The sequence below is a fragment of the Podarcis filfolensis genome (genome assembly GCF_964270895.1).
Source record: "Podarcis filfolensis genome assembly, chromosome: 1".
In the NCBI taxonomy this organism is placed as follows: Eukaryota; Metazoa; Chordata; class Lepidosauria; order Squamata; family Lacertidae; genus Podarcis; species Podarcis filfolensis.
This window is the reverse complement of record NC_139604.1, coordinates 25,705,220-26,233,615: the sequence shown is the minus strand read 5'-3', so window position 1 is coordinate 26,233,615 and position 528,396 is coordinate 25,705,220. Positions and strand designations below refer to the sequence as shown.

At 42.1% G+C, this 528,396-nt stretch overlaps 1 protein-coding gene and 4 long non-coding RNA genes across 6 annotated transcripts; 3 read left to right on the top strand and 2 right to left on the bottom strand.

Moving 5' to 3' along the window:
- Positions 1-214,655: 214,655 nt before the first annotated feature.
- Positions 214,656-223,972, top strand: LOC310743721. The gene is made up of 3 exons (XR_014539186.1): positions 214,656-214,744; positions 222,398-222,565; positions 223,817-223,972. It is a non-coding gene; the product is annotated as an uncharacterized lncRNA (long non-coding RNA).
- A 7,797-nt stretch (positions 223,973-231,769) lies between these two features.
- Positions 231,770-268,981, top strand: LOC310743792. The gene is made up of 3 exons (XR_014539226.1): positions 231,770-231,989; positions 245,312-245,436; positions 268,440-268,981. It is a non-coding gene; the product is annotated as an uncharacterized lncRNA (long non-coding RNA).
- Positions 268,982-272,939: 3,958 nt separating this feature from the next.
- ZNF804A (zinc finger protein 804A) lies at positions 272,940-514,331 on the bottom strand. 2 transcript variants are annotated; one of them, XR_014551342.1, is made up of 5 exons: positions 513,758-514,331; positions 359,788-359,931; positions 326,030-326,160; positions 313,388-318,322; positions 272,940-272,951 (listed from the first exon to the last, which is right to left on the bottom strand). XR_014551342.1 is itself a non-coding variant. In XM_083626623.1 (4 exons), exons 1-4 carry the CDS (start codon positions 513,866-513,868, stop codon positions 315,064-315,066), a joined length of 3,645 nt encoding a protein of 1,214 aa, XP_083482749.1. In that variant the 5' UTR covers positions 513,869-514,331; the 3' UTR covers positions 312,219-315,063. The 2 variants fall into 2 exon arrangements, 1 of the variants encoding a protein (XP_083482749.1); XM_083626623.1 differs by lacking the exon at positions 272,940-272,951 and having other exon boundaries at positions 312,219-318,322.
- Positions 494,576-497,519, bottom strand: LOC310743806. The gene is made up of 2 exons (XR_014539239.1): positions 497,292-497,519; positions 494,576-494,945 (listed from the first exon to the last, which is right to left on the bottom strand). It is a non-coding gene; the product is annotated as an uncharacterized lncRNA (long non-coding RNA).
- Positions 514,332-514,510: 179 nt separating the features above from the next.
- Positions 514,511-524,967, top strand: LOC310743440. Its single transcript, XR_014539023.1, has 3 exons — positions 514,511-514,657; positions 522,069-522,211; positions 524,687-524,967. It is a non-coding gene; the product is annotated as an uncharacterized lncRNA (long non-coding RNA).
- Positions 524,968-528,396: the final 3,429 nt, after the last annotated feature.

Below are 528,396 nucleotides of genomic sequence, written 5' to 3'. Positions count from 1 at the left end.
GCTACACACTGTTTATAGTTCCTTTCTTTTTAAAATATAATTGGTAGGCTGTTTGAGATAAGATAAGCTTATCAAGGGAGGAGGACCTGCATCTCACTCATGAGAATTTCCTGAAACATTATTTCACTTTGATAATTTTCTAATGCATTTTCTTATCTCATTAGTTCATGGAGAATGGTTGGGAAAATCAGGATAATATTTTGGCACAATATTATTAATTATAATGTGATGTACACACTAGAGCAATAAACACTGATATATTCATAAGTAGGTGTGTATATAGATAGATAGATAGATATAAAGGGACCCCTAAACATTAGGTTCAGTCGTGGCCGACTCTGGGGTTGCGGCGCTCATCTTGCTTTATTGGCCAAGGGAGCCGGCGTACAGCTTCCGGGTCATGTGGCCAGCATGACTAAGCTGCTTCTGGCAAACCAGAGCAGCGCACGGAAACACTGTTTACCTTCCCGCCGGAGTGGTACCTATTTATCTACTTGCACTTTGACGTGCTTTCGAACTGCTAGGTTGGCAGGAGCAGGGACCGAGCAACGGGCGCTCACCCCGTCGCGGGGATTCGAACCGCCGACCTTCTGATCGGCAAGTCCTAGGCTCTGTGATTTAACCCACAGTGCTTTATAGATTTCAAGCTATGTAGACAGGTCTTTTGTGACCTATCTTGTGATCTGGTTGGAATTATGTATGTACTTAGAATCAAATGTATATTTAGCATCTTCTTTTTCTTTTTTAACTTACTCTATTTATGGTAACAAAGTGCACAGATCGTTTAAAAATGCATGTCCCTGGGATAACTCATTTAAAAACTACAACCCAGAGGTTGTAGAGGTCATGCTGCAACACATCTACAAAGGGAATTAGTAGCTCTATAGCAGGCACGCCCAATGTCCTAGTGACTATGATCTACTCCCAGTATAAAAATACTGGCAGTGATCTACCTATTGTCACTGGAGGGAGGAGGAGCGTGCGTGGGTGTGTGGAAGGGGACGATTGCCCATAGTTGTTGAGCTTTTTTTAGGGGTGGGACAGGGTTCTTTAGCTTTTTTTGGGGGGGAGACAAGAGTAGTTGCCCTTTTCTTTGGGGGGAAGGCAACATTGTTGAGCTTTTTTTGGGGGGGATGCCGTAAAAGCTCACATACAGCGATAACAGACGCGTGCAGCACTACAGCCAACTAACGTCTCAACAATCGTTGGAAGAAGATGACAAATGAACGCACAATTGAGGCGACAGAGGGACAGAGCGAGGGGGGCAGGGGCAGAGACATTCTTGCAGGAGATTTTTCGATGAGGAGATCTAAAAGCATCCCGCGATTGACCGCAATCAACCGCGAACTCCAGGGGATCTACCTGTCGATCGCAGTCGACCGGTTGGACGACCCTGCTCTATAGTATATTGTTAAGAATAGCACAGTGACAAGAATAATAAATGTTGATTTAAAATAAAATACTGTGGATGTTTTGATCTGAGCTAGATCTTGAAGAAGTTCACTGGCATCTGTAAATGAAACCAAATGTTCTGGGGAAATGGCACTTTGTGGTGCCCCAATCATGACCACCATGACCTTAATGTGTGGGGTGCCCTTGCCCTGTCATGTTTTGGATTGGTGAAAGAAGAAAAATTCTTATCACCATAAGACTTCTCCAGCAGTTTTAAGGCCATCCCCATCTCCTTCCACAATATGAGAAGAGGGCCATCTCTGTACACAAACAGCCCTAGCAAATTATTAAGAGAAAAGGGGACTTGTCCATTGCTTGAGAGGACTTTCTGCCTGTCCACTGAAGCTGCAGTCCTCAAAAACATAGGTAGATGACTCATTTGAGCACTATCTTCTCTATGCACTTGTGCTTGAGGGATGACTTCCAAAAGTCATTGTGTGAGCTCAAAATATTACACAAGGAAATACCCAGATTTTATAGTGTACGAAATACATCATTGATCTTCCAGAGTTGATTTTGTAATAACAAAGGCTTCTGCACAGTGCCTGCTGTTGATGTGGCTATGAAAATAGCTTAGATGAACTACCTTGTCTCCACTGCTTACTGCTGATCATCAGTCAAACTGAAGTGACTTTGGCCTGTTAGCCAACACTGAATTACAGCACTGAGCATTTTTATACACCGTCCCCCAACATCCTATTTTACATGTTTGGCTTGACATGAAGCTCAAACAGACATTAAAATAGAAAAAAAGAAAAATCCACAAAGATCGAAAGGCAGATAGAAAGAATTATAAAACCAGCCACTCCTCCTTCCAAGGGAGACAAGAAATGAAAATGGAAACAGTAACTTTGAGCTATAATTGCCTCTATAAAAATACAGTTTCGGGGAAGCACTGACATACAGATAAATCTCATTGCTTAGAACAAAGGAAGTTGGAGGTTCCAATGCAAGTCTCAAGGAAGGGACCAGAGTGGACTACTACCATGGGGAATGAATCAAGAAGAAGAACTGGGTCAGATTTTTGTCAACTCTAAAATAAGATGAAAATTTATCGGTAATGGAAGAGGGAAAGATAGTAGCTGGAAGAAATGCACAAACTAATGGAATCACCTGGTTTTTAAATCCAGGCACCCTCCACACATCCTTTTTATTGTGCATTCATGATGATTTGTGATCGGGATGGGATGGGATGGTTATACACAATCTCACTTTTCAATACTGTTTGCCGCTTGCAGGAGTAGCATATTGTTTCATTTCCAATCAGTGTTCTCCAATGGTTTGACTTCCCTTCCCTTGTCTCCTGAGACAGACGGATGCCATCAACATGTCCTATACTTTCCTGCAGAGCTCCTGGAACTTTTTTATAGCACACCTGCTCCAGTTTAATTTTTTGTCCCACTTTGTTGCACTATAGCACAACAATGCCCCTCCAGAAGGTGATAATGTAATAACTTTGGGGAAGCATCATAGAAGAACTAATAAAGTAGAAGTCCAGGATGCACCCATAAAAAACCCACCACTGGTCTGGCCCCCAGTATCTTGGGCATCTCAAAAGGCTTCCTACGTTCCTCCTTGGTTGCTGCTTCCTTCTCCTCTCTCCTTCAACTCCATATGTTTTCCTTTATAAAACTATCTATTTTTCATACAGAATCATGGTGCTCTGTCCCCCTATTTATTTATTTTTTATGTTCCAATATTACCTGCTGCACGGTCCAATATTACCTACTGTGTTTGCAAAACACTAAAAAAAGGTACTTTGATTGTTTTCCATCAAGCAAGATGTTGCATTTCTTCACTGCACATTTCCTTGAGACATCAGTGCCTGCTGAGTTAATATCTGAAATGAATTAGAACCGTTCATTTTAAATGGAGGAAGTTTCTAAAGGAATGGATACATGGAACATGGTTTCAAAAAAAAAAAAAAAAAGGAGAGATTGTCAGTAGAAAAGGCTGAAAGCCTTCAAAGAGCTCAACATGTCTAAATAATTGATGTATCATTTAAAATTCTCATGGACATAATTTTCATATCAAATAATGTCTGTTGGTGTGGAAGACTGAATATTCTTGCATTACTCTTTTTGTCAAACATACTAATGGTTCGCTGGAGGGATGAGGAATGTTTTTCAGCCCAGGGCTCACATTCCCTTTTGGACAACCATCCAAAGGCTGCATTCCAGTGCTGGACAAGGCCAGAAGCCAAAGTGGGTGGAGCAATGGATGTAAACTTCAGCCATCTTTGTATAGAATAGTGAGAAGTATAGCTTGGGGAAAGGGGTGTGGCCTGTGGAGAGTTCCAAGGAAGAGATAGATTTTTTTTTTTGGAAATACTTTATTGACACTTGTACAACTTGTATACAGTGAGATTACACGAGCACCCCCCACTCAGCTCTCTTAGTCTTAATTCTCCTCGTTTACTGACACCCACACACCAAACCCGAAGGTCAGTTGCCCTGTTGTTATCTTTTCATTCAGCAGCCTAACAGCCCATGGATAGAAGCTGTTCTTTACCCTGTTAGTGCGACTAATCATGCTTCTGTATCGACTTCCGGAGGCGGCGCGACCGGTAATGGCTGCCTTCTCCGAGTAAGGAGAAGGGAGCTCCGCTGTAAACGGGTCGTCCGCTACGGCGAAGCGGAGACCCATTCAGGAAAACCACAGGTGGCAGAAGCCTGTGGTCTCGGGACCCGGCGGGCGCCAGAAGCAGCCCCCAAAACGCTGAAGGGACCCCGTAAGGGGCTCCGGATCGCGGAGGGGGTAGCGGCGCTGTGGGTCGTTGCGCAAACAGCGAAGTGAAGCCGCGTTGCTGTTGCCGGTCAGCGCTGTCCTTTCTTCCTGCAACTTTTCTGAACTTTGGAAACTACAACCCGTGAGTAAATTTGGACATTGAAAACTTTCTGAAACTTTTGTCAACTTTCTGAAACTTTTTGAGAACTTTATGAAACTTTTAAAACTTTTTTTAAAAAAAGTTGAAATCTGGCTGAAAACGGAGTGAGGATAAGCAGGAAGCCCATCTCCCGCTATACTGAACTTTAAGCAAAGAGCAGGAGGAGTGGAGACAAAAAGTTATGCGTTAACTAAATGCTGGCACCCTGTTAAAGCAGTTTTCTGAGTGAAAGACTTTGAGCTATTGACTTTTGCTGGTTATATTCGGGGTGCATTGATATCCTTCTTCTGTGGCACCAGTGGATTATAAAATAAATAAGAATCTCTGGTGCTGGAGCTGCCTGGATGAGCACCAGTTTGCAACTTTGGATACATTGAATTCAGGTTTTGAAACATTCTGAGTTGGAACTGGATACTTTGAAACTGTTGCAGTCAAGGCACTGTAAGAAACACTGTTTCGCTTTAAGTTTTACTCTGCTAAAAATAATACATTGTGGAGGCGATGGACATGGATTTAAATTTATAAGTTTAACTTGGATTTGATCTTTTCCCTGAAGACGTATTAAGCTCCCTCTAGAGGATTTTGGACTTACAGCAGTGACTTTGTTTTACTTTCCCTTTCCCGGCCTCTGTTTGACTATTGTATCTGGGACTCTGCTTTCTCATGGGAACAACTTGGATTGACCTTGGATTACAGATAACTTTGGAATGAGTGGCGCAAGGAGAAGAGGAAGGACTAAACAAACAACTCTAACTTTATCTGCAGCCTCACAGCGTAGATCTTCTGTGCCGGCCTTGCCTTCCACTTTGCCTCCAGACATAGAGGTGGCCTCCCTAATACAGGCAGGGGAGGGTGAGACAGAGGAGCTGCACCTGGGAGATATGGCTTCAGGGACAAGTAGCTCTGTCTTGGAGAAAATTTTGGAGAAACTGGAGGCTCTGGACAAGAAGGCTGATTTGCATACAGCTAAAATTGAACAGAACACAGAAAGCTTGAATAAGCTGACTGGACAAGTTGCACAGAATGCCCAGTCTATTGGAGAATTAAAGGAGGCTGTAGGTGAAAATCGCAAACTGGCTGAAGATACTAGTCAAAGACTGGAAGAACTTGAGAAAGAAGTAAGACCACTCAGCAAACAAGTTGGAGAACATCAGATTTACTTTTTGATGACAGAACTGCGAAACAGGGAGACCAACTTGAGGATACGGTCAATACCAGAGGTGGAAGAAGATAATTTTATTGAATTTCTAACTAAGGAATTTGCCAAGTTTTGGAAGTTAGAGGAAAAAGACTTTAAAATTGTATCTGCTTTCAGGCTTGGCAGAGTCAGAAGGACAGAGAAGCCCAGAGATTGTTTGATAACACTGAGATCAAAGGAGGAAAGGGACAAGATTTTGGGCCTGCACTACGAAAAGTCACTAGACATTTTGGGCAAGAGAATTGAAATCTACAAGGACATTCCTAAGCAGTTGCTGGACCTTAGATCTAACTACACGGAATTGGCAAGACTGTTGAGAAGCAACGCAATTATCTTCAGGTGGGAGTTTCCACAAGGATTATCCTTTACCTACAGAGGGAGAAAGATCAAAATCAAAACAGTGGAAGATAGAGACAAGTTTTTGGGAGCACACGGAGAAGACCTCCACAAAGGACTTGGATTGCCAGCGCCAGAACTTCCAGAGGAGCCCGCCCCCTCGGATCCTCAAGGACCGGAGAACAAGGTACCACCCCAGAAAGAATAACCAGACCTATCCAGGATGTCTCTGCAGCTTTTGAGCTGGAACATAAATGGCTGTAACAGTCCCGAAAAAAGGTCTAAAATTTTTCATATTTTAAAAAAGGAACAATTGGACATTATATGCTTACAAGAAACACATGTGATTAGGCTCCATAGAAAGGTGTTAATAAATAAAAGGCTTGGTCAAGAATTTATATCATCGGATACAGTTAAAAAGAGAGGTGTAGTGATCTATGCAAAAGAGAGCCTTTCACCAAAATTTCTCTTTAAAGATGAAAGTGGAAGAATCCTCGCAATAGAAGTACAGTATCAAGGAGAAAAAATTTTGATATTAGGAATTTATGCTCCAAATGAAGGAAAATCGGATTTTTATAAGAAGTTGCACGAGACCATGCTGGATTATCTGGATTACAACAACGTCATCATGATGGGGGACATGAACGGGGTCGTATCAACAAATATGGATAAGTCACAGAACCAGAACATTACTAAAGAGGGAAGACTACCTAAGACCTTTTTTGAAATGACTGACAATATGGACTGGGTTGACATCTGGAGAGTTAGAAACCCCCTGGGAAGAGAAGGAACATTCTTTTCTGAAGCTCAACTGACTTGGACACGAATCGACCAAATATGGATAACTAGAAGTCTGGCACCTAAGGTGAGGAAGGTGGAAATCTGCCCCAAAACATGCTCCGACCATAACGCCTTGAGAATGGATATGACATTGATCCCAATCGGCTCCTTTAGATGGAAGATGAATGATGGCCTGTTTAGAGACCAAAGAATTGTAAAGAAGGCCCAAAAAACCTTAAAGGATTATTTTGAGATTAATTTGAACACTACGGTGGAAAAAAGAACTATCTGGGATGCAAGTAAAGCTGTGATGAGAGGGTTCTTGATTCAACAGAATTCCTTAAAGAAAAGACTGCAAAATGAAAAGAAAGATAAAATTCTGGAAAGTATCAAAGAGTTGGAGAAGAAGTTAAGATCTAACCCGAAGTCCCAACCGATTCTGAGAGAAATTAAACTTTATCAGGCGCAATATTCCAAGCTGATAAATCAGGAAATAGAATGGAAGATTAAAACAATGAAACAAAAAACTTTTGAATCGGCAAATAAATGTGGGAAACTGCTAGCTTGGCAGTTGAAAAGGAGACAAAGATTAAATACAGTAACAAACTTAGAGGTTGAAGGAAGGAACATTCAGAACCCGGGAGAGATTAGAAAGTGCTTCCAGAGGTATTTTAAAAAGTTATATACTCAAGGGCCACAAGATGAAATAGAGATTACACAATTTTTGGAGAGAAATGGATTAGCAAAGCTGTCAGAAGAAAATAGAACAATTTTAAATGGCAAAATAACACGACAAGAGATTGAACAGGCCATCCTGAGTCTGAAACAGGGCAAATCACCAGGGCCAGATGGACTGACCTCTAACTACTATAAGACATTGAAGGATTATTTGATACAACCTTTGTTGGAGGTCAGTAATGAAATAATGGAGGGGAAGAAGGCGCCTGAATCGTGGAAAGAAGCATTTATCACATTGATTCCAAAGTCAGAAACTGAAAAGACACAACTCAAGAATTACCGTCCCATCTCCCTTTTAAATGTGGATTACAAAATATTTGCAGATGTTTTGGCACGAAGATTTAAAAAAGTTTTAAGTGAGATAATCCATAAAGACCAGGCAGGCTTTCTCCCGGGCAGACATATGTTTACTAACACAAGGAACATCATAGACATATTGGAACTTTTACAAATAAACATAAACACTAAAGCAGTTTTAATTTTTATAGACGCGGAGAAAGCCTTTGACAACATATCTTGGAAATTTATGAAGGGGAATTTAAAAGAAATGGGAGTGGGACGGGGGTTTGAGAACGGGATTGAGGCAATATATTCAGAACAAAAGGCTAAACTGATAGTTAACAATGTGGTTACAGAAGAGTTTAAAATTGAAAAAGGTACACGACAAGGCTGCCCGATTTCCCCATTACTGTTTATTTCGGTTCTGGAAGTGCTCCTGAATATGATTAGGGGGGACCGGTTGGTGGAAGGGATTCAGGTCGGAGCGAAACAATATAAACTTAAAGCTTTTGCAGATGACCTAGTTTTGACATTACAGGAGCCGGAGTCTAGTTTGAAAAGAGTTCTACAACTGATTCAAAACTTCGGTCGAGTGGCAGGATTTAAGTTAAATAAGCAAAAAACTAAAGTTTTGGGGAAAAACATGACAGATATTGAGTTGGAACAGCTTCAGAAAGAGACAGAACTAAATGTGGTTAAAAAAGTTAAATACCTAGGGGTAAACATAACAGCAAAAAATCTGAGTTTATTTAAAGATAATTATGAAAAATGTTGGTCAGAGATTAAGAGAGACTTGGATAGTTGGTCAAGACTAAAACTTTCTTTGTTAGGCCGAATAGCTGCCATCAAGATGAATGTATTGCCAAAAATGTTATTTTTGTTTCAGACACTGCAGATTGTAGACAAGACAGAGTGTTTCCGGAAGTGGCAGAAAGATATTTCTAAATTTGTCTGGCAGGGCAAAAAGCCCAGAATCAAATTTAAAATATTAACAGATGCGAAAGAAAGAGGGGGCTTTGCCCTGCCAGATTTAAAGTTGTATTATGAAGCTGCAGCTTTCTGCTGGTTGAAAGATTGGTTACTTCTTGAAGATACGGATGTCTTGGATTTGGAAGGTTTTAATAATGCGTTTGGATGGCATGCATATTTATGGTATGATAAAGCTAAGATAAATAAGGCCTTCAAGAACCATATTGTCAGAAAATCAGTTTTTAATGTCTGGACAAAATATAAAGACTTACTGGAGAATAAAACTCCGAGGTGGCTGTCACCCCTGGAGGCTAAGGCTCGGAAAAGAGCCAATATGGAGGCCAACTGGCCAAAATATTGGGAGATAATAGAAAAGGATGGTGACAACTGGAAATTGCAGAGTTTAGAAAAGATGAGAGACAAAGTGCGAGACTGGTTACACTATGCTCAGATTAAAGAAGTGTTTAAAAATGACAAAAAGTTAGGATTCCAAGTGGAAAAGTCAAAGTTAGAAACTGAACTGTTAGAACCTAAGACTAAGGTACTTTCAAGAATGTATAACTTGCTGCTGAAATGGAACACACATGACGAAATGGTAAAATCAACAATGATAAAATGGGCGCAGGATATTGGGTATAATATTATGTTTGAAGATTGGGAAAGGTTGTGGACCTCTGGGCTGAACTTCACCGCATGTAATGCGTTGAAGGAAAATGTGATGAAAATGATGTATAGATGGTACATGACCCCTGTTAAACTGGCTAAAATATACCATTCGTCTGATAGCAAATGTTGGAAATGTAAGGAAAATGAAGGAACATTTTTTCACCTCTGGTGGACCTGCCCTAGAGTGAAGGCCTTTTGGGAGAAGATATATAATGAATTAAAAAAGGTGTTTAAATACACCTTTACTAAGAAACCAGAGGCCTTTCTCCTGGGTATTGTCGGCCAGAGCGTGTTAAAAAAGGACAGAACATTCTTTTTGTACGCAACAACAGCAGCAAGAATATTAATTGCCAAGAATTGGAAAACTCAGGAGCTACCCACTGTGGAAGAATGGCAGATGCAACTGATGGACTATATGCAATTAGCCGAGATGACCGGCAGAATTCGAGACCAGGGAGAAGAAAGGATGGAAGAAGACTGGAGGAAATTTAAGATTTATTTACAAAAATATTGTAATTTGGCTGAGTGTTGAATTGGATGCCAGTGCAGACAATTGTCTACCATTAAATTAGATTTAAGGCTGAATTATATGTCAAACCAAATTAAGATTATTAATTAAGATGAGTTAAATGATAATTTGTTTGAAATTAATTTAATAATGATGTAAGTGTATGCGGGAGGTGTGGGGGAGTCCCATGTAACAATTGAGAGATGTTAAATGGACAATGATAAGTTGTGCTTATCTAATATATGCTTTATTTGAAAACTTTAATAAATATATTATAAAAAAAAAAAATAATCATGCTTCTGTATCTTCTGCTCGAGGGCAGGAGATCGAGAAAGTGCCGGCCAGGGTGTGAATCATCCCTGAGAATTTTCCTCACTCTCCTGAGGCAACGTTCTTCTGCAATGTCATCCAGTGGATTCATGGGACAGCCCATAATATCTTGTGCTGTATTCACCACCCTCTGTAGGCACTTCCTATCAGTTGATGTCAAACCAGCATACCACATAGAGCCACCCAGAAGGTCACCATTTCCTAGGGCTGCCATACACCTGGGATTTTAAAGGGAGAATTGACGTCCAGTGGGAAGTTTTGAAAGGTGGCACTTTGTCCTGGATCCTGGGTTTTCAAAAAAGAAAGCTCAACAAAAAGCTCTTTCAGAGTGCCCTGGTTTCTACTTTTTGATATATGGCAATCCTACCATTTCCCCCCAGTTGAACCCTGATCAACTGTTCTGTAATGTTTTCATATCTCTGGCAAGTGATTTCCAGATTAACAGCACCGGCAAACCTCCTGACAATTTTCTGAGTGTGTATTTGCAGTTGTTATACAACAGCAGCTTCCCACAACCAGAGTCTGTGTAATGAGTTTATATACTCTGTAAACCACTTAGAAGCCTATTTTGACATTAAGGTAATAATAATATCAGCAGAACAGTCATCCCAGGCCTGAAGTTCACATGGGATCAAACAACTGTGACATGGGCACCTTGAATGTGTCTGCATCCATTCCTATTCCTCATCTGAGTCAGTATGTATTCAATGAACAGTTCTGGAACCACATTAACTGGAAGAAAAGTAATAATTCTATCACAAATTTTGCATGCTGTTGGTGAATCATTGTACAGTCTTCATAGGGATCAGAGGGTACTAACTCCTACACCACCAACAGTGAGTAAAATATGGGTTGAATTGAGGTGAGTTTGTAACAGAGAGAGAGAGAGAGAGAGAGAGAGAGAGAGAGAGAGAGAGAGTTAGTTTATGAAGATGAAGATATATGATGTAATCTTTCAGGTCATAAGACTTTAAGAGGTGGTTCCAAATCCATGTATCGATTATCACTAGATTTCACTCTTTAAAACAGATTTTCCCTTAGAGAGTATGGTTTGTTAGAGGTCAGAGGCAAATGCCAATCCTTTTGTTGTAATAAATATCATTTCTCACCCACTGTAGTCAATATTCTGTCTGCACCAGCCGTGCAACAAAGGCATTAACTTGAAACTTTCGTTCCCAAATGAAGCACAAAGCTCATCAGATTTCTAATTACCTCGCTTAGTTGAAAACATGAGCTGAGAAAGTAGGATCTGAAAGCTTTCTTCAATCAATAGTGGAAGATCAAATTCCCATTCCCATGTCTCAGGCTGCAACACTAGCAATATGTCCTTCATATTTTGCCCTTCCATCCTACCCTGGTGCTTTTAGACACTTTGTTTTGGAATGTTAAGTACACTTTTTGATTGGCTTTTGGGTTTTTTTTGCCTTTCCCTCCATGAAATCGTCTTCCTTTGTTAGGTGAAGAACCTTGTTCGTATGTGGGTGGAAATGGCACTGGATCAGGATCAACATAGTATAGGGGAGCCCCTATAATGGGCCTGAGGGGAGGATTGACCCCAGCACCTCCAAGCTTGGGGTATTTGCCTGGTAGGAATCTGCACCCTGGTCACCCAGTGAGACTTTGCTTGCTTGGCTTGCACCATGGCAAGGTTCAACACTGGCCGACTCCCATGGAACAGGTTTGGAGTGATCCAGACCTGATGGATCCATTCCATCAACATGTGGCTTGTGGAAAGATCATCTGATCCTCGGACCCAAGTGCCATGCCAATCCTTGCCCTGCCTGCTGCTGCTGTCAACAGAGCTTTGGTCTGATTTTGTTCCCTTTACCATTGTTATTTTGCTACTCTCGTGGGTCACATAATGAGCCTGCCTGGGAAATAGTCTGATGCATTTCAGCTTGAGCGAGCCTTCATCAGGGACTTAGCTCTTTGTAAGCTTCCCAAATACTATCTATTTTAAGGGAGCTTACAGGGAAAAGCTCACATGATGGCAGCAGGGCTGGCTCACAATCCCATAGACCTTGAAATGCCTTGTTGGGGGAGGAGTTCTGTCGGCCCCTGCCCTAGAGACCACTATTTGGGGTGGTCTACTGGGGTGCTTATTGTTAGTGTGCTTCCCCTGCTTACAGTGTAGCTTCTTTGCTTCTAGAGGCTGGGTGATCCAGACTGGGCTGGGCAGAGGAATATTTCTGCCTCATTCAAATTCCCTCCAGCACCACACCTTGAGGTTTTGGATTGCTCTTCTAGACTTTGATGCAGAAAGTTTTGCTTGTGAATGAATCTTCATAAGTTGTTTACTTCCTGGGGCAAGCCACTTCTATGTAGGAGCTCTACTTGCTCTACAGTAATTTGAGATGGGCAAATCTGCCCGTTTTTATATGCTTTGTGCGTGAAACATTTTTGGAATTTTGAGGCAGACAACAACAACAACAACAGTGTTGTTCACAGGACTAGCAAATTTATCTGTGGGGATTACACATATTCCTTCATGATGTCCACATCAAACACCAAGAGAGATTATTTGTTAGTCAAGCTATGCCATTGTGGGAATCATTTGCTTATCACCATCACTGCAGGTTCTGTTTACAAGATTTGCACTAGTGAAGAAACTGTCCACATTTTGGGCAGAGTTCTTAAGACCCAGGACTAGAGTTGCCCAAAGCAGAAGCGTGAAGCAAATGAGGATATTATTGCAGAAGGAAACATGTAAAGAATTAAAATTGTGAAAATTCCCATATTGTTCTACACCTATCTACCCCAGAGATTCATGCATATGTTCAGTGAAAATAACATGATGGCAGTAATTCTGAGTTATAAGAAGTTACTTCATGGCTTTTAAACTGTGTTTTATAGTAATCATGATCGCTTCTCCCTAAAACTATTATCTCCCTCATTCCCAGTGTGTCTCATTTGTCTTTAGCTAGCTAAATCAATTACGCATGTCTTAAACTTTGACATAATCTATGAAGATACCATTTCCCCAGGTACAACATATTTATCTTCATTTCATAAAGGCGCGTCTCAAATTTACACCCATCCTGGCTTTTCAGACTGTGCTTTTTAACCATTTTATTACTAGGCATCCAGTTGAGCCACTGTGAGGACGCAATGCTGGACTAGACTGGCCACTGGCCTGATCTAGCAGGCTACTTATCTGTTCTTATGAGCCTATATTTTTGGGGGCTTGGTCCCAGCTTCACAGGAATGGAACAAAAGAATTTCAGGATTCAAGAAATGAAAGATATTCAGTGTAGAAAGAGACAGCAAATTGATTTGGTGAGGCAGAATCCCATGCACAATCAGGAATACTCTGATGGCAAGTTTCCTGGGCTGGCCTAGGGGGACATCCACCATAGGAAAAGGCAGTTTCATTTAAATGCAGGAATAAGACCATGCCCACCACCTTTTACTGGTATTATTTTAGCTTCTTTAATCTCCCTCCCCCCATAAGCTTTTTATTAAATTTTCAAATTTTACAAATTCTTTTAAACAATAATCAGAACAAATCTCTCATATCCGTTCACTTCCCATTCAGCCTTCCATGATGTTCTTTTCTTACCTTTTAAAGCTGTTGTATTACTTATATTTTATCCATTATATACATTAATTTTAACTTACTCAACTGCCAATTCTCAACTGTTGCTATACTTCAAATCCTGCATACGTTTTAACATAGCCATGATATTTTTTCAAATATTTCACAAAATATCTCCATTCTGCAAAAAGTTTTTCCTCATTTTGCCCTTTAATTCCAACAGCCTAGCCATCTCAGCATATTCCATCATCTTCACAAGCCAATCTTCTTTCATTGGGACTTCTTCTTCTTTCCATTTTTGCACGTAGATAATTTTTGCCGCTGTTGCAGCATACATAAACAACTTGATTTCGCTTTTTAAAATTTAACATAACTAGGGTGAGGTGCCCTATTTGATGGCACAAGAGCAGAATACAAAGCCTGACTCCTGAGCTATGTTCAGTTTACGATGTGTGTGTGGGAAAACAGACGTGTCAGCAAGACATTCTCATGTAGGCACCCTGAAAAAAACTCTCAGCACAGTACTTTAAAATGATACAGAGATGTGGAAAATCTGCCCTAGAGATTTAATTGCTAGTTCCTTTCCTGTCTTTAGCAGCTGAGGAATTTGGTAGATCTGATCGAAATTTCCGACGATTCAATTGCACTTCCATTACTGACGCTAGCTCTTTGAGGAAATTAATTTCAAAAATCATGGAAACAAGGTTGGCATCTTGGCTACACCCAAAGGTACCTTACAAAATGATTTAGCCACTGGTGAAGGTGGCAGTGTGCAGCACCCCAGTTAGAATATTGCTGCAAAAGGATGGTAACTTGAGCAGATTAAAGCTATAAAAAAAGCATAACAAAGCAAAGATTTCAATCTTGACTGTCTAAAGCAGTCATTTTAAGCTTAGGAGCAAAGTTCAGCAAATTCCCCCTTACATATGTGCCTCTGCACATATCAGCAATTCAAAATGTCCCCAACCTCTGCACTTACAGTCCCCCTTTAAAAACAACAATTATGCTCGTCTCAATCATTTAAGCAAAATGACAAGAGCACCATTGCTTGGCTCCAGACAGTTTGACACAGCAACAGATTGCGCGCTGTTATTAGGCATATTTCGCAGTGCTATCTGGAAGAAGCAGAAGCCTGAACTACAATAACACTCATTGGTAAATTGCATGGCAAAAATATAGTTTCAGCACTTGCTCAAGTTAAAGTAGGTCAAGCCATCGACTTGCTGCTGAAATTTAGGGAACAAAATATGCCAGACTTTATAAAACTGCATTTTGTTCAGTCTGGCCTGTTGTCACAACAGTAATAACCATGGCCTAAAATGGTTATTGGAGAGTTGGTTTTTAAAAAAGAAGTTTATGATGGTGAAACTACAGTGTTGCAGAATGAGTACTGCCTCCTCCATGTCCTGCCATCATCATATCAAGCTTTTCTGCCCCTGCTTGATATCATTGGCTGTTGCTGGTAGACAAACCCACACCATTTCAATGTCGCAGCAGGGCGATGGAGACACTGCACATAGGGATGGAGGGTTAATTGGCAGCCCTGAGTCATTAGCAACGTGCAACTTTATTGTAATACATAATAAATTCTGATACAGTGTATAGTGCAGCAAGCCATGAGCAAAACTTTTTAAAAAGCCATATGACTAGCCAGGAGGGAGCTGTTGTACTCATGTTTTTTAGACACCTAGTTGGCCACTACTCCAGCAGTGGCCAACCAGATACCTTTGGGAAGACCCCAAGCAAGACATGACCTCAACCGCCCTCTGCAAACCTGTGATTCCCAGCAGCTGATTTTCAGAGGTATGCTCCCTCGTATTGAGAAAGGTAAATTGGCATACCAACTCCAGGTGTCTATTGTCACCTGTTTTGAGAGGGGGACCAGAAAATGAGAAGCCTTTGAATCTGGTGGATCTGAATCCTCCCCTGATTTTATCCATGAATCATATAATTAATAGAATGATGGTGATGGTGACAACATATTCCTAACATTTTTGTCCCATCTGTCATTGGAACACTTCTCTGAGAAGATAGACCTCCTTCTCCATCCACAGAGAGGTGCACATGTTCTATCTATGGCCCATATGATGCCCAGGGAATGCACCCTAAGTAAATGTGAATTGCACGTTGTGAAAAACAGCAAATGGACACAGCACTTGTGTGACTGTGGGGCATAAAAATAAAACACCCACCATCTCAAGGTCCACTTTTTTCTTGCTGCTTATCCTTGAGTGCATCCAGTAGCAAAACTTGCTAAACTCTCCGCTATCCTCTGCTAAAATTTATTTGCCCCCCGCTCTCATAATGAAGTGGCATTCCTAAATGTAGGTTAAACTCTGTTCTGTTAAGTAACTAGCTTGCCCATTTTTATGGGATGAAGAAATGCATCAAAATATGAGACCTGATGTGGCAAAATTAATATGGCAGAATTCACAAGAGTTAAGTTGCCAAATTTTGATATTCATTGAAGAAGACAAGCACTCAAATTCAATTTGTCAATGTAAAAGAGCCAGTTCATTTTGGCTCTATTTTTTAATGATGATTATGAACTCTGCTGTTTAGGGTAAACTTTTGCGTTTAGACCATGGGGATCATGACACCTAATGATGAAATTAATGTTTTTACTTCTCATCTAAGACACATGCTGAATGAATTTAATGCTTAAAAAATAAATAAACCACTTACAAACATCTTCCATGGCTGTTTGTGGCCATGGAATACCATTCCCACCTGATTTGGGCTTGAATGATCTGGGCTGAATGTCAACAAACCAGATCCACATCCCTGCAGGTGCTCATTACATCTCCCTGGTTACATCACCTCTGTCAGGCTAACACACCTGAGATGTTTGTATAAGCCAATGATGCCGCTCTAAGCTGCCTAGGAACAGAGTGGAACACAAATACTATAAAAAAACCACATTTTGGGCTCAAGCGGCAATTGCTTCCAAGACAAAATAGTCACTGCTGTTCGACATTCTCTGAGGTACATTCTCAGATCTTGCAGTAAGTAAAGTCCTATCTCTTTGCACAAAAATGCCTCAGAAACCTTGTCCATCTCCAATTTCAGACAATGAGCTAGTCCCCCACCCAGCCCTCTGTAGAGACCATGGTTTTTAAACCATCAAATACTTTAATAACTTTACGTTCATTCCACGCCATCAATCAAAAGTGTAAACTGCACTCAGGGTATCTGTTTCATTTTCATCTTTACACTGGTATTCCATTTCCGATGTTCCACCAGAGGCAGTCAGCTTTAGACTGAATTCATCTCTCCCTCCCTAGCTACCCTCCACTCTCATCTTTCAGTGTCAAAAGTCCTCCCCCCTCTAATCAGCTTTCTCAGTAAGCTGTGTTCTGGGGTGTATTTTTTCCCCTTTTTTGTATTTAAAGACAAAGCGAAACTCAGCTTGGACAAGTAAAGTTTCTGGTTGTGGTTTTCCATCTTGAAAAGCTATTACACTAGAAAAGATGTTCTGACCTTCCCGCTGCTTCAAAGAAAGTTCTGTTTGAGATTACTTTTAGTCCCTGGGTCCCGGTGCAATAATTGATACCCGGTGTTCAGCAATTAATGACATTTCACAACTTTGGCCTTCCTAATCTTTAAGAGGAAGATACTCTGAAATAACTTGGGGGAGGCACTTTGCTCTCTAATGTCACCATCACAATATTATCACTCTATTATTTTGGATTGTTATTAGAATTTGGATGCAGTTTAGATATTGATCTTTGTGACTTTCACATGTGATCACCCTGAAGTTCATTCTGTCTTATTTTCACATTAATTAGTAGGTCACTTTAAAAAAAATCCACACAAAAGTTCACATTTCAGTTCATATTTTTAATATGTTTTCTTTAATATGAAGTCTCTCAGCCCCACTCCCCTCACAGAGTGTTTGTTGTGGGGGAGGAAGGGAAAGGAGAATGTTAGCCGCTTTGAGACTCCTTCAGGTAGTGATAAAGCGGGATATCAAATCCAAACTCCTCCTCCTTCTCCGCCTCCTCCTCCTCCTCCTCCTCCTCCTCCTCCTCCTCCTCTTCTTCTTCTTCTTCTTCTTCTTCTTCTTCTTCTTCTTCTCAAAATGCATCAAAAATATGTGGGAGTTTTTCTTCTTCTTGAGCCATTTCTGTTTATGGAATTTGGGTAAAAATAAGACGGAGCATGCACCTTAGATGAGAATGAAAATGGTATTGCTTCTGCTATTACACAGTAGTAATTTATTGTTTTTAGCTTTTGCGCCTAGCCGAGTTACCCTCCCACCCACGCTTTTATCCCAAATAGATTTTGTTTTGTCATGAAATTAAGTAGAACTTCAAACCTTAAATTCATTTTCATCCACATACTTCCCTGTGTTGTTTCCTGCAAGCAATGGCAAGAGAATAAATTGAACAACCTTTCCCATTATTTTCCCACTTGTAGCAGGAAGATCGTATATGACTCAGGAGCTGTCTGGAGTTTCAGTCAACACACGAGCCTCCTGTTGACAAACCGAGCCATGTATAATTCCTCGGGCTAATGGAAATATAGTGTGCTCTTGTTATGTAGGAAATGTGTGTTTATTCTCTCTGCAAAAAAAAAGTGGGAGTGTATAATTTACAGTTGCCTCACATCACATCTAGTTTTTGACCCAGTAGGATTTGAGGAAATGGTGAGGCCCCCCTAGATCAGTGGCCAGCTTCTAAGTTCTAGGAAAGGCAGAGGCTCCAAAGGAACTAAGGCAAAGTTGGTGGCCATGTTCTGGAGCAATGAGATGAGTAGGAGATGCTTGAGGCTAAGATAAGGGAAATATCTGGTGCCCTCAGTTTCTAAAGCAGACTGAGTTTGTCCAATCTGCTCCATCGAGACAAATGTGCAGATTAGATCATGGACCCACCTCAGAATCAACAGTCCTTTTGGGGTCCATGACTGGGTGGTCTGACTGCCCAATTTATATATTTCTATTTAAAAACAAAGAAACAAGCAAACAATACCAACCACCTAGAATAGCAGCTAGTGTGCAGGGCTCCACAAAACGTATTTTAATGTATGAAATGCGAGGTAAATTTCCCCCTTTCCCCAGTGAACTCACAGTGCTCCCCTTGAAGTGTCCTTGCAATTCTGCTCGCAGAGGGAGATTTGGGTGAGCATGACTAGTTTGCCCACTCTGGGCACTGAGCCAAGGGGGTGCCACAGCAACCATGTAGGGCAGAAGGCAAGAGGTGGGTGGGGCACTGAAATGTGAAGGCCCAAAAGTCGCCATCGCTGCCTGGTTCCCAGTTTACATTTGGTGAAATCAAAATGTGACGGACGCTGTTCTCATCTAGACTGTTGTCATTTACGATTTGCCATCCTGCTTTAAACAAAACCTGTGCCTATGTAATTCATATGGCTTAATTAGATCTGTTACTTTAAGGAGATTCAACGCTTCCAAGTGCTTTTGTGCGGAATGGGTTAGGGAAGAGGGGAGGCACATGGGAAGAGGCACATGGGTGTCCAGGGCTTAGGAAACCATTTGGAGCTGCGGGAGGGGAATTCTGGGCAGGTCTGGCCTACCGAAGAAACAGTACATACATACAGTGGTACCTCAGGTTAAGTACTTAATTCGTTCCAGAGGTCCGTTCTTAACCTGAAACTGTTCTTAACCTGAAGCACCACTTTAGCTAATGGGGACTCCTGCTGCCGCCGCGCCACCAGAGCACGATTTCTGTTCTCATCCTGAAGCAAAGTTCTTAACCTGAAGCCCTATTTCTGGGTTAGCGGAGTCTGTAACCTGAAGCGTATGTCATCTGAAGCGTATGTAACCTGAGGTACCACTGTACATACATACATACATACTTAATTATTATCATGAGGGGTTTCTCAAATCCAAATCAAGGGAGGAGCACACTTGAAATACACACACACACACACACACACACACACACACCCCTGCTGTTTCTGACTTGGCAGGAAGAGTAGAATCTTGCTAGAACTAGGTAGAGCTGTTCAAGCATTACTTTGAGATTTCTTACTTATAGCAAGTGTAGTTGCTTTGATGGGTGCAAAGGTCAACAGACAGCTAATTAAGGCTGACCAGATTAGTAGCAATGTTGGTTCCAAGCCTTCTGAGAAACCAGCTGGGAAGCCACCAAGGGACATAGGAAGATGCCTTATGCTGAGTCTGACCACTGGTCTATCTTGCTCTTCACTTATGGGATATTTACAATGCAGTCAAACCAACAATGCATCCTTGATAGACAGGCACATAACAGGAGATGAAGCTAAGAGTCTCGTAAATTTCCTAGAGAGGACTCAGAGACACTCCCACCGTGCCCACTGATTGGCAGTGGATCTCCAGGGTTTTAGGTAGGGAGTCTCTCAGAAATGCAGGGGATTGAACATAGGATCTTCTGCATGAAAAGGAGATGTTCTACCCCTGATTTGTGGCCCTATCTATTTTCTTGGATATGGTCCACCCGTTGCAGCAGACTGCCCCATACTGATGCTTAGGAACCTGCCTGAAGATCAGAATGTGTGTATTTTACTGATGAATGCATTGAGAAGCACATGCTTTACATAAAACTGTGTACTTTACATGGCAAATGTGTACAAAATGCTTACAAAAAGTGTGCAGTTTAAATCTGGAACCTGTTATAAAAGGAAGTAGGAGGGGCTAAGCACTATTTGTAACTTTACACATAGCTCACATAGAGAACAATGTAGAAAGCTGAGAAATGGCATATATATTGAATATGTGACATTTTTAAAATTCCAGCTGAACCAATTCCAACTGAGAGACTAAAATGCAATGTTGAGTTTTACCCAGTTTTCTTTCTAGGGACAAACAGTGAGAAGCAATGATCACTGTGTTAAGTTCTCTCTTTTGATTTCTTATGCATCATGTGTACACACCATTTGCCTACTGAGCTTGTTTTATACATGCACTAGGAAGGAATGAAAATTGGTATGTCACCGTACAATGATTTATATACAATATAGCTGCCTGCCACAAACCAGGAAATCAGATGAATAAAGAGCAAATGTTATTTCTATATATAGTAATATTAATACAGTTATTGTTATTCATGAAGCAGAGTTTGCACCAACAGGCTAATATATCAATAAAGTGGAGCTATTGGAAATTTAATTCCCCCTCCCCCTGTTCCCTCACCTCCAAACACATTAATAATTAAATTATTATAGGACATTAAATTATTAATATGTCTCAAATATCAGAATTCTGCATTCATAATTGGGTTTTTCTCCCCAGAAGATTTGTTTTTGAAAACTTTGAAAGTCAATTTAGAACAGTTTAAACTAAGTAGCTCTGACTCCATTCTTTTCTCCATTCTGTTCCTGTTGGGATTGGCCCCTATTTAATGTCATAGTTTGCTTGGGAAAAGGAAAGAGATGCAAAGAAATTAACTGGTATTCATGCGAACTAGGAAGTGACCTCTCCAGACAACTGCACAACTGTTCTTTTCTAATCTCCATGGCTGTGATCTCCTGGGTTGCACGGACAATGTTAGACAGTTGAATGTGCATGTGTACTCTGTTTCCCATCCATCCACTCTGCGTGGCCCCGGGCCCTGGCTACCCAGGCTATGCCACTGGGAGGTCAAGGGGGCAGCAAGGAGGTTGGTGCTCCAGCACGAGATCTGGATTGGTTCCACAGGTGTGTTTGCCCTGCTTTGCCCTGCTTCCCCCTTTTGCTCTGCTCCCCCCTGCTTTGCCCCGCTCCCGCAACCCAGTAAGCAACAGCAACCCAATTGCAGGGATAGTGGCTCCATCCCAGCCAAAGAGCTGTTTCTGGTGCCAAAGAACAGGTAACCAAGCTAATGCAAATAAATTTGCAGTAGGTATATCAGCCCAAGCTGGTAAAAGGCACTGATAAAAATGCCACCTTCAAAGGGATGGGTTTTTTAATGTCACAAACTTAAACATAAAGCGATACGAAATTAAAGTCTTCATAACGCTGCATAGAAACATTAGAGTTGCAATGTGATATTTGCTTTAACATGCTGTTTAAACCTCTTTGGTATTTCATGTGTTGAAAAATATTGGCACTGGTAAAAAAACTGACTTAAACCATTGAGCTTGCTGCTATGGCAGCCCAAAATCTTCTATTTTATTTCTCCCATGTTGTCAGGGCAACAGCTATTTGTAGGGAAGCTATAGAAGTTGGGAAACTCTTGGCAGTACAAGAAGGATGTACTTTTCTGTTGGTTTCAGTAAATAAAGGAATTGCTCCTCTGGTGACCTATGTGTGAAAAACATTCTGTGAGAGGAAAGACAGGTTATCATGTACCGTGCAACTGATAACCAAAGTGTGTGATTTTTATTTTATTTTAAGAAAGGTACTTATGGTACCTATGTTTTTGGCCCTTTTTATAAGTTGTATAGAGTGCCTATCCAACAATATTGCTTAACATATACCAATATTTATTGATGAATTCTCTTAAAGAGATAGGCAAACTGCTCAATGTTTTCTCATCTAAGGTCTTTTGTTTTGTTGTGAAAGGGGATTCTCTGTTCAATTTATCCACACTTTTTTGGGTGGGAGGCTTTTTTTTTACAATTTCCCTGGATACCCCCTCATGTTGTGGCTTGATGCAATTTTTCAGACTCAGTTTTATAATCAGTATCACTTGAACCATTAATTAATTAATTTTTTGAGGCTCCTATAATGAATGTTTTCTCTAATACGTTTGGGGTGTGAGCTATCACAACTTAGAAGTGTACTGCAGTCTCTACTTTTCTTATACTGAGTGGTGCTTTGCCACTTCCTTTTAAGTAAGGTAAAGGTAAAGGGACCACTGACCATTAGGTCCAGTCGTGATCGACTCTGGGGTTGCGGTGCTCATCTCGCTTTATTGGCCGAGGCAGCCGGCGTACAGCTTCCGGGTCATGTGGCCAACATGACTAAGCCGCTTCTGGCGAACCAGAGCAGTGCACGGAAACGCCATTTACCTTCCCGCTGGAGCGGTACCTATTTATCTACTTGCACTTTGATGTGCTTTTGAACTGCTAGGTGGGCAGGAGCAGGGACCGAGCAACGGGAGCTCACCCTGTCACGGGGATTTGAACCGCCGACCTTCTGATCGGCAAGTCTTAGGCTCTGTGGTTTAACCCACAGCGCCACCCGCGTCCTTTTAAGTAGGATGTTACAATAACCTTCAGCTATCTCAAAGTTAACATTCTCAGTCCTATTGTTCACCGATACATTAAACTCAACAAGGTCCTCCCATGTTGTCGTGCCAGACAAGAAATCCACCCTCAATATATCAGCCCCCAAAATTAATTAAATTAGATAAGGAATTTGCTGATGAACATATATGTAGAGTTTCAGATTGTTCCCTATATAATATATAGAACATAACTATCATGGCTTATGATGAGCATGCTGCTCGTTTAGCAGTAATCAAAAATCATGGAAACTGTACGGTTATGAAATTCCCAGAAGAACCCAGAAGTGCTAGTTAACACTGAGAGTTTATACATAGTTTTTTGAAACTCCATTGGATGGTTATTAAGGAGTTGTTTGCACCCTGTGAAGTTATCTTTCAGTTGCAGCCTTTCTCTCCTGCGGTCTTCCTCGAAAACTTCAAAATTGCACTGAATTTCTGCCAGACTTTGCATCTCAAAAAAGCAGGGGTAGGTGGGGGGGGGACCCCATCACAGCCTGCATTACAGAAGTTCTGTTTCTAAGGAGCGGAAAGCATAAATGGGGAATTGGTGGGAAGAACTGAGGAAACAGCTGCCTTTTTGTTGTTTCCCAATACACATTACTTGAATTGCTTTTGCATCAGGCTAACATTTGGTGTGTCTGAGTCCATTTAAAAATAAAAATCTCCACGGTTAAAAATAAACCCCAGCGTGCATATTTTCATCAATGCACTTTGCATGGTATGGAGGAGATGAAAGCTACAGTATCAAACAGAAACCCAATGGGGCCCAGTTTGAGGTTGTGTTGCACTGGCCTTGCAACGTCTTAATCAACATCCTGTTTTGCTGACTTCAGGAGTCTGGATTTTGTTGGCCATCCAGGATAAACCCAACCTATTCTGGGAAATCCTGCAGTGCAAGGTTTGCCTTCCCAAGTCATCTAGCGTTATTGTTCTTTAATCCCCATATGTTGTTGTTGTTTAGTCGTTTAGTCGTGTCCGACTCTTCGTGACCCCATAGAGTAGCACGCCAGGCACTTCTGTCTTCCATTGCCTCCCGCAGCTTGGTCAAACTCATGCTGGTAGCTTTGAGAACACTGTCCAACCATCTCGTCCTCTGTTGTCCCCTTCTCCTTGTGCCCTCCATCTTTCCCAACATCAGGGTCTTTTCCAGGGAGTCTTCTCTTCTCATGAGGTGGCCAAAGTATTGGAGCCTCAGCTTCAGGATCTGAAGCCCCGTATAGGCTGGGGCAGTTGTCGCCTGATGGCACTAGCTTTCTTGAGGCATTCACGTTGCATGCAAAGTCAACTGATGCAGGAAAGGCCCAGCGGTCAGTGTACTAGTTCCATTCCTCCATCACTATTCATGTCACCTTCCACAAGTTATTTATTATTATAATTATTGTTTATTAAATCTGTATACCTCCTGTCAGGAAATGATCTGAACAGGAAGACTGGGAAGTGTGCGCTCAGTCTGATCAGCTTCCCTAAGAGGAGGAGGGGGAAGCTTTACCTACCTTGTCTACAGCAGTTTCAGGAGGAGAAAGAGAGATCAATGCTATACCATTTGAGGAAGAATTGCCGAGTTACGAGATAATGGAGGAGGAAGGGGAGGTGAGGGCGCAGTTGGCAGAGACCTCCCTGGAGAGTATGGGGGATCCTCCATCTCCATGGGCCCATCGGTCCCTCTGCATTCCAGAACAGAGAAGGCAGATGCGTGGGACTCCTGGGACTTCCTGTTGGCGCTCAGGATGTTGTTTGGGACGGAAGAGGCGGGGCTTAGAGTAGCCAACGTCTCTCTTTGTGTGGAGACATGGATTCTTGTCTTGCAACCAGATGACTGAATAGAAAGGACTATAAAATATGAACTGCTTGCTGTTCTTGCCTTTGATGCTACCTGAGAGGGAGAGGACTCTCCATGCCTGACACCACCCTTCATCTGCAGATCTCAGGGCAGTTCACAACATGAAAATATAATGACCAGTGGAAGGGCACCTGTTTTGTGGAGCCTCCCTAAACTGAGGCCATGATTTTACGCCTACGTGCCATTTGATGCAGTTTCACACAAAGGCAATTAAGAGTTGGCCGAAGGCCATGAAGTCTGGGCAGAGGGAGTTATTCTGCCTAGAGATATGAGACCTTGGATACAGGTCTGCTATTGGTCGAGGTCTCCACATGGGCGTGATGACTCATGACCTTCCTTGGCTGGATAGTTGGTTGGTCAGTGTGGTGTTCTGAGCCTCATTTGGAGTTTGTTAAGAGAGAGAGTTTAAGATCCGTGTCTGTATCTTGTATATACAGTGGTACCTTGGGTTACATACACTTCAGGTTACATATGCTTCAGGTTACAAACTTCGCTAACCCAGAAATAGTACCTCGGGTTAAGAACTTTGCTTCAGGATGAGAACAGAAATTGTGCTCTCGCAGCGTGGCAGCAGCAGGAGGCCCCATTAGCTAAAGTGGTGCTTCAGGTTAAGAACAGTTTCAGGTTAAGAATGGACCTCCGGAACGAATTAAGTACTTAACCCGAGGTACCACTGTAGTAACTTGTAGAGCCTGCTGTAAATAATAAACACCTCTAAGTAATCAAGTTACTAGTAGCAGCGTCTTGTTCCTGCTTCATCCTACCTGCCTGCAACTGATTGCTTCTGGAAGTCTGCGTATGCTCTACTATATTCAACTGGGTCTGGCTAAGATCCTGCAACAGGTTCAAGTTGCGAAACCCCAATAGCCTCTGCTTCAGACAGTCTCCCACCGACTTGTGAAGCGCAGCAAGGCCAATGATGGTGGGCAGAACTAAGGCACACATCCTCTCTCCCCCCCCCCTCGCCATGTATCTGCATTCACTGCATTTGGATAGCTCAGTTGGTTAGAGCATGGTGCTGATAACACCGAGGTTGCAGGGTCGGTCCCCGTATCGGACAGCTGCATTGCAGGAGGGTGGAGTAAGTAGATGATCGTCATTATTCCTTCAAACTCTACAATTCTATGAATCTTAAGTCAAGAATCCAGGATTGCAGATGCTTGAGGTGGCCTTCCTGGAGGGCTGTTGGGCCATCTGGATTGCGTGGGCTGGTTCCATTGTTGTTTATGGAAGGCAGTGCGCTTGGATAGTCTTGCCTTAGGCCAAGGGAGCTGAACGAGATGCCCTCTCACATCTCAGTGGTTGTGGGATACCCAGTTTGGTTTCTATGGAAGCTTTGTTCAATAAAATATCATGAAGATGACTTATCAGAATCTTTGGTCTCCTAATTATTTATGCTGACTCACCATTCCCAACTATGATGCACCCATTGATGGCAAACAGGAGAACAAATTATGCTTGCCTGTGGAATTTGGAAGTGTTCTGTTATTGTCTGTGTTAAGCTGCTGGAGTCCCTTAGGCACCCCAAAATAAAACACTTAATCAGCTTTCAGTAACTACTTGCCTCGATTAATAATAAACTGTAGGCAAAAATCTGAGCTTACAAAATTTGTATCCTTTATTGTTGTTCCATGTTAATGACTTTGATTCCTTCTCTCTCTCTCCCTCTGTCTTATTTTCACTCCCTCAGCAACTATGTTGCACAGATGGCTAAAATCCCTAGCAGGAAGCTAATCAGACACTGCGAATAAGATGTGCTGAAAATAAATGAAAGATTGTGTGTGGTGGTGGAGGGATTGCTGAATTACTAGAAGAAAGAGGAAACGGGAATGATGGTACTGCATGCGAGCACCAAGAGTAAATGGCATAAAGCAACAACAAGGAGCCACACAAGGAAAACACAATCAAAACCTGGGTAGATGGAAATATCTTCCCCCTCCCAAAATGGACCAATGCACACACTATTAACTATCCCAAATAACTCTGGATCTTTATTTATTAAAGCTATATAGGAAATATGCCCTTGGTGGCTTGCAAGGAAAACAGTGTTAAAAATACAATAAGCCTAAAATAAAAGAAATCTTGGTAACTGTCAATATTTGTCTACTAGGCCTTTTACCAAGCCAAGTTCTTGATAGGTTTCTTAAACAAAACAAAACAAAACAAAACAAAACAAAACAAAACTGGCTCTTAAGAGAGTACAGGATGGGTTGTGTAAACATGTGCACCACAAGAAATCTCATCATTCAGGAATTGCTTAGTTCTTAAGAATAATAAAACTAGAGAAGGGGCTGTGAGCTCTTTTCTGCTCCCCCACTCACACTAGAGGAAGCCCTTAGGGGAGACTAACTGCACCTATCTTTCTGCAATCTGAGTTTTCATCCCCTCAGAAGGGGTGGTCATGCCTGTAATTTGCATCCAATTCTCTCAGGAAAGAAACAAACTAAAAATAGAAATACTTTTTCTGTTTCTTTTAAATAAAATGTCATTGTTGCTTGTATGAAAACCCCTGGATGTATCTGCCTGAACTTCGGCAGGCTTCATGCACTCGAGGATCCTCTCTGCCTGGAAATGTCATCCGCTTACATGAAAAGATAAAAATCCAGGACTTTTTTTTTCCAGCTGGAACTCACTGGAACTCAGTTCCAGCACCTCTCAGGTGGGCACCATTGCCACTGTAAGAGAACAAGGGTTCATGGCGAGTTCCAGCACCTCTTTTTCTAGAAAAAAAAAAATAACACTGGGTTAAACCATTTCTAGATTCTCTTTTATAATGAATAGGGGCGAAACAAAGCTTCAGATTTACTGTAACAGCAGATTTGGACTGAACAATGATTTGAATTGGAATGACACAGTAGGGTTCTGGAACAGAATGGGCTGCTTCTAAGTGCTACAGAGACAAGCTGAATCTTGTGGTCACTGTACACCCCTACTATACATGGTTAGAAAGTATGTGTGAACTTGCCTTTAGACTATCTGGCTAGATTTTCTGGGAATAGTAAAGGTAAAGGTACCCCTGCCCGTACGGGCCAGTCGTGACCGACTCTAGGGTTGCGCGCTCATCTCGCTCAAGAGGCCAGAAGCTGGCGCCGTCCGAAGACACTTCCAGGTCACGTGGCCAGCGTGACGAAGCTGCAACTGGCGAGCCAGCACCAGTGCCGCACACAGAAACGCTGTTTACCTTCCCGCTATAAAGCGATACCTATTTATCTACTTGCACTTAGGGGTGCGTTCGAACTGCTAGGTGGGCAAGAGCTGGGACCGAACGACGGGAGCTCACCCCGCCGCGAGGATTCGAACCACCAACCTTACGATCAGCAAGTCCTAGGCACTGAGGTTTTACCCACAGCGCCACCCGCGTCCATTTCTGGGAATAGTTGGTGGCTAAAAGTCCAACTGCAGAAGGATGGTGTCATCAAAATAAAATATTACAGTATGATCCTATACATCTTTATTCCGAATTCACACTGAGTTCAATAGGACTTACTTCCAGGTACTTCCGTTGCAGTCTAAATGACTCTGAGGTGGCTATGGTTGTTTCCTCTACAACTTCTCGGATTCCTGTTATGTTACTGCAAACTATTTTAAATATGCAACGATGTATTTAGGGCATAAGGATAGGACCAAAATAAATCACCTCTGAAATTTAAATACAACACCAATTTACAAGTTAGGGAATAAGCAGGCCTTGTCTTCACGATCACAGTGTTTGGTAATTGAACCGAATGTTGCTTTTGTTCCCCAATCTAGCACGTTCCCTTATCTAGTGTGATTAATATGAGACTCTCCGTGTTCTTTAAAAAAAACAAAAAACAAATTAAGTCACATATCCTGTAACGTTTCACAGTGGAAAATCGGAACATTCTTGTATACTTGTAACACCGTATTTTCTCATCCCTCTCCCACCACACACACAGAGCTGAAAGCTTTTCTCTTCCAATATTTACTTAGCTAAAAAGCATCCTTATTTTTGCTGGCTTTGGAAGCTGTTGTGCTATTACACTGGTAAGAACAGATTCCTTTGTTTAATATATAGGGAATGCTTGATGTTAATATTTAATTGCATGGTCGGTATGTTTGTGCTTCCTATAGGATAACTGCAGTTTGCCTTTTAAAAAAAAATATCGATAGGCACGGGGGAGATATGACACTTTGGGCTTTCGAAACGCTCAGAAAGAATTATTTATTTATCACTTAATAATTTGCATTTCTGAGCAGTGTGCATACAAAGGAACCTGACAGTGAACAATAACAATGAATAAATAAATCATAAAATCAAGCATAAACCCAAGCGCTACCTTAACAGAAAATCTCTGTTGTGTGCCTGAGGTTCAGCAAGGAGGGTACATGGCTAATCTCTGTTGGGAAGGAGTTCCACGGGCTTTGCCTAAGTGACTTGCATGTGTTTTTGTCTGTTTGTTTTATTCAACACGAATTACATGCCACTTAATAATAATAAAAAATCTATTGATGGTTTACATAAAACAGTATGAAATATTCCTTGGAAAATAGTGATTAAAAGCAGACATTAAAGAGCGGTTATTGGTAGCAAATGATAATTGGCTCCATCTTCCCTTGAAGAGTTCCAGTTATCAGATTCTAACCACAAAAAGTCATTGTAATTACAAGCTCTGAGTTGCATTTGTCATCTCAAGATTCTTCCTTTGAGAGGCCTGTGTGTGGTATTAATTGGAATGATCACAGATTTGGCATGTAAACTTGCCTTATAATGCTGACCTCTTAATATACTGTCTTCAGTGGTGACAGAGTGAAAAAAAGAATGTGTGTGTGTGTGTGTGTGTGTGTGTGTGTGCACGCACACACACACGCACACACACACACACTTCAACACCCTCCATAATACTTATCAGTAACTAAGTCATTTGTGGATAATTACCTTGGATTGCAAGGCACTTGTTGCTAAAGATAATTCCTGAATGATTAAATTAATTGTGTCTTGACTTCTTTTATCCTTCCATGATTACCCTATTCACAGTCTAATTAAGTAGGAAGCAAAAGTGCAAGCCCCAAAGCTTTAAGTCTTGATTCAGAGAGCAAACATGAAAAAAAAAGAGTATTGCCTGCCCAGACTGTTCTTAACCCAGTCATCCCATTTAGTCCTCTTCTGAACACAGAACCTCAAATCAGCCTAGTTATAAGAGCAGTTGAGCAAGTAGCAAGTCTGGCTATGAACTAGGCTTGGCGTGCAAACATGAAATTTACACTTACCTGGGAAATAACATTATGCAATGGTAAGAATGTGCCGTGGAACTGTTTTTAAAGTTTTGAGGAGGGTTTCCTGAAACCGATCAGCTAATTTACTTCATCAGTAGTGAGAAGTGTTTGTTTTAAGCTGAATTTTGGATGCTTTCTAAGCATATGTTGAAACTTTCATCTTTCACTTTATTCCTATAAATGGCTGTAAGTCGACCGTTTTGAAGTTGGTCTTGGAAACATCATAAGCTCTGTTCTGAGACCTCCTTTGAGCTTTTCCCTGTGTAAATAGCTTGCATACAGTTTGTCATCTTGCAAATTAGAACAGGCATGGGCATAATACAGTCTTTACCTAGGCAGGGAGAGAGGCACCCCACTGTGAGATGGTGGTAGTGGTGGAACTGCACACAAGAGTCTAATCATTAACAAACTTGCAATAATTTACCCTTAAGCAGCACAATCCTAGGCACATCCGAGTCTACAGAGGTGTACTGGCAACACATCCCATTTTGTTACTTCCAAGTATGTCTGCCTAGGACTGCAGCTTTATGCTTTCGGAACAAACTCTTGTTTTAACAACAACAACAACAACAACAACAACTCTGGATTACTCCCAACAAAATATTAAAAACACAGTAAAACATCAACCATTAAAAACTTCCCTGAAGAGGGCTGCTATGTCTTCTAAAAGGCAAATAGTGTATCTGTTTGACATCTGAGGGGAGGACGTTCCACAGGGCAGGTGCCACTACCGAGAAGGCCCTCTGCTAGGTTACCTGTAACCTCACTTCTCACAGGGAGGGAAGTGCCAGAAGGCCCTCGGAGCTGGACTTCAGTGTCTGGGCTGAATGATGGGGGTGGAGACGCTCCTTCAGGTATACAGGGTCAAGGCCATTTAGGACTTTAAAGGCCAGCACCAACACTTTGAATTGTGCTCAGAAATGTACATCTGCCACCATTCTTTGCCCTAAAACAAAGGCAATAGAAGTGATGTAAGCAAAAGGGCGTGATTAGTTTTGCACCCTTTGCATCTTGAACCCCACCGCAGTTTACATTCCCCAAGCTGAAAGTGTTCACAGTTTCTGCCCCTTTCATACACCTTCATGCAGCACAATGAGTAAAGTTGATCAGACCTGGACCTAGAGTCCAGACTTTGCCTCAGGCACAAAATCCAGGAGATGGTAGAATAGTTCTGAGGAATACAAAAGGACGTTTGATAGGACTAGCAGGGAAGACAAAGCTTTTGATAGTAAGGTCACAAATGAGGCTGGCCAGAAAGAAAGACATTTAAGTTCCTAACGTGGAAGATTTCTGTCCCCAGGTTAAGGAAAGGAGTGTGTTTACTCAGATGATGTAGAAGGAAAGCTTTCTGACTGAGGGAAATGAGGTTGTGGGTAAAGAAGGGCATGAAGAACATAGCACTTGGAGACAGAAGGATCTCCAAATGATGCAAAGCAGTGCAGCTCCTCCTCTGGAAGAACTCCTCCCTCCTATCTCTGAAGTAAATGTTCCTGAGCTTCTACAATACTTTAACTGGGGTATGGTTTAGTTTAAACCCACTGCCTAAAGAAGCAGCATTAATAAATTGCTGGCCTTATTAGAACAAATCATAATGAAATGCTTTGGGGAAAGGTGATGGGGAAAGTTCAAAATACCTATACCAGAAGAATGCAATAAGTACTAGGCTGCAAGGAGCTTCATAAGATGGGAGGAAGCTCCCCGTGTTAAGATCACAGCAGAAATGAATTGCAGGCAGAGGTTAAAGGGCCACTGAAGCAAAGGCAATGATCTTTCCAGAATCCACTTTTGTGGAGCTGAGATCCTTGAAGTGCTCCACTCCCGCCCCCAGAAGTCTGCAGGTATGAAACAGGTGCAAAACTGTAAGTGCTTAGGTGATAAGTTGTTAGTGGCAACTCTTTTAGGAATTGTAAGAAAGACTCCCATATGAGAGGCTGCAAGACTAAAGGATTTTTGTCAAGCTAAAAAGAACAAGCAACTCTGGCTGGAAGGGAGTGCTAACCAACAGAAGTAAAATAGCAGACTAAGAGCATGAGGCTGATCAAGCAAATAAGAAGAGGAACTAGACATCTGTGCATAATGGCTTGGATCCTAAGGTATGGAAATTCATAAAAGAATAATTTGCTTGAATCCCTGTCCTCATGGCCTTCCACATTCTTCAGGAGGCCCCCTGTTCCTCCAGCAGGGATAGGTCCCCCCCCCCATTTAAAGGCAACCTTACCTAATTCAGGCTTCCTGAAATGATATGGGAACCGAAACACACCAGTCCTTTGACAGTGGCACCCATTTTGCAGTGTAGTTCCGGAGCCAAGTAAGGTGTACAAGAATGCATATACTCTAGGGTAAATTGTTAGCTGCAAATAAATAAATCACAACATACAGAAATATGAGTGAGAATTAGTTTGCAGATATGTGTATATGGAATAGAAACATGTTGCACTGAGAAAAAAAATCGCACTAAAATGCTGATGAATTTTCATGAGGACTACTCTTTTTTTTTTTTTAAATGCAAACAGAAATGGAAATACTTATAACTGACCAGGAAAATGAGAAACTGAGAGATTCACCTAACCCTGCCATCCAAAGAGACTTTTTGGGTGGATGGCTCAGGAGACTTCAAGGAGAGGAAATAATGGAAAACTTTGCTTCTATTAACTTATATTAGGCAATGAATGAGTAACTTTTCTGGGAGAGATGTTGCTCTGTGGCTCTGCGAATATTGTTTATATTTTTCTGATCCTGTTTTTAGGGACTGGGAGTTAAACCTTTTCAGCAGATGTGATTCAGTCTCTACTGGCAATTTCTAAAGTGTATTTTCTTTAAAACTAGTTCCTGTCTGCAACATTACCAAATGTCTCCCTATTTTATGGTGCTTTACCTACAAAGGGTGCATGAAGATTGTGTTTTGGTGCTTTTTTGCAGTTCCTTCCTTGTTTTCCCTTTTCTGTTTACAACCTTCCCTGTATTAATGCACAGCAGGTACACATAAAGTCATTGCATTGCAGAGAACAATTCAGTTAAGAATAAAACAAGGAGTGTTGCTAAAGAACAAAAGATGGGACTGCATTTCAACATTTTTCTCAAAATAGCTCTTGTGTAAGTGAATGCCAAAGTTTGGCTAGAGGCTCAGTGAATAACAACAGATTGTTAGTATCAGGACAAAACAATTAGGAACCAAATATAGGATGGAGGGGGTGGGGAGGAGTAGAAAATGCATATAAAACCATCAAAGGCTTTTAAAATCTGATAAAGTTAGACCCATCAGATACTTGAATTGACATCTAAATTCTGGAGACAAGCTCCCTGTATTGTATTAAATGTCCAATAATATCCACAAAATTTGAAATGGAAGACCCTTGAGAATATGCGGTTCACAAGAACTTGAGAGCCCCTTCAAACTGGTGGGTTCTTATTCTTATTCTGCGTGGTGGTGTACCTAGGTTCCCTTCCACCTTTGGCAATGAGCTGTATCAGTGCCTCCCCTGAGAGAGAAAAATCACTTTACTGCAATAGCTGCATTAGAAATTACACTGGTACCTCGGGTTACATACACTTCAGGTTACATACACTTTGAGAGCCAGTGTGGTGTAGTGGTTAAGAGCAGTAGACTCGTAATCTGGGGAACTGGGTTCGCGTCTCCGCTCCTCCACATGCAGCTGCTGGGTGACCTTGGGCCAGTCACACCTCTTTGAAGTCTCTCAGCCCCACTCACCTCACAGAGTGTTTGTTGTGGGGGAGGAAGGGAAAGGAGAATTTTAGCTGCTTTGAGACTCCTTAAAGGGAGTGAAAGGCGGGGTATCAAATCCAAACTCTTGTTCTTCTTCTTCTTCAGGTTACAGACTCTGCTAACTCAGAAACAGTACCTCTGGTTAAGAACTTTGCTTCAGGATGAGAACAGAAATTGTGCTCTGGCGGCGAGCCAGCAGCAGGAGGCCCCATTAGCTAAAGTGGTGCTTCAGGTTAAGAACAGTTTCAGGTTAAGAACTGACCTCCGGAATGAATTAAGTACTTAACCCGAGGTACCACTGTACTACATTTTATGCAGCCCAGGTACTCAAAGCATCCAGAGTGGAAGCAAGGTGAGGAGGGAAGGGTGAACAAATTCACATGCTTTTGTACCACAGTGCAAGAAAGACAGGAAGTTTCTCCTGCTTATAATCTCACCACAACAGCAGCGGTGCAGCGTCACACACATATACGCCAGACACTCCGTGCTTTTTTTTCTAGAAAAATAGGTGCCGGTACTCACCATGAAGCTGCTACAGTAAGTTCCACACTTTTTAGCAACAAAAAAGAGGTGCCAGTACTGCATACCCCTGAGTACCCCCTGAAAAGAAAAGAAAACCACTGCATACACTCCATAGTCTTCCATAACCTTCAAACTGCCTTGCCATTTCTCCAACTGCTCAGCTCCCAGCTCTTGTGTAAACTCATGAACTAACACATATAACTAGAAACAAATTTCTGAGGTGATTTTTTGTTTCCCCGCTAGGCCTGGGGACCTGGTAGAAGCTGGTTTCACCAACCTCTAGATATGCCTCTGTTTATACTGAATCTTCCACACATCATTCTGCTTTATTGTTCTGCAATACCTCCCTAATAGTGCCACATTTTTGCTGTCTGTAGGGGTTGTTGTTGTTGTTGTTGTTGTTATTTTATTTGTGTGCCGCCCATCTGACTAGGTTGCCCCAGCCACTCTGGGCAGCTCCAGACAGAATATTAAAAACATGATAAAACATCAGACATTAAAAACTTCCCTAAACAGGGCTGCCTTCAGATGTCTTCTAAAAGTCAGATAGTTGTTTATTTCCTTGACATCTGATGGGAGGGCTTTCCACAGGGCGGGCGCCACTACCAAGAAGGCCCTCTGCCTCCTTCCCTGTAACCTCACTTCTCGCAAGGAGGGAACCGCCAGAAGGCCCTCGGAGCTGGACCTCGGTGTCCAGGCTTTGTGCTATAGCACGGCAAAAAGTAGCCTGGGTCATTTCAGTTGCATGATTTCAGCAGGAAATGATGTGGTATGTCCACCCAAAAACCGCTGACAGGAGCAAACAGTATTAAAAGTGGGATTGTGTATAACCATGGATGTGTATTTTCATGTATGCGCAATTAAAAAGATGTTTGGAGAGACCCTGCATTTTGTTTTCTATGTAGCAAAAAAAGACATTTGGAAGAATAATTGTTAGCAATAATAATTTGGGGTGCATTCTTTTGTTCGCTTATGGTTTTATTACTATTCTCTGGTATTCCACTAATCAGTCCGAAGAGACTCCCAAAGCAGTTAACAATAGATTAATATATATATAAAGTAATCAATAAAATGATACAATAAAAGTTAACTACTAGAGAAGCCAGAAGTATCAAAATTAAAATAGAATTAAAGGACTAGAAAATTAAAAGGACTGTATCTGGAGAAGGGCCTGTGTGGGAGAAACTAATATTTGGGCAGTTCAGTTCCTGTGGATATATTAGTCAAGTCCATTTATTTCAATGGGTCTACTCTGAGCATGGCTTACTCAGGTGAACCCCACTAAAATGCTGAATGAAGGAAAAGAAGTCCAAGAAATGCATCATTGCTGCTGCTGCTGCTGCTACTACTATTCTCTTTTGCTATAAGCTTTGTGCCCCATGCTAAAACTTATTTTGACATTGCCCCCCCCCCCATCTGAAACAGTTCCAATTTCAGACCTGGCACAGGAGCGAGAGGTGTGTGTTCCTTCAGGCAGCATTCAACAAACAAAGCAAAGCATCCTCAGGTGTCAAGTTGCTGCTACTGTACTCTTCCTCTCTGCCTTTGCCCTTTGGTGTATGTAACACAAGGACGACATCAGGGGACCACTCAAGGACGTGTCTGTCTTCTCTCGCTTGACCTGGAATAGGCACGGGTCACCAACTGCAAGGGAGAGCAGGGAGGGGGGCTGTCAGAGATGCTCTGGCATAGGTTGCTGCCAAGTATTTAACGTGTTATGTGACAGAGAGAAATGGAGTGTGTGTGTGTGTGTGTGTGTTTTTAAAAAATCCTGTAAAAATTGGAAGTAAAAGGTGTAACATTGGTATCCATTTGCCTGTTATAGGTTGTTTCCTGTTACTGTGTGACAGTGAAATACTCTCCAGGTGCTTTTAATGAGGGCTATTAATTTTGCATCTTCAGATGACATTAATTGTCTCAGTGCAGGGCACAAATGATGCATCCTCTGAGATGAATTTTCTTAGCTTCATTCTTCACTGAATCCCAAATACATGTGCAGACACAGCAGGTGACGTGTAACATTCTGAGGAGATTAAATCTCTGAAGAGAGAACAGAGCAAATCGCCTCCTGCCCTTATTTCCCACACAAAATGTGACACATTGCTCCTCCACAGGTTTCGTTAAATCTCCTGTTATGTGTCAAATAGTGAGGTTCTGGGGATTAATAAACAAAGGTACATTTGTTGTTTGTGTTAAGTGGACTACAGGTACACAAGAGCTGGGGGCTTTCAGAGCTGGATCCAGAGTCCACGGGGCTTTCGGGAAAATGGGCTTCATTTCAGAAATCTCATTTGCCTGGTGTCTTGAGGTTTTCTGATAAACTGACAAGAAGATACACATTGCTGGATACTCAGGAATGTTGATCAGATGGTGTTATTTCATGTGACAGTTTTCTCCCACCACAGAGCAATCAGAGATCAATTTCTGAAAAAGAGAGATGTTCAGTTTCTCATAACTTTCTTGACACCTCTGACCTGGAAGTACCTTTTTCCTCATCCCTGATACGAATACCCAGTTGTTGCTGCTTAGCAGTACAGTGGATGCTCGGGTTGCAAACGTGATCTGTATGGGATGCACGTTTGCAACCCACAGCATCCGCAACCCACAGCGATATGTCTGCACATGCGCGTGTTGCGATTCGGGACTTCTGCGCATGCACAAAGCATGATTTATCACTTCTGTGCATGCACGACTGCCAAAACCCAGAAGTAACTTGTTCTGGCACTTCCGGGTTTTGGCAGTCCATAACCTGAAAAAAAAGGGACGTGGGTGGCGCTGTGGGTTAAGCCACAGAGCCTAGGATTTGCCGATCAGAAGGTCAGCGGTTCAAATCCCCGCGACGAGGTGAGCTCCAGTTGCTCGGTCCCTGCTCCTGCCAACCTAGCAGTTCAAAAGCACGTCAAAGTGCAAGTAGATAAATAGGGACTGCTCTGGCGGGAAGGTAAATGGCGTTTCCGTGCGCTGGTCTGGTTCGCCAGAAGCAGCTTAGTCATGCTGGCCACATGACCCAGAAGCTGTCTGCGGACAAACGCCGGCTCCCTCGGCCTATAGAGCGAGATGAGCGTGCAACCCCAGAGTCGGTCACGACTGGGCCTAATGGTCAGGGGTCCCTTTACCTTTACCTTTAACCTGAAAAAATCGCAACCTGAAGCGTCTGTAACCTGAGGTATGACTGTAATATGAAGGCAAGTTATGGCACATGATCCAAGGGATTCCTCTGCTGCTTTGTAGATTCCTTATTAAACCGCAGAGGCAGAGTTAGTTGCTCCCGCACCCGGAGTGGTGCACATGCTGTGCACCCGGGGGCAGGGCTAGCTGCCCGTGGGGGTACAGCGAGCATCCCAGAGGGGCAGGACGGTGATGTCACCCCCCCAGGGATGACACCTAGGGTGAACTGTACTCCCCGCACCCCCTTCCTCCGCCAGTGCTAAGGCCACACATGAGTAGGGAACCTTTGGTCCTCCAGAGGTTGCTAAATGACAGCTTCTGTCATCCCTGGTCAATGGACATACTGATCGTAGTTGCAGTTCAGCAATATACGGTTCCCCACTCCTGCTGTACTTTAACACGCTGATATTTATACTACAGCCACATTTCTGGCCTTGGGGAAACCTGCAAATCCCAAAGGCCACCCTAGGGCAAAATAGAAGTGGGGGAGTGAGGATGGCCATTTGGTCTGGGCCTCAAGCTGCAAGTGTGCCCTCCTCACATTTAGACAATTGTTCAGTTTGCTAAGTTCCGCAACTTTCATTTATGCACATCTGACCAAAATGTGCCACGCTCTTTCAGCTGAGAGTTGCAGATTTAAGTAAATAAGAGCTCTGATTTGGTCCCCAACCCCTCTTGCTATGTCATATTAAAGAATTTTGCTTTGTCATATTAAAGAGTGAAGATATATTTGTTCTGATGGCACAAAATTAGACCTTGATGAGTATGTCCTCTCAGATCAGCTGATTATATCAACAAAATTCCCTCCCTCCCTCCCTCTCTCTCTCTCTGTGGAATCCTTTTATATGTGTTGTGATTTTTGCATTTTTATTATGGCTAGGATGTTCAAAAGCTGGAAGGAGCCATGCCTCTCTGAACCTATGAGGTGGCCTGGGCCACTCCACCTTTGCTCCTGGCATGTTATTCTACTAACACGTTCCATGCCTCACAAATGTATGCGTGTTTGGGGCCATATTCTACTCTCTCATTTCCCAAAGACAAGATTAGCAATGATGCACCCCCTGGGTAGGAGATTTTCCTCCTGGAAGAGCTGCAAGCACACAGAAAAAGAATTGACCATAAATATAATGGATGGAGCACAACAGGAAAACATTAATCCCATTAGGATTATTCAAATCTGATGATGTGACAACTTTAAAGCTGAACAGCAGTCATTAAATGCTGCTTCTTCATTTCTTCTTCTCCTTGGTACTGAAAGGAGAAAATACCAATTAGAACGCTTACTGCTGATTCTGTTAGAATCAATCAAGCTTCCAAAGGAAACTGCACTTAAAAGGAACCAAGGAGGCAACTATACCAGTTCAAGCACCCAGAATTTCAGGCAGAGAGAGGGGAGGCAGGCAAAAACCTCAGACAGCCTATAGCAGCATCTATAAAGGGGCTGATAAAAATACCAGGCCCTATCTGACATCTTATAGTCTAAGCAGAGCTGTGACATAAACAAAAAGGGCCATTATCCTCCCCCTTGCAAACCTAGCCCTAGCAGTTCTGTAAATAAAGTATCAACTGCAGTTACAGTGGCAAAGACCGGGATTTAGCCCAGTTATGCTAGCTTTCCTGACTCATGCATTTTTTTCATGTAAATGACCATTCATATGTGCTGCACCCCTCACAACTTCAATCTGGAAGGACTGTAGCACATGCTATTTCTGAAAAATCAAGTTAGGTCTTAGGTTTTGCCATTTACTACAGATCACTGGTGTGGTGTTCAGTTTTACTCAGAGTAAATCTGTTGAAATTAGTGAACATGACTGAGCTAGGTCCATTAATTTCCATGGGTCTACTCTGACTAAAAACCTTTTTGAATACTACCTTGTCATTTTTTGCCTAATATAAACTGTAATCTGTAGTAAGCACATATGGTCCATATGCAAACAGTTGGAGTTCGCCTTAGTGTTTAAGTTATAAGGATGTTTTGTGCCTCATTTTCTGTGCAGAACCTCTGTCTCCTCTAGTGTACCGTAATTTGTTTCACATTTTGGGCTCATTTTGAAGGATTTAAAATTAATTGCTTTGCTACAACATTAACGGTTGTAAATATGAATGCGCACAGCATTACTGCAGACTCAGTCTTTTGAAATCATTACATTTAATTTTATAAGGCAGATACAACACTATTGTAATAAGGATGAATCTTTCGCTTCGGGGCAGATCTTTAAAAATAATTACAGTGATATAACTTCTCCAAATACGGCTTCCCATGAAAGCTTCCTACTTTTACCTCCCAGATATTATGATCCCATGGACAGCCTAATCTTGAAAGCACTTTGTGTTGGCAAAAGGAGACCGTGAAATGTATGCAGGTTGCACCTGTGGAATGCTTTGAAGATCAGGCCTAAAGTCTCTCACGCTGGAGGATCAGCTCACTCATAATAATTGCCATAATTAGAAAGATTTAACTAGCTGAAGGGCAGCATACATTAGTTCAGAATTCAGAGGTTGTGGCTAAAAAGCACACATAGGAATAGAAATGCTATTATCAAAATGCAGAGAAGTGGAAAAATTCATTTGGAATAATATGCACAAGAAAATTACACACTTTTGTCTTGTTGATTTCAGTGGGAGAATGATGCTAAAGGAGCATCATTCTCCCACTGAAATCAGCAAGGTGGGCTCACCCCTTCCTTTTTTCAAGATATAATAGTGAGACATGCAGGCATCTGATGTCTTAACGCTGGATGATTGGCTGGGTGAGAGAGGGCAAGATGCCTATCTGACCCAACCCCACTTTCTCCCCAGTGTCTTTCCTTCTGGTGTAGCTTCCTTCCCTCCCTCCCTGTGAAATAGCATGGATTCTGATTCCAGTTGGCCATTATGGGAGTCCCCCTGGTCCATGGAGGCATCAGTTAATTCAACACTGACCAGCGGGCTTGAGCAGGGACAGATTCCTCAGTATGCTTTTGTGGTGAGTAGGCAATATAAACGTTGGAGCAGCATCTAGCAGATCTGCCTCTTGGACCAGGGTTGTTCCACCTAGCTGAAAGTCAAGGTGATGGTAGCACTGACATCTCCAGATGTTACAAGGTCCCTACACATAAATGTTTGAGCTTAGTTTGCTTTGATGCAGCTTCCTGCTGTTGTTCGCCCCCCAAAAAAGTCATGACTTTCTTCCCAAGCTGTTGTCTGGTGTGACCGTTCCAGTGCATCAACAGTGCTTGTGAAACAGCCACTTTCTAATACATGAACTCATGGACCCAAAGGCACTCACATGGTCTTACACTGTGGACATATTTCTACTCAACAAAGGTCTCTATGCTTGGAGATAATGAGGATGCCCTTCTTCCAGTGGATGGGATATATAGATATATATAGATATAGATATAGATGATATAGATATAGATATAGATATAGATAGATATAGATATATTCAACATACTTAGCAATATGACTAATACAGTGGTACCTCGGATTACAGACGCTTCAGGTTACATACACTTCAGGTTACAGACTCCGCTAACCCAGAAATAGTACCTCGGGTTAAGAACTTTGCTTCAGGATGAGAACAGAAATTGCACGGCGCCGGCACAGCAGCAGCGTGAGGCCCCATTAGCTAAAGTGGTGCTTCAGGGTAAGAACAGTTTCAGGTTAAGAACGGACCTCTGGAACAAATTAAGTTCTTAACCCGAGGTACCACTGTACTGCTTTCTGAGTTAACTGAATGTTAGAGCATTGTTTTTCTGATTTGAATTCTTTTACTGATTTTTGAATGTTCTCTGTTTCCCATGAAGCTCAAAAAAATGTACTCTAGTTCTAATATGGATGCTTTAGGAAATATGATTTCAGATCACACTGTGCTTTTTTGATGGGAGGGTGGGGGAATGCTGTAATTAGCACCCTCAGGTTTTCTTTCTGTTCTCCCTCTACAGGAGATGTTTAACAAAGCTACTGCACATTCCCCAAACTTCTTTATAGGGTGCATCAAAAGAACGAAACTTTTCATGGGTGAGGAATCCTTTATCTTCCCTCTTCATTCACTAGCTCATCTCTGTAACTCATTCTGCCACCATTGCAGAAATATGATGGACGAAAGGGAATCCAAAAGGAACCAAAAACCTTAGGAAACAAATATTTTTATAGGATTGGGGTGGGGAGAGGTTGGTTTGACTTATATATATTTGGATCATAATCAAGCCTGTGATTTTATATCTGTAATATTGTAGTTTTTAATAGAAGGTACTGCTGAAATGTTCAAATCTATCTTTTGTTTGTTAAGTTAATGGTCCTAGCCAGGCCTGTAAAAACCCTATTTACATGTCTAAAGTGTTGGTCAAGAACAGATGTGTTGTAATAGAAACAACAAGGTAGTGATGCTTCTCTTGGATGCCACATAATCCTAGGGATAGAAGGACAATACATCTGGAGCTAGCCTGTCTGTCTAAAGCTGGTCTGGAGCTAGGAGCTGAGAAAAGATGCAAATTTGTTAAAATTGCGAACTGCTGTGAAAATGTGGAGAGCTGAACTTTACACTGGAAAAAGATAAACCAGGAGAAGCTGAAATCAACAAATTGACTCATCCCTGCCAGTAGCATCACTGATTTAGCCTTAGAAAACTGCTCCTCTAGTCTAGCCCTGACTAGATGAATTGCCCCTGTCATTAGTTGTGCTGTATCCGCCTTACAAAAAACCCCCATAGCTCTTCATTTTCTTTTCTTCCAAGTGCTTGCTTGTAACTGTTGAAGGAAATGCTGTTATGTTCATAATTGTTCATATGTTTTACTAAGACATTATTAGGTAATTACTTAGGACAAAATGAAAGAAAATAGCTTCTGTGGAAGGAATGATAATGAGTATAAAAGTTTCCGCTGATGATTCACAACTGTTCTTACAGTTCATAAACATCAAGTGTGTTTATAAGCTAACTAGACAGCATTAGAAAGAACATTCAGCCTCCCAGGCTGTATTATTTTTTTGTGGGGGTGGCTGGGCTCTGATTATCCTCATTATTTCACTGTGACCATGTGACAATATTCCTAAATTGTTAATATTCTTCTATACTTTTTAAGGTTGTAACTTCCACCTTTATTCTACTCATTGTTAAAGGTAGAATAGATCAGGTGCAACCTGCCCATATGACTGGGTTGCCCCAGCCACTCTAGGTGGCTCCTAGTATATAGAAATGCATTAAAAAACCTATACAGGGTTGCCTTCAGTACAGCTTGTGGGTTGGATAACTCCATATCCTCCAACATCTATCTGATGAAAATAGAGACTTCCTACCATACCCACCAGCAGGGCTTTTTTCCCAGCCAGAACTCACTGGAACTCAGTTCCAGCATGTCTAAGGTGAGTGCCATTGCCAACATAAGAGAACATGGTAAGTTCCAAAATATACTTGGTCCAGTATATCTGAAGGAGCGTCTCCACCCCCATCGTTCTACCCGGACACTGAGGTCCAGCGTCAAGGGCCTTCTGGCGGTTTCCTCACTGCGAGAAGCCAAGTTACAATGAACCAGGCAGAGGGCCTTCTGGTAGTGGCACCCGCCCTGTGGAATGGCCTCCCACCAGATGTCGAAAAGAACAGCAACTAAAAGACTGTTAGAAGACATCTGAAGGCAGCCCTGTTTAGGGAAGCTTTTAATGTTTGGTGCATTACTGTATTTTAATATTTTGTTGGAAGCCGCCCAGAGTGGCTGGGGAAGCCCAGCCAGATGGGTGGGGTATAAATAATAAATTATTATTATATTATTATAGTAGCACTGCCCTCCAACATTTTTCCAATGAAAATAGGGACGTCCTAAGGAACAGCAGGACATTCCGGGATCAAATCAGAAACCAGGATGGCTTCTGTAAATCTGGGATTGTCCCTGGAAAATAGGGACACTTGGAGGGTCTGGAATTCACATATCGAATGTGAAAGCCACTTCTGACATAAGGAGGAGGTGGTGTTGTGGGCTCACGCCCCCAATAATCGTGCGGGGCTGGCTTCAGCCCCGCACGACTAGGGGAATCCTTACAGCTGATAAAATTTGTGTAACTTGGTACACCAGACCCTACAGAGAAGTGGCTGTTCTGTAGCTCTCATTGAACAACCTACTACAAACTCATCAGAAAGTTGCTGTATCCTGCCAGTCATAATAATATTATTCTTGTCTAGCATTCAGCTGCTTGCCCCAGTATATTTAATGAGTATAAAATGAAAAAATACCCAGCTGCAAAACTTATTTTTTTAAAAAATTCTTCCACATATAAAGCACTCTAGTGGGCTTAACAACCCATCATCTAGGCAGAAGTATTTGTTATAGTGCCAGAGTTGTCCAGAATACAAGCCGTCTCTCTGCAAATGCAGACATGGCATCGCTTGTTTCCAATAGTATTGTGATATATCTGTCACTAAGCAGCATCCATTCCATTAGGCTGTAATGGAGGAGGGAGGAAGAGAGAAGCAGGCCCATCATCAACTCTGCTGAGAAGACAGCCAGCTCCTCCCATCACCTGTCACCTGGCAGCAACCATTGCATCAGATTATTTCAAAAAGCAAAATTCCTTGCGCCCACAAAGAAAGTTGTTGAGCTTTTCTTAGGAAGACCCCGAAATCAACGAGCTTTTTTGAAATTGTTCCGCTGCTTTTTCCATCACGTTGCCATACGTCCAGGTTTTCCTTGACATTTTGCGAATTCGGGAAAATTCCCCCGACGCCATTTTTACACCCGAAAACCAGGACATCTCAGAAATTTCCCCGATGTATGGCAAGCCTACATCAGACTGTAGCAGAGGAGGGAAAAGAAGTGCAGCTGAGAGACCAGAAGCTGAGAGACCAGCAGCTTTGAGGTCCTCCTGTCCTTAATTTTTTCCACCTTAGCTGGTTATTGGAAAAACTTGTAACTAAGGGGTTCTTCAAGATTGTAACTCTTATAGTGCCATCCTTTCTGCTTTTCCTGATGTGTTGGGTGTGAAACTAGACCACCTGCACTACCATAATAATTTCCTTTTTTAAAGGAGTGTGTGATTGAGCTCTTCCTTTCTTCATCCTATGATAGGATGTGTTCGTAATGAGGCTGCTTACATGACACCCCTCTCTCCTTTCCATTTTTCTTTCTCACTAGTGAAATTCAGCTGCAGAAGCATGTGTGCAGACTGAGAACTCTTCATGCTTTTTTTTTTTTAAAAAAAATAGATTATGTACTGAGTTGAATAGGATCCAAAAAGCAGTAGTCTGATTGGTCCTAGAACAATAGGGTCCAGAATGCAGCAGCCTGATTGGTCCTAGAACAATGCAGCAGTATGATTGGTCCGCAGGAGCCACCCAATCCAGCTGCAGGTGGAAGTGAATTCGCAACCTGAATGGCCTACAGGAGAATCCCAGAATTAGCCAATCACATGCGACCCATTGTGTAAATAATGTATATAAAGCAGATATTTTGGGGGAACTTCCATTCCTCACTACTATGAGCTGAATAAAGAGCATGAAATCCACACTCGACTCCGAATATATTTCATAGATAGTTCAGAATTTTGTTCATGAGGGACATTTTCCTTCCAGGTCCTCTGGGAGATGGTAGAAAGCTATTGCATTCACCATACAGATGGCTGTGCGAGCAAACACACACCCTGTCCAAAATCCAGTGATTTGGTGGGATCCCGATGCAACCCAAGTTGACACAAGGCTGACCCAGGTCTGGGCTCCAAACTGATTCAGAGGCCTTGCACAGTGTTGAATAAGGCTTAGCCTTAAAGCCTCTGAAGAAATGTGAGGGAGAGGGAGAGAGGAGGGGACACCCAGCCGGCTTGCATCTCCTCCATTCCTTTGGTGCCAGACCTGCCCCGCCCCAATTTGGGTAGCCTCAGATTGCTCTGGATGCACCTGATCTGATCCAGGAGTATGGGGTAAGTGGTGGAATAAGAGGGCATAGAGGAAGAAACACAGGAAATGTTATGAATCCCTAGCTAATGTTTAAACTGAAAAGTTGATTTGCTTTATCAAAACCCCAGAAGCACAAGAGATCAAAAAGCTTCCATTACTTTGACTGTCTGGCCTCCACTTGAGAGCTCAAGGGATCGTGGGAAGCCATCTTTTACAGAATCACACAACTGGTCCATCTAGCCTAGTATTGTTTGCACAGACTGGCAGCACCTCTCCTGAATTACTGGCAGGAGTCTCTTGCAGCCTTCTTGGAGATTCCAGAGGCTGAACCCTCATGAGAAATGCATGCTCTACCACTGAGGTACGACAATTTCCCTTCCCACCCACCCCCATGAAGTGCTTTTGCAAAAACCACAAGAAAATCCTCACGATCTGCTATCTGCCTGTCACAAAATATCTTCCTTTTGCACCCTACTCCATGAAACCTGCAGAGCCAGAAATCCTGATCGCTGTAATCAACTGAGCACGTACAACTCCTTGGGAAGAGATGAAGAGCTGGAGCATGCTTTATGGTCAACGTGGGGGTGATACCAAAGAAACCAGGGAACTCCCCGGGGCAAGCAATTCTCATGGCAGACATACCATTAGGACAAAACATCACCACATGACTTGTCCTCATTGCTGTTGCGAAGTCTCCACGGCATCATGCAATCTTGCTGGTGGCCCCAGAGGGGAGTCTGGGGACTTATGACAAGACGGAAGCAAGTCGGTGCTTTAGAACATTCCAGGGATGGCTTGCCACACGGAGGTAGTTTTCAGCACCATTCTTGCAGTGACAGATTGTAATGTGTGCTGTGGTATATAACTTGAGAGGATAAAAACAGAGGCAAGCCAGAAGAGGAGGAGCTGGTTGTGATCTACACCACATTTCCCTATGCAATGTATACTTTTGTAAGGCTACACCATTGTTGAAATATATTCTGTGCCTCAGTTACCTGACACAATAATAGGCCTTGCTTTGTGCACTGGGACTTACTGCCTATTAAACGCACTATGAAATGCAAGCGTAAGCTATCCAACAGCTTACTGGAGGATTTCTACTGACACAGTAAAACACACAATAGAGATTTTGGTTCTTAATGGCAATATTAGGTGAACACAAAAACCTTATTATGCAGGAATTCAGACGTCACCAACAGAGACGGAAGAAGAACAGTGAATTTCTAGATCTAACGAGGCTTTGCTACAACATAATGCTATGTGAGGAACTAGCCAAGTGACATTTTTCAGTGTTCAAAAGTTGAATTCAAGCCTCTGTTTCCAAGCATACGCACTTGAAAGCATATTTAGAAGCCCCATGTCACGTTAAGAATAAAGTTTATGTTTCCGCAGAGAAGCTGGATTGGCAAAAATGGCTGACTGCAATAATGACTGCTTTAGAAGTGATGCAGACATTGCTATGGATGGCCTATTGTTCACCCCAACATTCTACACATACACACACACACACCAGTTTTAAACATGCCTGTGGTTTTGTTAACTTGCTGATTTTATTCTGAAGAACTGACAACAAAGGATTTGGCGGGGAGGGGGAAGGGAGGACTCTGCTAAAAAGTCAGTTTGTTCCCTCTTGTTAACAAGCATGATATTATTCATGACAAGAGCAAAATTTAGTGCTGAGTGTCATCTCCGCAGAGTCTAAAATTTGAGGAGACCGACTCCAAAAGAAACTGCAGTTTTGCAGCTGTCAACAAACTCAACAGGGGTGCCATCTACACACTCTTTTAGCTAGCTGGAGATATAAATTTTATTGGGAAGCACAAGTTCTAAAGTTTGATCTCCGTCCAACAAGTCCATTGTAAATATACATACCGGTGTCAAACTGCAAATTGCATTTTGCAAGAGGAAAGAAAAACTTATTGTAAATTGAGATCATGCCAAAACATCAAAGAAATTCTTCTTCTGCAGAACCAATGGAAAATGAAAATATTTTCATTATCCTAATAGCCCTCTTTTAAGAAATTAGAATTGTTTAGAAAAAAGAACCATAAAGGTGGAGGAGGGGGATATAAGCTGTCCTTTGGAGTTAACAGTGAATGAAATCTCTTTTCTTTTGCAGTACTTGGGTTGGATCCAAACTTGCCAACAACAGAGCACCACTGGTGCTGCAAGGAGGGAGCAGGCACGTTTGACAGATTCCACTGTTGCTACAATAATAATAATAATAATAATAATAATAATAATAATAATAATAATTGCACCCCACCCATCTGGCTCTGGGTGGCTTCCAACTTATATAAAAACATAATAAAACATTAAACATTAAAAAGCTTCCCTATACAGGGCTGCCTTCAGATGTTTTCTAAAGGTTATATAGTTATTTATCTCCTTGACATCTGATGGCAGGGTGTTCCACAGGACGGGCGCCACTACCAAGAAGGCCGTCTGCCTGGTTCCCTGTAGCTTCACTCCTTGCAGTGAGGGAACTACCAGTAGGCTCTCAAAGCTGGAGCTCAGTGTCTGGGCTGAACAGTGGGGGTGGAGACTGGTATTAACCAGCCTGACTCCTTAGCTGGTGACTCTGCCGTCTCCAATTCTGTGTCTTCATTGACACTTGACTAGAGGGTCATTAATGCTCCTCCTCCTTCTCCACATTCCAGTTGGGGAATGTTAATAAAGCACCACACCGCCAGGTGCCTAAGGATGGAAAAGGTCACATCACTTCAGCTACAGGAAACTTTTTAAAAAGCCCAGAACTTTCCCAAGACAGAGCTGAAGGAGGAGATGTCAGAAGGAAAAGATGCAAGGCAGTTTGCTGGCTTGCTGCTGTTCCATCAGCTGAGCTGTGAAGGTGGTTCATGGTGTTATGAACATGCTGTGAGCCTCCTTATAGTGCATCTGTTTCCAACCTAAAAGTCCACATAGATATGACAGCTATTAGGAAACGACAGGCAAATTATATTATAAGCCCCCACACCTTTTTTTAAAGAATACACTGCAGCAGACAGAAGAGGCTGTATTTTGTTTACCATAAACAAGCCGTGGATAAAAGATGTAACCTACAGCTTTTCGCACTGAGCTTATTAACTATATGATTCTGTTAGAAACATGTCTCTGGGTAACCAGCTTAACACAGTGCATTGTGGTTATGTCCAGTGAGCAAACTGAAAGGCATTTTTTTGTTGTTGAAAGCCTTTGTACTGACTCTCAAAAGCATTATGTCTCCGATGTAAAAATACAGCTACAATATAGTTTTGGTATTGATTTTGCTTTCACAAAGAGGAGGGAGGGAAGGGAAAATAAAGTACATGTTTGCACATAGGTACTTCTATTGTGACATCTCCGAAATAGATGTTTGCTATCAATATCAACATCTCTGTAACCACACAACAGATCTGAAAGACCTGTGTAGGGATTCTCACACTCCCTTCAATTGCTCCTTGTGCCGGGCTTTCAGTCTTTCAGAATTCACCTGAAATACAGACAGAAGCGAGAGATGTCTAAAAAACAGAGAAAGGGGTAGGAATGATAAACAAAGAGAAAATGACAAAGATGGCATATATCAGGAGTGGGGGGACTTGTTGGACTCCAACTCCTATCAGACCTAGTAGACAGCATGGAAACTGTAGTCCAACAATATCTGGAGAGTCACAGGCTCCTCACCCCTAGATCTTTCTTGTTTTCCCACAGTAGAATGCATATGGACACAAATGGTTTCATGAGCCATTGCAACCAAACATTCCAACTTGGGTATGCTCAAATTATCTTTTAAAATAAGTATAGCTTCCACTTAAATTTATTGGTGTTTGTAATTTGGTCCATGTAGTATTGGGGCCCCAAGGAACATATGGCTTTATAAATAAAAAACCAGCACTTTGACTTGGGTTCAGCCACTAATGGGTAGCCAGTGTAGCACAGATGGAAAGAGAGGAAGTTCTTCTTTTCTATGCTTATTAATGTTAATCAAGGGATTGACAATTGGATAAGTAACTCACTTGTTGAAACTGGAAATGTTCATTTAATAAATGTGCAGGAATTGGTTGGTGAATAGTTGTCTGAAAAGGAGTTAAGTTTTAAAAAAGCAAGGACAGTCATACCTTGGGTTAAATATGCTTCAGGTTGAGTGTTTTCAGGTTATGCTCAGCGGCGACCCGGAAGTAACGGAACGCGTTACTTCTGGGTTTCACAGCTTGTACATGCGCAGACGCTCAAAATTACTTTATGCACATGCGTGGAAGTGGCGAAACGCGACCCACGCATGTGCAGATGCGCAGTCGGGTGTTATGTTCTATTCAGGATGTGAACGGGGCTCCGGAACGGATCCTGTTCGCATAAGGTTATTTGTAATGTTTGAAGTTAAACTAGAGTTAACTGGGAAAACTCAGCAGTGGCCAGAGGATTGGAGAAGATCAGTCTACATCCCAATCCCAAAGAAGGGCAGTGCCAAAGAATGCTCCAACTACCGCACAATTGCACTGATTTCACACGCTAGCAAGGTTATGCTTAAAATTCTACAAGGAAGGCTCAAGCAGTATATGGACCGAGAACTCCCAGAAGTGCAAGCTGGATTTAGAAGAGGCAGAGGAACCAGAGACCAAATTGCAAACATGTGCTGGATTATGGAGAAAGCTAGAGAGTTCCAGAGAGACATCTACTTCTGCTTCATTGACTATGCAAAAGCCTTTGACTGTGTCGAACACAGCAAACTATGGCATGTCCTTAAATAATTGGGAGTGCCTGATCACCTCATCTGTCTCCTGAGAACTCTCAACAGTGGCAATGTGGTAACATAACGGGCATGGGCCACACATAGAATTTATCTCCAACAGAATGAAATGGCCCAAGAGGCTCATGGGAAATGGCATAGGGGGCATCATGGCTGCCTTGAGAAGTGATTGTGTCACTGCCTAATGATAGGGTCACCTTGTTATTTGAACAACTGGTTCATATCATAATGCTCCACTCCTGGGTCTACCTTGCCTTGACAACAGTTTCTCAGGCCTTTATGCACTGTAGAGCATGGGGCAAAATGATAGGGAGGATGGAAAGGTGCATTGATAAGATATACATTGGAAAAACATGACCACAATATCATAAAAGGTACTTAAGGAATTTCCAATAATAAAATGCTTACCTGTTTCCTTAGTATGAGCATTGCGTGGACAGGCGGAGTCCCCAGATCCCGAGCGGTCCCCCCGTCATGTGGAATAATGACTCAAGACAATGTGCTATGGGATTAAATTGGCCACAACTTTATTAAATTTCAAATGTGGGTAGACCTTGGCTCAGGCATTGGGCGTTCTCCCTCCCCAGTCCCCAGCCGGGGACCTAGGGAGCATCAGGGTTATCCAGTGTGTGTGTGTGGGATGGGCCGGCTCTGGAGAACATATGTTCAAGCAGAGATAGCCGCCCCCGTTACGCCGCTGCCGCAGGGGAGAGCAATGACGACCTTTCGGCGTACGATCAAAGCCTCCCTTCAGAAAACCCCTTTAACGGGGAACCCTGGTATCGCCGCCGCAAAGAGGAAGATGGACAAAAGGATTCCGCCCAAGGCCTGATACCGCCAAAGTTGTGACGTTTTGCTACGGGAAAGGCGAAACCTGCCAATGCAGGGAAATTCCTTTCCGGCCCTTTAACAGCGACCTTAACGTAGCAGCGCCCGCATACCTGTGAAGAAAAGTTAACCTGCAAAACCTGTAAGAAAAGTTAACCTGCAAAATAGGACATTAACTGAGGGTGGGTAGGGTGGGAGAAGCTCTGGAGCCAAGTGAGGATTCCCAGGTAAGATCCTCCCTCTATTGTGTGGGCAGGTAATCCCTCCCCTACCTGGCCTGGTCTCCTTGGCAACGCTTCCCCCCGGTGGGATTGGACAACTGACTGAGGTAGGCGGAGACCTCCAGGTATCCCACCTGAGGGAAGGCAAAGCCAAGCCTATGCTGATGGAGCCGCTCCAGATCTAGGGGCTGCACGCGTCCACGCAAAGGGCGCCCTCCGTTTTAAGCGGGGAGCGGTCATTGCAGACTTTTCTGTAATTTTCCAGGGCTGTTGTTGTTGTTGTTTTTCAAATCCTCTTTCTCTTGAATCCAGGCCACTTCTGAAATAAGCATTATTAATCCCACTGATTTATCATCAACTGACCCGCATTTCTGATTTTGTCGGCTATTTCTTCCTTTGTGTGAAATTTATCACATATCAAAGTCCTGACAATCCCCTGTATGCATATGCTTTGGGGCCCATGGAACGTCTAGGGTAAACACTGTTGGTAGGCGGGCGGCATGTGAGCCATATTTATGCGACTGAGAGAAGGAGAAAGATATTCTTTGATCCTGACTTAGCCTGAAAAATGAATGCCATCCTCTTTTAAGCTCCAAAGGTGTGTGAAATCCTAATGCTGCACAGTAGAGGTTTGGATTAATAGCAAAGTGACGGTCATGACAGTCTAAAGAATTTAAGTGCTAGGCTTTTCACAAGGAAGATTTCTCTCTCTCTTCACCCCCCCCCCCCTTCAGCATCTTCTTAAGAAGGAGGTATTTTAAAGATTTGCTTTGCTGGATGGAGTGTGCCACAGAAAATCTCTAGCAGAAATGCCTTGCAAATCAGAGGAGCACATTTTTGCTTTTGTTTCTGTTGCATGGTGGAAACTAAACAGGTAAAGTTCTGGAGAGTGGCCAGCCTTTGCCTACCTCATGATCTACAGATGTTTTTATCTGCAACTCCCATCAGCCCCAGCCAACCCCTGCTGGAGGGCACCAGGTGGTGTAGCATAGGGAAGAGAGCTTACACCACTGTTTCAAGCCAGAAGTGATTCTTTCTAAGGGACATCTTCAGTCCTGGCCAATTCCTTGGTTCTGCACACTGATCAAACTACACATTGTATACCAGCACATGTAATATAACAAGCTTTTTAATACTCTGGCTTCTCCTCAGATCGTGAAAAGCAGCTTTGGGAGACATAACATATAAATATCAGAGATAGCAAAATGTGATCTTCCTAGATGATGGGAAAACTTGTCAGGAGGAAAAACATTAATGAAAATATCAGCGGCACATATCACATTTCATTTGCCAGTCTGTGTTTATCTGATTACTCTGTCTATTCCTATCTCTTTTAGACAGACTTTATATCTCTTCAAATCAGCATAATCCCCATAGGGCTTCTGGAGTGCAAGTTTTGAATCTGAAGTTCATTAAGGTGCTGAATTTAATTACTTTGATATGCAGTTTACTGAGACCAATCCTGAAATCTATTTTTGATGGCATTGGTTTCAGAGATAATTTCTTTCTCAAGGTAGAAATAAACATTAGCAACATTTTAGTTTAGCGCATAAAACACACACACATGGAAACTATTAAGCTAGTGCAGAAATTCAATTAAACAATAAGATGCCACATAAAGATAAATGAAGTTGCAAGCTTTTTAGAGAAAGCAGTTAACAAAAGACAGCTTATGCTTTCACACATCATAAAAAAAATGCCCTGAACTGACTCAGCATAGGAGCTCCTGGCTGCTACAAAGATGTATAAATTCATCAAAACACCTGGAAGGGAAGCCTAGACATCAGGTATTATTTACCATCTTGAATTATTCCCACACAGCCAGTGGTTGCCCCTCACATAGTAACTACTAGCATCTCTTGCCACATGAGGGCTCATGCAAATTAAACCATCATCTCCAAATGAAATTGGTGTAGAACCGTCACTCTTTCACACAGGAAAAAGAAGGATACCTAAGGAGGGAGATAGTGAAGGCTTTTTTTTTTTAAAAAAAAGCATGGGTGATCTGGTAAGCTGGTCTTGAAATTGCTCTGACACAGATCAAATTAATCATTTACTATCCCGTTGTGTCATGGGCCAATGCTTCCCTAGTTTATGCATTTATAATAAAATTGCTGTATTTTTCCATCTATAAGACACCCCCATGTAAAAGACGCCCCCTATTTTTGGGGAGTCAGATTTAAGAAAATGGGAGGAGATGTATCCGTGTATAAGACACCCCCTAATTTTTGACATTATTTTTAGGAAAAAACCTAGTCATACACGGAAAAATATGGGACTTAAAAAAAATCAGCTGTGATTGGTGTTGTGTATGGGGGTGTCACTCACCTAACACCCAAGGCAGTGAGAGTGGCATTGGTTCTGTTGGTGTGGTTTGCACCAAGCTTACCACAGCCTCACCCCTCCTTTCCTTGCTCCCAGTAAGCTACAGTGACTATCTGAAGATCCAGTGATTGTTGAAGCTCCACTATAATATATGCTACTGTTTCTGACATCTCACCTTTCCTTAAAGCAATTCATGGTGGTGAACACAGTTTCCTCCATTTCCTTAAAGCAATTCTCCGAGGAAGGCAAGGCTGAGAGAAGGTAGCGACTGGCCCAAGGTCACCCAGTGAGCTCCACTGGTGAGTGAAGAAGATTTGCATGTGGATTTCCCCATTCCTATAAGATGTTTTATCCTTGGCATGTATCAAAATAACTGTTTAGTGGGCCAAATCCCTATCTCCTAAGAAGACAGAGGGATCTCTCTCCCATGTAAATTGATTGGGGACTTAGCCTGAAGAAGCTGTGGGATGAAATTATTTAGTAGGAATTTGCCTGCATGCTGATAAATCATTACACAGCCCAATCCCATACCATTCCTTTCTCTCATCCCAATAAAGGATAAAAAAAGAGAAAAGGTAAAGTTTAAGTCCAGTGAAAGGCGACTATGGGGTTGTGGTGCTCATCTCACCGAAGGAGCCAGCATTTGTCCACAGACAGTTTTCCGGGTCATGTGGCCAGCATGACTGAACCACTTATGGTGCAATGGGACACCATGATGGAAAGCAGAGCACACGGAAACGCTGTTTACCTTCCCACCACAGTGGTACCTATTTATCTACTTGCACTGGCGTGCTTTCGAACTGCTAGGTTGGCAGGAGCTGGGACAAAGCAATGGGAGCTCACTCCGTCGTGGGGATTCGAACCGCCAACCTTCTGATCAGCAAGCCCAGAAGGCTCTGTGCATAGCTGTCAAGTGTCCCTTATTTAAAGGGACAGTCCCTTATTCCAGCGCCATGTCCCACTGCTGTCCCTTATTGATGGATGTCCCTTAAATGTCCCTTAAATGATGTCCCTTAAATTTCAAAGGAAGCAGCTCCTCTCCCTCTCTCCCTGCCGGCCAGGGAGGAGGGAGGCTCCAACTGTGTTGCTTGGCTGCGTTGCTCACCCAATAAGAAGTCTAAGAACGACTGGGGGGTGGAGCTTGCATGCCTTGTGTGTGGCTAGTTAATGCAAGCTGAGGGGTTTTTTGAATGCTGGATGCCATTTTGTTGCACGTGCTGCTGCAAACTTTGCAGTGCAAAGCCAGGCCAGGGAGCCATCTTAAGTTGAGGCTGCATAGGCCTTGTGGTGCATGTGATTCAGATTTTATTCAGTTGAACCTCTGGTTACAAAGTTGGTTGGACAGTGTTCAACCAACTTTGACTGAGTTTGACCAGACTGCAGGAAGACTGGAGTGCCTGGAACAGGTGAGGCTGCAGGTCCCTTATTTTGGCTGCTGGTCCCTTATTTTCAAGGCTGCTGGTCCCTTATTTTCAAATCTGTAAGTTGACAGCTATGGCTCTGTGGTTTAGACCACAGCGCCACATGCATCCTATTCCCAATATTAAAACAAACACCAATGCAAGTGAAGAGGAAGAATAGGCACACTACTGTCAACAACAATAATACTCTGAACCAAACTTGCCTCTTGATCCAGGGTAACAACGGCGGCATCCTCCACCTGTGAACAGTTTTGCAAAGTACATTTTTTCATCTCCTGTTAGAAATCATTTCTGCAAGTGCATCACAATGTACTTTATGAAGCAGATGGGCTAATAAGTTGCACCAGAGCCAGCCCCCTGCAGTTTCCATCACACGCTCGGCTGCCTGGCAAAGGCTATACCTCTTTAAAGCAATTATATGCCCTGACAGGACAAGGGGACGCTGCCAACTCCATATAGCTTACCTATACAGTAGAAAGTCACCTAATTAACAAGTCGCTTTGATTAATTAACCCTGAGAAAGGCATCTGGCATCTGTGCTAAAGGTAAAAGCAAACACCTTGTTGTGACAGTTACTGAAGGATGTCACCGGGCAGATTTTTTTGGAAAGGGTATATATAAAGATTAATTGCAGCTGAAAAGCATGAGCTTCCCTCCTGGTTTGCTTGTCAGCAGTTTCAGCACTGCACAGAGCCAAAGCCTCTTGCCTTGCCACCATTGGCTGAACTGCTCTGACGTCATCCACAGTCTGATTTGGAAAGGCAGTGAGCCAAAGGAGGGCTGGGTAGAGGAAGCAAATGCGTTCAAGTTGAAAAAGGTTCCTTACCCTTGTTTTAGGCATTTACTAAAAAAACAGTCCCTCATGCAAGCCCAGTTGAATCATACGATCAATTCAAAAGTAAAGATCAGTTTGTCATTCTACTCAGCCACCTGTCTGAACCCTATTGTGGAGCAAGCCAAGATTCTAGGATCTCGTAACCGGGGTGAGGATTTCAGCCAAGCAGAGATCCCAACCTGAGCTTAGGACATGGCATGGTCAATCTTCCCCACAGACCCCTTATGTGCCCCCCTTCACTATGCTGATCCTGCCCAATGCCATTTCTGCATTCTACATAGCAGACATTATTAATGCCTTCATTTCATTGAAGGAAAAGTGAAACCCTCCCAACCAAGGATCAATTAAATTCCTTTCTGGACCCATTAACCAGCAACCCAAGTAGCTTGGTGAAGGCTTTAACGTGAGGGTGGGCACATGGGAAGTTTGTGGGGTAAAATGGCCCCGTACCCAGGCAAGTGAAGCCTTTTGTAGATTCTGCCCACCTTCCCTCTCTCATGAGATCCTATAGTAGGATCCTTCAATGGGACCCCATGAGAGTCCTGATCTGGAGGCAGAACTCCGACTCTCCTTCACTGCTCTCTGGGTCATGTGCCACTGTATATCTTAGCTCAGCTGAACCACTTATTTTTACCTATTCTACATGATTGAAGTAATTAGCTGTTTAATTTTAGGAAAAGCAATCTTTTAACTTCAAGAAGATGAATGGTGTTCTTTTGTGCATGGGGGTGGCTTGACTGCGACAAGGAACAGGTATTTCCCCCAAAATCAAAAGCTACTTTGATATAGGCAATGATTGCACATCTGCATCTTTTAAAAAAGCCAGTAATGCTAAAACAACAACAACAACAGCAACAGCCACGAGAGGTGACAGGGCTTAGCCTAGTCTGCAAGCCACTCCCTATACTTGCCTATAGTATATGCTTGACTATAGTAAATTGTTTACATTTCTCATGAAACTCTACACATGGTACTGTTTCCTTATTGATGCTGCACAAGCCCCTGTGTCAGGAAAGGGATTTAAAAAATGCAGCCCTATCAACTCTGAAGATCATCATACATCAGTGTATGATGTATTCAGTGTATATGTATTCTGATCAGATTCATCTTATGACATGGCCATCACAATCCACTAACTAGCCATATTAGTGATTGAAAGCCTGTATATGGTTTCTTCTTCCTCTTCCTCATCTTCCTCTTCCTCCTCCTCTTCTTCCTCCTCTTCTTCCTTCTTCTTCTTCTTCTTCTTCTTCTTCTTCTTTTCTTTATGTGGCAGGTGAAAAACTGCCCACTTGACAGAACACCACATGTACCTTGGCCTTCAGATGATTGTTTCTGGTAAAAAATGGAATCTGCAGTGCTAAGACAATAACTTACTCACTCTGCTTCTAATCTGACCAGTGGCCTGCCCCTGTTCTTTTGTTTCATTCAAGTGCTATTCACACACCTGTATGCCGCTACAGATTATTCATTGACAAATGTAGGCATTCAGTCCCTCATTCAGGAATGAAGCCAGTGGGATAATGTGCTTTGGACACTTGAAGCGATACTCCTTGTCTTTTCAAACGAAGACAAAAGGAGGGACTAAATAACTTGACAATTAAAGCCTGCAGCATTCCTTGCTTCTCTTTCTTAAAGAGGTTCAGGATCTGCTTAACAAGCATTTGTCAAGTTTTCATATTAAAGAGTAAGGAACTGGAAAGTACCACTCATGCATACTCGCAATCCATAGGGAAGAGTGAATATCATGTTGGAGTACTCCTGTTCAGTGTTTCATCCTTCTTCCAAGATGCTCCATTCCATCCTCCCCACTTTCTTCCCATTGTTTTCTTTCCAACAGACAGGAAGTGTACACTGAAGATGTTTCATCCAGATCGAGTTTATTCCTCCTCCCTACAGAGCTTTTTGTATTTCTGTATGTATACCTTGGGGTTCTTGTCAGCCTGTTACCTCCCTCTTCTGTGCAAGTGGTGCCATTTTGGCTACATAAGGAGTGGCACTCAGAAAACTGAGATTGCTAGTCTAAATATTGAGCTGTAAAATAAGAGTCACTGCTACCTACCCCCTTCTTTCTATGTATATATGATGACACTTTGGCTCTGATCCACCTGTAGTCAATGCATAAGCAAGCTGATAAGGCATGCCTAGTAGAATGTGGGTGACTGCACTTCATCTTTTAAGCAAAGCATTGCCAACAGAATATATCAGGGTTGGGAAAACTGTGGCCCTTCAGATGCTGGACTACAACTCCCATAAGCTCTTACCCTTGGTCATGCTGATTGGGGCTGATGGGAGTTGGTGTCCAATCACCTCTGGGGGTTACAGGAGCTTTATCTACACTTGGCAGTGTATTCCATGCCTCTTATTTACACCAGTGGTTCTGATCCAACTAGTGACATGTGCGCCTAAATCTGCTTATGTGCATGAGTCTTCCTTAGTTGAATTGTGCTGTTTGCCTGTATCCTTTAGCAGAGAAAGAGAATTAATCATTTTTGCATGTTCTGGTTTGCGCTACCTCATAAAAGAGTAAACAATTACAGCGATGCCAATTATGTGACTAGCAGAAAACGAGCTCTTGGATTATGAGTATGAATCATTTAGTTTCAAATCTTGCTTCTTCTCTAGAGATTGTATATCTTTTACATTTTACAGAAATCTGAGATGTTTCCCCAATTAAAATGTGTTTATTGCATTAATTGGCCCAACTCTGCTACGGTTCTAGAAAACAGTCCGTTTTTGTGTTGCGAATGATTTTCCAAACTCTCAGTTTTTTTAAAAATACCCATTTAATATATTGTCATCAAATGAAAGACACCTCAGATTGCCTGTTAGCTAAGATCAATTTAAAATATTTCGTAGCTGGGGTAAAACATGTTTTTGCTTCTGGTGGAAGGTAAGCAGCTCCAGGTGCCCCAGCAGAGACTCAATCGCATGATACTTTTCTCTGCTTTAAATCAGGGTTGCTTCACCAAAAGACAAGTCAAGTGGCCATTCATTGGGTATGTTACCTACCCCCCAACAAAGAAACATATTGTTCAACAGAAAATCCAGAGGGCTGTAGACAAAAGGTCTACACCAAGGATGGGCCACCAGATGTCATTGGACTACAATTCTTATTAACTTTGAATTGGAGTCCAACAACACATAGGTTGCCACATATTCCCCACCAGGTGTCTGCATTAACCTAGAACTGGAGTCTTTCATATGTAGGGCCAACTTGAAGGGTGCATGGCCAATGGAGACCGGAATAAGTTGGTCTTTGTTATATAATAACAAAGACATTTGGGGTAAACAGACAAAAAGGTAAACATATACATTGAATGTACTATTTCAGGTTGCAAACTGAATTTTCACGAGGCCTTTAAAAATAATTAAATCAAAAACTGATTTGGAAATATGGAGAACTATACTTAACATTAGAAAAAATGATAAACTGAAATTGACAGGTTTGCCTGTGTGGCAGTCCTGTGGCTGCCACATTTCAGGCTTCACCCTGAAGCGTTAGGTCTTCAGGGGGAGGAATTTGGTCTCAAAGCAGGAATCTGAAACACAGAGGCAACCTCTTTTCCCATAGGATCTTTTGCCACAGCCTTCTCCTTCACTCTAAAGTTTAAACAATTCATTTTCCCCACATTCCCTTATCTTAGTACCTTTTTCTGTGGGAAAAGATGGCAATATTGTGGCACTGGAGCAGGTGGGAAAAGATGTGTGAGGTCTCTTTAAAAAGTCACAGTGTTCTATCCTCTCACACAAGTATGCACCAATGTTGAGCTCTCAGGCTTTGTCTCTCACAGGGCAATCCTATGTATATCTACTTAGAAGTATACTTCAGGTAACTGTGTATATTCTTCTCTCCATCCAGTCAGCTTGGCAGGGGAGTTCATAAATTTTCAGTTCCACATTAGACTAGCTGCATGGTAGCCTTACACCCTAAACTGTGGTTAGTAACTATGGTTAGTTGAAACAAGCTAATTTCAAGTGATAGGTTGTGAAGCTGGTTTGTTTCAACTAACCATTGTTAAGATTAACCATGGTTTAGGGTATGGTTGTAACACTAAAGTGTGATTAATTGAAAAGTGAAGTGAAAGCTTCCAATTTCTTCCCTGTGGCTGCACTGGAGGGGGAGAGCTAAGGAAAGAGTGCAGGAGTCTAAGACTATTGCATATCATTATGTCTAAATCATGCTAGAATGTGCCAATTCATTTCCAATTTGTGCTTATTTAGTTGTCACAGTCACTATGGCTGCCACATCTAGAGGTTCTGATTCTTTCCATTCATTTTAAATCCCAACCTCTCACGGGAATCTGGGAGTCTATATGAGTAAGATACTGACCATTTGCCTTTCCCTCCTTTCCTTAGGTTTTCTGTCTGTATGAGGTTCTTTTCTCTTTGTTTGGCAGTAGTGTTTATTGTCTTTCAGTTAAACCCTACATGGAGCCAAATTAGAAGCTGCATTTGTAACTTGTAAATCTCTCTTCCCTCCCTTTCCCTGGAATCTTGCCACACACATTTATCCACACACAAGCCTTTCTCTCCCTCTATCCCAAAAGGATTTGTGAAAGGCTTCCTAATCAAAATCACTCTGTGTAAATACTTATTAGTTATGGGCTTTGCGATGAAGTCCTCAGAGGCCCATTGTCTTTTTAGCCAGAGACATTTTTGCCTGCTCATCTGTTTTATTGGCCTGCAGAGCTACCCTCATGCCAAAACTGTTATTGCTGCATAAATTAATGAGTACAAGTTATTGCTCAAACTTTGCAAAACTCCATAATTGCAAACACTAGAGACATAATTGCAGCATCATTTTTTTTTTAACGTGGGTGTTCCTCCCACCCCACCGAAATCTCTCATTCATGACTAAGTATCTCAGATTCATTTCATAGAATCACAACCCTAATGGGGAGGGTAACAGAAGCAGCTGGGAGTATACATGCGTGTTGATGGCAAAATTTAGCCCAGGTTCACTCTTGACTTGGGGTCCATTTCAACAAAACAGCCAACAGCGATTGTGTATACATGCTGCTCCATTTCATGGTTTTAGAAGAGGGATGAGGAACCAGTGGCATAAAAACATAAGAAGACTGCTGGATCAGGCCAGCATCCTGCTCCCACAGTGGCCAACCAGATACCTGTGGAAAACCAGCGAGCAGAACCTGAACACAATAGTACTCTCTTCTCCTGTGGTTTCCAGCAACTGGTATTCAGAAACATCCTGACTCTGGCCATGACCTAGACGTTGTTAGACCAAGCCCCTTCATCCAAAGCCAAGATGGCCAATGCTAATTGGTCATGGAAGCTGAGAGTTGCAACCCAACCACATCCGGAGGCCACAGACTTTCCAGTACTGCTTTAGAACAAGGGTTTTAAGATCTCTTTCTTGTTTTCTTTGACAGAGATACAAGTACCTAGCAAAGACAAGAGGCTTTGATCTGAAACTGATGGAGAGACGCCTGGTGTTTCCTAGTGTTGTTGCGAAAGTGTTTTTCAGCAACACCAAAGAACAGAACACTCTGTACTAGAACACAATCCAATCGAAGCTAAGCCCAATAAATCCTTCTGTTTTCAAAGGAAGAGTTAAGTACAGGCACAAGTCAATCTTGCAGTGAAATCGAAGGGAATTAAAAGTGCTTCAGTTTAGCCAAATCATATAAACATGTGGCAATTAAAAATGAACCTGTAGGAATCTTCCCCCTCCCTTCCAAAAGGACAAAAGACTGGAACCTTAAAGATCGGCCTTCAACTGTTCCAAATCTTCCCTGCCTACCACTTGAAAAGGAGGAAAAGAAACAGTTGAAGGAACTGAGATGAGTTAATTACAAACAAAGGTAAACTTTGGGGAGGAACTTGGTTTACCTTCTGCTTGGCTCAGGGTATCCAAACTTGGGAAGTTTGTTATTATACAAAAGGTGAAGGAAACACAAGAGACAGCAGTATATCACACTGATATACTTATGGAAGAAGAAAAATTCAATATCCTGTCATAGCATTCTTTTCTTTAAGCCACTCCCAACTGTTACTAGATTTGCTTGTGTGTTTATACACATACTGTAATATATCTGAATCCATATCTTACACACATGTTCATGGAAGTATCACTTTGGGGGTCTTGACTGGAGACATTTGTGTACTATGGACATGGTTGCAATGGACACGTTTACCTTTGAAAACACCAATATCATCTTGTTTCTTTTGAGTTAAATTAGGAATGACCAATAAATAACAATATTACTTTGCTAGCTTAGAGGAAATCAGCCCTGAGTGCTCACTGGAAGGACAGATCCTGAAGCTGAGACTCCAATACTTTGGCCACCTCATGAGAAGAGAAGACTCCCTGGAAAAGACCCTGATATTGGGAAAGATGGAGGGCATAAGGAGAAGGGGACGACAGAGGACGAGATGGTTGGATAGTGTTCTCAAAGCTACCAGCATGAGTTTGACTAAACTGCGAGAGGCAGTGGAAGACAGAAGTGCCTGGCGTGCTCTGGTCCATGGGGTCACGAAGAGTCGGATATGACTAAATGACTAAACAACAACAAAGGTTAGAGGAATAAGCAAGGACAACACTGCATGCATGTAGTAGAATGATAAAACATGCCAGGGAATAATTCATTTTATTTTGTGATGTTCAAATTATGGCCTGGCAAAGAATTGGTTAATGCCTCATCTCTTGGATTTCTCAGCTTCCTTAATATTTCAGGTTCATTTATGAGCTCTGTTAATATACTGAAGGAAATTAACCCGCAGCCAGTAGTATGCTGTCAATAAAATTTAAGGGTAGCATTTACCCAAACTCACAGGGCCAGCAGACTAATTAGAGATGTTTACTGAAATTGGTTGGAAGAACTCTGCCATTTTCTTGTGATTTTTTAAAAAACAAATCTCTATTTTATTGCAGATTAATGAATGTCAGTCGCCTCTATCCCGCAAGAATCGTGCACACATGCAACCAAGTGGAGATTGTGCAGGTTCCCTTTATGGATGTCATGTCAATCATGTAAATGGATGTGGCGTGTGTGTGTGTTTGTGTGTGTGTTTTGGGGTGGACTTTCCTAAACTGCATACAGTGTAGGGGATAAGCTGAAGAGGTCTGGGAGGCCGACCCTTCCGGGCAAAGTGTGACAACTGCTTCAGGTTGCAGGTGCTGCAAGGCAACAACAGCAACCTACTGGCTGTTCCTCCTAAGTAGTCCCATATGTTGGAGGACAGAGCCATGAATGAATCATGGTCTGTTGGCACAGTGGACAACAGCCAGTCCCATAAGCATATATGCAGAGAATAGGGAGGGATGCCACTTTGTCCTTTGCCTCAGGCAACAAAATGTATTGAACCAGCCTTGATATAGTGGTGTAACTCACTCAAGCCCCATATTGTCCTCCTGAGTGATTCTTCCCCCCAAAAAACCATTTTGAACCTATAGAATTTTCCCTATCGTTCTTCATGCTTCCTGAAATAGAGCTACACATGTCCCATATGGCTTCACTATGCCAATGTAGTGTTACACATGCTACCAAAATAGTCATATGAGATATGCATATATAGACAATATATACATGTCCCATATATACATCTCCTCTGGCACAAGAGCCAACTCCTAGGGACCGAGGTCCCTTATCCCCACATTAAAATATTTGAGGGGGCCAGGCCTCCCCAAAATTGACGGGCGTCACCATTCAAATGGTGTGCATGTGCCACATCTTGTGATTGATGATGTGGAGTGAGGCTTACCTGTGCCCCCTTATGTTTATGTGAAGAAGAAGAAGAAGAGTTTGGATTTGATATCCCGCTTTTATCACTACCCTAAGGAGTCTCAAAGCGGCTAACATTCTCCTTTCCCTTCCTCCCCCACAACAAACACTCTGTGAGGTGAGTGGGGCTGAGAGCCTTCAAAGAAGTGTGACTAGCCCAAGGTCATCCAGCAGCTGCATGTGGAGGAGTGGAGACGCGAACCCGGTTCCCCAGATTACGAGACTACCGTTCTTAACCACTACACCACACTGGCTGTGACATTGTGGCAGCAGTTCTCTCATAGCACACACGGAGCTTCCCACTTCCATTTATGCACACCAGTTACCATATGGTCAGCAACTTCAGCCTGGCAGTGCCACTCACCTGTTCAGGAGGCAGAGGACTTGCTTCCAGGCATCCCTCCTCATCTTTGCCCCAAACCGGTGACCAGTAATAGTGCCAACCATCTGTTCAGCAGGAGAAGTCCTTTCCAGGGTGTGTACATGTGTGACCAATGCTTGATGCTAAGCTTGCTTGCAACATCTCTAGCCAACTTCACTTTTAAGATGCATGTAGACGCAGCATGACTAATCTTAAATTGTGCCAGAAAAAACACCTACAGGCTTTTTCCATACCTTAAAAAAACAACGCTTTAAACTTAGGAGAAATTTGAAAATATATAAAGACACAAGAAGAAGAAGAAGAAGAGTTTGGATTTGATATCCCGCCTTTCACTCCTTTTTAAGGAGTCTCAAAGCGGCTAACATTCTCCTTTCCCTTCCTCCCCCACAACAAACACTCTGTGAGGTGAGTGGGGCTGAGAGACTTCAGAGAAGTGTGACTGGCCCAAGGTCACCCAGCAGCTGCATGTGGAGGAGCGGAGACGCGAACCCGGTTCCCCAGATAACGAGACTACCGCTCTTAACCACTACACCACACAAGGCATAGTAATCAATTATTTTTGACAATGGAAAAGATGATTGGCTGTTTCAGTAATTAAATGCTTTGTCTGGGATTTACTGACTGACACAGCAGAGCAGCATTACAAATATTCATGTGGAGTTCCACGCAGTTACCTGAGCACAAATCCTTAAGAGTCTTTTGCATTAGGTGGCTGCTGAAATCAATTCCATGGGTGCATATGTGAGAAAATATTTTTGTCAGAATGTGTCATTCATACAACTGGTTCAAGGACTTGTGTGTGTGTGTCTCATGTTGGATTCCTCTTAGTGCCAACTCACTGTGGGTTAGGTTTAAGAATTAACATTCTGTCAAGATAGTATATTCCTTTACAATTATTCCCTTCACTCCCCCAGAAGATTTCTTTCAAGAAAAAGTCAATTACAGGGAGTCATATTGCCATATCAAAACCCATGTATTAAGCTAGACAAAATTGTCTACTAGAAATGGGAAGACTTATAGTTCCAGATATTGAGAGATACTGTAAAACAGTTCCTATTAGACCATTAATTGATAAGCTTTCAAATGGCAACCTTGGGGTTAAATACTCAGAAATATGATCCGTAATACTGGTTACTTGAACTATCATCATGAAGCTGTTGTTATGGTAATTCTAGATTTATTTGGTTTTTACATTGTTCGGTTGTCCAGTGATCTTTTAGCTCAATACTTCCTCTCTTTTGGAATTATTTTCAGTATTCACTCAGGCTTTAGGAACATACCTCAATACACTACATATAGTCAAAATGCTTAACAGATCACTGGAACATTAAGGAAGATGGCAGATTTGAAGTATATTTTATACAGTCCTCATTTCTGTTTCCTACCTGCTAAATCTTCATTCCCATTGCAGTACAATGCTTTCTCAAGTGTTTTTGCTCATTCAAGATAGGCAACAATATATCTCTGTTTTGTACTATCTAAAACTAATCAAAAACTCAATAAAAGCATTAAAAATAAAGAAGATCTCAGATACCAAAATGGTTTCCATATTGTTTCAATTCTGTCCCTTAAAACAACACACTAAACATTAAAACATTTATTATTATTATTATTATTATTATTATTATTATTATTATTATTATTCCCTACTGCACACAGAAATTAAGAAGAGACCTGGTCCATCTAGACCAACATTTTTCTGGAAAACAGGAAGCTGCCCTGCTTCATCCAGGTCACTACTGACTACACTAACTGTCAGTGACTCTCCAAGGTTTCAGGAAAATGTATTTCCCAGCCCACCCTGGAGATGCCAAGGATTGAACTTGAGATCTTCTTCATTCAAGGCCACTTCCCTGCCACTGTGCTACAATCCTTTCCAATTTTCAGGGGCCAACTAGATGCTTGCAGGAATCCTGCTAGCAGGACCTGAGTGCAACAGTGCTCTTTGCCCACTTGGGATTCCCTGTAATTGGTACTCAGAGACATAATTGTGCCAGCAGTGAGTAGGCCACTGGTATCACAGAGGATTTCCAATGGTAGCACATGATTCATTTGGCAACTATGCATGTTCTCCAAAGCCAGGCTTCTTCTGATACAGCCAAAGCCCAAATTGCTGGGACATAATTCAAGATTGCTTGTATTTAAAGGTGGAATTGCTCGCTCGTAATTGAAAAAGGATCAATGGCTAAGCAGTTCTATAATTTGTGTGAGAGAGTGTAATTTATTTTCCTTCCCCAACAGAAACCCACACCAAGGGTTTTTTTCCCCTTTTGCTGCTTTCCCTTAGTCTAGAAACCAGTAAGCTCTGAGGTGTACCTTCAGTTGGATCCGAAGCAAATAGATATCTAGTGACACATGTGGTTTTCCATAGATTTGAACAAACAACAGTGAAATAGGTACAGTTGCACAGCAGAGGCAACTTTAAGAGCTTTGTAAACGAATAGTATACAGTACCTTTATTCAAAGTGCTTGCTTTCTGAAGGAATAATATATGGGAGGGGCAACAGAACATGTGTAAGGGCTATAAAGATTAGTTAATGGCTGTATCCGTCGCAAATGCAGTATTTCTGGGGTAAAGATGCTCTGTTAACCAACCACATTGACTTGTCAAGGGGCAAGGGGTTCTTTTAGATTCAGCAAGAAAAGGAACAACATGTTGCACTTTAATGGGTTTTATTTCTCAGAAGATAACATAAAGCACAAAGCATAGGTATATCTTATGGGTCCTTTATCAGTTGTGGGAAATCCCTTCCTTCAAGTAATGGTACCAAACTCCTTGCACTCTCTTGTGGTCTCTGTGTAGGGATGTCCACTAAGCTGGGCAACGACTGGGATTTACATACTGTTTTTGGTGCCTTAAGATGAAGTCACCAATATTCCAATTTGACTCTTACTCAATGTGTGACTTCAAAGGATTGCCTAATAGCCAAGGGGCTCTCTCATGCAGTGGACTTTTCAGAAGCCCACAACCCTTTCTCATGACATGATATGTAATTTCTCAACACAATGAACTCCTTAAAGCCTAGAAGAATTCTAATATTAGCTACTAAACAGGTTCAGCTTCTATACAGCCCCTAAATAAAGCATCAAAGAGACAACCTGTTGAAAGCCTCTCTCCCCTTGTCCTAACAACATATATTCCATTTGTTTCCAGTACACACACAGAGAGAGTCTTTGCCATTTTCCTCTGTCTGTTCTGATGGTTGGAAACATTACACTGTAGACAGAGGCCAAGTTGGTGCTAATAATGGCTTGGATTCAATTATCGTTCTCCATGAGCAGAAGGAAAATATGGGTATGTAGGGAGTGGTTCTCCTTGTGCCCCCCTGCCTGCAGACACCCATGCTCTTGAAAACTGACTCCAGAGAATTGGAGACCCCTCTTGATTGGCTTTTGGAAGACTCCCAATGTGGAAGGAACCAGCTACCACCTCTTTGTGTATTGGCTGTCCCTGACTCACACTGCAGGATCTTAAGCACTAAATATTTTAATCACCAATGCTGCCATTTTGACAGCCACTTATCGGAGGGTTGCCTATGAGTAAACATATCCAGGCTTCACAATTGACATTTGGGTCCAATTAATTTTGTAGCCGGAGTGCAGTCCAAAGAAGTCTATCACTTGAAGCAGTTTGGCTATTGATCTAACTGAATTTCAAATGCATCATTAGCATAAACCTGAATTCTTGATCTCCATTTCTTATACCTCCAGTCTCTGAAGAATCCTGCCCTCATGACACATGCAAGAAGTTCCAAGGCAAGTGCAGAGTAAGGGAGGAAAGGGCATTCAGTCTCAGCTGAATTTGTAACCAAATTGGATCTAAGGAAGGGCCATTAATCATTACTGAAAAACTCGGTACTTAAAGATTAGTTTTACCTTAGCTTTATGTCCTTAATGCCACTTTAGTCAACGATACCAGCTCCAGTCACTGTAGACAGTAGACATTTATATATGTGTGTGTGCGCGCGCACACATATCCATAGGTTGCTGAAAATTACTAAAATCTATTCAACTAAATTGATACTATTTCTTAAAAGATCATGGCCTATAAATGCTTTTGCAAACAGAATCCCTGCTAAGGTACTCTGTCTGGACTTAGGTTCTAGTTAAACTTAGTGCAAATCCTCTTCCCATCTCTGTGCCAGGGAAGTCAATCAATGTTAAGTGCTGCCTGTTTACTTCTTTCCTTGGACCATAATGCGTCTTTATAACAGTGATGCAACTAGATAATTTTAGATGCTGCACTTTATAGTTTTATATAGAGCGCCATCCCTCTTTGGATGGTAATGCATGTTACATCGTTTGCTTCAAATTGTGTCACATTGGCTGCCTAGCACTGGGGGGGGGGCAGCTCTTGCTCATTTTCTGTAGTGGGGTTTCATATCTCTGCCCCAAAGAGTCCTACTGTGATAGCAGCACTGCTTTGAAAAGAACACTCAAGGGATTTCCCCCATTAGAAATTATCACCACCAGAAATCCACAGGGATATAATCACAATTAGAATAAATAAACCTGTACAATCGTTGAAGAACTGGAATCTGTGTGGCCAACTGAGCTCTAATTCAAAAACAATAAGGCATAGGATTTTTTTATTCACTCCAGTGCCTTTGACATGTGAGATAATCCAGAACAACAATTCTAATCAAGATCTAAGATGTAGCAGCCAATTATTACTATTTTTTAAAAAGTTGTGATCCGTTATGGAACAAACCCACTGAAGAAGATAACAGTGGTTACCCAGACATTGTTGCTGGTCAGTGGCGTAGCGTGGGTTGTCAGCACCCGGGGCAAGGCAAGTAATTTGCGCCCCCTAACCCGTGGATTTGCGCCCCCTAACCCATGGATTTGCCCTAACCCCAGATGTTGCGCCCGGTGCGGCCGGCCCCCCCTGCACCCCCCACGCTACACCACTGTTGCTGGTTGTGAAGGGGCTCCCATATCAGTTCGAGCTTCAGGGCCCCCCAAAGTGTAGTTCTGTGCTCAAATTTGTTTCTGGAGCAGGGGACAGGGAATCAGTATTAGTACTTAGGGTTAAACCCTGCCATGATTTGGAAACCAAAAGGTGTCTTTTCAAAGGATGCAGAACCACTTTTTTTGGTAGGCCAGATCAAAAAGTGGCCACCTCACATGGGCCATATTTGACTTGTCAATCATATGGTGTCAGTGGGGCTTGCCTTCAGCAGCAAAATTAAACAGTGCTGATTGCAAGGCAGAGCTCTGAGTTGAACTAATCCTGCCTGAAACCACTGGAGCTTGCATTCAGTGCCAGATTTAAACAGAGGGTGCAAAGGAATGATTTCCCAGTAGTGATGTATGGAAGTGAGAGCTGGACCATAAAGAAGGCTGATCGCCAAAGAATTGATGCTTTTGAATTATGGTGCTGGAGGAGACTCTTGAGAGTCCCATGGACCGCAAGAAGATCAAACCTATCCATTCTTCAGGAAATCAGCCCTGAGTGCTCACTGGAACGACAGATCGTGAAGCTGAGGCTCCAATACTTTGTCCACCTCATGAGAAGAGAAGACTCCCTGGAAAAGACCCTGATGTTGTGAAAGATGGAGGGCACAAGGAAAAGGGGACGACAGAGGATGAGATGGTTGGACAGTGTTCTCGAAGCTACCAGCATGAGTTTGACTAAACTGTGGGAGGCAGTGGAAGACAGGAGTGCCTGGCGTGCTCTGGTCCATGGGGTCATGAAGAGGCAGACACGACTAAATGACTAAACAACAACAAAACAGGCTTAATTTGTCCCATGTGGTAGAAATTTCCCACTGTTGGTCTATTCCCACACCATCCTGCTCAATTTCCAAGGTCATCAATGGAAGCTTTTCTTAGGGCACCCCTGTCATTGGAGACAATGTGAGTTGTTACTAGGCAGAGGTTTTTTGTTTGTTTTTTAACTCCCTGCTTATAAAAATCTTTCCCAAGCAAGACTTGCCTAAGCTTCTTTTGCTATTTTTTGGAGCCAGAAAAAGATTGTTTCATTGGGGAAATATATGGTACACGTGGTGGGTCATTGAAAAAGTACTGTGAAACCTATATTATTAATGTACTACAAATGTCCCATATTATTTCTGGTGATGCTCCATACCTTGAGTTTTGTTCAGGATTTATTTAGACTCAGAAGTGCCAACTCTGAGGGAGAATGAGATCCCCAAAGTTGCATGTGTGAAGTCGCATGCATGATGTCAGGACATCGGGGGACGGAGCTGGATGCACCGAAAGTGTGGCTTCAGTGGCTGGTGGCCCCTCTTCCTCCAGCTGCTGCTGCCACTGATTGGGGGCTTCCTCTCTACTCCTTCCCCTCTGTGGCTCCTGCACTCAGAATCCTCCACCTGCGTTGAACATTAGGGGGTGGCCCCTCCCCAAAAATATTGGCCCAAAAGGGCTTGGCCCCTAGGAGATGATGCCCCTGTTCTGACCTCAATCTAAGATCTTATTCTAAGATCTTATTCAAATTATATCGGTGGCTGCCAAAGTTAGTACACCTAAAATGTAGAAAGATGTGAGTATTCCTAAAATTAAAAACTGGCTACTTAAAAATTATGGGAAGTTGGAATGGGGGAGGGGGATGACTTGCTTTATAAATTCAAGGGAGGCCAGTACTCTGTCCAATTTCTTTTATAATAAATGGTGTAGGTTAATGATATTTTTTGAGGAAAAACATTTTATTCTTTCTTTAAATATATAAATATGAAACAAACAAATTATTGTCATTCTAGAGAGCTGTAAAACCTGCAGCAGCTGTCAAGATAATAGCGCCTTTAACAACCTGCTGTGCCAAACTCTGCCAGGAGACACTTTACAACTGACAGGTCTTGAAAGAAGTCATTTTTCATAAGGAAGCTATAAAATATGGGATGGCGAAGAAATGAGGAGGAATTAGACATTCCTATGGTGTCGTCTATGGCCAGTGCGATTTATTTTATTTTCTGATCACCACTACGTTTTAAGTACTCTTCTAAGGGCCCCTTTTAATATTACTTTCCCACAACCAGTAAACGTATTTGAAACACAGTGACTGTGTCTGGACATAGTGCAAATCAATGGTTAGTTTTAACCATTGTTTGTTCAACAAACCAAGTCACAGATAAGCAACCTGGTCACGGCTTGTTTCCTTACAACTTGATATGTTTTATTGCTGCTCTTCCCTCATAGCTTTGTCAGGATCTGGAGTGCAGTGCCCAAACAAACCATAGTTAAGCAAGGCTTATAATGACAAACTGGAGTTAAAATAAGTTGTGTTTTCTAAGCCAGAAAATAAGTGTGGCTTTACAGTGTGGCTTGTTGCCAGAAAACAAGCTGTGGTTAGTCTGCTGGGCTGGGTTTGAATGCTCAAGCAATGCACCCTTGGGCCAAGCAAACCATGGCTTAGCATTTTATGCAAACCATGTCAATGGGCTATATAAAACTTTACACTAACAGAAAAAGAATAAGCAGTGGTGGTGTTCCACCAATGGTTTTGTGAGTGCTACCAGTACAGTTAGCAGAAGAAAGTCCTAGAGCAACAAACTAAATGGTCTTCAGCACATTAGAATGCCTCTGAATCCCAGTTGCTGTGAATCACAAAAAGGGAGAGTGCTGTTGTGTTCAGGTCCTTCTTTGAGATTTTCCACTGGCCACTGGTTGGCCACTGTGAGAACAGGATGCTGGACCAGATGAGTCATTGGTGTGGTCTAGAACGCTCCTCCAATGTTCTTAAGATCCCTCCTTTGAAGGACTGGAGAACAAAATACAAGCAAACTTTTCTCGTCCTCCTCCTTACCACAGTAGTTTAAAGCTAGTTCATTACAGAGAACCTTTTTAATTTGAAAGAGGCTGGCTACTGCATCCTCTTAGTTTCATTGAATGCTCTTGTGGCTTTTAGTTCACACTACGGTCAGGAGGCTTCATTAGAGCTGCCCATGTAAAACACTCATAACAGTAGTAAATATAATCACACCATTGTAAGGATCATTTAACCAGCTTGTATTTTGCAGCTCCCACACTCAGCAAAAGCACTCAAGCGTACATTTAAGTCCATCTCTGTTTAGTATGGCTTGCAAGCATTTGCCTAACTGTTTGCTAAACTGAGGCCTATATTATTGTCTGGACAAGGAATGAGCCTGCATACTTATTACTAAAACTTTGCTAAAAAGTGAAGAAGTTGCTGGGCTTATTCGCTGCAGTCATTTTAAAAGCTTGTCTGAAACTGCAGTCCTATGTATGGTTACTAAGGAGAAAATCCTATTGAAATCTGTAGGGTTTACTTCTGTGTAAATATGCTTAGCCTCAGTCTGCTGGCCATTTGCATTAACACGTACAGCCAGATGTAACCGTTTAATTCTTACTGTAAACTTCCTTTCTGTATGAAGCACCATGATATGACCATTATCTTTTTAGCCTTATTAGTACGCCCATGTGGAAATTAAGGAAGTTGAACAGCTAGGCTGTTCTTTAAGGCACAGGAGTTCAAGGCAAATGAAAACGTTGGCTATCCCAGATCCTACAGAGAAATTTCATGAGCCCCTGAGATTTAGATATTGCTTTCTCTCTCCAAGAAAAGGGAACTACACACTGCTTTGTGATTACTTTATACTTTATGCAGCAGACAGTACAAAATGCTCACTGGGACTGGTAAGGTGGACCAACAGTAGGGCCACTCTTCCAAAGCTAATGCTATTCTAGGCTGCATCAATGGAAGTATAGAGTCCAGATTAAGGGAAACAATATTACCACTCTATTCTGCCTTGATCAGACCACACCTGAAATACTGTGTCCTGTTCTGAGTGCCACAATTTGAGAATGATATTGACAAGCTGGAACATGTACATAGGAGGGCAGCCAAGGTGACTAAGGGTCTGGAAACCAATCTTTATGTAGACCGGTTGAGGGAGTTGGGTATGTTTAGCCTGGGAAAAAGGAGACTAAGAGGAGGTAGGATAGCCATCTTCATGGCTAAATATCTAAAAGGTTGTCACATGGAGGATGGAGCAAGCTTGTGTTTCTCCTGCTCTGGAGGGTAGGGCTTGAACCAATGGCTTCAAGTTATAAGAAAGCCTCTCCTCCTCCCAGAGGGGAGGAGTTGTGATCGGGAGCTGTTTCCCACCTTTAGCAGGGGGCGTACTGTCCCCTGCTTTGCTGTCCCTGTTGCTGTGCCGCAGCCCCTGGCAGACATCCAATCGGAGGGAGGCTTGGGGGCGGGGTTTAGCCGCTCAAAATGCATCCGCAGCAACGCTTTCATCTCATTGCTTTATGGGTATTCCGTTAAAGGAATCCGGCGGTCGTGGATCCTGTCCGACGCCCTTGCTGGTGGCTAGGGCCATGGCACGACCCCCGGTGACATCAGGGGGAGCTTTCAGTTGTATTTGCATCAACAGGCTCCTCCCTACTAGTGGTTAACCCTTGTTAGACTCACCCCTTCCTGAGAGGGTTGAGTCACGCTCCATTGTTTTATCCAAAGCCTAAGCCAATACCTCTCACACACTGTAATCAATAAAGTTGTGGCCTTTTTTAGCCCATTAACCTGATATTCTGCGGCCATGTGTCTTTTCTTATCCTCAAGCGGGTGGCTGGTCCTCAGATCAGAAAGGAGATTCCGATTAAACATCAGGATGAACTTTCTGGTGGTTAGAGCTGTTTGATAGTGGAACGGGCTCCCTCAGAAGGTTTCAAAGCAGAGGTTGGATAACTATCTGTCAGGAATGCTATGGTTCGAGATCCTTGCAGTGCAGCGAGTGTTATGAAGTACTGTTGCTGGTGCCAGATAAAGCTAAGAAGGCAATATCTCTCCTGACAACAAGGACACTTTGGAGAGTGTATGATCTTTACATAGAGGCAGATTGATGTGGAGGGAGGTATCCTGCCCTGAGTCTTATTTAGGGTCCTTTCTACCTCTGCTATCCTAAAGGAATAAAACTTTGATAAACCTCTCTGGAGAAGGAAGCTGCATGCTATCTTGCTGCCACAACAAAACGGGATGTGGTTTAGCAGATCAATAGCCTTCCTTGAAATTAATTGATAAAACATTGGAGGTGGTTCATCTGTTCACATACTAAAACTCACAGGAATATAGAAAGCTGCTTTATTAGAAATCAGTTTAGCATTGCCTACATTGACTGGCAGCAAACGCCCAAGGCATCATGCAGGAATCTTTCCTATTCCTATCTGGAGATTGAAGCTGAGTACAAAGCAGTTGTTCTGTCACTAAGCTATGGCCCTTCCCTTTCTCTCTGTATTTTTGGATGGGGTACAAATTATAATAATCACCCACATTCATTCACTGTTCTTTCCTTCCTGCTCCCCAGTCCCTCATTGTTTTCACATTAATGATATGTGGACATATTTTCCAGCCAATTTAGCATGCTACTAGGAATTATCTGCCTAGGTTTCTTTTTTGTTTAAATGGCCAAGCTAGTGTTTTTTATGTTTAAGAAGCAAAATGATGATTACTGTAATTATTACATAATCAGTACAAAAAGCCCCTGAAAAGATTTGCTCTAAATCATTATGTATGTTGTTTCAATATTGAAGAAACATTTCTCATTTTTGATTAATTAATCTTGTTGTCCATTTTCTTATTCTGACATAATTAATCAGTCTTAACATTTCTGCTATCTGCCAAATTTTCATTTAAACATTTATCTCAAGTAGGTGCCTCCTTAACCTTACATTTTGCTGCAAAAAAAAATATATCTTGCAGTGTGTAAAAGATGTGTAACAAACTTAATATCTTATGTTTTGATTTTATCCTTCAAGAATTTCAAAAATGAAATCATTGGGACCTTCAGTAATTTACATTTCTCTAATGAGCCCAATTATGCATTCCTATCTCAATATGGTTAGAGTTTTCCATGAGATGACTAAATGTGTATGAAGTCTGCTGGTTCTGTTTTTCATTTTAGGTAATGACAGTATATAGCCAATAATGTCCGACCTGTAGCTTTCAAGATGCTTGCTGAACTGCAACTATAATGATCTCAGGCCATTTGTCAGGCCTGTTAGATTTGATGGGAGTTGAAGTTCAGCAACATCTGAAAGACCACAATTCAGACATTCTTGGTTTAGATCTTACTCTCATTTAGCTTGATTGAGTTAGTGTGCAGTCCTGTACACCTTGAACTAATAGGACTTACTACTGTGTAAACATAGATCGATTGCACTGTTAGGTTGTAAGACTATACCTATCTACCCTGGAGTAAGCCTTAATTACTTCTGAGTAGATACTGTATGTATAGGATTTCACTAACATATGTTATAATTTACATTAAGGTGCATGTAGTCTAGTGATCCATATTTGCTTTTTAAAAGTTTTACTGATTTTATTGATAATTCATGTATCCTTGCTTTTTAAATGCTGGGCTGTTTTTATCTGATTATCTATAAACTTATTATGCATGTCACTTAGAGAGTTTTTGATTTAGCAGTAAATGCATCTTTCTAAATAAATGGATTTAGTGCATACAGTGGTACCTCAGGTTACAAAGACCCCGGGTTACAAACACTTCAGGTTACAGACTCTTTACCTCAGAATGAGAACAGAAATCGTGTGCTGGCGGTGCGGCGGCAGCGGGAGGCCCCATTAGCTAAAGTGGTACCTCAGGTTAAGAATGGTTTCAGGTTAAGAATAGACCTCCGGAACGAATTAAGTTTGTAACTAGAGGTACCACTGTATATGCCTCCTATTTCTTTATTTTCATTAATTGACATAGAATCCAGTTCCATAAAACTTTTTATGTAACGATAACACTTTTTACAGATGGTTGTTACATAACTTTCTCAAAATTTGATCTGGTCCCTTCTTGTCTGCATTTCAAAATCAGACAGACTAAAAAGTATTCTTTAAAAATATAAATGAAATAGGATAATAAAGGTTATGTTTTCACTATTGGTGATGTACTTTCCACATGTGTATATCTCCCAGATCTGCTATTTCCTAGCTATACAACATTGATGTTAACAATGAAAGTTGGCATTCAAATTTGATCTGTACAACATCTAGCTTCACATAACATCATCAATAGTTGAGTTTCTTGGATTTCTAAAAATCTGTTTATCACCTGAAGCCGTTATGCAGTATGCAAATTTGTTTTAATAGCTACATGTTGAAAGGTTAACATTTTTAAGTCTATAAACCATGCCCTAGCCGCTGCTAATTTCATTGCATTTGTAACACGTGATTAAATTTAGCAAACCTTTCCTCCTTGATTGAGATATTGTTTTAAATTATATTTGAGTTTTCCTATACATCCATAAGAATTAACTGATATATTTTTGCCAGGAGTTTATTAAAGCTCAATAGTAAATTTTCATTTATTATTATTATTGCTGAACTTCATAAGAACTTCAGAATGCTTCACTCTTCCAAGCTCTTTTAAGCTCATCATGTGCTCTTGGGAACCTCTTTCATCATGATTGTTGTGCGAGAGCAGAACTTTTGGAGTTTCACTGTCAAATAAGATTGAGATTTGGGGAGCTTGTTATCTCGGACTCACTAAATGCCTACCCCTTGCACTTGCTAAAATATTCTGGCTTCCTTTCCCCTCTGGAGACAAAATTTGGTCACATTTCTGTCTCTGATTGCTGTGATTACCACTTCCTGATAATTTTGCCTCAGCTCTTTTCTGATTGTAGGTTCCCCTCTGCTGCAAATCCCTCATTCTGCAGCCCTGCTAAACTCAAGACGGATTTCTGACCGCATCTTCTGAGGCTATAAGGAATCCATCTAGCTTATTGGGAACAAGCAGAGAAATTATTTCTTCTCCATCTCAGACTAACATCTCATTATTGAGGCTGTCATATGCAGATAATGTAGGCATTAAGCACAATGACATTGTAGTTGATGCTGACAGCTGTGCATGTCTGTACAGAATTCCTAGTGACATCTGCACAATTGCTACCTCGTCTAGTCCTCAATTAGCCTAATGAGGAAGGTGTATCATCCCCCTGCACGAACGTCATTCAGAAGCATACCGTATTCCCCTTATTTCCACTGCTGCTTGTTAAAAGTGTGCTCTGAGCATTTCTGTATAATAGGCATGAATATTTAGGTGGTGGTTGTGACTTTTATTTTTTAAGTTGTAAGAATAAAAATCATCCAAACACATCAAAAGCACTGCCAAGCATCAGGGTCCATAGTTTTCCCCTTGCTGCTTACAAAGTTGCACGTGTCTGGAGTGGCCAACAGGTCCTTTGGGTATATTTGCCACCACTTGTTGCCTCAAGTAACATTTGAGTCAAATTTGGAGATTTGCCTGCAGGGCAACACTACCTGGGGAAAGTTAATGGAGTTTCATTTGGGGGGGGGATTCCATTACCTCTTCAGGTTGTTGTTTTTTCCAGCCAGAACTCACTGGAACTCAGTTGCGGCACCTCTCAGGCGGGCGCCATTGCTATTACAGTGGTACCTCGGGTTAAGTACTTAATTCATTCCGGAGGTCCGTACTTAACCTGAAACTGTTCTTAACCTGAAGCACCACTTTAGCTAATGGGGCCTCCTGCTGCTGCCGCGCCACCAGAGCCCGATTTCTGTTCTCATCCTGAAGCAAAGTTCTTAACCTGAAGCACTATTTCTGGGTTGGTGGAGTGTGTAACCTGAAGCGTATGTAACCTGAGGTACCACTGTATAAGAGAAGGAGGTGTTCATGGTGAGTGCCATTACCTCTTTTTCTAGAAAAATAGCACGACTGACCCCTGTACTTTGAGATAGGAAGGCATACAGTACCAGTTGGTGCCAGGAGTGCCAACTTGGCCCCACGATTGTGAGTGCCTGGGACTGTGGGTGCTATGCAGCATGCATGGCCCTGGCATCCAAATTTGTGGGTGCCTGGACTCTTTATGGGGAATTTGGTGAGTGCTCTGGCACCCAGGGCCCCAGGGATTTGGCATTTATGGTTGGTGCCTATTGAAACTGGTGGGGCAGAATGCAGAGAGGTCAAGAGTAGGTGGGGCCAGAGCCAATGGCAGGCAAAGCCAACTAATGCTATTTTGTCCTTATCCTCCTCCCTGCTAAGTTCTGCAAGGGCAACACCGGAACTAAGGAAGAGGAAGCTGAGAGGCAGTGCTGCCCCCTTGACTAGTTGCAAATAAGAAAGCAGGTACTTGGGAGGCTAGCTAAAGGCTAAGACTAAAGGCTATTATTATTATTAAATTAAATTTGTATACTGGTGTGGCGATCACACAGGGTCCCCGGACGTTTGACGGTCTATTGATCCCTGTGCCACCACTGTGATTGCTTTCCCGCTGCCACCAACCCGTTTCTCTCGGGTACACACAGAGTCCAGACAGTTGTTAACATTAAATCAAATAAGCAAGTTTATTTTATAAGCCTTAACAAGTTTATGGTTTCAGATAATTTTTCTTGTCAGTTTCTTAATCTTAGTTTCTTTACTGATCTATACCTTCCTAATAATTCCTAACTGATTATCCCCACTGTCTATCTGACTCCTCCTAACAGTTTCACTCACTCTCTCACATCAAAACTCGACCACTCCACAGACTTATCCTCCCTCTTCCTTCTCCAACTCCCAACTGACTTCCAAACAACACCAACTCTAACTCTAACTCCTCTCCTTGGGTTCCCACTGGCCAATCACTTCACACTCATTTAACCCTTTCCTTATGACCCACCTAGGAGGGCAAACGCCACAACTGGGTTGGTTCACAAGATTAAAATAACTATAAATAAACTCAAAACACATAATAAAAACAAGAACAAGAACAACCCAATAATTCCCCACCCCCCAATATTTTAAAAGGGCATTGGATGTCAATCAACCAAAGGCCTGGTTAGAGTGGAACATTTTTGCCTGGCGCCTAAAGGCATACAATGAAGGCGCCTGCCAAACCTCCCTGGGGAAAGTGTTCCAAAAATGGGAAACCAATGCAGAAAAGGCCCATTTTCATGTTGCTACCCTCCAGACCTCAGGAGGGCCTCAGAAGATGATCTCAGGGTCTGGGTAGGTTCATATGGAGAGAGGCGGTCCCTAATGGACCAGTCTCCACTAAAGGCATGCATGTTCAGGGTGTGGTGGCTGCACCAGTTCAGTCTTAGCTACCCAGAGAAGGTGTTTTCTATAGCTCAGTGGGTGGAACCTCCTTTATGAATGTCCCAGGTCCAATGCATTTCCAGTGAAAAGGATATTGGGTACCAGAAGTTATGAAAGCCATTCACCTGAGACTCTTCAGATCTGCTGCTATTCAGAGTACTGGACCACTTGGATAAATAGTTCTGGATAAGGCAACTTTCTATATTCTTTCTATATTCTATAATCACAAAACTTCAGTTTTGTAATTACTCTGTCAGAGAAAATGAATGCATCCTTAATGCCTCCCAATGTAGAGAAGCATTCTTTCATGATGAGCAGCACAGTGATAATGAGGGAGTGATTAATAGTGATGGTGAAGGGAACTTATTTAGCCTTTTGCCAGAGCACACAATGGTTAAAAGGAAGAGGAGAAACATGGACACCCTGCCTGCAGTGACCAAGTGCATGTCTCACCATTCTCAGTCCCTAACCTTTCCTGTGTCGTGGAGGGAAGGTCTTCAGGGGCTTCAATTTGTGCTTGCTTGAATGTCACTCTCCAGGCAATCAGAGATCCAGATCAAGCAGGATCCCTGATTGCATGGAGGAGTCTAACCATTGAGAATAAATAAAATGACTACTGACACACACCCTTTATAAAATAATGACCAGTGTTTGTGTGAATCACGTTTTTCCTGAACTATTGATTTTATGCATATGCAGATTTATGCAAACAATTGGCTGGTCTCCAAAGTAGTGCTTGTGCTTTCATCAGCACAAGGATTTCTGCTTGTAAAATGGAACATGCTTCCGCTATTTCCCCCATGCACCCCATAAATCTGTTCTAGGTATTTCCTCAAACCCCCACAGCACATTTGGGGAGGGCATGGGGTGTGCACAGGGAAGGAGGGCATAATTTGTTTGTACAAATGTAATTCCTTGCACTAACAGAATGAGTGAATGAAATACTACTCTTGTTAAATTGCCTAAAACTCATATGCCTGGCCAGCTAAAATTTATTTAATTTAGTGACAGTCCTAATCAATTTGACATGAATTTTCAGAAGAGGAAGAGGGCTTAGGGAGAGGTTTGTGCATCTCCTGCCAATCACCTGTTTCTGCTTAGTAAGGTTTCTGTCATACTTTGGAAAACCTGAGTATAGGAGAGTCCAGATGAGGAAGCTAATGGGGCACCAACATGATCAAATTCCTGATTTAAGTTTTGCTTCTGATAACCTTCACAGCTTTGACTGCTTTGGTTTACTTAAAATGCAGCTCCTGGCTTTTGAATGTGCCAGGTGTAGGTCATGTTTTTTGAGTAGCAAGTCAGTTACGTATCCACTTGGAATACCTTTGCAGGATGGCAAATACTAAATGGCAAAACATATTGTCTTTTAGTAGTGGATAGTTTCTTGACATCTTGTATATTCAAATAAATGCATTGCTGGATATCAAAGGTTCTGCTCTCATTGATGTGGGTCCCTCTGGGGGATATATGCTTATTTTGGATAATGAGAAAATCTGGATAATTAAGGTTGAGCTATTGTGATTTTATGAGTTACAAAACAGTTGGAAATGGAATGAGAATTAGGGCTATTTACATATAAAAAAGTGAATGATGTTTGCTGTGATTAGACCTTGTGAATGTATATGTAGGTTGCTTGTTAAAGTCTCCCAAAGTACTCATAAAAGCTTCCATTTTCAAATGTTGCCATGATTTATCTATTTGTCCGTGTATTTAGAACTCATCCATCAATGTATCATCTAAACGCTGTGTTTCTCTGCTTTTGGAAATTCCTGTTTGCCTTTTGATTGCTTTTGTTTCCCCTCTCAGAGCTGAGCAATCATTTCACTATCAAATGTCAAGCATAGATTGGATGAGCATTAGTACCGAAGTAATAATGGCCTACTGAGAGGCGGTGGTAGAATGTGTGATAGTTCTGAATTTGCCTGAAATTTTGCTGAGTTAAAGTTTTATATTTGAAAACTTTCAAGATGAGCTTGCTTTTCACTCACTCTAGCTATTCCTCAGCTGGAGAGAAAACAAAAAGCTGCTATCTCTAACTTTCTGTTGATTACTTAATGTTCGGGGGGGGGGGGACCACATTGTAGGAACAAACTTGGATTTAGGGAGAAGACGATTTGACTTCCACAATTCAGCATTTGGTTTCAAAGCTGTGTGGGTAGATGTTGCTCTGCTAGTCCATGGGTTATTTCATATAATCACACTGATTTCTTAGATTTGGAGAAGGCCTTTTAGCCAGAGAAAGCCATGGAGAAGACCTCCAGAGATGGGGGTTGTCCATTGCCCCTCAAGGCAATTGGCTGAACTGTCTTTTCTGGATGGCTGGTGATTGAATGTGTGAACTGCCTCAGTTAAGGGGGGAAATAACACTGTGTTTGAAATGACACAGAGGGATACAGGAAGAGCTCTGAAAGTTCTGTCCGTGGTGCTGAATCTGGGGTGGCCTCATAATGCAGGCAAGCAATCATTTGATGTCCTCCTCTCTTAGTCCATTGCTGACTTCATCTACTGATAAGAAATCATAGCTCCATTCACTATTAATGGAGTCCAAATTTATCTGAAGAGAATTTCCCAAGAAATAATCTGATAATTTTCTGTCCACGGGCCCCCCCAAAAAACAACCTGTTGAATTCTGCCCCTGTCTGTAGAGCTGGCGAACAGCCCCCTCCACCTAAATACAATAGCACATTTTGGGAAGCCATTTTTTCTCACCTTCTGCCATGCTTGGAAAAGGGCAAAGAGTGGGTGTATGTAAGGAAAAAGTGCAATCTCTTACACTCTAAAGAGCAAAACAAAAACCAACAATAAAGCATCACACCCCAAGCAAACCTTGTGCTTTTCTGTCATTTGAAGAACAATGTACACAGATTGCTGTGCAAAATAGCCCCTATACAGGAGCTTTAGCGAACAAGTTCCCGACTTTCATTGTCTGCCAGCAACAAGTTATGGGTGAACAATGGTTGCCCATTCAATTTATTCTCAGGGAACGCTCTGCAGTATATGGGATTGAGGGAAAAAGGGGGAGCATTATTCAGCATGGAAGTGAAGGGCCATTACTTCATTCAGGGCTTCCACATATGCACCGATGCCCCACAGGACTCTGGAGTGGCATTGTTGTGTGTCAAGGGTGCTGCTCTCTCTTTTCCATTCATAATTTTTGGTCCAAAAAGTGTGCACAACTGAAACGGCCCGTTCACTGAGACTGATGGGAGCTGTCATCCATGACACAGATTCGCTACATTGTTCCAGTCAGCCCTGATTCCATCACTCTGTGTAGTTCCTGCTGGACCTCTTCTGAAGTCAACTGACAGCTTGGAGGCAGCCCTCCAGGGTTCTCCTCAGGACCTTTAGAATCCCCGCCTGGCTCATTTGCTTTCAATAAGTTGGCAGCTCTCTCTGACCTGTGAACTGCAGGCATCCCAAGCTCATTAGTGGCACAGATGGTCACATTCCTCCAGGAGCATTGGAGGTGGCGGGTCCCTTCCCAGTACAGCTTGCTTTTGTGCTAAGGTGAAGATTCCCCACCACCACCGCCTTTCTTTCATTGTAGCAGACTTGATTGCAGGATAATGTAGAACACATTTTGAAGCCCACAGAGTAAGCAAAGTGGAGAAAATTTATTTCAGACTATAATAAATGAATTGCTAATTAATTAGTGGGATGGCAGCTTCATATTTCCGTTTTAGTTGTAAAATGAAGTGATAGGCAGCTGAATAAAACTGTGGTTTTGTTTTAATATAAATGTTATATTTGGTTCCTTAATGCCTAAACCATTCATCTACACTCCCACTTCATTGAGCAAGGGTGTAAAAGCCTATAATAGTCCAAAGTGTGGTATGCTGTTGTTGCATTTTAATGGAGGCTGCCATACTTAGTGGCTTTAAGTCCCAGTGAGTTGGGCTTACTTCCAAGTAAATTTCTTGAGTAATGATCTGGAAGTGGAGGGACACACACCAAGTTTGGGTGTTTGATTTTCAGGCACATTTACTATCCACATTTGAAATTCAGGCAACCCAGCATTAATGCTGGGACAACTAGCTCCCACTCACTCACGTGACTATTTAAAGGTAAAGGTAAAGGGACCCCTGACCATTAGGTCCAGTCACGGACGACTCTGGGGTTGCGGCGCTCATCTTGCTTTATTGGCCGAGGGAGCCGGTGTACAGTTTCCGGGTCATGTGGCCATCATGACTAAGCCACATCTGGAGAACCAGAGCAGCGCACGGAAACACCGTTTACCTTCCTGCCGGAACGGTACCTATTTATCTACTTGCACTTCAACGTGCTTTCGAACTGCTAGGTTGGCAGGAGCAGGGACCGAGCAATGGGAGCTCACCCCGTCGCGGGGATTCGAACCGCTGACCTCCTGATCGGCAAGTCCTAGGCTCTGTGGTTTAACCCACAGAGCCACCTGTGTCCCCACATGACTATTTACCAGTCAGAAAATGGAAAAGAGAGCCAGTGGGGTCCAGTGGCTGGTGTGTTGAATTAACTCCATGGAAACTAGAGTTCAATTCTCCACTCAGTTACGAAGCTCACCTGGTGATCTTGTTTCATGGGCTGGCTGGATGCAGAGGAATGGTGGGAGGAACCACCTGGGGAACCCACAAGGGAAGAAGGCTCAGAATCAGGGGGTTGGTGGTGGAATGATGATGAGTGGTCAGAGGGAGAAGACTGGGCGGGGGGAGGTGTCGGATGCTGAAGAGTTAACAGGGCTTGGTGTGCCAGTGGGTGGGTTTGTGGCAAAGAGCAGTCCAGGCAAAAGCTGAAGCAGGAAGGGAAGGAGGCCAAGGGGCAGAGATTAGTCCAGCTAGTGAAAAGGCACAGGTGTCTCCCCCTCTTGCTGCAATGAGCTACCCTCCTCCCTAGTCTCCCAGAACCAGGAGAGGTGTGAAAAGGGTGGAAGAGAAGTTAGCTTCACACGGGCATGATCTCAGATTGCTTGGGGAGAATCCTGGAGAGGAGGGGACGTAGGCATTTGTGAGGAGGCAGGGACCATCAGTCCCCATAACTGCTTGATGGGGGCCAGACCTGCCAGAGAAGAGTTGCTGTGCTCATTAGGCCTGACACTCCTATGCAGATACTGTTTTTGCTAATGAAGAGTTAGTTCCAACTTGCTCAGTGTGGTTTCCTGTTATCTTTCACCTGTCACCTTCTCCTGTCACTGTCTCTCAGACTAATATACTTCACAGGGTTTCTGTGAGGATAAAATGAGGAGGGAGAGAACTTTGAACATTACCTTGAGCTCCTTGAAAGAAAGGTGGGATGTACATGTAACAATGACAGCTATATAGGAGGCAGGCAACATTTTCATAATTGTGTGTCTGTGTATGTGTGTGTGTGTGTGAGAGAGAGAGAGAGAGAGAGATGATTTACCTTAATTTAGATGAGATGGCCAAGATTCCCCCTTATCTTTTTGTTATTATATTTATTTATTTATATCCCAGTGACTTGCCAAAATGTCTTTGAAGTGGTTTTCAAGCAACACATAATTAAAATGCACAATAAAAATCACTGGCAGTTTAAAAACATCCATAATTAAAATGTAAAATAATACAAGCCCATTATAGCATTATAACAGTTAAAGCAACAATTAAAACAATTAGATCAGGAGGTTTGGGTCAGGAGATTAGAGGAATGACTATCTGTACAAGAGAAGGTGGAATGTCTTGTATTTCAGCAGGGAAAGTGTCCCAGATTCCTGGTGCTACTAGTAAAAAATTCCACCTTTGCAGGTTCATAATCATTAGGCAAAACTGACTGGTTTCCATTTGATGATTTTAACACCCTTACCAGACTCTGGGAGGGGAAGACTGTCTTTCAGACAACCTGCTCCAGAGCTGTTTAGGACTTTATATGTATGTGGTACAGGGACGTGGGTGGCGCTGTGGGTTAAACTACAGAGCCTAGGACTTGCCGATCAGAAGGTCGGTAGTTCGAATCCCGCGACGGGATGAGCTCCCGTTACTCGGTCCCTGCTCCTGCCAACCTAGCAGTTTGAAAGCACCTCAAAGTGCAAGTAGATAAATAGGTACTGCTCCAGCGGGAAGGTAAACCGCATTTCCGTGCGCTGCTCTGGTTCGCCAGACATGGCTTAGTCATGCTGGCCACATGACCCAGAAGCTGTACGCTGGCCCCCTTGGCCAAAAAAGCGAGATGAGCGCCGCAACCCCAGAGTCGGTCACGACTGGACCTAATGGTCAGGGGTCCCTTTACCTTTACCTTTATGTATGTGGTACAGCCAGTGAATATCCTTTTGCAGTGGCTTGACTTGTGCCCAATAAAGAGCAAAACTCACCCAGCCCCTGGCATTGCGCACTAGCTATAGCTTCCACACCATCTTCCTTGAGGGTAAGTGGCTAGTTTTTAAATGGTTTTCAGTGTCCTTAACATTTTTAACCCCCAAAGTCCAAAAGTCTTAAATCAGCATATCAAAACCATGAAGCTGGCAGTGTGTAGAAGTAAAATAAAAACCTGACTGTTTAGAACATGAGAAACATCAGCTTACTGTGCATGTTTCCCCTTAATGTCCAAGCCACCATGAATATAGTTGTGCTCACACCTTTCTTTGCAGGGATGAACACTGTACATACATTTACCCAGCAGAATCCAAGCCCCTCTCCTGTTCATCCTTCCCATGCCTCTCTGGCAATAACTTGACAAACGAACTACACAAGCAAGCTGATGAGGTAACTCCTTGATGCAGCAGAGCTGGTCTGGGGGCCAAAGCCCCAATATCCACTGTGGCCATGTGCTTCTTCCATCAAAGGATTACTCTAGATGGCAGTGTTGCAATAAGCTACAAGAAAGAGCATGTCCTCTCCTATTGTCTGTGTAAATGTACATTCACACAAATAAATGAACTTTTTAGATACAATGAAACAAATCATTGTGCCTACTTGGGCTGGAAACACCCCTCCACTCACTAGGGGGCATTAAACCTCACAGAACACAGTGGGACATCCTTGTTTGCAAATATACACAGGACTGCACTCAGGGCCAGATTAAGAGATGCTGAGGTCCTAGGCTATGTTGTACTAAAAAAAGAATGAAAGTTAATTATTCTTACAGAAGGGACAAAGAAAAGAGAAATAATAAACTTCTAGATTTGCATGTATGCCAGCGCACCAGTGAAGATGCAACTAAAACCTAACCATCTAGCTAAAACATATCTTTTGCAATTAGCCTATTTGCATAAGAAATACCTTTAAATGAAAATACCTCACGGTTTCTTATTTAGCATACACGAAAACGATATTGTAGTTTTTCTGCACAGATTTATGAATTTAATATGACAGATAATTGTAGCCATTAAGTATATTTTTGTCTTTTCCGAACGATAATGTCTATTATAGAGTCTGTTTTCCCTGTTTTCTTTTTTCTTTTTATCCAATTATGTTAAACTTGAAATTCAGCGAAGATATGTTTGTGTGTTTCAGTGCAAGTGTGTGTTTAGATGAGCCACATATTCTGAGGCCCTAAACTGTAGCTTACTCAGCTAGTGCATACCTGCACATCAAACTGAAAATGATTACGACAATGTGCTATAATCCTCAGCATCAATCAGTCCCTCTTCCCAGGGAATTCTGGGAATTCTAGATCTCTGTGGGGGAATAGGAGTCCCCTAACAACTTTCAGCATCCACAGTTGAGGACATAATCAAGGCAGTCAGAACATTCTCTGGTGATGTTACCTAGTGCCCAAACAGCTTGCTGTTGAACTTTTAAAAATCAGAGCTCAACAGTTAAATGAAGATTGGAACTACCCCAGCCTCAGCTACTACAGCTCCCATAATACTGCGGGGAGGGAAGGACCATGACAGTTTAAAGGGATATTGCTTTAAATGTACAGTGCAGATGGGGCCTTAGTTGACAAAGACAACTTAGTGGAAAAAGTTGTCATGATGACTCATGACAAACAGTACAAACCTATGCCCCATGCTCAGATCCTGCTCTCTGGCTTCCCATAGGCATCTGGTTGACCAATGTGATTCAGTAGATCTTCGGTCTGATCTGGCAGGACTTTTCTTATGTTTTCTTATATGCAGAGAGTTGCCAAACAGCTTGGGCAGAGTGCCCACAACACCATGAAATCCAATGTTTACGTGAATGAGAAACTGTCTAGAAAGTCCAGTGCAGTCACATTTAATTTCAGGAGAGGGACTGCTTTGGAAATAAAAACGTAAGTTATGAAGAAGTTGTAGGGAAGAGTCAGGAGGATTGAACTTGGAGGTGATTTAAAACCACTATACTAGAAGCATGAAAACAAACATTTCTTTAAAAATACAAAGAGCAGGGGTTAGGGGACAAGAACAACCAAGGCGGTTGTAGGACTTCTACAGAACACTTCTATGTATATGTGTTTACTCATAAATAAGTCTCAGCAAGCACTTCAGGGGCGTTTCCTACCAGGTTACTAAGCAAAAGATTGCAGCCATGTACAATGGAAGGAGTGAGGAAGGATGTCAGGGAGATTGCTGAAAAGCTGAATTCTTCTTCTTTTTCATTGATCTTCATTGTAGAAGAATGAAGAATTGTAGAAGAATTGCTCTCTTATTAGTAAAAAGCAAATTGGGGATGGGATCGTTTTGTTGAATATTCATGGTGTGGCAGAGGAGCCAACCTGGACCCCAGTTTATGGGTGCCCAGTATGTGTGACATCATGATGTCATGTTGCAATGTGTCATCATGATGTCATATGTGCATCCAGGCTTGGAACCTGGATTCCGAGGTCTCGCGAGGCCTCAGACGTGACTTCATAAAGCACCAAAAGTTGCATCAGGGGCCCTGCAGTGTGGGTGCTGAGCATCCACAACAAAAAAGTTTGGGTGCTCGGGCACCCAGAGCCTCTTATGGTTGGCGCCCCTGTGGTGTGGGGATATAAAGTTCTCCAAAGGTTGTCTCCGAGTAAGTACACCCACTGAACTCAGTGGACTTAGTCATATCCAATGGGGCTTTACAGACCAGTGAGACCACTGCTACATCCTTGGCCCCAATGTGGCCAGAATACAAGATTATCAGTGTACCAGTTTGGATCTGGCACAGCTATTGGGCCCAGTGTTATCCCATGATGGCAGTAGGGGTTGGGATCCAAGGAATTCTGGGCTGCCTCAGCTCCTCCCTGCCTCCAGAAACCCCCCATTCCAGGGCCTTCCACTGATAGGGATCTTGCCAGTGACACTTCTGTTTGACTTTCAGTGGGTGGAAGCAGAAGCTGTAGAATGGCAGAGTAATGCTTACCTCATTATATGGTTGGAAGCCAGTTGGAGCCTTACTTGGCCAACAGAGTTGTCTCTGCCCAATCCATACATGCAGAGCCTGACATAAGAGGGGTTGCTTTGCCCATTGGATTCAACATTGGTTTTCCCACTTAAAAATGATATTCTGTGATATGTTAACTCGCTCATAATTGATTGAAACTTTATAGTTAATTCATGTTGGTATATGGAGGAAGACATGAACTGATAGAGATAAACTGGAAGAAAAGGGGAGAAAGCCCATTGCTTTCTTCAGGGGAGAACGGAAATTCTCGAAAAGTTTAGTAAGAGCTCAAAGAAGAGGAAAAATTGAATTTCAGCTAAGCCCTGGTTAGATAGTCACACCTGAATCTACTGATTGGGGAGCTGGAAAGGGGTGACCAAGGATGGTGTTTTAGAGCTCAAAATTCAAACTGAACAAGTCACTGGGACTGGATGGCATCCACCCAAGAGTGCTTAAGGCGTTCAAATGGGAAATTGCTGACTGTTTTAGCAAAAATATTCAGCGTAATTAAATTCAGCCTCCTTGCCAGAAGACTGGAAGGATGCCAGTGTTACACCATTTTTTTCCTCAAAGAAAGGATCTGAGGCACAGAGGTTGTGCGACAAATTGCTGACGTGTCAGCTTAACTTCTGTCCATGGTAAATTGGTAGAAAGTTTGATTTAAGCTAGAGTGTTTAAACACACAAGAACAAGCCATATTGAGGGCGAATCCATGTAGATTGTGCAATGAGCAGTCTTGCTTTACTGGCCTTGTTGTCTTTTAGAGTGTAACTGGCATGTGGATATAATCCACTAGAGATAGAAAAATTGTGGCTCTCTAGAATGTTGGTAGAACTACAGTTCCCATCATCCCTGGCCATGGGACATGCTGACTGGGGCTGTTGGGAGGTGGAGTCCAATGACTTCTGGAAGGCCACAGGTTCCCATCCCAGCTCAGTTGATTAGAGCGTGGTGCTGATAATGCCAAGGTTGCAGGTTTGATATGGGACAGCTGCATATCCCTGCATTGCAGAGGGTTCCAAAACACCTTTGACTTAGCCTCTTCTCAAATGTTCATTGCTGAGCCTATTCATCATGGGATAAGAAGACTGCTCCTGTAATCAGGTGGAAGAACTGGAAACAGAGGGCCAGAAGAAACTGACAGTTCTTACAACAGAGGCAACTATGCCCATACAATTGCATTTCCAAATGCAATGCTATTATACCCACTTTCCAGAAAGAAAGCCCCATTGAACTAAACTGGTCTTACTTCTGAGTAGACAATGTATAGGACTGCACCACAAACTAAACTGGTTCTCTGTAATTTAAACAACAGATGATTTATGATTCAATATATGCCTTTATACACATTGCATTTCTCCACATGAAGGGGTAGCCAGACATGGTTAAGAATGATTGCATGGAGAGAAAGAGCAAAAAGGGCTGTCTTGCAAGTGTAAACAGATTTACATCATTTACATATTCTAATTGCTTTTTGTTTTGTGTATATTTTAGCATTTTTATATTTTCCTTTTTTGGGGGGGAAGCCTATTTGCAACAATCAACAGCCTAGTAAAGTTATTGTGTAGAAACTAAAGTCTTGTGGGCCTAAGTCAAAAGGGGGGGGGGACAACCCTTAAATTTCATTTAAATAGCAAGCATAGATATAAATCTGCATATATTTTACAGCGTATATTTTACAGAGCAAAAGTTACTTTTTTGTATAATGAAACATAATATATTTGGGAAGTATCTTGAGATTTATTCTGTTTACAGAAGTGATTATATTTCAAAGGCTCGAAACAGCTTAAATATTTTAAGAGGTTATATATGAATCATTTGTTGAATGGCTGCTTTGAGGCAGTTTTGAAAGCCAATTAGACTGCTCTGTGAGCATTAGAATATATGTCTTAGAAAGATGAGGTTATTGGAAGGTGCTGACTTTAATTAAGTCATATAATGATCCACTACATTGAAATAAAACCACAGGATCAGTTTTACAGATTGCGATCTTGCTCTTTCACAGATTAGAAATTGGTGCGGGAACACAACCATAAATTCATTATGTTTAAGTGGGGGATAAAGAATATCTTGAGATCTATTATATATGGCAGGACACAACATTTTGGCCTCTACATATACATTTGAAACATTACAGAAATGAATCCAAAATTTTGTAGACTTTCCATATAACATTACATCGCACCTGGCTTTGAACCACTCGTTCCTGTTATTCTGAATTTGCCTGTAAGAGTAGCTCTTCCTGAAACACCTTCAAAATACTGGCATTGCTGTGGCTTATCTGGATGGAGCAGGGTGGTGGGGAGGTCAGGGCTGTGCAAGTACATCATTGGGAATGGCTCCATCAGAGTGCCAGTGGAATTCTGAGCTTGCCGACACCCTGCAATGCCCCAGCCCTGTCCAAGTAAGGCACTGGGAAGTTTGTGACAAGAGGATGGCTGCATCCCACCCTACAGGCTGCTACTGAAAGAGGAGGCATCATGAATGAGCCTGCTGGCTGAGGCCAACCCCCATTGTTGTTCTGCTTCTCCTCCTTCAGCTGGAGGGCATCTGTATGAAATGAGGTCTAAAATTCATGTACTTGTGCACCACAAACCTCCCATCTCATAGGGGGCAGCAAGAACAACAATGAAGAGGAGCAAAGGGAACACATTTATTCTTGTTGTCCCCACCCTCAGATGTTTACTATACACACTCACAGATTTCTTGAAGAGGGCGAAAGGGTTGCTGCTGGTGTTCTGCAAATGACTATCACGAAGATTCCTGAAGCACCTCATCTGCCCATGCTTTTCCATTCATCCTATCTGGAGTTGCTGCTGAATTTTGTCTAAAGTGAAGATTGAAGTGAAACATCTGGGGGATTTCAAGGCAAACCAGCAAAAGACCTTAGATACACCAAGGAAGAATCTACATATATATATATAAATGCTGTGAAAATGCTTTAAAAAAAAAGTTTTGAAAAATACATTGAATTTGGCATAGCTCACTGTCGCCATCTAGTGTATATTGCACTTTATTTGTATATTGCACTTTACTACACATTTAAAATGTAGTCCTGAGTCCTTAGTGCATCATTTTCACATTCTTCTCCTATTGAGTCTTACCTAAAGCACTTTCTTTCTTTCTTTCTTTCTTTCTTTCTTTCTTTCTTTCTTTCTTTCTCTCTCTCTCTCTCTCTCTCTTTCTCTCCCTCTTTCTTTCTTTTCTCCATTTGCAAGTTCTTGCATGAGTGAATCATCAGTCTCAAGGAAAGCAAAAAAGAAAGAGTGAGTCATACTAGCTAGATCCATCTTATGAAGTACAGAATGACTAGGAGATGTGCCTTATTATCTCATAATTAGGAGTGGATGAATCTGACTATTTCTGGTCTGTGTGACTTTCACATATTATTACCCATAGTTCTATACTACTTCTGCATTGATCTAAGGTTTGTTTTTTTTAAAAAAAAATCAAAATGTATATTTAAATGTTGTTCTAAAGCATAATAAAATGTGAATTTCCCCCTTGAGGTGGGCATTTCAATGTTTATTTAAGCAATCATTAAATGTGTATATTGATATGTTTAAACTGCAGATAACTTTCTGCAGAGCAGTGAGAAATCTGATGGCTAGTTACCTTCTGATCCGCCAGAATGAATGTAAGAACTTCCTCTCCAGATACCCTGAGACATTATTGGGTGAGGGGCACCTTCCATAGGCTCATGGTGACTGTGTCTTTGGGGGTGCCCTTTAGGCCTTGCCCATGTACCTTGGTGAATGCTAGACAGTGGGGCTTGGCTGCACATATTGGGCTCACTCAATTACAGCTCACTTCAAGAGAAAGGCTTGGGAGCCACAGAATGTAGCTTTCAATTTGCTCAAGGGATTGGAAGAACACTTCACTTCTAGACGTTAATTCAGGCCCACCTCCCCACATTGTTATGTTCCATGCATGTAACCATTTCACCATTCCTGTGTCTTGAGTCTTCTCCTTGGGTGTGTTGACAATTTGCAAAGACTGAATTCCTCATATATAGTTTTGTTTGTGGATGACTTCTTCAGACGGGACCACATGGATAGCTTCATGTGGCGAGCTAATTGTTGGTTTTAGCTGCTCCCCACATCATCTGACCAATTTAATTTTTTTTCTGAGCAAGGAGCGAGATGCAAGATTCATTCCTATCATGGCAAGCGAATTTGCCCCAGAGGTTCTCCATGTAAGTATCAAGCACTCCTCTGATTGTAATCAGCAATCCGTTAGCAAGTCATTGTCCTTAACATCTCATGTTTTATCCTGCCCTAGTTAAATTTGGCACCGTGTTTGCCACTCAGGAGACTGGATTCTCCCATCACTTCATTCTAAACCACCCCAGATCTTCCTGAAGTCTTCCCGCCTCCCTCTCTTGTTAAATTAATTTATAAAACTATTTCCTGAGGCTGTGCACAGAATAAAATTGTTTAATTAAAATCCTCTGCCTAATCTCACATGCTTGGATTAGAAGTGGGAAGGGAAGCATGTATCATATAAAGAAAGCCCCTTAAATGGGGTTGCATGTACATTCAATGTTTTTTCCTTCTTTTGTTGATATCTCCTTCTGCATTGGGAAGCTTTTGACAACAATAGGCATTAAACTTGAGGCTTTCAAAAGGTGAACACAGGCAGGAGAGATTAAAGTCTGAGCAGAAGTAGTCAGGCAGGTGGGGTGAAGCAGCTATGCCAGGTTCCTCAAATAGGGATCACTACAGGTCTCTCCAGGGTCTGGTTATGGTGTTTCTGGCTGCTGAAAGTAGGTGGGTTATGAACTGTTAGATCCCAAAACAAAGATACTTTCAAGAATGTATAACTTGCTGTTAAAATGGAACACACAGGATGAAACGGTTAAGTCTGCTATGATTAAATGGGCACAAGATGTTGGACATAACATTATGTTTGCTGACTGGGAACAGTTGTGGACCACAGGTATGAAATTTACGGCATGTAATGCCCTAAGAGAGAATATTATGAAAATGATATACAGGTGGTACATGACACCAGTCAAGCTTGCAAAAATCTATCAATTGCCCGATAATAAATGTTGGAAATGTAAAGAAAATGAAGGTACATTCTTTCATCTTTGGTGGACGTGCCCAAAGATTAAGGCTTTCTGGGAGATGATCTATAATGAAATGAAAAAGGTATTTAAATATACCTTCCTGAAGAAACCAGAGGCCTTCCTCCTGGGCACAGTCGGCCAATTGGTGTCAAAGAAGGATAGAACTTTTTTTATGTATGCTACAACAGCAGCAAGAATACTCATTGCAAAGTATTGGAAGACACAAGATTTACCCACCCTGGAAGAGTGGCAGATGAAGGTGATGGACTATATGGAACTGGCGGAAATGACTGGCAGAATCCAAGACCAGGGAGAAGAGTCGGTGGAAGAAGATTGGAAGAAATTCAAAGACTATTTGCAGAAACATTGTAAAATTAATGAATGTTAAAATGATGCTGGATTGAAATTAAGTGGCCTTAGCAACAAGGATAATAAGAATATGTAAAAATGGATTGATAACGGATGAAAACATACAGTTATAATGTGTTGAGATACAGAGTTAAGATAAATGAAAGAGGGTAAGGATTTGCTGAACTAACCATGTGAACGGGAATACAAAAAAGGGAGGTGTGAGGAGGTCAGGGAAATAAGCAAACGAAATTTAAGATATGAAAAAATTGATTTGTTTTTAATTTTTTCTATTTATTTTTCTATGTATTTTGTATCTTTTTTCTATGTATTTTTGTATTTTTTGTATTTTCTTCTTTTTCTTTTCTTGTTTTCTTTTTATTCTGTAATTCTCTGTTTTTTGTAAAACTTCAATAAATATCTTTAAAAAAATAAATAAAATGTTTTACTGATTGTAAAAAAAAATATGAAAGTAGGTGGGTTATGAGTTCTTTGTGGTGTAAATGGGCATTGTTGTCTTGGAAGATGTTTAGTAGGGCCAATTCTGGGGTGATGTCTAATACTTGCTTATAGTATGGGAAACAGCCCTACTAGAAAAATTAACCAATAAACTGAAACTGACACGGGGACAAACAGAAGAAGACGCCTTCACCCCGGTATGGCTCCCCTTTATCACATACACAGCCCAACAAGACAATGACAATAATCCACCAACAGCATACAAATCAATATAGCTAACCTGATCCAAAACACCCACCCACCCCACTCACACACGAAAACAAAGATCACCACAGCCAATCACAAACAAACAATCACACTCTAGGCCAATCCCAACCTCTCTCACCACCAAAGGAACACAAGTGAACAGCACAAGCAATGCTGACACCAAACTCTACATACATTAAGCATAATAGAAACATCGCCACCCGACCCCACCCTCTTCCCTCCCTCCACCCCTTTTTTTATCTCCCCCTAATGTCTCAACAAATGAAGCGGATTTGTAAAAATGTTACATGGAAAAAATATGAGAGACATTACACTTCTGTAAAACAAGAAAATCTTTAATAAAAAAAATAAAAATAAAATAAATAGGGATCGCTACTGTTTACAAGGAGCAAAAGAAGGAGAGGAGAGGGGGTCAGTGTGGTACAGCACTGTCTGGAGCTTCACACTCATCCTTTGCACTGTACCAACCTCCTCACCACTTCATCTCTATCTCTCTTTGCCCTGGCAAGAAACAGTGACCCACATACTAGGAAGCTAGCATAGTGACACTTTGTGCTGCCTGGTGAGCCATTTCTAGGTCTCAAGTACCATACATGAACACAGTCAAGCCACTTCCTGATTTCTTATAGGGAATACAGACCCTTGACTGATTTTGATAGGCAATCCCTTCCGCACAATCAGGGCTGGCCCAAGACATTGTGCCACCTACTCCCAGTCCATATGCAAAAGCTGAGCAGTCTGACAACGGAATCTTACTTCAACATTGATGATGGGACAGTGCCTTCAACTGCATCTGAGAACCATAGACTGACTTAGGGCAGGGCAGGTAGCTTTCTTCTGCCAGCATCTTGCTGCTGCTCTTTTCTGCACCCCAGGATTTGCCACCTGAGGCAGCCCCCTCACGCTGCCCAATGGTAGAGCTGGCCCTGTTAATGATAGACCAAGTTACTGCTCCATTTCTCCTCAACTGCAAAACAGAAGAAATACACAGTTAGTTCTCAGTCTCATATAGGAGTTGCTAAGGGGGAGAAGCATCTTTAGTTACCAGGGTGATATAATTACACTTTCTAAGTTTAACTTATAACTCAGATATTCTCTCTTTTTCCAACAGTTTACTATTTGCAAAAGAGCTAATGAATAGGTTTGTGAGTGAGTGTTCATAGAATTCATGCCATCATTAGGCCAATTTTAAAAGCAATGTGGGCTGCTCAGGAGGATTGTGTTAAATATTGTTTGGGGTAGGGGGGATAATTCTAATTGGAAAGAAAAGCAAATAATTGGATGGAAGCACAGATCACAGAGTCTGTGGCCTCAGTAACAAATGTATTTCATAGGAGATATACATTCATTTACCAGTAAAGATAGACAGGAGACCAACAATAAATATCTGTCTTGGAATAGAAGGTAAACAAAGAGAGGCAGGAGATGAGGGAGGTGTGGTGCAAATGCACTAGTAGGAGTGCCAAATTGGTGTGGTGTAGTGGTTAAGAGTGGTAGTCACGTAATCTGGGGAACTGGGTTCGCGTCTCCGCTCCTCCACATGCAGCTGCTGGGTGACCTTGGGCTAGTCACACTTCTTTGAAGTTTCTCAGCCCCACTCACCTCACAGAATGTTTGTTGTGGGGGAGGAAGGGAAAGGAGAATGTTAGCCGCTTTGAGACTCCTGAAGGGGAGTGAAGGCGGGATATCAAATCCAAACTCTTTCTTTCTTTCTTTCACCAGTGTGTTTGCACCATGCCAATCTCCCCACCATCTCTCCCTCCCCACCCCTGTAAGCAACAGCAAAGAATTGTGTGCAGAAGCTTAGAGACAACTGTACCAGATCTGCATTCATTGCTATCATTGGTGTTCCCCACAAATTGGAATCAAATATCTGTAGTGGGAGAAGTGGCACCACTTGTGCAGGGTCAATGCATGGTTTAGAAACCTGTAAGTTCAGCTACACCAGTTAAAAAAGTTCATCCCTTAAGACGTTATTCCTCTGTGTTATGTAGCCAGTGGGATGGTCAGTGAATTGCATGTTCATTCCCTGTCAGCGGCTCCCGGCTGGTTGTCCAGGAAATTATAAAGACAAGGGAAAATTTCTTACAGTTCTTTTTTATTTCAGTCTTCACACAGAAAGGCTATAGAACCCAGCCTCTTGGATAATGGCATTGTCCGGAGTGAATCTCCACTCCCATCTCTCCCACTTCCTCATTTGTCATTCCCATCACCTCCTCTATGGATGATGCTACATGCCCTGCCTTTGAGCTCTTTGCTCTCCTACATTTAAGGCTCACCGGGTTCTGGCAGATGGAGGGTCTAGAATGCTTTCGAATGACAATGTCAGCCAAGTGTTGCTCTGGCTCTCCCATGATTGCCCAGCTTTTCCCCTCATCTGCCTCTGAGCTGCAACCTCCCTCAAACCCCTGTTGTAAATCTATACTGTCTTCCTCCTCCCTGGAAGGGTCAGGATGGGGAGGCGGTCTCCACCATTCCTCCTCTGCCCAGTCCCTGGCAGCACTCCCTTATCACATGAGGAACTGAAGTACCCAAATCTGGCTTGAAACATCTTGTGATCGTTGATTGATTGTATCTTGCATTATCCAGTGATGCTTGGATGAGCACAATGCCCCAAAGACATGCATTTTAGTTTCTTAAAAGGGCAAAAACGAACTGGTCATGCCACAAACTTACACTATGAGGACTGTAGTCCTGCAGAGGTGGTAAATAGAAAAATTGAAACTGTTATCAATGAACCTAAAATCTTCAAGGTTCTTTAGTGAAAGTCAAAACAGTAGACGTGGCTTGGCAAGTGATTTCAGTTAGTGCTGTGGATGTACCCATCATATTTGTCAAGCAGTCAAGAATATTGACAGCTTGTATTTCCAGCTAAAGAAAGCTAAATGAGCTTAAGTGTCACTGGAACTGAAGATACTGAAGACTGCAACCCTTTGCATATTTTTGGGGGAGATGAGCTCTAGTGACTTGTTGTAATTTCTGAAGAAACATGGAGTAGGATTGGTCAGTGCCTTTATCTAACCATCTCTGAATTCTTCCTACCTCTTTGAGATATTTTCCAAAAACGAAAGAAAAAAAACTAAACTATTATAGAATCTGCTTAGATCTGATACGCCTTACAGTGGAATAGGTTGAATAGCAGAAAGGTTTTAGAGGTTGCAAGAATCATATGTTTGATCTTCCATAATTGGGGGGCTTTTACTGACAAAACGGCTCAGAAATGCAGTGTTTGAAGAACGGCTCATAAGGTCACAAGCATTATTCTTTAAAAAATAATTATCAAATACAATAGTTGCATTTATTAATCCTGGAAGGGCGAGGCAAGGCTCATGCAAGGAACAATGATCTGAGGTGTGCAAGATAAAGGTAAAGGTACCCCTGCCCGTACGGGCCAGTCGTGACCGACTCTAGGGTTGCGCGCTCATCTCGCTCAAGAGGCTGGGAACCAGCGCCGTCTTAAGACACTTCCGGGTCACGTGGCCAGTGTGACGAAGCTGCAACTGGCGAGCCAGCACCAGCGCAGCACACGGAAACGCGTTTACCTTCCCGCTATAAAGCGATACCTATTTATCTATTTGCACTTAGGGGTGCTTTTGAACTGCTAGGTGGGCAGGAGCTGGGACCGAACGACGGGAGTTCACCCCGCCGCGGGGATTCGAACCACCGACCTTACGATCAGCAAGTCCTAGGCACTGAGGTTTTACCCACAGCGCCACCCGCGTCCCAAGATACCACTATATAAAATATGTAATTCGGTCTGCCTCAGAGCATGTCCTTGAAATTGCTATTAAAACAAAACAAAATACAAAAAAGTTTGTAATTTTTCCCTTTACACACAGTGCAGTGACAATTTAAACACATATGCGCACGTGGACACGCACACACACACACTCTTACCCCTCTAAAGGGAACATAGACAGCAGCTTGTGCAGTCTTTGAATAAGCAGAAAAATAGCTAGCACACTTACCACCAAAGCTAAAGTGTCACTCACTGTTCTCTAAGAGTTGTAGTCCAAAACATCTAGAGAGCATCATACAGTGGTACCTTGGTTTTCAAATGTAATCCGTTCCAAAAAACTCAGTTCTGAAACGTTCAAAAACCAAAAACTCAATAGCTGACAGCTAGGCCTCAGGATCTTGCACTCAGCGGAAGTCACATGACATGTTCAACTTCCAGGGCGTGTTTGAAAACCGAAGCATTTACTTCCGGGTTTACAGCGTTCGAAAACTGAAATATTTGTCAACGGAGACGCTCAAAAACTGAGGTACCACTGTATTTCGGAAAGCTGCTCAGAGCAAGTATGTAAGACGTTCCATACTGGAACTAAGTACTGTATCAAGACTGCATAACTTGTGACCCAGCAAGGCAAATTCTTAGAATGGACTCAATAGAACTCCTGCTTGTACTGCTTGCTTGGGACTGCAAAAAAACAAAACAAAACAAAAACAAAACAAAACGGTGATTGCCAAAGACATGAGAAGTCAATGATTTCTTGGCCAGATGTCAAAGAGAACAACAACTACCAGACTTTCAGAAGACATCTGAAGGCAGCCCTGTTTAGGGAAGCTTTTAAGGTTTGAAATGTATTACAGTATTTTAATATTTTTTTGGAAGCCACCCAGAGTGGCTAGGAAGCCCAGCCAGATGGGCGGGGTATAAATAATAAATTATTATTATTATTGGCTTCATAGTTGGGCTGGGCTGGGCTGGGTTATGCACAGGGCTTTTTTCAGCCTGAACACCTCTCAGGTGAGCACCATTGCCAATATAAAGAGAACAAGGGAGGTGTTCATGGTGAATTCTGGCACCTCTTTTTCTAGAAAAATAGCACTGGTTATGCAGGCCTCATCCAGATAACACATTGATCTTTTTCTTCTTCTAAATATTTTCCTGAGGAAGTATTCTTAGTCATTGCTGATATCTCAACTTTCACTTTTTAAACCATCCAGTTTCCTGGGATGAAGAAACGTACCCTAGCTGCACTTTTCACTGTGCAATTTACACCCAAGTAGCCCTACACAGTGGCGTAGTGTGGGTTGTCAGCACCCGGGGCAAGGCAAGTAATTTGCGCCCCCTCACCCGTGGATTTGCGCCCCCTAACCCGTGGATTTGCGCCCCCTAACCTGTGGATTTGCCCTAACCCCAGATGTTGCGCCCGGTGCGGCCGGCCCCCCCTGCACCCCCACGCTACGCCACTGGCCCTACAGGGTAGTTCTTTAAGGACATTGTCACAAATTGCCACCTGTACAACATCCCCAAATTTCAGCCGGTTGCCACTTACCATTTTCCTTCTGGATACAAAACAAAACACCTAGGCATAAGCTACCCCAGAAAAGCACTGGATTTTGCCATTGGTGGATGTCTCATAAAATAATAAAATTGTAGAGTTGGAAGAGACCACAAGGATCATCTAGTTCAAACCCCTGCAATGCAGAAATATTGAAAAATAGTCAGGGAAAGGTCAGGGAACCGTGTGGGGTGTCAATAGATTGGTGAAAACCACACAATGGTGTTTGAGGACCAAGGGTGATGGTCTTGCAGGTATCTTAAGGATTAGAAACTGTGGCTTTCACTTAATATGCAGCGGGCAGTTGTTTACTGCATGGAACAATAAGTGTTTTCTGGCTCTGGGCGTTTTAGTTTTGTGAAACACATCTCACTGGACACCACAGATGCAAAAATATTTCTGGGGTCCAAAATCTTCTCTTAACATACACTGAGAATTGCACTGGGATTTTAGAAACATTCCCCAACAATTCATATGATTTTTTTGTTGTTGAGATTGAATGAAGTAGATATATATCAATTACTAAACATTAAATTTATAATTTATGCTTTTTTTACTTACCACTACTGCAGATCCCCTGCTGTGGGGTTTTGTGATGACAAAAGCTTTTTATGATCCTCCAAGTTCTCCCAAGATTGGTCCTTTTTTAAAGAAAAAAAAATCAATGTGCCACACCCTCTTTGACATTTTGGCCAAAGCCAGTTTGACATGTGGGCCCCAAAGGGTTGGCTCCCCCAGCCCCACAAAATGTTAGCCACCCCTCATGTAAAGGAATCAGTCACAACAGGAAGGTACACAGAAGATACAGCCGGTGCCATTAGTCAGAGTTGCTGTTTTGGGGGCTGATAGGGAGTCAGTTAATAAAATCCACCAGTGATTTCAAGTATATGTTATAGGTAACCTAAATAGCACTAATATTCCTTTTGGGGAATAAGAGGGTTCCTTATCAGTCCCCTTTAAAATATGAAAACCTGCTTCAGAAATTAATACAACCATTCATTTCTGAGGCTGATGGGCTCTTGGGCACGCACAGCCTTAACTTGAAAAAGGAAATGCTGAATTCTAAAATTAATAAAATGGATGGTTGCATAGGTGGTGCTCTACTGAATGTGGCTGTGACAGAACTGGGACTCTAGTCAGACATTTAATTAAAAGTAATGCAATAGTAGACAGGCTGCTAAGACTAATGGGGAGGAAAATTGAGAGAAACTGGCATGTGCTTGGACAACCTGATAAATTAGGAAGGGACAGGTCTGGTTGAGTCTTTCTTGCAACCAGTCCTAGTTGTTCCTGGCAAGGGGGAATAGGTGTTCAAATGCCTTCCTATTTAATAGATGTGGTGACTATATTTTCACCATGTATACGGCCAGCTACAAGTGTGCATTGCAGAAGCTGTAATTGTGTGTATGTGTGTTAATTTCTCATGAAGATTTGTGCAGCTCAGTTTCTTCTCCCCTTGCTTTGTAGTTGATAGCAAGTCAACTATTAACAAGCATCAACAAAAAAGTTTTCAGACTTCAGTGGTGATGAAGTTGTTGAAGGTGGGCTAATCTCCATAGGTTACTCTTAAGCTAAATCTAATCACCACCCTGGGTTTCTCAGCACTGTCCCAATGCAGTTCAAAAATAGACAGAAAAGGTTCTTTTTTTACGGCAACACCAGCTAGTGCTTCCAGCAGGGGTCCTGATTAATCCAACAGCAAAACAAAAAACACAGCTGAAATCCTCTGGAAACTGGATGCAACCAGTTAAGTGTGGTCAAGGAAAAATTGAGCAGGTATGTAGGTATGGTTGCCATTTGTCACATGCATATACACAAATTTTCATACAACAAGCATTCGCCCATGACAATCTTTTAAGTGATTAATGCTTTCTCCCCGCACTCTCCAATGATAAGAAGAAAACACTGAAATTGATGAGCAATACCACACTTAAAGGAATAGGTATGCCTCCTTAAAGATATTTTTTAAAATAAGTAATATATCAGTTACAAGGATGACACTTTTTAAAAAAAATACATAGTCCATATCATTATTCAGCTGTGTTCTTGTGACAATCTAGGATTAGGGCCAGTTTACATTTGACACTTGTGTATGTGGTACGTGGGATACAAATCCACTCCAAGTGATCTTCAGCTACAAATCCTATGTGAACAGGATCTTATTACTGTGGGATGTAAACACAGGAGCAGTCAATGACAACATTCCTAGAGTGTACATGTTAGAACATGGGGAGGGATGTCTGTCTAGCAAGCAGGTAAACTTCCTGGGGACGGACTTCCTCCGCATGTGACCAGAGGTGGGTGTGGCCTCACCTGTGCAGGTAAATGATAAAAGCGCAGGGCAGGCAGCTATCTCTCTGCCATTTTTCTTTCGAAGAAGAAGCATCTAAAGATGCTCTCTTGGCTCTTAGCCAAGAGAGGAGGAAAGGACTATCTTGCTATAAGATAGATTCCGAATGCATGTAACCTTTTTAAGCCTGTCTGCCTTCTGGGATCATATTGTGAACAGAACGTGAGTAAACTCTTTTATACTTTTATAAAGACTGTGTCGTGTCTTGTATTTTAAGAGGGAACAAAGGGGAAATTACCAGAGTAATTATTATAGAGGTTCTAGCGAACTTGTGCAAGCGTTACCGTTGCGAACTTAAAGGGGAATGTCTATAAACTCTGCTGATATTTTGGGAACTTGTTAGCACAAGTTGGATTAGGATATAATCTCACAATATATCCTCTCCTGCACCCCTGAACATTCCCACAATTACTGCAATCATCCCTCTTTAAAATAAGGGGGTGGAAAATGTGTGCATTGCCAACATACAACAGCATTTAGGGGATGTTTTCTAGGTTTGCAGTGAAGGTGTGTGTGTGTGGGGGGGGGAGATTCAGATGTCCATGGCTTGTTCCTGCCCCCTGCTGCATTCACAATTTACCATGGCAGGACTGTGCTAGCCAGACTTTTTCTGAAAAGCTTTCAGGTTAAATTGTTTAAGAATTGGAAAAATAAAATACAAACAAACAAACAAACAAACAAACAAATACTGTATTTGCCCTTCTAGTGAAACGAATGCTACATTTTCTCAAAATCATTTTGCATTAAACAAACAACAAACATTATAATTTGCATAAACTACAAGCCTACTAGTGGTGTTGTTTATTTCATTTTAAAAACCTACCATAAGATAGGAATTGAAACCCACATGCGATTGATCTTGGCAGCAGAATGAAGATTTGGCGATGGTGCTGAAATCTTCCAGCCTGGAGGAGGAAAAATACATCTAATACCAATGCATATATTTATCAAGTCAGTTTAGCAGTAAAAGTTACCAGATGGCACATAGGTTATGCAGAGTTTCCCACTGAATTAAGGTTGTGGGAGCCCAGGAGAGAGGCTGTTAAACGAGGCATCCTGTACATAAACTATGAAATTGAAAGGAGTAAGCAAAAAAGAAAAGGAAAAAAACACGCTTGTAGAGGGAATTGTTACAATAGTTACAAGCCAAGTAATGGAACTCAAAGGACCTGATTTTCAAAACATGATCATTAACACAGTCTTGTTAACATGCTGTTTCCAAGAAGATAGTAAATGGTGTTGAAAAATTACCGGTTCTTGCATTAAACTGCATACACACACAGAATACCAAAACTGCTGTTTCAAGTTCAGCTGGGCCTGCTAATATTGTTTTGTGTTTCCTACACATAAAACTTCTGCCTGGGACTCTTTATTGACAGCGTAATGATCAAATGCCGCCATCATTTATCTCATTCTCTTAGTTACTGGGTAAACCTGCCACATTTCCCTTTGAACATGAAATGAAATAAAGTACCAAATAATAATGTTCATGGTGGTATAGCTCTTGTGAGGCAATGAGCAGACTGGGCAGATGATTAAACAGAGAAGCGGCTGGTGTGTGGAAGAACTGAAAGCCTAAATGAATTAAAAGTGCTGTGTAAGCCCTATTGGTTTCTCTCAGGCTGACTCAGAAGTAAGAATACCGTACAGAGGTTTTCTGCTTGCCAAGGAAGTTGTTGACTCTTGGATAAGGCAGGACAATCACACCTACAGGTCACATTCTCACCATACATTTGAAACACTGTGATAATGCTTAGGGGAGTCATGGCTTCCCCCTTTATTTTAAGGAGGGATGATTGCAAGAATAAGATCCTGTTCACATACGATTTGTAGCTGAAAATTACATGGGGTGGGGGGGACTTGTATCCCACGCACCTCATACATGAGTGTCAAATGTAAACTGGCTCTAATCCTAGATTGTGGCAAGAACACAGCTGAATAATAATTCTGGAAGCTAAAGTTGGCTAAGGATGCTGGAGTGGGGACCTCAGTGAGGGAACAAGGAATCTCCCTTAACCACACTCAGCAGCCTTAACAAGCTAAGGCTCCCATAATTCTTTGAGGGAAGCCATGACTGTTTAATTGGGACGTGGGTGGCACTGAGGTCTAAACCACTGAGCCTAGGGCTTGCCGATCGGTAGGTCGGCGGTTTGAATCCCCGCAATGGGGTGAGCTCCCATAGCTCGGTCTCAGCTCCTGCCAACCTAGCAGTTTGAAAGCATGAAGTGCAAGTAGATAAATAGGTACTGCTCTGGCGGGGAGGTAAATGGCGTTTCCATGCGCTGTTCTGGTTTCACCAGAAGCGGCTTAGTCATGCTGGCCATGACCCAGAAAAACTGTCTGCGGATAAACATCAGCTCCCTCGGCCAGTAAAGCGAGACAAGCGCTGCAACCCCAGAGTTGTTTGCGACTGGACTTAACTGTCTGGGTCCTTTACCTTAGCTTTTTATGACTGCTTAAAGTGGTATGATAGTGCTTTAAATGTGAGTGACTTTGGCTCTTTTATGCAGCTCTCAGAAGTTTCAATGAAGCTTCATGGGAGACTGTTCACTTATTGGAACTGAATTTGATAATGGTTGTAATTTGGATTTCAGAGTAGTGTGGTACATCATTCTCCTGCTATCCCTGTTTTAGCCTGACAATAGCTCTGAGAGATGGTGGCAGAGCCAAGTTGCATCGCAGAGTAGGGATTTCTCCCTCTTAGTCATAATGTCTCTTTAGTCATACTACAAATATGGTTTTAGGTCTCTTTCTGATGAAACTGCTTTGTGACATTTTAATAGCGTACGCCATCTTTGCAAGCCAGCCAGAGAACAATGTTATTGGATGGCAGGCAACCAATCCAATTTAATGCAGAAATCTCTTGTCCTTGACTCCAACCATTGCATCACACTGGTGCTCAATTCGGACATGTCCATAATGGATATTGCTCTGTGTCCTTAGTTCCGCTTCTGATTTACGGATAGGGCCAATTCACACAACCAGTTGACAGGAGAACCATACAGAAAACCTACTTGTGTGAGCTGGAAGAAATCTCAGGTATTCCTAAGCCAGCTGTAATGGTGCACTTGTGAATGGAATGGCTCATCCCATATGTACCCATTCAATTGTTAATGTTCATTCTGTACTTGCAAGAAATCAGGTTGTTGGTTTTTTAAAAATTATTTATTTGGTTTTTCAGATTAAAATTTTACAGTCACATATTCAACATAAATCATAAAAACAAGATTCCAAGGAATCTCCCGGACTTCCCTTCTCCCCTTTGTGGGTCCTATTGTTAATCATTTTCTCCTGCATCTTTTATAATAATACAAATCTTTTATCTCTCCATTGTATCCAAAATTCACCATTAAACTACAAGTGATATTCCAATTCTACTAATCATTTTAACTGTTTACAATGGTTTTTAAGAGAAGTTATAAATTTTCCCCATTCCTTATTAAAATTTTGGTTTTCCTGATTTCTGATTCTTCCGATCATTTTAGCCATTTCGGCATAATCCATCTACTTGATCTTCCATTCTTCTCTGGTAGGCACATCTCTGGGCCAATAACAAAGAAATCAGTTTGTTTTTTTAGTGTGGCAGCACCCACTCTTTGGAGCTCCCTGCCCGTTGGCATTAGGTACCTGCCCTGGTTTCCCTTTCTCCTCATCCTTGCAACAGTCAACATTTCATGACCAAGGAGTATGCTCAGTCCCCACTGGCCTTCTCTCTCTCCTCTCTCTCTCTCTCTCTCTCTCTCTCTCTCTCTCTCTCTCGGGTTTCCCCAAGTCTACCAATGTCTTCCTTTTCTGTATGGACTCTGCTGTTTTGGCTATATAAGGGCTGGTACTCAGAGAACTGAGTTAGCAATTAGTATTGTTATATGTTGGAGGGGGACCCCCCACTAAACCAAGAAATTACTAATTGGTCGGATTTTGATTATTTGGGCTAGGAATGAAAAATACAAGCTTCAGAACTGTGCCAGACAAGGAATCTGAAAACCAGCCTGGCCTGGCTAGTTAAGAGCAAAGTCATTAACATACAAAGGTGCTTCTTGGTGGTCATTAGCAAAACAAATGAAGAGTCTCAGATCTGTGAAAGACAGGAGTTGCTAAGGTGAGGAGTAGCAGGCAGGCTGTGCTTTCAGGGGGGGGAAAGCCCCTCTACAGTATAATACTAATATTCATTTATGGGATGGATAGGGAAGAGTTGTTTGGGCATGAGGCGTGCTGGGAGAACAAAGACTTGACCAGTTTGGACAGACTGGCTGAAGGTAGGCTGGGAGAGATGCCTTGGACTCCAGTACTGCACTGCTGTGGGGAACAAGCCCCTCTTGAGATTATCACGCTGTAAGATCTGTACTCCCTCTATGTAGACTAAAGGTGAAATAAGTGTAATTAAACCATATTTCTAAAGACATGACAGTCCCTGCCATGTCTTGATTCTCACAGGAACACAGACCCTGGGTGAGGGCCTGGAACCCTCAGGTAGGCAAAGATAGGGGGTGGCGTTCAACTATTGTAAAATATATAGGATTTATTCAACAAAGTTATTTTCAGATGACAGCAATATTTTCCCTGTGGGGCTGTCTCTGGTTGTGAGATACATATACACCTCAATTATTGTTAACAGAACATCATTTATTATCTATTTGGAAAGTTATAGATACAAGTGGGAAGCCTCAGTCCCTAACCTCATTTGTTCCTTATTGATGATTTTATTTTTTTTAGTAATATTCTTGTAGACAGCACATGAACCTTTATGTTCAATCTCATTCTTTATTGGAATGAACTAAATCTGTGGCACAGTTCAGCAACTCTGAATGGATGTCAAGTTTCTTTTTGGTTACTCTTTGTTTTCTGCCTTCTCAACCACTGTTTTGGTTTTATATAATACATGGGCATGTTATTTTTGTTTTTGGAATATACTAATATATATTGAATAGAAACAACTTTTTTAAATTTTGGGCAACTATGTTCTCTTTGAAGTACTGAACACTGGGTTAGATGTAGATTCAATCTTGCTTAGAGCAGACCCACTGCAATCAATGGAATTTATGGTAGTTCTGGTAGTTGTGGTAGTATTCACCCACTCCATCATAGATAGCTAGTTAGCCAGGTAGTATATTGCCTAAAGGTAAAGGGACCCCCTTGTCTATATTCATGTTTTTACCCATTCTACCCTCCCCCCTTATTTGCTCTGCTGTCTCTTCAGTTTGACCTGTGCCCCGGTTCTGAGCCACTCTGTATTAAAAAAGCTCGTTCACTATAATGTGGAATCAAAAAAAGGCTAAACTTCTTTCCCCTTTAGCCAAAGTGGATGGAATTTGCAGCTACAGGAGTCCCTCCAAAGTGGATTAATCTTACCAAATTGTAGGCAGACATATCCGGGGCTTTTGCTTCCCTTTTTTAAATGCACCTTTAAAGTTTGATTTTAAAAAACGAAATGAAAAACCTTGTAAGTTTTTGATTTTCTGCAGATTTGGGTGCAATTTACAGGCATAATCACCCTTTTGCTGGGGATAAATCCTATTTTTTTTAGGGGAGTGATCTCTGTTGACTTGCATAGATGAAGGGGTTGGTGGAAAATTCAGAAAAAAAGACATATAGCTTCCACCCTTTCATGTGTCTGATGGGGCTTTAAAAATATGACAGTTCCTTTGCCTTGGGTTCGTCCTCCCTCTGTGGCTTGTTCTGCCCAAGTGTCACTACAAGCAACTGAACTGTCTCCCTTGTTTGTCTCCATGTGTGGATATTTTTCTCTTTCTGCTCCTTAAAAGACAACAACAACATTCCACTTCCAAATACATGCTTGAGAGATTCACAATTAGAAAGCATCTCTCTTCTTTTAAAAAGAAAGAAAAAAAATGAAAGAAGAAATGACTGGCATGTGTATTTCTTTTTTCTAGGGAGGAAAAGTTCACTATCAACACTTCTCTCTCTCTCTTTTTTTAAGGTTGTAATCTAACTGTTAAGTGACCAAAATTCTTCTGGGCTTCCTTCAACATATGCTATTATACCAGGAGGACCTCCCCCCCCCGGCAAGGTTTGCTCCACAGAACACTACATAATAAAGAGTATTTAAAACTGTTGCGACAAAGCAAAGAGATTAAATGCATTATCTTCAATGTGACAGCTACATTTTGTTCTCCAGAGAGTTTTGAAGCATTTACCCACTGTCAGAAGACAACTTTGGTCTGACACATTGAAAGTTTTTCACAAGAAATAATAGTGTAAAATGATTAAAACTTGTCAGGTGGAACTCAGGATTTCTGATTTCATTTGTGACCTATTATTAAAAATTACAATAGAGGTAAATTAAATGGTAAATAATGATTTGAAAGCATATATGGCTCTTTCAAATATTTTTTTCAATAGCCTCTTCCCCTGACAGACCAGGCCTAATCTTTTTTCTTCTTCTTCTTACTACTACTGCAATAACTCTATTTGATACTGACCATTTTTCTTTCTTCCTACAGATGGTTAATATGCGGGCACTGTTATGTAGCTAATACTTTGAAAACTTGATAACGTATCACCTCCTCAACCAAAGGTACCTTAATGTGTCGGAAACTGTCCTTAGACTGGGCAATTGTCCAGTCAAAACTGTGAAGCCATCATCTACCCCACTCCTTTGGGTCCCCTGCTTAGTGTGTATCACACAACCAGATACCCGTAGAGCAGATCAACAGATCATTTCAGGAGCCTGGTATATGCATTCATCCCTTTAGACCAAAACGATGCATTTGCACGTTGCTTAGAGAAGAATTGCTGCCTACCGCAGAGAGCTGTAGGGAAAATTGCACATTTTGGGAAAGAGCATGCAGCTCCTTTAGCAATTCAATTTATGGATTAACCAGGTGCCTGTGCAAAAATCAGAGGCACCCTGTGACCAAACCCTCTCACCGCTCTAAAGATTGCTTCTGGACAGCTATAAAATGGAACCACGTATAGACAAAGGTTTAAGAAAAATCACCATGACAGTCTATCAGCGCTAGCAATCGGTTTTCATTATGGGGGCTATCTGTGAAGGCTATTTCATTATGAAGGCTATCGGTACCTCTGCAATAGAAAGGGTGAGAAACTCCCTTTCCTTCCTTCCTTCCCCTTTTTCTTTCTTTTTGGCCTTTCCTAATGAAAGCTGATCTTCACGGAGACCTAACGGTTCAGAATACAGATGGGGGTGGTGTTAACCAGAGCCTGTGGTATTTATCTAGGAAAGCCCTGTTTTTAACAGCAGGTTCTTGTTCTGGGGCTGCCATTTTAATCAAGAGCCACTTCAGAAAATAGTGAGACGAGGGGGTGGTGCGCTGAAGTGATAGAATGGACTAAACCAGTTCAGACTGCTGGTGTGTAATCCTGTATTCCAAATTCTACTCTATTTATTTATTTTTTTAAAAACCTATTTGCAAACTGAAAGACAGCACAGGAAACGCAGAACAGAGAAATAACTTTTCTGCCTCCTGGGTTAGTTTCTTATTTAAAGAGTGCTTTGTGTTTCGTTTTGCTTTTTAGCAATCAAAATTGGAACCCACCATCTAGATGTAGCAGGGATACCACATGGCATCAGCACAGTTGACCTTGTGCAGATGCACTGGCAAAGCCAATCAGGTGGTTCTGTGGGTGTGTCTATGCAAGCTTGATCTCATCACTGCCCTGCCACATCAACTTCATTAATGTGTAACCCCAACATTCCAGATGCCCCCCAAACTGATGCCAATGTTTTGTGCTGGTTTTGTGCCGCAAAGCCCATGTTTTTTGCCACCCCGCAAACTGCGTAACTGACACTCAAACTGGGGTCACAAGTAAAAGGGTCAAAATATACCTGTATATACCTGAAGGAGCGTCTCCAATCCCATTGTTTAGCCCGGACACTGAGATCCAGTGCCGAGGGCCTTCTGGTGGTTCCCTCATTGCGAGAAGTGAGGTTACAGGGAACCAGACAGAGGGCCTTCTTGGTAGTGGCACCCACTCTGTGGAACGCCCTCCCTTCAGATGTGAAGGAAATAAGCAACTATCTTATCTTTAAAAGACATCTGAAGGCAGCCCTGTTTAGAGAAGTTTTTAATATTTAATGCTGTATTATTTTTAACACTCGATTGGAAGCTGCCCAGGGTGGCTGGGGAAACTCAGCCAGATGGGCGGGATATAAATAATAAATTACTACTACTACTACTACTACTACTACTACTACTACCTGAAGCAGCTTGGGCAGGGAATCCTTGGTGTGGCACAGAGGTCGGTATACCAATAGGAATCCCGTACTGCCCCTATTGCCCAACTTCCAGAATATGGACTATCAATAGGATGCCTGGTAACAACTAATGACTTCCTAAAAATCACTGCAACCCCGCCTCCCTGCCCACATGCCCTGGGTTGCTGTGCATAAGAGAAACCTGGTGGACAAGCAGCAGCAAGGATAGGCCCATCTGCCATGTCCAACCAAGTCTCTGTTGCACATGCCTGGTCAATTCCTCCATCCACGATCAAGTCATGGATGGCAATGGTCTTGTGAATCATTTACCTAGCGTTGCACAGCAGCACCTTAAGGTTATGTGGGACACTCTTGTTGATACCTGTATCCTTCTGTTCAGGACAAGACCCAGAGGCAAGGATAGTCTTCAGACAGCGACTAAGCTTGCCTTCTCAGTAATGACATGGTCTGGTCCTAGCAGAACTCCTTCTCCTGCCCGTGATCATTGAGGTTGCTGAGATTGGGTATTCGAATGCATCTTCTGCTGTGGAATGTGCCCCAGACATTCTCTTGGCTGGGGCTCACTCCCAATTAAACAAGAACCCCAAGGTCCATTCAGCTGCCTCAGCTGTACTTCATCAGTCAATCTGGGCCTCAGCTTTTATTGAACAGTTGGGATGCTGTTGGGATGCATTTTGGATTGCCTGCTGATGAAAGTGACCATGTGGTGATTGATAATATTATCATTTATCTGTTTTAAATCTGTTTTAAACCAGTTTTGGATTATATATCACCCAATCTGTCTATCTAGCTTTCTAGTTATCTTGCTATCTCTCATCCCAGTTCATCCCAGCAGTACTGCTTTGGAGTCAATCAGACAAGGATGGGTTTTGGGGTGTCCCTATGACCCCTCGTTTACTCAGTTTGGGGGGCTGTGCAGAAAGTGGGGTTTGCAGCACAAAATGGCACAAAACCAGCACACCACTTGTGCACCAATTTGGAACCAATTGGACAAGGTTGGCTTTGGGGCCCCTTGCTTGTGACTCTGGTTTGAGTGTCAGTTGCTCATTTTGCAGGGCTGTGTAGAAAGCAGGGTTTGTGGCACAAAATGGCACAAAACCAACACACCATGTTGGCACTGGTTTGGAGTCAATCAGACAAGGCTGGATTTTTTTGGCATTGTGTCCCTGATTTGCTTTGTCAATTAATTGGTTGGGGGAAACCAAATGTGGGGTTCCTAGCACAACACGGCACAAAACTAGCACAAAAGTTTAGCATCGGTTTGGAGGGAATCTGGAATTTTAGGGTCACACGTTAATAAAGCTTTGCCACACCTGAGCCCTGTCCGGGGTTACCTGTAGTGATGCTGGTGGCAGGACTCAGTGGCTCTTGCACACCACAAGGACTACTACGGCTCAACAGTATATGATGAGATTTAATTCCATGAGATCATAATAAGTTGCACACAACACATTGATGTGCATGAGAGTATCTACTGTATATGTGGACAACAGAGGTGTGGCAGTGAAGGAAGAGAGGAGCAGGATGGAATATACTACTCTGTACCACTATGAATAGTGAATGCTCAAGTAAACAAAAGTTCTGACTTTGAGAAGGCTTTAGCCTTCCTCTGTATGCCAAGCATGTAGAGGTAGGTTTGTTTTTTATGTTCTTTTAGCCTTGCACATTTTTGTACGGAGAAGTGTAGTAAATTGAGTGTCTGACAGCTCTTGAAATCCGTGTTCTGTTGCTTTTCAGGTTGAATACATTCTGGAATCAATGAAAGAAAATGTACAATTTTTATACATGTTTAATATATTTCTACAAGAAAAGGTCAAATGAAGTGGAACATTTCATTTTCAGTGATCTTGTGCTTGTGGTGGCAGACAGGAATTATGATGATCAGATGAAACTGCTAGGCTGAGATATTCTAGTAGGGATTCATATGCTTAGATGCTATGTTAAAAATGATCGAACAATACCTGGAAAGAGGGGTCTACATAAGCTCCACAAATGCCTTATTTAATGCTTGGAAAACACTCTGCCCCTGGAGGCTTTATAATCAAAAAAGTTGGCTTAATGGGAGTTAGATCCAGGAATTGTTTTTAGTCCTTACCCTCCATTCCAAACAGAGGGTCAACATGAGAGCTTTAGTAAACTTTTGGTAGGCTGAGGTTGGACACAATGCAGCTGGGGGCAGAACTTCAGGGATCGAATGATGGGCAGTTTAGGGATTGAACAGCATTAAAATTCCACAGGTTGGTTCCCAAGGTATAAAGTTGTGAACCAGAGATTTATGAAATGGAATGGGGAAATATATCTATCTAAGGTCAAACAGAAGTAACTAAATCCACAATCCAATTATTTCACAGTAGCTCTGCTGATTACAAGTTTCCTGTAATCGGGCAAGACAAGAGGGGGTTATCGTTTTGTTTGCTGTTATGCTATGCATTTTTATGTTTTTATATTGTAAACTACCCTGTGATGCTCAGATGAAGGGTGGAATATTTAATAAATAAAAATAAAATAAATAAATAAATAGGAGGCTATAGCTCTGCAGTAAAATGTATTTTTAAGTGTGCAGAAGATGACAGGTTTAATTCTTGGCCTGCAAACACTGAAGGTTACAGGTCTGGAAGTTTTGCAGGGCCAAAGAGATACACTTTGCCTTTGCACCCGCACGTCTCCCCACACCCACACATACCTAATTGCAAGGTATTGGAACCACTCTCACAACATCCTTTGCAACAGTTCTAGTTATCATCCTTGCAATAGGCAACAGTGCTTTGGTCCTTGCTTTCAAAGAAGGGGAACTACACAGATCCCCACAGCCTGAGAACTCTTAGATATAGTGATAAGCTTCATGATGACACCTTTTTCTATAAAGTTCCATGGTGCCACTCAGTGGGAGGACTTTGTGGTGCTCCCCTGATGGGGCCAAAGGGTTCTCAGCAGGAGTGAAAGATCTTAAAATCAGGCTGTAGGGGCTGAGCAGATCTTGCCACTGTTGGTAGAAAAGAGTAGGAGTAGGGGAAGAAGACAGGGGTGTTTGGGGGGGGGCATGTGGGAAAGAGGAGTGATGGCACAAGGAGAAAGGAGACCTTTCCTTAAAAAAGAAAAAGACTGGATTTTGTATAACATGGAGTTCAGTGCTTCTTTTTCTGCACATTCTTCAAGTTTTGTGCTAGCTCTGAACAAGATATGAGGAAACCCTATAAGTGTCTCACCATCACAACTTTCAATGTGATATTAGTTTCTAGATGAGGAGTGTTAGCCAAGGTCATGCTTAAGTGAGCAGCACTTGCACACCTAAATTTTTATCTTCTAAAAAATGCTACCGCATTAAACAGACAGTTTTCAAGGAACAAAGTAATAATAATTTTAAAATGTCTACAGAAAAAAGTACAGCGATTAATCAGAGTTAGACAGGTGCAGCGACTGCGGAGATCAATATTGCTTCAATTTTCCACAGTTGATCAGTATTTTCAATCATTTGTGGGATGAAAAGCTTTTCTTTTCTTTTCTTTTCAAATTTCAGGTGGGTACCAGGAAGAAACAGACCTCAAGTTTGCTGCTTTTCTTCTCCATCATGCAAGTCTACCCTATAGAATCATAGAATCATAGAGTTGGAAGAGACCACAAGGGCCATCGAGTCCAACACCCTGCCAAGCAGGAAACACCATCAGAGCACTCCTGACACATGGTTGTCAAGCCTCTGCTTAAAGACCTCCAAAGAAGGAGACTCCACCACACTCCTTGGCAGCAAATTCCACTGTCGAACAGCTCTTACTGTCAGGAAGTTCTTCCTAATGTTTAGGTGGAATCTTCTTTCTTGTAGTTTGGATCCAATGCTCCGTGTCCACTTCTCTGGAGCAGCAGAAAACAACCTTTCTGCCTCCTCTATGTGACATCCTTTTATATATTTGAACATGGCTATCATATCACCCCTTAACCTCCTCTTCTCCAGGCTAAACATGCCCAGCTCCCTTAGCCGTTCCTCATAAGGCATCGTTTCCAGGCCTTTTGAAGATATCTGATTACCCCCATCTTGAGTCATACCCTAAAATAGAAAGGTGCCCTCAAGAATGGCAGATGCCCAACAGGCAAATATTACTTCATTGTATTTAACAAAATTTGCATGCTGTCTGATTGTAAGGAAGCACCTAAGCAATTTACAAACATATAAGAACAAAAAATTAAAATTTTGATAAAAACAGTTAAAAACAAACTATCTCAAAACCAAACCCTATCGCTCATCTTAAATCCAGCCCTATATAACTCTCTTTCTCAGAAACTCCTCCTTTTATTCTCCCTCCCAAAGTGCTGTTCCTTCCCACTCTGTGCCTAGCTGGCTTTGTAACCAATCAGAGAGAAGCTCCAGCACTCTGGTGGAATTTCAGGGGGACTGCACTGCCAGACTCTGGTCTGGTACTGCTGTCCGTCACAGCCCCTTTCCCACTTTTTATGTTATTTTCTTTTAGCCAAAAGTTTTGATTACAAATTGTACCCACAATTTCTGTTGGAATGTCTCTTCAAGAAAATGTGGTTGGTTGCAAAATTCTTGTGATTAAAACAGCAAAGTTTAGATGCTTTTCAATTTCAGGTCAAAGTTTTCCTATTGCCTTTTTGCTGTGAATATCATACCACGGCAAATGAGACCTGTAAGTTGTGGAGGGTAAGTGTACTCACATGAATACAAATACAAACTGCTCGGGAGTTTTTCTTTCCCTTTTTATGTAATACGCACTATATTTAGGGCATAACCTTCACAAGTGCTCTTATCTGTAGAGAAGCACATCAACTAGATCTAAATTAAAATCAAAACAAAGACTTCCCTTGGCATTCATTCCAAGATGACAAAGAGATAGAAGAAACATGCACACATTGTTCCCCCACTCCCCTGAAAATAAATGTAACCATGATCACCCCATCAGTTGTAACTTATTTTCTGCAAAAAGCCCACATATTGCAATTGAACAAGATGTGACCATTTTCAGGCTGGCGGAAAGTGAGCTTTTGGCAATAATGTGTTTGCTAAGAGTCCCACAAACCTGATCAGGAGAGCTTTAAACTAAATCCTGAGGGGGAGGGAGACAATATTACAGCTGACAGGAGAACACCTGTCATCTGTAAAAATAGCTTCATAGATGCGCAGGAAACTGAGATGGCACTCAAGAAACCCGCTAAAGGGTAGGCAACTACAAGAAGGAAGCAACTGGAGGGAATGACTCATGGTTTCAGTTGTCTCTGTACTAATTCACGTAGTATGGGAAACAAGCAAGACAGATTTGAGCTCTTAATACAGGAGGGCAATTCTGACCTAAGACCCAAACTGCAAGGTCTGCTAATACAGATATATATTGCCTTATTTCTGCAGCCCAGATTTATCTCCCTCATTCTCAGTCATTCCCTGGTCAGCCATGCAACTTACATTGCCCCTTAACATATGCACACCATGAAGAAAGGTGGCTTTTTTTTCAGAATTCTCAAAGCATAAGGAAACAAACAAAACAACTGCCTCTCAAAAAGCCCTATAGCCAAAGTCTTCAGCCTTCTACTTTCTTGTAGCTGAGATGATAGCAAAATTCCTGAAGCTACAACTATTTGAGGAATGAGTAATAAGGTGGTTCTGTGAGGAAATATGAAGGACAGGAAAACCGAATATTTAGCTTGACCTCTGTGTATCCTGCTTTTAAAATGAAACTATAGCTAGTTTTTATCCCATGCCAGATCTTTCTACTGTTGATGCATCATATCCATACAATGAAAGCTGAGAGGAGGATGGTGAGCAATCTATGTGGGCTGCTCCAAACAAGGAAGCTTAATTCCTATTGGGATTTGCCAATATCTAACTCTGCTCAGCTTCCTAAAGGACACCAAGACCTTTGCATCTGAATTGGTGTTCTGTGGCTGGAATGTAAGCACTGCCCAATTCTTTAGAAAACAGCAGCCTGTGCTCATGATTACTTTACATTTCAGTGCTTATTTATAGACAGTACAGACTTATGGAGATAATTCTTCTTTGATTAAATGGAAAGAAATAGGAATTGCATGTTACTGTGGAATTAAAGATGGAATAATTAACTTGTAAAATTAAAGTTCATGGGAATTTAAACCTTTCTCTAATTCAACTGCCTAACCACTTCCAAGGCTTTAATTCTTCAATCTGAAATCATATAAGCTTGAAGACAAAATCCAGGCTAAAGGGTCATGGAGATGTTCTCACCTTTACAAGAAAGTGCTCGTGTCTTGTTAAGGAGACCCACATGGCATTATGAGAACGCAACGGAGCCATACTATCTTGGATACCCCTTGAAATAAAGGCTGTCTGGCAACCTTGCTGTCAAAACACACCTGTTTTGGAATTGGAGAATGGAATGGAGTCAACTAACATTGCACAGGCATTCTTAACTTGTTCCATTCATCAGCTTACTTGTGTGCCAAGTTCACAACCTTAATTTATTAGCTTTCTACAACTGAGTGGTGTCCTACAGCAAATGCATGTTTCTGCAGAACATCGAGCTCTTTGATCCATCCAGCTCTGCTTATGCTTCAGCACACAGACATGCACATTCAGAACGACATCATGGTGAGTTAATCTTATTCCCTTTAGGTTCCACTAGAACAGTTGGGTCCTGTACTCAGAGCACTCAAAGGACAAAATCCTCAGCTGTCTGCTTACACAGAAAGCACTGGAGCTAAGCTGATTGACACCACAGAACGGTCTGGCTCTCCATCTCCAGATGGGTACCACGTTTTTTAAAAACTTTGTTCCTCCCTCACTGTGAACAGAAGGGGCAAAATTATACAAAGCTTACTCACATGGCTAGCAAGCATACAGCTGTAGTTTGGATAAAATATAGAAAGAAGGTGAAGGTTATTGACATTAACAGCTCACCCACCAAATCTGCCTCCAGAATGAACTTGACAAAAGTTTACTTGGGGAGCTAAGCTAAGGTGATTGGGACAAAATGAGTAAGGGTGTTGTGTATGTAAATTACTTTCATTAGGAGGAGATCCTACAGCCCCTGCACCAGTGCCTTTCACCCTTGGGCCTTAGATGATGTTGGGCCACAACTCCCACCACCCCTGACCATTGGCTAGGACTCAGGGGTCAGCAAAGTTTTTGTGGCTTGGGCTGGTTCACGGTCCCGCAGATGCTGCAGTGGGCAAACACTATTTCCAGCGCTCCTTCCAGCATGTGCAGCTTCCCATTGACTGCAGGAGCTTCCTGCAGCCAATGGGAAGCCGGCCAGTGTCGTGGAAGGCGGTCCCTGCTCTGCGCCAGTTTAGCGTGGCACACGGGAGCTAACCGAGCAGGCGGCGGGAGTCCATGGCCTGGTTAAATGACCCCTGGGCTAGGTTATTTGGGGATCGTGGGAATAGCAGTCCAGTATCTGGGAATCCAAAGTTGAAGGACATTGTTCCACACAATATGCCACATCCACAAACAGAAGCTGGCCCAATCATAGAATTGTAGAGTTAGAATGGCCTTCTTGTCCAAACCCCTGCAATGCAGGAATCTCAACTAAGGCATCCATGACAGATGGCCATTCAACGTCTGGTTACAGCAGCTCCGAAGAAGGAGAGTCCACAACCTCCCAAGGGAGACCGTTTTACTGTCAAACAGTGCATACCACGTGAAAGCTCTTCTTGATGTTTAGTAAGAATCTCTTCTCTTCTGACTTGAAGCCATTGGTTTGAGACCTACTCTCCAGAACAGGAGAAAACAAGCTTGCTCTCTCTTCCCTGTGACAGTCCTTGAGATATTTGAAGATGGCGATCATCTTCTGGTGAAGGGACATGACTCAGTGGTAGAGAACCTGCAGAAAGTTCCATGTTCAATCCTCAGCATCTCCAGATAGAACCAGGAAATAACTCTGGTCTGAAACCCTAGAGAGCTAGTGCCAGTCAGTGTTGACTAGACTGAGCTAGACCAGGGGTCAGCAACCTTTTACAGCCGTGGGTCAGTCCACTGTACCTCAGACCATGTGGGGGGCTGGACTATATTTTTTTTGGGGGGGGATGAACAAATTCCTATGCCCCACAAATAACCCAGAGATGCATTTTAAATAAAAGGACACATTTTACTCATGTAGAATCCGACAGCAGGCTGGATTTAGAAGGTAATTGGGCCGGATCCAGCCCCCGGGCCTTAGTTTGCCTGCCCATGAGCTAGACAGACTAGATGTCTAGCTTGATAGAAGACAGCTTCCTATGTGCTAGCTGGCAAAATGGTAAACCTCAATGCTGTATAAAACGACTATGATGAATGGTTGTTCCAAGAGGCAATAAAGCTTTATAATTAACTCCCAATGGATGAATGAGAGTCAGAATTATAAAGCCAAATAATTGCTATCCGACCACACAAATTACATTCTATTAAAATGCAATATTGTGTTGCGGCATAAAGATAAAGTTGGTTAATTAAACTATTGGTTGAGATAATCTCGCTGGCCTTTTTTGGGTGCCCAGAGCTTACCAGTGTCATCAGTGATCCACAAAAGGTTACCGACAAAGGTTTCATGTTAAATGGAATATTTCAACATGTACACTGCACAAGCTTTCCATTGCAAATTGTGCTTCGCGCAATTACAGTGCTGATCGGTTCAGTTCTGAATGGAAATGTAGCCTCCTTTCTGCACCACTGCACCCACAGAGCCTTCTTCACTACGGAATACCTTGCAGATATGTAGAGGTGGGGCAAAGCAATGTCCCCAATTCTGAGGCCAGGAGTATATCCCCACCCCCACTGAAGGAGGCTCTCTTGCCTACGTAGTCTACTGCTGTCAGGGACTGGGCAGAGGAGGAATGGTGATGACCGCCTCCCCATCCTGACTCTTCCAGGAAGGAGGAAGGAGGAAGAGCAAGACAGTATAGATTTACAACAGGGGTTTGAAGGAAGTAGCAGCTCAGAGGCAGATGAGGGGGAAAGCTGGGAAATCATGAGAGAGCCAGAGTAACACTTGGCTGACATCTCCCAGAACCTGGCGAGCCTTAAAAGTAGGAGAGCAAAAACTTCAGAAACAGAGGGCACTTAGTGGCATCCATAGAGGAGACAATGAGAACGACGAATGAGGAAGTGGGAGAGATGGAGTGGGGTGGGGTGGAGATTCACTCGGGACAATGCAATTATTCAAGAGCAGGCATAGGCAAACTTGGCCCTCCAGATGTTTTGGGACTACAACTCCCATCATCTCTGACTACTGGTCCTGTTAGCTAGGGATGATGGGAGTTGTAGTCCCAAAGTAACTGGAGGGCTGAGTTTGCCTATGCCTGTCCAAGAGGCTTGGTTCTATAGCCTCTCTCCGTAAAGGTTGAAATAAAAAAGGATGGTTAGAAACTTTTCCTTGTCTTTATACTTTTCTGGGCAACCAGCCGGGAGCCACTGACAGCATCCTGACAACTGCAGATGTCTTTATAAGAAATGAGGTTGCCCACAGCATGTCTAGTTAGCCTTTTTTACTGAATATGCTCTTCAGAGCAAACAAAGCCCTTTCAAACTACTGTAGTTCAAAATGTCAAGTGAAACCTCTGGCCTTATCCCAATCAAGATTTCAGCATCATGATTTGTTATTGATGCATTTTTCCACCCTCACAGGCATCTCTCATTAATGTAAATGAAAGTATTTTTCCTCATTTGTTTGAATGGCAGTTAGTGTCAAAACAGAATTTGTCAGAATCTATTTTACCTTGTAATGAGATTTGCAATGCTATATTTGCTGCATAACCAGGAACATTATGAAAATTAACGACTGCACCTGCTCAGTAGTTAATATTTACTTGTGCAAGAAAAGATCTGCTTCATGTCAGATGTCTTCCCAGAAAGACCGAAGGTTTGCACTGTATTAAGGACAGCCATCTTGCAATGCCTACCTTAAGTTGTTATTTTTTAAGAAAGGGCTGAAATTGGGTCCCCAATGTGTTTTGTGAAAACTCTAAGACTTAAGCTTAATGGATTTCAAACATTCTTTTTGTTCAACAGTGTGCATCACTGCTGATACCTTGTAATACCAAATTTCAGTCTATCGAGGTCAGAAACTGCAGAGAAGTTTAAACCCCACAAAAAGGAAATGAAAATTTAGTTAAGCAAAGGAGACACCAACTCAACCTTAACTCTCATAATGCTTCTAAAATAAACAGTTGCATTTTAATGCTAATGAATCCTTTTTTAAAATGAGATGTCACTAAGCAGATGTAAAATCTCTGGAATATCAGAGCTGGGAGAAGGATTGTTTTTTGGTGTGTTTTTTAAAAGACATTTTTAATCCTGAACCATGGTTACTCACTGAACGCAGAAGATTATACAGAATTTCTAAATAAATACATCTAATCCCCAAAGTCACTGAAGTTTGCAACACAGTACAGACAACCTTATTAAAGCTTCAGAAACAAACTTCTGCCCACACTATTAGCAATAAACAGAGAGAAGACCAAATACCTTGTGGAGATGGTATTTCATTCCTGAAGACTGAAGAACTGTGGCATTGGACCAGATAATTACAGAACCACAGAGTTGGAATCGACCTCAAAGATAATCTAGTACAACCAATACACTGTTATGCCATCCCTGATAGGTGACCACCCAGCCCCTGCTTAAAAAACTTTTAATGAAGGTGTCTATTCTTCCGTTGAAGAGCTCATACTGCTTCCTAATGTTTAGACAAAACTCCCTGTCTTGTAATTTGAAGCAATTGACTTATTCTCCAGAGCAATAGAAAACAAAATTGTTCCATTCTCTATGTGACAACCCTTCAAATATCATATTAACTGAATGATCCAAAGTAGGGATGGAATTTTCTGAAAAACTCAGTGTGCATAGATTTCCCCCCTAATTCTCATCTAGCTTATTGGTCTTAAAAAGAAATAAGGTTTTAAAAAAATGGTTAAATGCAAACAATTCTCACCTATTATGGGCTAAGATGGTGCATGGGCCCTCACCTTGCACTTGTATCTGTGAATTTTTTTTTATTTAAAAAATGCAGTTTGTTCTGAGACTCTCTGTGCTTCCTCTGCTTTAATTTGGGTTCTGTGTTCCTAGCTGTCTTGTAGCAAATGAAGATCTATGTCATCCATTCCTTATAATGGAGAATCTAAAATATGGTCCTATTTTGGCAAAAGTGGATGAAACTTGCAAACACAAAGTCCCTCCAGAGTGGATCAAGCCTGCAAAATTTCAGGCAGATAGGTTCAGGGGTTTTCACACATTTAATGTTTGTTTTTTAAAACTGTTTTTGGTTTTAAAGAAGGAAAAGTCTATAATCTTTTTGTTTTCTTCCAGAATTAGATGCAATTTTCAGGCATAGCGATAATAGCTTCTGTGGTTTTCTTGTAAGGGCAGACTTTCCTGTTTTAGGGTGGATACAATATGAATCATAGGGGGTGGGTGGGGTTCGAAAAGAGCCTAGATTCCAATGAAAGGCTGGGCCAGTGAAAATTTCACACACATCCCAGCTTACTCCAAGGATTGCTGGTGGGGCATGAGGTTCTGTTCCCCTTCCCTTAGATTGAGGATACAGTGGAGATCTTTCTGTTTACTTGCAACCCCATCAATACAAAACAGTCTGAAATTGCCACCACCAACCTGACCTTCATTTGGTATGGATTGTGTTTCAGTTTGTTGGCCTTCACTTAGGGTTTCTCCCATACTCCTGCTGTTCACTGTAGAATCAGAACAAACATCAGCCAGTTTTTCTGTGGGTTGATGTTTGTTCCAATTCAGTGGTAAACAGTGAGTTTTCCCAGTGAAAGTGGCAGGACAAATGAAAAACTGCTTGGACCCATTCCTAGAAAGCAGAAAACCTCTTGGACCCATGCTTTCTAGGCCTGGGAGAAGAGAAAGTGTGGATGAACCCTTTGTCACCATCTATACTCCAGGCACAAGTTCAGCACTTTTGTATCCTTGTCTGAATCTGATGAAAAGGAGAAGAAGGACTGAGTATCATCTGCATATTGATGGCATATAATAAGATAATATCTGGATGTCCTCACTTAGCAATTCCATGGAGATTGTAGATAGAATGGAGAACAAAATAAAAGCCTGTGATATGCCACAACATAAAAGCTATGGAGCGGAGCCATAGTCTTCCCAAACCATCTTGTAAGAACAGCCATCTAGGCAGGAACAGAACTATTGGGTTATAAAAAGTTGGACCAAAGGGATACCTTGAGGATATCAAAAGTGACCAAGAGGTTCAGAAGAATTCATAAGGTCTCATTTTTCACTGCTATTTTCATTTTCTATTTTTCCCCCAGCAAAATGTGCACAGAAGCTTGATTATAACGAAACCTCTAAGCAGTTTACAAGAAATTTACCAAGAAAAACAGATAAAAGCAATATTTTTATTGACTGGTGCAGATTGGCCATAGTTGTTGCACCGGTCACAGTTGGTAAAAGGCAGTTCTAGCTACTGAGGCAACCTGGGCCTCCAGTGACAGAGCTGGATGCTGTACATGGAGTTTTAATGCAAGGTTTTCAAGGTGTCTGCTGCACACCCCCTTCTGTCTCAGTCAATCTGCCCCATACCTGATACCATGTCAGGTATAGGCAAGGTGGGTGTGACTTGAATAATATGAACTCATGGATCAAACAGGGAGACCTGGCAGATCTAATTAGCCCTGCACACTGAACATTCCCCACCACTCTGACAGTGGAACCATTAGAAGCCCCCCTCCAGATCTAACAGGCTGAACAGGCTTATACTACAAGAGGCTTCCTTCAGTTATTTGGGTCCCCAGTCACTTTGGGCTTAGTGAAAATTCCACTGGGATGTGTGATTAAGTGAATTAGTTGTGATTAGCTTAAATTCAGTTTGATTTCAAAGAGACTTAAGCATTTGAAACTTTCTCTGTGCTGGGCTTCTGGGTGTGGGTGATATTGGCATTCTTTCCCCTTCTTTCTTCTTTTTTTGCAGTTCTAGGCATGAATTTTACACTATCCGTTGCTTAGTGATGAAACTCATTGGATAATTTTAGTTCTCTGGGGTGTGTGTGTGTGTGTGTGTGTTTGACTATGTGCACGCATGTGTCTTTGTGTGTGTGAGTGTGCACACACATAATATAACTTTTTGTGATACTGAATTTTTATCATATGTGAAGTGGAATTTAGATGTATTTGAAACACATTTCTAAGATGTGATGAAACACCAGAAAATATTTTGACCTGTGTTGGATTAGCTATGCTGAGAGGAAGAGACCCATGTTTTAATCAGCAATATGCTCTGGGTTTATATGTTAATGGCAGAACTGGTGAAAAATGCAGTGGGAATGTTTGCAAAGAAAATACTGAAGCCATTTCCCCCCTCTCTCTCTCTCTCTCTCTCTCTCTCTCTCTCTCTCTCTCTCTCTCTCTCGTTTTTCTTTATAGAAACCTTTGGCTAAAATAACAATATTCTTTCTTCTCAGATCCTTTCATTTCAAAACCAAGCTTGATGGGAGCAATCACACAATTCAAAAGTGAGTGTGATTAGGGGCGACTAGGGGAGGTGTCATTTGTGCAATTAGCAATTGTGTGAATGCCTTTTTAAAAGTTAGTAGGAAGGCCCCCTTTCATGTACAGCTGTGGTGTAAGGAGGGAACTTCTGAATGTACGGTACAACCCTGGATTGGGACCTGGGGTATTGGGCTTTTAATCCTTTGTCCCCCTACTGCAGTCAAAATTCTGATTGGGGATTGTGTGACTGCTAGTAGCACTGGAGAAGGGATATCTCCTGTATCCACCATCAGGTGTTATACACCAGCACAAGAACAAGGGATTGGGATCTGACTGAGTTGCTCCATCAAGTGTCCCACACACCTGTCCCCAGTTCAACATGAGGCATCTCATCCACAGTGTATGCATGCTTAAGTGCTTTCCTGGAAACTGGAACCCTGGGGAAGTCTTCACACATACAGTTAAATGTGCAAAGGCTCCCTCCCTATGACATGTTGTGTGCTGTGGGTGTGGGGCTGCTAATGCACAGGAGCTAATAGCACTAGAACAGGGCCAGTGGCTAAACTATATAATGACACAATCCATGCTATGCAGACATGCTATGCAGGAATCAGGAGCGGCTTGTCCCATGGGGCAGAGCCAAAGCAATCTTTCTCCTGGTAAGCAGGATTGATGCTTCTCCTAGGGGATATGCTCTGGGCAAGCCACTTCCAGTAGGAGTAAATGGCTGTTACTAAGGAATTCAGCCTCACTGCCATTTGAAGTGTGCGTCCAGCGGCTCAGCTCTTAAAACTGCATCCTTATTGTCAGGGACGTCAGGGACTGGGCAGATGAGGAGTAGTGGTGTGGAGACCTCCACCTCAAGAGGCGTCTGAGGAAGAGGAAGATGGGCTTGCACTGGACCAGGACACACCCCAGAAGCAGCAACAAAGAGCTGGGAAATAATGGAAGGTGAGGAACAGGAGCAAGCTAGCAGAGGCTCTAGTCCTGAACAGAGACAGGACTCAGCAGTGGGAGAAACAGTACAGCAGACAGTGGACTCTACATCACTTGAAAGCCTGGAGGAACCTCCTCCTTCTCCAAGGACCAGGCGATCCCTTTGTATCTTAGAGCAGAGAGCCAAACAGAAACAGAAAGATTCCATTGCCGGCCACCATAAGTATTAAGAAGGGGTTTGGAAGCTAGGAAGTGCCACAAAGTGGCGCTCTGAGCAATGTCTCAAGACTGAAGGGAGCACAATCCATGGTCTCTATGTGTATCCTGTTGATTTAAATAAAAGAATAAGCAGAAGCTCTCTGCGTCTCTGATTTCACTAGGCAGCTAGCCTGGGAGTCGTTACACTTACATTTGTGGGAGGCCACACTATGGAGAGTCGTTAGTGTCAGCTAAGTGATGCTTTCTGCAGCCTTTTGCATGGATGTTGATAATTGTTGTGGCTCTTAGACATCATTTTCTGGAGAAGGGCCATAGCTCCAGGAGAAAACATTTGCTTAGCATACAGAAGGTTCTAGGTTCAATCACTGGCATCTCCAGGTAGGACTGGGAATATCTCCTGTTTGAATACCTTGAAGCTTTTGCCAGGCAATGTAGACATTATTGAGCTAGATGGACCAATTGTCTTTCAGCATAAGGCAGCTTCCTATTCCTGTTTTCTTGTATTCTGTGTTCATTCTTAATTCACCTTTTGTCTAGAAGGATCTAGTGGCCAGACTTCTAAAAATGCAGTTTGAAACATTTTTTTAAACAAAACAAAACACAGGAACAGAACATAACTAAGGGTAAAAACATGCAAGATTAACATGTGTTGGAAATAGATTCTCCCATCTTTAAAATGGATAGATGACTGTTTACGTTGTTCAATAAAACACATTGAGGTTTGAAGTATCCGGAAGTATCTCAACAGTTATTCATGAACAGCAGTATAATCTCTCCTTTTAGGCTAAGCACAACTACTTGGAAGTATGCAACCTTCAAGACTAAATAGGAACTGTATTGCACTTTGAATCTTCTCTCTCTCTCTTTTGAATTCAATGTAACCAGTTCCTGAGGTTTCACATGTACATCAGATGTTGCTCATATTTTTTCCTTTTCATTTTGTTCCTTGGCTCCTTTCATGTTGTTTGGAACGAAAGAAAGCTAAGATGAAATAGTTGAAGAGAAAGTAGGCAGCCAACAGCCAAAACAAACCTGGACCATAAGGACTTTGCAGCATCTGTCGGAGTATAACTAGATTAGGAGCAGTGGTGTCTCCACAAATTGGAGGGATGTTGTAAGGCATGTCCTTTGAATAGAATTAGTTTTTGCTGGAATCAAATTATGTGCAGGAAGAATGATTAGAAGCAAGCCTCAAGACTAAGAAAGATTAATTACTGGCATTTCATTAGAAGCTTATTTTGCATAATCCTATTAGTTTAATCATGTGTTCACCCCCCCATGTGTGGGTGCACCATTTACTAAATTTATACACTGTACTGTACTGCTTTTTATTTGCTCAGCATCTTAGTTTGTTCCATACTTGCATCAATATCACACTCTTTTATGATGCTGTGGCCACACACAGTGCAATGTGGGCTCAGTAATGTTGGTAAAGGATTTATAAGAACACAAAAAGGCCTGCTGTATCAGACCAGTGGCCCATCTGGTCCATCATTCTGTCATCACAGTGCCCAACAGATGCCTGGAGGGCACCAGGTTGGGGAAGGTGATTCACTCTGCTCATCTCAGATTCATTTTCTGTATGGATAGTTCATTCATTAGCAGGTGCACCCTTGGCACAGGAAGTTCTTAAGGTGGTGATGTTATTTGTGGGGTCAATGTTGTACTTTCCAACAAATACTGCACCATAATATGTGATTCTGTTAGAATCATAGAATTGTAGTGTTGAAAGGGATCCCGAGGATAATTTAGTCCAATCCCCAGCAGTGTTGGAGTCTCAACTAAGGCATCAATGATAGACGGCCATCCAACCTCTGCTTAAAAATCTCCAAGGTAGGAGAGTCTACCGCCTTCCAAAGGAGTCCATTTCACTGCTGAACAACTTTTACCATCAGAAAGTTCATCTTGATGTTTCGTTGGAGTCTCCTTTCTTGTAACTTGAAGCAATTGGTTCAGGACCTACCCTCTGGAGCCGGAGAAAACATCTTCAATGTGACAGCTCTTTAGATATTTGAGGATGGCTATCATATCTCCTCTCAGTCTTCTCTTGTCCAGGCTCTCTGCATCCCAACACTTGTTGAAATGAGGACATGGGAGAGGGCCTTTGCTGTGGCTGGTTCCCAGTTGTAGACTTCCCTTCTGTGGTAGGTTCACCCTTCTCATTCTGTCTTCCACTGTCAGATGAAGACAAGTTCATCAAAGTAAGCTTGCCATTGGCCTCTATGTATTTTTATGCTGACTCAGATGTTTTAATTGTGTTGTCTTTGACTTCTTCTTGATGTTGTTGCTGCTTGTATTTTTGTTTTATTTTAGCCTCACACATAAATAGATGTGTCAGCATTGGAAAATAATCAACCTCATGCCATTGATGACTGCCCATGGAGTGTCCTGCTGCATAAGAGAGGCATATGCATTACCTTTTACCATCTAGGAGGACTAGATGTGATCCTTAGCCACCGAGGTGCAAAGGACAACTGACTTTCCTTTGCGCCTACAATAACTATCCCCAGATTCCTGTGTAATGCTTTGGCAAACACTGCATATTGACACTACCCAGTTGGGTGATATCTTCTTGGTGTAAGAGCTGTAATACTCCTTCAGTCTGCAATAATTGCCACAATGGAGAGGACTGGCAGATAAATACATGGAGCTGCCCTCTCTACTGAACTGCTCTCATGTGCACATTCATACACTTATAGAGGGCAATTTCATGCATTATATGCAGAGGGGTGAGACACATTTCCACCTAGGATATCATAATCATAATTACCATAATCATTTATTAGAATTCTTATCTGCCACTTACCATGAGCTCCCAGGCAGTTTACAATATATATCTCTCCATTAAACAAAATACATTTGGTATATGACACATGGGTTTGTGACATTCTTACTTTACATTTTATTTTGGATTATTTGGATTTTTAATTTTTTTTTTACCATGGGCTTTATCCAACAAAGTCATCTCACTAGCTCAAGGACTTCCACTTGTGCAACAGAACTTCCCCTCCATCTCCTCTCTTCCCATGCCCTCGAGATCTGCTCTGGACAGTCTTGTCTGGTATATAGGATGTAGAGAGGGAGGGGAAGTTCTGTTGTACATGTGGAAGTCCCTGCACTGATGAGGTGGTTTTGCTAGATACAGCCCTATGATTATATCCCTTATGGTGGGAGGTATAGCATACACAACAGAACAGTAGAATGCATATTTAGAATGCAATAAAAAACATTAAGTAATTAGATGCATGCTAGGGCTGTGCATTTGTGTTCTTTTAAAGGACAGAAAAAATGGACAAGCTATTTCCATCCATTCATTGTTACAAGCATCAACAAATGGGAATTTTTAGAAGAATGACAATGAAATGAATGGAAATGTGTTCATTCTTTCATTACTGAATACTTTGGGGCACTCACATTGTTCCTTTGTGTGAGTACAAGTGATAACACACCCTTTAAATTAATAACTTTGCATTTTTGGATGTTTCATTTAACTAACACATTAAAAACCATTCCAACTGTTTTCCAGCAGTGCAATGGTTGCTACTGTAGGAGCTAATACAGTGTGTGCCTTTTTATGGGGGATAACAGGTATTTTTTTGATTCTTTCCTCCTGAAATAATCTCTTTACAATAAGCTGCAGCCTTCCATGGGTGGAGCTTGCAGAGACTTGTGATGATATGTATCACGTAAAGCTACTTACTTTCTAAGTGCAGAGAAGCTTCAGATTTGCAACAAGATCCTCTTTGCTTGCGATGTAAAAAAGTCATTTCACGTTAGTAGCTAGAATATGAGAACTAGAAATAAACCGAGTCTGGCAAACACTCCTCATTTTAATGGAAAATTCCTTACTCCATTTTTAAATAATACATTTCCATAAAACCTCTTAATGAAAAAAAGGCAGATAATTCCCTTTGTTTTTCAGCCAACTATGGAAACAATGAGTACTGGGCATTTCAGACGCAGCTAAGGAGTCACTGTGTGGTTTTAAAGAAGTTATTAATGCTCATGTCCACCATCTGTAACATGGAAATAATGTTGTGTACCCATCTTGCAATGGTGAATCCTCATTCTCTCCCCTGCCCCTCCTCCCCGGCAAATACAGATTGCCTCAACATGTACACATAAGGATATAATTGCTTAATAATAGTAGCTGTGAAGGGACCATACAGGGACCATATATAGACTCAGCCACATCCTGCCAGTGCTTGCTAATTATGGAGGCAGGTCCTCCATTAGGGAGAGAAGGACATATTTCACAAGCAGCTGATTTTGTTTTGTTTTTTAAAATGATTTTTTATTAGTTTTACATAAAGTTATACACAATAAACATAACCACAAAATAAAAAGAGGTTTTTTCAAACCTTCCCTCTCTCCGTGGGTTCCATTTCTAAAAATCTTTTTTACCTGCATCATTTACTGTTATCTATCTATTATATAATCATAATTCTTGAAAGATTCCATCAACAGTGTCTCCGAAAAATCTTTCACATCACTTGAGAAGACAGGTGAACTTATATCAGTGTACTGGATGAAGCAAAGATCACCAGTGTTGAAGCAATGATTCTTCAACATCAACTTTGTTGGACTGGCCATGTTGTGCCGATGCCTGATTATCGTCTTCCAAAGCAACTACTCTATTCTGAACTTAAAAATGGAAAGTGTAATGCTGGTGGTCAACAAAAGAGGTTAAAAGACTGTCTCAAGGCAAATCTTTAAAAATGTAGTATAAACGCCGACAACTGGGAAACACTGGCCTGCGAGCGCTCCAGCTGGAGAACAGCCTTTACCAAAGGTGTCATGGGCTTTGAAGACACTTGAACTCAGAACGCAAGGGAGAAATGTGCTAAGAGGAAGGCAGGCTTGGCAAATCCACACCATGATCAACTCCCACTTGGAAACCAATGTCCCCACTGTGGAAGGACGTGTGGATCCAGAATTGGCATCCACAGTCACTTACAGACTCATTGTTAAAACCGTGTTTATGGAAGACAATCTTACTCGGCTACAAGTGATTGCCAAAGAAGAATAGCCAAAGCTCATTTTACTTTACAAGTGTCATTATATTCCTGCCAATGATTTCAGCTTTCTACAGGGGTCTTTCAAATATATTAAAATGTTATTCCAGTCTTTTAAAAATACTTGGTCTTCCTGGTTTCTGATCTTTCCCATCAGTCTTGCCATTTCTGCATATTCCATCAGCTTCGCCTGTCACTCTTCTCTGGTTGGTACTTCTCCTTCTCAGGCAACTGATTTTGAGCATCGTGTAAGGGCAGCAAGATGTTGCTTATCATTAAGAACATAAGCCAAACCTGCTGGATCAGGAATATGGCCCAGTGGACCTGGGGGGTCTCAAATTTCAGCAGCACCCTGTGCAATGCCAACCCTCTGACACTCACCTTCCATTATACATTGTAGTTGTGGCACCCCTGAGGCTCTACACCAGGTGTGACCAAACCAGTCACACTCACCTGAATCCGCCTTTGCTCACAGTGGCCAGCCAGATGCCTGTGCGAAGACTCCAAGCTGCACATAAGTGCAACAGCATTCTGTCCACACGTGATTCACTGCAAATGGCATTCAGAGGTCCTAGTAGACTGCCTTCTCCCAGCCACTATCATTTATGTATTTACTGCATTTATATCCCAGCTTCCTCCCAAGGAGCTCAAGGTGGTACTGTACATGGTTCTCACCAACCCTATTTTATCACAACTCTGTGAAATGGGTTAGGAAGATTGTGACTAGTCACTCTGAGCTTTGTATCTGAGTGGGAATTTGAACCCTGCTCTCCAAGGTCCCAATCTGACACCCTAACCACTACACCACATCAGAGTTCCTAATATGAAATAACCTCTTCTTGGAGAAGTGGTAGATGAATGGGCCTTATTTTTATTTATTTATTTGTCAACTTCATACCATCTGATGGAACAGACTCATCTCCGACATAAGCATTGTGTACTTATTTCCCAAAATGTCCTCTATCAATCCTACATGGGACTGAACTTTCGTAGGACTTTCCTAACTCTCACACTCTGAAGTAGGAGGGGATAGTGAGGAGGGATGGCACCATGAACCTGACCTCCTGGCAGCAGCATTGTTTGCAAGGAGGAAAAGAGGAGGAGTGGTGATGGGGCAGTTTGGCTGCACCAGCATGAGCATGGTGTTGGCTCCATTGGTGTGCTTGCAAAGCCCCAACCTCACAGCCCTTCCACCTGATACATGGGGATGACACTGCTGCCAGGAGGCCAAGTGTCCAACAGCATCTCTCCCCACTAGCTGCTCCTGAAGTAAACCATAGGTCTAACCATTAAGGTTATTTTGACCACTGGTCTGATCCACACATTGCATTTCCAAGTATCCTCTTTACAAGCAACACCCATGTAAGAAAATCTTTAAATTACTGTGTGATCATGCAAAACATTGGGCTGCTTCATAGATGACCTAGATGGTGTGGTCACTGTCACCCTATGGTTGTTCCCAGGCCAGTGCCAGTAGTAGCTGCAGCTACTGCCCAGAAAGGGTGATAACATGCATGTGTATCACATGGGCAATGGTTGACCCATTAGGGTGTGAACTTCCAACCAGGTGTGCTAAAATGTACAATCTGAAGGAGATTTGACTATAATTTGCCCTGTCTGTTGGTATTTCCCCCCACTTATGTTTGTTCCACCAACTTTGTTCCAGCCCTTGACTTTTTCTGTCTTGAGCCAATGCAACAGTATTTTAGGGGCTTGGGTTGTGATGGTACATGGCAGTCTATGGGTTTTATTTATATACAGTGACATCAGACCTGCTGACAGCTCATGAGCACAGACCCAATGTTTTTTTGGCAGGTCTATTTACTAAAATGTTTGAGAGCCCCTACTTTTTAGACAATGCAGGAGGATAAATCAAAATATCCTAGTAAATCCATGGGCTTTTGTATTATTTGTGTGAACACTGGACAGACTCCTATAGCTCAAGCAGATTAAAGCCACAGGTCTTCAATTCTTGAAATTACAAAGATTTCTTAGGGAGCAAAAGTAATAACTGATTCCTGTTAGCTCAAGGCCAGTTCATTTCCTGAGTCTACCCTAATATTACTCTCTGTTTTTTTAAAAAAGGAGGAAAATAAAATAAAATATAGGCTTACTATATTCTTTAGAAACAAGAGCACAGCTGTCTTTCTGTCAAACCTACGGGCACCTCCGCTGTGTTGCTGGAGAATGGAAAGTGATGGTTCACATGCATAGAGAGGTGGAGGGGGGGCAGAAAAGAGCAGGAAAGGAGCATCCAATCCACTCTCAGGGCACTGCAATAAAAACGAAAAGATCCTGGTATAATTCCTCTATTGCCGCCTCATCACACTTCCCAGCATGTACAAATCTCTTTGGAAAGGAGACTCAACTACTGAAAATAGTGCAAGTTATAAGACTTCCATGAATTAATCACTGCTTTCACCCATTTTTCAGTTTGGCAACTGAAAACAAATTTGTGAATGCATAGAGAGGGGGTGGAGGATATGAAGGAGGTCAAGCCAGCTGAAATAAAATCCACCATGTCCTGTCTTTTGGACCTTGCTCTCCCCCCCCCTTTTTTCTTTCCTACCTACCTACGGCAATATTTGGTGATAACATACAGTAATCCACTTCATGGGAGATTATCGACATTGTGTGTGTATATAAGAATCAAGCTGTGATGCTGGAAAGGACATGAACTGTGGCTTCTTCACTGTGGCTGGATCTGTGAAGCCTTGGAGTAAATCTGCATTTTTATTTAAGGCAGTGGCGGGGGGGGGGGGCGGGGAGAACATCTGAAAGGAATATTTCACACTCCATGTATCATCTCCTCTTTTTGGTTTTCCAGTAAGTGGGCTATAGTTGTCCACAAATTGTACTTTTTTGTGGTGTGCAAATATCTATTTGCATTCCCACACTTAAAGCTGGATAGTTTATATAGAAAGTGGGGCTATCAGATGCTAATTTGGCCTGTTATACTTTCACCTCTCTGCTTCAGTGAAATAATCAAATGAAAGGATACAGATACTCTTAGTCTAGGGGAAAGTAAGGCTGGATGAACCTGTCCATGTTGGCTTCTCTCACTTTCTAACTTTTCCAGTCTTAACTTCAGTTCTCCATATCAGTGGCGGATCTTGGGCTCTGAGATTACAGTAGCACCGTGTGCAACACCAAAATTCAGTGTCCCTCCACCCCCATGCTCTATTCTAAATCATAGTTGTGGCACCTCTGGAGGCTCCCTGCCCAGTGCGACAGAATCGGTCGGGCTCCTCTAAATCCGCCTCTGTCTATATGTTTGCATAACATTTGCTAGCGTGCACAATTTTGCAAGTCCCACCCCCCCCCGATGCAATGCATTTGTGTATCTTATCCATTGTTGTTGTTGTTTAGTGGTTTAGTTGTGTCTGACTCTTCATGACCCCATGGACCAGAGCACACCAGGCACTCCTGTCTTCCACTGCCTCCCACAGCTTGGTCAAAGAAGAAGAAGAAGAGAAGAGTTTGGATTTGATATCCCGCTTTATCACTACCCGAAGGAGTCTCAAAGCAGCTAACATTCTCCTTTCCCTTCCTCCCCCACAACAAACACTCTGAGGTGAGTGGGGCTGAGAGACTTCAGAGAAGTGTGACTAGCCCAAGGTCACCCAGCAGCTGCATGTGGAGGAGCGGAGACGCGAACCCGGTTCCCCAGATTACGAGTCTACTGCTCTTAACCACTACACCACACTGGTCAAACTCATGTTCGTAACTTCGAGAACACTGTCCAACCATCTCATCCTCTGTTGTCTCCTTCTCCTTGTGCCCTCAATCTTTCCCAACATCAGGGTCTTTTCCAGGGAGTCTTCTCTTCTCATGAGGTGGCCATGCTATCCTTACTAATAAATGTATTTTTATACACACACTTCCCTAATATATTCATTTTTGTACACATTTTCTGGTTGGAAAGCTTCACCACAAAAATCAGAGAAGTGTACATTTTGAAGGACACCTGTTTCAGGAAGTGAGAATTGGTTAGGAAACAAATTTCCTCCCCACCCCTACATGGAAGACTGGAACTCACTGGCAGAGCACATTTTTTGCATCTAGGAGGAATCAAGTGTAATCCTGGATATCCGTAAGTCAGGTAGAAGTTGATGGAGATCTTAAGTAGCTGTGGACAATTCCTATAGACAATACGAAGGATTAAACCCAGTGCAAGGCAGAGCTGCATGGCTACTGGACAGCCATATGAATGGAGTATAATGAGAAGCTACATCGCATACAATGGAAAGGAGCCAGACTAGTGGCATTTTTTGAATTAGAGTTTGGTCTCTTCTCTGGCACAAGGTTTCCTCCTGTCCAAGTGCTGAACACCTGAAATCTGGCTTCTATGAGCTGCTGCTTCATTTCAGCAACTTGGTGTGTGTGTGTGTGTGTGTGTGTGTGTGTGTGTGTAGGAAACAGAAATATGTTGATTTCATGAGGCTTCTAGCAACACCACGGTTAAAACGCTTTGCTTATTTTGCTGGGAGTATCTGGAGGGCTGCTACGGTTTTCCCATTCCAGTTTTAAAACCAATGCAGTTGGCTCATTTTCCAAATGAAAATGTGATTTTTCTACAGCTTGGAAGCTTCCAGGTTTTCATGTGACAAAAGACCTGATGTGTATGTTTTAATGAACCAATGTGACTGGTTCCATTGATCTGGGTGGAAGCTGCTCATATGCTGAAGTGGTTTCCTGGATAAGATCCATCTATAGATCTTAAAATTGGCAGGATGCTAATGGCTTTGCTTATCTGGAATTCTACTTCACTTTTTCAGTAGCCTCACTGAGATCAAGAGAAATAATTGCTCAGTGGGAGCAAGGCAATTGGGATTAGTCCCTGTGGAGACAACCTTCAAGCAAGCACATTGAAATAGCCCCACTGACCTTGGTCAAATAAATGACAAAGCTGTCAAAGCTTTCAACAACAATCCAAATTCTTCCTATGAGGAAATGTACGGAGCATTAGATTTCAGTGCAGCAAGGCCATCTCCCCTCCTTAATGCTGGGATCAATTGGATCATCATGTCACCATTTTTTGCTGCTATTACAAGATTTATATGCAAATTGATGAAAGGAAGAAATATAAATAGTTGACTGTGCTACACATTGGATGGATGCATAAAAGAAACTCAGCAATGTGGCTTAATGTGATCAGTATGTATGTCTCACTCTCTCCCCATCACCTAATTTGTTTGTTGACTGAGGAGTAGACCATCTGTTAGAATAACACTTTAGCTAGGCATTTACTGGCAACAGGTAAGACCTAATGCTTGCTGCAGCAGTGGCAGTCTACACAGAGACTCTGTATGCCACTGAGCATGCGGACACAGTGGATTCGTGACTTCTTTTGCACATAAGAATTACATGGTGCTATGAGAGAGTAAAGGGCGTTTCCGTGCGCTGCTCTGGTTCACCAGAAGTGGTTTAGTCATGCTGGCCACATGACCCGGAAGCTGTACGCCGGCTCCCTTGGCCAATAAAGCGAGATGAGCGCCGCAGCCCCAGAGTCGGCCACGACTGGACCTAATGGTCAGGGGTCCCTTTACCTTTACCTATGAGAGATCTACTCATTTACGGTTGGAGGCCTCAGAGAGTATTGCATGTTATGTGGTTGAATTAAGTCATTTCAGTCCAATAGCATTATTTCAAAAGAGCTGCTGCAGATGGCTTTATCCTTCTTTTCAGGCAGCTCCATCTTCTATGCTCTGGTTCATAGTAATGATGTCATTGGTGTGCGTCAAAATGTAAAATGACACCAAACTGATTTGGATTATAGCCCAGTTTTCCAAATGTCCACCAACAATCTGCCATATCATTACAATCTTTAGCACATGTTGGGGGCTACAGAAGTTTGTCTCCATGGAAATTTTGGGAAGTGTCTCTACATGAACACAACATTGTCTGAGACTTAAAGGCAGCAACAATCTCACAGTATAGTCAGAAAGAGCCAGAAATACTTAGCATGGATTGATACCATCCATGGTGCTTCCATCATGTGAAGCTCACTAGTGCCCATAAAGGACAATTGTCAGGAGTCAGGTTCACCTGCCAAAAAGCAGCCTGAAGATTGAGTGACTCTACCTGTAGCTGATCAGCCTTTACATAGGGGAACACACTGATAAGAGCCAGCTGGCACTGATTAGAACCAACTGGCTCTGGTCTTTTTAACAGAGCTCTCAGCAGCAGTCAGATGTTGGAAACAATGCCTGAACTTCCCAGTTCTACCTTGCTGCTTCCTGCTGGACCTGTGCCTCTGCAATCATCCGAACTCCCTGACCTCTGGACTGTTCTCAGGTAAGAGTTCCTCAGATACTGTTAGGTTTTTTGGCTACGTGCCATTCTGTGCAGCTTCACACAGAGTCAATTAAGCATTGGCTGAAGGCCAAGAAGACTGAGCAGAGGAGTTATTCTGCCTGGAGATATAGGACCTTGGATACAGCTCTACCATTGGTTGAGGTCTCACACAGGCATGATGACTTATGACCTTACTGACTGGATAGTTTGTTGGTCAGTGTGGAGTTCTGAGAGTTGTTTGGAGTTTGTTAAGAGAGCTAGTTAAGATCTGTTTCTGTTCTTGTATATAGTAACTTGTAAAGTCTGCTGTAAATAATAAACACCTCTAAGTAACCAAGTTACTGGTAGCAGCGTCTTCTTCCTGCTTCGTCCATCCTGCCTGCAACTGATTGCTTTCTGGAACTCTGCGTATGCTCTGCTAAGGTCTGGCTAAGGTCCTGCAGCAGGTCAAAGTTGCAAAACAGCAATAGATACTCCTAACCCCTGCTTGCAACAGAACTTAGACAAGGCTATGACAACAATGGCTATGTTCTGGAGAACAATTTGCAAATGCATGGTTGTGGGAGCATCAGTATACATTATAATTTCCAGAATTCAATAAGCCAGGTTTTCACTTAAAATATTACCAACCAGTTTCCAAAATCTGTAGTATTTTTCTTAACCAACCTCATTGTTTGAGTAAGGATAGCGTTCTGTTACAGGGGTGGGGAACTTGGGGTCTTGGGGTCAAATGTAGTCCTCTGGGTCTATCTGGCCCTCTACTCTTTCCCAGATCACACCCTCTCCCTAACCATGCCGTCTCTCCCCAGGCCACATTCCCTTAGTGGTCCAATATTATGTCTTCTTTGCATGTTTTTGACTAGCTGGAAATATCCTTGAACTCTGATAATGCCTCTTGCTTGCCTGGATGAAGGATGGGCAGATGTGTGTGGGTTATGAGTATGTGTGAAAACATCTGTCTTATATTATGTCGCTCACTGCACTTTTGTCTCTGTCCCCACCCGCCACCACTGAAATGGAAGATACCTGTCAGAGGCTGGGCAAATGAGGAGTGGTGGAGACCACCAGCCCAAGAGCCTTCCAGAGAGGAGGAAGGGGCAGAGAGTATGGACCTAGGTTTGTGGTGGTTTGAGATGGGACATACCCCAGAAGAAAGGAGCTGGGAAATAATGGGTGATGAAGAACAGGAGCAAGATAGCAGGTGCACCAGCCCTGAACAGAGACAGGAGTCAGATGTGTTAGAAACTGTACAGCACCCAAGGGACATGCTGTCTCTGGAGAGTATGTTGGAGCCCCCTCCTTTCCCTAGGATCAGGCGCACCCTTCATGTCTCAGCAGAAAGGGATTCCCTTAGCCATCGTAGGTAGCAGGAGGGGTCTGAGGGCTAGGAAGTAACTGCCAGGGGGTTGGAGTGGCACTCTGAGCAATGCCAGCTCAAGCTTGAGGGTGTGCATTTCATGTCTTAATCCTAGTTACAGGTAGGTAGCCTTGTTGGTCTGCCATAGTCAAAACAAGATTTTTAAAAAATCTTTCCAGTAGCACCTTAGAGACCAACTAAGTTTGTTATTGGTATGAGCTTTCTTGCACATGCAGACTTCTTCAGATACACTGAAATAGAAGTCACCAGACCCTTATACAGTGGTACCTCAGGTTACATACGCTTCAGGCTACAGACTCCGCCAACCCAAAAATATTACCTCAGGTTAAGAACTTTGCTTCAGGCTGAGAACAGAAATTGTGCTCCGGCGGTGCTGCAGCAGCAGGAGGCCCCATTAGTTAAAGTAGTGCTTCAGGTTAAGAACGGTTTCAGGTTAAGAACGGACCTCTGGAACGAATTAAGTACTTAACCCGAGGTACCACTGTATATAGTGAGAGGGTGGGGAGGGGTATTACTCAGAAGGGTGGTGGGAATGGATGATTGGCTGATAGGTGTGGTGTACCTGTTGACGACTGTTAACAACTGCAATTGGTCTTACAGGAAAAAGCAAGGGGTGAGATAGCTAAAAATAGCTTTATCATGTATAATGAGATAAGAATCCAATGTCTCTATTCAGACCAGGTCTCTCCATGGTTTTAAGTTTGGTAATAAGTTGCAATTCAGCAACTTCTCTTTCCAGTCTATTTCTGAAATTCTTTTGTAATAAGACAGCTACTTTGAGATCTTGTATAGAATGTCCTTGGAGATTGAAATGTTCTCCTACTGGTTTCTCTGTCTTGTGATTCCTGATATCAGATTTATGTCCCTTTATCCTTTGGCGTAGGGTTTGGCCTGTTTGTCCAATATAGAGGGCTGTCTTATTACAAAAGAATTTCAGAAATAGACTGGAAAGAGAAGCTGCTTAATTGCATTTTTTTTATAAAAAAAATTATGTCTTCCTCCATTTCTGTGGTCAAAATAAAAGAACTGAAAGAAGCTCTCTGATTTCACTAGGCAGTTAGCCAGTGAGCTGTTGACGGCACACCTGACAATAGGGAGTGTGGGCTGCAAAAGGTCCTTCCAATGTTCTGTTATGAGTAATCCAGTCTAAATTACAATCTTGACACCCACTAAGCTTGTAAAGACCTTCTTTCTGGCTTCATATCTCCATAGAAGTGAAATGATAGAACTGGCGGAGGGATTTTAAAGCAAAAACAAACCACGTTTCCTGTTTTGAATGTTATAAAATCCCTTGAGATCCTAAAGATTACAATAAATGTTGTCTTTCACCAACATTCAAATGTCAGAATAAAAGTAAATGGGAAGTAGATGGGCAACATATTTATAAATATATATTCCCAAGAAAAGGGTGCAGTGCCTTTACTTTTTCATCTGCTTACCCAAAACATTAGAGATGCCAGTGATTTAACTGTTAGAAAATCTCCACTTTTATACAATTGGTAAATGGTAAGCAATCTGAAATTGCACTACTTACTATTTTTCGGAAGTTCTGCTATGTAAGGGAAAAAGGTAAACAGAAAAATGACAAGAAACCACTAACAAATGATGTTTCCATCTCAGGCAACTGATGATAGCTTTTGTATATGACATTGCATGTTCACTCACACTACCTTTGATATCTGAGGAAGGTTCCTGAGCTGAGAGGTTTTGGTAAAGCTGATCCATCATTTGATGGCAAATGATTGATGTGTGCTGTTGTGTTGAAAATACCATTGTTTTTATTATTGAAATCCTAGTCTTTGATGTACACCTTGCATTTTTCTTGGGAATCAGCTGGGAAGCACAAATTGCTCTGCTGGAATTCACTTTTCTGATGAAGAGTCCTTGACAGTCCAGCTTCCTTCTCTTGGGCTTTAACTATTAAGGAATCAAAAAGCTGCTGGTCAATATTGAATGGTTTAACAAGCTGTTGTTTGGATTGGTAGATGTCATGGCTGTGATTCAACAAGTTACTTTTAATTAGTTGCAGTGTCACTTTTGAAGGGTGGTTTTGTACAACAGGGGATTTCACAAAGCTGACAGAAGGTACCTCAGTCAGCTTTTAATGACTTCTTTTAAACCTGACTGACAGTCCAACAGCTCTTTCAAAGTAGGTCAAGGTTACTTTGACGCTTGCTTCCTGGGCAGGAGAAATGAAGAATGGTTTGAAACAAAAATGTAAGGATGGGGAGAATACCATGAATATAGCTATATGATCATTGCTATTCCCTTCTCCAGCATGCCTGAGTATGATTTAGAGCATGCTTTATTTAATTCAAATAAAATACCCATCATTGTGATGTGTGTTTGTATTTGTGTACTAGTATTGCAAGAGCCATGGGAGGTTGCAACTCCTCCCTGTGCATATATTTTCAAATCACCAGGCTGCCATGACTCCAAATGTCAGGGATGAAAAGCAGCTCCTTGCCCTCTGAGCAACAGCACCTGTGCTTTAATTTTGCTCCCATAGGTTCTAATGGCAATATTAGGAGACAGTAACTGACTGTGGCATGGACATTTTCTAAATGAATAAAGTGGGGTCGCCTGTGCTGTGATGATCCCAACCGTTGAGATTTAAGTTGTTGCTAACGCCATGAAATTACGTCACCGTAAGACTTGAGTGGTACTTTTTAACCTTATTAGGCCTGCATGGTTTTGTTTCAGAGCATCTCCTCCTATGAAGAGATGCCAGTTCTGTGTTTTGATTCATGTATTCCTGTCTTCTCTGTATGCTGATAAAGAGTGATTGATTGAAGTTGTTGCTGCTGCTTTACCCTACCTCAGATTGTACTTCGTGGTTTCATAAAAACCTAACAGCAGAGGCAAGGAACTTGGAGATCAGTAACAGCTGGAGGACTAGAACTCCCATCAGTCCTAACTAGCCTGGCCAATGATCAGGCATTGTGGGTCTCCTCACATCTGCTTTATGGAATATGGTCAGCTGGCTTTAATATATCAGATGATATACCCTTTAAGATGAAGAGTGCATTCTGTATCCTTTAAAATCAATGACAGATTTTCCCATTGACTCAGTAGACTGTGGACTAAATACCCATGGTGACCAGAAGAGACATTGCTGCAACAATTTTGGTGTAATTCTCACCCTTGGTTTCTCAGTGCCCCACTACTTTTCATTATTAGTAGTATTTTTCCGATTTGGAACAGGAATTGTTGAGTTTAATACAAACCTACATGATGGGTTAAGATTATGTGTTAGTGGGTTGACAGAGAGAGACTGATTGCTCAGACTGATTAGCGGGAATGGTATTTTGAAAGCAGGAGGCACAATCTATCAGATGGCTAGGCATACTTTTCCATCACAACATCCAGCTTAAGCTTAATGGAACAGCCTGCACATTAGCAGCTTGGTCATGTTTACCTTTCCTGCTTATCAAAGGTGAATTTGATTGAAATTTCCCTTTAACATAGAACAGCTGTTGTAATTCACTTGGAAATGTCAGGGCTAATGAGAGCTTTGTGGTATTTAGGTGCTTCATAGGATTATTACACTCATATGAAGAGTAGTATGGAACTAAGGACATACTTCAGTATTTTAGTGGAAGGAAATAAAACCATGCAACAGCACAATCCCCAAGGCCTATGGAAGATTATGCGTATTTTCTAGAGAATGTGTAGAATGCAGTTGAGAGATGCACATTCATGCATATTGGCTCGAGGAAAGTACAAAAGATACTTATTTCCCAAGGCATGTTGGAGAAATGCAGACTGACCAGAAATTGTGCACAATTGCTTTGTGAACATATTAGGATCCCATACGCACACACATTTGTACATTGGTTTGGTGGAAATGTTAAGAAACAATAGAAGTCTCTCTTGTTGAGAAGATCATAGTGATGTGTTTGATTTTGGATCTTGGAAGCGAGAAGAGTTAAGCTGGTTAAAATTCAATAGCTACCTATTGCGTATAATTATCTTCTTTCTTCTTCTTTGGTGATCACTCGTAGCCAAGTTAGATTGTCTTCCATAAACACACACACACACACAGTTTAACAGTGTAATTATAATTATAGTACAATTATAGCACTGCCATGAAGGTGCCAGTTCTCAGAAATGTCACTGCCCATATGAGCAAAGCCAATCAGGAACTTTGTTTGGTTGGTGATTTATATTCATTTATTTGTTTAATCAAAACTTTTTTGCTCCTGTCATCCTCCAATTTTGAGCCCAGGTCAGCTAACAAGAATGAATAAAACATCTGTAGAAAATGAAAACAAAGTTAAAAATCACAAAATCATAGTAAAACTACAATAAGAACAGCAGTGATGATATCTATATTGTTCCTATCCCTGCATATCCTAAACATATTCCATAAATGAAACACATTGTTACAAACAACAAAACCATTTCATAATGAAAAGTTAATTGCAATGAAAAGGGATAGAATGATTGCTGTAAATATCATACAACAAGTGTGAATAAATTTATCTCAGCAGGTCTGTGATATTTTTGGGAGGAGAGGAAATATAATATCATTGTCTTTAGAAACCTGCCTAATTTGCAGCAAGTCTTCCTGGTTTTCCTGTACAATTCCCCAGTTTAGGCTGCAGTCCTATAGGTGCTGTTAACTCCCACTGAACTCAGCAGGCTCACTTCTGAATAGACATGTAGAAGACTACGCTGTTAGTAAAAATAACAACAAGAAAAAATACAGACACTCAAACAGAGCATTCAATAGTCATTTGTTCAGCGGATATAGAGCCCATTGCTTCTGCTATATTAAAGTGTTCAGCGTGTGTTAAATTGCAGGGAGCAGTGATGGTCACAGCTGGAATTAAATTTAACACAAAAAAAGAAAGAATTTAATTCTAACTTTTATGAGTCATAAATATTGCCTTCATAGAAGTGGATGATTACCTTGCAAAAAAAAAAAAAAAAGTGTGTGCGTGTATTCACACACAAGCACACTTTGAAAGAATAGCCCCAACGGCCAACATGTGAGATACAGGAACTACATAAATCTAATTCTGAATAGGTTCCATTGGCTTCATTACTGAAATAATATGTATCAGATTTCAGTACTGGGTAACAACATGGCTGGACAAGACGGGCTTCCCTCTTGTGTTTTATAAGTTGTTAAAAAAGACTCATGCTGCCTTTGATTCACAAAGAGCAAAGCAGTAGAGGGGAGGGAGGATGTATACCAGAAGCTGCACACTGTGGTCTGTCTCTCATTGTATACTCAGGGCTTTGAAAATAATGACACTACCCCCCCCCCCAGTCTACAGAGTTCCATGTATTATTGAGAGACTTCCTGAGGCTCTGTGTGTGAATAAAAGGTTTACTGATGGTGCCAAAGACGCAGGGTGGAGACATTGTTAGGGCTGCTTCACACTTGTTTGAAGTCCCCCATCTGGGAACCTTGGATCCACAAGGAGGCATCAGTGGGCTTGCATAGGACGCTTGCTCATAAGTAGACACAGTCCATCTTCAATGGAGCCTCCTTTTCTAGGAAGACAGCCAATCAAAAATGGATTGAGGTGGTGACAGAGACTATAGTGGCTGCATTTCTAGAACCCAACTGGAGCAACCACTTCACATTTCCATGGTGTTCTCCTTTGAGTGCTGAGTAATAATAATAATAATTTATTATTTGTACCCTGCCCATCTGGCTGGGTTTCCCCAGCCACTCTGGGCGGCTTCCAACAAAGATTAAAAATACATCAAAATGTCACACATTAAAAACTTCCCTGAACAGGGCTGCCTTCAGATGTCTTCTAAATATCAGGTAGTTGTTTATCTCTTTGACATCTGATTGGAGGGCGTTCCACAGGGTGGGCGCCACTACCGAGAAGGCCCTCTGCCTGGTTCCCTGCAGTTTTGCTTCTCGCAGTGAGGGAACCGCCAGAAGGCCCTCAGCGCTGGACTTCAGCATCCGGGCAGAACAATGGGTGTGGAGACACTCCGTCAGGTATACTGGGCCAAGGCAGTTTAGGGCTTTAAAGGTCAACACCAACACTTTGAATTGTGCTCGGAAACATACTGGAAGCCAATGTAAGTTCTCTTAGACTAATATGCGTGTATCCATTTCCCAATATTCTCTCTCTTGCACTTCCTGGGGCATGCATAGCCACAGAACAGTGACCAAAGGAGAAGACACTCCTGTTAATCCACTAAATCCACTGTCTCCAAAGAGATTTGAGATTTGCTCAAAATGGGTTTGGTTGGAGGAGGGACTACATCAAAGAGCTAACAGCACCATCCTAATCAGAAGTAAATCCTACTGAGTTCAATAGGACTAACTCCCAGGTAAGTGGCATTAGGCATTAGTGAAGTGAGGGTAGTAGGTGTTAGGATATTTCCGTTCCACCTTAAAAGGGAGCAGGCTTTGTGAGTCACAGAGTCTGCATATTTCCTGTTCGCAGGATGTTTCTGTTGTGTCTATGCTTTCGTTTCCCTCAGTGCCTGAGCAGACCGAAGCAGGCAGTCATGTTTTTTTCTTTGTTCTGACCAACGCTGAATAAACTTGGAAAATGCTCTCCTGCGTGCACCCCCTATGAGAAGATGTTTGGTAAGAAACCTAACGTCAAGCACATGAGAATCTTTGGTTCTGACATGTGGGTACACACCCCACAGAGCAACAAGCTTGGGAAGCGTGGGGCACATGGTTTGTTCATGGGGTACGAAAAAGGTGCATACAAGGGATGGATGACTGACTCTAAGTCCATTAAGTTCACAAAGAGTGTTGAGTACAATCCTAAGTGGGGGGGAAATGTGGGAATTTTCCAGAGTTACCCAGAGGAGGATGAAGGTGATGTGAAAAAGGCAGATGATGTTGAGGTAGAAGAGGAAGCTGAGGATGATGATGATGATGATGATCAGAGTTCGGATTCCAGTTCAGTGAGCGGCGCTGCTGCTGGTGTCAGCGACAGTGATGACACAGCAGACTACAAGAGCGCAAAGGCCTCAGTCAGACCATCTGATGCGCCTGACAATGAACTGGAAGAACCACTGTTCAGCATTGGTCACTTTTCTCCTAAGAAGGAGGAGATGAGTCCAGAAGACTTGCGTCTAGTATGCAGATCTGAAAGGGCGACCAAAGGCAGACCTCCGAAGAGATTTGCTGATGAGTTTGCTAAGACAGCAACTGCTGTTCTTGGTAGCTCAGAGAAGGTGTGGGAACCTTCAAGCTTCAAAGAGGTTCAGGAGTTAACCTCCAAAGATGCTGAGCCTTGGCTTAATGCCATGAAGGCTGAAGTTGATTCCTTGAACAGGAACCAAACTTGGGAACTGGTACCGGTAGTCCCAGGAATGAGACTGGTTGGCAGCAAATGGGTCTTCAAGGCCAAGACAGACCAGAATGGCAAGGTTGTCAGACACAAAGCCAGATTGGTTGCCAGAGGTTTTTCACAGGTACCAGGACAGGATTACCACGAGACCTACTTTCCCACCGTCAAATATGAGAGCATTCAGCTAATGCTCAAGATTGCTGCAGAGGAGAAACTGCGTGTTTCCCATCATGACATTAATACAGCCTTTTTGTACGGAGTTTTGGGGGAGGAGCTGTACATGCTTCCACCTGATGGAATGCAGATACAGAAGGGAATGGTCTGTAAACTGCGGAAATCCTTATATGGTCTCAAGCAGAGTGCCAGGTGTTAGAACACAAAACTCACTGAGACGTTGCTTTCTCTAGGTTTTCACCAGGGCAAAGCTGATTCGTGTGTGTTTGTCAAGGAGGAGGGGCAAAACAAACTGTATTGTTTATGTTTTGTTGATGATCTTCTGATGTTTTGGAAGAATCAGGCTTTGTACCAAAGCACCCTAGCTCAACTGAAGGAGCACTTTGACATGAAGGATCTTGGTGAGGTATCCAACTATCTTTCTCTGCAGGTGGAGAGAGACCAAGCAGGTAATTTTCTGGTACACCAAGCACAGAAAATTGCTGATGTATTAACCAGGTTGAATTTGGTTGATGCAAACCCAGCAGACACACCGATGGTGACAGGTTACCAGGTAGATAGTACTGCTGAAGCGTTTTTTGACACTACGCTGTACAGATGCATTCTAAGCAAGTTGAATTTCATTGCTAGATGCTCAAGACCTGACATAGCTGTAAGCACTAACCTGCTTAGCAGACATGCTAATAATCCTACTGTTCAGAATTGGAAAGCTCTGAAGCGCATAGCCCGCTATTTGAAAGGGACTTTGCACTACAGGCTGAGGTTCACCAGTCAGAAGACTGGAGGTCTTGAAATCTTTGCAGATGCTAGTTTTGGAAGTGACACCACGGATGGTACAAGCACTTCTGGAGTATGCTACATGTACAACCACTGTCTGTTTGACTGGCTGTGCAGGAAGCAGACGACAGTAAGCCTAAGTTCCTGTGAAGCAGAACTCAATGCTCTGTCATTTTCACTCATGGATTGTGAATGGTTGATGCAACTGTTTAAGGACATCGGAGTTTCTGTGAAATGTCCTATACAAGTGTATCAAGACAATAGATCCTGTTTGGCTTTGCTGAACTCAGAGAGTTGCAAGCAGAGGACCAAGTACTTGCAGATTAAGCTACATCGTGCAAGAGAGTGTATTCAGAAAGGACTCGTTCAGGTGTCCTACATGCCAGGAAATGAAATTCCTGCTGATCTGTTGTCTAAGGTTGTTAACAGAGAACAACTTAAGGTTTATGTACAGAGGTTGCAATTGGGTTGAACCACAGGTACTACAGGTTACACGGAAAGGGGGAGGATGTTAGGATATTTCCGTTCCACCTTAAAAGGGAGCAGGCCTTGTGAGTCACAGAGTCTGCGTATTTCCTGTTCACAGGATGTTTCTGTTGTGTCTATGCTTTCGTTTCCCTCAGTGCCTGAGCAGACCGAAGCAGGCAGTTATGTTTTTTTCTTTGTTCTGACCAACGCTGAATAAACTTGGAAAATGCTCTCCTGCATGCATCTTTCGCTGTGCATTATCTGCTGATAGAGCGTGCATCAGTTCTAGAATGTGGCAAGCTATTTTCTGGAGCTCGTGTCGCTAATTGCTGATACTGCGTGTCTACGGGAGATTGATGGACGTCCGGAGACGACGTGGGGGCCATGATGGGCTTTATCTCCCTGGCAGTATCCCAACAGTAGGAAGGCATGGAAGAATGAGCTTTAACTAAGACACACTATTCAATACCTGCAACATTGCAAGATTTTTTTTAAAAAATTTTTTTAGTTTTTGCATAATATTGTACAATACACATTAAAATATTTCACCATTCTGATCCATTGACTCCCCCCGTCCCCCGTTTTCCATTTTTCTAATTTAGGTTCCTTATATCTCCATAGGGACACGGGTGGCACTGTGGGTTAAACCACAGAGCCTAGGGCTTGCCGATCAGAAGGTTGGCAGTTCGAATCCCTGCGACAGGGTGAGCTCCCGTTGCTCGGTCCCTGCTCCTGCCAAGCTAGCAGTTTGAAAGCACATCAAAGTGCAAGTAGATAAATAGGTACCACTCTGGCGGGAAGGTTAAATGCATTTCCATGCACAGCTCTGGTTCGCCAGAAGCGGCTTAGTCATGCTGGCCACATGACCCAGTATGGCGAGATGAGCACCGCAACCCCAGAGTCGTCCACGACTGGACCTAATGGTCAGGGGTCCCTTCACCTTTACTTATATCTCCATTTTCAAATCTTTATATTACTTCATAGATGTTACATCAAGCCTGCTAGTATTTTAACATATTTAACATTGCAAGAGTTTTTAACAGTGCTATTTCCTAGTAAAAGAAGTGCTGGAACTCACCAGCAACACCTCCCTTGTTCTCTTATAATGGCAATGGTGCACACCTAAGAGGTGCCAGAACTGAGTTCCGGTGAGCTCTGGCTGAAAAAAAAGCTCTGTTTTTTAATTATTTCCATAATACAAATCATCTAGAATAGGAAAAAATGCTAGTCTCCTAAAAACTGAGAAGAAAGGAAGGACGGGCTCTTGGAAGGATGTTGCTTAATTTGATAATTCCATGGGTGACGCAAATGTTTAACTATCCCATTAATGTACGCTGCAACATGTCCCAGTGCCTCTTGCTCTTTTAAGTTGGAAAATCCTACAAGCATTGAGTAATCCTTCATCCTTCTTGAGAAAATGTATAGCAATATTATGTTTGTTCAAATAGATTTCTCCTAATCCTTCCAGAAATACTTTTATGAAATCTAGAGGGCTGTATTTACTCTTGTGCATTTCCAGTTAAGAGACAGATAAAGTTGAAAAGAAGAAATTTTTATGTTCAATTGATGTCTAATAGAGGGGAAAGACTAAGTAAAATTCAAAACGGAGGCTGTCTCTTTTCTGTTCCCTCTTTGCTATCAACATACTCTGTTTGGGTGCTAGCAGAAGCACTGTATGAAGCAAGCCCTTCTATAAAGGCACAGCTTCAAAGCACCATGAAATGATGATCACCAAGGCATGTAGGAAACTCCTGCATGACATAGACTTCCTTTTTTACTCTAGTGTAATGGACAGCTTCAGGCTTAAGATGTGTGTATTTGGCTGCTTTCAACAATGCAGTCAACGAAGAAACCTGTACACATCCAGGAGGAACTCATGCACTTGCCACGCAACCGTGGACAGATTTGAATTGCTGCCATGTGCTGCAGATAGCTTGAAATACAGCTTCATCAGAACTATAGAATATAGAAAAATATAGAATTTTCACTACTATATGCATTTTATGCACACTTTATTGCAACACATGCATTTTTTATTTATTTTGTAAATTGCATAGGCTGTACAACTGCCCTGCAAAATCAGAAATGTGAATTTTGAAGGATGCCTCTATTTTGGTTTGCATATTATTTTTTTGTGGTGTGTGAATCGGGTAGAATCACCTTTAAATGCAAACTGAATCCTGTTTCAACTCCACTCCCATCACCATGCATTTACTCTGCATGCTTGGAAGTTCTTGTTTTGGCTGCAAAAGCAAAGTCTCACAGCTTCCAAAATAGCAAGTGTCACTGAAGTGCCCTTCTTCGTAGCTGAAGGACATTTCGCCTCTCACTTCACAGAATTACAGTTTTGGAGGAGATGGACAGAAAGCCACTCATCTATTCCATCCCTGACCATACTTGTTATCAGACCATTATTTTCCATGATTGACAGAAATATATTTCTTTCTTTCATTCTAAGTCTCCCTCATGTATTTAAGTCAAGTTGTGGTGGTGGTTGAAGCATGATGCATTGTGGAGAAATATCAGGTGGTATATATGAATAATAGTTTATCACTAAAGAGAAATAAATCCTGTTAGCATTGGGAGTGATCTATGAAAGGGGAAGGACTATGGAGTATAATAATCATTTAATGAAAACAGGAGTGATTGCTTTTCTGAATTTATTATTGTCGGCGGTCATGTGTACTAACTCAGGTAGAAAGTTCAACACCTTCATTCCATATTAGCAATTATTCTGCAGTAGACAAATTTGCTTCTAAAGAATCTCTTCTATGGAAAGGGATTTGTGGGTTGTATACTTCCTTGTCACAGCCATTTTTAATTTTTCTTAAATATAACAATCTAAAATCTGACACCTACCTATCTATAATTTTACTATTTATTTATTACATTTATATATTGACTTTCTGCCAAGGCACCCAGTGTGATTTACAGCTTTAAACAGAGACTTGATATTAAGACGTCTTTTTAGAAAATAGTGTTATGTATTAATATTTGATCAGGTGATGAAAAGTCATTTTTAAAAATCACCTGGAATACAATAATATACATGGGCAAGATCCATTCAAATTTAAGTGTCTATGCTCCATTGTTTACACTGGAACAGATTTAATTTTTCTGTTGACATTAAAATGCTTAAGTATGGTTAGATCTGTTGGTGGATTTCCCACAGCCACCATGAGAACAGAATGTGGGATCTAGCAGGGCTCTTAAGTTCCTATACATCCTCATCTTCAGCTGGTTTACCCCCCTAAAAGGCCAGTAATGAATATTTCTCATACGTGCTTGTGGAAAATATAAAGTCAGTTCATTGATGTCTGTTATATTCCAGAGCTTGTTCGGCCACTTGGAGATTTGGGGTGGAAATGGCACTTCAAAGCTTTTGCGATGATGAGAGTTGCTGTGGTATTTGCTGGAGTGATGAGATTTGCCAAAGCTAAGCACATTTAAACCCCATTCATTTAAGTGGATGAGCCAAACATGTGGTTGACAGCATAATTCTGTGCATGTCGACTTGGAAATGTCATTGTTTTGAGAGGAACTTACTCCCAGGTAAATGTGTGTAGGATCGCAACTAGACAGAGCAATCCATGACCTCATGGTGAAGCAACATGCTAGGAAATGTCAGGATGGGAGGTAAGGTTTCTCCGGCTTTTTTATTCTTTTGTTGTTTTCATTTCTTCTTCTTAATTTTCCCTTCTTGTTGTCATGGACCCTTCTAGGGTCTAGCGATCCCCAGGGTGCCATTGTGGCTGCCACCCCACGCGTTGGGCGCCTCGCCCCCAGGATGTGCGCCCTGCCCCCGGGACACACGCCAGCCCCGCCCTGCCTGCTCTCTGTCCCCGGTGCTGGAGCATGAAGCTCCACCACTGGGCGAGCCCCTGGATTCCTTTAATGGAATACCCTAGCTTTGGAGGGGCAGGCACAGCCTATCCACATCCCATCCACCACCATTGAACCAATGCCTAACTGCCAAACCTTACGAAGTTGTGACGATTTGCTACGCAGCAGGCGAAACCCAAGTGGCACCAGCCAATCAGCCAAATGGGAGAATTCCTACCGGGGTCCCAAGAACAGACGACCCACAACGGCATAGCTAGGTCATAGTGAACCGTAAATATAGGGAGGGTGGGCGGGTGATCCAATGCACGAGGCAAAAAGAGGAAGCTCAATGCAGCATTATATATGTGCAGCAGTATATATGTGTCCCTTGGTTAATGCATGAAAAGATCCCATTGGCCAGATTTACCCCAGCAACTGAGGGACCACCAATCGGGTTGTTGTGGCTATCCAATCGCTACCACCCACAACAGCAGTGAAGTCAGTCTTGATGATCTGACCACAATGCGTGCTCTCTGGGAGGAGGACACGATTTACAAGAGTGAGGGAACTACAGTTTAGTGACTTGGTGAAATCCCGTTGTTGACAATGCAAACGTATGAAATGGCACTTCCAGCCCATCTGGAACATTCTTTCCAGATGAGCTCAAGAGACTTCTTTGAGGATTTTTTTCCAGGCCTCTAAAATCCCACTGTGGAGTGCTGAAGCAGCCATATCCTAAATTCAGACATGTGGCACAATTTGCTTTATACTGCAAGGTGCTGTAGCAATGGATCATATGTCCCGCAGGGGAAAATATTTATTTTCCTCCCTGAAATATGAAGTAATAAGTATGAAACAAGTAGCATAGTGTGTTTGTGTGTAGAATCTACACCCACCCACCCCAGTTATTTTGTGTTCCAATAACATATCCTATTGCTTCTGTTCCTGATTCAGCACTTCTGCAGGAAATTGTTTACACTAGGAATAGCTGTGTAATATTTGAGTGGGGAGAAATCATTGCTGTCCCTCATTAAGGAAAGACTTGGATGTACCGTACTGGTTTGGGGAGAGGGGGTTCTCTTTAATGTATGTAAAATTGTAAAACACAAAACAAAACAAAAATAAAGGATAAAGGAAGGGTAAAGTTTAATTGCTCACTGATGCAGAGCTCAGCCTATTGATTGGAGAAGAAAGGAAGAGAGTCACTCAGTTGATCAGGATTAGGTCAAGCTTTGAAGTGCAAAAAGATTGTATGTAACCTACATTTTTGGAATGCCTTTAGTTATGCATCCCACTTGCTTTCGTTTAGCAATGGCAGTGAGACAAAATAGGCAAAGTGCATTTTTAAAAAAACCCAGGAGGCTTATTCACACAAATTGCCTGCTTATTTTCTCCCCATGACTCCTGCCCTTATGGAGAGAGGGTCATGTGGAAAAGGCTCTCAAGAGCCATTTGTGTGAACACAGCAGGAAAACAAGGTGTGGCAATGTGGCTGCTTGGAGGATGTATTCACAAAGAATTCAATGGGGCAATCCTATAATTCCCGGGAGGGCATCCCAGGGGCCAGAGGACTGAGCACAGAGATGTCTGAGCATGGAGAAGGGGTGTCAACTTGAATAAAATATGGGGGGGCAGGTAAGTCCCACCCTGCATAATCAATCACATGACTTGGTTTACACACACCATTTGAGTGGCAATGGCCATCAACTTTGTAGTGGCAGACCCCCTCAATTTTTTTGGGGGGGTGAAGACCCCTTGGCCCCAAGGGGTTTGCTCCTATGTCGTGGAGAAGGAGGGTACTAAGTGGGGAGGGTGCGATTCCAGTGATTGAGCATCTGCTTTGCATGTAGAAGGTTGCCCTGTCCTTTATGTTGCTCCACTCAGCATGCTGTAACTGAGCATGCCCACTTGCCCTTAAGGAAGATGGTGGCTGGGGATTCATCCCTTGGCCGCAAAAGCATGCCCTGCAACCCAATACAAGATCAGGAGCAGAGCGGAAATCCTGTACATTTCTTCGAATTAAATTTACACAGATTTGTTTCATCCTGCCTAGTGATGTGAGGCCTTTCGGATTGTTCAGAAACAGTGTATCAAAGAGACTGCTTTACATGTGTGCCTCTGACATTTAAACCTGTAGAAAGAGAACAGAAGCCTTACAAAAAAATGTGATCGTGCGTATTAAAAATAATAATCTGTCAGTGCTCATGACATCAAGACTAGTGAAGGAGCCTCAGATCTCTATGTGAGAACAATTGCAGCTACATATGAGCAAATTCAGCACTGTTGTGTTTTACATGCATCTATACTTGTGTCTATGGCGCAAAAGTACATTTTTATACAGTATATACCGTAAATGTCTGAATGTATCTTGGTGAGATTTCTTTCTTTCTTTCTTTCTTTCTTTCTTTCTTTCTTTCTTTCTTTCTTTCTTTCTTTCTTTCTTTCTTAAAGCCTTTGCCATTGATCCAAAATCAGGCCACCTGTAGTCTAGGAACAAAGTCAACAAGTGAGTGCTTCACCGCTCTGCTAGAACAAATTCTCTAGCTTCTACGGGGACAAGCATATGAAGGCTCAGTAGCTGAGGATGGAGAGAATAAATAAAATACACATGTAAATCAAATCATATTCACAGCCTTTCCATGCCAAGATGCTTAAGTAGAATAAACAATACAGCTAACCAAGGATGCTAGATGAAATCAACTGGGAATCTATGGTGAACAGCCATAATTCGTTGCATTGTGTCTGCTTTGAAAGGAGAAGGTCCCAAGTTCATTCCCAGGCATCTTCTGAAACCCTGGAGAGTCACTGCCTGCCAATGTAGGCAATACTGACTTAAATGGACTCTGCATCCTCTTCTCCTGTAAATCATTTGTATCGGTGAAGGCCAGTTTCTGTAACCTTAAGAGCCACGATATTTTCCAGCCAGTGACACAGGGACTGGGAGTAGGCTGACCCAAGGTCCTACTTTACAAGAATACACTCCTTTAGTTGAAGGGCTGTCCAGTCTAAACCCAGGTTAAAGAGTGGAACCCTAAGAAGGGAGAGCTGGAGAGGCCTTACTGTAGAGGAAGCAGATTGGGAGCCTATTCTGGATCAGGACCCCATGACTACTATATTTCCAAAATAAAAGTGGCTGGGTTAAGCATGCTTGTTTAAACATCAGAAGAATGTCACGGATAGATTAGATACTACAAATCTACCTTGTTTTGTTTTTGTATAACTCCTAAAAATATTTAGGAGAATTCTAAATGAAAATCACCACATCACCTTGTAAAGCAGTCAATAGTGGTTGGTTAGTGGGGGAAATATGGCAAGGAGAGGTGCCAGCTTCTCAAGATGATTAAGGGGGCCTGATGTGGTGTTCTGACGTCATGTGTGAGATGTTGTGTGCACAACGTCGTAAGGAGCCAGGGGATAGAGCTGAACACCCGCTGAACATTGTGGGGGCCCAGCCCCCTAAAAACACACAAATGGGGGGTAGTGAAAGTTCCTCAGGCCCTAGGAGCTGGTGCCTATGATGGCAAGTCAGTGTCCTATGTCATGAAATACACTGGCTGTATTAATTTGGGCTGTGTTGAATTTTACATGCTTGTCGTTTCATCGTAGCACATCATATCAGTATTCAGATTTCATCAGACTTGAGATTAACCATGTGGATAGGCTGAAAGATGAGCCTTATAGGAGTACATGAACTCTCCAGCCTTCAAAGGCCAAGACTGTTCCCAGACAAGTGCCCTGTAATTGACTTAGAAGGTCATCTGTATTGAGCTTGGCAGAAAAAGTCTTATAGTGATGCCTTTTATTTCCTAGTGGAACAGATATTCTGCTTTGCAGAACAACCCCGTACAGAGATAGTGAACCAATTATGGAGGGAAAATTACAACTATAAGGGTCAGAGCTCTCTCTCTCTCTTTTAAATCACTATCTGCAATATATGTACAATAAAATTAAAATCCCTTTCGAGCCTAGCTGGATTGGGAGGAAAAGCTATTTCTCTTGCTCCATCATCACTGGTCTGTGAGACAAATGTAACACAGAAGACACAAATCACTCAGGGTAATATCATTGGCTGTGTTCTCACAATCAAATCCTGCATTCATAAGCCAGGATGTGTACAATCTCTGTGCACTGGGAAACTATGGTTAATGTCTGTTAAATAGGTTTTATGTACAAAACTTGGCTTATTTGGAAGTCATTAACCATAGTTTCCTGGTAGCAAGCAATGGGAAACTCTTGTTAACTGCAACTTCCTGGCCTCTTTCCCGACTTGCACAAAGGAAAGGAGTTGAGTGGGAATGAAGGGGCTGCATAGGTCTCATGCATATCCTCATTTACCGAACTCAGGCTAATCACATAAGAGAAATTGCTCCACATAAGGAGGTGTTTCTGCAACTAAGCTACATGCCATAGTAGCTGAATTGGCTCCAAATCGGCTTGTTACCGCAATAGCTGAAATAAGCTGAAGTGTATTGAAAAGTTTTTCATGTACAACAGCAGCACAAACCAAGGAAAGATGAAAAGGAGAAAATGAAGGGTGGTGTTTTTTTTAATACACTGCTGCAAAAACAGACAAAAGCTATAATGTTGTCAGCACTTTGTTATGGTTGTAAAACAACATAGTCTCCCCCACCCTAGAATCAGTCCTCCCAGTCCAACACCATTATATAATAAAGCTGGTGGGCGGGAGAGAAACACATGGGAAAATAATAAAAGCATTCTGGCATTAGGAGAAGTGAATTTGTTGGTATATAAGAAAACTGAAGAAGAGGGAAGGGAGCCAGCATGGTGTAGTGGTTAAGAGCAGTGGACTCGTAATCTGGTGAACCGAGTTTGCTTCCCTGCTCCTCCACATGCAGCTGCTGGGTGACCTTGGGCTAGTCACACATCTGTGAAATCTCTCAGCCTCACTCACCTCAGAGTGTTTGTTGTGGGGGAGGAAGGGAAAGGAGATTGTTAGCTGCTTTGAAACTCCTTCGGGTAGTGATAAAGTGGGATATCAAATCCAAACACCACCAACTCCAACTCCACCTCCTCCTCCTCCTCTTCCTCTTCTTCTTCCAACTATCAAATCTTGCTCATGATTCCGGGAACTACCGGTATGTAACTAATGAATGAGGGCTAAGACCTTAAACAACACCTAGCACTAAGCAATGGCTAGCTTGTTAAGAACATAAGAGAAGCCCATTCATCCAAGCCAGGGGTTCATCTACTCCAGCATCCTGTTCTCACAGAGGCCAAACAGATGCCTTTGGAAAATGCTGAAGCAGAATATGAACACAACGGAGCTCTCCCCTTCTGTGGTTTCCAGCAACCGCTATTCCAAAGCATGCTGCCCTCCTGTCCATTGTGAGCAGATACAGGATTAGGCCAGTAGAAGTCAAGAAAGAGACCCCAGCTTCCATCAAAAAGGATAATTTGGTGGTCTGTTGTGTTCCAGTACACACACACAAAATCATATCCATTAAGTTACTTTGATCTTGTCCATTATTAGCTTCCGTTTAACGTATATGTTCAAGACTGCCTGCTATGGAAATGAGATCCTGATGCCTTAGAGCATTGTTTGTCAAACAGTGGGCCTTTGAGCACTTTCAGTGCCACAGCCTGCCCAGTGGCTCCTCATTTGCCTGCGATGTGCCCTATCCAGGGCACTGCCATTTAGTTGGACCAATGCCAGTACTTCCAACCACTTGCTTGCTGAGTAAAGGTTACTGGGAGACAGAAAAGTTCAGGAGGGGAGGATGGTCACCCTCCTCTGAACCAGAGGAGATATTGAAGGAAATTAGAAAATGAGATTGATTCCCCATTAATAATAAATTAATACATTGGGGGTAGAAAAGAAACTATAGGAGGAATAAGTGAATGTTACAGGGCTAGGGAGGAGGGATGGAAGAAATTGGATCTTGGGGTGGGAGGATAAGGCACAGGTTGAATGTGAAAGGAGAATGGGAGAAGAAATTACAGGAGATGGGTAAAAATACTGTGGGACGTGTGGAACGAGAAGGAAAAATATATAGAAGAAAAAGTCCTTCTCTGGATCAGCCAATTCTGCCTAAAATGGGGAGGATGTCAGAATACTTGCAAAGCAACTGTCAGCATTTAGTTGAGGAAAGCTGAACTATGGAACTCCTTACTTCAAGGAAAATGCTGTGGCAAAAAAATTCAAAGATGGCAATTTCAAAGATGGGTTGGTAATTGTCAGCTGATCATGCCAAATTCTGCCTGTCTGCCACCATTTTGTGATTCTCCATCATCTAAAGTGGGCCCTGGGGTTAGAAAGTTTGAAAACCAAACCTTGCCTGAGCCAGTTTTCAATATTTGTTTCACAAATACTTGTGTGTCTTTGTTTTATATACTTGTACATTACTTAGAAGACTACTTTGGCATTAAGCAGTAAGAATAAATTGCAGAAGTTTGCATGCATTCTCCCTAATGGTTGTGATGGTAGAAAATGTAGTGTTTATTTCCCAAATATTAGACCCACCATCTTTGTCTATTACCACTTTCAAGTCATTTTAGCTGCTTCTTTTTTATTTTTAGCTTGTTACTAAGGAACTACTGCCAAACATATCAAATGTGATAAACTGTGCAAAACAGGGACTGTCACAACTCATTCATTTTCTCCTCATGCTTGATATCAGTTCTGAGTGCTATAACCCTGAACTATTTTCAGCCATCCAAGGGCAACTGCCCTTTGAGATTTCTTCCTTACATGATCTATCAGTGATGAGGTCCTCAAATGAGGTTTCATAAGCAATGTAGGCAGATGACCATATGTCTTTATATATTTTACAAAGCATAAGCACTTCCTGGGCCTCGTTAACAAACATTACTAGTCTACAATTGTGGCTTGAGCACCTGCTTTCAGATGAATTACTGGTCTCTCCTGATTTCATGAAAAACAGTTTTTCTCTTGGTATTGTAGTAATAATGAGGGCTGGCAGCCATGTTGAATTATAATAAAAAAGGCATGAGCGCTAAGGGGGTTCAGCAAGAACATTCACTGTACAGAGTCTTCTATCTATCAGACTATCTCCAGTGGGGATCCCTTGGCAGAAACACACAGGAGCGTGAAAGTCTCAGAGCTGTGAATTATTAGTTCCTGTCACAAAGTCTGAAAGACGCTCCCGTGGGGGCTAAGGCAACTCTGATAAAAATGCTAATTCATTGTAGCTTTCTATGTGGTGAACGTCAAGGAAGGCTGGTTAAAAAAAACCCCACACAAGCCCCGTCAGGACCAAAGTGTTAAGGTATCCGTAGGCCACTAGGCAACTCGTTCTGTGTTGCTGCTAAGGTAGAAAGAGAGGGGTGGTCTGCCTCACTTGTGATTTGATCCCAGAAATATTTTAAACTAGGGTGTGGAATACATTATTAAATTAGCTTCTGGTGCAGGGAGATTTCTGCATGGTAAGAAAGATAACTATTATTGGCCTTTTTTAAATAAATAAAAAGCACACTGATTTTTAAAGCACTGTGCAGAGAGGCAGTTGCGTTTACAGATAATTTTTTGATGTAATATCCCAGTCAATGGAAGCTATCTAGTTGTTGCCTGCCATTTTGGTTCTGAAAGACAACTGTTTTCTTGCATGCTTCAGCATGCAAGAGGTACCATCACAGCAATTATAAACAGAGATGGAAAACTCCGTTTCTTTCTAGTCTATATCATTTTCTCATGTGAAATACTGATAAGTATTTCAGGCCTGTTTTTTCCAATATAATCTGTGACTTAAAACACACATTGTCATTCCAGGAAACCAACTCTTGCAAAAAAATCAAAGTTACTGTTGCCTACCAACTAAAATTCACACACACACACAATTTCAAAATGTGGTCCAGTCTTTTTAAAGTCCTTAGCATAGTCCAATAACTTTCCTCTCTCTGGTCCCACAATTGACTTCAGCCATGAGTCAGTCTCAGCAGCCAGAGGGGCCAGTGGATGAGGACTGCAACCAGATCACCCTGACGCCTCATCAGACTGCAACCACCATTGCCCTCCAGGTAGCAGGTAAGCAGTCATTTCGACATACAACCTTAAATACATTGTACATATAGAGAAATGTCATTTGAATGGAATAAGCATTGGATCAAAATGTTTCAAATATTCCATGTATAATTTTTATATATAGTTGTCTTTATCATTACTCTAGTCCAATGTCCTTTTATCATCTCTCTTTTCTTTACAGATAAGCTCTGTGACTATACCTAATAAAGACAATTCATCTTATTCATGCCTACTGTTACAGTGTATTTCCTTTTGCTGCCAAAACAAGAGACTTGTGGCACCTTAAAGACTAACAAATTTATTATGCTGTAAACACGCACAGACTAGAGGCCCACTTCATCACAAGTGTGAAGTGCTCTCCCAAATTGGCAGGCATACGCTTGTGGTTGCGGTGATAGGGATTGTAAGCAGCGAGGTTGGAGGGAAATAAAATTCAGAAAATGCAGGCTGTGGCAATTGCGTCACTTATATTTTATGGAGTGGTTTGAAGGCTGCTTTTTAACCTTTTCCCTCTTTCTTTAACAGGTTCTTGCAGCTTGGAGCAGCTAGAAAGTACTGCAGCGGCTGAGGCACATCTTGCAAATAGGGTGGCAAAGCCCCTGGGGGAATGGTATGTGCCAATTTAGTGTCTTCTATTTACTTTGCATGGAGAATTCTTCAAGAGGAAAAAAGAGCTGGCTGAGCCCATCTACCTAGCCATTGTGGTAGCCATCTTTTTTCTGTATAATGCATAGTTTGGGAGGAATGCAGATAATGGAATGGGAGATATTTTGATGCACAACTTGATTTGGATCAGCTGGCTTTGGCCTGGAATGCAGACTCCCCCACCTCAAAAAAACCCCTCAAACTTGCTTGCACATGATTGTACTTTTCTGGTGTTACATATCCCTGGCAAGCTTCTTTCTTTGTGCTTATCCTACTCCTACAACTATCAGAGAGGCATCAAATTCTCCAGCCGAAAGGGTAGCAAATGAGAAATGTTAGGCTTCCCATTTCTGGGAGCTGTCTTGGGAAATACCTTCAGAGAAGTTGAAAGGCAGAGGGATCAACTGGGATCAGAGCTTTAAATGCTCCTTGATGTGATTTGAGGTACGAGATCAAAAAAAGAATTGTTAAAAGTTTAAAGTGCTAAATTTGCTTGGTCTTGGCGTGAGCACCCAGGGTATACTGCCAGCAAAAGTCTGGCATAAGAAGCTCTACCAAAGGCTGTCTGCCATGGAGGGCAGAAGAGAGCTGTTTACATATAGATTCCCTTTCTGGCTGGAGTTTGTTTCTGAGTGTACAGTACATACTAATGTAGCTGGCACAACAAGAAACAAATCAAACTAAGCAAATGCTAAAGTGGAAAAGAGCTGTTGGAGATTTCTCATCCAAGTGGAAGGCATTGCAAAACAGGAATTCTGTATCATAGAGCATAGAGCTATATACAAGCATTGTCCCATTCTAGAGCCACCGTGGTGTAGTAGCTAAAGTGTTGGACTAGGATGAGGGATAGACAGTGTTTAATCCATAATTTTATCTTTAAAATTATACTTGGTAAAATTCCCTATCTTCTTTTATATGCAATTCCCTCAGACATGCAATGTCACTTTAAAAAGGGGGGCCACCAGGGGGTGCATTGGAAGATGGCCGACAATAACATCTCTCCGACCCACACGAGGTAATTAAGAGGCTGATATGGGAGTATGCAGCCTCCCTTTCCCCCCCAAGGGAATGGGGGGCACTGCCTTGCCTGCTGTGTCCATAATTCACCCCCGGATTCAAAAAAAGGGGGTGAGGGCACTAGGCACGAAGCCCTCGGGTGGGGTCGGCTCTCCCGGACGCTGTCTCTGATCGCGCACTGGTTTGTATCAGCTCGAAATATATATTTGGAAAAGAAGCAAATGCACATACTTCAAGTGAAGAACGTGAGTAAAGACTGCTGATTAATGGGATCTCTGTGATGCGGAGCGACGGGCCATGGTCATCGGAATGTAAATGTATGGTTATCAGAATGTGAATTTGACCTGGCAGGGCCCCCCGAGATACAGATTGGCAGGCCTGTGGAAATCAACGGACAGACTGTGGGAATGTTTTTTACGGAGGTGTGGAAATGGCGTCTGTCCTTTATGTGATATGGCTCTTGGAGAGTGTAAAATCCACACATGATATGTTTGTTTTCAACCTGCTTGTGAAGATTATCAGAGATCACAAAGAAAGGAATATAGGATAACAACAAGAAGATGAGGAAAATAACAAAGAGACTATCTGGACAGAACTGGACAGAACTGTGTAATTAAAGCAGCAGCAAGAGTGATGTTTGGATCCCTTTTGGAGCTCGAAGTATGGGTACACCCAACAAAATTTTAAAAAATTGGCTGTATAATTTGGAACTAATGTGATTTGGAATTAATGTGATTTGATTGGCCTGTTAATAAAAATTATTTTTTAAAAAAGCAATGTCACTTTAAAAAATAATAATAATGCAAAAATATCTATCACACACAGGAAGATTTTTGTGCATACCTTGGGTAGCAGCGTAACCTCCAACATTTCTTGATGAAAACAAGGACGTCCTATTATATTATTATTAGTATTCCCCACCCATCTGACTGGGTAGCTTCCAACACATATAAAAGCACAATAAAAAAATTAAACTTTTTTAAAAAAACTTCCCTATACAGGGCTGCCTGAAGATGTTTTCTAAGGGCTATATAGTTACTTATCTCCTTGGCTTAGGGTTTGCATAGCTTAATACCCTCCAACATTTCTCTGATGAAAACAGGGGTGTCTTAAGGAAAAGCGGGACATTCCAGGATCAAATCAGAAACTGGGATGGCTTCTGTAAATCCAGGACTAGCCCTGGAAAATAGGGGTACTTAGAGGGTCTGTTAGGGGGGTTTCAGTGTTTGAAGAAACTAGCCTGGTGTGCAAAGGATAAATTTACACTTGTTGGTCTGTTGACTTTTGCCTTTGGCCCTCACTACTCCTAGAATGTGGCCCTCAGAAGACTGCCAAGAAAGGAATGTGCCCTCTGCCCATCTGAGAAATGTCCCCCACCCTTGCTCTGTGTGTAATGGAGGAGCACATAAGCCTGCAGCTGCATGAGAGGGTACCTTCTTGCGCTGGGGATAAAGTGGGCCTGATGTAAGACTATTTGAATTTTTGTTTGTTTTGACGGATAGGAATTCAGGCTAAAATCCTACACTTGTTAAGGGAGTCAGCAAAAGTGGACACAACTGAACTCATCTCTGAGTAAGCATGTATACGGCTGCAAGGTCAGTGTGTTATTTCAAATAAGTGCATCCTTTTATAGAGCTCCCATTTTAGAAGGAAAAACAGAAAGCAACTTCCCCCCTTCAAGCCAAGCAGACGCTGAGCTCTGAATCTCAAGGCTCAAAATAGAATCTGTTGTGGAAGAAGGAGGAGCATGTAGCAGTACTCCAGTTTTCCTAATTAATTTGAAATGAGAAATCAAATAGTTTGTGCCTACTGGGTATGAATAATTTTACTGCGTACATTTATGATCAATTAAATTAAACAACTTTCAAATCAAAATGGCATAAATTATCTACAATGGAATATTAAACTAATGATTTATTGGCAAGGCATCACTAATACATATGCTATTATAGATTTGCATGCTGTGTAAGGATATATCTCATCATGAACTGTGCTATCCTTTGACTTTTTAATGAAGATGCTTTTAATATCATTATGATTGCTACTCAACTTTTTTGTTATTTCCTAGATGTCAAATGCTTTTAAATAAGAGAATCTTGCCTCAATACTTAAACCACTTTCTAAAAATTAATTATGCTATTTTTATGTTGTGTTAATGCTGACACTGGGGGTGCCTGAAGTCAGTGGTGTGGGTCAGTGGACTAGCAAGACTAGTCCTGGTAATTTAGAGCGTTGAAGTACAGTGGTACCTCGGGTTAAGAACTTAATTCGTTCTGGAGGTCCGTTCTTAACCTGAAACTGTTCTTAACGTGAAGCACCACTTTAGCTAATGGGGCCCCCTGCTGCCGCCGCACCACTGTTGCACGATTTCTGTTCTCATCCTGAAGCAAAGTTCTATTTCTTGGTTAGCGAAGTCTGTAACCTGAAGTGTCTGTAACTTGAAGAGTCTGTAACCCGAGATACCACTTTGGCGTTTGCCTGTTCGTTTGAAAAATGTACAGGGGGAGAGAAAGGGTTAATATGCAAACCAATAGGAAAGCTGGAGGCAGAGCCTGTTGTTGTTTAGTCGTTTAGTCGTGTCCGACTCTTCCTGACCCCATGGACCAGAGCATGCCAGGCACTCCTGTCTTCCACTGCCTCCCGCAGTTTGGTCAAACTCATGCTGGTAGCTTCGAGAACACTGTCCAACCATCTCATCCTCTGTTGTCCCCTTCTCTTTGTGCCCTCCATCTTTCCCAACATCAGGGTCTTTTCCAGGGAGTCTTCCTGTATATAAAGACTGTATATAAAAAGGCGGAGCCTACCTGTATATAAAAAGTCTTAGCCCGAGGTTTGAGTTAGTTGTTGGTGGGTAGTTGGCTGGTTTTAGTGGGTTGGTTGGTTGGGAAAGGCAGTTGGAAAAGCAGTTGGCAGGCAGTTGGAAATGGAGAGACAGTTAGTGCAGTGGGTTCTTGTGTGAGGGGAGGTAGAAGAGATAGAGACAGGATAAAACAAGACTAAGAAGGTAGAGTAACAACGTTTGGAATGCAGTTAAAGTTTGTTTGTGTCTGAAATAAACTACACTCTTCTTTGTTAGTTTGAGAAGCTGACTGAGACTAAGTGATTTACCGGGGAGGACCTGGTTGGTGGCAGCGGATTAGTGGTGTACGGTTCAATAGTCCGTGAGATGACCAGGGCTCCGTACGAACGCCACAGCCACTGTATTACAGTATTAAAGCTTAGTGCCTCCTTCCCAAAGCCCAGGAAGCTTCTGCACGACTTAGGGAGGGAGGCATGACGATTTGACAGGGTACAAGAGCCCCCCTGCCACCTTCCCAAAGCCTACCCTCAGTTACCTGTGGCATGTGCATGTTTCTGTTATACATAGTGTCATTATCCTCAACCCAGGGACTTCGCAGTGTGTGGCAGTAAACTCTTATTGGGACAAAGCTTGGGCTGCTTCCTCGGGATGGAGGCAGGGATGAGACGATCAGTATCATGTCCTGAGTATTCATGCAGATATAATTTATTAATATACTAATATGACTAATTGACCAAGATTTCTTTTCTCAGCTGACATATTTTGGGAGCTTAGCGGAGGATTTAAAATCCTAATTGCACCGGCTATTCATAGGCTCCAATTACATTGGTACTTGTAGATGCTTCCCTGTTGTCCCTGTATGGGGAGGAAAAGGCTCCGCGTACACAAGTAACTGATTGGTAGAAGAGAGAACGGAGTTCCATATGCAGGGGTTTGGCCATATTTGGAAATAAAAGTCAGAGATGTAGCCATTGCCAAGTACAAAAATATGGCTATGATTCAAAACTGCCTCTTCAGAGTTGTGAGCTTGGCCAGGCTTCAAAAGGAACTTCACTGGTAGGGTAGATTATTTAAAAGAAAGAACACTGAGTGGTGGGAAGAAAATGTTTCTTGCAACCTCTGGCTATGTGGAACCATCTCATTTCATAGAATTCATAGAATTGTAGAGTTCGAAGGGATCCCAAGAGTTATCTAGTCATAACGGGGTGAAGAACATCAGACCTAGAGGCTCCATATGACCCTCCAGGCATCTATATCTGGTCCTCAATACTCTCACTCTTTCACTTCTTCACATCCCTAGTGATTTTGCTATTTAAAACTAGGCTAAGGTAAAATTTGCATTCATTGCTCCATCCATTTTTCTCCCTGACTTCACCCACCAGAAAGGAATAACAAGTTGAAAAACGAGTTTCCTACTCCTACGTTATCGTCTCACTTGAGAAATTACTAGATAATATTGTAAAGCACTTTGGATTTTTTTAATGATATAGCAGTATGTAAATATGTTTATGAATGAATTAATGAATTGGCATCGAGAGATTATGTTCTAGCTCAGATTTCACCCTGTCACCATGTGTATGATTTTGGGGAGTATGTAAGAGCACTGATGGAATCAAAATCTGAATAATATTGGAAGGCGTCACCAATGTTCTGACATCTCCACTCAGGGTGTTTCATCGTCACATTCAACTGCCTTGATCTGTGGGATCCCAGAGGTTTAAACAGGTGATCACATGTGTTGCAATAACACACAACCCAGCTGAGAAAAGGTGGCTGGTGGGAAGCAATGGTGTTGCATTTCAACAAGTCCTTCCAAAGCCATTCTAGGAAGTGTGGATGGTAAGAAATGGCAGAGAGGAACCTGCACTGAAGGACTTTTGCTCTAAAATACAAATAAAATGAGCAATAAACACTTGGCCCCTTTGAAGGGTTAAGGTGAGCAACAGATACTACCTCCCTACCAGCACCACAATGCCAATTAATTTAGTCCTTTCTGGGATTCTACCGACACGTTTGATGCAATGCAATATCCCCCTGCCAAAGATTATTTGCAACCACAAGGAGCAGTGATTAAGTGCTTCCTTTTTGGCAGTGAGGGGACATTTAGTCCTCCAGATTTCCCAACTTAATCCCTCCCATTTTTAATTATTCATTCCACCTCTTCCTTTTGCTGTTGAGAAGGCAAGGCTGACATTTTGGAGGTAAAGTGGATGTGCAATTTACTGCTTGCTACAGCCCTTGCAGCCCTGTTGCTCTGATTTTTCTTCATCTTGACTTTTTTTTTAACATGGACAGCTTTAGGTTTGGTAGCAATGATATATGGCTCTGATCCCCAACTTTGGCTCCTCACTCCATATCTGTGTGTAAGACGCACTTCCCATTTTCTGCCCTTTTTTCCAGCCCCCTTCTAAGAGAAGATGCAGCCATTAAGCTGTCATTTTTTATTGTTCTGCTGCAGCAGTGATTGTGTTTTACAGCACTTCTCCATTGTTTTCAGCTTTGTATCTTGATAACAGGTGCTCCTCCCTACTTCATGAGCTCCTTGTTATGAACCAGAATTGCAGCACATTCATATTGATAAAATCTCTGGGGAAAGCCAAAGGAAATGGCATGTTTATCTTCAGTGGGGCGCATTCACTGTCTTCTAATGAGGAAAAGCAAGCTTCTATGAAACACTTTTCTATGCAGAAGAGAGTCCCACCTGCTCCTGTTAGGTTTATATACCCTGTAAATAACAGAGGATCACCACAGCCATCTTGATTCAGTCAAGATAAGAATTTTTCAGCCCTGCCCCAGGGGTTTGCGGGGAACATTTCCTTAATTTTTCTGGAAGTAGCTTTCATCACACACTTCATACTTTTTATTTCTCTCTGACCTTATTTTTTATTACGATCACCCACACCCAGAAGTATACAGTGGTACCTCTGGATGCAAACGGGATCCGTTCCGGAGCCCCGTTTGCATCATGAGCAGAATGCAACCCGTGTCTGCGCGTGCACGGGTCACGATTTGCTGCGTCTGCGCATGCGCATGATGTCATTTTGAGCATCTGAGCATTCGCAAGTGGCGAAACCCAAAAGTAGCCGGTTCCGTTACTTCTGGGTCGCCGCGGGACGCAACCTGAAAATGTTCAACCTGAAGTGACTTTAATCCGAGATATGACTGTTTGTATCGGCACCTCCAGGACAACATGCTTAAATGTGCTAGCCTTGAGTCTCTTCGCCATTCTTATTTGTTTTTACATTGAGTGTTTTCCCTGTGCTGGAATGTATAATTGAACTCCAAAAGTGCTTCTTGCTCACCTGGCTGGACTTTGCAGAGGGGCAGAGTTTCTGCATGAAAAAACTAGCCTACTGTACAAAGATAACATTTGCATTCCTTGTCCCGCCTGCTTTTACCTCTGGCCATGCCCACCACTAGCATGTGGTCTTGTGGACTTGTAGTCTAATGTGCACGGATCCTCAGCCCTCTTCTGACATGATCTGGATTCTTGAGGAGTCAGCAGGATGCATCACTGCACATTCAACATTGTAGTCCTACTCACAGTGACCCCTTCCTCAGGAGCAAGGGAAATTGACCACAACTTGATTGATTCCCAATGTAGGTAGGATTTAGCTTAGGCCAGGGGCCAGCAAACTTTTTTAGGAGGGGTCCGGTTCACTGTCCCTCAGACCTTGTGGCGGGCCAGACTGCACGTGCGCGGCGGAGAGGGGCTTCTCTCTCTTTCCCCCAGCGCCTCCCCTCCCCCTACTTTCCTACTTCCTCTGCCGCTCTGCCTGTGGTTGGGAGCCAGTGGGGGTGGCAGTGCTTCTCCTTTCTGGGCCAGCTTTCCTGTGTGCCAGGTATGGGGTTAGCAGGCGCGCCAAGCTCCAGCCAAAGCCCTGTGATGTGCCCGTCACGATGCTCACAGCACAGCCATGGACTCAGAGGCGGGCGGGCGGGTGGTGAGTCTGGGCCACACCTCAGCACATGGGTGGCGAGGCTTTGGATTGGCTGGCACCAATCAAAGCTCAGCTCCCTTCCTCCGCAGGGCGGGGAGAAGCCAGGAGGAGGGAGGATACACCGATGTGGTGTGTGTGAGGGAGGGAGGGGGGAAATGTCAAAAAATGGCGCGCCCCCAAAAAATGGCAAAAAAAGGTGCAACACGAATGATCATGCTGATCCAAGCGGCAATTCCAGGACTGTCTGCGGGCCGGATCCAGAGAGCAATTGGGCCTGGTTAAAACTACTGGTTAAAACTTATTTTTTCCCCAGCCGGTTTGGCTCCTTTAACACTCTTAGACACCTTTCATTCTACCTGGAAAGCTTCCCTGTTTGAAAAGATAAGAAGCTTGGGATTCTCCCCGCAGATCTTGATAGCGGCAGGATATGAGAGAGCCAGAAGTCAAGTGCTTCAACGCATTAGGGACATAGAGCTGCAATGTCATATGGGCAAAATGGATAAACATGCCACAATTAGAGACTTTGGGAGAGGGTTCTCACCCGCAAATTATCTGGCTGATTTACAAATACCTAAGTACAGACACTCCTTTAGCCTGGCCAGATTTAACGTTCTGCCCTCTGCCCTGCTGCTAGGCAGATATGAGGGCAAACCATATGAGTCACGTGTTTGCCCATGTGGCTCATCGGAAGTGGAAACAAATCTGCATGTATTGCTGCACTGTAGTTACTACGAGGATCTACGCCTGACCTTTATTGCCCCAGTTCTACAAAAGCTTAAAAATGAACCAGAACTCCAACGTATGAGAGCCTTGGTAGAAGATAAGGTTCCTGAAACTACAATCAATGTTGCCAAATTCTGTGTAGCCGCTATTAGGCGCAGGAAACAAGAGCTTTCCAATGCCAATATGCAGGCGAAGGTAAATACTTAATTTTATTTATGCTGTCTAATTTTAAATTGCTGTTATGGCCTAATCTGTATTGAAATTGTCCTTTGTTTTTTTCCGGTGTTATGCTTTGCTGACAAGCTGTACGAGTTAATCTGGTCTGTGACCGTTTAATAAAATTTGATTTGATTTGATTGGGCCTGATCCGGCCCACGACCCTTAGTTTACCGACCCATGGCTTAGGCATTGGGTGTGTATGCCTTCCAGCCTCCTGGTGGAGGACTGAGGCATGGCAGAGTCAATCATGGAAGTTATGGGTCCATCGCTTGACACAGGCCTACATGGATGGCCCTCCATTGAAGGGAGCTTTATGGCCTTTTAAACCCAAGGGGTAGATCGGAGTAAAGCCTGCTCCACTCCAAGCCCCAACCCATGGACTGGCCTGATAAGCTGGAATTCAAAATTGGGACTAGTGGGACTCCTGCCCTTCTCCATGGCCGACACGGGGATTTCCCAACTGTTGGCAACTCAGCCCAGCATTGCTCCTGGGTGTCAGGCCAGTCGTGACAGGCCGCAACTGCCACCCACCCCAGGACTGGGTAAGCAGCCATTATACATGCATCTGAGACTCCATGCACACAACAGCACACATGATCAGGTTTTATACCCTAGGACATAGGTAACATTTCTATTCCCTTTGCATTTTGCATTATCATTTGCTGCATGATTTAAAAGTCCATGCCGACGGCATCACCTGTGGCTGTTGCTGATCCAGACCCAGCTGGGCTTGATCTGGGTCACAGCTGCTTCAAGGAGGGCATTTGCAGGGTGAAAAAAGAAACAGCTTTAAAGAAATGCTGTGTTATACTTAGCAATATTCTTAGGTTTCATTTATCCACCGGCACACGAACAACCATCTGATGCCTTGCTGTGCCCCTTCCAATGACATTTGACTCTTGGCTGATCATTATGTCAAACAAACCTTAATAGAATGAATAATTTAGAGGAGTGTAATTTGCCCTTGGTTCTATAACTTACTGTCAATTTGTGATAATGATTCAAAAAAGAAAAAAAAAGGGGGGGAACACCAGTGTTCAAAATGGAACAAAATGATAGGAAGGGATGTTTGGCTCTAAGATGTCACACTGGTCCCCTTTTCTGAAGACAGAACATAAAATTTAAGAGTCCTTTGATTTGTTAAATGGTGTCAGACAAAAGAAAAGCTTTCACTGCCTGGCATTTCCAGACCTTTTCAATCTGCTGCAGAAGAGCAGCATAAAATTGCACTGAGAGATCATTGCGGCAATTATGTCCTTGTGGACATAGATATGCATAGGACTTGGCACGTTTTGATACATGCTGCTCTAAGCTACATTTGCATTTCGTATTATGAATAGGTAGGTATATATCTATATATCATGACCTTTGGGAAGCAACCAAACTCCCCCTCATTCTTTCTCAGAAGCAACACAGAAATTAGAGTCCTTGTTGAACAACCAGTTTAAAATGGTGGGTAGCTAGTTCACTGAGGAGGTGTGTGGGGAGGATATACATTTTAGATGCCTTTATCTTTACAAAAAAACAAAAACAAAACATGTTTGGAAAGTTGCTAGGGCCCCAGTGCCCCGAAAGAGTCCGCCATTGATATGTGTTCTGTGTCCTCTTTAGGAATGGAAAGGTTTGTGAGAAACTAGCATTGACATTCCCTACAATGCATCTAAAAAGTTGTTACATTCTGTCACAGCTTAAAATTAGCCACTGTTTCTTTAATACAAAAGGAAATAGGTCAACATGAGTCAGCGGCCTACAATGAATCAGCAAAGCCTGCATGAATCATGCAACCTTTTACCTACATATGTCTTTATATAGAGAGTGGTCATTGATTGTGTGTTGGGTTGGTTGCTGGTTGCGTTTGACATGTATAAAGCTGTCGGTCATAGTTGGAGAAGACTTTTTAGAATAAAAGCAGCATTCTGCAAAGTACTCTTTCTCAAGGACTCTTTGTACCGACTAGGGTCTGAGGACCAGGCAAAGGAGGTCAGAACCTTTTCCTTTTCAAACACTGACACATTCTCCCTCTTTTCCCACCCCCAGTTTCTTTCCCCAGCAGTTAGCATTCTGTGTTCACAGAGCATCCTCAGTCCTAATTCAGCCATTTTGGGGGATTTCTCCATCCATTTGTTGTTTTACCCCCAAATATTTTTTGTACTTCTGAAAAACTCCCGATAACCTCCCCTCTTGTCTGTGAAGGTGTGACATTTTAGCTACAGAAGAACAGGCATTCAGCAATTGAAGCACTTGGATAGACAGGATCATTGCTGTACCCCTGGTTATTTTGCTGTCCTGTTTATTTACTTGGGCATACAGTGGTATCTTGGGTTACAGACGCTTCAGGTTACAGACACTTCAGGTTACAGACTCCGCTAACCCTGAAATAGTACTTCGGGTTAAGAATTTTGCTTCAGGATGAGAACAGAAATTGGGCGGTGGCAGCAGGAGGCCCCATTAGCTAAAGTGGTACTTCAGGTTAAGAAGAGTTTCAGGTTAAGAACGAACCCCAGAGCGAATTAAGTTCTTAACCTGAGGTACCCCTGTACTTCCAGTGAGGCAGTTCTGCAAATGGAAGCAGCTATGAGAAGGAAAGTAACTGCAGCATAGGCCTGCCTTGGGTTTTTACACATTTCAAACGTCCTGGGCTGTTCCCGAAGATCCTTTTAGCTCTGATAGCATGTACTTAAACCTGTGGCTTTCTGCATGAAAGGCACACACTCTCCCACTGAGCTCTGCATATAACTTCTCAACATTTCACAGACAAAACTAGAAACATCTATGGGTGGGTGAAACTGATGCGCCATCGCTGGAGGAAAAAACTTAAACCCCATAGCAGAGTTCCTAAAAAATAGACCAGAGGCAATTGTGCTTTATCCTGCGGAGGTTTCACTGGTACTGAAGGCAAATGAGCATAAATGGTCACAGATCCAAAACATTCAGGATTGGCACAGTCCATAAAAAATCCAGTTGCAGCACTTACAATACTTATAAGAAGACTATAATATAGGTTCATCCTGTTAATTGAGCAGTCATTCTGATTTGTTTGGAGAGAGGTTGTACAATAACAAACATCCTGATTTACTTGCAGGGTGTTTATACCATTTGTTATACCATTAACCATTTGTTCCATTGCACACTTTTCAGGATGCTTCCCTCTCACTTTACTAACCACTAAAAGCTTTCTTTCTTTCTTTCTTTCTTTCTTTCTTTCTTTCTTTCTTTCTTTCTTTCTTTCCGGAAGTGGATTTGTTGCATCTAGGTGCATATTTTAATTGCGCAAACTTCAGATTCTGGTCCCTGATAACAAATTCACATCCTAGAGATTTGTAAGTATCCTTAACCTGCAGTATAAGTTACGAGTTCATCCAATAAGTTAATTATATGTGCCTTGCCTGGTGGTTCTTGCTAGATGCCACAGTTAAAAAACATTCTCCTAAGATCCCAACTGTCAATATGGCAGTTTTTATTGATAATGTCTTTCTATGGAATATGTCAGTCCTAGCCTAGAGCAATTTTTGGTTTGAGCTTCAATGGCCTTTGTTGGCTAACAGAGTGCATTATGGTAATGTAATTCATATATTGGTTTCCCGGAATCCTGTTCATTGTGTGGAAACTTGGCCATCCAATCTGTGGCTCATGCAGCACGACTCTCAAGATTTATGCAGTTTATTGATCTTCATCAAACAGACTGTATTTTCAGACCAACCTTCCTGCAAATTCTTGAAGATGAGATTAGCTTTGTGCACAAAGAATAATCCTATTAAATGTGATGAGGAGAGGAAATATGAGGTGCAGTTGGGAGGACCCAGCTGTAGAGTTGAAAAGGGCCACGAGGATAATCTTGAACAACCTCCTGCAATGCAGGATTTTTTTTTGCCCAGCATGGGACTCAAACCCACAACCCTCAGATTAAGAGTCTCATGCTCTACATACTGAGCTATCCAAGGTCTGATGCTACATATATCCATTCCCTAACAGTAATGCTTCTGCGCATGCAGTGGCGTAGCGTGGGTTGTCAGCACCCGGGGCAAGGCAAGTAATTTGCGCCCCCTAACCCGTGGATTTGCGCCCCCTAACCCGTGGATTTGCCCTAACCCCAGATGTTGCGCCCGGTGCGGCCGGCCCCCCCTGCACCCCCCATGCTACGCCACTGTGTGCATGCATCCAACCAGCCATAAAATGAGACCTCATCGTGTGATTCTGGGCTCATTGCTTCCAGAGATGGGAGTGTCCACTTCACTCAAACCTTCCTGCATTGTGTGAGAAGATCTGAATACGACTTCTAAATACATTTGCTGAACACACTCCACACAGCCAGGAAAATTTAATAATGCACAGTACCCAATCACAGGGAAGCTTCTATTCATGTTCAGCTGAACATGCACAGAAACTCCCTTCAGACCTTCCTATTCACTGTGGGTAGGTGATTCCTCTGTCTAGAGGACAGGCTAGTTGCTGGTTCTGGATGGGGTTGCACTCCCTCTGAAGGAGCAGGTGTGTAGTTTGGGGGTTATTTCTGGATACATGTTTGTCACGAGAGGCCAAAGTGATCTCTGCAGCTAGTAGTACTTGCCAGACTCTGGCACACCAGCTATGGTCATATGTGGATCAGGATAGCCTGGCTAGTGTCATCCATTCATTGGTGATCTTGTCTGTATTATTTCAATGTGCTGTATGTGGAACTGCTGTATGTGGATATTGCAACTCTGCTAAAACATCTGCATTGGTTGCCTATGTGTTACTGAGCCAGGTTCAAGGCTGGTGTGTTGATATGCAAAGCCCATAACTGTTCAGACTGAACAACTGATGTCTATGATTCCTTATGGACCACCTGAGTCCTTACATCTTTGTGGGAAGTGATCATCCTGGGTGATTGTTATTCAGATAATATTAGAGGCTAATTGTTCATTAATGAACATGACAAAAGAGCTGAATATTATTAGTGGAAATGGGAAAATGCTAACTTTTTACTCTAACAGGGTGCATCTATAAAATAATATGCACATATACTGGCTAAGAGCAGCATAGTTTAAGCTTTTATGGTTTTATGACTGAAGCTTCTTTGACACCTTTTAAAATGAATGTAAATATATTCAGACTATTTATATGTTCTGCCATTGTCTGCAAGAATGCAATTGTGGACTGTCAGTGCATTATAAAAAGTGATGGTGTTTCTATTGCAAATTGTGCTCTATCCAATAAAACACACACATTTAAATGAAGGTAGTTGTACGGTAGGAGGGGGGGATTGCAAATTTTTATGTCCCTGAGGGGCAATAATGCATGAGGTACAGTACCTGCAATTTGTCTTTCAAACCCAAATTGGAATTACACTATATTGTACTTCAACATTACATTAATAGTGATTTAGAATCCCACCAGTAATAGATCTTCTATAAAGGCTGGACCCTGGTGATACATAACTATCTTTGATATATAAAAGTTAGCTGAATTAATTTTAGATACAGAAAGTTTAGGAAGTTGCTTCCGGAATTCAAGTGTATGGAAGGAACTCTGTGAGAGAGAAAGTGGTGAAGACCACTCCAGAGCCGGCTTGAGCTGGACTTTCCCCTCACAGGGCCTTCTACTATGAACTGTCCTTTGGTAGTTATTCCAGAAGAAAGAGGAAGGCAGGTGAAGACCATCTCAGAGCCTACTCCAGCTGGAGTATCCCCATAAGCAATATCAACAAGTAGGCAATATCCACAGCATACATTGGAGGCGCTAGTATAAAAGAGCTCACACTTGCTCACACCTAAACCTTGTCGTGGGCTTGCACGTTCCTATGACCCTGGAGAGAGAAGCCATCGGGAGTCTCGTACTCCCAGCAGGGTCACCCAAGGCTGTAAGGTCAAAGGGCAGGAGCTAGACAAAGTATGATCCAAGAAGTCCTCAACGGCAGAACAGGCGGATGATAACAAGTGGTATGTTCCAATGGCTGTGAAGGCAGATGAAGACTGGAGCAGATAAGAATCTACCAGTCATTGTAATACTCATGCCATCGGACTAGAGCCTTACTGCGAAGACTGTGCATTGGTCAGCGTGCACTGATCTACACACACAAAACAAATTAACACAAAGTTATCTTCTAAAAACCCAACCCAAACCCCAAAAGTCCCATGACAATCGGCAAATGGTAGCGGGGGCAGGACCATGAAATCTGGAAGCCCCTAGGCATGAATCGACACATGGGTGGTGGATACAGATTCCATCGCTCTGACTCAAGGCAGTTGAGCAGCTCGGTAGCAGTATCCATGACTGAGCAGCCCTATTTAGGATCCACTCTGCTCACCCCAAAAAGGGGAAGGGGCTAGAAAAGCTGCCCTAAACATAGTCTGCCTCCCTTTCCCCCTGACTGGATTACCGTGTCCAGTGGGGTCACCACCCAGTGGTCGTAAAAGACAATTGAACTTTGGAACATGGAATATATGGACAGAGCTACAGTTCCCTGTGTGGTTGAACTATCAATCTCTCTTCCCAGGGAACTCTGAGTTCTTAAGCTGACTGTTTGCCTCCTTGAGTGCCTTAGGTAGAAATGTGAGATATAAATTGAAATAAATAAGTTAATGCTCATTAATTTACACAAGTAGCTGGGCTTATTTCTAAAATGAAGGGATAGCTGTAAGTTACAAACATAGATGGCAGCACTGTTCAGCTCTATAAGGAAGACTTCAATTCACACATGCCCATGATTGATTGAATGGAATATTTACAACAGTTCACCAGAGCCCAAAATTATACCAGAGGAATTATCAGTTAAAGATTCATTTCTAAAAAATAAAAAATAACTTCAGGAAGGAAATAGAGTGAAAAATTAGTTTCTTAAGAATGACATGATCTATGCACCCATCGTCATCCACTTCTACCCATAAGATTTGCCTTTGATATTGGCTTCGTTATATACTGTATGCATAATAAACATCAGCAATCTTTTGCACAAAAATAATTTGATAAAATAAAAACAAATAATCTGAAACACTTTAATCTTCATTAGGTAGTCATGTTGGAAACAACCCCCCGCCCAATTTATGCACAGCTACCAACAGAACTTTCTACAGTACCTTATGAATATCATGTGTTATTTAATGAATTAAAGTCATGATACTTCCTTGACTGCTTCTTGTGAAAGGGCAAGATTGTTCCATTTTATCAGCACAGTGAAAATAAACACTGTCTTTCAAGTGTTCTCTTGTCTTGGGTGGTGGTGGTTTTTATCTTCTATGGCAACATTTTGCAAATTCATGGAGGTCTGGTCTCTCAGTAGCTATTGGCTGCAACGGTTAATGCAACCTTCATGTGCAAAAGCAGCACACCTCTTGGTAAGCAACATGGTATGGCTCTCACCATCTTGCTCTGTTAGTGAGCATGGTCATATATGTCAGGTATAGGGCAAGTGGGTTTGACATGGCCAGAACAACCTTATGGACCAAATGGTCTCATGTTCCTAAATAAGCCTATAGGCCAAAAGTTTCCTACTGCTGGTAGCAGTCCCACTTATATCTGGCAGCTCTAAATGCTACTATGGTTAATAGAAGGGAGCTGACTCAGGTTTGTCTCTTCTGTTTAAGACATTGTATTATGGGTTTCCACATATCCGTATCTGGAAAACCTAATATGACAGCTTTTACTCATGTGACGGTCATCGCTCAGCCAGTGCTATGTTGCAAGGATGGCAGCCGTAAGTGGCCCTTTATAACATGGATGCAGGAAGGAAACAGAGTTGATCGCTGCTGTTAACAACATACATTCCAATGTGGTGAGTGGTTAAGAGCGGTAGACTCATAATCTGGGGAACCGGGTTCGCGTCTCCGCTCCTCCACATGCAGCTGCTGGGTGACCTTGGGCTAGTCACACTTCTCTGAAGTCTCTCAGCCCCACTCACCTCACAGAGTGTTTGTTGTGGGGGAGGAAGGGAAAGGAGATTGTTAGCCGCTTTGAAACTCCTTCAGGTAGTGATAAAGCGGGATATCAAATCCAAACTCCTCTTCTTCTTCTCTAGCATGATTAAGAGCTTCCTTCTTTAAACACCAATATATTTTTGTTTCCAAGTTATAGCTCTGGGCTAACATGAGCCTGTAGAAGCATTCTGAATGGATGTTTTAGGTCAGGGGTTAGGAACTTGAGGCCTGGAGGCTGAACAAAACCCTCTATGCCTCTTTATTTGGCCCTTGGGGCTCAACCCAGACGACATTCCCTTCCAAGCCACACCTCTCACTGGCTCTTCTTCATACCTCCTTGAGTGCTTTTGGCTGGATGGAATGTGTCCTTGAACTCTGATCATGTCTCTTCCTTACCTGGGTGAAGGATAGGGGGTGCATGAGCACCTAAAGGCCAAGCCATCTGCATCATGGTAGTCATATTAATTACCCAGCCCAATATTGCATCTGGCCCCACACACCTCTGTCGTGTACCTCCCCAAATAAGATCCCCAGGAATGTGGCCCTCAGCTTGAAAAAGTATCCCAACCCCAATTATAGCTGTTTGACAATATAATGCATAATGGTGCTAAGTTTGGAAAGCCCCCTAACACTCAGTGGCGTAGCGTGGGGGGTGCAGGGGGGCCCGGCCGCACCGGGCGCAACATCTGGGGGTTAGGGTTAGGGGGCGCAAATCCACGGGTTGGGGGCGCAAATCCACGGGCTAGGGGGCGCAAATTACTTGCCTTGCCCCGGGTGCTGACAACCCACGCTACGCCACTGCTAACACTGATCAGGTCAGAATAAGGATAAGGAATCTGGAACTACAGTCCACTCCTCTATTTCCACAAATGTTTCTGCCTTATTTGAAAAGCCTGAAGAACTCAGCACGTGGGAAGAAATCTGTGCCGTTGTTTCCAAATCGTCTCTGGATTAAATAGCGGCAGCTACTGCCTGCCTATTCATCGTTTTATTTTAGCAAATCAATCCTGATAGCATACCAGGTCACATCACCAATAAATATTCATCAACTCTGGGGTTTGCTTTGGAGCCTCAGTGGTTTCCACACATCAAAAAACACCCCTTTCCCTCTAAATTAGATCTAAAAATAATTTGTATACACTATAAATATTTTTAAGATTCAAACAGGATATATGAGTTAATCAATGCTAGTTCAGTTGTCAGCTGTGATATATACAGAGCACATTTAATGCTGAATGGCTACACGATGATGTGACATTACAAGACGAAGTACCAGGCCATACCTGGGGTGTATTATCATTAATCTCAGATTGCCACTCCAGAGGAATACTTAACTACAAACTTTTCTTTTCCATGAAATGAATGCATGCTCCTTCCTTTAGCCTACATCTCTTGTTTCCCTCTTGTGACAGTTACTATCCTAGAAGCATACATCAGGAATTGTCGGTTGGGCACCCATAGGCATGCCAAATGCTTGGGCACAGAGTATTAATGCATGAATTTGTGCCTGGAGAGAGTGGGGCAAAAGCTAAGTGTTGATAAGTCCAAACTCATGCAGGTCGTCTATCCATGCAGAGAAGGCTCCTCCTATGAATCTTCCTCTATATCACATGGACTGCTGGGGGTGGGGGAGGCAGCAATCAGAATATAGTGAAGAAAGACTCTCCTCCCTGGAAGAGAGGGGAGTGGTTGTGGGCGGGAGCCCGAGCTCCGCCCCTAGCAGGGGGCGATAGCCCCCTGCTTCCCTCCCTCACCTGGCTGGCGCCACACCCCTCGGCAGGCACCCAACCAGGTGCCTCCGAAGGGGCGTTACAGCAGCCTATATGCTGCGGCGCCAGCCCCTCCTCGGCCTCAGTCTCCTCTTCATCGTCCCGTCGCGAGTCACCCACCCTCCACTCCCTTTGAGCTCAGGGTCTTAGTTCCTTGGCCTTGCTATGGACCTTAGGTTGGTTGCCCTGGTTGTCCAGGGGGCCTGGTAGGAATTTTTCCATTTGGCATTAGGCTTTTTGGTTTTTTCGCCTACCTTGTAGCAATCATCACAATTTTTGTGGTATTGGTGGGTAGGTTAGGCATTGGAAAAATGTGTTGTCGTGTTGAAGAGCTAGGTGTGGCCATCGCCTATGCCTTCAATATTTTGGGTATTCCGTTAAAGGAATCTGGCGGTCGTGTATTCTGTCTGATGCCTGCTTGGCGGGAGGCCATGGCACGACCCTCGGTGACATCAGGGGACAGCCTATAGTTGGATTAGCATCAACAGGCTCCACCTACTGGTGAATAAACCCCCCTTGTTTTAGACATCCAACGCCTAAGCCAATACCTTTTCACTGCTGTAATCAATAAAATTGTGGCCTTTTCTTGCCCATTAACCTTATATCTCGTGTCCTTGTGTATTCATTCCACATTGCGGGGGTCGGGTCCTCAAACCACAAACTTGGGTAGTGAACAAGCCCACTCTGTCCCCTGCATGGGATTGTAGTCACATGAGGTGAGAACACCTACAAGGGACTAGTAATAAGCTTGTGAGGGGAATGCTTGGAAAGAGATCTAGGTTGGCAGCAGTGTTAGGAGCCTTGTTCATCCTGCATACTTAGACAATGCTTTGTGACACATCCTAACATAGAATCATAGAATTGTAGAGTTGGAACGAAACCCAAGAGCCATCTAGTCCAACCCCCTCCAATGCAGGAATCTCAACTAAAGCATCCATGACAGATCCAACCTCTGCTTAAAAACCTTCAAGAAAGGAGAGCCCATAACCTCCTGAGGGAACTCATTCCACTGTTGAACAGCTCTTACTGTCAGAATCTCCTTTCTTGTAACTTGAAGCCATTGGTTGGAGTCTTATCCTAAAGAGCAGGAGAAAACAAGCTTGTCCCCTCTTCCATGTGACAGCTCTTAAGATATTTGAAGATGGCTGTCATATGTCCTCTTGGTCTCCTCTTTTCCAGGCTAAACATTCACAGCTCCTTCAACCGTTCCTCATAAGGCTTGGTTTCCAGACCCTTGATCATCTTTGTTGCCCTCCTCTAGTCACTGCCACCACACCCCCCCCATGGCAAATGCTCATCCCCCAAACAAGAACTAAAATGTGCATAGCATAGGAAAACATCCTAATGACAAAGGTGTACCTGGTACCTTCTAGGTGTTCCTGACTACAGCTCCCATCAGACACAGCCAGCATGGTTGATGCTGGCTGGTGGTTATGAGAGTTGTAGTCCAACACATATGCAGGGAGGATATGTTGGCGTGGCATAATGCTTTGTCTTGTAGCATTTCTCTGAGTAACCCCCATGCCCACCTGCCACCTTGGGATAAGTAAAATAATACAATGAGTTTGCCCACTGCCTTAAAAGATTAATGTGCAAAGCTGGTCTCAGTACTGAACAAATGTCAAGCATAAGGGCATTATGTGAAGCAGTGGTTTCAGAAGATCAAAATACTTGGGTGGGATGAGCAAACAGTAAATGTAGTAGCAAAGGTTGCAGAAAGCAATCAGGGATGCATGGTTTGCCTGGTGATTTGATTCTCCCAGCAGAGATTCGTAAAAATTCTTGCTGGCTTTACAACTGAAATCATGCAAATATTAAAGGATTGAGGCAACACCTTGTTTTTAAATGTACTGTAATGACATGTTCTTTAACAAAATCAGCTTCTTTGGAGTGAGCTGTTTCTTGGTCATACAGAAATGGGATAGAATCTCTCTTTCTCTCTATATCTTTTGATGTAAAAGCAGGTTATATTGAGGCATATCATTGAGATTCATGCACAATCCTTTGTTGTACTTCTGAAATTAACAAATGTGCTTGTGTGTTCATATAATACATCATGCCAGACTTTCCAGTGCTAATGTTCTGTAACTGGGCAGCTGTATTTTATCCCTGCCTAGTCCCACCTAGGGACGCGGGTGGCGCTGTGGGTTAAACCACAGAGCCTAGGACTTGCCGATCAGAAGGTTGGCGCTTCAAATCCCGAGCTCCCGTTGCTCGGTCCCTGCTCCTGCCAACCTAGCAGTTCGAAAGCACGTCAAAGTGCATGTAGATAAATAGGTACCGCTCCAGCGGGAAGGTAAACAGCGTTTCCGTGCGCTGCTCGGGTTTGCCAGAAGCGGCTTAGTCATGCTGGCCACATGACGCGGAAGCTGTACACCGCCTCCCTCAGCCAATAAAGTGAGATGAGCACCGCAACCCCAGAGTCGGTCACGACTGGACCTCGTGGTCAGGGGTCCTTTTACCTTTACTAGTTCACCTAAAGCAGGGATGGGGAACCTGTGCCCCCCCTCTGCGTTATTAGACCACAACTCTCATCATCCCTGAACACTGGCTGATGGGAGTTTGAGTCCTTCAATGCCTGGTGGGTCACAGGTTTCCTATCTCTGAAATATTTCATTGTATATGAATGGAAGGTTGCTGTTGGGGATCATTGTTCCTCACATTTGTTTCCAATGAAAAGAGCTGGCGCATGGTTAACTCAACACATTTTGCTGACTGGGGTGTAGCAGCAAATGGTGTCCTCCCTAGTCAAGCTGCATAGTATAAAAGCAGACAGAAAATATGACAAGCACTTCTCCAACAACTTTCTTGCAGTAAAAATAACAGCAGTCACAAATTCAGCTAGCGCCTTTGAGGGTCTCCCTTAGAAACCAAGTGAGATATAGCAGAAGAAGCTCAGAGAAAATCCTCGGAGACAAAGAATCCTATTGGTGGTGGTGGTGGTGACTGTAAGGCCCGAAGTGACCTCCGTTTCCTCACAGTCATACCTTCTGCTTCTTGCTTCATGCCAAAGGGTGTCATTATCCTTTCACATTAGTCTAAGGGCGATGCTGGAAGTCAATTTGGAAGAGGTAAAAAAGGTGTTCCCTAAAAACGTTCACCTGAGTGATTTCTTCTTAGATCTATAGTATATTTAGTCCTGCTTGAGGTGCTCTTTATTCTAAGCATTTCACCCATGTCTTAATGTAAAAAGGAGCTTTGTCCCCAGAGTCGCTTAATGCTATCCATATGTTAACAGATGTTTCTAAGAACCATCATTAATTTCACTTCTGTTCCCTAATTCTTAAGAAGTCCATTTAACAAGCTGAATTCCTGCTGTATGTTTTAGATAGATAGATAGATCTTCATTGCTTCTCTCTCTCTCTTTCCACCCTTCCCTCAGGTTTCCCAAGCGCCTTCCAGGATGACATGCATTTTAATTTAGTTATGAGGCTCCTACAGAGAAGCAAACGGAATGTCAGCAAAACGTTTTTCTCTAGACGTGTTAAGCAGCTAGTCCAAAGAGATGAAGATCATTCCCAATGGAAAAGTTAGCCTGGAGGGGCTGGTCTTTTAGCTGCCCAATACAATTCCATCGGTGGCGAATGCAGCAAACAACATGACTGCTCACTTGTCCATCATTTATGGCGATGGACCCATGACTCATCCCTGGCGAAAGAGTCATGATCTAAACTACCTGATTTTAGCAGCTGATTAATCTATTCTGAAACAGGGAAGTGAAAGAAAAAGCCATCAGCTCCATCAATAAAACATTGTCCACTGGAAATATTTTCGCCAGCCTAAGCAGTGTTATGCAAAACTGTGCCTTTTGTGAAATACATAAAAGCAACCACCTGTCATTTGGTATTAGTTAGTTAGCGTTTGTCAGACACTTAAACAAAACACATTGTTCCAATACGACTGGAATATTTAGATGGGTTCTGGCAACGTTTGAAGTGATGGCATCTTTGATAGAAATTCTCTTTATTACTCAGAGTCCTACTTCCTACCCACCCACATTTTCTTCCCCTTTGGGCAACCTTCTTGTGCGAAGAGGTTGATTTATCTTTGTTTTCAGTTTCAGCCTGTCATCTACGAGTCTGTTGAGCAGTTCTTGATACTTGCTTGTTTGCTCCCCCCGCCCATTTATATTCTGCCTTTCTTCCACCATACAACCCAGGGCAGTGTCCAATGTAGGCCCCATGTGATTACCCACCCAAGCAGTGACTGGATTCAGATACCCTTCAGTTGGTTTCTGTATATGGAACAGGAAGAGTAACTATCCTTTTACACCCCCCTTTTCTTTTTCTAAAAATACACATAATAAACAATCTCCATATACCCCACCCCTCAAGAAACATTTCATGCCTATACAGTGTAAATAATACAGGAAAACATACAGTAAATAGTTTAGATCTGATTACTTCAGTTAGGGGTATTCTACTCTCTGTCTTAACAGATTGGTGGCAAGGAGGCAACACTATCCTTTACAGTGTACTAAATAAACATGTACCATATAATTTCAAAATTATCTTCTTTTTTGTTCCCAAGCACTCTAAGCTGCTTTGTTAGCTTCTCCATAAAGGCTATATTCCATATGATATGTATTGTCCATGTTTGAGGCAGGCATGACTGGTGAATACATGGTTGTTTATAAAGGCCTTTGACCTATTATTTCCTCATTTTAATTAATTTTAAATTTAATTAATTAAAATTTAAATAATTTTATTTAATTTTAATTCTAATGACTGCTTTGTAATCATTACCATGGTCATGGGTTATTTATGCTCATGTTCTGTGATTTGGGTTGAATTAAGGATTGTTTTATATTTTATTAAAGTTGTTCTCTTACACACACACACACACACACACACACACAATGTGTTACAGATGAATAGTAAGAGCCAACTTCTCATTCTCTAGAAGTTCATTCTGAATTTCTCTCTCTCTCAAAATGATCACCATTGGGTGATTCATGTTTTCATTAGCATCTTTTTATGGATAAATATCAGGAACTCAAATGAAACCACATCCGATTTCACCACAGGAATATAAAATGAATTGTCACCTTTCATTCCTGGAACAAATAAAGATGGCAATGGATGAGCAACAGTCTCTGCAATATTAATTCTCCCCGCTATGCCTATAAATAAAACACCATCTTATTTGTGGGATTTCAGCATAGGTTTCCCCATCTGTAATGGAGGTGAGTTTGCATGTGTGTAAAACTAGTGATTCACAGGTGTTCATAATACTGTTGCATCTTACCCCAACCTCTGAGAGGTGTGAAATTCCAGGGGTTTGTGGTTTCTTTTGGGAAATGAAGCACAGTGATGAGAAATGAGACTGTTGCGTCTTTATTATATATATGTGCTATATATACAACCTGAGCCTATGATAGAGGGGTTCACAGCATTGACACCCCAAAGGGTCTTGTTTCTCCCACAGCTGTAGCTTTAGGTTCATGCAAAATCAAATATGGTGCTCTAACTTTCTCTCCAGCGTTCTGCTTTACTTCTCAGTAACATCACTGCTAACTCTGCTCTAAGCTTGCAAGGCTTTCTCCTTCCAAGTATCTCAGAAGGAGGGGCCCCACCCATTTGCCATCTCACACTGAGTCCTCCTTTCCTTTGTTTCCCTGAATGGCTCATCACCCAGGCGATTACCTCATCAGGAAGCTAACCTGGCTTATATTTTAGGACTTGCTTCATCCAGGGGTTCAGGAAGCTAGCCTGACTTGATTAGCTTTCAACACTTGCTGGATCTAGAGATTAGAGGAATCCAGCACCCCCACACACCAAATTCACAACAATATGTTGAAGTCAGAAAGTGCAAAGAAACCTCCGGTTTCCTTTTGAAAGTGTGAAGTGACTTATTTCAGTATTAGTGAAAAGGTTTTTTCTTTAAAGCAGAAGGCAGCTTGCTAATTTTTACTCTTCAAACATATTTTAAGTATAGTTGGCCTGTATCCAAGAGCAGACACACATTGCCAGGGACTGCTGCGTGCGCTAAAACAGCAAATTAAAGTGCAAAAGTCAGTGTGAGCATAAGGATATCAGATTTAAAACCATGAAGAAGATATTAGTGTTCCTGACATTTCATTCCTAGATAAATAAGTGCAGTCTGGGTCACTTAATTTCCATGTCAGCTTGAATGATGTAACACAGGGGAAGAATCTGGTTTAAATCAAAGCAATACGACAAACATACTTCTTTTTGCCACTAATTTCACAAATTGTAAGAAACCATGGGGAAACCATAAAGATACAAATCTGGCTAAGGTGCAAATGGTATTTTTAGTGACATTGGCTGCATTCAGGTGGTCAGGTTTTGGCTTAATAAGCTGAGATACGAATGAATTTCATACATCTGCATGCAATCGTTTTACTTCTCCCTTTGTGCAAGTAGGACAAACAAGGAAAGAGACCACAATAAACTATAGCTTCCCTTAACATATGAATTGGAGAACTATGCTTGGTGCCTTCTGAATAAGCCAGGCTATCAAGTAGGGTTGCCATATATACAGGAAAATTCTGGTGATGTCCAGGGGGTGTGGACTAACATGGCCTCCCTGCGGGAATTTTTAATTTAATATTTAATGTCCAGGATTTTGTATTTTCCCTGGCAGAAGCAGAAGCACTGTGGAGAAGTTGCCTCCAGCCCGCTTGCCACCCCGCTGCCTCCTGCTCCTGATCGCTGGAAAAAAGTTCAACAACTTTGGATGATGACTCGAAGAAAGCTCAACAACTCTAGACAATCACCCCCAAAAGCTGAGCAACTGTGTCCAAATTTTTACTTCTTGAAATATGACAACCCTATATCAAGTCAACGTCAAACCATGGCTTCATATCCTGGATTGGGAAAACACTCAAAATGGCTGGGGGAAGACATTGTCTTTGACAGCTTGTAGCAGTAAGGGAAATGCAATGATACTCTGCTACGGAAATATGGCTGGGATTGGGGTAGCTAGAATAAGTAATTCTTCCCAATTTTTGATATAAACAGATGTGATCCACATCTCTTGACTGAATGAGTGGACTATACACAGATATTCTTTGGCATCCATACTTTTCCAAATCTAGTGATGCATTTCTTAGCTAAAGAAAATGAAAGTACCAGAATGCATGAAAAGTGCATATTTTAATATAAAATAATTTAAGATAAAACACACCTCAAAATACACATCTAAATCTGAAGTTGTGTGTAGATTTGTGTATTTATTCTGCAGACTAATGCAGAAATAGGACAGATTTATGAATCAATACATGTGAAACTGACATGGACAGGGGAAAAGGCTGAGCCATCCATCCCTAACTGTTCTTTATTCTTACCCAAAGCTTCATGGTATCCTTTCTTGACTTCAAGAGTTTTTCTGTGACACAGTTTTATGACCTGATAGCATAGCTCCATGACATGGAGAACTGTCCTAAGAGGTTTCATTAGACTTATGCCAACACTTTTTGCTCTCCTTAAAGTCCCTTGGATATTTCAGCCAAGGAAGAACCTGCAGATGCCTTGCTTTGGGCAAAATTTGCTTATGTCGCAGTTTGGCAGTTTGTACAATCCCAAGTGCCTTCTACTCTTTTGGATAGTCCAAATCTACAATGTTGCACACCGTGCTTGAGAGGCAGAGATACATATACAGTGGTACCTCGGGTTACAGACGCTTCAGGTTATAGACTCTGCTAACCCAGAAATAGTACCTTGGGTTAAGAACTTTGCTTCAGGATGAGAACACAAATCGTGTGCTGGTGGTGTGGCAGCAGCGGGAGGCCCCATTAGCTAAAGTGGTACCTCAGGTTAAGAACAGTTTCAGGTTAAGAACAGACTTCCAGAACGAATTAAGTTCTTAACCCGAGGTACCACTGTATGCAGACCATGCAAAAAGCCCTCTATTACCAATGTACTTGGGACACGGATGGCACTGTGGTGTAAACCACTGAGCCTAGGGCTTGCCAATTGGAAGGTTGGCAGTTCAAATCCCCATGGTAGGGTGAGCTCCCATTGCTCGGTCCCAGCTCCTGCCAACCTAGCAGTTTGAAAGCATGCCAAAAAGTTAAAGTAGATAAATAGGTATTGCTCCAGCAGGAAGGTAAATGGCATTTCTGTGTGCTGCTCTGGTGTTGGTGTTCCGTTGTGCCAGAAGCGGCTTAGTCATGCTGGCCACATGACCTGGAAAAACTGCCTGCGGAGCAGAAAAACTCTGGCTCCCTCGGCCTGTAAAGCAAGATGAGTACCACAACCCCAGAGTCGTTTGCGACTGGACTTAACTGTCCTTTACCTTTACCTTTTTACCAAGGTACTTAAGCTGCTCCACTCCCTCCCCCGAAGGTAACCAAATGCTATAATTTACCAAATTGTGCTTCAGCTTGTAAAGTAGTTTTGCGCAGCATGCACCCCTATTTTCATGTTGACCAGATGAAGCATATTACAATCCGTCTGTTCCCCTGAACATTTCTACTTAACTAGCAAGGCTGGTTTTTACAACATTTATCAATATGTAGGGATGGCAAGGTGAAATTGTAATGAGGTTGACAATGGTTCCTTTTGGAGCGCTCTCCGAATAACCATAAATGACATGACTGACACGTTCGATGATTTTTATCCTATGCTTCCTCTTTCACCTTAAAAAGTGCCATTTAAAAAAAATAAAATTAGAAACTATCGCTTCTGACCACACACTCAACCTATAATGTTATCTGACAGTAAATACATAGCCTCATCAAATCACTTATCTTCTCACACTTCAGCAATAATATTGAGAGAATCTGAATAAATTACATCTCAAATGGTACAGCTGCTCTTGAACAGCAGAACTAATGAATTGCCATGACTGAGGGAGGACTGGGTGTGTGTGGAGAGATGACTTGCATTCATAATGTAGGACAGCTGACAGGCCGATGTTTGATCCATATCAGTCACCGTAACTAATTGCGGCCTGAAAAACTATTGCCACTTTTAGGTTAATGGTTTGTCAGCACCTACTATGCCACTGGTAACTCGGTTGATTTGCCACACCAATAAAGAACAGTGGTTCATCAACTGAACAAAGCAGGTCACAAAGCTTTATATTGTGTGTGTGTGTGTGTGAGAGAGAGAGAGAGAGAGAGAGAATTTTAGTTGGTAGATAACAGTAACTTTGATCTTTTTGCAAGAGTTAGTTTCCTGGAATGCAAGGAAAATAAATTATACTGTACTGCAGTTACAATGGAAAATTAAGCCTGGTAAACACTCCTATATTCAAATGGCTATAAATCAACCTAACAGCCTGGAAACAGCTTTTCGTGGATTTGTTTTCATAAAAATTATATACCACTTGATTGTAAAACTACTACAACAAAAAGCCACTCAAAGCTGTATGATAAGTGGCATATTGATCGTCTAGCTATGTGTCTGTCATGGTAGAATGGGATGAACAAGAACTTTTGATTATTTGGAGCTATTGTCTATATTTGAATGACCATGTGGAAGACACTCGTTAAAATTTGTTGCTAATCAGCTTTCACTATGTGACTGGAACCAGGCATATGTGGTGGTTTAGTCTTTCTCCCAATCCCCACTTTTTTTTAAAAAAAAAATCTGCTCAGTTAAGATCCTCTTTGGTCTTTTTTTGAGACCTTTTTTTTTTTTACACATGTTTTCTCTTCAAACAGGGGATGCAGGAGCGGAAAGGATACTTCCATGGGCGTATGGTTCCTTGTAAGCCACATCAGGGCACATTTCTTAAACAGAACTCTCTCTGATTTCCAAATCAGATAAACACTGAATCGGCAGAGAGTGAAGCACCAGAAAGCCCTTCATTTGAAGGAAGCTATTTACATGTCACTCAGTTCCTCAGATGAGTACTTGAATAATTATGTGATTATTAATTTGCTAACCATAAACTCTAAATATTTCCATATTCTTTATTCTGAATAGCTAACAAACTGCAGCATAAGCCCCAGAGACTTCATAGTGTGCCTTGGCATTGATAAAGAGGGATCTGGAAACCTGGAAGAAGAATGCCCTTTAACTGTCAATGTCAATGGGACTTTAATTCCTCCCCCCCCATCAGTTTTATATGAAAAGATTTTTGCATGAGCTGTGTATCTGATTGCTATAATCTGAATATGGCAGGCATTAGTTATTCATAAAGCACCACCCATGAAAAATATTTCTTCTTCAGAAAAGCATAAGATTTTAACTGAAAGGTGTTTCTCTTAAAAAACAAAAATAGTTCATTATTAAAATACACATTTAAAGGTTTCGTTAATGCAGATTAATGCAGAAAGGAATGGAATTAAGGGTAAAACTGTAACGTGCAAAATTGAGACAGATTCATTTCTGGATCTAGGGAATGTTCTATTTTGAAATGCCCCAGGACACACACCACACCCCTGTGGGTGGTGCGCCATGCCCCCGGGACGTATGCCAGCCCCACCCCGCCTGCTCTCCGCCCCCCAGTGCCAGAGCATGAAACTCCGCCACTGCCTGAGGTGTTTGTAACCCAAGGTACCACTGTATCTCCTTACATCTAACTGTTTACCATTACTATTACTACTACTACTTCTGTTATCAGAGACAGGGTATTTCTATTATGTGAAATCAGTGCATTTATTTTATCCATGTGTGTGGGCTTGTAGCTTTCACTCTACAGTGACTTCAAAACCCCTGATCACATTGTGAGATATGATGACGGTACATACCTGAACAGAAAACACAAAACTGCATACAGAAAAAAAGAATCGGGGGAGTGGGCGGAAGGATGTGATATTTGAAGGAGCCCTTACAGCTTGAAGAGCTGTAGAGAATCGTGCGATTTCCCTAAACTGTTTTCCTGAATATTTTTGCCATAATTGTGTAAGTGAAGTTAAAGGATCTCAGGCAAGCGCTGCACTTTCAGACAATAAATATGTTGCTTGAACAGAATGTCAAATCTATCCCGAACAAAACATTTTTGTAATACTATAGCTTTAATTGTTTACTGCGCTTTCCACATACTCTATGAGAAAAGCATGAATATTTCCCATTAATCCTATTAGTTTATTCTCGGATAAACGTCTGCTGGATAAACCCTTGGCTAAGCTTCTGCTGTGTTTCAGAGCACATTGATCATCCTCTCTCTACATTATAACATCAGCGGTTCCGAGTCCATCTGTAATGATGTGTTTTGCCACAGATGATGAGCTACTGCTGTTCGGAACATTTCTCCAAAGATCAGCCAAGTGATCAAACACCTGTTTCTTTCAGCATTGTATAAAACTGTTAATGGGACTGCAGATGGTGAAGTACCACAATTCTTTTAGAGGTGCATGTTAAGCGTTATAGAGGTGTGCATTTAGTAGCCATGAGTGACAGATGAAACTATGCTGTAAACGTATTCAGAGAGAACAGGGAGTAAATGTTAAGGAGTGATTACGGGCCTCCAACTGGTCACACTTCCATTGGAGATGAAAATAAAATTCAAGACTGCAGATATTCTTCCCATGCTGGTTCACGGACATTTTTCACCTCTGAAAGGAATACTCTGTAACATGAATGTGAAGTAGCTTATCCAGCCGATGACACTTTAGTGTTTTTGGCAGGGATTAGTGGTTCATCATTTGGACACATCAGGTACCGACTTTTCAGCTATCACATAATTTAAAGTGTGCCTTTAAAAAAAGAGGGTGACCAAAATGGCAAGTGCTGTTCGCCAATGCAAATCGAGAAGAATTTGAAAGATTCATCAGCATGACCATTAAAGCTGGAGTACTAGAACATCAGAACAAGAGTGCCAACTTGAATAATATATTTGGGCCCCCAGGTAAGCCCTGCCCCATATAATTGATCATAAGACGCAGAGAGCACAAAACATTTGAATGGCAGTGTCCATCAACTTTGGGAGGCCCAGTCCCCTCAAATATTTTATTCAGGGGGCAAAGGAACCACACCCCCTAGGAGTTGGCTCCTATGCATCAGAAAGGCCACAGGAAGGCTGATTTAGGGCCTACTGGCTTCTTCTTGAATCAAGAGAGCAGTTTAAGAGTTTCCAAAGTTTTTCTATTTTTCTTCTTCAATATTTAGAAATCTTTTTCATTTCTATGAAATTCTGACCTTTCCTTAATGCTCTCACAAGTTTAGTTTAGTTTCTTTTCACCGGGGCGGTAAGATTTTGCTTGTATTCCTAGCTATTATAACATCAGTGCTGTCCCTTCGTTAAGCCTCTATCTGTGGCTTTTCAACTGTTGTCAGGGATGATTCCAGGTAAGATCCTCCCTCTATTGTGTGGGCAGGTAGGCCCTCCCCTACCTGGCCTGGTCTCCTTGGCAATGCTTCCCCAGGTGGGATTGGACAACTGACTGAGGTAGGCGGAGACCTCCAGATATCCCACCTGGGGGAAGGCGAAGTCAAGCCTATGCTAATGGAGCCGCATAGGGTCCAGGGGCTGCATGCGTCCACGCAAAGGGCGCCCCCCGTTTAATGTGGGGAGCGGTCATTGGGAGATGTAAACCAGAAACGTCAGGGCAGTTGTGTGTTCTCCATTCCTTTCCTACCTCTTCAATATCCAGCTTGGTCCTTTTCCTTAGTCCTACAGATGCTTCTAAAATCCTTCCCCAGATTCTGAAATTTATCCCTCAGTTTTGGTATTCCAAGAGCAAGAGTCTTCTTTCCAAAGCAGAACAATGCATCAGGAATCTTCAGTTCTCTCCCCGCCCCCCGAATTTTATAGGCATGCACATAGTATGCCACACTGTCCAGTTCCTTCAGTGCAGTTGTACCTCCCTTTCCCACTCACATGCGTTCTGGGATTAATGGGAGTTGGAGTTCTTGAACATCTGGAGGGCCACAGGTTCCCCACACCTGCCCTTACTGTTCAGTTTTGGAATTTATTTGAAACCAGAAGCCAGGAGGAATAGAAGCAGACTGGGGAAGGAACAAAACAATGGAAAGGAGTTGTGCAAGGCAGAACTTTTATATGATACCCTAGGGATTGGCAATCTTTTGAGGCCCATGGGCCCATTTGCAAACCAGAGAAACTATTGTGGGCACCATAGACTCACACACAACAACATATTCTATTGACTACAATGAAATGCTTCTCTCCCTCTCTCTCCATCCCTCCCTCTCTCTCTCCTGCTAAGCTTGTTTTATTACAAGGGAAATGTCCCTTCAGGAAACACCTGACATAGTCTTTTCATTTCTAAGTATGGTTGATCTGCAATTTTTCAGATTCACAAAGATGGAAAGTCTCTGGTATTTCATACTCTGATTGTTGTTTCCACCCATAACAGAAAATACCTAAACAAAAGGTTGATTTTATTATTCCAGCACTGTTGTTGCAATGCTGGGTCAGGTCTCTCCCAGATTCTTCTTCAAACAATAGTTGGTAGTGAGGCTGGTTTAGAAAATAAAAAGTGGTTGGTTAAAGGATTCCTTGGCAGTTTGAAGGCAGTGCTTGATCTTTTTAAGGCAGGAATACGATTTTAATTTCTCTCAGGCTGGTGTCCATTCTTCCCCCTTCTCTTCCTCTTCTGTTCTTAGCCTTAATAAGCCAGTCAGTGAGAAGGGAAGGGATTTTTTTCTTCTTCTTCCAACGAGTCTTGCTGAAAGCTATTCGCCTGGTGTATTTTCTTGGGATGACATTCCTCAAAGCAGTTTGCACACCTGAGGAAATTATGGACGGTTGTTGCTTCTTTCAAGTCTAATTACATCAAGCGAGAAGTGGACTCCATGGGCACCAGGAAAAGCCTCTGTGGGTGCATGTGCACCTTTGGGTGCTACATGTATCCCTTTTCAGAAAACTTACCCTGAGCAGCCAGGTAAAACAGATTGTTTTGGTTCCTTGGTGATGGATTAATTATTAATAAATGCATCCCTTTAGAAAAAGAAGAGCCCATTCCCTCCCCCTTTACTATTCCTGCAAAAATCAATTCCTTTTCTGAATATCCAAGTGAATATCAGGGTCTGATTAATAAGCTCAGGGAACACAATAAAGACAGCCATAAATGTAGCTTGGATGAAGAACACAGAGCATTTGTGGGCAATCAATTGAAATATATTTATTACCTAAGGAGCTCTCAAATGACTAGATCTATACCAAACGAAAAAGACATAGTACCGGCTAGTTGGTATTGATAGCTATGTAGGGCAATAGACTGCAGGCTTTTCTGAATTTCCTGCTGACTCCCAGGTTTCCTTTTTTAGCACAATATATTTCAGTATCTGATTCATAAATAGGTAGCTATTGAAAAAGGAATCAACTATATCATTAAAATGCCTGCCAGAGATTCTGGTGATTAATCTCTTATTTCCAGGTGCTTGAGGATAATGTAAAGGTTTTAAGAACAATTCTTCCATAATTTGTATTAGTCTACGCAGGACAAGGGGTGGATTAGAAGTGTAAGGACCCCCATGTGGAGTCACTCTCCCAGGCCATTAGTGACAAGGAAGACCTGTTAGGTTATTTTACCACTCATTTACACCCGATTTCTGGTGAAACCCTTTTTACCACTTTGTTCAATGATATAACAACTGCATCACACAGTGACAAGTTGCTGCTTGATAATATTGTTTCAGAAGTGAGCCAAGCTGTTTCCTGATTTGGGGTGAAAATGTCTTGGGATGCTTCCAAGCCAATCCAATGCGGGCAGAGGTAAAGGCAAGCATTGTTCATTCAGCTGATCTCCTTGGATGATATTCCAGCTCTTTCAGTGGCTTCAGTTAAAACTAGGATTCAACAGCATTTTACCAAAGGAAATCTAACTGACACATCTGACTTTCTACTTCTTCCTGATTCATTTCATGTCAACGAGGTGAACAGCGACTTTTCAGTAACATCAGCATCATTTTTGCACTCAAAGTAAGGTCATTATTATCATTCTAAAACACAGCTGATTCATATATTATCTTCTTAATGAGGACCTGTGTGCCTTCAAGTCCCACGACTCATGTTCTGGAATGTGAAAGGAAGGAAGAGACTCCTTTTCCCAGGTGGTAGCTGGAGAGGCTTCCAGGTAGAAATGGGGTGGGGATTTGATCCGGTTCATATTTCAAAGCAAACCTGCCTAATTTGCAGTTTCTGAAACAATATGCCTACCAAAACACAGCCATCCTTTGAGATTCACACTTCTCATAATTTTGCAGTGCAAATCTCATGCCAAGGTAATAAGCACTGGTCCATGGGGTCACAAACAGTTGGACACGACTAAACGACTAAACAACAACAATTTGCTTACACTTAGGTGAAGTGCACATAGAAATGCATATAGGTGGAATAACACACACACACACAAAATTAAATCAAGGGAAATTGCTTCACAAATGTGTCTGTTAAGCAAAAGCTGCATACAAAAATATTTGTTAAAATCCACCTGTGAACTGTATTCCGTGAGTCTCTTTGTCTCAAGTTTATGGATGCTTGAGGAATTCAATCTTTGCACATTCGTAGTTCAAACAACCTGATCTGCACCTACCCACTGGGTTTCACATTTCTCCAAATGTTGCAACACCATTCTTGGTGTTTCAACAGATCTGTTTCAACAGATCAGAATACAAACTGGAAAAAAAATGCCGATAGGAAGCCCAGAAACATGATCCGAGTACAACAGAACTCCATGCCTCCTGTGGCTTCCAGCAACAAATATTCAGAGGCATAATGCCTTTGACAGTGGATCACCTTGTCCTCCATGAATTTTTTCAGCTGCCTCCCTCTGTTCCTCATTTTGTCTCACAATCTTTCTTTCTCAGATCTTTTCAAATCAACCTCTTTGTTAGTCTCCTGGATGGCACTTTGGCCATCTGGGCCCCCTTGAACTTCTCACCACCCACTCATTAGGAACCTGTGCTCTGTCATCTGGGGATAAATGAATAAGGTGATTAAGCATGCCAATTTTCAACATGAAGTAAACCTGTGCGATGACTCTCACTTCCTTAGAACATCGGTTCTCTAGTCAGGCCTGGGGCTGCTGGGGAGTGCAATTCACAGCAGCGCAGCAAGGAGTCAAGACATTTACAATGTCATATGTGCATATAAGAGTGCATACATTGATGTGGGATGGGGCCCACCAAACTTGGCATTCAGGCTGTAAGTTGCAAGTGACCAGCATACTCTTCTGAAGTACCTGAAGGAGCACCTCCACCCCCATTGTTCAGCCTGGACACTGAGGTCCAGCTCCAAGGGCCTTCTGGTGGTTTCCTCATTGAGAGAGGTGAGGTTACAGGGAACCAGGCAGAGGGCCTTTCAGTAGGGGTGCCCACCCTGTGGAACGCCCTCCCATCAGATGTAAATATGATAAACAGCTATGTGGTTTTTAAAAGATATCTGAAGGCAGCTGTGCTCCGGGAAGTTTTTAGTGTGTGATGTTGTATTGTGTTTTTACTAGTTTGTTTTTGCTGGAAGCCTCCCAGAGTGGCTTCAGTGTATCCCAAGTTCCCTCTCACCCTATGCAGTACAGATTTCACCAGTCATGTTTCTCCCCACTCTATTTTCCTTTGCCTGTCCTTACATTAGCCATGTGAGCAGGGTTATCTTATTTTATTTTCTTACTCTGTATCAGATGCCTTGGTTTGGGCCATAGGTGTCTTTAAACAGCTTGATTTGGCAATGCTTTGGCAGTAAAGTATGGGAAATTGAACTGGTGAATACGAGATCACCATATGCACCTTTGAAGGTGCTGTGTGCTTCCAGAGGTCAGCTGCTCAAGTCTTTGGTACCCATGGGCTGGACAAGGAGCATCTCTGAGGCTAACCTGTCCCTCCCAACTAAAACTGTGATCATGAGCTTCCAAGAGTCTGTGGGCCAGAAACATCTCCCTGTTCACCTGAATGCTATGATTCAGGCAAAGGGACAATAACCTATTATTTGTGACCCTTGTCCTGAGCTGGCTTACCCAAAATAGCTGAGTTTAGATTAGGAACACAGGAGTTGCTGGTCCATCTACTTCAATATTGTCTGCATGGATTGGGAATACCTCTGCAGGGTTTCAGACAAGGGAAATCCCAGGCTACTTAGATATGCTAGCACTGAGCCCTGGACATTCACCCTACCACTGAGTTAAAGCCCTTATTTTAAACAATGTTAATGTTTTTTTTAAAAAAAAATTGTTCCCCCCCCCCTTAACAAAAATTATTGTGATAACAAATGTGGCCCTTGTACAATGCTTGCCACATATCTTGCCTCCTCTTCTGTGCTGTGCAGGAAAAATCCTATAGCTGGGATAGAGTGGAATCTATCTCCTTACCTAACATGGGACTTAGACATGTACCGTAGAAGGCTTTGAATTGTCTCTAGGGGAGCATTTTTAAAAGCAATTTGGAATTAGACGAACTACGTTGACCTCTTTGCTGACCTTTTCCATATATTCCTGGAAAATATGGAAGGGGGGCGAATTATGTTCTTCATCTTTTAAACCACTCTTAGAATAACTATAATCACAAACCCATTGGATCTTCTTTGCAGCAGGTTTACAGGTGCTGTGCTTCAGCTGAAGGTCAGGCTAGAAGGAGGAAGGAGTCAGGCAGGATGAAATCAAATTGTGAGATCAAAAACTGCTTCAGATAACTAGCTTTGGCCTTTCACCTCCATCTGTATTGTATTGTTCAGTCTTATCCCTCGCCCCACAAAAAAAATAAATCTCTGCTTCAAAAGAAAGGATGGTTCTTTTACTCTGATAAAACTTTGTTCTACTACAGTGGTACCTCGGGTTACAAACACCTCAGGTTACAAACAGTTTGGGTTACAGACTCTGCTAACCTGAAAGTAGTACCTCGGGTTAAGAACTTTACTTCAGAATGAGAACAGAGTCTCATTCTGCGGCGGCAGTGGGAGGCCCCATTAGCTAAAGTGGTACCTCAGGTTAAGAACGGTTTCAGGTTAAGAATGGACCTCCAGAACGAATTAAGTTTGTAACCTGATGTATCACTGTATTTGGTTTCCTTTTTGTTACACTTTAACTGTTCTCTCATCGCTTTTCCTTCCTGTGGCCAGCAAATATTTAAATATTCATTTTCACTGCCGCCCATCCACTGCGATAGCTAAAAGTGTATTTAACTTCTTTTTTTACATAATTGACTCTGCCACTTGCATCCAGAAATGAACTGGATTTCTACTGAATCCTGCTATAGTCAAAGTATCCTTGATAATGAATTCCTCTCCCCATTAAAAAGATCCTTTTTTCAGAAAGAAAGGGTTCGCTTATCCTTTCCCATACACACATGCACACAAACACACATATCATTATTTTATATGGCAGACATATCTGTAATAAAAAACACAATAAAAATATTTAAACCATTTTAGTGATGTGACCAAATCATGGTTATCGGGCATTCATCCTGACTTGCTTGCAGGAAGATTAGACAATGTCAGCTTTTTAATGAACGTTTATCCTGATTTGCTTGTGAGGAGGTTGGACAACATTGTGTCAAAGCAAGTATCATCCCACACTTTCCAGTGCTTCTCCCCACCACATATCACAAAAAAGAGAAAAACTTCTGATCTTTTGGGGACGTTGAGTTGTTGTGCAACACTATAATTGCATGACATGAATTTGCAGGATATGATTGAATCCCACCCGAAAATAGCAGAAGCCTGGAAGCCCCCTAAAGTCTGATCATTCGGATACATTTCATGTGAACTAGCCCTAGTTATTTGAAAATATCTTCTAAAATTGTTTCTCAAACACCAATTTTTAAGCATTTTTCTTTGGAAATATATTCTGCTTCTGCTCCTGCTCCTGATCTGATCAACTTTGTAGCCTCCAACCCCATGAGAAATCAATTGGCTCATGGCTAGCTCAGGAATGTCTCTTGGCTCAATTGCCTTTGCCAGCCCAGGACATCAGCAGCAATCAGTACCATCTGGGAATCACCTATATCCTCCCTGTCTGCTTGAAGTGATCCATCCATCTTACTAAGGAAGGAATTCACAGACTACTTTAATGGTATACTGTAGCTTCATTGAGTTCACAGGGACTATGCCTAATGCATTCAGTTCATTTCTGCCATTAAAAAAATCCAGAAGAAGTGTTAAGAGTTGCATGCTACTGATTCTAAATACGATTTATAACCATACATCACATTAGAAGTGTAAATGTCAAGATGTAAATGCCTTTGAGGTCTAAGAAGGTTGTCCTGCCTGATCAGATTACAGTATAGCCTATCTCTTGCCATTACTGGAGCTTGAAATGAATTAATATATTGTTATTATTCTCAAAGGGGATTTAATTTATTTCAAATGGCAATTTTATAAGAGTAGTGCAAGACATGAAATCTTGTTTCAGTGTTATTAACAAATATAATTACCTGGAACAAAGAATAATTATATGAAATGAAAATTAAAACCCCACAGGTTTTACAAGAACATTATTTTCTGGACTGCTATTGATTGTCGAGAAGAAATAATCCCGGTACAGTGTGTACACTATGCTACGTGCTTGGATTTCATGACTACGGAGAAATTTGCTGCTTGCACTGGGGTTGGTTTGACAGAATGCAGCAGGAGAACCAAATTGCGATTCAGCCATTTTTTTCCAGGACAAACATGATGTAAACAAGAAGGTATCTTGTTAACTTCAGGGTTTTTCTTCTCTTTTGTTGGTTTGCTGTTCTGATGGGTTCATTACAGAGTTAATATATTTTAAGAGGCTTTTCCTTGAAACATGATTCAGCCATTTTGCAATGTATACTGAATTTATGAAACTTGTTGTTTTTGAGTTGTGTGTATGAATTAATATATTCGTATGCTATGTATGCATTTTTTCTATTTTATGCTCTTTTGGGGTATTTCTGTTGTGTGCTGCTTCGGCGGATGGGAGGGGAATGTTGGGAGGCAGCTTATATATACTTAAAGAACTTCTCTTTTAACTTTTCCATAAAGAAAATCAATGGCGTTCAAATGGGGCTTCTGATGTGCGTGGACATGACACCACAAAGTGTCACCAGCAATGCTTGTTCACACATTCATGCTCACCCATTGATATCTGGATTTATTTGTTAAAGTTGGCTGCAATCCTAAATCCCTACCCTTCCTGCCCAGGTAGGAGCAAGGTAGACCTTTAAGGAGCAACATTGCATCTTCAGTCATCAACCAGGTTAGAAGATGGAACAGGAGGACAGAAAGATTGCTGTACCAACCTGAAGCTTGCCTACTAGTTTAACCCAAGTCAGGTCTGAAACCATCCTGCTGGGGACATTCCAAAGGCAGCCACCAGGAGGCTGGCATGGGGTGACACAGCTGGGCATGCAGGAACACCTTAACCAAATCAAATCCCCTCAGTCTGGTGCAGAAGCAGGTTTGGGTTGTTTTGTGTCTATCTAGCTTACCCACCATTTTTTTTTCTTTTTTTAAACTGGCTTATGATTTTTAAAGTTGGAAATCCAAAGCAGGGGTGGGGAGCTTGTGGCTCTTCAGATGTCATTGGAACACAGCTCCCATCATTCTTCATTTTTGGCATTGCTGGTTGAGGCTGATGGGAACTGGCTGCTGGGGCAGCAAGGGGAACAGAACTGGAAAAAGAATGAATGAAAGAAAGGTGCAATTTTCTCATACGTGCTATATAGGCTGTTCAGGAACTATTTCTCCACTAACTCTGAAACTGCTATTTTCAGCCCCAAAATGGAAATAAGAGAATATTTACCCTACCGTGTGAGTAGGTTGCACTATTCTTAGGTGGAAGCTGCTTGTGTGGAGTTTTGTATGTCAAGCCTTGCTGAAATGATGAATCTTGCATATATAAAAGCAGTAACCAGGTTCTGACATAAACAATAAAGCACTTGCATTGCAGTCCTTTTGGTCTTGGAAGGCATATGCAATGAATAAATTAAGTCAATAAATTGAACATGTCATGTCTTATCCATGCTGAGGTTCACAAGCTCTCTTGAAATATGGTAATCATTTTTATCCTCCCTGATGCTAAACGCCACCCTTATAAATTGTGTTTGCAGAGGTCTTAAATATTTGGCAAAATACTGCCAACATATTCCTATCATAACGTTGCCTTTGCACAAATCCAATCTTGGATGTCTTAACTGGTTCTAAGAAATGGATATATTTAGCAGTGCATTACAGTTGTCAAATGTAAACCCTGGAAAGGAACGATTGCAGAATGAAAGGTAGATTCCCTAGAAAAACAGACTGTCCTGTCAGTTTCAAGGGTGTAATAATTAGGACAACCTTTGCTGTCAAAACTCTGTGTGTGCCCTGCTGCCAGGAGCAGTCAAAAACATTTCCTTACGCAAGGTAGGGCAATAAAAGGTAAGAATGTGCCCCAGGTACAAGATTTGCCTTGCATTTGTATATACAGCATTGTGAAACAATATCATGTGTTTTGTATTTGCTGTGTCTTTCCATTTAGACTTAATACATGTGTCCGAATCAGACCTGATGAATCTGAAGCTCTCTTCACCCCTCCCTATCATTAACTATAATGGAAAAATGAAGATGCTATTATCCCCCTTTTCACATAAGTGGATAGAATTTGTAGGAAAAAGAACCCTTCCAGCTGATTAAGCCTGCCAAATCTCAGGCAGAAAAACCCAGGATTTTTTATTATTTTTTTGCAACCATTTAAAACCAGCAAACTGTTTCTTTTCTGCCTGAGTTGAATGCAAATTGCAAGCATGGTTGTCCCTTCTGAAGTTATGAAGTCTGCTATGAGCAGCACACCTGGGACCTTACTTCAGAGAAAGGTTTAACTTATGGGAGGGAAGAACCACACCTAGAGGAGGGAGGGGAGAGAACTTCAAAAATACTGGACAATAAGAGCTGGATGTAATTAAACCATCACTAGCTACCTTCAAACTGAAGAGAGAAGTTTCAAACTTTGAACAAGCAGATGAAAACCAGAAGACAGAGAGAGCAACAAACAAACACATCAGAAGAAACCGAGAAAGAAAATAGAAATACAGTCGTAACTTGTTAGTTGAACGCCTTAGTTGTCGAACAAATTGGTTCCGAACGTCACAAATGTCGTAAGTAAGTGTTCCGGTTTGCGAACGTTTTTGGGAATCTGAACATCTAATGTGGCTTCTGAGGCTTCCGACTGGCTGCAGGAAGCCATGCCTTGGTTTTAAAACCATTTCGGGAGTAAACGGACTCCAGGAATGGAATAAATTAGAGAACCAAGGTACGACTATAGATAAAAAGCAACAAACACATTCATGCAGCAGCAGTGGAAGGACTTCAAGAAAAGTTTGTACAAACCCAAAGAAAAGCAAGATTAAAAAAATGGAATGAAAAACAAATAATTAAGATAGGTGTTGTTTGTTGGAAAACAGAAAGCGAGTAGGATAAAAAGGAGCCATTAAATCATGTGGAAAGTCATAAAACTGAACTGAGGAAGAGGGAAATAGAATGGCTCTACTGAGCTGTCCAAAATGTTTGTAGACATCCCACCTAACCCTTCCCAAAAAACCAGTGGCCTGGGAAAATGAGGTGCTGTGGATCAAATTTAATTTCATGATTTTATTGAAAGTAAGTAAACCTTGGATCAGGCGATCAAAACAAAAGTTTCCCTATCTCTAGGAACATAGGAGGTTAAACTGAATGAGACCATTGGATCGTCTAGCTTAGTGTTGTCTACACTGACCAGCAGCTCCTCTTTAGTCCCAGCCCAAGACTGAACTGGGGACCTTCCACATGCAAAGCAGAAGCTATGGCCATTTCGTAAACTGAATTTCTTCCCCATGCCTACCTTGGAAACTAACCCAAACAGCTGCCATACACACACACACACACACACACACACACAGTGGTACCTCGGGTTACATACGCTTCAGGTTACATACGCTTCAGGTTACAGACTCCGCTAACCCAGAAATAGTGCTTCAGGTCAAGAACTTCGCTTCAAGATGAGAACAGAAATCGTGCTTTGACAGTGCGGCAGCAGCGGGAGGCCCCACTAGCTAAAGTGGTGCTTCAGGTTAAGAACAGTTTCAGGTTAAGTACGGACCTCTGGAACGAATTAAGTACTTAACCTGAGGTACCACTGTAAAAGAAGAAAACAAGCAGCAAAATAGCTCAAGAGTGCAAGTTTAATAGTGCACGGTATTCTGATGGAGAATACAGCACAGAGCAGGGGGTAAAACCCTTCTCCAATGTGTAATAGTGGGTAGGGAAGTTTCAGGACTCTTTGCTAATGTGGAAACAGTGTTACTAGTAATGGTATACCCATTTGTGTGAGAGAGAGATGCTATGTGGCCCCTGCAAAAGTATGGACGAGCATTACGGTTGCCTTACAGTGCTACTGGATTGAATGCTGATCAAGACAGCCTTTTTCTTTTTCCTTTGCTCCAAGAAACACTTACTGTCAGGAGTGGTTTTTTAAAGAAGAAGAAGCAGAAGAAGAAGCAAGCCATTTCACAAAGGTCAGGGAGTATTGTAAAGATCATAATTGCCTAAAGGCTTCATTAACCTTTGCAAAATAGTGCTTGCCGGATTGTAGAACATAGGATTAAATGACCATTAACATCCAGAGCAATTAATGAAAGTAGCACCCACAAGGTAATACAAATGACACATAAACCACACAGGCCTGCACCCCAAACAAAAGGCTGATTTCCAGCAGTCAGGCATGAAACAAGATGTCTATGGAAATTGCAAAGAATGGTTTATGCACTGTATAATCTACCACCCCCCACACACTCCAAAACAGAAAATCAATTGTGTTGGCTTGGGAAGAGGTTGCTGTATGGAACATCAGACAGCAATTGCCTGCTTCCTTTCTGTAGGCACCCTTGAAATAAATAGAGTCCTGTAAATAGCCCATTTGAACATATTTTGATTCGTTCTTTTGTTTAAAAAGAGTCCGTATGCGTTCAAACAGTAGGAAATAATTTTGTATTTCAGGGTGGGTGGGTGGTTTGGAGTAATGCCTGCCTTCAGAAAGAATCTAAATTGCTCCACGTTCCAGCAAACAGGCTCATAGTAAGGATGAAAGCCTATTAATCACCATCTCTACATAATCTAATCAACTTCAAAGAAATAAAGCTTACCTTGTATAGTCAACCTAAACAGGATGGCTTATTCTGCATCATTAGTATCAGTAGATCATCTTATGACGATCCTTGACTTCCCCATTATAACACCCCCCTGGGAACCTCTGCTAATAAAATTAATTTCACATATAAGATAACAGCCAGAAATGGACATGCTTAGTCGGGGTGTGTGTGTGTGTGTGTGTGTGTGTGCTTTCTGTGAACCATACCATGGGTTTTTATGGAAAACAAATTTTGAAAAGACTGCTTTTACGGTAGCGATTGCTTGTTCCGTATCATACTTTTTAGCAAATGGCCATCTGTGACAAGGTTACTCTCAAGCAATGGGTATTGAGTTCATCAAAATATGGATATGTAGAAGTTGCTAATTCTAGCCCTGTCTGAGCACTCACAAACACACAGTGATCATTGTGTGAAGGGCGATAACTCTGCACACTCAGCTTGCACACTATGTTGCCCCCCAAGTCACCCCTTCCTTAAACCCTGCAGGTTCCATTTCATAGGAGCAACTTATGGACAGTCTTGAGGAGGGGTTGGCATTGGGCATGGCATGGCAGTAGAGCCAAAGTGGGCATGGGAGGCTCTGCTCCTTTCCCTCACTCAATCCCCTCCCGCACATCACTTGTGTATGAAAGTCTGGATTGGGTCCCCCCCCCCCCCCGTTTAGGCCCTGATGTGACCCATTCGGGATCTGCACTGCAGCTGTCACAGGTGCGCAAATCTCAACTTGCAGGTGGGCTGCTAAGTGGAGAGAAGGAGCTGTCTGCTGTAAACTTCATGTGCTGTGCATAACCAGATTGTTCTCCTTTTTCTTGTTTGTCAGGCACCTGCTGCTATCAAGCCACTGCAATGGCAGAGAAACAGACAGAAAAACAAAGTGACCAATGAACCAGCCAATGATCTGACTTGATATAAATCAGCCATGCAGTATTCGTAAGTCTTCCCCATCCTGTTACTCTTGTCTGAGTTTACAAGTGTGCACTGCTTTCATGGTTCAAAAGACCCATGAGACCCCACTCAAGGAGCCCGTGTGAGCTAGTTAATCTGTGGCACGACTAAGGATGGGATAATCTGACAATATTGGTTTCTCCTAATTTCTCATTCCCCCCCCCCCAATCATAAGCTTGTAGTTGTTTAGTCGTTTAGTCGTGTTCGACTCTTTGTGACCCCATGGACCAGAGCATGCCAGGCACTCCTGTCTTCCACTGCCTCCCACAGTTTGGTCAAACTCATGTTGGTAGCTTTAAGAACACTGTCCAACTATCTCGTCCTCTGCCGTCCCCTTCTCTTTGTGCCCTCAATCTTTCCCAACATCAGGGTCTTTTCCAGGAAGTCTTCTCTTCTTGTAGCCAAAGTATTGGAGCCTCAGCTTCAGGATCTGTCCTTCCAGTGAGCACTCAGGGCTGATTTCCTTAAGAATGGAGAGGTTTGATCTTCTCGCAGTCCTTGGGACTCTCAAGAGTCTCCTCCAGCACCATAATTCAAAAGCATCAATTCTTCGGCGATCAGCCTTTTTGATGGTCCAGCTCTCACTTCTATACATCACTACTGGGAAAATCATAAGCTTAGTTCTCCACATTTCCATATCAGTTTCATTTTTTTTAAGTCCCCATGAAAATTAGCCAGCATTTTATTGGGAATGTCCCCTAATTTACATATTTTATATGTATTCCCCTCCCCAGTATAATGCATTTTTGTTTGCTGTTTTCACTAGTATGTGACCCGAGCATTTGCCTTTTTTGACCCTTTACTTTAGATGAAGAAGTGGGTTGCAAAATTTGGAGAAGTGAGAATTTCAAAGGATGTGTGTTTCAGAAAGTGTGGATTAGGTTGGTTCTCTTTTAAACGCAAACTGAACTGAATATCTCCACTTTCCCCAGCACAACTCAACTCTCAATATCCTTGCATGACTTGGCTCCACTTAGATCTTTGGCCATTATCAGGGTTCCTGAATCTTCTAATGAAAAGTTTCTAAGCACATTCAGCTGAACACATTTAGAAACCCCCTTTAAACCGTCACTCTGCATGTGCAAAGTTTGCCGTTGGAGCTACCACAAGGGCAGCGGATATAAATGGCCCACCAAGGCCCGCCCAAGACATTTCTCTGTCAAAGGATAAGATTCCACATACAGAATCCAACTGACTTGACAGCTGAATCTTATTTCATCACTGGCATATGGAACAATATCCTCCACTGTACCAGACAGCAGCAAAGTAGGCTAGGCTAGATCAGGTTAGGTAGTTCAGAACAGGGTAGTTTAGGGGATTAAAGAGGAATGGAGCATTGTGTGTTGCCAAAGGCAATTGCCCCCCTTTGCCTAATGGAAAGGATGGCCCTGGTTGTTTCTGTTTTGCTGGTGTTGCTCACAGTGTGAGCACAAATCAGGGCAGTCAGTTTGTCCTGCTGCTGGCACCCAACCCTCTGTGGCTGTGGTCTAGTGTCCTCACACTCACAAATATATATAGATGATATCTGACATACTGACACCCAAGCACCTTTCTTTTTGCATGTCCTTCTAATGTCTGTTCTCTAAATGTCCCAGGGTCAACCAAAACAAACAGTATTTTTATCCTTCAGTTTCTATAATTGTGTGTGTGTTTGAATCAACGCACTATAATAATAATTGTATTAAAAGAAGAAGCAGAAGAAAGAGGTGAAATGGTTGCCGGGCAACACCACCTGTAACCAATTAAGCACTTTCAGGCATTACTGGGAAAGGACACATTTAAGCACACATTTTGAAAAGACTTGAGTAAAATTACAGTCCAGCTCTATGTTTTCCAGATGAATCATTTTGTAGCCTTAGTAGAAGCATGAGTTCCCATAGGAACCTTGATGTGAAAGGCAAGAATATCAAATTGGACTTTGAGCACACTTTGGCATTCAGGGCTGTTTTGCGCTTAGCTTTGAAAAGGTTGTGGGTGGTGTTTTATCCCACAAATGGTTCTGTGTTTGCCCTGTAGCAGGTCACAGCATACTAGGCGGTGTAGCCATTTTAGGCATGCCGTCATGACTCATTTACGGTTAGCAACGCTGAACAGCTCTATCTGGGATTTTGAGCTAGGGTTGTCTGAGGCCTTTGGGTGATCCTCTTCGCATAACGGCAGACACATCCCACTCAGCATGCAGATGAAGAAGTCCAAATGCACGTAGGCTGGAGATTCATGATCTTCTCCCTCCTCCCTGTTTTGAGTGGAAAGTATGGTCCAAATGGTGCTGGCTGCAAATGGAGTTTGTAACCCCAAACTTCCAAAGGGCTCTAAGTTGGTGAAGGCTGACACAGACCATCTATATCTCATGTTGATATTATGGGCATGGTGTCCACTGCTTCACCAGAGGAAGGGGATTTCTAGGTTGTTGTTTTTTAAATGTACTTTTAGAATTTGGCACTAATTAGTTTACGAGCCTAAGAAAAGCCTCGCTGCTGGATCAGGCCCAATGATGCATCTAGTCCAGTATCTTATTCTCATTGTGGCCAACCACACGACCATGGGAAGCCTGCAAGAGGGACCTGAGCACAACAGCACTTTCCTCTCTGCAGGATTTAAAGCACTCTTATATGTATTTTATGGAGTTCTGTGCTGCGTTTTATATGGGATCTAACTTGTTTTTATGCTGATGTTTATGTTTTTACAAATTAATATAGATATGACTGTTAATATCGTTTGAATATGCTGATTGGTTTTTGAAATGTTTTTGAAATGTGCTGCTATGTTCTTGCCTTCAGGGGATTTGATTGTTTTATATTGTATTGTAATTTTGAAATATGTGCAAAATTAATACATTGTAGTTTTTCCACTTCTGGTTTTGTTTTTGTTTTCCACTTCTGGTTTTGTTTTTGTTTTGTCTTTTTAACGGTTCACCCCCTCCACTTTTTGCTGTTTTCATTGCACAACTCCTTCAGACGATTGAATATATGTTGACAAATAAGTTGATGTCAGCCATTGTCGTCATCATCATCACCACCACCACAGCCTTACATGAGAGTTTCATGCAATGCCCTGGCCTAGAAAACATGTTAGAAGGAAGACTATTATTCTAACAACCAGTGAGAGACAAAACAAGGGAGAAAACACACATAGTGCCTTTGGCTTTGCAGACACACAGCTATATGCCCATGTAGTTTGTGTTGGACAGGGGAGAGTGTGTGGTTTGGATGAAAGCATCCCTCTGCCTAGTCTTGCCAGACCTCCAGGTGGCCAGCATCTGCAGAGTCATGATTGCATTATTCTGTGTGGAGCTTCCCCTTCTACCTGATGAATGAGAAGGAGGGTGGAAGATTTGCCCATGGGTTCCTGGGCAGTGTCAGCCCTAAGGAAGGTTCAAAATGAGTCTGCCAGGGAATGGAAAGAGATCCTTCCAGGTCCACTGCCATCATGAGATGGTGACAGGCCTGTGTGCCAGGTCTGGCCTGGTAGAGCAATATGCCTGCCCCATGCCTCACATCCTGCCCTGGCCATCATTTGCAGGAAAGCTGTGGATGTGCTGGTGGCCCTGTTGATTTTTGCAAAGTCCTGCCAAGCTGGCAGAGGAGTTAGCATTTCTCCCTAACAAGTTGCACGTGGTCTTCTGCTCTAGGGCAAAGCTGCTCAGACCTACAAGTTCAAGTTCCTCTTGGAAATATGAAGGTGCTGTTCCACTGCTGCCTCAAAGCTTTGAGGACCCAAACCAATGGCTTCAAGTTTAAAGAAAGGAGATTCCGGCTAAACATCAGGAAGAATTTTCAGACCATAAGAGCTGTTCAACAGTGGAATGGAGTCATTCAGGAAGTGGTGGACTCTCTTTCATTGCAGGTTTCCATGGAGAGGTTGGATGGCCATCTGTCATGGATGCTTTATAAGCCCACCCTTTGCATGTTTAGTAAAGACCCGTTTCCTTTATTTCTGAGAGCCAATGTGGTGTAGTGGTTAAGAGCAGTAGACTCGTAATCTGGAGAACCGGGTTCGATTCCCCGCTCCTCCACATGCAGCTGCTGGGTGACCTTGGACTGAAGTCTCTCAGCCCCACTCACCTCACAGAGTGTTTGTTGTGGGGGAGGAAGGGAAAGGAGAATGTTAGCCGCTTTGAGACTCCTTCGGGTAGTGAAAAAGCGGGATATCAAATCCAAACTCTTCTTCTTCTACAGGCTAGTGAAATATTTATTCTTCGTACTTAAACACTACCAACCAGCCTAAAGCAAAAAGGTATTTTTTTGCTCTAATGCTATAGGCATGGACAACAAATGACATACTTCCTAGACAGGCAAGGGCTCTCCTTTGCCCTCAAATGTTCCCAAAAGGGAATTCCTTTTCCTGTATGTGATCTGCCTTAATATTCTTTATAAACTGTGTGGGCCATAAGACACTCACAAAGCCCTCAGCATATAAATATGACTTAACCCCCGATTCCAAAGTCAAAGGAGATGAAAAAGCAATAGAAAGAGTGCAAAGAAATCTGAATCTGGCAGAAGATGTGATATGAATATGAGATATATGATTTTTAAAAAACTCTTTCCAGGAAGAAACTATTTAAATCAGAGTTGGAGAGAACTGCCTTTGACTGACAGCTACTGCACTAAATAGTCTGCAGCCAATCAGTCCCCGCTAAGTGCAGAAATGGGAGAAAGACAACTATGAGAATCCTTACCTATTTATAACTTCCAACAAATCCTGGAAAAATGAGGGAATATCCTTGTATCTGTTGCTGGGAAGAAACATAAGGCCATCAAGTGCAACCCAAAATGGAATTCTCAGTCAGAATTCACCAAATAATCTGTAACTTATATGAGGGTAGTTCAAGGAACAGAATGGGGAAGGGGCTATTGGGTTGCTGTTTTTATTTTTATTAGGTATTTTGTGGTTTTATACCTTGATGTTATTCTGTGAACCACCCTGAAACCCCCAGGTATAGGGCAGTATGCAAATAATAATGATGATGATCATAATAAGGAATGCAGGAAGTCAGAAAGTTAATCACCATGTAATAACAACAGAGATTTGGTTGGGGTGGGAGAGGGAATAATGCTTAACAGTACAAATGGTAACGAAATTGAATTTTGTTTGAATTTTAGTGAGCAACTACCTACATCAGCTCTACCTCTTTGTGGGGACTCGTTGCAGGTGAGCCACCAAGCCTCCCCCCTCAGCATGGGGGGCGGGACTGCATCCCGCCTTATGCTGGGGAGGCCCGGCCATACCAGTTACCCAAGCAGCCAATCAAGCGGCTTGGGGGCGTGGCCGGGGCAAATTTAAACCACGATGCGGTTGGGGGAGCTTCTAGAACAGATTTATAGGGGGCGTGGGGGAAGAGGAGGTGGAGAATATTCCATCACGCAAGCAGAAAGCCATGTGCTGACAACATGATTGCCCTTACATTAAGTTGGATTCCACCCTCTAGTAGGTAGTCCTTGGAAAAGTATGTGTGGCCCCTGGTAATTATTTTTCTGTCAAAAAATTTTCTTGAGCAGTATCCATCAATTAAAGAGAAAGGAAATTGCATTCAAAAACTCTAACACAGGCATAGGTAAACTCGGCCCTTCAGATGTTTTGGGACTACAGCTCCCATCATCCCTAGCTAACAGGACCAGTGGTCAGGGATGATGGGAGTTGTAGTCCCAAAACATCTGGAGGACTGAGTTGGCCTATGCCTGCTCTAGCAGGAGAAGGTAAATGTTGGTGAAACTGGCAGTGTAGAGTGGAGGGTGGTTGTTGTGCTTAGCTAACTTTTGAGGTGGGTTCATTTCTTTCATTCCACATGTCCTCTTTGAAATGCTCTGCATTTTGCAGCCTCCCTGGATGCCCATGTTACCTAAAGTCTCCATCACTGGGCCTCCTTATAAATGCAGGGAAGTAAGGGAATTGCCTGGCATACACCTGGCAGCTGCCCATTATTGTTGTTGTTGTTTTAAGTGAAGTCTTTTTATATCTAAAGAAGTCAATACAGGAAGTTTGAAAAGAAGGGCAAAAGGAGGAAGCCTCAAAAACAAAATTGGTGAGCACAGTTGTCAGAGCTACCCTAGGTCCCAGCTCACAAAGGACCAACACTGCTTCGTTGTTAAGAAGTTCAGTTTCACTTCCAGAGCCGCAGCGCGCAGCTCTACGTCTCAAGTGTCAGACCGCTGATGCTCCGTCTGAGTCTCCTCCCCCTTGACACCAATTTAAGATTCTAGCCTTGCTCCACCTTCTCCGCTGCTCCTTCCTCCTCTGGGTCCGCCTGCCCGCTGGGGTTCCGCCCTTTCTAGCCTCTTCTCCCGCTGATTCCCCTGAGCCTTCTCCCTCCCTCCGGCGGGCTTTAGGAGCTGGTTCCCCATCCGGGTCCCCTGCTGTTCCGCACGCCTGCACATTTGAACTTGGCGCGCGCGCCCAGCCAGCAGCTTTCCTCCTGACCGTTCCACTGCTGCTGTCACTGCTTCCCCCTTCGGGGGGGCTAGCTGCAACTGACCTCCCCTCCGTTGGAGGCGTGGTCAGCCCTGACTCCCTCTCTGGAGGAGACACTGCCCCTGACACATGTGACTCTTCCCCCCCACTACGCTCTGGTGGGGAAACTGGTCCCAATCCTCCACTGCTGCTTTGGGGTTCCCCTCTGGCTCCTTGTTTCTGGTGCGTCCCCCCTGGGACCCCCCTTGCCCTGACCATCGGCGCCCCCTTCTGGGAATCTTCTGATTCGCTGGAGAAGCTCATGGAATCTCTCGGGCCACTGTCATACTCCCCTACGCTGCCCTCGGATTCTTCCCCTTCGCTCTCCCAATCCTCTCTCCCCATTGCTCCTGCTCCTGATTCCCTGACAACAGTGATCTCACATACTCAGTAGATAGCGTCCATAACATCCCTTGTTTCAGTTCAAGCCCAGCTGGGGAGGCTGCACAGCACTGCGGCCGTGTTTAATGGAAAGAAAAACACACCACCAGCCCAACAAGACAACGACAAGTATCCACCAACAGCATACGAATCAATATGGCTAACCTGATTCAAAAACATCCACTCACACATGAAAGCAAAGTTCACTACAGTCAATCACAAAGAAACAACCACACCCTAGGCCAACCCCAACCTCTCTCACCACCAAAGGAACACACACAAATAGTAAAGAGAACCTGCACAAGTGATGCTGATGCAAAACCCCACCACATACATTAAGTAAAATAGAAACATCACCACACCACACCACCCCCACTCACCATGACCCCCTCCAACTCCTTCCCCCCCTTTCTTCCTAATGTAACACTAATGTCTCAACAAATGAAACTGATCTGTAGAAAATGTAACTTTAAACAAGAGACATTGCGCATACTTTTGTGAACCAAGAAATCTTTAATAAAAAAATATGTTTAAAAAAGAAAAGAAAGAAAAGAAAAACACACCACCATCTTACAAGGATAAGGTAAGACCAAATGAAATTAGTCTTAAAAATTATAAAGAAATTCTGAAGTGCCTTGTGAAGGAGACAGGAAAACAGAAACCTCTTATCCAGGTTTCAGCACAGCACTACTTGTAATTTCACAAACAATAATCAACAGTGAAAAAACTCTCTCAGGAAGGTTGACAGACAGGTATGTCCTGGGGGCCTGAAGTGTCATCACAATGGGAACTGTTAGAAAGGAAGGGTGAATCTGTCAATTATTGTATCTCTTGGTTTCTCATATTTCTAATCTTGAGCCAGTTCTTCACATTTCCACAGCAACTTTCAATTTTAAAAAATCCTCATGAAAATTCATCAGCATTTGGGTGTGAATTTCTCTGAATTTTTGTGTTATATACATTTTTTCAAAGCAATTTCCCTGATTTCAATGCATGCTTGTATGTTATTTTCACTATTGCATGCATTTTTGGGCACATACTTTAGTCAAATATTTGCAGTTTTGAACCATTACTAGGCTGGAATCACATTGCAAAAAATTAAATAAATGTGTCTTGGAAAGGATGGCTGTGTTTCGGTTCATCTATTTTTTCAAAAAGTGTGACTTTGGTAGGTTCACTTTCAGATGTGAACTGAATCAAATGTCTTACCCATCCCTAGGCATGACACTGTGATCTCAGAATGCTGGGCAAACTATGATCTGATCAAGCATGGCTCTTCTTTTGATCCTCTGTTCTATTTGTTTTGCCAGTGATCTTTCCCCCAGTAGATGGAGGTGTTTGAAACCAACTGCAAAACCGTAATGTTCACCCATTAGGTACGTCTTGGTTTGGGGTATGAGAAACAGAGGATTAATTATGTTTCTGATTTCTTGTGCTGCCAAGGAGAAAATTAATACAGTTGAACTTTCACTGACATCTTGCAATTGTGTATACTTATTAATAAAACTTGTCTATTAAAATTAGCAATAACGTAGCTGTTAATGTTAGACTTAAAATTCTGGATAACTGGTGCCTCTACAACAGTCATTACATCCAAACGGTAACAGAAAGGAAATAATTACATTCACTAATCACTTGGTTTAGTTGATGTAAGGAAAAGGGCAATGTCAGAAAACAGGTTCATGAAAAAGTCATCTATAGAAACACAATATTTTAAATAACAATGTGGGCAATTCAGCCCTAGCCTAGAGATGGGAGACTTCTTTTAAAAAAATAAATCAAAAAATAAATAAATCAACATAATCATCATTCAGATAGCTAAATAAAAAATAATCCAACTTCTGATAACAGATCAGCATTGAATGCAAAAGGTGGATCATTTAAAAATAGCATGAATTCTCACACAATTAATTAAAAACTAGCATAGATTGTCTCATTATTTTTGTAAGTGTTGAAGCTGCAAGTTTTTGCAATTGACCCTCCACATTGTGAAATTTGAGACTTCCACCACATCAACACCATACATTTAAAGAACTGTTATATCACAATATTTAAAAGTCATGTCTTCCCCCAAAGAATACTGAGAACCGTAGTTACTCACTAAGAGTGCTGCAAGTTGAATGGAGATATATTCATCTTCCTAATGAGGGTCAGTAGCACAGATGTTGTAAAGGTGCGGTGATCTGCCATGGAACAACCCGACTGAAGAAGAAGATAACAGTAATTACCCGGACCTCGTTGCTGGTTGAGAAGGGTCCCTCATGACTGTTCAAACTTCAGGATCCAAAAAATGTAGGTCTGCCTCTGCATCTGCCTATACTAAGATGGAACATTAGCTGTTTCCATCTTGGGTGATGTTCTACTTTTAGGTAGGTGATTGCACTATTCAAATATGTATCCTAGATTGCTATCCCATACTGTGACTCCTCAAAACACCAGTATCCTTTTTGTAAGCATTGATCTGAAAATTTGGAACCCCAAAAAAGGCTTTATCTTCTTCCTAGGGAGCCATTACATCATGACTGTTTTGTTCCCATTTCATGGCATAGAGACAACAAGATCAAATAGAAGGAACCTTTTGTGCTGACATATTCTGACCAAGTCTATTCAGTTGCTGGTGGGCAAACTCCTTATTAGAGAATCACAAATAAAGCAAAAGGAATGGCTGAGTGAAAGAAGAGGAGCAAGGAAGGAAGTCTGGGGAAAGAGAGACTTCTGTAAATAAACCAAACGCATTTGAAATAGCCAGTTCAGTGATCACCCTGATGTGAATGCCAGATCCCTTTATTTTCAGCAATTATTGTTAGTACTGTGGTGCTGTGGCCTCTTGGGCTTGCCGATCTGAAGGTCAGCAGTTCAAATCTGCAAGATGGGGTGAGTTTCCATTGCTCTGTCCCAGCTCCTGCCAACCTAGCAGTTTGAAAGCATACCAGTGCAAGTAGATAAATAGGTACCACTGTGGCGGGAAGGTAAATGGCGTTTCCATGCACTCTGGCTTCAGTCATGGTGTCCCATTGTGCCAGAAGCGGTTTAGTCATGCTGGCCACATGACCAGGAAAGCTAGCTGTGGACAAACACTGGCTCCCTCGGCCTGAAGTGAGATGAGCACCGCCCCCCATAGTCATCTTTGACTGGACTTAACTGTCCAGGGGTCCTTTACCTTTACCTTACTGTTCTCCAGTGTATTAAGCATCATACACATGCACTAATGACTAGTTAGTGTGTTGCCAAGCTAAAATATTGAGCTTCCTAAGTTATGCACTCTCTTACGTAAGCTAAGGCAACGGCTTTTTAGCTTGAAGACTTAATGAACAGTTTTCAGGCATGTGTTATGATTATTACACAAATGTAACAGAATACTATCTTCTCTAATTAATCTGTAGCTCCAGTGTATCACTGTGGATATTAGATGGGGAAGAAAATATTAAGAACTCAGAATATGGAGTAAGTGGCTTGAATACTTTACAAGAACATACATTAAAAGGGCAAATATTCTGAAAATAAGGAGAATAAAATTGCTCATAGTCCTATCTCAATGTAGAAGTTTTCCCATAAAACCTTTGATCTTTTATGTTTCCTGATTATCCTAAACTAAGAATATAACTGAATATCAATGGAGTAATTTGGGGTATGCTCAAACCTTTGACATTTCCAGTTAATGGATCTGCAATAGCACTCATCAGGCATTCACTGATGAAAAGGCCTGCAGGACTGTACAGTTATCTCCACCCCTCATTGACATACTTCATGTTGTCAACCCTCCCAAGCTGGCATGCAGTTGCCCGGGTCTGAAGGGTGCCATGATGATGCAAATGGCTTTCCAACATGGGGATAGGACCTTCCATGTATTTGTGACTCTGCAGAGCTACTGCTGGTCAGAGTAGATAGCTGCTTAGTAGACATATGGCACTCAGTTTTGGCAGGATGAAGTCAGTTTTTTTCTAGAAATACTTTCGTAGAGCCAATATTTTCTTACTTCTATCCAGTTCTGGACTATTGACTAGATTCTGAGATCCAGTCCAAACTCAGAAATGAAACTTGATTCAGTCTTGGAACTTAATCCAGTCTAGTATCCCAAATGGAGTGACCATTTGACTTCATCTCATGTCTGCAGATGCCACTGATATAGCAGGTCACCAAGCCATGAGGCACAGGAGGTCTTCCTGTACTCTGGTCCTGACCCATCACTGTGGGTTGATAATGTTTTCATGTCTTAAGTGCAACCACAACTGCATAAGACTTTGATAGCTATACACAGCTATCCTTTGCTGTGATAATTTCATTAATATATCCCAACCAAGCCTAAACCAAATACAGTCATACCTCGGGTTAAATACGCTTCGAGTTGAGCGCGTTCGAGTTGCGCTCCGAGGCAACCCGGAAGTAACAGAGCGAGTTACTTCCGGGTTTCGCTGCTTGCGCAGACGCTCAAAATGACGTCACACGCATGCGCAGAAGCAGCGAAAAGCGACGCATGCGTGTGCAGATGTGCCGTCGCTAGATACGTTTACCTCTAGATGCGAACAGGGCTCCAGAATGGATCCCATTCGTATCTAGAGGTACCACTGTACGGGCACTTGAGAGCTGACCGGACCCTTCCTTTTCCCCTTCCCTCCTTAGGACCTACACCTGGGACAGGAGGGAGCCTGTTCCTCAGTGGAATCGTCATGGTACTGCATGAGTAGACCCTGATCAGCCTGCACTTACTAACGAGTAACCAATCCAGGACACTTGCTTTTACAAATGCCCCATTTGATTTACTCACAACACCTCAGGCTTTTCTACAACTAGTGTAGCATTCAGACTCAGCTGTGTTGGGAGAGAGAGATATAAAGTATTTCCACATCTCCTCCACATGCCCTTTTCTTAATGGGATGTCAGGCTCATGAATGAACAGCCTTAGCTGCATCCAAGTAATATGCAAATACACCCAAAGAATATGTGTAAAAAGTTGTCCCAAAGGAAGGCAAGATAGAAACAGCTATGTGTGGCTAACCTATTCGTGAGGAGGTAGAACCACCATTTCGTTTGAGGGTACATTATCTCTCTCCCCTGCCCCACATACATAGGCACACATATATATTGTGTGTGTGTTTGTGTGTGCATGTATACACACACACATGTACTATATCATCAACCAACATAAAGAACTAAGTGCAAAGAGGTGCTCAGCAGCAGACAGAAACATCGCCTAACACAAATTTGAAATACAGGCTAGCAAAGAACACTAAACTGTGGCTGCATAAGCTGTGACTAAAGTATTACATATCTCTCCTGAATGTAGCATTATAAAAGTGCTAATAGAGAATTTACAGATGTATTCTAAATGCCAGGGAAATTTAATCAGGTTCTCTTTGAAGCAGCCACTACTTTTTAAAAGGCCATCTTTTTGAAGTTTACCCACATCATATGGAGAATGACTAACAGGGACCTAAAATGCATTTTACACTTTGAATGTCTTGTGATTGAACAGAGTACTTGTTGCAGATAGAGAAAGATAAGAGACCTCGGGTGCAATTGTGTTTTAGAACTCTGAGCTGTTATTCATTGAGCATCTATTCATTGAATCACAGTTTATAGCCCCATCAGTGAGTACTGGCAAGTAGTTAAAGAATGTTTATCAGAAGAGAAATGGATGTTAAACCACAATTGAGCCATGAATCAAACTTTCATGGGAAGAAACAGAAAGCATCTTTTCCACGTGATTGCTAGCTGAAATGAAAGATTTAAAGTATGAGGTTTCTCTGAAGGGAGAGATTTATGGACTGGCTATTTGTGCTCTGTGGAAAAATTCTCCCACTCCTCCCCCCCCCCCATCATTCTCCATCAATTAATGAGAAAAGAACCTGCATGTGAAAATGATCAAAGGAGAAAGGAAATGTTGGTGAAATTCTTGTGGGTGGAGTGAAAGGCTTTTTTGTGTGCTTGCCTTTTGTGGTTTGCTGAAAGGTGGAAACCTGTCAATTATCCAATTAAGAAGAAAATAAATTGCACTTGAAAGCAATCAAAGGAGACAGAAAATTTCAGTGAAATCCTCATAGGTGGGTTGCAGGGTGTTTTATGTGCTTACATTTGTGGATGCAAAGAAATATTTGTGAGTGTCCTTCCTTTCATTTTGCAAATCAGCTATCCATTGGTCTGTACTCTGAAGCCTTACTGGGTTGCCTGTACTTCAATCAGTGTCCTGGGGAAACATCATGATGCATCACCTTCTAAGGCGGACTTTTTCGATCAGGGAGTACGGGGTGCTACTGAGAGCTGGAAAGATGTTTAATAGAAAGAAAGAAAACCACACATCACCCCTGGCTACCTTGCAATGATAAGGTGAGGTCAGCACCCATACCCATGTAATAATAATAGTAATAATAGTAATAATAATAATAATAATAATAATAATAATAATAAATTAATAATATGCCCTGGAAAAAAGACAGGAAAATAGAATCCTCTTTGATGGCAGTGGAAAACTCAAGAACTTGTAAAACAGATTTTGTCACAGCTCTGCTGATTGTGACAATGATTTTGCTTAGACCTGACTTCGAAATGTCTGCCTTGTTGATGATTTGCCAAAAGCAATCATGAGAATGACCCTGTCTGAAATTAGAGAGGGTTTGTGGCCGTTTGTTTTCCAGGGTTGGGGTGGTTACATTGTGATAATTCATGGAAAAAAGAAAAATCTGTTTGCCACCAGAGCCTAAAATAAAGAATCTAGACAGATCATGTTGTTGAGTTAATAAAACACGAACTGATTCCATATTTTATTAACTTAACACTATGATCTGCAGCGATCAATTTCTGTAGGAGAAGCTCACTCTTAGGAGACCCCAGCCGACCAGCCTGTGGGACGGATTCAAAAATGTACTTATGTGATTGTTCCATCAGCTTGCTAGAGGGAATGGCCACACCCTTCTCCTCGCCTGCTTGCCTGTTCTGGGGTTCTCCTACCCTCTCCTGAGTGAATTTTGGGGGTGCGGGGGGGATGAGAATTCCCTCCTTGCAAGGGGAAGCCCTTACTCAGGGCCTCAACTGATGGGAATCACTCATTGAATCCCACTCTGTGTTTATTTGGATGAGCCAGCCCCTGGCCATGGAGGGAGGTTCCTTTCCTAAACATCTTCTTTTGAGTCAGCCTTTCTGAGCAGCCCCACTTCTCTGAGTGGATGTCTGAGTCCCAAGGGTGATCCATATCCTGCCCACAGGTTTCACAACAACCCTGTTCACCTTCAGAGGTGCCTAAGGGACCTTCACCTAGCATCACCCTTACCTGACATAAGGTGTGAAGATGCAGACATGGACATATCCAAATGTGTTGTTCTGATTTTTGCCAGAGCTTTCTGGAGGGAAAAATGTCCACAGAGCGGTTCCGTTTTAAAGCACACTTAACATGCAAAACATATAGGAAGGAAAATTGAAATGTCACTTTACTGAGAAAACACTATAAGCAAGGAGGAAACTGGTGCTGACCAGAGATAATGCATAATGTAAAAGGGGAACAAAATGCAGAAACATCAATAAAGGTCATTTGTGGTATGAAGAAAATAACCAAAGATTTCAGCCATGTGAGGTTTATGAATAGGAGCCCTCTTTTAGGCTTAACAGAGAACCACCACAGATTTATTTGGGATAAAAATGGGGTGACACAAACACAGCAAAATGTCAGGCTTAATTTAAAATGAATCAGCATTTCTGAACAGTATGAATTCAAAGAATGATAGAATCAACAATTTGGAAGGGACCATGATGATCAACTAGTCCAACTCACTGCAATGCAAGAATATTTTACGCAACATGGGGCTTGAACCCAAGACCCTGAGATTAAGAGCCTCATGCTCTTCCAACTGAGGTAACCTTCAGGGATGATATTATTTGCTGTTGGGGGGGGGGAGAGATTAAGTAAATGTAATGTATATACAAAAGAAATAAGGGCAAACTTCTCTCAAACAGTCCCATCAGAAATGGAAAATACTGGGTGGCATAGATAATTCCAGTTTAGTTTTAGAGCTTTGTTAACTTTGTGGCTCCCTTGAGTGAAAACCATTATATTGGTGGCTCCTTTTTCTCCCAGGGTTTAGCTATAGAATATTTCTTTACAGCTATTATTTCTTGATCTAGGGTACTTCTGGATCCACTACTGTTGCTTGAGGCCCAGGTGGCCTTGGTGGCATGAAGTGCCTTCCATCACCTTCAACAGGTAGCCCAGCTGCACCCCTACCTGGACAGGGGTACCCCCACTTCTGCTCTGGTAACCATAAATCATCTGGATCACCAATAGGAAGCTGACGCTGAATGACTTAAGATCAAGGGTGTTAAATAACTGATTTTGGTAACTATGTGTCAATCAAAGATTAACAATTAAAAGAATTAACAAAAAATAATGAGAGAAGGAGAAAAACAGAAACTTACGTTCAAATGCAAAATCAGAGGACATACCAATTTTCTGCTTGCAAAGCAACAAACCATCTCCAATACTGTGAATGGAGAAAGAATTCATCTTAGGCTGCAGACTTCAGAATATCTATCAGGAAGTAAATCCTACTGAATTAAGTTGAACATACTTCTGAGCACAGTTATTTTGGATCAGCTGGAAGAACTTGAGAGCTTGCTGAAATAGAGATAAAGGATTGATCCTATGACTTGAAGATGCTGGTGCCTTTAATGGAAAGAAGGGAGATGGACAGATAAAATTGGAACAAAACCTAGTGTATCTTAATCCCCAGGAAGCATCTGTAGCCACAAGTCATTTCCAGTGATCATTTCATCATTTCAGGTGTATAGTGTGGCCCTCCACATTCAGGTTTAAGGTGCAGAAATCACAGGCCCAACATCTTCACCCACCATGGTGGGGCAAATGTCAGGGTTACATCAGGACCTGGTGCATTGTGGGGGAACGAAGAGGGTGACACTGTTGCTGGAGAATAAGGTTACCAATACTTACTCGTTTTGATGGGTGTATGCTAATTCCAAGGTCAGAGGCATAATACATCTGAATACCACTTGCTTCCAGGGAACAGCAGCGCATGGGGGCTACTGCCCTTACATCCAGCTTGTGGGCTTCCCACAAGCATATGGTTGTCGGCTGTGGAAAACAAGATGCTAGACTAGGCAGCCCTTTGACTTAATTCAGCACAACAACTCTGTTCTCTTCATAAAGGGACCCTTGACCATTAGGTCCAGTCACGGACAACTCTGGGGTTGCAGCATTCACTTTATTGGCCGAGGGAGCCGGCATACAGCTTCCAGGTCATGTGGCCAGCATGACTAAGCCACTTCTGGCAAACCAGAGCAGCGCTGGAGCGGTACCTATTTATCTACTTGCACTTTGTGCTTTCGGACTGCTAGGTTGGCAGGAGCTGGGACAGAGCAATGGGAGCTCACCCCATTGCAGGAATTCGAACCGCTGAACTTCTGGTTGGCAAGCCCTAGACTCTGTGGTTTAACCCACAGCACCATCCACGTCCCTTTTTCTCTTCATAGTCATCTCCATTACTCTGTCCCCTGGGACCATACCAAACCAAAAGAGATTCAAATTCACATTTTACATTGTTTTGTACATAGTGAGAAAGCAAGTGGATGAGCCTGCCCTAAAACACTCATTAACTGATAGTATAATTTTGGCTGATGGTCAAAGTAGACCTGTCACCAATTTTCACCAACTTTTCAGCAACATCAGAGGAGCAAGATAAGGTTTTCACCCAGTAAAAGAACCTGAAGACTCTCAAAAGGAAAGAGCTTTCACAAGACTAAGAAAATTGCTTAGGTAAAGTGAAATAATTCTGATAAGATTAGTATAATCTCCTACACAAACTTTAGATAAGTCTCAGTGAAATTGTGGGGGATTCCCCACTCCCATGTCCATAGGGTGTGCAATATTCATTGCTGAAAATGTGTTGGATAACACAGGAACACTTTAAAAATCAAGATATCAATTTCACTTCCTGTTTCTGACTGTTGAATCTTCTTTTGATTTCCATTCCAGCCAATATGGACACCTAAACTGTCACCAGTGGTTTCCCTGGCCTCTTTAAAGATGATCTCATTAGGAAAATGAAATTGGCCTTAATTATAATAATGATAATAGCTGTGAACTGTGCACAATTAATTCTGTCACTGTACATATCTGTAATATTAACTGATCACTCCTCTGCTGGGTAAGTGGGTATTAATTAGGGGGAAAGAAACAACTCAGTCTGAAACCATCTATGACAAATTCCATGCAACAATGCTACTTCAGTGGGTTTGTTTTTATGTAGTAAAATATTTACTGGTCAATGCAAATTGTAGGAAAAATATATTTGGTGGTGGCTAGATTAGTACTAAAAGGACTTTCGTTTATTCCCTCTGCATGACTTTAAATGTAAGCTAGGCTGCAGTCATATAAACAGTTACCTGGAATTGTAGTGCAATCCTGACCATATCTCCACAGAAAGAAGTCCTATTGGATTCAATAGAGCTTACTCCAAGGTAAGAGGGTTTAGAATACCATAGTATGCAATTACAGTACCTATATTGTATCTAATTTCTATCCTACCCTTTTGCCAAGGGTCTCTGAACACCATAGTTTAGATTATCTCATTTTAATCTCACAAGTGCCCTATGTGAGGTTGATTAGCCCAAAATATGCCTGTCCCAAGATCATTTGGGGGAGCATCATGGCTGAGTGTGAGTTTAAACCCAGATCTCTCCAAGTTAAATTCAAACCTTCTGCTACATCACAATGGCTCCATTATTATCTGTTTTATTTTGTTTGGTCTATTTATAATTGCAAAGAACAATTATCTTTCAATTTGAGAAAATCTGGCATTGGGCCCTTAAAAATTCTTTTATGTAGCTTTTTAAAGAAATGTGAGTGCACATCAAGGAAAATTCAATGGGCTGGTTACGAATGCTCTAATAGTTTACATTGCCTTCTCTGTCAGAACCTGAGGGGAAGTGTATCAATTTGTGAATGACGAATGTCAGTCTTCCGCATAGACCCTCTCTTGTCAGAGTTCATTTATGTCGAAAGGGAGGAAAACACTAACAAAGTTTCACAATGCATAATTTTTCTGCCTGAAAAAGGAGAGAAGTTTCACACAAGGAGTGACATGCTTTATTGAGGTATTAATATTGAAACACACAGACCGCATGATATATGTATATATTGCTTGGATAAATCACCCAAACAATCTGCATTCCATGAGACACTTTTATTGGGTCTTTTGGAAGGTGTCAGCATAAACATTCTGGATCAAATGATAATGTCACTGTGCTCCTTGTGTGCGGCGGTTTCTAAAACTGGTTTGGCACCCTGTACCCGCCCTGAAGCAATCTGAGTCTTAAGGCAACCAGCATTTATAACTTTTCAATGAAGGAATATGCTGCTAAAGTACTGAAATCTTTGGGATGTGGCCAGGATAAACACACCCCTTGGAATGGGATGGGAGCCAGTGTGGTGTAGTGGTTAAGAGCAGTAGACTCGTAATCTGGTGAACCGGGTTTGCTTCCCCGCTCCTCCACATGCAGCTGTTGGGTGACCTTGGGCTAGTCACACTTCTCTGAAGTCTCTCAGCCTCACTCACCTCACAGAGTGTTTGTTGTGGGGGAGGAAGGGAAAGGAGAATGTTAGCCGCTTTGAGACTCCTTTGGGTAGTGATAAAGCGGGATATCAAATCCAAACTCTTCTCTCTTCTTCTTCTTGCCTATCTATAAACCACTGTGTATGTAAATATGTTGCTGCTAGTCAAAAGGGAGGGAGGGAGGTAAATAAATAAAAAGAGAGAGAGAGAGAGAGAGAGAGAGAGAGAGAGAGAGAGAGAGAGAGATTGTACTAATCAGGGGTCAGCAACCTTTTTCAGTTGTGGGCCCTCAGACCATGTGGTGGGCCGGACTATATTTTGAAAAAAAAATAAATGAACAAATTTCTATGCCCCACAAATAACCTCGAGATGCATTTTAAATAAAAGGACACATTCTACTTATGTAAAAACACGCTGATTCCTGGACTGTCCGCGGGCCAGATTGAGAAGGCGATTGGGCCAGATCCGGCCCCCGGCCTTAGGTTGCCTACTGCTGGTACTAATCGTATTTTAAAAGTCAGACCAACTAAGGGGAGGATGCGCGCGGGGGTGTGTGTGTGTCCTGCATACTGGGGATGGTTGTGATGTTTGCAGGAGAACTGTGGTGTATGTATTTAAACCTCCCCTACCAAAGGCTGCAGAGGTTTGCCTTGACACATTAATGCTGCCCTTGTGTGCTCATTGAAACCTACCAGCATGCAGGGGCCCTAGGTCACTGCGTGGCCATTGGGCTGAAGGGAAACAGGGAGCTTGCCACTTTCTTCTCTTTGGAGCCCAAATAAGGAGGTGGGGTGACGTTTCGGCACCCCATGAATCCCCTGATTGCATAATTTAAACTGTAACAGGGGCACATTTCCTTGAAACTTAAGGAATCACAGAGAAGGGTGAAATGGAAATTGTGTTACTAAGACATTTCCCTTTGATTCATTAGAATTACAATACTCAAAAAACCCCATGATAGATATAACACACCTTCCCCATATTTACTCCTGTTTAATGCAGTTGCCTGATTTTCTGCTCCCTCCCATTTTGCAGATTTTCATGATGAAATACGGGATCTATTTTGAAAAGTTTTCAGGTTAATTGCTGCCGTTATAACGTAAAGATATTCCAACTGTATTCTTGAAACCAATTCCCATTGTAAAGAGTAAAAAACTCTTAAGTTATCCAGAACTTTTAAGAATTATTTATCACCCAGCATAACACAGTAGGTGTTTTAGAACTGTTGTTTATGCATTGATGTTTGAAATATGATCATAGCCTGTCTGAAAGCACTTCCAGAAAATTGTACAAGCACTGAGCAGAAAGCTGAAAATGTCACCAAAGGGGGGGAAAGGGTGGCAATATGATTTCTTTGAAATATAGTTGAGAGTCGAGTAACCTGTGAAAAGTTGGTTTGATGGTCTTGCTGATTTCACAGTTTAATTCAAATGCTTTAAATCCTTTTACAAACAACACTGACTGTGGTGTCCTTTAAGTGTTACAGGAGAGCAAGGGGAGATATTTCTGGGGCTTCATCCCAAAGTGTTAGAATCACTTTTAAAGGCCTGCCAACACATAGGGAGGGCTGATTCCAAGAAACTTTTCAATGGGATCAGTTTCTTTCTCTATATAGAGCACAGCTTTCCAAACTGTATATCATGGCATGTTTGTGGGTCTGCTGCAGTGTCTAGGTGCAAACGCTCCCAGCACTCTTCCAAGGGCTGGGAATGGGTTCGGTTAACCTCAGGTTTGCTAGTAAAACTGAATTACTTTGTCATGAAATGATGCATGTCTAAACAGTGTGTCACCGACATGGAAAGTCTGGAAGGCTCTGCTGTAGAGCACCCATTTGATGGAAAAGACCCACCCATTTACTCTGCCTACAACTGTACTTCTCTAAAGATATAGAAATATAAATATAAGTCTGCAATCTTTAATTCACTAATAGGGACACAGCTGGGCTTACTCCTGAGCAGAGTTTCCTAGGACTGTGCTGCATAAATTACATTAGCACAAACTGATGAACCCACAGAAAACAGTTCCCATTGATAATGGTATCAACATTTAAGGAGCACCTACAATCTATTTGAATGCAGTCCAGAATAAAGAGACAGGACACACAATGGAAGAAAGGCAGAATGTAAATATAAGAAAATAAATAAAAATGTAAAAACTGTCTAACGTGGAGCACAGGGCATTATCAACATCTGCAAAGGCTCTTTGAAGCATTGTCTTGCATTGCTTAGCAAATGGATGTATTCAGAGAATGTTCTGTGGGGCAATGAAAACTGCAATCTGAAGCATTAAGCAAAGGGGAAGTTTTAAAGGACCTCGCCCCCCTTTTTCATTGTTCATTTTGTCTTTTCATTGGACACTGTCTTCAGTCTGTAAATTAGGGGCACATTCTCCAATCTGTCTAAAATATGTCTGATGCTTTCAGGAAGTGGTAGAAAACCTGGGGAATTCATGCAATCTTAGACGGAAAACAACAAAGTTCTAGGCATCAGAAGACATGCTGGGGCTCTGCTGCAATCTACGTAAAAATGAAAACCAAATGAAAATTGAATGAAACAGAAGCAAAAGAGAAAGAGAGAGAGAACAATTGAAGGTAAAATTAAATGACTGGAGCTATATGCCAGAAATAAAAACAAATGAAATGAAATGAAGCTTTTTTCAGAACACATCACATTGTGAGTTTGTGTTACATAAGTGAGCATACGTAGTACTGAGCCTGGGCTTACACTGTGCAGTTATTCTAATAATTTGAATTTAGAAACATTTCTTTCCAAAGAATGTGATCAGGAAGAATATAAACTTGATTTCTTCAGTTTTTTGAATAGATAATATACTGCTCTCTGAATATCACACGTTGTTTTCCCATCACATACTCATATTTCATTCATTGTGTAGCAAAGAAAATGTAGAGTGTATAAAATGTATAACTCCCTCCCCTTTGAACCAGGCATGCTGGTGCAAACTCATTTTTTTCCTCTAGCTGTAAGAAACCAATAATAATGGTTCACATGATCAGTAGTCCTGGAAAACAATCTCTGAACTCATTTTAGGCTCTGGTTTATGTGCACATTCAGGAAGCAAATCAGAGAATAAATTGAGTTGAAAGTCAACCAATCACCCTCTGGGAAAACCAGAGGTTCCTTCTTTCTAGAAGAAATGACCGTGTAAACCATCAAAGTCTTCATAATCTTGGTGGGCATTCACAGGTTTAAAGCAGGGGGTGGAATCCTGGCAAATGATCCAAAATATCTGGCAAGGGGATAGAAAAGGTGGCTAACCTGTGGCCCTCTAGATGTTGCTGGACTCCCATCAGCTTCAGGCAGCATGGTCATGAGGGGAATTGTTCTGCTTCTGGAAAACCACAAGTTAGCCACCCATGGCTTAAAGATTACCGTTTATTATGGCATAAGCTTTCATGGACAAGAGGCCACCTTATCTTATACATAATGTGCAGGCATCTCTGCACAAGATGCTGGGGTGTGTGGTGGGAATGCAAATGAATGAGGTCAGAGGGAAATGATATGCAAAAAGAGCAGTGATAATTATGTGAAAGCAAAATAGTTACAGTGACAATTGATAAGGCAGGGCTGGTGATAGGAGAAGCATACAACACTGTTAGATTAACATATGCAGCGTGATAAAATTCTCAATTCAGCTGCGGGTGATTGAATATCCTGATGAATTATAATGCACCAAGTTTCACGCTGGAATTTCCCTTTGAAGTGCCTTTGTTAACAAATGGTCACTTGCAGCGTGTCCTGATGCACTGAAACGTTCTCCTGCTGGCTTCTGGATAGTGCCATTTCTGATGTGAGATTTGTGCTCATTTTATTCTTTTGTGTAGAGACTGGTCTATTTGTCCAGCTTCCATGCAGAACACACCACAAGTCCCATCTGCTACAGCCAAATACCTATGATATAGCCGCTCAATGATGTGAAAAATCAGGTAAAAAGGAGGCCAGACAATTATCAAGGAATACTCTATTAAAGGGAAGATCTAGAGGAGAAAATGGCAGCACACTAGTCATCTATAGCTCCTACTCAGCTTAGAATTGTGCTTCACACATCTAGTCCTTGAATGTTTATTCCAAGGCTGGAAAACCTGTGATCTTCCAGAGGTCCTTCAAAAGTGGCTGGACTATAGCTCCCACCATCCCTGACCATTGGCCATGCTGGCTTAGTCTGATGATAGTTGGAAGACAACAGGCTCCCTATCCCTGGCTTCTGCTGTAATGAATTTGTTAGTTTTACAAGACTGCCTTGATTTTGCTGTAAGGGACTAGCAAAGATATCCTTCCAGGATACAACAGAGAGCTGCACAATACTTTCCCTTTTTATGCATTATTATTATGAGTAAGAAAATGCACATTCCCACATTGTACAGAAGATACATGTATTGGCTCTGCCCCATGACACCCTATAAAATTGGGGTTAGCCCTATGGACATATTAGGGGAACATGTGTGGACAGGGAGCTGACACAACTTTATGGTGTGAGCATGAGTGTTTTCCTGCTTGCATTTATGGAGAAGGGTGACTTAAGGAAAGGGTGGCCTGCAGAAGCATAAAACATATTGAAACTCCTTGTTCAGGTGGACTGAAGTTGCTTTCTTATAATAATATTTATGACATAATAACCTCTGAATGTTTATTGTCTTGTGAACCTTGGGGAACTCTTAGCAGTATAGTATTCTTCACTGCTGGAAGAGTCTGGATATCAGCACCAAGGAGAGCACCACAGAGGTGATCAGTTGCAGCGATGGGGTGAAATCTCCCCCATGGCAATGCTATTCTTTGCTCAAACTGTTTCTACAGAAGTATGTGAAATTCATAGTATCACTGTACCACAAGCAGTTTTAATTAAGTCAGGCAACAGTTTCAAGAATTAAAGTGAAAGTCAGCATGAACAAATAAAGTCAAACTCTGATTCACAGCCTTTACAGTGATATCTGTTTAGGGAGAAAAATCGCTATGATAAAAATGGAAGAATTTATTTATTGTTTATTGGGTGACCACTTCATATATCTTTGAGTAACATGGAGGATTTCCCCTGGAATTCTTCTCTGTCCGTATCTATGGTGGAAGTGCCATTTAATGTGCTCCCCCTTCCTCTGTCTGGATGTCTATGAAAATTGCTAAGACAGCTTGTCAGCGTGCATTTTGAGTTGTGAGCTGAGCTAGCTGGGATTAATGGTCGAAGTCATTTGGAGTTTGTGTTTTACTCTCCTCTCTGGCAATAGGCCACCTTGACATTTTTGGTCCCCCAGTTAGAGATTGTTCTAACAGAACACAGATCTCCCTATGAAGCCAAGAACCTTAGGAATGTGTGTAGAAAAAACTGATCCTGGTGGGTGAGGGGACAACGTGTCTCCACTTGTGGAGACCAGCCACTGTTTCTTCACTGATTATTATATAACTTTAACACTTTGATTAAATTGCATGAATACAAAACAGTGTCTGGTTGGCAGACACATAAAGGCTGAGTGTAGCACTTGAGTTTCAGCTGAACAGCAGCTGTTTAAGTTATATAGGAAAATGGCAAATGGACCACTTGGAGATACCACTAGAAGTAAGGTAAACCTGCTCCTTTCTCAGAAGGTAAGGGCCCAACCCACCCCTGTTTTCCTTGTTCTGCCCCTTCTTTCCCACTGAAGATGCTTTCACACAGGAATGGGAAACCTGTGGTCCTTCAGTTGGGTTCCAACTCCCATCAGCCCCAGCAAGCATGGCCAATGGCAAGGGTTGATGGGAATTGTAGTTCAGCAGCATCTGGAGGGCTACAGGTTCCCCACCCTTGCTTTAGAAATTTGAATTCTCTAGCAAAAAAACTATTCCTCTCTTCTACTGAGTCTCAGATCAGAATTTGATGGTCCACTGGTTTCTACTGTCATCTGAATGTTGCAGCGGAGGTCCATTTTAGCAAATGTACACAAATAGTGGTTTTCTGTCAATGTCAATGAAAAACAGTATGCGTTTGCCATCTCTGTAAAAGTATACCCATTTAGCCATAAGGGCATAAATATCAAAACAAAATTACATATGTCCTTTTAATTTTAGCTGACCAAAGCACTTTGGAAAAGAAAGGTATTGTCCTGCCATTAAAGTGCTGAGACTTTAAAGCAACACAGGTTTTTAAATACCAAATCATGTTTCTTTGAGGAGACAAGAAACAGAATGAAGGAAGGGATGATGATTTAGGAGGAAAGAGCAAAGAATTTGGACAAATGAAAATAAAAACATCATAAAAAGGAGGGAAATCACACAATATGTATATATAAATGGTGGGAGTGGGGAGGGCGGGGTATTATTATTATTATTATTATTATTATTATTATTATTATTGAATACCATCTGCTCCAGGTAAAAAGGAAGTACAACAAAATGGATGAAAACCTCTTGTGATTCTTGTGAATGTGGGGGGTCGGGGGTAGAGGATATATATTTTGTATGTTTAAATAAAGAAATACACCTCAGGTTATTGTTGGAGAAAGGGTAGAATGGATCTATGTAGGAATCCATGCAAGATAAGGTTTCTTCAGGTGGTGCTAATTGCTGAGAACGTGGGTCAACAATTTCAGAAATCTCTGACACTGTCTTGGGCAATTTTTAAGGCAAACATTGTGGTTTTCTTCTTTTACCTCACAGTGAAAAATTCACCTAAATTTTGGGAGGGGGACTCCTGAAAATTCATTTCACACCCATAATCAGGTTAATAATTCCAACCTTCACTCGGGAGAGGTCTGTGAGGATTAATGTTGCAATTATTGTAATGAGCTTCATTATCTACTAATTAAAAAAAAAAAAGATTCTGTAAGAAATCTGTCAGTAACTTTATCCAGTCGTAGACACTTACTGCATTTAATCCCGAAACTTTTCTTGGCATTAACTTTAATTGTTCTTCACCACCTTTCAATGGCTTTTTAGAAGAGCTTCGTACTTTTAAAAATGTGATCAGGCCTACAAACCAAACCAAACCAAACCAAACCAAACCAAACCAAACCAAACAAAATAAAATAAAATAAAATAAGGTTGTTTTTAGCACTTCATTGACTCCCAACCCACATATGCCTGTAAAAATATTTCATAATGCCATTAAATATGGGCTATTATTTGTCAACAATTTAGTCTGATTAAAGTGGTGCCACTTTAAGGGTAAACGAAAACATGCAGGCAGCAGGACTTGCCAGGCAGGCAGCAAGAAAAAACTTCCCTTCACATTGTGCCAAATATATGCCACATGGATTTGGTCGTGTTGAATATATTTAATTAACATAAATGAGATATAATGTGGCTCTCTCTCTCTTTCTGGCTTTTAAAGTCTGTAGGTTTGATGAACCCTTTGCGATTAAATTTAAATGTAAACCCTCCCATTCTGCATCTATCTCTGCAATGTGGCATATCAATGAGTTGTCTCATATATGCAGATGCATGCACACGTTGGAGAAAACGGATTACAGGCAGAGACGATATAATTGAGATCAAGTTATGTGACTGAATAATGACATATAATTTCGGCGTTTCCCCTCTACACACACACACACACACACACACACTTCTTGCATGAGTGTAGGTCAGATTGTTCTGCAGCACAAACAGACAGAAACACACCAGAGGAGCGTTCAGTGAGTGACCCCCGCTGAATATTCACTGCTATTACCCCAGAGAAGAGTAAATGCATCACAGCTAGGCCTAGGGGAAGCACATTCTCTCGATCCATTTCAGTCTGGTTCCAGGCCCAAATTTTGCACTGAAACAGCTTTAGTTGCCCTTATAGGCACTGACTCCTAGGGGCCAAGGCAGTTTCAGTTCCCCCAAGGTATTTTCAGAGGGCGTTTTGCTCTGCCCCCTGGCTCCTTGTGATGTTGTGCGATGTCATGCATGTGACATCAAGATGCCATGTGATGTTGCATCAGCTCCCCCAATCCTCTGGAGAAGCTGGTGCCTCTGGTTGCCCTAATGGGTGAGGTGGGAATGCAAGCTTTCCTTAATCTTATAGTGGCTTTTGACCACAGTTCCACAAAAACATCATGAGAGCCTTCTGGATCAGGTCAGTAGCCCATCCAGTCTAGCATCTTGTTCTCACCAACCAAATGCCTTAGAGAGCCTACCGGACTTGAATGCAACATCACACTTCCCTCCTGAAGCAACTCGAATTCAGAAGCATGCTGCCTTCAACTAAGGAGGTAGAACAGGCATAGGCCAACTCGGCCCTCCAGATGTTTTGGGACTACAACTCCCATCATCCCTAGCTAACAGGACCAGTGGTCAGGGATGATGGGAATTGTAGTCTCAAAACATCTGGAGGGCCAAGTTGGCCTATGCCTGAGGTAGAACATAGCCATCATAGTCAGCAGCTATTGATAACCTTATCTTCTATGAATTTGTCTAATGTGAACATAGTCTTAGCTTAGCAACTAATGCCACTTCATTTCACCAATTTTATCTATCAGTTTGTTAGTAGAATGGTCTAGATATACACATGTCACCACATGTGATCATTCCTTTTGATTGTACTCATGTGGGAACATGCATATATGTACACTATGGCTGTACACATGTGGAACACTACAGCTATTTATCATGTATATCTTTATAGCTGCTATTGTTAACCTACGCTGTCACATAATTCTGTTATTTCAGTTTGATACATCAATTTGTATGAAATGTAAGAGTTCTTCCTTTCTTTTCCTTCCCCTGCCCCTTGTGTAGTCATTCCCTTTGGCATTTAATTTCTCAACTATGTGAGGTTCGACATAGTGCATTGCACGGGAATTTTTACCCCATTAGTCTGATTTAAGTGGGACCTTCCAGACTGTTGCCTGCAGGAGGAAAGAAACTTTGTCAGTTTAATAATCCATTACATTTTTTGAAACTTAATATCACCCTCAACCACGGCCCCCTTTCAAGAAATGAAAGTATCATTTTCATATTCTTCTCAGCTTCAGCTGATTTATTTTTGTAACTGTCAGACCTGAGGATTTATTGTATCCGTTCCACCACCACCCCCTTGCTAAAATATCTTCCATCCTTCAGGTTGAAAAGACTGCATGGATTTTTCAAAGCCACATGTTGCACTGTGTTATCTAATTGCTGTGAACTCTTCCTCGAGAGTGAGGCACTTGACTCTCACAGAACTACAGAAACTGAGATAGAAGTGGTCGTTGTAATCTATAATGCATTTCACACCAATGCTTCAAAGTCATACCCCTCGCAGGGGCCTTTCCACAGCCGTTATCCTCCACTGACCTCAATTGTCTCAACAGACTTAACCCTTTGTCCAGCTGCTCCAGTAAAGACACATGCCTTATTGTTTAATGTAAATCTTCACTACCACCATTTAAAGCTGTTGCTTCTTGACCTACCCTTTAGGTCCCTTTCATCTTATTTTCTTTCCCTACTTGTTACTGCTCAGCTGAAGAAAGAGGCTGACACCAAATCTGGGAATAAAGTTTCAGAAGATGATAGCCAGTATCCAACTGTCTGAGGTCAGTGAAGAAAGGGGTGTCCTAAATCGTTCCCCAGGAAGGGCCTGGCTTGAAGTTTAGATGAAGCTGGACTTCGTTGCTAAAAGAGTTTACTGTACACCAGATGTGAATTTACCAGTAGAACTTTTGCCTCCTCAGCCCTACTGAGTGTGATGGAGCTTACTGCTAGGTAACTGCGTGAAGTGGGCCCATGGGTGTGTGGCAACAGGCACAGAGCAGATGGCTATGTGGCCAGACCAACTGTGCAACTGAGCTCCACAAGGACAACTCAAGGGTACAGCTGATCATTGCAGAAAGCAGGCTTGAATTCACCACCCATCAGCTGTCAGGTGATGATTTCAAGCTGGTTGATCAGTGGCACTTCAAGGCACTCTGCAGAGCTCTTTTGTGAGCCATGTGTGGTGCTTTGAAGTCCCAACAATGATCACCTGATGTCACTGCGACATTGGTCATTGACAGGTGGGCAGTCATGGCCATCTGTTAAATCTGACCTATGATGGGTAGGGCGAATAAGGAACTGGCCCACCAGACAGATCAGGTTCTCCACGCCTGGGGTACAGGATTTCATCCTCACTCACTATGTCTCAAGAGCTAGTCTCTGACCATGATATCTATGTTAGCCTTTGACTATTTAATTGTGAGTGCTAGGAATGGGCAAATATGCCAGTTTCAGTTTCTCTCAGTTTCTCATTTTTCCAGTTCTCCAAATTTCCACATTGGTTTGCATTTTTAAAAAAAGTCTGCATGAAAATGCCCCAGCAATTTAGTGCCCTCTTTCCCTAATGAACACCTTTTTGTAAAGCAATTTCCTTGAATATAAGGTCTTTCTTGTATGTTATGTATGCACATTTCCCCATGGCATATGCATTTCTGTACACAATACTGCATTGCAAAATTCAAAGAACCGCAATTTTGAAGAGTGACTGTGTTTCAGTTCATGTGTTGTTCTGGAAAATAAAAATTAGGTAAGTTTGCTTTTAAATGTGAACACAGCTGAATTTATTCTCCAACCTTATGAATGATACAGAAGTGCAAATGTGACTAATCTAAGGTTATGTGACCCTTCTTTATTATTTCCATGGCTATTTCCATCATGATGAAAAATGTCATTGACGTTTGAGATACTTGCCTGTGAAAATGAATATCATCTTTTTCCAGGTTGTGCTTTTGCATATTTGTTTTCATTTAGATTTATTATTGCATTGTTATGCTTTCTTTCCTGTTCAAAAGCACAGGTATGAGTGTAAGGCTATAACTTTGACAGAAGCATATATGTTTACGTCTTTCCTACACTTTCCTCAGTTGCAAATGACCTTTGAGGGAGAAATTCTGAAAACTTTTTGATGGCATTTCAGGTATTGTTTGTTAATGAACAGGACTGCACCTAGAAAAGCAGACAGACAGACAGAATTTCCCAAGGAATAACAACAAACTGTACAGTTACTCTTTGTAATGGCATCTCCATGGATGAGCAGAATATTTTCCTGTGCCTTTGTCTCGGAAAACACAATTAGCCAACAATAGCAAGTCAATAAAGATCCCCAGCATCATTGTGAAAGGTCAAATTCATATAGCTTGGTGATGTATTAGAAAACTGCAGCTATTAAAATATATATCATCTTTATGCGAAAGTTGATAACGAGGGGAGAGAATGAGACAGCCTTTCATCCATTCTCATGCTGATGAAAACTAATGAAAATGAGCAATATTACAAGCTGTCTAATCTCATTTACAGTTCATGTGCCTGACTCGGAAATAATCACCATTTTGGTAACATGGATGCATCTTAATCTCAGTCTCATGGAGAATGGGATGCAAGAGCTCAATGTTTACCCATAGGGAAGTTGATTTGGGAGATAACATGCTTGTTATTGAGGGAAAGAGGGGATTGGCACAGGTTTCAGATATTCACTCTGGAGAGGGGAGGGAGAGCCCTATGCCCAGGCAATCCTAAATGCATACTAAGAATTTGCATCTAATCTATTGGCAATAAGCAACCTTTCTCCGTGTAAACGTGAGAGAAACAGATTGATGTATTTGCGTTCAGATAGTGTAGAAGGGCTTGGTACAGGTAGCCTGGAATTATGTTTATACTGCTACTAAAAGGAAACTGGCAGTTCCACACTTTACAGAATTAGAGACATTCTTCAATGCCATGGAAAGAGGGAATAAGGATTTGGATGATAAAATGTGTATTAGATGAAGAAACTTTAAATAGAAAATTATACATATAGCATGTTTATCTCACCTGCTTTTTTCCATTGTAAGGATCCCCTCCTAACGTTTCATCTATTTTTATGATCATACCAATGAAAGCCCCCCACCTCTTCCAATACAACCTATGTCTGTTTCCATTGATCACCTATGAATGGGAAATATATAAAATGTCTCACAACCAAGAGTTCAACTGATGGACGGCATCCGAAGAAGAAGCCCCAAATCCCATAAGGCTGAAGTGCAATCAGCTGTATTCTGGACCTGTTAGTGTGAAATTGGGAGTATCATCCAGAAAAATTGATTCTATGGTGCTAAGGTTAGTCACAATCATTTATATATTGTTATTTCAACTGTATTCTTTGCTACTGATTTTAATATTTACTTGACTCATTTGAAAATTCTTTGGTTTTACTGTTAAGGGCGGGGACCCTGTGTCAAAGTATTTTAAATAAATAAATCAAGGCTTAACTTGCAGGCCTAATTAAAATAGTAACTCATTACTATAACAGGCCTAATTGAAATCTAATTGCATTAGGGCTACTGCATATTCATGGATTATTCATGTAATAATAATTGATTAGACAATCAATGTGTCCCCATGGAAACATCGGGAGATTATAACCATCTCCTCCTTCGATCATATTGTGGGGTCAGGAGGAAGTTCACATCTTTCCCATGAGCCACACAACTTGTGAAAGACAAACACCTTGCCAGGCTTGACATTTCGTTTACCCAAGTATGGTAGTTGGAGTTCTTTCGAAAGAGCACTGCATGCAATGAATTGGAAAACAGGGTTTTAGGGAGAAGTGAAGTGAATGAGATAAAAATAGGAGGCGAAAGAAGAATTCAAAAGGTTAAAATAAAAAGCAGGACATGATCGGAAGGCACATAAAACCTTCACATAGCTGAAGCTACGCAGAGGCTACATCTGGTCAATGTCTGCATAGGAGACTGTCAGGTAACCCATTATGGAAGGCAGGATATAATGTTACAAGAAAATGAAATAAAATAATAACATGGGATTTCAGGATGCAAAAGGAATTATCCAAGTTTCCTCAGGGAAGTGAGCCTTTTTGATGTTGTTTAATATTAAAACACAATCCCCCCCAAAAAAACCCAGACTGAATACCTACTTTCTTTCTCACACATATTACTGCTACCACTAATAGAAGGTTGGCTTCATCTACAATATCAATGGTAGGCTTCTACTGACTTTGATGAGCTGACATAATGCCACAGGCAGAGGCCAGAGGAGATATGCGCAAAAAGGATTTGGAATGCACCCTGAAATGCACAATGCATGCATACAACTGACACTAGGGTCCTACCACATTGTTCATACCCCCAGCAGGCTGGTGGGAGGAGTAGCCATCAATGATTCCCTACATAATTTGGACATCATTACATATGATTCATGTGCTCTGTGCAGATGCCCACAAAATACCCGAGGGGATAAACAGAGTTGCATCTACTCCTTTAGCATGTGAAGGTTTCTCACTGGTGTAATGTGAACGTGGACCAGCTCTGCCCTTTAGCACACTTTACATGCTCCTTGTATACCTTTTGGGATTTTCTCATGACAGATTACACAGAGACCTCTAGCTAGCTCAAATATACGAAGTTGTAGAAAACGTAATGAAGATGGATTTGGGGAAACGTGTACATTTATATTGCTTCTCGGTGTTTTTAGTCAGGACTATTGGGAGTTATCATGAAATAATTATCCTGATCATCACTTCATCATCCTCTTTGAATGAAACTGTTTTTTTCCCTAGAACTGTAGTAGAATGACTGCACAGCACTGCAAATAACCAGCTTAATTTTAAGCATATCATTTATCTAAATCTTGCTGAAAGGTTATCTTTTTATAACAGCTTCTCAAGTGAGATCCTACAGTGTCCATAGGATTAGCTGCAGCGAAGAACTGCCTGAGTGCCACTGATAAATGTACCCAGGTGGCAATATGTAAACAAACCAACAAATCAATATATCTATTTGCTTTCTGTGTTTTCAAAATGAGAAAAGAAATTGCAGACTGAGGACTGTTAGTAGAAACTGACACCCCCCCACTCCACTCCACCCACAAAATCACCCCCAAAAATTATCAAGAACTAGATGTGGAACTGAAATATCAAATAGAAATTTGGAGGAGCGAGGACAGTGCAGGAAAGTGCCATGAGGCATTTGGATATTGCCTGTTTCCTCGCTTGTTTAAAGTTTGATGAGCTACAGGTGATATTTCTTTAAAAAAACTATGCATACAACTTTATAAACCTGGAGGATTACTATGATGTAATCGTTGCACTTGCCCCATGTCAGCAAGACATTAGAAACTGCAACATCTGGGAGGATGGGGAAGAGGACTTCACATCTATCTAGCACAGTAATCTTGGGGTCATGGGTTCGAGTCCTACATCAGGCAAAAGATTCCTGTATTGCAGGGGGCTGGATTAGATGAGCCTTGTGGTGCCCCCCAACTCTACAATTCTATGATTCTAAGACCACACCTCCTCTGAACCTTGAATAAGGCAGTGACTCCTTGGACTAGTCTCCCAATCTTCCACAGCAGGTCTTGGGATATGGGGAAGGAGGGTTTCAGCGGGGAGGAGAGAAAGGTAAAGTCCTATTGCATATGTGAAAGTCAGTTGTATTCATGCACATTCAGCAATTGGTACAACCTCTAGCTCTAAAGGCTTTACTTAAATACACTGTATGAAATCCCCATTTTTATTATTATTCGCTTGATGGCGAATCATTGACTCTGTATACACCATTTTGCATTGAACCAATTAAGCAGTGGTGCTGGTGGGAGCTCTGGTCCTTGCCTGATGGGACAACTTTGTTGGTTACCATCCTATGTCACCAACATGTTACATTCTCCTGTCTTGAGAACCTGATATTGCCCTGTTTGAAAGTATTCCAGTAGATGGATAATTTAGATATCTGAGAAACATCTGTTCCAAATACATTATCCCTTGCTGAAGGGGAAAACTAATTTGTCTCTGTCTCCTGGATCCTTTACAGTCCAGAAACCCCGTGCCTGAAGCAAAATGTGTTCAAATACCATACATTGCATTATATTTTTAAAGGAAGTTAGTCAAAAGTGCAGCTCTTTAAGAGCCAACAAGACGGCAGAGCATTCCTGTCCAACTATCTCTAATCTAATCAGTGTCCTGGTTTTCATTTTTCACTTATGCCCATACACACCATTGATACAATCTTTCATTTTAATAATAATAATAATAATCTTATGCTATCCATAGATCTGTATGGATCTATGCGAAGAGGAATAGTATTAAGATTGCTACTTGTGGAGACTTCCGGAGGCGGCGCGACCGGTAATGGCTGCCTTCTCCGAGTAAGGAGAAGGGAGCTCCGCTGTAAACGGGTCGTCCGCTACGGCGAAGCGGAGACCCATCCAGGAAAACCACAGGTGGCAGAAGCCTGTGGTCTCGGGACCCGGCGGGCGCCAGAAGCAGCCCCCAAAACGTTGAAGGGACCCCGTAAGGGGCTCCGGATCGCGGAGGGGGTAGCGGCGCTGTGGGTCGTTGCGCAAACAGCGAAGTGAAGCCGCATTGCTGTTGCCGGTCAGCGCTGTCCTTTCTTCCTGCAACTTTTCTGAACTTTGGAAACTACAACCCGTGAGTAAATTTGGACATTGAAAACTTTCTGAAATTTTCGTCAACTTTCTGAAACTTTTTGAGAACTTTATGGAACTTTTAAAACTTTTTAAAAAAAAGTTGAAATTTGGCTGAAAACGGAGTGAGAATAAGCAGGAAGCCCATCTCCCGCGATACTGAACTTTAAGCAAAGAGCAGGAGGAGTGGAGACAAAAAGTTATGCTTTAACTAAATGCTGGCACCCTGTTAAAGCAGTTTTCTGAGTGAAAGACTTTGAGCTATTGACTTTTGCTGGTCATATGTGGGATGCACTGATATTCTTCTTCTGTGGTACCAGTGGATTATAAAATAAATAAGAATCTCTGGTGCTGGAACTGCCTGAATGAGCACCAGTTTGCAACTTTGGATATATTGAATTCAGGTTTTGAAACATTCTGAGCTGGAACTGGATACTTTGAAACTGTTGCAGTCAAGGCACTGTAAGAAACACTGTTTTGCTTTAAGTTTTACTCTGCTAAAAATAACACACTGTGGAGGCGATAGACATGGATTTAAATTTATAAGTTTAACTTGGATTTGATCTTTTCCCTGAAGACGTATTAAGCTCCCTCTAGAGGATTTTGGGCTTACAGCAGTGACTTTGTTTTACTTTCCCTTTCCCGGCCTCTGTTTGACTATTGCATCTGGGACTCTGCTTTCTCATGGGAACAACTTGGATTGACCTTGGATTACAGATAACTTTGGAATGAGTGGCGCAAGGAGAAGAGGAAGGACTAAACAAACAACTTTAACTTTATCTGCAGCCTCACAGCGTAGATCTTCTGTGCCGGCCTTGCCTTCCACTTTGCCTCCAGACATAGAGGCGGCCTCCCTAATACAGGCAGGGGAGGGTGAGACAGAGGAGCTGCACCTGGGAGATATGGCTTCAGGGACAAGTAGCTCTGTCTTGGAGAAAATTTTGGAGAAACTGGAGGCTCTGGACAAGAAGGCTGATTTGCATACAGCTAAAATTGAACAGAACACAGAAAGTTTGAATAAGCTGACTGGACAAGTTGCACAGAATGCCCAATCCATTGGAGAATTAAAGGAGGCTGTAGGTGAGAATCGTAAACTGGCTGAAGATACTAGTCAAAGATTGGAAGAACTTGAGAAAGAAGTAAGACCACTCAGCAAACAAGTTGGAGAACATCAGATTTACTTTTTGATGACAGAACTGCGAAACAGGGAGACCAACTTGAGGATACGGTCAATACCAGAGGTGGAAGAAGATAATCTTATTGAATTTCTAACTAAGGAATTTGCCAAGTTTTGGGAGTTAGAGGAAAAAGACTTTAAAATTGCATCTGCTTTCAGGCTTGGCAGAGTCAGAAGGACAGAGAAGCCCAGAGATTGTTTGATAACATTGAGATCAAAGGAGGAAAGGGACAAGATTTTGGGCCTGCACTACGAAAAGTCACTAGACATCTTGGGTAAGAGAATTGAAATCTACAAGGACATTCCTAAGCAGTTGCTGGACCTTAGATCTAATTACACGGAATTGGCAAGACTGTTGAGAAGCAACGCAATTATCTTCAGGTGGGAGTTTCCACAAGGATTATCCTTTACCTACAGAGGGAGAAAGATCAAAATCAAAACAGTGGAAGATAGAGACAAGTTTTTGGGAGCACACGGAGAAGACCTCCACAAAGGACTTGGATTGCCAGCGCCAGAACCTCCAGGGGAGCCCGCCCCCTCGGATCCTCAAGGACCGGAGAACAAGGTACCACCCCAGAAAGAATAACCAGATTTATCCAGGATGTCTCTGCAGCTTTTGAGTTGGAACATAAATGGCTGTAACAGTCCCGAAAAAAGGTCTAAAATTTTTCATATTTTAAAAAAGGAACAATTGGACATTATATGCTTACAAGAAACGCATGTGATTAGGCTCCATAGAAAGGTGTTAATAAATAAAAGGCTTGGTCAAGAATTTATATCATCGGATACAGTTAAAAAGAGAGGTGTAGTGATCTATGCAAAAGAGAGCCTTTCACCAAAATTTCTCTTTAAAGACGAAAGTGGAAGAATCCTCGCAATAGAAATACAGTATCAAGGAGAAAAAATTTTGATATTAGGAATTTATGCTCCAAATGAAGGAAAATCGGATTTTTATAAGAAGTTGCACGAGATCATGCTGGACTATCTGGATTACAACAACGTCATCATGATGGGGGACATGAATGGGGTCGTATCAACAAATATGGATAAGTCACAGAACCAGAACATTACTAAAGAGGGAAGACTACCTAAGACCTTTTTTGAAATGACTGACAATATGGACTGGGTTGACATCTGGAGAGTTAGAAACCCCTTGGGAAGAGAAGGAACATTCTTTTCTGAAGCTCAACTGACTTGGACACGAATCGACCAAATATGGATAACTAGAAGTCTGGCACCTAAGGTGAGGAAGGTGGAAATCTGCCCCAAAACATGCTCCGACCATAACGCCTTGAGAATGGATATGACATTGATCCCAATCGGCTCCTTTAGATGGAAGATGAATGATGGCCTGTTTAGAGATCAAAGAATTGTAAAGAAGGCCCAAAAAACCTTAAAGGACTATTTTGAGATTAATTTGAACACTACGGTGGAAAAAAGAACTATCTGGGATGCAAGTAAAGCTGTGATAAGAGGGTTCTTGATCCAACAGAATTCCTTAAAGAAAAGACTGCAAAATGAAAAGAAAGATAAAATTCTGGAAAGTATCAAAGAGTTGGAGAAGAAGTTAAGATCTAACCCGAAGTCCCAACCGATTCTGAGAGAAATTAAACTTTATCAGGCGCAATATTCCAAGCTGATAAATCAGGAAATAGAATGGAAGATTAAAACAATGAAACAAAAAACTTTTGAATCGGCAAATAAATGTGGGAAACTGCTAGCTTGGCAGTTGAAAAGGAGACAAAGATTAAATACAGTAACAAACTTAGAGGTTGAAGGAAGGAACATTCAGAACCCGGGAGAGATTAGAAAGTGCTTCCAGAGGTATTTTAAAAAGTTATATACTCAAGGGCCACAAGATGAAATAGAGATTACACAATTTTTGGAGAGAAATGGATTAGCAAAGCTGTCAGAAGAAAACAGAACAATTTTAAATGGCAAAATAACACAACAAGAGATTGAACAGGCCATCCTGAGTCTGAAACAGGGCAAATCACCAGGGCCAGATGGACTGACCTCTAACTACTATAAGACATTGAAGGATTATTTGATACAACCTTTGTTGGAGGTCAGTAATGAAATAATGGAGGGGAAGAAGGCGCCTGAATCGTGGAAAGAAGCATTTATCACATTGATTCCAAAGTCAGAAACTGAAAAGACACAACTTAAGAATTACCGTCCCATCTCCCTTTTAAATGTGGATTACAAAATATTTGCAGATGTTTTGGCACGAAGATTTAAGAAAGTTTTAAGTGAGATAATCCATAAAGACCAGGCAGGCTTTCTCCCGGGCAGACATATGTTTACTAACACAAGGAACATTATAGACATATTGGAACTTTTACAAACAAACATAAACACCAAAGCAGCTTTAATTTTTATAGACGCGGAGAAAGCCTTTGACAACATTTCTTGGAAATTTATGAAGGGGAACTTAAAAGAAATGGGAGTGGGACGGGGGTTTGAGAACGGGATTGAGGCAATATATTCAGAACAAAAGGCTAAACTGATAGTTAACAATGTGGTTACAGAAGAGTTTAAAATTGAAAAAGGTACACGACAAGGCTGCCCGATTTCCCCATTACTGTTTATTTCGGTTCTGGAAGTGCTCCTGAATATGATTAGGGGGGACCGGTTGGTGGAAGGGATTCAGGTCGGAGCGAAACAATATAAACTTAAAGCTTTTGCAGATGACCTAGTTCTGACATTACAGGAGCCGGAGTCTAGTTTGAAAAGAGTACTACAACTGATTCAAAACTTTGGTCGAGTGGCAGGATTTAAGTTAAATAAGCAAAAAACTAAAGTTCTGGGGAAAAACATGACAGATATTGAGTTGGAACAGCTTCAGAAAGAGACAGAACTAAATGTGGTTAAAAAAGTTAAATACCTAGGGGTAAACATAACAGCAAAAAATCTGAGTTTATTTAAAGATAATTATGAAAAATGTTGGTCAGAGATTAAGAGAGACTTGGATAGTTGGTCAAGATTAAAACTTTCATTGCTAGGCCGAATAGCTGCCATCAAGATGAATGTATTGCCAAAAATGTTATTTTTGTTTCAGACACTGCAGATTGTAGACAAGACAGAGTGCTTCCGGAAGTGGCAGAAAGATATCTCTAAATTTGTCTGGCAGGGCAAAAAGCCCAGAATCAAATTTAAAATATTAACAGATGCGAAAGAAAGAGGGGGCTTTGCCCTGCCAGACTTAAAGTTGTATTATGAAGCTGCAGCTTTCTGCTGGTTAAAAGATTGGTTACTTCTTGAAGATACGGATGTCTTGGATTTGGAAGGTTTTAATAATGCGTTTGGATGGCATGCATATTTATGGTATGATAAAGCTAAGATAAATAAGGCCTTCAAGAACCATATTGTCAGAAAATCAGTTTTTAATGTCTGGACAAAATATAAAGACTTACTGGAGAATAAAACTCCGAGGTGGCTGTCACCCCTGGAGGCTAAGGCTCGGAAAAGAGCCAATATGGAGGCCAACTGGCCAAAATATTGGGAGATAATAGAAAAGGATGGTGACAACTGGAAATTGCAGAGTTTAGAAAAGATGAGAGACAAAGTGCGAGACTGGTTACACTATGCTCAGATTAAAGAAGTGTTTAAAAACGACAAAAAGTTAGGATTCCAAGTGGAAAAGTCAAAGTTAGAAACTGAACTGTTAGAACCTAAGACTAAGGTACTTTCAAGAATGTATAACTTGCTGCTGAAATGGAACACACATGACGAAATGGTAAAATCAACAATGATAAAATGGGCGCAGGATATTGGGTATAATATTATGTTTGAAGATTGGGAAAGGTTGTGGACCTCTGGGCTGAACTTCACTGCATGTAATGCGTTGAAGGAAAATGTGATGAAAATGATGTATAGATGGTACATGACCCCTGTCAAACTGGCTAAAATATACCATTCGTCTGATAGCAAATGTTGGAAGTGTAAGGAAAATGAAGGAACATTTTTTCACCTCTGGTGGACCTGCCCTAGAGTGAAGGCCTTTTGGGAGAAAATATATAATGAATTAAAAAAGGTGTTTAAATACACCTTTACTAAGAAAGCAGAGGCCTTTCTCCTGGGTATTGTCGGCCAGAGTGTGTTAAAAGAGGACAGAACATTCTTTTTGTACGCAACAACAGCAGCAAGAATATTAATTGCCAAGAATTGGAAAACTCAGGAGCTACCCACTGTGGAAGAATGGCAGATGCAACTGATGGACTATATGCAACTAGCCGAGATGACCGGCAGAATTCGAGACCAGGGAGAAGAAAGGATGGAAGAAGACTGGAGGAAATTTAAGACTTATTTACAAAAATATTGTAATCTGGCTGAGTGCTGAATAGGATGCCAGTGCAGACAATTGTCTACCATTAAAATAGATTTAAAGTCGAATTATATGTCAAACCAAATTAAGATTATTAATTAAGATGAGTTAAATGATAATTTGCTTGAAAATAATTTAATAATGATGTAAGTGTATGCGGGAGGTGTGGGGGAGTCCCATGTAACAATTGAAAGATGTTAAATGGACAACGATAAGTGCTTATTTGATATATGTTTTATTTGAAAACTTTAATAAATATATTATAAAAAAAAAAAAAGATTGCTACTTGTGTTTTTTCAAGTTATGGAATGAGTCCCAGAATGACTCGTGAAACTGGAACTATGAAAACAACTTTGTGGAATGATATAGATAGGTGCTTACATGATCTTTGGAGTTGCATCTTTCAAGGTTGAAGTCTTTGTGTCTGGAAAAGGAGCCCCCTTGTTTATGGTACAGGTAAGGGTGGGAAAATCAGTTGCACCATTGATGCAAGCATTTCTCTACATGCCCCACACTGACCATCACATATGATATCAAGTGTGGGGCAGATGAACCTGGTGTGGAAGAAATGGTCTCACAAGCCAACTTGGATCCTGTGTATGTAGATGGAAACCAGAATAAAATTCTATGTTCAGAAGCTTATAAAATCTAGCCCAGTACGTTTCTGAGCACAATTCAAAGTGTTGGTGCTGACCTTTAAAGCCCTAAATGGCCTCGGTCCAGTATACCTGAAGGAGCGTCTCCACCCCCATTGTTCAGCCCGGACACTGAGATCCAGCACCGAGGGTCTTTTGGTGGTTCCCTCATTGCGAGAAGTGGGGTTACAGGGAACCAGATAGAGGACCTTCTCGGTAGTGGTGCCCACCCTGTGGAACACCCTCCCTTCAGATGTGAAGGAAATAAGCAGCTATCTTATCTTTAAAAGATATCTGAAGGCAGCCCTGTTTAGGGAAGCTTTTTAATATTTAATGCTGTATTGTTTTTAACACTCAATTGGAAGCCACCCAGAGTGGCTGGGGAAACTCAGCCGGATGGGCGGGGTATAAATAATAAATTATTATTATTATTATAGCCATTGATGAAAAAGGTGATAGAAAGTCCGAGGGTGACAATCAACTAAGTTTGTAGGCCCACTGAAATGAATGAACATGGCTAATTTCAATAGGTCTTCTCTGAGTAAAACTTGGTTGAATCTCACCCCAAGAACACATGCTACTGAGCCAATGAAACCAAAAGGCAAACACCCAGGTGTCCTATTGAAGTTGATGCAGGAGATCAGAACTTGTCTAAGGGCTCATCTACACTTACCTTCCACATTTCTAGCCATAGATCCAGGGGCGAAGGAAAGCTCTCCAGCACCTGGGGCGGGGTGACGAGAGCCCACAGGGCCAGGGCAAACCGCCTGGCGGCACACACGTGTACACCGCTGCATACAGCGGTGTCACGCATGCACTGTACAGGTGGCAGCGGGATCCTCCACTCACGGCGGCGTGGTCCTCTGCTCGTGGCTGCAGCAGGGCAGGGCAAACCGCCCGGCGGCGGATGTGCAGCACTGCTACGTACTGTGCATGTGTGGCATTGCTACATACGGCGCATGTGCGGTGCCACTACGTATGGCGGCGGCGCACATGCACCGTACGGACAGCAGAAGGATCCTCCACTCGTGGCTGTGGTGGTGTGATGGCAGCGGCTTACGCTGCCGTGCCCGGGGGCGGTGGGGCGCCCCCCCCCCCAGGGTGCCTTCTTGTCACTCCCCTGAGAGATAGCACGCAGGGTGGACCGCCCCCTCCCCCTTCCTATGCCACTGCATAGATCTGGGCTTCCGAGGTCCAGGTCTGAGCGCACACTTTATTTATTTATTTAGCCCTGCTGTTTTCCCCATGAAAACCCACTCTTTGCCACTGAATAAGAGCAAATGGCAATCCAAGGAAAACCCAAATTGCTCCAAGTCAGCGGTAAAGATCGGGCTTCCCACAGATTGCCATTTGCTCTGAATCAGCAGTAAAGAGCAGGCTTTTGCAGAGAAAGTGGTGGGGTGGGGGGTGGGTAAGTAAGTGGTCAGACATGGACAGAGAAAGTGTGGACCTATGTCTAGAATGTGCAGGGCAAAAGATAAGTGTGGATAAGCCCTAAAATCAATGATGCATTTGCCCAATTGTGCTCATGCAAATTGTACTTTAGCACTAGTCACATTCCAAATATTGAACAGAAGAAGCCCAATCAGGTTTTGCTATGAGATTTTCACCTCATGTCTTTGAATAACAATCTAAGCTCTTGCTAGACCATAATGAGAGTCTAGCTACAGGGACTTTATCTTTGTTTTTAAGGAAGATGATAAATACAAACAACATTTGAGTTAAACCTTCCCCAGCTATTTAATAACTTTAAGCAAAGATGGATAGAGATTCCTTTATCACACAAGGGAAGGATGAACTGATTTAAATGAGTATTCTCCGTGGGATACTGTTACTATTTTAAGTTCTTCCAGCTGCGTTCCTCATATGGTGGATTTTAACAAGTGGAATTTATTTACAAATGAATTTGTGCAGAGCTAAATGGAACTGAAATGTTTTTCCTAAGAGAATGGTTTCCTTTTTACATTTCAAATATCCATCTTCTTAATATGAAGTAGAGTTCAGCTGAAATGAGAGTTGCAAGATGAAATTGCAAGCAAATCTTCCTATTTCATATCTGTTAGCAAAAGCTGTGATTTCTGTTCTCTCATTGTGTTTTGTTTCCCAGTATTCCCATTGTGAATGTGGTTGGATTTAGGGCTCTTTTTATGGGGTAGTGTGCAAATTAAAATGAAATTCATAAACAGCTCCAAATCAGTCTTTATCTATGGTTTCAACAGTACAACATATAATATGGTGAAATGTATCTGCTGAAAAGCCTTTCTAGACCAGAAGTTAATCTTCTCTACTTCTTGGTCATTAACCTCTTCGTGGCATCAACACATTAAGCTGAACAGGGATGAGTGAAACTGTCAAGTTCAATTTCTCTCTGTTTCTTGTTTTTCTAATCTTAAATTCAGCTCTCCACATTTCCACATCAGTCAGTGTGCATTTAAAGAAAATGAAAAAAGAAGGCTGCATGAAAATTCATCAGCATTTTAGTACAGATTTCACCCACTATATGAAATTTTGTATGCAATTTTGCCTAATATACATATTTTTGCAACCAGTAATTTTGTGCACCAGTTTTGTAATCTACCCTGGTATATGCAATCTGGGACAGATTACTTGGCTGGAGAACTGCATTGTGAGATCTGGAGATGTGCAAATTCTGAAGGTCTGGTTTCTTTTGGTTTGTGTATTGTTTTGCAAAGTTCAGATTAGGTAGGTTTGCATTTAAATGTTGTCTGAATTGAATTTCTCCCTCCATCTCTAAAGCCATAGCAATCTGCTTATATGACTCGATAATAAAAATTAAGGGGCGAGGTGCTCAAACACTCATAGAACATACTGCCAGTACCTTGAACATAACTCATCCAAATCCCTAGGCTGTGCATGCTTGCTGAGTTCATGCTGTACATGATTAGTTGGGCATTATTCAAAGCTAAGTTCTGAAACAGGATTCAGGATAGAGCTCAATAGATGTCAATATAGATTAGGGGTTGCCAGCCTGGTGTCTCGAGATGTTGATAGGCTACAATTCCCATCATCCTGGACCACTGGCCATGCTAGCTGGGCCTGATGAGAGTTGGAGTCTAACACTATATGCAGCGCACTATGTTTAATGTAAAGCATTAAAAGAACGACTTCTCGCTTTAAAATAAATAGCAATTCCTGGAGGAAATTGATGTATTACCATTCTACAGACTGCCAATTGAATTATGCTGTTCAGCTCATGTTATATAATGATACTTGACATTCTCAATTTCAAGAGGAAAAGGGGAGCCGAACAACAATTATCTAGAATATGGTGCTTTGGAGGTATGTTTGCAGATGCCGATCTGGTTTATAGCAAGCCTAGATTGATGTGTATGTAGCAAAAGGAGGTACCTTTCTCCGTGTGTAAAAAAATAAGTAGAATGTAAAATGCTGTGTTTGCTGTTTTGTTTACTAGTGTTGTGGAAAATCATCTACACACACACACACACACACACACACACACACAAATGCTCTGGTTGCTACCACACTGCCACCCTTTTATTGATGCCTCACCATATCTCTTTGCAATATCTTTATAACCGAACTCCCAGATTTAAGGACGCTGCATGAGGTTCAAATGCCTTCTAACAAAGTTATTTTGGCACACACACCAAGCTGCATCTTTTCAGTGCTTGCTTTGTAAAGTTCCAGGGTAGAGGCAGGGTCTTAAGAGGCCTACGCTTCCTGATGTGAAGTCATTATTCCCCTCTGAAGCTGTTATAGTCACTGTCATGCAATAAATCTGCCCTGCAGTTTTATAATTTGTGCTGGAGCTGGCATCTGTGACACAGCATTGGAGGGATAATAGGAAAGATTTTTATCTTCTGCTTCCTGGTCCTTGCAGAATGTCAACGACACAGCACAAGAGAGCCATGCTGGAAAGTGTCACTGTTAGGTGAGAAACAACCAGGAAAGGGAGCGGGGGCGAGGAAGCATCTTCAAGAATCCAATTGCAGCAGACTCTTGAAAGTAAGTCAAGGACAGACACGTGAAATCTCTGCAAGTACAATACCCACAGTGCATCATACCACAGGCTGATCTATTCTTGCTTTCAAGGGCTGCCCTAAATGTTCACCTATAATTTTTTTTTCTGGGGTAAACATTCTGCTTTAAAAGAGTATGAAGTGGAGTCGAGTAGGTGGGGAATCCCATTTCTCTTCGCAGCCTTTGTTTCCTTGAGCTGCTGTTCTTCAGCACCACTTCCCCTCTCAGGTCTCTTTCATGTAGGAACATATGCTGCCTTACATTGGTACTTCTAGCTTAGTCTTGTCTACAATGAATGGCAGTGGCCCTCTGGGGTTTGATTGGACCTGGACCTTCTGCCTGCAAAGTAGATTGTTACCTGTGGACTACAGCCTTTGCCTTCAAGTGATTTCACAGCCACATAGAGAGCAGTAGTCCTGGGTCAATGTTACCAAGGCCCTGATCAATGTGGCCAATCTATCCCTGCTCAGGAATGGCCAATACTGGTGTACCAGCCAAGGCCAGAATAAAGCACTCCTGGCCACTGAGGATACCTGTGGCTCTTGTGCCAGTGATGGATCTAAGAGTACTCCCAAGGTATATATACCTCCTTCTTCAGGGAGTATGCAATCCAGTCAAGAACAAAGGGGCAATCTGTGATGCCAATCTGCAATTTATTTTATTTTATTTTTTGCTGGGGGAGGTAATTCCTTCGTATCTCTAATGAATTTGCAAGTGCTTCGCCAAGAGAGGAAGATATGACAGTATCAAATTGCACATGCCGTACAATCATACATATTATTTTTGAAACTGAACCCAGTAACTTACCCAGTTGTTTATGATCCTGCCCTTTCCAGTTCTCTCTCTCTCTCTCTCTCTCTTTCTCTCTCTCTGTCTTTTCAACCTCTTTTAGATTAGCAAAGTGCTTGCAAACTGAATAGAAAGCCAGGGGAGGAGGGGGTCACACTGCAGCAGAGTGACAGTTTGCCCACCTGATTAAAATGTTCATCAGCTTTGCTGACCCTTTTGGGTCAGCCTTATTGCTTTTTTTGGGGGAGGGGGGAGTTTAGAAGCATTGACATGAGGAGGAAGTCGTTGTGGCTGGTATTTCATAGGGACTGTCTGGTGATGGAAGGGAATTTATCAGTCGAAGAGATAAGGGGCCAGTTTTCAGCAATCCACTTTCCACCAATCATGGCCTTCACCAATCCAATCTGCTCCAATGGTTTGGGTGACCCAGTTAGGGAGAGTGCAGGGCACTGATGGTAGCTCACTGGAAATCGCTCCCTCCCCATTCTTCTGATGGATTCCAGTAGACAGTCATCACTGGATGTCACTATAGTTTGCTGTTATCTGCACTATACATTGGGAGCACTATGGTAGCACTTTAAACAGTCACAGCTTCCCTCTAGGAATCCTGGGAACTGTAGTTTGTTAAGGATAGAGAGAGTTGTGAGGAGATCCCCTGTTCCCTCCACAGAGCTACAATTCCTACAGTTCCCTGTGAAGAGACATTTGTTCCTCTGGATCCTACCCTTTATGTGCACTTCTGATGGTGTCTACTGGTTGTAGAAAAGATAAGCGAAAGTAAAACACTTTGTATACTGAAAAGGAACATGACATTATCAAGCCCTTTAAGGTCCTATATTATGCCGCACGTTTTGCCTTCAATTTGTTTATGCATGCCTTTGAAGTGGTGGTTTTTTTGGGGGTGGGGGTGGGCGGGCGTGTTTTAAATATACTTTTGGCCTATATTTGACATCATCGAGCCCTAGAATAGTACAACAAATTCGCAATTGCTCTGTTTCCATAGCTCCATGCAAGGAAACTTCCTCAGTGTTTCTCATGCACTAAATAATATTAAGGTTTAAGGTAAAAGCTATCCAAGAAGTGAGGCTCTTCTTAGCCTTGCTGTCATTTCCACTCTAAAATGCTGCCACTTATTTACAGAGCACTTGATGAGAAAAAGACCGGAATGGAGGTTACACTAATAATGAAGACATTAAGTGGGGGGAAACCATGGTTGTGTCATTCCCATTTCAGGAAACAGCTCTCTGTTTTCATGCTGATGTATGAAAGTGCTTGTTGCTAGGAATTCGTGGTTCTTTCATTTGAATGGGCCAATTAAATGAAGGTTTCGGAAACCTTTTCTTAATAGAAAAATCCAATTCCACTGTGAAAACTTTGAGCTGTTTAACACCAAAGCAAAGCAATAGCTGAAACTACTGATTAACCATAGAGTTTCCTTTTTGAATGGGGGGGGGGGGCTGGGCAACTAACATTTCATCCAGGTGAGATAAAACAATAAATTAAAACAACAAAACGAAGCACTAAAAAGAGTTAAGAAGTAAAACGGAAGAGAGGATAAAAACAAGTGCTAAGGGTTGGTTATAGAGCAGAAACTTGCCTTAGAGTTGGCCTTAGAGCTCAAAACCCTGCTTCAAGCACTCGGCAGCCATCTTGTCCCCCCTCATCATCCAGGTGTCAGAGTCCTTTGTTTGTTGTTTATTATTATTATTATTATTATTATTATTATTATTAAAAAAACACTTTCACTATATTTATTAACAACATTCATTCAGTAATTCCATACATACTGACATTAACAACATTACACTTATATTTCTAAGCGATAAGAAAAATAACAAAGAAAACATCAACGAATGCATGCCCAGTAGATCAACCAATTGTTTCTTTTCTTCTTTCTTTTTCACATAAAAACCAGACCACTAATCTTAGTGGCCAATGGGGAAAGCCTTCTTTCCCCACAAATACATTTCCCTGGGCTATGTACAACTAGGGATAGGCAAATCCATCAGTCTCCGTTCTCTCATTTTTCTACTCTTCTGTTAAGTTATCCACATTTCCGCAGCAAGGTGTGATTCCTTTTTTTTAAAAAAATAAAAAAATCCTCGTCAATATTCATCAGTATTTTAATGTGAATCTATCCTAATTATATACATTTTTGCAAAGCAGTTTTCCTAATTCTGGCCTCACGCAGGTCACTGCTGAAATTTGAAAGACCAAAGTCCACCCTTGTAAGAACTGTTGGAAAAGGAAGGCAGAAGAACTTGATGGATATTTTTCCATAGTTCGGCAAGGCCCAAAGTGTGAGGAGTTTGAATGTAAGGCCTCTTTGCCTTTAATTGCTTGAGGGGAGTGCCATAGCTCAGTGGGAGAATCTCTGACACATCGAATGTCCCAGATTCAATCCCTTGCATCTCCAGGGAGGACTGGGAATGTCTCCTTTCTGAAACCCTGGAGAATTACTGCTAGTCAGTGTAAAAGGTAAAAAAAAGGTAAAAGATCCCTGGACAGTTAAGTCCAGTCAAAGGCTGAGTACAGGACCGCCTCTCCTGGTATGTCCTGCGGAGGACCTTAAGGTCCACATATAACAACACCTTGGAGGTCCCAAGTCGCAAGGTGGTTAGATTGGTCTCAACTAGATCCAGGGCCTTTTCAGTACTAGCCCTGACTTGGTGGAACTCTCTGTCACAAGAGACTAGGGCCCTGTGGGACTTGACATCTTTCCGCAGGGCCTGCAAGACAGAGCTGTTCCACCTGGCCTTTGGTTTGGACTCAGTCTGACCCTTCTGTTTCCCTCCCCTTACGGTTTTGATCTATGGGCTACTATTAAAATGAGGCCGCATTTTAAATTATAGTTTAACCTGTATTTTAAATTGGGTTTTTTTATTTTAAATTGTATTTAATTGTAATTTTACTGGTGTTAGCCACCCTGAGCCCTGCTCTGTCAGGGGAGAGCGGGGTATAAATAAATAAAAAAAATATTTATATTATTATTATCTCGCTTCAGGATGAGGGAGCCAGCGTTTGTCCACAGACAGCTTTCTGGATCATGTGGCCAGCATGACTAAACTGCTTCTGGCACGCCGTGACAGAAGCCAGAGCACATGGAAACACCGTTTATCTTCCCGCCACAGTGGTACCTATTTATCTACTTGTACTGGTGTGCTTTTGAACTGCTAGGTTGGCAGGAGCGGGGACAGAGCAACGGGAGCTCACCCCATTGTGGGGATTCAAACTGCCACCTTCCAATCAGAAAGCGCAAGAGGCTCAGTGGTTTAGACCACAGCACCACCCGAGTCCCCTTGACTAGTCAGTGTAAACAGTATTGAGTTAGATGCCTTCTTAAGTTAAATGCTTTAAAGTGGGCCGCTTTTATTCTGAAAGCATTACCAGTTCTTTCTTGTTTTTCTGTCATTTCCACGGAGACAGCATTACAATAGCTTTCCACTTCTTTGAAAAGAATTATTCTGCCCCCTACCCCCCAATATACTTTTAAAAATATGCTTGCTTCAGAAACACATTCTCCTTTTTTTGTTAATTAAATGTAAGGGAAACGAGTTTGTTTCTCCAGAGGCTTTTCAAGCCAGCTGTTTGCCACTCACACTTAACTTTCTTACTTTGTCGAGAGTTGCCACTCTTAATTGTTGAAGACAGAGTTAGAGAACATCTAGCATCTATCTTGAGCCCCTGATCTTCTGTTCTGCTGAGAAATTGCATGCATTGGACCAGATGGAGAAGAGGGCCCTCGTGGTCCTTCTAAAAACTGGGCGACAACACATGTACACACATACATACAGCCAGTGGCGTAGCGTGGGGGGTGCAGGGGGGGCGGGCCGCACCGGGCGCAACATCTGGGGTTAGGGCAAATCCACGGGTTAGGGGGCGCAAATCCATGGGTTAGGGGGCGCAAATCCACGGGTTAGGGGGCGCAAATTACTTGCCTTGCCCCGGGTGCTGACAACCCACGCTACACCACTGCATACAGCCACCTCAAAGAGAAAATCTTCCTGATAATTAAGTGTTGTTAACAGCCAAGTTGTGAAAGGTTTTCAGCGCCAAATATGTCAGTAGAAATTATTTGGAAATAAAAATGTCACGCCTGTACTTTTGACATGTTCAAGAGGACATACAGTCAAATATAGACCTGTTAAGTCATTTTTATCAGGATTTAGCTAATTAACTCTGGTTTTAAATTATTAGTTGTGTACAAATTATATTTCACTTTGTGCTGGGAGGTTGAATAAACTTACACGCAACAGCAGATGATGTCTGACAGCTTGAAAGTCTGGTCCCCTCAACTTCTGCTATGTATCAATAGGTCTAGTCAGCTAAAAGGCCTTGATGAGGCAGCAACTGTCACACAAACATTCCAGTTGTCATTGCAGATGGCTCTGGGAGGGACCCATGGCATCCGGGGAGGAATGGTGTATCATCACATTGGGTCCATCCCTGGGCCCTTTACAGCCACAATTTGGAAGGTCTCAGTGTGCTAGTACTGCAAGCAGCAAGAGTTTCTAACAACTTGGGTTGGCTGTGGAGAAAATAAATACTAAGCTTTAAAGATCGACCTTGGACCCCTCATGACAATTGTGTGTTTTTGGTGGTGGGTTTTTGCTTCTGCTTAAAATAAGCAAACAAAAACTTTACAAATGGAATGGAAACTGGGATGAACATGGGGCCTGCACATTCTCCAACTCACCCACCCATTCTCTTTCTCCAAGTCCTGTTTTGGGAAGGGAAAGAGATGTGGTAATGCAAAGTTACCTAATCCACATTTCCTGAAGCAATGTGCGCACAGAGATATCCTACAAGACTTCTAGTTCTCTGAATTTTGTGGTGTAGCTCTCCAACAAACAGAGAAAGAAGCGAAAAGAAAGGGTTTAAAAATGTGTACATTGGGAAAAGTGTGCACAAAGTGGGTTTGCAGAGACCTTTGTGCTGATGGAACAAATCAGAAGAGCAGACTGTTGAATTCCTCCTTCTGTGCTCTCACCACTTGGATCTGGGATTTAGGGCCTGAGGCACACTGTGGTGTAGGTAAAAAGAGCATGGATCCCCAGGAAAGAATTGTTAGAATTCCTGATCTATGATTGCAGTCATAGGATTGTTGTCTTTCACATGATGGTGTGTGTTTTGACTCCACAGAGTGGGAAGTGACGGAGACAGGATGTTTGTGTAACTGTGTTCCATGAAGTGGGACTATTGTCCTTTGTTCTTTCTCTCTTTGCTGTCTGATGCTAGAGAGAGAGGGAGCCATGTTGCAGTGCTCTGTGTGTGTTTATATGTAAATAAAGTAGATTAGCCAATATGCTGAGTTGCTGAGGTCTGTTACGCAACTGTGCAAACTCTGCGGATCCCTAAGTGTGCCGGTGTCGGTTGGCATCAGTCACTGTGATGTTCGGGCTGAAGAAAGCTTATGAAGCTCCCGGATGATCAACCAGGAGGGAGGGAACATGCCAGTTGGGCATGTGTCTCTGCCAGGGTCCTACTCCAGTGTAGGCTGAACTCCTGACAAGAATCACACCCCAGCAAGTGTTCAATTGTGCCAAAGGTAGTGAAGGGAGAACACTCCATGTTCTAGGAAGTCTAGCAAAGTCCCCTTCATACTCAGGGGTACTTAATAAGCACATTTTGGGTGGTGCTGTTAGGCTCAAATCCCATGACAACATCTAGATTTATTGGGTGGCCTTCCCACCATTTATCCTCTGTAAAAAGGAAATAGTAGTGGCTTACCTCACAGCCTGATTGTGAAGATGAATTGGAGAAGGAACAGGATATGTTGCCCATTTAAATATGCCATAAAGAATTTTACAAAAGCAACAGGCTTGCAGGCAGTGTTGCAACTTCTCCCTCTCTTCACTTTAAATTCCCCTCAGATGGGTGAAGAGGGCAGATTCCTCTGTTTAAGGTCACTCACGATTACCAGCAAGGCTTAAAAAAACCTGTGCTTTAATCAATTAATCACACAACTAATTGACTAAAGCATCCTGCTCTAATTTACAAATGGGCATACAGAACTCATACCAGGACCTAACCTTGAAATGATCTCTGTGTTTCACCAATAAAGTGGATTTTTTGGGGGGAAATCAATTCAGCAGCATTTCTCAAGGATTATCTAAAATCTATATATGTGGCCAATACAAAATGAGGAGAAACTCTTATTCTGGTTCCCTCTCAGTTGGTACAGCCTAATACAGGGAAGGGGGCGGGGGACAAACAAACCAAGGACCACATTCCCTCAAGAGGAATTTTCTGCGGACCATGTGGCAGATGTGGGTGGGACCAGTGACAAAAATGGGAGGAGCGATGCTGCATTCCAGGAACACAGGCTTTTACACATATACATGCGCTTACATTTCCATCTTTGATCTAGGGAAAATCAAAGATCACAGTCTAAGCAAACATTCCAGTCAAGCAAAAGCACTCAAGGAAAGCAGATAACAGGGGCCATGAAGGGTATGGCCTGAGGAATATTACCCAAGGAAGGGGCATGAGGGCATCCACCCTGGCCTAACCAATGAACACCACTGTCTCCTTTTCTTTCTTTAAAAACTTTTTTTTAAGTGCTCTATTACCTACTTTATTGAATTGCCTTTCTAAATAAGAAAAGCCCGTTCAAAAAAGGAGATGTTCCAATCCATTGCAAGTTTCTCTCCCTTTCATGAGAGTTCTGTTCCAAGTGCTGGCAAGTCCTGCCACTGACCACACCCTCACAATTGCAGGTCTGCCATGCAGTCAGGGACAGACTGTATCAGGCCCGGACAACCATGCCAAATTATCTTCAAATAAATACTTCTAAAATATTTTGCAGACCTTCTAATGAAACTGTAGGCTTGTTTTAAGAAGCATAACAGCCTCTGCCTAATCTGTTCCTTCAGAAGTAAGCCCTATCGATTTCAGAGGATTTGATTCCATGCAAATATACTTGGGCCTGAAGCCAACTAACCATTTGTAAATAAAATTAACAAGGCAGTCCATCTAAACGGCATGTTTGTTTTGAAGGCAGTATAAAGTTTCACTTCATGCACTTAAAGTAATTCTGGATAACTTTTGCTCTATCTTTATAATTGGGAGAGAGTAAGAGGGATCACAACAGGCCCCATCCCACACCTGAACACAACGGGCTTCCTCCAATGGCAAAACTATGAGTATAGCATCCTCTACAGTTCTCAATATCCATATATGGGGGGATTCACATATAGGGAAAGGTGCTCCTTCTAGTATTTGGGTCCCAAGCCATTTAGGGTTTTATATTTTAGCAGCAGTAGTGAACAGGAGCCTGATTGTACTGAACAGGAGACCAAAGTGGATTCAGAAGAAACTGTCATGGGTCAGGAGTCAGCTTTGTCTGCTGAACAGCAGCCTAAAGGGGGAGAAGGTGGAATGACTCCACTTGCAGCTGAGCAGCCTGACTTCGTATGTGAAATATACTCAGAGTTGAGTGTGAATTTCATGCTCTTTATTGAGCTCATAGTAGCAATGAATGAAACTTTCCCCAAAACGTCTAGCTATATATACATTATTTACACAATGGGCCCCGTGTGATTGGCTAATTCCGGGCTGCTCCTGTAGGCCAATGAGGTTGCTGATTCACTTCATCCAGGAGCCTGATTGGCTGCTCCTGAAGGCCAATCAGGTCACTGATTCATTTCCACCTGGAGATGGATTGGGTGGCTCCTGCGGACCAATCAGACTGCTGCATTCTGGATCCTATTGTTCTAGCATTCAGCTCAGTAAATAACAGTATGTGGATTATGTCCCTAGTCTCTGTTTGCTTGGCATTGGGACTTGGACAGGGCTACAACAGAACCAGTACTATGTGACTCCATCATGCTATACTACTCAGAACTGGCAGTGTTGTACACAAGCTGGAGCTTCCAAATCATCTGGAAGGGAAGCCCCACGTAGGACAATGTAACAGTAATCTAAAATTCCTTTATACTACAGCATAAAGGAATGTGGCTAGGCTAGCATAGTTCAGGAATGGCTATAGCTGGTGAACAAGACTGAGCACACCTGAGCCTCCACTGACAAAGTTGGATCAAGAAGGTATCTTCTGCTTGGAGGTATGAGTACCTCAGTTTCACATTATGACCTGGTGCTATGCAGTGGATCTAGTACAGTCCTGATGCAGCTGCTGTGGTCATGATGCAATTTTGTTTGTGTGTTTCTGCAGCTGCAGGGAGTTTGGTGATGAAAGGAATTGGCAATACCCATGTTCACAGGCCTTCATCTCTGCATGAACAAATATGGTCATGTACAAAGGACCTTTATTATATTATCACCATAGTCATTATTCAGCACCCCTCACCCCAAATCTGCTCCTGCAAATGTATCTTGTAAACCTTAACTTGGGGGAATGACCAGAAGTTTTACTTCTATTGTCTAGTTTTTTCCTATGCAAATCATTGTCAACATTTTCTCAGTGAATCAATATACTCAGCAATTTCTTTCCCTCTCTCCAGGTCACTTGATGATTAAGTATGTGCCAATGTAAGTCACCAGCTGAAGTTCCAGGTCATTTATTGTATTTAATATTATAGGGAAAATCCATTTAGATGAGGAAATTTGGTAATTAGCTCCAAGGTGAGCTATGTTTAATCTACCCAGATGAAACTAACTCAGGTTAAAATCAGTACATTTGTTGCAGTAATTTTGTTATTGGATTCATCATCTTTGTATGTGATTTAATACTTTGTGCTTGAGGAGCTAATTTTTTTTTTAATCCATCTGTGAAATTCACAGCTTTGAGATACATTTTGGAAAGTGTTCCATGTGCCCCTGATCTCTGGTGCCAATCCTGCTGTAATTTGCATAAATTACACATTTATGTGTATGCCCACATTTTTTCCACCAGTCACCTACTTGATCTGCAATTGGAGGCCAGAGGCTACAGCTGAAACAGATGCTTGCAAATGCTCTCAGTTGGTGGGTTTTCCAGTGTTGCCATTCAGAAAACCAAATGACAAATTCCAAATTAAAAATAACATTTTGGATATGAATTATTAATCTTTTTTAAAAATAATTCATAATTGTATTGCAGTGGTAGCCAACATGCTGCCCTCAGGCTGTTGATGGACTACAAATCCCATCATCCCTGACTATTGGTTAATTTACCAGAGGATGATGGGAGTCATCTTAAGGGCACCACTTGGCTACCCCTGTTGTATGTCATTATTTGTAGATGCACACCCTTGCAGTGTTGTCTGTGAATCGTAGTAGAGGGGGTAAGCAGGGAGGCCCATATGTTGGCTAGATAACCACACATTGTTTCTTTTCCTGCGGTGAACATCATGAGTCACAATATCTTGTCCCGGGATTGGCGGCCAGAATAGTCTTCATATTTACAACAATAGCAGGCCACCTGGAGGAGGAGTTGGCAGCAGCATTTATGGCATGGCGTGTGTGTGTGGAAAGGGCAACAGTGGGGAAATCATACCATAGGAAGAATAGATTTATGAAAAAGCTAACTATGCTAGTCAATCAATTATGCAGGCAAATCAAAGCCAGGTCAAATGAATGATCCAATGATAGAACCTCTTGCATGTCATCACTAATCCTGGTTCATTAATCCTGTGGACTGTAATCATACAGAACAGTCTACTGTAAGTGAACAATGGCTACAAAGACTGAGATTTGAAATTATTATTTATTATTTAAATTTGTATACTGACCTATAACCGCAGGTCTCAGGGCGGTGCACAGGATAAAATCACAATATAAAAACACAGCATACATTTGCCATTGAAACATCATATAATTATTCCCACGTGGTTGACTGACAAATGCCAAATTTTAAAAATTGATTGATTTGGTTGATTTTTTTTAAATTTGGTTGCTAATATGGCAAGGGAGATCCTTTTTCTCTTCCTCTGCCCTACGAAATGATTGGAGATTCTTGTTTTCCCAACAGTTGGAATTTACAAGGCTTGCTTCCACCCCACACACACCAAAGGTCACATTTACATGATGCATATCCTGCCCTTGGGCAAATGAAAGGAGGCACAGTATAGCTTTATAGATTGCATAGCCATTTTCCAAAGTTCAGGTCAATTTCAGCAATGGAAACAGCAGGCACCAACCAACTGCTAACATAGCAGCACCTATTCTCAGGAGCACAGGCCACCCAGGCACAGCATAATCACATAATCTCATAATGTTCTCGATTTAAGTTGCAAGCGTACGATCATTTTCAGGGGCAAAGGAGCTTACCTCAAATGCATTTGTGTTTTGCAAGCTAAGTAAATGTGCATTGTGTACCAGATATTACCAATCCCCATCACTAGTCAACTGTCAAATACAAATTAATGCTGCATGTCATCTTTGAAATGCTGCCATATATACTGTATAATATGCAGCATTGTATATCACCTATCATGTATCAGCTGTCAGGCGTGAAATATTGAATTATTTTTCATTTAGGTTGGATTGTTTCCGTTGTGTTGAAGCATGTATTCAGCATATAGTATCAATAAAATAAAATACTGAAATCAAATCAAATGCAGATATCAAATATTTAAAAGAAGGTCAGAACAACAACAAAACTCTCATGGCACTCCAAAAAAATCTGATACATCAATTGTGGCATAGCTCTTTGTATTTTGCTGTTGTGAACCACCCTGGGATCTTCAGATGAAGGGCAATATACAAATTTATTTAATAATCACAATCATAGCCCCATTGGTTTAGAACACTTTTTATTTCATTTTGTAATACCCTCAGCAAGTGAGGTCAGAGGACACAACTCTGATTGTTCCCCCTCTGTAGCCCTATTTGGAAACTGCAAATCTCTGTAAATTTTATTCTGGTCCTGTGTCACTCTCCCCATCCCTCTCAATGGGTTGAAGTGATGCCATCTGAAGTAGGGAGATTGGTCTATATGTATAGTCCAGGAGTGGACAGAAGGTAGATTGGTATCTGTCTGCAGATGTCTCAGTAACCTGCAGTAGATCAGCAAGGATTTCTGACTCCCAGATTAACAAGGGGAACAACAAAATGACTTGCCCATGTTGCTAAATTGCACTGGTGATGTGGGGTAGATGCACATTGCTATTAGGGCTGTGCAGAAATCCCCACGATCTGCTACACAGACACAGTCCAGGACCCCTTTAGGTAGACCTGCCTAGAAAAGGCAAACAACAGAGAAGCAGTAACCCAAATGGGGATGGGTGGGTGGGGTGCAATTATTTTTAAGGTGCCTATTCACATGAAGTACTTTCCAGAAAATATTTCTACATCAGTGAAATCTGTTTTCAACCTGAGAATTGATAGTGATAGAGAATTTGATGGTATAGCTACACATACTAATCATAGTTAGCTTATACTCTGACATGGAAAACTAAGTAAAAGGAGAAGAAAATATGTTGTGGGTGGCAGTCAACTAACTGTAAGGTAACTCAAAGTAGACCCATTGAAATTAATAGCCATGACTAACTTAGGTCCATTAATTTCAGTAGCTCTACTCTGAGTAAAAGGTAGTTGAATACAAACTTCTGTGCTATCATGGATTGCAATCATTTCCAGTGAATGTCAAGCTCAGCAGGGAGTTGCAGTTTTAAAGTTTTGCTCACGTCACAAAGGCCATTTGCAGGGTCATCATAGTTCCCATGAGCACTTGAGGGAGAGACATTCTCTTTTCATCCCTGTCTGTAACAGCAATGGATTAAAGACTTTTCAAAGCTTCACTCAATAACAAGTTTTTTCTCCTTCCCTGCCCTCACACAAAAGAAATCCTAGCCCTTTCCAACAGCTGGGCATTTGTGTTTTAGACTATGAAATCAAAGGCTCACTGTTTAAAATGGTCTTCCCTTCTATTTATAGCAATAAGCTGCAACTTTGCCCACAGTAACTTGCTCGCGTCCCAATAATTTCAGTGGAGTTTCAACAGCCCAACAGTCCATCCATGGACATGTTTATTCAGATGTTATTCCCAATGAATTCAAAGGGATTTAACACCCAGTTCAACTGTTCCTACCAAGGATGGTAAACATGTGGTCCTGCAGGCATTGTTGGGCTGCAAATCCCATCAACCACAGTCAGCATGGCCAAATGCCAGAGGTTTGGAGGGACTATAGACCAGTAATATCTGGAAAGCCCACCGGTTCCCTACTTTGGGTTTATAGAATTGGTGTGGACTCCTGACTTCCATTTTCCAGCCTCCATCGTGCAGTTTGGATTATCTTTGATGAAATGTACAGACTGAATCAGCAGGGTAGATGAAAATGCTGTATGGAAAGCTTGTAGATCCTTAAAAGAAACCAGGTAAAATATGACGATTTGAGTCAGTTAGACATTTAAAACACTTGCTTAATAACTGAGAGTTGAAAAAGCAGGGCTGCTGCTGTGCCTTTTCCTTAATTTAAACTGACAGCCCACTTTCAAGTCACACCAGTGTATGAAATTGCTGGTCAGCACATCCCAGAGCTTTTCTTCATGGACCGAGCTTGACAAATTAGATTAGAAACTTTTATCAATATTAAGGCACAGTAGAACTACTTAACCCTTATGTATCCGGGGAAACAGAACACTTACCTTTGTTAACAGGAACAAGTCCTTCCTTGCCTCAGGCTCATAACTCATACAGTCTTGGAATGCTACTACTACTACAAAATAGACTAGAATATAGAGTAACAGAATTCTCTCAGGCAGATGGATTGTCCTTTTAGAAGCCAATGATATATGATCCCTAGCCTGTGCTTCCAGGCATCTGCCTTCCCATAGGACACACAGGTCTTGCTTAAGCAGCTCCAGAGATGGTTGGGAGGAAGGCGTTATCTGAGGCCATTGTACATTATTCTTCTCCATTAGCACCACCTCAGCTGAAGGATCTGGAACACAGGATGGAAGTATTTGATGAGATGCCACTGGGTGTTAGTCGTGTTTTTTCTCCACATACTCCAGCAGGAGGTGATGCTAATGTAGAAGGACCATATGCAGTGCAATCTGAGCCAGACCAGGGACCACAGAGCTTCAGCTTCTGAGGCAACCATTAATGGGAAAAGAGACAGAGGCTCCTCCAGGTATATCAAGAATACTGTTATACCAAAAGCAACCGCATTCACTTGAATCACTTATGCACCCACAGCTGAAAACTTTCTTGCTGACACATAAATCCAGGTTCTAATTAAAACAGATTGCAAAAGAATGGGTTTATTTAAAAACAAATATACCCTAATTGAAATCTGTATTTCAATTAGGAAATATTTGTTTTTTAAATAAATCAATTATTTTAGAACTGCTGTGATTTTTGTGCTATCTGACCCATGCTACAACAATTCTAAGGTTGGCTTTGTCTCAGTATAACTCCATAATCTGCAGCTGCTGGCATTGACATTTGCTTTGTGATGTAGACTTGTAGGGCAACCCACAAAACTGGTTAATCACCCCTTTATTTTCTTGGTTCTGGGTTACACTAAAAGAGAAAACATGAATTTCCCTTTGGACTTGGTTTAATATGCTTACCTTTTTTTCTCCATCCATGTGATTTCTCCTCCAGCCCTAGTCTTGGGATCCAGTGGGGTATGTGTGTGTGTAAAATGTGAATCTCAGTCTGCAATCACTCCATTAATGAACTCTGGTGCAAATTCTCAGATCATGCTGGTTCATGATCATTGTGATAACCCAGATCCTGTTCACCATCATCTCACACAACACATCTCTGCATTGTTCATTTGCATCTAGCTTCTATCAGTGGCCATATTTTGAGTTGAGCAAGTTCTGAAGAGTGACATGGGCTGTACTTACTACTCGCTACACATGAAATAGGGAAGGGGCTCTTCAGTGCATTTTTCTGAAGCATGATGAGCAACAAAGGCAGGCCTAGCCCAAGCCATTTTGGCACCTGAGGTGAACCACAAAATGGCACCCTGCCTCCCCACCAGGGAAGAAGGCGTAAGTGAAGATCTACATCAGGAACAAGGGGTGTGTGTGGAGAATTACAATGGGATATGCTGCTACTGTGGAACGTGCCACCTGAGGTGGTCACCTCACCTTGCCTGAACAAATGTTTGGGTTGAGTTCTCCTCCTCTGCAATTCTGATAAGAAGAGACATTTTCTGTTTCTTGACCCCCCAACCCCCCCAACCTTAGTGTGTATTAGCAAGAGAAGTTCTCTCATATTTCTTTCCCCTCTTTTCAATCCTGATTGCCATGTGGGTCAAAGCAGCTGAGCTGAATAATAAGGGGGAGTTGTTAGGATCAGGTCAAACTCCCCCCCAATTTTTTTTATTCATTTTCACACAATTAAGAAACGCTCCAACAAATAAACAGACAAACATAAATCATAACCTTATTGAAACTAATCTTCTTAACATTGTTAAGTGACTTCCTCGTATCCCCCTAGTTGAATTTCAATGCAAATCATTTTAACGGTTTTCCAAATCAAGGTTCTTATAATCTTAACTTAATCACTTAACATCACTCTTTCTTCCCAATTCAGCATTAAACATAATAATTCATCACATTACTTATTTAAATCCTAAGCCTGACTAGTAATTGCAAGCTTTTTCCAATTAATTTAACTTAACATATTTAACCAAGTAGTCATTAAATTTCGTCGATTCTTCCTGATACGCCTCCTCATTCTGGTCGCGGACTCTTCTGGTCAGGTCGGCTAGCTCTGAAAAGTCCATCATCTTCATCTGCCATTTTTCCACAGTTGGTAGTTCTTGCATTTTCCACTTCTTAGCTAGTAAGATTTGAGCAGCAGTTGTGGCATACAAAAATAATTTAACATCTTTCTTGGGCAATTCCAAACCTGTTATTCCAAGAAGAAAGGCCTCTGGTTTCTTTATAAATGTATATTTCAATATTTTCAAAAATTCATTGTAAGTCTTTCACCTTGGGGCAGGTCCACCACATGTGATAAAAAGTTCGTTCTTTTTCTTTACATTTCCAACATAGGTTATCACAATTGTGATAAATTTTGCTAGTTTAACAGGAGTCAAATACCATCTATACATCATTTTCATCATATTTTCCTTTAACATTGTACATGCAGTGAACTTGACCCCTCTCTTCCACAATCTTTCCCAATCCTCAAAAATTATGTTATGTCCTACATCTCTTGCCCAATCTATCATCACTGATTTAACTTGTTCATCCTTTGTATGCCACTCCAAAAGTAACTTATACATTTTAGACAGATTTTTAACAGGATCAGGTCAAACTTGGTTCCCTTCCCAGGCCTCTGCTTGTTTATCCCTTGCCCACCAACAGGACAACAATAATCACAGTGTGTGTTTGTGTGTGTGAGAGAGAGAGCGCATCTGACTTGCACAAGTGCAAACTGGTGCCATCTCATCCTTAAGTCCCAATTACACAGTCCCTTCAACAGTATCTCATAGGCTTATTGAGCTTAGCATCTCATCACAATGGTAGAGTTTGAACGGTTCCAGTGGAATTCAGTCCTATCTGTCATCTGATAGGACTGCGCAGCGGTGAAGAGCTTTTCAAAGCAGACGAACAAAGAGCAACTTATGGTGAGCATACTGAAAAGACTCCATGTAAAGATCTGAGCCACTGAATTCATCAAAAGTCTTTTAAAGGTACAAAAGCATATATATATAGTAATATGTTCACCTGGGAATTTCCTACGGTATGGTACATATTAGTGGGGAAAGCCTATAACAAATACCACAGTTCGGTGAAAGGAAGATGAGACACACACACACACACAGAGAGAGAGTGTGTGTGTGTGTATATATATATATATATATATATATATATATATATATATATGGAAGGACTTTGTAAGATTCTATTTAGAAGGTCTCATCTACAATACTGGAGCTATTAAGCTGTTCTGGCTCTTGCCCAAACACACAGAGAGGGTCTCATTTGTAAGTAAGAAAAAGGCCTTTACTCAGGCTAGTAACGCTGCATATTTGGCAGTGGGCACAACACCCAGGAGTCGTGACTGGTTCTGAAGTTCTAGCCCTGCTCTAGAACAACTGACTTCAACTTCAAAACCAGACAGTGACATAGATGTCCCAATGAGTTTCCCTTCCACCACCGCCCCCCCCCCCTTTTTAAAGATGAGACAGGGTGCACTCACTCTGGCACAGGGCCTTTTTCTGGAAAAAAGTGACAATTATTAAATCCATTTAATAATTTTATAAGTATTAATTCATACATATATTTATATTGTTTTTTTCTAATGATATTTTATTCAAATTTCAAAAAAAAGATTACAAAAATAATAAGAAAATAAAGGGAAAAAAGCAAATAATACAAAATGCAGAGTAGAAAAAAAAGAAAAAAGAAAAAACAGTAAAAAATAAGTCCATCTTTCAATGTTTTGCCTTTCATTCACTTGTTTCCCTGACCTCCTCACACCTCCCTTTTTTGTATTCCATTTCGAGTAGTTGGTTCAGCAAATCCTTTCCCTCTTTGTTTTTATCTTAGTTCTTTATCTTAACATGTTATAACCTTATATTTTCATCTATTAACCAATCATTTTTACATACTCCTTTTTAACATTGTTACTAAAACCGCTTCATTTCATTCCGACATCATTTTAACATTCATTAATTTTGCAGTGTTTCTGTAAATAGTTCTTAAATTTCTTCCAATCTTCTTCCACCAACTCTTCTCCCTGGTCTCGGATTCTGCCAGTCATTTCCGCCAATTCCATATAGTCCATCACTTTCATCTGCCATTCTTCCAGAGTGGGTAAATCTTGTGCCTTCCAATATTTTGCAATAAGTATTCTTGCTGCTGTTGTAGCGTACATAAAAAGAGTTCTATCGTTCTTTAAAACCAATTGGCCAACCATGCCCAGGAGAAAGGCCTCTGGTTCCTTCAAGAAGGTATATTTAAATACCTTTTTCATTTCATTATATATCATCTCCCAGAAAGCCTTAATCCTTGGGCACGTCCACCAAAGGTGAAAGAATGTACCTTCATTGTCTTTACATTTCCAACATTTATTATCGGGCAAATGATAGATTTTGCAAGCTTGACTGGTGTCATGTGCCACCTGTATATCATTTTCATAATATTCTCTCTTAAGGCATTACATGCCGTGAATTTCATACCTGTGGTCCACAACTGTTCCCAGTCAGCAAACATAATGTTATGTCCAACATCTTGTGCCCATTTAATCATAGCAGATTTAACCGTTTCATCCTGAGTGTTCCATTTCAACAGCAAGTTATACATTCTTGAAAGTATCTTAGTTTTGGGATCTAGCAGTTCTGTTTCCAATTTTGATTTTTCCACCTGGAAGCCAATTTTTTTATCCAAATTGTAAGCCTCCCTTATTTGATAATAATGAAGCCAATCTCGCACTTTATCTTTTAGTTTCTCAAAACTCTGCAATTTCAGTTTGTCTCCTTCTTGTTCCAGAATTTCCCAATATTTCGGCCATTTGGCCTCCATATTGAGCTTTTTCTGGGCCTTTGCTTCCATCGGTGACAACCACCTTGGGGTTTTATTTTCAAGTAGGTCCTTATATCTTATCCAGACATTAAACAATGCTTTCTTGACAATATGGTTTTTAAATGCTTTGTGTGCTTTAACCTTGTCATACCACAAATACGCATGCCACCCAAAAACGTTATTAAAACCTTCTAAATCCAAAATGTCTGTGTTCTCAAGAAGCAGCCATTCTTTCAACCAGCAGAATGCTGCTGATTCATAATAGAGTTTAAGGTCTGGCAGGGCGAATCCACCTCTTTCCTTTACATCAGTTAATATTTTAAATTTTTTTCTGGGCTTCTTGCCCTGCCAGACAAATCTAGAAATGTCTCTCTGCCACTTCTTGAAACAGTCCATTTTGTCCAAAATTTGCAGTGATTGAAACAAAAATAACATTCTTGGCAATACATTCATCTTTATAACAGCAATTCGACCTAACAAGGAAAGCTTCAAATTTGACCATATTTCTAGATCCTTTTTCACTTCTGACCAACATTTCTCATAATTGTCTTTAAATAAATTCAAGTTCTTAGCGGTCATGTTAACCCCCAGGTATTTTACTTTCTTAACCAATATTAAACCTGTCTCCTTCTGAAACCCCTCTTTCTCAATCGGTGTTAAGTTTTTCTCAAGAACCTTAGTTGTTAACTTGTTCAATTTAAATCCTGCCACAAGACCAAATTCTTGAATCAATTCTAATACTCTTTTAGTACTAGATTCTGGCTTCTGTAACGTCAGTACTAAGTCATCTGCAAAAGCTTTCAATTTGTACTGTTTAGCTCCGACCTGTATACCTTTAATCAAGTGGTCCCTTCTGATCATATTTAGCAAAACCTCCAGGACCGAAATAAAGAGCAATGGGGAAATTGGGCAGCCTTGTCGTGTCCCTTTCTCTATCTTAAATTCCTCTGTCACCACATTGTTAACAATTAGTTTGGCCTTTTGTTCTGAGTAAATTGTACCTATACCGTTTTCAAAACCTTGACCAACCCCCATCCCCTGAAGATTTTTCTTCATAAAACTCCAAGAAATATTGTCGAAGGCTTTCTCCGCATCTACAAATATTAAGACTGCTTTAGTATTAATATTCACTTGCAATTTTTCCAAAATATTAAATATATTTCTCGTGTTGTCAGACAAGTGTCTACCCGGGAGAAAGCCAGCTTGGTCTTTATCATATATTTATATTGTTACAGGTATTGCTGTATATATCTGCTTAGGAGCTGGTTCCTTTAAGAAACTTAGGGTGTATGATATGCAAGAACCGCTCATATTTTTCATGGAACCCTTAAAGACTTGATCTTCTCATTAAGATCAAGGAATGAAACAGGAATTAGGAAAGGAAAAAAAAAACCCTGTGTGGATAAACTCAGCAGCAAGATTTTCAGAAAATCCCATCCTTATTTATAAGACACTGTCAATCACCATAAGAAGAAGAGGCAATTCATTTATTGCTGTGATGAAAATTTCTCCTACATTTTTTTTTAACCATAAGTTAATGAGAGTAGAAATTGCATTTGAAAGAAATAATATTTTGTTGAAAATATCATGGGTGTAATGCAGGGGTTTTCATGTGCTTGCTTTACTCTTGAAGCAGCCAATGTGTGTTTGTGTGTATTCCTTCCATTCATTCAATTGACCATCTCGTAAGTGGTCTGCACTCTGGTGCCTGTGCTTCAAGTAAGACCCATGTGAAGACATCCTAAAGGAACTCCTCCCTTGGGACCTTTTCAGATTAGGAAGCAAAAGCAGCTGGGGAGGCTGCAGATTGCTGGAGAAATGTTTACTGGAAACAGACAGACACAACCCACAATGACAAGGTACGCTCATACCCACATAGAAATTCTCAAGAAATTCTCAAGTGCCCTGAGAATGAGGTAGAAAAAAATAGAAGCCTCTTTTGCAGAAAAAGAAACAAATGTCAAGGAACTGGAGAAAAGTATCCAGAACAACACTAAATTCATCACGCCAGGTATTACAGTTTTTCAAAGAATGCTGTTTCATTCTTTGCAATTTGTACAACATGAAAATGCAGAACATGATGCTTTGGATGAATGGTGAGAGGATGCAAAGTGAGGCTTCATTATGAATTGATACTCAAGTGCTTTCATCCTGGCACACCACCATATGGTCTAATAATATATGACCAAAGCTGATGACTCATCATGTGCAGAAAGCCAATATTGTTTGTGTGATGTTTGTCCTTTTATTTCATTCTTTAAAAGAAAAAGAAAAATCCCCACACTTATTTAATTACAAATCCTGGGACACCATCTAGCAGTCATTCAGGTTTTTTCCAGAGCCTTGGTAATGGAACATACCACATTTCACTGATAAACGATATGTCTATAGCACCGACAGTTCTTTTATCAACACCTCAAAACATGCCCAGGAGGCCCTAAACCTACCAGCTTGATCTTGAAGTGGAACTCCCTTTGTGAAGAGGGCACATTATGAAGCTCTGATTCTAAAAGGGTCAGTTTAGGCCAGGGGTAGGCAATGCTACCTTCTGGATACTATGGATTACAGCTTCTATCACCCTTCACCATGCTGGCTGAGGATAATGGAAGCTGTAGTCTGAAGGTTATTCCTGCATCCTACCAGCAGTGGCAATATGGTCTGTATAAAGGGTTTGGGGAGAAGGCACAACTCAAGAATGCTCTGTTTACTTAAAGTGCTGTAAGAACAACCCAGAGCCAATGGCTGTTATAGGATCGTCTACATGGAAAATGTTAATGGCAAACATGCTTCTTTTGGGTTTGTTTGGCTATATCAAATACTCTGTATAGCAAAGTGTCCACTTGACAACCACATACCCACCTACCCCATAGTAATGTGCTTCTCCCATTTAGCCTTTCTGCTATTTTAATATATAGGTAAATATAACAACAACTTTATTATTTATACTGGCCCATCTGTCTGGGTTTCCCCAGCCACTCTGGACAGCTTCCAGCAAAATATGAAAGCATAATAAAACGTCAAACATTAAAAATTTCCCAATACAGGACTGCCTTCAGATGTCTTCTAAAAGTTATGTAGTTCTTTACAGATGTTTTGGTTCCTGGTGCCAGTAGTACCGTCTTACCAAACTGAGGCACTATATAGAAGATGAGGTATTTGTTGAGTCAATTCACTTTAATGCTGCAGAACTTATACTACTTGGCACTTCAACAATCCAAGTAGAGACACTTCAACCAACTTATGAGACAGGCAGGAATTCTGTCATTCAAACAGATGGTTGGAAGTGCAGGCAGCCAAGAGACCATGTTTGTTCATCAAGTGTGGGTGTTGACAGAATTTCCAAACCTCAAATCCAAATGGCTATCCGGCCTGACTGTCTCTCCTTAAAGGGGCAGGCACACAGCCAATACACTACTATGATATATTAACCCTTGGAACAGTTTATCTTCCATCCCTTCTGTGGGTAACAATGAAAAAAGAATACTGAACAATTTAAATTCCCTAGAGTAGTTGGTTTGGGGCTAATAATAAGTAGTAGCCTGAAACCAAAAGGGAGAAATTGGACCTTAAAAATGATCTATTAAAATGCAATCCCGTAGTGTCTACTTAGAAGTAAGTCCTATTGAGTTCAATGAGACTAACTCCCAGGTAAGCTGGTATAGAATTCATAGAATCATAGACTTGTAGAGTTGGAAGGGGCTATGAGGATCATCCAGTTCAACACCCTGCAATGCAGAAATATTTCACCCAACATAGGGCCCAAACCTACTGACTGAACTATTGTAAACAGGCTAAGCAATAACAAGGCAGGGGTGGAGAAGGAAGGTGAAAAATGAGCCTAATCCAAACATCTAGCGACCTTGCTCAAGCAAGGCAGAAGGTGGTGGTGATGGATACACTCTGCCTTTTTGAAATGGTTCCTCTGTTAGCTTTATACAACAACAACAAAACCCCAATTTCCCCTCCCAATGATCTCATTAATTAGGGAGGAGCCTTGGCTCAGTGGTCGAGTAGCAGCTTTGCATGCAGGAGCTCTCAAAGTTCTGGGTTCAAGGCATATTCAGGAAAGAGCGTTGCCTGAAACCCTGCTGAGCTGCTGTCATTCAAAGTAGAAAATCCTGAGCTAGATGGAACATCGATCTGATTCAGTATAAGATCCTGTGATCCCAATGGGAGAAAAACTATGGGCTTCCTCTTCTCCCATTGCTTTCCCCCATGGAAAACCACTTTTTAGCGCTCAGTCAGAACAAATGGCCATTTGTGTTCCCCCGAGATTGACATTTGTTCCGATCTATTGCAAACAAATTGGAAAAGAGTGGGGCATGTGGGAAATCACTCAGACCCATGCTTTCTAGTGAATGAGACCTAAGTACAGTATCAGTACACAACCTCATTTGAAGGGCATTCCAAGATAACGGATCCAATACCTCCCCCAATCCACCCCTGACAGACCCTAGACCACATTCCCTGCCCTTCCTGCATGGCAGGAGCAGGAAGGACAGCCATGGAGGTGAAATTTCCATGTGTGTGTGTTGTGCCTATTAAATGGCAGGAAGAAAACACTGATTTCCCTTCTCTCTCTGTGATGTCCAAATGTTCCTTTCCCTTCACAAATGGGTAGCTTTTTCAGCTTACTGGCTCATTATTCTAGGTCTCTATCAAGATGTACTTGGCAATGACTTTAGATATGGAAGGAGGTGATCTTTATGAAAAGGCACTTCTGGCTTCCATTTCCTGCCTACCAAATTTGCTCAAGAAACCAGCAGATGCTTCCGCATTTCATAAAAAGGAAGAACTTCATGGGATGTTTTCCTTCCCTCCAGGAACTGATCCAAAAGTCTGGCATTTCACTCCACAAGAGCATAACACAAAGTGGGAACTTTCTCTGAAGCACCTCAACTGGAACCGCCATATTGTCTGGGGATCTTCCAAGGCAATTGTCTTTCTCCTCCTCCGGTGAATGTTCCAAGGAGAGGTACACAGGCTGCAATTCTGACATGAAAAAGGAGTATCTTCCACACAGATTATCATCAAGCGTGCATGAGATGCTCATTTGAAATTCTCCTCTAATTGTAAAGGCCCCCTTGAGGAGAACAAATAAGCCCCGCCATGTCTCCTAATCTTGCTGCACTGGTTGTAGAGTGCAGTGTTCGCTCCTAATGATGACACAAAAGCTGCTGTAAGCTTTCCTTTTGTGTCTCTCCTGCATAAATCAGCTGTTACTCAGTGATTCAGTCCTAACGGGGGAGAATCATTTTTGTGCTTTTCATTCTTTCCTCCCAGAGGGCAACAGATGTAATAACTTATTCCCTGTCTAGCACATTAGGGCTTGAAAAATTAATGCGGCGCTGCTGTGTTCTCTGCTTTTCCGCTATACTTAGAATTTAGGGTGAAAATATATTAAGTAATAAAAAGCTTATTTTAAAATTGTTAATGCACTTGTCTGTTTTAATGCCTCCGTGAATCCCCCCCCCACCTTTCGTTCTGTGAAACAAGGATTTTAGTAGCTAATCTTCAAGAACTTCCTCTTTTCATTTGCTCCTGGTGCCTGCCGGTTGTTCTGCAAACAGACCAAGAATGAAGAGTCAAGAGACAGGATGGGTTGAACTAGGGCCTCAGTTATTATTGCAAATATCTTCTTGAGGTGGGTGAATAAAGAGCGCAGGTAGTTGGTCTTGGTTAACTACCATATTTTTTGCTCTATAAGACTCACTTTCTTTTTTTTTTTTTTTAAATATTTTTATTTTTCCATAAAACACAACAAACATAAACATACAAAAACAAAAACAAAACAAAAAACATGTATCATTTCATATCCTAATTTCATATCCTATCTTCCCCGACTTCCTCATGCTTCCCCTTTCTGTATTCCAAATTCTTATCGATTGTTCAGCAAATCTTCCCTTGTTTTAATTTAAATTTAGACTAATCTTCCTTATTTTCCTTAACCATTGCTAATAGTAACCATTTACTTTCCAGTCCAACATCATTCTAACTTTCATTAACTTTATGATATTTCTTTAAATAGTCCTTGAATTTTTTCCATTCTTCTTGCGCTGCTTCTCTTCCCTGGTTTCGGATTCTGCTCGTCATTTCTGCCAAGCCCATATAGTCTATCACCTTCATCTGCCATTCTTCCAGTGTGGGTAGTTCTTGCGTCTTCCAGTACTTCGCAATGAGTATTCTAGCTGCTGTTGTAGCATACATAAAGAAAGTTATATCCGTCTTTAACACCCCTTGGCCGACAATACCCAAGAGAAAGGCCTCTGGTTTCTTGGTGAAAGTATATTTAAATACCTTTTTAAGTTCATTATAGATCATTTCCCAGAATGCCTTAATCTTCGGGCAGGTCCACCAAAGATGAAAAAATGTACCTTCAGTTTCTTTACATTTCCAACATTTATTGTCAGGCACATGGTAAATCTTTGCAAGCTTGACTGGGGTTATGTACCACCTATATATCATTTTCATAATGTTTTCTCTTAAGGCATTACATGCCGTAAATTTTATCCCGGTGGTCCACAACTTTTCCCAATCAGCAAACAAAATATTATGACCAATGTCCTGAGCCCATTTAATCATGACCGATTTGACCGTTTCATCTTGTGTATTCCATTTCAGCAGCAGATTGTACATTTTGGACAAGTTCTTAGTACTGGGTTCTAACAGTTCTGTCTCCAATTTTGATTTTTCCACCTGGAAGCCAATTTTACTGTCTAGTTTAAATGCTTCATTAATTTGGTGGTAGTGAAACCAATCTCTCACCTTCCCTTTTAATTTCTCAAAACTCTGCAATCTCATTTTGTCCCCTTCCTTTTCCAAAATTTCCCAGTATCTTGGCCACTTGGGCTCCATATTTAACTTTTTAACTGCCTTAGCTTCCATTGGCGACAGCCACCTTGGAGTTTTATTTTCCAGCAAGTCTTTATATCTGTCCCAGACATTTAGTAGTGCTTTTCTGACAATATGATTTTTAAAACTTTTATGTGCTTTAACCTTGTCATACCACAAATATGCATGCCACCCAAAAATGTTATTAAAACCTTCCAAATCCAAAATGTCTGTGTTTTCAAGAAGTAGCCATTCTTTCAGCCAGCAGAAAGCTGCCGCTTCATAATAAAGTTTAAAGTCTGGCAGGGCAAACCCCCCTCTTTCCTTTGAATCCGTTAGTATCTTAAATTTAATTCTGGGCTTTTTGCCCTGCCAGACAAATTTAGATATGTCTTTTTGCCACCTCTTGAAACAATCCATTTTATCAATTATTTGCAATGCTTGGAACAAAAACAACATTCTTGGCAATACATTCATCTTTATAGCTGCAATACGGCCTAACAAGGAAAGCTTCAAGTTGGACCAAATCTCCAAATCTTTTTTCACTTCTCTCCAAGTTTTTTCATAATTATCTTTAAACAAATTCACATTTTTAGCTGTCATATTTATACCCAAATATTTCACTTTTTTAACCACAGTCAACCCTGTCTCATTCTGGAACCTTTCCTTTTCTATCTGTGTCAAATTTTTCTCCAAAACCTTTGTCTTAGACTTATTCAATTTAAATCCTGCCATTTGACCAAACTCTTGAATTATTTCCAAAACTCTTTTCGTGCTAGCTTCTGGCTCTTGCAATGTAAGTACTAAGTCATCTGCAAATGCTCTCAGTTTATATTGTTTGGCTCCGACCTGAATCCCTTTAACCAACTGGTCCCTCCTAATCATATTAAGCAAAACCTCCAGGACCGATATAAAAAGTAATGGGGAGATAGGGCATCCCTGACGTGTCCCTTTTTCAATCTTGAACTCTTCTGTAACCACATTATTTACAATTAGTTTGGCTTTCTGTTCAGAGTATATTGCACCTATACCATTTTCAAACCCTTGGCCTACCCCCATCCCCCGGAGGTTCTTCAACATAAAACTCCAAGAAATGTTGTCAAAGGCTTTCTCGGCATCCACAAATATCAAAACAGCTTTAGTGTTTATGTTCACTTCCAGCTTTTCCAAAATGTCAATTATATTCCTTACATTGTTCGACAAGTGCCTTTTTGGGAGAAAACCCGCTTGGTCCCCGTGAATCTCCTCCATCAAAACTCTCTTCAGTCTTTTTGCCAAAATATCAGCAAAGATTTTGTAATCCACATTCAATAACGAGATGGGTCGGTAGTTTTTAAGTTGGGTCTTTTCAGTCTCTGTCTTTGGTATAAGTGTAATGTAGGCCTCTCTCCACGTATCGGGTGCCCTTTTCCCCTCCATAATCTCATTGCAGACTTCCTTCAAAGGTTGTATCAACCCTTCCTTCAAAACTTTGTAGTATTTGGAAGTCAGTCCATCCGGTCCAGGGGTATAAGACTCACTTTCCCCCTCCTAAAAAGTAAGGGGAAATGTGTGTGCGTTTTATAGAGTGAATGCACGCTGCGCAGCTATCCCAGAAGCCAGAACAGCAAGAGGGATCAGATCACTGCTCTTGCTGTTCTGGCTTCTGGGATTCAGAATATTTTTTTTCTTGTTTTCCTCCTCCAAAAACTAGGTGTGTCTTAGGGTCTGGTGCATCTTATAGAGCAAAAAATATGGTAACTTGGGGAAGCCAAAACCCTGCCCGGGTCAAAGAGCGTGAAAAGTCCTAACTCCATTAGCTGGACTACACCATTACCTTGAATACGGAAGCCTTCTACCCCTTCTGGGCAAGGTTATCCTCAAGGATGCTAGAAATCAAGTGTGGTGAACCTTTGCCTCTCCTGATGTTGCTAAACTACAATACCCATCAGACCCAGCAAGCTGAGATGATGAAAGGTGTAGCTCAGCAACATCTGTAGGGCCAATGGTTCACCACATCTGCTCTATATCCTAGCTCACATTCCCACACACTGAGTAGCCCTAAAATGTTCAAAAGTGCTTAAGGGTGCTTACATGTTCTCATTCTTCCCACCCAATTAAAATTTCTGCACCTCCCTGTCCATATGTGACCAGTTAAACTATTGAAATACACCAACTCCTAGCTTTTTAATGTCCAGCAGAGGCTGGCTGAAGCCTAGCATTGGCGTAAACATCCCACTGCCACACTTCAACATGTGCATCTTGTCCCTGCCCTAGCAACCAGAAAACTGCACTCTCTTGTATCAGAAGAACCACCCCCTTGCTTGTGAACCACTAAAATCCACCACTAAAATCCTGCTCAGATCCTTCCTTCATCAGATGCATGGCACAAGAGATAAGACATTTTCCACTCAGAATATGGAACATCTCTTGAAGGTTGCCCACCTGGCTCTATTACAGGATTCTGCAAATTCTTTTTTAAAAATCCAGTGAGCTTTCATCACCTTTTCTTCTGAAAACATCTGCTGCTGCTGTGCGTTAAGCGTAGGCAGTGATTATTATGCTGATTTTTAAGGTTAATTTTGACAGGTGATTTATTGACTTACTAGTTAAGAAATCTCTGCATTTTTATAATACTATTGTTAGGCAGCCTTCATTATCTGAGGATGGAAAGTGTGAGAAATAAATGAAGAAGCAGCCTTACTGTCAATTGACAATAATCTTCCAAGGGTTTGAGTTAATTTTACATTGGAAGTGAACTGGTGAGAGTTGATTTTCAAACCTGCATATTCCTGGCTCATAGCCCATATTCCCATCTACAAGGATGAGACGATATGGTAGAGCTTTTCCAATGATTGTTATGTCCCTGGTGAATGCTGGGCTTTAAGTGTAGAAACAGTGTGTGGAAAAAAATCTTTCCCTAATATGGGATTAAGGGGAAATGGCTGTTCCACACGCCCTAATGCTGGGAAGAGATGCTATCCTTTCATGATGGTGGATGGAGGGAAATATATTTGCATTCTGCAGGAAGGATGAAGGTAATAACTTACTCTGCTGCTTCCCATTGATCCCCGTGGTTTTGTTTAGTGATGTCTGGAAATCATGAATTGCAGATTTGCTATCCTACTTGCAACAAGTGGTACATAGCAGCTGCCTGGTTGAGTGTACAAACTCATGTGATCTGTTCACTAAAGGTATGGACAAAGATGGTTTATAATGATTATGGCAAAACTAATGAATAAAATACAATTGAGCCAGAGACAAATTGAGAGGCAATTCTAAAAGCTTTGGCAAAGTTTTATTTTTTATATAAATGATACTAATAATATTCAGACTGTGCTGGCAAGATATGGCAGCATTTGAAATGTTTGATGCCTGCCAACTAACACTGGTGATTAGCGACAAAACTTTACATTGTGGACCTCCTGAAAAATATCTTTAAAATAACAAAAATGAAAAAGTTTTAATTTATGGCAGTGGTATATTGTTTCCCTTGCAGGGTAGCCATTGATCTCTCTCTTTCTCCCCCCTTTCTTATTACTTTCTTTTGGTTACAAATATGCTTGTGCTCTTATATGTTCATGGGTTTTCCTTTTTTTCTTTTTTAAAAAGATGGAAACATAAAAAGCAGTAGAAAACAATTACTTGGAAGAGGCTGAAATAAATTAAGTTTTTGCATAATTTGACTACTACTGTGATGGGGGGAAACAGCATATCATTAAACATGCAAATTTCAGAACAAACATTAAAAACTGAGAGGTGGTGTTAGCAAAATATGTATGGGATATTTTATATTCCTCCACTAATGATTTCAGCGACATGAACAAAAATCTAATTAGTGCCGTTTATATCAATCTTTTATTCAAGAGCTCTTTATACTATGGGTCAAGGCTTTATTTGGAACAAGAATGTCTGATGGACCAGTATTCTGGTTTAGACAGATGTACCAATAATCCAAATGCCCAGCTATCAAACTGTTTTGAACATGGTACATATTGCCCCAGTGTGTCTACTTGGAATAGGCAGGAAATGCTGTTGTGAAACTCTGGATGAAAACAACCAGCTACTTCGACAACTGCTACTGTCCTTAATAGAGACATTTGGAAATTGATTTCATTGCAGATAGTATGAAGGGCCCATTTCCTATGCTTAATGAGTGGCACTCCAGTCCCCATTGTGGAGAAACAGACAGCCATCCTCTGCCATCATGTACATAATATAATAAGAAACTAACAACAAATTATGAATGACATGGACTCCCACCACCAACACTTGCTATTTCTCATGGGGCAAATCTGCTCAGGTCTCCACAAGTGCTCACATCGCAGATTATGGATGATCTGCTACCTAAGCAGATCTCCCAGCGCAGGGATTTCCATATTTGCAATGTAACTTCTCCTCCTTCCTCTCTCTTTGTGCTCCAGCTTCCCAAATCTGCTCTGAAGCACTGGGAGGAAACCCAGGACAGATTTAGGTGTGCAAAGAGAGGATAGGTTCATTTGAACAAGTGGATGCCTCCCTACTGATGAGAGGGCATGTGCCTCTACCACAGGAATTTGAAGACTGCCCAATAAGTTCACGAAGTGGACCATATATGATCATCTAGACTGTATGATCATCTAGGCTGAAAAATGACTTCACACTTCTATGGCTCCATTTGTGTCCTACAGAAGAATGGACGTTTCAAACAACTTTAAGGGGGTGGGGTAAAGATTCACCTCAATATGAGGTGGCAAATGGCCGATCAGTCTTTCCATTAGCTTCAAAGAGCAGTAGAGCTGCAATCAGAAGAAGAAGCGGCACAGCATGGTTCTTCACTGAGAATGGCCCAACAGGGATGGTGCAACTCTGTTCAAATTAGGATGACATGAAGAGCACTGGGATGCATAAGAGGGAGTTTTCAGTGGTGATGCCTAGACCATGGAATGTCTTTCCCAATGAGACTTTGCATTATGATTCTTACTGTCTCTTAGGCATCAGGGAAAAACATTTTCATTCATATCGGCTTTTAAAGTGTGATGCATCTGTGCAGTGCTTTCCCCCCTAAAAAAATGTATAGGGGTACTCTCATTTTACTACTCATATTGAAATACTGCCCCCCAATGAGGCCAAACTTAGATTCACAAAATGTTTAGGGGTATGTGTACACCTGTGTCCCCCCAGAAAAAAAGCACTTCATCTGTGAACCTTTTTCCTGGCTTTTAAAAATTTCTGTCTTCTTATGGTCTTATTGGGATCGATTTTTTAAAAAAATTGTTGGATTCAACTTTTGATGAATGATGGTATATAAATAAATGAGACAAGAATGTCATTTGATCTGTTTGATGCCAAAAGCTAAAAATACTTCAGCATTACATAAAACATGGCATTCCAGTAGCATATTCTGGCACTGGTGGGAAGAGAAATATATGGGTGTAAATGTTTAGGATCTGTGCGCCGTCTGGCGTTCCTTCTCAGATCAATGTGAGAAGAAGAAGAAGAAGAAGAAGAAGAAGAAGAAGAAGAAGAAGAGGAGGAGGAGTTTGGATTTGATATCTCGCTTTATCACTACCTGAAGGAGTCTCAAAGCGGCTAACATTCTCCCTTCCTCCCCCACAACAAACACTCTGTGAGGTGAGTGGGGCTGAGAGACTTCAAAGAAGTGTGACTAGCCCAAGGTCACCCAGCAGCTGCATGTGAAGGAGTGGAGACGCGAACCCGGTTCCCCAGATTACGAGACTACCGCAAGAGAAGCAAGAAAGACTACTGAAATGAAACCAGTAATGTTGCCATTCCAAGCTGTATTACTTTACAACGTAACTACAGGCAATTGCTTTGTAGAGCACTTGAGATGGACTTCTCCACCACACAGCAGACACACGTAACATTTGCATTGTGTATGCCACTTGAAAGTAAATGTAGTTTTCTCTCCTTTAATTCATACATACAGATATATGGATATAAATATATAACAGGAACCTGGTTACTTAAGCCGACAAAATTAAACGAAACAGGAAAGTAAGCCACAGAGACAAAACAAAACAAAACAACCCAGCACATTTGATTCTTCCTGCTGTTCTTCTGGGGATTGCAATCCAACCAACTTGTTGTTGCAAAAATGTGCTTTTGTATATAGAGCATTGAGAAATCATTTTCTTAGCCTTGCACTTTCCATGAGAATGCTATGAATCACTATTTTCATTTGGAGAAGGTTATTACAGGAGTGATTTAACCAGAGAAACCCTTCCGTGTGGCCCAGAGGAGTGAAAGGTTAATGGCATAATGAATTCCTATAAAACAAATACTAGACTTTTACCATCCTTCAGTCAGCAGGTGGTAAATTAGCAGGTAATAAAGTGCCCATGTAATCTGCATCCACATGCCAATAAATAATATTCAGAGGCTAGTTTTACCTGCTGCAGTTTGATGGCACGTTATTGCATGTGTTTGGCCTCTCTGATAAAGGAGGAAAGGTACGGTGAATGAACTGGTGGCAATATTGCAGGAGCTTGGCATCTAACACTGATGTTTACCTGATGCTACTAGATAGGCATATCTGGAATATTAGAGCAACATTCATAAATTTAATCAACATATGATTTCTGCAGGTGGCAAATACATATCCTCCCAGTCCCTTTAAACCCATGACATTTACTTTGCTATCATATTACCACTGTCGGTATTTCACTCTTGTAATGGAATGGCTGCGGGTGGGGAGGGCATTCAGTTAATATGCAACAGAGATCTCTGGATGAAGAAAATGAAAATAACAGGCCCCCCATTGCTTTGTAAGTTAAACATGTCGTTGAGCCATTTGATAAGCAGGAGTGTTAATTATTGATTGAATCGGCAAGAGGTAAATAAAAGGAACGTATGTTGATTCTACCTTGCAATATGAAGAAATGCTCTATTGAAACGTGATGACATTAAGCAAATACCAATCAACATTAAAAGAAATCCTCTCCATTGACTTTCTTTTTCAATCTGGAAGAAGAAAAAATCCTGCCAACTTTGAACCATAAGAGGATTTCTTACAATGAGTCACATCATGAGCTCATCACACTTAGAATGGCATGCACTAGTTGGCGTCAACTGTCTAGGGAAGGCTTACCCAATTTGGTTCCTTCCAGATGTGCTGTACCACAACACCTCAGCATGGCCAATGATCAGCAGTGATGGGTGTTGTGGTCCAGAACATCTGGAAAGCACTGTGTTGGGGAAAGCTACTATAGAGATACACACACAGAGAGAGAGAGAGAGAGAGAGAGAGAGAGAGAGAGAGAGAGTGAGTCAGGGATTGGCACCTGGGACCTTCTGCATATAGAAAGATTTTAGATCAGGGTGGAAGGTCCAAGGGTCAGCCCCTAGCATCTCCATGGGGAACTAGGAACTCTGCCTGAAGCTCTGGAAAGCCACTGCTGGTCAGGTTAGTGAACTAGATGAACTTCTGGTTTGACTCAGAATAAGACAGCCTCCTGCCTTCCAAAGGATATGCTATACCACTGAACTTCACCTTATTAAAACATTAATTCAAGTGAACAAGAATGTACAGAGCTGTGCCAAGCATTCTAATTTTGCAATTCTCTCCAGCAGCACATCCTTTGCAGCCCAACGTATTACCCAAAAAGTACTACGCTTGCCAAGATTTCATGTTGTTTCAATGCGATGCAGTCTCATCCTCCCCCCCCCCCCCCGGACTTCAGCTTTTCTTCTGGCACGCCTTACTTGACCCATATTGCTGTTGGCTATGATGACCTATGTGCTTTTCTCTACAAGCATCCAGATGCCATGCAAACATTGGGGAAGGGACAAAGCTCAGCAGAGAGCACATGCTTTGCATGGAAAAACTCCCTGTCTGAAATCCTGAGAAGCCACCGCCAGGCAGCACTGATGGTAGTGAGCTAAATGGACCAATAGGCACAGTCCTATGCCATTGTATCAAAGGTGGCTTTTTGATGTCATCATATGGGTCACAACCACAGATGACAGGATTAAACACCCATGAGAAAATATGATGCCCAGGGCCATGGGGGTAAAAATGAAGGAGGAAAACAGCACCGAAAAGGACAGGGGGATAATGCAGACTAACAATGAGTGTTATGAGCTAGGATTAGGGAGATCAAATCCTCACTCATCTATGAAGCTCACTGAGTGAGCATGGGCAAGTTGTTATCTCTCAGTCAAACTCAACGCATGGATCTATATAGAGGATAAAAGGAGGGTGGAAGTGAACTTGCATGCCACTTTGAGCTTGTTGGGGGGGAAACGGGAGGAAAAATGAATAAATGAAGATAATAGATAAAAGGAATATAGTTGCAAGGGCCAAAATGGGATTTATTTTAAAATATTTTTGGGGGCTATAGCAATGCCACTGGATTCTTATGACTTACACTGCTGGTATTATTATTATTATTATTATTATTATTATTATTATTATTATTATTAATTATTCCTGTCCATCTGGGCAGCTTATAGCATATATAAAACCACAACAAAACATCAAACATTAAGAAACAGAATATCCTATATAGGCAACAAACAAATATTCATTTCCAGACTTAGTAATAGCTAAAAGAAGGAGCTTTGCAGACCTGAATCCCTAATTTGAGGGTGATTATGCAATGTGTGGGCTGATGATTTTTTCTTGCTCCAGACCAGGGTTTCCTAAACTTGCGTCCTCATCTGTTTTTGGACTACAACTCCCACCATTCCTAGCTAGTAAACCAGTGGTCAGGGATGATGGGAGTTTTAGTCCAAAAACAGATGGAGACAGAAGAAGAAGAAGAAGAAGAAGAAGAAGAAGAAGAAGAAGAAGAAGAAGAAGAAGAAGAGGAGGAGTTTGGATTTGATATCCCGCTTTATCACTACCCTAAGGTGTCTCAAAGCAGCTAACAATCTCCTTTCCCTTCCTCCCCCACAACAAACACTCTGTGAGGTGAGTGGGGCTGAGAGACTTCAGAGACGTGTGACTAGCCCAAGGTCACCCAGCAGCTGCATGTGGAGGAGTGGAGACGCGAACCCGGTTCCCCAGATCTTAACCACTACACCACACTGGCTCTACACCACACTGACTGAAGTTTGGGAAACCCTGCTCTAGACAATTCATTACCCTCAAAGGTTTCTGTGTGTCCGGCGTAATGATGAATGCCTTCTTCTGAGCGTTTGAGGCTTTACTCTTCACCCTCCCTTAATTCAAAAGGGAGTTTGGCCATCAAGATTTATGTCTTGATAACCTCTTATCACTGAATAATTATCTCTGTTGCTGGCAGGAGTGCCAGCAGTCAATGTCTAGTCTGCTATTTCCTCCCTGGAAGCCCCCCCCCCCCCGAAATTTAGACTCTTCCAGAGATCTTGGGTGCCTTTAGCAATTGCACAGAAGCAAGACTCTGCCTGTTGAATCTTCTGTTGTCAGTGTGTCATTGTGACCTGGTAATTTAAGAAAGTGATGCCGGTCAATAAAAGGTGGAAGCAGATGGGGTGATTTTCACCTATTGTGAATTGGACTAAGCTATCCAATGCTTTGGCTGCAACCTCAACAGTGCTTCAGGAAAGTGTTCACACACTTACTGAATGTGCACAACCTGGGATTGAAAACACTTCCTCTGTGCAGGGCTAAAATTAGAAACAACTGAGTTGTTTTTTCTTTCAGGAACGGGACATGCCCCTTTGAGTTGAATTAACCAAGCAGTGAATGACAAGGAAGGGCTTTATCGCAATGCTGTTTAGAATTAACAGCTGCTATTCTTAAACTCTGACTGTGATTCTGAAGAACAGCAAACACATTCCAAGCTTTTGTCCTCCTCTCTTCATTGTAAACCTCATTCCCCACCACTCCAGCCTTAGCAATTGAGTTATCTACTCCAGGCACTTATCGGGCCTCTTTACTGGAGAATCCAAGCACTTCACAATCTTTAATGCAGTTATCTATAAAGCAGCTCTGTGAGGGAAAAAAAAGACAAAACAGGACAATTGCTTCTGGTTTATAGAGCCAGAGCAAAGAAGCAAAGGCCACCCCCCCACTGCAAGTAAGGCATTGAGAGCCACAATCTAAAGAGTTCCCCACCACCCCCAAGGGTATTGCAAGCCCATGGCTATCTTTGTAAAACCAGACCTTGAGTGATCTAATCAGACAAAGATAGAGCAAGATTACCGGAAGCATTTAAATAGCAATGGAATTGGTGCTTGCAGCTGACAACACAATTCCATCTAGATACTTTAAGGTCATTCCTATTGATATCAGTAGGCATTGCTCCATGTAGCTGTGCAGAGGGCTTTGTGTCTACTAGTGCTTTCCCACCAATGAAAGGCTGTTTATTTTTATGTATATATAAAAAATTTTATTAGTTTTTTAACATACCATTTTCAACAATAATTAAACATAGTTTTACATCTTATTCAATTGTTTTTTGAATTCCATCAGTCCTGTCTGAAAATTTTCCAATCTAATCTCTTAGTATGCATTTCTTATTTTCCCTATTACATTTCAAACTCATAACCAATATCTCTATCTTTTTCTATTTTGTAACACTTCGTATATTTCTCCTTACAAAACTTCTTGTAGTCCTACTAGCGTAATTTGTTGATTACAGTTGCTCTTCAAATAATTCATATACTTCTTCCAATCTTCTGTAAATCACTGGTCCTGCAGGTTTCAAATCCTTCCTGTCATTATGTCCAATTCTGCATAGTCCATTAATTTCATCTGCCATTCTTCTTTCATCGGAATTTCTTCTTGCTTCCATTTCTGGGCTAACAGTACTCTTGCCGCTGTTGTTGCATATAAGAACAATTTAACATCTTGCCTATTAATGTCTTGGCCTATAAGACCAAGTAAAAATGCTTCTGGTTTTTTAAAGAATGCATATTTCAACATCTTTTTCATCTCATTATATATCATTTCCCAGAATTTCTTTACTTTCTTACATTCCCACCACATATGATAAAGTGTTCCTTCTTTTTCTTTACATTTCCAACATTTATTATTTGTCTTATACATTTTAGCTAATTTCACTGGTGTAATATACCATCTATACAGCATTTTCATGATATTCTCTTTCAAAGCATTACAGGCTGTAAATTTTATCCTTTCATTCCACAACCTTTCCCATTCTTTAAGCTGTATATTATATCCAAAGTCTTTTGCCCAGTGTATCATTACCGATTTCACTTCTGATGAAAGGCTGTTTAATCCACTGGAGGCTTCCATTTGCTGAACTGGGAGGGAGTCTACTCCCTCCTTCACCCCCTTAGCATCTCCTGCTATTTCCCACACTATTTTGAAGGATTTCCCATCCTTCTTAAACAGATTGTGAGTTTCAGGGGGCTGCAGGGCGGGGGAGACTAAGCAAAAGCCCCTTCTCTTTCTGTTCCACTGATAGAAGCCTTTGCTGGATCAACGTGTCTTTTTGTTTTTCCACAAGGGATACCGCTGGATACATTGGTTGTTTTGATTCTGCTGTTGATTCTTGTTTCTTGTTCTATAATTTCATTGTATTTTAATGAGATGGCAAATCAAGAGGAGGCATATACATCTTTAAAATGAATGCGTAATCAAAAATAAATTCAATACAATTGCAATTATTAGTATTAGAATTATTACTATTTATTCGCTCCGCTGGAACCTTGAAGTCAACCCTAGCCTTTGCTTCAAAAGGCAGGTCATAAAATAATAATGGTTTAAAAATACTCCTTAGTGAAGATATTCTCCTTCCTTTTCATGGGAGTCTCATAATGTATTTCTGAAAATCAAAGGTGACATTTTTAAAGCACTTGGGTTGTAAGTCGACTTATGTCTTTCAAGATGTAACATCCAAAAGAAGGATGGCAACTTCTGGCCACATACACAAACAAACAAACAAATTTCCCAGTAATTGTATGGTATTTTACAAAACTTGATAGCAGGCAACATTGTATTGCAATGCAGGTTGCGTGCCACCCCCAATCTCTGCCAAGCGGTAGCAAGATTCCAAGGGGTTCCAGTCGCTCACCTCAAGTTATGTTTCCATTGGGAAAAGTGAGGCATAGTGGAGGTTAGCGTCTTTAGGAAACATGGTTTATTTTATACATATTTACACTTAAAGTCTTCAATGGAGATGGTGCAGAACATTATACCTCTCATTGCCCCCTCATAGCTTCAGCAAGCTTGGGTCTAAAGCAGCAGTCAGTCGGGGCACCCAGTCTCTTGGTGCAGCCTCCTCCAGCCAGTGCCAGATGGGTTTCCTCCTTCTTGTTCCCTGAACACCTTTAGATCCCCCAAATGACCCATTTTTCTGTGCCATCACACAGACCCCCACCATCACCTTGACAACCTCCCAAATCTCCTGCCTATGTTGCTTCTTGGAACAGGGGAGAAAGGAAGATTATTTATTTTTTGCATTGCCATTTGCCCTTAATGGCTCAGTACCAGACTCCCTCAATGGCTCTGCATTTAAGTAGCCCAGCCAGGCTGGTTTGCTAAGCTAACTCAATAATTTTTTTGTCTGGTACAGTTCTGCAGCTTGTATTTCCTCTTCATATCCCAAATATTATCTAAATATTACTGTTTATTACTTTCTACCATTCACTAACAGACTCTGGTACCCTAGCTCTATGGCAATATGGAAAATGCATAAGTTGTCCTGTTTTTTCTCAGAAAAGGCACTCTCATCACTGTTTCCCACCAGAGGACAGTATCTCAGTATACTTGTTTTAATTTTCTTTTTCAATCCTTCATTAAAAATATATATATCAAGGGTATATAAATATATGTGCATGGTTTACAGAAGCAGAAAACAGTCCTTTGGGAGTGGAATCACAGTCTGGGAGCGTCCTTCCTCAGTACAACATAGGAATGCAGGAAACTCCCAGAGTGGTGGGGGCAACCCAGTCAGATGGGTGGGGTACTACTACTACTACTACTACTACTAATGTCAGAACATTGGTCTATCTTGCTCAGTACTGTCTACACTGATTGGACTGAGGGGGGCTGGACTGAGGAGGATTGGTGGAGACTGTCAGGAGTTCAGCCTACACTTGAGGAGGACCCTGGCAGAGACACATGCCTGACTGGCATGTTCTCTCCCTCCTGGTCTTTCGTTCGGGAGCTTCAAAAGCTTTTTTCTGCCCGAACATCACAGTGACCGATGCCAACTGACACTGGCACACTTAGGGATCCGCAGAGTTTGCGCAGCTGTGTAACAGACCTCAGCAAATCAGCATTTTGGCTAATCTACTTTATTTACAGATAAACACACACGAAGCACTGCAACATGGCTCCCTCTCTCTCTAGCATCAGACAGCAAAGAGAAAAAGAACAGAGGACAATAGTCCCACTTCACGGAACACAGTAACACAAACATCCTGTCTCCGTCACTTCCCACTTTGTGGAGTCAAAACATATACCATCATGTGAAAGACAACAATTCCATGACTGCAGTCATGGAGCAGGAATTCAAATAGAGACTGCCTCGCCCTCCTCCTCCTCCTCCTCCTCCTCCTCCTCCTCCTGAACCTTCCAGAGAAGAGGAAGACAGTATAGATTTACAACAGTGGTTTGCAGAAGGTCACAACTCAGAGCTAGAAGAAGGGCAAAACTGAGAGGTAATGGAAGAAGGGGGGGAGCAGAGCCGGAGCAGCTGGCTGACATGTTATCATTAGAAAGCATTCCAGACCTCCGCCCCCTTCTCCCAGAAACCGGCGAGCCATGAAAATAGGAGAGCAAAGAGCTAAGAGGCAATTGGCCTTACGCAGCCACTGTAAGGGGGGTGGTGCTGTTGACGACTGAGAAGGGAAGGGGGTGGAGCTTACTTGGAGCAACACCATTACTCCTAGAGGCAGCATTTCTAAGCCTCTCTCTGTGAATATTGAATGAACGACTTGGTAAGAGCAACCTGTCGTGGTGGTGGTGGTGGTGGGGAGGATCAGATTCCCTGAAGCCTGACACTGGCAGTGGCTGTACAGAGTTTCAGACAGGGCACTATCTCAGCCATACCTGGAGATGCCAGATATTGAAACTGGATCCTTCTGCATTCAGAGTAGATGCTGTGCTACTGAGCTATGGTCTTGTTCCTGATATTTACTATATATTCCCCTGCTCCAAATGTACTCTTAGGCTCAATCCAAACCTAGAAACATAGAATTGTAGAGTTGGAAGTGATCCTGAGAGTCATCTTGTCCAGCCCTCTGCAATGCAGGATTCCTGCCCACAGCCATCGCTTGGTGGGCTTGAACCACAACCTTCTGGTTAACAGCCAGACGTACTGACCCAGCCTCATTGAATACACTGGGACTTACTTATGAATAGACATGGCTAGGTTTGCCATCTTAGACGGTAGACTAAGATGTTTTTCCTGCTAATGCCTTCATTTCAGACTTTCTACATGGAGGACAAAAAAGTGTCAGAGGACCATAGGTTCTCTTCCTACAGGAAATGAAGCATTACATATTATTAACAATAATGGGGTTATTACATGGGTAAGATATGAGTATCAAATGCACATTTTATTTTAATGCATTCATGGTCGCAGCTTGGATTCTATCAGCAGGGACGGAAGAAACCTCCACTTCCCTTCATGCAACCATGAATTTTTAAAAGGAATCACACAGCCTCTTAAATTAGATACAAGGGCTCAGAACAAAGTGCTGTTCCAGCTCTCCTGGCTTGAAATCCTGCCCTCATACAAACATACACGATGCTTAGACATGATCTCCTGGATGCCTGTGCTTGTCCCCATCTGTTGCAATGGCACGGTGCCTGCCAGCTATGCTTGGGTGCCAAGCAAATGAGTTGAGATGGGTTCTTTACATATGGCATATCTCTGATAGGAAGTTCCTCCTGTATGATTCGGAGTCAAATTGCCAGTGAAATTTCATCCAAAGCAACATTTAGGGAGGAAAGGTAGTGTGCCCAGAAGTATTTCCAAGAAAGCCTACTGAGCAAAATTGCATGTGTGCGCATGCTTGCACCCAGCCGCATTTCTAGCTGCCCATAGAGCAAAATTCAGAACAGATTCAGAGGTTACTCCTCAAAAGTGGGGTGGGGGGGGAGAGGTTTTGGGAAAGCCCAGAAATAACTTGATTAAAGCTAGCAAAGACTTTTCAGGCGGGTTTCACATATCTCTGGTGTGGCACATGCTTACAGATGTGGATTTAAGCTAGCCCAGTGTTCAGGCACACCCCCCAGCTGCAATAAATAAATAAACCAACCATGTAGACAATAAGTGTTGTTAATTGAATGAGCCCATCTCTTTAAAGCCCATTCCAAAAATGGCAGAGCTCTTTCCCCTTCTCTGTGCCATACTGGGGACCAACTGTAGGGTTTGTCACATGTTACTACTGCCAACTGTTTTCCTGAGCAGGCACAAAGGCAGCTGCTAACATCATCTGCTGTGAAGACAAGACTACAGTCAGAAGTGAGCCAACTTTAAGTGTGCCTGGGGAATTTTGTGCATTCCAGTACAAATGGAACTGAGCCCCTGAGCCTCTTAAACTAATGAAATTCATTGGTTTTCACACGTCTCCAAATGTTGTGTCACAGTTCTCAGCTAAACGTGTACATGTGTGCGTGTGTGCCACACACACACACATATGTGTATACACACAGAGAGACACAGAGATTTCAGAATGTTAATATGAGATAAAATACATTTGGAATTATGTATTCTTAGATGAAATCCATCATAGAAAAGCGTACTTAGAAAAAAAAAGCGTTCTTAAGTCCATATTTAAATGCACACTTTCATGTATTATTTTTTTTTAAAAAAACTGAAGTGGAAACAAGATGGAATGGACACATGAGTGTGCATGTGTGAAAGTGATAATGACTGGAAAAAGCATTTCCATATTTGCCATCACTGCCTACTCACTCACCCAAAGTGGGTGAGCTCATGAACAAGCAGCAATTGGGACTTGGAACAGCTGCTATTGATGCTTGCTCCTCTGCAGTTGCAATGGAAGATGATAGATAAGCGGCAGAGCACATGCTTTGTATGTTGAGGATCACAGGAAAGGATCTCAGGTAGCTGCACTGGAAAGATCTACCCCGGAATCCCTGGACAGCTGCTGCTGTCAGTGCAGACATGGTTACATGGACTGGTTCAGTTCAGCTGTTTCACTTAGTCAAAAATTTGCCCTTCTTCCTATGAAATTGTCTGCTGATATTAAATACACACAGGTAGGCAGAGTGCTGGGAATTTTATATATTGAAACTTTATATGCCAAATTCAATCCTGGTAAGGTTTTTGTTGTTCTCTCCCCTCCCCTTTCCTCCAAACTAGGCTGTAATACAATTTAACCTGTCACCTTTTTTGTGTGCTAGGAATATTATCGTATTCACAGCTTATGTGGCAGGAACGCATATGCTTGCATTATTCATTGTTCTCTCACCTTAAGAAAAGGTAAGGGAAAAGCAGGTCTGCTGAGTGGGAGGAATCCACTACTGTTAACTTGTAGATAGTCACTCTCTTCCGCTACCCTGATTTGGTTGGTGAAGACTGTTGCCACAATGCTAGTCCCAGAAAATGACACAAGTTGGGTGTGAGCTGTGCATGGATGAATGGGGAGAGAAATCAGAATGACTCTATGAAGTCCAGATCATGATCAGGAGAACCAACAAATAGGTCTGCTGCAGGAGCTAAGCAGATCTGCCCCCGAAAGATTCCTAGATAAGAAATTTGTCTCTGAATCATATGCATTCCTAGGAGAAAAGGCAACACTGAATACCACTGATTTCCTATAGCACATGTATCATCTCCATAATTCATAAGGATGGGGAGAGGCATTTGAAGTCCCTAATAAGGCACATGGCACCCCATCATACTCCTTGATATGTTAAGTGGCTTTGCATACAGGAAGTTCCAGGTTGAATTCCTTGCATCCCTAGGTATTGCTGGGGAAACCCCTACCTGAGACCCTGGAGAGCTGCTGTCAGTCAGTGTAGACAGTACACTGGTGGACAATTGGTTTTCCTTGGCATAAAATAAGTCCCTGTGTTCTTAAAAAAGAAATGAAAATAAATCTGATGGCTTTTCTGCTGACAAGTTTTGCCCTCTGCCATCAGCCCTCCAACTCATTTGAGTTTTTCAAGTCTATCTTTCAATCAGTCTGTAATACAGGGCAGTGTTTATTTTCCCTAAAAATCCAGATAAATAGCTGAGATTCAGGGACAGAAGATTGCCAAGGCTACCCAGGCAATTTGTGCCTGAGAGGAGATTTGTACCTAGAACTTCTTGGATCACATCTCTTGGCTGCTGTGCCACATCACCATCCAAAATTATGGTAGTTTTATATTGCTGATTTTAACTGCTTTCTGTAATATGTCACAGTCCTGTTTAAAAATGTTTAATAGTAATAATAGTAATAATAATAATAATAATAATAATAATAATAATAATAATAATAATAATAATAATTTGTTGTGAGCTACCCTAGTCTCCCATTGAAGAGGAGAGGTGGCCTGTAAAGGGATGAATGTGATTCTCTTCTCATGCTTCTAATACCTCTTTATCTGCAGCAGCACAAATTCCTGCTTATGATTTGGTAGCAAAAGTAGCTTGTCACAATCTGGGTGCCCAGAGCATTAGATAAGCCGATATAGTTTTATTGGACTAGCCTATTATCTGCATGGAAGCATGCAGACTTTTAAGTTGCAATAGGTGCTTCATCACGAAGAGCAGCAAGTTTATTTCTTTTCAGAGCTTTGGCTCCCTGGATTTTAAAGCCTCTTGGAAAGAACTATGAGAACAGCTGATGACAAGATGAGACTGAGTCTTTCTAGCTTTGCTTCCTCAGTCAGATGCTTCTAAGAAGCTCACAAAGAAGGTTGGAGCTATTAGTCTTATTTCATTTCTTGCATTCAGAAATGTAGTTTTCTCCGTAAGCTGCCTTGAGTCCTGTCAGGGGAAAAGGTGGGGAATAATAATAATAATAATAATAATAATAATAATAATAATAATAATAATAATATACTTGTTTACGTAGAACTATCAAACTATCAATGACCAAGATCATTGATAGACTTACCATCAACCAATTTGCCAAATCCATGGTCAAAACTCTCTCACACAGTTTCCTGGAAATCTAAAACCCTTTTCTATGCTAAGTGCAGCTGCTTTTTCTGTACAGCCTTCCACCTGGAATAGCTTGGGAGTGATTCCACATCACATCATCTTACATTGTGCTATTCCCAAGGCATTCTGGGAACACACAGCTGGTGGGAAGAAGCAGACAAAGGCTGATGCCATGTCCTGATGGAGGTTCACTAGAATGTCTTTGGAGCCATGTGATGCAACATGATGTCACTCCCATGGTTCTCCAGAAAGTGCAGCCAACTGGTAGGCTTGCCATACATCAGGAAAATTCTTGACATGTCCTGTTTCTTGGGTGTAAAAATGGCGTCAGGGGGAAATTTTGCCAAATCGGCAAAATGTCAGGGAAAACTGCGATGGGAAAAGCAGTGGAACTAGCTCACTATTTTGGTGGTTTCCTAAAAGCTCAACAACTTTGCGGGTGTCAGGAATTTTACTTTTTGAAATACGGCAACCCTACCAACAGGAAGCAGGGCATTGTGTGATTTTTTAAAAGTTTAAAACCAAGGGGGGAAATAGAAAATCCCACTGCCACCTTGTAAAGTGAATGTTTCTTCCCTATTATAGAATTTTGGAGAATTTCTCACCCTCCACTCAGTTGGTCCAGTATACCTGAAGGAGCGTCTCTACCCCCATCATTCAACCCGGACACTGAAGTCCAGCTCTGAGGGCCTTCTGACGGTTCCCTCCCTGCAAGAAGTGAGGTTACAGGGAACCAGGCAGAGGGCCTTCTGAGTAGTGGCGCCCACCCTGTGGAATGCCCTCCCATCAGATGTCAAAGAAATAAACAACTATCTGAAGTTTATAAGACATCTGAAAGCAGCCCTGTTTAGAGAAGTTTTAATATATTTTTAATCTTTTCCCCAGAGTGGCTGGGGAAACCCAGCCAGAGGGGCGGGGTATAAATAATAAATAATTTATTCTTGTTCTTATTCTTATTCTTAGACTTTTGTTCCTCCCTCATCCCCAACATTTTTTTTTTAAATCCTCTTCCTCCTCTTCCATTTTAATGCTATCTTAAGCTAGCAGCCATCACCAAATCTTGAAGCAAAAGATTCCATAAGTTAATTATGCCTCCTGGGGGGAAGAATTTTCTTTGGTCTGTACTGAACCTAATGCCAATCAATTTCATTGAATGACTCTGAGATCTAGTATAACGACAGAGGCAGAAAAGTGTGGAACTTACTAATCAATTTCCCAAATCTTACAGCTAATGAATTCTCTAGGAAAAATACGAAGCATTGCACAGATCCTCTTTCCGTATAGCTACAGCATGGAGAAGAATTGAGAAGGAAACATTTTAATTATGTTTTGTTACCAATTCTAATGATTCTATTGTTGACTCTCTTGTTTGAGGAAATGAAAGCTCAATGCCAAATATTTAAGTTGAGCTGAAATGAAGTTGAGCAAAAGCTATTAACAGAAAGTAATACTGTAATATAGTGATTTTTTTTTATAAAAAATTTTTGCTTGGCTGATAAAGAGAAGGTGATGGAAAGGTATTTCCCTCCCCCCCTTTTGCCGAATCATATACCCAGGTGCTTTATTTACGTAATCAAATGAACACATCAATTTGTTATGTATGTAGCTAGAGGAACATTGGGCATATGGAACAAAGGGCCCACGGGAGAAGAATCTCACTCACCTAGGGGGGGAAAAGAGTGCTAATAGAGTAATTTGTTAATTATGAATTCCAAATTGTCCACCAAGGCTATTTATTTCTAAATTATCACTTCCTAGAATTGAACAAGATCCTGCGCAAAAAAAAAAAGTAATTAGAGTTGCACTTTTTTTTGCTTATGTCTCAGTTGCTTTTGAGAGCAATCAATTTGACAACTATCCCAAGAGCTACCTCAGCAGCAGATGGTCTGTACACTCAGGTCTATCAGTACAGAGCACCAACAACACAAAAGATAAAACAATTTCACGCTTGTCATTAAGTCCCGGAGATACAGTGCTATACTGAATTATTTTCAAATTAAGCTGCTTACCTTCTATGGAACAGAGCAGAGGGGGAAACCTAAAAAAGCATTCATTCATTGATAACATCATGATATAAGGGTCCCTTGTAAAGAAGCAGGGATGGGGGAGACACGGGTTAAGTTCTCATTTCCATGCAAACCCAACTAATTCACATTTTTTTTGGAACAACACGTAAGCAGAAACACAGCTGTCCTTTGAAATCCATACTTCTCCAATCGTTGTGATGCAGTTCTATAACCTTAAAATGCCTTTATTGGGATATAATGCACACACACAAGCATATACACTATATTATTGGAAATAATGTGCAAAACTGTATTATGAGAAATTGCTCAAATGTGTATATTGGGGGCAGTGCTGTTTGTTTGTTTTTTTAAAAAAATTCACCAGCTCATGTGGAAATTGGACAAACTGAACATTTAGGAAATGAGAAACAGAGAAAAACCAAAATGGACAAATTTGTCCTTTCCTAGAACACACGCACACACACACACACACACACACACACACCCCATTAAAATAACCCCAGAGCAGGACACTATATAATAAAGCATAACACACAATCAGGCATAAGTTAGACAAAACATCATTGCATTCCCTATGCCTCACTGCACAGCTTGCGTCCCGTTTCACATTAGAATAAACTCTGTCTGTGCAATCATGAATTACAGGGCAATCCTACCCAGGTCTGCTCAGAAGTAAATCCCATTAAATTTAATGTGGCTTACTCCCAAATAAATGGGCATAGGATTGCAGTCTGATTGTTTTGATCTCTGAAAACACTTTAAGCTGTTCTTCTCTGACAGCCAGTTTTACTGAATCATTTATTGTTGCCCAGTTTATTGCAGCTCTTAGCTTATAGCTTATACACTACCTACCTACCTACCTAGACAGATAAGCAGCTATCTGAATGATTAATTAATATGCCAAAATAATACTAAACCTGGTGCAAATACTATATTATACTAACCACTACAGGTGGGTGTTTTTCCAGTCAATTATACTTTTGCATATCTTTATTTTGTCCTGTTTCCACATTATTCTGCCTTTTTTTAAAAAAAATCCAAACTACATTTAAAAAAATCACTTTTAAATATATATTTAAATGCACCTCACTATATATTTTCTCTCAAAAGATACCTGTGACAACACACATTAGAACATACTTTCTCTCAAAATACACATACCTACATGTATCTGCTCCCAAAATACAAAAGACACTTATTTGAGCTGCGTTGAAACATAGCAGAAGGGGAATAATAGAGCCTTCTGACCAGGAGGACAACAGGCTTCCAACCATTGCAAACTCACAGTGGCTTACTCTGTTCCTGCCCTTTGTACATCCTAGTTCACTCTTGACCTTTGTACCTCTTTTCTATGCTTCCAAGGGTAGGGGAATCAAGGGCAGCAATGGCTGGCAATGAATTCATTTGAAGGATATTCAGAGGAACAGTAGGAAAGCAACCTCTTTCCAAAAATGTGCCAGACACATTCATTATGACATGGAGAAATTGGGTCAACATGCCCTCCAAAGGTACACTTTTATACAGTAGTGACCCAGGTGGTGCGATGGACTTGGACAGGGTTGGTGCAGGGCAGGACAAGGCAAGGTGATGGTGAGGTCAAGCCAGTGCAGGCTCACCAGTGGAGCCAATCCAGTGCTCCCATTAGTATGTCTCTACAGCACCAACCTTACTGGCACCCTTCCTTGCCCTTCCTCCTCCAATTCTGCCCAGGAGAGCAATGCCAGAAGTGTTATGTACTGAAGTTCTCACCCTGGGCCAGCAGGGGGATACTGTAGATAGTTATGCAAATAAGGGATCGAAAGTGACGTTCAGTTACATTGTACTGGAGCTCTATATAAGCAGGCTGACTGAGCCCTTCAGTTCAGTTCAGCTCTGACCTCTGAATAAACAAGAGCTGTTTGAAGAATCGCTGTGTCGTCTGATATGTTCTCCCACAACTTAACAAGAAGTTCTGCAGTTCTGCCACCTCATGAATCATTACATTGCATAGCAATGGCATCAGGCGGCAATGTGCCAAGAATCAGTATTGTTGCAAGTTTGCTCTGTGCCAGGGAACAAATGAGTGGGACCCATCCCTCGCCTTACTGGTAGTGAAAGGGACAAGAGAGGGTGAGATGGGCTAGAAGCAGGCAGAAGACAGAGAGTCAGAGCCATGCTTGATTTCTGCTTAAATCCAAGGTTGTGACCGTGGGAGAAGCAAGACCTTTTGGGGTGCTGTTGTGAGCCCTTCCATGGTAGGCTCAGGTACCACTGAGCCTCTTGGGCTTGCCGATTGGAAGGTCGGAAGTTCGAATCCACTCAATGGTGGTGAGCTCCTGTTGCTCTGTCCCAGCCTCTGCCAACCTAGCAGTTTGAAAGCATGCCAGTGCAAGTTGATAAATAGGTACCACTGCGGTGAGAAGGTAAACAGTGTTTCTGTGTGCTCTGGCTTCCATCACAGTATTCCGTTGTGCCAGAAGCGGTTAACCGTCCAGGGGTCCTTTACCTTTACCATTTACCTTATGTGTAAATAAACCATATGTCATAAAGACACCACAGTCTCTGCTGTCCCTCATTCTGAGGAAACCGAACCCTGGGTAAATTCCTGGAACCGCTGGAATCTCATACCGCTAGGAGATTGGGGTGGCGTGCAACAATATTTACACATCCTAAATATTGGGAAATAGAAGGAATAATCAACTTCTTTGCACAGCCTGTGCAGGGGAACTCTCAAAATGGTGCTGTGATATATGAGGAGCGTTAATTAAACATTTTTTATTTTAAAATTATTTATTTATGACATTATCCCAATCATTAGCATTTACTCCTTTATCTATTCCAGTACCATTTTGAGCCTCAGCCTGTCTTTTGCTATATTATTGCTATAAATAATAATAATAATTCTACGAACATAAGAAGAGCATGCTAGATTAGGCCAAAAGATCCATCAAGTCCAACATCCTTTTCTCACAGTGACCAACCAGATTCCTATGAGAAGGCAGGACCTCAGCACAATAGCACCTCTCCCCTCATGTGGTTCCCAGCAACTGGTGTTCAGAAGTGTGTCATCTCTGACTACAGTGGTAGAACATAGCCATGGTGGCTTGTAGCCACTGATAGCCTTATTCTCCATGAATTTATCACTACCTCATTGAATGCCAGTCGGCAGGAGTGGGGTGAATCTCAGCACTCCCTCAGTTCAGTCTTACGAGCAGGTGATCCGAAGACATGGCCCAGCCAATTGGTTGGGCAATGCCTGGAGCCACATAGTCTTTCCTTCAGGTGGCTCCCCAATCTCACTGCCCACACTGTCAAGTACATTTCTTATTTTCTGCTGCCGACTTGTAGTTAATAAAGACAAGACCCTTTATTCCATTTAATTATTTCATGCCTCAAATTCAGTGTGAAGGAGGCAGATTCTGCCGTTCAAGAACGAAGATGGATTCTTTGGAGAACGAAGATGGATTCTAGAAATTCCCCATATGGCATCTCTTTCTCAGTAGGTCAGAGTTGAAAGTATCAATAGATTCTCATGCTCAGTGCTCATTGACTCTGTGTGTATAGGTTGCTGTTATGTTCCAGGATCTCTGGCTCAAGGCCAGTGTGTGTGTTTTTTATACTGTAGGATACATAAACAAGTTACTTGATATGTCCTCTTCCAGAAAGCTGGCTCCCTGCAGTGCCCTGGTCTTAAATGACATAGCATTTTCTGAAGGAAGGTTTCTTTCTTAAAAGAAAAAGAAGGTTCATGTGCAGGCAGAATTGCTGCTGGGAATATTTCTCTCAGAGCTGTCATTCTGAATTTCAAACAAAACAACCACTCTTTTGAATACGGCAGCACACAACAGACTGAATGATGCATTTCTCTCTCTCTCTCTCTCTCTCTCTCTCTCTCTCTCTCTGCAGATGAAGCCAGGTGTTTGTTCTTACTCTCTCCCTCTCCCTTGTCTGCATTTCTGAACCAATGACATTCTCATTTAATTCCATTCCCCCATGCCTACAGCTTCCAAAATTAAATCTCCCATTAACACATAATGTGGTCTATGACCTGTGCCTCGCATATCTACTGTAAAATTGCATTAAGCAGTCTTTTGAAGAAATAACTTTTATTCCCCGCCCCCCAACACAAGCAACTAGAAGAATTCCAAATCAGACAGGAACAGATGCTAGGATTAAATAGGAAGACTATGCTGGGAAAAGAAATGCAAATTCTTCTGACAGGACAAGATGCACTTTGAAGCGATGGTGCAAACAAACTTGGGATGGTGCAAACAAACTTTATTTTTTTGTCTCAGGCTCAGAGATAGGACACAATTCACTATGAAGCCACAGAACAAACAAAGCTTAGTAAAAAACAGATGGCCAGATCTGACAATTTTGGTTTTTCTCAACTTCTCACCAAGGCTGCACCTCCACAGGCACATACTTCCACATGTGGTGGGAATTTCCTAAAATCCACCTCTTCTGGACAGCAGTCCTGTAAGAGATATGCAAAATAACTTAACAGGTATTAGCACTCACCCCAGAACTGGCCCTACTGGATATCTTCCAAGATCATAATGACCACTCACATTATACAGAGCTTATAACCCACCTACTCTCAGCAGCCAGAAGCCTCATAGCCAGACACTGGAGAGACCTGTCAGGAATAAACATGAACCAATGGTATCAAATTGTATGGCAAACGGCCTTACTAGAAAAGCTAACCAATAAACTGAAACTGACATGGGGACAAATAGAAGAGGACACCTTCACCCCAGTATGGCTCTGCTTTATTATATACACAGTCCAACAAGACAACAACAAGAATCCACCGACAGCATATGAATCAATCTGGCTGATCCAACAAGTTCTCTCCCCATCACAAATGCAAACAAACCCCACTGCAGCCAACCACAGACAACCAACCACACCATGCCCCCAGTACCTCTCACTATCAAGGAAATGTAATAAACGAATAGAAAGAGAATCTACCCAGTTGACACAAAATCCCACACATACACTATACAAAAGAATATAACCCTCACCACCATCCTCCCCCCGCTTCTTCCCTGACCTTATACTGTACTCAACACTAAGGTCTCACAACAAATGTAACTGATTTGTAAGAAAGACTATACAACCTGAAAAAAGAAGAGGCATGTAATTTTGGAAACAAAGAAAATCTTTAAATTTTTACAAAAACTTCTCATTTTTTCCAATCTTAAATTCAGTTCTCCACATTTCTAGATCAATTGCCAATTATTATTTTTTCAGCAAGTAGTATGAAAATTCAGCAGCATTTTAGTGTAAATTTCTCCTAATATATACATTTTGTGTGTGAAAATTTCCCTAACATACACACTTTTTTTTTTGCAAAACAATTTCCCCTAATATAATGAAGGTATGAAAACTATTTTCATGAAAATGTGCATTTTTATGCACACCTTTCACTAGCAAATGCATTTCTGTACGTATTACTTGGAGAACTGCATTGCAAAATTTGGAGAAGTGTGGCTTTGGTATGTTTGCCTTTAAATGTGAATGGCATTGAATTTCTTCCTCATCCCTACTTGGTTGTGAATCAGCTGATCTAATTTATGGTCAAAGATGGGACAAGATACACTTGGACCATGTTGCAAACTGAGCTTGGTAATGAATCAGCTGAACTGCTTTGTGCTTTAAAAGCACCATTTTGGAAAAGCAGGAGAGGCAATCGTAATATTAATCTCGATTCCCATGTGAATGTTTCTTAGAAATATTATATCTTTCTTGACTGTGCAATATTTTCAGCAGTAACCACTAAAATTAAATCAGGAGTCCTGGTTTGATTATTGCTGTTCTTTTGTAATTTGACCTTGACTATATCCATTATTAGAATCTACTCAAATTATGTCCCTGTTCTTCTGTGAATGTTCTGCTCATTAGTCATGGTAAAGGTCTTGACACCCTTTCTTTTTCCCTTACGGACTCAAGGGAATTTACAGATAAAAACAGAAATCACTGAAACATAGAAAAAACAACAATTAAAAAACAATTATACATCAATAGAATTAAAACCACACACACACACACACACACACACACACACTTAAAATATGCAAATAATTGCATTACAAACAACATGGCACCAGTCCATTCATCAAACCAGTCAATTCCCCAAATCTTTTTGAAACGGGAAGGTACTCACCTGCTGGTAGAAGGACAACAAGGAAGGAGCCAGTCCAGTTTCTCCAGGGAGGAAGTTCCAGGGTCTGGGAGCAGCCACCAAGAAGGCCCTTTCCTGCCTCCTCACCAAGTATGCCTTTGAGGGGGCGGGACCAAGAGATTGGCATCCCCTGAAGATTTGAAAACTGAGGCAGGTTTGTGTGAGGGAATACAGTCTTCCAGATGGCTTGGACTTAAGCCATTCAGGCTTTATAGCTCATAACCAAAACTTTGAATTGTGCCAGGAAACAGACCAATAGCTAGTGGAGCTGTTGTAGCAAGGCACCATATGATTCCCTGAGCGCTTTTCAAAGCAGCTTTTCAAAATTGGAGCATGTTACAGTAAATCCTAAGTATATAATTTTAGCTTTAACTTCATTGCTTCTCTGTCACCCCTCTTTATCACTTTTGACATAGGACACATAAGTTTGAGTTTTAATGAAAAACAGCATTGCGCAATTAGCAATTCTTCCCCAACTCCCCCCTAAATCTGTAAAAAAGAAAACCCACTTTAGGTATTCAAAATGCTTCACCATGAGTGTTTACAAATGACTCCTTAAGGCATGATGTTTGAGAGTCTCTGGAGAAGTTGCTGTCGGCATGCAGAGAGCCACAAGCCCAGCTGGTTAGCCCCAGCTGGGTTGTCTCCTGCCAGCCATCCTGCTGCAACGACCCATTGGCCTCTGGTCCGACATAAAACAGCGACCCGGGCTTCAAAGCCAGGCCACACTATTTCAGCAGAGCGAACTGCACACACAGAATAGGTGTGAGGCTTGGGGAAGCATACTACAACTACGCATTTATTAATCATAAATCAGGACAAAGAAACATGTCGTCTCTCTTTGTCTTCTCAGAGAGACAGAGAAAAACAAAAGCTATAACACAACGGAAGTTCCCAGCATACTGTGCTGGAATGTAAACAGACATGTGACACGCAACAGTTCCATGTCTGCTTCTTAAGGTGGAATAGAAATCTCAACAGTTGCATGGTGTTTTGTTTTTGTTTTAAAAATGAATAAAAAATGTATCCAATGTTTCTTTTTATGGATAATTCCCCCTGAGAGCCAGGCACATTGCTCTCAGGGAGGTTTGTTTGTTTTCAATGTGTCAGCATTAGGATCCCAGATCCCCTCATGTAATGATTTTCTTTTAAAATAGCAAAGTGAAGGCAGAGAAGCAGCTCTCAGACCACCTTGTATGGCTTCTGTAAGTTATCTAGAGTATTTAGCAATGTGGGTATACCTGAGCAAACAAACAAGTCAATTTGCACATTGGCTAGGATGGTGCAGATCCTGTGATTCTGCATAGGTATATTCTTTTGCTGGATTCCCACCCCATCCCTAGTTCAGAACCCAAAATCAGGACCACACTAATAAAACTGACACAAAAGTAGGTTTCAAGACAAAGAAGAAAAGCACTTATTTTTGTGTCAACATATCAACATGTTGTGATCTTTGCCTGAAGGGTTGGTGAAGACCACAAGCACAAAGTAAAATTCACATTTTCCTTGCCCCTTTGTGAGGTCCTCAGAAATGTGTGACCCCGTTCATTAAGATGTGCTGCTTGTGCAAACTGCTGCCTGTGTGTATGTGTGTGTCTTTGTGGAGATTTACATAATTGTGTTAGTTTAAACCAGTGATGGCCAAACATGGCCCTCCAGCCGTTTTGGGACTACAATTCCCATCATCCCTGACCACTGGTCCTGTTAGCTAGGGATGATGGGAGTTGTAGTCCCAAAACAGCTGGGGGGGGCATCACTGGCTTAAACAGTGGTATAGTACTGCAACTTTCTGTTCTGTGCTCTCACCTTGGTGCATGGGCAGAGAAGTTCTAATGAAGGGGCAAAACAGTGCATACATTGCTGCATCAAATGCCCTGCTTGGGGGATGGACGGTTCTTTCTGGCTTTGTTGTATGAGGTCCAGGGGGTTGTGGGAAAATAGCATAACTCCTCTGGAAAGACTGAGGTGGGTATGTTATCACCCCCAAGCAAGGGCCTTGGGTTGTTAGCGATTGGTAGACTTCTCCTCAACACCATGTATTTTTTTAGGATACAATGGACATATCTTCATTGATATCTATAAGGGAAGGCAGAGATCCGGATGGAAAACTCCACTTCCCATCGTCTCCAGCCAACTTGGCAATGGATCAGGATGATGGGGGGTGTAATCCAATAACATCCAGGGGTCACCAGGTTTTCTATCCCTGGCATGGACCCACATGAAAAACAAAACACAGATTTTGATCCCTCCCCTAAAACACTGAATGGAATACCCTGGGGAAATAATTCAATGTGATTAACAGCTAGACCTGCCCATTAAAACAAAAGGATTCCCATCTCACCATCCTCTCTCTTCTCAAGCTCTTCTCTCAAGTTTCCTCAGTCAGTTTGGCTTCCTTTCTCAGAAAGAAAGAAAAACAACATTGCCACATATGTTTTAGCCAGTCAAGGCCACAATCCAACACAGAAGCTTAGGGAATCCTTGATTTGCTGTGAGATGCTTTGTTAATGGCATTAACTGACTCAGAAATATGAGAACCTTCCCCAAATCACACACCCGATAAATATTACAGCCGCTGCTTCTTCTTGTAAAGTATTGTTGCTGTTATTATTATTCTTAGCTAATTAGATGTATTAGTTGCTTTTTTGCCATGGCAATTCAAATTGATTTACAATATTTTAAGCAAATGCACACATACATTAAAACCAGCATTAAAAAACAGACTAAAAGCAAATTCTATACAGCTAGATTAAACATCATGAGTACTGCTGTGTGCACTTGTAAACTACTTATCTGTGGGCTGCCACAAGAATACACTCCAACCCGGCACTAAAGTGTAGAGGGGAATGAGTAGCATGCAGTTACTTTGTTCAGAAATAAGAAGGAAGGAAGGCTTATAAGTTGCCTTACAGCCTGCTGCACAATGGCAGCACAATACCACTGGTGTAAACTTGTACTAGAATGGGGGGGGGGGAATCAATGTGGTGCTTTGCAAACGTTGGACTCCAAGTCCCATCAGTTCCAGCTAGCATGGTCAGTGGACAGGGATGATGGGAGTTGTAGTCCTGCAACTTCTGGCAGACTCCTTGTTGACAACCCATGCTCTAGAGAGATGCTGGGGGGGATAAGCCATCTCCTCAGTCTGGCATCACACTAGCACTAGGATCACTATAAAGAAGCTCCCACACCATGCAGAATTCCTAGGGAATTCTGGAAGGGAACAGAGGTGGCAGAATCAACTTTTGGCAGCTAGCCATGAAGCGGCAACTGAAAGTGAACCGTCTAGTTCTGCCAGTCATGGAATGGATGGGTCATGGCATGCCTCACATTAACTGAAGCACGGGGAACAGAAGAAACAGATGTTAATTTCCTGTTAATGCTGAGTTAGTTAATTCTACACAATGTCTGTCAATGTACCTTTTGTAAATCCATGTTAATGTCGCGTCTCTGTAAAGAAGGGCTGGGGTTTTCTGCTCGGAAAACCCAACTTAAAAGAACACAGCTAGTTAAAGATGCAGAACACTGAGCATGAATAGAGTATGCTGAAATGGAATGTAAGGCTGAAAGACAAACTCGGTGTTATCATGGCTCCAGGCAGAGCAGCCTGTAAATCAATGGAAGGCCAATCAATAAGGCAATCTAATGGGACCACAAGAACACAACTTGGAATTCTAGATGTTGAACTCAGATTTTGAATGGAACTGCCAGCGTAACTGAGCTATATCTTAAATTATTTGGAGAAACAAAAGACTTTTGAAAATCTATGACCCCATTCTTTTTGATAGCGCAAGTCAACTGTAAGTTGAAGTCAACTGTAAAATAGTCAATAAAAGTAATAATTCTCTTAATGGCTACATTGTAATATCTCTCTCTCTCTCTCTCTCTCTCTCTCTCTCTCTCACACACACACACACACACACACACAGATTTTATTTTTGCTGCGAATCCATCAGCCTCTTTCCTGTTTTGATTCTGCCTGAGGCCTTGACTACGGGGCTACCTTAGAGACTGTGTATCTCCCACTCAGAGCAAACTTGTGAAAGAGAAAAACAAAAACAGGCTGGATGCTGTTGGATTTGACTAGGGTCTACCGTATTTTGGTTTTTGGCACAGCACAGGTCCTGATTTGATAATGGGGAGTTTTGATGCAAAACTCTATTCTGTCGCTTTTTGATACAATTGAGCCATGTGCAGAAATTTAAGTCAGTGGTAAATTATAATCTCAAGTAGTACTAATGGAGTCTCATTCCATTTCTATAGATCTCTAACTTTCTTTCTGACTGATTAGATGCCTCTCTACAGTCTAGGCTACTCCTAAATGAAAGGATCAGATCCTAATAACTGTGTAAGTTAAGCTATGCCATCCACCTGTATTTCACTTATTATTCACAATGGCAGACTGAAGAGGTATTAACAAAAGGTCTATAATTATTTTATAATGGCAACGCCTGTACCTATTTAAATAAAATTATAGCTAGATCTATTTTTACAGTTGTCTAATGTCTAGTGATTTTTCAAGCCATTGTGGGGAAACAGCCATTTTAATAGGCCATGAGTATGATTTGTGGAATAATATGGGTGGTTTAACAACCACATAGCACAGTTATAAAATCATATTGTTTAGCTGGTTTTATTTGAGTGTTTTATTCCTTCAACTAGAGTTGAATAATGTTATATCATGCAAAACCCAGCTTATACAAGGATCCATTGTCCCCTACTTTGCATTTAAGCCAAGTTCTTTGTTTGTTCCATTTGTAAACTGCAAGTTGTTGTCATTTGTCTCTTTTCAATCTACTGTCATGGATTAGTGTTAGAGTCCTGATAAGCAACTAGAAAAAATAAAATAAAAATAGGAGCTATATGTTGAGCTGAATATGACCAGCATCACAGACTTTGGCTTTCCCCCTGTCTTCAATCTCACTTCTATCTCAGTTTATCTGCATGTACAGATGGAAGAAAAATTTGATTCCATTTGCATTTTAGGCAATTGTACCAAATTCACACTTTCTGAAACAGTACACAAATTGAAAAAGTGCAGTTCTCCAGCCAAGGAGTATGTACAAAAATGCATGTGCTCTGGTGCAGTTTGTGTACAAATGCATGTATTAGTGATATTTAATGCACAAAAACACATTATATTACAGAAGGTTGTGCAAAAATGCTGTTGGCAAAAATGTGTGTGTTGGGCAAAACTGCATACAAATGTGTACGCTGGAAAAAAATTGGAGTAAAATGCCAATGAAGTTTTATGAGGCCTTTAAAAAGAATTGCAAACTCATGCGATGATGTACAATTGATGGGAAGTGGGGAGAAACCTGGGTGAAACTGAAATTGACAGATTCACACTCCCTATCGTATGGATGACAGGACAATACCCTTGGGGAGTAGACTGGAGAAGAAAGGCCTTGGGGTTTTGTCTATGGGATAAGCAGCCTCATAAAACCAACATACTTAAGTATAATTAATGCATGAATGAGTTAAAACTATAGAGTAAGCTATACTGCCAGGAGTAGCTAGGTCACTCCCCATAACCATGGGAGGTTCCTTGGGAGGAAGGGTTATCAAGTCTTTGTTCTCCCACTTTCCACCATGTGAACTCTACCGGTAAGGAGGCCTAAGCTGCTCCAGGCTTTGACCACATGGCTAAAGCAAGCCATCTTTGTGTTTCTATACAAATAATTTAGAAACTCTAACCACTTTGGAACCAAAATTTTACCGCCTGTGTTTTCTTACTGCTATATGGAAAAGCACATGAATCTGACCCTTGGTTTGTAAGTAAACCCTTTTTAATTTACCAAATGTGTGGTCTCTTTCTATGCTAAGTGTAGTAGGAAACTTTGGACACAACTTAGAAGGGAATATTTCAAAGGACTAACAGACTATATTTCTACACTTTACTTTGCTCCAACTCTCATCACCTCCAGCCAGCATAGACAATAATCAGGGATGATGGGAGTAGTAGCCCAACAACATATGAAGGGCCACAGCCCCCACCATCCATGCTCTAAATGATGCCCCATTTTACCATACATTTCACTCTTTATTCCTTATTATAATATGTTGTCGTTTAGTCGTGTCTGACTCTTCGTGACCCCATGGACCAGAGCACGCCAGGCACTTCTGTCTTCCACTGCCTCCCGCAGTTTGGTCAAACTCATGCTGGTAGCTTCGAGAACACTGTCCAACCATCTTGTCCTCTGTCGTCCCCTTCTCCTTGTGCCCTCAATCTTTCCCAACATCAGGGTCTTTTCCAGGGAGTCTTCTCTTCTCATGAGGTGGCCAAAGTATTGGAACTTCAGCTTCAGGATCTGTCCTTCCAGTGAGCACTCAGGGCTGATTTCCTTAAGAATGGATAGGTTTGAACTTCTTGCAGTCCATGGGACTCTCAAGAGTCTCCTCCAGCACCATAATTCAAAAGCATCAATTCTTTGGCGATCAGCCTTCTTTATGGTCCAGCTCTCACTTCCATACATCACTACTGGGAAAACCATAGCTTTAACTATACCAATCAGTTTTATACTAGAACTATCCTAGATGTACCAAGTTTTAAAATATTGTAGGCAAATATTTTTTTGCATGGGCCAACTGATATTTAGCTAAAATATTATTATTATTTCTTTAAAAAATGAATCTCATAGAACTAGCCCCATATTGGATTATTTCATGTGTGACATTAATTTTCTGTTTAGCAGTATTGCCATGTGGTGACTTAGATATAGTGAAAAGTAAGGTATACTGGGGGAAATGAATGTTCAACCTTGCTTCGTTGCAATTTTAATGTGAAAATTATATTTTCCATTTTGCTAAAACTCTGCTTGCAAACTAGAAGATGCCTTCATTCAGAAAGGTATCAGTATAGATCTCTTTCCTGGGCAAGCTTATGCTTTCCTCGCTACAAAAAGTTTGTACCACTTCTGCCAAGCACGCTTCTGGGCTAGAAGACTAGATGGAAATTCAGTTCAGCTTACAAACAAGGCGGCTTTACTCCATCCCCTTTGTGTGAATGTATGTTTCAAGACCACCTCAAGCATCCATTGTCTTGTCTTTATAAGTTTGTTGACAGCCAGGAAAAAAAGATCATCATCACCACCACCACCATCATCTTTCGTTTCTGCTAACACAATAAAAAATAAAAATAACAAAGACATTAAAATCAGATAAAACCAGCAATAAACAGAATTAAATAAAAACTTCACCCAACAATATATTTAAAAGGTCCTACTACCCTCTGCACATTTAACAGATAGACACAACTAAGTCGGGTGATGTTTGTGTGAGGAATCCTAATCTTGTATTTTGACCCTCCCAAGTTTTCATTGTGAAACAAGGGCTGAATGCACACAGTACTTTATTCTGTCTTTCTTCCTGACGTTTCCTCACCTGTTATCTTTTTGCAATTCATGTGATCTTGCACATGACATAAAAGCAGCTTCTAGAAATCTAGTGGAATCTAGCAAAAGTTAGCGCTCTCTTACATCTTAATCTCCCCCTTGAAAAAGAAATCCATTTGTAACCTGTTGAGTCAGCAAATCACAGGAGTTTTGCATTGTAATTTCCCCATGGTTTTCATGCTGCTGCTGCTCATACAATGAAATTTGGAGCTCTTTCCCACCATTTAAAATTTAACACGACATGGTGGTCTATTGATTAAAAAGGCACAGTTCCATAGTGCAACAGGTACTGCAGTATAAAAGGAATTGTAGAAAGTGAGACAGAAGCGGTAGCATTTAAACTACGCAATAAACCCAAGGCCTGAATGGAGACAAGGTCATGCCAAACTAAGTTTTCTTCAGAGTAGACCCATTGAAATTAAGAGAACTAATCCATGTCCATTCATTTCAAAGTTCTACTTTGGGTAGAACTAACATTGGTTACAACCCACAAGCCGCAGCACATTATTATTGGTTTGCAAGACCATGGACTTTTTTTTGTACCAGTAGCAGCTGCTGATATAAGGTTTTTTAGACATGATTGCTGGTTTGGGAACACACCATGATTATTTTTTATTTCAGTTTATTTCAGCTTTCTCTAGTTTAGAGGCAGTACGCTACTGACTACCAGCTTCTGGGAAAAAGATGGAAGAGAGCTGTTACAATTGTGACTTGCTTGTGGGTTCCCTATAGTCAGCTGGTTGGCCAGTATGAGAAATTGGATGCTGGTCTGGACAGACCATTGGCCACATCCATCAGGACTCTCCCTATGCTCTTAAATAAGTAACCCCTTCTTAAGTACTGTACTCTGAAAAAAGTCTGACTGAATTAACTTCAAAAACAGTAGGTATTTCAGCCATAAATTGCATCGTGTAACAGAACAATTATCACACACTCAAAAAAGAAAAGAAAAAAGAGGTAGGCTCAGTGGAGGGTGATTCTGTTCACCTGCATCCCTGACCTCCATGCATTGTCCCAAAGATTGGAAAATATCCTCAGTTCATAGAGATGGTTCACACAACCAGACACATAGCATTATTGTTGTTTAGTCGTTTAGTCGTGTCCGACTCTTCGTGACCCCATGGACCAGAGCACGCCAGGCACTCCTGTCTTCCACTGCCTCCTGCAGTTTGGTCAGACTCATGTTTGTAGCTTTGAGAACACTGTCCAACCATCTCGTCCTCTGTCATCCCCTTCTCCTTGTGCCCTCCATCTTTCCCAACATCAGGGTCTTTTCCAGGGAGTCTTCTCTTCTCATCAGGTGGCCAAAGTATTGGAGCCTCAGCTTCACGATCTGTCCTTCCAGTGAGCACTCAGGGCTGATTTCCTAAAGAATGGAGAGGTTTGATCTTCTTGCAGTCCATGGGACTCTCAAGAGTCTCCTCCAGCACCATAATTCAAAAGCATCAATTCTTCGGCGATCAGCCTTCTTTATGGTCCAGCTCTCACTTCCATACATCACTACTGGGAAAACCATAGCGTGGCGAAGGGGCTTGAATAACTCAGAGAAGCTCTGAGCTATGCCGTGCAGGGCCACCCAAGATGGACAGGTCATAGTGGAGAGTTTTGACCAAACGTGATCCACCTGGAGTAGGAACCGGCAAGCCACTCCAGTATCCCTGCCAAGAAAACTCCATGGACAAAGACAACAGGCACATAGCATTAGGCTTGCTTTATTCTAGCACTGTGCCAAACCTGATGTCATGAGAAAACCTCAGCTGAAATGATTGGCTTAGCATTGCCACCTGTTCAGACCTTCAGATAGGAATGTGGGAGAAATTTTATTCAGTTCTCTCTCTCATACACACACACACAGTTTTACAATTTAAAATACTCATTCTACTCCTTAAGATATCTATGACTTCCCTTCTTCTTTTTCCATGGTTCATTTTACATATCATAAATCCCTGCATATTTTACAAAAACTATACCATTCAGTATTTCATTATTGCATCCACCAAAACTTATTTACACTGTTGAATTTATCTTAATGCTGCTAGCATTTTCAGTTGTACACAATTATTTCCCATATATTCAATAAACGATTTCCAGTCTTTAGACATTTGATTCAATTCTCATTGGGTAGAATTCCCCTTCTCTCTCCACACATTGAGCCTGCACAGTTTTAAAAGATGCAAAAAGGGCTAAGGCTATTGGGCTGTGGTGTGTGCATTTTTCACCTGGCTTATTTTTTAATAATAATAATAAATAATAATAATAATAATAATAATAATGGGTCCTGAGCCTCAAACTAGCCTGGAAATTGCACTCGGACATCTCTCTCCTCATTGCACATGTGCGGCTGATTGTGATTACTCAGTGTTGATGAAAACTCTCTCCCTACCTGTTCAAGGCTCTTTAATATTACTTGACATGTTTGAGGGCTGAATCTTGGCATTGAAAAATAGGTTCTGGGGATGTGACATTGAAAAATACATTTTAGGAATATGTCCCGGTGAGCCTTAGCTCAGATTAAGTTTCATGCTTTCAACTTACCAGTACCAGCAATCTAATAGGTTGAGCATCAATAGCTCAGAAGATGTTTTTTAATCTTCATTTTAAGAAGATTTTTTTTTAAAAAAAGTGAGCTTCAAAATAAAAATACGAAGCAGGCTTCTAGTTTTTGAGAAGCTGTGTTCAGGTGGTCCTGATGACGCATCTGTCATATCAAATCCATCATGTGCGTTAAGCTTCATAACTCCGCCTGATAATGAAAAATGATGGGGAAATGTACGTTGATACAGCACCTCACAGTGTGGCATCGCAGCAAGAGAATTTTAAAAATGTTTAGATTCCCCAAGTACAAGTTCCGTATGCCTTTTAATGAAGCAAGGACGGGCAGCTTTGACTTGCTGCGAAGAAGAAAATATTCCAGTAGGTGTTTGTTTCTCAAATCTTTGTGGGTAATTAATCTTTCTGGTGCCTGAGATATCTGAAGGCTGATGCTATTAATGTGAGTGTCACACCGCATTGTGTCAGGGAATCCTTTCTTCTCTGTCACCACAGAGTTGCTGCTTACAGAAAGGCAGGTGGTTGGGGGGGAATTCAATACCTTTGTGAATTTTCCCATCCTCATTTATTTATTTATATTTATATCGTACCCTATACCAGGGGTCAGCAACCTTTTTCAGCCGTGGGCCGGTCCACCATCTCTCAGACCATGTGGGGGGCCGGACTATTTTTTGGGGGGGAAATGAATGAATTCCTATGCCCCACAAATAACCCAGAGATGCATTTTAAATAAAAGCACACATTCTACTCATGTAAAAACACCAAGCAGGCCCCACAAATAACCCAGAGATGCATTTTAAATAAAAGGACACATTCTACTCATGTACTCAACAAACTGATTCCCGGACTGTCCGCGGGCCGGACTGAGAAGGCGATTGGGCCGCATCCGGCCCGCGGACCTTAGGTTGCCTACCCCCGCCCTATGCTGTGGGCTCAGGATGGCTACAACAATTTCATCAGTACCTCTCTGTGTCCTGAAGAGCATCACGATCTGATCGTTTTGTCAGGTCAACTGCAATCCTGACACCACTTCCCTAGGAGTAAGCCTCGTGGAATTCAGTTGGACTTACTTCTGAGTATATTTGAAGGTTTCCACCTAATATATTAATACAGTACAATAAAATTAGATGGAGGGGCACCTATGCTGCTTTTTCAGCTATTCACACATCTTAGTTAGAGGTGGGAGAAAGAGTTATTAGAAAATCCACCAAAATTTCAACACACCACAGCCAGACCACCCAAATTTACCTAAAAACTTGCTCTAGGTCAAGTGTGGGGAACCTCTGGCCTTCCAGTTGTTGCTGAATTACAACTCCCACCATCCTTGGCCATTAGGCATACTTCCTGGGGCTGAGACTATTACATTTCTTTATCCAATACTCATTTCAAAATGGCTCAAATGTTTACAAATAAGCGTTTGCAAGTTGCAATAGTGCTTAGACCTAAATTTCAAACCTTTACTGCACACCCTAAAGGCTGATGTCGAGTTGTGAGACTAAATTAAAATGCTCTTTTGGCATGGGGTGGGAGTAAGTGGGGGCAAATCAGTTGCACAAAAGAAGATAGCATGGTCTAATTTCATGCAATGACTGAAAGGCTGAAATTCTTATTTTGTGCACTGATATATAGTTCTACTAAATCACTTCTCCAGATAGAAAAGCAGACTTTGTTTCATGCAAATGATATACAATTTCCTTGTCATTATCCTGTCTGCTGTTGACACAGGTAGATTGGTGGACATGCTAAGAGAAAATGCAGTTACAGATGGGGAAAATGTGATATAAAAGAGCAATATGCAAACATAAAAATACCTATGAATATTCTTCTGAAACATGTGGATTGGATAAAAACTGGCAGGAGATCCCATAATTGCATGGGTATTTTTCTCAGCTCCATGATCATGGCCATATATTTCATTACTTGGTCTGCATGCTATGTTTACCCTTGGTTCTTTTTAGACATGCATGTACCTCTCATTTGATGTGTGGACTGATGCCTTTGAAAAGCATTTTATTGGTGTGAAGTGGTAAACAAATTGTATTGATGGTGTTTTATCTGTGATGGCTCATTCCTCACTTGGTGATGAAGTCATCAAGTGAATCACAGGCACATGTGAGGAGAAAGTGGACCTTGTGTTGGTAATGTGAAGTGAGGGGAAGAATTATGTGAACCAATTCTCCTTACTAGTAGCATCAAAATATGTGTGAATATTGAGTAGAGTATTAGGCCCTGCCTGGGTATTACAGTTTCAACTGAGGAATTTCCCAAGTCCTATTGTCTGCAGAAGAATGTTACCCTTGCTCAAAGGAGAGGACATTTTTTATGGTGGCACCATGACATTTTAATCCCTAAGGAGGCTTGGCTGGTGTTGGCATTACAATATTTTGGGGTATTAGTTTCCGATTATTCATTTTGCCCAGGCATTTTGCAGGGATTATATTGGTGTCTGGTCTTTTTTTTCCTTTTTAGCTGATGCCTTTTAGTGTTGATTGTATTGTGATGGATTATATTTTGTTTTTATTGTTGCTATGATTATAATCACCTTGGGATCCATTTTAGAAAGTTATAAAATAAAAAAGAGATTTTTGCTTATGGGGAAAGTGCAGAGATGCACATAATAAGTGCAACTATAACTTAGTAATGAAAAATGGGTCTTGGAGGTCGTAGCATGGTGGCAGAGAATGTTCTTTGTGTGCACAAAGTCCTATGAATCCTTGGAACCTATAGTTTAAGGATCTAAGGACTTGGAAAGCATTTTTTCATTTGAGATCTGACAAAATTACTGTCCACCAAACTGAGATAGATAGACCAACGATTGGACTCATTACAAAGCAGCTTGAAATGTTCATAAAGTCTTATCTGCAAGTTTGGCTTCAGTAGTTTTCTAGTAAGATTTGTATTATAGCAAACTGATGCAGAAGACTCTGAAATGCAGAAGGCAAAACTTCCCTGGAGCTAGGCATGGAACCAATGAGCTGTGCAGGCATGTTGGAAGTCTTTAATAGCAGACAAAGATTTAAAAGCTGTGTCTGTGGTCTGGTTTCCCCTCCAATGGATTATAGTTATGATCTATCATTTAGAAACTGAGTAGAAAATAAATTTGAAACCTCAGCAGTGAAGACTGAATATAACATCCTGAACAAGAAGTCGTATCATTCGTACAGCAGATACAATTTATTTTTTACAATTGAAAGTACAAAAAAAGCCCTAGTTCATATTTGCAAATATAAATCCTAAGAAACTTGAAAGGTGTCGCTAGCCGACAAAGGAGAGAGAGAGAATTAAATCTTTATAAAGTATATAGCAAGAGCAAAAAAAGGAGACTGAAAACTATCAGGAAAAATAATATTTAAGCATCTAGTTGCTGTATACATAAATCCAGGATGCTCTACAAAATGTTAATATATACATATTGTATAGCAAGTTGCATTATTTTTTATACAGTTAATGACATTTTATTCACAACCTTTTTTTTAGTTTGCTTTATAAAAAATTGTCTCTAAATTCAATAGAAAAGACTTAAAATAACATGACAAAACTATACAATAGGGGAACATACACCATGTGCATTGGATACTGTCCTTATATACAGATACTTGAAACAATATACAGAAATGAAAATAAAATGAATGGGCTGAATCCAAACTAAGTCGGTCACACTACAGTCCCACTGGGTGGGGCGTGGGGATGTGACAAGTTAATCACAACTAACATAAGCCCCATTGGTTTCAATAGGACCTAAATGTGACTAACATAGTTTAAACTAGTGATTCCCAAGTTGTGTGCCAGGACAAACTAGTCAGCCATGAAAAGGGCATTACATGTGCCTTGAAAAAACTAAGCCACCATGTTGGGTGCATCCACCACTCTCACATTTGGAAAGTCCATGCAGCACTGACATCTCCACCTCATCCATCTCTACCAATAGAGTAAAAGTGTCCCTGGAATCCCTGGTATAGCTGCCCTACAGCTGACAGGTGTGAGGGGATCCCAGTACCCTAGTACCTAGAAAATCATAGGTACCTAGAAAACCATAGCAGATCGAGGAAAAGGGGTAAGGCGTTTAACTAGACTATATAACCAAGATTTAATGCAGTTTCAATGAGAATGCCTTCCTATTTCTCCTGGATGTTGAACACTCTAGACCAGGCATGGCCAAACTTGGCCCTCCAGATGTTTTGGGACTACAACTCCCATCATCCCTAGCTAACAGGACCAGTGGTCAGGGATGGTGGGAATTGTTGTCCCAAAACATCTGGAGGGCCAAGTCTGGCCATGCCTGCTCTAGACAGATTGTGTGTGTGTGTGTGTGTGTGTGTGTGTGTGTGTGTAAAAAGGTGTGCCTCTGAATTCTAATCCAGAAAAGAAGGGCCCATGTATCAAATGCTTGGGAAACACTAATATCAACAGATTACAGTACTAAATCATCAGGTATGGATAAATGGCTGACTGGAAAAGGATTTTCCATTGTCCATTGTCCAGTACTTTACTAGGTTTCAGATTTGTACAAGGCAGTGGGCTGATTGCAGTTTATGCAAACTTTTATCAAAGCAGGGGAAGTCATACTGCCTGAAACAATCAATACCAGGTAACAAGAATGGTGTGTTGTGTAGGTGAGTAGGCCTCACTGCAATGTTTACCCGATATTTTCAACTTGCTGTTCTTCAAATGTTTTGGACTACAACTCCCATTGCTATGACTATTGCCCATGATGGCTGAGGCTGATGGGAGTTGTAGTTCAGCAGCATTGGAAGGTCTCAAGGTTGGGAAGGTTCATGGATACATTGAAAGACCCACAGTGAAAAATAAAAAGAAGGAAAAATGTAGCTTTGCCGGAACAGCAGGAGACAGTTGTGATGGAGGAAGAGGCAAGGCCGATAGCCTAGTATGCTCTTCTGTTAGTTCATTTGTGAAAGTTGATTCACATCTGAAAGTGCTGCTAGCCTTATCTCTCTATATGCTAACCTCTCTCTATATGTCATGTATCTTCCTTGTCTGGAAGATAATTGTCTGACCCTCCACACTCAGAGCCATTTACTGTATGATATCAGCCTCAGAGTTGCCCTTTGTAGTGGTTCTACTCCCATAACTGGTGATACACTCAGTGAAATGCAGCTTAACAGCCATGTTGGACAGCCCAGTATGGTTCCTTATTTTTTAATGAATTAAAGGTAAAGGTAAAGGGACCCCTGACCATTAGGTCCAGTCGTGACTCTGGCGTTGCGGCGCTCATCTCACTTTATTGGCCGAGGGAGCCGGCGTACAGCTTCCGGGTCATGTGGCCAGCATGACTAAGCCGCTTCTGGCGAACCAGAGCAGCACACGGAAACGCCGTTTACCTTCCCGCCAGAGTGGTACCTATTTATCTACTTGCACTTTGACGTGCTTTTGAACTGCTAGGTTGGCAGGAGCAGGGACCGAGCAACGGGAGCTCACCCCGTCGTAGGGATTCAAACCGCTGACCTTCTGATCGGCAAGTCCTAGGCTCTGTGCTTTAACCCAAAGCACCACCCTTGCCCCTATGAGAACTCTAAAAACCATAGTGTTTTCAAGCATGCTGGTGAGCAAATTTGGCTGAATAAGCGGCAAGTTGTGCATACCATCTCTAGGGCAATTGCAGCAGCATTCGGGTTTTTAGTTATAAATCATGAAGGCTCACTGCTTTGCAGGATGCAGCAGTTACAGTTCGTGACAAATTCAGTGCCCATTGTTGAGCTATCTCAAGATAATATGATTATGCTAACAAATCTCCTATTTAGATCTTCCATCTATAGTTCATATTACCTGAGAGATTATATGCCTCCCAAACGTTTGGGGCCTGGTCATGTTGTTCTTTTCCAAGGTCAGGGGCTTGGGAAGGGGAAGCCTACATTTCTCATTTGGGTGGAACATATTAACTTTTCAATCATTTTCCAGCATAGGTGTTTGGGGAATGGGAAGCAATTTAACAAAAATCTATAGCCTAATTTAGGCTTATCATTGCAATCTGAAAATTAATTAATTCTGTAGACCCAGGTGATTTAAAGAAATGGCAACTTTAAAAAAACATTAAATTCCTTGCTAGATGTTGACAGCATGAATTGTAGTGAAAATACTTAAGAAGTCTGCATATGTGGACTGATTGAGTACAGAAATTACATATCAGAACAGTTCCTTTCTCTGAAATGGTGTGGCTGTTCAAAAACTGCTATTTTTTTATTGAAATCCTTTACCTGCTTACCTAAACCCCACTGCACACATTTGGAGTTGTTTTTGTAAAGGATTGTGCTGTCAGATAGATAAATTTAAACTACTGTAATCGATAGGTAAAAATACTGACATTTCGTTTTAAAAGATACTTGGTCCCACTCAGGATATTTATTAAATACAGTGGTACCTCGGGTTACATACGCTTCAGGTTACAGACTCCGCTAACCCAGAAATATTACCTTGGGTTAAGACCTTTGCTTCAGGATGAGAACAGAAATCGTGCTCCGGCGGTGCAGGCCCCATTAGCTAAAGCGGTGCTTCAGGTTAAGAACAGTTTCAGGTTAAGAACGGACCTCCAGAATGAATTAAGTACTTAACCTGAGGCACCACTGTATTGCACTATTTGAAGAAATACTTTAATAGTTTGTGTCCCACAATCTGATTTTAATACTGACCCAGTACCCAAATGTTCATCTGTTAGCAATAATTATGCAGGAGACTCCCATTGAAGGAACACTCCTCTTGGCTGGATCTACAACCCAGATCAAAGATTGGGTCTTTCCTTGTGACTATCTTAGATTGAAAACATCACCAATGCTGTGATTGGGAGGATACAAAGGACTTGGCTATTGGCTAGATTATGCCCAGTCTGTCAGAAAGATATGCCTTGAACAGTTGCAAGGCAGCCATAAAATATTTCTTTCATCCTCAAAGAACCAAAAGTGGCAATTGATTTAACACACACACACACACACACACACACACACACACAAACACACACACCATGGTGGTGCAACTGGGAAAAAATATTGTAATCAATTCTAGAGTGTGCACCTATGGTGCAATCTGTAACATTGGCCCTTTGGGTGGTGCTTGGACTGCCAGCTTCTTGCATTCACTGTGTAATATATTAATATGCCCAAGGGATGCTTCGTTGGTTTACCGTCCAGTTGATACTGGCAGCTCAAGGTGTGAACTAGCGTTGCTGAAAAGACCTGTGCTTTCAGTAATATGAAAGCTCTCTTTGTTGTGTTGTGGCTGTACAGGTCACCCACCACTGTAACATTCTGGAATAACATGGAGTAACCCAGTGACTCGCCATAATTGGATGGTTAATTTAACCACTCTGTGTTCCTGGTTGGCAAGGGAAGTCATAATGCTCCTGCAGAAAGGGAAAGGAGTGAAAATACTTAAGATTTTCCTGTTGGCAGCATCTCCTTTGATGCTCATAGCCATCAATATGTCTGTTATATATCAATATGTCTGGCAGTGCATGTGGTAGTCAGTGATACTGTTTCTGATGCTGAGATGAGCAGCAGCGCCAGTAGTTCCCTTGGCCCAGGTTCTGCTGAGCTACTTGATCTCTACTCAGGCTGACTGAGCTTTGTCAGTGTGTTTTAGACAGCCAGGCAATTCAGAGGAGGTCTGCAGACCACAGGAGCTGCTGGCTGTTAGAAGCGTGTTGTGGAAGCAGTCCCTTGTGCTTGCTTTCCCTCTGAATGTTTGGGTTTTTTTTTAAAAAAGAGAGTGCCAGCACACTCTGCAAATGAGCAATATTTGTCTCCGCAGCATCAAGCTGCTAATACAATCAGATCTATTACCCTTTGTCATCCTCTCAGTAAGATTGTTCCCCTCTAGGTTTTAGCCTCTGAGCCATGATAATAAATCACAGAAGGCTATGGGAAAGTTGGTTACCCAAACACAAAAGAGTTTACCATTTAAATGGCAGAAAGCAACCATCTAGGAGGCCCACAATGCGTGATTTTTGTTTTCTTAAAAAAAAATAGTTAAATCTGTAACAAAGAAAATTATTGCAAGAGAGAGTTCTCACTATATTTATGGTTATAAGGGATGTTGTACAAAACATAGTGCATCAGCTTCGTCTAAACATTACTTAGGTGTGAATACACAAATATAATTAAAAAAAACAACCCAGGAGCATACTTTACAACATAACTTACAGTACTATAAATATATTTTATATACATGTTAGTATATTTTTAAGACATGATCTTCATACATACATATACATATATATATATTATATCTATACATATGTGGTTTGTATTAATATTAGACTATTCAGTGCTTTAATTTTATTATGAATCTGCACTTTACATATAAATATTTGCATTTTTAAACCAATAGCAAATTCTTCTATATCAGAAGGCTCTTGCAACCTCTTAAGCTCAGTCTATTGGTAGAGTGATCTGTCCATGGTTCTGATGAAGAGTGTTGATGTATCTTCAATCGAAGACTTGTCCTTCTAGTTTGACTGCTCCTCATGAGGCCTAGAATAGTGGCTGCAAAGGAATGACTGCAGGATGTGGTGACAGGAGTGAGGGGAACAGTGTGTGGGGCAATGGGGGAAATGCCAAATGGCTTGGGTGGAGAACTGAAGCTGGAATGAGGGGCAGTTGGGGTGGGCCAACGATGGCTGTGTGACTTGCAGGGCAAAGTCTTGGCCCGACTGACAGATGAGGTAAAGGTGTCCGTGAAAGAGCCGGGACTTGGGAAAGAAACTGTTGGTGAGGCTGAAGGACCTTAAATGTACTTGCTGCAGCAGCTGCGGCTGCTGCGGCTGCGGCTGCATGCTGCTGCAAAACCGTGTGGTGGATTGTGGTGACCGAGGTAGAGCACAGAGGCTGCTGCAAAGGCAAGGGCTGCAGAGGGGCATTGGAAGGTTGGACTGCAGCTGGAGGAAAGGTCAGCTTCATCTTACTGGCGAGCATGTTTTGCTGGAAGATCTGGTGGTAGGCCTCGCATTGCAGATCTTTGAACTTGTCGTGGCTTTCGGGAGGCAAAAGCAATGTGTGTTCGGGCAAAGTGAAGGGGGCAAGAATTTGCTCTGTGGTTAAAAAAGTGTGACTGTTCATATGTGCTTCTTTAAAGGGCAAAGGGGGCGGTGCATTAAATATACCTGGGTTATACCGTAGCCACTCGTTGACTGATGGGTTGAGTTTCTCTTGGGGCATAGCCTCAGCCACTTCATAATGACACAGATATGCTTTAGGAGGAGGCTGATCAAAGTTTCTTTCAAGACTGGGCACTTTATTAGGAGCTTGCATTTCAGGAACACTCAGGTTTTCAGGTTTTTCTCCTTCTTCTAGCATGTTTTGGGGTTTCACCATTGGCTGAACACTGTGTTCGGTAACAGAAGAAGAAGAAAATGTAGATTCCTCCAGAGAGGTAGTTTTCTCTGTACTGGAAGAGTTTGAACCTTTGATATTTTCTAATGAAAGTAAATGTTCGGATTGTGGAGCTGTTTGACTTTCTACTGACTGGATTGTTTGTTCCATATTACCATTTGCATCATCTGTGATGGAAGATGTTTTCGTTTGCTCTGTGTTTTCTTCAGTAAATAGTTTGAGGGAATTATTGATTGTGCATACCCTTTTAGGAGACTCAACAATGACATTCCTTCTTGGTGCCCTCTCTCTAAATGCATGTTGAGTTCTTGCTCTCTTTCTCCTTCGTTTCCGTTTAGGTTTACAAGGTGCTGCTAAGTTACATGTTTGCCTCAGATTCTCTTCTGAGGAACAGGTCAGTGCATTTGAACTTTCATCTGATGAACAAGAATACATATGATGTCTCCGTTTCCTATGGGACCTCTCTGGCTCTTCTGTGAGCGAATGATAGGCTCTCTTCGTGGGCTGTGATTGATTCACACATTTTTCTTCAGGAAAAGGGTCTAAATGTTTATGGTCTGGGCTACTGCTACATCTTCTGATTCTCCAACTACAAAATGCTCCAGAATGAACTGAGTTGCATCTTCCAGAACTTGAACCTGGTTTATTTGATTGTCTGTGAGAAATTGATTTACTCCTTCTCCACACTTGGTTAGAGTTAATGTAGAATTCCCTATTGTCTTTTATGTTGCAAGTGGGATGTAGACTTTGGTTTCCATGGACCTGTGTGGATGTTCCACCACAGTCACTGTTATCAATCTGGAAAGTTTCAGATGTCTGCTGAAAGAGTTCCACAACTGAATCTCCCATTCCATTTTCACCAGTGCCTTGTTCCAGAGCATTATGAAGTTTTGGATGTTTATCAACATCAGCACAGTTATTTTGCTGTTCGAGTAAGGGAGAAATTTTAATATCTGCCTCAGTAATTTCCTCCTCATAATGGTGGTGGCATAGCTTTCTTCTTCTTTTCCTCTTCCTGTTTTTGTGAAACCACTTTTCATGTGTTCTTTTTATCCAGGCTTTGTTTTGCTGTTCTGATGAGCTTTCATGTATACATTTTGGGGAATTATGACATTTTTCATTTTCTCCAATCATCCACAAAGTATCTAGGCTTAGGCCACCTTGTTTTTTATTGGGGCTACAATCCTCTGCCACTGAAGCATCTGTCGTAGTTAATTTTTCATCATTGTATGGAAGTGTGTTAATGTGAGATGCACAATCAACATTTGCTAAAAGAGATTTATCTGGACAGTCTAAACTCAAATCATGGTTTGATTGAGGTTTATTTTTCTCGAGGCATTCGTTCGATCTTGATGACCTGAAGTCAAAACATAATGGATTACAACTGTATGAAATGACTGGCTCTGTGTTTGTGTAAATTAACATTTCTGATGGCCACTGAAGAATGGTTGATCCATGTTTGTTAAGCACAGGAACAAATGGCTCACAAGGTCTCTTTTGTGAATTTTGTTTACAAGGAAAAGCTACTGTTTCCCCCTCAGAATTTGCTGGCATCAGTCCATCCGATGAACATTTTTTAATTTCAACTTCAGCGGCTGGTGAATCGCTGCTCAGGTTCTGATCATTTTTTTCCTGGATATCCTGCTGTGATAAACAGTTTTCATTCACAGGGAGACCTGTGCATTTATTTCCATTGGGCTCATCACTATTACTTTCTGCAGGGAGGGCTTTGTTCCCAAGGGCAACTTTGGATGATGTTTCATCTGGTGAGGCAGCTGAATCTACATTAACAGAAAAGCCCTCTGAATCGCCAAGCCCAGGTTCTTTCAAATGAGAAGCAGGAGATCTTAATTCCATGACGTCCTTTATCATGTTTCCTTCACTGGGTGGTTCATCTGGTGGTTCCTGTACTTGGAGAGATTCATCAGCATGTTTTTCCATCAGTGGAACAATAGAATTAGATTTCTCCTCAGAACACAGAGACATTTCTTCATTCAGTGAAACCTGAAGGTTGCAAGGTCCAGGAACAAACCGGCTTCTTCTGCTAAGCCCATGTTCAGACGAAGTTTCATCATTGTATTCATAGAAGGCAGCGGCCGATGATTCCAGCTTGACTGCTGCTTTCTTAGGAAATGCAAAAGAGAACCCCACTTTATGTCCATGGAGCCCCTGCATTTGATCCCCAGGCTTGTTAATGTCTGGCTTGCTGTTATTTGCATTTTCAGGTGAGGAAGAAGCCACAGATGTAACATTGTCAGCCGTCTTTGAGCTGTGCAATAATGCAAAGTTGAATTCTTGCTCCTTTTTAGTAGAGTCGATGAGGGCACGTGGAGGGATTTCGTTACAATTATCTCGGACTGTAACTGTTGTGGATCTGAACATAGGGCCACTCCCTGGAGCACTGAAAGAAAACAAGAATACACTTTCTGTAAATGCAGTTAAGAAGCATTTGAAATGCAGAGCTAGCAGTGCAGTAACACTTTCCAAAAACAGCACAATCCTGACATTTTACAGGCAAAAGTTACGCACGCATTTGTTGTTTCCTGGGAGCTGAGGGCAATTCTGTGCACAAGTGCTGCCTGCAAAACTCTCCTGCAGGTCCTGTGAGTTCCAATTGCTACAGAGGGTTGTATATTACCACCAACATTGTCATTAATATACTCCTTAATGCAGGGGTCAGCAACCTTTTTCAGCTGTGGACTGGTCCACCGTCCCTCAGACCATATATATATATTTGGGGGGGGGGAGAACGAATTCCTATGCCCCACAAATAACCCAGAGATGCATTTTAAATAAAAGGACACATTCTACTCATGTAAAAACATGCTGATTGCCAGACCGTCCATGGGCCGGATTTAGAAGGCGATTGGGCTGCATCCAGACCCCAGGCCTTAGGTTGCCTACCCTTGGCTTAATGCCAAAATAGGCTTCCATTTGGTTTATAGCACCATCAATGTCTGCTCAAGTGCAGGGGTGAAGGAAGGGTAACCGGCACCGGGTGCGGGGTGTCGAGGGTGGGGCAAACTGCCTGGCGACGCATGCGCAGTACATAGCATGAGCCGCAAACACGACATGTGCGCATGCGCCACCGGTCTGTTTCCCTCTCACATGGCGGAGGTGGCGCGATGGCGGGCGGTGAGCCCGTGGCAGGGTGCCTTCTTGTCACCCCCTTAGATATGGCACCTGGCGCGGACCTCCCCCTGCCCCCTTCCCTCCGCCACTGCTCAAGTGTCTAGGAGGAACTTGGTCTAGATGTCATAAGTGGGATCTACCGTCTTTTGCTTTCTTGCTGCGTCCCCCATTTGCTTGCCTTTCTTAGGGCTCACTATGTGCAGCTGCCCAAAGAGAGATTGAAAGCAACTTCTCCTTCTTTCAGTGCTTGCTGGAGAGGGGAGGCAACAACAGGAGGGAGGAGGAGGATGAACCCAGGCAGTGGTCTCTAGAGTTGGCAGAGGGCCCTTTGCCAAAGCATGGACTAGATAAGCTCAGCTGGTTAGAGTCTGTTGATAACACCTAGGCTGCAGGTTCGATCCCCATATGGGACAGCTGCCTATTCAGGGTCCCTTCCAACTTTACAGTTCTATGGTTCTAATTAACACTGTGGTTAAAGCAACACCTCTTTTTAAAAAATGGAAGAAATGTATTAATAGATAGGTCTTAGAACTCTTCCATGCTGTGAAGTATGCAAAACAAACAAAAACAATTTCCAGGTTTCCCACCCATTCTCATTCAATATGGCAAACCACACTTTATATAACAGCTCTGTGTCCTGGGAGGAAATGAGCACATAGTCAGATGCCAAGGGTTTCATTTGGCCTGATGTGGTTCTATTCTCTGGAAACAAAAAAGAAAAAGAAAAAGAAAACAACAAAGGGTGTGGGGGGGGGGGAGAAAAAGACACCATGTCTCTTTCTGGTCATTTATTCTCCAGCTCCCTTCTGTTCTTATTCTCTTACAAAGAAGTCAGGAAGACATCTATACCACTGAACTAGACAATTATTTGAAAGTGACAAGGACAGAATTGCAGCTGGAAGTTTTCTATGGGTCTTCCACACCATTACGCTGGAATGACAAAATTTGTCTTGACTTTTTCTTTAGGAGAAACGTAATGGCAACTTTTGATCTGGTTCACACACACACTGGCCCACCCCCTGCCAGCCTTGGACTGGAGTGTCTTCCACCACCGTGGGGAGAACCTTCAGCACAAACAGAGCCCTACACACAAGCACACCAAATTAAGGCTGTCTGTCCATTGTGGTTGGGGAAATGGAAACCGGTACTTTACATGAGTGGGACTTCACATTTGGTGAAGGTTCAGTGAAAAGAATGTGTGTGAACCTGGGACTTTTACCTATCTCTCAGTGAACATGACACCTACATGCTACAGTTGAATGTGTGAATGAACCAGACCTAATTTACATGTAAGCACCCCTCTCCCCACTGATCAGTAAAGGTGGAATTCAGTGTTGCTCTCTTGCAAACGTTCTGTCTTTGCAAGTATTTCAACTAGCCAGATGGAACAATCCCATCTCCCCCTCCTCCCCATTGTTCTGTGGGTTCTCCTGATGCCCCATCAAGTCATTCTTTGAGGGATGGTGGAACCCCATGTCTCAAGCAGAAGTCCTTGCACAGGGCTTCTCCTGATGGAGTTTCTTAAGCGAATCCCATCCCACATATTTATGAAAATCCATATTGCAGCTGTGAATCATAACACTAGGGATTTATTGTCTCTCAAGCATGTATATTTTGGTAAACATCAGTTTGGCAATTCTGCAAGGCATGTTTGCTCCCACCCTTCCCTTCAAGAAAGAAATGCAAGGCCTGCCACTCCCATGGGGAGGGGAGAGGGGCTTGGTCACATGGTATCAGTGGGCAAATAGGAGGTGGCCTGGAAGGGGTTTTTAAGGTAGCTCCTCCTTCAGACCCCCTCCTGTTTGCCCATTGGTACCCTTTATGCAATACTGGCATTATAGGCTAATCACCCAGAGCTGAGTAGGATTTTTGTTGTTGTTAGGGCCTCTCTCCCCCCCCCCCCCACACTTCACACTGTTGAGTAAATTTGACTGGCATTCAGGGAGAGGTATGGCTTGCTTGGCAGTATGGCATTGAGTCTGAGTAGATAAGAAAGCTGGGTGCAAACCCTAGGTTTATGGAGGCAGTATTGGGCTAAGGACACCCTTCAGGGACCAGCTGCTACATTGTGCCTGGAGGGCTTGGAGGAGTGTCCCTTGAGGCCTGGAGTACACACACAGGTGAATGCTGCACAGTCTGCATGCACTTGCGGGGACCATACACAAGGTTTTTCTGATGAGGAGGGAGTCTTTTATTCACTGACCTTAGCCGGGGAGCCACAGTGCAAGGCTGCAGCTCATGTCCAGACTAGGTGAGGATTTACCTGTCAGAGTTTGACAAAGTCCTCACCTGTCTGTTAAATCTGAATTTGTTTGATTGGGTTGACTTGTTTGCTTGGAATGCATATCCTCCATTCCGTTAACATTTTAAGAAATAGAACCTTTAACCTATTCTATGCCTCAAGTCTCCTTTCTGGATGTGTAGGGGGGGGGGGGGGCTTGGCATAAATTATATGTCAAAATCTCTTTAATCTTGAATTTGTACAGCATGCTGTCCAACATTTCTCTTTCAAAAATAGGGACACCCTAAGGAAAAGAGGGACATTCTGGGATCAAATAAAAAACTGGGACAGCTTCTGTAAATCCGGGACTGTCCCTGGAAAATAGGGGCACTTGGACATCATATGGCACAGGACTTTTTTATAGTGAGCCAAAGCACCATGCCTAGATAGGGCACTAATTTCCCTACTCTATAAAATCCCACCTGCCAGAATTATTTTAGCTTCCCTTGAAACATCTTCAGATCTTTTGACTGAACAAGATCTTCCGCATTTGTCTCAAATTTCACTTTGTGTGCAATTTGGTGGAAAGCCCAACTGACAGCAGCTCTCCAGGGCCTCTCAGACAGTCTTGCTATCCTTGATCATTTCGTCGGAAATGCTTACAGCGGAACTTGCAGCTTTGTGTATGCAAAGCATGGCCCCTGCCACTGATCGGCAACCCCCCCTCCCCTGTGTTTTTAGCAACATTTTGGGAATGCATGTTGCGCTAGCAATTTTGGAATGACTTTTAAACACATCTTATTTGACACACGAGTTGTTGAGTGAAGATAAGTATGGAGCCCCCCATGGTCATTTTAAATAGTTGCTCTCCGAGCACAGCTACCCTATACCAGACAGGTTTGCATTTTCTCTGATGTAGCATGTAGAGCTCTTAGCTGTATTTCTAAAACATTTATAGCTGTATCTAAATGTATACAGTACCCCAGGGGTCCAGCTTGCAATTTCAGATATGTATACACATAGGCTGATCTATTGTCCTCCTCTCTCTCCGAAGCACCACCATTAATAAATATACCATTAGGTATAATGTGATCATTAGCACAGCATGAGGAGTTGGATACGGACCTCTGGCTGTGAGTTATTTAAAGGTTACAAAGGCCTGAGGAGTAAGGATAAAATAATAACAGCACACACCCCAACCGGCAACATGCTAAATCAGAGTTTTGGGATTTAAACTGTTTCAGCTGTACAGTAACCTAGAGGGCTTAAATTATTTCTGGTTTGAATTGTTCATGGTCTGCAGCCAATTCATTGCAGAGTCTTGGGTCTGGAAGAAGACTATAAGGTCACTCATTTTGCCTTTCTGTGATTAATTGCTTTATCTACAAATATCCCTGATGGGTTATTCTTCAAATCCAGAATTGAGGGGAGTAGGGGTGCTGAATGCAACCATAGGGCAAGGATGATGATGATGATGAGGAGGATGACGACGATGATTTAAAGGGATATCTTAAGGAAGTGAGTCATGCCACCCATTAATTGGAAATAGGAAACGTTACTATTTTCAGGGGGTTATTAGTCAGTTCTGATGAGAAACAAAAGTTGCCATTAAGAAGTATAGGCCGGATTTAGGAAAAGGTCTTGGGAAATATAGATTCAAGACCCTGCTCAGCAAGCTGGGTATCTGTGAGTATACCTCAGTGTCAGTTGCCAACCTGTGAAATGGATGTGATAACTGTCAAAAGGGGGTATTGCAATTCATAGGAATTACAACTAACACTTGATAACCCAAGTTCTCAGTTCTCGGATCTATATTTTTGAAAAAGTGGTCAAATGACATTTCTCTTAAATCAGGGTGAGCCAATGTGATGATCTCCAGTCAGATGTTGCAGTACTACAACTCCCATCATCCTTGGCCATTGGCTGTGCTGTCTGGGTCTGATGGCACCTGGACAACATCTGGAGGATGCATTGCTGGGTACTCCAGCCTTTCAGATTATTTTTTGTCAGTGCTCCCCCTGGTCATGAGGTACAGTATGTGATAGGCTAGGTCTTAGAGAGCTGCTCTTTCTTACCAACGCAGTAAATCTCAGAGCAGTTTTGCATGACAATTCAGATCTCTCCATTTGGAAGTCCACTAAAAAACCCATGTTTATTGTTTTAAAAAATGTCAGAAATGAAGGAAAATATAGGACTTCAGTCATCACGCATAATTGCCTGTCAGTGCAACAAGAAAATACTTCATAATGGCAGCCAATCAATTTAGAATGTGCTAAGAGCAATGATTTGTGGTGATGAAGTGAACGCTATTAGCAGTTTGAATGTGTGAACACACCTCAATAAAAGTTGTAACACGAATTGCACATTTAAAGTGTGACATAAAGCAGCAGCCATAAGGGGTCCTCTGTTTGCCGTTTCCACAGTGTATATGGTTTGTGACACTGAGAAGTGGTTGCTTAATGCAGTAAAATGTTTGACTTTGTTCTTCCCACCCAGCATATCCTTATATTGCTGCTACACATATTTCGATGTCTGCAATGGCTTCATGCAATCCCAGATGGGAGAGCAATATGGATGTTTGCAAACTGAGATGAAAGATGGAATGCTACTAGTGATAAAGGATGCAGGGAGGCTACCAATGATAAAAATGTGTGACATCCCCGATGTTGGACCAGATCATCTGCTTGTTACTCTGCATGTTCACAGCAGTACTGATTGAGGGTTGGGCAGGGGGAGAGAAAATTAGGAAAATTAGGGATATTCTGCCATCAGTCTACAGTGATCAGCATCTTCCTGTTGGGATCCACAGAATGCTGTGTGAGGTAGTAAGTCTGCAGGCTTGAGTTTTCTAGCTGATGCAATCAGCCTGCAATACTTTCTGTGGAGGTGCTGGGTCAGAATGACTCAGCAGTAATGTGCTAACAGTTGATTGGCTGTCATCGGTTTAAAAGGGAAACCTGTCCAGCAGTAATGGTGGTGGTGTAGAGGAGTGTGGTCAGAGAGAAAGAGTCTTCCTATTTGCCTTAAGGTGCAGCCAGGTACTCTGTCTGACTGTATGAACTGCTTCTGTAGATATTTGTATATATAGTAAGGGTAAAGGTAAAGGGACCCCTGACCATTAGGTCCAGTCGTGACCGACTCTGGGGTTGTGGCGCTCATCTCGCTTTATTGGCTGAGGGAGCCAGCATACAGTTTCCGGATCATGTGGCCAGCATGACTAAGCCACTTCTGGCAAACCAGAGCAGCACACGGAAACGCCGTTTACCTCCCTGCCGGAGCGGTACCTATTTATCTACTTGCACTTCGTGCTTTTGAACTGCTAGGTTGGCAGGAGCAGGGACCGAGCAATGGGAGCTCACCCCATCGTGGGGATTCGAACCACCGACATTCTGATCGGCAAGTCCTAGGCCCTGTGTTTTAACCCACAGCACCACCCATAGCCCACATTTGTCTATATAGCTCACAATAAATAATACTGCACTGAAGAACCTGGAACTCTGAGCTTTTCTGCTAAAGCGCCGTGAGAGAATTCGCAACACTTCCCACTGTAGCACCCACTTTTCCCCTGGGACCCTGAAGATTTTTTCACATGGGCAAATTCCTTTGTAGGATTTGACTCAATCACTGGAACCTCCTCTTTCTGTAAGAGCTGTTTGACATTGGGACAGACTCTCTCAGGAGGCTGTGGACTCTCCTTCCTTGGAGGTTTTTAAGCAGAGGTTGGATGGCCATCTGTCATGGATGCTTTAGCTGAGATTCCTGCATTGCAGGAACTTGGACTAGATGACCCTTAGGCTACCTTACAACTCTACAGTTCTATGATTCTGTGATAATATCACCAGGTAGCAGGTGGTGGGATGGATCTCTGCCAGAGACTCTGTAGACCTGTAGTCCATCAGAGTAGACCACATTGGGCTAAAGTGTCCAGTGATTTGACTTTGAAGAAGCTAAGTTCATATCTGCTTGCACAATGGGACTTCCTCTTCCTCTCCTGTCCCTGTGCCTCCCAACAAATCAAATCAAAACAAAACCCTGCACTGGAAGGTGCCCGCTATGGGCATCTAGTTGGCCACTGTGAGAACAGGATGCTGGACTAGATGGGCCTTGGGCCTGATCCAGCAGGTCTTTGCTTACATTTTTATGTGTGCAGGTGAGAGTCGATGAAAGAGAAGTCTTGTTGTGCAAATGGAACTCTATTGTACAAGCAGAATGGCAGAATTGGCTACAGCACTATTATTCCACTTCCTCGGTTGCTGGTATGTGAAGTCCCTGAATCAGCAACCTTTGTGATCAATGTGACATTTGCTATCAATAAACTGCTTAAAGCAGAATAGGACCCAAATTTCAGAATGAATACTACAGAATTGAACTGGGTTGTGCAATATTGCGCAGACTAGCAGCAAGCCAGTGTATTCCTTTCCTCATCAGTGGTGTCCTGTCAAAATTCAAATGACTGACCTAGTTTCCTAATGTTTTCTACTGCTAAGCCTGATTTATTAAATATATATAGGATATGTTTTTAACTCAAATACTTGTCATTTTAGCTCTGTTGAAAAAGTAATGTTAAAACATTTATTTCTTTGCATGGTGCCACATCTAATTGCAACATGCAGTTCAGAGAGTGCCAAAAATATATAGCTACTTTGTTCTGGTTTGAGATCTTAATAGTCATGGGGCATTCTGCCACATCATGTCATCTGGAATATTCTTCCCCCTTTCCCTGTACTTTTTACCTTTCAATAACTTTTCACTCACCACACAGCTTCTTTTCTCAGTTCAGCTAACTTGTGTAAGCGTTGAAGGGCTTTTTCTTGCTTCCTTTCATCTTTTCTTGATTTGGAAGCTACATTTCGGGCAAACTCCCTCTGTTTCAGCTCCTTGAGTCTCTATTAGGAACAATTGAAAGCAGGGTCAGGGGGAAGGGGGGAGGAGAGAAACATTTAATGCAAAAAGAGAGGAAAATACTGCAAAATTATTTAAGAAGCCATTGTTTTCAGTTCTCATTAAACCCTCTGATTTATGCATTTATGCAAACTGAGAGTAGCCCCTGAATTTAGCATAGCTATGATGGCATTTTATTCAATTGCTAGTCCTTCATGATTGCTTGTGTATTGTTTTGGTAGCAAAATGGTTTTGTTTAAGGAAATGACCCAATACTACTATCTCTAAATTTATCTATGGGGTATTGTTTAGTCCAAAAGCATCGATGAGGAGGGAAGGTACATTTTTGTGGTTCATCTCAAGCACCAAATGTCTTGGACTGGCCCTTCTTGTTACTCAGCTACAAGTCTTCCATAATGGCAATATTTTTAGGTGGAATTCAATCACATACCAGCAAATTCAGGTCACACGGTTATAGCTGATTGGGAGAACAACAGACTTGCTTCCCAAAAAAGATTGTTCTGGAAAGCACAGGCAACTCCTGTTTTGATGCACCATCATCTAGCCCCCCTGCAGACAATTTGGAATGAATGCTCACTTAAACAGTCAATGTCATCTAATCTACCTCAAAACCAAGGTGAATGTTCAAGGAAGTGCTCACCAAGAAGTTCCCTAAGATATTTATCCAAAGCATTCAATATAAAGCAAGTAGGGAACTAGCTGCCTTGAAATAAAAAAGAAAGAACTCTTGATATAAATCCTAAAATCACAGGTTTCAAAATTATAGATGAGAAGGCAGCATGCTTCTGCATGCCCAGGGGGATGGATTCCATTCTGGGAAGGAACAGGCAGACTTCCCTCAGACCAAGCTGAAACAGAGACCAAAGACACAAATTAAACTACCACTTTGAAACCTGAGATCTGCGGTTGGGAGTTAGAGGGGTGGATGGACAAAGGAACCACCATCCACGCTGCTGAGAGCCTGAGGGCCCTGCTACTGCCTCTATCCACCTGGTCCAGGGTGTGGCCAGGTTTTATAAGGACTGCTGCTGCTGCTCAGCAGAGAGGGCTTCTTCTTTTAAATTGCGTTTACATTGTTTTTTTATAGCCTTTTTTTAGTGTTTTAACTGAGTTGTTCCAAATTTTCAGTTCAGTTCTCTACTGTTCCACACCAGTTAGTGGTTCTTTTTATTAAAAAAAGTTTTTATGAAAATTAATCAGAATTTTAGTGTAAATAGATACTTTAGGGGGGTATAATTTGGCCTAATATACATTATTTGCAAAGCAATTGTCCTCAATGTAATGCATTTTTGTGACGTTTTCACTAATGCATGTACACTTTACCCCAGTATATGCATCTCTGTACACATTACTTGGTTGGAGAATTGCGTTGCAATAGATAGAGAGGTGTGCATTGTAAGTTGGTTTGCATATTGTTTCCGAAAGTGCAAATTTGGCAAGTTCACCTTTAAATGTGAACTGAATTGAATTAGTTCCCCATTCCTAATCTGAGGAGTGGCTATGGAAACAGTTTGAGGTTTCCTCTATGATGGCACAGACATATAGAGAGGATCTTTGTATGTATGTGGGGGTTTTTTTTGGGAGGTGCAGTAAAATTGGGGTCTTCTTTTGTTATACAGACAAGCTTATTAAGCTAATCAAAGTTCAGCCTTTCCAATCTGACCCTAATCCAAACAACAACCCAAAAAATCTAACCAATTACATTTTCAATCTTGAAAGGTAAATACATTCTACCATAGTGGTTAAAATGGACAGATGAGACAATCAAATGCTACACAACTTTATTAAGGACAATCTTCAAAACAAATATTTACACTATGGATAGCAATGGTGCCCCTGTCCTTGCCCCACTGTGTTGCCTCAGAATTACTTCCAACTGCTTTGGCACATCTGCACTCAAAAGAAAACTAGGCTTAGTATTTTAAGGTATATGTTGAAATAAACAAGGGTGTTTGCAAAAGGAGTTTTCAACTTTCATCCATCTGATCATTTGTATTATTCATTTATTTTAAATATTTCTAACCTGGTCTTATTCACAAGTGATCCCAGGGTGGGGTAAAAAAACACCAAAAAACCAAATTGAGAACAATTACAACAGCATCATTCTTCACAATAATATCAGAAAACATGAGCAGGCAAGCAAATAAAAATGGCAGCCATTCACATAGTTGACTACATCTTAAAAGCTAGTCTAGGAGTTAATATCTATCAAAGGCCTTAGCAAAGGCCTGTTTTGGTAGCTGAATTTAGGGGCTGGAAAACAAACCAATACAACCCTTTTGTTTCTTCTGTAGTTTAGAGAAAGATCCTCAGCAACTCACTCTGAGTTCTACCTTTCACTCCTGACCATCCACTATAGTCCTAATTTGCCTAACATTGTCACTTCCTGTGCTCTGTGCTTCCACAAACACACGTCTACACAATTCTTCATAAATCTGATTTAAGTCTATTATTTATAATGGCACATAGATTTATAATGGCACATAGGATAGGAACCTGTGTTGTGCCAAGTTGTCACACCAGTGATCTGTCAAACGGAGTCTTGTCTGACAGACAGTGGCTCTGCAGAGGGTCTCCCAGACCTAGTTGGAGATACCTGGAGCTTTCTACATGCTGGTCTACAGCTCTTCCCTAGCAAGCACCTAGCAAGGACACCGCTGTTCAGGAGTCCTCCTCTCCTCTCCTCCCCATTTCCTTTCCTTTCCCTTAAACTGCAGCCTTTGTGAAGCACATTTGCATGAACCTAATTTATTCACCCTTTAGTAGTTTGGTGTACTCCCTTTCTCATTTTGAGTGATACTAGCGCCGTGCCATCTGTCTCTTCAGATGCTGTCATAAACCTTAAAAAGATGCCGAGAAAGAGCAGAGTGAAATATTACACTCGTGGGTTAATGGGTATTACTTGTCACTTCAGTAGCTCTGCGTGGCTTTTCAGGGAACCCTTGATGGGTACAAATAAATGATTTGGAAGTTAAAATAATCATGACCTCTGCTGTAAGTATTCCCCAGGTGGAGCTTGCGAAAAACATTGCCGTCTGTTGCAAGCTAGAAACAATGAAACTTAGGCATTTTGGACAAGACTTTGGAATATTTGATAGCTGCACTATAATGCAGAATGCTAGGTTACTGAGGCTCCATTTCATAAGAGTCTTATCTTCTTTGAGGATTGAAAGTAGCAGTTGCAACCCCCTCGGTTGGTATTAAAGATATCCTTCTCCTGTCTGTGCAGATTGGGACATCAGGAACATCCACACCACAGACTTAAACTGGTGAAACTGTTTAAAAAAATCTGGCTCTCTGGCCAGGCAGTCATGCCCCCATGGCCGCACCAGGTGGGGGGAGCTCCCCATCAGCTGGCAACTATGTGGGTCCAGCTGCCGGGAAGGAGGTGGAGAGTGATGATTCTCAACCAATGGCCACCAGGAAAACAGTGAGTGTCCATTCTGTGGACAAGGTCAAAATGCACACTATCGCCAGTGATGGGTAGCCGAACTGCAGGGAGGGTTTGGTGGAAGATCTGATGACTGAGGTGACAAGTGGGAGTGGACGTGAATGAAGTCCCCAAGGGACTCAGTCAGCTCTGCAGCTCCACTCCCTGAGTGTGCCAATCTCTGGATCCATCTGCTATTGATCAGTTTGGAAGCAAACCAAATTCAAAATTCTCCAGTTGGTGAAAGAGACTGCTGTGTCTTCCACTGGCTGTGGTACCCAGCTGTTGGGTCTCCAGGAGCAGCGGGGTGGTGCCATGAGCAACACAGTGTTATGGTTAAAGGTAACCAGAATTCTTACAAATTTGCATATATATACAAATATATACTCTGCTGCCAAACTACACTTACAAATCAGTGACTAGGTCTGCCTAAGACTACACCCACAGAAAACAGCCTGTTTAAGTTTGGGATTAAGTGCTTCTTTCACATTCTTACCTTCTTTTTTACTAGCTTGCAAATGGAAGAGCTGTTTAAGGACATGTAACAAAGCATAAAATGGCATTAAAATGTGGAAAACCCATACATTAATAATAAAAAAAGATACTGAAGTGGGAAGTGAGAGATTGGCTGCATTATCATCAAATAAATGAAGCGTTTAAATTGGACAGTAAAATTGGCTTCCAGGTGGAAAAATCAAAATTGAAGACAGAATTGTTAGAACCCAGTACTAATAATTTGTCAAAAATGTACAACTTGCTGCTGAAATGGAATACACAAGACGAAACGGTTAAATCAGCTATGATTAAATGGGCTCAGGACATTGGTCATAATATTTTGTTGGCTGATTGGGAAAAGTTGTGGACCACCGGGATGAAATTTACGGCATGTAATGCTCTAAGAGAAAACATTATGAAAATGATATATAGGTGGTACACAACCCCAGTCAAGCTTGCAAAGATTTACCACTTGCCTGATAATAAATGTTGGAAATGTAAAGAAAAGGAGGGTACATTCTTTCACCTTTGGTGGACGTGCCCGAAGATTAAGGCATTCTGGGAAATGATCTATAATGAACTTAAAAAGGTATTTAAATATACTTTCCCTAAGAAACCAGAGGCCTTTCTCTTGGGCATTGTCAGACAGGGGGTGTTAAAGATGGATATAACCTTCTTTTTATACGCTACAACAGCAGCTAGAATACTTATTGCGAAGTACTGGAAGACACAAGAACTACCCACACTGGAAGAATGGCAGATGAAGGTGATAGACTACATGGGCCTGGCAGAAATGACGAGCAGAATCCGAAACCAGGGAAGAGAAGCAGCGCAAGAAGAATGGAAAAAAGTTTAAGGACTATTTAAAGAAATATTATAAAATTAACGAAAGTTAGAATGATGTTGGACTGGAAAGTAAACGGTTACTATTAGCAAGGGTTAAGACAAGGAGAATAAGGAAGATTAGATTAAATTTAAAATAAAATAAGGGAAGATTTGCTGAGTAATTGATAAGAATTTGGAATACAGAAAAGGGAGGCATGAGGAAGTCGGGGAAGAAAGGTATAAGAAATTAAGATATGAAATGGTACATGTTTTTTGTTTTTGTTTTGTTTTCGTTTTTGTCTGTTTATGTATTTGTTATATGTCTGTTATTGTTATAAAAACCTTGAATAAAAAATTATTAAAAAAAAAAAAAAAAGATACTGAGAAACACATTAGCTTCATTCCTGGAGACTAGACAGGGACTCACAATGCATTTTAGATTCCTTTATGACAGAGGAAGAAAAGTTCCTGCCTTAAGGGGCTTATGTATCTAGAATATGAAACAGGGGAAGCTGTGGAGGAAAGGGAGGAAAGCAAGGCAGGTGGTAAATGGGGGAAGATGGGCTATTATTTCAGTAACATGTAGAATGAGAACATCAGGGCCCTGTTGGATCAAGTCAAAGGCTTGCTGTCCAACATGCTGTTTTCGCAGAGGCCAACCAGATTCCCATGGGAAGCCAGAACAGGCATGCCTCTAGATGCCAGTTTCTGGGAATATCAAATGGGAAGAGTGTTATTGTGATCAAACCCTGCTATCAGGCTTCCCATAAGCCTCTGGTTGGCCACTGTGAGAACAGAATGCTGGACTCAATGGGCCACTGGCCTACTCCAGCAGCGCTTTCCTTGTGTTCCCCAACTCTGATTGCCAGCAACTTTTATTCAAATGACAGCCATGCCATTATGAAGAGCGATGCAGTATTGGAGACAGGGCAATGTGTGCTACATGGCCTGGCCTGCACCTCCTACAATAGCATAAGATAGTCATACTACCATTAAGATTCAACTACCAGTCTGGTCAGGTTTTTTTACATGGAGTAGGAAGAGACCATAGGTGCCAGTCAGGCCCCCTCAAAATTCAGATGGCATTTGACTCCACCCCCTGGCTCCTCATGATGTTGTGCGATATCAGGATATTGTGTTGGCCCCTCTCAATCAACTTGAGAAGTTGGCACCACTGGAGCGGACACTGTCTTTTCTTTCCCTCTAGACCAGTGGTTCTCAACCTGTGGGTCCCCAGATGTTGTTGGACTACAACTCCCATCATCCCTGAGCTCTGGCCTTGCTAGCTAGGGGTGATGGGAGTTGTAGTTCAACAATATCTGGGGACCCACAGGTTGAGAAAGGCTGATCTAGACAGTAAAATGTCTTGGGCTGGCCTAGTATTTAGGTCTGGTTACAGTCACTTCTGTTCTACTGTAACTTATTTTTTTTTTGTTTTTGGCCCAAATGGTGTATTCACCCTTGGGCAACACTCCACATACCAGTGGTGGGTATAACCACCACACACTCTTGCATTCACACACACTAACACAGATATAGGACATACAGGTCATCCTCCTCCTTAGCTGATCTGTGCAGATAGGAGGCAATTTGCATCCCTATCAGGAATAGGAAAGTAGGAAAGGGACAACTGTATTCTCAACAGGGCATGGGCTGGGTGGAGAGATTTAACCATGTCCATCTACCCTGGTGCTGATTTCTTTGCTCCACAGCTGCCAAATTTAGTGGAGTCTTTGGGCCCCATTGCTGGAGGTTAGCCACTTCTGCATTAGAGCATGGGAACTTGGGGGAGTAGGTAGAAAAGGTGGAATCTGAGAAGGTCTTTGAAGGAAGCATAAGGGGAAGGGCACTTGCTTTGCATGCAAAAAGTCCCAGGTTTGGTGTGTGGCATCTCCTGGGTAGTGTCTAAAACACCAGAGATCTGTTGCCGGTCAGTGTAGACCAATGTAGTTCTCTCCAGATGTGGGTGGATTACATATTTCATTATTCCTGACCATTCATTGTACATGCTAGGTGGGACTGATGGGAATTGAAGGGCACTGTGGTAGCTACTCCTGGTATAGACAAGAGCAAGCTAGACAGACAAATGATCTAGCTTAGTAGAAGGCAACTTCTTATGTTTTCAGGGGGCATCAAGCAGATTTTGTAGGGGATAGTTCCAGGGCATGCTGTGTTGTGACCATGCACAATATTAAAAAAAATGATCCTAAATCCTAAAATGACAAGAGTTTTGTAGGCTTCTTGAATACATGAGTGCATTCCTCATGAAGAGGTCATAGACAGCAGATTTGTTTTGGAGGCAGAATGAAAAGTAAAATAAGTCTACTGAAACTATTCAAAGACTGCTTGCATGCCTCTCCCACCTGGCTTTTACCTTGCACATTTTACTTTTTTTATGAATTTATCTCCCTGAGATTTATTTTAACATAATAGCCCTTTAAGCAGCTACAGACTGCTGCCTTAAATAACATACACATCTGCACACACGATGGGGGAAAGAATTTTCACCCCTTTTCAAAAATCCATTATTTTGACACTCTTTTATCACCAGATGGCACCCACCTGATTTTTGTGGCACCACCCGGGGCTGGAGGCAGCTTTTTTCAAACCCCAGTGGCACACCAGTGATGAAACAGTCAGGTCTAGACATAGCATAATGAAGTAAACCCATTCCTGCTCAGGAACGGCCAAATTTAGAGATTGAGCTCATGACAGAATCTGGATGTCCTGAAGTTTTATTAACATTAATCTAGGATGACTCATTGCACCCTGTCCAAGTCTGGCAGCAAAGAAAACAAGTATTGCCACCAATGGGGTGGGGAGTGAGGGCCTCTGTCTCTATCCCTCTCCCCCATTGCTATAAGCTAAAACAACAACAACCAAGCATAGCATTTGTGTAGCTTTAAAAAGGAAGGAAAAAGTTATACAGTGACAGGCAAAAAGACCTTATAGAGCTGAGGGAAGTCATAGGCTGACATTGGGAGCTTCAAAAGCTTTCTTCTGCCCGAACATCACAGCGACTGAAGCCAACAGACATCGGCACACTTAGGGATCCACAGAGTCTTCGCAGCTTGCATAACAGACCTCAGCAACTCAACATTTTGGCTAATCTACTTTATTTACATATAAATACACACAGAGCACTGCAACATGGCTCCCTCTCTCTCTAGCATCAGACAGCAAAGAGAAAAAACAAAGGACAATAGTCCCACTTCACAGAACTCAGTAACACAAACATCCTGTCTCCGTCACTTCCCACTTTGTGGAGTCAAAACACACACCGTCATGTGATAGACAAAAATCCCATGACTGCAACCATGGAGCAGGAATTCTACCACTACGGACAGTTGATGCAATCTCATGCCTCAATCCAATCCACATGTTCACTTAGCATCTGGAGTGACCTTCTAATGTACCAGAGTAAAAGTGTCAGCAAGAAGTGCAAAAGAGAAATTTTTATGTGGTATCTGGATGAATCTGGATATGGAATCTGGTCAGCTGGATGAAATAGAAACTTCACAAGTTTTGGTGACTGGAGCTGTAGGCAGTAAGTGGGACAGATATAAGACAGGAGAAAAGGCTTGGTGCAATGGTGGCCAAGGGGTATCACTCTCCTTCCTCCTTCCAGAGGCAAAGTGGATGGGGAAAAGGATGCAGAGTAAGGATGCTTCCAGATTGTTGCTATTTTGACTGGAATTCAGTCACATTCTGGCAAATTCAAGTTGTGGTATTCTCGTTAATTCGGAGGTCTTCGTGCAAGAAAACCTGCTTCCCCAAAACTCCCTGTGTTAAAGAAAATGGCAAGAAAACACCCTGGAAATGGTGGGGTAACACTAGTTTTGACACAATGTGCTCTAACCTCCCTGCAAACAAATTGGGACGAATGCGCAATAAACTGATAATTTGGAGGTGCCCTATGAGGTAGGATGAGCATAAAGGAAGAAAAGAGGCATGTGGAAATGAGGGTGTGAGAGGCCAGCTGTAATGAAAATTTTTAAACCATGCATACTTGCCCAAAGCAGTGATATAGACCAACACTGTGCAGTCCAATTTTGATTTAGATAAGTTTACATCTTCTGCTAATTGATTCCTTTGTCTACTATTGCTATGCTAAAATTGCAATCAAATCTGGAATGGGGTAATCCAACTAATGGGTTATTTTAAACCCACAGCTCACAATGAGCGATTTCTCTGCTATTCTTGCATTGCAGCAATGTATTCCTGTTGCAATTAGCAAGAAGCATGGGTTCGTATACTGCATATTAGTTTGGGCTGATTAACATAACTCAATTTTTTAAAGCTAATCAGTTCAAATTGCATATTGAAATCTTATTTAATGCCATGCTCAAATACTGTAATAATGGCTATGATACAAGAACCTCAATAGAACTGATGAGAGTACAACTGAATGCAGTACGAAATTAATTTAGCATATTCATTTTGCATGGGATACTAATTATACATATACTAACCTAGAAGAGAATCAAAAGCATTACTAAATAGGGATAGCTGGATTGGTCTGCTTCTGTTTTTTGTCAATTTCACATATGTTCATTCATAAGTGAATTATTCTCTCCTGTTTTTTACACAAAATTGCAATTTTTTTTTTATTAAAAAAATCCACAGAACAACACATATTTAATTGCATATTTAAATTTGTACTTTATCATGTGTATATTTCTGAATGCACTATAAACTAAAACATGTTTCAATATGTTTGGGCTTCCCTTTTAACCAATAACTATATCACAATCAGGATGGGGAAGAAATTCAAATTACATTTAAAGGCAAACTTTCTAATTTGCCCTTTCCAAAACAATATGCAAATCATACTGTGTTTACTATTAGTAAATGGTTTCAAGAATCATAGTGGTGCTAAAGAATAAAAAATACGTGCAATGCAATCCTATATAATATGTTTACCCAGATGTAAATCACACCAAGTTCAGCAGGAACTTACATTCCTATGAGTCTGCATTGGATTACAGCCTTGACACAACATTTGACTCAATGAATACTTGAAAGAATTCCCAAACTATGACTATCAAAAGGACTCTGCTATATTTTAAGCATTTTGCCATTCTCTTGTCCTTATCCAGTTAGTGTGCATACACATGGGGAAGCAGATCTCCAAATCTGTCTGTTGTTGAATGGGGAATCCTGTGTAAACATGGCTATTGTGTTTTTTGGTTCTTCCCTTGTTCTTGTTGCCAGATGCATGCATGTAATTCTTCAAAAAACTGAAATGTTTACCACTATGCTGTGCTACATTCATCTGCCTGAGTAGACATTGAATCTGTTTGCTTGTCTCCACCTGCTTTTAATTAATGGGCTTATTTATGTACAAGGGTTTCAAATGATTTGAGGTTGGCTTTCATATATCTTACCTCAGCTATTCCTTACCTGATTATCACCTCTCATCATCAGCTATGCTGTTTAGGGTTGATGTGAGTTAGACTTCAACAACATATGGAGGGCACCAGGTTGCCAAATTGCATCACAACACCTGGGACTGAGCTCTGCTTTACACCCAACCCAATTCCTATTGAAAAATCCAACCAAAGCTGAGTCCATTTCATGTGAACAAAATAGCTGAGGAGAGCATGCTGAATATTTCACCATGATAGCTGGAAAAGGAGCAATGTGTATAACTGCAGTCTGGCCAAATTGCAGAGCTTTAGGATATTTCTGTTAGCTTCAGCAAAAACTCCCAAGAGCACCTCATAAATATTAGTGATGGGAGGGCCAAAGGAAACACCGTAAAACTGGAATTAGCATCCTAGCTTTCAGATTTATTTAAATTCATAATCAAAAGATCATAAAACTTGAGGCCATTTGTTTATCTGTATAAATTGCTACATGTGGCAATTGCCTTGGAGTTGGAGGGTAATTATTTTTAATGATTTTAAGGGGCTCCAGTCTGCCTTCGCTGAAGTCAGTGGTAAAGCACTCACTGGCTTCTCCAGGAAATGGAACAAGCTTTCTAATTATAAAGATAAATTTGCAGTAACACCTTGAAGAGCTTTCCTCAACCAAGAAAATTAAAGACAAGTTGGGAGTCATTTTTCTCTCTTTACTTCAAATTTCACTTGACATTTCAATTCCATTTCTGTATCGCATTGGCCTCCCATTTCAAATCTTGTCCAATAGCAAATACGTGAGAGCTTTTTCCAAGCACAGTCAAGACACATAGATGATTACCTTTTGGCACAAGCAATATTTAACCCACCAAAATGACTAATATAGCTGCCTTCAGGCTTAAATCAGAACAGTTATCCAGTGGTCAGCCTCCTACAGTATATGCTGAAGATTGCTGACTGTATTAGGTCCTTTTGAAGCTGGTGGTCTTTTCTTACCCCTGATCCAGGATCTGAAGTTCTTAACATCTAGCTAAATATCTGCATTATCTACTTCTCTATTTCCAACAGAAGCCAGTTCCGAGGCCTCATCATATAGACCTTGGTGGCGATAGCCATTCTACACTATCTGGTAATCAGAGATATGTACTGGCTCTAGACATAGAGGTTCCTTCTCAGCTGTTATGACACCATCCGTGAATTTGCTGAACCTTTTTAAAAGCATTCTGTGTAATAAAATTGTTAAGTCTATCACACAAAGAAGTACAGTGGTACCTTGGTTCTCAAACTGAATCCATTCCGGGAGTCCGTTCGACTCCCAAAACCATTCAAAATCCAAGGCGTGGCTTCCGATTGGCTGCTGGAGCTACTTGTACTCAATTGGAAGCTGTGGAAGCTGCGCCAGACATTTGGCTTCTGAAAAACATTTGCAAACCGGAACACTTACTTCCGGGTTTGTGGCATTCAGGAGCCAATTTGTTTGGGAGCCAAGCCATTCGAGTACCAAGGTACCACTGTACATTCTTTTCATTGTTTGGTTCTTACCAATTTCCACAACTCCCCTCCCCCCTTTAATTATGAACTAGATTCTGCCAGACATAGACTGCAATCCTAAGTGCACTTACCCTGAGCTCAGTGGATTGAGCTGAGAAGCACTTTTACATCAAAAGGACAGACAATTATGTGTCGGATTATTTCCTACTTGAAAAAAATATGAGAGTAAAACACACAAACACACCCATTGAACTCTGTTTGACTTGTGTCCAAACATGGACAAGTATTTTATTTTATTACCTGCACAGCATCTCTTTGGAAATCAAATGCATTCATTATATATAATGACATGTGGATGGATGACTATTGTATAATGTCTGGGAATACCAAGAACCAGGTCTACAGAGAGGAAAAGGAATCATCTCTACCATATCTATCCCATTGTTTTAGCAGCCTGATTAAAAGAGTATTGTTAACAGGACAGTATGTTGGCCTGTCTCTACACACACCCCACCATCTCACTGGCAGTGTACTTCAAATCGGCTGTATTTTTGCCAAAATGAGATATGTGACTCCTGTGTTAAGTGTGGCGATTAAAAATCCATCTTCCTTTCTCACACTGAATTGTGGAGGAAATCCACTTGGCTAATTGCAGTACTGATATATGTGACCTGGGGGTAGCCTTTATGTCTCCTCTGTCTCATTTCTGAAGATATAGGCATGTAAGCAGCTTAGGTTTAAGGATTTAGGGCTGCTGATGTTGCTTTATAGTTGCTCTTTAAGGTGACCCTCACTTTAAAAAAACGAAGACATTTGAATCTTCAAAAGGACAGTTTCTTAGACAAGTGTGACCCACCCCACCCCCCTTGGGCAGAGAAGATCGGCTGTCTTCTTTTCCCAGGAGCTGGCCTTTGCTTCACATCAAAAATGAAGAATATTTCATAAAGTGCAGATCTATGTAATTTTCATGCCAAAGCAGATGGTTTGCAGGTAAGGACAAATGTGTTAGCGTGTGGATGTTAAGCACAATATGTTGTCCATTCCGCTTCACAGAGAGGTCCATGTGCCTCAGAAGTCATCTTGATCTTTTAAAAGTATCCCACCATGCTTGCTAGCTAAATGCTAGCTGATCCCTAGGACTAACTTGTGGTTATCATTCTTCTAACATACTTTCCCTTCCCTTTTAAGAATATTAATTGATTAATTAGCTATGACAGACAGGCATCAAGTAAGGATGAGAGAAAGACACACACATTCCAAAGAAATAATAATAATAAAGAGTTTGTTTCACAATACCTCAGGTACTTTGCCTAAGAATGATCCACCAAATTTGCTTCAGATTTTGTCCTAAGTAATCTCAACCAGGTGATAATGTGCAGACTTCCCTAAAAAGGTTGCTAGTCTTACCAAAACTATTTTGAAGCAGCCTTGCTGCTACCAAAACAGAGTTCTGCAAAGTCTGGATTACTGCAAACATACTCTTTGTGGGTCTGCCCTTGGGCCTGATCCAAAAGCTTCAGTTAGTGCAGAACACAGCAGCTGCAGTGCTGATGGGGCAAGTGGCTGACAGCATGTGACAGCTGTTCAACAACATCTGCATTTCTGTTGGGTCAGGTTGAAGGTTCTTGTATTAATATGCAAAGTTCTGATCAACTTGGGTTCAGGATACCTTGAGGTTTACCTGAGGCCTTATAACCCCACCTCAATTGCTGAGATGATCCATAGGAGTGCTGTTAAGTTTCCCCACTTGTTTCAGGAGCCTAACTTGCGTCTACTAGAAGTCGGGCATTTAGTGTTGCCAGTCTCATGTTCTGGAGGAGAGATTTGGCAGGCATCCTTGCTGCTAATTTCCCAACATCTCTTGAAGACTTTTTAAAAAATGCTACCAGGCCTGTTCAGTTGTTGAAACTATTTTGAGATGAGCCAGTCATTTCTGTGATTGCTTTATATTGTTTTCATTGTATTTAATGATTTGTTGTACTTGTAAAATTAGTTGTATAATGCCTTGGTATTTTGTAGGAGGGTGGTCTATAAATAGGTTTATTAAAACTATATATATATATATGTGGACGTGGACCTATATGCCTCCCAGGAAAGTGTGAGGGACAATAGCATTTGTTATTGCTGTTAAAACACTGGCAGTTAGGTAGGTCTCAACTATGTTTATCAGTTTACATTCCCTTTCTACAGAACTATTGTTGCCTGCTATTGGTGAAAGCCAGAGAACACACTGGAATCTCTATTACAACAACAGGCACCTTACACCAAGACAAAAAGTCTGCAGAAGATTCAGCCAGGAAATGTAAGAAACACAAGATCGGCCGCTTTGAACAAACTCTATTCCCCCTCCCTTTTAAAAATAAAGTGCTTGAGAGCTATTCCGTGTCCTTGAGAAGCTAGAAGGCAGTGGAGCAGCAGCTACAGTCAGCAAAATGAACCTAATACCCCATTCAGGGAACATTGTCTCTGCAAGGTAGCGGGTGACTCATTTCTCCCTTAAGGTTTCCAGAAATGCTTGCGAGGGGCACTCTCCCCCCCCCCCCGCCGTTGCCATTAAATAGTTTACAAGTTTTAAAAAAGTAGACTTTGGTAATGTCTACACAGGAACTGGGAAACTACAGTTGTGAGGAGAGACACGGCTAAGGGAGCTGGGCATGTTTAGCCTGGAGAAGAGGAGGTTAAGGGGTGATATGATAGCCATGTTCAAATATATAAAAGGATGTCACATAGAGGAGGGAGAAAGGTTGTTTTCTGCTGCTCCAGAGAAGCGGACACGGAGCAATGGATCCAAACTACAAGAAAGAAGATTACACCTAAACATTAGGAAGAACTTCCTGACAGTAAGAGCTGTTCGACAGTGGAATTTGCTGCCAAGGAGTGTGGTGGAGTCTCCTTCTTTGGAGGTCTTTAAGCAGAGGCTTGACAACCATATGTCAGGAGTGCTCTGATGGTGTTTCCTGCTTGGCAGGGGGTTGGACTCGATGGCCCTTGTGGTCTCTTCCAACTCTATGATTCTATGATTCTATGACTTTGGTTAATATAGGAAACCTTCTCTGATTTAATCCCAGGGCCCCATCTCTCTAGATTTCTTAGTGAGGAGATCCCAAAGGACGTCAGACTAGGAAAATAATCTAATCCAGTTTACTGAAGAATTCATAGAGTTCCTTCAAAAGAGATGACACCCACCCCCACAATATGCAATTCGGAGCCCAACCTTTTTGCTGCCTCAGTTATTATTGCCTACAACATGTATGCATAACCCTGCAGTCAAGTTCATGGTGCCGAGGCATAAACTGTTGGGAGAAATATGACTAGAGATGCTTCAGTGGAGAAACTTACACCAGTGGCTCATAACACCACTTTTTTTTTGGAGTAATACCATAAAATTATATCTCAATGGAAAGATGATTTAATGAAAAAATGTAATGCAACAAAGTTTGTTCAATTATCAGTATTCTATCAAAAGGTATAGCCAAATAACCAGGAAAAGGAAGCACCACTTGCTTAGGTTGATATGCAGTAACTTTCCTTCATTTGAATGTAGCCAATGAGCATGAGTGTTTCGAGAGCCAATCAGGTGCTATGAGCCATCAGACCTTGGAAATACACTTTGCGTGGACAGGCGGAGTCCCCAGATCCCGAGCGGTCCCCCCCCCCGTCATGTGGAATAACGACTCAAGACAACGTGCTATGGGATTAAAATTGGCCACAACTTTATTAAATTTCAAATGTGGGTAGACCTTGGCTCAGGCATTGGGCGTTCTCCCTCCCCAGTCCCCAGCCGGGGACCTAGGGAGCATCAGGGTTATCCAGTGTGTGTGTGTGGGGGGGATGGGCCGGCTCTGGAGAACATATGTTCAAGCAGAGATAGCCGCCCCCGTTACGCTGCTGCCGCAGGGGAGAGCAATGACGACCTTTCAGCGTACGGTCAAAGCCTCCCTTCAGAAACCCCTTTAACGGGGAACCCTGGTATCGCCGCCGCAAAGAGGAAGATGGACTAAAGGATTCCGCCCAAGGCCTGATACCGCCAAAGTTGTGACGTTTTGCTACGGGAAAGGCAAAACCTGCCAATGCAGGGAAATTCCTTTCCGGCCCTTTAACAGCGACCTTAACGTAGCAGCGCCCGCATACCTGTGAAGAAAAGTTAACCTGCAAAAGATGACATTAACTGAGGGTGGGTAGGGTGGGAGAAGCTCTGGAGCCAAGTGAGGATTCCCAGGTAAGATCCTCCCTCTATTGTGTGGGCAGGTAATCCCTCCCCTACCTGGCCTGGTCTCCTTGGCAATGCTTCCCCCAGGTGGGATTGGACAACTGACTGAGGTAGGCAGAGACCTCCAGGTATCCCACCTGAGGGAAGGCAAAGCCAAGCCTATGCTGATGGAGCCGCTCCAGATCTAGGGCTGCACGCGTCCACGCAAAGGGCGCCCCCCCGTTTTAAGCGGGGAGCGGTCATTCCCCAAAAGGTTTCCACAGTTTTGGCCACTAGTGTAACTGTACTTCCCACCTCCCTCTCTCTCCCCCCCCCCCCGGGCCTAGGGTCATTTTGTTTGCTATCTTCAGTACCTTTTCCAGTACTATGCCACTCCTTTTCAGATGGGGTCAACAGAAGTCTCTACATAGTATCCTAACTGTAGGCCACTATAAGCCCTAAGTCATGGGTAGGCAAATTAAGGCCCAGGGGCTGGATCTGGCCCAATCACCTTCTAAATCTGGCCCACGGACAGTCTGGGAATCAGCGTGTTTTTACATGAGTAGAATGTGTGCTTTTATTTAAAATGCATCTCTGGGTTATTTGTGGGGCATAGGAATTCGTTCTTTTTTTTCCATAAAAAAACACCATTCTAAACGCTATTCCACAATTTACTATTATATAAAGTATCTGTTGCAAAATTAATATACGCAAACACATGCTTAAAAGCAACTGTCTATAAAAGTGATGTTTGTAAAGAGAGCCATGGTTGGGATTCTTTAAATTCTATCTTCTCGCATGGCAAGCAAATTGCCATCTCCCTCTAATCTTTATCTCCCATTTGCACAGAATATCATGCCCTAACAGTTAATTTTCTTCATTGATACAACACAACTATGTTGCATCAATGATCTCATTTAACTGTTAGGGGCTGAGATTCTGTGTGAATGGGAGATAAAGATGAGGCTGAACTGCATGTTATCTGGTGAACAATTACGGTATGTCATGCAAAAGATCCTATTTGGGGGTGGGGTATGAGATGAAATATTTACTGAAGCATTACTAAAAATCTTATCATTTGCTTCTATAGGTTGTAGTGTAAATACACTACTAGAGAGTAAGGTCCATTGAGCTCTCTGGGACTTACTTGCAAGTAGGAATATTCTGTTGACATATTTGAAGTGAACCAGCCTGATTTGTACTTCTCAGACTAATATGTGGATTGGAACACAGGTGTCCTTCAGTTTTTCCACTTTTCTGAATTTAGTAATATATTTCTTGACTCAGAAATATACCAAAATACATACAATAATCCATGTTTCAATGTGTATTTAAAATGTGAAAATGCGTATAAAATGTGTATCCTGGGGTAAACGTGTAGGAAAAATGCATATTTTGTGTGGGGGGGGAATGCTTAATAAGATGTCTGTGTCTCTGTGTATTTGGGTGGAAGTGTCCTATGAGCAAAGACATATGAAATGGATGCAAACTGGAGATATGCTGAGCCTAGAAAATTGCACTGCAGTATATGTTGGAGTTAAATCCTAATTTCCAACTTTTGGTGAATATCAGCATTTAGTCAGCTGAATTTGGGGAAGGTCCAAAAGCATAGCTACAACAGCAAATATGGGCAGCCACCTTGACAGAATCCCCTGGTGTTTGTTCTCTGAAATGGATAAATATATGTCTGTTTTCAGATATTCACAATGTTTAGCTGGAAATTTCAGCAACCAAAGACGAATTATCTACATTCTATAGCATCCTGGAAAGGAAAAATACTGCCCAAAGTTTTGTTACTGATGAAGTTCAGTGGGAGTGGCATTTCACCAAATGGTCAGGGCTTTAATATTGTTAAACCAAGAAAGCCGCGATATCATGAACTTTGGATAAATAAATAAATCTCAGAGTACTTAATACTAGGGCTTAAACAATACATTTTACACCCTCTCAGGTGCTCCATATAAAGGAGATGCCAGGTATGTGTTTCCCAATGAAAGGTAGCCATTACAAGGGGAGAAAAAGGGTAATTGCTTTTATACTGCATCCCAATTTGACACACTGCACAGTTTAGAAAAGGGAAGCAGAAAAAAAGAGGACAGTGCAATCAGTTGGCACCACAGGGGGGAAATTAATAGAGAGGGTGTTTAATTACCTGACTTGGAATTTGGCAAGAGTGTGAGGGTTGACACTCCTGCTCTTAAGAAAAGTGTTATGGGAGTTTAATTATCACAAGCCATCAGGGGCTTGGTTTTATGTCTTCAGAAATGGCAGGGGCCGCAGCACAGTGACACATTGCTTCAATACTCGCTCGCAGGGGGAGGGCAGTAACGAAGAGCCGCCCCTTCCCAAGGGTGAGTGCTTTTTGCAGTGTAAAGAGTTAAAAGGACATCTCTTTCTGCTGTGAATTTCCCCCTAAGCCTGCTCAGCTGGCAAAATCAAAGCACACTTAGTGGCGTGGTACCCAGCGAGAACTACCAGGCAAGTCTGTTTTCATTAGTGAGGGGCAAAGGCATGAACTGAAGTCCTTGAAACTTTCCCCCCTCTTGTTGTATGCAAAACAAACAACAGGGACAGAACCCGTTGTGGTATGGTGGTGAGAATGCCCGACCATGAAGCTGGCTGGCTGGGTGATGCTGGGCCCATCAGAACTCTGAAACCAACCTGGCTCACAGGATGGTGAGAGGGCAAAATGAGTTGGGGAAGGCAGTGCATGCTATCTGGAGCTCCTTGAAGGAAAGGGAGGCTTTAAATAAATAAATCGCCCATTCCCACTTTACAAATGAAATGTACAAATCCGACTGGGAAAAACTCATCTGCACAGCCCACTAAAGCCCCTGCTCCACAAATAAATATATGGAGAGGCTTTATTGAGAACTAATTTGACTCACCTTTTTCTTTTTATATGTGATCATTGTATGCGGCTTTGGGTTCTCAGTTCTCTCCTGGTTTTCCCCTCCCCTCTGTATACTCATTTTGATTTCTGGTTTTTGTTTTTATTGGTTACATTCTTTAGTCTTACTGCATTTGTATGTGCTTATGTCAGTAACCATACTGTATGAAGAATGACCATCATCATAATAAAGTTGTTTTTATTATTATTATTATTATTATTATTATTATTATTATTATTATTTAAAAAATGAAACAAAACCTGGGAAGGAGGGCCAATTGAAATGAGCCAGAAAAAAGTATCATTATAAACAAACCCTCATATTTCCTCCAGCTACTTCGAAGTTTTCATCTTTTGGCCAAGGGCTGGACTAGACATAACACTAAACTAGAGGTAGCCAATGTAGCATCCTTCAGATGATGTTGGACTACAACTCATCCCATGCTCTTTAGGACTGATGGGGGTTAAAGTCCTACAATATCTGGAGAACACTATGTTGGCTACCCTAGTGCTAAACACACCTTTAGCAATAATAGCAAGAAATAGAGGGAGTTTTCATGGAACCATAGCATGTTGGGAGTATAATCCTTGTGAAAATCCTGCCTTCCCAGCATGCTGCTATTATCTCTGGAAGTAAAGCTCTGCATTGCACTAATGTGGTACAAATCAGAGGGTGGAGTCTTTCACCAGAACAGAGGTAGGAAAACTTTTCAAACCACATTCCCTTATGGAACCTGTAGTGAAATGGGAATGCGCCATCCCATGCCCTCCTGTCGTCCAGCCCCTCACTTCCACTGGCACCAGAGCATCCCCCTCTCACAAACTCAGCAAGAACCAGGGTGTTCTGCAAGGCATTGCCGCTCGTCTTTCCTACCCCAGGGGCGGGAAAGATAAGCAGCAACACTGCACTCCAGAACGCCTCTTTGTTGCCAGCGAGAGAAGGGTGTTCCGGTGGCGGCAGAAGTGGTGGGGCAGGCTGGGCACCTCCTCTTGCACTTCCATCCTCATGGGTGGGCTGCCTCTGGATCTTTGTACACATGCTAGATTTCAGCCATGCAGTAGTAGCCAGAGGGTTCTACAGACACTCATTCAGCTCTCTGTCCATAGAGGCAAGAGGCTTTGTCATAGTGCAAGGACACATCCCAGCCAGACAAAAATACCTGGGGACAGGGTAGAATAGGACTAGAGAATTGTATGGCCTGGGGAGACCAGGGGCCTGTGAGTTCCAAGAGCCAAATAGAAATGCTCCAGAGGTTCTCCATCCTAGTCTGACGTTCTCCACCTTGCACTACAATGCTGCCCCCAAATACATGGACATTTGATAAGATTTGACTGACTGAAGATGGGTTGGGTTCTGCCTTTAAGCTACGTGTAAAGCAGTCCTGAGTCATATTTGCTCACAGAAGAGGAATGGCAACACCCAGAACAGAGGTATGACACTCCGAAGTGGCCAACTCTTAAAAGCTGACAAGGGCTGTCAAGGTGTCAGAATGAGAGAAAAGCCTGCACAATTAAGCTAACTCATAATGCATTCTCTTGAGCGGAAAAATGTGACAAATTTGTTTGGGGGCAATTGTGTTTAATAAATAGATGTGTCACTTGCTGCATAGTTACTTTCTAAAGCACCCCATTAAAGCATACTAAAGGCCAAAACCTCTCATACCCCCTGTCACATTAAGCAACATGCAGCCATTACTTCATATTTCAGGCAATTTTATTGTCTGTGATAGCACTTAGAATGGGGGAATGAAATGGGTTTCTCAGCAGTGCACTGCACAGTTTTCATTGCAGACATCATCAGAGCCGCCTGCTCACAAAGACAACCATTATTTTATATTTCTACTGTTTCTCCTACAAAACACACGCACACAATACAAAATTGATCCAAATTGCTGACTTCAAAATCTGTTCACTTTGTAACAGTAGGAGCAGCAGTTTTCTTCCCACTCGAAATGGTCCAGACCTTTTCTCCCTTACCATGTCATCTTTGCCTTAAACTCCTTCCATCGTTTGTATGTGTTCAGTAAATTATTAACACAAAGCACATGTGAGTTTAGTCATTCTGAGGACATAATGCCATATAACAGACACGAGCCTTGTGCTACACTGTAGCAAATGTACTTATATGATCTCGATATCTGATTTGAAAATACAGGCAACTTTAAGTGAGTTTACTAATAAAGTTTGTTCTTGCATCCTAAATGAAGAGGTTCATCTTACTCTACTGCTCAGGTAAGATTGTAGGCTAACAAAAAATACTAATCTGTGACTTTCAAAGGCAATTCCCCCCTTTTTTGTTTTGTTTTTAAGAATGTGCAAAATCTCTTTGAGAAATGTTGCTAGACTTATTACTATTTAATAAATTTCTATACCACCCTTCATCCGAGGATCACATGACGGTTGAAATTCTTCAGACTTCCCCTTAGATCTTAAGTTGTTTGGCCCAGGCAGGATCTGTCAGGCTTACGACTCCAATTTTGCCTTACACGGAATTCAGTGGCACTCAAGAGATGTCCAAATAAATCACAGGCAACTTCTGCTAGTCTTATCAGAACTCATTCAGCCTCCCTCAAAACTCCATGGATAGATTTTGGGAACACAAATTAGACTCTAAATTGGCCCACACTTTCACTTCAAGTGAAAGTCTAATCACATTCCTGTGGCACATCAAATTCCAGCTGTGATTTGCAAGGAAGCTTGTTGAATCATGGAGGCAAAATTGGAAGAGAAAAAAAAAACCATAAGCAAGATAATCAAGAGAATGGTATGACCCACAAATGGAAAGCTTCTTCTCTGAGTTTGCAAGTTCTGAGCTAGCCCCAGAGCCTATCTGCAGCTCTCTCTACCCCTTTGTATGAATGGAAGAAGAAGAAGAAACAACTGGGACGTCAACAACCAGTGATCATAAACACTTCCACGTCTCTACAATATTGTACCTTATAATGGATTTTAACTACATACTGCTTTAGGAATGAGACTTGGCTAAAACACAGTATAAAAAAAGGGTTGTATCTAAGTCATATTCAGAGTAGACCCACTGAAATCAGTGGGTGGAATCTAAAGTTGTATGAGTGAGCTTCCAGTTCTACAATGGCACTTCGCCTTCCTCTTCTCTCTCCTGAAGCCCACACCCACAAATCGGTTTGAGAGGGTCACAGAACCCTCTGGAGCAGTTTTAGAGGGTGCACAGGATGTTGAAGGAGGTAAGTCCCATTGCACTAGTAGAAATCCATTTCATTTACTCACAGGCAGCACTGGCCACAACCACCAAAATCCATTGACTTAAATTAGTCTACGCTGAGTAAGACTTGGCGGGGGGATGGAGCTCATCATCTGGCCCTTTGTTGTTATGATATTTGTCACATGTTCTAGACCTGACTACCCTCTCCCTGGAAAAGTGAGCTTCAGGATTAACCCTGGCTTAAAACATGCCGATGTATGGAAAACTTATGTCAACCGTGAAAATAGTCTGCTGCATAGAGTGGTGAAAAAAGAGAAAACATTGCTATTCTCGCTATTGCTCTGTGATGCTGTTTTATTGTTTTAATGAAATGATTGTTGTTTTAAATTGCTGCTTTTGATTTTAGCTGCTCCATTCGAGTTAAAGAGAGGGGTAGACATGCTTGCAAATCAACCCATCAATCAATAGCTGTTGCTTCTGATTCTTCAGCAAATTTTACTATCGTATTTCCATCTCTAAAACTGCAAGGGGCAGTACTTCTGTTTTTGAAATGAAAATCCTAACAAGGGCCTTCAGCTGATGAGAAAAGCACCAAGGGAGATTTACGCATTCTCACAAAGTGTATAGTGCAGGCTTCCTCAACCTTGGCCCTCCAGATGTTTTGAGACTACAATTCTCATCATCCATGACCACTGGTCCTGCTAGCTAGGGATCATGGGAGTTGTAGGCCAAAAACATCTGGAGGGCTGAGGTTGAGGAAGCCTGGTATAGTGTCTGCTCTTATTTGTGTTCCCTGAACCACAATTGTAAGTGCTTCACTAATTCACTTAATCTGGTGTGGACAGATTCACCTAATCCATTGTCCCTTTGTGCATTTGGAGTTTGCATATCCATTGAAGTGAATGAGGGAAAGCATTGTACGGAGCGGAGTGCTTGCATACATAGAAAGCTCCTGTGTCTGCGCTGAATCACTTGATTGGGCTGCAAGTATGTTGATTGTAATTCATAGGCAACACCAAGCATTAGTCAAGAAGAAGGACTAATAGCTAATCGCTTTTAAAATAGGAGCTGGAAATTCTGTTCAGGCTAATTTCCTTCATTCCACTGCTTCTCATGTCAATACATCCTGTGGGATTGCAGTGGTCGACAGTGCTGGCTTATATTTGCAATACCAACATTTCAGAAGAGCCGTTTGCCAGCATACGCTCAGAGATGACTCAGGCTGGCCGTTGCACAGCCGCTGGGCATTTTAATGTAGCAGCATTAATCATTAATGACCTGGAATTAATATTATTATTTATTATTCATTATTTGTAATGCAGAGGTGCCTAGGAGGCCCGGTCAGATCTAATTGAGGCTGAGGGAACAAAGGGATGGTGTAACACAGAGGCAGAAGAAAGGCAAGGATAATAGAGGCAGGAAGCTATGTCAGCTTCTATTATTCATGTGCAAAGAGGTTGCAGGACTCCGTACAGGATTTCTCACAGGCCGAAGTGTAAGTAGAAAGTTCAAGCTTCTACATTCCAAAGGAATCAAAATTCAGAGCCCACTGCTGCAACCCCCAAGCTGTATTTTTCTCGATAAGGAGTTTGAAGATTCTTGGTAATGGCTGTGGTCCTCAAGCAGCCTTGTGAATTTCAATCAGAACTCAGCAGGCACAGAACGTATGCTTAGTGCTCTGGCCCAGCCCTTGGGATTGTGTCATCCTAATATAATAGTGTCTAAAACATAATCAGATTATTCAGCATGAGGGACAAAGGCAAAAGACACGAGGCAAATGTATGTGGGATGCATTATTAATAATGCAACTGCAAACCTGCAAAAGGCATCACCTGGTCTATGCCTTCTAGGGATGTAAGAAGGCAGTTATCTCCATTCCAGCGTGTATTCATCACAATCAGAGCTGTTTCTGTTGTGCTGCACTTTGGCTTCAACATAAATCTAGATGATTTGTCTCCTTGTCAGCTCTCACTGAATTCAGTGCAATTCATTACAGTGGTACCTCTGGTTACAGACGCTTCAGGTTACAGACTCCGCTAACCCAGAAATAGTACCTCAGGTTAAGAACTTTGCTTCAGGATGAGAACAGAAATCGTGCTCTGGCGGCACAGCGGCAGCGGGAGGCCCCATTAGCTAAAGTGGTACCTCAGGTTAAGAAGAGTTTCAGGTTAAGAACGGACCTCCAGAATGAATTAAGTTCTTAACCCGAGGTACCACTGTATGTCATTAATTACATTATTTCAATGCGAAGAAAACATCAGAAAAATGAAGCAAGGGAATGCCATTATTTACATATCTTTTGTGGATGAAAAACAGCAGCTACAAAGAACACTAATTATATCTGTTTACCTGATTTCCGTTCCTGACCTCAAACCAACATGCAAGCTGCAGGAATTTCTGCTCCCATGTCCACTTAGAGCAGAATTCCCTGCCACCCCTAATGCCTGCCTCCCCTAGCAGTGTGGGTACCACTTCTAAGCAGAAACCTTACATCCTACTGTCATCCTTGTTGGGCAACATGGATCAAATTAGGTACAGCCTATCCTCTGCTTCACCTAAAGAAGACCCTGTATAAAAGTTGAGAAGCTAATGGCAACCACGCTCCTCAAGCCTCTGAGGAACACATGGCTTGCCATTGCCCAAGAGAGGTCCTTTCTCCATGCCCTCACACTGGCCAGTCTTGGCGCATCAGTTGGATGAATGCTCCCTTCACCACTATACTGTTTCAGGATGTTCACCTTGAGACGGACCAGGAAGATCGATGAGACCCAATGTCAAGTTCCACTCATTTAAGAAGGTACCTAAGTGTTTGGGCCTGCCACTGTATCTCAACCTAAACTATCTCACAATATTTTTATGAGGGTGTGGGGAATGCAGACTGAGGGATCTGCCTTATCGTTGTGCTCCTCAGAAGGAGGATGGGTGGCTGGGAAAGAAATAATAAATGAATGTAGGTTTCATAATACTCAAAGAGTATGCAGCTACTCTGTAAAATAATACCCAAATAGCAATGCTTAAAACATAGGTCCAGGATAGAATGGCTGAAAGAAAAAGGAGAGAATCCAATGCAGCACTAAGAAGAATGTTCTGTCAGCAGAAGTTTCTGCTTGTGCAACAGAATGTCCCCCTTCCTCTACCCATGTCATCCCAAATCTGTCATAGAGGTTGTCCCCAACCCTCTGGAGTAGATTTGGAGAGTGTGTGGAGTACACATGGGGGAAGGAGAGAAGGGAAGTCCCATTCTGCAAGCAGAAATCCATACACTGACAGGACTCATCATTAGATGATCACCCACAGTCGTGAACCATTGTGCTGTGAGATCCCCAAATTCCCATGAGAGACTTGAATGATTAATCAGGAACACAGAACAACCTGAATGCCTCTGAGCCAACATATCTTTATTGGTGCATTTCAGGACCAAGCATCTAATCTTGGGCTGTGTGTCTGGTGAAGAACTTGCTCCTGGGCTCACATCACATATTCTCGATGGAAAAATATCTGTAACTAAATATATCTGTGTGTTTCTTCTTATAAGAATAAAACCATTCATTCAACAGAGCACCTGGATTTAGATATTCTGCAATAAAACACTGTTGCTGAAAAAGGCAGTGATGCACAACAGAGCCCCCAAGAGGGCATCCTTTTACTCCAGTCACTTGCAACGTAATGGATGCCCCTTATTTCCACTTGTTCCACTTCCAGGGAATATAATGGATGTCTCTTATTTGAGATACCACACCTCTAAGAGTCCCTTGCTTTTTGAAATATTGATCCACCTGCTCTAATTCAGGGTCACAATTGATAACTGTCTCTTTGCAAAAGCACAGGCTTCTTGCAGTACGTTGGAGCTGAAATTTCAGAGGTGAAACAAAATCAATGCATTACCTCCCTGCACTTCTGCAGCAATTCCAGCTGCCAGATCAAAGTTGCATTGGGCCAAAGTATTCAGTTTTGGTACTGGGTGGTGGTGGTGGTGAGTGGAACAAAAATACCACTGGTGATTGGATTAATCTTGGTGGAAAAACACTGAAGAACTTTTGGATTGGAGTGAGTGGGCTGACATTAAAAGATGAGGTGGCTGAGGTTTCTTCTATTTTCTTTCTTTCTTTCTTTCTTTCTTTCTTTCTTTCTTTCTAATTAGGGAAAAGCCCCCCACCAAACTTTGCTGCTTCAGCTACCTAGGGTAGTCGAATGACATTTTGTTTGAAATTTGTGACCCATTAACCAACGAAGTGGCATTACATCATGATGTAGCATTCTTCCTTATGTATTAGGAAAGCATATGGGGAGTTGACTCATCTAATCCAAACTTCTTGGACCAATGTGCAGATAGGACCATTCTTTGATTTCGCCTGCCTGCTGGAAGTTGCTGTCATCAATTGCTTTCTTTTCTTTTTCAGTGTATGATGTCATACGGTGTCACTGAATAACATCAAAGGCTTTCCCATGAGCTCCAAATCCTGTCTCTCAAGAGCTATAATTCAGTTCAATCTCATTTACTCCTGTGCAGCTGATTTGTTTTAAAAAATTCCTCCTCCAGTCCACTGTCTCAACAATTACTGTGTCTTCACCACCATTATCATGGATTTCCTTTCAGACTTAGTGTTCTAGTCACATTTTCTGGATTTCAGCAGAGTTGTAAGTTAAGTGGAATTTCTCTTTCTTCACCTTCTTCAAGGTCTAGCGCTGTCCTGTTGCTTTGGCAATCTTACCTTACTCAAGGGAATGCAAATGTCAGCAGTTTTAAGACGGTGTGGGAGGGAAAGCTAAAGAAGCCTCTTGACGCAGCTCTATTCCTCCCCCTCGTGATTGGCACAATTTATGTAGGTAATAAACAGGCAGAAAATGACAGCAGGTTGCATGATTATAATTTCAGCAATTAATGCTGACAATGCTGTGTTGAAATAAAATCACGGAACAAACAGTACTGCATTTAAAATGGACAGTACAAGTAGTAGGACTTGAGGATATTTATTGTCTAGGTTTTCAGACCATTGTAAGAAGAGTCCTGCTAGATCAAGCCAAAGACCCATCTAGTCCAGCATCTTGTTTTAACACAAACAAGGGGAAGCCCACAAGCTGCACCTGGGTACAACAAGACCCTCCCACCTTGCGATTCACGGCCACTGGCTTTCAGACAGTGGAGGTCAAACATAACCACTGTAGCTAGTAGTTGTTGATAGTCTTAATCTCCAAGTATTTGTCAATTTCTCTTTTTAAGCCAACCCCCACAACTTGCAGGAGGGCATTCCTTGGTTTGTGCCCTATGTCAAGAAGCACTTTCCTTTGCTTGCCCTGATACTAACTTTTGGCTCCATTGGATAGCTCTGGATTCTGAGAAAGGGAGAAAGTCTACCCACTTTCTCCAAGCATGCACAATCTTATGTACTTTTATTTTGTCCCCTTTGAGCTTTTAAATTTAGAAACATGGTGAACAAACACCATAACCTTTCCACGTAGGAGACTAACTCCATCCCTTTAATCATTTGGGTTGCCCTTTTCTGAACCTTTTCCAGATCTACAATATTCCTTTTTTTAGATGAGTTAACCAGTACTTCACACAGTATTCCAAAAGTGGAGCACCATCTTAGATTTGTATAATAGCATTGTAAAATAGCCATGGGAGGATAGGAATCAACTTTAAAAGGGGAGTTAGATATTTTATAAGCAAGGTATTTTTATTGTTTGTAATCTGATGTTTTACCTGTGAGAGACAGAAAATTATCTCATACCCCCCCCCAAATGTTACTTAATTATGCTTCTGTTGGGGCTTCAGAAAATGTCATGAGTAGCAACTGCTTTGGGGGAATGGGGTGGACTGTGTTATAAGGCTTAAACAAAACTTGAGGAGACTTAGTGGATGGATTTTGCCAAGCTGTCTTAGTTAGATAGCATGTTGGCTGGCTAGAATGTTGCCTACCCATCAGAAATGGTGCCAGTTGCCTACATATTGTATTATCGATTGAGCATTGGAATTGCACAACATCCTTCTAAAATTAATTTATAATGCAGAGGCAAATGATAACAACAAGCTTTTTGCAAAGATCCTGTTCATTTCTATCCAAGGAAAACCAGAAGAACCTGTTTTCCGTGGAGTCACAGTGAGCAGAGAAAGATGAGGAGGGAAACCACTGTCTGGTATTGTTCCTCATTCTGATTAGGGAGAAGCTTTTCCACTGATGTGGTCTTGTGCAACAAGAGAAACTGAGCTAAGTTTCAAGAGATGACAGCAAACTTTTTGTCAAGGAGTTCCCAAATGCCATCACATCAGCTGCCTGACTGGGCACGAGGACAAAAGAGACATAAAAGAAGAGATATCTTGATTTGCTAACAGATTTAACAATAATACTCCGTACTTCCCTAGGTGTTTGGAATGCTCCACATTGATGAGCTCTGGTGTTAGCCAGCAATTTTCTGACAAAGATGGGGCAGCCTTTACCAACTGACTGTTGCAACTAATTGTTTGAAATAATGAGATGCCATTTAGGAAAAGCAATCAATAGCAGAATGATGCCAATTAACTTCTAAGAACTAAGGTCATGATAACAGGGGGAAAGCTGGTACCAGAGATGTCCAGAAGACTCTTAGTTCCAAAACTCCCCCCAAAGGTATAGAGGTGATGAATCCATTCTTCCATTGAAGTCCAGAATTTATTTTTTAGTTTTATTTATTTGAAAGATTTAGATGCCACATCCTAAAGACATGTTCTTAGGGCAGTCCCAAACAGATTAAAAATGTATGTAGTTATTTAAGAAAACATACAAAAACATCACCCATATTTTTTTTAAAAAAACAAATTATATAGAAGGAAGAGATTAAAAGGCCTAGGGAAATAAGATATTTTTTACCGGCCACCAAATCCAAATAGCATTTCGATAAAGATTCCTCAACCCCCACCCAAAGTTTTATTGATTGGTGGTGAAGAGTCATCCCACAACAGTTCACTAAACGTGTCTGATAAGGACAGTGGTGGATGTACTAGGAAAGGAAGGGAGGAAGGGAGGAAGGAAGGAAGGACAATGAGCCAACTATCCCTTTGAGGTTTGGTAATCTAAAAAAAGCTACACTTCCAAAACTGTCACAGTGGCAGATTCCCGTGACACAAAATTTATGTAAAAACTGATATAAGAAAGAACTACTTTTACCAAGGGACAGAATACCCAACAGTTCAAATGACGTAAGTAGAATAAAAAAACCTGCTTGCCCACATTTTTGAAAAGTATAATATCAGCAGAAGTGAGGAAACCACAACAATAATGTTATTGCTAAGAAAAGCCTCCATGAACAAGCCAGGCCTCCACAATTTGTGCCCCACCAGCCATATTTAGCATCCAGAAATTTCCACACAGAAGCATTTTGCTTGCCAATTTCAACACTGCTTCTACCCTCAGCACCCATTTTGAGCCAAAATACAACATTCTGGTGCTCTTCCTCTAGGTTGCAAGTACTTCGCCATTGAGGTGGGTGTGTCCAGTCAAATTTAGCTTCTCAAGCCACTCTTGCTCCTCTGATTTTTTAAAATTGAAATCTTTATTTATGACTGCATCACACGCCCAGCTTGAAATAATGGGCTTCTAGCATGCAAAGATGCTCTGCTGCTTGAAGAAAGATGATTGCGGTCAAAATTACAAGGAAGTTCTTTGCTTTGCATGCGCTGTTGTCTCTCAAGATGGTTTTATAACACACCAGTTTATAGGCCGAGGTAGTCCATGTGGTGCTATCCAGATGCTGTTGAACTAGAACTCCCATCATCCCTGGCTATTAGCCATGCTTAGATAGTAGTTGTAGTCTGTGATATCTGGAGGGCAGCACACCGGCTATCTAAGTTAAATGTTATAACCTATGTCTTCCTTATTCACAATTTTTTTAAACTTATAATGCAACCTCTGGGACATTCCAGTGCTGTATTATAAGAAATATCCCACTATGACCTCCGTAAGAGCTGGAAGAAACATTTTCTCCCTCTGCTCACAGTCGGGTTTTATTTAATCCAAGCCCCTTAGTTTCTTGCTATTTATTCCATTTTGTCAAATATTTATACAGGATGCTAGCAGGTAAAATAAGGTATAGTCATTTTTCCTCCCTTAAATATCCTGTTTATCTGTCTCCAGCAAGATGTTCAGTTCTCCACACTTCTATGTGAATCATAAACCACTTAAGGGCTGAGAGATAAATTTGTGTGCTAACAGATTCATGTTTACTTCTGCTTCAAATTAAAAAATGGAAAGGGAAGGGGAGAACACAGCAAAAAAAAAGTGTTAGGTCAAAAGACATTTTCACTGGAATACAAAAACAGTACTGGAGGAAATTAAATAGGATGAAAATGCCCCCCTTTATTGACCCATTCACATGCAGTAAAAATGGGGGGGGGGGAGACATTTTGGTGAACTGGGGGTGTATGAGCAAAAGTTACCATATTTTACAGGGAGAGCACTTGCTGTTTGAAAGCACAGCTTCTTGTTCTTCTTATAAAGTAAAGACCTCCAAATTGTGGACCTGATCCTTCAGACACATGTAGCCCTCTAGCCTGCATGGCCACTGTTTGGGGATGATGGGATTTGTAATCCAGGAACAATGGAAGTGTCACGGGTACTCCACTCCTGCTTTAGGGAAAATGCAGTCCCATCCAAAAGAGGTTTAACTGTTCACTATTCACCACCCTCAGTTTTGAATTGAAGTGTCATGAGTTTGAACTCTCAGCTCAGATCTTGTGATCCCATTAGAGGACAATGTGCCAAACATTATTATGAGCTAGACTTAAAAAAAAACCAACCCAAAACATTTAAGTATGTGCACTCAGAATTCCCAGGTAAGTGTCCTTAGAATTGCATCCTGTAGCATTTGGAAGAAACCAATTTTAGTGTACAGTGGTACCTCGGGTTAAGTACTTAATTCGTTCCGGAGGTCCGTTCTTAACCTGAAACTGTTCTTAACCTGAAGCACCACTTTAGCTAATGGGGCCTCCTGCTGCTGCTGCGCCGCCAGAGCATGATTTCTATTCTTATCCTGAAGCAAAGTTCTTAACCTGAAGCACTATTTCTGGGTTAGCAGAGTCTGTAACCTGAAGCGTATGTAACCTGAAGCGTATGTAACCCGAGGTACCACTGTATTGCTATGTGCCACCCCAATCTCTGAAGGATGTGAGATTCCAAGGGTACCGGGCATGCATGAAACAGGGTTCATGTTTACTTTTGGAACAATGAGGCACAGCGGGGACTGTGGTGTTTTTATGATATATGGTTTATTAATGCATATTTACAGCCTGAATCTAGATTGAGAGAGTTCAGAGCATTCAGATTCCAATAGGGTCTCTTGCTTCTCTCATAGGCACAGCAAGCTTGGGTCTCAGAACAGAGAAATCAGCCATGCTCTCTGTCTCTTTAGGTTATCACAGTCAGCTATCACATGGTCCCCTGACCCCCATTTCTTCTTCCTTGTTGCCGCTAACAGACTGAAAAGGATCCCCCCTCCCCAACCTACATCACCCAAACTGAAATCATAAACCCCTAAAACCACTTAGAAGAAGGGGCTCCATCCCTCCCATTGCTGTCTGGCACTGGGTGTCCTGCTGACTCATCTTTTGATTACTCATCACCAGTCTTTGTCCCCCTAATAACCTACACTCAGCAATCACTAGACTGGCCTGGTTTGTTAACATAAACTTAATTCAGGGGTTTTGTCATTGCACAAGTTAAAAGCTTGCATACAAATAAAACACAAACATCTAAAAAAAAAATACCTTAACTATTTTATATGTCTTATATTCTCCAATCTTGGGGTCAACATGACAACAGCTGTCTATACAAGGCAAGCATGTACATTCAGGCCATCCGCAATTACTGTGGATGTAATTGATAAGAAATCAAATCAGGAGAGCACCGAGGATGTAATCACTCATATGGAGCCTTGCAAGCTTTAATCAGCAGATTAATCCATTAACGCTTTAGTTGATTAATTGGTTAGGAGTCCAATATTAATCAGTGAAGGCAAATTTTAATTGATGGGGCTGAGAGTGAAAGAAACCCTTGCTAATCTTCTGAAGCTATTTTGGTTCTGGTGCATCAGAAACAGGGAATAAAATATTAAAGAAGGAACCATTAGTAGTCATGCTTGTTTATTAAATTGTGAGTTTTCACACATCCTTCAGAATCTCAAAGACGCCAGTGCTGGAAAGTTTTATAATAGAGAAATAAATTTTAATTACGGAAATTAATTTTATGATTTCCATCCCAACTTTTAGCAACATTTTAAAGTGCCTAATAATATAGGGGGGGAAACAGTGCAGTTGTGTACATGTTTACTCAAAGGTAGGTCTGGCTGATTTCCAAGGGGCTGACCCCCAGGTAGGCAAATATAAGATAGTAGCCAAACACAATAAAATATAATAAAACAGCAGAACACCAACAAGTGATTAGATAACGTCAAAAGGTGTTGTCCCACACTTTCCAATGAATTCCACTGTCACTTTCCTTATCTCAAAAAGTCAGATCTTTTGCAAGAAGCAGGCTTGTTGATCAAGACTCTATGGTCACATCCACACAATACATATAAAACACTATTAAACCACTTTAAACAGTCGTGACTCCCCCCCCCATGCAAATCTGGAGACCTGCAGTTTGTTAAGGGGTCAAGAGACCCCTATTCCCCTCACATGGCTACAATTCCCAGAGTTCCTTGCAAAGCGGAATTGAAGGGGTCTCTGTTTACCACTCTCAGCACCTTTAACAAATGACACTTCCCAGGATTCCTTGTGGGAAGCCATGACTGTTGAAGGTGGTGCCACAGTGCTTTAAATATATGGTGCAAATGCGTCCTATAATTCTGCAGCCTGAATTTGTGATTCGAGGACCCGATCCCCGCTTGGGGAATAAAGACACGTGGACACAGAATGTAAGGTTAATGGGTAAGGTAAAGGCCACAACTTTATTGACTACAGCATGTGAGAAGGTATTGGCTTAGGCACTGGACCACGGAACATTAGACTCCACCCACTCGTAGAGGGGTGAGTCTGAGGAGGGGTTAACCACCAGCAGGGGAAGCCTGTTGATGCTAATCCAACTATAGGCTCTCTTCCTGATGTCACCGAGGGCCGTACCATGGCCCCCCGCCACACAGGCATCAGCCAGGATCCACGACTGCCGGATTCCTTTAGCGGAATACCAAAAATTGTCGGGGAAGGCGATGGCCACACCTTGCCCCCCAAAACACCAACAACACATTCCAATGCCTAACCGCCACCCGAACCAAAAGGCTCGCCGCCAATACCCTCACAGCTGCAACCAATCCCTAAGACTATTGGATATGTTAGCCAGCCATATGTTGTTTCCCCAATCTGAAAGATGACTCAAAGAAAATGTGTGTGCAATGGTGGGGATGGCTGGTGCGGCTGCGTTGGAGCAGCAAGCCCCGCCCCACCGAGCTTCCCTATTGGGTGCCCAACCGGGGAGGGGCGTGGCGCCAGCCCTGGAGTTGAAGCAGGGGGCGGAGCGCCCCCTGCATGCCACGGGAATCGTCTCCCGCTCACAACCCCTCCCCTCCTGGGAGGAGGAAAGGCTTTGCTGGTATGTGATAGAATCCAACCCCGAATAGTGACAGTCTGTTAGTACCCTCTTTCTTCAAAATGGTGTGCACTTGTTATAACCACAGGTCTTTCATTTTCAAACTAGGGTTTCAAGCACAAAACAGCAGGGGGGGCGAAATACCTTTGCTATTTACATCATTTTGGCAGTCATGATAATGCAGGCACTTACCTGTTTGTGAGCGTGGTCATAGGAGTTGATGTGATTGTCAAACTCTTGATGCTTATAGTATTGTTTATCACAAAGTTCACAATAGAAGTTGGCTTTAAGGTCTTCCAGAGCCTTGGCGATTGTATTCTCCTTTTCAGCATAATCCTGTAGAGAGGAAGAGTAAGGATTCTTAGTTGTTATTCCAACATTACAAATATGAGGGATGGGTTGTTGGTTTTTTGTACTGGGTAAGTTAATCAAATTTGTCAACCTGTAACTAAAAGCTTGCTCTTACTTGCTTTATCAGCAGAGGAGCATAACATTTTTGCACACTCCAATTTGCACTTCCAACTGACAGCTACCTCTAGGGCTAAGGAAACATGTCTTTTAATCTTATGGAAAAGGAAATAAATAAAATGAATATTTATCTTGCTTACGGCTATGTAAATGTTAATTTCTATCTGTGGTGGGGGGGCGATGACGACGACACACACATTTGTGTGGTCAAAACCTTCAGAGCATAAATACATTTCAGCAGAGCACATATGGAAATTAAGACAGTCATTTAATTTGGTTACAGGGCTGTTTTCAGTAAACAGTAATAAACAAATTGCTGCTTGAATATTAGGAATAAAAAGGGGGAAGGGAATAAATATGTAGGAGGATGATTCTACAACTGAATAATTATTTTCAGGCTACAACTGAATAATTATTTATTTTTAAAAATGGCCATAGTTTGGGGATAGGCAATCTGTTGTCGGTGAACTACAACTCCCTTCAACCCTGACATGTCGGCTGCGGCTGATGGGAGTTGGAATCCAACAATATCTGGAGGGTCAAAAGTGCCGCCATCCCTGGCACAGGCCATGCTTTTTGCTGGGGTTGAATCAGCCAGTGATGAAAGAAAGACTGCCACTTACTGTGGCCTCAGTAGCATATACAGTATAAAGCAGGGGGCAGCAAACTTTTTCAGCAGGGGGCCAGTCCACTGTCCCTTAGACCTTGTGGGGGGCCAGACTAGATTTTTTGGGGGAAATGAACAAATTCCTATGCCCCACAAATAACCCAGAGATGTATTTTAAATAAAAGCACACATTCTACTCATGTAAAAACACCAGGCAGGCTCCACAAATAACCCAGAGATGCATTTTAAATAAAAGGACATGTTCTATTCATGTAAAAACATGCTGATTCCTGGACCGTCCATGGGCTGGATTTAAGAGGGCGATTTGGCCTGAGCCGGCCCTCAGGCCTTAGTTTGCCTACCCATGGTATAAAGTGTTCCTTGGCTTTCTCCCTTTACATGCCACATTTAACTTTTCCTAATTTTAGAGCTGAAGAATTGATGCTTTTGAATTATGGTGCTGGAGGAGACTCTTGAGGGTCCCATGGACTGCAAGAAGATCAAACCTATCCATTCTTAAGGAAATCAGCCCTGAGTGCTCACTGGAAGGACAGATCGTGAAGCTGAGGCTCCAATACTTTGGCCATCTCATGAGAAGAGAAGACTCCCTGGAAAAAACCCTGATGTTGGGAAAGGGGACGACAGAGGACGAGATGGTTGTAAAGTGTTCTCGAAGCTACTAGCATGAGTTTGACCAAAGTGTGGGAGGCAGTGGAAGACAGGAGTGCCTGGCGTGCTCTGGTCCATGGGGTCACAAAGAGTCGGACACGACTAAACGACTAAACAACAACAACAAGGCAATGGTGATACATGCATTGATTGGATGCAAATGCTGGGCAGCACCTGACTTATACTGAGACAGACCATTGGTCCATCAAGCTCAAGGCTGTCAATACTGATGGGCAGTGTGGCTCTCCAGGCTTTCAAATACATTCCCCAGCCCTTCCTACTGGCAATTGACAGTTCTTAGACAGGCTACTATGTATTGATCTATTAAGTCCCCATTTTCTTCCCATCTCAAAGGACCCTCACAGGCCTCTCTTTGCATAGCTAGCCTAAATCCTGAATAAATGTGAGGATTCCTACTCAAGCAAAACCTCTGAGGAATGTTGAGGATTCCTTAAGACTAGCAGGGGGTTTTCTGCATCTTCTGGCCAATTTTGCCTCAATTGAAATTCAGAGTGCATCTCAGGTGTGAGATGTGAGGAGCTACACAGGAATCCTAAAGCATTTTGATAAGACTGTTGAAATCCCTAGAAACCGTTCTCCATATTTCTCAGTGACGAGTGGCTGTTTTTGTCTTCCTTCTGGCATAAAGTATAGGAGGGGTCATGACTCCTCATGCAGGAAGTCCCAGATTCAGTCCCTGGAACCTCTTCTTGAAACCTCTTCCATCCATCAGACAGGATGGAAGGACCTCGAACTGAGTTCCAAGAGAGCTGCTACCAGACAGAGAAGACAAGAATGGGCTCCATGGACAAAACTGACCTAGTAGGTGATAATTTCATCTGTTCCTAAATATTATTTTCAGTGCTGAACATTGCCGTCTCCCACAAACAGTGATCGCTGCCTTCTGCAATGTGTTTTGTAATAAATTCCCCATTTTCTTCACAGGCAACTGTACACACACACACACACACACACACACACACACACACACCTAAATGCACACCATAACTGTGCAGCTGGAAAATTGTCCTGAAGCAAAACCTGAAACTGATGTATGTCAATGGAAAAAACCAGTCCAGTCATTTTAAGGCGCCACTAAATCCTGCCATGCTTGTGATGGAATGGCTGCTTTACTACAGTCTTCTGTGTGTTCTACATGAGTTAAGTATTTGCTACTGCAAAATGACTTTTTTTAGAAAGGGAAAAAGGAGTCCCATAAAATCGCTTGATTAAGTTTTTAAATGTTAGGCAAGCAGTTTTGCATGGAGATATGGTTATTATTTATTATTTATGATGCTCTTCTGGTACTTTAAAACGGAAGAGCTAAATCAAAGGGATAATATTATTGCATATGAGCGTGCAAATACCAGATGATATCAACGAGCTCTTGCAGACCTTTTCTTGCTCTTATCATTTCACAGAATATGACCAGGATTTTGCAAAGCACATTATTATTATTTACTAAGCATATTTGGCTTATGGATGAATAAAATTGGGCATTCTGGTGTCTCCTGGTTTGATGTAAGTTACCTTAAACTGTGGGAGAACAATATAGTTAGTCAAAAATTAACCTCAGCAGGTTCATGAGACAGTCTACTGGTTATGACTTGCAGAGGATTTGTACTGCATTGTGATAGAGAAGCAGCATTATTGACTGTGGTATTAATGGAACCTCCTGGATGTCCTCAATGATATCAGCAACAGTAGATAAAACACTCAAAAAGACAGCTTGCCCACCACAACTGATCTTTCTCCGTATTGTGTAGCCTCGGGTTGCAGGTGTTTGGGGACATACAAATAGGATCTGCAAAATGTTGCACTGTGGTGGGTTCCTGTTCAGAGTTTCAGTCAGCTCACCAACCATGCCCATTTGCAGAATACTGCATTCCACTCCATTCCACTCCATTCTCTCCCTCCCCACACATACAGACAGGTTTCACTTTCCTCTGCTGTCAGTCAGCTAGCATTCCATGCCAGCTGAACATGCTTAGATATCAATCAGCTGTGGGGAATCACAATCAGTTGTGTACAGCTGGAAGTCCTTGCACAGGGCTTCTGCTGACAGGGCTCGTTAGGCGAATCCTAATGAATTCTCTGGGTTTCTGTGAGCCAAGTGGATCCTCCCGCTTGTCTGTGGGTTGTGGCATTTTAGTTGCACAAGGATCCACGCTCCAAGAATGAGCTCGCCATTGGTTTCCAAACAGGAATATTTCTCAGTCCTTGGAAATGTCATTGTTAGAACCTGGGGTCTTCCACAAGTAAACCATATGGTCTATCACTGAGCTACAGCTCTCTCCCAAACAGAGGAACAGAATGTGACTATGCAAAGTCTGTCTATGGGGCCAGTCCTATTAGGAGGAACCTTAGAGTGCATGGGCTTTTAGCTCCAGCGCCCCTGGAAACCACTGCCTTAATGCCATGTCCAAATGGCCATTTGAGGAAATATTTGTAGAGCAAATCAACTCTGTTATATATTCTCATCCTGTTGGTCATGTTCCATCCAGCCAAACCTAAGCATTTGGAACTACCATTTATTTAAATGGCAGAATTATGCACAAATATAACTGTCTCATTCAAATCAGGGAGACTTAGAGTTAGCTTTGGAAGAATTATGGGCACTTTAATTTTTATATTTTATTTTTTTTGCAAATCGGTATCTTACTTCCCCAAATTATATCTTTTCGCCACCTACTCCCCCAATTTGTGCCTATTTAAAGAAGCCACATTTCCCCTTGGCTTCTTCTTTTTCACTTTAATTAGTATTTTCTACAAGTGAAATGAAAAAAAATGGCAATCATGACAGAGCTTGTCAAACATTATTATGTATACTTAAGTCATTTATTTTTCATTCCCCCTGAGATTCATTACAATCTACAAACTGATTTCCTTTCAAATACATATCTTTTAAGCTGGGTTTTTTTGTTTTTTAAAAATAATTAAATACAATCAGTGGCTGCAGAAAGTGCATCTTACTTATTCGTCCTGTTGAGATGTTCCAGAAATGTACCCTGAATGAAAGTAAATACCTATTATGAATAAAACACTTTAGAATTTAAAATTATATGTATTCAAACAGATGCTGGTTGAAATCCAAAGAGAAGGCTTAGTGATTCTCCACCCCCTTCTGTAGAGATGTTTCTCTAAAACCCATTGCTCTACCTCAGTTTCCATTTGACAATAGCTCTCCAATCTATTAAGCCTTTTAATGGAAATTTACCATCTTTCTTCTGTCCTGTTATTTCCCTAGGAAATCTCACCACTAGTCCTGCTTTATGCATGATGAAGTTATATGCTATAAGTACTTAAAGATCAAGTCACCAAAAAGATGCCTCCCAATTGGGGAGGTCTCAAATAATTGTACAGAGACTTGCTTCTATCTGCTGCTTTGCCTTCTTTTCTTTCCTTTTTCTTCTAAGCACAAGAGGGAAGTTCAAAAAGACACTTCAAGAAGCATATTTTAGTTTATTGCCCATGAGTCCTAACATCCTTCCTCCCTTGTTGTGAAGAATACATTTTCTTTCAAATAAATTTGGTTATTCTGTGGAGAACAAGTTCAAGATGAATTTTAAGTTCATCGATTACTCCAAAAAGTCCCTCAGGTGCAAACGAGGCCTTCCGTGGGCACACCAGTATGAGTCTAGTGCACGTGTACATGTCTTTTTGCATACAGCATCGTCTTCTGTTTCTCCTGGAGAGAACTTTGGACTCCCCTCACAGTCAGGTACAGAGGGAGGCTGTTGTAGGGTTCTCACAAAACTCAGCTGGGCATACAAGAGTTCTCAAGTGTCCAATCATAATGACTCTCAGCCAACCCACACATCCAAACACAGGCCCTAAGCTCCAATACCAAAAACCCAACTGATGCATGAAATGTACTTGAGAAATTTTACTAGTCTTATCTCAACACTTTTGGCTTGCCACGAAATCTCTCATATGGGAAAGTTACACAAGTTACACGTGCGCGCACACACTTTTCAATTGCTGAATTCCAGTTTAGGTGAAATCTCCCCCATCTCCGTTCACTCCATGTCCCATCCTTGTACATACTTCCTTTCTACTTGCTAAAATTTAGAGGCTTATGGAATTCCCATGGGACTTCATCCTCCTCCTGACTAGACTTCTGAAGTATTTTTGGCCTAGGTAGTGACTTCTCAGATTTTAAACACTCCATTGCCCTTGGCTGCAAGAGCTGAACTCTGCCAGATACTCCTGATAATGTATCTGACAGTAAATAACTTAGTTATTGACAGTAAATAACTTAGTTATATCAAATACCCAAATTGTTTTCTGGGGTTGTGAAAAAATGTTATGTTTCTAGAATAAGTTAGGGTTGCCATATTTTAAAAATATTTTGGCTCCACCTACTGTTGTCTTCCATGCTTTCCATCCTACCAGCCACCACTGACAGCTTCACATATCCCTACTGTAATAAAAAATTGATCCTGCAAGTGTTGCTCTCTGGGCATAAAAATACAATAATAACATGTAACATATCTAGCAATATGCTGCCTTTCATGACACTCAATATCAGCTGTCTGAAGCAGCTGGCTCCCTTTCCTCAATGATAGGGCTGGCCCTAACTGTTTTTATTTTCCTAGGTTCCCTAAAATGTGGAGAGGCAAACCGATGCTTTGCATCAAGCCAATTTTGTGACTTATAAAATGTGTTTCTCCTTTTTTATTTGTATTTATGGCTATACTGAATAAACAGTTTTTATTTCTCAAAATCTCAGACTGCTTTTACAATCTGTGTACTGAGTTTTACAAGGATTTTTATATCTGACTGGAAAAGCAGCGCATTCGGGGAGGGATAGCCAGTGAAACTTTTTAGCCATTGAGACCACCAAAGGCTTCAATCTGATGAATTCCCCCCCCCACACACATACACACAGTCTGACAGCCAGATTACTTCCTAAAGGCAGTTCCTTAGTAGCGAGCTGTGACTTCACAAGATCTGAAGCAAATGTGTTAATGATTTAATCTATGAAACGGCTGAATCTGTGAAAATGTTAAAAGTTCTCTCCAAAGGTCACTTTATCAAAAACACTGAAGGCTGATATACACACAAGTACGTGATGTCTTGGTGAGATGGGTTGAGCTTTCAAATGTGGGCTATGCTTGTAGATGCAAAAGTACAAGGACATGTTTAGGATTCTACATGGTTTTGTACAAAGAATGCTTCCATCCAAATTCCTCCCCATGCCAGAATTGTATGCCCAATAAAGGAATTCTAGCTTGCCATTTTTTAAGACCAGGATTACCGTTGCCCACATTACTTTTTCAGTCCCTGCTGACAAAGTCAGTATATGAATTATGATTGCCAAAGGAACTAGTGCCCTGATATCACCCACGGTGATCTGGAATGTGAGTGAGGGTTATAGAGATTGCCTGAGGTCACAATTGAGAGGTGCTCAATCAAAACAGTCACATGGTGAGATCCCGCCCCCCAACCTGATTGATTTCTTGCCAGGGTGGCGGGTCCCAAGGTCCCATGGAATTAATCATGCCCATGTGGTCAATTCCCCAGTGGTGTGGGATTATAATACAGAGAAGCATTTTAAAGTGCCCTTCTCTCTATGTGTATCTGGTGTGTAAAAATGGCCAAGTGTGAAGAAAGAGAAAATGGCGAGAGAGATTTCATTTTTCAGTGGGATCCTTACACCCCACTGAAAAGTTTGTGCTCTTCTTTAAAGTCTCTGACAACCAAACTGACATGCACAGAAGCTGGTCTGAGTTTGACTCACCACTGTTCAGCCCACATAATTGGCAGATCACAACATGGCTGAAATTCAATTTCAGTGCAAGCCAGACTTGAATGGCAGCCATCCCACAGTAGAATTCTAGGATTTTAGTTGCAATATTTATCTTGCAAGATACATCTGAAATCTCAAAGTGCCCTTTGAATAGTTTCACACAAAGCAAGAAGGAATCGATTTAATTTGGTCTAAAATTATCACTGTTTCCATGGGCAGCTCCTTAATTAAAATAGCATTTTCTTGACTGCCTACTGATCATATTCCTGTTGGCTTTTTTTCATCATGGCAGATATGAAAAACATGCTCACCGTGAGCATTTTGTGTTAGCACTCTGACTCAGCAGTTTATCCCATGGCGTCTTTAATTTGTTACAAACTAAATCTTCTTACGAACAACAGCAAGAACTAAAGGTCAGACAGAAAATCAATGCTGACATCTCTGGCTGCCCTGCAGAACCTTGCTTCTTCACTGGCTTAATTCTTTTTCAATGCTTGATTCCTTTAGACGCCAAGCCCTCATCAGTCCCAGCAAGAATGGCCAATGGTCAAGGATGATGACAGTTGTCAGAGGGCCACAGGTTGACCACCCCGCTATAAGAGGTGTCTAATCTGCATGTCCACAACTTTGTAGGAAAAATACACTCTTCCTTTAGTGAACCATGAAGAACTTTCAAAAAACGAAAACAAGAACCACCATCATCATCATCACCACCACCACCATCATTATTATTGATATTTAATAGGTGTAAATTCAAGACAATGTAGTGATCTGTCGGAGCCACCTTGAGAAATTGCATGAAAGATATATTTAAAAACAGGAAAACAACTTCCTCTTTTAGAGCTTCCCTTAGGATTCCTTAGAAACCTCTACTCCACCCCATAGTGTAGGAACCTAAACATCTGCCTAAATATTGTGCTAGATGCAGTCAAGCCACCTCTCAGGTGGACACTATTGTCATTATAAGAGAACAAGAGAGGCATTCATGGTGAGTTCCAGCACCATGTTTTCTAGAAAAATAGCCCTCCACGTGTTATATCATAGACCAGCCAAATATTACTGCACTTGCCCTAGGGTTAGCAATTTCAAAAACTCTTAACCTTTCCTACCTCACAGGGTTGTTGTGAGGATCAAATGGGGGAGGAGGAAGAGAACCACATGCACTACTTTGAGCTTCTTGGAAGATAAAAGTGGTATATAAATGTAAGAAATTACATGACAGGAAGCATGAGTTTCAGCTGCTGATACAGTCAACCAGTTCCTCCTGTGTTGCGTCTAGTGCTTTACCATGGCACCACCTGAGCATCCTTGAGGTTGCTTGGGGTAGACCTGGCTTGTGTGGAGTCATCTGGTCTTCACAGAGAGCCCTACCAATGCTCCTTCTACCACCTCTGACTATCATGATATGGGCAAAGCCAGCATTCCTGTTTATAGTACAATATTGCAGAGAAGAACGTGTCAGTATTCAGGTGATTGTTGTCACCACCCTTTATTGGGGGTTAAAGCTTTGCTTTTATTTTAAATGGCACCTTGTAGTACAAAATTTACCAAATATGAGTCTTTCATTGCTGACCTTTCATGTTCAATCTTAAAGGTAATGAGAATGGTGCACTAAAATAGAGATTCATTTACCTTTCAGGAAGCTTTCCTGCAACATTTTCTCTCCCAAATTGGTTAAATATTTGCAAGCAGGCACATTCTGCCTTTTCCAATAAACAAAACACTTCCCTCCCCTGGCAATTTCATTTCTGGTTCTAATCAATTTGTTTATGGCACCATAACTGCCGCCATAACCCACCCCCTAAGGACACACACATAGAAAGAGGACAAGGCGGGGTGCAATAATTATTCTTACACAGTACAGTTAAAGCGCAGGCTGTGAAAGAGCGTACACACTAAATTAAAATTAGAGACAGGAAGGTATTAGGGCAAGGAGATGTAAATTGTTTTAATGTGCATCTAAGTAGCTGTTAGAAGCTAAAAATCATTTCCCACAAAACTGTCTGTGGTTGTATTGTAAGACCTGAAAAGCGACTTACCAAAAAAGGTGATATTTTTTTTAAGGGCTGAAATAAAACAGTCTTCTCTTAAGATAAAATATATTCTTCTAAATCTCTCTTTAGGCATCCCCTAGCCTTGTTCAGGAAAGATGTGCAGAGAGCTAGCTCCACCTCATATTTCCTCATCACTCCATACAAGTTGGAGGGCAGGTGTCTGAAGCAAGCAGTCTTCTGTACGCATAGATCACCATGAAGCTGCCTGCTTCAGAAGATGGTCCTCCAACATATGAAAGATGATTCAACCGGCGATGAGGGGTGGAGCTAACACACTTATTCCTCCACCTTGGGTTCACTGAAATTCTTAAAGAGTGCCTAAAGAGATCTTAAATCCATGCAAGTATTATTTGTCCATTTGTCCTCTTAAATCAATGTGCAGAAAGTGTTCCTACCTACTCAAAGGTGTACCAGTATAATCCCTCTAGAATGTGGGAGGGCAACACATTTATGAGCTAGAAGTAGTTGCTCCAATAGGTGCAAACTTAGGGACCAAGATACCCTCAGCTGCTGTAAATACAGAGAGATGTCAAACTGAAGGTTATGTCCCACTGCCAGTATGTTGTAAGCTTAATATTATGTACAGCCAGCACTAGCCAACAACACATCTTCAGGCAGATTCATTAAATTATTCATTGCCAAGCCACAATGTAGCTTTAAGGGGCGCAGTTTGTACAATAGAAGATATTCTGTCAAGTCACCAGAGTCCAAAAAGGAAGCAAATTTAAGAGCCAGTCCGACAAAGTCTTTTTGATACCTACCCAATTCTGTCCAAGAATTTACAAATTCAACCAGGCACCAACCATTGAGTTCTGCCTCTGTCAAGCCCCTTCCCTCAAGGCTGAGATAAGCAGTCTAGAACACTTAATTTCAGTGTAAAATAAAATTTTGAGTTCTGGTATGGAATTCTAAAATAATTTCCCTTTTGCCCAATCAAACAGATAGAAATGGTCTATTTTTCAAAAACTTCATTAGGCTAAGAGAAGAAAGCAGCTCTGCTGTGGTCAATAATTTCTCTCTCTCTTAGGAAATAAAAACTTATGGAAACATGACTGATCAGGCCTGAAAACTGACATGTAAAAGTACCATACAGTGGTACCTTGGTTTGCAACCGTTTTGGATTGCAACCACGTCAAACCCTGAAGTGTGTGTCCCTTTTTTGGGGGGGATTACAACCCTTTTTTATTATTATTACAACCAATTTTTTGGGGGGAGGCCCCACTGGCGAAAGCGCACCTTGGGTTACAACCTGTTTTGGTTTACAACCAGATCTCCAGAACGGATTATGGTTGTAAACCAAGGTATCCCTGTACTTGGAATTTTCCGTTCTGATTTGGGTGGAGTTGAGTGCCCTGTATCCTTTCATGTCATTATATTGTGCCTCATTAAGCACTCTGTTTTCTTAGCTGAATGGCTTTCACATTCACAAGATGGGCATTGCAAAGCAGAGTTTGAGTCTAAGATACAGAGTCACTTTAGCGAGTTCACCCAGTCTCTTCGTGGACTATCAATGAGTACTAAATTGTTTCCATCGGTGTAGCAATTCATCACTTCCCTACAGATTTTTGTCTTAATGTTGTTCCTCTGTGGAACCAGCAGCCTACCAAGAGGAGCTGCTGACAATAACAAACACACATAGCAAGACTTTAATAATGGAGGTGCTCTCTACATCTTTTTTTCTGAATGGTCTCTGCGCACATGGTAAGTGGCCAGTCAGCTGAGTTATCAGCTTTCTTACAGGAATCCTTTGAGCCCCGAGGAGACATTTGGTTAATGTGTATCATTGACAGACAGTCTACATCTTTATAACGTTCATGTTTTCAAGTTGCATAGTCATTATTCTGATATTATTATTAATAATTATAACAATTATAAATAATAAATTAAAGCAATTGACTTGGTGTGTACTGGTGGAAAATTACTGAAGGTGCACTCATGTACACACAGAGAACTAAAAGAAAGCAATCCACCTGAATGGTTTTCAGAAGAGGCATCTCAATAACGTCATATTAAAAAAAAATCTTAAAGATGTACTTAATTGTACTTATCATAGGAAGCTGAAACTAAAACTTTGCAAAGCTTTGATACATAGGATTACTTTAATTTTTTTTTTAAAAAAGGAAGCTGAATCTAAAAGTATCATCCTTTCACTTTCCATATCACATCACTAAAACCCTTTCCTGGCAAAAATGGAGGGGGCAGTAAATAAAGAGGTTCATGGAGACTAAGTATGCTCATTATTGCATTAAATGTTGTCTGACTGTTAGGGAGACAGAGAAATGGGGGGTGGGGGTGGAAAACAGGGACAGACCACTGGAATGGTACACAAACTTCAGACACACTCCACATGGCCTCCCAAACTCCATCTACTTCCCCAACTGTTGCAATGCAGCTAAAGCAGCATAAGAAGAGTATGTAAGAAGAGCCTGTTGGATCAGGCCTCAGGCCAACCCAGTTCTGCATCCTGTCCTCACAGTGGAATAATAATAATAATAATTTATTATTTATACCCCGCCCATCTGCATGGGTTTCCCCATCCTCTCTAGGTGGCTTCCAACAGAATATTAAAATACAATAACCTATTAAACATTAAAAGCTTCCCTAAACAGGGCTGCCTTCAGATGTCTTCTAAAAGTCTGGTAGTTGTTTTTCTCTTTGACATCTGGTGGGAGGGCATTCCACAGGGCAGGCGCCTCTATCGAGAAGGCCCTCTGCCAGGTTCCCTGTAGCTTGGCTTCTTGCAGTGGGGGAACCACCAGAAGGCCCTCGGCACTGGACCTCAGTGTGGAAACCCATAAGCAGGACTTGAGTACAAGAACTTCCCTCTTGTGGTTTTCAGCAACTGGTATTCAGGAGCAGTCTGCCTCTAGGTGTTGAGGCAGTGCATTGCCTTCATGGTCCGAGGAGCTAGAGATTTTGCTTGCTTTAGGAATATGTGTACTCCCCTGAGACTCCCCCGCTCCCCATTCATTGCTCAATGCTACCATACAAAAATAATTTCCCTTTCAGACTTGTGAAGTTGGGTGTACAGGGAGAGGGAGGGTAATGAAATGTTCCTCCTATAGGCCACATATCTGCTGGTGGAATGCTCTACCCAGGCAGGCACTCTTGGATCAATCTTTATCCAGTTTTAGGAATCAGGCAAACAGCTGCATGGAGCAGGTGCCTGGAGCCACAAGAGCAGGATTTAACTCACACACTCAGCAGCCGACAAGCTCTCATGTGAGCTTGCCCCAGTTACATGACTGAGGTCCAGTTAGAAGATCTGCCTATCAGTGAACAGATAAATAATGATGTTAGCACTGGCCTTCCAACAGTTTACTATCCAATCCCCATAGACTAGTTTTTAATCTTACACATACCAGTCGGGCGATTAGGAACACTAGCTTTGCACACTTCACATGTTTTAGACTGCACTCGTTTATGTTCATTTACCTTAATTTCCCCAGATAAACACAATATAAATGTCATTATTGGAACTGCAGAGCCATGTCAACATGCATGTTGTTGTTGTTTTTTCTTCTTTGTGTTTCTGGAAACTCTCAGAAATTCCTATCTGGTGTCATAATTTATGTTCCAAAGTGGGCAAATGGGTAGGCAGGTATCTCTCCAGTTAGTCATTCAGTATTCAAAGCCTATGATTTGATTCTACAAATTATATTTATTTTAGTCAACTGCTCTTGCTATTGGGGTTTTATTTATTGATGAATCTATGGCATGTGCACATTGCCTTTTGATGTGGGTGGGGGAAACCTCTGAGAATAACTTGTGTATTAACAGGTTTCCCCCCCTCCCTCTCTCTCTTCCCCCTTCCACCTCCCCACTCTCTGAAAAGTGGTGAGCAATTAAAGCAGGTTGCTATCTTTGGAGTATCTAAACTTTGAGACTTGATGGCATAATGATTTTAATAACTACTTTAAATGTAACATGTTGACAAGTTGACACCTGAGGTTTGTGTCCTGCAATCTTATTTTTCCAGCATCCTATTGTTATGCTGGAGGAGTAGCAATATGGTTAGAGATGTTTTAAAAGTCATTTCTTGTTCCTTCTTGTTGTTTATAATTATTCAGTATTCCTCCCCCTGCCTTTTCCCATTTGAAACTCTAAAGATGTATGAAGCACCCAAAGCTTATATTTTTATACTAATATGGTGGCTGCTTCCCTTCCCCTCAGTGCACACAATTCTGTTAATGATCGAAACGACCCTATGCAGCATCCAATACAAAGCCGCCTGCAGAGCTTTGTGTCTACTTTGTAACAGGCTCCCCAACCCTGCAATAGCAGAACTATTACGTAGCAAGGATAAAGACCCATATTTTATGTTGACAATGTCGAGCAGACAATACTGAACTAGAAGAGCCACTGTCCTATGTTCCTATATTTCCGCAATTTAGGGAAGAAAACAGTCATTTACTCAAATGCCAATCCTGGGGTTGAGAGTAAAGAAGTTGTTGTTATTGTTTTCTTGGCTAACGAAAGTACATACGGTGTCCCTGTTTTCAATTCAAAGAGTCCTTCATACAGGCCTGTTACGTTCAATATGAGACATTACTGTTATAGACAGTATAGGGTTGGGGAGAGAGTGGAAGCAAAAGGGAAAAGGGGGCAGGGCCGTTTTACCCATAGCCGCTAGGGGTGCAGGGCACCCAGGTGCCGGGCTCTCAGGGGCGCCAGGCCGAGAGTCTAGGTCCCAAGAGTTGAGTCCGGGGAAGAGCCCGCCTGTCAGTCAGAGCGCCACAGTGGACTCTTCTGCTGCGGGCGGCTCTGTGCCACGAGTTTGGGGGCGACTGAGCCAGTGAGACGCTGAAGCGGCTGGCTGGCTCCGCCCTCCTGCACACCTGGGATTTGACAACCGGGGGAGGGGGCGCTGGGCAGATCTTTGCACCCTGGCACTGCATAAGCTTAAGACAGCCCTGAAAGGGGGAGATAGTAAACATTCATTCTTTTGCATATTGTGTGAGCACTGTTTTGTGCTAGTGTCATGTAAGTAGGTATCATATTTTTGTTGGTGGAGTGAGAGACTAAAGGGCCAAGGGCATGGTTGTTGTCATTGGTTGGTTGCAGTGTACTTTGTTTGTGTGTGTGCAAGAAGGACTGTTGTTGGGTCAAACTAGCCATACTGATATATATGCCTTGGGGGGGGGGGTAGGTCATTGTCTTGTTGGCCTCTGTATGTAATGAAGGGAAGCCACAATGGGGTGAAGGCCTTCTCCTTTGTTTGTAACCATGCTAATTTCAGTTTTTTTGTTAGCTTCTCTAGTAGGGTGGTTTCCCACACAGTTTGGGACCAGTGGTCCATGTTGACTCCTGATATCTTGTTATGATGGTCTTAGTTGCTGAGAGTAAGTGGCTTATGAGTTCTTTGTGAGCTCCTTGTTTCTTTTCCTTGATGGCCAACGAATGGATTGAGGAATGTCACAGAGAGATATGACGGAGGGGGTTGCGAGACGCTCATTAGCATCTGAAAGCAATGCAAAATATTACAAGTATCCAAGGTATGAATGGAAAGCTCAGATCATCGGTAAAGGCTGCATTTCATCTGAATAAGTAATCTAGCTACAGCACTTTGAAGTAATTGCACTCCATTTAGACCAGCATATTTCAGTTCAATAGCAAAGCATAGTAATTAAGACTATAGCATTGATCAGTGTCTCTGAAAGGTTTCAAACATATCAGGCCCAATTTTACAAACAGCTTACTGCCAAAAATCAATGAGATCACTCCGATGAGTGGCATTACTTAAGAGCGAAAGTGTTTGTAAGATCGGATTTGTAGCCAGGATCCAGGCTTCCAGGCCAGTGCACATGTTTCTCATTATAATATAACAGATTGCAGCTCATGATGATTGCAAATTGTTATTGCACCAATATGTACCAAGCATACTGCACTGGATTAAAATGCTATAGAACTTCATTTCACTATACGTACTGAAAGAATAAGATGTTTGCAGTTTGAGCAAGCCCCTATCTAGTGTACAAGATAAATAAGGAACAAAGGCAATATTGCTTTGTACTGTGGTTTAAATATATAAAAGGGGGGTGAGGTGGGGACAAAGAAAATCATTATGGGGAAAAACAACTCTGCCAATTAGTGTGTGTCCATCAATAAAAGCTTACGTATCCAAATCAAATTTAAGACAACAGCCACGTTGAGCAGTTTCTTCCACACCATTTGTCCGGAGAGGTAAATGGCATATTCTTCCTGGTTGATTTTAATTTACTTCTAAAGAATTTGCTCGAGTCACTACTGAGAGGTATGCCTGCCTTATAGGTAAAGGTTCATTACCTCTCAGTACCTCACACAAGGGTCAACCCTAGAGTAGAGTTATCTCTTGTCTAAATATCTCCAGTCAGAGCAACCAAGTGGCACATTTATAGCTAAAAAATGTCGCCCGGGGTGAATTTTTGAGGTGGGGTTGTTGGTGCCTAATTCCCCTCAGAGAGCTACAATTCCCAGAGTACCTTGGGAAGATGGATTGATTATTTAACCACTCTGAGAATTGTAGCTTTCTGCAGGGAATAGGGGTCTCCTAACAGCTCTTGGCACCATTAACTAACCACACCTCCCAGAATTCTTTGCAGGAAGCCATGACTGTTTAAAGTGGCACGATGCTACTCAAATATATAGTGCAGGTGGGGATTTCATCTGCATATCTATTTATGCCTGTTTGCTCAATATAAACAAACAACACCCCATTCCCATTCCAAAATGAATAAATAAATCCAAAAATAATCTTGCAAACCAGAGAAAAAGGCATTCTTTACACATATGTGGTTAGCCTGCAAAATCTATCAATCACATCTGATTTAGAATTAGGGATTAAATGAAAACTTCAATGTTCCTTTTTACCTCCCCACAATGTATTTGCTTAGTCTTTTTTAAAAAAGTCTGAAGTTAAAAAAAAAACCCGAGTAAAGATATTCCATTTGCTTCTGCTGATTAATGTATTAAGAATTCATGTTTTAAAAGCAAGCTCTGTACAAGAACAGTATCTGGAAGGGGGCTTCAATTTTTGTGTGCCCGCTTAAATGCCTTAATTGCAAATTGCCGTTCTGGGGAACTAATCACTTTGAATATTTTCAAATGTGAATGTTTAAATAATAGCCTCAAATTGCTTTCTGTTTATGTATCCTCTTCGTGTCTGAGGCCAATCTTGTATGAGGCATAGGCAGCCTAGCAATGGCTCAAGATTTGTATTTTCCCAAAGCAGTTATCTCTGGCTTATATCCCACCATGATTTGTCATCTGCTGAATGTGTCATCAGCTGACCAACCAAATATTCCTTACTTTAGTTACTTGCCCCTCCCCATAAGATCCCAGGGTAGGTTATAGAAACTTCAAAATGCAGTATTAAAACCAGTGTAAAACAAATCACAGTCATGAGAACAGAGTGGGCCAAAGGCCAAGGGAAATGGGTGCCTCTTCAGAACACATACGGTGAAGGTACCATATGCATCCATCTAAGGAGGGAATTCAATCATTTGCTGGACAACTTAGGGGCTGCCACAAGGGAAGGCCCTCTCCTGTCTCCCCACCACTTCTGAGGGTGGTAGAACTACCAAGAGCTGAGCTTAACCGTCAAGAGGTTATCTAAAGATGGAGGCAGTCTTGCAGGTATTTGGAGCCTAAGTCATTTAGGTCTTTAAACACTGATGTGAGCACCTGGAAATTGCACCTAGATACACACTGACAACCACTTATCAGTGCCTGCCCCGGAACTCCCTTTCCCTGGGCCAAAACATACCCCTGCCCACATTTCCCCTCACCTTGCTACTAGTCATGATGGCTCCATTACCTTCAGTGCCAGAGGCAATGTGTGTCTACGAACCTGTTACTGGGGAACTCACGTGTTCACGTTCTGCTTGTGGACTTCCCATAAGCACTTGGTTTCCACTGTGCCACTCCTGCTCTATTGCTAAAGGAGCCGAGCCGAGCCTGTTATTCATGCAGTTCACTTCCCAAGTGAGAAAACTGAGCCTGCAAGTGAGGGGTGGGGTGGGGCAGAAAGAGATATGGATCTCCTCTTTAGCATATGCACTGCCGGGGTGCAAAGATCTGCCCAACACCCCCAAATTTAGTGCTGCCCATGTCTACACCCAAGATATACTTCTCTGTGGTTGCAGGCAAGGCCATGGCGCTGGAATCAGCATCCTGCTCTTCTGAGTCTCACTGCCGTTGCCCCTCAAGAACTGGGCGCCCAAGCGCCACAAAGGCACACAGGAGCTCCCCAGGAGGAGGAAGGAGAAGAAGAGGGATGCAGCAGCCGTGCCGACCGCAGGCAAGAGAGCAACGCCTCACCATGCAGGGCGGGACTCCGGGGAGGTGAAAGCGGCCAGGGTGGAGGTGGCAGCAGCGGCTGGCTTTGAATGTCAGCTTGATCAAAATTATTTATCATTTCATAACAGGTAGATAGTTAAGAGCTTAGGCGGCTTCAGTGGCAGGCACCTAGCGCCCCCCAGAATTCGGCGCCCGGGTGCCCTGCACCGCTTCTGCCCACGGGTAAAGAAGGCCCTGTATCTCCTTGCAATTGATGGCGGCCCGTCCCTGGCGACAGGACTGTAGTCCAACCCCCTGATTCTCCCTCTGCTCCACCAATTGGCCAGCTCCCCTGATACAATGGGAACCTCACTCTGCAGAGGCAGAGCAGAGACAGGCACATCTGCCTGTCTGGCTGGGATGTCTGGCTGCCCTGGGGCAACCCCTGGCCTCCAAGGCTAGGGCTATCTCCAACCGTCATCTCAGGGTTCTATTCTTCTATATCCTGGCACTCATGCACCATCCTGGTTGGCACCACAGGGCCTATGACAATGCTGGACTAGATGGGTGCTGAATGGTACTGAATGAATGGAAGTTCCAGTCACATGATTATCATATTAGAATATTTGTCCTTTGTTATATGTAATGGAAAATTCACCAAATGCCACTTGGTGACTGTGTATTGGTACAATGATATCACATGATGATGACATGGTAGTGGTAACAGTATTTTTACTGCAGTGATGTGGAGGGAGGTGACAGGAGGAAACTTTTTTTTTAGATATAGCTGTGTGAGTTGAGATGTGACTGGTTAGCAGAATAGGCTTTCCTTATTTATAAGCTTTGGGGTTTAGGAACCAGTTTAGTTTTCATGCTCTGCTTAATAAACTCAAGATGAAATGGGAGGAGGATGGAAGGGAAAGAGAATGGAATTCACAGCTGAACTGGAGCACAACAAAGAGGATACGATTGAGGAATGTACGGTACATCTCTGTCTGAGATCATGCAGGTGCCTTTAAACAAAGCTACACATGGTGAGAAGCCTCTAGGGGACTGTAGTGGCTAGCAGTTCTGTCAGTCATCTGGGAAAAGTCCCCTACCAACCCTCTCTCATTATTGACCACTTGCTCGCCTTCCATCTTTTACCACAGGGCTCAAGCTTGGACTTGAAGTGGCAGAGAAGAACAAAGAAGAGCATGTGAGGGATGTAGGATGGGTTGTGAGAAAGCAGGTGGGTTGCTCTGAATAGGCTGAAAGTGGGTTCTTCCTAGGTGGCTGCAGCAGTCACTAGCTGTCACAGGCACCCGGAGGCTTCTCATCATGTGAAATCTTATTCATTGACTCCTGTATGAACTGGAAAGAATAGCATAAATGAATGAGTGTGCCTTTAATTTTTTCCATTGTCTCATTTTTCAGCAGAGTCTGAAAAATGTAAGCTTTGCTCTTTCCTCTCCCAGTGACAAGAAGGCATTTCTCATTGAAATTCCTGAAGCAATCAGCAAAATGAAGAGAATGTGTACTATCACCTGTTTGTATTATTATCACCTAAAGAATAACTTTGCAACTTTGCTCCTGGATAGGATTTCTCTCTTTCATAGTTGCATTGTGATGTTTCCATTCTGTCAGCCTTGCAAAACTGCAAATAACAATCTCTCTCTCTCTCTCTCTCTCTCTCTCTCTATATATATATATAATGCAATGAGACACAGGGGCATCTTACTTGCCAGCTGACATACAAAAGGAGGAAAAGAAAGGTTTTGTGATCATTTTCTTTCACAAATCACAGCCTACTACCATTTGAATCAAAGGAGCTGAAAGAAATTAGCCACTAGAGGGAGAGATCACCGCAAACATTTACTTAGTTCTGTTAGCATCCAGATGGCGGCAGTGGTGCATAGAAGGCACATTTTGAATGCAAGAGTGGAGAATTTTAACGACAAAAAGTCACTTGGGACAGATTTAACAAAGTTTCAAACCTAGTACTAGCTTAATAACATCAATTACAAAAGTGAAAAGAAGGGTTCACACTTCACAATGAGAGTTGGTTTGGGGATTGGGGGGTGGATTTCAAACTTGGAGTCTGTAGGCTGAAAAGATAGATTTAGAGAAGGATGCACATAATTTGTTATCACACAGTGATAAGTTGAACTAACTTCTCAAGCTGAAAGGCATTGTGTCAGATGACATGAAAGTTCTTTCTGTGGTGTTTGATGTGGATTGTCTCATTTCAGACAAGCAAGAAATTACTTGACATTGCAGCTGTGAATATAATACACAAACTCAGCTCAGAATGAAGCAGTATAAGTGGATGTCAATCATTTAAAATTAATATACAGAATTATAGAAAAGCCAACATCTTCTAAGTAAGGATTGTCATATTTAATCGACAGAGGTATTTGCACACTGTGGATTGTGGAGTTCCCCTTTGACCTCTAGGCATTTTCACTTTATCACTACTTTTCAAATAGACATATAATTTTAACATAGTTGTGGTATGTGTGTCTATCTGTCAGTCAGTCAGTTTGTCTATCACCCAATTGCAAATCTGCTGCCTTTTCTCTTGATTGCTACTGTCAATTGCACACAATTCCTAATGTCATAAAAAGTTGTGATACTGTTAGATTAAAAAATGCTTAAATTCAGGAAATCTTAACTGTAGACTAGGCATGCCCATAAAATCCCAGCTCTTGGTTATACCAGTCAAACGATCCTCAAACCTTAACCCATTAATTGCCATTGTTTGATTTATTTTGCCCAAAAGCAAAGGATTTTTTTTCCCTATCCTTGACTTGCTGTCAAGCTGCTGATTGCTCATTGGGGCAGGGATTTGGACTTGGGCAGTGACACTGGAGGAGAAGAATTTTAACACCCCTCCCACCCACATATTTTGCCCCAGAAATAAATTTCTGTCCCAAGCTGCTGTTTCCCCTGGGAAGAACACACAAGGTGGAGGTAGGGATGCACACATCAGGCAGGGGATCAGAACCATGACCCCAGTCTAAACTACCTTTTCTGGCAACTGTTATTAGCACTTCTCAGTGGCGTAGCATGGGTTGTCAGCACCCGGGGCAAGGCAAGTAATTTGCGCCCCCTAACCCGTGGATTTGCGCCCCCTAACCCGTGGATTTGCACCCCTAACCCTAACCCCCAGGTGTTGCGCCCGGTGCAGCCGGCCCCCCCTGCACCCCCACGCTACGCCACTGGCACTTCTAATTGATTTTATTTTTAAGTAGAAATCTGATTGTGGAACTCCCAATGTCATGTCCAATTTGGTCCCAAGAAACAGAACATATTCACATATTGTATTTGTTGGGCTTTTATTTCGTTGGTTAAACAGCAACAACAACTATTGAGGAGAGTACCCATTGATTATTGGTGTTTTGGGGTGCATGTATATACTTTTTCTGTAGTTGAGGTTGCAAAATAATAGCCTTTTCTTTCACGAGATCATTCTGTCATTTTATTTCCATGCAAAAACCAAAAGGGAACAAAAGAAACAAAATTCAATAGCAAATACGACGTCAGCTTTTCATTCTTTTTCGTTTCTGCATGGCTATGAGGAATGATTGCCTCTGCCCCTCAAGTATCTAAATTCCATAGAATCAACAAGCAAATATGAAAAGCCTAAGGAATATGCTTACACTAATTTAAGAATTTGGGAATTAGGACATTTTTAGCACTAAGTGTTTAGTGAATTTAGCAAATTTCTAGCCAATTGCCTTCAACACTTCCAATCCTTCTCCCTCCAAAGACTGCATTTTTATTTATCTATTTTCAAAGACCAAAATAGGTTGCTGAAAAAGCCCCCCCTGGCTTTCAAACAGCATAAGAACACAAGACAAGGTATCTGGATCAGGCCAATGGCTCATCTAGTCCAGAATCCTATTCTCACAGTGGTTGACCAGATGCCTGTGATTCTCTGCAACTGGTTTTGAGAGGCATACTGCTTTTGACAGTGGAGGTAGATAGAATCACAGAACTGTAGAGTTGGAAGGGACGCTAAGGATCATCTAGTCCAACCCCCTGCAATGCAGGAATATGCAGTTGTCCCATATGGGGATCAAACCTGCAACCTTGGTGTTATCAAGGCTATGTCAGAGCACACCATTTTACAGGCACTAGCTCCAGTATAATAATGTTTCCTGGACTCTTTAATACATGCATCCAAAATTTAATGACCTACTTAAGCAGGGGGGAAATAAAGAAACTGAAAATAAAGGAAACTTTTGAGATTTTCATCTTTTACACACCCACTTGGAAACATGTTGCATTTTCTGAACATTGTGTAGGCTACTGCAAATGGTTGGCGTTACACATACATAATGTACTTCAACATTGTTTTAGTTATTTTTATCAAAATAATTGTTGGCAATTTTTTTTTGAGAAGCAGCATATTTAATCTGGATGGACAAAATTAGCATGAAATCTCTCACTCTTTAATGTCACTAGTAGAACATAGCTATTTTTTAAAAGGGGAAAGAAAATGAAATGTAGTGAAACAACTTTCTCGGGTGCCTGCCATTTTTAGAGCAACCTCAGGTTTGTTTGCCTTTAATAGAAATAAGAACAGCAATAATAATAATAATAATAATAATAATAATAATAATAATAATAATACAGGTGATAGCTATAAGTGCAGTTTGTTGCAGCCTAGATCTGTTTGTGCTATCAAACGATGGACATAGAAAAACTGAACTGTAATTTATAGAGGTTAGAGGATGCTATTTGAAAATTTTTGCAATGTCGGAAAAGGTTGCTCATTTGGGGGGGGCTGAAGAAAGAAAGAGAGAGAGAGAGAGAGAGAGAGGAGGAGGAGGAGGAGGAGGAGGAGGAGAAGAAGAAGAAGAAGAAGAAGAAGAAGAGGAGGAGGAGGAGTTTGGATTTGATATCCCGCTTTATCACTACCTGAAGGAGTCTCAAAGCGGCTAACATTCTCTTTTCCCTTCCTCCCCCACAACAAACACTCTGTGAGGTAAGTGGGGCTGGGAGACTTCAGAGAAGTGTGACTAGCCCAAGGTCACCCAGCAGCTGCATGTGGAGGAGCGGAGACACGAACCTGCTTCCCCAGATTACGAATCTACCACTCTTAACCACTACACCACACTGGCTCTCACTGGAGCACTTCCTCTTTCTCTCTCTCGTTGGATGGTACCCACACTGGCCAAAAGATTCCTTTCATAGATGTGGTGCAGAAACATAAGCCTTTTTGTACTCCCACTCACCAGGCAATGTATGTAATGTGTCCTAAAGCAGAGAGTTTGAAGGAATTTGTCATAACATAGGAGCCACACCATGTTACATTATTTGTAAGGAATGCAATGTGGAAAGGGCCATAGCTCAGAGGCAGAACATATGCTTTGTCTACAAATGATCCCAAATGGAATCCCTTGCATCTTCAAGAAGGGTTGAGAAAGACACCATCTGAGACCCTAGAAAGCCGCTGCTAGATGGACCAATGAGTGCATTATAGGAATAGATTTGTGAGCACACAGTCTACCATAGACCTCAGCCTGACCCAGCCACTGCATATCAAAAACACATGCCTCTCTTTTCTCCAGTAACAAGTGTTGCCTGAAACAATTCCCCTTGCATATGACCCTTCTAATGTCATTTGGTCATTAGCAGCCAAACTGTGTGTTGGACACCAGCCTTTGTGTCTTATGATGCAGATGACTCTGGATTGCTGTACAGCACATAATAATATGTGAACTATAGCAGTAGTTATCTTATATTGCCCTCTGTTGTATTCCCGAGCTCTTTGCATGCATGTCACTCTTTAGAAAAGATAAAATATGAAGGCCGGATCTTCTAAAAGTTAACTTTTGTGCCCTAAGGCAGAGTATTTGTACCATTACTCATCTATTAAGAAATATAGCAACTATGCAAAGGTGTATTTGCCTCAGTATTAGCTTACAGATGGATTTCGACATCCGGATTTGGGGATCAATATTTGAATAGGGATGTAAAAATTCAGAAATAAAAACTTATGGTTTAGAAGACAAAGCCTGTATCTACTTATGCAAATATTCATTTCAACTGTAGTAATTGGGATATGCAAATAGGCAATCAAATTGATACAGACTTATCTGAGTTTAGGGATGGGTGAAACTGCAAAATATGATATACTATTTCTCCAACAGTTGTTTTCCTGCATCATTTTATGCAGTGCTTTTTTTCTGGGGGGACGCATACCCCTAAACATAGGTTTGGCCTCATTGAGGGGCAGTATTTCAATACAAGTAGGAAAATGAGAGTACCCTTAAACATTTTTATTAGAAAAAAGCACTGATTTTATGACATATTGATAACATTTAAAGGATTTCTTTTTAAAATAAAAGTTACACGAACAATGTTTTCTCTATTTAAAAAACAAAACAAAAATCACCAAATTGCTTGGTTTTCCAAATCCAATGAAAAAGCTAAATTGAGCAAAACATGCATTTGATTTTAAAATGGCTGCCTTACAGATTTCTAGAATACTTTTACAACATTCATAAATGAATCATTCCACACTAAGAAGGTGGTTTTTCTTTTTGGATCAGCTAAACCCACTGTGCGAAATTTCCTAAGCCTTCAAGGTCCCCCACATTGTCACATGCAGGAAATTATTACAGTACATTCAATATTTGCAGTAACCATTGATTGGTAATTAAAAAGCTATCAGAAGCCTGTCTAATAATCTATTAAAGATGTTGCATGTTCCCCAAACTATCTCTGTTGGTACATCAAATGTTCCTTTTAAGGCACGTGCTAACAGAAGAGGAATACAGTGGTACCTCGGGTTACAGACACTTCAGATTACAGACGCTTCAGGTTACAGACTCCACTAACCCAGAAATACTACCTCGGGTTAAGAACTTTGCTTCAGGATGAGAACAGAAATCGCACGACGATGGCATGGGGGCAGCGGGAGGCACCATTGGCTAAAGTGGTACCTCAGGTTAAGAACAGTTTCAGGTTAAGAACGGACCTCCAGAACGAATTAAGTTCTTAACCTGAGGTACCACTGTATAGAAGTATGAGAAGTATGTAAGAATTCGTTCAAACTTGTAATAGTGGAGAGATGTTTACTATTGCCACTCTTGGAGCTCCATCTCATATCACCATCACAGTGTAGGAGCTGCTGCAGCATGGCTCCATCTCACACTGCAACATAAATGTCAGTAGGAACATGTGAACACAGGAAACTGGTTTCTCCTAAATCAGATGACTGGTCCGCCTACCTCAGTATTGTCTACTGTAACTCACAGTGGTTCTCTAGGTTTTCAGGCAGGAAACAAACTCAGCCCCACCTGGAGATTCCAGGGATTGAACCTGGGACTTTTTGTATGCAAGGCAAATTCTCTACCTCTGAGCTACAACCCTTCCCCGGTAGCTTTGAGGGCCATTCCCTGCCTCCTCCCCCATCAGTGCCATGCCTCCCAGAAGCTAGAGCAGCCATGTTTTGGGACAGAGCCACATTGTGATGAACACACTCTATGAGGTTTTGAACCTCGTTGAAGGAGCCCTGGCAGATCCTTTACCAGAGCATGCCATGTCTGGTGTGGGTTATCCTTCTTTAAGCCTTCCAAGCATGCTATGCCTAGCATAGTTACACCACACTATGTTGAGGACCAGCAGGGAGGAAGAAGAGGTTCCACCATAGTAGTATGGAACCCAACAACAAGTAGTCCAGTTTCAGGAAGTTTTTTTTACATTTGATGACTTCTTATGTTTTCACATTTCCTGGAAGCCGCCAAGAGTGGCTTGGGAAACCCAGCCAGATGGACAGGGTATAAATAATAAAATTATAATTAACAGCTGAAGGAGTACAGGATCCCCACCCTTACTTTAGAGAATGCCTAAGTGGCTGCACTCCCAGTAGGAAGAACTCTCCGCATGCATCTGTAGGTGTGTAGGAGGGGAAAGCTGCAACCCAACACCCACTTACTTGGGAGTAAGCCCTCTTCTCAGCTGCATTGCTGAGAATAAATGTATAGGCTCGCACTGTAAACCTTCTCAAACCAATTATCATAAAAAGAATAATGAGGGAAGCTTGTAGACTTCGACCTTTATGAATTCTGGTAAGAGCCGATGTGATCCATACCTCCAGGACTAATATGTAGATTGGAGTATAATTATACACCAGCTTTCACGTTTCTCAAATGTTTGAGCCATTGTAACACTGAGTTTTGGGGGTGAAAAGTAATTGAGAAATGCATAGAGGTGAGAAAACATAAAGCAAAAAAATTCTGATGATGGACATTGTGTGCAGGGTTGGCCAAGACGTTTGGGTGCCTGAAGGACAAGTTGTCTCTCCCCAACCCACATTCTAAGTACAGTGCTACCTCGGGTTACAGACGCTTCAGGTTACAGACACTTCAGGTTACAGACTCACTAACCCAGAAATAATACCTCGGGTTAAGAACTTTGCTTCAGGATGAGAACAGAAATTGTGCAGCGGCAGCGGGAGGCTAAAGTGGTACCTCAGGTTAAGAACAGTTTCAGGTTAAGAACGGACCTCCAGAACGAATTAAGTTCTTAACCAGAGGTTTTGTTGTCGTTTAGTCATTTAGTCGTGTCTGACTCTTCCTGACCCCATGGACCAGAGCATGCCAGGCACTCCTGTCTTCCACTGCCTCCCGCAGTTTGGTCAAACTCATGCTGGTAGCTTCGAGAACACTGTCCAACCATCTCGTCCTCTGTCGTCTCCTTCTCCTTGTGCCCTCCATCTTTCCCAACATCAGGGTCTTTTCCAGGGAGTCTTCTCTTCTCATGAGGTGGCCAAAGTATTGGAGCCTCAGCTTCAGGATCTGTCCTTCCAGTGAGCACTCAGGGCTGATTTCCTTCAGAATGGATAGGTTTGATCTTCTTGCAGTCCATGGGACTCTCAAGAGTCACCTCCAGCACCATAATTCAAAAGCATCAATTCTTCGGCAATCAGCATTCTTTATTGTCCAGCTCTCACTTCCATATATCACTACTGGGAAAACCATAGCTTTCACTATACGGACCTTTGTTGGCAAGGTGATGTCTCTGCTTTTTAGGATGCTGTCTAGGTTTGTCATTGCTTTTCTCCCAAGAAGCAGGCGTCTTTTAATTTCATGGCTGCTGTCACCAACTGCAGTGATCATGGAGCCCAAGAAAGTGAAATCTCTCACTGCCTCTCTCGCTGTCTCTTCCCCTTCTATTTGCCCAGGAGGTGATGGGCCCAGTGGCCATGATCTTCGTTTTTTTGATGTTGAGCTTCAGACCATATTTTGCACTCTCCTCTTTTACCCTCATTAAAAGGTTCTTTAATTCCTCCTCACTTTCTGCCATCAAGGTTGTGTCATCTGCATATCTGAGGTTGTTGATATTTCTTCCAGCAATCTTAATTCCGGCTTGGGATTCATCCAGCCCACCTTTCACATGATGAATTCTGCATATAAGTTAAATAAGCAGGGAGACAATATACAGCCTTGTCGTACTCCTTTCCCAATTAACCAGAGGTACCACTGTATGAATCTAACAAGATAGGCAATTGAATTATTTCAACAGCAAAGATGAGACACCAACGTGTCATACCTAAGAGCAGGCAGCCGGCTTAGAAGACCCCAGAGGAATGACTGGGTCACTCCAATGCTGGGGGGGGGTCACTTCCACCCCCAGCATTGGTCACCTGAATCAGCTGCCTCAGTCTGCCAAATCCTGATCTTGTGGATTTCCCCTGGAGGAATGACTCATTGTGCTTGCTGCCTTAGCTTAATAGCAGTGACTGCCAGGTATCACTCAGTCTCCTAAGAATATGCTTGGGTCAATGATGCTATTATATGATGCAGTGATTAATGATGCTTATTCCCCACAACCACCTTTCCCCTCTCTGATTCTTTTTGTACTCACAGAAGTGGTTTTTCTTCCTTTCCATTTCCCCCATTTATACACAAATCATTCACTTGGTAATTATTATTTTTTTATCAAACCTTTTATTGGCATCACATACAAACATCCATAGCAAATCAATACAGAATTCCCGCCTTCCCAGTGACACAAAACATTTGTCAAATGAAAGAGGCAAAGCAAAGCTTTTTGATCAAGTAAAGTAATCTAGGTTCTAGGCCCATTGTCTCCAATTTGGACCATAACAGCCCCCTTTCGACAGTATCAAAAGCAGCCTTGATATCAAGGCCACATAAAAACATTCTTTATGAAGTCGTCTGTACTTAGTGGCTAAATGAGATAACACCAAACAGTTGCATAAAGTAGATTTCCCTGGCCTGAACCCTGCCTGCTCTGGACCTATGATGTTATTGTCATCAAGCCAAGTAGTTAGTTTATTTAACAGATGTTTAGCATACAATTTCCCGATGTTTGACAGTAGACTTATTGGCCGATAATTGGATGGCAGCTTTTTGTCACCCTTTTTAAAGATAATTATAGATGGCTGCCGTGAGTTAGGTATGATACCAGATCTATCTATCATAGTGAATAGTTCCGTTAGTATCGGAGCCCACCACTCTGGCTTGGCTTTGATCAGTTCAGATGGTATAGCATCAGGGTCAGCAGCCTTTCCTGCTTTCATCTGGTCAATTAAAGTTATAACTTTGGTGATGGAGACAGGGGGCCACTCATCCGCGAAAGTGAAAGTGGTATGGTCTTGACTATCAGGTGGAATACAGTCATCGAAGAAAACTGCCTTAAAATACTCTACCCATGACAAAGATGGAATCAATGCCAGCGAATCATCCTGTGTCTGTGGGGAGTCTGCTACAGCCTTCCCAAATTTCTTACGATCTTTCATTAGGATGGCTGAGAGTCGTGTATCCCAACATGCCTGATTATATCTTATCTGGCTGAGCTGGATAGTTTCCCTAAGTTTTTGAGATCTGGAGAAGTAAACAGGCAATCAAGAGCTGCCCGTCTCTCTGAACTCTCTATAGATTCTCCTAACCTCGGTTTTAATTGCTATGGTTTCTTTGTTAGTCCAATCGCCAATCCCCCTCTTCTTAGGTGGCCTGTGTGAGTATAAATGGGACAGTTCAGCTGTTAAAGTGTCAATAAGTTCCTCAAACCGAGAGACTCCAACAACAGGCGAAAGTTCACCTTTCTCTACACTTGGTAATTGAGGTAAGATGATGATGATGATGGTGGTGGTGGTGGTGATTTGCATCATTTTATAATGATAGGTGGCCAAGCAGGATCTCCATGTGACTGTTAGAAGTCACTCTGCTTTTATAAGGCTTTCAAAGTAACAATGGAAGAAATTTCATTTATGGAGTGAGAAAGATTCCTGGACACTTAACTTTATAGTAGTGAGGTAGCTACGCTAAAACCCATCAAAATAATTGGGCTTAGTATTCAGATAGCTGCATGTAAAAAAGAAAAGATGCATTTTAAGCAGCCTAATGCAAACTGCCACAAGCAAAACTTTTAAAAGGGGAAAGCACACACAGTGAATTGAGGGTTCCCCTTAATTCTGGTTGCCGAATGAAATGGTTTCAACAATGCCATATGGTGGTTACAAATGCACAGCCTAATCACATTTTTATTTAAGTTAAATATTTGGATTTGGGTCCATTTAGTCAATGGAACCAACTCAGTCTAAAAAATAATAAACATTTTGGTCTACGTGGTTTGTGGATTGTAAATGTTCATCTACGATTTTAAGAAAGCATTTGGTCATTAAGTCCCATTGATTTAAGAGATGAAGGAATCAATGAGACTTATTTCCAAGTGTATTAGAACAAAAATGGTATTCTATTTAGTTGTGAGGTTCGCACAGTAGTTTATTAATGGTTTGTACTTCTTCATTTCTAGGAACTCACCCAAGCCTGCTGTCACACACAGACCCCATCTTGTTTCTCAGCCTTTTTGGCTACAGTCTATCAACACTCAACTACTTGAGTTCAGAGGAAACAATGGTGATGATAGGCAGATTTCATATTAGAGTTAATGATCACTAACATTCTGTTGTACACAAGGCATTTCAAAATAGCAAAATCTCTAGTTCCCTGGGTTAATTAAAAAATATACTGGCATTTTCAAAACTTTGATTTTGACAGTTGGGCCAAATAAAGAAGTAGATGCAATAAACCATCCACAGAGCTTTGATTAATGAGATTGCTGCTATTAATAATATCACTAGTCAAATGTATATACTACTGTTCCTTCAAAGCCCAAGTTAACACGACAGACTGAATCTTTTATATTTCATATGTCAATATGTAGTAATAATGCCAGCGGATTTGGGAGTAAAATATGTCCATATAGGAAGATGCCTTGCTTTATTTGTTTAAAATTTTTAAATAAATATTTGTACAGCTCACCCTTCATCTGTACAGACAGCAGCACAGGATGCAAAACAAACAAAACCATACAATGATGATGATGACGATGATGAATAAATACCATGAGCTCTCATAAGATAAATGACTGGATTTTGAGATAAGATTATTTGGAATCACTGGCAATAAACAGGTGTTTCCCACCCACCAATGTAGGGGTGGAAAAGTGCTGATTGCCAAAATGTCTTCTTCTGTTGCTTGACTATTAAGGAAACATGACCCTGGTTTCCTTTTAACATTGAGCCACTCCCCTTGCAATTCATCACATGTTTGTGGTCACTTTCCTCTTCAGCTATTTCATTTCGTAAACGGCTTGGAAAGCTCCTGGCCACAGAGATGAAAATAAGCTCACGCTTTCTGGAAACCTAACAGAGTTGGCATTAATTTCCCAACCCAAAGTATCTTTTCCTCTTCCCAGAATCAGAATCATCAATTACAGCCCTTAGATTTCTCTCTCTCTCTCCTCTCCAGAAGGATTCCTACAGTTATCACCATTTGCAACATGGTAAGGTATGGGGAGGGGACGCGGGTGGCACTGTGGGTTAAACCACAGAGCCTAGGGCTTGCCGATCAGAAGGTCAGTGGTTCGAATCCCCGCGACGGGGTGATCTCCCATTTCTCGGTCTCTGCTCCTGCCAACCTAGCACTTCGAAAGCACATCAAAGTGCAAGTAGATAAATAGGTACCTCTCCGGCGGGAAGGTAAATGGCATTTCTGTGCGCTGCTCTGGTTCGCCAGAAGCGGCTTAGTCATGCTGGCCACATGACCCAGAAGCTGTACGCCAGCTCCTTTGATCAATATAGCGAGATGAGCGCCACAACCCCAGAGTTGGCCACTACTGGACCTAATGGTCAGGGGTCCTAATAGTCAGGTAAAGGTCCTTTACCTTTAAGGTATGGGGAGAGTTTTTCACATCCCTAAATGTGTACATGAGGCTGGTGACCTCTTTCACATGGATGCAATGGCCCCTTGTGAGAAGATAAAGTAAGGAAACTTCTTGTTCTTATTATCAGAAGTTCAGTAGAGAGTCCTATAACTTGCAACACAGGGGGAAACAACACAGTGACAAACTATTAGCTGCAGAGGTGCCAGCTTGCTAGGGTGATGGGGGGGCAATGCCATGCGCGTGATGTCATGCATCCTGATGTCACGCACATCAGGACATTGGGAGGAGCCAGGGGCAGAGTCAAACATGGCAGCCACATGGTATCAATGGCTGGCAGCTCCTCCTTCACCTTGTCCTGGCATTGCCACTGGTGGGAGGCAGCTTCAACCCTCCTTCCCATCTGTGGCAGCAGGAGGAGGAGAAGGAGCTGGCCACTGGAGCCATGCCATGCTCGGCTCCGCACTTCACCTCCATGCTTTTGAACATTGGGGAGGCTGGCTCCCACCCCAAAAATATTGAGAGCCCCCAAAGGGCTCAGTCCTCAGGCTCCTGATTAGCTGTCATTGGCAATGTCCTGGCTTAATGAAAACATGTTTTCTGTAAAAGGAACACAGGACACTGGATGAATGAGAAGCAGGTTGAGACTCAATTTAAAACCAACCCAAAACCTGCTGCAGCACTTGTTTCAGAAGCCTTTCAGGATGAAATCATTTTGCCGTGGTGCTCTTATCAGAACAATGCTTTTAGAATGGAATGAATTTTCATTTCATGTGTTTCCTTGTAAAATGCTCAGTCCTTTCCCTCTTTAAACATGCTTATCTAGTAGTGATAAGATATGCAAATATCCCAGCAGAAATCAGTCAAATTGTGGGAAGGAAAGCGTCACCCCAAACACAAGTATTTATTTGCTTTGTAAATGAAGAGAGACATTCAGGGTAAGGGATGGTTTCAAATAAAACTCCATTCCCTTCTTTAACACTGCAATTTTAATAAACCGAACAGGTTCGTGATATATGCAAAAACAACAAAGAGACTTGTGGCACCTCAAAGACGCAAGATACATGAATCAATGTATGAGCATCTGCAGACTACAATCTACTTCATCAGATACGTGAAGTTTTACTCTGAGCTGCAAGTATATGCAGACTTCTTTGGGGTGGGGAGTTGTAAACAGTGAGCTGTCAAAAAACAACAACCCCAAAACGGCCCTGGAATAATTTTATAAGCTCCCTCAAATACTTTATTGGAGGGGCCAAATAGACCTTGGCCCCTAGGAGTTGGCTCCTACGATGAGCATTACGTTAATTGTATTGAAATAGAAGATGCAGATTCGTTGTCATCTTCAAGCTCATGAAACATTTACATTGCAACCTGTAGTGCTGGGTATGTTGCCTGTCCCTGGGTCTCTCTGTCCTCTTTTCCCCGACTGTTTTTGCATCTTCTGTTACTAAGTTATCCTTGGAGAGGGTTGGCTTTCAGAGCAGATGCCTAATGTGTCAAAATCTTCCCTTTCCTGCCATGAGTGATGTTAAAGTGTTCTGAACATGTCTCCACAGCACAGCTTCTTCCTCTCATAATCTGCTGGCTGGTATTCCGAGAGTCAGCCCAAGTTCATTAGCCTCTGACATGCAAATTACCAATCAATGTGTGTTGTGGAGCGGGGAGGGGGGAACGCAACACAGCAGAATTCTGTTTTAAAAGTACAGTGTTTTGGGGGTTTTTTAAAAAAGTTTTGAAGTTATTATAAACTAGCTAGGAAAATCAGGCTGGCCTCAACTTTTAAATTTCTCCCTGCCCTAATCTTTCAGCTGGGAAGAAAATACATAAATAACTGTTGGGCCAAATTTACTTTATTCTCCATCTCACAAAGGCAAATGTGCAAAAGAAGGTTCATGACTCCCAATATGTTTGCTTGCTTTGGTGTGAAGGGTTAAGTAAAATAATAATGATAACAATGTTGAAATTTTCTCAAGTGGATTCACATTCTTCAACTGGGATTGCCGCTAGCTTCACAGCAAGCCTAATATTCAAATCCCACATTCCACCTTGTACATAAAGAAAAGCATCCTAGTGGGATAATAATTCTTTAGCAATCAATTGATTGCACATAGTTGCTGTTTTTCCAGGTATGCGCCTCTTTAAGTAGATTGCAAAATAAGCAAATAATAGCCTTCGTACATACAGATTATGTGCATTTTCAAGAAAACATGGACACTGAGACAGTTTAGTGCTGGCTTTGGATTCACAGGCTGAGATATGGCAAATAAAATATCCCCAAATGGACAATTACTCAGGAAGGCTCTTATGAATGAGTTACAATGAGTCCACACTGCCATTAATTGTATGCACAACTACTGGAACAGACCAGACCTCAAACAGACCAGACCTGCACAATCTTTTAGGCACCAAGGCAAACACAGCCCACCAGTGGAGACTTTGTCTTTGCAGTACCACACAAGACATTTATCGAGCCTATGATGGACCTCAATCAGAGGCGCCAACTTACGAGAGTGATTGAGGGGCCAACATCACACATGTGATGTTGCACGCTCTGATATCGTGCATGTGGTGTCAGGACGTTGGGAGGAGCTGGGGTGGAGCAGAACACAGTGACCATTCAGCTTCAATGGCCAGCAGCTCCTCTTCTGCCACCTCCTGACATCACCACCGGTGGGAAACTGATTCAACCTTTCTTCCCCTCTGCAGCAGGATGAGGAGGAGCTGGCCAATGGAACCGCACCACACTTGGTTTCATGCTTCACCACTATGCCTTTTTGACATGGAGGAAGTGACCCTCATCCTAAAAATATGGGGGGGGCAAAAGTGCTTAGCCCCCAGATGCTGGCGCCCCTGACAGCAGCATATGGCTAGTGGACTCTTTTTGGCTTAGAAAATCACAAGTTGTAGAGAACTGAAACAGACCGAAATACCTCTGTCAAACTAGCTTGGTTAAATACGACCTGCTTTTGAGATTCATACAGGATGGGAGTTTTTTTGGTGAGGAAGGAGGACACAGTCAGCACCAGATCTGTGTTCCAAGAAAAAGTGATTAGGTAGGTAGGTAGGTTGCTTTATTTAATATTATAATGCCCCCTGTTATGCAGGCATCTCCAGATAGTGCACAACAAATAATACAATATTATATCAAACAAACAAACAAACAAACAAACCCCACAACCCAACTGTAATCATCAACTACAATAAATATCAAACATGCAGTCAAAAAATCCTTAAAGCTCTACAGTGGCAGTGATCAATACTCAGTAAAAGCCAAAGTGAGCGTTTTTTTTCAGCATGTGCTGAAATTGCACTAATGTTGATTATTCCTGGGGTAACACTATTCCAGGGTGTGGGTGCTATCACAGCAGAGGTTACTGGGTTTCACCTCATATCCCTTCACACTTTAATGGGGAAAAAACCCTGAGTTCTCTTGATAGCAGCTCTGATGCAATTTTGTGATTTCTATCAGAAACTGATACAAATGGAGCAAAGTAAACCTTCTATAAGGAAAACATAATATTTCCAGATATTGTGCATTCAGTTTCTTTGTTTCCTTTATTTTAAGAACTGAAGAAACCAGACTTTTATCCCAATACTTTCTTTCAGTATATTTCTTTCAGTCTATTTATTTAGCTGATGAGAATTTCTGATAGGAATCACATGATGGCATCAGAACCACTGTAAAGAGAAGTCAGGCTCTCTCTCCCCCACCCCCACCCCATTAAAGAGTGAGGGACATGAAATGAAACCCACTAGGTTTGTTTTTAATTATAAGTACCTGCATGCATGAGTAGCTGTCATAACTTCAAAGAAAATTCATGGCTGTGAAATAGGTTGCAGGAGTTTACCTTGAGGGTATGCTAATGGTGCTGCAGGGCTTGTTTTCAAGGCAAAAGGCGATTTTTTAAATCAAATTTTATTTACACTGTGTTACTTCTTATCCGAGAACAACACAGATGCTGGCACAATACCCAGTAAAAACTCAGATATCTTCAGTTTCATTTATCCAGAATTCTGAGTTATTCTGATTCTGTAGTGTAGTGATGGAAACCAGTGAACTGAAGCAGTCAATAGTAACTATGCAGGTTGGAAGTTTGATTGGGGGGGGGGAGACCAATGGTGAGCTTCAGATGACTTAATGACCCATGGTGAACGATACTGGAAGCCAGGCTTGAAAATAAAGGGCCCCAGAAAATTGTGAGCCCAGCCTTCAAAAACCCATGCACCAGTCATGTCTTATACTGCACAAGTATATGGTTCCCCACCCTGGCATAGAAGGATGGTGATGATTTTACATCTAAAGCTGTATTGTGAAAAGAGCTAGATTTCCTATCAGACTCCTGTACTTAACTGGGGAGGGACAGTATAATAGTGACAGACAGGCTCATGCAAAGCTTGTCTGAGGCCTGGGGTCTTGTTAGAATAAAGTTATAAACTCAAAAAGAAAAGAAAAGAAAAAAGCAGCTAGTCCACCTGCTGGATTAGCCTTCTGAGGCCCAGGGCAGGTATACCTGGATGTCCCACCTCTGCAAGGGCCATTGGAAGGATCCAGGGCAGCTATTCATAGTTTGTTTGTTTGTTTGTTTGTTTGTTTGTTTGTTTCATTCATTCATATATCACTCTTCCTCCAAAGAGCTTGGGGTGTGTTTGTGTTGATGAGCCATTTGTGTTGATGAGCCTTCATTCAGAACATCAACCCTTTGAGGAAGGTTAGATTGGGAGGCAAAAGAGACTGGAGCACCCAATAAGTTTCATTGTCAAGGGGCTGATAGGACGATCAGGTCATTCACAGGTCAGAGACGGAGACACGAGTCTAAGGTGCAGTTAGTCATGAAGAAGTTGGTTGAACTGGCATGCAGCCCCCCTCCTTCGCTCTATAGCCCGCTGAGTCAGGGCTCCTCCCCTGTAATCCTCTGCTATGGTGAGCAGCAGGAGCCTCTCTGTATGCCTGCGTGGGTCACTGCTCAGCAACATGTAACGTCCTTCACATTCTGAGGGTCAATGGGGCCAGAAAGCCTTCAGCAGAGAGGCTGTCCTGTTGGTGGTGTGGGAAAGATGCAGAGTCTGGCTCCTCTCTGTCTTCTCTGTCAGAGCCTGCATCCAAACTGGAAACCACACCACCTTGCTCCGAGCTGAGCCACATACCTGCTGCTGCCTTTCTGTGATCCCTCATGCTTCCTGCTTCTAGGACTTCCCAGCTTGTCCCCTCCTCTGAGGTGTGGCCGGTATCCCACCACCAGGATCTGGGATCTAAGTCGTCATCTTCTGTGCCCTCTTGGGGGGCCGTCTTGGGTGAGTAGCTCTTCCCACTCTTCCTCATCCAGCCAGTCCCTGACATTCATGATTGTATCAGATTGAACCTAGATTTCCCCACCCGCAGTCTGACATGCTAATCCAAGAATGTATACCCTTTCTTGACCTGATGGCCACAGGCAACCTTGGCAAATCTTCCAGTTAGTCAGTAATGATGGGATGTGGCGCGTCCCCAGTTCCCTATCCCTGGTTCCCTATCCCTGCTGTTGACCCAACAACCAAGAAGTGATCGTTAAAAATACAGCAACGCTGTTCTACAGAACTGTTCCTTGCACCACACCATTCAATGGTGCAGCATGCTACAATTCAGTTTCACTTGGCATCAGAGTAGAGGGTAATTTCCTCCATATCAATTAATTCTGTCATGGGCTGAATTCTCCCCCACAGGTACATTTTGCATGCCAGGGTTTTTCACCTGCATGCACATGATTAGAACTGATCAGCATCTGGACATTGTTACTTAAAAGGGAATGAAACAGATCTGTTGCAGATGTTTTCATTTAACATTTGAGAACCTTCTGTGGGACTAGAAGATTTAATTTTCTGGTCATCTGTCTTTTTAATAATGAGTATGTTACATTACTGAATATATTCTGCCTCCTGTACTACTGCTCCTGGAAGAGACACACAAATAAAATGGAGATTTAAATGAGTCCGGGATGTCTGCCATTGCTCAAAACAAATGGACAGTAGGCAAATTCAAAAGGTTCTCAAAATATTTGGAAAATTAAAAAAGAAAGTATATATTATGATTAGAGTACATTTATTAAGGGCAAATCAAGACAATTTTTATGTTCAAGTAGCTTTGCTTCTATTTCAGGGTCAAAACACAGCCTATGATGCAGCTAGAATAATAGATATTGATCCTGAGACTGGAGAAGGTGCCAGTTAAAACTGCAAAGCAAATTAAGTGTGTAAGGAACTGTTGCTCTAAGGAAACATTTTATTTACTTCCCTGGTTTGGGGCGATCTGAAAGGAAGTGTAGAAATGTACGGCAAATCACAGGGCATTTTTTTCTTTTAGGTTTTAGGTTGCTCTTCCAACCATTCTGTCCGTGAAAACATTTGAGCTTGTCCTTTGAATTTTGCTCTCACCGTGAAACGTCCTCAAAGCATCAAGCTAGAGCCTAGATGGTGGACACTAGGTTGGCTTAGAAGATTCAAGGGGGAAAGTCGTGATGGTAGGGCTGTTGCCACCATCTGCTACCTAAGGCAGCTCCTCACTTCGAAAAATGATAGAACTGAACCTGCCAATGACTGACTCATGCCATGTGGAATACGGCTGTGCACAGAATCCGGCCTAAGCATCAAGAACCAATTCAGGACTAAGATCCAGGTCAGGTTGCCCCTGGATCATTGAATCAGGGTGATCCAAAATGCTGGACTTGGACCTTGGATTGGATCTGGGATCCATAGCCCTAATAATCATTGTTGAGATTTTGATGATGTGCAAAATTCACATCTTAAAATTCAATAATGAATTTAATAGGAATTCTAATCCTAGAAAGTTTTATTGGCATGTCTCCTTGCAGTATCTGCAAAAGCATAATGAGCTGCTTTCCTATAATCTGCAGGCTGTTTCACTCAGAGCAGAACATGGGTTAACTACTCAGAATTTGAGGGCTGACTGCCACATGAACTTACTCCATGGACAAGCATTTTGCTTGAGGTGATGTGAAGTTCTAGCAGTGGTATTTGACCTGCAGTGGTTCACATTGCCAGCTGGTCTTCTTCCATCAAACGATGAGCATGCATATGTGCCCATATGAGCATATCAGCATGCATATGAGCCCAGGTTTTCTGCTGTTTTGATGGCACATTTTAGACACTCAACATGCCGACACAACAAGCGCGGGGAATTTAACGACATATGTGAAATATTCATTTCGTTGTACAATGGCAAGATCCAGATAATCCACTCAGAATTCTCTTAAGTGGGTTTCCAGGGAATATTTTTAATGCTGCAAAATCAGTGTTCTTAATTGCTGTTCTGGAGCAGAGTCAGATTCAGGGCAGCGTGACCGGTTCTGCCACATTGGGTGCTGAGTCTAAAGGGTGCCACAGGGCATCACAACTATGATGTAGTGAATTGAGCAAAACAGAAGGCTGGTGGAGGGCTGGGATGGCATCCAAATTTTGGCCTCATACAGGGTGCTGATGAAATTTGAAAGACCAAAGTCTTCCCTTGCCTGGAGACACCACAGATCTGCATTGTACCAAGTATGCTCTGTGCAGATTCACATTAGAAGTCCTTCCTAACTTAGCTAGAGCCACTGCTGTGAATCTCAATCAGGCACACATCATTTTAAAGCCATCAGATGCCTTCCCATTCTGCCTAACAACCCATGAAGAACCTATTCTGAAACACCTTTGGAAAAGCAATCTTGATTAAAAATCTCTTACACATTTGGAAAAGAATTTCACAAGCCCTCACAAAGGACTCTGCCAGAAAAGTCCCAGCTCCCCTCTACCCTTACGTTTGAATTGCTACTAATAATAGGAACATCTCCCTTTTATAATTTTGAATATAAAAGCCATTTGCCGAGTAGGTATCAGTGGAACAATGCTGAAAGAAACAGAGTAGCATGCATAATCTAGCAGGCCATGTGATGTACATTACCTCTCCCTGGGTAATTCGTACATCTTGATTTAAATTAAAGTGACGGGCCTGACTATTATAGAGTCTTAGGCCTACTGGTTCCTTAATATAATGTGCCCATGACAATGTTGCAGCAAATTGCATAGCTCGGCATATTCAAGTTATGGACCTCAGATCAAATTCAATTTCCTCTGAAGGAAACAAGGTTTGTATTGGCGGAACAGTTTGAGGTTACAGGGCAAAACTAGAGTTGAAGCCAGCCTTTCCCAACCTTGGGTCTTTAGATGTTCCTGGACTCTGCAGATGTTTCTGGACTACAAACATCTGGTAGTCCCAACTAGCACAGCCATCCCTGACTGTTGGCTGTGCTGGTTGACTCTACCAGAGGTTGGAGTCCAGAAACATCTGCAGAGCCGCAGATTTGGGAAGGCCGATCTGAGCCAATGGTACGGTCAGGAGGGGTCAAAAATTAATAGTCCACAGCTATGATGGATACTTTGTTATCAGTGAAACTTGGTGGTTTTGCAGTTCTCCATTTTAAATGCCTCTCAACATGTTCATACCAATCCTTACCCATTTCTCTCTTTGTAGATCTCTTTACCCTACTTGCAAACAAGATTAAGTGGAATGGGAGAAATACAGTGACAAATGTCTCAGGATTTCAATTTTTAAGGCTGTAGTTTGGTTACATGGAAGTAGGCTGGATGGCTCTATTAATTTCAGTTTCTCTTTTTCTCATTTCCCCGTTCTTAAGTTCACTTGTCCACATTTCCATGTTAGTCGGCTTAAAAAGAAAAAAAAGTCCTCGTGAAAATTCATGAGCATTTTAACATTTTCCCCCAATAGACACATCTGTATGCAATTTTGCCTAATACAAACAAAACTATTTTACCTGACATAATGCATGTTGACGGGCTATTTTCACAAATATATGAATACCTATATGCTATTTTCACTCAGATATCCACATGTTACCCTATTATATGCATTTTTGTACTAAATTCTTGGCTGAAGAACTGCATTGAAAAGGTCAGAGAAGCTCAAATTTCAAAGAATGGCTGCATTTTGATTCCTTGGAAAGTGTGAAATAGGTAAGTTTGCTTTTAAATGCGAACCAAATCAAATTTCTTCCCCATTCCTGGCCCAGAAGTCATGACTTCTCAGCCACAACAAGAACAAAAATTTCTTGGATGGAAATTCAGACTGGCATTCTGAATAAGTTTTCTTAACGGGGCTGAGTCAAATATTTATTTTATATTATTGGGGGGCGGGGGGTTGCATACAGAAGGAGATGGGCTGTGTTGCATTTTTTTTATAAGTATAAACTAACATTCCCACTGTATTAAGTCATACCTTTCTACCGTATTTGACATAACAGAATGATGATGATGATTACTGTTTTTGTTTTGTCTCTCTGATTGTCAACAAACAAAAAATTCCAGAGGACTGGCAGAGTATCATTATGGCTACTTCCAAACAGAAAAGACTCTTTCTGAAAATGAATCACTGCAAATTTCCACTGAACTAATTTGGCAGGATGCTCCCCTAGAAAAGAACCCCAGAATCTAGATGGCGGGGGGAGGGGACAGGATATCATACATATGCAGCTGAAAAGCATGAATTATTCAGCCACATCATGAATATGTATTTGGGGATTTAAAAATATGTATTATTAACCAAGCAAATGCAGATCTGATGATTAATGAGCAAAGTGGATCAAAACCCAGTTCCCTGTACAATAAATGCCAGCCTGATGGGGAGACAGATAAACTGTGTTTAAAAGTAAATATTATTAACTGAGGAAGCTGTAGCTACACCCAAGCTATTTTTAAGCATCAGTAACTTGGGAATTGGAATTTGCTTTTTAATCGTTCAACATATCTGATCCATATTTTCTATTACTCTTCTGCAATAGCCCATTTTAAACAAGACAATTGTATACATAAGGGCAATCCATCTGAAACTTCTGTAGCCTGATAATGTGAAAAATGGAAAGGCGATTTCTTTGACATTTTAATAAATCTCTCCTGGGGTTGTGATTGTGGGTATTTATGTACTTTCATTGATGGGCTAGATAGTAAGAAAAAAATTCCCCTTGTTTTCGATTTCAAAGGTGAAATATTCACATTACTCATTAATAACTAAATTGTAGGTGTGCATGGAAGACCAATGGGGCCAATCCTACCATTGGGTAGCGTGAGATGGTCATGTTAAGATGCCATAAAAAAAATAGCAAATTATATATATATATATATATATATATATATATATATATATATATATATATATAATTGATATGATTGTAAGTTTCCTGCTAGGGAGAGAGGGTCTTGTGGGATCTTCTGCCTCAGGTGTAAAAATAATGCAGCTGGGGTTAGGAGGATGCACTTGACTGAGGAAGGCACAATATGTTCTTTTAATGTAATTTCAAAAAACAACAGAAACATGTAATTTGGTGTGAATGAGTGCGGGGCTATTTAATTTGTACGCTTTATGCATTTGGGCATGTTAAATCAACACTCATCCTCTGCACACTCCCTGTGCTTGGTTTCTGCTTGTGGACTTCCCATGGGCATCAGGTTGGCCACTGTGTGAACAAAGTGCTGTTCCAGAAGGGCCAATAGTCTGATCCGGTGGTGCTATTCTTATGCTCTTACACATAGGAGAACATCCCATGGAACTCTGTGGGGGTTACGTATGAGTAACATACATGTAAGTCTGGATTGCAAATGCTTATGCATCTCTTTTGACCTCTCATCTAACAAAGGGGACATGGAGAGAAGGACTTAGGCAGAGGGGGAAACCAAATATAAGGCAGGGGGTTGGACCACATGATACTCGTGGTCCCTTCCAACTCTACAGTTGCATGACTCTAAGTTTAGAGTATTTAGGAAGTGGGAGAAAGGGATGCAAATAGCAGGCTGAATAGCAGGTACAGGCTGAAAGGGGATGCAGGTGACACTGTGGGTTAAACCACAGAGCCTAGGACTTGCCGATCAGAAGGTCGGCAATTCGAATCCCTGCGACGGGGTGAGCTCCTGTTGCTCGGTCCCAGCTCCTGCCAACCTAGCAGTTCGAAAGCACATCAAAGTGCAAGTAGATAAATAGGTACCGCTCCGGTGGGAAGGTAAATGGCATTTCTGTGCGCTGCTCTGGTTTGCCAGAAGCGGCTTAGTCATGCTGGCCACATGACCCAGAAGCTGTACGCCGGCTCCCTCAGCCAATAAAGTGAGATGAGCGCCACAACCCCAAAGTCGGCCACGACTGGACCTAATGGTCAGGGGTCCCTTTACCTTTACGGGCTGAAAGAGTTGCGGTGCTAGCCAAGTTTATCATTATGCTTGCCTGGCACACTTTTAATATATTTCAGTTCCATTCAGGAACTAAGGAAGAGAAAACATCGTTCGTTCTAGTTCCAATGTGCAGAGATGAGTGCTGTTACATATATAGCTAAAATGGAACCACACACACACATACATCAGGAAAGCATCAGCAAGTTTTGGGGGTCCCCAAGACTTGCAAAAGTACAAAATAAACTCTTCTGGGGATACCTCTGAAACAGATAAGCTCAGAGCATGCTCAGTGACAATGGGACGTTGACTGGTTGTTGGGGCAGGAGATCGAATAACTGGGTGGGAGGGATAACTGAGCAGGAGAACTCCATGCTGTAACGTTTTGTTTCAGCTTGCCCTGGTTACGTACATAACTGTGTATATACCCTTCCACTCCTTCTGCCTGCCCCCACTGGCCTTTGGATAAATGAGGCAAACCCTTACACCTTTTCAAAACGAAAATGAGAATAGACACTCCTGGATCAACTCAGACAACTGTTTGGAGGAAGATTCCATTTTGCTGCTAAAGAAAAGGACCAAGTGTGTTTAATGGTAATGTAATTGTGCCTAGTAATATATTAATCCCTCACTGATTGTAATTTCCTTGATTAAGTTTTAGCACTCAGGCAATTCTTTCATAGCAGATCCACTATTTACTTAATGAATAATACATTCTCTTGTAAAATATATCTTCTGTGTCACACCTTCGCCCAATAGAAAGGTTAATGCAGCATTTTATAATGCCGAGACTGTGGCAGAAAGAAGAGGGGGGAGGGGGGAGGGAAGCTCTTCCAGCAAGCAGAAATGTCAACACATCTCTAATAAGACACAAAATGAAGTGTTATCAACTGCTGACTAGTAAGGAAGATTTTCTGAATTAATCACTAAGACAAACAACAGCACTGGGCAGATTAAAAAAAAAATAACTTAATGAAACTTTCATTACAGAACTTTTCCAAGTGTGAGTTCTTTTTGCAACATTCTCAGTGGGGCCTGGGTTAAGCTAAAATGGCCTCATAAAATTCTCCATGGTGTTTGTTTCTTGGAAAAAATGGCAGCAGTGGTTGTAGAAGCAACCCCAACATTCCCTGGTGGGAGGTGGGATTTCCTAATACAGTAGTATGGATGGGAGCACACACAGAGAGAAAACTCTCAGGAACCTATTCTCAGATATTTCAACTCACCTGATGTTGCATAAAACTCTGCTGCTATTAGTTCATATCGTTGGGTAAAGGGAGCAATGGGCTAAGAAAGGAGGGCTGGAAGGAGCAGGGGTGAAGTCCATTGCTTCCTTCAACAATATTAAAATTTTACTGGGTTGAATCCACAGTTGTCCTTAATATTCCCCTGCAAGAACTGCTGGGAGAGAAATTCTATAGAGTATTCTTTTGGGGGGGGAGGGTATAGAGTTTTGTAATTGGGTGGGGGACACCTGAAAATAGTAAATTCTCTGAGAATTTCTCAGAATATTCTTCCCTGAGAATTTCAGCTCACCCTTCCTGATTAAAACCTTCATAGGATATTTTAACAGAAATGAACAACAAAGTTAATAAGGCTTCCTGAGTGAAGCAAAATTATATGGGAGTGCCAGTCTTGCTATTTTCTTGTAAGAAGCCTGTAACGAGAACATTTTTTAAAATAAGATAATACTAATCAGCAGCAGCATTTGTGAAGCAAGGCAGCATTTTCAAAATCTAGAGTGTTCAGAAGAGCCTCAAATACATTATCTCGCTGACTTTGTAAAGTAGGTGAGGATTATTAGCCCTGTGTTACAGACAGTGTGACTGAGGCCAAGAAATAGCACCCTGCCGAAAGGATTCATAGCTGTGTTGAGATCTGAACTGCTACTATTTTTAGCTACTATTCTAGATGAGCTCTTGCATCACTAAGAATTCACCGTGTATCTTAATCCATATACCATGGAGGAGTAAGCTATGAATCAAGAATAATTTCAGATTTTGACATTTGAAGATAATGATTTACAAATAGAAATTCTGTAGAGTAATTACAACCCTTACAAAACAGAGAAGGGCACCTGCTTGCACAGAAATTATATCTGCTACAAGAATTCCATGCAGCTGAAAGATGCATAATGGTTATGGCTCTCCAATCCTCCAGCACTGAACAAGTTGTCTAGTATTGCTTCAGGCAAAGCAACATATTCATTCTACGTATTAAATGAATTAAAGGAAACCTGGTGAAAACAGAGTGAGGAGAGCACTTGTTCAGAGCAGCCAAGGTATCTGAAAAGAAAGAATACCCAGATCTCATCTCCCTATGGATATGAATTCTCTATTCTCACCATTGCTCCAGCTGCCAGCTCTTTGCAAGGTTCTCTGCTCTGGTCTCTCTGACCAAGGGAGGAACCAAGGGCAGCACACATGCAGAAGAACTTGGGTTCAGTCCATTGCATCTACAGTTGAAAAGGATCAGGTGGCAAGTGATGTGGAAGACCACTGTTGGAGACGCTGTGAATCATGCTGCGAATCAGAATAGACAATGCTGGACTACATGGATCCATGGTCTGACCTGGTATAATGGAGAGCAGGGACGTCCAACTCCCAAGAGACTGCAATCTACTCCCTGATTAAAAAAAAAATGGAAGTGAACTACCCATTTTTTGGGGGGGGGGACCCAAAGTTGTTGAGCTTTTTTAAGGGAGGGAGACACCATACTTCTGCCGCTTCTTGGGGGGGAGCGCACCATTAATTGCTTGCCGAGTAGAAAACATGGCAGCAATAACTCCGTCTTTGCAGTCGTGCACAAATGAAGGGGAGAGCAAGGGAGTGAGGCCAGATGCTCTTTTTCCCCCGTGGAGGAAAGTGAGCCTGCAATCAACCGCGATCGACCAATATCAGCCGGGGATGGACATGTCGATCGCGGTCAACCAGTTGGACATCCCTGATGTAGAGCTTTGCACTGGATCCTGCAGAGCCTCAAACTATATCAGACCTATTCAGAGGGATCTGGGCATCATTCATTGAGTTGATAAAGCCCCAAATCTCTGCTGGTTGGGTTGGGTGGCCCAGAACAATCTGGGGCTGTTGGGGTGGGTGTCAGGAAGGAGAGGAGGGTGGGCAGGAAGGAGAAACCATGGAAACGTTTCTTTCGACTTACGGGGCAGCTTACTGGAGAAAGTAGGGGTGGGGTGAGTGGGTACATTTCCTACCAAAGATCTCCTTCCTGTCTCCTGAAGCAGCATCCCACACAATCCAATCCTCCTACTTATTAGCAGGAGGATACACATAAGTTTCGTTATCGCTCAGCAGTAGAGTCATTGAAAAACACAATTCCTCAATTTCTCTCTGCTAACATTTGCCTGATGGTATCAGCAGGCATTGGCAAATGGTTGTCTGAAGGGAGTTTAGTCGGACAGTCAACACCTCAAAGTCACAGGGTAGTATTCAACTAATATTTACTCAGAGCAGACCTATTGAAATTAACAACTAAGTTAGGGGCATCAATTGCAATGAGTTTACGCTGAGCAAAGTTGACTACTACCTTCTAGTGATCTCTCTCTCTTATACACACACAAGATTCACATATGCACTTGCGTTTTATTCTGTCAATAGTTATTGTACCATTTGCGCCCCAAACAAAAACAAAACAGAACAGAACAGCACATCACATGGAGAAGTAATCTGTATGCAAAATACATCCCAGTGTGCCTCTTTGCAAATCTCTTTGCCCTACTTGCAAGCTAGATTAAATGGGGTGGAAACAGTACAGTCACAAATGCCTCAGCATTTCCATTTTTAAGGCTGTAGTACTGTATAAGTTTACTTGGGAGTAGAGCTGGGCAAATCTGTCAATTTCATGTTCTCGTTTTCCCCAATTTCAGTTCTCCACATTTCCACATCAGTTTGCTTAAAAAGAAAAAAAAAAGTATTTGGTGTCTAATACAAATTTATCCTAAAATACACCTCCCCATTCACCCCATGAGGTCATCTCAGTGAAGCCACACCCATCTGTCTTCCACCTAATGTCATAGGTGTTCGGCAAGGAAAACTGAAGCTTGGACAAAGGTGAAGCTTGATGGGATGGTGTCTTCAGATACCTTTGAACAAGGCTTCTTAAGCACAGACAATCAGTTGGGAAATGTTGTGGGCAAGGCTTCTCAAGAACTCCTCAACTGCCCTTGAGAAGCATGATGCACAGTGCTGATTGCAGCATTGTGCACACCCTTCTGATTTCAAACAATGTGGGTGAAAGCACATGACACCAGGGAATTCACAGGTGGGCATCCCCATCTACCTGTTTATGTGCACACCTTCCATAATTGCATCTGTGGTCTTACTCCATGCACAGGGGCTTCTCATCCTCAGTAGCCAGCTCACACAGACTGAGATGGTTCAGTGCTCTCTATTCCAGTTCTGGTGGATGCCCAGCTCAGCTTTATAGAAATGTCACTCTGCTTGCACAGCTAGCAAGGGAGCATAGCAAGCTGCCTTAAACCAAGTCTGACCATTGATGCATCTAGCTCATTATTATCCATGCAAACTGGCAGCAGGTCTCCAGGGTATCATCAGACAAGGACTCTTATCTAGCCCTACCTGGCAATGATGGCCATTGAAACTTGGACTTTCTACATGTAATCATTTGCAAATGAGGTATCTGAAATGAATTATGGGTTCAGTCATAATAAACTTGTTACTCATTTAAACATAGAGCAGGCTTCCTCAAACTCGGCCCTCCAGATGTTTTGAGACTACAATTCCCATCATCCCTGACCACTGGTCCTGCTAGCTAGGGATCATGGGAGTTGTAGGCCAAAAACATCTGGAGGGCCGAGTTTGAGGACACCTGACCTAGAGAGTATCAGCATCATGTATTGCACAACGGAGGACTCTGATGAAGTTCAGGCTAGTTCCTTGAGGTGGGAACCAATGGTACCCTATTCCTGGCCTTCCTGGATAGAAGACACTTCCCTACTGCCATCTTCTGTTTCCCCAGACTCACAGAAGCCAAAGACTTCAGAGAGACAAAAACTACCACCTTTCAGGCTTAGTCCGCTTACATAAGGCTTCTATGAGGCAATTTATCTCATACCTGCCTCAGCAGCGTCCTCTCTGCCAACCAAAGTACCCTTGTACCCAGCATTGTTTGGGAATTCTTAAAAAAACAAAACAAAAAACAAGCAAAATAATCATTGAAGTTTTGAAACAATTGGTTAAAATCAGTCCAGTTCTGAAAGGGTTGGCCCAAGCGGCACCAAAAAGCTGCTCCTCAGTCTCAGGAACCATAATGCAAAATCTCGTTACAATATCTTCAGAGTGTGTCCAAATGCATAGCGACTTTCCAAAAATATATATATATCTCATCTATGCACATTATTAAAATCTTGTGACAATGAGGAATCATGGCAGAATATAACACCATAGCTCCACAGCACTAAAACTCTTCAAAGTGTATAATCTCCTTCAATGGCTTCTCACAATCCCTCCCTCTGGCTTGGCCTGTAGCCTCCCAGCCCTTCTGATAAAAGACAAAGGTTTTCCAGCATGATATCTCACCTGGGCCAGGGTAGCCTGTGGACTGGAAGCTACATCATTACCTTTATTGCACAGTTAATAGAAGGCCAACCCTGTATTCTCGTTCCCGTTGAAGATCTAATGTAGGAAGCCAACTCTGCCCTCTGAAATTGAATTTCATACTTTCCCTACTAGATCTGAATTATGCCAGCTGCTTTCCGTACAGTAATAGGCACTTGAGGTAGATGATTGGTTTAATAACCTAGCCGGGTACCGCAGCTCTGAATGGCTGCGCACAGCAATTGAAGCTAAAATGGCCTTTAAAGAAAATGCTATTTATACCAAATACAATAAATGGGTCTCTGCAATGGCCTCAAGTGTCAGAGGTGAAACATATATATTGTTTAGAATTGTCCCAGAAGATCAAAATGAACAACACAGGTCATTCATAAAAAATATTAAGAATGACTCGGTAAATATTATCTCCCCCCTCAACGAAAAATACCCCCATTGTGTTATGACAAATGGAGCCATTCAAGCTTTGTGATAAAATGTGCATGTAAAAAATCACTGAACAATCTTCCCATACTATGGTTGCTTAGCTTCCACACACATTTATTTAATTCATGCAAGGTTCTTCTGAGGGCCATCACAGTCACACACGCCAGAGGAAGTTTGCTAGTCTCATGGAGCTCCCTTTTATATTGCAATCCTCAACGCATCTATGAGGAAGTAACTCACACTGAATTTTGCCAAACTTACATCTGAAGATTGTACTGGGCATTTCTCTCAAGAGTCCTTCTGATTGCAAGCAGGAACCTTCAATAACTCTTTAAACCAGGGACAATCTAGGTCAGAGTTTCCCAAACATAGGTCTCTAGCTGGTTTTGGATGACAACTCCCATCATCCCAGGCTAGCAGGACTTGTGGTCAGGGATCATGAGAACTGTAGTCCAAAAACAGCTGGAGACCCAAGTTTGGGAAACCCTGATCTAGGTGGTGGCCCTCAGATGTTCCAGGACGACATCTCTCATCTGCCCCAGACAGCATATCCAATGGTGGAAGGCACTGCATTGGCCACCCTGATTTGATCTATGCATTTGAAGCATTCAGAGAGCTGGCAGATACTCAACCTCCCTGAGATATTTTGCAACCCTTTATCAAGAGCCTTTGGGCTTCCCTCGGAATTTCTTGAATGGGTTCCAGGATCACAAGCTTTGCCTCAGATTTCACCATACATAAAATGTTGCAGCAATGCTAGGACTTCTTCCGTCCTTAAGACTTTGAGTTGCGTGTGGGTCTCTCTGTGTGTGGAGAGTATCACAGGAAACTAATAGGACAAGCTCTCCGTAAACATAAACACGCTTAAGCACTCTCTCCAAACACATAAACATGCTTCGACCCACCAGGAGGCTGTGATAACAGCCCATACAACTGCTATTCAACTCAGCTGTCTGGAATGTTTTCCCCCACATACACACATGATTGTGCCAAAATGCTTTAATGAGGAGATTACTAGTTTTTATTCTTTTGCTTCCTGCACAGCCAAACAGTTAATTTCGCCTAGCTATGATAATCCTCCCTCCTTTCCTCTGATGCAAATTGCTCCAATTTTATTTCTCAGCTGTGATTATAAAACTGGTTTTCAGGATGGTCAGGCAGGGAGAGACTGCATGTTTTTAAAGAGCTGGATTTTGCTTTCACCTCAAAAAAAGTGTATTAACAGCTTCAAGAGAAGTGGGTTTATTTGTTTCTTTGTTTTTAAAGAGCCAGCTGGAATGTTGCAAAACGTGGGTGTATTACTTCCTAAACAAAGGTTGAGCCACTCAGTGCAAGAATTAAGAAACATTATAGAAAAAAGCTGCCTTGTTGATTATAGTTACCAAGAGGAATCATGCTAGCAGGTATACTTTGGTGGTAAGGTACAAATGATGACACCAAGTTCCAGTCATTCTCTTGCTCTGCTGTCAAATGAGCAGAGAATTTGAGTTAGTTTGTATTTAAAGTTGAACCTACTTAATTTGCAGTTTCTGAAACAATATGTGAACCAAAACACAACCATCTTTCAAAAATTAAACCTCTCCCAATTTTGCAATGCAGTTCTTGAGCCAAGTAGATGACAAGTTTGCCCATCTGTAGCTGATGGTCCTCATCTTATTTCTGCTAATGAAAGTTTCTTTTTTAAGAAAAGTGAGAAAGATATCCCATTTTAGACACCATTGTTCTTGCAAGCTTCTCTTAACTTACTATTCTAGGAGGAATATAGTTAGGTATTCATTTAGCAAAACTCCCCTAAATGCCAGGGCAGAACTCCTGGACATTTTTACATCTGTCTTGGCTGGTAACTTTTATAATTGCAATCATTTAAAGACTGCAGTAACATCACAATATGGATTCCTAGCTGTTTCTCCTAGGGAGGCACCCAAATCTTGCTTTGAGGGAAAAGTTGATTGCAGCTCTAAGGCCAGATGCTAAGATATCCCAACAACATCTCCATTTTACTCATTTACAAACGCAAGTTGGTTCAGTTGTGTTTTAGCTGGTGCTACCTTTATTTTGAGGCATTCCCCATTACCACAAAAAAACAACCTTCAAAATGACTTTTATTTGCCAGCAATATTTCAATTGCTAAATAGCAATAATCACATCTATTGTTATCTCTTTCTACTAAACAAGAGGGATGCATTTTTCACTGGTTTTGTTATTCAGAGAGTGAATAATCCGAATCACCCTTCGACTTGCACAGCTTCCTTAGCAGTGAGTTTTCTTTTTGCCTGTAGATTTTTATTTACTCTATAAACGGCAGAATTCTGGCCCTAAAACATTTTTATATGCATGCATCTTTCAAATTCATATCCAGGAAAATCTCTTATCAACCCAACACAGTCAAAAAACCAGGCAGCATTCTTCCAGGGTACTTTAGCATTTAACGCTTGACAGCATTCTTATGCAGCGACAACACTATCAATAAAGCCATTTCATTTTTACATTTCGCTGAAACGTGTTACAGCGGTCAGCGCGGAAGATCCCTTAGCAACACTAAAATTGATAGACTTGATAAAAATTTAAACTTGCAGGGATCAGTGGTGACCGTCCCACCGAGTGAAGTCACACAACCGGTTCGCACAATAATTGGACATGAAAGCTTTATCACAGCTCTCTCCCCATTGATTGATACTGCATGCACATGTTGAAAAGTCACTACACATAAATCTGGCGTGCTGGATTTGTTCAAATCCACTCTCGAAAGCAGCATGCTTACAAATACCAGCTGCTGGAAACCGCAGGAAGGGTGACTGCAGTCATGCTCAAATCCTGCTTGCAGGCTTCTGATAGACATCTGGTTGGTCACTGTGAGAATAGGATGCTGGGCTTGATGGACCACCAGCCAGATGCAGCAGGCTCTTCTTATGTTCTCAACTCTCAAGCTATTATATAATAAATGATTCTGGGATAGCATATCCTCACCCCCTTGTATTGGGGCAGTATTGCCATTCTCCAGACGCTTCGGAGCTGAGCAGGGAAAAAATTGCTTTTTCCAAGTTTATCCATACGTAGGCAATGGATTAACTCCCAGGCAGAGACTGGAGAACTGGTTGTTGCTGTTTAGTCGTTTAGTCATGTCCGACTCTTCGTGACCCCATGGACCAGAGCATGCCAGGCACTCCTGTCTTCCACTGCCTCCCGCAGTTTGGTCAAATTTATGCTGGTAGCTTTGAGAACACTGTCCAACCATCTCGTCCTCTGTCGTCCCCTTCTCCTTGTGCCCTCCATCTTTCCCAACATCAGGGTCTTTTCCAGGGAGTCTTCTCTTCTCATGAGGTGGCCAAAGTATTGGAGCCTCAGCTTCAGGATCTGTCCTTCCAGTGAGCACTCAGGGCTGATTTCTTTAAGAATGGATACGTTTGATCTTCTTGCAGTCCATGGGACTCTCAAGAGTCTCCTCCAGCACCATAGTTCAGAAGCATCAATTCTTCGGCGATCAGCCTTCTTTATGGTCCAGCTGTCACTTCCATACATCACTACTGGGAAAACAATGGCTTTAACTATACGGACCTTTGTTGGCAAGGTGATGTCTCTGCTTTTTAAGATGCTGTCTAGGTTTGCCATCGCCTTTTTCCCAAGGAGCAGGCGTCTTTTAATTTTGTGGCTGCTGTCACCATCTGCAGTGATCATGGCACCCAAGAAAGTAAAATCTCTCACTGCTTCCATTTCTTCCCCTTCTATTTGCCAGGAGGTGATGGGCCCAGTGGCCATGATCTTCATTTTTTTGATGTTGAGCTTCAGACCATATTTTGTGCTCTCCTCTTTCACCCTCAATAAAAGGTTCTTTAATTCCTCCTCACTTTCTGCCATCAAGGTTGTGTCATCTGCATATATGAGGTTGTTGATATTTCTTCCGGCAATCTTAATTCCGGTTTGGGATTCATCCAGCCCAGCCTTTCACATGATGAATTCTGCATATAAGTTAAATAAGCAGGGAGACAATATACAGCCTTGCCATACTCCTTTCCCAATTTTGAACCAGTCAGTTGTTCCATATCCAGTTCTAACTGTAGCTTCTTGTCCCACATAGACATTTCTCAGGAGACAGATGAGGTGATCATTTTTTTGGAGAACTGGTTAGATTCCTCTAAAATGCCACCAGGGGAATTGCTGGCCATCCATTTGTCTTCACTTCTTTGACTCAGAGACAGAGAGTATACAATGGATACTGTTTTAGTTTAGCCTCTCCACAGTTTGGGGAAGGACACTAGTCAATGCATTCTGGCTTTTGGCAAAATGGAGGCAACAAAAATCCCAACTCGACCACTGAATGCCAATTAACACATCCATAATACAAAACTGACTTATAGAATTGATTGAACATAATGTGGTGATAGTTATTAGCCATGATTATTGACTTAGATGAGTTTTTTTTTAGTCAAATTCATAGAAAAGTACATATTTTGTGGCTCCTCCAGTAGATATGGGATCATCTCTAGAAACAGACTTGAGAACTCCCTTTCTTCCTGAATTGAGCTCATGGTTTTTGTTTTGTTTCTCATGAACAGTACACACTGGGAGGATGAAACAGGTTCGGAAGCTGCTTCATCTCCATTTCTCTCTCTAATCTCTCCTCACGCCCATCTCCAGTCCTCTCTCTTTGTTTTTATCCTTGCCGCTTAGCGCTCCCCGCCCCCAGCTATTTATGACCAGCACCCCATGGCATAGATTTAATTTTGAAATTTATTTCATACTTTCCCATTGCTAAAATGCCTGTGATTTCTCTATCCCACCCCCTCTCTCTTTTGTTTTGTTTGATGAATGATACATCAAATACCCCAAACAGCCAGCTGCATACTGAGAGCTGTTAACAACATGAATATAGATAAAATGAATTATTAGGGAGAAATCAGGTGGATAGAAGATGGTTTCATTTTGAAAAGGGAAGGAGCACAGTACACCAGATTCTTTTTAATGCCACTAGCACTACATAAAACACTTATCCACACATTGTTCCATGCAGCCACATGCCACATTGAAAGTTTGCAGTATTTCCATACCACTGATGTATGGCTCAAAAGGAAATTATGCTCACTCACTGCATACAGATACGCCGGAGCACAAGGTTAAATATGACACTGGGTTTGTAGAATCCTGCATTTTTTCAATATTCAGGAACATAGGAAGCTGCCTGATATTGAGTCAAACCATTGGTCTATCAACACCAGTGTTTCTCAAACTTCGGTTTCCAGCTGCTGTTGGACTACAACTCCCATCATCCCTGACCACTGGTCCTGCTCAAAACAAAGTTTGAGAAACATTGGCCTATACCGACCAGTAATGGCTCTTTAGGCTTTCAGACTGGGAGTCTCCCTCAGTCCTACTTCAGTTGTATCCTTAAAAATTACACGGCTGCAATATTATTTTCTCTCCCTCCTTTTCTTTTCTTTCGCATTCTATATACAAACCAGGCTAATGAAATTAAAATGATTGTCTAAACAATCAACCTATCTACTGCAGTCCCCTTTCACACTCTTAATTTCTGAGAATTGTCAGTCTATATTGGTGGTGACATTAATTACATCTGAATTCAGTGTTACAAATAAACACATGGGTACACATTGCTACCATTAAGATGTTTCACTCTCTGCATGTTCTGATTAGATTAAAATTCAACGGGCATACTGGATAGGTGACACATCCCCCCTCATTCATATAAACACATTCTGGAGTGTTAAAAGAAGGACCGTTAGGGCTGGCATACGTCTGGAATTTCCTGGATATAGCTGGAATACAGCAGACAGAAACAGTGGAAATAACTTTGGCTCACATTTGAATGAGTGTGTTCAGATTCAACATGTAGCCAGCAATGGGAAGGATTCTCTGATGGAGACCCCAGAGAACAGTTGCCTGTCAAGGGTAGACAACACTGGTGTAAAGGTGGTGTTTCCCCTTTGCAGTAACACTCCAGCACAATCAGCGAGATATTTACAGTCTTTATTACATATATACAAGAACAGCTACAGTTCAGAATTACGCGTCCAAACCCATTGAGTCAGATTCGGGGAGTGGCTTCCTACGATTCCCATGCCAACAAAGTAGGCGTGGGAATCACACGAGACATCTTTGATCCTTACGTTTCACTTCCCTCCTTGCCTGTGCTGATTTGAAAGCCCTGTTCCTTCCTGAGTCTGAGCTTTCTTCCCAAGCCTCTGGGTGGTTGCAGGGCTCTCTAGCATCCCTGAGCCCCTGTTCTCCCTGACTGCTCATAGAATCATAGAGTTGGAAGAGACCACAAGGGCCATCGAGTCCAACCCCCTGCCAAGCAGGAAACACGATCAGAGCACTCCTGACATATGGTTGTCAAGCCTCTGCTTAAAGACCTCCAAAGAAGGAGACTCCACCACACTCCTTGGCAGCAAATTCCACTGTCGAACAGCTCTTACTGTCAGGAAGTTCTTCCTAATGTTTAGGTGGAATCTTCTTTCTTGTAGTTTGGAACCATTGCTACAAGAAAGAAGATTCCACCTAAACATTAGGAAGAACTTCCTGACAGTAAGAGCTGTTCGACAATGGAATTTGCTGCCAAGGAGTGTGGTGGAGTCTCCTTCTTTGGAGGTCTTTAAGCTCTCCGCCCCCTGTTCTGCCTCCCTTGTCATCTCCCTGTCTTCCTCTTCTGTCCATTGCTCCTCAGAATCCTCCCTGACAACTGGGCTAAATGGACAAACAAGTCCGACATATTAAAAAGCAGCCTTCTCTGTTCCTATGATGTTCCTGCAGCTTGACCAATCGCAACTAGGAGCAGCCAGGAGCTAGGTCTAGTCAAAGATCTAAAAAAAAAAAGTGTAGACGCACACACACTGGCCAGCTTTTGTTTTGTCTTGGAATGTTCCTTTGGGGCTTCTCAGAAGTATGTAAAGGCAAGAAGCAGGCAGGGGAGTGCTGGCCTGCAATGGCACCAGTCTTGCCAAAGGCAAGGTGTTTCTTTTAAAATGAGATTCAGAAGCAACACAAAATACACAAATGAGTGAGAAGATTAAAGAGTTCATTCTAAAACAGCAAGCAATGTATACATACCAAGCAAGCCACTTGGAAGCCCTCAAGAAGCGGCAAAGCAGCTCCCCCGGGTAGCCTCAGATCAGTCTGTGCACAAGCTTCAAAGAAACTCTGCCCAAACTGTCCGGTTTTCTAGATAGCCTGTGTGGCTTCCAAGGCTGACTACGTGCAGATCACCCATTAGCCACCCCCTCCCAATGCGTCAGTTTCTCAAAACAATGTCCAACATCAAAGAAGGTACCCAGAATTATCCTCCACAACTGATTAAGGCAGCTGGGGGGGGTTTCCACCACCTCCTAATGTTCTCAGGCCATTAAAGGCTGTTCTCACACCATCAAAAAACTTAACAAGATGGAGGTAGGGGGTAAGGAACAGAGGCAGGAAGGGTTCCATGTTAGATAACTAACTTCTGATACATTTTTGTCTTCTGGATGCATTTCCCATACAGCACCCACCTGAGAGGTGCTGGAACTGCGCTCTGGCTGAACAAAAGCACTGGCCAACAGGAACACAAGAAGCTACCTTCTACCAAGTCAGACCACTGATCTATCTAGTCTGGTATTGTCTACACTGACTGGCAGAAGCTCCCCAGGACTTCAGGAAGCTCTAACTGGCGGTGCCAGGGACTGATCCTGGGACCCTCTGCATGCAAAGCAAATGCCTTACTGCTGAGATACAGTTCCTTCAAATAATAACAAAGACCCAACCCACACCTTAGTCCTGGTATTGTGCAACAGTGCAGTTGGCACTGAAATTTGCTAAGAATGAGTCCCTCAAGCATCCCTAGTCCATAGGCAGAAGCCTTGTGTTTTAGGACTCCTCTTTGCAGAACTCCAGATCTGGAAACATTTATTATTATTATTATTATTATTATTATTATTATTATTTATTAAATAAAAACTGACTTACTTATATACATATATTTATAAAAGCATTTTTGAGGCTCATATTGCCATCAGTCATATGCTGCTAATCCTTCTAGCAGAACAACCTAATAGTTCAGCCACCAAATATTTAATAATTCTGAATAAACTTCAGAGCAGTGTTCCTATAATTAGCTCCCTTCTATCCTCTTTTCACTGATAATCTCTGGCTTTTTCTTGTTGCTTTTTCTTAAGGAACCAGAATATAAATGCTAGCAGATTTAAGATAAGGAGAGAGAAAGAGGGAGGGAGGGAGGGAGGGAAGGAGAGAGAGACTCATTTGGTGTCCTAGCTATTTGAAGCTTCAGAACCACTCTTTTCCAGTAGATTTGGACAGCAAGTTAAATGGGAACAAAACAAGATTATTTGGTAGGAGAAGTGAGCAGGGTGCAGCTGCCAAGAAGAAATGCATACATGCTGAACAGTGGAAGAGAAGGGAGTCATTCTTTGCATGCTGTTGACAGGAAGTGACACTGAAACTGGTTAAGAGTGCCCATTAAAGCAGTTCCACTGGCACTTGGATGAATATTTACCCTGGAGCAAATCTCATCCTAACAAAATGATTCCAAGACAGATCCTAAGAAGAAAGCCATATCAAGAGCAACCTAGTTCCATTACCTCTGGGGGATTACCACAAGAGTACTTAACTGGACATCACATTTTGTATACCATACTAGATACCATGCTAAAAGATGTTACTTTTTTGCAGAAGGAATGCTGGAGTTCAATGCAATAACAAAATGTTCTAATAGGAAATAAACCTTTTTTTTTATAGCTTGACACCATTGGCGGATTTTAATACCCATGTGCTTCTTGCATTCATTCTAGACTGGCCTACCAACCACTCACTCCTTTTTCTGCTCCACCCCCCCCCCCACTTTCCACTAACTTCTTTCGTGTCCTTTTTCTTCTCCTTTCTTTTTTACATTTACATTACAGTTATTCTCGCTTCACCCCTGGAATAGCATGCCATGCCAACCCTGGCCCCTGCTTTCCAAAACTTCAATATGGTGCCAGAATAGGGAAAAGAAGAAGAAGAAGAAGAAGAAGAAGAAGAAGAAGAAGAAGAAGAAGAGTAGTAGTAGTAGTAGTAGTAGTAGTTTGGATTTGATATCCCACTTTATCACTACCCGAAGGAGTCTCAAAGCGGCTAACATTCTCCTTTTCCCTTTCCCCCCCACAACAAACACTCTGTTTCTTCCAATCTTCTTCCACCAACTCTTCTCCCAGGTCTCAGATTCTGCCAGTCATTTCCGCTAATTCCATATAGTCCATCACCTTCATCTGCCACTCTTCCAGGGTGGGTAAATCTTGTGTCTTCCAATACTTTGCAATGAGTATTCTTGCTGCTGTTGTTGCATACATGAAGAAAGTTCTATCCTTCTTTGGCACCAATTGGCCGACTATGCCCAGGAGAAAGGCCTCTGGTTTCTTCAGGAAGGTATATTTAAATACCTTTTTCATTTCATTATAGATCATTTCCCAGAAAGCCTTAATCTTTGGGCACGTCCACCAAAGGTGAAAGAATGTACCTTCAACCTCCTTACATTTCCAACATTTATTATCAGGCAAATGATATATTTTTGCAAGCTTGACTGGTGTCATGTACCACCTGTATATCATTTTCATAATATTCTCTCTTAAGGCATTACATGCCGTAAATTTCATACCGGTGGTCCACAACTGTTCCCAGTCAGCAAACATAATGTTATGACCAATATCTTGTGCCCATTTAATCATAGCAGATTTAACCGTTTCATGCTGCGTATTCCATTTTAACAGCAAGTTATACATTCTTGAAAGTATCTTAGTTTTGGGATCTAACAATTCTGTTTCCAATTTTGATTTTTCCACCTGGAAGCCAATTTTTTTGTCCAAATTATAGGCCTCTCTTATTTGATAATAATGAAGCCAGTCTCGCACTTTATCTTTTAATTTCTCAAAACTCTGCAATTTCAATTTATCTCCTTCTTGTTCCAATATTTCCCAATATTTTGGCCATTTGGCCTCCATATTGAGCTTTTTCTGAGCCTTCGCTTCCATTGGTGACAACCACCTTGGGGTTTTATTTTCCAGTAAGTCTTTGTATCTTATCCAGACATTGAACAATGCTCTCCTGACAATATGGTTTTTAAATGCTTTATGTGCTTTAACCTTGTCATACCACAAATATGCATGCCACCCAAAAACATTGTTAAAACCTTCTAGGTCCAAAATGTCCGTGTTCTCAAGAAGCAGCCAGTCTTTCAACCAGCAGAATGCTGCTGATTCATAGTAAAGTTTAAGGTCTGGCAGGGCAAATCCGCCTCTTTCCTTTGCATCAGTTAATATTTTAAATTTTATTCTGGGCTTCTTGCCCTGCCAGACAAATCTAGAAATATCTCTCTTGAAACAGTCCATCTTGTCCACAATTTGCAATGATTGAAACAGAAATAACATTTTTGGCAATACATTCATCTTTATAGCTGCAATTCGACCCAACAAGGAAAGCTTCAAATTTGACCATATTTCTAAGTCTTTTTTCACTTCTGTCCAACATTTCTCATAATTATCTTTAAATAAATTTAAGTTCTTAGCTGTCATATTAACCCCCATAGAATGTTCAGAATAATCCAGCAGTGCTTTGAGAATGTCTAAAGGCAATCCAGCATCTCTCATTACAAAAATAATACCCATTAGCATTTAATGTGTTTTTAATTGGTCAAAATAGATTTAATTGTTTAGCTGATTCTTCAGTGCATAATTAAATATACTTTGGGGAATCGCAATAAAACTGACAGGCTCTCCCTGCCAGCCTTGCAGGCACTTGGGTCTGAGGCTGTAAATTTCCAGGACTTACTGCCCGATCTGGAGAGGAGATAAGGCACTGCAGATAAATCCCAGAGACCGCCACAAAACTGGAATCAGCTGTCAGAAGCAATGCACTCCCAGCCTCGGCAACTCAGAGTAATGCCTTTTGGTTTCTGGTGCACAGTCATGAATTATTTCTGCTGCGTTGCTCTGTCATCTTTTGCACACAGCGAGGACTGAGCAGATTCTTGTGGGTACATAACAGTAGGCCTGCATCTGTGATGAAGGTCCCCGGGGATCCTCCGCAAGTACGCCACGAACTCAAACACATGGTGCTAGTCCTGGGGGCAGTCGGAAGCTTGCTGCATTAACCGGGGAAGGAGGAAGTTGCTCAAATAAAAATTAAGTGCTGACTTGGTATCTGTAAAGTACTGCAGCTACTAATTGCCAAGCACTAGATAAAATCACTAACTCTGCCTCTGCAGCGGCACATTATATAGCTCGGGTAGTAAAACAGTTACTCTCCCTCTTTCTCACTTTTAAATCACATTTATCTACTCAAGCAGAATTTTAAAAAGGGAGGCATGAGTTGTTTATGAAGAATCCTAAAGCTAACAGGATTTTGCATATAATCTACCAATCCCTTTGAACAGGACCGGATGCAAGGGTATATAATTTAATAGGCAGAGTACTCCCCCTCCCTTCACTTTGCACAGCAGTAGCTAGTGTGTATTTAATCTGTGCATATTCACCTGCCACATTCAGAGGCTGGAAGCACCTTTTGCTGTACCAGTCAAAGTGTCACCCTCCCACAGCTAGCAAGTACTAAGAGGTGTGATAGAACAAAGTCAAACCAACAACGATCTGTATGAAAAATGGCCACAACTTGATTGGTTACAGGTGGTATTTTGGCTCAGGCATTGGGTGTACATCAAGTCTAGCCTCCTGCCTGGAACTGCATCAGGGTCGTGCCAAGGAATGTGGGCCTTTCCCAAGATGTCAATCTACCAAGATGGCCGTTCTAAGGCCACTGCTGGAAGCTCTATGCCCTGTCTGCCCCACGCTTGGCCAGAGATTTCCACTGAGACCCCTCTAATGGGGTACCCTGAATCAGCCACTGGTTCAGGCAGGTGACGCACCACTTCATCCAAAAGCTTGAAGACTAGGATTCCACCCATTGTCTTAACCACCACATGAGGTGGCTTTTAAGATGCCCCACCACCAAACCACCTACAACTGCGACGAATCAGAGCAGGGCCAGATTTAGGTTTGATGAGGCCCTAAGCTACTGAAGGCAATGGGACCCTTTATATGTCCAGCTGTCCTTTGTCAACAACAAATTGTCGCTGTTTTTTTGTGTTGAATATATGCTATATAGTAATTTATGGACCTAATAGGTATCTAAAGCCATTTGCACATAACAGTCCACGCAGAATGTAGGCACCCTATATATAGAAATGAGCCAACCAGTGATATTCCAGGGAGCAGGCTAGCAGGTGGGGCCCATTACTTACATCATAGGAGCCTACACAACACAAAACACAGTTGCTGTATGTAGGTTTTATTTTATTTGTTTTTTATCTTATATTTTGGAAATGTACATCCAGGGTTTTTTCCCCCTTTTAATTTTTTTGGGGCCCCCAAGAGAGTGAGGCCCTAAGCTATAGCTTGTTTAGCTTATACGTAAATCCAGCACTTAATCAGAGATACCTCTATGTGGGACTTCCCTTGCGCAATTAATTTGTCCTCTTTTTTGCTCTTCAGAATATGGCAACCCTAATCTTCACTGTACTCTTCTTTGGCATCTGCTAAAAACATGTTTGTTTGGGCAAACCTATCCAGACATAGGGACACAGGTGGCGCTGTGGTCTAAACCACTGAGCCTAGGGCTTGCCAATTGGAAGGTTGGCGGTTCGAATCACCCATGACGGGGTGAGCTCCCATTGCTCGGTCCCAGCTCCTGCCAACCTAGCAGTTCAAAAGCATGTCAAAGTGCAAGTAGATAAATAGGTACCACTCCTGCGGGAAGGTAAATGGCGTTTCCGTCCACTGCTCTGGTTCTTCAAAGTGGCTTGGTCATGCTGGCCACATGACCCAGAAAAACTGTCTGCGGACAAATGTCGGCTCCCTCGGCCAGTAAAGCGAGATGAGCACCGCAACCCCAGAGTCGTCTGCAGAGACGTTTTTAACCCCAGAGACATTTTTAAATACCTGTTTTAACTGTTTTCAAAATCAGTGTTTTATGTTTGATATTTTTGAAAACAACTTGGAGATTTTCTTAGAATCAAGTGGTACCTAATTTTTCTTAAATTATTGGGGGCGGAGAGAGAGAGAGAGAAAGAGAGAGAGAGAGAACACAAACACTTGTATCCATTCTTCCAAGTTGCCCAGAGAAGCATTTTATAGTCATAACAAACCTGTAAGCTAGGCTGAGAGAGCATATTCTGCCCAAAGCTAATTAGGGCACTTCATAGCTATGTAGGTATTTGAACATGGGTATCACATAGCAAAGCCTCTGTACCTTACTGGTTTGTATCTTGTTCTGAAACATTCTGTTGTAATGTGCACATCTGCTTAGTTTACCATTTTGTCATTTTTATTATTATTAAAATTTATATACCACCCTATACCCACAGGTCTCAGGGCAGTTCACAGGATAAAATCAGAATATAAAACCACAAATATATTATTTGTTATTCATTTGTCTGACCAATATTATTAATTATTCATTTGTCTGACCAATTTTCATTTATCTATACTAAACTTCGAAAATTTTAAGACGAAATAGAGTGTTTGGAAACTGAAATCTGAATTACCCTTCCCACTCCCTTCAAATTGTGCTCTGTTCCCTTACAATGCCCCAAAGTGTCAAATATCACAGCTTCACAAAATGCAATGGATTCCTCTCATTTCAGAACGTTTCAGTGCCACAGAATTCGACAAAGACATATTTCTGTTCTCAGAGAGTTCATTTCGGAAATAAACAGAGCATCCAACCCTTGCTTACTCCCTGTATCCACAACGTTCTCTAGCAACTGGTTTCCGACACCCCCTCCAGCTAACTTACCTTTTGCATTCCAAGGACACAGCTACCTCAAAATGTGGTGGCCCACACCTTGCCTCCAGTGTTTACGCCAACACAACACATCAAGTAGAAAGGTAGCCCTGAGAAATGTGCAACCTTATCCACAGTTGAACAAACGGATAGCAACAGAATTTCAAGGACAGAATGGGCAAGATGTGTGGCATTTGCAAGGTAGTTTTCACATTATCAGTTGCCAGAAACTGATATTTGTGTGTGTGTGTGTGTGTGTGTGTGAATGAGAGAGAGAGAGAGATCATTGGCTTAAATAAAACCATTGCTTTGTCCTAATGACTATGCAGTTCCACAACATTCAATAAGCATCACTGATGCACTAAATGCTATAGATAATTTTTTGGAAGATACAGCCGTATTCATATAACCAAACAGAATACACATTCAACTCTCTGCCATTGAAGCAATTTTCAATTCACCAAAAGGGCAAAATGTATGTTAGCTATCTACTAACTCAAATAGGGACGCGGGTGGTGCTGTGGGTTAAACCACTGAGCCTAGGACTTGCTGATCAGAAGGTCAGCAGTTCGAATCCCTACGACGGGGTGAGCTCCCATTGCTTGGTCCCTGCTCCTGCCAACCTAGCATTTTGAAAGCACGTCAAAGTGCAAGTAGATAAATAGGTACCGCTCCGGCGGGAAGGTAAACGGCGTTTCTGTGCGCTGCTCTGCTTCGCCAGAAGTGGCTTAGTCCTGCTGGCCACATGACCCGGAAGCTGTACGCCGGCTCCCTCGGCCAATAAAGCGAGATGAGCGCCACAACCCCAGAGTCGGCCACGACTGGACCTAATGGTCAGGGGTCCCTTTACCTTAACCTAACTCAAATGCATGCCCATCATGAAAGAATATGAAACTGCAGAACCAGGTAAAAAACCCTCTCGTAACAGCAGTGTATTAAGGGTTCCTGCAGCACTAGTCACAAGCAACTAGATGGATTTAACAACTAGAGGCCCGGGATGAAAATGCTCAAAAGTTTCCAAAGCCATCTTTTGGGATATCTGCTGATACCATAGAAAAATACTCTCTGTTTATTGCATCTGATAAAGTAGAAAGCTTATGCCATAATAAATGAGTCAACCTTTAAGGTGCTATTTGTTTTGTCTAACAGTTATTTGGTCTAACAGAATTCATACTCTGCTCAATAAAACCTCTAACTGTTTTACAAGAAAAAGAATTGCAATTGCCGGTAAAATACATAGAGTAGTTAAGATATAATTAAAATCAACAGTTAAGCTAAAAACAGATGGAAACATATGTGTCTTTCAGCATGCCTTCTTGCCTGGATAGGCTTACCTAAACCAACACATTTTGGCAGGTGCTAAAAAGTGTACAGTGAAGGTACTTGCCTGATGTCAATAGGCAGGGGGTTCTAAAGTATGTTTTGCCACACTAAAACATTGATTACATGCAAGTGCAGAACAAACATTATGGGCAGATTGAAGCAGTTGAGAGGGTATATATAGGGTGGTAAGGCAATCCCTCAAGTTAACAGGCTGTGAGCTGTTAAGGGCTTTATACTAATAGCAACGTCTTTAACTTATCATAAGTCAGTGTAGATCTCTGAGCATAAGAGCTATATTCTGACTTCTTGTTTTTTGCTGCAATAGACTAATATAGCTACGCCTCTATAAGTTATTTCCTGTTTGGTTAGCACAGAAGATGAACAACCAAAACTTGTAAATGGTCCAATGTTCAGGAAAAAAAGAACCTCTCCCCAAGCCCACCCCACTTTGAGACATAAAAGATAACTTTTGCATCTGTAATTCAATGAATTGTGGACAATCTCTGTAGAAACTTAGTAGCTGTGTGTGTGTGTGTGTGTGCGCGCACACACACACATGTGTTAGTACACACACACACACACACACACAGGCATATATATATATATATGCATGTTATCTATGGTACACTCACTGGTGCCTTGACCCAGTGCCTTGACTCATGCTCTAGCACCAGGGGCCGGAGAGCAGGCGGGAGCAGGGCGAGGCATGCTGCGCATCCTGGGGGCATGGCATGCCGCCTGCGGGGGCGTGGCGCCCAGCGCAGGCAGGGGTCAGCCACAATGGCACCCCACCAGGATCGCACTTGTCAGGGAATCAGGAGCAGGAGCACTGGGGAGAGAGGATTGGGAGAGTGAAGGGGAAGAATCCGAGGGCAGCGTAGGGGAGTATGACAGTGGCCCGAGAGATTCCATGAGCTTCTCCAGCGAATCAGAAGATTCCCAGAAGGGGGCGCCGATGGTCAGGGCAAGGGGGGTCCCAGGGGGGACGCACCAGAAACAAGGAGCCAGAGGGGAACCCCAAAGCAGCAGTGGAGGATCGGGACCAGTTTCCCCACCAGAGCGTAGTGGGGGGGAAGAGTCACATGTGTTAGGACCAGCGTCTCCTCCAGCGGGGAGAGAAGATGAGTCAGGGCTGACCACGCCTCCATTGGAGAGTGGGGGAATGGAGGGGAGGTCAGTTGCAGCTAGCCTCCCCGAAGGGGGAAGCAGTGACAGCAGCAGTGAAACGGTTAGGAGGAAAACGGCTGGCTGGGCGCGCGCGCCAAGTTTAAATGTGCAGGCGCGCGGAACAGCAGGAGACCCGGATGGGGAACCAGCTCCTAAAGCCCGCCGGAGGGAGGGGGAAGGCTCAGGGGAATCAGCGGGAGAAGAGGCTAGAAAGGGCGGAACCCCGGCGGGCAGGCGGACCCAGAGGAGGAAGGAGCAGCGGAAAAGGTGGAGCAAGGCTAGAATCTTAAATTGGTGTCAAGGGGGAGGAGACTCAGACGGAGCATCAGCGGTCTAAAGCCTGAGACGTAGAGCTGCGCGCTGTGGCTCTGGAAGTGAAACTGAACTTCAATAAAGACTTTTGTATTTAACAACGAAGCAGCGTTGGTCCTTTGTGAGCTGGGACCTAGGGTAGCTCTGACAGCACTGCTGGGGGCGGTGTGCTCCCCCTGCACTCCTCTTCCTCCGCCAGTGCCTTGACCCAAACGAAAGCAACCATTTCAATCATAGCAGCTAGTTATCACATTTTTTAGAAAAAAAAGAAACCTGACATAAGAGACTGCAGTCTAGCTATTATAAATTTTTAGCAGCAGGGATTAATAATGAGTGCCCTCACAGTTTTTTTTTAGTAGGCCCAAGAGTTCAGTGGCATACATATTTTTTACAATAAAGATTAAGTAAAACAGTACAGCCATGAAATGAGGGCAGGAAAGGTACAAGGCAGCCACTGTTTTAATCCCACACAAGAGGAGTAAGTCGATTAAATACAAATCTAAAACACCCTCAAAGCACATATATGTTTTCCTATTGAACAATCAGAGTGATCCAAAGCTTGCTATGAACTCAGTGGGATTTACATCTTAGTGATCACATTTGAGATTCCACTGTAATACATTTTTTTAAAAATAAAATATTGCCTGACAACATGGTGGCTGTTCATTCTCAGGCAGTGTGTATAAGGATGACACGTGTTTCAAAAACATTTTTTTTTCTTTCATAAGAAAGTGATTTTAAATCTGCTATAATTTCCATATGAAGCTGCCCCTTCCTTTATACTTCTTAACCTCCTAGAGCCTTTTTTCAATCCTGGGAACGCTGTACAATACTCTGGGGTCTGTGGGAGGTTTTACTCCCAGCCAAACTTCCAACTTTCCTTTCCGTCACTGGAATCAGCTTTCTTCCCTGAGCAGTTGGTAATGAGTCTTCTGGCTTCACACCAGTTCAGCCAGGTCAGGGCCAGAGGCTTCACCTGCTCTTAAGTGCAGTGCATTGCCGATGATTGATTGTTTTATGGAGCACACTGCTAGCTCTAAGGCATCCGAGGGAACAGAGAAAAATCTCAGTACACATTCTAGAACAAAATGAACTATTCAATACAAAACCATTTATATATATGGCAATAGCAGTTGAACAGAAACAGGCCGCTCCCAGTAACCTCATAAGCCAAGCATCCACAGAACTGCCGCTCAGCCACTACGAAATCATTTTAAAATGATAAAGTTTTTAACCTGGCGGAATGACATCAGGGAAGTAGCCAGGCGGGTCTCCCTTGGAAGGGAGCTGTCCATATTCCGAAGCATAAGAATAATGTTGAAATAGGGCAATCTAGGGTCTCTCTTTTCATTGACAGACTCTTGCCTACACTTAAGCAGGAACCCTACATGAATATTTGCTTACAGCTGTTTATAGCTGATTGATTATTTACTTTCTATACCGCATTAATATATTAAAAAACATGTCTTAAGCATTGTGTACAGAAACCCAAAGCAACAACAGACAATTTGAACAAAATACGTTGACTTTGGCTTGGTTCAGGTGTCACACATTTTATTTATTCATTTTGTCCCCGCTAGCCCAGGTGAGAGATTCAGATCACACAGATATTTTAGTATGGAAATCTCCATTATCTCAGAGGCATGTTTCACAGCATTTAAAACAGGAAGTAAGGGCTTACCTACACATCTGCTTTTCCCATTCCTAGAAAGCATGTCCAAGCGGTTTTCTGCTTGTCCCATGGGTCTGAGTGGTTTTTCATATGTCCCTGTTGTTTACCACCAAATTGAAACAAGCCTCAACCCACAGAAGAACCAACTGACATTTGTTCTGGTTCAGTGGGGTTTCCTGGGGGAAAGTGCCGGACAAACGGAAGTGTGGATTAGCCCTCAGTGTGGAGCCAATGAGATGTCATTAGACTGCAAATCCCTTCAGCCAAAGGCTGTGGATTGTATGAGCTATAGTTCAACATTTTGACTTCACACACATAGGTGCACTCCTCCATGGTCTGCCGAGACAGATGGATGCCAAAACCATCAGTTCAACATCCAGAGAGCACCACAGCGGTTAACCCTGTTCTGAAATCTTACATGTTGCTGGGTCAACTCAGATTAATGATGGCCTCAGGTGTTATACTTCCTTGCAAGGATGTACACTCTAAGGGACGTGGGTGGCACTGTGGTCTAAACCACTGAGCCTCTTGGGCTTGCCGATCAGAAGGTCGGCGGTGAGAATCCCCGCAACGGGGTGAGCTCCCGTTGCTCTGTCCCAGCTCCTGCCAACTTAGCAGTTCAAAAGCATACCAGTGCAAGTAGATAAATAGGTACTGCTGCGGCAGGAAGGTAAATGGAGTTTCCATGCACTCTCGTTTCTGTCACAGTGTTCTGTGTGCCAGAAGTGGTTTAGTCCTGCTGGCCACATGACCCAGAAAGCTGTCTGTGGACAAACGCCGGCTCCCTCGGCCTGAAAGCAAGATGAGTGCTAAAACCCCATAGTCGCCTTTGACTAGACTTAACCATCCAGGGATCCTTTACCTTTACCTTTACACTCTGAGGCACCTGAAGGATTCATGTGATGGAAAAGCACCACTCTATGTGAAATGGTGCTAAGCAGCAAGGTTAATCCAGAGCTTGATGAGTGGGAGGAGAAAAGGACAAAGGCGACCACTCCATGCTGCAATTTGAATTGAGCCTCCGAAATACTTAGTTTACATTAAAAGGAAGCTATGGCCACTGAAGCAAATCTCCATGCCGTAAAAAAAAACACCTCCTACAGGCCTCTGCATGAAGCCCTTGCAAGTCTGCAGTTGCCTAGAGATGCATCTGGACCAAGCAGCTCCGAGATAATCAAAATACAAAAGCCACGTAAGAGCCCTTTTGAAAGTTTGGAGATTAATGGATTGTTGTGGAGAACAGCACTTACTATGCTTGAACTCAAGTAGTCGGTAATTTCCTCTAGGAGAGGAAATAAGTGGACAAAAGACGTATGATTAATAATTATGCTAATCGAGATTTACTTATACAAATGTACTCTCCCAGCACAGAGGTTTTTCGGCAGAGCAGGGAATTAAGAGCAGAGCAGGATAAGTTGAGTTTGCATGCAGAAACTGACAGCAAAGAAATCTGTGCATGTTGTTAGTCTACAGTCTATCATGTGGAGGTTGAGTGCATCACTCCATGGATAATCTGTATCCTAGGCGATCCCCTGGTACTCTCATCCGTACAGGATAAGGAATCCAGTTTAGAGGCTATTTTTTCAAAACATGGTTGATTTTTCTTCCCTGAAGCAGCTATTTTAGCTATACTGGCCTGCGCTGATAGATAGGTCCCTGTTCAGACAGGTCCCAGTGCAGATTTTAAAAATAAAAGTTAGCTTGTTGAGAAGCAATTTCACACACAAAAATAAGCATTACAGTGGTACCTCGGGTTAAGTACTTAATTCGTTCTGAAGGTCCATACTTAACCTGAAACTGTTCTTAACCTGAAGCACCACTTTAGCTAATGGGGCCTCCCACTGCTGCCGCGCCGCCGGAGCACGATTTCTGTTCTCATCCTGAAGCAAAGTTCTTAACCTGAAGCACTATTTCTGGGTTAACAGAGTCTGTAACCTGACGCGTATGTAACCTGAAGCGTATGTAACCCGAGGTTAAACCACTGTATAAACAAGGGTTTGTATATCTATCAAAATAATAATTATATATATATATATATATATATATATATATATATATATATATATAAAGACTGATGACTAGAGAAATAGTGGAGAGCCATTTCCCCCTGTTATGGACTGCATTTTGCTGGAGTAATCTGTTGGCAGGGGGACATGTCAGTGGTGGGTAAGACCAGAGCCCAGGGTGAGTGACGCACCTCTGTTTCTCTTTCTGCCACCCCTTCTTCTCACTGATTCCCCATCGTCTCTGCAACCCTTTCACTCTTCCTTGCACCATGCAAGAGACTGGGCCAAGGGCAACCCCTAGCACAACAGAAAGCAACCTTTTGTTCAATTCCCTGGACAGCTGGCATTCGTGTCAGTGAGGTTCCATTTGTGCAGTGATGGAGGAAGGGGGACGGGGGGGGGCGGTTCGCCCCAGACTCCATCTCTGAGGGGGGGGGGTGACAAGAAGGCACCCCGCGGGGGGGTTGCCCCGCCGCCAAAGGGCACGGCGGGACGAGTCGATAACATCATGCCGCTGCAGTCGTGTGTGGAAGATCCCGCTGTCTGTACGGTGCACGTGTGGCACCGCCGTATGTAGCGGCACTGCGCGTGTGCCGCTGGGCGGTTTGTCCCGCCCCACTGCAGCCACGATTGGAGGATCCTGACACCATCCGTATGGCACATGTGCATGCGCCATCCGTAGCAGCGCTGCACATGCACCGTTGGGCGGTTTGCTCTGCCCCTGTGGGTGGTTCGCCCCGCCCCTTGACACGCCGCACCAGGTGCCAGAGAGCCTTCCTTCGCCCCTGCAGGGCAGCTGTTTCCCATAAAGTGCTCTATGACAGAGAACATCAGTTCCTAATGTAGGCCTTGGGTATGTCTAACAGTTGCACTCAATCTTCTGGAACCTAGGTAAGATCAATGAATTGATCCATTGTGAAGAATTGGCTCTCATGGCTTACCCTACTGAAAACAGGCTGAATCGACTCACAGGCACTTTGCTTTTACTTGCAGTTCTGCATTCTAAGCAGCAGCCTGCAGGCCTGGATTAACCAGCAAAAGCTAAAGGACCCCTGGACGGTTAAGTCCAGTCAAAGGCGACTATGGGGTTGCAGCGCTCGTTTCACTTTCAGGCTGAGGGAGCCGGCATTTGTACACAGACAGCTTTCCCGGGTCATGTGGCCAGCATGACTAAACCACTACTGGTGCACGGAAACACCGTTAACTTCCCGCCATTAACTTACCTATTTATCTACTTGCACTGGTGTGCTTTTGAACTGCTAGGTTGGCAGAAGCTGTATACACACACACACACACATTTAAAAAAACACACACTAAAAAATAGTAATAATAGAGATTCATGATACAGTCATACCTTGGATTTCAAATGCCTTGGCTCCCGAACAACTCGGCTCCTGAACGATCAAAACCCGGAAGTAAGTGTTCCAGTTTTTGAACGATTTTCAAAAGCTAAATGTCCGGCACAGCTTCTGCAGCTTCCGATTGGCTGCTGGAGCTTCCTGCAGCCAATCAGAAGCTGTGCTTTGGTTTCCAAATGTTTTGGAAGTTGAACCAACTTCTGGAACAGATTCCATTTGACTTCCAAGGTACGACTGTATACAGTTTATTACTGTTTATATTTTGAATTAGATATATATGGACCCCCCAAAATCTTTTAAGTGTTTAGGGTCTCTAAGGGTCTTAATCCGGTCTTGGCAGCCTGGCACATGCTTCCCCCTCCATAAACTATTTATATTAAAGTTGCTTTTGTTTAAGCATCCTCTGTGGGTCCTCCTCTTCATGATCCTTTTCATCCATCATAAACAGTGCATGTTTGGACTAAGGCTGAATCTACAAACATCAAAGGAGCGTTTCAGTTAAAAGCATTGTAAATTTTGTATGAAAAATCAGGTTGGCAAAAACGGAACTCTGCAGCGCCATCTGGTGTCACAGTGTTATATCACACATACAACACATATAAAGCATTTTTTTCTTTGATAATGTAGCTGAGTCCTACGTTTGCAACGTAGAGGGTCCTCTGCACTCCTCTGCAGCTATGCATTACAAGGGATAATGGGTAGCTGCATCCCTGCCCCTCAGCAAACGTGCCCTTCATTCCTGATCTTCTAACTAATAAGCTTGTGAAGCGCCTTGTGAATCCCACCCATCTACATTAATGGATCAAGTCCATATGGCACTCTTAGCTGCAAGTCCTATAACCACACAATACCTAAATTTTAAAATCTATCTTTGCCAGTCAAGAGGTTTTGTTCTCGACTGGCAGAAAACAGACCTAGAGGGTTAACATACAACCAGCATGTGCCATCAGTAGCACAAACTAGTAGCAGCAGTAGAAGGAAGCCAAGGATCCCCCTCCCACCTCAGAACAAGTACACAGTGTCTGCTAAGAGGCCTGCCAAAAGCTACACACTGCTGCTAGAAAATTATCCTTCCCAGCTGGTAGCAGCTATGGGAGGGGAAGAGGAATCAGACCCTTTCTCCCCCCTGCCATATGAAGGAAGACAGAAAAGGAAATGAAATATGACAAAGTGAGCAAATGGCAACTTCCCAAGTCATTTGAAGTCAGATTTTAAAAATAGTCCATGCTACAAATATTTAACGTTTCATTCTTTTTTCTCAAAGGAAGGTTCAGTTTGGGGGAACGGAATCCTGATGAGTGAGAGACTTTCTGTGAATGCCTGATGGATTTAAAAATACCCAGCAACCTTCATATTCCCCACTTCTCTTTCCCCAGAGCATAGCTGCGTGTGTTTATTTTATTTGACACATAATCCAGAGAATGTATATTTTTTGCAGATATGACACAAAAGGAATCCAGATACATATGTGTCCTAGGGGAGTATACAGCAGCTCTGAGCATTTGGAAACAATGGGCACACATTTCCTGGGGAGCTAACCCTTTGCAGTGTGTGGGAATGTCACCGAGGGCACCATCCCTCCCAATATATTGCAGATGGAAACAGGGGGAAACTGTGCAGCACTCCTCCTTTCAAAAACAAAAACCAAGGACTATTACTCAGGCGCCTTTCACCACCAGTGATGGAAGTTCCACTCCATTTGCTACGCATGACAACAATTTCTGCAGTCTTAAAAGACGCAAGAAATGAGTTGCTCTTTAGGCTATTTTGGGAAAACATAAATTACCATGCAATCTGCTATCAACAATTCAAAAACGAGCCTTTTTGTTTACACGACTCTTAGTGGTCATGTGTGTGCAATGGGCTTGTTTACAAGAATGTGCCCTAGAGATCAGGTGTCCCCACCATCCCCACCAGTCAAGATATTTTATGTCTAGTGATTACAGGGCAAGGACTAGCATGATCTATTATACTGGGGAGAAATGGCAAAGTGTATGGAAGAGGCAGTGGTGTAGCGTGGGGGAGGGCTACAGGGGCGATTGCCCCAGGCGTGATTGCCCCAGGCATATCCCACACTATGCCACTGAGCTGCAGCAGTCCTGAAGGTGTGGTGAGGCTGGGAGGGAGGGGGTTCCTCCCAGTGGCGCAAGCATCTCCCAGGCTGCTGGGGACTGCGAGTGGGGAGCAGAGAACCAGTCGGATCAACACCCTCCCCTGCCAGGGTGAAGCCCCCTCTCGCTGCCCTCCCCTTTCAACATGCCAAGTCCTCTGCTTGCAGGAACCACGTGTCACATGCTTCTTGTGCCATGGCTGGCAGAGGCGCCGTGCATGCCAGGTCACCGCTGTGCTGGGAGGCCCCCTCCTGCCCCTGCTTTGGGACAGAAGCAGCTGGGGCTCCCATGGTATTGCAGAGCCCCAGTCCAGGCCCCCATACAGGAGCAGGCAGCTGTGGGGTGCCGCTGGAGCACCCAGTGCAGACAAAGAGGCAGCCGTGTGAGACTTGGCTGGCAGTGTGCTGGCTCCTGGGCCGAACTGGTGGAGTTTCCTGTGGAAGTGCTATGGCTTGTACAGGATGAGACATGGTGCCAGAAGGGCTCCAATTGGGCGGTTGGAGTCTGCATCTGCTCCCCCCTTTGCACCTTGTCCCAGGCACTGGCAACCCATGCTACACCACTGCTTTGTCCTAGATGTTACATTTCTGAAAGAAAAATCTAGTTCTGCTTTGCAAAAGACAAAGGTTATCCACTGGGGACTCCTCCAGATGACCAACATTCATCCCAATACACTTGCATAAAGCTTCTGTGGTGGTTAGACTATGTCAGGTCTTTATTGAGCTTTTGTTCTTATTTGTTTACTGGGTGGTTACATTGCAAGGAGCATTTATCCTGCATTCACCCTGATTTGGTTGCAGGGTGTTTACACATCTTCAGGTTAATCACTTGTTCACCCACCTCACTTTCCAAACTGCAAAGAAGACAATTGTTGTCTTTTAAGTGGATTTGTAGCACTGAACCCTTTAATCTACTTTAAATGCACACATCTGAAAGTTCCAGGATGCGCTTGAATCCTTCTCACAAAATACTGAGAGTCTGGAGGTACCTTAAATCTGCTACCTCTTCCCAAACTCCCATCTCAAGACTAACACCAATGCGGACCATATGGCTTTAGCACCAAGGCAGCTACACTCAGCCATACAGACATTGGCTTAGATCATTCTGCACGCCATTTGAGGGGCTTCTCTGCATGCTTCCATTGTATTGCTAAAGAACCAAAATGAAACAGCAGCATATGCAGATTCAACTGAATCCTAAGGATGAACAAATATCCTTGTTGGCTTCATGCTCAAGGGATGAGAGTTAAAAGGACAGGTAAGCCAGACATCTCGACAAGACTGTAAAAAGATCCGCATGGATCAGGCCAATGACTTATCTGGTCCAGCATCCTGTTCTCACAGTAGCCAACCAAATGTTTGTGGGAAGCCAGAAAGCAAGACCTGAGTGCAACAGCACCCAGTAACCAGAAGACAACATATTTTTAGCCATGTATGTCAACAGCCTTGTGCTTATTTACACTGCAATATAGAAAGTTGCCTGGCTTATTTTGCTTTTCTCTGACTTTCCCTAAGAATGTGCGTCCCCTAACATTTCCCCTCAAATGTATGGATCGGAATATAAAACGCCTTCCGGTTACTGGTTACATAAAGAAATTTGCAAGCTGATCTTCATGGCAGATGAGTACTCAGAGCCAAAAAGAATTTGCTAAGCTTGTCAGCTTCTGTGAATGTTAAATGTTAAGACATAGCTGCTGGTAGAAATGATGGGAAGAAATCTCATAGGGGAGAAGGAGAGATTTATAAAAGTCTCTCCAGCATGTTTGATTCTTTTGTTAATCCTGTCACTTACTTAAGTACATGGTGACGCTTGATTTATTTTGTTTGAACATTTGGGATCAGACAGCAGAGATGCACAGTTAGAGAGAGTATATTTATTAATGTGCATGTGTGGAATAGCATCTGCTAAAGCATTCAGTATACTTTTTTTAAAAAGAAAATGGCTAACGAATCTGGATTACCATTTCCACATGAAACAATGAACAGGGTATTCGCTTGGTAATTACAATATTGTAACAGCGTTGATTTGCTAAAGGATTAGGGTTAGGATTAAAAACAAAAACAAATCAGGACTTAATCAGGAAATCAGACATCAAGCCAACTTTCACCATCCCCTTTTTATAACGGTTCTTCAACTGAGGCCAGTTGGAAGAATTAATTACAACTTTGTTTTCAAAAACCAAACATGTTTGCTTGTTCAAATTCCCCCAACCACTTGTACTGTACACATGCCCCAAAGCGTAAAAGCAAGTCAAACACATTCTGTGGAAGGCATCTAGAAATACATTCTCATCATTTCTTTTTCCTTTTGTTTAGTTTAATGCCCAAAGAAAAGCATGGGGGAAAAGGGAAGAACAATACGTGAGAAAACATAACCAAATGGCAAGCTAGTCATAGAATTAAAGAGTTGTAAGAGACCCGCAAGGGTCATCCAATTTAACCCCCTGGAATGCAGGAATAGTCCTGTGAGCTGCTACACTAACAAATAAGAGCTGTAACACATGATCAGCAGCATAGCTTAATTTATTATCTGTTTCGTTGGTTGCCCAGTCTAGCCTCAGAAAGGGCATCCCACAAAACAGCTTGTCTCAGTTTGGGATGAAGTCCAATAGGTGTGTCGACGCAGAATGATCCAATATGTTGCCCTGGCAGTGTGGTGTAGTGGTTCAGAGCAGTGGACTCGTAATCTGGTGAACTGGGTTCAATTCCTCGCTCCTCCACATGCAGCTGCTGGGTAACCTTGGGCTAGTCACACTTCTCCGAAGTCTCTCAGCCTCACTCACCTCACAGAGTGTTTGTTGTGGGGGAGGAAGGGAAAGGAGATTGTTAGCCGCTTTGAGACTCCTTAGAGTAGTGATGTAGTGATAAAGCGGGATATCAAATCCAAACTCCCTTCTTCTGCCTTGCCTTAGATGAAACCCGGGACAGATGCAACACAGCAGAATTGCACAACATTGCTGATGTGCAACATTGCCACATGCATGGACAAGGACAGGTATGTGGCATAGCAAGAAATAATTCACCAAGTCATTTCAAGTTATTTCAAATCGTTCAGTCAATACAGAGCTAACTGAAGCCATTATCCAGCACAGGTATGGGACAGAGACACCATGGGGCTCTCGCACAGCCTAATGTCCCTAATATGAACCACTGTCTTTTTAATAATAAGGTTTTCTCTGCAAGGCAGCTCAGAAGACTTGCTCCTTTCACCTTGCGCAGGATCACTGCTCAGTTTCCAAAAGGAGAAGCAATGAAGAATTATGCTCTTCTAGAAGCTATAATGCCTAAATCTTCAACCTGCCAACACTGGCTGTAGCATAACACAGTACACCCAGAGATGCTATGATGCATAAACAGAACTCCACATGATACACAATATAGGAACAATGAGCCCTCCTCTCTTTTTTAAAGGGATCCCAGCCGAGATCCACTACAGCTGTTTGGAATTGAGCCATCCCATCACAGTAAAAATTAATATACACTGTTTGTACATACAGGATTTGTAGAATGCTTTATTTCTCAAAGCACTTCAGATTCCATTTCCAAAGTGATGATCTCTTTGGAAACCCAGCTGCCGCATGCCCCAATGGTAACTTCAAAGAATGAAGTCTTGTCAGCATATGCAGTGGAGAGAATTCATGAGTATGTTCTTCTGTTTGCCTTCCCAAATACGATGTTGAGATGCCTTATAGCAGGGACCGGCAACCTGCGCTCTTAGAGGACCCCTAGCCAGCATGAGGGGGGACGCGGGTGGCGCTGTGGGTAAAACCTCAGTGCCTAGGACTTGCCGATCGTCAGGTCGGCGGTTCGAATCCCTGCGGTGGGGTGCGCTCCCGTTGATCGGTCCCAGCGCCTGCCAACCTAGCAGTTCGAAAGCACCCCCGGGTGCAAGTAGATAAATAGGGACCGCTTACTAGCGGGAAGGTAAACGGCATTTCTGTGTGCTGCACTGGCTCGCCAGATGCAGCTTGTCACGCTGGCCACGTGACCCGGAAGTGTCTTCGGACAGCGCTGGCCCCCGGCCTCTTAAGCGAGATGGGCGCGCAACCCCAGAGTCGGATATGACTGGCCCGTACGGGCAGGGGTACCTTTACCTTTACCTAGCCAGCATGAACCATGCATGGTAAATGATGAGTGGAGCTGTAGTTCAGTAGCATCTGGGAGGCCACAGGTTCCCCACTGCTGCTCTAAGGCTAGCCACATTACTTTAAAATGCTAAGAAGCAGTGTTTTCAGAATGCAACACTTTCAGCCATTGTTAATTTTGCAGAAACTGCTATGAATTCTTTCCTACTGAATGAATGTTATCCTGCATTTGCATATGTGCATATTCATCCCAAGAATATAAAAGCTAACGGTACAGACATAAGGGATACATTTAGATGTCCATGTGTTACGATACCGCTCTGTGGGAACATGCATACAAGTTGTGAGCTTTGATACAATGAGCATCATGTTCAGCACAGAATGCAACTGCAATTGCCCATGTGTTGCCTCTGGCTCCCTCTAGCGCATATGCACCACCATACAGAGTGAAAAAGAAGTATGGGGCCCCTATGACAATTGGCATGCAGTCTTCATGCATATTCCAGCACGGGAATGCGTTTGCATGAAAAACGATCCCTGGAGCAGCTCTACGCTTGAGCACAAATGCTATGGAGATGTGTCAAATCTCCCTGCAATGGCATATGGAGTTTAAACAACCCACAGCTTCTGCTCCTGATAAATGGGATTTTAAAAATATATAAAGAGCTTCATCATAAAATGAATATATTTTTTAAAAATTCTCAATTTATTGTATTGTGTAGAGTCTTTTTGAGGAGATTGTCATCAATAAAACAAAATCTGTACAGCATTCCTGTGACAGAGGCATTTGTCACTCAAACAGATGTCAACCCATAAAGCTGCAGATATCACTGTGTTCCTCCCTCTATATGGAGAGCAGCAATGTTTACACAGATTTAATTGGTGGTGAGTTTTAAGTGGCAGCTGTTCACGTCAGCGTGCTCCTCCGTGGCAAGGTGACCCATTTTTATTTTACATTCGTTGTTCCTGATCAAACAGAGTAATGATATGTAATATGCTGTGTAGGTTTTTGACTGTATTAAAAATTAGCCATGTGAAGGTTGCTGTGCATACATTTTAATTTTGCACTGGTAGGTTGATGAGAGGCTTGGAAAATGCATTGGGCAAGCAGAGGAATAGAAAGCCTCATTCCAGATTCAGCTTCGCAAATCAAGAGAGGCCCATCATAGGCATTAAAAAAAAGAAAACCACTGCAAATTGAGAGTCAGGCTTGTTTTGTTCAAAAATGACAACCAATGCAATCTCCTGTAGAGTTCTGCCTTCGCAAATGGTTCCAAATTGCTTTTGTAGGTCTGAGGTTGTGTTCTCCTATCCATCTGTAGTACTGAAGAAGCTTGAAGAAGGAATAGAACCACTGATTCTAGGACCACATATTGATGCTCAACCAGTTTTCCTGGAAGTGTCATGTGCCTCACAAGAGTCATACATTTGGAGGGAACATCTCCTAACATGGAGATGCCATGATGGGAGTAATCTTCAACTGCTTAATTTCTGCCTACCATAACTTATGGTTCTAGATCCCAAGCCAATCTGGATGAGTCAAAACAAGATGCAAAATGACCTCCTCACTTTTCTTTTCTGAAGGCATCACTCTTTCTAAGTAATGTGTGCAAAAATGTGTATACTAAAGCATGCATAAAAATGCTACCATGCAAACGTGTTAAATTAAGAGACGTTGCTTTGCTATAATGCAAATATTAGGCAAAACTGCATAGAAACATGTCACATTCAGAGAAATGTGTGCTAAAATGTTGGTGAATTTTCATGATTTTCAAATCAATCAGTCACAAACTGATGTGGAGAAGCAAACTTAATGTTGGAAAAATGAGAAACCAAGAGGTACCAAAACGGACAAATGTCACTATGTTTTCATCATCCCCAGCCAGCATGACCGATAGGGTTGATGAGGGCTAGAGTCTAGCAATGTGTGGAAAGCCACAGGTTCTCCACTCTTGCTTAAATAAGCTAAGTCACAGAATCATAGAGTTGGAAGGGACCCTGAGGATCATCTAGTTCAGTGTTTCCCAACCTTGGGTCCCCAGCTGTTTTCAGACTACAATTCCCATCATCCCTGACCAATGGTATTGCTAGCTAGGGATGATGGGAGTTGTAGTCCAAAACCAGCTGGAGACCCAAGGTTGGGAAACACTGATCTAGTCCAACCCACTGTAATGCAGGAATATGCAGCTGTCCCATATGGGGATCAAACCTGCAGCCTTGGCATTATCAGCACCACTCTCTAAGCAACTGAGCTATGAGCTGTATCCAGGTTACCATGTTCAGGACAGCTGACTGCCACCCTTTGGGCTGGGGACATCTGGTCAACAAATGAATTATAGTGTGTGTTGCAAAATACCCCTAATGATCAGGCAAGCCATGAACTCACAGAATGATGCAGGTGTTCAAACATCAAGGGTTGACTGTTCATCTGGTGAAGAGAAATGGGTTTTATGGATTCCTGTCACTTGTCCCAGAAAAGGGATGTGACGAATCAGAAGTGCTTCCAGTGGGAAAACTCCTGGTCCTAGTGGATAGAAAAAAGAATTGCTGCTCGTGAGAGCCAGGTCCAGGTTCTTCCCAAATGGCCCTTAATGTGGCATGAAAATGAAGCAATTCTAGGTCTATTACAGGACCAGCTACTGCTTGCTATCAATCCTATGCCAAGCATTCCACAGCACAGACAATGCAGGTGGACCCTGGCAGCAGATACCGGCCTAAGATCATGCCAAGCAGGGGAAGCCAGGAAATTTGTGCAAACTACTGCGGTGGAGAGCTGCATGAATAGCAACCAGGCTTGCCCAATGACCAGAAATAAACCGCCCAGGCCTGCTGTTAGGCATCTTAACAGCAGCTTGATTTGTAGAAATCGGCAGGTGAAGCTTTTCACAGAGGTTATAGAGATAAACATGACCAGGTGCTCTCCTGCTGGAAAAACTGGCAATCCTAAGAGAAGAGGATACAGATGTATTGACCAGCAACAGCCTGCACCATTCAGCTGCAGCACCTGAAATCATGGGCTGATCCTGATACAGTGGTACCTTGGTTTAAGAACAGCCCTGTTTATGAACTATTCGGTTTATGAACTCTGCAAAACCTGAAGTGGTGCCCCGGTTTGCAAACTTTACCTCAGTCTAAGAATGGAAGCCAAACTGTGGAAGGGCACTGGCAGCAGGAGGCCTCATTAGGAAAAGTGTGCCTTGGTTTAAGAACAGTTTCGGTTTAAGAACGGACTTCCGGAACAGATTAAGTTCGTGAACCGATGTACCACTGTACTTTCACATGGTAGGGCTGATGTGTGGACCATATGTTGCACCAATTTCCACTCCGTACCTCCTCAGAGAAATGTGTGTTAGGGCTGCCATATTTCAAAAGGTGAAAATCTGGACACAAAAGTTGTTTATGCTGTTTACAAGGGCTATGTCTGGGAAACCCCAGTGTGTTTGGTGTAAACATTGAAATCTTCCCAAAATGGCTTTGATTAGTAAAGGAAGAGTTCTAGCCAAGTTGCCTCCAGACTAAGTTCACTGCACTTCATGTCCCAATGATTTAAATGGCAACAAGCAGAACAATCCTAACCAAGTCTACTCAAAAGTAGGGAAGGAGGAGAAATTTGATTCAATTTGCATTTAAAGGTGAATCTATCCAATTTGCAGTTTCGAGAAGAACGTGTGAACTGAGGAATGTTACGCACACAAATGGGGGGACTACTTTGGGTTGCCTTAAGCAGCTAGAGCCGCATGGAGAGTTCTGTGCACCTAGGGTTGGGGGAGGAATTCGATTCACACTGAAAGCAGGACCTGCCTAATTTGCACTTTCTGAAACACAGCCATCTTTTCTTCACACTTCTGTGAATTTTGCAATGCAACTCTCCAACAAGTGATGTACAAATTTGGACAAAAAAAATGGCTTCCAGGTGGAAAAATCAAAATTGGAAACAGAACTGCTAGATTCCAAAATTAAGAACTTGTCAAGAATGTATAACTTGCTGTTGAAATGGAACACTCAGGATGAAACGGTGAAATCTGCTATGATTAAATGGGCACAAGATGTTGGACATAACATTATGATGGCTGACTGGGAACAGTTATGGACCTCAGGTATGAAGTTCACGGCATGTAATGCCTTAAGAGAGAATATAATGAAAATGATCTACAGGTGGTACATGACACCAGTCAAGCTTGCAAAAATTTATCATTTGCCCGATAATAAATGTTGGAAATGCAAAGAGACTGAAGGTACATTCTTTCACCTTTGGTGGACATGCCCAAGGATTAAGACTTTCTGGGAGATGATCTATAATGAAATGAAAAAGGTATTTAAATATACCTTTCTGAAGAAACCAGAGGCCTTTCTCCTGGGCATGGTTGGCCAATTGGTGCCAAAGAAGGATAGAAATTTCTTTATGTATGCTACAACTGCAGCATGAATACTTATTGCAAAGTATTGGAAGACACAAGATCTATCCACCCGGGAAGAATGGCAGATGAAGGTGATGGACTACATGGAACTGGCGGAAATGACTGGCAGAATCCGAGACCAGGGAGAAGAGTCGGTGGAGGAAGATTGGAAGAAATTTAAAGACTATTTACAGAAACATTGTAAAATTAATGAATGCTAGAAGGATGTTGGAATGAAGTTATGTGGTTTTAGCAGAAATGTTATAAAGGATTAGGAAAAAACTGACTGTTAATTGGTGAAAGGAGGGAAAGTAAAGTTACATTATATTAAGATAAATTACAGGATAAAAATTTGAAAAGATGGAAAGGATTTGCTGAAATAGATAATTGAACTAGAATACAAAAAAGGGAGGTGTGAGGAGGTCAAGGAAATAAGCTAATGAAAGATAAGTTATGGGAAGATTCGCTGTGTTTTTTTAATGGATTTTATTTTTCTGGGTTTTTTTCTCTTTTTCTCTTTTTTTCTTTTTTCCTTATTGTGATGTGTCGTTTTGTTTTTGTTTAATATGGTGTTTTTTACTTTTTCTTTTTGTAACCTTTAAAACTTTAATAAATATTACTTTTTTTAAAAAAACAAGTGATGTACATTGCATTGCAGTAGTGTGTGCATAAAGTGGACGTGTTACTGAAAACAACATACCTAGATGTATTAAATTAGGGGAAAATACTTGCAAAAATGTGTGTGAAATCATAGAACTGTAGAGTTGGAAGGGACCACGAAGGTCATCAAGTCCAACTTCCTGCAATGCAGGAATTATTTGCCCAATGTGGGGCTCAAACCCTGAGATCAAGAGTCTCATACTCTACTGACTGAGCTATCTCCATGCTTAAAACTGCACTAGAACACTGCCAAATTCTCAAGAAGACTTTACAAAAGGATTTTCAAACTTATACAGACATGTGGAAAACTCATTTTAATAATTTTTTAAAAATGAGAAAGTGAGATTTTCCCATTCCTACTCAGAAGCAAGTCATCTAATGGTGCTCACTCCCAGACAAGCAGAGCTTGGATTGCAGCCATTGCTAAATATTACTAACCTGAGGGAACGAACTGCAATTAACTTAGTCTGGTTCCCGCCTTTAATATCCAAAGTGGAATATGTTGCCAAGACTCAGCGTTGACTAATTTCCTCCAGTGGAGACTGGTTATGGCTACTGGAAATCAGCGGAGGAGGACTGGCCCTCTCTCCTTCTGTTCTCCCATCAAACCTGGAGGGCTTGGCACCCGAAACAGCAACAGGGCCAGAGCCCTGAGTGAAATTAAACACTGGCCATCTGCGCCAGAAACTCATAATGTTTGGTGCAGCTAATTGTTCGACACATTATGCAGAATGAGGCAATAGCCTGACGAGGCAATAGCCTGATGAGGCAATCATATTTCTGTGTGTTTACACACACACACACACACACACACACACACACACACACACACTTACCTCATTGGGTCAAATGAGGCTGCTCCCAAGTCAGTGAGTATAGGTCCATAGCCTGAATAGGCAGAATTCTGGACTGTGCCAATTCAGAGAGTATAATATGCTAGAATGTTCCCTCACAAAGAAATATCCGTGCATGTATTAAACCAGGGAGAGGGCAATGCTGATTTCCACTTAAATATATTTCAGTCTGCTACGTACAAGGATTATTTATACATGGGGGCAGAGGACTATCTTCTCAGGATCATTGTGGGGAGTGACACCACGTTCTGACGCCACACGCACAATGTCGCAAAGAACCAGGGGTTGCAGTTGAATGCCCTCTGAACATTGATGGGGCCCAGTCCCCTCAAAACAAAAACAGGGAGGGGATGAAAGTGCCTCAGCCCCTAGGAGCCGGCGCCTATGCATGGGGGCACACTGAAAATATGACTCCTCTATTAAGTATCATGCAGAAACCACACAGAAGGTGAAGTTTATTTAACCATATAATGTAATCACCAGGGATAAACCAACATGGGGCCCTCTCAACATTGTTGGACTACATCTCCCATCATCCCTGACCATTGACCATGCTAACCAAGGCTAATGGAAGCTGTAGTCAAATATCTGGAGGGCACCACATTGAGAATTCCTTATTACAGTAACCCCTCTGCTGAATGAATTAAAGAATATACAAAAAGAGCTGTGGAGACCACAAGGCCTGGCCTCACCCACAGCTGTAGACAACCATTGTGTTCTCTAAATTTATCGAGTACTGTATTGAAAAGAGTTCCCCTTGTGTACATATTCCTGCTGGCCTTGTTCATTAATGTAGCAAAGTTGAAGCTGGTTTTTCATGGACTCGTCTTACAAGAGTGGTAAAGCTAAAAGGCCAGACACACAGGTCCTTCCCACCCACATTTCACCCTGCCCTGATCCTGGCTGGACAACAACTTGGACGGCTTTAAAAGAGGATCATACAAGTTCATGGAGAATAAGACTACCAGCAGCTATTAGCTACCACGCTTCCACTATCAGAGGCATATCAGTTGCTGGCAATCACAAGAGGGGAAAGTGCTGTTGTGCTCAGATCCTGCTTTGAAACTTCCCATAGGCCTTTGACCAAAAGCGCTAGATTGCCCCCAAGACCGAGGAGGCCTGGCGTGCGTCGCACATTTTTGACGTCACACATGCATTGTCTTGTCATCTGGAAGAGACCGAGCGTTGTGGAGAAGCCGGCCACTGGGCATCGTGCGCACATGCCCAGCACACCAGGCCCCCTCAATATTAAGGGGGCACGGCTCCCTTCCAACAAATATCAAGGGGGCTGTCTTAACACACACACACCCAGTGTTGGCGCATCTGCCTCTGACTAGCCACTGTGAAAACAAGGTGGGCCAGTGAGCTACTGCAACAGACTCTTCTTTACAACCATATACAAGGAACTTGTGAAGTCCGTTAACTGTACAAGTAATTAATATGTGTGGAGAGATGAAATCAAAGCAACAGGCTCCACCCCTGGTGCTACTGCGAGCCCATTAAGCCTGGTACTGGTTGCACATCCATTATCATAAAGCACATTGCTGATTCTACCCTCTCCATCCTCCTGGGCTGTCCTGCAAACAGTTCTAGTGAATCCTCTGACCTTCAAAAGATGTTTTGGAGGACAGGCACAAGGGGCTGCAACTGGAAGAGGGCTAGGGAAGCCCCAGAATATGTGTGGAATGCTGAGGGCAGCCCTTCATATCCAGGCCACTGATCCCAATTTAAAATAACGTTGCTAAGCACAGCTTTCAGAGTATCTCATCCAACTGGAGTTTTTAAGTTCTGTGCAGATTTTTTTCTAAATACAGTACAGTGGGGGGGGGGGTGAAAGAAAATAAACTTTAATGCACTCAGCATTTTAGCCAGTTATCCCAAGGAGTGCTGACCAGTAAAGACTCGTTTTATTGTATTCTGCCTTCTGATGGATTTCAGTGAGCATTTATAAAATGTCAGGGTGCATTACTCCAATTCTCCATTCTCTGGCATAATTTTTTTTAGAAAGCCTACAAAGTCATCTTCCTGCGCACAAAATAGCTTTGATAACCTGCACTCTCTCGTCAGCAATCCTTAGGATAAAACAGTGGATTAATTAACACACAGGAGAGCTAATTGATTCCTTTTTATAAAGTTATTTAATAGCATCAAATACAGAAAGCAATTTCCTTTCCAACAGGGAAATGCAAATACAGAGATGCCGGAGACACATAATGTACTGACATTATAACACAGCATGGAAGAGAGAGAGAGAGAGAGAGAGAGAGAGAGAGAGAGAGAGAGAGAGAGATTCATTTTGAACAGGTTTTTGTATTCAAGTACGATTTCTCTGGGCCTGGTTGTTGTTGTTGTTTTAACTTTTTAACTTGAGCTCCCTTCTTTCTCATGAAAGGCCTTGTCTGTTTTGGGAAAAGAAATGGTTGTTTGATGGCTATCCTTCAGCTCCTTCAATGTTCCTTTTGTGGGGAACCTGTGGCCCTGCAAATTTTCTGACACAACAACTTCTACCATCTTTGACCATTGGCCATGGGGCAGACAGGACTTGCAGTCTGACAACAAACCAGAATGCCTCCAGCACTGGTTTAAAATATTCATGTTTCTGGCTGCCTGATTTAAATCTGTACTAAGATGTGACAGTATGGGATGCATGTGTATCCATGATAAGCAAGTGACAAATGCCCTTCAGACATTGCTTTAACGTCAATTCTTCCATGCACTCTGGAGACCAAGGGCCTAATTCACCAATGTTTTGGCTACTGTGAAGCCTATCCTGAGCTCTCAGCGGTTATTACGGTGCACACCCTGCCCTCCTGCTGCCAATTAATTGCCAAGCCCTTATTGCTCCTGCTGTCTATGCGTAGGAAAACAACAACATGAATTATGGGTGTTAAGTTGTGGGCGAACATATCAGACGACACAGCGATTCTTCCAAAGCAGCTCTTTATTTGTAAGCTGGAACAGAACTGAACTGAGGAGCTCAGTCAGCCTGCTTATATAGAGCTCCACTAGAATGCAACAGTAACCATTTTCTGTAACTAGCCAATCACTGAACGTCACTTTCGATCCTTCATTTGCATAACTATCTACAGTATCCCCCTGCTGGCCCAGGGTGAGAACTTCAGTACATAACAATGGGGCTTCTAGTTCCCAAATGACTATGTCTCATGATTTGGCCCATGCCTTTCTGTCTCACCACCTACATATTCTGATTTCTCTCTCCCCCTCATACATACATAATTTTATTGATATTATTATTATTATTATTATTATTATTATTATTATTACCAACAACCAAAACACAAACAGTGAAAACAAACAGTGAACCCCCCCAGGCAGCTGATACATTGGGTAGACAGAATCAATAATAACATATTCAAATCAACCATATGTACAATACATAATCTTATTGATATGCTGCCTTCCCACAGTTCAAAGCATGCTCAAGGCGGCTTACAGCATGAAAAAATAAATACATAACTACAACAAAAGTAGTCATTAACAATAATTAAAACATTAAAAAAATGCAACCAAACAGATCAATCCCCACGTAAATCACGAGATCAAAAATAAAGATACAACCCCCCAACAATGTCCCCTGCCAACAACAACAAAAAAACCTGAAACACCCCAGCCCGAGGGGCTGTTCAGTAGCCTCAGCTTTTGTAGTTGGAGTCAGTCCTTCCCAGGCCAAGTGGGAAAAGTCCAGCAAGGCAGGGAGCAGGTCTTCCAGGACTCACAGCCAAGATGGTCTCTGGCCTCTTCGGCAGCCCCAGCTTTCATAGCTGAAGTTATCCAACCCCCCCCCCCCTTCATCTCCCAAAGCATATTTCCTTGGCTAATTGCCCTCCTGTCACTTAGGACCAAAGCTCCCAACCAGTGCGACCAATGGTAACAGATATAACCACAGCAGTAATCACATAATAAGAATCAATGCATTCTTGGGATGCAGAGTATTGTAACATCTTATGCTCATCTTAGTATCTCTATCCATGGTATGTGGTTGGCTCATCTATTCCATCTCGGAAAAGCACCGACCATGTATGTTACAAATAAGATTCTCTAGTTCCAAAGGCCCGGTCCACTGCATCTTCCTCCTTGGTACTGGCCGGTGGGGCATATTTGCAGCCTGTTCAGGCTGAGAAAGACAGCCTGTCTGATGTGTCACTCACACACTTGTGGGTGGGATGGGAGCTGCCTCTCTCCTTCTTTTCCTGGAAGCAGCACCCTCTCTCCCTCTCTGTCTCTCAGTGTGACTTCTTGGTTGCTTCAAGGCCACAAAGGAATTTTTGGCTGATCCGCCTCTTACTGGGTTGGTTTTTTCAACCTCCTGCATCCTGAATAGCTGGGCATTAGATTGGTCTGCTGTATTGTTAAATAGGTTAATCTGGCATTTTATTTGTTCACTGTGGTTTAGGCGCAGGAAAGGGGGTAGATGTGTTTCAGCCTGGCGACCCCCTTTCAGCACCTTTCTTTTTTCCCCCCAAATTTTTTATTGGTTTTCCAATTTTACAACAAACACACAAAAAAGAAAAACATAACAATATTAAAAAGAAAAAACAAACAAACAAACATATAAACACCTAACCGTTTGAAGCCCAATATAGTTTTCATTGTTAAGTGACTTCCTCGAATCCCCTCTAGCTGAGTTTCCATAAATCTCATTGTAGCACTTTTCCAATATCCACTTTCCAATAAAATTAACTTAATCAAATTGCTATCTTTCTTTCTCTTCATGATAATTTCAATCCATAATGTTATACAATTCAACATATTTTACTCCTAGGCCAATTTGATACTTACAAATAGTTCTACTTAGAATAGCTAAATAATCCTTAAATTTCTTCCAATCTTCTTGATATTCCTCCTCCTTCTGATCGCGGATCCTTCCAGTCAGGTCGGCCAGCTCCAAAAAGTCCATGATCTTCATCTGCCATTCCTCCACTGTTGGTATTCCTTGCGATTTCCAGTTTTTGGCTAACAAAATTCTTGCTTCTGTTGTGGCATACAAAAACAGTCTAACATCTTTTTTGGGCAATTCCAATCCTATTATTCCAAGTAGAAAGGCTTCTGGTTTTTTAATAAGTGTATATTTCAACATTTTTTTTTCAATTCATTATAAATCTTTTCCCAGGAGGCTTTCACCTTAGGACACGTCCACCACATATGATAAAAGGTACCTTCCTTTTCTTTACATTTCCAGCATAAGTTATCACGCATATGGTAAATCTTTGCTAGTTTTACCATTCAGCACCTTTCTGGGTGATGGGCTGGCCCTGAGACTTGCCCTCTGGGCTCTGGAGTAGGATAGGGGCTGCCCTTGAGGCTAAACGGTCTTTCCTATCTGAAGCTATGGGGCTTTGGGGGTGTTGATGAAGCAGCACAGGCCTCCCTACTCAACTTCATGATAGAGAAGAGAAGAGAAGAGAAGGGACGTTGGACAGCCGTGCCTCCACTTCCTGCTGCTAAGGGTTTGGGATTCCCTAGAGGTTGCAGTTTGTTCAGGTTTGCTTCCGCACCAATAGTGTTTTCCCTCTGCAGGGGCTTTTCATTGGTTTTCATTTTAAATAGAGTGGCCCTAGTTCACCCCATCCTCTATGTCTGTCTCTTTATTTGGCCATCAGTTTGCAAAAGTCCCAGCTAGCATGGACAACATGATGGTGAGTTTCTCATAGTCCAACAACATTTATTTAAAAATGATCAACACCCAGAGGGGGCACCATGTTTGCTATCCCTGCTCTGGTTACAAAGTCTGAAATTCAAAGATATACCTTGCCTGTGATGATGCAAACTCCTGGTGTGGTCCCAGAAAATGAATTTCAGCCACCCCCCACCCTGAAATAGTCTAGCTGCATTTGAAATGCTGTCTCAATAAACTCATTATAAAAACTGCCATGTCCTTCAACAGAATCGGCTTCGGATATCTAAAGTTCTTGCTAAAGAAAGATTGGTGCTTCTAATCTGCCCATTCAAATACAACTCAAAGCAGAGATTAATATCAGACAGCACAGCTAATTTGCATGAGGCTCAAAACATCAAGAAGATGTCAATAGGGGAGAAAAAAACGACATTGCAGCCCCTTAGGGAACTCTCACTCAACTGTAAAATATTTGCAAAAAGCACATTTAAGAAAAACATGCACATTTCACATCCTCTCACTCTAATGCCAGATTAAAGGGCTCTGTGTTGTCCTTGTACAGCCCTAACCTCTACATTCAATCAATTTTGTGAGCTGCGCTCAAGAATTTTCTTTAATCATGCATAGGGACAGAGGGAAATAAACCAGATAGCAGCAAGTCCCATCTTAATATCTCACTATGTTCACATTCACACCATAACATACCCTCCAACATTTCTCCAATGAAAATAGGGACATCCTATTCAATAATAATAATAATAATAATAATAATAATAATAATACCACCCTGGGTTGCCCAGCCACTCTGGGCAGCTTCCAACAAATATAAAAACATAAAACACGTTCAGATTTCTTCTAAAGGTTGTATAATTACTTATCTCCTTGGCTCGGGGGGGGGGGGGGTGTCACATAACTCCATACCCTCCAACATTTCTCCATTGAAAATAGGGACATCCTAAGGAAAAGTGGGACATTCCAGAATCAAATCAGAAACCATGATGCCTTCTATAAATCTGGGTCTGTCCCTGGAAAATAGGGACACTTGGAGGGTCTGCATACAAGTTAAAGAGTCATAACTTCCCCATAGAATCCTGGGAGCTGTAGTTGGTAAAGGATGCTGAGAGCTGTTAGGAGACCCTCATTCCCCACCCAGAGCTACAATTTCTAGAGCAGTTGAACTATCAATCCTGCTTCAAAGCTAGCATTATATCCTTGGCAGAGCCTCCTCATCTCAACCTGACTTATCTTACAGGGAGGTTGAGAGGATAATATTAAGCATGCACCTCCCAAAATGCCTTAGAGAATTATATGGTACAAATGTGATAAGATAAAGCAAAAGGTGTTGGAAAACAATGTGTGAACAGATGGAGCATCTAGTACAGAAGGTTAAACTGATGTCCTCCTGACCAAGCTGGTTCTATTATTTCCCACCTGAGCCTTTTTCTCTTTTACAAACCTTTTCGTTCCTACTTAGAGTGACTTCTCTTTGATTAGCTTGAAAGTCTGTGGACAGGGATGATTTCATTCTTTTAAGTATTGGACACAGCCCAGTAGGTTTCAGACCCTGATATGAACAAGTTGGCCTCTCCTGGATTAGATATTTGAGTGGCCATTGATATGCAACGCCATATGCCTAACAGTGGAAATGAACCAGTAATCCAGAGACACACCACATGCTCAGACTAATTCAACATGTGATAGAAAAACTGAGGATGAAGTGGGGGAAACCTCACACAATTTAGGAAAGAAATTGCTATGATCTGTTCTCTCACGGACATATTGATTCGGCAAATGGGAACAGAACAGATAAACAGTAACCATATTGTCAGGAACAACCAAAATCAAACACTTAGCTGTCCTGATATTAAATTCTTTTAATCAAATGCCATATGCGACACAGAACAACAATAAGTAGGCAGGGAAACCTGCCCCCGCCCCCTTTAATACAATACATTTCTAACCTCACAAACATAATATCAATCTGGCAGGTAGCTGCCCAGTAAAAATGCCCCCCTTTTTTTTCAATAAAGCCATTTACCAGGAACCAAATTGTTTTGCCACTATTAAGAGTTTTCCCCTTTTACCTATTTTCGTTTGCCTTGACAATGTATTTTAAAAGGCAGTAAAGCAGAAAGCAGTAAAAGAAGCAATAATGAAGGGAGAGACATACAAAGTGATCCTTAATGGATTGTCAGCTCATGAAGGCAATTCACAAGCTGTGGCAAAATGAGTTCTATGCACAAAAGAAATCAATACTCATTGTAGAATCCTTCCTGCTACACTGCAATTTATCAGCTAAACAGAATACTGTCACATCTCATAGGCCTCTGAAAACTAGTTGCTCTCAGAAGCAATATTTATTCTACACTGCCTCTACCCACAGCAGAATCTGATTTGTGTATAGCACAGGCTTGCTGTCTAGTGATCTGAAGACGAGGATGGAAAACAGGGAGCAAGATAAAGATAACAGAGTGAGAAGCAACGGGTTGTCTCGACAAAGGCACAATCTCAGAGCATCAGATACAGCACTTCTCGTCTGCATGCTTGAGTTTCTCAGCTCATGAAGACAAGCTCTTACAAATTGGCTGGAATCTTCAGCTGGGTTGAGATGGTAGCAAACCATGGTGAATACAAACCATCCAACCATGTTTAAGAACTGGGATTGGATCTTACTGCCCCTAGTTTCAACAGTTCCAATTCTACTGCATGCCCCATCACACACAATTTCAGAGCATCCCTTGACCTTCAGGAGAGTCTGAAAGGTTCAGGGGGCTTCAGCACAGAGGACCATCCAGTAAAGGCCCATTGCGTGAGTGGAATTCAACTTGGGGGTTTCTGGATGTTGTTTGAGCTTCCAGTTGTATGACAGGCAAACCATGATTTAGAGCTTCTTGTCTGCCTTCACCTCCTGTTTGCCCCAGACTCAATTTCCTAAACTCACTCCTGTTTCCATGGTTTAGCAGCCACCTGGGACAGAGAAATGGCATTGAACGGTGATAAATCAATAGCCTGTATATTTAGACAAAGTGGTAAGCTACCGTTCTCTCAAAATGATGTTTCAACTCCTGGTTTGATGGATCTAGAACAAACCACAGTTAGCTACATAAACTGCTTTTGCATCACACCTCAGCCCAGTTTTCTAGTCTCTTCCAGAAGCAAGGTATTTTTTTAAAAAATATAGCATATCAATATTAGAATGAAACTAAGACCAGCTGCTCACTTTCCATTTTGATTCCATGTAGGGCATACTGGTGTAATTTAGTTGGTGCTTGGGCCATGTCTGGAGCAGCCCACTTCCTCTGTCTGGATTCTGTTTAGAGGAAGATGCTGCTGCACTGGGTGATTAGAAACAGTTGAAGGCTAAATGCCTAACGCACAACTCATCCACCCTCTCTTTCTCAAAGGAATATGTGTCTGTGCAGTGGCCAAGGTTGGATTCAACAGCACAGGCATTCACTGAAAGCAAGGGATTTGCCCAGTGCAAGCTATCAGTGGTGAAGCTGAAGGTTACATGATATATGGTTCAATATAGCATGATGAGCTAGCACGGTAAGTGCTAGTTCATCTCTATGTAAACTTGTACCTTTACAAAGTTTATTTTTAAGACCAGAGAACTGAATAATAGTAGAATAGTTCTTGTGGTACGCACATCTTTTAAAGTTTATGTAGTTAGTGTGTTCCTGCTTGTCTTGTGTCATGGGACAATAAGCTCTGTATACTTTGAACTGAACTGAGTGGGAAAGGAATTGTCTTCACCAGGAACTCTGGAAAAGGTTGACTACTGGAAAGCTGGAGGGCTCTGTTGGAGCTGTGCATACTCTGCTGATCATAGTAGCTGAGGTGTGGAGACACAGTTCTCTGAAATCTGGAGCACAGGGGCACAATGGCCATTCTGGATCAGGATCCTTGGCCTCTCCTTAATTCATTTGTTGGTATAGTATCAACAACAGATGGTGGGCCCAACAGGGTATGGGCCAACTGACTTCTACAAGCATAACAGACAAACCAAGCAGAGGCAAAGTTACCGGCAGCAGCATGACAACTGCTCCAGTGTGTGCACTCCCATGCTTCTGCCAATAATATCAGATCATATGCCGATCATGTGGTTGGGTCAGGTAAGGTTCACATCAAAAGTTCTCATTTCCATGGCTGTGGTTGATCACCACAAATGGAGAAATACAAGAACCCAAATGTATGAAAATCAGAATGCAAATCTTGATACTGTTTAGATATTTGTAAATAATCCAACATACAGTGGTACCTCGGGTTAAGTACTTAATTCATTCCGGAGGTCCGTACTTAACCTGAAACTGTTCTTAACCTGAAGCACCACTTTAGCTAATGGGGCCTCGTGCTGCCGCCGCGCTGCCAGAGCACGATTTCTGTTCTCATCCTGAAGCAAAGTTCCTAACCGGAAGCACTATTTCTGGGTTAGCAGAGTCTGTAACCTGAAGCATATGTAATCTGAAGTGTATGTAACCCGAGGTACCACTGTACATTAATATACAACTGAAATTATTCTCTCACACACATTATATACAACATAAGCATACAATAGCAAGTAAAAAGCAACACAAATAACAATGAATATAAATAATTTGATGAGCCCAGAAACGCCCCACAATTCAAAAGCTGCTTGTCAGAAATGCATATGCTCCAGAATGCTCCTCGCATGAATGCTACCTTGCCAATCATGCGCTAGAAGGAAATTTGAGAATCACTCTCCATCATGCTGCTAGGACCAATTCCCCAATGCATCATAGGATGTTTTCCAGTTTCTGGCATGCCTGTGAACTGACCAAACGACTCACTTCAAAGCACAGGCTTATCAAACAGGGCAAATTTATAAAAAGCAAATTACATACAATTTACTAGACCCAAACTATAATAAATTAAATTCTATAAAAGTGCTGTCATATATCCAAATGAAATTGGAAAGAGCTGCAGATTTCCTAATATGTCTACATAAAAATGCATCTCCGCTATAGCATGGTTAGCAAACATCTGGAAGTATTCTGTTCAGGTGAGCATGTCAGCATGTTATTTATTTATTTATTTATTTGCAAAACAGAATGAGGCATTGTATGTGGAAGGTCCATTGACGGGTTATATAGAATCCAATTATAGTTTTGACTCCTGCAAGACCTGGATCTGTGGTAGAACAACACCTTACAATGCAGAAGATTCCATTGGTTTATTATTTTATTTTCTTCCTGTGATACTATCTATCCCTCCTAGCATAATATTCTTTCTTCCTTTTTACACATTACACAGTGAACTTTTTAGGAGTCTAGTCTTTTATTTTATTTGTGCCTAAACTGATCAATTTGCAGCAGTGTCAAAATGTGAAGCTTGCATTCACAAAACATTATTTAACACTCCCATGCCTAAATGGTTGTGGGGGGGGGGGGTTAGGGGGAAATATTTCAAAACAGTCTGGACAAGCTGTACTTTGCATTAGAGTCACCCTGTTAAAATCAGATATATTAGAGCCGTAAACCAGCACATCTCAATCTGATGCTGGTAATGGTTTGAAGAATAATATATGGGGAGATTTTTATGAGGAGATAAAATAAATGAAAACATATTTTACCTCACAAAATGAATGTAAACCATTAAATAATATAGATATATAACAAAATACATGAATATTGAACCTGACATTCTTTTTTAAGATTTTTTTTTAAAAAAAATGAAATCTTGAGTATCAGTCAGTGTGGTTTGGGATTTCCCAGATAGCTTCCCAAGTCACCAAAATAGATACCATTTGTGTCTTCTGCATAGTATAGCCACTGATACAAAAGGGAGGTAGGGCAAGGCTGAGGAATAGGGAGAAGGCCATTCTTATGTGATCAGATAATTTGTGTCCTCCTCTCAGTAATTATTATTCTACTCTCTCTTTTTAAGGAAAGAGAAGGACTGCACAAGTCATTCACACATTTCATTTTACATAGTCATGAGAGTGGAAAAAAGATTTCTGCCACACTTTGGATGAATCTACACCAGTCGGTTATAACATTACACTTTAATAATGCATTATTAACGTTATAAACTACAAGTGTAGATTCGCCCCCAGAGCAGCTTCAGTCCCTGGTGTCTCTGGGTAGCTTTGAGAGAGACCACAGCCAGAATCACTAGAAGGACACTGTTGGTCAGTGTAGACTACACTGAGCAATAATCTGACTCATTATCAGGCTTCCTGTGTTCTTAATGTGGGAGGAAGAAATGGGGAAAGGAATAGTAGATAATTCTAGGGGACTGTGCTATTTGCATTATAGCAGTACAAATGAGCTGGTACTTTCCACAAGCTATTGATTCCATACAGATGCACATCAGGAGTTCAAAGTTCCATTTTTTTCTGGTTTTCAATACCAGAAGTGATCTGAGCTCACAATCAGCTCACACTCAAGTCCACTTCTGGTTAGTGTTCTTCATTTCAGCAGCCTAATTTAGGTGTTAAAAGTCATTTTGCTGTAGCTATTCTTAAACAAATGGCAATAAGAAACCCTTGCTAATCTACTGCAGATTAGTTAGAAATATATCAATAGATCCTCATCTACTTTCTTTCCTCTCCTGACGTACATCACTCAGGAAGGAATTCAACATCACACTGAGACATTTATTCTGCCAAGACAAATACTTCAGTTTGTCTGATGGAAAAACACCCCTCTCCTTCCCTGTGTGTTCTTTTGGGGGTTCTCCTGAGCCCCTTAGAACCAATTTTGAGGGCACACAGGTGGAAAAGAGGGGAAGCCCCATTGGACAAGTGGAAATCCTTGTGGAAGGCTTCTGCTGATGGCATCTATTAGCTGAATCCCATCTTCAGTTTCTATTTACTGAATGCATAAGCTTTCTCCGCAGAAATATTGTGGGTTTGACTCAGAGGGCTAAGCAGAAATAGCCTCCCAGGATTCCCCTCACTATTCAGAGATGGCAAAATGGTAGAGAAGTACTTCATCAAACATTCTTGTGTGGGAGGTGCAGTTCTCCCACAGTTAATCCTCAGAAAACTCTCAGAAAGTTTGACTCATTTGTCATTGAATGAAACTCTGCTGTTCATTCAGATTAGTGGATGGTGAACACAGTGGGTTAATGGAGGAGGAGTGGATGGAATATCATTTCTTTCAACAACATTAAAACTATACTAGCAGTTACACGAGGCAAGTTGCCCCTGGCTAGATTTGTAGTGAGGCCAAGAAGTAAAATAAACAAAATATTTGCAATAATTCAGTTTCCTGCACTTCATCTACAAAGATTTCAGTGTGTTTTTGTTTAAAAGTTTATTAAAATCCAGCAGATTATCTGTGCTGCAGAACTCACAAGACAACCCTAGATCACTAGTTTTATATATGGGCGTCATGAGTACCCAGCAAAGGCAAAAGTTGTTATAAATTCTCAAGATTTCCAAGATATATAGATCACTTTCTTTATAAAGCGAGCATGACTCGTTACGCCCCGCAGGCCTTGTATAAATGTAAAGACTTTCTGGGACGGATGGGACAATCTAGTTGTTTGAAATTATTTTCCTCTAGACAAGAACCAGTGATTCATTTTGAGCGGCACCCTGGCTCTTCGATTAAGTCAAGCGGGGATTACATGGATTTTCCGTCTATATTAGTAAAACTCCAGCATCTGTTGTGTGCTGGATTTATAACTTGAATAATAGCCTTGCAAGCTGCTTTTGTTCAATGAGGTCAGCTTCCAGGCTCCCAGCCATGTGCACAAATACCTTGCATAAAGACTGGGCATGGCATTTGTCATCCATCTGGGTTATCCTGCCTTCAAGCATTCTGAAAATAGGAAATCCCACAATGCACCTAGAGAACACAAAGCTGCTTACAAAATATTTTTTTAAGCTATAGTAGAAAGGTAGTCGGGCCGTTGGTCTGATTTAACCCAGTATCGTCTACTTTATTTTGATTAATAGGGTCTTTTCCAGGGTCTCCAGGCATGCAATTTCTGATCACATCATCCTTTTTAACTAGAGATGCCAATAATTAAACTTGAGACTGCCTGCATTCAAAGTAGCTGCCCTAACACTGATCCATCAAAGCATGAACCTATCCCACATGTAGAAGAATTGCCATAGCGTGTAACAAAGCTCAATTTTGAGACATACTTAATAGGCCAGGCTGTTATGAGGAGTGGCAGTTCTGTGCAGGGCCTCCAAATCCCCATTCACTTTTCATGAATGTTAAATTTATGTTTGGATTGGCAATAAGTGGTAATTAGCAACAAAAGTCAACAAGAATATGTAAAAAACGAACTGATAAATGGACGAAAATATTGAGTTATAATATGCCATGATATAGAGTTAAGATAAATGAAAAAGGGTAAGAATTTGCTGAATTGATTATGTAAATGGGAATACAAAAGGGGGAGGTGTGAGGAGGTCGAGGAAACAAGCAAATGAACTTAAAGATATCAAAAAATGGATTTGTTTTTTTAATTTTTTCCTATTTATCTGTTTTTTGTATTTTGTATTTTTTTTCTTGATGGTTTTTCTATCAATTTTTGTATTCTTTTTTGTATTCTTTTTTCCTTTTTTTTCTTATTTCTCTCTGTGGTTTTTTCATTCTGTAAATCTTTGTTTTTTGTAAAATTCCAATAAATATCTTAAAAAAAAACAAAAAAACAAATCCCCATTCACTTTTCTCCAGTGGCTGGAATGAACTGGTTCCATTGAACTAGTTAAAAATCCCAGAACGACACCCAAAAGTCGTTAGCAGAATTGCAGGGTGCAAACTAAAGCTGACTTGAGTTCATTTTGTGAAAGTTGATCAATTTCTAGTTCACCTTCATGGTCATTCTCCACCTATCCCCACAGGAGGCCTAGGCTCTTATCTTTCTTTTAAGAAAGAACAAGGTAAGTCAACCAGATACCTAGGAAAGACAGTTAGAAAGGGGAAAAATGGAGGCATTGCTATAAAACATGGAGGTATTGCTATATTGATCTGATTTACATCCTATGCCCTTTTAAAATGTGGGGGGGGCTATTACATTGTTGTTTTTGTTTTTATTAAGTATTTTGTGGTTTTACATCTTTATTTTATTCTGTGAACTGCCCTGAGACCCCCAGGTATAGGGTGGTAAATAAATTAAATATAATAATAATAATAATAATAATAATAATAATAATAATAATAATAGACTTCCCATTTTATCCTCACCAGAACCCTGGATGACCTCTGCAGACAGTGGAACAAGGGGAATGTGACTTTGTTCCTGCTTCTTGAGCTCTCATTGGCATTTGATACCATCAACCATGGTATCCTCTTCGACCAGGTCTGGGGAATGAAAATTGGAGGCACTGTACCAATCTTACCTTCAGGACCAAGTCCAGAGAGTAGCATTGGGAGAGTGTCTTTTAACCCCCTGGCAGCTATGCTATAGGATGCAACAGGGGACTCTCCAGGTCTATCTAATGTTTACATGAAACCACTGGGAGCGGTCATTAGGAGGTCATTCAGGGTGAGGTGCCCTCAATATTCTAATGACACTCATCTCTGTTTCTCTATAACATCTGGATCGAGAGGGGCTGCACTGTCCCTGGGCCATTGCCTAGACACAGCAGTAGAATGAATGAACAAGAACAAGCTGAGCTTGAATCCTGGCAAGATGGAGGCACTGTGGGGGAACAGTTCCCGGTTTCTGAAAAATTGGTCAGTTCCCTACCCTGGATGGGGTTGCAATCTCCCTGAAGCAGCAGGGCTACTTTTACCAACTCTAAATGGTTCAACAGTTACGGCCATTCCTGGACTGGGAAAGCCTTGCTGCAGTCGTTCATGCGTTGGCTACTTCAGGACTGGATTACTGTAATGCTCTCTGTGGAGCTTCCCTCATGTTTGATCTGGAGGTTGCAGTTACTGTGGAGTGCGCTTAAAATGCATATAAAGCTGGGCAATCCCACCTGTCCGTGAGGTAACTGCACAGGTCAGTTAAGAAGCAGGGTGGCTCTGTTCATTCCCATGGATGTAAAAGAGAAAGAGACTGGGAACACCCTCCACATTCCTCATATGAAAATAGGGACCCTCTATTCAACATCTGTATCAGGGAGAGCTTTTTTTTGCACGCTAATGTTTTTTTTTATTTATTCAAGTTTTTCATGATGCAGACAACTTCCCTGAAGCCCAGCTAGCTCCAATGCCCACCCTCAACCCCCATAACTTCATTGTCCTCCACACCCCTGAAACTCCAGCCCCCCCCCCGGCTGGTCTGCACCTCACCAGTCACCATATTTTTCGCTCTATAAAATGCACCAGGCCATAAGACACACCTAGTTTTTGGAGGAGGAAAACAAGAAAAAAAATAATCTGAATCTCAGAAGCCAGAACAGCAAGAGGGATCGCTACGCAGCGAAAGCAGCGATCCCTCTTCCTGTTCTGGTTTCTGGGATAGCTGCGCAGCCTACATTCGCTCCATAAGATGCGCACACATTTCCCTTTACTTTTTAGGAGGGAAAAAGTGAGTCTTATAGAGCAAAAAATACGGTACATCCCTCCCTACTTCTCTACCACTGCCCGGGGACACTTCCAGCCACTGCCTTCTCCTCAATGTCTGTAATCTTTAAAGCAGCTTAGAGTATTTTAATGTTTTGCTTCTTTAGAAGCTGTGCACTCCTTTGCTGTACAATTTCAACACCTGAACAGTCATATAGACCCTTAAAATGATGGTGCCTAAACTAGCACATTTAAGTGAACTAGAACAACTTCTCTCTCTCTCTCTCTCTCTCTTCCTGGGAAGAATTAACCTTCTAAATACAAATGTAGCATTTTCACCAACTCTGTAAATATGTGTCGAAAACTCATCGGTTTTTCCTTCTTTCTAATTAAAACATTATTTATGGAGGACATAAATGAACAGAGGGGAGGGAAGTTTATTTAAACAAATAATTTAGTCAGAAGCACACATTTCTTATCAGTAGTAAAGCACACATTTGTCTCTCTTTGTTATGGATGAGTTATTGACTCCCAAGTAAGATCTTTTCATTTCCTCCCTTAGGAGGTTTCTCACATGTTGAATTTTGTAAGCAGCAAAACCCACAGCAATGCAAAAATTTTAAAAAGCAAGCAATTTGTAAGCATATCTTACACATTAGTACTGCTTGGCCCAGCATTGACATCAGGGGGGGAAATGTACCACAGATTAAAATTATATCATTACAAACATACACACACTTTGTGCGTGTTTGTTTGTTTGTGTGTGTGTATGTGGATCTGCAAATCCCCACCTCGCCATCCCATGCATAGACCCATTTTCCCCACCCTTTTTGTTTTGTGCCACTTGCAAGAGTAGGATTTACTGATGCTTTTCATGCACATACCCAAGCAGAGAATTATATCTTCTTATGCTGCTCAGCATGCTTACATTCAGTTGTCTTCATGACACTTCCATTACGTAACACCTATTTTACACAGTGCCTATTTTAATCTTTGCTGCTCAAAAAGAGGAGGACTGCAAAAAAAGAAAAAGGCCAGACCAGTTTCTTTTGTTATAGCCTGGCACATTCCATTTTGCTGAGAGAAAGCTAAAAAACTGGCCAAGAATAGATGATTTGATACCATAGTAGCTCATGGTCAAAGATGGTATTTCAAAGTAGTAATGTCAGCATAACGTAACTCATGTAACTTATGATTTAAAAACCATTTTTTGGTGGAGTCAAAAACCACTCATTTATTTGCCATGACAATTAGTGGAGCATATAATTTGGGGGGAGGTGCTTGGAAACCCCAAATTCATGCATAAATGTGAATTTGGATAATTTCTCAAATGTAGATCCATTCATGTGCACATACACCTGTGTAAATAAGTCAGGCCTGAATCCTTAAAACCTGCAGCTAAGGCTGAGGTCCTATCCATGGTTCCTGAAGAATAAGCACCATTTAACTGAATGGGACATGCTTCTATGTAGACAAACGTAAGATTGTGTTTCAAAAGGATAATTTGTTAGCCTTTCAGCTTGGATTCCACAAGTCTTTCTTGTCCAGCTAAACAGTTGATAGGTAGCTGGACTTTTTAGTTCTTTATTACAGCTGCAGAAAAGATAATAAACTAGAGAGCAACAAAATATACTCTGAACTTAAAATCCACCTTGGACTAAATATTGCCAAATTCTGAAGTAGGAATGTCATCTGACATCTTGGTTAACTTATATACAGCAGGAATAACAGAAATCCATTTGTGTGTGTGTCTCTCTGTGTGGGAAAACATCAGCTCCAGTTCAGTTCTATGGACAACCTAATCCGTATTCTGCTGAAGGGTGTTAACCATGCCAGACTATGGCATGCTGTCCTTCCAGAACCCAGCAGGGCCAGTGCTCAGGGATGATGGGAGTTGTAGTCCAACGATGTCTGGAGGGCCAGAGGTTCCCCACCTCTTGTCTGCAACATAGCAGCTGGGATTGGGGATGCATCTGCAGGATGCTTGCCCTGCCCAGAATAGTGAAAACAAAAATTAAGCCTTTAAGACCTTTACTGAAGCACAGTGAGTTGAAATATTTAATCCAACACAACAGATCAGGGAATGCTCTGCTTAAAACCAGAAAGGTAAGTGCTGCCAAAGCTACTCATCTCGACTTCTTCAATATATCCTGGTTTTCCAACAGACACAAATATACTTAAGGGAGTCACAAGGCACTTGGGAGCTACCTCTGGAATGAATCCATGTGACATATTGCATACCAACAAATGCAATGGGAAAGCTGCTGCTGGCTGTCATAGTTGACAATGCTGGGCTGGCTCAGGGGTGGCTAACTTAAGATGTTAAGATGTTGCTGGACTCACATCAGCCCCAGCCAATGGTCACAGATGATGGGAACTGTATAACAACAACATTCAGAGGGCTGCATGTTTGCCACTGCTGAGCTAGACAAACTGTTACATCCACCTTTGTAACCTGCCCTTCAGTGTGAAACTTCCCAGGCTGGTACATCAAAACAAAATTCAGCTCTAACTAGCAAAATCTCTTATATCTTCCAAATCTATAAGCCACACCTTGTTTATAGGAGCAAGTATCGCCAAGCTGGCTGCTTTGGGTATCTCCCTATGGGATCCATCACAAGAAGAGCTCACTCTCTTCCCTTGTAGTCCCTTTGCCCTTGGGTTTGACTGACATTCATTGCTTCCCTCCTGCCAGTTGTCACACACTCCATCCAGGACTAGGTGTCAGGATCGCCACCTTATATATATATATCCTAGGCTCCCTCCCTGAATTTTCAGCTGGCACTGAAGCAGCTCAAGCCCTATTCTTTGTGGAGTTTCATAGGTCACATTCTCCCCAATTGTTCACTAAATAATAATACAATTATGGCATCAGTTCTATGCCTGCTTACTGGACTATGGACCTGGTTCCTCCACAGGCCTTGCACCCACAGCAAACTGGTACAAACCAGGTGCACTATGCCATGGCAATACAGTAGTGTGACTTCTTCTCTGTCTATTCTGCCCATCCTTATATAAAAATATTATACTGGTGATACCCACCAGCTCTCTGAGAATCTTTTCTGTGCATTCTTGCTTACAAATTGTGTTAGCAAGTGTCTAGCCCTCATGTTTGTGAGAAACTAAGTTGCCTCTTAAATTATCGGGGGATGGGGCCAGTGAGGTAGCATCAAGGTATATTCCAGAACCAAATGAAATGAAATAAATACTACACCACTCAATCCATTTCTTCTCGTTTGCAATTATTTAATTTATTCCAACACCAGGCGAACAGACATCAGTTACAAGGAATCGCCGGCAAGAGTAAAGACCCGCAATGCTGAGTCACAGTCCTTTCAGACAGTCAAAAGAACAAACAACTGAAGCCTACATGGAATGTTTTGCAAAAGATGGTTACATCTGAGGCTTTTTCGGTTCTTTTTTCACATTTATGTTTGTTAACTTAATTGGATTTATAATAACACTGCAAAAAAGCCTCTATCCAGTGCTTATGCACTCCCCCCTCCAAGTAAATTAAAAATGAATGCAAAATTAGCATATTTTTATACTTTTCTTCCCTCATTAAGAATTCCATTAAAATTAGCTCCACAAAGATAAAAATAATAATTGGTTGCCTCTGACAGATAAGTGAATACTTTAAGGTCAATTATGCTGATATAATGTTAGCAAAGCTCCTTTCCTGTCCTCCCCCTTAGATAATGCACCGGCCTTTATCTGTTCTTGGTGATATTTCTGACTTTTTGAATACTACGGGGACTAGAGCAAGTAGCCTGGGAAGAATGAAGAGAGAGTCCTTAATGCAATAGCACCGAGCTCCCCCCCCCCCCACTCCATCTGTCACACACATTTCATAGGCAGCAAACCCTTTTACATTGTCGGTGTCATCACTTGACAACACTTGCGGTTCTCAGAGCAAATGAAAGGGTAGCATCGAAAGAAAATAAACCCCAAAGTGCTTTTAAACTCCAGTTCCGTATGTACAGGTGAACTCAGTCAAGTTCAGCCACACTTCACTGTCCTCCTGCAAAAAAAATCATGTTCATTAATGGAACAGAACTGAACATCCAATCCTCAAAATGGAAGTGGGGTCATGACAAATCTTTTGAATACATATTTCATAGTTGTCACACATTTATTCAAACTAAAAGATGCATGGATACTCAGAAACTGGAACTGCCATCTTTCAGTGACCCAGTTTTTTGAGCGGTTGTTGTGGTTTTTTTTTTTTTTTTGCGGCCAAAGGGACCTAATTCAACCAAAAACAAAGAGAACACAGTGAAAAGTAATCACTTTGTATTGTTTTAATCTGCGCATGGATCTGGATTACATATGACTGCCTGGGGGCTCCTACCTAATCCACATTGGATTAACTCTGCTCAGGAAACTAACGTTTTGTCATATACAAGCTGCCCATTGGTGCACCCTGTTTCCTCTTTCATTGACTTACCAAGTGTCTAGGTTTCACAAAAACCCTTAACATACACACAAGGGAGTGTTATTGATTGATTCCGTTAAAAGAAAGAAAGACTGAAATTCACCCAAGTTTCATAGCAATCTTAAGTGTTAAAATGATACAAATGAAACAAAAAAAGCCCAATGCCAGCAGAAAGCAACAGTTCAGCAAACAAGATAGAACAGGGCAAAACAGTAATTAATTCCCTAAAGGCAACTGAAACAAAAAAAGGCTTCTATTTAACAGTGGAAAATCAGCAGGGAAGACATTGACTGAATTGCCTTAGGGAGAGAACTCCATAATATATGGCCATATAACATAGATAGGTATAAGACCACTGATCAGAAGGGAGGAGGGCTCTCTATTCATGCAACCTTCTTGTTTGGGTAAAGCACATCTATACAGTCACAGGTATTTAATGGCTGCCCAAGCAAAGCCAAGTTGAATTTGTTGAATGCAGACATCAAAACAGGGGTAGATTAATTATCTTTCACACAAGCAAGATCCACACACAGCGTCTGTGATAGGATTGTGTGCAGGCAACCTTGCTCTTACTTACTGCTGCCCCAGTGTGGTCAGCATTTTAACCATCAAATCTAGATTTTATTATGAGGTCACAGCTCAGCCTCACTGTGTCACATTATTATTAATATATTTTTATTAAATTTCTATACCACCCTTCTATACATTATAAAAATACCAAAATGTATAACATAGTAACAAACAAACACAATACCACTCCAGCACACAGTTTAAAAGACCATAGGAGAAGGCCTGGGAGAATAATGCTTATGTCTGGAACCTAAAGATATGCAACAAAGGTGCCAGATGAGCCTCCCTAGGGAGAGCATTCTACAAACCAGGAGTCACCACAGAAAAGGCCTGCTCTTGTGTTGCCCTCTAGACCTCTCATGGGGGAGGTGCATGAAGAAGGGCCTCAGAAATGAGAGTGCAGAACAACAATAGCTGAGATAAAATAGGCTGCAACTTCATTTAAGATGCTTGCCATGGGTATCTGGTTGGCCATTGTAAGAACAGAATGCTAGACTATATGGACCTTTGGTCAGAGGTATTTTAATATACAGGAACAGTAATTCTATTCAAACGGACCCTCCAAGTCTCCCTATTTTCCAGGGATTGTCCTGGATTTACAGGAGCTGTCCAGGTTCTGATTTCATCCCGGCATGTCCTGCTTTTCCTTAAGACATGTCTATTTTCATTGGATAAATGTTGAAGGGTAGGGGGTTATGCGACCCCCGAGTCAAGGAGATAAGTAACTATACAACCTTTAGAATACATCTGAAGGCAGCCCTGTATAGGGAAGTTTTGTAATGTTTAATGTTTTATTATGTTTTTATGTATGCTGGAAGCTTCCCAGAGTGGCTGGGAAGCCCATTCAGATGGGTGGGGTATAAATAATAAAATGATTAGTAGCAGCAGTATTAGTATTGTTATGGAACAGGACAGCCCTATTTTCATCAGAGAAATGTTGGAGGGTATGCTCTAAGCCTTTCCCTTGTGCTGCCTAGGAAGCCTGGTATGGATATGGGTAGCCAACTCAGGATTCTGTCTTGCCCAACTCAACTCACCTGAGAACCACACCCAATGAATTCCCCATTCCCAGCATGGAGAGGTTGATGCGGTACAGATATCCTCCTGGAGCTTGTTCTGAGATGAGACTGTGCAAGTAAAATTAGCTCAAATTAAGCCATGGATGGGAGGAGAGGGCCCAATATCACAAGGAGGCTGGTTCATAAATTTGTCCGTGATGGATCAATGGCACGATTCTCAAAATTTAGGGTGTTAGCACCTAGTCAAACTTCCATCTCTGAGATGAGACTGTAGGGCTGCTCAAAATCACTTACGAACAAATAAATGGCAACTGACGGAAACCAACTAAGAAAACTGTTTCCTTTAGTTACTTAATGCTGGAAACATATGTGTTCAACATGGTGCTGCGTGTTGTCATTGTTTTCTCCTGCAGACCATGCCAGATGCAATTCCAGCTTTAACAAGATTAATCCTCTGCATTCAGTAGAGCCAGACAATTTAGTTTGGAGCCACCCTGCCTTATAAAGCTAGCATTTACCCTAATAAATAAGCTAATGTACTGGCAGATTGTCAAATAAATCCCAACATTTCTAAATGGTAAAGTAATAACCAGAAATGGATTAAATTACTAACATGAGTACTGCAAAACCGGATGTTTGTGATTCGGCCTGAAATTCTGACTGCAGAATAAACATAGATAGGAGGAGGGATGGGGTAGAAAATGGGTTTGGTATTGGTTTTTAATGCAAGCCTACACAATTCTCAATTTCAGAAACAATATGTGAAACAAACCACATCTCCAAAATCTGCACATCTCCAAAATTGGCAAGGTGGTTCTCCAACCAAGGAATGCGCACCAAAATTTATATTTCTGAAGGGAAAGTGTGGACAAAAATGCATGCATTTGTGAAAAAAGCATATAAAAGTGTGTTATTTTATGCATAATCTCATACAAAAAATATTTCAGGAGAGTTTTGAGCTACATTTTTGCATGGTTGTACCCAGCTGTGTGATGTGCTGGCCCTGAAGGGCAGGCAAAGGACAGAGCCACCCTGGGTGGAAAGAAAGGGGGAGCAGAGCAGAGCTGAATTAATAAAAAAAAAACACCCTTTGTGCATTTGTGTCTAATCTTCCCACTTCTAAAATTTATTTATTGTGTTTTTCTTTTTGTAAATCTTCCAAAGCGTAAAATAAAATAAGATTGGGATTAATGAATTTTCTCAGGACAGTGAAGGGTGGGTGTGCTGTGTCCCATTGGTGTGGTGGTGGCACTCGCCCTTCTCCTGATAGAAAATGCTCAGGGGACACACAAAATTGGGGGGTCGAGGAGAGTCAGTTGGAGGGGAGTGATAAATGCCCCTATTTTCATCTGAAGAATGTTGAAGGGTAGGCTGTACTGAACTAAGCCAAGATTTTCTTTATAGCATGTCATTCAAATCTAGGCTTGTGAATTTGCTCTTGGTTATGGATCATGGTTAGTCTGCAGAGCGTTTAACCACAAGCTCCAGTTCAGATGACTCATGAAGCCAAAACTTGGCTTAGCTGTGAGTGCAGCACAGCAGAAAAGAAAAAAAAAGGACCAGGAAGGAAGCAACTGTGAGCATCTCTCCAAGGGCCTGCATGGTTTGGCTTAGCATCTTGTGGGAACCCAAGTCAGTTTCCTATGTTCCTATAATATATCAGAATACATCCCTAAAATATCAGAAGCTCACCCCATTGTAACTCAGAGCAGGGCTTTCAATGTGGCTGCCTCTGTAGAATAGTATCCCAAATAAGGTTCAACTACGGTGGTACCTCGGGTTACAGACGCTTCAGGTTACAGATGCTTCAGGTTACAGACTCCGCTAACCCAGAAATAGTACCTCGGGTTAAGAACTTTGCTTCAGGATGAGAACAGAAATCATGCGGCGGTGGCACGGCGGCGGCAAGAGGCCCCATTAGCTAAAGTGGTACCTCAGGTTAAGAACAGTTTCAGATTAAGAACGGACCTCCAGAACGAATTACATTCTTAACCCGAGGTATCACTGTATCTGCCTTTTCTGGAAACAACTAGAGACAATGTATCTTAGATAAGCTTTAGATAACCTCCTACTCAAGTGTTCACTTTGAATTGTTTTTCGACTTCTCTTTTGCTGTTGTTGTTGTTTTGTTTTGTTTTTTGGACTGTGTTAAAAAAATTAAGCAGTTTTCATGGTAGAGTTTTTAATTTGCCTTTATATGCATCTAAAAGGAGAACCATAAAATAATAATGCAATGCAATAATGAATAATGTGTTAGCAACAGAAGTAAAAGAGGGAAGAACATGGGCAGGTTTTTTTGTGGTTTTTTTTTTGTTTTTTTGCAATTCTGTTCATTGATTCTAAATGCCCAGAGAGGAAATCTTGACCAATGATCAGCTGTTGAATGGCAGATTCCTGGACTGCTCCAAGATGCACCTGCCCACCAATATGTCAGGGAAGCACAAAAGTCACACAGTCCTATCTATCAAAATATTGCAAAGCCAGTTACGTTGATGAAGGCAAACAAAAAGACCAGATGGCCTTGGAAGGCAGAGCCATTTAGGGTGTAGATTAACCAGAGGAGATATGCATGGGGCATGTTTTCTCATGTTCAGTGGGATTTGCTATCAAGTATGTGCACAGAACATTGCAACCTATCATTGGATTTACTTGGAATGCATTTGGGGTGATTCTTGGCTTGATGAGAAACCATGAGAACAATGTTTTCTGCTGAGATTCTCAGGCATGACTGCAGTAAAAAGAAAGATGGAAAGGCAGTGGAAATCATGGTTTTGGGTTTTTTTCTGTTTTGGATGCTTTGCCAGCTAATCTCAGAAGAATAAATGCTGGCTGTGGGTTAATCATACTCTGCGAGCTCAGGCAACAAAACAATGTTCTCGGGCTTAGCCATGAGGAACTTTGTCTTCTGTTAAGAGCTGCCAAACAAGTTAATTCAGGAAATAGCGGAAAAACTAATTCCTTGCCTCCATAAATCCAGTGTCATTCAGTGCCAAGAGGGTCCGCTGTGAGGTATATAGCATTTCCAATTCCCCTCTCTTTCCTAAATTACATATTCTGTGTCCCTGTTGTTATTACAGCTACAGCTACCTAACATTTAATAAACTTTTACATTTGCTCTGTGATGAAATTTGCAGACACACAAAATATAGGGATCTCACCAAACTGCTTCTGTGCAGCCTTCATCAGGGTCATTCTGAGGATACCGTCTGCGTACAACTGCACTCCCTTAAAACATACTGCAAACTGCAGATTTAACAGCAAAGCTCCATCAGCCCAAGGTCCTTCCAATGTCAAACAACAAATTTACCCATGCCTGGGAATCATGCGTCTCTAGTTTCTGCCTGCCAAGACTTTACTAATGGCCATTTCCAAGATTTGGCTTCCCACAGTTGTACCCAGCTGTGTTGAATGGCTCCCATCCTTATGCTGGCAGTGGGCAGGAGCCAGCTGATCTGTCTCATGCACTCTTGTCAGTGCCATGAACAATCAAAAATCTTTATCGGTCCAAACCCACAACTGCAATGGCCTCCCCCCACTTTTTTCTTCCATGGCAAAGTAGATTAAAAAGCTTGTCACATTTGTCTCTGTCATACAGATTATGTATCCCAGAGGCTAGCCCTGAGGGTCAGCCCTCCCCCCAAGCTGATTCAATTATTATCTAGAATCTGAGATTATCCAAATAGTACAGATCTTTCTGAGGACCGCCACAGCCATGGCAACCATGCCGTAGGTATGGTCAGCCTATTGTGGGTGAGATTCAAGCCGATACCAGGAAATGTAGGTCTGTGCAAGTGTTCTGTCACCCTTGTGCAACAAATCCATCTTTAAAAAAGAAAGAAAAGAAACGGACCTCTTGCAGTTTGGGAAGTTACAGGACAATGCATTAAAAACGAAGGAGCAATTAAATGTCATTGCACATAAACACCACAAGCAAATCGGCGCGAATGCAAGACGAAAGTTCAATGAAGAAATCAGAACACATGCTCAGCGATGACTGGATATAATCTAACCTCAGTGTAAGCATTACGCAAGCAAATCAGAATGAATTCTCTCAATACATTAGACATCTGGAGGAATTATTTTTTTTAAGTTAGCTGTTTGGGGGTGGGGATCCTAATTCATACTTATGATGATAGCATAGCAGCACAAGGATGCATCCACTTCTTCCAGAGCTCCATTCTCATAAGCCTTCACCAATAAACCAGGCAGGGGTCTGTACAGGGACAATGGTACCAGGGAGATGGAGTTCATCCCATTGCTCCTCCCAAATTCCCACCAGAGATTAATGGCTGAGTTTGGCTCTGAGGGTCTGCTCTCACAGTTGCTTGAGTAAAAAAGCTTGTGGGTTGTGATCAGAATTGATCCACTGTGTGTCAGTTTCACTTCGGAGCAATCACATCCCCATATGTATTGCCCAAACACCCACATCACCAAGGCCAATAGCACTTCCATCAATAGGCCGTTCCAAAACTGAACATAGCATTTTATTTCTTTATTATTACTACATTTATACCCTACTCATCTTTCAGAAATCTCATAACTTACATGGAATTCCCAAGCAATGTCCACGGGGAAGCAGTGCTTCTGCTGGGACCTTTTTAACTTATCTAGTGTATCCCTTCTGGACCATGCTTATTAGATCACCATGAAAGAATAAAGTCTTGATGTTCTAGAGTTGGCCATGTCGTCTAGCAGTTTTCAAATATCCTTTGGTTAAGAATACACAAGTCCCACCAAGCAGAGCAAGCCCATAGCAGCTCATGTTGATCAAGTTTATTCCCTTGAATCTTGGCCCGGTCAAAATGCATTAGGAGATGTCAGTAAAATAAATAAAAGGCATCTTCCTAGGGAGCCCCTGGTCACACACTTCAAGTCACATGACTTGACAGTGGTCCAAAAGTGTGTCCTATGGGTGAGGAGTCATACTTGCAAGAATCCCAAATGCATCTCACAGACTGGATGTATTGTAGCTGAGGAGATGAAAAGCAGCAGTGAATGGAAGCTTCAGACAGCACTTTATCCACAGTGAGAGTAATCTGTCTTTTCTCCAAACACTCCTCCCCATTTTTTATGTAGCTATGAAGGAAGAGTCAGGTTCTGTTTTGTTTTGTATGCTTGCCTCCCTCCATGCAAAGTGATTACAGTAGCTTGAACAAAAGTAATAAGTTACTTTGCTGCAGCGCATAATGACTGCTCTATAAAGTCAAGTAGACAGCTTTACAGGGCTATTGCCAAGCTACTACTCATTTGAGAAGTGGAGCATCTGGCTTGACTTAATTGCTGAACTTGTGCGGCAAGCCCTGTTCCATGTCAGAGAAATTCTACTCAGTTGTTTTCTTGCTTTCTGACAGGCAAGAATGATGCATTATGCACCACAGTGTATTCAGGGCTGTGCCAAATCAAAGTTAACACATCGAGGTAGCTCAGGCTCTGCAGCACAAAAAGTCATGTGGTCATTTCCAATTATGCAGAGGAAGCCCATTTGCATCTACTAGGGGTGGTGTTTGCATAATTTATTATTTTTCTTGTAGGGGACTGAAAATTCTGCCTCTCTGAAAAAAGAGTTTCAAGGGGGCAAGACCACACATGCACTTAAAGTGTCATCAAGCATTGCCCATGCATTTATAACCATTAATATATATTCAGCCCTTCGGTTTAAAGAAATACTCCAGATAGTTTATAACATATCAATAAAAATCAATCAAATCAACAAAAGTTAAAGGCAACAACTAAAATGATGTCAGCAGAAGTTTTAAGGTTTGATGTTGTATTATGTTGGAAGCCACCCAGAGAGGCTGTGGCAACCCAGCCAGATGGGTGGGATATAAATAATAAAATTAGGATTATTTTTATTAAGAACCCATCTAAAATTTGGTACAAATGACTCCAAGAGAGGATGGCTATATACCATATTTTTCTGTGTATAAGACTTTTTTTTTTTTTTGCTTTTAAAAGATAGTCAAAAATTAGGGGATGTCTTATACATGGATGGTGAATGCACAGGGGTTTGGGGTTTGGGCTTGGGTTTGGGCTTGGCCAACCCTAACTATGGGCAACCTCCGGGAAAAAAGCTCAATAGCATTGGCCAACTTCCCTCAAAAAAGCTCAAAGTTGTTCTGTTTTATGTTTAAAATATTGATTTCTTAATTTTGGATTAAAAAAAATAGAGGTTGCCTTATACATGGGGGCATCTTATACACAGAAAAATACGGTAATCATGCCAAATAATGCCCTGGATTTCCTTCTCCTATGATTCTAGCATGTTTTCTGGAGTGGAACCTGGTACGATTGAATTCATCGTTGCATCAGATTCCAGAGGAAGATATCCAGATTTTTCCCAAGGAAGCTGAACTGCCTAAAATGACAGAACAAGTGCTTCTTTTATTCCCCCCAGTGCATATTCTAATTTTCAAAATTGCACGGTGGTGCAATGGACATCTCCACTGAATATAATACGAAGATTTAATGATGCCGCACCCCTTAAGTGCCTGATGGGGAGCAAAGAACTTCTTCCTTTTAATTTCATGGAGGCAGACCTGAAATGGTGCAATGACAGCATGAAACAATAGGGCAATTGTTCTATCAGGCTGTGTGTATGTGTGTGTGTTAATGAGACCAACATATTCACAGAATCTGTTCTAGTCTGACATTTGGAAGTATGGATTTCAGACTGGAGTTTAACCAGAATGAAACCAATACAATACTGGGAACCTGGAACAAATTCAAAGTGGAATTCTTTCATGCCACTAATGCCTGCAAGTAACTTATTTTGTTAATTACAGCTGGGACTCTCAGGACAGAGATATGAACTTTTCGAAGGAGGCGATCATGGGGGGGGGGACGCATCCCCCTTGCAACTGATTTTATCAACTTAGAGTCGTTGTTTTTCAAATTGCTCCCCAGAGGATTTTCACAGACTGCACTCACAATGCCGGATTTTGCAGTAAATATCAGATTGCATCCCTGTGCTACCGTTCTGCAGAACCATGGAATATATCACTCCCTGTAATACTGTAGTGAAGTGCTGAGTGCCAACTGAATTGTAGCCAAAATAAGATGACTGAGAAAGAAGAGGGAGATATCAGTATGCTCGAGGGAACCCCAAAGTTTACAGAAGCATAAGATCTTTTTGGGGAGTGGGGGGAGTAAGTAAAAGCACACACAGAGAGAAATGAGAACCAAGACTTCTTAGTCATGGGGTGCTTACTGTCAGCTGGAAACAGAAAAATGAATGGGGAGAGGGAACAGAAAGGAGTACAGTGGTGCCCCGCAAGACGAACGCCTCGCAAGACGAAAAACCCGCTAGACGAAAGGGTTTTCCGTTTTGGAGGCGCTTCGAAAAACGAATTTCCCTATGGGCTTCCTTCGCAAGACGAAAGCCCATAGAGAAATCTCCAGGACAGCGGGGAAGCGCAGCGTGTCTTCCCCACTGTCCTCGGACCTCCTCCGAAGGCTGGCGGTGGGGCGGAGAGACCTCCTCCCGCCGCCAGCCTTCGGAAGGCTCCTCCGAAGGCTGGCGGTGGGGCGGAGAGACCTTCTCCCCGCTCCAGCCTTCGGATGGCTGTCCTGAAGACTTGCGGTGGGAGGAGGGTTTTCCTTCCCACCGCCAACATTCAGAATGCTGTTCTGAATGTTGGCGGTGGGGAGGAAAAACCCTCCTCCCACCACAAGCCCCGGGAACAGAGGAGAAGCGCTGCGCGCCTTCCCCTCTGTTCCCGTACCTGTCCTGAAGGCTTGCAGTGGGGAGAAAAGCCCTTCTCCGCACCGTCAGCCTGGCAAGCGGTCTCCATAGGAACGCATTAATTGATTTTCAATGCATTCCTATGGGAAACCGTGCTTCGCAAGACGAAAAACTCGCAAGAAGAAAAAACTTGCGGAACGAATTAATTTCGTCTTGCGAGGCACCACTGTATCCTGAAGGCAAGATTGGCTGAGGCTAAGGTTACATTGTTCTGTTTTGTTGCAGGCCCTGTGAAAGAACATGCATGTAGATCAGAGGTTCCTAAACTTATTTGGTCTACCACCCCCCTTTCGGGGGGGATTACTCAGCAACCCCCCTGGAAATCTACCATCTTTAAGCGCACAAATAGAAACAAACAAAAGCCTGCCAGCTCAGTCCGATCCGCCCAAGGAACGGGGCTGGCACCACAGTCTGCCTGCCGTTGCCTAAATAGGAAACCCACTTCCCAGGCCTCGGTGAAACCAACAAGGGTTCACCCAAGCCCAGGAAAACCCCTTGCTTCCAGCACAACTGCTAAATCAAGGGGAGGCATTGTCGCCATCCTATAACGGTGCCCGATCTGGCGGTAAGCGTCATTACACAGCAGATGAAACATGTACGAATGGTTGTTCAAAATTTTCTGTATGATTCCACTGCCCCCTTATTTTTACTCAATGGCCCCCAATTGCACCCGAGGCTACTATCGCTCCCCTGGATCATTCCAGCACCTCCCAGGGGGCGGTATCACCCAACTTGGAAAACACTGATGTAGACAGGTGGCATGAATTTTCCATACAAAGTAATTGGGTGGGAAAATAAAATGCAAGGAATGCTATACTCCAGGGTAGGGAACCTAGAGTCCTCCAGATTCCTCCTATCTCTGGAGCTGATGGCCATTGGTGTCAAACAGCATCAGCATAGCCACAGGTTCTCCAACTCATTCTCTTCCAACAATGAGACTGCCCACTCCCTGCTCCCTGCTCTGTATCCGTTGTGCTTATCCCAGGAGAGACTCAATCTGCTTAGCACTCATATGTAAGCAAGCCCCATCAAACACACCAACAAGTGTAGGACTATGTTGCAAATCTTGAGGAATGGGGCTACATTGGTAGGTCGGGGTCCTTTTATCCGACTGAGCAAGATTTTCTTGGAACGTTTGCAAAATTGTTCTGAATCTAAATAAAATATGTGCCGAGATGGAAATGAGTCAAACATTGTTACTCAGCTACTCATGGTTATGTCATCCAGCAAGCCTATTTTCCACATTATCTTTTTCTGCATAATCTGTTTTGCAATTGCATATCAGTCTTGGGGATTTACCCAGGAGTTTTGCCCAGCTCTTGGAGGATAAACAAACCATAACCCATCTGCAAGGCCAGATCTTTTTAAAACTTTGATATGAGCCCCGGGGAGTTTAAATAATTAAACCGGGTGCCTTGAAAGGCAGTTCTTTCCCACTTGCATGTATTCCAGGATGCACAGCCTAAACTTTTATTTTTGACACACATATACAAGAGCCCTTAAAAACACAACCTTATTTATTGCAGGCTCTAAAGGATCCACGTGAAGATGTGAAATAATGAAGGAAATAATGGAGGAAGAGTATATACAGTCGTACCTTGGAAGTCAAATGGAATCCGTTCTGGAAGTCCGTTCGATTTCCAAAACATTTGGAAATCAAAGTGTGGCTTCTGATTGGCTGCAGGAAGCTCCTGCAGCCAATCGGAAGTTGCAGAAGCCCCATCAGACGTTTGACTTCCAAAAATAGTTCGCAAACCGGAACACTCACTTCCTGGTTTGTGGCGTTTGAGAACTAAGCTGTTTGAAAACCAAGGTATGGCTGTATGTCAAACGTGCCAGCTTGCTCCCATGATTTAGAGGGCCGGTGCTGTGTGACATGCATGCACAGTGCAACATGCTGACGTCCTTCATGCATGCCGCACAGCATGCATGAGTGAGATGAGTACGACACACAGCGGTTACTGCAGAATATTGAGGGGGCCAGGCCCCCTCCTTGATTTTTTTTTTTTTTGCAGAAGAATGGCTGTGAATAGGCACAGAAACAAAGCAGTGCTTTTTAGGGATGTCTTATGAACCCCTCAAAAGCACACTTCTCATTTTAAAAAAGTTTCAAGGACAAAAAATTGGTGTAATCCTGGGTTATTTTAAAAATTCATTTGCGATCAAGAGGTTTGCAGATCTTGGGCTCCCCTTCACAGTCTACCCATTTGTAAGCATTCAGCCCATGGTCTGGACAACAGTGGGCCTTTGTCAGTTCCTCTCTGCATCTCTGTAGCATCTGTTCAATATGCTTTCAAAAGGCTGAGGTATTGCCTGTGGGCGATCCAGCAGAGGGCACCTGCAGAGGACATCTGTGTTACTCAGGACTTGTCCTGGCTTAGAGTTATAAGCTGATAATGCCAGGGCCCATCTCTGAGTCTGGTTTTTCCAAACTGTGCCTGCAGGGATTTACAGTCTGGACATATCACAAAATGTCTGTCAAATAGATAAGGATGGATTATTATTTTTAGCCCCAGAAACCATTGCTAGTTCTCCCCCCCCCCCCTTATTGCAATTTCCATCCCTCCCACCCATCCTTTAATCATTCAGAAGGCTAGCGCTGCTCCCATACAGAGAAAAATGAGAAAGACAACAAAAGAAGTCCCCCCCCCACTCAGGTTTACCACAATGTGTTAGAAAGGAGGACAACATCAATAATTTTTAAGGGATGCCAAAGAATATCAGATCACTTTGACCTTCAGTGCCAACATTAGCATTAAAAATAATTCATAGCTAGTGCTGCCTACTGAAATTTTTGTAGAGATTCAAATGCTGGTTTCAGTGTTTTGCTTTATTTGCGTTATAATGTAGATGTTTCCTGAGTTACAAGCTCGCCTTTAAAATACTGTATGCTTGGAATATTTACAGCACAGTTCTACATGTACTCAGAATTAATCTCAACAGGGTTCAATGACACTTACTTGTAGACAGGAATGTAGAGGTTTGTAACCTTCGCTATGTGAAGTTGCGTATCCTATGTACACTCACAAGCTGTTCCTACAAAGAGTTAAGAGCAGCTTACATATGATTTCCCAAGTGGCCTCCCACCCAAGCAGCATGGTACTTTTGTTTTAAATTGTCGCTCCATTCATATTCTACCTTTCCTCCAGGGAGTTTAGGGCGGCATATGTACTTCCCACACACGTGCAACCCACTAACCACACTTTAATCTCACAAGAAGCTATGCGAGTAGGCTAAACCAAAACAAGGGAAATTGCCCAAAGGTCACCTAGTGAACTTTGTATCTGAACAGAGCTGCAGTGACTCATGCAAGATCTGCCTGTCTTGCTTCAATGACAGAATTGCCTTAGATATTCATAACTGTGCTAGGCATCGATAGTAAAGATTCAGCTCAAGGGGGAGCTTTATTATGAATTGAGTTTCACTCATGGTGAGCCTCCGGGGGGGGGGGAGGGGAGAGACCCCTATTGCTTTACCTGGAATCTCCTTGTGTATCTCAAAAATCTGCTCAGGAGGCCCTGTATACCTGAAGGAGCATCTCCACCCCCATCATTCAGCCCAGATACTGAGATCTAGCTCCAAGGGCCTTCTGGTGGTTCCCTCATTGCGAGAGGTGAGGTTACAGAGAACCCGGCAGAGGGCCTTTTCAGTAGTGGTGCCTGCCCTGTGGAGCACCCTCTCAGCAGATGTCAAACAGATAAACAGCTATGTATTTTTTTTTAAAAAGACATCTGTTTTTAGTGAGTGATGTTGTGAGTGATGTTGTGTTTTTACTATTTTTTGTTGGGAGCCACCCAGAGTGGCTGGGGCATCCTTGTCAGATGGGTGGCATATAAGTTCTTGTTCTTGTTGTTATTCTGTGCCAAAAATGTCTCCAACTTTCCCCCTTTCTTTTCTTACCATTCCCCATCAGTTAATGAGGGGGGGGGGGAAACACATTTAAAAACTATCAAAGGGGAGAGAAAATGTCAGCAAATTTGCCCTGGTGGGAAGCAGGTTTTTTGTTCTGCTTATTATCAAGGTCACCCCAAAACCGTTTGTGCTTGGGAGAGTGTTGCCAGTGGTGAGCACCCTGCAGTCTTCCAAGGTAACTGTGCTTCAATTAAATCCCAGGAGAAAGCATCATGAGGCACCTGCTCCCGTGAGGGGTCTTCAGATCAGGCAGTTTCAGCAAGAGATATGCAGTGGAAAGGAAATAAAGCACATGCCACGCCCTCAGCCACCTTTCCGTGATAAGCTCAGCTCAAAACCAGACCACACCCACCAACAAATGCTCTGAGAATGAGGCGGATGAGTGGAAGCCTCTTTTGCGGAGGAGAAAAACCTTCGAGAAAAGGGAAGGCTGCTTTCATTACAATGATAATGGAGCACATCTCAAAAGGGAAGGCTGCAGGAGAGGGAGGAATTGGTGAGTAAAGCACTTCCATTCACATTAGGAAAGCCAGCATGCAAAGCATACCTACAATAGACAAAGAAAAAAAGCTTTTCCCCATGTACACCAGGGAGAGATAAACCTGTCATTTTTGGTTCCTCATTTTCTAGTCTTCAGTTCATTTCTTAGCATTTCCAGATCCATATGTGATTTTTTGTTTTTTTTTTAAGAGAAAGGCCTCATGAAAATTCATCAGCATTTTAGTGCAAATTTCTCCCAATCGATACATCTTTGTATACGATTCTGCCTAATATAGACATTTTTGCAAGGCATTGACTCCTTATATAAGGCATTTTTATACTCCATTTTTCTTTTACTGATATGTGCATTTCCATGCACAAGTTGCATGAGCATTTCCGGACACGGTATTTCACAAGACAACTGTATTGCAAAATTGTACAAGGGCACACTTCGGTTCACATGTTGCTTTGGAAAACGTCAATTACTAATTTGCTGAATTAGGTAAGTTCTTCTCAAGATGCAAAGTGAATCGAATTTATCCACATCCCTACTACTACTCTTAAAACTACAACACACACACACACACAAACACAAAACAGCTGGTTCTTCATCTATGAAACATCTTTAATTAGGCAATTTTTGATGAGTTTTGTTTCCACTGCCTGAATATGGAAGGCAGCCTATTTCATAAGCCATTATCTGTCTAGCCACTAGCTGATTTTAGTCATATGCCTTTTAAAAAATGCTGGTTTTACACATTAAACACAAATAGCTCTGAATAGCTTTGATGATATTACCACAACCGCTGAAGGTCTTCAATGAGTGCATTTTTTAAATAATAAAAAAACCCCTACCACCACAATAGCCACTTTCAAGTCATTTAGCTTCAATATACTTCAAAATCATCAACTTGATCAATGAGTATTTGGCTCTCTGCCTCTCACAAACTGACCATTGTGAATACTGATCATCCTTTTAAAATGATCTACCTTCCAACCTACCCCAGCCTTGTTTCTGCAGAGTAATTGTGATTTTATTGATGATTGTTGGGGGGTGGGGTGGAAGGAGGGGGGGAATCACATCATGACTATGTATCACACATTTGCCTGAAAGCCTTAGATCCAGTGCTCTTTTTCTAAAAAAATATTTTTGGGGGTACTCTCATTTTCCTACTAATATTGAAATACTGCCCCTCAATGAGGCCAAACTTAGATTCACAAAATATTTAGGGGTATGCGTACCCCTGCATCCCCCCAGAAAAAAGCACTGCTTAGATCTGCATGCAATATCTCTAGAATCAACAAGCTTCCAAAACCTTAGCTTCCAAAGGTCCAACTAGCCTTCACAGGCTAGATTGCAGATGACAGGACAATGTTGATACCATCATTGTAATATAGACTGCTTCACTACCTTATCACAATCTCTTGCCATTCATTCTTCACCGTCTCCCACCCACAGCCTTTGCATTTGAACAATGCACCTTGCAAGGCACTTCTTTCAACAGAATGCCTGAAAGCAGCGAGCGATTAATGTGCTACATTTAAGCCATTAGTATATTAGATCTTAGGTTTTGATCATCCGTACACTGTATTTTTATGATCATGATGTGTGCTGATGCAAAATGCCATCTCAGCAGCTTGGCTGCCATCCAAAAGCCACTTCCCATATACTCAGTGCTCCATGTGGCTGTGGTCATGTTCAAATCTGCTTCCCACATGGCCTGGACCAGATAACATGAGGTGTAACCAGGGAAATGCCACAGGTTCAGGCCAACCGATTGCCCCCTGTTTATGTCAGGCGCAGCTCCTGTCACATTAGGGAGCAAAGCAAGGAGGTGTGTGAAGAAGGCAAGGCTGCCAAAGGCCAAATTGCTTCCTTGCTTCGACCAGAACAAGCTTGACCGAGATGCTTTTAAGAGAGCTTAGGTCATACCACACAACATGCTTTGGCCTAGTGCTATGCAAACAAACAAAAAACCCTTGGCTAGTTAACCCTGGATTCCCCTGCTTTTGCCAGAACTCAGAACTGGTACACTTGCTGAACCTTTTCCAGACTTCTCTCAGACTCTAGATTCAAAAAAAGGGCTTTCATTAAGGATGTACACTAGTTCCATAAACAATGAGGGAAATGGACCAGTCCAGAAGGGACGTGGGTGGCGCTGTGGGTTAAACCACAGAGCCTAGGACTTGCTGATCGGAAGGCTGGCAGTTCGAATCCCCACGACGGGTTGAGCTCCTGTTGCTCGGTCCCTGCTCCTGCCAACCTAGCAGTTCGAAAGCACATCAAAGTGCAAGTAGATAAATAGGTACCGCTCCGGCAGGAAGGTAAACAGCGTTTCCGTGCGCTGCTCTGGTTCGCCAGAAGCGACTTAGTCCTACTGGCCACATGACCCGGAAGCTGTACGCCAGCTCCCTCAGCCAATAAAGCGAGATGAGCGCCGCAACCCCAGAGTCGGTCACGATTGGACCTAATGGTCAGGGGTCCCTTTACCTTTACCTAGAATGGATTTCAGTGGATTCATTTGAGTCACATTTCACCTGTTTGCTCCATCTAGTCACTACAATCAGTGAGCTTCCTTTGCTCATATCTCAGTGAAATTTGTCAGGTATGGTCCTTTAAAGGCATAGCAAAGGGGTGGCAATAAAACAACACAACAACTGGCTGCTGGGCAACCAGTATGTGTCTCTGTGTCTGTGCACCCAGGATGGGTCTCTGTGTGAAGTGGGTACACCCACTTTTATTCATTTAATAATTTGAACAATTTATTTATATACCACTTAATGCTGTCATTTCTATGCACCACACAATGAGCTACAAAAGTAATACAATAGGGATAAAATCAGTTAAAATGAAACATAAAAATCAGTACAATACTTAGAGGATTTATGCCAATTGGATCAAAAGCACCAGAATTGTAGGTAGCACAAGATCACCTGTAGAAATCAAGGAGAACAAAGACTGGGAATAATGAAAATGGTTGAAAGTCATGAAAAACAGTCTTAGGATGGAAAATTGGGGGGGACACAAGTTCTAACAACAAAAAGGAAGCATTTCCTCCCTCTTTTATTCCCCCATGACTACCACCACACAGGGGGATGCGGGTGGCGCTGTGGGTAAAACCTCAGTGCCTAGGACTTGCCGATCGTATGGTCGGCGGTTCGAATCCCCGTGGTGGGGTGAGCTCCCGTCGTTCGGTCCCAGCTCCTGCCCACCTAGCAGTTCGAAAGCACCCCTAAGTGCAAGTAGATAAATAGGTACCGCTTTATAGCGGGAAGGTAACGGCGTTTCCGTGCGCTGCGCTGGTGCTGGCTCGCCAGAGCAGCTTCGTCACGCTGGCCACGTGACCCGGAAGTGTCTGCGGACAGCACTGGCTCCCGGCCTCTTAAGCGAGATGAGCACGCAACCCCAGAGTCGGACACGACTGGCCCTTACGGGCAGGGGTACCTTTACTTTACCTTACCCCCACACAATGACATCCATAAAAGTGAAATAATGTGTGAGTTAGAGACCCAAGTATGTGAATTGACTGTCTTGAAAAGGATTAGTTTAGGACAAGGGTAGCCAACATGGCGCAACCCAGATGTTGTCAACCACAACTCCCAATATCTATGTCTATTGGCCATCCTGGCTGGCACTGATGGGAGTTGGAGTCCAGCAACATCTGGAGGTCACAACGGTGGCTTGGTTTACAGATCACCTAAGGTTAGGGACATGAAGAGGTTTAATTAAGTTTTCATGTAAAAGCAAACCTACCAAATTTTCAATTCTCAAACTGAAACATAGCCATCCTTCAAAATGTTCACTTCTCTGAATTTTGCAACACAGGTCTCCAGCCAAGCAATTTGTACAAAAAAATGCATACACCAGGGTAAAGTGTGCAAAAAAAAAAATGCACATATTAATGAAAATAGCATGCAAAATACTGGGCAAAATTGCTTCGCAAAAACATACACATTAGACAAAATTGCATATAAAATGTGTTTACTAGGAGAAATTTGCACGATGTTGCTGACATATTTTCAAGTGTGGTTTGTTTTTGGAAAAATAAAAAAATGCTGAAGAACTATGGAGAACTGAACTGACAGATCCGTCTCTAACTGAGGTGATAAAAATGTTCTCTCTGCATTGTTTGATCTGCCAGCATCACATTGCGGGTTGTGGCATTGTGCTGCCATGGCAGCTGGCATGCCCCATGAGGCAATGTTTACTTACAGTCCACTTCTGACCAATCTTACAGTTTGATAAGATGCGTGACATCAAGGAAAAGATCGAAGGGAAATTGTGAGAAGGATGGGAATGTGAAAACCGAAGAAAACACCTCTTTTCAGACAGCTCTAATAGAAATGTGTCCATACATGACATGACAAGACAAAAGCGATGTATGACTAAGCAGTTAACGGGGCTGCACAGCCAGAGAAACAAAGAGAAACAAAAATAGAGAAGGATGCACTTATAGAGAGAGGACAGAATTTAGAAGAGCTTAAATCTAAAACAAATCTAAATCCAGAACAAGAAATGAGAAGCGAAGCAAACTGGGAAATTATTTCTATTACTAAGGTAGTTTACTGCTGTGAACGCCTCCACACGCATTTGTCTCTATAGTTTTTGCAGGCGAAATAGTACTAGTCTGCAAGCAGTAACAAGGCAAAAGCACTTCTGTAGTACCTGAAAGTAGGAACTGTGTTTGAAACTCCCATTGTTCTAGGCGCGTTTTGCAACAAGGAATTTCATTAGCGCGAGCAGTTTATGGCCGCAGTACTGCGCCTAAGATTTCAGATTAAAACTGCAGAGTGGAAGAAAAGGAGGACCTTTTTCTGCCTCCCCACTTTCAGCTACTCTATGAAGACTGGATAAGAGACCCTCTTAAGAATATTAGGGGGGCAGGCAAGGGAAGGACTAGACTGTGTGAAAAATGAACATAATATTTTAGTTGCAGTTCATTCATTTTCAGCTTTGTATTCTTGTTATAAAAAAGTGTACCTAGGCATTCCGTTGTTGCGTCCATAACCTCATTTTAAGGTGCCATTTTGCTCCCTGCTTTCATTTCTCAGTTTCTAACACTGACTAGGAAGCAGGACTCAAGTTGAGGGAGGACTTGAAGATGAGAGAGGAGCACATCCACGGCATGTAATGCCTTAAGAGAAAACATTATGAAAATGATATATAGGTGGTACATAACCCCAGTCAAGCTTGCAAAGATTTACCATGTGCCTGACAACAAATGTTGGAAATGTAAAGAAATTGAAGGTACATTTTTTCATCTTTGGTGGACTTGCCCGAAGATTAAGGCATTCTGGGAAATGATCTATAATGAACTTAAAAAGGTATTCAAATATACTTTCCCCAAGAAACCAGAGGCCTTTCTCTTGGGTATTGTCGGCCAAGGGGTGTTAAAGACGGATATAACTTTCTTTATGTATGCTACAACAGCAGCTAGAATACTCATTGCGAAGTACTGGAAGACGCAAGAACTACCCACACTGGAAGAATGGCAGTTGAAGGTGATAGACTATATGGGCTTGGCAGAAATGACGAGCAGAATCCGAAACCAGGGAAGAGAAGCAGCGCAAGAAGAATGGAAAAAATTCAAGGACTATTTAAAGAAATATTACAAAGTTAATGAAAGTTAGAATGATGTTGGACTGGAAAGTAAATGGTTACTATTAGTAATGGTTAAGACAAGGAAAATAAGGAAGAATAGTCTAAATCTAAATTAAAATAAGGGAAGATTTGCTGAACAATCGATAAGAATTTGGAATACAGAAAGGGGAGGCATGAGGAAGTCGGGGAAGATAGGATATGAAATTAGGATATGAAATGATACATGTTTTTTGTTTTGTTTTTGTTCTTGTATGTTTATGTTTGTTGTATTGTGTTTATATGGAAAAATAAAAATATTTAAAAAAAAAAAAAAAAGAGGAGCACATCCAGGGCTGCACCAACTTTATTGCCAAAGCATTTCCAGGCTCAATTCAGTTTTAACATTTAAAGCCCTCCAGGGCTCTTTTAGCCTTCAGTGCTGTTGTGGCAGCCCACTGTGTTGCTCTGCCTCCCACTCCCAGTGGAGAAAATGTTACCCCAGCTGGCCTCACTCTCTGAGCCAAAGGAGAAGAAATAGAGCCTCCAGGTCCAGCAACAGTCTACCTCTAAATATCGGGGGGGGGGCATTTTTGCCTAGGACAGCAAAATGTCTTGGGCCAGCCCGGTTCTTTATTGGTCATTTCCTTTCCAGTCTCTGTGCTGCTGTACCTGGGATTTCCACAGACTCCATGTTTCTTGCTAGAAAGAGAAAGTAGACAGACCAGAAGGGACTTGGGCTGTAAAATATTTTCCCACACATCCAGCATAACCCCATGCAACAATCCCTGGACCTTCTCCTTTTTTTATTTTCTTTTTTGCCTTGCTCGGTTGATCGGTCAACTTCCTAACTGAAATCAAGTCTCTACGAAGAACTTTTAGTCAGTTCTTGTGTTGGGAACAACTCAAAATGCAACATGAAGTTGTGTGCCATTGTTCAGTTTGCTTACTGCGGCTGCCTTTGTTTTTTACATCCTTTCCAATGCTCCTTTATTACAGAGAAAAAAATAAATAATAAGGATGTATCTTCTTCTGCTTTTAAACAAAACCCTGTACAGATCTAAAAGGATCTGCACTGAACAATAACTTCAGAGAACTAAGCATGGGATATAAACACAAAGGAAGTTGCGGAGCGAATTTTCACATTTAATCATAGCACCTTGTGTGTGCTTTTTTTTTTTTTTAAGAAGACAATACAATAGTGACAGAATTTCTATGGAAATCATGTTGAGAGCCTCTGATAATTCACCTGAATGAACAATCCGAAGCAGTCGTAATGAATAAACATGTTATTTCAGAACCTCAGAGGTGGTATTACAAATACGATTTAGACCATATGGCTTTGGTATTTCTTACAAAGCAGTGAGCTCTGGCAGACATGGTTCGTGTGTCTTGTTCAGTTCCTAAGGAGTCTGATGCAACTGTGTATTTGCTTCCAGGAGGTAACCATGGCATTTCTTAAAAACTCAGCTGCTTATAAAGAAGAAGAAAAAAATCTCTGGGATTTTTCCTTTTAAGGGTTAGAGTTAAGTTGACATAAACAACTTTTAAGTTCCATCCTCAAATGTGGGTGTCCTCAGAACATCATGTCTCTTCATAGCCTATGAAGCCGAAAATCATTCCGGAGTTTTGTTATCTAATTCAAGCACCACCTTTCAAATCCACAGCAGGACCCACAAGGTGACTTTTCAATTTAATAAATACAATCTAAAAACGGCTCAATAAGATATGCCAATACTGAATCCAAATCAAGGCTATTGACCCTGGCATTCACAAAAATCAGCACTAATTAGAGATGGCTGTCCAAATCATGCTTCCTTGGGAGGAAGTTCAATTGAATTCAGTAGGGCTTAATTCTGAATGTATGGTTCTTAGTTCAAGTTTTGTTTCTGGTGTATTTATGTAGCTTTCGATTTGATTCAAAGGCTTCATTTTGTATTGAAATTGATTTACTGCAAGTTATCCAGACCATGTTGTTATGGGACAGCATATAAATGTAATTGATGAAGGTATACATGGTCAAACTGTAGCCCAGGTAGCAATCATAGCAAAAGCAACAGGGACTTGTGGTGCAGTTAGGATCACAGAGTTGAAAGGGACCCCAAGGGTCATCTAGTCCAACTCCCTGCAATGCAGGAATCTCAGCTACAGCATCCATGACAGACAGCCATCCAACCAACCTCTGCTTTAAAATGTCTAAGAGAGTCCATAACTTCCAGAGAGAAACCATTTCACTGCTGAACAGTTCTCACCATCAGAAAGTTTTTCTGTATGTTTAAACAGAATCTTTTTCCTTGTAACTTGAAGCTACTGGTTTGAGTCCTAGCCTCCAGAGCAGGAGAAAACAAGTTTGTTCCCTCTTTCATGTGACAGCCCTTGAGATATTTGAAGATGGCTATCGCGTCTCCTCTCAGTCTCCTCTTTCCCAAGCTAAACATACCCAGCTCCTTCAACTGTTCCTCATAAGGCTTGGCTTCTCGGCCCTTACTCATCTTAGTTGCTCTCCTCTGCACATGTTCCTGCTTGTCAACATCCATCCTAAATTATAGTGTCCAGAACTGGACACATTATTCACAGTTATGCCAGCCTTGCCTAACCACAATGCTCTCCAGATGTTTTGGACAACTCCCATATTCTCTAACCATCCACCATATTGGCTGGGGCTGGAATTGGAGTCCAACATTTGGAGGGTACCAGGTTGTGGGGAGATGAGTTAGGAGGTAGGAGGAGGACCTACAGGGCAGACCTGCCTATAGACCACTGCAAGGGTAGTAGAGGACTCACATCTTTAATATTTATATAGAAGAGGGTATTTCATCAGTTGTAGCTTGCATGGTGGCTGAAATGCCCTCTTCTACCCAGCTGTTAGAAAGTAGAGGATATTTATTCATCTTTCACATCTGGCCATCCTATTTACAGCTCTCTGGCCAGGCTCCTAATACAAGCCTGCAGCATGGATTTTCCTAGTTTAAGAGAAAGGAGGAAGAGGGAATCTGGACAACTCTGAATTGAAGAATACACACTGGTGAGATGCTCCTGAATGCAGCACACTAGACATGAAAGGAAAACAAAAATTATCTCCGTATACTACCTAATAACGTGATGGCTGAGACTTCAGCTTGGTGTTTACACTAACAAATACCATGGCAACATCACACTTTGTGACTTTGCCCTGACTCCACGTTTCACATGCCTTTGTATCTGCTGATGCAGCAACCGTTAGGATCCAACTCTAAAAAGGAAATTAAATTTCATCAGGTGTGAAATTATGATGCTTGAATGGAACGGCTGTCATTGTTAAGTAATTAATAGGGAGCACAGCAGAAAATGTTTCTGCATTATACATCATTAATCCTAACAGATTCGTCTAAGTGTCTGTTAATTGTGGATCAGCTCTCCATAACAAACGCCCTATCTGCGAATGAAAGTAACGACAAAGTTCCTCTTCGTTTCATTTGTAGTGGGTGCCTGCAGTGATTGCTACATGACAGACCTGTGGAAAGGGTTGGAAGCTGTACAAATGGCATAAAATCCATAGCTTTAAGATTCCCAAGCAATTGCTTCACTCAGTCGTCTTTGCAGAACAAACCTATGCATATTTACTCAGAGGTAAGTCCCACAGTGTTCACTGGGGCTTCCTCCCTAGTAAATGCATTTAAGACTGTAGCCTAATTCAAACAACTTGTATGCATCAAAGGAAAATGAGTCTGACTCTTTTAAAAAAGGTGTCAAGGGACTCAGTTTCCCTTTGATGTTCAGAAGTTGCGTTCATTCAGTGTTAGCTGGATTTATACATGCCCATTGAGAAAAGAATAAACCCTAAAAAATCTTCACATTAGATACTCTTTACTGTTTAACCTAATTCTGGGACATGCAAAAAGGATTTTTTTTTTTTTAAAAAGCAATTATCCTTCTTACCGTAATGGCAACAAAGTATCCTAACGTACACCCATGAAGGATTCCTTTGAAGAGTTCAGTTTGTGCCTATTTAAGTAATACTTGGTGGTAAGTTTAAATCAGTTTAAACTGCTATTATGTAAAACAGCTTTTGCTTGCTTTCATACCTGTAGGTGGGGATGTCGGGGAATTTTGATGGAAATGAGAACAAATTCTTCATCCAAGGTAAAGAATGGAAATCAATTCATTATATGATCACAGTTGACTTTTGCTGATCTCAGTCTGCAAATGATAAATAGATGAAACACACACACACACACACACACACACACACACGCCCTTTGCATTGAAATGAGTGGGGTAGCTTAATTAATTAATTACATAAAATTCTGCCCCAGCAGACAGCAGATACAGTTTTCATTGGAAGCTGAATTCAGTGGAATGGAAAAAGCGCGGCTCGTGAGAAACACAGATCAGAATAGAACTTGATGCCTTCTCACTTCCCTACCTGTGCCATCCTACCTGGAGACTATGACAGCAGCACACTTACATTAAGTGTACAGATTTACCTATACAGCCAGGGCATATAATAATTCCAGGAGGAGGGGCAGAGCTGATAATGAGATCTCCTTAAAATATGGGAAGTTCTAGAAGGAGTGGTTACGTAGCTTGGGCATACTTCTAGATACTTGGCTGTTGATTGAGGCTCAGGTAGCCTCAGTGGTGTAGAGTGCCTTCCATCAGCTTTGGCTGGTGGGCCAGCTGCACCCCTTCCCAGACAGAGATAGTCTAACTTCTGTCATCTATGCTATGGTAACCTCTAGGTTAGATTACTGCAACTTGTTATACGTAGGGCTGCCTCTGAAGACGGTTTGGATACTTCAGCTGGTGCAGAATTTGGCAGCCAGGTTAGACACTGGGGCAAGATGGTTTGAGCATTTTACGCCAATCCTACCCCACAACACTGGCTGCAAATTAGTTTCCGGGCCCAATTAAAAAACTGGTTTTGACCTATAAAGCCTTAACCAGCTCAGGACCGCAATACTAGGTTGTCACTGAATTGCCCTAAAGCCATATATAAAGAGAAGACTGAGGTCCTTCAAGTAACATGTTCAAGCAGGTGGCGGTGGGAAGGTTGATGACTGCAATGGATTTCTCAGAGGGGTTTCACTAAGGATGTAAGAAGGTATGTTGCCCCATATTCATTTCATGCAGTGCTGTTGCTGTTGTGCTGCAGTTCAGCTCCCAAAACCAATGCTGCTGTTCATTTCACTGTCCACTTTGATGAAGTTTTACACAATAAATTATGCTATCATTACATATTCCACACCAGTCGTTTCAATGGAAATGGAACAGCTACTTATTGCTATGTATCATTTGCAGACTGGAAACAACAAAACTGTATACTTATCATGTTCACTGGATTTATTTACATTCTGGAGAAGGCACAATTTCTGCTTCCACGTCAATTTTCACTGGAATTTTCTCACATCACTCAATGGATGCACACATCGCCCACCTTGCTGCATTTCAGGGAAAACATTGTGTCAAAAGGACAGCCCCTGAGTTTCACCTATTGCATGTTCTCTTTCATTGTAAAATCCACAAGAAGAAATAGCGGAGCCTTCAGCATTGATAATTACTGATAACCTTAGCAAATGCACCAGGCAACTATGTAACATTCACCTCACAATTATCTAGTGCTGAAAACATGTTCACACTGTTGCAAAGACTCAAGCTACAATACAAGGATTTCTACTAAATTCTGAGTTACCTTTCTAAAAGGTCATTCAAGATGATATGCCAACACGATACTGCCCATCCTACCCAAACACATTCACCCAAGATTTCAGGGCCTGGAAATTACTAAAGCTTTGGGCTGAATGGCCGTTTGGTCTGCCTCAGTAAGATTATTATGTTCAATAGTTCAGCTGCCCTTCCAGTGAAGCTTTGCTTTCAAACATTTCATACCCCAGGGTTTGAGAGGCACCCTAGCTTTAATTGTCCTTGAGCAAATATCACACCACACCCCCCATTTCAGTGTAGCACATACGAGCTTTACTTACTCTGATGAGCGTCAATTGCCTTCCTCCTTCAGGAGAATCAGAGCTTGATCTATTGCCTTGTGTGTGCCATTTTAAATAGATTCCTTCCTGAAGGGCAATACAGCCACTGCTATGGAGTAAGGATAATGAAGTTTCTATGAGTGATGTTATCTCAGAAGGGAGGAGGACATATTTTGTATTGATAGATTTGGAGGTACTGATTATGCCTGACACTTGCAACCCAAGAATTGGCACTTGGTAGCTTATTAGTCCTTCGAGGCTCTGGGACCTGATAAATCTACTTTGATAATTTGCTGTAGGGTAGAGTGAGCATGGCAGTGGGAGAGGCTCACACATCTCGAGCAACTCTATGGAAGGACAACACACAGTTAGCTAATGACATCAACTGAACTACCAAACAGCCTCATTGCATGGTTCCCTGCGTTTCTCCAATTAGCGTAATCAGTAGCTGATGCCTTCTTATGCTTAATGTCAATCCTAGAGCTCTGAGAGTTCTCCTGAAGCTTATCTTTTCAATGCTTGCTTCTGTCACGCCACTTCTGCTTCCTGCAAGGCAGATCTCCGCAATTCATTGGCCGTGTTGCATACGTGTCTCTTCTCCTAACAATACTAGGATCCTGGAGGAAATCAACATTGCCGTAGCAAATTGTCTTTGAAGGAGTGATTCTCAAAGCTCCTTCCTGCATGCACTCATGAAACCAACCAACATCAATGGATCAATTGCATGTAACACGGGATTAAATTACTGTTAGCCAGATGCCTCCATTTCACTGTTCCAATCTACAGACGGTGAACTAGGGTGGAGCACTATCCTATCTCTACTATTAAAATTTATTTGTGTACATATTACAATATATAAACAAACAAAAAAAAAGAAAAATAGAAAAAGTGTGAGGGGAAAGGCCCCTCACTTCACAATAAAATACAATAGCAGGTGGTACACCCATCTAAATTTGAACATATAAATTGATTTATGCCATCCAAATGTCCACAGGAAGTTAACCTTTATAAGAAATGTGCTCAAACGTCCTCAGACAATTGCATAATAAATGGTGGGTGTTTTGGTTTTATACTGGTTCTTATTTTTATAGAATTCCATCTGTTAAGTCACTGGATCCCCTACTCCTGCTTAATGCAGTACAGTGACACACTTTTCCCCATGGACAAACGCCGGCTCCCTCAGTCTAAAAGCGAGATGAACGCCACAGCCCCATAGTCGCCTTTGACTGAACTTAACTGTCCAGGGGTCCTTTACCTTTTTTTTACCTGAGCATGTAACTATTAGTTCTCATACACTGTTGCTCTAAAGTAAAGTACTAGTATTCCAGGAGTCATTTAACCCTTGTATAGCCTTAAAAACAAACCAGTGCCCCTCTTTCTTCTTTTTTCCTTAAATACCTGAGTGCACAATCTTAATGCGGCTCAGATACAAAATGGGAGCCTTCAAAAATTCACTTTGATCACTTTAGTGTAAATCTTGCCAATTACTGAAGGGAACATTAAGGTCAGAGCAGCCAGAAAAGGTGGTTGGGATGGAGTTAGCAAAACAGTACTTCAAGGTGAGTTTTGTCTTTGTGTCAGAGAGAACTGCAGATAATAAGTAGTTTACTTCTTGACAACAGTCAGAGAAAAGGAGGAATGTGTTCCATGGCAGTTTGTCTCTGCAATGTTCTTAGGCCTTCCTGGCTTATTCCCTGTTCACACACATCACAAGGTACTCTTTTAGTTTTCACCTTTCCTCTCCTCTGTGGCGCATCTAGCAATTAGTGGAGAATAAATTTAGAAGCAGCAGGAGCTAAAACAGACATGATATTCAGTACAAAGTTCATCCCATGATTTCACCACTACCACCACCCCTCTTACAATTGGAAGAACGGAAGGTGTGAGTCTGCACACTGTAAACTGCTGGCAGCCAGAAGGATAAGCTTTGTGGTGTAAAAATAAAAGAACAACACAGTCATTTTCATGGTATTTTAGGACAGCTGTTCCAGAGAGGAGAAAACCTAATCTGTCCAATCATACCAAGCAGTATTCAATTAAATATTTGTATTTGCACAAGGAATGCTAGTAGTATCCCCCGCTTTCCCCCATGCACATCCCATGCCATCTCCCAGAGGGTGGGAGTGGTGAACCCAGAAGGTAATCCAGGGGGAGCAGGAGATGGAGCTCTCAGCTGGAACTCACCAGAATTCAGTTCTGGCACCTCTCAAGTAGATGCCCTTGCCATTATAAAAGAACAGGGGAGGTGTTCATGGGGAGTTCCGGCACCTTTTTCTAGAAAAATAGCACTGAAACGGTTCAGTTGCATTAGGAGAAATCCTTGAGCTGATGAATTATTCACCTTAGTGCTATGTTGAATATATCTCATCATAATATTGAGAAGTGAGTGTATAGTTACACCACTTCAAGGACTTTTTGGACTTCAAGGATTTTATTTTTATTTTTAAAGCAGAGTCTTATTAGCTATTGGTTGGGATGGGGCTCACCAATTGTCTGTGGTCATTTAATGCCAGCAGTTTTTGCCATGCCACCTTGGTCTGTGCCATTATTAAAGCCCAAGCAAGGGACGCGGACTTGCCTAGGACTTGCTGATCAGAAAGTCGGTGGTTCGAATCCCTGTGACGGGGTGAGCTCCTGTTGCTCGGTCCTTGCTCCTGCCAACGTAGCAGTTCAAAAGCACATCAAAGTGCAAGTAGATAAATAGGTACCACTCCGGTGGGAAGGTAAACGGCGTTACCATGCGCTAGTCTGGTTCACCAGAAGCAGCTTAGTCATGCTGGTCACATAACCTGGAAGCTGTCTGCAGACAAACGCCGGCTCCCTCAGCCAATAAAGCGAGATGAGCTTTATTGCTGGACCTAATGGTCAGGGGTCCCTTACCTTTACCTAGCTCAAAAAAGTTGTGACTGATTTTGTCTCCATTGCAAATCATCTACTCCCATGGCACAAAAGAATGACAGAAAGAAAACTGGTGTGTTTTTTAAACTTCTTCCTGTACTGTATATTCTACAATAAGATGCATAGTTGTTTTTAGGCTGTTTTTGTCTCCTCTACAAGATTAGTATTGCTTTACCATTCCATACATTTGATATTCTACATTATTATTTATATCTCCACCCTAGTTTCCCATCACCTCAACCACCCACTTTACCAGATCTTTTATTTGCTTGCCTGGCACAGAAATCTAAACAAAAACGTTCATTGTTCTTCAAATTAGTCTTTTCTTTGACAAGATTACCTAAAATGCATATCCCATCAGAAAAGGACACTTAATCTTTCAACTGTTGCTGCATTTGCCTAAGTTCTCCAAAACCAGTTACTAAAGACTCTATTTTTCCTTTTCTAGGGGGAAATCCTACAATGGAGACATTTCCTTCTGCATAAACATTTCTTGACTTACTTGCTTATTCATTATTTAAATTTCTAATCCCCCTTCCCCATAAAGGAAGCACAGGACATCTCACAATAAAACAAAAATACCTAAGAGACATTTAAAACAATACTATAACATATTGCAGACAGCAGTTAGAACAACCAGTGTAGAAATTTCATAGAACTTATTGGCCAAAAGACAATTTTTTTAATTTTTAAAAAAACCTTTACATGTTTCATGAATGCAGGTAGAGATTTATTTATTCCTCCATTTTCTGCTTCCAACAATGCATGCTGCTGATTTTTGATGAGAGTGGAGAGAATCTGCATTTGAGGGAAAAGGTCTTCTGTAAGTTGGTTGTGTAATACCAATGCAGGCACACAGACAGTAAAAATGCACAAAAACAAGGACAGCTAACTGAGCATGAGATAGCTCAGAGATCAAAAAACAGTGATATGAAGTTCAGAGTGAAAAGGTTAGCAAAATATCATATCTTGGTGAAACCACTTTTTGTGTATGTTATTCAGAGCACCCACGTTTGGTGGGAATAAGTTGAGAAATGAAACCAAGAATTTTCAGAGATATATTACTTCTCATGTTTCAAAGTTTGGGGCCTTAAGATTTCCAAGAAAATGTGTAACAGTGGATTTTAATGCTTTCCACACTGTCCCTTAATTTAACACATCATCAAATACCTTGCCTTTTATGATTTCTCTGACTCTGACTGACAACTATCCCTTCCTAGATTGTGGCCATGCTGATCTTTTCCCCTTTCAGGTAAAGAAAGCATTTATCTATTGCTTTCACAAACCTTTCTATCAAACCTAATTCAATGTGTAGTGGTGGCAGAGATACATATTTGTTGTAAAAGACATGCAACACTGTTAACAGCCTAGCTGAAAGTTGGATCTCTCAGAATGTGGTTTGCTGTGGGGAAAGAGCCAAAAGACCATGTCACAGATTTTTATTTCTGCTGGACACTGGACATCCAAGACAGTAGACTGAAATCTAAACATACTGTACAATATGTGAATTTGCCAACTCCTATAAGACCTGTTGCCAGTGAGCCACGGTCTGATCCTTAAAAAAAATGTATATGACGTCTATGTGTACGGCGACATCAAACATTGGAGAAGCTTCCTGATGTGGAATGTCCCATTTTCATCTGAGAAATCTTGGAGGGTATGTAGTTTGTTAAGGGTGGTGATCATTGTAACTGTCTTTGAAGTAAACTACAGTTCCCAAGAGGCCATGAAGGAGGCCATGTTTAAATGTATGGTGTGGATGGGACCAAGTCCTCACTCTCCCTCTGGAGATATCAGGGAGGCTTATAAATGTTTCCCAGGAGGTCTTCCTTTGAGGCAACTTAGTAGGACAGAGCTATATAAACTAAGATGTATTCCAAGACTTAGCAGGGCATAATCAGTGACCTGAAAACACTGGCTGCATCCTTTTACACTTCAGTTGACTTTGAAAGGATTTAAGCAATAGGTGATGTGCACAACTACAATAATATGAATGAGTGTGGGACGACCTCCAGTCATACAAAATGTTTACTTTTTACTTTTTCTATTGCTGAAATGCTCTGTTTTGTACTAGCGGCTGTGAACTCAATTCTCCCAGAAAAACCTTACTTGCAGGGCAGATTTAGTTAAGTCTTCTTTGTTTTTAAGAAGTTGCTTCATTTCCTCAGACACAGGAAGTAGAACTTTCATCTCCAGAACACATGTACCAGTACGCTATCTTCGGAAATGATTCCTCGCACAAGCACCTCAATTTGTGCAAAACACCATGTGAAAACCACAGCCTACTTCATGTGTGACAGCTTCATTGGTAGCTGTGACAGATGGGGCTCCACAAATACACAGAGCACCTTCAATTTCTATATAGACAATGGTTATATCAGATTATACCCATGGGGCAGCATCAAAGCTGCTGGCCCTAAATCTCAAATACCGGTAACTGTTCCTAGCACAATATTGACTCCACTTCTGTATTCCTATAAACACACAGCTCAAACCAGTCAACCCAAGGTGCTGTGTCTGAATACAAAAATATCCCAATAGAATGCAGCAGATCTCCAATTTCCCCATGCCCACTGCAGCACACACCCATGGAGGTTCAGCACACTGGCATGTTACAGGAAACAGAAGGTTGATGTGCACCTTCCATATCTCCATTCACCTCTTCTCCCTGTGCTCAGTCAAGGGAAATGAGATCAAAGTGCTTTTTCCTTTTTCAGTGGAAGGGTGAAGCCTGAATAGGTCTTTAGGAAGCTCTCCTGTTTCCTATAATGGTCTGACATTGGCTCTGAAGGTGTCATGCCCATCAACTGCAGCAGAAAAACCAGGACATCCCATTCCCCCCCCCCCATGAGAGTATGGTGACCATTTTGGGCACCTTGCTCTCGCATGATTTCTGGCTAAGGTATCTCCCTGAAAAAGTGTTTCTTTGGGTCCACAATCTCATGCAGTGCCCCCAAACATACGTTCATGGGCACCGTGCCTGATAAAGCACTTTTCCTGGGTCTATGATCTTGCGTGGGTCACATGACTCAGACCCGAAAGATGGTGTCCCTGACTTTGGCTGCATCATGTTGGAGGGTCTGTGATGCTCCCATGCATGCATGATAGGAATGAGAAAACATCTCATAGGAGGAATTGGCAACCTTTTTTCTCTCCTGTAGCCAGCCACATTCCCTTGTGGGAGGTGTTAATATGTCAGGGACTGCATGCTAGTTGTGGCTGAGACAAAAAACAGTAGTGGGGCCAAAGTGGGAAGGTCACCTACCTCTCTGTCTTTCTTTCACTAAAGGAACACTCTTGTCAGAGTTCTAAATCAACGGCTCACAGAGAGTGTTTGAAATTAGGCCTATGGCTGCAAAACTTTCATGTGAGGCCTACAGGTGAGTTTGGCTGCCACTGGCCTATAGGGAAAACCCTCTGCATACGACCACTCACCTATGGTGGGCTGGATCCAATCCAGTATTTGTGAAAGAGAATTCTGAGTAGAGAAACACACAGCAAGGGATGAAAGGCATGGCAAAAGGAAGATAGCCCCCCACACAGAGACTCTGTGGATTTACGATAAAACTATGCTGCTCAAAACCATTTTAGATGCACAGAGCCTGATGCTGCTTTCTTCCAGTTGGTATGAATTTTCCATTCATCATAGCAGCTGAAGAATGTAGCTTTTCATTATGAAAATGTGCAGCACAATGACCCTTAATGGGTATTACAACTCTGGTCTCCCATGCAAATGTGTGTTTAGATCATTCCCAAATGCAAGAGATCTTGAAAGCAATCATTACTGCTTTCTATTCAATTCCACTCATAAGTGGTACTTTTCAAATCGAGATCCTTGGCCTTCGTGGAATGGGTCTTTCATATGCACACACATATAGACAAACAATTAACATCCTACAAAGTGGAACACCATTATCAAGCTTTTTTTTTAAAAAAAAAAAAGATGAAATGGGAGGAAGTGGCACATTGAAATGCATTTTTAAAGTAATCACTACCCATCCCTCATGATGGGACTTGGTTCAGTTTAGTACGTTTAATCAGATAATTCTGATTCAATGCCTTGAGAGGTATCCCTTATATAGCTAAAACAGCAACACAAAACACACAAAGCGGTGCATCAGCAGACTTGAGGTAACCCCAAGATATGCAGATGTACAAAACATACTAGGCCTGCCATACATCAGGAAAATTCCTGACACCTCCTGGTTTTCAGGTGTTAAAATGGTGTCGGAGGGGAAATGCCAGGGAAAACCTGGATATATGGCAACACAATGGAAGAAGCAACGTAAACAGCTCCAAAAGTTTAAAACAAAAAAACGCTTTGTGGGTGTCAGGAAAACTAACAACTTTGTGGGTGTCTGGAATTTTACTTTTTGAAACATGGCAACCCTAAAACATAATAAGAGGCCCAATGAGGACTGAGCATGCTTGATAGCCCCTATGGAATGCTAACTCTCTCGAAAGGCAATCAACACGGATTACTGGATGAGAGAGGGAATGGAAGGACAACAATGTTGGAAGTGCCATAGCAGAGATCACTCTATGTGCAACTTAAGAGTAAACTAGCCAAGAGGGCAAAGGGTGGAGATGTTGCTTAACAGCCAGGCAGAATGGCATGATGTTTGCTGAGGTAGTACATGCTCTGATTAGCCATGTAGTTTGGTTGGCCTTTTTCCTCCATATGCTTGGCTGAATGCTCCCTTGCTATGTACAAGACCTGAGTAAAAAAAAAGACAACAAAGACTTTCACATTTCTGAAATGGTAGCAGGAAATCATCATAGCACGGGGAAAGTTTCTGGCCTAACCTTCTCCCCAAAATGCTAGCTTTGATGTGAAGGGATATTTTATTATTATTTAATGGAGGAATGTTAAGTTGTGGACACAGTAGTGTGGTAACATCTGGGCTTCCCTTGCTAAAAATGCCTTCACCAGATATGGCTGTCTGCCGTCCTCACATTCCCAGCTACTATTTCCTTCCATTGATTTAATGGGATTGTTTTATTGCATCTTTCAGTTATGGTTAGCTGTATTTTAATGCTTGTGTGGTTGGTTTTTATACTTGTAAACTGCTTAGGAACCCATTGGTATATTAATTAATTAATATAAATAGAAGCAGCCACCTTGCTTTTTGCCTAGCCCACCTCTTCCCTGGTTCTTTCATGCCCCATCTCAAGTCCAAAGTCATTGCGACCACAAGAGACACAGGGTGTGGTAATTCTAATCTCCTTCTTCCATAATCCCAATGGCACGGTGGCCCATACTGCAGGAAAACCTGTGCCTTCACCATTGATTGGCCTAAGTCATACCAAATTGCCCTTGCCAACATTATAATTCTGCAATGGAAAACTGCATATTGGAAAAGCAAAGCAAAAAGCCAGCCAACATGCACATTATCTAAAGTTATGAAAGACTTACCTGCTCCCCTCCCCACTATTGATTTTTACAGGATTGTCGTGTGACACATTTAGCTTAGAGAAAAAACAAATCATGGCTGACTAGCAGTCAAGTGTCCTTTTGTAACTGATTCACAATTCCTCTATACTACTCTTAATTTGTGTTACTACTGGGCCTTGCCTCTCTCACCCCACTCCACACACACACACACACACACACACACACACACACACAGCCTCTTGTATAACAGTTCAATGCATCTGCCCTGACAGTAACGCAAGTTCAAGATATCAAATCACAAACAATTCTTAAAAAGACACACAGAGGACAAAACTCACTCCAAAGCTTTTTAGCAGAGCTCTAAAAATAGCTTGGTGAACAGATGCTTCAACTTTAACTCTTATTTTCCTTAAAAACAAAGTTCTGTTATTGACTGAATAGCTTTCCATCATTTTAGAACTGTGTGTGCTATTAGCCTTTAGAACCAAACTGAGTAGGATAATTCTATTTTGCATAGATTCGACATTTTACCGAGTTATCCCAGCCACACTGTATTGTCTCGGAGGTGAGAGCTCTGAACAATTCCATTTTCCGACTATCCCTCAGCATGTCATACCTGCTCACGTAAAGCAACTTTAAGAGAGAGAAAATTCCAGGAGATGTAAGCAGTGAAGGACAGACAGGTTGGAAAAAGCAAAGCAGTCACATTTGTGTTTTGAAAGCAACACAACATCTGGCCCACCTCTCATAAAATATGCTCACGGGCCATAATCACTGAAAGATGCACTCATGTGCTCGAAGATTAGGTGCTGCTAGCAGCCTTGCTGTCTACAGTAAAACTGCTGACAGAGCACAACATGAATAATTTATCGCTGCACTGGTGCATATGAAACAGTGTACACAACACCATAGGTTTAGTCATCGATTTTTACAGGGATAAAGCAATTTAGCTGCCTTGCCGTCTCGACCGAATGCCTTCATATCCAGCCAATGGCATGACAATGGCCCAGGGTGAGGGGTGGGGGTGAGAGCTGAAGGGAGAAGGGAGGAATAGACCCTGGAACCAAGCTCTAATTTGTTTATTTCTTTATCCTGTGTTCAAGGTGGCACACACAAATGTCCCAGCCCAGCCCTCATTCCAGACGCCAGGGACTTTTTCATTCGCCCCCCCCCCTTTTCCAGTGGTGGACTTTGGTAAGATAGCATCTGGAGCAAGGACAAAATCTTTCACACAATCCCTAAATGTGTGCTTTTACTATTTTTTGTATTGCGCTTTCACTATTTTTTTGTTGGGAGCTGCCCAACATTATTGTTGTTGTTGTTGTCGTCATCATTTTATTTTCATAATAATTCCTTTTTGTACTTTACCTAGATATTTACCTATATAAATATAGGTGGTGGTAGTTGTCAGTGCTTTTCTTCTAGAAAAAAGGTGCTGGTACTGCATACCCCAGTACTGGTACTTGAGTACCAATGCTGGTACTTGAGTACCCCCAGAAAAAACCACTACTATACTATACTATACTATACTATACTATACTATACTATACTATACTATACTATACCTCCTCCTCCTCCTCCTCCTCCTTCTTCTCCCCCTCATCTTGCACCCCCTCAACTGCCCTCACTGCCCTAAATCCAGCACTGCTTTTCTCCCCACTCTGTTACCTGCATTAACCACCTTCAGCCGTATTCCTCCCATCACCACACTTCCCGTATGCATGCCTGATCTGTTCGATGCCAGGAAAAGAGTTATTTCACTTGGGGAATTCCTCTCTGTCTTCTTTCCAGCTCTTATCCCACCAGCGCGTACGAGTGTACAGGGGTGGACTTTGGTCTTTCAAATTTCAATGGCGTCCTGTGTAAGCCCAGATTTCTGCCCCTCCACCCTGCCTCTCACTTCCATTCTGCTCAATTCACTACATCATAGCTTTGACACCCTGCAACACCCCCTAGGCTCAGCACCCAGAGCAGTGGAACCAGTCACACTGCCCTAAATTTGCCTGGGACCCCTTGCGATTCCCCTTAGATGAGATCATGTATCAAATCTTCACACTGCTTTATTTTTAAATAAAAGATCAGGTGGGGAAACTGCAGGCATCCACAACTTTTCACTCTCTCCCGCTCCTCAGTTTTTAAAAATGACACTCTTGGTGTAGCAATGGGACTGGGGATTCTTTCAGCAGATCTGCACCTGGTGTGGGACAGAGAGGGGCACATAGAAGCTTAGTTGCACAAGCCATGTTCAGCCTCATTATTACAGTACCTTGAGGTGCAATTTTGAGCAGGGACTGATGCATAACTAAGTCAATAGATTTGCTACAAGTTAACAGGCAATGTCAGCAATGAGGATGATACTGTACATCTGACTGTGTCACGGTGATTTGGACATTGTTTAGCAAAATAAGAAATACAGTAAATAAAGAGGTATCTTCTTGCAGATCAGGAAGAATGAAATCTCTGCAAAGAGGCATTTAAAGGTTTAAAGAGATGGCGGGAGTGTGTATATGCACAAGTGTATATCAGAGAGAGTACTTTAGAAAAGAGGTGGGTTTATTTTGGAGGAGGGGTGCACATTTTGAATATGGACATGGTCCTTCTCATCAGCATTCTGGGACTTCGCTGCAAAATCTTTCAAAAGTATCCCCCCCCCCCCCCGCCCAAGATTCTGCTTACATTAATCATGTACTACACTACCACCATTTGTTATTAGTAAGAGCACTTAAAATAAATTGAGCAGTGTCCAAATGTGAAATCTTACTTATACATTAGGAATCCGTTCTTGAAATCAGAACACATTCCCGGCATGTGTGCTTGGTATTATGGTCTATAAGTCACTTATGAATATTGGCTTTAAAAGCATCCATTAATATTTTGCACTGTTAATGGCTAATATTTGTAATGCTCATATTTTCATTGTTGTGCAAATATATTTTCACATCCAATGCCATTTGGATGGTGGTCGAGGAAGACAGACAAAATGCAACATTGCAGCCTGAGTTGACAACAGACAGCCTGAGCGACAGATGGCATTTTCAGAAGGCATTCATAGACCTCAACCTCATGGAATTTAATATAAAAAAAATCAACACAGCTAGACCACTGAACTTGGGAGCATTACAATCATTGAAAATAACAAACTTGCACAACCATTTTTAGAAATATCAGTAACCAACAATATTACAAGAATCTAGTGACAAACTAGACAGGAACTTATTTACTTACTTACTTATTTACTTAAAAGAGGGGGGTGGCTTTCTCATTAAGTCAGGGTTGTGCAATAGGGTAACCAAAGGGGAATGTTATTCTGAGAATGGAAGTATTTGTTAAAACATGTTTCTAGCACTCATGAAAGTGAGGCAAGACATTCTAAAGTCTTTGGACATAGATGAGAAATGAAGTTTTTGCTATTTGCAGTGAGTAGAAGCCAACAGAAGCTCGATATAGCCACTTTGTATTATAAAATCAATGGCTAAATCTCATCAGTTTTAATGCAAGGGCTTGTCCATGTAGCCCTACCGTCTACTCCAGTGTTCTTCAACTTTGGTTCCCTAGGTGTTGTTGGACTACAATTACCATCACACCAACCAGTTTAGATAGAAGCAAGGAATGATGAGGTTTGCAGTTGATGGTCATCTCTGAACCCATGGTTGAAGAACACTGGTCTACTCCAATTGGCACCAGCTCTCAGTGAGGTCTTCCCCATCTTTGCCTACCTAATATTTTTAACGGAAGATGCTATGGAGTCTTTTGCTTGCCAAATCCAGGCTTCAGCACTCAGCTGACTTCAGTCCTTTGTTGAAGCAACTTTCTGGAAGCTGTCAGAGATTCTGTCTTGCCTGACCTAGCTTTATATATCCCCACACAATCTAGCCTCTCCAAGATTTGTGCCAGAGAACAATCTATTCTAGGCCTTGCTCTTGTGCTTCCACAGAACACAATGGATGCAGCACCCCCCCCACCTGCCATCATTGTGCATCACCACCACTGTACCTGTGCATAGCCTGACTCACACTTGACATTGTGAACTGAATCCAAGAATAAGGAAATGTGATGCTAAGAGAAGGGCTCACAGTTCATCAGTAGAATCCATGCAGTCGACCATTAGTATGTCCATTTAAAGCAGAGGGCAGCCAATCTGCGACTCTCCCATTGTTTTTGGACTCCAAAATCCTACATCAGCCTCAGCCAACCTGGTCAATGCTCAAGAATGATGGGAGATCCATCATCATATGGTAGAGTTGCCATACGCCCACAGTTTCCCAGACATAGCTGGTATTTGGCTCTCTTAAACAGCATCCGGACGGAAATCGCTGAAATGTCCAGGAAAATCTGGATGTATGGCAGCCCATGTCTGGATATTCTACTTTTGAAATATGGCAAACCTATCATATGAGAGGGTCACAGTTTACCCAAACTGGGTAGAAGGGTCTGGGAAACATCTTTACTCTAGTTCTTGGAAAACGTTTGCCAACAAGGGCTGATATTGCCATTTTCTTTCACTGTGCCACCTTAGATAAGTGTCTCTGCTAAGGACTGTTTCTATCTGTCACCTCTGTCTTTATATATAATAGATGTTTTGCTATGGTTGTGATTTTAATTCTACGTAAGTCACCTTGAGTGGGTCATAAGTCTCAGAAAGGCAGGGTGCAAATCTAACCAATACAGGAGAAAATGAAACTGTAGGGTGACACTTTATATTGCAGTCTCTCAGATGTTGAGAGAGAGAGAGGTTACACTTTCCATTATGAAGCAAGTGATTCCTGGAAAGCAGCCTGGCGCACCCTCCTGATCAGCCAATCATTAGCTGTAACGAATTTGATGCATACATGGCAATTGCCGGTTTTGATTTAAGGAACCAAGAGAATGCCTGCTTTAGAGAAAGAACAAAGGCGCCGAACTGAAATGTGAGACATGTATAAAACATGCATGGCTTAGCAACATGTTTTCAGTGTTGCAATATCTTTCCATATTGCAACATTACCTATTTTTCATTTAAACTGGTTTTCCAAGCTGGGGGGTGGGAGGAGAGAATATTGGGAGCATAACCCTTCCACCACCGACAACATTTTTTCATTAAAGCTGCTGTAAGTGGTACATGACAGTGTTAGCAAAGTCACTTAAATAAAACAGATGGAATCCAGAGCAGGGGGAGGGGGATCCCGATAGCACTTTACTGAGCATAAATTGAGCAAACAATGTATGCTTTGAGGAGAAAGGAACAGAGATGTTGTCTTTCTTAATCAAGCCTTTTACATAGCAGGGTGGAAAAACTCCTTCAGAACTGCACAGCTAATCAGTGTCTGTGTTACATACGTAAGTGAAGATCATGCCACTCTGCCTATTTGACTTTAACACTAACAGAATTAACCCTTCAGTTACAAACGGAATGATCCCTGCTGTTTCATCTCCAACAGACAGTATGGCCATGAGTAATACCATGAAAAATAGTTACTTGGTACTCTAATTGTACTGAATATAATCCACTTTGTAAATTGATAGACTTAGTGTGGCTGAACAAATTGCTGGGGGTAAAGGAAATAAATCTCTCATGGCGGGGGGGACACATTGTGTGCAATCCTTTTATTCCTCTAGTTGCTAGTTCTTCTTCTTTGCATTCACTGTCCTTGACCTCATTTGCCCTTACTGACAGAAATTTAAATTTATTATACAGGCCAAGTGATTGTTGTCCATACACAATAAATAAAATCTTGTGTATCACTATCAGACTGTCTGTGTGGACGAATGAGACATGGGAAAGTAAAAGGACTTTTTTTTTTAGTATGGACATTCTGCTGAGTAAGATGTGTTTATAAAGGGGGGGGGGAAATCCTTTAAAAAATACCCAGATCCCTAATTGTTTTAAAACCACAGTACTCTTATTGAAGTCTGCAGAGCTGGCCTAAATGTAGTCAGAGCTTCAGTTATCAGACTTTATTCTGTCAGTACTTCTTTGAGAAGGATCATATTTAAAGGTCAGTTCACCTGCTGAAGTGTTAAACGTGTCATGTGGGCAGTGACAGTAAATCCCTTCAAACACTGCTAGCAATTTTGAAGGACGCTGCTATGAATACTCTGCAAATCAACTCACCTGTAGCTTCTGACTACTTGATTTATCTACCCAGACAGGTATCCCTTCATATATAGGTTGTCAACCCTTCCCGAGATTAAAAACCTGGCGAGAAATCCTGCATGATTTAAGATTATAAATTTCAAGGCTGGATTAATTAGATCCAACCTCTGCAGCAATGAAATCAGTTACTAAGGGATGAGTATGTGAAAGTTTAGAAAGGCTGGAAATGACAGAAAAGCTGCCACTCCTGGAATTCCTTGAATCTAGTAAGATGCGTTTTGTTCTAGTTCAGCTGCAAGCTAGAGTTTCTACCTACCAAAAATATACCTTATCTCTTAAGCCCAATCATAGGCATCAGCCTCTAGGGAATGAGGCACTTTCAGAGGCCCCAATTTTTAGGGGGCCAGACCCCCTCAATCTTCAGAAGGCATTCAGCTCCGCCCTCTGGCTTCATGCGATGTCACACGCGCAACATCAGGATGTCACATTGGGTCCCCTCAATCATCTTGAGAAGATGGCACCTATCAGCCCAGTGCTTCCATTTAGTCCACCTCTCAGGGAGCTCTGGGCACTGTGTCCTCTGGTGGGCTCTTTCCTTTGCCAGCAGACCTGGCAGGCTTACCTAACTGTGGTTGATAACAAATCAGGCAGTCCTGGGCAGCTGCTTCTACCTAGCCATGTTATTATTCCCAAAGCAATGCAAGGTCAGTGGCATTGTGGGACATTGAAAGCACAGCTAGATCTTGCCACTGCTAAGAGTGCCAGGCCTGGGAAAACAAAGATGTAGGAAGGTCTAGGGCAATGGGCCCTGACAGCTGTCCAAGGATGCCAGGAGCTGGTCCTTCTCATCTGGATTCCATCCATTGCACAATCTCACTTCTCAGTTTGGGTTCTATTTTTACATTTCCTGAAGTGTGTGCCAAATAGGTTGCCATGCATGCACCCATGTTATTCCAGCCAATGTGGCTATGGTAGATTTTGTAGTCATGGCACACTTGAGAACACTTTTCTATGTGTTTCTAAACTCTGGAAAGTATTCTGTTGATTTTTATTTTTCCTTAATTAGACACTTTCTACAGAAGTTACAGAAATTAGACACTTTCTACAGAAGTCACTCAACTTTCTGACCTTGACCCTCAGCATTTTCAGAATCACTCCAATGACATTGGGATTTGCTACCAATTAAAACCAAGGGGATGAAAAGAAGAAGAAAATAAGTGCCTGTTGAGTGTCTTCCTTTTTAGTTAAATGTCAAATGTAACATGGAATATGGACAGATGGACAAGTGGTAACAGAAGAACCATATCTTTCTTAAGGGTTTATTTTTAAGCAAGAAAAAAAATGGAAACAAGTTTGGAAATTAGTATGCTAGAGCTGGATTTATTTACTGGTTTGAAAAATGGGTTAATAAAAGTTTTGGGTGGGTAAGTCTTAGTTATACCATGAAACTATCATGGAAGCAAAGTCAAAGATGCTTATTGGAATGTCTATATGCATGTATCAAATAACTGGCTAAGATTTAAACCTCACTCTAGCCATCAATTCAGCCCTTCAGCTCCCTCTCCAAGTCCACAATACTGAAATTCCACGCAAGAACCCCTTTCCAAAAGCCTTAGCATTCCACCAGTCTGTGTCTTGATTGACAGGAAAAGGAAGACTAAGTCCATCCTTCTCTGCTCCCCCACCTGAGCAAACAATTGGAAGCACTGACTGTTGGACCAAAGGCAAGGACTGCATGAACACAACTCATTTCTGCAAGTGTACCCCCATCTAGCTAGGAATACACAAATGGAAGCCTCTTCCTAGCTAGACTGGAATATCTCAACCAATGTGTTGTTTTGGGATCCTATCTTAATGGCTGTAAGTGATTGGCAAACTCTCTCAGTGTCCCCCTGCCCACCGTGGTCCCCTTTTGCTTTTAAGGATCTGCCGTTGGTTCCCCCTCTTGTTTATCTGTTGATTTCTTTTTACTTTTTTTCTTAAATTGTGCATCTTATGAAAAGACAAGGAAGCACCATTTTTCAATATTAATAATAAAAACAATACTATAGCACTACTGAACAAGTTTATTAGGACAAAGCTAGACTTTTGTGAAAAGGTTTTCCCTCAGTGAATAATTTTGATGGGCAAAGCCTGAAACAATCTTTAAAAATCTGCTCTTGAAATTTAGGAAGATCAACTGCTTGCACAGTCCAGTCCTAGGCAGGTTGACTCAGAAGCAGGGCCCACTGAGATTAGTTGTCTTACTTACTTAAGGAAGTTAAATTGGCCTCAACCAGAGCCAGGGCCTTTTCAACACTGGCTCCGGCCTGGTGGAACGCTCTGTCTCATCAGACCAGGGCCCTGCAGGATCTGATTTCTTTCCGCAGGGCCTGTAAGACAGAGTTGTTCTGCCTGGCCTTTGGCTTGGAGTCAATTTGATTCCCTCCCCCTCTTTCTTTTTTCTTTCTCCTCCTGTGATGAGGCTGCATTTTAATGTTTTAATGTTGTATTTTAATCTTGTTTTTTAAGTTGCATTTCAATCAACTTGCTTTTTTATTGTTTGTTAGCTGCCCTGAGCCTGGTCTTGGCTGGGGAGGGTGGGGTATAAATAAAATAATTTATTATTATTATTATTATTATTATTATTATTATTATTATTATTACTAGAAGGCACAGGATTGTGGCCCTCTGGATTATCACAAGCTTTGTTTTACTTGTTTTGGGGAAGGGGATACTTGCTGTTTCCCTGGGAGTTTGGCTTTCTGAGGCTTCCTGTCCTTTTAAACCAAGCTTTTCACAAAACCAGTATACTAAAAAGGATATTTATTCTATAACACATAACTCTGAAATAGTATCTCCCTTTCTTTGTAGGACTGAATTTTTTACCAGCTGAACCCATCAAGAGCACAAAAAACGTTAACAGCTAAGAAATAACCAGTCGCCGCAGAAGCTTTCTACATTTCTTCCCCTTTCTATGCTACCTACTGCGCTGCCAACAACATATGCCGACACACCATAAGGTTTTCATTTCCACCTCCAACAGATACTGAAAAGCAATATGTACAACAGTTTCTTCAATCCAACCTTAGCGGTTGCCTGAGGTGCTCTTCTATCAGCAGCAAATTGGTCTGTGGCAACTGTCATTTATTCAGGACGCCTGGAAATCTATATTTTGCATTCACATGACTTCTTTTAATGTCAGTTGCTAGTGCAAAGGTTTGATAGGATTTGGATAGGACCCCGTCTGAATGAACTGCATTTCGGAAGCTTGTGGAGACCAATGGAGACTGTCACATCAGGACAAATGGGGAGGGGGCACTGCCTCATCAACCTCAGTCTGCCCTCAGTGGTGAGAGCACTGGTGAGGATTCCTTTCTGCAAATTTATCTGAAAATATCCAGCAATGACAATATTGAAGCACTGGTGCCATCTCTTTTGTATATACAGCAGATGAAAAATTGTAAACTGTGGGCCCACAAGAAGCTTGTAGGGGGATCGCCTGTCTGTGCAGTCATGAGAAAAGGCACAAAATCATTGCTGGAGGGTTCAGCCTCTAGGGCATGGATTGTATGTGACTTAGACCATAACAGAAGAGAGGTGAATTTAATGACTTATGGTGCTGGAGGAGACTCTTGAGAGTCCCATGGACTGCAAGAAGATCAAACCTATCCATTCTTAAAGAAATCAGCCCTGAGTGCTCACTGGAAGGACAGATCCTGAAGCTGAGGCTCCAATACTTTGGCCACCTCATGAGAAGAGAAGACTCCCTGGAAAAGACCCTGATGTTGGGAAAGATGGAGGGCACAAGGAGAAGGGGATGACAGAGGACGAGATGGTTGGACAGTGTTCTCGAAGCTACCAGCATGAGTTTGACCAAACTGCGGGAGACAGTGGAAGACAGGAGTGCCTGGCGTGCTCTGGTCCATGGGGTCATGAAGAGTTGGACACAACTAAATGACTAAACAACAACAACAAGAAGATTTCTGGAACCAGCTGCATACTGACAGAAGCACAGCACACTTTATAAATACACTATGAACCTTAAACGTTAAACACAGCAACAAACTTGGTTCAATAATCAAGCCAACATGATTTTGTAGCAAGGACTTTACAAGCATGGGGGCTCATTTACTCAGGCACTGCAAGATAAAAAATAGCAGGTGATGTCCTTGAGAAACAAATCTGCTTTGAACCTTTAATCTTCAAGAGTGAGCGCAAAACTGAGAGACAGTAGTGTTCAACCAAAATAGGCATGGCAGCCCATTGTTTCTTTTTCATATACGTGAAAGCATGAGCAAAACATTTACTATCCCTAGATCAACACTTGCAGGGACATCAGATCACAACACTTTGGGGTCTGAATTTGGCCTGTGGGTCACCAGTTGGCAACCCCATCTTAAACAATAGGCTTATGCAATGCCTGGGGCTTTTTTGTAGCGTGTTCTATTTTAGAATGCCTAGTAGACCAAGGGCAGATACAATATCATCAGCACCACCACCATCATTTCAGTTTGTATACCCCCTTCATCTGAAGATCACAGGCAGTTCACAACATAAAAATGCAAAAAGAGAACCCAAAATACATAACAAAATAAAAACAAGCCAATAACCACCTTCCTACAGAAATGTTTAAAAAGCCATAGAATCTTGATCAGCCAAAGGCCAGATTAAGAAACGTTTTTGCCCTATCCCTAAAGATATATAACCAAAGCGCCAGGCAAGCATTCCTCCTCCAAAAGAAATTTCAAATATCACCATCACCTTTTCTTGTCTCGTTGAATATAAAGGAACACACTAAACAGTGAGATTTTGCCCTAAATAATGTTTAGCTCAGTGAATTGCATGTTGGAACTGTCAGAGGTCTGCTGAGACCACTTTTATATAAAATTCAAGGATAAAATTGCTCAGGTTAGTATAGTATCAGACGTGAGGCGGTTTCCAACTAACTCATTCTGTCAGTGCAAGTACTCCTGCTTGTGCAACTGACCTTTCCCTCTCCTCTCCCTGCCCTGCACCCTCCCCAGATCTATTCCAGAGGGTTGCACAAATCCCCAGAACAGATTTAGGGGTTATGCAGCATGGAGGAGATAGGGGGTAGTTCCAATGTGCAAATCCTTACGCTGATAGAACAAGTTAGTTGGATACTGCCTGTGGTGTCCAATGTATTGCCTTATTCTTTGCGGGATCAGTTTCTGTCATTTAGACCCTGGATGAGTCATTGTCATGAGAGGCTTAATAAGCTTCTGTGGGGACAAGTGTCTACTACCAGCTGTGGCTGGTACACCAGCTAAGACCTGCTTCAGAACAGCAAACAGGAATAGGTCAGCCACTGGGATTCATGCACTGATGACCTCATGATTAGATGACCTCATAACTGGATTATGGTAATGTGTAGTGCTCCCCTTGAATCTGATCCAGAAGCTACAGCTGGTTCCACATGCAGCTGCCTGGGTACTCAGTAGAACAAAGCCCTCAGCAGTTTAGGTTACCTGGAAAACATCCTTCCCCTGTATAAACTGTTCAATCATGAAGATATTCAAGGGAGGCTTCGTGGGTTTTGCCGGAACCTGCAAATTGTTCTTTGATGGCAACTTAGAAGCAGGCTGTCTCTGAGATAGTCCCTACCCTGTGGAATGCTCTCCCCTTCCTGTTATTCAGGAAACCTCAACATAGAAGTGTTCTTCCTATACAGGGTTACAGGGAAGCAGGCAGAGGGCCTTCTCAATAGTGGCACCTGCCCTGTGGAACGCCCTCCCATCAGATGTCAAGGAAATAAACAACTACCTGACTTTTAGAAAACATCTGAAGGCAGCCCGGTTGTTTCATCGTGTTTTTAATATTCTATTGGGAGTCACCCAGAGTAGCTGGGGAAACCCAGCCAGATGGGCAGAATAAAATAAACAAATTATTATTATTATTATTATTATTATTATTATTATTATTATTAAAAACATGCCCCTTTGCCTGTGAATCTTGATCGTTAACCCTGGATTCTATAGTCCTTTAGTTCTTGATCTTTCTGCTTTTTGAAATGGTTTTAAAAGTACCATCTTTATGACATGAATCACTTCAAGAATTTCTTTATAGTAACTAGTATAAAATGTAAACAATAAACAAAGAGTTGAATTGCGCTGCAGAAGTTAAAATGGAATACTGGCACTGCAATGGAGAGCGGGGTGTGTGTGTCTAAGTACAGCCCTACTTTCATTTCTTTGAAAGCTCCCTCTAAAAGAAATTCCACTTCCTTTCCAGATATTTTCTTCCATTGATTAACTGCTCCTATAGGCTGGGCTTTTCCTGTACTTATAACACACTATTTTTGGCAAGGGATTATTATGCAGTGGCAGAGCACATGTTTGCATGCAGAAGGTCCAAGGTACAATCTCTAGCATCTTCAGTTAAAATAATCAGGTGTCAGATGATACAAGTGATTATTATTATTTTTTAAATGAGAGGAAAAGGTCTGGTATTCACCATAAAGTCATTACAGTAAGTGCCATACTTTTAAGGTTTTTTTTTGGGGGGGGCAGTTGTTGGTACTGCATACCCTTGAGTACCCCCAGAAGAAGAAAAAAGCAGGATGACAGGATTCTGAGATGCTGGAGAGACACTGTTAGCCTGAATAGCAGCACTGGGCAGAATAGTCTGACCTGCTATATTGTTGCTTCTTGTCTTCATGTTGCGTGAGAGAGTTTTGAAACTGTTGGTATGTTTTGTCCAGCTGCTGTTGGACTAATGCGAACAATTCTTCTGTGCTCAAAATTTATTTCATTTTAATTATTTTGCTACTTTGCAGCTAAATTAAATAAAGTCCTGTAATGGAAAGGAATCTTTCTAATACAATTCCAACTAAATCCCACCATCATTTCTTTAGAAATACATAAAAATAAAAAGTAAATAAAAAATTGCCCAGCAGCACCTTAGAGACCAACTAAATTTGTTCTTGGTATGAGCTTTCATGTATCTGAAGAAGTGTGCATACCACGAACAAACTTAGTTGGTCTCTAAGGTGCTACTGGACATATATATATATATTTATATATTTCTACTGCGTCAGACCAACACAGCTACCTACCTGAATCTAGAACCATCATTTCTTTGTAATACACATCCTTTGCAACATTATTGTGAATTCTCTACATACTTACAGTGCAATCGTTTGCATATCTACTTGGAAAGATGAAGCGGGTGACGCTGTAGTCTAAACCACTGAGCCTTTTGGGCTTGCCGATCGGAAGGTCGGCGGTTTGAATCCCCATGATGGGGTGAGCTCCCATTGCTCTGTTCCAGCTTCTGCCAACCTAGCAATTCAAAAGCACACCAGTGCAAGTAGATAAATAGGTACCACTGCGACGGGAAAGTAAATGGCATTTCCGTGTGCTCTGGCTTCTGTCACAGTGTCCTGTTGTGCTAGAAGCGGCTTAGTCATGCTGGCCACATGACACGGAAAGCTGTCTGTGGACAAACACTGGCTCCCTCGGCCTGAAGCGAGATGAGCGCTGCACAGCATAGTTGCCTTTGATTGGACTTAACTGGGGTCCTTTACCTTTATCTACTTGGAAATAGGTCCTGTTGAGCTTCATTGTACTTATTCCCAGGGAAACATTTACAGGACCTCAATTTTCACTACATAATTTTAATTACAGCATACAGCGACACACAGCATCAAAGCTTGAGTTCATTTCCATGCTCCTTCTGAACATTTGTTTCAATTACACCCATTTACCGCAGAGGCAAGGAACCTGTGGCCCTCCACTTAGTGGTGAACTACAGCTCCCATCATTCCTGACCACTAACTATACTGGCAAAGGCTGATGGGAGTTGGAGTCCAACAATATATGGAGGACCACAAATTTCCGTCCTGGGCTTACAGCATCTTATCCAACCTTTACATTCACTACAATGTTCACTCATGGTTTTCTTGATCCATAGCCATTTTCCAGTCTCACAGCTCTTGTGGTCTCCTTCCCTGTCCCCCAACTTCTTTGTTCTTCAGTTTCCTTTTGCATCCTCGTCACGGCGAAACATTTCCCTCCGTCTCATAGTAGAAATGAAAATTATGTGATCATGGGCATAGCCAGGGTTTATGTTAGCAGGGAGCAGAAACTCAGTTATTTTTACTGATTTACTTGACCATGAATGTGAGGGTGCTGGGGTGTCACACTTTCCTACTACGGAACCGATATGAATGGAGGCTCTTCATTTCCTCTATTTAACACCATGTAGCTGCACTTTCACAATCATCTCTTTCAAGTCACTCACAAGCAGTGAAGCAAGCGAAGAAAAGACCTAAGGCACCATCACCCCTTCCACCCCCAACTAGAAATCTGAGAAAGAGCAATAAATCCTCAGATTTGTGCTTCTTTGCTCACTAGATCAGGAGTGGGATTAACATCTACTGTCCTCATTCTTAAGACCACAACCACACAGCAAAGTTAGTTCAGAGGAGAAAGAGATGAGAGCGTAAGAGAGGGGGATAAACTGCTCAGCAGTGGCCCCTCTTGGCCAATGGAGAAATTGCACAAATGCAATAAAATAAACTCCTTTGAAAGCTGGAATAACCAGGGCCCTTTCATTACATCTAAAATCATAAATTGCTCATTTAACCAGTCTTATGGGTTTTTCTATATCTGATGTTCCCTGGGAATGTATGCACTTCCTTGCCGACAAAACAACGTGGGTCTCCTGCACTGAAGTTGATTATACAGTGTTGATGTCACAAAAAGCTTTTGGTAGAAGTTCATTTTAGCTTCAGTCATGTGTGTGCATATATATGTATATTCATTTCACACACAAACACACACACACACAGAGAGAAAGAGATGCACACATTTTTTGTGTGGAATGATATATCTACATCTCTTCAGGACAAAGTCAACCATCAATCAAAGACTTAATAAACAGCACTGAAGTTATTCCATGAACTCTGAAGAAATGGTTGCTTTTTACTACACTCTACAACTAGCAAAGACTGTTGACAACAGCTGGATTTGGGGTGTGAGCACAGATCACAATGGACTTGCTACTTTGGGGACAACTGAATTGTATATATTTCACCATAGATTACAACTTTTAGTTCAGCAGTTACATTAACCTGGGGGCACTGCTTAATCTATTAAAAGTTTTAAATACTAATAAATCAGGAAACCCTTTTAAAATAAAAATTCTGACAGAAAAACTGTGGGTGGTAAGCACTAACTTAGATGATGCCTTCTTGCATGGAACACATCTTCTAAGGTGGTGCCTGCTTGGACAGTGATGGGGAAGCTGCAGCCCTCCAGATATTATAAGGCTCCAATTCCCATCAGCTCCAGCCCACATGGTCAATGCTAAAGGAATACAAGAGTTGTAGTCCAGGAACACCTGGATAGCAACATTTCCCCCCTTCCCATCCATGATCTAAAAACAAAAATGAATAGCTTTTTCCATTTGTCCTAATATGTAAAATCATGCAACTTAATTTCATTCTTTAACAAAGTTAACCGCACTGTCTTCAATTGGGTGCCAGCTCTACTTCTTTCCCCTCCTGTCCATTATGCTGTTAATTTGGTTCCTTTTTCATGCATAATGCCCCTTTCTATTATGTATCAAGAAGAGAAAGTCAAAATTGCAGACTATGTATTTTTTACTTATGAAAAACCCCATATCTCCCTTGAAAGATTTTTCCACTTTAAATTACATTTAAGAAGTACATTTACATCCTGGTTGACTGGGTCTGTGAAATAATTTTGCATTCACTTCCAAAAAGAAATGAATTTCATTTTTGAGAGCATTAGGTTGTATTATAAGAAGATTTTCCTTATATTACCTTTCAGGAAATCTTCTGTATCACTTTCATTAAATTAACTTTTTTTAAAAAAACAAAAAACTCTCCCCAAATACCGAAACTGAATTAGATTTGCAGCAAAGGCCAATTTTGCCACATGTCAAAATAACTCCAAGGCAAAACAAATTATGTCAGTACTCAGGGATTGGTGATATTTAGGACTTTTCTACATGAGAATGTGGTACGTAAGAAAATATCTTAAGATTTGCTCCCAATCATGCCGAATAATAAGCAGATAATTGAACTTTCAGATGTATTAGTGGTACATGACAAAAGGCATTTGACATATATATTTTTTGGAATGTGATCAACATGACATTTCAAAGTGCCACTTGTCACCAAACAGAACTTTACAGAAGTGCACCAACTTGAGCTGCGATCCTCCACAAGGTGTAACATTAACTTTGTTCCAGGCATCTGAAATATTGCAGCAAATCTTCCCTTGCCATTGGTAACAAATTTACCTATAGATATTTGAGATAGGAACCCATTTCACCTGCTTGGAAGTACATTCCATTGACAATATGGGCACTTGCTTCCAAGGAATTGTATTTAGGATCACAGTTGTTAAAGACACAGAGAAAATTCTGTATACACAAACCAATCATAGCAATGAAAGCTCAGGCTAGTGAACAATGAAGGTAATAAGATTTTGACACAGTTTAACCAACATGGATAGAAATGCTTGTGGGCTGCTTGCTAATTTCATCAATGAATCATTCTTGCCTTATTGCTCCTTAAAGAGAACAGCACCCAATTTGGCATAATTCATACCATCTTCCATTATTATTTCATAGGGATCTCTGTGTGTCCTTGCTTGATGAAACATGAATGAATTTAACAAGGTGCTTCCAGTGATAACCATAGAAGAGAGTGCCAACATTTCCTAAACCAGTGTCATTTTCTATTTAGTGTAATTTATTTTAGGACTTGCCTCAAACTTTGCTCAGTCACTATATTTACAGAGAAATCACAAGGTAACCTTCTTTAGCAAGCATAGGAAGCAACTCTTCCACACAAGGGACATGTGCTGAATTCCTACTGCATTGTTGCTATAGAAAAGTTTCAATAAGCACTAGTGAGAAAACAGCGTTCCTCTCTCCAAAGCTGGATCCAGTACTAAAGAACTTTTTCAGGGCTCTCTTGCACATGGTGACAGGTCTACAGTGGGTAGCCTTCCTGCATCTCATTTGTCATATGAAGAAGCTGAACTTCTTCAGAAAAGTTCAGCGTCAACAATTTCAAACACAGACACAACAAATGTGATCACTCTCAAGTCAAACCAAGCATGTGTTCGTCAACAGATTTAACAGAAGAGTTGCCAGCCAAACACCCCAACTAATGTAATTTGGCTGGCAACCTGAATATACCAATATATCATTGAGGTAGGTGTGCCTTTAGTGCATTCTCAACTCAAGCCACCCCATGGGCAGTTAGCCAGCATCAACCTTATGTGCAAAAGAAGCTTACTCCTGAGGGAGAAGGTATAGGAGTGCCTTCTTAAGCACTTGGAAGTCAAATGAGAACAGGTGTGCAAGATTGCAATCCTAGATACACTATCTGGGAGTAAGGTACATTGAAAGCAGTGGGGCCAACTTCAGAGTAGACATGCATAGGATTGTACTATAAGTTGATTTACATCCCCTTCTTATCAACAGGGGGATGCTCCGAACTACTATCGTTCTTCAACAACCTCCTAATGAAAAACTCAATAGTTTGAGCCTCCATCTGCCTTTCCCTTCACTTTCTGAAGACCCTCACACCCTCTTTCGTATTAAACAAAGCTGAACCAGAGCTAGACATAAGAGGGATTCCACTTCCTCTGGAGTCCTAACCTCTACCAGATAACTGCACAGCTTGTTTTAAACACTCTGCCCTCCAAGAGAAGAAGGACTCGAACTAACCACTGCTTCGACCAATAAGCAAGAGCATCTGTGCCCCTTCCACTGGGGGGTTACGGTAAACCAGATCCCATCACATAATGAGCACGTTGGAGAGCCCTGTCCAGGAAGACCCAAAAGTAAACCGACAAGAAAGCAGGGGAGACTGAACACAAGGTAATCGTTTTCCCCATCCTTTAGCAAATATATCTCCACCAAACCGACAGAGAACCTTCCCTGGAGCGCGCCGCTCGGAGCTGTCCAGGACGCTGCGGTGCTGAACCCAGAGTTAACCCAAGCGAGGCATCAACAGATAATGGAGCGAGCGAGGAAGAGGAGAGGGGGCGGGCGGGTGGAGAGGAAGGCTCCTTACCAGAGTTTTGTTGCCGTTCTTGCTGAGAGGACCTCGGAAAACTCCCTTGATGTTGCGAAAGTGCCCATTGCTGAGGTGCGCGGAGCTGATGACAATGTAATAACACTCCATGGGGCAGCCGCCTCGTGGGCTGCTGCCGCCGCCGCTGCTTCCATGCACCCCGAGGGTGCCCGATCAGCCGGGAAGCAAGGCGCCGGGCGTGTGTGTGCGCGCGCGCGTGTATGTATGTGCGTGCGCGTGTAGGGTGGCGGTGCGAGGAAGCGGCGATGGGGTGGCGGCGGGAGTGGGTGGGGAAACCCGGGGGGAAGCGAGCCCTGAGCACAAACAAGGCGCGCGCACCAGAGGCATGCACACCGCGCTCCCTCCGGCTGCTCGCTCCAGCTCAGGCGGTGGAAGTAGCGGCAGCCCGGCTCTCCTTTTCCGCAGGGTGGGGAAGAAAGAGCGAGACGGACAGAGACACAGCAAGCAGGCAAGCTTAGCAATGGCCGGAGCCAGCAGGCATTGACCACGGTCTTTCCCCCCACTTCCCCTCAGAGCTGCTGCTGGAGGAGGAGGAGAGAGAGGAGGAGCAGCTTTAGCATCTCTCTGGCTTTGCCGAAGGAGTCTGAGCTGCTGCCTCGCACAGGCATGGTGCTATTATAGCGCGCAGCCTTGCCGCTCCGCTGCACTGAGCCAATGGCAGGGAGCCACTAGCCGGGGAGCTGTCAGAGGAGTGCATCTGTCACACGCCGCCTTCTCTCCTCCTCCTCCCCCCCCCACTCTCCTCCTCAGTTTCCCCCCTCCCCACCCTCACTCTTGGCTCAAGCCCTCCACAGAAGAGGGCAATAACGGACAGAGAAGGAGGAGAAGCGAAGAGGGCGCCCCCGCTCCCCACATCAGCTTCTTGCTGCCGTCGCCCAGGTAAAACATAAGAGAAGGAAGAGAGGGGAGGGGGAGAATTTTTAATTTTTTTTTTTATTTAGGTAGGCGAGCGAGTGTCCCTGACTGGCTGGTCGAGGGAAGCCTTTCCATCAGCTGCAGCGAATCCCCTTTCCCTAATATGTGACATTTGCAGCTGCTTCCCTCGCTTGGTTTGGGGCGGGGGGGGGGGGAGAGAATCGTTCCCGACAGCTCCCGATGGGGGAAGCGGATCGACGCCTGCTGTCGGGGGTCAAGGCTGTGGTGGGATCCTGTGGAGGTGGGGGAAGACGGGGCAGCCACTGCCTCGCTGCTTACAAGCGACTCTCTGCTATGCGCGCCAGCTCAGTGGAGCCTCCACCACCAGGGAATGTATATCCGAGACCAAACGCTGCTCCTCTTTCTCTCTGCCTTGTTTGCGGACTTCCTACTTGCGCTTTGTTGGGATACAGGAAGCAGAGCTAGGGGGACTCCTTGCTGTGGGCCTCCTCCCCTGTAGTAGTCCCCCCCCTGTACCCTGTCATTGCCTGCCTGCCTGCCTGCCGTCGTGAAGCAGATCCCAAGCGAGGAGCAGCTGGGCTGCCCCGCAGGACCGGATTTTGCAGTGTCAGGGGTTGCAACCTTTGGAATCTCGGGGTGTGCGTGGGAGAGCAAGAAGCAGGAAAATAAATGCTTCCTTCTGGACGCAGGCTTTCCCTTTCCACCACTGGGGAAACTACATACGGAGGCGATGGGGAAGAATCAAAGGCTTCCAAGGCTGTCCCAGCCTCAGCGCCTCTTCACTTTCAGGAACAGACCGCGGGACTTGGAGAGAGCCGGCAGCTTTGCCTCTCTTTTGTAGACTCCCCCCTCCCACCTCAAGATTTGATGCCACCGTGGCCACGCCCCCTCCTCTCTCTCTCTCTCTCCTAGAGCAGGTTAACCCTTGAAGGGCGGCCCCGCAGCAGATCAATACTTCTTCCCGCTGTGCCCGGGTTTTCGGGGGGGGGGGTGTGTGCTGCCCTTCCTTGCGAGCACTTCATCTGTCTTTTGGCGCTCCGGTAGCGTGTGCTTTATTGGGTATAAACGGGTCTCATTAGCAGGCACTTAAAGGGATCAATAACCAGCCAGCGGAAAGCCTGGGGACCATCCCTCCTGCAATGGATTTACAGAGACTTTTATTTCTTTCTCTAACCCGAAGATGGCTTAATTGGTGAAAAAGCAGATTGAGGCGCACGCTCTGCCGGGGGGTGCCGCTTAAGACGCAGGCCGAGTGGAGAGGCTTGCAGGGGGCCGCATGGAATTTCTTTTCGGAGCTGAACAGGTGCAGAGCAGCACCGCAAGAGTTAAAGGGATCTGTGGCAATAAGAGAGAAAGCTGCTCTTGGAGCTATTAATATAATGGACTTCCAGAAGCCATACCGGGTTTCAAATACTTACCAATTAAGTTGTTGATTTTAAATTTTATCATACTTATTACGCTATTATGCCTGACTCCTAGAGGCTGAGGCGGCTTCAGGCCACCCCAAAAATATTTCAAGGGGCCAAAGGCCTCCCCCCAAAAAGTTGACGGACTTTGCCATTCAAATAGTGTGTGTACACTTTGTCATGTGATTGAATATGCAGGGTGGGGTTTACCTGCCCCTCTAGTTTATTCAAGTTGGTACCCCTGTCTGTAGTCATTCCTAGAACATCTGGCATTATAATTCTAAGCTGAATACCACCCACCACCCCATCTTGGCTAGTCGGGTTTTTTAATTGGGGTCCACACATCGTTTTCTTCCAGAATGAGTGGCAACTGGGTTCCTGTTGTTTTTCTGTAGTCCACACACAATCTAGGTGTGCTGCATATTTTGTGCCCCTGTAAAGCACTTTTTGAGAAACTACATTTCTCCTCAGTGTGTCCATTTGAAAACAGATACAGGTAATCCCAGAAATGGAGATGTCTCCACAGCTGCCCAAGGATGGTGGCATGTACAAAGGTGGCAACCATCACTTCCTTCTTCATTCACCTGGGGCATGTGCAGGAAAGAAAAGGTGTGGATAACCTAATCAAGGAAAGAGTTTTCAAATATGTATCAGTAGCCACACCCACCCTTGGAATAGAAGGATCTAGAATCAATCTAGCGGCACAGTGTTACTCAAACTTGGGCTCCAGCTGTTTTTGGACTACAACTCTAATCATCCCTAGCTAGCAGAACCAGTGGTCAGGGATGATGGGAATTGTAGTCCAAAACCAACTGGTGTCCAAGTTTGAACAACACTGTAAGCAGCATGTTGAGGATGAGTGTGAACAGTCCTGGGTTGAGAAAAACTACAACTTGTTCCTTAGACTACTAGCCTTCAGATAAACAGATCATGATGGCACACAAGTGGGTTGTAAAGCACAATCATAGAAACGTAGGAATTGTTTAAATAAAATTAATCAATAAAATAGACCTGGAAGGGACTACAAACGGTTCTCTCATTTACCCCCCTGCCAATACATCTAAGTCATGTTTACTCTGAAGGAAGTCCTGCTGTCTTCAGTGGGGCCTTCTCTCCAGTAAGAGAGTTGAAGGTTGCAGCTGTAAGATGGATCCTTCCAGAAACGTAATGACACTTTTATTTCATGGTTTTTTTAAAGGCTACAGTCCTCGGCACACTTTCCTGGAAGTAAACTGCACCGAACACAAATACTTCCCAGTAAATATGCATGTGGTTGAGCTGTATGATAAGGAGAAAGGCAAGACAGCAAGGAGGCCACAGTTTGAGCAATAGACAGACAGTTGAAAGAATCACCCAAGCCATTTTATAGAACTTCCGTATGCAGATTTAAAAATATATAATTATGGTATATTAAAAAGTGGAAGCTTTGTTGAAGGGTTAGGGTTTGAGGTGGATCCTCCTGGTCTGTAAAAATAGCAATCTGACCCCTTCCTCCTAAGAGGTTTGCATTACAGCAGACATAGGGGAAAGTGTCCCTAAAGATGATGTTGGACACCCAGACCCATAATCCTTGGCCATTGGCCATGCTGATTCAGGAGGAGGAGGAGGAGGAGGAGGAGGAGGAGAAGGAGAAGGAGAAGGAGAAGGAGATATTGATATCCCACTCTTCTCCCAAAGGAGCCCAGGGTGGCAAACACTGAAGTGATAAAACAATAGGATTTTTTTTTAATGGACATATTTAAAACATTAAATATCTGCTGGGGTGTTGGATCCTACCAGTATCTGGAGGGCCACAGGTTCCTCCCCCCCCCCCCCGCTACATTAGAGGCTAAGCTACGGAATGAGCAAAAAGCTCATCAGCTTGCAAGAAGAGTCTTAGGCAATGATTCTTGTCAAACAAATGCTCTGAAGCTAATGGGGGAAAGAGAGTGTATATCAGAATGCAGGAATTTAGCTCATTATGGATAATGACTGCCAGGAGGGATCTTCCTGGCAATATCTCTAGAGCTACATTTCTTTCCTATCCACTTGGGGGAGTCTGGGAATTTTCTAAATAAGGTCCATGTTTACAAAACGTAGGCTTAAGGCAGAAGTGGTGCTGGGTATTTTGAATACATTACCCTGGCTGTTTCTCCCCGCTCTGCCCCACATGCACACACATTAGAAAGGAAAGCAAAAGGGGGGGGGGGACTTCTGGCACTGTGAAGATAGATATCTTGTGGTCCTGTAACGGCTTTCTCCTTATCATTAACAATAGAGGCCACAGGGCAGAAGGTGGTAGAGCCAGATGGAGGAAGCCCTCTGATCAAAGCTGAACATTTTAAAATTGCACTCATTTCAGTGGGGCTTACCCCTAGGTAAGTGTGTAAACTGCAGTCCAAAATGCTGAATGAGTCTGGGAGTGAGTTCTGTTGAAGTTCAGTGGGTCTGACCTGTAAGTAAATATGCTTGATATGATACTGTAAGTTTTCCGATTCACATCCTGTAAGAGTCAGCTGGAAAATGAAGTCATAATAACAGCGGCAGCAGCAACAACAATATTTGTAGCAGTTACAATATGAACTGTGCTTCTAGAAACAATGCCTGGAAGATGAGGAATTCTATAGCATTTAAGGGCTTGCTGCAGATAAGACCTTGTAACTGGGAGGCAATAACGTTGTAAGTCAGAGACCGAAACTGGAATCAAACAATGTATGAATCCCTATCATTCCATTCTACTCGGTGTAGAAAGGAATGATAGGAGCTTCTGTTGTTAGACTGTAACTGTGACTCCCACTAGCCTCAATCACCATGGATGATGGTCAGGATGGTGAAGAGTTGGAAGGGGTCCTGTGGAGCCTCTAGTCCAACCGCGTGCAATGCAGGAATATGCAACTGTCCCATACAGGGATTGAACCTGCAACCTTGGCATTATCAGCACAGCACTCTAACCCACTGAGCAATATCTTGTTCCTCGACAGTGCCCGTCGTATCTCAACAAGAATACTATTCCACAGAACAGGGGCAACCACACTAAAAGCCCAGCTCCTGTGTTACTGCACCTGGAGGTCTAGAGGTTCCCCATTCCAGATCCTAGACCAGAGAATACAGATTCGGGAACATTTTGACAGCATGAGCTCCCCCACTCTGCTTTTTCCCTAAGCAGGTGGAATGAAATGAAATCCCAAGGCTTAATTTGGGGGGAAAGAAAGAAGCAGTATATCACTGAAAAAAATGCCTTCCAGCCTGCACTTGCTTCTAGCAGCAAAAGATGATGATTGTATCATTTTACATTCTGAAATAAGAACAGCACTTCTAGAAAATGCTGATGGATGTCACTTTCCTGTCAGAATTTGCTATCTTTACCATTTGTATCCTTGATACAGGAGGCAGCGATTTACGATAGGTGCCTTCCACTTATTGGAATGTGCTATCTTCCCCAGCTCCCATCTTGAAGCGGGGAAAGTATTTTGACAGGTGCCACTCACTCACCTATCCGAATCTGCAAACTGTTGCACCTGGGATGTAAGCCGCAAAGGCAGCAAATTGGGAAGGGCAAGACACTTGTCAGAATTTGCTCCTTGTGGTTACAGAAGCCCAAGTTTCAACTTGCAGAGTGTGACACAGATATGGAGGCATCAAAATGAAATCGGCAAGCTTATTAAGCAAACTCTGGGTGTGGAGGCCTACCAATCTCCACCAATATTTGAGAGAATTAATAACAGCCCTCTAAAGGTCCCACCCTATGACATCCCCATCTTCTGCTGTGTATTAGAACATGGCAGCAAAGTTTCTCCTTGATATGAACATTTAAGTAGCATGTGCTTTTTGGTGAGATAAACTGCCTGTGGCAACCTTTAAAAAATTGATTCACTTACAGACAACATCTGTAGTGTACCTGTACAAGGCCTAGTTTAGTGGAGGTAACTGTCCACTAAGGCATAGCAGATTTATCACTGATGTTTTAAGCCTGTATACTATTTGTACCCCTTTAGACTGTGGGTGGGAGGTTACTTGATTGAACTCTTCCTCACACAATCCTTTCCCTTAATTTTTTTTTGAAGCATCCCCCCCTCCCCCAATGAAGTGGCCTTCAGTCATATAATACCACAGTCATGGTACAGAGCACACAGGTTTACCGCCTCAAAAGCTAACTAGGCCTCATGTATTTATTCCACTTACATTCCACCCTTTTCCCCACAGAACTTAGTGACAACTATAGGCCTCCCTGCTGTTTTGTCCTAACACCTCTACGAAGCAGGTTAGGCTGAATGCATAAAAAAAATAAAGGACTCCTGGACAGTTAACTTCAGTCAAAGATGACAATGGGGTTGTGGTGCTCATCTTGCTTTTCAGGCCGAGGGAGCTGGCGTATGTCTACAGGCAGTTTTCTGGGTCATGTGGCCAGCATGACTAAACTGCTTCTGGTGCAACAGAACACCATGACAAAAACTAGAGTGCACGGAAATGCCGTTTACCTTCCTGCTGGAGCGGTACCTATTTATCTACTTGCACTGTCATGCTTTTGAACTCCTAGGTTGGCAGGAGCTGGGACAGAGCAACGGGAGCTCACTCCGTTATGGGGATTCGAACCACTGACCTTCCGAATCGGCAAGCCCAAGAGGCTCAGTGGTTTAGACCACAGCGCCACCCGTGTCCCTGTGCTGAATGCACAGGCCTCTGCTGAAGCCCTTCCACTAAGCATGCATTGGTAGTAATTCTGCCTGCATTGTGGTGAGGTTCCCCTGGTCCCAGAATAATGTGAGCATAGGAATGCTATGTGCCTCTCTCTGAAATGAGTGGTGCTTAAAAGTGCTAAACATTTGGCTGGATTTGAAGGCTTCAGTCCGTATTTTTTATGCCCATCTAACATGGGTTATTTCAACAATCCAAATCATGATGATATCTGGGGCTGTGTCACACTGCTGCTGACTGTCTGACCCAAGAGCTATATTTATCAGCAACAGTTTCAGCAATAGCTTGCTTTTGTGTTTCCTCCCCATTTCCCATCACATTCAGAATCTTTTTACCGTATTTTTTGCACCATAACACTCACTTTTTTCCTCCTAGAAAGTAAGGGGAAATGTCTGTGCGTGTTATGGAGCAAATGCCTGCGGGTGGCGGGGGGGATCTGCTGCAGTCGTGAGCAGAGGATCCATGGTTCCCCTTCCTTCCCTCCTCTGTGGTTACAAAGCATGGATCCACATGGATCCTCAGGATTTTTGCATTGGGCTACTCCAAACTCACTGTCAGATCACATGTCTGTGGCCACAGCATGAACCACAAAAATCATATATCCACTATTTCGTTTAGAATATTTTTTTCTTGTTTTCCTCCTCTAAAAACTACGTGCGTGTTATGGTCTGGTGCGTGTTATAGAGCGAAAAATACGGTAGGTGGACCAAGGTGCTGGTGTCAGCTGACAGTGCAGCATGTTAGACTCCAAAGACAAACTTGAAGTGCTCTCTCAGGCAAATCAACACAGCTGGTGCTAGTTTATAGAGACGACAAAGTATTAACAGAGGGAAATGGCTCGGGAAATAAGATACACTGGGATGGCTCTGATTTCAGTAGTCCTAAGAAGTTTTCAGTGGTGTAAGTAGGGGGTTAATCTTCATGCCAGTACAGTCATCTCAATCCTCCTTCTACACACACACACACACACACACACACACACACACACAGAGAGAGAGAGAGAGAGAGAGAGAGAGAGAGAGGAGATGCTTTAAAAAGAAGAGTCAGGAGCACCTGTCACAGGTGCTTGGATTCCAGTCAAGAAAGAGAAAAATAAAGACACATGCAAGCTCCCCAGAATGCTGTGAATTCAATAAGTTTATCTGAGTGTGCTAGCATACCAAAAACCTTTAACGAAAAGCAAAGCACAATAACATACGCTCAATTCTCACCTGGTAATAGATCACAGTTCACCCAAGTCTACACCACTGGCTGATCCTTTCATTATAGTTCCTTTGGAAAAATCCCTCTGGCTTTGTCGTGTTTTGATGTATGGATCTGCTTTGTTTTCTCAGATACAATGGACAAACATTGAATTCCGGTTGAGAATGAACAAGGAGCTTGAGTGATTCCCCTGGCTTCTCCTCTCTTTCTCACACCTCTATGGAAGAATGCTTTATTTCCTCAAACCATCATTACTGGCTTGCAGTAACCACAGGTGGGCTTTTTCACTGGTGGCAACAGTGTTGTAGAATGCCCTCCCTGTTGAAATGTGATAGGCTCTAGCTGTATGGATATTCCAGCAACTCCTGAAGACACAGCTATCTAGGCAAGCATTCCATTGAACTTGAACTTCCTAACTGAATTGCTTGCATTGCTCTTTTAACTGCTTTTATTTTTATTCTTTTTAATTGCCTTGTTGTATGGTAAATTCTAATTATATATATTTTTTAAGGTTTTGATGGAATTGTTTCCATCATGTATTTTAATTATGTATGGATTTTATAATTGATTTTATACTTGTAAACCACTTAGAGATTATTTTGCCATATATGTCGCAGAGGAATTTGTTGATATCTGGGAGCTGATTCAACTTAGACCTGCCTTTTAATTCCCACAGTCATTATACCTCTCACTTTCTGCATTGCTTTATTTTACTTTGTTCGGGAATGACACAAGTTTTACTTTTGTGGAACAGCACACACAATGCATTCCATCTTGTCCTCTTCAGCAAAAGGAAGCTCATTGTTTCCAGTAGAAGATAAAGCACTGGCATTAAGTTGTTATTTTTGTCCTACATGAATAATTTTATTGTACGAGCAACCCTATAGGGGCTCCCATTATAAGGTAGAATCCACTTTCCCAGAGAAGCTAATAGAGAAGCTCCTGTTGATTTTAATGGCCCCAGGTTGTAATGATGGCAACCATTACAGCCAATCCTAAAATAGATTTATTTTTCCACCTAACCTCTTGCTAAATGTTGCCCCCACTGTGAAATCTGAAATGTCACCACAGTGACACACTTTTATTCTTGCCAGAAAATGGTCTTCACTTGACATTAGAAGAGCTGGTCAAGGATCCTGGAGAGGTTGACACTTGCCCTCTGGAAGTTCTGAGAAATGGAATGGGTGGCCGAGTTATTTCTTAAGAATAGATTCTCTCATCTTTTTTGATGTGCACTTAGCTGCAAAATTTGAGAGTGTTTCCAAGAATCCCCTCCCACCTGCAAGTTACAGCATAGCAACAGTGGCCTACAGCCAGATAAAGTTAGCTTTTTGCTTAAGTCCTATCAGAAACAAAGGTGCCAAGTTGTCTGGGGCCCACCATACCAAATGCCCATCTCCAGGCATGTATTATGGCCTGCCAGGTAGCTTCAGTCACCACTGACTAATGTCATCACTGACATTATGTCATCAACTATTTGGGAGGTGGATTTCTTCCTCCCTTCCAAATTATTGGTCAGCAGGATTCCCGCTTATTTTACAGGGCTATGTAACTAACTAACACATTTAGTTCTGAGCCAAAATAAGTTTTTTCCCAGGAAGTTCTGAGATCTGCTGCCTCTTTTTTATAAAGAAACACTAGAATCAGGTGTTCTCTATACCGGTACAAAATAATTATAGGCACAGTTCAGGGCCTAAGTATATCAGGGCTTGCTCTAAGCATTGAGTGATTTCTACAGTGGAATTTCAAGCCATAACCCCATTGTTCCTGCTGAAAGGACACAAGGTCACCACTTTTCTGAAGCCAGTGGATGGATGCATGATGAAGGCCACCTTGGGTTCTTTGACCAACAAAAACGAGATAATGCAAGTCAACCTCAGGTGTACAGTCATCAGCTACAGTAAAATCAAGGGGTGAACTTGCATGTGTGAATCAGTCTCATCAAGCACATCCTATCTGTACACACCACTTGAGCCCCTTTCACATTTTACATGCATAGGGCTTTCAGATGTGACCAGTGGAGAAGAGTTGGGTCTCTGGCCTCACCTGTAATGTCATGTTCCCTGCCAGTGTTTTGGGCTGCTGTTGCTGTGAGCTCCTCCATAAGCAGATATTCATAAACAAACCTTAAATGCACATCGCCTCCATTGTGCCTAGTTTTCCAAACACAAATCCTGGGTGAGTGCTTGCAATCCCTGAAATCTTGCGCACCACTCAGGGGAGATTGGGCTGGTGTGGAGCATCACCTTTCCTTGGGTGTGGTCAACTTGCCCATTCCCAATTTTCAATCTTTCTCCCAGCTACCTCTGGGAGATCTTTGTGGCTAGTCCCACAGCCACAATCAAATTCTGTGGCGGTTCCAAAATATGCAAAGGATGATATGATTTGCAGAATTCCAGAGCCTGCCAGACCCCTGGCAATAACTGTCTTTAACATCTCACAAACACCTCTATCCTTACAGTCTTTGAGAGATGCTTGTGGGAGCATAAAACAATGTGCAAATTGCACTCGTTGATGCTTATTGTGTATGCATAGGCACATCTGTCACTTTATATGTGACAGATATAAAGCTCAATATTCTGCAGCGTTAATATTTAATAAAAAGTCTCCTTTTAGATGAATAATCCAAGCATAATTTAGCACACACAAGGCTTCAGTAAGAATGTTAATCATTGTCTTTAACCATTTACATAGCATAATTTGTAAGATGACAAGACTAACAAATATATTTATATCTTTCATCCTGCAGGTGCTTTCCAGATGTAACTTAGCGATCCAGGTCAAGCTAATCTGGGATGTTGAATCCAAGAAGAGCCATTCATATGTTGACCCTGAACACAGCTGTTATTCCCAGTGGCGCTGAAATCTTGCTGCAACTTGTTTGAAGGGAGAGATTCTTGGATACTATTATCACCTTAAACATAAACAAGGGAGAAAGGAAAATGAAAAACTTTAAATCATCCTTGTACAGGTTACAGGAAAAAAAATATAAAATCCCTCTCTGACACCATTATGCTTTATCAACGCCCCCCCCCCCTGCCACCGCCTGCCCTCTACGGTTCAGTAATATAATTCTCAAGACAAAAATAACTGATGTAAACTGGGAAATGACAGTGATAATAGGTCTGAAAGTAAGTATCTTACTCTTGAAAGTTTCAATAAAACAGTGATCTTGACAGAAGAAAAGCAGACAGATTACCACTGATTAAAATCCAACGTTTCTAATACTGTATTCAAAAAGTAATTAATATACTTTGGGGCTCCCCCCTGTCCCTGATTTAAAGGCTATATAATAAAGGAGAGATAAAATGAAACACAACCAGTGTTTCCCCATCACATCAGTCATTCTGACAATGTGGCTGAGCTGGAAATCAATAAAAATTGTGGCTGTTTATATCAGTGTACTGAGCTTAGCACAATAGGACTTTTTATTATTACAAAAAGAGAGAGAAATCACATGAAATAGCATTATCGAGCTCAATTTCCTGACGCAAGGAGCCTGCCAATATAAGTGTCTGTGCCCAAATGGTTAAACTGCCAAAAAATGAAGGGAATATTAATAAGTACTTTTACAGTGCAATTCTATGCGTGTCCATTCAGAAGTAAGCTTCACTGAGTTCAGAGAAGTAAGAACAGGACTGCAGCCAGAAAGTGCATTCCTCTGCATGCTTACTCAGAAGTAAGCCCTATTCAGTGGGGCTTAGGTGCACACACAGAAGTGTATATAGGATTGTAGCCTAAGACGAATAATTGAGGGCATGACCCAAACCCGTATGATTTTTTTTTTACTTTTTAAATAATAATAATAATAATTTATTATTTATACCCCGCCCATCCAACTGGGTTTCCCCAGCCACTCTGGGTGGCTTCCAACAGATTAAAAACAGAATAAAGCATCAAATATTAAAAACTTCCCTAAACAGGGCTGCCTTCAGATGTCTTCTAAAAGTCAGATAGTTGTTTATTTCCTTGACATCTGATGGGAGGGCGTTCCACAGGGCAGGCACCACCACCGAGAAGGCCCTCTGCCTTCTACACCCCAAAGCATAATCAATTTTTCTTTTTTCTTTTTTTCAACTTCCCCTCCCATTTTCCATGGTGTTTTTAGCTTCTCCCCCATGCTGCACCCTATCTTCTCTCTCTTATATTATAACTACTATACATTGATCTTTAATTCCCTCTGTTGCTCATAGTTCAAATCCTGCTCGTGAATTCATACCAAAATATTTCTTTGAATATTCAAAAAAGGGCTTCTATTCTTCCACAAAACAATCCTTGATGAAACATTTTTATATACTGTCTGTTTCAGTGACAGAGATATGAGGTTGTTATCAACAGTCCAAATTTTTCCAGTGGTATTGTCTCTCCCCCTCCCCCTCCCCCAAAGACCATCAAATATTTAGAAGAATGAACAGTGTTTTCCCCTGTACAGGACCTTTTCAAACCTAGGCTTAGAAAGTATGCCTTCTGCCATGTTGGATGGTAGATGCTAACAGATGCCAGTAGCCAAACGGATTTGCATCTAATTTTAAACAGGTGGAGAATGTAATCCACTATATATTGAATTATGCGTCATATGGTGGCCCATATTCCTAAGAAATGTTTTGTCTCAGTAAGCTACTCTGACCAAGCAATCTCTTGGAAGATGCTTACTCATTTGTAACATACAGAATAGCACTGCATGCTTTCGCTGCAGGGAAACTCCAAACAGAAAGAATTAGTGCAGTGCAGCAGGTCATGTCTGAGAGTTCTACCAGTGCTCCCAATTTAGTTTAGTTTAACTTTAAACTAGTTAAACTAGTTATACATTAGTTTAGTTATATGTCTTTCTATTCATCATTTGTTTATTCCACACCTTTCTGTGCATTTCCCTATCACTTTCCTTACAGCAAAACATCTGTTTCTTTTCCTTTTTTGAAGTGTATTTGTTGCACTAGAGTAGCAGAGTGCTTTAACCCACTTGAATTGTGCAAACCTACTGTAAATCTCTGGTTTGCACTTGAATTCATTCTGCAAAATAAGGACAATCTGGGAGTCACTCATGTGAGAAAGTAAGTGTGTTCTCTCTCTCTCTCTCTCTCTCTCTCTCTCTCTCTCTCTCTCTGTGTGTGTGTGTGTGTGTGTGTGTGCAGTGAACGTGTGCATGTTTGTGATCAAAACACCTTCAGGTCCACCCCTCTGCCCCTTCCCCACCATCACAAACTATTGTACAACAACCTCACTGTTTTTTGTTTTTTGTTTACTATGCATTTTGAAGACATTTCATGGTTATTTTTCCTTTCCTGCCCAACCTCACCCTTTGAAAAGGCCGATACTTGAATTAAAGTGTGTGTGTGTGTGTGTGTGTGTGTGTGTGTGTGTGACAAATTACATTATATACCAGGACTAAAGTAGTGATTTACATCCATATAAATGATGTACTTCAAACAGTTTTTTCAAGTGTTTCTCATGATCCAAAGCATGTGTCAATCCAAGGGCTTTTAGTCGTATCTTTCCCTTCATACCTCAAAAACCAACTCCCGTCACCCAGTGAAGAAAACAATAATTAATTATGAATAAGTATATTAAAAATACTATGAAGAAAATGTATCGAGAACAGAAGCCAATTTTGAAAGCATTAATAACCTAAGTGCTTTAATTAAAAATTGCCTTTCCGATACAACCTCACATACATTATGGATTTTTCAGCTGGGAAGTTTTCATTATAAGTAACAAAGTCCTTTTTTTTTTTTAAGAAAAAAGAAGAGAAAAACCAGCCACTAGGATAGTATTAACTCAACTACTGCAGTCGTTTCTGGCTTCTCCCTCCCGTTCACCACTAGTTTAGTAAGGGAAATGCTGATTGGTTAAGACTGTGTGGGTGCTGATTGGCTAGGAATCTATGCTGCCTTAAGCTGATCTTGGCAACACATACTGACTTTATATTTACTTGGCACCTTGACAGTGAAGGAGGTTTTCCCAGAGTGAGGCTCATCCATTGGATTCCCACAAGTCAAAGAGCAGAGTATACCCAACATTAGTCAAATTATCTTGGCACTACCAGCAGCAATAATAATAATAATAATAATAATAATAATAATAATAATAATAAAAATTTTTATTTATACCCCACCCTCCCCAGCCAGAGCTGGGCTCAGGGTGGTTAACACCAGTAAAATTACAGTAAAAACGTAATAGGGGGAAAAACCAATTTAAAATACAGGTTAAAATGCAATTTAAAATGCAGCCTCATTTTAGAAGTAGCCCATAGATCAAAACCATAAAGGGAGGGAAACATAAGGGTCAGACTGTGTCCAAACCAAAGGCCAGGCAGAGCAGCTCTGTTTTGCAGGCCCTGCGGAAAGATGTCAAGTCTCTTGTGTCAAGTCTCTTGTGTCAAGTCTCTTGTGTCAAGTCTCCCTAGTCTCTTGTGACAGAGCATTCCACCAAGTTGGGGCCAGTACTGAAAAGGCCCTGGCC

Coding starts and splice junctions, on each gene's coding strand:
- ZNF804A (XM_083626623.1), bottom strand. CDS start 513,868: ATGGAGTGTTATTACATTGTCATCAGCTCCGCGCACCTCAGCAATGGG. Junction 326,161..359,787: donor ATGACCACGCTCACAAACAG/GTAAGTGCCTGC, acceptor TGTTCCTAATAG/AGACTCAAGGAGCTGAAACA. Junction 318,323..326,029: donor CTGAGAAAAGAAGCTGTGTG/GTGAGTGAAAAG, acceptor GTTTTCTTTCAG/TGCTCCAGGGAGTGGCCCTA.